Raw genomic sequence first — 576,716 nt, 5'->3', positions numbered from 1 at the left:
ACTCATATCATCAGATAACAGACTTCCCCATGATGGTGAAACTGCATTTCTATTTAAATTATGATAGTGACGTCTAAATTTATATATATAAATTAGCATATGCAAATTTCATGCAAATCTGTGCCCTTTTTTGTGCTCTTTTTTGGTGATGCATACATGAACACCTTACTGTATGGTCAGTGAAAGGTGCACCTTCCATGTGCATAGGAGCTTTCAGGGACCCTGTCCTGTGAGGAGGGCTTTTCAGTGCAATCCTATGCATATTTAGACAGAAAAACGTCCTACAACACCCAGCATCCCCCAGCCAGCCTTGCTGGGGAATCGTAGGACTTTTTTCTCCATCTAAACATGCATAGGATTGCATCTCTGTCTATTAAGTTGTGAAGAGGGCTTTTTTGTATCCATGCTTTGCTTTAACCTGCCTCCATTTCAAAGAAAAGAAAAAGAAAAGAAAAGGTAAGGGTTGTAGTATGCCTGACTATACATTGGTATTTATGGCAGGTACTTGCTATAGGAAAACGTAGCCACCTCTGAGATGAATGTCAATATGTTGAAGAGGAGATGGTAAGTGCCAGAACTGCCGATTCATTCCAATGTTTACATGCTATACATGAAAAACAAGGGGTTTTTTCACCATGTTTTCTTGCCAAACATAAACATCTATGTTATCTGTGGTCCAACCCAGTCATAAAAATCCGTTCCTCAGCTGATTTCAAATGACCCCCAAACTTCAGTGAATCCAGTGAAGTCATACATATTTGATTCTTCTCTCAGGTGTGTTTATCTCATGTAATTTCTTTACCATAGCCAAATTACCATTGAACCTCAGGCCTGAGAAAGCTCATTCTTTGCTATTGTCCTCACTCCCGTTTCCACACACCCAACCTTTATTAAGAACATAACAAGAATCCTGTGTCTCAGAACATTAATCCATGTAGTTCAGGAGTTCAGTAACTAGTTCCCCAAAGGCCATGTACCTGCCTTTGGCCTAGTTTCATGCAGACCTCTGCCCATTTTGCAAACTCTGCCTGCTTTGAGTTTGGCTCTGCCCACTGCTGGAATGCACACTCAATAGGTTTTGACTGAGGTAATGCAAATCTCAACAGGAAAATGATTCCACACCCCTGATCTAGTCCAGCATCCTGTTTCCAGCCAGATTCTTCCAGAAAGGCCACAACAGGGCACAAAAGCAACTCTACACTCCCCTCCCCACTCCCAACACACCAGTATTAAGCAAAATACTGCCTGAAAACCTGGACATGGTTAAATACCCTTTGATAGGCTTGGCCTCCACAAATTTATCTAATTCCACTTCAAAGCCATCTAAACTTGTGGTCATCACCACATCTTCCAGCGGCAAATTCCATAAATTAATGATGAAGTGAACCATTTCTGAAATGTACTGGTGTGAAAATCTTAATGCCTTTGGGGCAAAGGGCTAAGTAATATGCAAAGGAGACTTCAGTAAGCATTACTTTATTTCCTGTGAACTATTTGATAAATAAAACAACAATAATCTTAAATAATTACTTTAAATGGAGACTAGATTGATGCACTTTTGTTTCCCTCTTGATGTTATTTCCAACATAATAGCCAGAGCAACCTCTCCAATGAGGCAGTATTTACTTATTTTTCTTCTATAAGATTTGTGGTCTAAATGACAGTATAATTACAGTAAAAATGTGGAAGTCACTTAAATTACCATAGTAATTAAACTAGACTAATGGTGCTCCTATTATTTTCTTGCAAGAAAAACAATATGTTTTTCAAGGTCCTTTATTCTTTGCCTTGTCAAAAACTCTGCTTTTCTGTACATGGATTAGAAATGAAAATGTATGGCATGACCTGGCTGCCACAGAACTGCTGGGCACACACGGACCCATCACCAAGAGTCACATAAGTATGCATAAATGTCCATACACCTGTCAAGCTCCTGGCCATCCCAAGCCCAGTGAAGACTTCTTCTTCAGAGGTGGAGGATTTGGATTCCTCAGCAGATCTCACTCCCACAGATGACATGAGGTGACTTAAGGAGTCCCATTGGGATATCTCACCTGAGGTACCAAAGAACCCTTCAACCTCATCCTGAGCACTGCTGTGGTTCCTGACTTTCCTCCCTCGTCCCACAGCAGTGCAGAGTACCAGTAGCAACGGATCAAGTAGGACACTCAGAGTTGTCATCGGAGCACCTGCCTGGCTGCCAGAAGATCCTTTTGACCAGGGTTTACTCAGGAGGAAGGGTCTACTTGGAACAAGGGTCTACTTTTGAGGAGGAAGATCCAGCTATAGGAAATGAAGAAGCAGACCCAGCTGCAACTATTGAATCAGGGGCAGCATTTTATTGGTCCCCAGTCCTCTAGCAGGCCTTTGCAGTGTTAAGAGCTCTCATTGAGCTACTTTGCTTGGCAGGGCATTTATATGAGATCAAAGTAAAATTTCTGCCAAATTTCTGTGTTGGAGAGGTACCGTAGGACTGCATGTGTTGGTCCATGTATACACCAACAAGAGTGAGAGGAAAATGCGGGCTCTATCACAGGCTACCTGTAAGGCTGTATTCACTGTTATATGAGGAATCTCATATCATGAGTAAAAAAACCCTCAGATCTTTTTGATGATTCATTTGATTGCAAAAATGTTCCAACCTTTTAATTGCATTTAAAAAACAAACAAACATGCATATAGAAGGCTAGGATGTCAGGGAATTTTTTAATCTAGCTATTTATGTAGCAAGGAAGTTTTTACATGGAGAAGTATCCAAATGTATGATCCCCCCACTTGCATCCCACAAGAAATGTAACATGTGCTTTTCCAGAATATTCCATCTCTGCATCCTATAGCAAGCATTGTGAGATTTAGATTATTGTGACTGAAAGGAATTCTACTGAGTTCTGTAAAACCATCCATGTTCAGGAATATTCTGGTGCTCTGGTATGATAGCAGAGAATTGCACAATCTAAGTGAGAACCTGGATTAGTTTCCTTTAAATTATTATGTTTCAAATAGATCTTCTGTATATTCTCAAATGTAAAAAGTGTGTTCAAAAACTGTAATACTGATCTTAGCAATTTCGTCTCTATCCATGTCTCTTTTCAAAAACAAGAGAAATAGTTCAGTAGTTTTTGTTTTACCCTTCATTCTCAGCACCAAAGATAACATTATCCACAGTGCTAAATTATTGTCTGGTGGCGATATTTAAATCATACTTCCGTTTGGCTGACAGGAGAAAAGTCTGAAATTGTTTCTTGGCCTGTCAGCAGTTCTGTGAGTGTCTTGATTGACAGTGAAATGCTGGAATGCTGCCAGATATAACATCTACTCAGATATCTTTTTTAAAAAGTTGCCTTGATATAGTTCTCTCTATATCATTATACCAAACTTGCCAAGGACTTTAAGGTCATTATAATCCATAGGAAAACAAATGCTATTTTGTGTTTGCTCTTTGAATTGGATAGGATTTATTATTATTATTATTATTATTATTATTATTATTAGATCAGATGTGATCTAAAATAGGACATTTCACAATAAGGAATTACTTTAGCATATAATAAAAGTTGGCTTGGAACTGAAGAAATAAAAGTTAAAGGTAAGTCTTGCCTATTTCCTTTATATAATTTCCTCTTGTCTCTCTTTCACATTTACTTTTTTAAATGAATGGTTAAGGTAATTAATTTAAGAATGAGTATACAAGACAATTTAAAACAACTATTCTGCATACCATATGTGGAATACTAGCCAAACAATGCAAGCTTTCTCATTAATGTAGTCCATCACAGATCAAGCTTGGAGCAAGGGGTTACGCTCTTCCTTAATTTCTGTAGGGTTGTTACAGTCTCAATAGCCAATCAAAATGCTGAAAACTGCTGTGTGTCATTGATGAATGGCAGAATGTTCTCCGTTCCAGTTGGTGGAATGTTTGTAATACAGAGCACACTCTGTCTCTTTCTCTCAAGATGGCCTTTGGGGATAACTCATTACATGAGTCTTTCCAGTAAACTCAGTACAATGCATCAAAACAAGTTAGCATTGGATGGGGTGTAATTAAACATCCGTATTAAAATATATTAAAAACCACCAACCTGACCATCTTGTTTCATACAGCACATCAACAATTAAGTATACACAGTATGAAATTAAATGGATATGGTCATTAGAATACAGGCACAAACATTTATTTATTTAACGTATTTATTTATTTATTTATTTACTACTTCCCAATAAAATTGTCAAAGCAGTGAACATGATAACAGCCTCAGCACTAAAATATAACAATAAAGTGCGACAATAAAATAATCACTGATCAATGATAAAACTGTAACTCTAAATGGCTGTGTCTCAGCTCAGGGAAAGCCTACATAAAGAGAGTGGTCTTAAGGAGATGTCTAAGGGAGCAAGCCTATGGCCCCTCAGACAGAGTCTGAGGGGCCATAGCATAATTCGGATTCCTGGATCCGAGGTTAGAGAATCTGAGATCCAGGCTTCCCACCCCCTCCCCTTCCTCTTGCAGCTGCTGTGGAGAAAACTGCCAGATGCCTCCTTGAGCTTGCAAAAGTGGCCTTGGAGAAGACGCAAAGGGGTCAATGGACAAGGAGGAGACTGGGGAGATCGGCTTATACCATATCCCTGGGCCTCCTCAGCCTCCTTCCATCCCACTCCACAGAGCCCCAGCTAGAAGGGCGAAAAAGCCTGCCTAGCCAACATGCAGAGTGGGAGGAGCACAGAGCTGAAGATCACCTCTGCTGTTCCTCTCACTCTGCATTGGATGTCCATAAGGCTCCGAGTTTGGAGGCTTAAGGCCATCCCGATAGGATTGTGCCCTAAAAGTCAAAACTGTAGGAGGCGCCTATCTGATCTCAACTGGGAGTTCATTCCAGAGGGCAAGTGCTGCAACACTAAATGCTCTATTATTATTACTCCTAACTAAGGCAAACCTAGGAACCATGCAGTACCATCAAAAGTGCTGTTTCTGAGGATGACGAAGACCAGGCAGGGCCATAAAGGATGAGGTGATCCCTAAGGTAACCTGGTCCCAAGTTGTTTGAGGTTTTATATGTTAACAACAAAACCTTAAACCTCTTCCAGCAGCTTACTGGCAGCCAGTGCAGTTCTTTCAGCAATGGTGTAACATGTTGTCAAAAGGAGGCCCCTATTAGCAGCCCAGACCAAGCTTCCAGATCAGACTCAATGGCAGCCCCATACAGAGTGCATTAAAATAATCCAGTCTTGAGGTTATCAGTGCCTGAATTGCCATGGCCAAGTCATCATGGTCCAGGAACGGCCATAGCTGGAGTACCAGCTGAAGGTAGTAAAAGACAATTGTAGCCACTGAGGCCATTTGAGCCTTGAGTGACAATGATGGATCTAGGAGCAATCCCAGACTACACTTCTGTTCTTTCTGGGGGAATGCTGCCCTTTCTGGAACAGGCAACCAACCTATTTTAGACCCATGACCCACTTACCCAACAGTGCTGCCATCTTGCCAAGATTCAGACTTGGTTCATCCAGTCCACCACAGCCTCCAAGCACCAGTCCACAGGCTGCACAGCCACACCTGAATCAAACATTATAGAGAAATTTAGCCATGATGACAAGTTGTTCCAAATGTCCAAGTGATGGCTCCCAATAGTTTCATATAGCATGCACAAAAATCCATTTGAAAATTGTACACCGATGCAGAATCAGGCTGCCTGAAATGAACTTATGTTCATAAAAATGAGAAAATGAGTGGAACCAGAATTCAGAGGTTCAACCATTCCTACTTTAAAAGGAGCATACACTTTCCTTGTGAAATAGATCTTCATGTATTCATATTTGTATGCAGCTTTAAGAGGCATGTATCCAGAGTCATGTGTGCGCGCGGGGGGGAAGTCTGTTCAAACACAGAGATCTTATTAGAACATATTTACACATCTCAACAAATTATCATGACAAGCTTTCCTCCTCTCCAAATTAAAGGGCAGGGCAGGGGGAGTGACAAATATTATTTAGGGGAGTGCACCAGCTTCAAGATTCAGCTTGGCTCCTGGTTTGGTGATGGGGAAAACGGTGCAGTTCGGCTTAGCCTGCTTCAGAGGCTGCCCAGATCAACTTGGGGCCCAAAGCCAAAGTGAGATTTGTAAATCTGAAGCTTTGTTCCTGCCATGGACAAATGGGCCTGGCTATATCATTTTGGCTGTTTCACAGTGTGGGATGAAATTTGCAGGCACGTTAGAACCTTACGAGGGGATGAAGTCTGGCAAATTTCACAAAAGACATGCACAGCTTTTTGTGATAACACCTTTAAATTTTGTATAAGGGGTGTGTTCCAGTTGGGGTGGGGGATGTGATTCACTTCTCTATATCCCCCCTCCATTTTTTTTTTTTTTTTGGCAATTAATGAAAATGGCAAATGTCATAGAGATTCCCTAGGTACGAAGCCTGCAAAATTTCATAAGGATAGGTGCGGTGCCAGATGCATAACAAATAATTCAAGACTATTTTCCTGCTCAGTTGGCCCCAAAGTCACAGAAAGTGTAATACAACATGGGTGGATGAGGGCTGTGGAACATATAGTAGCAGAGGCAGAAGGACTTGAATATTCATCAGCAGTAGTGAAGTGGAAAATTCCAAAGAGCAGGGTCCCTTTGTGACAGTCAAAGCCACGCCCCCTCACAGCCACGCTCTCTTCTAAGATTGTACAACTTTGTAAGATATACAGCCTTCAACTGGGATCCAAAAACAGTGCAGCTGAGAGTAAGGCAGGGGTATTTCAATTGGACGTCTGAGAAAATAAATGTTAATCTTTTTCACCCACTCAGTCAAACACAAACATTTTAGGTTTTTAAAATATGATTCTCTATGGAAGCTTCACCCTCTCAACTCATCCCTCATGGACAGATCCCTTCCAATTAAACAGCCCCCTTGCACACTCCCTTAGCACCCCAGCATTACCCATTAGCCTTTCCTAAGCTCCTTCATTATATCTCTCCCATCCCACAACAGAAACATCCATCCACCCAGCAGGACTGAACCACACACACACCCCTTCTTTCTCCTCTCCCCCCAACTGTTTTTTTTCTGTTTCCCTTCCCTCCACCAGGGTTTGTTTGCCCAGAAACATGCCAACTTCATACCAAAAAGTGTAGCTGACAGAGCAGGTTGCATTTGGCAGTTCTGCTCACTGTAGAAATTAATGGTCAAGAATTAACAGTGCAAACCAATGGGTGTTCATTTCAAATTAAATTTACAGAGACCTTGGGAAGGCAGCTAAGGCTGCAGTCCTATGCACACTTACCTGGGAGAAAGCCCAATTGGCGATTGAACATAGTGGGACTAGGGTTGGCGGAGAATTTCTCCCCGAAACTTCGGGGGGCCGAGCGCCAACATGTTCGGCCCCCCGAACAAGTTTCGGGGAGAAATCCTCCGAACCCCCCCGCACCCCGCACCCCCCCCCGGGACGGGACTTACCTTCGCCAAATGTCCCTCCCAGCGGCGGGTCCGGCCGGCGGTTCGGCGGGTGTTCGAGCAGGGCGGGAGCGGCAGCCGCCACCATTGCAATAAAAGAAAAAAAAAAAACCCCTGATAGGCTACGTGACGATTCACGTAGCCTATCATGGCTAGATTTGCAAAGTCAGCCGTGATAGGCTACGTCAATCGTCACGTAGCCTATCAGGGGGCGTTTTTTTTTTTTTTTAACTTTCGCGTTCGCGGCCGGGCGAGGCGGGAAGCCTCCTCCCTGGCCTGAATTTCGGCCGGGCCGAGGCGGGAAGCCTCCCCCCCCCAGCCTGAACTTCACGGGGGGAGCAGCGAAGCGCCTCCCCCCCACCGCGAACGTCCTTCGAGGACAGGTAAGGGACTTTCGTCCACCCCTAAGTGGGACTGACTTCTGTCTAAATGTGCATAGGATCGTGTGATAAATCCTAAAAACTGGCACAAACCAACCACCTGCCCTGCCCCATAAATAAATAATGGTGGCAGCACCCCCCCCCCCACTACTGCTGTGGCCAGCAGAAGCCCTGAATGGGTGGCTGGTGTTGCAGGAGATGAGGGCAGTGCCAGACACACAAGCATGGAGCAGGGACAGGTAGAGAAGACAAGAGCTGAGGAGGAGGAGGGGGTGGGTGAGAGGAGCCTGCAGAGCTCCCTCAGGCTCCCTCTCTCGCTCGCTCCCTTTGTCTGGCCAGCTCTGCATATAAGAGGCAGCCAAGAAGCAGCCGCGTGCACTCCCTCTGCTCCCTCCCCCTTCTCTAGCAGACGGCAACCCGGTTGGGGGCTGGCTTAAAAAAAAGTGCGGGAGTGGAGCCCCGGCACGACCTGCCACCACGACACCTCTGTTCAGCAGTTCCCAAGCAAGCACCCAATGCTACGCCCTCCCAGGTCCCACAGACTCCACCAAACCTCTTTTAATGTTCCTGTTCCTGGGAGGGAGAACTAGCAAAAATACTGAACGCTAGAATAGTCATGCTGTATATTACTTTAACATCCTTCCCCCAAATCACAGTGTTTGGGGAGCCCCTGGTGAAACATGCCCTATCATTAGAAAGTGAACCTGCCTGTCATTCCACTCTTTCCTTCTCTTCCCCCCTGCCAAGCATTTTCCAAGAAACAAAATCTAAAAGACATGATTTTTTTTTACAAACAGTCTGTCTGCCTTTGTCCCTCCAAATTGCCGAATTGCAGCTAAGGGTGCAATCCTATACATGATTAGATAGGAAACAAGTCTACAATTCCCAGAATGCCCCAGCGAGCCTTGCTGTCCGAGGACTGCTGGGAGTTGTAGAGCATTCTTCTGTCTAAACAGGCATAGGGTTGTGCTCTAAAACTCTGTGGTGGTTCAGCTTCAGTACTGGTTGCTCTGGAGGAAAGCCCACCTTCACCTCACAAAGCTGAAGGACCTCCCCAGGCCAGAGCAGCACTGATTCAGCTCAGTATCTGGCTGAATCTGATGCACACTCCTAATAATATTCCACTCGCTGCCTTGAGTGTTCCAATAGAAAGGGCTCCCCCTCTGAGAGCATAACATAAACTTTATTCCATCGTCATGCATAAGCCAAATGATTTTAAACAACCCATACTCAGAAGAGAGGTGATACAGGCAATAATCCTTCAGGAGGCAAGCCTGATTCTTCTCCCTTATTCTCAATTAAATTTCAAGGATCAGCTCAACATTTTGCTGGGGGAATCAATCACATTCAAAGTGCACATGAATTCCTAGGGAGGCGTCTGAGAAGATTCCACTAAGGTTATACTAATGGCCTCCCTGGAATATCAAGGCTCAGTGAGACTGAGTAAGTTAATCATTTTAACAGTTTCTTTAAAAGCCCCCTTCTAGTCTGTAGAGGATTCAACATTTCAAAAACAAGACGAAGGAGAAAAAATTCTGGCTCAGATCTATACTAGTATGTCAGGTGTATTCAATTAGCAAAATACAATATGAATTCATTATTACATTTAAATCTTGCTTTTTTCTTTTTTCTTTCAAGGAACCCAAGGCAGCTCTTCCTCTTCATTTTATCCTCACAACAACCCTGTGGGGTAGATTAGGCTGAGCGTCTGTGACTGGCCCTAAATCACCCAGTGAGCTTCATGGCTGAAGGGAGTAGATTAGGCTGAGAGTCTGTGATTGGCCCTACGCCATCCAGTGAGCTTCATGGCTGAGTGGTGTACATTAGGCTGAGAGTCTGTGATTGGCCCTAAGTCACCCAGTGAGCTTCATGGCTGACGGGAGACTAGAACCCAGATTACCTAGTCCAACATTCTAACTACTACACCACACTGGCTCTCCATTCTCATTTTGACTATGACTCAAGCCCCTTTCAGAGGTTTTCCTCCATGCATTTAACCAATGAGTGGAGATGAAGTGGGCTGCATATATTAGTCCTGCTTCCAATGTCTTCTTCCTGCTGGCTTGACTCCTGACTAGGGATGTACGAAAGTCACTTACCATTTCGCAGATCTGCTTCGCAGTGGGGTGGGGAGGCACTCCGTTCCTCCCCCCCGGAATCCTCAACCGGCCGGCTGTGCTCCGCGGCGGCTCCATGGAGCAGCCGGCCAGGCCCAGGCCAGAGTCGTCCGCAGCTGGATTTCCGGCTGCGGAGAGCTCTGGGTAAAAAAACAAACAAAAAAACGCATATGCAAATGGCGGCGGCTATGGCCGCCGCCATTTGCGTTCCTTATCTTTGGCTGTCTTAGTCTACGTAAATATTTACGTAGACTATTATGGCGAAAATAAAGGGGAGCGCAAATAGCGCCCGCTACGCTATTTGCGTTCCAATTTATTTTGGCCGTAATAGTCTACGTAAATATTTACTTAGACTAAGACGGCCAAAAATAAGGAACGCAAATGGCGGTGGCTACAGCCATTTGCATACGCGGTTGTGGGTTTTTTTGCCTGCCGTGATAGGCTACGTAAATACTTACGTAGCCTATCAAGGCCTCCGCAGGGTCGCAAAAGGCGTCCCTGCGTTAGCTGTGATAGGCTATGTATGTATTTACGTAGCCTATCACGGCATGAAAGAGGAAGCGAATGGTGGCCGTAGGGTGGCCGCCATTCACAAGTCGGTGCCGACGGGAGCAGGTAAGTGCTCCGTTTCGCGCTATTTTCGTGGGGCGGGGGCTTCGTGCTGCCCGACTTTTGTGGGTTGGGGAAGGTGGGGGCTTTGTTCCGCGATGGATTTTTGGGGGCTGAATGCACTCGCATTCGGCCTCACTGAGATCCGTCACGGAATTCTCTGACATCCCTACTCCTGACCATCACAGGTTGATTTGAGGCAAAGGTCACTATCTGATACAGATATGAGTCAGAAAGAGCTTCGAGATGGAATTCAGACCTTCAAGATGAAATTTGAAGGGCTGTCCAGTCCAAGTCTGGTTTGAAGTCAAGGAACCATAAGAACAGGAGAGCAGATACCTTGAAGTTGGCCACCAACCACGATAGAACCTGGACAGCAGACTGAGCAGGCACACAGGTTACCCAGTCAGTCTTCTCCACTATGGTGGGCTGTCTCGTATTTCTGTTTAAATAACCGTGTTTTTTCCTTTCTAAATTTGCACCCATATGTATGAGTTTACATAGGCAAATGCTTTGTCAATTAGTGTCATCTTCTGTTCTCTTTTTTGACCATGTGTAAGTGGCCACCCTATCCTCTCTACATGATCAGGAACCCCTCACATGAAGCTTGGGAGTGGAGCCAGGGGGACATAGATGTCTGGTGTGGGGCTAGTGCCTGCAACCCTGCCCTCCCCAACACTACTTTCACTTAATGGGGTCTCCAAAGCAATTGTAAGCCAGTTGCACAATGGTATGCAGCTCACAGCAAACCCACATTTAAATGGATTTGCAGCAGAATACGAAATAGTCCAACTTTCTGTGCTGGGTTCACTCTCTTTGGCTAGGTCACTTAAAAGCTGCCAGATGCTCAGTTCTAAAGTCGACTGGCCTAAAATAATTTTGGTTGGAGCATGAGATTCAGAAACAACACTTGGGGGGGGGGAGTAGCCTAGAGGAAGTGATTTTCAGCAGAAAAACAGCAGAGGCCCTGATTTAGATTGGGAGACAATCTGGGGTCACAAGGCCCCACAGTTACTTTTGCTTCAGAACAAAAGCAGTCAGATTAAGTGTGCTTGTTTCCACATGGGACTAACAAACCCTGAAACTCCTTGCTCTGGTGAAGCTCTCACGATTAAAGATTGGGTGGCCACTTATACATCTCCCCAAAAGAGGAAATGTATCACCAAAGAAGTGGACAAAAGAGGCCACCAAGTTGCATAACATTGCATATGCAAATTTATATGTATAGGTGCACATTTAGAAATGACTATAATTAAAACAAGGTACAATACATCCCATCATAGTGGAGAAAACTGACTAGGTGATCTGTGTGCCTGCTCAGTCTGCTGTATTAGGTGCTATGTGTTGATGGATAAAAAGAGGAGGAGAGGCATGTATGCAGGGGAAAAAAAACGATGGAGAAAAGAAAATGGAGAAATCCCAGGTGCCTATAGAAAAAGGTTTATTATTGTTCTTTTTTTTTTTATTTGGCCCAACGTGTTTCAGAAATATTGATTTCCTTCTACAGGGGACACAAACAGATGAGGTTTGTCTATCTTAGTACAGTGACTACAAGATAAGCCCCTGAAACATTTCAGGCCAATATAAAAAAGGACCATAATAAACCTTTTCTATAGGCACCTGGGTTTCTCCATTTTCTTTTCTCCATTGTTTTTTCTTGCTAAGTGTTGATGGCCAACTTCAAGGCCTCTGCTCTTCCTCAGTATGGTTCTTTGACTTTAAACCAGACTTGGAGTGAATAGCCCATCAAATATAGGACACCCTCAAATAGAGGACTGTCCTCTGCCAGCTCTCCAAAACTGAGGAGAGTTCCCTGTAATGTAGGACACTTGGCTATCCTAATGTGTACAACTCGTGACCTAGCAAGCGGAACACACCCAACAAACCATGTATTTGGCATGCCCAACACTTGACCTCTTCTGTATTGTTTATTCCCAAGCAAAGGCCTCATCTGGAGTACTGTGTCCAGTTCTGGGCACCACACTTGAAGAAGGATGCAGACAAACTGGAGAGGGTTCAGAGGAGGGCAACAAAGATGATCAGGGGACTGGAAACAAAGCCCTATGAAGAGAGACTGAAAGAACTGGGCATGTTTAGCCTTGAGAAGAGAAGACTGAGGGGAGATATGATAGCACTCTTCAAGTACTTGAAAGGTTGTCACAGAGAAGAAGGCCAGGATCTCTTCTTGATCATCCCAGAGTGCAGGACACGGAATAATGGGCTCAAGTGACAGGAAGCCAGATTCCGGCTGAACATCAGGAAAAACTTCCTGTTAGAGCAATACGACAATGGAACCAATTGCCTAGGGAGGTGGTGGGCTCTCCCACACTGGAGGCATTCAAGACGAGGCTGGACAGCCCTCTGTCAGGGATGCTCTGACTTGGATTCCTGCATTGAGCAGGGGGTTGGACTCGATGGCCTTGTAGGCCCCTTCCAACCCTACTATTCTATGATTCTATGATTCTAAACAGCACAACTTAGAGGCCCACTGAGATTTGGTGAACATCCATACATAGTGAGTGGGCTGCATTCAGCTTGATGGGTCACTGGTTGTGTCTGCTTTAGACTGGGTGTGTCTGGTAGATGCTGCTGCCCTTGCTGCAACACTGGGGATGTGAACCCGAACCCGTGAATCTTCTTATGGTGGGAGAGACAAGGCTAATCAGCCAGCTAACACAACCTTGCACGGTGCTAATAAGTATCAATACTCAGTTGCCTTTACTTACTCAACATTTTTTCTGGGATAAATTGTCGCTATTTATTTATTTATTTATTTATTTATATGCCGCTCCACACCAAAGATTTCTGAGCGGTGAACAAGATAAAAGAATAATGCCCCATAATTAAAACAATTAAAACATTTTAAAAGAACAGATTTTGAACTTAATAAACCATGGCTGGTCACTCAGGGAGGCCTCTCGAAATAATGTCTTCAGGAGGTGCTGAAAGCAACACAATGTTGGTGCCTCCCTGACCTCCAAAGGCAGGGAGTTCCACAGGAGAGGGCCACCACGCTGAAGGCTCTTATCCTCATGGACTCCAACCGGGCCACAGGTCCACATGGAACCACCAGGAACAAACTTTCCAATGACCTCAGTGACCAGGCAGGTTGGTAAAGAAGAAGGTGCTCTTTCAGGTATCCTGGTCCCAACTATAAGGCTGAGGCTTCTTTTTTCTCTCTCCTTGCAATTGTGTATTGATGAGAGAAGATTGGATGCTCTACAGACTGCTCCTCTGGATATTTAAGACTGCAGAGTATCAGTTTATTATCTTCACTGTAGACAAGACCAATGGAAAGTATTTGGTCTGTGTGACCCCATTTTCTGGGAATATAGGAACAACTTAAATAAATATCGAATTGCACAAAGGAGTAGTGACTTGTAATTTCCAACAGAGAACAATGATTTGTTTACTATCACATCTTGATCTTTTAACATGCTTTAATTATGTCTAGCTATGGTTTCATTTATCTTTTGAGTGCCATTTTTGGCAGAAAGGCAGGATACAACCTAAATAAATAAATAAATGTATTGGCTTTGAATGCTCTTTGTAACTGTATTGATATTTCATTCGTGTAAATTGCCTTGAAGGCTCTTTTTAAAGCCAAAAAGTGGTGTATATACATTTTGGCTTGCTGAAGTGATTCCAGGAAAACCTTGAAAATATTTTAATTTAAAATTGATTTCTTGAATAGTCTTTTAAAAACTACCCTGCAAGATTCACTTTGCATTATAAGGCTATCTTGCCACTTGGAGTACTAACTTCTTCACTTCGGTAGACTTGCTATGAAGCCCAGGTTGTCCCAATCAAAACTGCCAGTATTTCTTAGTCTGTGTTTTTAGCATTTATGGAAGTATTTTATTTATGAAAGCAGCAGTGATATTATATGCAGCTGTATAACTGACACTGAAAAGAAAACTTTGAGGTGTGGTATTTAAGGTCACTAGCTAATAATTGTAACCATGAAATTATAATATGCATATAATTATCCTAATGAGATTGAAAAGGCCACAATACAAATTGTATCAAATTAATCTAACACATGTATTAATGTAACACATTTAGTTCCTTATTTAGCAACCTCCATAAATAGATTTTGGTAAATGTTAAGGTTCAGGCCTGTACTTAACGCATGCATAATGGATTGAATCCAGACTTTAGTCATGTTTAGAGTTTACCCACTGAAATCAGCGGGGCAAGTAAATCATGTCTAACTTAATCCCACTGATGTCAATGGATCTACTCTAAGCATGACTAAGTCTACGTCAAACTCAATGGACTTATGCTTAAATGTGCCTAGGTATGATCCAATTGGCTATTTTTGTTGAGACAGGGTGAATCATCTATTCTAATTTGTTTCTCTGAAAATCCCTACAGGATATGCTGTACTAACTTTCCTCAATATTTAATTCTATTAGAATTAGAGGCCTCTAGCAGCTGCTCAAAATGGTCTGTATTTTATTCTGGTCTCTACACCAGAAAGAAATGATTAAACAGTTCCGATTGTGATGCTCAATTCTACTTGTTCGAGTTTACAGTCTATTTGCTGTATCCTGGGCCAGCTGACTTTCTGAATAATCTTCACAGGCAGTCCAGTCTATAAAGCATTACAATATTTAACATAGACATTATCAAGTATGAGTAACGATGTTGGCCTTGCTGGTCATTCCACAACCAATGGCATGTCACCATGTGACATCTAGAAAGTAGTCCTTCTCAGTAATGGCTCCCATCCTTTGGAACTCCCATGCAGTTCAGGAGGCAGAAAATGTGGTCAGTTTTAAATGCCTCCTGAAAATATAGCTGTTTATGCAAAAAGCAGGTTGCAGTGGTGAAGACAAGGAACAACTCCAGAGGGCTTTTGTTAGTGGGCCCTTGCTGGGTGTGAGCTGTTGGCAGGTGCCCAACCATGCCTACTTTGATGCTGGTCCTGAAAGCAAATATGATGAAAGACTAGTCACTGACTTACACTTGTAATTCTGAGCAATGTAAATTTTGACAGAACAGAACTGATAAGGAAAATGGTGTCATTTGTTTATTCCAATATTAAAAAAACCACACACAATAAGACTGATGAAGCATAAAGGAAAGGCAAGAAAATAAGATGCTAAGTAACATGCTAAACTCATGCTCCACTCCTCCTCCTAAGGGTTAGAAACAAAGTGATATATGCCATCATTTTCAAAGTTTGCAGCACCAGATTTTACATGGTGTCTGCATAGAAACTGAAGGTATATAAATCAACCAAAGCTGAAATTACAATTATACACACAGTTGTATGTATAATTCACACATAACTAGGGATGGCGGAGAATTTCTCCCCGAAACTTCGGGGGGCCGAGCGCCAACGTGTTTGGCCCCCCGAACATGTTTTGAGGAGAAAGCCTCTGCACCCCCCCTGCACCCCGCACCCCCCCCCGGGACGGGACTTACCTTCGCCGAATGTCCCTCCCGGAGGCAGGTCCGGCCGGCAGTTCAGCGGGTGTTTGTGCGGGGCAGGAGCGGCAGCCGGTCTTTCGACTGGCTGCCGCCACCACCATTCCAATAAAAGAAAAAAAAAACGCCCCCGTGATAGGCTACGTGATGATTAACGTAGCCTATCACGGCTAGATTTGCAAAGTCAGCCGTGATAGGCTACGTAAATCGTCACGTAGCCTACCATGGGTGACTTTAAAAAAAAAAAGTGCGTACGGATAATGGCGGCCCCCATAGGGAGCCGCCATTCCCGTTCCTTATTTGGTCGCTGTAGTCTACGTAAAGATTTACGTAGACTACAGCGACCAAATAAGGAACGCGAATGGCGGCTCCCTATGGGGGCCGCCATTAGCGTACGCGCTTTTTTTTTCTTTTCTTTTTTTGAGTCACCCGTGATAGGCTATGTGACGATTAACGTAGCCTATCACGGCTGACTTTGCAGATCTAGCCATGATAGGCTACGTTAATCGTCACATAGCCTATCACGGGGGGGTGTTGTTGTTTTTTTAACTTTTGAGTTCGCGGCCGGGCGAGGCGGGAAGCCTCCTCCCTGGCCTGAATTTCGGCCAGCGCGAGGTGGGAAGCCTCCCCCCCCGGCCTGAATTTCGGCCGGGGCGAGGCAGGAAGCCTCCCCCCCGGCCTGAACTTCACGGGGGGGGGCAGCGAAACGCCTCCCCCCCACCGCGAACAAGCTTCGACGAAAGGTAAGTGACTTTCGTCCACCCCTACACATAACTGAGAGCTTTTCTACACAAGGCTCTTATTGTGCTTTTGTCATTCCCTACTCATGGTTGTTTACAGATTATTCATATGACATCGTTACTCTCCAGTTTCACTTCTGTCGTTTAAACAGCACTTTCCAGTGAGTTTTTTTTTAGAGGAGGGAAAATGTGGCATTATGTCTGAAAGTGAAAGAAAACACTTTTCCCTCTTGTGTATTTGCATTATTCCACTATACCACAGTGCCACGTAGTGATTATGTAGCAGAAAAAGGAACCAGTCTTTGCATAGTGCTCGTATCTCAATTCTGCAATGAAAGTGAAAATAGATACAGCAGATTAACATGTAGAAAAGCCCTGAGGTTCACAACCTTTTTCTGGCAGGGTCTTTGGCAGCTCAAGGCCCTATATAAACTGAGCACAAATTCCCTGCTCTGAGAAGGAACAAATTATGGGAAAGTGTGTGTTGTATAATTCACCATTTATTCTGACATACTAATCTCCTGAGATTGCAAGAGGGATTCACTGCAGTGATATTTCACTCCCACTCTCATACATGCTGAGTTCAAAATTCCAAGACAACATGGCATATGAGAGAGAGAGAGAGAGAGAGAGAGAGCACTTAATATACACTATGTCGGTTAAAGCATAGGTTGTGTTTGAAGTATCTTGGCCATTTGGGTTCCAGAAAAACAGTTTTAGAAAGAAGATGGCCTCTTTATCTAAAATAAGAGTGTTTAGACCCACCCCTCCCTGAACACATGGAGGAGGGGATACTGTCACTACCCCCAACATTACTGTTCCAACTGGCTCTGACCTCTTTCTCACCATAGAGGGTCTGCAGGGGAAGCCTATGCATTTTCAGTTGAAGGCATTTAGGCTCTTCCACATGACTGGGCAGGGCTCTTTGTCACTTGGAGGATGTCACATGATTTCAGCTGAATGTGTATAGGCTCTGATATGCATTGGCTCCCCCTTCAGACCATCCACCAAACACATGGAGGTAGGGTGTATGGATCCAGTGGGGATGGCAACATTGTGGATGTGTCATCAACAGACATTGCCCTGCTCCCCCACCCCTTCCATGTGTTCATAGGGAATTTGTGAAAGGGCTAACCTGTTGGTAGAAATTCATTCAGCTCACATTTTGATGGGAATTTACTTAATTTCTCACTTTCGATCCTCTATGAAACACAAAACTCAGTTATCCTTCAAAATTCGCATATCACTGAATTTCGCAGTGGAGTTCTCCAACCCCAAAATGCATATAAACATGTATATTAGAGAACAGTACACACCAAAGTGCATATATTAGTGAAAATAATGTTCCAAAATGCATTACATTTGGGAAATTATTTGCAAAAATGTGTACAGTAGGCAAAATTGCATACAACGATGCATGTATTAGGATAAATATGCACAAAAAAGTACGAATGTTCATCTGAACATTAAAAAAAAAACCCTCAATGTTCAGGATGAACTGAATTTAAAATGGGGAAAAAACGAGGAATGGAGATAAAATGAAACTGACAGATTCGTTCATCCCTATTCTGAAGAAACTGATCCAATATAGAAAAAAATATTGCCCCAATCTCGTGCTTCCTTGTGGTTAATTGAGGTCCACACCTTCAAGGGCTTTCCCAGTTACTTCAGTGAAGGGGGAAGCAACACACATGAAAACCTGCTTGGATATGGAATGATATCTGCTGTGAATTGAGAAGCCCTCTCTTGCACAGGAGCTCTGCATATGCATTGGAGCCCACGAGATCCTCTGGACTGGAACAAAAGCTCTAATATCCCATAGTAGTTGTTCCCATTGCTTCATTGCAAAATAACTTTTTATATTCATTGGTGTTGGCTGGAGCTACAGAACAGTTTGGCAGTTTGGTGCTAAAAGCTGCTGTAGGAAAGCCCCAAGAGGATATGCATGTTGGATGGTTACTCAATCCAGCCTTGCTTTGCAATGCAAGCACATTTGAAACCAGCACTACTTTGCCTTCAGTGTTCCTAATCTTTCCTGAACTTCATTCCTCTTCCCTCTGATCTAGCTATAATACCCACCTTCCAGCTTGCCCCTTGACAGTACATCTGTCCTTTACTTCTGGTAGATGCTTATTGTGTTTGTGTACAAAGTTTGGCAACATTTAAGCATTTTTTATACATGCTGAATTAAACATTTACACTTTTATGGAATCCAGGGGGCTTTGCAGCTGTCCAACTATCCCCTTTTGTAAGCAAATTCTCAACCTTGGGTTCCACTCATCATGATGCAAGGCCAGCTAATAAATATATGTAATTGTACAAAGGATACAAATAAAAGAGGTGTTTTATTAGTGCACTATCTGTAGAATAATGATGGTTGCACTGGCAAGCTGTTTCTTTGACAATTCTTAAAGTAACGAGTTTCTGAATATTTCTGATATGAAAAAAGTCCCATCAACTTGGCATATGCCAGAGATACATGCTGAGCAAATCTTTTATTGTAAAGCAGGTAGTCCATGGGCAGTCCCAGAGCCAAATCTGACCCCCAAAGCAATTTAATCTGCCCCTCCTCCCCAGGTGGCCCAATCAAATCATAATCAAGGTACAGTGAAAAGTTTGCCCATGGTTTCACTTGTAAGTCAAAGGGTGAAAAACATTTTCAAGCTGTAAGAAAAATAGCATCAGTGCTACTGTCTGGGGAATGAGAAGGGAGAATTCAGAAGTTGGCACTCTCTGTTCAAGAAATGTGGTCCATTGCAATCTTTTTGAAATTTAAGGCATGTTTCAGTAATAACAATTTGGATATATAAAGCAAAACAGGCCACAAAATCCCAGATGCAAAGATAAATGCTAGACATTGGCTTTTGGGATTCTTACAGTTCTATACATATCTACTTAGAAGTAACACCAATTGAGTTCAGTGGGACTTACTCCCAAGTAAGTGGGTATCGGATTAGAACCTTGAGAATAAAAGCAAATCTAGAAGATAAGAAGAAACTTTATTAGCCAGTCTTAAGATACAAACATTTTTGATTGCATGTTTTCCCCACCCCCACAAAATGAGAACTATATTGTTTTGTTTTTCAAAATTAGCACAATAAAACACTGGTTATTTTAGGTCTTGAAAAAGGCTCAAACTTCAACTCATTGTAGCATGATCAGCACCCACTGAAGTCATTTGATATTTATTGTAGCAATTATCATGCAAATCATAGCTCTCCCCCGCCCTATATTTTTTTTTAGGAAGGAGGTGCAGGCTTTTACAAGATTTAAATGACTGTAAGTGGCCTAAAAGGTGAAAAATGACATAACACTGGAATTTGGGGGAAGAAAAAGAGGAATTGTATTTCAAAGCCAAGATGAGTAACTGTTATTGTGCAATGCTTTAAACGCTACTACCAGTGGGTGGGGGTAGAATTGCCATAGCACCACTCATCTTCCTGAACACAAGCATCTCCTCCAGAAAGGATTTCCATGGCCCTGTTTTGGCCCATTTATGGGAAGAAGTATGACAGTTTCAGAGATATTAACCCTGCCTGGAGTTATTTCAGTGGCATGAAGTTCATGAACAGGGGCTCAGCAGAGTACACTGACTGGTTGTGGAGCAGTAACCAAAGGGACAGCACGCAGTTGCTGAAAAATGCCACAGAGAGGCAGGCAGCTGAAGTTCAGGGTGGGCTGCAGCTACATTGAGGCACCTGAAGAGCATCTAAGAGAGCCTAGTGAAGGCCAATGTTGTCATCAACCTGCATCTATGCTGGACACTGGATCCATAGACCCAATCTGGGTTAAAATAGCAGTCTCAAAGGACCACACCAAAAAAGGGTGCGAGAGCAAGAGTCCCAGTAGTGTGTAGTGACAAATTCAGAAGTACAGGTCCCTTTGTGACAGCCACAGCCATGTCCCCTTCTAAGATTATAAACCTTGTAAGATATACAGCCTTCAACTGGGATCCAAAAACAGTGCAGCTGAGAGTAAGGCACTGGACATCTGAGAAAAAAATGCAGGGGTGTTAAAACCTTTTTCACTCACTCACTCACTCACTCACACACAAACATTTTAGGTTTTCAGAATATGATCCTCTATGGAAGCTTCACCCTCTCAACTCATCCCTCATGGACAGATCCCGTCTCATTTAAACAGTCCCCTTGCACACTCCCTCAGCACCCCAACATTACCCATTAGCTTTCTTTAAGCTCCTGCATTATATCTCCCCCTCCAACAGAAACATACACATACCCAGCTGGACTGAATGACACCACCCCCCACGTGCGCGCGCGCGCGCACAAACACACACACACACACACACAGTGGTGTAGTGGAAAAATTTGAAATGCAGGAGCTCATTGTGACAGTCTCCAAGGGCAGTCCAAAAATTTCAGGCAGCTGTGTTGATCCATATCAACAAACCAGTTCTACGAGTTTTCATTTCCACCAGCAGCATGTCTTTGGTAAAGCAAATAGGTCTTAATGGCTCATTCCAGGCCAAGCCAGCCCTAAATACTTTAGATTACAACATGGGACAATATATTGTTACTTAGAAAATTCATTCCCCCCACAGCTACAATGAGGATCGCAGCTGAGCTCAGAGGGAACAGAGAATTCTGAGGGGGGTGGCAGATGACATCAGAGTCCCTGCTAATGAAAAAGTGCCGGGGCTGCGTCCCCACAGGTCCTGCCTCCACTACACCACTGAAGGGTCCTGCTGAAGAATTTTTAAAGCAGTCATTAGGGACAAGGACAGTGACAAGGGTAGGCATGGTCAGACACCTCTTGAGGACCCACACCCCAGGAGGAGCTTAATAACAAGACCCCCCTCCCCCCAGTCCTGTTTCTTGTCTTCACCATTGCAGGTTGTTTGTTTACCTGCCTCTCACTCCAGCCCAGTTAATGGTGGTGGTGAGGAAGAGGAGCAATAGATACCATGGCCTACATGTTCATGGGATTCTGGCTGTCGAGCAGGCAAGAGGTCGCAATGAGAAAGAGGAGTAGAAGCAATAGCAGCTGGTGTCAATGGCTGTGAGAAGGTAGACTCACCAAGGGAAGGGGCCCTTTGAGCATGTCTCGCTCAAGGACCCACAAAAACTTGGAGCCAGCAGTGGTTGGGCACAATCCTGCAAACAAATTAGGGACCAGAGGAGCACAGGCTGAACATATGTGCAGAGTGAACCACGGAGAAGGGAGTTTCGCCAGAATATGATGCAGTACCAGACCTCTAGTACATGTCTAATAAGAACTAGTACCTATTCATAATACTTGTGTGTGTGTGTGTGTGTGTGTGGCGGGGCTCTTGGGCAAGACATCCTCAATGGGTCTCATTTCCTCAGTGAGTCTAATCGTCTCACCACCATTGTCACTACCTGCTCTTGCTTCTCCGACTCTTTCTCATCATTGCTACCACTGGCTTGCTTGTCAGGCAGAGAGCCAGTGAGCAAGTAGAGGCAGTGGCATCTGCTGCTCCTCTTTGTCCCCATCACCATAGTCTGGAACATAGTGAGAGACAGGAAAACAATGCAGGCTGCAATTGTGAAGTGGAGCAACTCCAAAGGGCTCTTGTCAGTGGGCCCACCTTCATCGTGTCAACATAAAATCCTCTTAGCAGCAAGCATGCCACTTCTGATTTTGCCTGGGGAAATCAATCGCTCATAGATGTCCTTTTCCATTTGCATGCTTGCCTTCTACAGATAAAGGGGCAAATTGGCTGAGGAGAAATCACTGGGTCTGAATTTGTGTAAAGCGAGCAAACACACAAACTCAAAACAAATTAACACGGACTAGTTGTGTCTTGTCCTGTTGTTTTAATAATATATTTATTTTATTTATTTTCAGTACTTATTTGCTGCTCTCTCAAGGTCAACGCAGCAATGTAGTTATAATAAACATATCATTATAAAACACAAAATCAGTACAAAAACTACAAAACATACCATCGTTAATGAACAGGAGAAGAAGAAGCAACAATTTTAAAATAATAATGTAAAAAACAAATCTGAGCTAGTTCAAATTAAACAGTCAATTTCCCATAGGCCTGACCGGAGGGTCCACAGTGATAGGGCCACCACCAAAAAGGCTCTGCCTCTTGTGCCCGGCAGCCTGGTAGACCTTGGAGGTGGACCAGATAGGAGAGCCTCAGCAGCTGATTTTAATGGCCAGGCAGGCTTGTATGGGTGCAGGCAGCACTTTAGATAACCTTGTTCCAAGTCATTTAGGGAGCAATCCTATGCCCACTAGACAGCGGGGAGGGGGGATAGGATTTCTCAGATTTCTGGATCTGAGGTCAGAGACAGTGCTCTGACCTTGGACCCAGGAGTCCAAGCTCCCATCCCCCTCACAACTGGCACAGTGAGAACTGCAGAAGTTGCCTCCACGAGCTTGCAAATGCAAGCTCGGAGAGGAGGGAAAGAGGCTGGTTCTGTGCGTAGGAAGGGGAGGAGACTGGGGTGGCCCACTTACAAAGAATCCACTGGCCACCCCAGCCTCTTTCCCTCCCCCTCCACATATCCCTAGCTAGACAGATGAAATCACCCATCTAGTGAAAATGGGCATCCTATGCAGAGCAGCAGGAGCGTGCCAGCCTCTGAGTTTGGAGGCTGACGATGGGCATCTGGATCGGATTGTGTCCTTAAAGGTAACAACCAGCATTTTGAATTGGACTCAGTCAGAAGTCCACTGCTCTGGCAACCAGTGTATCTAGTATACAATTTGAGTTATGTGCTCCAATCATCTACCCCCCACAAGCAATTGGGCATCTGCATTTTGTACCAGCTGAAGCTTCTGAACCACCTTCAATGGCAGCCCCATGTAGAGAACATGATTGTAGTCCAGTGTCGATGTAACCAGTGGATGCATAACTGGCAAGTCTGGCTTTCTCTATAAAAGGGCAAGTCTGGCTTTCTCTATAAAAGGGCATACCTCCTGGCCACTTACCACCTGTGTCTCTCCATCAATAGTGTCAAGTCCAGGAGAATCCCAAAGGGGTGCAAACCCATCCAACCTAGGTGGTACCCCTTGTGAAGGAACAAAACTGCCTTTCATTTTTGTATTTAGTTTGGGGTTTGGATGTTGTGTGTGTGTGGGGGGGGGCACACGCACACACACACGCACACACACACACACTCATCAGTTTCAGCCAAAAGGTCTGAGTTCGGCATGTGTGCTCAGAAAGCCAAAGGACTGCAGATGGCTCAAAGTGCCAGTATGTCTGCAGGGAGAAAAGAGAATCAGAAAGATCAGATGAGGGGGGGGGGGAGAGAGATTGAGAGAGAGAGAGAGAGAACACAGCAAGAAAGCCAGAGTTCTAGAAGAAGGAAAGAACTGCTTGTGCTAGAGAACTGACTGAAATTATGCTGAAATTATGCCAGTAAAATATTGCTGGGAAGGAACCTAGAAGAAAAAAAAAAAAAGGGCGGGGGGGGACACAGTCTAGTTAGGTTAGGATGTGGTTACCCTTGGTTATTTTATTACCCAATTGCTCATATGTTTTTTTTTAGTATGTTGTATTTGTGTATCCATTTAATTTTTTAAAATATCTTTTCCCTATCAACATTTTTTCAGTAAACTTTTACACTTTGTTGATTGAAACATTGTGGCCTCTTTTCTTGTTTGTTTATGCACCCCATGGCTAATAGCCAAAGACCCTGATGCTGGGAAAGATTGAAGGCAAAAGGAGTAGGGGATGGCAGAGGATGAGATGGCTAGATAGCATCACCGATGCAATGAATATGAACTTGAGCACGCTCCGGGAGAGAGCGGAGGACAGGAAGGCCTGGCGTGCTACCATCCATGGGGTCACAAAGAGTCGGACATGACTGAATGACTGAACAACAACACTACTGAAAAGTGGATACTAGTAGAGACCAAGGGGTTTTTAAGTCTATTTGATGGAGGGAGCCAAAGGGGGGAAAAGATATCCTGGTGGCAGCAGGTAGCAGCAGAAAAGGCCACAAGAAGGAAAGGGTAAGGGGGGGCACACTATTTCCCCTGGTTTCCCTTCCAGGGCATCATTGGTCCCAGAAACCCCTTTACCCAGATTGGCATATTTCACTGCCCAGAGTTCTGCCATTTTATCTGCATTAAGCTCAGTTATCCTTACTCCAACTCAGAACTGCCTCTGGACACCTGTTCAAGACTTCCACAGTCTCCCTAGCATACATTGCTGGAAATGCATATTGACACAAGAAGTCAATATGACAATGAAATCATGGGCTAAGGTGTGATCAGCATATTGATGAAACCTTAGCCCAAACCTCCAGATGACTTCCCTTGGCAGCTTCATGTACATACTAAAAAGCATAGAGGATAAGATAGAATCCTGAGGCACCCCACAAGCCAAACGCTTCAGGTAGAACAGGTGTTCTCCAGTCCTACCCTAGCCAAGTGACTCAGGTAGATACCATGGCCAATGTTTTAGAATCCTAAATGATTTCTATATTTTCCCTATTGTATCATCATCATCGCTCTATATTATATATTATAATAATTATTATTATTATTATTAAGCATCATCTTGTTCCTTTTTAGTCCTAATTTGCTGTATTTAAACTTCTATTAATCCTCTTAGGCCACAATCCTCTGCATGTTTAGACAGAAAAAAAAGTACTACAACTTCTAGCATTCCCCAGCCTGCTATGCTGGCTGGGGAATGCTGGGAGCTGTAGGACTTTTTTTTTTCTGTCTAAACACTATATAGGTTTGCACCTGAAGTCACATTAGGTTCCCCCACACACACACACACACACACCATTTTCTGAATAAATTCACACTCTTTTTGAGTTCACCCTCTTTTTGTCTCTTGAAATCTCTGTTTTGAGTATAAATAAAATTTCAATTTTATTCAGTTTTGTTCAGTTCATATAAGTTACAGTCTCGAGTTTGCAGTCCTTGGGACTGAGTCAGCTTTACATGCTGGGGTTCAATAATGAATCCAGATTAACTGCAACGTGAGATCATCCCTTGAAACAGGAGTAACAGTCACCAGTATATGTATGCTGAAGACACTTGAATGAACATTCCTACATTACAAAATATACAACCTTTGTTCATGAGTATGGATCTCCATTTGTGAAATTGTAGTTCTTATTGACAGAAAGAAGGACCCCCTCCCAGCTTTTTTCTTTTTTGCAAAGAAAGAATCACAGGTGGGTTAATTTACATACCCACTGAGTTTCTCACTGAACAGATTGGGTGGTTCATCATAAAAGAAGTTCTCCAATATACAACAGAATGAATATATTTCTGATACTGTTGTGCTCAGAATAACTGATGATTACCTTGTCCCTATAACAGAAAGCTCTGTGTAGGTGACCCCCGCCACCAAAAAAAGTACACTCTGGTCCAGTTTGATTTTTTGATCATGCTGCAAACTTTTGTCTAATATGATATTCGTATATTCAGGCCTTCCTACAATATTAAATTGTTCCAGGTTCTCAATTGGTTTTCCTTTTTCAGAACAGAGCAGACAGAAATTTAGCAGGTTTGGATGCAACAATGAGAGATGCTGCCACTTGAGTCCCTAGAACCTACAGAGGACTAGTCCATTTACTGTCTGTCACTCTAATTAGGGATGTGTGAAAATTTGGCTTCGGTTCTAGGGATGGCGGAGAATTCCACCACAGATTTCAGTGAGGCCAAATGCACTGGCATTCGGCCCCCCGAAATCTGTGGTGGAATGGCCTGCCCCCCCGCCCCCTCACGGATTCTCCCCGGGACGAAGCTTACTTGGGGTGGATGTTCCAGACGGTGGCGGCTCCGGCGGCAGCAGCTGGTCTTTCAACTGGCTGCTGCAGCTGCCATTTGCATCCTGGTCTTTGCCATGATAGGCTGAGTAAGTATTTACTTAGCCTATCATGGCAAGCCAAGCAAAAAAACCCACAGCATACACAAATGGCGGCAGCTATGGCAGCCGCCATTTGTGTTCCCTATTTTTCGCTGTTTTAGCGAAATATATTTAGGTGGTGTTTTTAGTAGGGATGGCAGAGAATTCCACCACGGATCTCAGTGAGGCTGAATGCCAGTGCATTCGGCCCCCCGAAATCTGTGGCAGAATGGCCTGCCACCCCCCCGCCACCCCGCGGATCCCCCCCGCGGATCCCCCCCGGAATGAGACTTACCTGGGGCGGATCTTCCGGGCAGCGGCAGCTCTGGCGGCGGCTTCGGTGGCGGCGGCTGTGGTAGCTAGTCTTCCGTTCGGCTGCTGCCACCGCCATTTGCAGTCTTGTCGCTTTGTTGTTGGTTTTTTTTACAAGACGTGATAGGCTACATAAAGACTTATGTAGCCTATCACGTCTGGTTTTAAAAAAAAACCACACACGTGTGCAAATGGCAGCGGCTACGGCCGCCGCCATTTGTGATCCTTATTTTTGGCCATCTTAGTCTACATAAATATTTACGTAGACTAAGGCGGCAAAAATAAGGGGAACACAAATAGCGTAGAGGATTTTTTTTTTTTAAGCCAGACGTGATAGGCTACGTAAGTCTTTACATAGCCTATCACGGCTGACTACAGGGACGTGAACGGCGGCGGCTATGGCTGCCGCCATTTGCATCCCTGCTAGCCAGCGGCTGGAAGTCCAGCTGCTGGCGGAGCCGGCCGACGGTTCCGCGGAATCCCTGTGGAGCGGAGCTGGCCGGAGGGGATTCCGGGGGGAGGGACGGAGAAACTCCCCCCCCCAGCGGAACCCGGAGGAGCCAGGTAAGGGGACTTTTGTACATCCCTATTTAGCCTACGAAAATATTTATGTAGGCTATTATGGCAAAAAAAGGGGAATACAAATAGCATAGTGGGTGCTATTTGCGTTCCTTTTTTTCCCGCCATTTTAGTAGGGATGGGGGAGAATTTCTCCCCGAAACTTCGGGGGGCCGAGTGCCAATGTATTCAGCCCCCCGAAGTAGTTTCGGGGAGAAATTCTCCGCATCCCCCGCCCCCTGCCCCCCCCGGGATGGGACTTACCTTTCCCGAATGTCCCTTCTGGCCACGGGTCCCGGCGCTGGTTCGTCAGGTCTTCGACAGGGGCAGAGGCGGCAGCCGGTCTTTCGACCGGCTGTCGCCACCGCCATTCCAATAAAAGTAAAAAAAACCCAATGCCCCCGTGATAGGCTACGTGACGATTAACGTAGCCTATCACGGCTAGATTTGCAAAGTCAGCCATGATAGGCTATGTAAATCGTCACATAGCATATCACGGGTGACTTTTTTTTTAAAAAAAGTGCGTACGGCTAATGGCGGCCCCCAAAGGGAGCCGCCATTCGCGTTCCTTATTTGGTCGCTGTAGTCTACGTAAAGATTTACGTAGACTACAGCGACCAAATAAGGAATGTGAATGGCGGCTCCCTATGGGGGCCGCCATTTGCGTACGCGCTTTCTTTTTTTAAGTCACCCGTGATAGGCTATGTGACAATTAACGTAGCCTATCACGTCTGACTTTGCAGATCTAGCCGTGATAGGCTACGTTAATCATCACGTAGCCTATCACGGGGGCATTTTTTTTTAACTTTTTATTTCGCGGCTGGGCGAGGCGAGGCGCCTCCTCCCCGGCCTGAATTTCGGCCAGGCGAGGCGGGAAGCCTCCCCCCCAGCCTGAATTTCGGCCAGGCAAGGAGGGAAGCCTCCTCCCCCGGCCTGAACTTCGGGGGGAGCAGCAAAGCGCCTCCCCCCCACCGCGAAGCAAGCTGCGAGACCAGGTAAGTGGCTTTCGTGCACCCCTACATTTTAGCCTACGTAAATATTTACGTAAGCTATTATGGCAAAAAAAAAAAAAAAGGAATGCAAATAGTGCCCACTGCGCTATTTGCGTTCCCCCTTTTTTTGCTTTAATAGCCTACGTAAATATTTACGTAAGATAAAATGGTGAAAAATAGGGAACGCAAATGGCAGCTGCCGTAGCTGCCGCCATTTGCGTACGCTGTTTTTTTTTTTTGCCCAGCCGTGATAGGCTACGTAAATACTTACATAGCCTATCACGGTACCCTGGCTGGACGCCAATGGCTGTTCCTACAGTGGCTGCCATTTGCGTCCGCAGCAGCCTGTCCGCAGCTGGAACTCTGGCTGCGGATGGTCCTGGCCGGCTGCTCCGCGGAGCTGCTGCGGAGCGGAGCCGGCCAGGTAGGATTCTGGGGGGGGAGGACCAGATTGCCTCCCCACCATTGAAGATTCCAGGGGGAGGGATGGAGTGCCTCCCCCCCCCCCGTGAATCAATTCCGCGAAAAGGTAAGTAACTTTCGTACATCCCTATTTGGTTCACAAATCATCAGCGCTTCCCTCATATGCAAGTACAAATGGGAATGTGAATGACAGCACACAGAAAAATCTGTAGTTTTTGAAAAAGGCACACTTTAAAATGCACATTAAAAAAGAGCACATTTTCTTCATGCTTTAGTCAGTGGGGGAAAAGGGTATGCTTTGGAAAAACATGCATGGAAATGTGCACTTCTCCCATTTGAAATAGACACTGCTTCTGCATTCAAATGAAAAGAAAAAAAAAACAGGTCACAAAATGGGATTGAGGCCAAGGGAGCTTCAAAGTAGAGCTAGGAGAATCTTGCTGAGCTTGAACATACCTGGTTCTCCCATCCCTCACCACCAAATCAAGACAAGCCTGAGGAATGGGGTCAAATGTTGTAAGTATAAGAGTGAGACCCTCTTTCTTTTCTTTCCAGCCATAGCACGTAAGCGGAGGTCATTGCAAGTGGGAGGGGGGAACTCTGCCACTAGCAGTCCGCAGGTAGCAGCACTTGCAGTAAGGCATCTTGTGGAAGCACTGGAGCTGCTTGCAGTGGAAGCAGTGGAGCTGTGGAACCGATTCCAGGTACTTGCGGATGAGACTGGAGGACAGCCTGCAGTGGAAGAATCACAGGGGAACCTGCATGAGAGTGAGCAAGAGGCTGAAGGTCAGTCAAACAGAGGCGATGAAACCCAGGCCTACAACAACAAGAAGAGAAGAGTGGTGGTAGTGGGAGACTTCTTGCTGCGTGGGATCGAGACCCAAGTATGTTGCGAAGACCCATGGACTCGCCAGGTATGTTGTCTCCCGGGAGGACGGATTAGAGACATGACTGAAAGGTTGCCTGCACTCATAAAGCCCACTGACAGGTATCCCTTTCTTCTCATCCATGTGGGAACAAATGATACAGCCAAGCAGAGCTACGAAGAAATCACATCAGACTTTGAAGCTTTGGGAAGGAAACTCAAGAACTTTGGGGCCCAGATAGTTTTCTCATCCATCCTTCCAGTAGTTAGAAGAGGGATAGAAAGGGAACAAAAAATACTCTGGGTGAATGACTGGCTATGAAGGTGGTGCCGACAAGAGAGATTTGGATTCTGGGACCTCAGGCTATACTTCCTGGAAGATGGGATATTGGCAAGGGACGGGTTGCACCTCACAAAGGATGGGAAGAATGTGTTTGGCCACAGCATGAAGAACTTCATCAGGAGGGCTTTAAACTGAATCCTATGGGGAAGGGAGATATAATGTTGGGGGTAACAATGGATGTAGGTGCATGCGCTGCAACAGAGAGAACAGCTCTGATAGCACCCGATAGTAGTCTTCAGACACATGTAGGAAGAAAGCCAGACTATGAAGCACATGGTCTTCGATGTCTGTGTACTAATATATACTATATAATGCCCAGAGTATGTGAAACAAACAGAATGAACTTGAACCCTTAATACAGGAGGGAAATTATGACTTGATAGGTATAACAGAGACTTAGTGGGATGACTCTCATGACTGGAATACAACAACTGAGGGATATAACTTGTTCAAAAAGAACAGGAGGAACAGAAAGGGAGGTGGGGTTGCACTGTATGTGAAAAATACATATCTCTGCACAGAAATACAGGAGGATGAGCTTGGTAGCCCCATCGAGAGCATCTGGATCAAAATAAATGGAGCAAAGAATAAAAGGAACCTGGTGGTTGGAGTCTACTATCGGCCACCCAATCAAGGAGGAGACGAGGATGAAACTTTTGAAAAGCAAACTGCCAATGTGTTAAGGAAGCATGATGTAGTAGTTATTGGGGACCTCAATTTCCCCAATATTTGTTGGGAGACAAATTCTGCAAAACATGGCCCCTCCAGGAAATTTCTGACTTGTGTGGTGGATAACTTCCTCCTACAGAAAGTAGAGGAAGGAACTAGAGGATCGGCTATCCTTGACTTGATCCTAACCAACAGAGATGACTTAGTGGATAAAGTAGCAGTTACAGGAACTCTGGGGGAAAGTGACCATGTTGTACTTGAGTTCTTGGTTCTAAGGGAAGTAAAAGCCAAGTGTAGTCAAACGCGTACCCTGGATTTTAGGAAAGCTGTTTTTAATAAACTCAGAACAATGATCAGTAAGGTCCCATGGCAAGTGATGCTAATGAGAAAAGGAGTCCAAAATGGGTGGGAGGTTTTAAAAAAGGAAATTCTCAAGGCACAATTACAAACAATTCCAACAAGAAGAAAAGGTGGAAGACAACAGAAGAAGCCAATGTGGCTTCACAAAAAGCATAGGGATGACCTGAAAACAAAAAAGGACACATATAGGAAGTGGAAAGAAGGCCAAGTAACAAAGGAAGAGTACAGGCAGGTAGCACAGAATTACAGGGATGGTGTCAGGAAGGCTAAAGCTGAGAACGAGCTGAGGTTAGTGAGGGATGCTAAAAACAACAAAAAGGCTTTCTTCAGCTATGTGCATAGTAAAAGGCAGAGGAAAGAAATGGTTGTTCAGCTATTAAATAAGGAGGGCAAAACAATAACAGATGTCAAAGAAAAGGCAGAGGTGCTCAATTCCTACTTTGGCTCAGTCTTCTCCCAAAAGAGGGTCTATGAGCCCCCTGGAAAAGGCGAAGCACAGGCTGAAGGGGCAGGATTGCAGCATGAGAGCGATAGGCGTATGGTTAAGGAATACCTAATTACTTTGAATGAGTTCAAATCTCCAGGGCCAGATGAACTGCGTCCTAGAGTAATAAAGGAACTGGCAGAAGAACTCTCAGAACCACTGTATATTCTCTTTGAAAAATCATGGATGACAGGGGAAATGCCAGATGACTGGAGGAGGACTAATGTTGTCCCTATCTTCAAAAAGGGTAAAAAGGAGGAACCTGGGAACTACAGACCGGTCAGTCTGACATCAATCCCTGGGAAAGTTCTGGAGCAGATGATAAAGCAATCCATCTGAAGCATCTTGAAAACAATGCAGTGATTGCTCGAAGCCAACATGGATTTGTCAAGAACAACTCCTGCCAGACGAATCTGATCTCATTTTTTGATCAAGTAACCTCCCTTGTGGACCGTGGGAATGCTGCAGACATCATATACCTCGACTTCAGCAAAGCTTTCGACTAAGTGCCCCTTGATATCCTGATGAGCAAACTAGCTCAAACTGGGCTAGATGAAAGAGTGATCCAGTGGATCCACAGTTGGCTACAGAATCGGGCTCAAAGAGTGCTTATCAATGGGACCTTCTCAAACTGGGGAGAGGTAATGAGTGGGGTACCGCAGGGCTCAGTCCTGGGCCCAGTGCTCTTCAACATTGTTATTAATGACTTGGAGGAGGAGGTGCAGGGAATGCTGATCAACTTTGCAGATGACACCAAATTGGCCAGGATAGCTAATACTTTGGCAGACAGAAACAAAATTCAAAGTGATCTGGATAGACTGGAGCGCTGGGCAGAAAACAACAGAATGACATTTAATAGGGATAAATGCCAAGTTCTGCACCTAGGAAAAAGAAACCAAATGTGCAGTTACAAGATGTGGGATACGTGGCTCAACAACACTACAAGCGAGAAGGATCTTGGAATTGTTGTTGATCACAAGCTGAATATGAGCCAACAATGTGATGTGGCTGCAAAAAAGGCCAATGCTCTTTTGGGCTGCATTAATAGAAGCATAGCTTCCAAATCCTGAGAAGTACTAGTTCCCTCTACTCAGCACTGGGTAGGCCTCATCTGGAGTACTGTGTCCAGTTCTGGGCACCATACTTTAAGAAGGATGCAGACAAACTGGAGAGGGTTCAGAGGAGGGCAACAGAGATGATCAGGGGATGGGAAACAAAGCCCTATGAAGAGAGACTGAAAGAACTAGGCATGTTTAGCTAGGGATGTCAGAGAATTCCGCCACGGATCTCGGTGAGGCCGAATGCCAGTGCATTTGGCCCCCCGAAATCCGTGGCGGAACAGCCTTCCCCCTGCCCCCCCCACAGATCCCCCCCCAGGATGAGACTTACCTGGGGTGGATGTTCTGGATGGCGGCGGCTCCAGAGGCAGCTCCAGCAGCAGCTTCAGCAGCAGCAGTGGTGGCAGCTGGTCTTCCGACCGGCTGCCGCTGCAGCTGCCATTTGCAGATAAAATAAATAAAGGGGAACACAAATAATGTAGTGGGTGCTATTTGCATTCCTTTTTGATTCGCTGTTTTAGCCTACGTAAATATTTACGTAGGCTAAAATGGCAAATCAAAAGGGAACGCAAATAGCGCCCACTACGCTATTTGCGTTCCCCTTTATTTTCGCCGTAATAGTCTACGTAAATATTTACATAGACTAAGATGGCGAAAAATAAGGAACGCAAATGGTGGCCGCCATAGCTGCCGCCTTTTGCATACGCGTTTTTTTGTTTTTGTTTTTAGGCTACGTAAGTCTTTACGTAGCCTATCATGGTTGAATACAGGGATGCAAATGGTGGCGGCTACCATTTGCCACCATTTGCGTCCCTGCTACCCAGCGGTCGGATGTCCAGCTGCTGGCAGAGCCGGCCAGCAGCTTCGCGGAATCCCCACGGAGCGGAGCTGGTTGGGCAGGACTCCAGGGGGAGGGATGGAGCGCCTCCCCCCCACTGCGAAGTAGATCCGCAAAACAGTAAGTAACTTTCGTACATCCCTATGTTTAACCTTGAGAAGAGAAGACTGAGGGGAGATATGATAGCGCTCTTCAAGTACTTGAAAAGTTGTCACAGAGAGGAAGGCCAGGATCTCTTCTTAATCATCCTAGAGTGCAGGACATGGAATAATGGGCTCAAGTTACATGAAGCCGGATTCCGGCTGAACATCAGGAAAAACGTCCTGACTGTTAGAGCAATACGACAATGGAATCAATTCCCTAGGGAGGTGGTGGGCTCTCCCACACTGGAGTTGTTCAAGACTGGGCTGGACAGCCATCTGTCAGAGATGCTCTGACTTGGATTCCTGCATTGAGCAGGGGGTTGGACACATTGGTCTTGTAGGCCCCTTCCAACCCTACTATTCTATGAGTCTATCTCTGAAGGTGGGAGGGAGGCAGGCAGGGCTTCCCATTTCTTAATCCTACCAATGTTGTTCATTTTGCACAAAAAGTTGGCACATCTTAGCTTTAGATCAGCCTCCCCAAACTTGGTGCCCTCCACTCAACCTGGTACCCTTTAGACAAACCTTCCCAACCTGGTCATTTAAGCATTCCTTAACCAACCAGCCACGGTTTTTATTGGCACTATTTTTTTAAAGTATAATTTTAATATGGTGTTCTAATCTTTTTATTAAAGATAAAACTGTGCTGCTCCACCTGCCCCTCCCTGGAGGGGCTACATAAGCTGGCTGGCTGAGGTGGCCTGGGAGAGCCAGGGACTGCAGGAGAAGCCACCACCACCACCGGGGAAGAGGCGCACCTGCTGCTGCTGGGCCTGCTGCTGCTGCTGCCGCCGCCACCACCACCAGGCCTTCCCTGTGGACTTCTGCCTGGCAGACTGCCAGTCCCTGCAGGACCAGGCCCCCAGGTACTGAGCCAGCTGCGCTGCTCCACTTGCCCCTCCCTGGAGGGGCTACATAAGCTGGCTGGCTGAGGTGGCCTGAGAGAGCCAGGGTCTGCAGGAGAAGCCAACACCACCACTGGGGAAGAGGCGTGCCTGCTGCTGCTGCTGCTGCTGGTGCTGCTGCTGCCGCCACAGCCGCTGCCGCCGCCGCCGCCGCCACCACCACCACCACCACCACCACCACCAGGCCTTTCCTGTGGACTCCAGCCTGGCATTATTTTTAAGGGGATTTTAATTGTTTTTTTGGTGTGTGTGTGTGTGTGTGTGTGTGTGTGTGTGTGTGTGTTTTTCTGGGGATCGGGGAGGGGGAGTGGCTGTTATCTACCGAGAGTCCTTGGTCTTCACCAGACCCCCTCTCCGGGAGACCAAGGTTGCTGAGTGCATGTACTGGAGGTTGGGCCCCAAGGGCAGTCTGGGGATTCTGCTCGTGTACCATCCACCCCGCTGCATGACTGACTCCCTGGCTGAGGTACTTGAGGTGGTCTCTGATGTGCGTGTACAGTCCCCTAACTTATTGGTGTTGGGGGAATTCAACGTACATTCAGAGGCCATCCTCACAGGAGCACCTCGGGACTTCATGGAGACCATGGCCTCCTGGGAGCTGCACCATATTCTAACTGGGCCCACCCATGTAGCCGGTCATGCACTAGACCTTGTGTTTGTTTCTGGAGAAGCGGGGAGTGATCTGGAAGTCGGGGGTATATCCACCACCCCCTTGTCATGGTCAGATCACTATCTGGTGATGTTGGACTTCTTGGTTCCTCAACCCCTCCGCAGGGGTGGAGGACCCATTAAAATGGTCCGCCCCAGGCGTCTTATGGATCCAAATGGATTCCTGAACGCGCTTGGGGATTCTCTGGGGCACGCCAACGGCCACTCGGTCGAGACCCTGGTGGGTGGCTGGAATGCCGCAATCAGTGGGGCATTAGATCGGGTGGCTCTGAAATGCCCTCTCCCCCTGAACAGGGCTCGGACTGCACCATGGTTCAATCTGCGGTTACGAGCTCTGAAACAGGAGGAGAGATGGCTAGAGCGCCGGTGGCGGATGTCTCGCTCCAAAGACAATCAGACATGGGCTAGAGCTGTATCTTCAGCCTATCATGTGGCGGTGAAGGCAGCAAAAAAGGACTATTATGCTGCCTCCATCGCATCTCCAGAGTGCTGTCCCAGGAGGCTGTTCCAAGTGGTCCGGAGCCTGGTCGGTCCTGTCGCTCTGGAACCACTGGAGCATTCTAAGGCCTCCTGTGAGGCCTTGGCAAGGCACTTTGCAGATAAAATTGATCAGATTAGGTGTGTTACTCTGCACGCTGTGGATACAGTTAGTGAGCAAGAGGCGGCCTGTGGCAAACCAGTTTTGTGGGATCGGTTCCAGCTTCTTCCTACTGATGAAGTGGACAAGGTGCTTTCATCTGTATGGCCGACCACCTGCTTACTTGATCCTTGCCCATCTTGGCTCATTATGGGCTGCAGAGAGAGACTGGGTGAGGGGATCAAGGTGGTGGTGAACGCCTCCCTTGAGGAGGGAGTGATGCCATCAGCCCTCAAGGAGGCAGTGATAAGACCGCTCTTAAAGAAGCCCTCCTTGGATCCTCAAGTTCTGAACAACTTTCGCCCAGTCTCAAATCTGCCATTTTTGGGCAAGGTGATTGAGCGGGTGGTGGCGGTGCAGTTGAAGGCACACTTGGAAGAAACTGATTATCTAGACCTATTTCAGTTGGGCTTCAGGCCTGGGCATGGGACAGAAACGGCCTTGGTCGCCTTGGTAGATGATATGAGGAGGGCTCTGGATAGGGGTGAATGCTCCTTCCTTGTTCTCCTCAACCTCTCAGTGGCTTTTGATACCATTGACCACGGTATCCTCCTGGACCGCCTGGAGGGGTTGGGCATTGGAGACACCGTATTGCAGTGGTTCCAGTCCTTCCTCTCTGGCAGGTACCAGAGGGTAGCACTGGGAGAGGAGGTTTCGGACCCGTGGCCACTTACTTGTGGGGTGCCACAGGGTTCCATCCTCTCCCCGATGCTATTTAACATCTATGTGAAGCCGCTGGGGGCTATCATCAGGAGGTTTGGGGTGCAGTGTCATCAATATGCGGATGACATGCAGCTCTACCTCTCATTCAAATCTTCACCAAGGTTGGCCGTAGAATCCCTGTCCAAATGTCTGGAGACGGTGAGTGGCTGGATGGGGAGGAATAAGCTGAAGCTGAACCCTGACAAGACCGAGGTACTTTTGGTGGGAGACAAGAGGAGGCTCGGGGATGTTGACCTGGTGTTGAATGGGGTACGGCTACCCTTGAAAGACCAGGTCCGCAGCCTGGGGGTCATTTTGGACTCCCAGCTGTCCATGGAGGCTCAGGTGTCAGCTGTGAGCCGGACAGCGCTGTATCAACTTCATCTGATACGGCGGCTGCGCCCCTTCCTTCCCGACCATCTGCTCCCATTGGTAGTACATGCCCTGGTCTCTTCTCGTTTAGACTACTGTAATGCGCTCTATGTGGGATTACCCTTGAAGACGGTTCAGAAACTGCAGCTGGTACAGAACGCGGCGGCTCGCCTGATTAAAGGCAGCCGCCGGCGAGATAAAATCACTCCAGTGCTGAAGGAGTTGCACTGGTTACCAGTTGTTTTCCGGGCCAAATTCAAGGTGTTGGTTTTGACCTTTAAAACCCTATATGGTTCCAGCCCAGCCTATCTTAAGGAGCGCCTCCAGCAGCACCAGACAGGCCGCTTAACAAGATCAGCCTCGGATGGCCTTCTGTCTGTCCCATCAGCCAGGACAGCTAGACTGGTGAGGATGAGGGAGAGGGCCTTTTCTGTGGTGGCCCTCACTCTGTGGAACTCCCTCTCTAGGGAACTTGGTCATGCCCCCTCTTTAATGAGCTTCCATCGTGCATTAAAAACGTGGTTGTTCAGGCAGGCATTTGGGGTGGGTTAGGGTATTTTAGGAAATGTTTTTATTGTAGAATTTTGTTGTTTTATTGTATGTTGTACATCGCCCAGAGTGGCTGGGTGACAAGCCAGATGGGCGATTAATAAATTTAATAATAAATAAATAAATAAATAAATAAATTTATCCTTTTAGTATTTTACCTTTTACGTTCACCACTCCAAAATCTGTTTTAGAGATGGAGCAGTATACAAATATGGTAACTAAATAAATATCTGGAACTACAACTCCCATGACTTCCAGCCAGCATGGCCAATGACCATGATGGCTGGAGGTAATGGGAGTTATAGTTCAGCATATCCGGAGGGCACCAGGCTGATCTAACTGATCTTATTCCATGTTCAAGATCTTTAGACTATAGACAGTTATTTACAGAAGGTGAGATTAAACATTCTTCATTTTGGATCTGGTTGCTGTACAAGCTTGTATTTTCTGTTAAAAGGCATAAAGCTGGTTCACATGTCATGCTGCTGCAATTCCTGGGTTTAACCCAGGAATTGCCAGGGATGAGCAAAGCTATGAGCCCATTGCCTTGTTTGTGCTCACATCCTAGGACTGTCCCGTTCCTGTGCTGTTTCATGGCATGCAAACCTGGAAACTCTGGGTTGTTTGTGGGTGAAGCAACCCAGAGTTAATTCAACAACAAACCATGGGCAATTGTTTGGTTAACTCTGGATTGTTTAACTGATAAACTACCCAGAGTTTCTGGGTTTGCATGTCACAACAACCCAGGAATGCCATGTACAAGCAGAAATTATGAGTGCATGGAGGCAGCACACATTCCATTTCATGCATTCCTGGGTTAAAAAAGCCAGGATTTGCAGTGTGACATGCAAACTGAATCATAGTCTCAACAATGAATCAGGCTTATTGACTGTCCCCATGACAAAAAGTGCTGAAGTACCTATGCAAATAATAATTTACAAAATCTGCAGCATCAGTTCTGTCAAATAAGAGTAATGTGTCATAGCCAACAGCCAAATAAGACCAAGTATGAAATTCAGAAATTATGACAATTTGCTTGACTTTGCATGATTTAAACTGGATGTGGATTTCAGCTTTTCTTGGAATAAAAAATCAAGATTTCAACTGACTTTGGATTGCCTGTGGCAAAAAAAATCTCCCTCTTTTTTCTTTTTTAGCACAGCATTCTTACAGCCCTGCTACCCCTGCTGTGCTGCTGCTGTCCATATAACAAAAACTTCACCAGTATGAGGGATTGCACAAGATTGCTTTGACCTACTGAAATGCTGGATTTCTAGGGGTATACGAAACCCCGCTTACTTTGCTCTGCTGGGTTCTGCTGGGGGGGGGGGGAGGCGCTCCATCCCTCCCCCTAGAATCCTCACCAGGGATCCGGCTGCTGGCTAGCAGGGATGCAAATGGCGGCGGCTGTAGCCGCCGCCATTTGCATCCCTGTATTCAGCTGTGATAGGCTACATAAAGACTTACATAGCCTATCATGTCTGGGTTAAAAAAAAAAACGCGTACGCAAATGGTGGCGGCTACGACCGCCGCCATTCGCATTCCTTACTTTTGGCCGTCTTAGTCTACGTAAATATTTACGTAGACTAAGATGGCGAAAATAAGGGGGAAACGCAAATAGCGTAGTGGGTGCTAACTAAGACTAAGACGGCCAAAAATAAGGAACGCAAATGGCGGTGGCCATAGCCGCCACCATTTGCATATGCATTTTTTTTTTTAAACTCAGATGTGATAGGCTATGTAAGTCTTTATGTAGCCTATCATGAATGGGGGGAAAAATACAGACTGCAAATGGCGGCGGTGGCCGCAGCCGTTCGGAAGACCAGCCGCCGCCGCAGCCGCCGCTGGAGCTGCCGCCGTCCGGAACATCCGCCCCAGGTAAGTCTCATCCTGGGGGGGATCCGCGGGGGAGTGGGTGGCAGGCCATTCTGCCACAGATTTCGGGGGGCTGAATACACTGGCATTCGGCCTCACTGAGATCCGTGGTGGAATTCTCTGACATCCCTATGGATTTGGCAAGACTGTAAAATGGTATTACAGCAAATTATTACTCATGAAGGCATTCAAACATTAGTGTAATTGTGCTTTTAAGTGGTATCTATTTAATATTAAAAGAAAATCAATATAACTGAGAGACTTTAATTAAAGCAATACAACATTTGCTTTTGAAAAGTTAGCTTATGATTTGGGAAAAGATGTCATTTTTGTTGTTGTTTATTCGGTCAGTCACTTCCAACTCTTCGTGACTTCATGGACCAGCCCACGCCAGAGCTTCCTGTCGGCTGTCGCCACCCACAGCTCCCCCAAAGTCAAGTCTGTCACTTGTCAAGATTTGTCATTGCTGTCCTCCCAAGAAGTCAACGTCTTCTGATTTCCTGGCTGCAGTCAGCGTCTGCAGTAATCTTTGTGCCTAGAAAGACAAAGTCTGTCACTGCCTCCACATTTTCTCCCTCTATTTGCCAGTTATCAATCAAGCTGGTTGCCATAATCTTGGTTTTTTTGAGGTTTAACTGCAACCCAGCTTTTGCACTTTCTTCTTTCACCTTTGTCATAAGGTTCCTCAGCTCCTCCTCCCTTTCAGCCATCAAAGTGGTATCATCTGCATCTGCATATCTGAGATGCAGATGATATCAAAGATGTCATATTTTACTCTAAAAGGCTTTTTGCCCTCAGAAATTCTGGTACTATTTCTCCAGCAGTGTACTCTACTTAAGTCCCTAGCCCTCCTTTTTAACAACAACAACAACAACAACAAGTTAGTTTCAGTTCATTGGAATATTGACCACACAAATGTAAAGCTAACCTTGTGGTTACTGGCAATGGGGTATCCTGTACATAGAGTTGGATTTTCACTTAAGAAGTTGGAAAGAAAAGTGGTGATAAGCTGTTTATTGCAGAGCCAGGTTTTTTTTTAACCATTAACGAAATGGATCCCTTGTTCACGTCCTAGAGAAAAAGTCTCTCTCTCTCTCTCTCTCTGAATATGTCATTCCATTACAATCACATTCATCATCTCTTATTTCAGCACAATTAAAACTTCATCAAATTCATTCAAAACCAGAGCTGAGCCAAACATTTCTCAGAACATATTTTTCTGAGAATTTTCTTTTCTTGAAAGAAATTTTCTTTTTGGACTCCCATAGAGAGACAAAAAGGGTATTTTGCTGAATATTCTCCCATTATTCTTCACCATTTTTTTGCAGCAGCTACCATTTATTTTCCACAGTGCTCCAGATCAATGCTAGGTCTGGGGTATTGTAGACAATGCAAAATGGTAGCCAGGCAGCTTATGGATTTACACACACACCAAGCTACAAGTCCTTAAATGTAGCAAGTTTTTCTGTAGCACTGATATATGCAGCAGCCCTTGTCCAGCAGACAGAGTCAGCACCCAATGGAGGAGGTGTTCTCTTATAGCACCAAAAACCTAATGCTGAAGTGTACACACTGCTGTGCAGCTGCCAAAGTTCATAGGGTTGTGGTGAATTAGGCTAATCAATGTTTGATCTTGTCATGTAGCTAGTTGGCCATTCCTTGCTTAAGCAGATTCCTGGTTAGTAGCTCTGAACAGTTAGCTGATGGGTGCTAATGGTTAACAGATGGTTAGGAACCTTCCTGTGTTTTTGAAGGAGATAGCCAGTAGAGGTGACAAACCTCAAGGGAGGGGGCAGATGTGTGTGTGTGTGTATTAAGAAACCACAATTTGTAGTTCAGAAGACAGAACAGAGAGGCAGGGAGGATGCCGAGAGTTGGCCAAAGCCAGTTGGGGCCTATCTTTGGGGATCTGATGTGGGATAGCAGATAGGAGTGCCTGAGCTTTGTCTCAACCTTTGCTCTGCTTATGCATTTGTTTAAAAAGAAGATATTACCAAAAACACAGTAATAATCTTTCTAACCCAAAGGAAATAAAGCTAGGTACCTTGGAACATCTCAGCACTAGGATACATGAGGAAGGAAATACACACACACACACATACACACACACACCACCACCACCACCACCACCACCACCACCACCACCCAGTGTGGCACATCATCACCATATCTGTTCTCATCTCTTTAATGTAAATGTGGTGTGTAGATTTACAAACATCAACAGATAAATGTGTACATTCTTTCCAGAGGTACCCAAGTTGCAATTCAACAAGCAATCATGCCACAGAGCACAGGAGTAGCATAAAAGTCATATGAAGAACATACATTGGAAAGAGTCCCACCGAAAGAAAGAAAGATCCATCAAACATTTTTGCCATTAAAGAGGTATAGTGCTGAAAAGGTGCTGAGGTGCCTTTTATGCTGTTAAAGAGAGAAGGTATATCTGGTTGTGGTTTTTTTGGCAAAACAATGCAGCTGTTTATAGAAGAGAAACATTCAGATAAGAAAGGAACCCTATTCTTTTCTTCTCCTTTGTCAGCAACATTAGCAGTGGATTATCCAAAGCTACCTAAAGGTTGCCAGCAGCTCCATGCTGTGTTTCCCTCATCAAATGCAGAAGTAACAAGATAGCAAAAGTGCCAAGAGGAAAGGAAAATAATTTTCAGAACAAGAAGCATCAGATTAAAACTGAAAAAGCACTAGAAACCACCGAGGGTTCATATCCATGAGCGGAAGTTTTTGTAGTTAATTAGCTTCCAAGAGTTTGGTGAACAAAACTTCATTCTGTTAGACCAAATGGTATTCTTGCTGGAGTCTTGGCTATAGAAGAGAGGAAGCGGAAGATAGGTTTTCTATGGCATTTGTGTCATTTTTAAAATCATTATTTGATGATGTTTCAGCGTATTCCATCTCCCAGGATGTATTTCATCCTTTGCTGTCTTCAACTGCTGGGTCACAACCCACAACTGGATCATGACCCCAAGCTAGCTGGATCATAAGCAGGCAGCACCAACACCATTTTCTTTTCTTTTGGGTGTGTGTGTGTTCATGCATGTTTTTATTTACTTTGATAGATAGATAGATAGATAGATAGATAGATAGATAGATAGATAGATAGATACACACATACACCCATCCAATTAGCAAAAAACAAAGAACGCTTTAAGTGTCACATGTTTTGTTAAGAGCTTTCCAAGGGGCTTTCAAGCTCCCAAATACTAGGAAATTACAGCTGCTAATGGTGACATCCTTAACAGATGTATATGATGTGGTATCCTATACTGTGGCCAGTTCCAGCTTCATCGCTTCCTTGGGGATGGATGGCTTTCAGGGGCAGAGTGATGGACCCAAGTCCCAGATTTGTCTGTTCCCTGGAATAGACACACGGAGTCTGTAACTGAAGCTGTCATGCAACAGACGCTTCCAGCCATGTTACAAATACCTACACCCAACTGGCAACCAATGCTATCCACATAGAATGCTGGAGGGGCCTTTAACCCTCCATCCACGACTCTGGGCCTATTCCCACAGGAGGGGAGGGAGTTCACTGTAGGGATGTCAGAGAATTCTGCCTCAGACTGTAATGGGATCGAATTCCCTTCAGTCCATGCCATGGAATCCTCTGCGGAACGGCACCACGAGGTCCTGCGGAGCCAGCAGGCTTTTTTTCGTTTTCTGCAAGAGTCGCGGAATTTTCATAAATAAAAATGCAGTGTAGTATATTCTGAAAATAAATACGTAATTTTAAAAAAAAAATGAATTGTGCTCACTGCCTAGTTTGTGGGTGTTCTTTTTTAATTGAAATCCTCCGTCTCCGTTTACTTTCAGCCAAAACACTTCCTCTTCCTAGGGGCTTCCCAAAGGAAGGCTGTCTTAGGTGTACCTGAGCGATAAACTATTTGTTTAAAGCAATGCTGTTGAAAGAAAGAAAGAAAGAAAGAAAGAAAGAAAGAAAGACCTTTTAAAATGACCATGCCACTCCAGGACCACCATGATCATTTTAAAAGGTTTGTTCTTTCTTTAAAACAGTGTTGCTTTAAACCAAGGGTTCATTGCTCAGGCACACCTAAGACAGCCTTCTTTTGGGAAGCCCCTAGGAAGAGGAAGTGTTTTGGCTGGAAGTAAATGGAGACAGAAGATTTCAATTTTTTTAAAAAAAAATGTAAATATTTACGAAAAATAGTGATTCTTACAGAAGTTAAGTGGGCTCACAGAGATGGCTGGGCACCAGAACTACGGTTTTCAGTACCGATTTATCTTTGTAATTTTCGGAGTGGAAAAAAAGAGAGGAGAATTCTGGGGGCTTGTTGTGAATGGCAGAACAGAGCACTGGTCTCAACCTGCAGAAGTCAAGTGGCACTGAAGGTACACAATTCGTACATCCCTAGTCCACAGCTGCAATTTTTACTGCAAAATAGCGGTCCCTTAGGATAAAATGGGCTGGGAAAATAAATCACATCTTTCCAAAAAAGTATACCATGTTACAGTAGTACTAGGGCACAGCATGTACTAAAGCTTTCCCTGACCTGCCATAACAAATGCTTTCCCAAAAGGTACTGTACAAACAGAGTAATTGGCCCATAAAGTTTAACCTTAGCGAAGACTATGAAAAGAAAACAGGCAATACCTGTCAAACTGCTGGAGGTCATTCATCAAAATTTAAACTCCTATAAATAAGCAATTTCTTACCATTTCTACCTCAAAATCAGCATGGTCCATCCTGACGTCTCCAGTACTGCCAGATTTCATATCAAATCTCTGAAGCATTTTTTAGTATAAGTCATACAACCGACTGTCCCCCCCCCCTGCTAATTTCTAGTTACAATGGCAGAATGTGATTTGTCTAATTCACCTTTAACACAGGGCTGCAACTGTTTTCCTATTATTTAACAGCAGATCAATGAAAAATATAAGATAAAAAGTAAACCGTCACAATAAAGCAATAACAATAATAAGAAAATAGAAAATAAATAAGAATTTATTCCTGACACATTATTTTCCATCCAGATGAATCCAATAACAGCCAGAAAAGTGTTTCTACAGAGGAAAATTGAAAGAGCTGTAATCAGTCTAGTAGATTTAGTAAAGTCTCCCTCAGCACTCCAATCACCTCAGATTGGGTTGGAATAAGATGAGCAATTTTACTCCACACCCGGAAAATAGCTTGGTTCAATCTAAGCCAAGTCAAATTAAATCTGACTTTGTTGAGGGTGGAATGGAGCCCGATCATTCCTCCAAGCCTCTCGTGAGCCTCCACCAGACCCCTAAGGCAAAAGACACAAGTCTGGGGTGGGCTCTGGAAGAATACATAAGACTAGGGTCTGGGATGGTATTATCAGCCCTTCCCTATCAGACAGAGCCAACTGAAGGAGCAGCAAAGGAGGTGTTTCTGACTGTATGAGGTTGGGCAAAACTATATTTTCCATTGACCCAAGGGCAGGCTGGTGGCTCAATGGAAGCATAGAAGCATAGAATAGTAGGGTTGGAGGGGGCCTATAAGACCACTGAGTCCAACAGTTTTGGTAGGGCGGAGATTCCATTTGGGGGTTTAGTTACAACCAGCCAGAATTCTAAAGGAGCTATCCAAGCTGCTGAGCCCTATCCCCAAAATGGGTCCAGCTCCTTTAGACTTGGCTGGTTGGGGTGGGGTGGAGAATGGAATCTCCACCAAAGCTGGAGCCACCGGCGGCCTCTGCTGAAAAATGTGTAGGTTTGAAAAATGTGCATTTAAAGAAGAAAATAAAAGTATATTTATGCTTTAGTCAATGGGGGGAACATATGCGCTTTTAAAAAATGCTCACAGAAATGCACAATCTTCCCATTCAAGTGAAAAGAGAAACAGGTTGCAAATGAAAAAGGGGAGTGAGGTAAACCAAGCTTCAAAGTGGCATCTGGAGAATCTCAGCAAGTTCAAGCATCCCTGGTTCTCCCATCACTAGCAATGATAGATTAGCAGTAATCTGGGAACAACAAAGGCCATTATCACCTGATGCTGGGAAGTAGGTGGAGGGCCCAGAGTGCTGTATTGTCCTTTTGGACATCCTTCATTTCTGACACAAAGGAGGTGAGCACCACACCTACAACCTTCTCCATTATTTGATGTATGCAGTATAGTAGACGATGTTTGCACAGAATATGGTTTTTCAGATGGCAATATGTCAGGTGGAGAAGACTTGCAACATCATCTGAGCCTCATTTTAAATACATAAATATTGCCAGTTTCTTCTGAGCCTGCTCAGATTGCCACCAGAAAGCCTGAAAATACAGGCCTCTTGGATTAATGGATCAGAAGAGTCCATTGCTGCTGCGGAACTTGGGAAATGACATTTCCATACCTCCCAAGTCAATGTAGGAATTACAGAAGTGGGATACTTTATTGCAAAAGTGATTGTGTATCCAGCCTGCATTTGACCCTACGAGGCATATATGGTAAGACCATCTTCCTGTGAAATAGTCTGTTTATATTTACTGTATAGTTTTTACTGCATCAGTTTTCCTTGTTTATACTGGTAAATGCAGAAAATGAAATGCTTTCCAACTGTGCAGTTTCACTCATGTAGAGCTTAAATAAGAAGCATTTACTACATGTTGTATAATTCATTTTCCCACTTCCATTACCATGGTAACCTGCTGTGTGGCTATATTTTATGTAATTTCCACCCTAATATATAAAACGTAGAATAGATTGATGAAAAGTGGACTGCCAGAGGACCAAAAAAACCACACACCAAATCATCATAGGCATTCCCGGACATTAAGTTTACACAGAAAATTGGTTTCCCACAAATCCAACACCTTTAATCGTAGCTGGAAAATACCTTTTCACTATCTGATGAAACTGACTTTTTAGCATAGGCAGCTGTTCTTTGAAATAACCAAATTCTCCCAGGTGTGAGGAAATTTAGCACTTGCTCTCATTTTCTGCCTCCATGGAAGACATCCTTCCCACTAAGCTCCCAGTGGGGATGACTCCTTCTTGAAATGACATCCTTGATTCTGATAACTCTTCATACTCCTGGCAACTCCTGGGTTGCTTGCTTGACCTAGAAAACCATACTACAACCATACCTAAAAGCTTTTTACATGATGAGAAAAACTATGTTCTCTTAGGGTGCAATCCTATGGCTGCTAGACAATGGCTGGACGGCCATAGGGTTTTTTGGTTTTCGGGAACCAACCTTTGAGACCGTACTTTGAGGTTGGTTCCCAGAAAACTGTCTCCCTGCCCCCTCCCCCATCACCTCATTGGTGGGGCAGGTTATCCCAGGCTCCACACTCGTAAGAGCAGCGTGGAGTGGGAGGAAAGGGGTTTTTTTTCCCCAGGGGCAGGGAGGGGTGGGAACCTCGGAAGGGCCAGTACGACACTTCCTATGCATCACCTGGCTTCCAACCCCCCCGCTGCTCCAAAATGCTGCAGCTAGACAGCCAAAATTGTCCATCTAGCTGCAAATACAGGAAGGCCAGAGTGCATAGGCAAAGATACCCTCTGCCCATCCTGCATTGGATAGGTGGTCACCTCCAAGTTCCAAGGCGGCTACCTATCCCCATAGGATCATTCCCTCTGTGAAATCCAAGCTAAAGACCTTCCCACTATACAAACAAATCAAGTTTCAGAGGTTGGTGTCATAGTGTTGTTACCCAACATTGCCCCTGCCTGCCATGAGAATGAAATTCCAAGTTATTCCAGTCACATTTCCTTGCTACCAGGTCACTGTGAACTTCACTAAGTATCATATCGATATGATGCAGTCATGGTGGCACTATATCCCTCTTGTGCATTGATACCTCGTAGCACACACAATGACATCTGTTGTGGTATTTTGGATAATATTTATTACCTTGGAAGGGCTTTAATACAGACTAAAAAGCAGAAAATAACATGAGAAGAGTGGTATACGGAATGCCTAACATGCCCCAGCTGCTATCAGTGAACTTCAAGACTGATAAAAAGAACTAGTGTAGATCTAGCCTAACTCAGGTATAATAACCCTTTGATTGCATGCATGGTGATTGGACCGCATTTACAAATAGTTCTAGTACAGCCTTTCCCAATCTGGTGTCTTCCTGATGTTTTGGACCAACTCCCATCTGCCCCAGCCAGCATGGCCAATGGTCAGGAATGCTGGGAGTTGTAGTCCCAGACATCTGGAGGGCACCAGGTTAGGGAAGGCTGCTCTAGTGGCAAATAGCTGCTCTCCCATTATGAGATCCCCCATTGCTACAATATGCATGAATACAGGGCAAATTAATTAGGTCATTCCCACCTGACCATGTCACCTCCTAGTCATGTGACAATAAAGTGGGAAGAACCCATGTGATTGGTCCTAATCACATCATTATGGTATTCATTATGTGGGAAGATCTTGCCTTAGGGAAGCATCTCCAACTCCACTAGAGAAATGTGTGTGTGAATGGAGACTGATCCCAGGCTAAAAGAGAGGTGATTCAAGAGCAAGAGAGAGTCAAACTTATTAGTGAAGACATCAAAGATGAGCTTGATGAATTTTTGGAGATTCCCCAATGTGCTGCTTCCCCTTCCAATTGAACTCACTCCTAACATCATCCAAACCTAGGGGTGTACGAAACCCTGCTTACCTGGCTCCGGGTTCCTGCTTACCAGGTTCCGCTGGGGGGGGTGCTCCATCCCTCCCCCTGGAATCCTTGCCGGGGGGGAGGCGCTCCTCATCTCGCCCCGGAATCCTGGCCGGCCAGCTCCGCTCTGCGGGGAAAATAAGGGGGAACGTAAATAGCGTATAATAGGGGGAATAAATAGGCGCTATTTGCGTTCCCCTTTATTTTCGCCGCCTTAGGCTACGTAAATATTTACGTGGACTAAGACAGCCAAAAATAAGGAATGCAAATGGCGGCGGCCATAACCGCCGCCATTTGCGTACGCGTTTTGTTTTTTGTTTTTAACCCAGATGTGATAGGCTACGTAAGTCTTTACATAGCCTATCACGAATGGGGGGGGGGAAGAAAAACAGACTGCAAATGGCGGCGGCAGCTGTTGGGAAGATGAGCCACCGCCGCCGCCGCTGCTGGAGCTGCTGCCGTTTGGAACATCCGCCCCAGGTAAGTCTCGTCCTGGGGGGGAATCCGTGGGGGGATGGCAGGCCGTTCCGCCACGGACTTCGGGGTGCCAAATGCACTGGCATTCGGCCTCACCGAGATCTGTGGTGGAATTCTCTGACATCCCTATCCAAACCATGCAGGGCTTGGTGAGGGGACATCCACCCCCCACCCCAGTTTCAGTTCCTCATCGCTGCTCTAGGACATTGTGCAAAATGGTGGGTGGCTTCCTATCCTAGATAAGTCTGCAGTCAGGGGACAGGAAAGCCTAAGCATGTCATGCCCTACCTGGAGGAGGATTCATCTGAGGAAGACGAGGAGGAGGAGAGCCAGCACAATGGGCCCCAGCCAGAGCTAAGCAAGGAACAGGAGGCCTTGACTAACAGTCCTCCCCGTCCCCTAGAAACAGTACAGAAGCAACCTGGTCCCTCTCGAGCAGTTCCAGAATTTCCCCAAATGCTGGAACTAGGGATGCCAGAGAATTCCGCCACGGATCTCGGTGAGGCCGAATGACAGTGCATTCGGCCCCCCAAACTCTGTGGCGGAACAGCCTGCCACCCCCCCGCCACCCCGCGGATCCCCCCTGGGACGAGACTTACCTGGGGCAGATGTTCCGGGCGGTGGCGGCTGCGGCGGCTGCGGTGGCGGGTGCGGCTGGTCTTCTGACCAGCTGCCGCCATTTGCAGTCTTGTCATTTTTTTTATTTTTTTTTACAAGATGTGATAGGCTACGTAAAGATTTACATAGCCTATCATGGCTGGGTAAAAAAAAAACACCGCATACGCAAATGGCGGCAGCTATGGCCGCCACCATTTGCGTTCCTTATTTTGGGCCATCTTAGTCTACGTAAATATTTACGTAGACTATGATGGCGAAAATAAAGGGGAACGCAAATAGCGTAGCGGGTGCTATTTGCGTCCCTTTTTGATTCGCCATTTTAGCCTACGTAAATATTTACATAGGCTAAACCGGCGAATCGAAAAGGGATGCAAATAGCGCCCACTATGCTATTTGCGTTCCTCTTTATTTTCGCCATCATAGTCTACGTAAATATTTACGTAGACTAAGACAGCCAAAAATAAGGAATGTAAATGGCGGCAGCCGTAGCCGCTGCTATTTGCGTACGTGGTTTTTGTTTGTTTGTTTGTTTTACCCAGAGCCCTCTGTGGCCAGAAATCCTCTCTGGCCTGGGCCTGGCCGGCTGCTCCGTGGAGCTGCCGCGGAGCACAGCCGGCCGTGGAGGATACCGGGGGGGGGGGAGGAACGGATCGCCTCCCCCCCCGTCAAGGATTCCGGTGGGAGGGATGGAACGCCTCCCCCCCCACCATCAACATAATCTGCAGAAAGGTAAGTGACTTTCGTACATCCCTAGCTGGAAGTAGGGATGGACGAAAGTCCTTTACCTGTCCTCCAAGCTTGCTTCGCAGTGGGGGGGAGGCGCTTCGCTTCTCCCCCCGAAGTTCATGCGAGGGGGGGGAGGCACCCCGCCTCGCCCGGCCGAAATTCAGGCCGGGGGGGAGGTGCCCCATCCCTCGCCGGCGAAATTCAGGCCGGGTAGAAGCGCCCCGTCTATGAAAAAAAAAGTAAAAAACAAACAAAAAAGAAACGCCCCTGTGATAGGCTACGTAACGATTAATGTAGCCTATCACGGTTAGATTTGCAAAGTCAGCCGTGATAGGCTACGTAAATCGTCACGTAGCCTATCATGGGTGACTTTGAAAAAAAAAAAAAGCGCGTACGCTAATGGCGGTCCCCATAGGGCGCCGCCGTTTGCATTCCTTATTTGGTCCCTGTAGTCTACGTAAAGATTTACGTAGACTACGGCGAAAATAAGGGCAACGCAATTTGTTTTTTTTTTACTTTCCTTTTAATGGCGGCGGCGGCAGCCGGCCGAAAGACCAGCTGCTGCCCCCGCCCCGGACGAAGACCCGCCAAACCACCGCCGGGACCCGCCGCCGGGAGGGACATTCGGCAAAGGTAAGTCCCATCCCGGTGGGGGCGGGGGGGCGGAGAATTTCACCGCCGATTTCAGGGGGACAAATGCGTTGGCACTCGGCCCCCCGAAGTTTCGGGGAGAAATTCTCCCCCATCCCTAGCTGGAAGAAGAGCCTGAGATGATCCATCCCTCTGAACGGCGTAGAATCAGAGGCGAGCAACAAAAGAATAAAAGGAAGTCACGTGGGGGTGCTCCCTTAAAAGCCCCGCTGACACCAGCTCTCTACTGTGAATAACAGTACCTTAGCCTTGGCTTTGCAGTCCAAGATACCAGATCTAACAGGCTCCTAGACCCTCGGCTACCCATCCAGACAGCACTTTTGGACAACACCCCCCCCCCCCGACTGGCCTTGACGCTTGATAAAACAAACGCTTGTGAACTGACCTTTGGACTGCTTTGACCTCACCTTTGCCTGCGCCTGCAAAACCTCCTCGGAACTCCTGTGTATGACTTTGGACTGAACTGAACGGGTTGCTCTCTTGTTACTGCTCCTGGGATGCTCTGTGTCTTGCCCAAGGCCCTTGCCTGCGTTGAAACAGGACAAAGCAGGTGTGAAGAAACACCTGTACATTACTATTGTTCTGTGATGTTTATTTTATGTAGCCTCCGAGAGGCAACAACGTATCTGCATAGGCCTGTTTTGCTTCTGTCAAAGGCCTGTGTAGTAGTTGCTGAGTGGTGTCCTGAAGGTGGGGAGAGACTGAGACCATCACCTTGAATATTGTCAGATGGGGCCTGGATCAAATAAATTAATTTTTGATTGGCTGGGGGTTCTGGCTAGGTGGGGAAGGGCAGTTGGGAAATGACAATTACGGTATGACAGTTGGCAGTTAAGTTGGTTAGTCTGTGGAGTCTGAGAGGGAGAAGGTCTCCTCTCCTGGTTGGTTTTTGGTAAAAGGACTAGGAGAAGGCTGAGGCGAAAGGGAATAGCTACTCTTTCTCTGTGAGATAACCTTAGGTGGCTGGTGAAGCTCATGAGTGAGGGAGCAGATGGGTGTGTTATGCCAGGAGGCTGCCCTAAGATCTTGCCAGAAGAAAGTTATACAAGCAGGCAGTAAAAACCCAAATAAACTTTCTAAGCAGCCAGTAATACAACAGGAGAAGCTTTGGGTATGAGAGGAATGCTGGACCTGGTTGTAAGGGTCTTCGACTGGGGTGGAGGTTTAAAGAATTTGGCCTGAGGTAAAAGAAATCCTTAGAGGCTTTTAACAGCAACAGTGTCTCTTGAGGACCAAAGAATTGTCACTAAGCAGTTGTTTGAAACCCTCAGAGAAAATATTAGTAATCCCTTCCGTACAAAATGTCCCTTTAATAAGTTACTTGTTTAATATTTCATCTTGTCTCTTGTGTTGGGGCCCATCTCATGCCTAAGCCTCTTATACCAGCTACTAGGAGGTTTCAAAGTATTTTGACAGAATTGGCAGCAGCAGAAAAGTTCAACTTGTGGAATTCTAAGTTATAGTGGCAGAGAGTTCCTTAGGCCCTGAAATATAAGCTTTTGCTCTAAGTAAGAAACCTCATAGGTGGGACTGCCCAGTGAAGGAGCAGTTTCTCCATAGGTGACAGCAATAGTGGGGAGAGGAAATTCCCCATACCAGGTTTCAGTGCTGGTGGGTCATGTGTTTGGGTGTCAATAGCTGCTATAGGTTGCTAGGTGCTGACACCAGCCCTGATATACCATGAAAATATGTGAAACTCAATGACCTCATTTTTACCACACTGCTGATCTCAGCTTAAGTAATAACATAAATGTTTGCTTGCCCCATAAGATGCCATTTAGTCAGGGCTGCTATCTTTATTTCTACTATAGACAATAATTAGAAAAATTGCCTTCACCAGGTTAGTTCCTGAATATCAGGCTTCTGTTAGAAATATGGAAGATGGACAGGTAAACAAAGGGGGGATTAGGAATCCTACATTTAGTCCTTATTCTCATGTTCATTTCTTATGAGGGGGAGGGAATCAGAATTACCATTCTCTGCCATTTTCACATGGTGAACTATTATTTTTCTTTGTAAACTCTCCAGAGAGCTTCGGCTATTGGGAAGTATAGAAATGTAATAAATGAATGAACTTTGAGTACCCTCATGAAATTAACCACATCTTGAAGAAGGCTAGCTGTCTGTCTCATCATTTCTAGGAAGGGCTAAATGTAAGATCTTACCACATGAGGGCACAGAGAAAAATAAATAAATCACCAGTCAAATTAAAACAACAACAATCAACACGGGGTCATTTTTCCACATCAAAACTGTCCAGAGCTTGAGCTGAAGAGACATCTGCCCCATCCTTATTTGCAGTTTTAGTTCAGGAAAGTGCTTATGCACCTTAGCAAAGTGTGTCTGTTGTTCAGAGGGGAAGATATGCATAAATCTACCAAGGAAATATAATTATCAACATCCCCAACAGAATAGAAAGGGTCATGCATGAAAATAGAAGGTCAGCACCAGTGACAAGCAGAAAATGAATTTTGCATTATTTTTAATCAGCAGTTTATGTTTGGCATACCCAACTTTACACCATTGATTCTCTATAGACACTCATTTAGCAGGTCATTCTGGTCAGAGGAGTACAATATGGCTTGTCTTCTGTGCAAGTCGGAATAAAGTGTGGAACAGAGCCAAGAAAGATTTCAAAGATTTTGTTTTGTGTGGGTGGGGGTGGATGTTATAAAATAGTAGCCTAAGAAGAAAGGTTGCTAATAAACAGTAATAAAGAATAGACAATTTAGATTTAGACTAGATTTAATATTTATAGATATTTGTGCAGTCTTTCTGATATTTTTGTTGTTGTTACTATCTGCATTTGCTTATAATGGCCACTTAAGGTATGGTCTGAGGACACATGATACAGTACCTTGATGAAGCTCAGCAGGTGTGGGGCTGGCTGCTGCCCAGGTGGGAATCTACCTGTGAAGCCCATGTATGCTGCCTTGAGTCCAACGATACGAAGGCAAAATATACATGTAGAGCCAGTGTGGCATAGTGGCTAGAGTGTTGGCCTAGGCCTTGGGAGATCCAGGTTCTAGTCCCCCCTTGGCCATGAATCTCACTGGGTGACTTTGGGCCAGTCACTGACTCTCAGCCTAACATACCTCACAGGGTTGTTATGAGGATAAAATGGAGAGGAGGACCATGTAAGCCACCTTGGGTTTCTTGCAATAGGAAAAATGGTGGGATATAAATGTAATAATATTAATGTACTAAATAAATAAGCTTAACATTGGAAAGTTGAGCACAGGAACAGTGTCAAGGGTTGTAGGCAGTCAAGGGTCCACACCCAAGCAGAGGCACACTGGCAAGAACCCCTTGGAGCTGCTCTTTCTCTTTGCCATTGCAGTCTGCTTGTTCATCTGCTTCTTGCTCTGGCCCAGATAACAGTGGGTGGTGGTGAGGAGGAGGAGCTTGTTTACCCATCTCTTAGAAACATAGAATCATAGAATCATAGAATAGTAGGGTTGGAAGGGGCCTACAAGGCCATCAAGTCCAACCCCCTGCTCAATGCAGAAATCCAAGTCACAGCATCCCTGACAGAGGGCTGTCCAGCCTCATCTTGAACACCTCCAGTGTGGGAGAGCCCACCACCTCCCTAGGTAATTGGTTCCATTGTCGTATTGCCCTAACAGTCAGGAAGTTTTTCCTGATGTTCAGCCGAAATCTGGCTTCCTGTAACTTGAGTCCATTATTCCGTGTCCTGCACTCTGGGATGATCGAGAAGAGATCCTGGCCTTCCTCTCTGTGACAACCTTTCAAGTACTTGGAGAGTGCTATCATATCTCCCCTCAGTCTTCTCTTCGCAAGGCTAAACATGCCCAGTTCTTTGTCTCTCCTCATAGGGCCTTGTTTCCAGTCCCCTGATCATCTTTGTTGCCCTCCTCTGAACCCTCTCCAGTTTGTCTGCATCCTTCTTAAAATGTGGTGCCCAGAACTGGACACAGTACTCCAGATGAGGCCTACCCAGTGCTGAGTAGAGGGGAACTAGTACTTCTTGGGATTTGGAAGCTATGCTTCTATTAATGCAGCCCAAAAGAGCATTGGCCTTTTTTACAGCCACATCACATTGTTGGCTCATATTCAGCTTGTGATCGACAACAATTCCAAGATCCTTCTCGCTTGTAGTGTTGCTGAGCCACGTATCCCCCATCTTGTAACTGTGCATTTGGTTTCTTTTTCCTAGGTGCAGAACTTGGCATTTATCCCTATTAAATGTTATTCTGTTGTTTTCTGCCCAGCGCTCCAGTCTATCCAGATCACTTTGAATTTTGTTTCTGTCTTCCAAAGTATTAGCTATCCTGGCCAATTTTGTGTCATCTGCAAAGTTGATCAGCATTCCCTGCACCTCCTCCTCCAAGTCATTAATAACAATGTTGAAGAGCACTGGGCCCAGGACTGAGCCCTGCGGTACCCCACTCATTACCTCTCCCCAGTTTGAGAAGGTCCCATTGATAAGCACTCTTTGAGTCCGATTCTGTAGCCAACTATGGATCCATCGGATCATTGTTTCATCTAGCCCACTTTGAGCTAGTTTGCTCATCAGGATATCAAGGGGCACTTTGTCGAAAGCTTTGCTGAAGTCGAGGTATATGATGTCTACAGCATTCCCACGGTCCACAAGGGAGGTTACTTGATTAAAAAAAATGAGATCAGATTCGTCTGGCAGGACTTATTTTTGACAAATCCATGTTGGCTTGTTCTGGGTCAGACAATGGAGGTGCTGAGAAGGGGAGCAGTAGATGCCACTGTCTTCTACTTGCTCATTGGCTCTCTGCCTTTCAAGCAAGCAATTGGCAGCAAGGGTGAGAATGAGGATAAGGAGCAATAGCAGCTGGTGACAATGGTGGTGAAAAGTAGACTCACTGAGGGAGGGGGAACATGGGCCCTCAAAAACCTAGAGCCAGCACTGGTTGCGCACCATCCTGCAAGCAGATTAGTGGTCAGCACAGCACAGGCTGAGCACATGGTCAGAGTTGGCCTGGGCGAATGGACCTTTGCCAGAAGGTGATGTCATTCCAGCTCTCTAATACTGGGATCCCCAACCTTTTTGGACCCATGGGCACATTTGGGGATTTGAGAAACTGCTGTGGGCACGACCACAAAATGGCTCCCATGGAGGATGTGGCTAGTTACATAATGGCTGCTGTGGGGGCCTGGTTAGTCAAAAGTGAGCTAACGAGGGGGGGGGATAGCAAGGCTAGAGGCTGGGAAGAAGATGGAAATAGCAAGGGAAAGGGACAGAGGGGAGAGAAAGAGCAAGGCTAGAGGCTAGAAAGGATGAGAAACAAAACTACTCTAACATTTTCCAAAGTTTTTATTTCAAAAAACTTTTTTTTAAGGGAGCAGGGAGTGGAGAGCTTCATGGGTGCCATTGGAGGTGCTCTTGCTTTAGTCCCCACATTGGGGACTCTTGCTTTAGTGCATGTCTATTAAGAGTTTGTACTTATGTCATTTTAAATGATAGCTAAAATCCCAGCTGATTTTTATTGTGTACCACTGGTGGAAAATACAGTGTCCCAGAAGTTGGTTTTTTTTTTTTTTTTTTTTAAGTATCGCTCCCAGGAAGGTGTAAACATTTGGCATAAGTTGGAAACAAATATTATTTTGTAGGAGAGCTGAAAGTGGTTTGAGGGAATCACCACTTCTGATGGTATGTATTTTTCACTACCATCACCTCTGAACAAACAGGTGATACAGGCTTTTGAGCTACAGACCTTTTATTTACAGAACTGTTTATCTACAGAGGCAAAAATGGTAGAGGTGTATACTGTGATTGGCAATGCTTCTTTCAAACAACCATAAACTGCGGTGGGGGGGGGGGGCGGAGGGAGAAAACATATCTGCATTGATACAGTTTCCAAACCTCAGGATATTGGACAAGGTGTTGCACTAAAATGAGAAAGACTACTGAAGTGAAAACTCTGAAAACGGTTCTCGACTGGAAGACTTCTTCCGAGCACTGCCATTTCATTCCTCTTGTGGATAAGACCATGGTACATTTGCAACCATAGCTATTGTTCTCATAGATTCTTAATTAGTCTGGCTAATCTGCTTCCTGTTTTTGTTAGCTGTACAAAGCAGGTATCTGCACCTGCCTCAAAATACAGAGGCTATTTCAGTAACATCACTTTGAAGTCTGCAGCAGCTCTACAAACTGAAACTGTACCTTTTTTCTTTGCAATTGGCCATGCTGAAGCCAGCTCCAAAGTTAGAGGTGGTGAGCGATTAATTACCTTCCATTTATCACCTTAATGGTGACCTGATAAAAGGAACTGTTGTGTTTATTATCCCCTTCTTGCTTCTATATGATGTTGTTGTTGTTTATTCAGTCAGTCACTTCCAACTCTTCGTGACTTCATGGACCAGCCCACGCCAGAGCTTCCTATCGGCCATCACCACCCCCAGCTCCCCCAAGGTCAAGTCTGTCAACTCCAGAATATCATCCATCCATCTTGTCCTTGGTCGGCCCCTCTTTCTTTTGCCTTCCACTTTCCCTAGCATCAGCATCTTCTCCAGGGTATCCTGTCTTCTCATTATGTGGCCAAAGCACTTCAGTTTTGCCTTTAAGATCATTCCCTCAAGTGAGCAATCTGGCTTTATTTCCTGGAGTATGGACTGGTTTGATCTTCTTGCAGTCCAAGGCACTCTCAGAATTTCCCTCCAGCACCACAGTTCAAAAGCATCTATCTTCCTTCGCTCAGCCTTCCTTATGGTCCAGCTCTTGCAGCTGTAGGTTACTACGAGGAATACCATTGCTTTCACTATGCGGACCTTTGTTGTCAGTGTGATGTCTCTGCTCTTCACTATTTTATCAAGATTTGTCATTGCTGTCCTCCCAAGAAGTAAATGTCTTCTGATTTCCTGGCTGCAGTCAGCGTCTGTAGTAATCTTTGCGCCTAGAAAGACAAAGTCTGTCACTGCTTCCACATTTTCTCCCTCTATTTGCCAGTTTTCAATCAAGCTGGTTGCCATTATCTTGGTTTTTTTGAGGTTTAACTGCAACCCAGCATTTGCACTTTCTTCTTTCACCTTCATCATGAGGTTCCTCAGCTCCTCCTTGCTTTTCAGCCATCAAAGTGGTATCATCTGCATATCTGAGATTGTTAATGTTTCTTCCAGCGATTTTAACTCCAGCTTTGGCTTCATAAAGCCCACCACGTTGCATGATGTGTTCTGCATACAGGTTGAATAGGTAGGGTGAGAGTATACAGCCGTGCCGTACTCCTTTCCCAATCTTAAACCAGTCCGTTGTTCCGTGGTCTGTTCTTACCGTTGTTGCTACTTGGTCATTATACAGATTCCTCAGGAGGCAGACAAGATGACTTAGTGATAGATTATCCAAAAAAGAGCATTCTTTTTCCTTTATCCAATTCCCACTAAGCTCATGTTCCAGGCTATTGTATTACACAACAAATGCACAGTTGTGATCCAGCTACTGCTGAGATTCCAAACATCCAGCTTCTGCTTTAGAACATCAGTTGTGAAGAAATCACATTTTTCCAGTGCTTGACTTGCAATATTTGCAATATTTATCTGTTGTTCCCCAAATAAAGTTAGTTGGTAAAGTTAGGTGAACTCTTATGATGTCTTCTTGCTGTGGTACCTATACTTAACACACAAATTCCAAGTGACTGCAGACTTGTACTTTAAACTGGATTCTTCCAGTCTATCTGGGAGTTTAACATTCTCATGCAAAACCTCAGAACTTTTAGTTGTACAATCTGTTTTCTGCAAAAATGAGACAATTAAAATGAGGTTAACAGGGATCCCCAAATTAACTTCTGCTTGTCTAATAGCACATTCTCCCTCATCACGATGTATTTCTGAATCAATGCTATGCATGCTACATGTTTAATGAATGTAATTAATTGTGTTAGACTGCTGTAGAGTTAAACACTATTCATTAGCCAACCCTCTGCAGCTGTAGTGAATGGATCCATGCAAATTTTCTGATTTGCTGAGCATTCTTTACGCTCATTCATTAAAAGTATATTTTCATAGAATCATAGCGTTGGAAGGGGCCTACAAGGCCATCGAGTTCAACCCCCTGCTCAATGCAGAAAACCTGATTCCCAGGCGTTCTCCCATCCAAGTACTAACTAGGGCTGACCCTGCTTAGCGTCCATCAATTTAGTTCTGTTATTGTAAATTGAAAGGAAATAATTGCATTATGTGTGTTTTCTGAAATTCTGACCAAAACATTTTCTTGTAAAGGTTTTTATAAATGTGTTTTCATTTATCTGTAGTAACACTGAATAACATCTCAGGTGCTTATTCTCCTTAGCCCCTCTATCCACACCAACTGGTCATTTGAAATCAGTCTGAACTTCAGCTTGCCCACTCCTGCAACTCCCAATTATATTCCCCTCTCCTCTGCGCTCATTTTCTCTCCCGGTTTTCTGTCCCTTGCTTGGGACCTTCGCCTAAGCTCTCTTCCTCTACTGCCCTCTGTGATGATCCTGGGTTGCTTAATGTAGGGCCTTTCTTCTAGGGATGGCGGAGAATTTCTCCCCGAAACTTCGGGGGGCCGAGCGCCAACGTGTTCGGCCCCCCGAACAAGTTTCGGGGAGAAATCCTCCGCACCCCCCCCCGCACCCCGCACACCCCCCCGGGACAGGACTTACCTTCGCCGAATGTCCCTCCCAGCGGCGGGTCCGGCCGGCGGTTCAGCGGGTGTTCGTGAGGGGCTGGAGCGGCAGCCGGTCTTTTGACCGGCTGCCGCCGCCGCCATTCCAATAAAAGAAAAAAAAATGCCCCCGTGATAGGCTACGTGACGATTAACATAGCCTATCACGGCTAGATTTGCAAAGTCAGCTGTGATAGGCTACATAAATCGTCACGTAGCCTATCATGGGTGACTTAAAAAAAAAAAAAGCGCGTACGGATAATGGCGGCCCCCATAGGGAGCCACCATTCCCGTTCTTTATTTGGTCACTGTAGTCTACGTAAAGATTTACATAGACTATAGCGACCAAATAAGGAACGCGAATGGCGGCTCCCTATGGGGGCCGCCATTAGCGTACGCGCTTTTTTTTTTTAAGTCACCCGTGATAGGCTACGTGACGATTAACGTAGCCTATCACGGCTGACTTTGCAGATCTAGCCGTGATAGGCTATGTTAATCGTCACGTAGTCTATCACGGGGGCGTTTAAAAAAAAAAAAAAAACGTTCGAGTTCGCGGCCGGGCGAGGCAGGAAGCCTCCTCCCCGGCCTGAATTTCGGCCGGACGAGGCGGGAAGCCTCCCCCCCCAGCCTGAACTTCGCGGGGGGAGCAGCAAAGCGCCTCCCCCCCACCGCGAACAAGCTTCGACGAAAGGTAAATTACTTTCGTCCACCCCTACTTTCTTCACATGGAACTTTTACCCTGCAACTGAGATGGCTCCTTCATGGAAGTTTGTAGGCTCTTTACATGACGCCGTGAACCTCCAAGGCGTCTCCTGTACTAAATGCCCTTTGTTCTGTTTTTAAATTGATTGCAGATAATGAGCTATCAAATTACGCTATTGTGTTCCACTTTAGTTCCCTCCATGAAAAAGGAAAAGCAGCAAGAAGAGGAGTGAGATCAGTGAAAGATAATGGAATACTCAGATATGGGGAGAACGAGGCGGAAGGGGAGGGGGAAAAGGAAGTGGGTGAAAAAGGGAGTCATCGTGATCCTGCATTTAAAATGGAAGCAGAATGCCCTATTTTAAATGCAGGATTGTAGGCTGGTGTAGAGATGCCTGAGTAGGGGCCGCGGTGGCTTAGTGGTTAAGATGCTGAACTGCAGACCGGAAGGTCGGCAGGACAGCAGTTCGAGACCCGAGTGCTGAGTGACGGAGTGAGCTCCCGTTTTCAGTCCCAGCTTCTGCCAACCTAGCAGTTCGAAAGCAAGAAATTGCAAATAGATAAATAGGTACTGCTTTGGCAGGAAAGGTAACAGCGTTCCATGCACCTTGGTGTTCAGTCATGCTGGCCATATGACCACAGAAGCATCTTTGGACAGCGCTGGCTCTTCAGCTTAGAAATGGAGATGAGCACCGCACCCTAGAGTCGGACACGACTGGTTGGGGACACCTTTACCTTTTTAGAAATGCCTGTAGTGAGTGCCATTTTGATGCTTTCATGCTCCAAAGCTTGTGAACTGGGCTGGTCCTACCATTTGGCAGAGTGAGGCAGCCACCTCAGATTGCAGATTTTCTCATGAAGCTGATTAGTGGGAGATTCAGGACAGATAAAAAGAAGTACTACTTCACGCAGTGCATAGTTAAACTATGGAATTTGCTACCATAAAACACAGTGATGGCCACTAATTTGGGTGAATTTAAAGGGGGATTAGGCAAATTCATAGAGGATAAGACTATCCATGGCTATTTGTCCTGATGGCTAAATGCTACCTGTAGTATCAAAGGCAGTATGATTATGTAAAACAGTTGCTGAAGAACAACTGGGAGGGTGCTACTGTACTGATCTTCTACCTGTAGGTTTCCCACAGGCAGCTGGTTGGCCATGGTGTGAACAGAATGCTGGACTAGATGGACCTTGGTCTCATCTAACATGGCTCATATGTTCTTATTTTGAGTGACATGAAAGGACAGTAAATTATTGGTTATTTAATTTGTTATTTCAGGCCTAATCCAATGTACTCTTAGTGGAAGAAATTCTGCACTACTGGAATTCTGCAGCCTTTTCTCATTGTCCAAGTGGTGGCATAGAGCTTGTGGACTACTTTGTAAACCTAGGGTCTGCAAGCTGTTGCGCAAATGGAACTTTAGTTGAATTCTCTCCTTGTGCATACTTTGGAACTTGGTTTCTGGTAGTGCAACATCATTACACTGTTGGATACAACTAGGGATATGCAGATTTTGTTAAATTCATTCCATCTATGTTTCACGGATTGTCAAATATTTTACATTCACCCGCTCATTTCAGAGTGGGCAGTTTGTTGTAAGTAACTAGTGAGCTCTAGTCTAAGGGCTGCATCTCAGGGAATAAAGATGAAAATGAAGCAAACATTAGCCATTTCTTGTCAGCATGTATGTTTCACAATATCATAAAAACACACATATTGCATGCTAAGCTACACAATGCAACTGTTGCTTTAAAGGTCATAACAACTGTCTTTTGAATCATAGGTAATGCAAAGTGTAACAGCAACTGTTTACCTGAGGCAACCTTGCAAAACATCATGCAGATGCAGTGACTCCAAACAAGATTATTCTCAAGCAGCTGGCTTTTTACCTGAAGACAGTTGCAATTTAACATGCATGTTAACAACAGGCCTACTTTATATTGTAACATGACAGGCTAATATTAGATACAGATCTGTTAAAGATAGCCGTGATTTAGTGAAGACAATCACCTGCCTAAATAATCCAGTATTTTACTGTACTTATATCATTTCTGTCTGCTTCTTCTCTTTCATTTTAATACAAGTTCTTAGCCCAGTTGCTGTATGTACTTTTTACCTGATACAATTCAGGGTCAAATTACACATGTGAATAAGTGTGCATTGCCCTGATTCATATTGGGACCACTGTAGCTCACAATGTACTGTAAAATGAATCACATAGAGTATGGGATAACATCCAAAGATATGTTTGCACTTCATCTTTGATACATCAGTTGTCTGAACTCATTTTAAGGCCAGCTGTTGCAGGAGGTGGGATCACTGAATAAATGGAATGAAAAGGAAATATTTCAGTCTCTGATAATCAGGGCAAAAGGCCAGGAGAGAGTCAACATGTTGGGTTTGAAAATATGACCACTGTAATCTTGCACAAACATGGCTGCAACAGGAAACATTTGTACAAACTCTTTTGCTAAAAGTTATATGTTCGTGGTTACATAACAGGTGAATGTGAGAAGGTACATAACTGTTTTACGTGACTGGAAAATCCACAGAGGTATTTACATAAATAGGGAGTCTGCATTATATGACTTAAATCGAAACCTCCCTTAAGTGTTTCCTCATTTCACTTCCAGTTAGTGATGCGAGAGCTGTGTGCTATGTGGCCTGCTCTGTGCCTCCTGTATTAGCCTGCTGCTTCAGGTCCAGTGGAAGATGCTGTGCCATAATCAGTATTGAAGATAGATCCATCTGCCAGTACAGTCAGCTTTTCTACATGGAATGGGAAGGGGCACCATCTCGTCCTTCACATCAGGCAGCAAAATGTCTTGGGTTGCCCCTGATCCTTCACATACATTAATGCCATATATTTACCTGGTTTGCTTATTAGCCATGGTGGGTTGCAGAATGCATGGGTTCCAGATTATGAATCCAGGTCCCTGCCACCACAGCTTCTCATTAAGTGTGAACCTGGCAAGGTGGGTTTTTGGGGTGGTTGATTAGCCATGCAGAACCCATGGGTTGTTCTAGGGTTGTGGGTGGCTTGTCAATCACCCCAACAACCCACTCTTACTGGGTTCAGACATAACAAGAAGCTACGACATGCTTCCGCTGTGCCTCCAATAGTCAAAGTGGGGGCCACCATGATTTAAAGCCGCACAGGAAAAGTCACCCATGGTGGCTTCTCATTACATATGAATCAGGCCAATGTGTGCCTCAGCGGGAGCATTTTAAAATGCACATTGTAGGTGATATGTGTGTGTGTGTGATAGAGCTCCCCCATTCCTCCACACACCCAATAGGGTCTTGATACAGATTAAGAACCGACACTAGTTCTGGGGTAAGAAATAAGCACTGACATAGCTGTACGCTAAGCTAACATGTAGTTTGGATCTCAGTAATGCAGACCTACCAAGCTGGTGACCTGTTATGCCTAATGCAGCCCATGAGTTATGTATGGACAAATACCCTGACAAACTCTCCATTTTTTGCTGTACTAGTTCAGTAGGTGAGTTGCATATGGCTTGGTGGGTCACAAGTTATAAACGTGCACTAACCTCTATAACAGCCTTCTTAGATAGGCAAGTCCCAATACTGAAGGTGGCAGAGCTGTGTGGCTGGGAGCAGGAGGTAGTGATTTGCCTAAAATGAGCTCATGAGTTTGGGTGGCTGAGGTGAGCTCTGAATTGGTGTTTTCTAGGCTTGCTTGTCACTTACCCTCTTAGGCCACAGAATACACCAGCATGTACAACATCTACTTTATGAAATAACAACATCTCTGAAAATCCATTCATAATTGTGTAATTAAGATTTTTCTTATGCAATCTGTTGATCCTTTTGAGATGTTTTACTCTCTGTGCTGCTTCTGGATTTTAGTGTTGTTTCTATGGTATTATGTTCTGTTTGAATCTTGTTTTAAATGTATTTATTGTATGCCACCTAGAGAACTTATGTTATGAGGTGACTAACAAATATAAATAAAATATAATGAAAGGAGACCACCCTTCCCATGAATCATGAGACAGGATAATCCTTTGATGTATCTCAGTACATGCAAGTCATTTTTAAAAATAAAAACCAAACCACATACACATCTCTTTAGTGCCCTGTGTATTTCTTTCCCTACCAATAATTTACTGGAACCTCAGTTCTAAAAATACATCACCATATCTGCCTTAAGTGAACGTTCCTGCAAGATTTCTGAAATGCACAATTGTAGCCAGCTGCTGTCAGGAGGTTATGTAGAAACTGAGCACCAACACTTACCCCACTATGAAGCAAGGAGTCACAGGATTAGGACTGTCAACAGACAGCACCAGCCTCTCCACTACAACACCAATATAAATCAGAGCCATGGAGGAACTAGGCATTCATAGAATCATGGTGCTGGAGAGAGTTTTGTAGGCCATGTAGTCTAACTAGGGATGTCTGAGAAATCCACAATGGATTGAAATGAGTTCAGATTTCTATGATTCCAACCTGTGGATTCCTCAGCAGACAGCCTTTTTCCAAGTTATGAGAATTCCACAGATTTGTGGACCAGTTTTTCACTTGGAGGCGGAGGATTTATGCTAATCTGCATTAGCAGTAATGAACATTAGCTAATGAACATTAGTGTAAGTGTGCATTAGCGCTAATGCGTATCAGCACAAGTAGAACGGAATTCTGGTAAAAATAATCCAGTTCTGTCAATGAGAGGACAATAGAAGGAAAGATGCCTGACAATCCGTGAAACACAAACAGAACAGATTTAACAAAATCCATACAGAAAATTACACATTTGTGTAAGTGTGCATTAGCGCCAATGTGTATCAGCACAAGTAGAATGGAATTCTGGCAAAAATAATCCAATTCTGTCAATGAATGGACAATGGAACAAAAGATTCCTGACAATCCGTGAAACACAGAAAGAACAGATTTAACAAAATCCATACAGCCCTAAGTCTAATCACCTGCTCATTGCATGAAATCCAGAGCTAGAGCAAGCCTCTAGAGGAGGTTGTCTAGCCTCTGCTTGAAGAAATCCAGAGAGGGAGATCTCACTATCCCCATAGGTAGTTTGTTCCATTCCTTCTTGCATCCCTGTTTCTTCTTGCGATAGGCTATGTGTCTATATTTACATAGCTATTTACGTAGCCTATCGCGTGAAAAAAACAGGGACATTTTTTCATGCAATAGGCTATGTAAATATGCCATTTGCATCCAGATCACTTCCTGTTTCTTATCCACAGCTATATGGCATGGCAATGGCGGCTGCATCGCTTGCGGAACGGAGCCAGCCGGCGGCTCCACGGACTCACCGCGGAGTGGAACTGGCCAGTGAGGATTCGGGGGGGGGGAGGAACAGATCACATCCCCCCCCACACAGACCCCCCTGCGGAGCCCAGGTAAGGGGATTCGTACATCCCTACAGCAAAGCTTTTGACAAAGTGCCCCATATTATCATGATTAGCAAACTAGCTAAAAGTGGGCTAGATGAAACAACTCTCAGGTGACTCCACAGTTGGCTACAGAGTCGGACTCAAAGAGTGCTTATCAGTGGGATCTTCTTAAACTGGGGAAAGGTAATGAGCGGGCTACCACAGGGCTCACTTCTGGGCCCAGTGCTCTTCAACATTTTTATTAATGCCTTAGATAAGGAGGTGGAGGGAATGCTTATCACATTTGCAGATGACACAAAATTGGGCGGGATGGCTAATACCCTGGAAGACAGAAACAGAATTCAAAGTGATCTTCATAGGCTGGAGTGCTGGGCAGAAAACAACAGAATGAAATTCAATAGGGATAAATGCCAAGTTCTGCACCTAGGAAAAAGAAACCAAATGCACAGTTACAAAATTGGGGATATGTGGCTCAACAACACTACAAGCGAGAAGGATCTTGGAACTGTTGTAGATCACAAGCTGCATATGAGCCAACAATATGATGTGGCCGCAAAAAAGGCAAATACTATTCTGGGCTGCATTAATAGAGGTATAGCTTCCAAATCCTGTGAAGTACTAGTTCCCCTCTACTCAGCACTGGTTAGGCCTCATCTGGAGTAGTGTGTCCAGTTTTGGGCACCACACTTTAAGAAGGTTGCAGACAAATTAGAGAGGGTTCAGAGGAGGGCAACAAAGATGATCAGGGGACTGGACACAAAGCCCTATGAGGAGAGACTGAAAGAACTGGGCACATTTAGCCATGAGAAGAGAAGACTGAGGGGAGATATGATAGTGCTGTTCAAGTACTTGAAAGGTTGTCACAGAGAGGAAGGCCAGGATCTCTTCTCGATCATCTTAGAATGCAGGACACGGAATAATGGGTTCAAGTTAAAGGAAGCCAGATTCCAGCTGAACACGAGGAAAAACTTCCTGACTGTTATGGCAATGGAAGCAATGACCTAGGGAGGTGGTGGGCTCTCCCACACTGGAGGCATTCAAGATGAAGCTGGACAGCCATCTGTCAGGGATGCTTTGATTTAGATTCCTGCATTGAGCAGGGGGGTGGACTTGATGGTCTTGTATGCCCCTTCCAACCCTAACATTCTATGATTCTAGTTCAATGAATATTTTTCGCCTATTTACAGAGAGACATAGACAATATTAAGAAGTGTGTGTGTGTGTGTATTCTAGGAAGGCTCAATCTAAGAGCAGAGTTCAATGGAATACTTACACCCCGCTGATTCCTTTCTACCCTGCTGATTCCCTTGCACAAGCAGTGGGTCCCACCTCTTCTTCTGAGCAAGCAACAGGGATTTGGAGATTTAGTGCTTCCTAGGGAAAGCCCAAAATGAGCAGAACCACCATTTCTGGAAGAAGGCAGGTCAGCAGAATTCCCTTACATGTGCTCCGCTGAACTGCCTCCTTCCAGAAATTTGTGTTTCCGCACATTTTGGCTTGCCCCAGAAGTGCTAAATCACTGTTGCGCAAACAGTCAGGGCCCCTTATGGAACAGAATTGGCAGGGCGTAAGAGAATCGGCAGGATTCTTCCCCTAAATGTTAAGTAAATATTTCCTTTTAAATCATACTCCTTTTTACTGACATGGTTAAAATGCAATCACACCATGTTCAGAACCACTGAAGTATAAAGCTTGTGCTCTTCTTGACCATGGAAATAGTAATAATGCTATTATTCTGGAACCTTTAGATGAGAATTGTGATGTGAATCCTTTTTTAAGAGGATTTTTTTCTTAAAAAAAAAAACAACCCTTCTCTCAGGGGCCAGGATATATGCCTCTTGGACTGAAGAAGCCTGCATCAGTGAAAACAGAAACACTTCCTAAAATTGTTTTTCCTTGTTTTGATAGTCCCAATCAGTATCTTCATTAAGCTCTTGAAAGATATACAGACCTGGTTGATGATGTTTATGCAAAAGGAAACCAACAAGAATCTGGATTAAAATAGAATGTAAGTTTGATCTCTTAGCTTGTGATTTGCAAGAAATAAATATACCAGCTGCTCATCTTGGCTGAAATCTTTAGGAAGATGGAATACTTAGTAAAGTTAGGAACGGTGCCCATCTTTGACAAACACGGACTGTTGATGTGCTAGGGCTCCACAGCCAATTGCTCAATCTTGTGTAATATACAACATGGTACCAATAATGTTTAACTATAACTAGTAGTAAAACACATTAAAAGTAATCTTTAGCATTCAGATCAATAAGCTGGCAATGGGGATTGCATTTGTCATTTGGGTAGAAGCATTGAAACTGACTGAATATGCTAAAATATAATAAAGAAATTTTGTTTGTTTCAAAGGACTAGGAGGGAGCAATCCTATGGCTGCTAGACAGTGCTAGACGGGCATAGGATATCTCATCTGGTACCCAGAGAACCAACCACCCCCCTCTTCCGTGCTGCCACGGAGGCAGCACGGAACAACCCTGTGCTCCGTGCTCACAAGAGGAGCATGGAGTGGTCAAAAAGGGGTGTCCAGGGGGTTTCCAGGGCGGGGAGGGCAGAAATGCCTGTATGACAAATCCAATGTGACACACAGCAGCCTCCTTCCCCGCTCAGCCCTCCCGCAGCCAGAAAGCTGCAATCAGCTGTCTAGCAGAAAATGCAGGGCGGGAGAAGTGTGGAGAGAACAATCACCTCCCCGCTTCTCCTGCCCTGCAGTGGATAGGCGGCTGCCTCTGAGTTCGAAGGTGGCCGCCTATCTGAATAGGATTGCGCCCTAAGGGACTGTACATTTCTATTCCAAATAACCTGTAGTGATCATAATTACATTTGATTTCTATCACGATTAAAACTTTCAGATAATATCAACAGAGTGTAACAAATGGACAAATATATAGGTCTGCAGCACAATCCTACAAATATTTACTCAAAAGTAAGTCAGTGTATCCAATGGGCTTACCCCATAATAAATATTTTTAGGATTGTGGCCTAAACTGCAGCTACCATATTTTTCCCCTCCTAGGGAACGACAGATCTGTCAGGTTTGCTTTTTTCCCCATCCAAATTTTTAAACTATCAGGTTCTATCTTTCCGAAATATTGGTAAATTCTTATCAAAAAAACTTTGCAAATTTTGATATATTCTTATCAAAACTGAACTGAAATTCTTACTCCTATTCCCCCACTTTCCTTCAACTGATGTTCTTTGTGGACAATCAGCCAAATGCAAGTCATAGCATAACATTTAGGTTCTGCTGGCTGAATGCTGTTGGTATCATTTGATCATGAAGTGGTAATAAAAGAGATGGACTATATTGGTAGTTGAGTTAGAAAAAGAAAAAAAGGAAACAACAACAACAACACAAATATCAATAGATCTGAACATATATTTCCAATGTGGGAATTTAATAACCATTCATACCAAAATAAATTGCACAAGACTATTTGCATACATTGTATACATGTACCCTCTCCCCACTCTCTGGGAGACTGGTTAAGAAGGGAAACATTTTTTTTCCCTGACGAATAAGCAGGAATTAGAACAAGGTTTCTCTCCCTTGGATAAAACCCAGAGAATGGGCATCAAATGGCAAATATGGTTCAATGTAAGCAAGTGTAAAGTGATGCATGTTGGGGCAAAAAATCCCAACTTCACGTATATGCTGATGGGATCTGAGCTAACAGTGACTGACCAAGGACAAGATCTTAGGGTTGCAGTGGACAGTTCAATGAAAATGTCAACCCAGTGTGCAGCTGCTGTGAAAAAGGCAAATAAGGCATAATTAGCAAATTGAAAATAAAAACTGCCGAAGTCATACTCCCCTTACACAAATCAATAGCGCAACCACACTTGGAATACTGTGTACAGTTCTGGTCATGGCACTTTAAAAAGAATATTGTGTGGTTGGAAGAGATATTGTAGAGCTGGAAAAAGTGCAGAAAGGGGCAACTAAAAGAATGTCAGGTTCCCTGACTCAGATTACTTTTAACATTTGTTGGACAATAGACCATGTGTGCCTAACAATACATGCCCATTATCTCCCATAGATGTTTACAACTTTCTTTACCTTTGAATATTTTTTTACTCCTCACCTTTGTAGTTTCAAGGTTTCTTGTCATGAAATATGTTTGTATGAAATCAGGCCCTCTGTTGCTTAGTAGTTCATCTGTTCCTGTTGCTTAATTTTCACTTGTAATCACTTTCCTTAGCTGGAAACATCATAACCATCTCTCAGGAACCTACTGTGATGATAGAAACATGGAATTATGACATCAAACAAGGACAGCCAAGGCACTTTCCTGCAAATGAATGTGGTTTGACAGAAGTGTTCTCCTATTCTCTCACTCCCTCTCAAATGTTGAATACATTTTCTTCCCGGTCTTTCATTATATTCCTGGGAAATAAAGAATACAAAAGTCTACACCACCCTTCCCCAACCTGGTGCCCTCTGGATATTTTATACTGTCTAGTCAACATGGCTATCATCCCCAATAGGTGGGGATGATAGGAGTTGTAGTCCAATCACCTGGAGGGCACCAGGTTGGGAAAGAGTGGTTTACACCTACTTTCTCAGAACATTTTTACACATATAGGCATTATTATACACACATTTTATAGAAAATTTGTAACTCTTTGATGCACCCGTGCATGTTAATTATTTAACCTCCTTGTCTCACCCTAGAGGCTGCAGGGAGGGCCTAATCTAATACTTACCCAGAATGCAGAATCTCCAATCTTAAAGTGACCTGATAGTATTGAAGGTAGAATCCCACCCTGTCAAGATAATCATATGAAGGGAAGCAGACAACTCCAGCAATTCTGCCCCAAACTTTCCTGTGCAAATATTTTTCCAAGCTAGCATTATGCCTTGATATACATGTTCAGGTCTAGATTTTCAGTGGGAGTGTCAAGAGCCCAATGAATGAACAGAGCATTTTCTTTTTTACGATTATCCTTTACAGCAAGTCTCTGGGGTATAATTGTCTGCTTCAGTGAATTGCCTTTAGCTGCTGCAGGGCAAATGCATTTCAGTTCCACAGGGTTAGCTTTAGCTACGCGATCAGAGGAACACCCTTTATTCTCAGACCTTAAGCAATCCTGATAGCCGAAAACAGTAGTCAAACTTGCTCTAAAAAATCCTTAAAGTTTTACTAACAATAACAGCTTCTTTAAAAAAAAAATATTTTAACAACACAAACTTGTAAGACAGGTATGAAGCATGTGTATGATACCACTCATTCTCACCATTTATCTTTTCTATCCTTTTGAAACACCAGCTATACTTTCTGGTTATTGATTGTTCAGTCCTTCCAGTGTTTTCCTTTGCCTCTTTAGTATTATAAACAAAGATTCAAAGCCAAGATTATGCTTCTTTGGTATTTGCCTAATAATTCTGGGAGAGGCCATTCACGGGTGGAATTTGGGCTAGCCTCACAACTACACTATGGCATTCCCGAGAGACGAGACAGCTGGTGGTTACATGCAGCTAATGAGCCCAAGCTGCATAGAGGAAAATATAAACTGACTAAAGGCAGAAGGAAGCTGGTGGAAGACAGAGGAGAAGACAGGGAGTCTTGTGTGAGAGGCTGTACAACAGACAGGCAAATTTTGTTTTGAAAATTAGAATTCTAATTAAATTAGTATTAGTGATGGAATAATTGTCCCTGGGACGAGGGATGTATGGATTTTGTAAAAATCCTTTCCGTCTGCATTTTGCAGATGGTCAGGTGCCTTCCATTGCATTGTCAGCTCATGGTTAGAATCATATTTTTTGTCCAATTTCCCGAATTTGTGCAAATTTGCACTTACAAAAATGTGCACCCCCCCACCGCAATGTGCAAATCCCCCCAAAATTTGCATTTCCATGCTTGAGCCTATTGGGGAAATGCACATTTTTGGCTGTTTTTTTTAATGTACATATTTTTCTATGACTGAATTTGCATAAAATTCCAGAAACTAAAACAAAAATCCCCTACCCTGCGCCAGCTTGTCTGGCTGAAAGGGGGGGGCATTGCGGGTGGGTGGGGTGACAAGACATATGGGCCTCTGATTGGTGCACCCCAGTCGCACCACCGGTCAGGGAGGAGCAGGCCGAGTTGTCTTAAACTCGACCCCCCTCCCTATCTCAGCTCTTTGGCGCGATGCAGCTATTGAGAGCTAAAGACTCGCCTGGATTCGACAGGGGATTCTTGCCTGCTGGAGACCGGCTTCGTCGTTGTCTTTCCAGTAGGGATGGCGGAGAATTTCTCCCCGAAACTTCGGGGGGCCGAGCGCCAACGTGTTCGGCCCCCCGAACAAGTTTCGGGGAGAAATCCTCCGCCCCCCCGCCCCCCGCCCCCCCCCTCGGGACGGGACTTACCTTCCCTGAATGTCCCTCCCGGCAGCGGGTCCGGCTGGTGGTTCGTCTGGTGTTCGAGCGGGGCAGGAGCGGCAGCCGGTCTTTCGACCGGCTGCCGCCCCCGCCATTGCAATGAAAGAAAAAAAAAAAAAGTCCCCTGATAGGCTACGTGACGATTCACGTAGCCTATCATGGCAAGATTTGCAAAGTCAGCCGTGATAGGCTACGTGAATCGTCACGTAGCCTATCACGGGTGACTTTAAAAAAAAAAAAAAAAGTGTGTACGGATAATGGCGGCCCCCATAGGGAGCCGCCATTCCCCTTCCTTATTTGGTCGCTGTAGTCTACGTCAATGTTTACATAGACTACGGCGAAAATAAGGGCAACGCTATTTGCGTTGCCCTTATTTTCGCCGTAGTCTACGTAAACATTGACGTAGACTACAGCAACTAAATAAGGAACGCGAATGGCGGCTCCCTATGGGGGCCGCCATTCGCGTACGCGCTTTTTTTTTTTTTAAAGTCACCCGTGATAGGCTACGTGACGATTCACGTAGCCTATCACGGCTGACTTTCCAGATCTAGCCGTGATAGGCTACGTGAATCGTCACGTAGCCTATCAGGGGACTTTTTTTTTTTTTTTTTACTTTCGTGTTCGCGGCCGGGCGAGGCGGGAAGCCTCCTCCCCGGCCTGAATTTCGGCCGGGCGAGGCGGGAAGCCTCCCCCCCCGGCCTGAATTTCGGCCGGGCGAGGCGGGAAGCCTCCCCCCCCGGCCTGAACTTCACGGGGGGAGCAGCGAAGCGCTCCCCCCCACCGCGAAAAAGCTGCGAGAAAAGGTAAGTGACTTTCGTTCACCCCTACTTTCCAGCCACCTGCACTCAGCGTGCTTCTGCACGCCAAAGCTTCTCTTCACGCGCGGCTATCGAGTTGCCGGCACTCGTGGCGGGTCTCGTGCGCTCCGGCACCGCTCCTGCTGGGGCGGCGCCTGCTGGCTGTCGGGAGAGCCAACGTTGCTGGGTGATATTGTGTCTGCCCCCCCCATCCTTCCCTCCCTCCTTGCTGGCTCATCTCCTTGAGCGCCCACCCGCTCGAGTGCGAGAGATCTCCTCTCCGCAGCCGGCCGTTACTCCTGCGTGAGCGCCGGCTGCGGCTCCTGGTGTGTCCCGGGTCGGGTGCCTTACTCCCTCCCGGGGGTCCAGGTGGGGAGGCGCGCACCCGCCTCCTCGCTCAGCCTTTGTTCAACCCCCCAACCACCTCGCCCGCCCACTCGCTCGCCCACCCGCCCGCCCGCCCGCTCGATCACCCGCCCCCTCGTTCATTTTGTCTGCTGCCCACCCGCTCGCTCGCTCACCCGCCCGCTCGCTCTCTCTCTCACCCGCCCGCCCGTGTGTCTGCTGGCCAGCTGGCCAGCTCTCTGCCTGTCTGCCTGCTGGCCTGTCTACTAGACCGCCGGCCTCCTCCGGGCTCACCTTCCGCCGGCCTCCGCCAGCCGCGGCCTTGCGCTTGCCTCGCTGGGGCCTTGGAGGCGTTGGCCCCGGCAAGGGGCAGCGGCGGCGCGCATTGAGCGCGGCGCCCGTGTTTGCCAGCTCCAGCGGTCTCGGCGGCTGTGTGCCTGCCTCCCCCCCCCCAGCTCGAGAGTTGAGATGGCCTGGTGGGGAGGGGAGTGTGGCTGCAGAGCCAGAGGCTGGGTGTTTTCCCCCCAGTGCCTTAGTCTTTTCCTATCTGCATTCCCCCCGCCGCAAAAAAAAGAGAAAATTAATTAAATTGTGAAGCAGCCACGGCTGCCTGTTTGGCGCCTCCCGATCCAGGGCGCCCTCGGCTGAGGGCGCCTGCGCTCAAGCGCGTATGCATCACCGCTGAAAGGAAAAAAAAAAAAAACCTTTGCTGCACCTCTTGAGCTTTAATCTCTCAGTCTGGAACTCGTATCCCCTGATTGTGAAGATTGTGAGGTAGCTGCCTGTTGCCCGGGGTGCCCACTTGTTTACTTAAGTCTCTGAAAGCAGCTAAGCTTAATTCACCTTTTGCATCATGCCTCCCAAGAAGGGCCAAGGTGGTAAGAAAGGGAAGGGGAGGGCCCCTCCCTCCTCCCCCCTCCCCCCTCCCCAAAAGACCGCCGCCAAGGCCCGATTCTGAATCTGATGAGGACTCAGACCTGCTACTGACATCAATTCTTTCTCATTTGGAAGCTGCTGAGCGTTCCTCGGGGATCCCTCTCCCTCCCCCAGCCAGGCCCAAAAAACCCTCAGCAGTCCAGCCTAAGTTAACACAGCAGCAGACACAACGCTCGTTGCTCCTTTGTATTTCAGCTCGCCTGGACGCTATTGAGGCATCCACCTGCTCTTCCTCAGCTCTTCCAGAAGGCGCACCGCCTTCAGTGGAGCTCCTCCCTTCTGTGGCCTCATCTTCCCTGGGCGCACAAGCAGCAACATCGGTTTTTCCAGCTAGGGATCAGAGCACACCCACAATTGATACAGGTGAGACTGCTTTGGCACCTCAATTCGCATGGCCGGGCATGGGGCAAATCACCCCATGGGGTTGGTTGCCGTGGTTTACCCTTCAGGTTGGCCCAGTCCCCCCTCTCTCACTCCCTTCAGTTACGTCAGCCTCCCCAGTTAGTACTCCCCAGCCCGTTGCCTCGGCCTCAACTCCCAGTTCAACTGCTCCGGTGGCCAGCCCACCTAATTCAGTGGGGCCTGGCGCCTCATTCCCCTTAGCAGGAGATGCCACCACGTCAGCTCCGTCACTGCTCCAGTCTCATCCGCTTAACGTCGCCTCCGCCAGTGTTTGGCAGGGGCCCGCCAGTTTGGTTCGGGACCCCCTGGCTTCCCTATCTCCTCCTTTCCTAGCCCCACAGTTGTCCTCAGTTGACCCATGTGCCAACCTGAGTCGAGGATCTATGCCCACTGGTGCTACTTCCTCCCCTATTGGTTTTCACTTAACCATTGCCACCAGAGAAAAGATTTTGTGGGGTGAATTTACCGACGTCTTTGCCCTGCTCTTTCGCGAGCCCGAACCCAGCGATAAAGATAGGACCCGTGACCGAGATTCTGAGCGGAGCAAAGCCCGCAAGGTGCCTCGCACCTGGGCGAACTGGTTGCCAGGTTTTTTAATTTACGCTTTCATCCTCCAACAGAGATTCCTGGAGAGGGCTTGGGTTCTCACCAAATACCTTGACATAATATACAGGGCTTACACCAAATATGAAGGGAGTGCATGGCTGGCCTATGATGAGGCCTTTCAAAGGAGGGCCGCCATTGACCCCTCCATGTGCTGGGATCTGAAGGACCAGGACCTTTGGCTCCAATTCATGACCCCTTCTAGGCCAGGCTTCGGCGACAGGTCCGACAGCGGCCACATCCTGGCCAAGCTGTCGCCCGCAATAGCTGTTAGGCCTATTGAGGGTCCAGGGGTTGAACACCACTGGCTGTGCTGGGAGTTCAGCTCCAAAGGTTCCTGCTCCCGAAACCCATGCCGCTTCCGGCACGAATGCTTTCTTTGTGGCGGTCAACACTCCTGCTCCTCCTGCCCGAGAGCCAGAAGTTGGAGATGTTCCCCAAGGGATGGCCGTGGTGGCAGAAAACAGAGCGGTGGGCACCCCCCCCCCTCCCAAAGGGCCCCAGCCCAGTTAAGATACTTCTGCTCCTCCAACTTCTAAGGTGTTACCCAAATCGTCGGGCAGCGATCTACTTGGAACGCGGCTTTACACTGGGTTTCAGGATCCCCTTTATGGGTCTGTGCAAGCCATATTTGACCAGTAACCACCGGTCTGTTCTTAGCATGCGGCACTTGGTGCAAGATAAAATTAACAAAGAAGTTCAGTCAGGTCGGGTCATCGGCCCCTTTTCCTTGCCCCCGCTACCCAACCTGCGGATTTCCCCTTTGGGAATTATCCCCAAGAAATCGTCCGGTGAGTTCAGGTTAATTCATGACCTCTCTTTCCCCAAGGGCCAGTCGGTTAATGATGAAATCCCAGATTCCCTATGTTCCATGCGTTATACATCTTTTGACACTGCGGTAGCCATGATAAGAGCCCTGGGCCGCGGGGCATTGATGGGCAAGTGTGATATCAAATCCACTTTTCGCATTTTGCCTATCAATCCTCTGGATTTTGATTTGCTGGGATTCTCCTTCCAGGACAAATTTTACATCGACCGCGCCCTCCCTATGGGATGCTCCATCTCTTGCGCCATGTTTGAAACGTTTAGTACCTTTCTGGAATGGGCCATATGGGATAAGACGGGCTGCAGCGATGTGGTCCACTATTTGGATGACTTCCTGTTTGCTGGACCCGGGGACGGCAGCCAATGCTCTGACCTGATTAAGGCATTCATATCCCTTTCCTCAGATTTAGGTGTTCATTTGGCACATGAGAAGACAGAGGGCCCAGCTGTTACTTTGACGTTCTTAGGGATCGAGCTCGATACCCTCGCACAGTGTTCTCGTCTCCCTCACGATACATTTCCAGTACTTAGGAATAAGCTCCAATCCATCTTGCACCTTCGCAAAGTCTCCCTTAGAGCCCTCCAACAGGTCGTTGGCCATTTGAACTTCGCTTGTAGGGTGGTGGCCCCCGGCCGCGCATTCATGCGACGGCTCTGCTGGGCAATGCGGGGTCTTCGACTCCCACATCATCGCACCAGAGTCACCTCCGCTATGCGCATGGACCTGCGGGTATGGCTTAAATTTCTGAGAGAATTTAACGGCATCTCATTTTGGTAGGGGTGCACGAAAGTCACTTACCTGGTCTCGCAGCTTGCTTCGCGGGGGGGATGCGCTTCGCTGCTCCCCCCGAAGTTCAGGCCGGGGGGGGAGGCTTCCCTCCTCGCCCGGCCGAAACTCAGGCTGGGGGGGAGGCTTCCCGCCTTGCCCGGCTGAAATTCAGGCCGGGGAGAAGCGCCCCGTCTCCCCGGCCGCAAACTTCAAAAGAAAAGTAAAAAAAAAAAATGCCCCGTGATAGGCTACATGATGATTAACGTAGCCTATCACGGCTAGATCTGCAAAGTCAGCCGTGATAGGCTACGTTAATCGTCACGTAGACTATCACGGGTGACTTTAAAAAAAAAAAAAGTGCGTACGCAAATGGCGGCCCCCATAGGGAGCCGCCATTCGCGTTCCTTATTTGGTCACTGTAGTCTACGTAAAGATTTACATAGACTACAGTGAAAATAAGGGCAATGCTATTTGCGTTGTCCTTATTTTTGCCGTAGTCTACGTAAATCTTTACGTAGACTACAGGGACCAAATAAGGAACGCGAATAGCGGCTCCCTATGGGGGCCGCCATTAGCCGTACGCGCTTTTTTTTTTTTAAAGTCACCCGTGATAGGCTACGTGACGATTTACGTAGCCTATCACGGCTGACTTTGCAAATCTAGCCGTGATAGGCTACGTTAATTGTCATGTAGCCTATCACAGGGGCGGTTGTTTTTTTTTTACTTTGCTTGTAATGGCGGCGGCAGCAGCCGGTTGAAAGACCGGCTGCCGCCCCCGCCCCTGACGAAGACCTGCTGAACCGCCGCCGGGACCCACCGCCGGGAGGGACATTCGTGAAAGGTAAGTCCCATCCTGGGGGGGGGCCGGGGGGGCGGAGAAGTTCTCCCCGAACAACCTTTGGAGGACCGAATGCGTTGGCGCTCGGCCCCCCGAAGTTTCGGGGAGAAATTCTCCCCCATCCCTCAATTTGGAGGCGTGAGTTACTTCTACAGGCCAACATGCAGATCCATTCGGATGCGGCTGGCACCTTTGGTTTTGGGCTAATTTGGCGAGACCGGTGGTGCCTGGGCCAGTGGCCAGAGAGCTGGGCTGCTGGCAGTATCTGTTGTGACCTCACCTTCCTGGAATTCTTCCCCATTTACGTGGCTGTACATATTTGGGCAAACTTGATGGCCAACTCTGTCACTCATTTTTGTTGCGACAATTTGGCTGTAGCGCACGTCATTAATACATTATCCTCCAGAAACCAAAGGGTCATGGAGTTAGTTAGAGCATTTACCCTCCAATGCCTACGCCACAACATATGGTTCCGCGCCCGCCACGTGCCAGGTCTAGGGAACCCTGTAGCCGATGCTTTGTCACGAAACCAGATCGACAGGTTCCGTGCGTTGGCTCCGTGGGCACGTCCGCTGCCAGACCCCTTGCCAGATGAACTGTGGGAGATTGTCGCTCTCAAGTGGAACATGCTATCCTGAATTCTATAGCCCTCAGCACTAGAGCTGCCTACGAGAGAGCAGGTAGGGAGTTTAGCGCCTTCAGGTGTGGACTTCAGTTGCAGGATGTGTGGCCCTTACCTGTGGACCACTTGTTACAATTCTGTGTACATCTGCATAACAAGGGACTGTCCACCAGGACCATTTCGGGGAAGCTTGCCTCTTTGGCCTTCTGGGCCAAAGTGCGAAGGGTGGAGGACTCCACCTCAGATTTCCGAATTAGGAAGGCTGTGCAAGGCTGGGTACGGATGTCTCCCACCCCGCCAGACTCCAGACATCCCTTGTCGCCAGTTATTCTTATAGGGCTTCGGGCATTGTGGCCTTCCATTTGCTTTTCTCCATACGAAGCCTCCCTCTTTCACGCTGCAGCCTTAACAGCCTTTTTTGGGGCCCTTAGGATTTCAGAACTGGTCTGGGCATCCAAATCCGACAACACTGGGAGGGCCTTGAGGTATTCCGATATTCTGATCCATTCTAGCCTGATTCACCTCCATATTCGACGCTCAAAAACCCATCAGTCAGGCAAGGGAGCATTGGTGATCCTTAACCAGGCCCAGGCTGACGAGTTATGCCCTGTCAGGGCCTTGTGGGCTTTCATTGAGCATCGCAGGGCGAAGGAGGGTCCCCTATCTTGCCACGCCAACGGTTCACCACTGACAAAGTTCCAATTTTGGGCAGTCACTAAGTTAGCCTTGACCACACTGGGTCTGGGTCATTATCATTTCGGGACTCACTCATTCTGTATTGGGGCGGCCTCTACGGCAGCTGCCATAGGTTTTTCTTCCAAGCAAGTGAAGGCGGTAGGGAGATGGCGCTCCAGGGCCTTCCGCTCTTACATTCGCAAGTTGCCTGATCCTTCATGATGATTCTCTTCACCTTCCCCAATGTTTTATTTAGATGGGATTCGACCAACGCCAGTATGGGTGCTCATTTGTGGGCACAGTATGGTTTTTTGGGCTGCCTGCAGAGCTTCTACGTCGGCCTTCGGATCCCGGCTGCAGTTTCCCCAACAGGTGGCGATACGATGGCTCGGCCGATAGGGTATGCGATGGGACAGTCTTCTTCCCACACTCTTTCAATGAGGTTTGGTCAGTTTCCCTCCACAGGTCCTGGTGCTGCACCTAGGAGGGAACGACCTGGGCTACAAGCCTGGAAAGGGCTTGATTGAGCAGGCACTGGCCGATCTGAGGACGATCCGACATCGCTGGCCGGGGGTGACCATATTATGGTCCTCAATGCTCCCGAGAATCACGTGGAGGGCGCAGAGCAATGCGGCCATGGAACGGGCCCGGCGCAAGGTGAACAGAGAACTGGCACGTGGGTTGTCAGAGCATGGTGATGGTTGCATCAACCACCAAGGAATCCATTGGACTAGGAGGGAGCTTTACAGGCAGGATGGCATCCACCTGTCAGACATAGACAACGACTTATTTTTGGCCGATCTGCAAAGGGGCCTGCGGGAAGTTCTTCTGCGCAGGTGGGGGGAGTTTCACAAGCAATAGGCTTGTGACTCCTGTGGCGGCTAGGACGGGCAAAACAGGAAAGGGAGTAGGGATGGTGTGCACGCAGAGGCACCTTATGGTGACAGGTGACGCCTGAGGCCCCCCGAATGGGTTGTGTGGCTCGGGGGGGGGGATAAGGGTTGCCTGGGAGACCAACCCTACTCACTCACCCAGGTGTTGTGCAGCACCGGGTTGGGGGTGACACCGGAAGGTCTACCTCCCCCAGAAGGGGCAGTCCAGAGGGATGGCGAGATCACCGCCACCCCTCAGGCTGGGTGTGTTTTCGCCCAAGAAGTGTCAGCTAGCCGCTGACACAGTTAGATGCCCGTCCTAGTTACCCCTTTGCAAATATTTCAATAAATGTGGCCCAATTTTCAACCCAAGTTTGTTGTCTGTGTCTTCTTTGACCCACCTCCGCTCGCAAAAACTGGTCCACGATCTGTGTGACTTGGGAAAAGCCAGTCTGCTATGGAATTTGTGGGTCAGATTCATAGAAATTCCTTTGTGGATTGCTCTGACATCCTTACCTGGGAATATACTAGGGGTGGACGAAAGTCACTTACCTGTCCTCAAAGCTTGTTCGCGGTGGGGGGGAGGCGCTTCGCTGCTCCCCCCATGAAGTTCAGGCCGGGGGGGGAGGCTTCCCGCTTCGCCCGGCCGAAATTCAGGCTGGGGGGGAGGCTTCCCACCTCGCTCGGCCGAAATTCAGGCCGGGGAGGAGGCGCCTCGCCTCGCCCACCCACGAACTCAAAAGTTTTTTTTTTAAAAAAAACCCGCCCCCGTGATAGGCTACGTGACGATTAATGTAGCCTATCACAGCTAGATCTGCAAAGTCAGCCGTGATAGGCTACGTTAATCGTCACGTAGCCTATCACGGGTGACTTTAAAAAAAAAAAGCACGTACGCAAATGGCGGCCCCCATAGGGAGCCGCCATTCGCATTCCTTATTTGGTTGCTGTAGTCTACGTAAATCTTTACGTAGACTACAGCGACCAAATAAGGAACGGGAATGGCGGCTCCCTATGGGGGCCGCCATTATCCGTATGCGCTTTTTTTTTTTAAAGTCACCCGTGATAGGCTACGTGACGATTTACTTAGCCTATCACGGCTGACTTTGCAGATCTAGCCGTGATAGGCTACGTTAATCGTCACGTAGCCTATCACGGGGGCGTTTACTTTTTTCTTTTATTGGAATGGCGGGGGTGGCAGCCGTTTGAAAGACCGGCTGCCGCTCCCGCCCCGGACGAACACCCGCCGAACCGCCGGCCAGACCCGCCGCCGGGAGAGACATTCGGCAAAGGTAAGTCCCATCTCGGGGGGGGGGGTGCGGGGGGGGGGCAGAGAATTTCTCCCCGAAACTTCTTCGGGGGGCTGAACACGTTGGCGCTTGGTCCCCCGAAGTTTCGGGGAGAAATTCTCTGCCATCCTAGAATATACATACATACATACATACATATTGATAACCTCTATGATGAGAGAGCTATCTCTTGTTTAAGGTTAAGCTGGAAAACATGTAGCTTTCTGAAAGGGTTTAGAGAGACTAAACTAACTTCATGATGCATTATCTTTATTAGGTTATCACGAATTTATTTATTTATTTTTACTCTTTTACTGCCCAATAACCGATGTTGTTTGGATGGTGCACAGGTACATTAAAAAATAATACAACATCACTGTAAAACATGATAATAAATTAGCATGAAATAAAACCAGCATCAAGGGGTAAAACCAATGCTGCACATAATAAAACCAAAGTAGTACTAGCAGCAAAATAAAATGGATCTAAAAGCACTCACTGAATTCTTAACATGCCTGGGATAATATTAAGGTCTTTCCCCAGTGCCGAAAATGCCATAATGTAGGCACTGGACAAGCCTCTGTAGAGCAGGCAGTCCACAAATGGGATGCCACCATTGAAAAGGCCCAGTCTCTTATACCCATCTGCTTCATCTCATTATGTAGGGTACCTGGGTCTCAGCTTATGACTACAGGGCCTGGGTAGGTGAACATGCTAACACATTCTCCTTCAGGCAACCTGGCATCAAGCAGTTAGGGTTTTAAAGGTAAAAGCACATAGTTAAACCATGGAAATTGCTACCACATGACATAGTGATGACCACCAATTTAGATGGCTTTAAAAGGGGGTTAGACAAATTCCTGGAGGAGAAGGCTATCAATGGCTATTAGTCCTGGTGGCTATATGCTACCTCCAGTATCAGAGGCAGTATGCCTATGTACCCCAGTTGCTGGGGAACATGGGTGGGAGTGTGCTGTTGCACTCATGCCCTGCTTGTGGGTTTTCCCTGGACAGCTGGTTAGCCACTGTGAGAACAGAATGCTAGACTAGATGGACCCTAGTCCAGCACAGCTCTTCTTATGTTCTTAAAAACCCAGCACATTGAATTGGGCCTGGAAATGGACTGGCAGCCAGTGGTGATGGCAAAGTACTGGCATACATATTGTATTGGCCCATTGCAGTTAACAGTCTATCCACCCTGTTTGGACTAAATGAAATCTTTGCACTGTTTTCAAAGGCACTCCATGTATAACACGTTGCATCCTTAGTGTTATGTATTTCTCCATCATCTCTAAAATTTCATTCTTGTCCTTCATCAGCGCCTTCTAATATAGGTTGTATATCATCATTGTTTTCTACTTATTAATTCATTATTGCATTTGTTTGTTAAATGTGTTTCTTACCTAGATGCTAAATACAAAATCAAGATGCTAAATACAGACAATGAAATCTATAAAAACAAGTCAGATAAAACACATCAATGCAATCAGTATAATCCACAGTATAGTCAACATAAATGTTTTTGAATGATGGCATTGATGATGATAATGATGCTGTATTGTGATTTTTTCCAGTTCCAAATTCAGCCAGCAGAACTCAAATACAGGATTGCTCTAATAAAGCATTTTGCTCTTTAAACTACTGTATTCAGTGTGGGCATAATTAAAAAAAAACACAGGATACAGATATAAATAATGTTGTAAATAAGGTTTGAATAAAATTTAAATAGTGTATTATAGCTCATTTTGCTATCTCTTTAATGACTACATCTGTTTATATTGATAGCAAATGTATTCCCTACTATTTAGCAAAGGCTGTTGCTAAGCCACTGAATTCCCATTGCATAATTCTTGACCTTTATTTATTATGTACCTGTTTGCAAAACACAAAGTCAAACATGCACTTTAATAAATAGCAATGAAGCACAGCTGTTGACCAGATCTCCTAACAGCTCCATCCAGCCAGAATAATTACGGCTATCCCAAGCCACACAAATGTCAGGCGGCTAGTAGGTCCAGCTCAAGAGCAAGCCAATGTTCAAGGAGAAGAGTAGACTTGTGGGGGGCATGGGGGGGGGGTCTTGTTAATGCAATAGAATAAAATAGAATCCTTCACACTGGAACTTGCACATGGACATAGGAAAGAAGTGGTGAGGGATATGTTCTTCCACTAAAGAGGAGTGACCCATTCTCTAGACATGGTTGCTTAGTGACATCTCTGTCATCTGTTTGGTAACAGGTGAATACTTTATATATATAAAAAAATAGGGTACTTGGTTCATCTAACGGCTTTATCTGGTTTTTAAAATGAGCTTCTGTTATGATCTTCTGATGTTTTGTATTCATCTTTACAGATACAATATAGTTTTATGAACTGCTTGCATACCTGAAATGCAGTATACAAATGCTTAAAATTAATAAATGATCTTTATAGATGTTTAAAGCATTTGACAGGATACCCTGGAGAAGATGCTGATGCTAGGGAAAATGGAAGGCAAAAGGAAGAGGGGCCGACCAAGGGCAAGATGGATGGAGGTGACGGACTCAACCTTGGGGGAGCTGGGGGTGGCGACAGCCAACAGGAAGCACTGGCGTGGGGCCGTGGGCTGGTCCATGAAGTCACGAAGAGTCAGAAGCGACTGACCGAATAAACAACAACAAACAAGTTGAAACTTTTACTTAATGGGCAAGCACCCAATCCTGCCTGCATGCCAAGCAGGAACCAGCATCAGTGCAGTTGGGAACTAGAAGTTTTAAAAGCAACCTGAAATGAGCAGGAATGCTCATTTCTGGAATGGATCAGGCCAGTGGAGCTTGCAGGAAGAAGGTCCCCTTCCTCTCCCAATCCAGAAACAAGCATTCCTACTTCTGGGGTTCCTGGGCTTTTTGAACTGCTACTTCCTGCTGCATGAGTTGTGGGTCATGCTTGCACAACAAATTGAGTGTGAGTACAGCAGCAGGACTGGATACTGTCCAGCATATATTTAACTCCTAACTCCAGTACAGTTATAAGTCTCGTGTAGGGATGTCAGAGAATTCTGCCATGGATCTCGGTGAGACTGAATGCCAGTGCATTCGGCCCCCCGAAATCCGTGGCAGAACGAAGCCCCCCCGCCCCTCGAAATGGGCCCAGAACGGAGCACCTACCTGCTGCCATCCACGCTGTGTGCTTGCCTGACTTGGCAGGCACTGAGTTGAGCAAGCACAGCAGTCCCCACTGCTCCACCAAGCCACCATTCTGCAGAAAATGGTGGTTTGGCCTTTTCTGTACAGGCCAATTTGATGTAAATGGCAGCCATAAAGTGGCCCATTTACAGAACATTACAGGCATAAATGGTCTAAATAGGCCATTTATGCCTGTAATGTTGCATAAATGGGCCTATTTATGGCCGCCATTTACATCAAATCGGCCTGTACGGAAAAGGCTGAGCCACTGTTTTCCGCAGACTGGTGGCTCAGCAGAGGAGCAGGGTGCTGGGTCCCACTTGCTGGGCACCTGTGAACTACCTGGCAGCTTGCCACATGTGACAAGCAGGGTAGGGCAGCTGGCAAGAGTCTGGCAAGCAGCACGCAAGGTGAGCTGAGGTGCGTTCATCCAACCCTAATCTCAAGATGCTGGAAAAATAATGTATGATTTAAGAACCCCAATGCATTTTGGCCCAATATATTATTTGGGGTCTTCCTCCAGGGCTATAAAAAGAGACAATACATTTAATTAATATGTCATAGATAAAACTACAGGAGTAGAAGAAAACAAAACATTTTGCAAAAATTGCCTATGTATACTTGCAATTCTTAAAAAGCCTTCAGAGAACTCTGTCAGGACTGTCGTCTCATATATTTGAAGATAGGCAACAGATATTACCAATCCACTACACAGAGGTTAATTATAATGAGATTAAATGCCAGGGACATTCTGGGTGTCCTGCTACACTGAATGGGAGTGTCTCCGGATGCAAGGTTTCGATTACATGAAAGGAAAAGAAATCTGTTTCTACATTGGAGAATCTGTCTCCAGCTTTCCCTTTCCCACATTTGACCAACCCCTGTAGACACACTTTTCTATCCACTGTACTCAAATTTCTGGGAAGCAGTGACTATCATTGTGGATGCATTCAGATCAGACATAACTTCGCCCATGTGACTGTATCTTTGGAATCGTTCTTCTTGGAGATGGTAGAGCCAGGGCCTGCAGGAGAAGCCACCACCACCACCACCACCACCACCACCGGGGAAGAGGCGTGCTTGCCGCCGCTGGGCCTGCTGCTGCCGCCGCTGGGCCTGCTGCCGCTGCCACCACCACCAGGCCTTCCTTGTGGACTTCTGCCTGGCAGACCGCCAGTCCCTGCAGGACCAGGCCCCCAGGTACCGAGCCAGCTGTGCTGCTCCACCTGCCCCTCCCTGGAGGGGCTACATAAGCTGGCTGGTTGAGGTGGCCTGGGAGAGCCAGGGCCTGCAGGAGAAGCCAGCACCACCACCACCACCACCGGGGAAGAGGCGTGCTTGCAGCCGCTGGGCCTGCTGCCGCCGTCGCCGCTACCACCGCCACCAGGCCTTCCCTGTGGACTCCTGCCTGGCATTTTTAAGGGGATTTTAATTGTTTTGTTTGTTTTATTTTGTTGGGGGGGATTTTGTTGTGTTTTTAGGGGTGGGTAGCCTGCCTGATAGGCGGGAGCGAGGGGGCATGTGTCCACCTGATGGAGGCAGTGGGGGGAGTGTTGGGGGCCAGAACATACTGAGGCTGGGCGGCAGGCGCTGGCGGAGCGCTAGGGGCAGGCCATGCCAGCTAAGGGGAACAAGGGAGAGATGTGTAGTATCTGTCCCCTGCTCCGGGCCTGTCCAGAGCCAAAGGATGGCTGGGGGAGGCGTGACCCCATCTTCTGGCCTTCGTTTGCTGCTCTGCAATGCCAGGTCTGTTACCCAGAAAACCTCCCTCATCCATGACATGATCCTGGATGAGGGTGCAGACCTGGCATGTATTACGGAGACCTGGCTGGCCGAGGCTGCTGCTCCAACCCTTGCAGCCATGTGTCCAGCTGGATTTTCGTATGCACAGCAGCCGAGGGCTGGGGATCGGGGAGGGGGAGTGGCTGTTATCTACCGAGAGTCCTTGGTCTTCACCAGACCCCCTCTCCGGGAGACCAAGGTTGTTGAGTGCATGTACTGGAGGTTGGGCCCCAAGGGCAGTCTGGGGATTCTGCTCGTGTACCGTCCACCCCGCTGCACGACTGACTCCCTGGCCGAGGTGCTTGAGGTGGTCTCTGATGTGCGTGTACAGTCCCCTAACTTACTGGTGTTGGGGGACTTCAATGTACATTCGGAGGCCATCCTCACAGGAGCACCTCAGGACTTCAAGGAGACCATGGCCTCCTGGGAGCTGCACCATATTCTAACTGGGCCCACCCATGTAGCCGGTCATGCACTAGACCTTGTGTTTGTTTCTGGAGAAGCGGGGAGTGATCTGGAAGTCGGGGGTATATCCACCACCCCCTTGTCATGGTCAGATCACTATCTGGTGATGTTGGACTTCTCGGTTCCACAACCCCTCCGCAGGGGTGGAGGACCCATTAAAATGGTCCGCCCCAGGCGTCTTATGGATCCAAATGGATTCCTGAACGCGCTTGGGGATTCTCTGGGGCATGCCAACGGCCACTCGGTTGAGACCCTGGTGGGTGGCTGGAATGCCGCAATCACTGGGGCATTAGATCGGGTGGCTCCGAAATGCCCTCTCCCCCTGAACAGGGCTCGGACTGCACCATGGTTCAATCCGCGGTTACGAGCTCTGAAACAGAAGGTGAGACGGCTAGAGCACCGGTGGCGGAAGTCTCGCTCCAAAGACGATCAGACACGGGCTAGAGCTATATCTTCAGCCTATCACGTGGCGGTGAAGGCAGCAAAAAAGGAATATTATGCTGCCTCCATCGCGTCTGCAGAGTGCTGCCCCAGGAGGCTGTTCCAAGTGGTCCGGAGCCTGGTCGGTCCTGTGGCTCCGGAACCACTGGAGCATTCTAAGGCCTCCTGTGAGGCTTTGGCAAGGCACTTTGCAGATAAAATTGATCAGATTAGGTGTGTTACTCTGAACACTGTGGATACAGTTAGTGAGCAAGAGGCGGCCTGTGGCAAACCGGTTTTGTGGGATCGGTTCCAGCTTCTTCCTCCTGATGAAGTGGACAAGGTGCTTTCATCTGTAAGGCCAACCACCTGCTTACTTGATCCTTGCCCATCTTGACTCATTATGAGCTGCAGAGAGAGACTGGGTGAGGGGATCAAGGTGGTGGTGAATGCCTCCCTTGAGGAGGGAGTGATGCCATCAGCCCTCAAGGAGGCAGTGATAAGACCGCTCTTAAAGAAGCCCTCCTTGGATCCTCAAGTTCTGAACAACTTTCGCCCAGTCTCAAATCTGCCATTTTTGGGCAAGGTGATTGAGCGGGTGGTGGCGGTGCAGTTGAAGGCACACTTGGAAGAAACTGATTATCTAGACCCATTTCAGTCGGGCTTCAGGCCTGGGCATGGGACAGAAACGGCCTTGGTTGCCTTGGTGGATGATATGAGGAGGGCTCTGGATAGGGGTGAATGCTCCTTCCTTGTTCTCCTCGACCTCTCAGCGGCTTTTGATACCGTTGACCACGGTATCCTCCTGGACCTCCTGGAGGGGTTGGGCATTGGATACACTGTATTGCAGTGGTTCCAGTCCTTCCTCTCTGGCAGTTACCAGAGGGTAGCACTGGGAGAGGAGGTTTCGGACCCGTGGCCACTTACTTGTGGGGTGCCACAGGGTTCCATCCTCTCCCCGATGCTATTTAACATCTATGTGAAGCCACTGGGGGCTATCATCAGGAGGTTTGGGGTGCAGTGTCATCAATATGCGGATGACACTCAGCTCTACCTCTCATTCAAATCTTCACCAAGGTTGGCCGTAGAATCCCTGTCCAAATGTCTGGAGATGGTGAGTGGCTGGATGGGGAGGAATAAGCTGAAGCTCAACCCTGACAAGACCGAGGTACTTTTGGTGGGAGACAAGAGGAGGCTGGGGGATGTTGACCTGGTGTTGAATGGGGTACAGCTACCCTTGAAAGACCAGGTCCGCAGCCTGGGGGTCATTTTGGACTCCCAGCTGTCCATGGAGGCTCAGGTGTCAGCTGTGAGCCGGACAGCGCTGTATCAACTCCATCTGATACGGCGGCTGCGCCCCTACCTTCCCGACCATCTGCTCCCATCGGTAGTACATGCCCTGGTCTCCTCTAGTTTAGACTACTGTAATGCGCTCTACGTGGGGTTACCCTTGAAGACGGTTCGGAAACTGCAGCTGGTACAGAACGCGGCGGCTCGCCTGATTAAAGGCAGCCGCCGGCAAGATCACATCACTCCAGTGCTGAAGGAGTTGCACTGGTTACCAGTTGTTTTCCGGGCCAAATTTAAGGTGTTTATTTATTTATTTATTTATTTATTGCATTTATACCCCGCCTTTCTCCCTCTCGCAAGGAACTCAAGGCGGCTTACATTATCCTCCTCCTCACCGTTGTATCCTCACAACAACAACCCTGTGAGGTAGGTTGGGCTGAGAGTCTGTGACTGGCCCAAAGTCACCCAGTGAGCTTCCATGGCCAAGTGGGGACTAGAACCCGGATCTCCCGGCTCCCAGTCCGTCACTCTCACCACTACACTACACTGGTTTTGACCTTTAAAACCCTATATGGTTGCGGCCCAGCCTATCTTAAGGAGCGCCTCCAGCAGCACCAGACAGGCCGCTTAACAAGATCAGCCTCGGATGGCCTTCTCTCTGTCCCATCAGCCAGGACAGCTAGACTGGTGGGGACGAGGGAGAGGGCCTTCTCTGTGGTGGCCCCCACTCTGTGGAACTCCCTCCCTAGGGAACTCCGTCATGCCCCCTCTTTAATGAGCTTCCGTCGTGCATTAAAAACGTGGTTGTTCAGGCAGGCATTTGGGGTGGGTTAGGGTATTTTTTTTAAAAAAAATTTATGGTAAAATTTTATTGTTTTAAATTGTTTATGGTGAGTTGTACATCGCCCAGAGTGGCTGGGTGACCAGTCAGATGGGCGATTAATAAATTTAATAAATAAAATAAATAAATAAATAAATCTCATCTGAGATTCTCTATTGCCTTGCTGACAGTGTACAGTGATGAAGAACTCAGTCCATGTGTACACACAAACAATACGTGTGCATGGCTAGTGCTGCCTGGCACTTTGATACAGAGAGGGCTCCAAAGCTGTCTAACATAGATACACATTCATCCCTGCATTCAGATGTGCGCATAGGCAACATGGGAAGACATTCTAGCTTCTTACACTGTGTTGGCAGGGATTCAGATGCAGCAGCAAAACAGGGACAGAAATTATTAGTATTAAAATTTAATAGAGACAGGTAATAAACATAATTATGCATCTGGAGTTGCAATGATTAAGACAATTATATTGCTGTAGATCATGGAGATATTCATTATTATTCAACTGAGGAAAACAGATTTGGAAATGAAAGTCTGTGTGTACACTGGGGGCAAGACTTCCAGAAAATGCTATATCATTTCTCTTTCATTTTTTCACTCTTGTATCTTAGCTGCATAAGAGATAATTGAGTAGGAACCTGACTTCCTGCAAAACTTTTTCTATCCAGGCAACAGCAACTGCCTGATGCAACCTATTAAGACAATAGGGGTTCATTCAAACTAGGGATGTGCTAATCCACCACCGTCTGGGTTCTCTAGGCGCTCGCCCAGCCCCTGTCCTGCTCGCTTGTCCCCGGACTGCACTCAAGCCCCCCCCCTCCCGTGCTCGGTCAGTGGCCTGCACTCACCCCAGCAGCCTCATCGAGCTCTGCAGTCACCATGTTTTGAAAAATAAAAAGGTTATCGCAAAAATGCACAGATTTGCATATGTGCGAAAATGCACATTTTTGCGAACACGCATATTTGCATATGTCACTTGGGAGTGTGGGAAGGGAGGGTTCCGCTGGATTCCCAGATGGAATTGGGCACCCTCACCATCCCTAATTCAAACTACCTTGTGTGTTGAAAGAACATGTGAGTGGGTCACAAGGTTATGCTGCATAGCATAAGCAATCCGAGAGGGCCACAATGTATCTAGCTGTTCCATGACACTGCAACGGATCCTGTAGTGCACCGCTCAGATGGTGTAATTGTGTATATTATATACACTCACTTGGGGAAGTGAAATGTCTTGGGCCAGTCATTGAATCTCCTCTTTTGCTGGCTTAAGCCCTGTTCAGGGATTCAGCTCAAGAATTCAAGAAACATGGGTAAAGGGAGGACGCTGCACTACCTTAATGGTTTTTTAGCAAATAAGGTGGCATTTAAATGCTAATCCATATTAATAGAAGACAATGTGTGTCTGTCCATCCCTCTGTCCATCCGTCTGTCCATCCGTCTGTCCATCCGTCTGTCCATCCGTCTGTCTGTCCACCCGTCCATCTTCGTGTCCGTATCATAACACGAAGACTGTGAAAACTAGACACCTGAGACTTGGCATGCATTACCAAGTAGACCCTGGGGGTGTACACCTCAGGGTTATTTTGTTTCTGAAATGCATTAATTAATTTTAACATACAGCCAAACAAGCAAAAAGTTCTGCATGGCTCTGCCCAGGCGGTCAGGAACCCGATCAGTGATGAGGAAGGATGCATAGATTGTATAAAATCTTCTCCATCTGTGTTTCATGGATTGTCGGGCGCCTTTTGTTCTGTTGCCTGTTCACACTGCACAGATGGATTCAATTCTTTTCATTATGCAGAAAAATACGCAAATAATTCTGTGCGAGCATTTGCAACCATTTACATAATTTACCTTAGTAAGTAACATTTAGCATATTGTCCCCCATTCCATTCAACTTTTCCCCAGGTATATTTACCAATCTCAGCAGAAACTTGCGTATTTTCCTACAAATAAATATGTGTAAATTTCAGGAAAATCATTTTTAAAAATGATCTGAAAGTCCACGGACTCTGCAAGGCCTGAGGGGGTCAGCCCTCAGCAGATTCCATGGGTCAGATTCTTGGAAATCTGAGCTCATGTTAGTCCATCTCAAACTTCTCCAGCATCCCTACTGACAAGTTTCCCAATCAGATAGTTGGGACCCTTCAGCTGTACACACAGTGGATCTTTAGTAGCCATATCGGGGGTCAGACTAAGTAGCCTCATGCAGTCTCATGCTTCATGTCCTTGCTGAGCTCTTGCTCTCTAAAATATATGTTTGTAAGCTGACGAGACACAGGAATTTCTGATCTTGTCAACAAAGGCTAAGGTCATAGAGTTGTATATCATGTTCTCTGCTGTTCTCTGCTGTTCTCTGCTTATCATGGCTACCCTATAACCCATTTCTTGTATTATAAACAATGGTGCTAGGAGAGGAAATGCTGAATACTGCAAACCCACACAGAAAGGGGTGGGGGAGATTTTCATATGTTTCATAATGTCTATAAAAACAATTTGCTGATGTAAATCGGGGCTTTTGGCTCTTTGGAAGTGATTCCAGCCATAAAGCCTGTGCGTTAAATAAAGAAAAACTCTTTTTCCTTCACTCCATGGTCTCTCTGACTCCGTGTTCTGCAACAGATCCATTCATGTGTTCAATGAACATGTGTAGGGGAAGGGGCAGGACCTTCCACTGTCACATAGAATGTGTTCATTTAGGGATGGAGGAGAATTCCGCCATGGATCTCAGGGAGGCCAAATGCACAGGCATTCGGCCCCCCAAGACCCGTGGAGGAACGGCCTCCCACCCCCCGCCACCCTGCTGAATCCCCCCGGGACTAAGCTTACCTGGTGCGGAGGTGGAGGTGGATCCGGCGGCGGCTCCGGCGGCAGCAGCTGGTCTCTCGGCTGGCTGCTGCAGTTGCAAATGGCGGCCATCATAGTGGCCGCCATTTGCGTCCTTCCAGGCTGCCGTGATAGGCTACGTAAGTATTTACGTAGCCTATCATGATAAAGAGCAGGGATGCAAACAGCAGCCGCTATGCCATTTGCACCCCTGCTCTTTGCCGTGATAGGCTATGTAAGTATTTACTTAGCCTATCATGGTAAAGGTAACCACAAATGGCATAGCAGCTGCCGTTTGCGTGGCTGCCTTTACCGTGATCGGCTACGTAAATACTTATGTAGCCTATCATGGCAGCCTGGAAGGACGCAAATGGCGGCCGCTATGACGGCCGCCATTTGCGGCCGCAGCAGCCCAGCTGCGGCTGGAACTCCGGCTGCGGCTGGCCCCAGCCAGTGGCTCTGCAGACCTGCCGTGGAGCGGAGCTGGCCGGGGAGGATATAAATATTTACGTAGGCTAGAACAGCGAAAAATAAAGGAACACAAATAGCATCCACTACACTATTTGCTTTCCCCTTTTTTTCGCCGTTTTATCTTATGTAAATATTTACATAAGATAAATGGGCGAAAAATAGGGAACGCAAATGGCGGCTGCTGTAGCCACCGCCATTTGCATATGCTGGTTTTTTTGTTTTTTGTTTTGGCCAGCCGTGATAGGGTACATAAAGACTTACGTAGCCTATCATGGCTGCCTGACTGGATGCAAATGGCGGCCGCTACAGCAACTGCCATTTGCTTCCATGCCAGCCGGTCCATGGCCAGAAATCCGGCTGCGGATGGCCCTGGCTGGCTGCTCCGCAGAGCCGCTGTGGAGCAGAGCCGGCCATCGAGGATTCCAGGGGGAGGAATGGAGCACCTCCCCCCCCATGAACAGAATCCACGAAAAGGTAAGTGACTTTCGTACATCCCTACTTCATAGACTCATAGAATAGTAGAGTTGTAAGGGGCCTGTAAGACCATGGAGTCTCATTTACTTTTCCTTTAGTATTTCCTGCAAGAGACATAATTCTGATGGTTAAACATTTTGTTTACTCAGTGTCTATGGTTAAAGGCCCAATCCTATCCAGATAGGTGGCTGCCTCTGAATTCGGAGGCGACTGCCTATCCAAAGCAGTGCAAGAGAAGCACAGAGGGGATCGCTCCCTCCGCACTTCTCCTGCCCTGCATTTTTGGCTAGACAGCTGATTGAGGCTGTCTGGCTGTGGGAGGGTGGAACAGGGGAGGAGGCTGCTGTATGACACATTGGATGTGTCGTACAGGCATTTCCACCCTCCCTGTCCCAGAACGCCCCAGCCACGCCCCTTTTTGGCTGCTCCACACTCCACTTGAGAGTGTGGAGGATGGGGCTGTTCCGCACTGCCTCTGAGGCAGCGTGGAAGTGTGGGGAGGTCAGTTCTCCAGGAACCAACCTCGGAGTCTGGGAGCTGAGGTTGGTTCACGGAAAACAAGATATCCTATGGCCATCTAGCTGCCGTCTAGCAGCCATAGGATTGCTCCCTTAGTTAATAAATTCCAAATACCCCCTGACACTAATCTCCTGAAGCATCTTTTGTGGCTGCTGCTCCATTCTTTTCTACAGTTTTCCTGCCTGTGTGATGCTCATGTCTTGACATTTCTTTCTCAGAACAAGACTGAGCATCTATATGCACCTAACTTCCTGATAACATGTCTCTTTCTCTGTCTCTCCCCTTTTCACTTGCTATGGGATAGATGGCAATATGGCCTTTTTCCTTTGGCTGTCAGACACTGAAGTAGTTCTGAGAATGGCAAGAGGAGGCATTTTGCTCAGGTAAAAGGGGCTTTTCTTATATCTTCTTTTTTATGATCCAGCCCTAATATTTTGAATCTGTCTACCTCTCCACTCAAGGCAGTTATATGGTCATGTATCTTAAAGGACTCACAATAAAAGTGGAAAACCTAAATGGATCTGGGAGGGAGGGAATGAGAGGGTATGCAGAGCAGAGCAAAGCAGAGTATAAAGAACATCATCTCATAAGATATCTATCTATCTATCTATCTATCTATCTATCTATCTATCTATCTCAACCAAATAGAAGCTCTCTTATACCAGCTCGGGTCATTAGTCCAACTAGCTCACTATTGTCTACACTGACTGGCAGCAGTTTCAGTCAGCAGGGTCTCCCAGCCTTGTCTAGAGATGCCAGGGATTGAACCTGGGACATGCAAAACATGTGCTCTAATACCAAGCTATTGCCCTTTCCCTAAATCATCTCACACATGGAGAATGAACAGTTCCCCTGAATATGGGGAAGGAATTGGTGTGTAGATGGTGTCATAGCCTGTCTCCTTCTCTCACACGGGGTAGATGATGTCACATGGCCACTGTGGGGTGTGTGTTTGTGAGCTCGGCTGGTCTTGGAGCATGTGTACAGTAGACTGAGTCTTCCCCTGCTTGAAAGTAGGTGCCAGAAATAAGTCCTGACTCATTATACGAAGCTGGGCCTGAATGTCAGTCATATACATACTAGAAATACATTCCTATAAGCACATGAACAAGCACTCTGTGGATGTGTGATCCTTTTATCTAATGGTTATCTTATAAAAGCAAAGGCAATTCAGAAAAGATTATGCAAAGCAAGAGAGAGCCATGAATAACTTTACAAGCAAGCACATTATCAAGATGAACATGAGTCAACACTATTAACCATGGGTCTTTCACATGTTCCCCTTGAAGAACTCTTTTAGGAAAGCCAGAGAGGCATGAGCCCATTGTTCTAGTGAAGTAATGCCAACTTTTAAATATGTTGTGACATTACAATTGTGTGTCAACTATTTAGATTTTCCTGGCACTGCCATATGCTTGACTGGAGCACAACAGCTTTCTGATTTTTTTTCCACCTAAGTCATTTCAAAATACTTCTGGATTCCCTAAAATGTACTCAGATACCTCACCTGAGGAAAAACACACACCCACATTTGCTTTGAATGTAACTTTAGGCCATATTTCAGTTCCAACTCTTGAATATGTGCTGAAATGTCCTAGGATCTTCACTAGGATCTAGGAACTGTCCCAGGATCTGTCGAAATCAGAGCTTCAAACTGGTATGAAATTGACTACAATCTATGTATTCTTTTATGATTTTATCTAGCTTGCTGACTTTCCTAAATCATATGGTGTATCTGGATCAATTTTAACAACATCCACTGGTGATAAACTGAGCATATGCTAATATTATTTTCAGCCGATGAATACTGCTTGCTTGTGTTAAAAAAAAAAAAAAATGTAGTGGAGGAATGCTAAACTATGATGGAATTTTCACTCAACCATGATCAATTATGATGTAGAAATCATCATATGAAAATAAAGGTTAGAACAAAGTTGCAAAACCAGTTTTCCAAAGTGGACCAATACTTTAGATTTGGGTCATCCTGAAATACACATCACAGCTAATTTACACACACACACACACACACACACACACGCACACACGTGTGTGTGTGTGTGTGTGTATGATTGCTTTCAGATGATGTTTGACAAACTTAAATTTTCCATTATATTCCTGCAAGCCACCTTATATTTGTATTGCAATAGATGTATGTTTCTGGGCCCACTTAAGTGACCTTGATACGGCTAAGTCCAGACTAAGTCACCAGTGATTTTACAATTTGCCTGCCCTCCCTCTCATCTTCCAAATTGTTTCTTTTTGAGAAACAAACCCACATTTCCTGTTCCAGAGAATGCCTGTGTCTATGAATTGACATTTGTCTTTATTATTTCCAAATTGCCTGCAGTAAATTCTGTCATTAGTCAAATCCATGTTTATGCTCATGAGGTCAAATATTGTGTTTGCTTCTGCAGTTGATTTTGTTTTACGCTACCCCCCCCCCTTACACTATGTTATTAATAAGCCCAGCTGCCCTGAGCATTACATTCAAGGATCTGTAAATGTGCACAGAGATGACTGTGATATGAAACATGAAATATACCCCCCCACCTGCCCACCCCAAAAAACAGAATCTAGTGCCTCTGGCAAAAGCATCAGAATCTCAGCTTTCACCTCAGCAAGCAGGAGTCTTCCTGGCTGTAATAAAATGTGTGGGAATCTTGAGTTGCATCCAGTTAGCCTCTCCTGCTGATGGAACAGCTCCTGTCAGCAGTATAGGAATGGGGGGAATTCCCCCTCCAGGGGACCAGTGCCCTGGTCCCCCAGATCTGCTCTGGAGGGTTCCTCAAGGACAGAGTTTGAGAGTACCAGATAGCAGGAAGCAGAGGAGAGGAGGGGAGGGGAATGTCTCACTCTGTAAGAGGAAGTCCACCTACATGACATTGACTATGTTCAGATGCACATTGGGGCAGCAGGATGGTTAGGCTAACCATGGTGCAGGCTGGTTAGCGCTAACCACTGCAAGAGCCCCTGCCACACATGGAGCTAACCCTAGCTTGCAGCATGGTTAGCCTAACCACTCTCTAACAACCCTTCCTCCTGCAGTCCTTCGTTCCACTGCTCCCTCATGCATCCCAGCAGCTTCAGCATAGAGATGGTGGAGAATTCCGCCACGGACCCTAATGAGGCCGGATTCTAAAGAATCTGGCCCCCCAGAGTTCATGGTGGAACAGAGCACTTACCTCCACCTCCCTGCAGAATCCTCTCCGTCTGGATCCTCCAGCTCCGGAGCACCAGAGATAGGCCGCCATGCTGTATCGCTGGCTGAGGGGTATTGGCTGCAGATGCAAATGGTGTCCAGTACGCCATTTGCGGCCATAAAGGTCTTAGTTTAAGGTAAATGCAGCCATAAATGGCTGCATTTAGCTTAAACTAAGACCTTTAGGGCTGTAAATGGCGTAGTGGATGCCATTTGTGTCCCTGCTTTTTTTTCATGCGATAGGCTACGCAAATATTTGCATAGCCTATCATGTGAAAAAGCAGTGGCAAGTATGCCATTTGCGTCTGCAGTCAATACCCATCAGCGAGCGATAAGACATGGCGGCCATATCGCTGGAGCTTCGGAGCCGGCGGCAGCTCCACGGAATCACCATGGAGCAGAGCTGGCTGGCCAGGATTCCAGGGGGAGGAACAGATCACTTTCCCCCCCCCACAGGTAGATTGCCCCCAGAGCAGCAGGTAGGGAATCCGCCCATCCCTACATTAGCGGCTCACGCAGCAATTACAGGAGTGGTGCTGGTGATTGCTGTTGGTGGCCATTTTCTTCCTTCTTTCTGATTCCATTACAAAAATACGTAAAAAATAAATTAAAACATTGAAAAATTGCACAAAAATTGCCACATCACTAAAATGTGGATCTGCGTATATGAGTAAAATGCATGTTTGCATTTTAGTGATATATGGGGATGCACATTTTAGTGATATGTGGGGATGCACATTTTAGTGATATGGGGATTTTTGCACAATTTTTCAACGGTTTTATTTATTTTTTACTTATTTTTGTTATGGAATCAGAAACAAGAAAAAAATAGCCACCAGCAGGAGCACCTCTCCTGTAATGGCCATTTTCAGCTGCTCTTGCTTCAGAGCACTATGAAAGTGCTCTGTTAACTGTAGGGTCTGTTCAGACATCACGCGAAGCCATGGTTAGCACTGCTAAACACCTTGCAGCAGGTGGTTAGTGAGCATGGTTTGAGCATGGTTAATAAACCACCATGGTTGGGACTGACCCCCATTCAGATGTAATGCCAAGCCACCATGGTTGGCTCAAAACACCTCACCATCATGGCTTAGCGTGACATCTGAACAGGCTCATCAACTGAAATCCAATCTATTGAAGGTTTTGATAGGAGAACATATTTTACTAGGGATCTTTGAGAGTATCATTGTACTTAGGACTTATTAAAGAAGGTTGAGGCTGCTGGGCAGGGAAGCAGACCCACCTCAAAGTGGGATGGAACCAATTCAAAATGGGGCCAGCCTATTTGAGCAGGGGAATTTTGTATTTTGAGCTCCCCCCTTTCAAATCATCATCCAATCCCTTTCCCCATGAACTCTCTTATCCAACCTTCAGTGATCTACTAGCCCCTAGAGACCACCTCTCTTCCTCTAGTATTCAATCTGCTTAGGAAATATTTGCCCCCTTTTCCAACTTCCACCCCAATACTTGCAAGAAATATCTTTTAATGCTGGGAATAGCTGTACCTACTGAATTTAGCTGGTGCAGATGGGTGAGAATTTCATTTTGTTTTATTTTTGATAAGAATTTAACAAAATTTGCAAAGTTCTTCAGATTCAGGAGTCGAAGAACTTGTGACTGAAATAATTCAAAAGTGGGAGAAAGCAAAATTGACAGATCCACCCATCCCTAGTCACATAAAGAAGCTGTCAGGAATAAAATGGAGCCAATTCAAGGAGACTGAGCCAATTTAGGAACAAAGAAGTTGTGCTTAGCAGGCCAAAAATTGCCAAGGTGTGGCTGGAACAAGGTGAGGCTGAGGACACTGAGGACAAAGCAAGCTGATGGGAAACAGGAATAGAAGGAAATAGATGTTATAATCACACAGAGGAGAAAGACAGATGGCTAGATAAGGAGCTGCCACATTCAACAGATCATATCTAACTGTTTAGCCCTAATCAGATGTTCTCCTCATGTGCAATCTCTACATGTGAGTGGGGATTGGGGCTGAACATGTTAGTACCACCCCCTCTATTGCCATTCTCATCACACTCTACATGTAGTGGGCATCTGCCTGCAGATGAGAGACTTCCAGATTTTTTATTATTATTATTTTAATGTAGCCATGGGGTATGTGTCTATCTGCTAGTGTCATGCCCCTACTGGAGGAATCCCCCTCTGAGGAGACATAAGAGCTCCTAGAGATGGCCAAAACCAAGGACCCACCCATGGCAGGAGAACTGGGGGGGAGCCTGGGCCCTCAGGGGAGATGACCGTGGGTCCGTCCCCACAGGAGGAGGGGAGTCCCACCCCTGAGGCAGAGGCTGGGTGACCACCTAGCCCATGAGATCATTGTTGCCTGAAGAGGCAGGCTAGTAGGGCTCCTTCAAGAAGAAGTGCTCATCCACAAAGGAGGACTCCTCAAGAGGAAAGGGCTCCTCAGGAACAAGGCCATCCTTCCAAGTAGGACTTTTGCCAGAGGGACTGTAATGCACTCCAGCTGAGCCCTGGGTGATGGTCAGGAAGCTCCTTCAGTTCCAGCCTATCCAGTGCTGGAACAACATTGTTCTACCAATGCCTTGTATTTAGTTTTCCTGACCTTGCCTGCGACTGATCCTCTGTGCTACTGCCCACTGGACTCCTGCCTGATTCTGTTTTTGGACTGTGTTTCTACTTGACTGATCTCCTGGATTTTGACCATGGCTGCAGCTTAGATCTTTCTCTGGGAAACTCCCGCTTGCATGGTAAAGCTGTGCTTGACCATCTGTCTACTTTCTTGACTTGCCTTTTGGATTGCTCCATAATTTGCCCTAATGCTGAGTCTCATTTATCCATAGCAGAACAGCTATGGATACTTGAGGCACTTGATTTTTGTGAATGCTGATGTGACCATGCCTTATCCATATCTTCCAGACCAATGTGCAGATTGGAACACAGCTATCCTCTGGAGTTCATGCTACTGCTACTCTAACTTTTGTGATGAAGTTCTCAGGTCAAAAAATGTACCAAATATGTTTAAAAATGCATATTTTAGGATAAAATATGTTGAGAATAAAATACATTTATATGACCATATTGTGTGAGAAAATACTCTCAGAATATGAATTGAAATACAATTGTATGAATAAATCTTTTTTTTTTAAATTTTGCAAATCTTTACAGAAACTGGACAGAAAAAGAGTTATGAATGAACATGTGTGAAATTGACCAGAAATACACTGATCTGTCCGTCCCTTGTGTGTGTGCATGGGATATTTTTCCAGAACAGTGCCTAACTCTTTCCCTGTGGTCTATTTCACAGTTAAAACTGATTGCCCATCACTTTCCCAGTTCCTGGGGACCTCCCCATGGCTTCATTAAATTAAAGAAAGGAAAAAGAAATAATACAAACTGAGAGACACTTCATGTGTCTCTTGCCTCATGTCATGTTTAGCCCTTAGGCTTCAGATTTGCTTAGGTAAATGGAATCCTTCTATTCAGGAATTGCAGTGGCAAGCATTGAGCCAGGATCAAACTGTGAAGGGGGATGAGGGTTGAATGGGAAAAGAGCTGCCAGATTGAGGGGAGGTTCTAAGGACTCTTCTGCCGGTAGTCGATTTCTCTGCTTGCCTGTCTCCTTTTTCCCTCAGTCACAAATGTGATATTTAGCAGATGTGTTTAAGAAAATATAGGTCATTATTTCCCTACCAGTGCCAGCTTTCTATGTAGAGAATGTGCTGAAAGTAAATACCATATGCAATTACCACGGACTCTTTTGCCGTGTTACTTTTAAAGAACTAAATGTTGCTTTTACCCCTTCTGTGCGGTATCTCGTATTTATAATTTGATATTAAGAGTGTGTGTGTGTGGCATTTAACATTTAGGGGTTTTTTTAAAAAAATAATCTTACACTCATTGAAATTTTAGGGAATCATACTAAGGTTTTTAAAATCCAACTGTTATTTCTTACAGCAACAATTTGCATGCACCCTGCTTCCTCACTCCCCTGCAGCAAATGCACATGCGCACACAAACGAGCACACATGCGCACACAAACGAGCACACATGCGCACACAAACGAGCGCACATGCGCACACAAACAAGCGCACATGCGCACACATGCACACACACAAGTGCAGGCATGCACACAGTTACATCAAGGAAAGGTAGGCAGAGTGAATAATATAAAATATGAATAATATCAAATAATATAAAAAATTAAAAGGAATACAAATTAGATTTACTTCTTCAATATGATTGGTTAAATTTTCAGCTACTGTAATGTGTTTTTTTGTTTGTTTTAAAATAATTTTTTAGGCTGCAGCCCTATAGTTCCTGAGCAGGGATCCCAGGGGTTATAGGATGGTGTGGTTCTCCTCTCTGCCCTCAATCTGCCTGCAAAAGAGGAGGGAATCTGCAGACACAGGTGGAGATATGTGTTTGAAGGCCCCCAGCATGCAGGTGCAGAACCACCTGCCATCCTTGCTGCTCCACTGTTGGTGCTCTGATGGTGATACTGACAAAAGAGTGTTGTGATGGGGGCAGATCCAGGGAGGGTTTGGATTCCCCTTCCCTCAACAGTGGGGGAAAGTACATCAGAACGGGGGCAGGGGGAGTACATCCGTTTGGGTGTTAGCATACATGCTTTCCCTCCAACCACTCCCCTAACGTTTACCCTGCTGGGATGAGCCAAGCTGGGTTTTGGATTTGGCAGTTCCTAAGAACATAGGAAGAGCCATGCTAGATCAGACCAAGGGGTCCATCTAGTCCAGCATTCTGTTCACACAGTGGCCACCAGCTGTCAAGCAGGGACCCACAAGCAGGGCATGAGTGCAAGAGCACCCTCCCACCCATGTTCCCCAGCAATTGGTGTACATAGGCATACTGCTCCACCATGGAGCTTCTGCACTTTTTGGATTGCTCTCAAATTTAAACTGCCATCTGAACTCAATGCAAAGACATGAAAGCAAATCTCACACTAATAATCTCTTAAAATTGAATCCACGACCCAGGAGCAGGAAGGCAAAAACTCTACTCTCTTCTTTAACCCTCAGGTCTGCCATTCAAAATTAAAGATGGATGAGTCTGTCAAGTTCAATTCTGCTCATTTTCTAATTTTTCTACATTAATTTCTTTTTTGTCCTTCTGAATCCATTTGTGAGAACATACACAAAACTGTGTTTGTATTTTTGTGCACACTCTTCAAAATGTATGCATTTTGTGTGTATTTTTCAAACGATACCCATTTTCACAGGGGATTTCCACTAAGAGAAAGCATTCCTCCATGAACTTCTATGTAATATATGCATTTTTTGTGGGCACTTTTCTGTACTATGCACATTTTTGTATGTGTTTTATTTCCATGTGCAAACATTGGTCACAAACTTTGGGAAATAACCGATATCAATGTTTATCTACATTCCTGTTCATACATGGGTCTGGATAATGTGAATCGGGTAACTTTGCATAAAAATGTGTACTGAACACATTTCTCCCTCATTCATATTCAAAACTGTATTGCCTCTGTGAAGGAAGGTAACAATCAACTATCATGGATAATTGCCATTGAGTTGTCTATTTTTTTTTTAAGCCATCTAAGATAGCTGCTATCACTATAACCACGTAATGCCTATATTGCATCAGCTGCACTGGCTACCAGTGTGTTTCTGAGCCCAATTTAAAGTGCTGGTTTTGATCTTTAAAGCCTTAAACAATTTGGGACCAAGTTACCTGAAGGACCACCTTCACCCATATCAGCCTGCCCACACTTTACGATCAAAAAGAGAAGCCCTTCTCATCTTTCCACCCATGATGGCAGTTAGGTGAGTGACCACATGTGAGGACCTTCTCTGCAGTGGCCCCACACCTTTGGAACAAGTTGCCATCAGAGGTCTGCCATGCTCCATCATTGCAGACTTTTAAGAAGTCCTTGAAAACATATTATTTAACTGTGGCCTTCTCTTAATATGATTGTTGTTGTTGCTGTTTTTGCTGTTGTTGGTTTTATCATCAGCTTTTATTCCTGCTTTTATTGCTATTTTATTGTGATTGTGTTTTTATCACTTCTAATATTTAACTGTTTTAACGTATTGCTGTGAGCTGTCTTGGGAGGGCTTCTGCCCTGAAAGGCGGCCAATAATTTTTTTAAATAAATACAATCTTCGGTAAGTCAGTTATGCTTTGTCTGAATAAGTATTTCTTCTGAAAAAGAAAAGAAATGAACTATGGGTACAATCCACAACCAACAAAAACTGTGGCGTGTCCAAATACTGACACTGCCAATATTTTTAAGCTTTAGAAGTCCTAACTTAACACGCACCCTGAAGTGTACAGTAAATCCTAAGGAGGGAATTTCCCAGTAACAGACTGTGTGCTACTCTCAGATGACTGGCCTTAGATCTCACATGATTCATGCAAGGTGAGTCCAAGGCTAAGCAGGAAAAAAATGAATAGTTTTAAAAAGCATGTCACAATCAAGGCGATGGCATCAAAATATTTTGGCATTGTTACAAAAGCAGCGGGGTAGTGGTGAATAATCGATTTCAGTGTTAGTTCATGAGCAGCATATGTAAGATCACAGTATTAATATTCAATGATAATGATAACCCATGAATGGTGATTCAAGAAGGATGAACAGCAGCAGTGGCAGCCTAGTGATTTAATGCTCTTCCAGGTAGGGATGTACGAATCCCCTACCTGCCAGTCTGGGAGGGGGGGGCACAGGGAGGCAAGGCGATCTGTTCCTCCCTCTGGAATCCTCACCGGTGGAGCACCAGTGATACGGCTGCCATGCTGTATCACTGGTTGAAGGGGACTTGACTGACTGTGGCGCAAATTGCATGGCAGCCGTATCGCTGGCAATCCGGAGCCAGAGGATCCGGCTGAAGAGGATTCTGCATGGAGGTGGAGGTAAGTCTTCCGTTCCGCCACGGACTCCGGGGGGCCGGATTCTTTAGAATCCAGCCTCATTGGAGTCTGTGGCAGAATTCTCTGCCATCCCTAGTTCCAGGTATGGAGCTTGTTCAATCTAATTCTGAAACTACTTGCTATTATTTTGTTGGACCCAGAGTTGCCCTTCTGCAAAATGAAGGACTCCTGTAACTTGCTGAAGAGACTGAGATCCAGTGGAGGCTTCTGCTGGAAGAAGAGGGAGAAGACAATTTTCACTGATTTTCCCCTTCCCTCTGCAGCCTCTTCCACTGTTACAGGGGATTCCCTAACTTTTCAGCACATATTATAGAGAAACACAAGGGGATGAGGGGATGTAGGGCCCCAGGCCTGTAAGCAAGCGAACAGTAGTTTTACAGATGCTTAGAGATCCATAATGCTCTCTGCTGTGGTTCATTATTAGTTGTAATCGCTTGCGAGTGGGCCTCTCGCCTTGTAAGATGAGTCAAAGGCCGATGTAGTCCCCCCTCAGCACATTCCATGCTACCGAGCCTGACACCATTTATCTTATCAGGGCCTAGGATGTGGCTGAGAAGTGAAGCTCTGTTTATCTTAAACAAGACCAGGTGTATGTGCTGGGAAAGTTATAATAGTCTTGCTTCTGCTAAGTATGTTATTAAGTGCTGCCAAGCACTACCAGGCTATGCTGGGAAAGTTGTAGATGAACTGTAATTAATGCTTGCACCTGTCATACTTTGTTGTTGTTTATTCACTCAGTTGCTTCCAACTCTTCGTGACTTCATGGACCAGCCCACGCCAGAGCTTCCTGTCAGCTGTCACCACCCCCAGCTCCCCCAAGGTCAAGTCTGTCACCTCCAGAATATCATCCATCCATCTTGCCCTTGGTCGGCCCCTCTTCCTTTTGCCTTCCACTTTCCCTAGCATCAGCATCTTCTCCACGGTATCCTGTCTTCTCATTATGTGGCCAAAGTAGGGGTGTACGAAAGTCACTTACCTGTCGTCGAAGGCCGTTCGAGGTGGGGGGGAGGCGCTTCGCTGTTCCCCCCGCGAAGTTCAGGCCAGGGGGGGAGGCTTCCCGCCTCGCCCGGCCGAAATTCAGGCCGGGGAGGAGGCGCCTCGCCTCGCCCGGCCGCGAACGCGAAAGTAAAAAAAAAAACACGCCCCCGATAGGCTACGTGACGATTCACGTAGCCTATCACGGCTAGATCTGCAAAGTCAGCCATGATAGGCTACGTGAATCGTCACGTAGCCTATCATGGGTGACTTTAAAAAAAAAAAAAAAGCGCGTACGCGAATGGCGGCCCCCATAGGGATCCGCCATTTGCGTTCCTTATTTAGTCGCTGTAGTCTACGTAAATGTTTACGTAGACTACAGTGACCAAATAAGGAAGGGGAATGGCGGCTCCCTATGGGGGCCGCCATTATCCGTACACTCTTTTTTTTTTTTAAGTCACCTGTGATAGGCTACATGACGATTCACGTAGCTTATCACGGCTGACTTTGCAAATCTAGCCGTGATAGGCTACGTGAATCGTCACGTAGCCTATCAGGGGGCGTTGTTGTTTTTTTCCTTTCATTGCAATGGTGGCTGCCGCTCCCGCCTCGCTCGAACACCCGCTGAACTGCCGCCCGGACCCGCCGCCGGGAGGGACATTCGGCGAAGGTAAGTCCCATCCCGGGGGAGGTGCGGGGGGCGGGGGGGTGCGGAGGATTTCTCCCCGAAACTTGTTCGGGGGGCCGAACACGTTGGTGCTCAGCCCCCCGAAGTTTCGGGGAGAAATTCTCCGCCATCCCTAGGCCAAAGTACTTCAGTTTTGCCTTTAAGATCATTCCCTCAAGTGAGCAGTCTGGCTTTATTTCCTGGAGTATGGACTGGTCTGATCTTCTTGCAGTCGAAGGCACTCTCAGAATTTTCCTCTAGCACCACAGTTCAAAAGCATCCATCTTCCTTCGCTCAGCCTTCCTTATGGTCCAGCTCTCGCAGCCATAGGTTAGTACAGGGAATACCATTGCTTTAACTATGCGGACCTTTGTTGTCAGTGTGATGTCTCTGCTCTTCACTATTTTGTCAAGATTTGCCATTGCTGTCCTCCCAAGAAGTAAACGTCTTCTGATTTCCTGGCTGCGGTCAGCATCTGCAGTAATCTTTGTGCCTAGGAAGACAAAGTCTGTCACTGCCTCCACATTTTCTCCCTCTATTTGCCAGTTATCAATCAAACTGGTTGCCATAATCTTGGGGTTTTTTGAGGTTTAACTGCAACCCAGCTTTTGCACTTTCACCTGTCATACTACCTCACTTCTATGCCTGAATAACATGTATGAGATAAAAGTCATCTTGCACCACAGCTCTTTGTTCAGAGCTTCTGTCTGATCCAACCATTGGGTATGCCTGTGCGCTATATGTACTCAACAAAATCTCCTTGTAAGTAAACCTGGATCTGACTTATCACTTTCTCAGCACCTCTAAAGTCTGGAAGCCCATGGCCAGCTGGGGCATACAGGGGGAAAGGAGTAATAAGTGAAAATGGCCTCCCTACCTTCCTCTGGTGGGAGTGTCCTGTGAGTGGAGTCCTGCTCAGGGGGAATGCTGGATCTAACCCATCCCCAACATCATCATCATCACCACTATTATGATTACTATTATTATTTGGATTTCTTCTTTTTAACTCTTAGTTGCTTCTTTCCAGTCAGACTCTCCTCTGCGTGCAAACTGTAAAGCCTAAAGAGCTCCCATTATATACTGTGTTATTTTTCAGCTGATATGTGCTGTGTCACTGAAAGATGAGGGGTCTAGGGTATTTCTTGAATTATGAAAGAAACTATGTTTTTTTGTTTGTTGTTGCTTTAACGTTTTGGCTCATACATTGGTTTAAAGCAGAAGTGGACTACTTCTAGGTTTCGGGGCGGGGGACACACCCCTGCCTAAACCCCATTGAATTTGGTGCTAAAATATTGCGGAGTGGGAGTGGGTGGAGCAATAGTCCCTTTTAAAAGCAAAAAGTGGTGGTTTGCTGCTGAAATACGGTGGCATGGTGGTGGTGTCAGGCAAAAGAGGCTATTTTGTGCGCTGTGTGAAATATGTTGAAAATGCTGGTGGATATTTGGCATTTCTTCAGGCTTTCCTTCTAAGACTAACACACGCAGACAAGTGAAGCCGAAATGGGTTGATCTGAAATTAGATTTCCTTCTGATTTTTACCTACAGCATAATTTCAAGGCAAATCCCAGGAAGGCAATGTTTCTGGCTTGGGAGAAACATTCAAAAGATTTCATGGGAAACCAAAACTGCTTAATAATCAAATAAGTCAAATGATCAGATGATCAAATGACAGCGGCAGTTGTGTGTGTGTGTGTGTATGTTAACATGCTTTGCTCTAACAACTGTGCTTTCTGGCTTATAAAACATTCATTTCTGACAAAAAAAATGGTTCCCTGATTAAAATGAACTAAGCATTTCAGTTGAGTTGGTGCAGCGGGAGATATTTCAGTTGGACTATATGAAATAGATGGCAAGGTCTAATAGGAATATTCCCCTTCATGGATCACTGCCTTGTTGTGGCGAAGGGGCTTGCGTAACTCAGTGAAGCCATAAGCTATGCCGTGCAGGGCCACCCAAGACGGACAGGTCATGGCAGAGGGTTCTGACAAAATGTGGTCCACTGGAGAAGGAAATGGCAACCCACTCCAGTATTCTTGCCAAGAAAACCCCATGGAACGTATCACAAGGCTAAAAGAGATGACGCCGGAAGATGAGCCCCTCAGGTCGGAAGGTGTCCAATATGCTACTGGGGAAGAGCAGAGGGTATTTCCAAGTAGCGCCAGAAAGAGTGAAGCGGCTGGGCCAAACCCGAAAGGACACTCAGCTGTGGATGTGTCTGGCGGTGAAAAGAAAATCCGATGCTGTAAAGAACAATATTGTTTAGGAACCTGGAATGTCAGATCAATGAATCAAGGTAAGCTGGAGGTGGTCAAACATGAGATGGCAAGATTGAACATCGACATCTTGGGAATCAGCGAACTAAAATGGACAGGCATGGGCGAATTTAATTCAGGTGACCATCATATCTACTATTGTGGGCAAGAATCCCTTAGAAGAAATGGAGTAGCACTCATCGTCAACAAAAGGGTGGGAAAAGCAGTACTGGGGTACAATCTTAAAAATTATAGAATGATCTCAGTACGAATCCAAGGCAAACCATTCAACATCACAGTAATTCAAGTCTATGCCCCAACCACTGAGGCCGAAGAAGCTGAGGTTGATCGGTTCTATGAAGACCTACAACACCTTCTAGAACTAACACCCAAAAAAGATGTCCTCTTCATCATAGGGGATTGGAATGCTAAAGTAGGAAGTCAAGAAATCACCGGGATAACAGGCAGGCATGGCCTTGGTGTACCAAATGAAGCAGGACAAAAGCTAATAGAGTTTTGCCAAGAGAACATGCTGATCATAGCAAACACTCTTTTCCAACAGCATAAGAGGCGACTCTACACATGGACGTCACCAGATGGTCAATATCGAAATCAGATTGATTATGTCCTTTGCAGCCAAAGATGGAGAAGCTCCATACAGTCAGTCAAAACAAGACCTGGAGCTGACTGTGGCTCAGATCATGAGCTGCTTCTTGCAAAATTTCGGCTTAAATTGAAGAACGTCGGGAAAACCACTAAACCGTTCAAGTATGACCTCAGTCATATCCCTTCTGAATATACAGTGGAGGTGAGGAATAGATTTCAGGGATTAGACCTGATAGACAGAGTGCCTGAGGAACTATGGACGGAGGTCCGTAACATTGTTCAGGAGGCAGCAACAAAATCCGTCCCAAAGAAAAAGAAATGCAAGAAAGCCAAGTGGCTGTCTGATGAGGCTTTACAAGTAGCTGAGGAAAGAAGGGAAGCGAAAAGCAAGGGAGAAAGGGGAAGATATACCCAACTGAATGCAGAGTTCCAGAGAATAGCAAGGAGAGACAAGGCGGCCTTCTTAAATGAACAATGCAAAGAAATCGAGGAAAACAACAGAATGGGAAAGACTAGAGATCTCTTCAAGAAAATTGGAGATCTCAAGGGAACGTTTTGTGCAAAGACGGGCATGATCAAGGACAAAGAAGGCAGGGACCTAACAGAAGCAGGTGAGATTAAGAAGAGGTGGCAAGAATACACAGAAGAACTATACAGGAAAGATCTGAATGTCCCTGATAGCCATGATAGTGCGGTCACTGAACTTGAGCCGGACATCCTCGAGAGTGAAGTCAAGTGGGCCTTAGGAAGCATTAGTAACAACAAAGCTAGCGGAGATGACAGTATTCCAGCCGAGCTATTTAAAATCCTAAAAGATGATGCTGTTAAAGTGCTGCATTCAATATGCCAACAAATCTGGAACACTCAACAGTGGCCACAAGACTGGAAAAGGTCAGTTTACATTCCAATTCCAAAGAAGGGCAACGCCAAAGAGTGTTCCAACTACCGCACCATTGCGCTCATTTCACATGCCAGCAAGGTGATGCTCAAAATCCTACAAGCTAGGCTTCAGCAGTATGCGAACCGAGAACTACCGGAAGTACAAGCTGGGTTTAGAAGAGGCAGAGGAACTAGAGATCAAATCGCCAACATTCGCTGCATCATGGAGAAAGCAAGAGAATTCCAGAAAAATGTCTATTTCTGCTTCATTGACTACGCTAAAGCCTTTGATTGTGTGGATCACAACAAACTGTGGCAAATTCTTAAAGTGATGGGAGTACCAGACCACCTTACCCGTCTCCTGAGAAACCTGTACGAGGGTCAAGAAGCAACAGTAAGAACCAGACATGGAACAACCAATTGGTTCAAAATTGGGAAAGGAGTACGACAAGGCTGCATATTGTCACCCTGCTTATTTAACTTATATGCAGAGTACATCATGAGAAATGCCGGGTTGGATGAATCAGAGGTCGGAATTAAGATTGCCGGGAGAATTATCAACAACCTCCGATATGCAGACGATACCACCCTAATGGCAGAAAGCGAAGAGGATCTCAAGAGCCTCTTGTTGAGGGTGAAAGAGGAGAGTGCAAAAGCTGGTTTGAAACTCAACATTAAAAAAACGAAGATCATGGCATCTGGCCCTATCACTTCCTGGCATATAGAAGGGGAAGAAATGGAAGCAGTGACAGATTTTACTTTCTTGGGCTCCAAGATCACCGCAGACGGTGACTGTAGCCATGAAATTAAAAGACGCTTGCTCCTTGGGAGGAAAGCTATGGCCAACCTAGACAGCATAGTAAGAAGCAGAGACATCACCTTGCCGACAAAGGTCCGTCTAATCAATGCTATGGTTTTCCCAGTAGTAATGTATGGCTGTGAGAGCTGGACTATAAGGAAGGCTGAGCGCCGAAGAATTGATGCTTTCGAACTGTGGTGCTGGAGAAGACTCTTACGAGTCCCCTGGACTGCAAGGAGGTCAAATCAGTCCATCCTAAAGGAAATCAACCCTGAGTGCTCATTGGAAGGACAGATACTGAAGCTGAAGCTCCAATATTTTGGCCACCTAATGCGAAGAGAAAACTCCCTGGAAAAGACCCTGATGCTGGGAAAGACTGAAGGCAAAAGGAGAAGGGGACGGCAGAGGATGAGATGGCTAGATAGCATCACGGATGCAATGAATATGAACTTGAGCACGCTCCGGGAGAGAGCGCAGGACAGGAAGGCCTGGCGTGCTATGGTCCATGGGGTCACGAAGAGTCGGACACGACTGAACGACTGAACAACAACAACAACAACAATAGGAATATTTGAATATATTCAATATTAAAATGCAGATCAATGTATTTTAAAAGTATTTATAGAGGCTTCTGTTTTATACATCATAAAAATGAGGATATACGTGCTCCTGAGGAATAATTGTGTGTGTAAGTAACCCACTTACTTCCTTGCCTCCCTAATGGTACCCTTGTTACCTATATGTCAAAACGTCATATTTGGTGTTTATACAGAGTGCCTCCCTCACCTGGTGTTGTTGAAGAAACTGTGAGAAGATACCGATTGACACTAGGAAGGTCAGGACAGACAGAAGCAAGTGGTTTTTCATGCAATGCATTGTTAAAATATGGTATTTGCTGCCAGAAGATGTAGTGATGACCACCAACTTGACCAGTTTTAAAAGGGGATTAGTTAAATACATGGAAGATAAGGCTCTCAATGGGTACCAGTCATGATGGCTATATATTGCCTCCACTATCAGAGGCAGTATACTTCTCAATTAGGGATGTAGCCATGTAGGGATTGTGCAAAATCCATTCCGTCTGTGTTTCCTGGATTGCCAGGAACATTTCATTCCATCATCTGCTCATCGCCAGAATCAGAATTTTTTTTGTCTACAAAGTTGCGCAAATTCATATTTGCGCAAATGTGCATTTGTGCAATTTCACACGTGCGGAAATGTGCAAATTCCCTATATGCACCCTTTTGCCTATGGGGGGAATGGGTATTTTCAGCCGGGTTTTTTTATTTTGTCATTTTTATGCAACAGCATTTGTGCAAATTTTGAGAAAGTTAGAAAACCGGCCTGCGAGTCCGTGGAATCCACCCAAAAGGGGGAAAAGCTGGTCCGCTGCAGAATCCACAGGTCAGATTCAAGAAAATCTGAACTCATTTTGTTCCATTGCAGATTTCTCTGACCTCCCTACTCTCGATACCAGTTGCTCAGGAACATGAGCAGGAGGGTGCCTCCTTCTCCCTTTTGAGCCTGCCCAGGTTTTTAAATCTTCAGGAGAAGCCCTTATCTCAGTACCACTGCCATCAGAGCGACATTTGTTGGGAAAGCAAGAGAGGGCCTTCTCAGGGGCTGCTCCCAGGCTTTGGAACTCCCTACCAAGGGAGGCTAGGTGGGCTCCATCTCTGCTCTCCTTCTTGTTTTTACTCAAGCAGGCCTTTGGCATATAAGCAGATCTGTCGGGTTGGGTGCTGTTTTGATTATTTTGTTGTGGTGGTCTTTCCTTGTGTTTCTAACATATTTCTTTTATGGTTTTAGTGAATTTTTATTTTTTATTTTTTAAATCTTGGTTCTTATTATTCTTAGCCACTTTCAGCACAATGCCCTTGGTGGAAGGGTAGTGTATAAATCAAATAAACAAATAAAACTGGTTGGCCACACTGGGAACAGAATGCTAGACTAGGTAGGCGGCCTTTGGTCTAACCTAGGGGTGGGCAACGTTGGGTGGTCTGGGGGCCAATTTCCCCCCTGCAGACCCCCTGTGTGGGCTGCACGCTTGCTATGGCAGTGGCATCTGCAGCAAAAGAAAGAAAGAAATGGTTTGCCACCAAAATTCTGCAGCACACTGATGGGAAGGCTTACCGAGGACAAACTTCATTGATTTTCAAGCTAAATGTGTCCTTAGTAAGGCTCCATAGTGTTTTCAGCAAACTGCCTTTTTTTCTTCTGTGTTTTTGGCAATTTCAGGGGGGCAGGGGCAATGGGGCTTGCAGACAAGCCACATGTTGAGCACCCTTGGTCTAGCCCATCACAGCTTTTCTTCTGTGCTTATGTGTTACACTTTTCTGAATGCAAGTCAGCTCTGAGCTAGTTTTGTCAAGTCTTTTAACAGAGATCTGTGCATCAACATGCAGTTACAGCATTCTAATCTCACCGGGTGACATGGGCCATGTTAATCTGCATTGCTCCTGGCTGCGTGACAGCACCTTAAATCTGGCTCCTTCCTCTTGCATTGTTGGCATTCTGCACGAGGAACAAAATCAAGGAAGGGGGGATGGAATATCATTTGCTCCTTTGGTGCGAACAGGTTTAAGCATAATCAACAGATGGATTATTCACTCAGAAACCAACTGGAATAATGTCATCACCTCTGTTGTCTTTGCCCCTGACTATATTGGATTATTCTCAAGATAAACTGCATACTGAGCTCATTATCAATATGAAGTTCCATCCCACTCCGAGTTGAATGATGCTCAGAGGGCGGGAAATTAAAGAATTGTAGCTGACAGCAGAGCTTTGGGGAAATGGCTTATAAGAAGTGTTTAAATGTAATCAGCAAATGTAAAAAGCAGCAACCCTATTGGTACTAGAAAAGTTTACCAACTGGTCTTAATAACTGAGGTGAAAGAGGAAGTGGATCTGTTAATGTCAGGAGTGCCCTAGCTGCCTCTTGCAGTCCCCACCAATAGCCAACTCAGGACACAGACGAGGAATTCTTTCCAAGACTTTATTCCTTTATTACTTTATGACTTTTTCAGAATACTAGTCGCTAGCGCCAAAGCAAGGAACAGCCGTGGGGAAACATAGCTGAGTAGCCTAAGCTCCAGGTAAGGCAGTTGGTCCCTGTTTGAAGGAGAATCACGGGAAGACCCTGAACTTATGGGCTAGGGGAGAGATCCTCCCTCTTTCCCTTGGGTCCTCGGGACACGACCGTTGTTTGCATATCAAACGAGCGCTACGCCTCCTTTTGGCGCCCTCCATCTGTCGTCACTCCCTGCATCTGTGCCAAGCATCTAGCAAGCCCCCCTCCAGCGCTCTCTCACTGCCAGGGTCACTATCTATCCCAGGAATGCTGGCAGGAGGAATCTCTGCCAGCTGCTGTGCTTGTGCGAGATGAGCGAGCTCCTCTCCCACCGATTGCTGTTCCTCCTCAGAATCAGAACTGCTCTGGGGCTCTATTGGCTCAGTTTCCACCCTGACAGTTAACAGCTTCAGGCATGGCCCTTTCCTCTTAGACCTGTCCCTGAGCCAAATCTGAGAGTGGTTGTGTGTATCTATTATTTTTAATACATCCTCCAGGCAGATCTGTACTTGTAGAATTGTCTTCTTTGGAATGTCATGATTTTGCATAGGCGTATGATGCTCCTGCTGTTCTCTTACACTCAGTGCAACCCTGTTTAGTCCCTTAACAAAACCAATATGAAGTAGGAGTGAGGATGCCTTCTCATATAAGAGTCAGTGTGGTGTAGTGGTTACTGTGTTGCATTAGCATCATGGAAAACCGGGTCCAAATCCCCACTGAAACATGAAGCTTACTTGGTGAGCTCAAGCCAACCACTATATCTCACCCTAAACTACTTGCTTATTGTGACATTATACTGTCCTAAGTTCCAGGAAGGAAGAGCAGGATAATAAATATGAGGGCAGGATGGGCCTACAGGCTTGTTGTGACATGTATACTGCCCTAAGCTCCGTAGAGGAAGAGCAGGATAATAAATATGAGTGCAGGACAGAGTTAAATTATTGCTACAAAATGAGTCCCTAGGTCTGATGGTGAGTACAGGAACATCCCAAAGTTGCAAAGAAAAGTGATCAGTAGATACTGAGCCCAGTCATTCATAATCCTTAACCCTATCCAGCTACTGGGATTCAGGTCGTTTCTTCCATGCACATGGGGGTGGTAGCAATTTCCTCTTCCAGAAAGGGCCAGCCCTACCATTAGGCAGAGTAAAGCAGCCACCTCAGGCAGTTGATATTGGGAGTCATGAAAGGAAAGAACATTGTTAGCTGTTTAAATTATTACTGTTGTATTACTGTCAGGGAGAGAGACATTCCATGAGATATTCTGCTTCAGGGGCCAAACTACCTTGGCGGCCTTAGTATGCAATCCCTATTCACCTTGACTTGAGGTGGGGAGGGGTTGCTGTTGTCTACTCTGCCTCAGCAAGCAGAACATCTCAGCCTGGTCCTGCTTCCAGATGCATCCCCTTGCACCCAGAAATGCTTTAGTGTGGTTGTTGAGTGCTTGAAAATCCTCAGAATACTGTGCATGCTCCTTTGGATTCTTGCTCTTACTGGTTACATCACATTTGCACTCTCATTGGCTCAGGTGTACTATATATGTGGGGCTACCACACATGGCAGGACCTTTTCGGTAGCAGCCCCCTGGCTGTTGAATTATCTTCTGGTAGAGATTTGGTTGTCTCCCACGCTGTTGTCATTTGTTGCCAGTTAAAGATTTATTTATGTGTGCATGATTTGTGGGTATAGACAAGTGCTCTTTTGTTTTTGTTTTTTAATTGATTGTGTTGATGGCTTTGTTTTTGTATTATATATTTGTGATTTGTAGACTCATGATTTTAATGTTTATGAGCTATATTGTGGTTTATATAGGTTGTTAGCAACCTTGGATTCTTTGTGAGGAAGAGCGGGATATAAAGCAAATAAATAAATAAATATGGCACTGTGATTAAAAAAAAAAAAAGATGTCTGTGCGGGCCACCATGTTTCCTTGTCATTTTCCATTGTTTGCTACTGTACTATTCTTCTTCTAGTTTTGACTTGCTATCTTGCTTTTGTCTTACATTGCCTCAGCCACACCTTGTTTTAGCCATGTCTTTGCCTCATTTTGGCCTGCTCAGTATAACTTCCTTGTTCCTGAATTGGCTTCCTCCTCCTCTCATAATCACTCAGTATCTTTGTCTGATGCTTGATTGCTCATTGGCTCTGGTTTCATGTGACCACATCTATGGTTCCTGCTCCAGGCTAAACTCCTGACTCATGAAATTAAGCGTAGAAATAAATTGTGTTTATTTATACAAACTCTACAAAGAATTCAAAAAGAAATTGTGCTTAGGAAAAATGATCATAACATAATTTTATAAATAGCATTCAGAAAAAAATCCTCCAAATTAAGGGGGCAGAGATAGTGATTTGTTGGCTGGAATTTGAAACTAGGTCCCCAGGGAACACAGTGGGTCTTTAAAGGTAGAAATGTATGGATTCCCTGATTTCGTCTGAGGGCAGAAAGAGATCCCCCTCCCTGCTCCTGTGGAAACTTTCATGTTGGTTAGCCTCTGACATTAGAGTGTGGAGGAAATGAAGCATGAAGGGGGTATCTATGGCATTCCTGGTCCTCAGAAATGACCACAATCGGGACGGAAATCTACTCCTCCAGCCCTGGAGATGGTGTAGATGAATTCCTTCCTATTTGTTTCAGTGGGAGGGGATTGATAAGAAGTTGAAACCCCAGTTGGAGAGGGAGGAAAACAGCAAAAATACTGCTCCTCCGTCACATCCTCCCTGAGCCCGGCAAGGCGTTCTCGGACACTCCTATGTCAAAACTCTCTGAGAACAAAGGATTGCCTTTCCCATCATGCTTAGAATAGACCATTGAAATGAGTGGGAGAAGTTAGTCATGACCAACATACGGATAGTTGGATGGATAGATAGGAATTTTAATTTTTAAAAATAAATTATCATAAAATACAACTTCATAACAGTGACAGTCACAGCCGTCAACTCAGAATTCAGAGATAAGTTGTTTTGTTTCAACAGAATTCACTGGGGACTGCTAACCTCTCTTCAATATTATTAGTGTCCAGTCTTTATTCTTTCTGAAGGTGTCTTTCCAAAGGGTTCCATGCATTTTTGGAGGTCCGTCTTCCTCCTATTCTCTGTTCACATACTGAATAAAGCTGAGCCTGTTGCCGCAAATGCAGCTGAGTCCAGTTGTACTCTCTGTGCCCGGATATGTTTTGTCAGCTTTTCAGCTCGTACTTGCACCGTGTGTCAATCGTTAGGTTAAATAGAAATTTCTAAGCAAGAAATCACTGGAACGAAGTCCTATTGATTTCATTAGTCTACTGTAAACATGACTAAGTCTAGATCCAACCCATTGTTTGAAATGCTCTCTTTAGAGGTAATCCAGTAATTATAATGCAAGTTTCCAGACCATCTCTGATTCATACATATGCTAGCTGTTTATTAGTTATTAGTTATTTATTTATTTAGAATATTTATATACCTCGCCACATCAGAAGATTTCGGAGCCGTGAACAACATGGTAAAAGAATAAAACAGCAGGTTAAAAGAGTGAAAACATTTATTATTATTATTATTATTATTATATACCATAAAACCTAAAAATTGGTGCATAAGACAGAATCTGCTGCAGAAGCAAATAAGGGTCAAAGAAGACATTGCTTTAAATATATATCTTGCAGCCAAGTGTGTGTTTTTTACTCTTGAGTAGGCACAGAGCCCCCGATCTGGATCTTAAAAGCCCTCCTAACCCCCCATGGCTCCCAATCCAGATCAACCCCCCTACACTTATTCTGGAGTAAAAGTTTTAAAAAGACATAGCTGCTACATACAGATTTAAAGTAATGTCTGTTTTGTCCCTAAAAGATTTGACCTCATGAGTGAAAATGACAGTATTAATTCCAAGTGATGTGTAAAGAAAGACAAACATTCAGTCTCGGATACATGGCACTATCAGCATCAAGAAAGGATTGGTTTGATTTTGGAAAAGGTACAAAGGGTGGGGAAATCCCTGGCAAAACACTATGTCTCTGTAAATCAAAACTGGAGATCTTCCAGAGAATAAAAGAGCCATATTGACTCTATCAAGGTCACTTAAGTGGGCCTGGAAAACATTCAGCTACTGTTATGTGGTTGTAAAAGGGCCTGCAGGAGTATAACAGAAGATTTAAGTTTATTATCAACTGAAATCGGGTGTAGATTTTTAAAAAATGGTTGCGATATACACTTTGCCAGTGGGCAGCATGACTCTAGGAGAAGATTCTGAAAGTTGGCACCATTTATCTATAGATCATGATGAAATCAAAAGCTGGAGAGCTGTTATTTATGCATGGCAAGGACAGGAGAAGGAGGACTTCAGACTTGTATTTATTTTGTTTTTTTACTAGAATTCTGTGGTCCACTAACTGGAGCCAAATGCAAAATGTTGGCTGAAGTAGGCAGAGCCAATCACCTGTTGAAGCCCACGAGCCTTGCACTGGAATAATCTGCATACAGAAATCCAAATCTGCATTTGAGTCACTAGAGATCAGGGATTCAGATTCTAGCAGTCTGAGAGCTAAAATTTGCTATTGTTAAATAACAAGCTAGAGAATCTTGCTGATATATTGCAAATCATCCAAAGATCTACCACCAGATCCCAATTTATCTTCTGATTACCTTCATGGTCATATTCACGCTCAACATATTTCAGGGCTGGCTAATATTTCCATAGTTTTGATTCTGCACTACCTTTTTTTAACACACACAAGCGCACGAGCACGCGCAAGCCAGCAGCACCCTTCAGTGGGAAAGGATATTGGCACATGATCCATACTTTCCAACATTTTAACGATGAAAGGAGAGAGACTTCAGTGCATGACTGCTTGAGTTGGCCCAGAGGTATGGCCTGGTTGACCATGATGGGTCATGTAGAGGTAACCAGAGGGCCAAAGGGTACAAAAGACAGAAAGTAAAATTGCACATCACACAATGGCAGATGGAGTGTGTCCTGGACTAACCATTCCATATTAAGTGTGAAATCCTATTGGATCCTCCCTTGATGCTCATACTCGAGAGGCTTACGAGTATCCAGTGCAGAACAGAATGTACAGAGGAGGCAATCCTCACCTCCACTGCACCTCCCACTTGCAACTTAGCTCCATGGGGTTTTTTGCCCATCTAGCTGAGGCATCAGAGAGGGGGAGGGAAGGAGACTGGAGAGACCTGGGGATGTGGAGTACACTGTCCTCTTCCCTCCCTTTCCCTTTCCTCTGAGGTTACCTTTGCGACCCCAGAGAGGCAGCCCACGTAGTTCTCTCTGCACCAGCTATGAGGGGGAGGGGGCAGGGAGCTTGGACTCCAGGGCCTGAGATTGCAGTGCTGCTGACTCCAACCTTGAATCTAGGAATATGAACTATCGTATGCCCCCCCCCCAGACTCTGTCTAGGGGCCACAAGATTGCTCTCTAAGGGCTGGCCAGGGAATGCTGGGCATTGTAGGACTTTTTTCTGTCTGAACACGCATAGGATTGCATCCTAAGTTACCTTTCTTGTGTAGACAGCCCTGAGCGAAGGCTGTCTGACATGAAATATTCCATCTATTTAAGGTATTGTACAATTCCACAGTAATTCAGTTACTGGGTGGTTTAAAAGTAGGGATGTATGAGAAATTTATTTCAGTTCATTTTTGATCCAGATTTACCCAGTTTGCACCTTCTGGACTGAACATGGACTCGGATGCAATCTGCGGTTGAATCCCTACATTTCTGAGCCTAGGGATGGGGGAGAATTTCTCCCCGAAACTTCGGGGGGCCGAGTGCCAACGCATTCGGTCCTCCAAAGGTTGTTCGGGGAGATATTCTCCCCCCCGCCCCCCCCCCGGGATGGGACTTACCTTTCACGAATATCCCTCCCGGCGGCGGGTCCCGGCGGCGGTTCGGCAGGTCTTCGTCAGGGGCGGGAGCGGCAGCTGGTCTTTCGACCGGCTGCCGCCGCCGCCATTACAAGAAAAGTAAAAAAAAAAACATGCCCCTACGATAGGCTACGTAACAATTAACATAGCCTATCACGGCTAGATTTGCAAAGTCAGCCGTGATATGCTACGTTAATCGTCACGTAGCCTATCACGGGTGACTTTAAAAAAATAAAAAGCGCGTACGGCTAATGGCGGCCCCCATAGGGAGCCGCCATTCACGTTCCTTATTTGGTCCCTGTAGTCTACGTAAAGATTTACGTAGACTACGGCGAAAATAAGGACAACGCTATTTGCGTAGCCCTTATTTTCGCTGTAGTCTACGTAAATCTTTACGTAGACTACAGCGACCAAATAAGGAACGTGAATGGTGGCTCCCTATGGGGGCCGCCATTACCGTACGCGCTTTTTTTTTTTCAAAGTCACCCGTGATAGGCTACGTGACGATTAACGTAGCCTATCACGGCTGACTTTGCTGATCTAGCCATGATAGGCTATGTTAATCGTTACGTAGCCTATCACAGGGGCATTTTGGGGGGGGGGTTCTGTTGAAGTTCGCGGCCGGGGAGACGGGGCGCTTCTCCCCGGCCTGAATTTCGGCCGAGCGAGGCAGGAAGCCTCCCCCCCGGCCTGAACTTCGGGGGGAGCAGTGAAGCGCCTCCCCCCCACCGCGAAGCAAGCTGCGAGACCAGGTAAGTGACTTTCGTGCATCCCTACTGAGCTTGCAATGTGATCTGTGGACCAAAAAACCGTGTACCATAGCATGAGAAGGTTTAAAAAAGGAGTACATTTCAAAAATGAATATGTTTCAAAAATGTGCACAATTGATGTATGCATCTGGAAAAATACACATAAAAATAAGCACAGATGTTCATGTGAAAAGACAAAAACAAAGCTTGCAAACTGATAAGGACTCAAATCGGAATGAGATTCAAGATTGACTTTGGATAACCTGGGTATTACTGATTCATGCTTGAGTTTTGCTGATTCACACATCCTATTTATAAGTACAATAAATAAATACAGTCATCTCATATTCCAGTCCATCCCTGATTCAGTCTTATAGCATTGCTGCTAAAGAAAAGAGTGGTGTAAAGATTACAAAACACATTATATATTATCGGATGAACTCTTATAGGTGAAGAATTACACACTTTTGAGATATTTATTTATTATTCAATTTATGCACAATTCTTCATAGCTGACTATTTCGTTCTATTTCCCCTACACAAATTCATCAAAAGAAAGACGTCAGCTATGTTATACTTATATATAATATAAGTACATATTAGATACTTATATTTGGAAGACAAAACCTTCCAAATTTATTCAGAAATGAGTAATAATCAAACATGTTCTCAGTAAGGATATTTCTTGGTTATTAAGGGTGCAATCCTATGCATGTTTAGAGAGAAATAAGTCCTAAAACTCCCAGCATTCTTGTTGTGGCGATGCGGCTTGTGTAACACAGTGAAGCCATAAGCTATGCTGTGCAGGACTACCCAAGATGGACAGGTCATGGTGGAGAGTTCTGACAAAATGTGGTCCATTGGAGAAAGAAATGGCAACCCACTCCAGTATTCTTGCCAAGAAAACCCCATGGAACTAGGGATGTCAGAGAATTCCACGACAGATCTCGGTGAGGCTGAATGCCAGTGCATTCAGCCCCCTGAAATCCATCACGGAACGAAGCCCCTGCCCCCTCAACCCACAAAAGGCGCTCTGGATGAAGTCCCCGCTGCCCCCACCCCATGAAAGGTGCGCGAAACGGAGCACTTACCTGCTCCCGTCCACGCTGCTTTGCGAATGGCGGCCATTCTGGCCGCCATTCATTTCCTCCTCTTCCTAGCCATGATAGGCTATGTAAGTATTTACGTAGCCTATCATGGCAGGGGGGGCGGAAACCCTAGCGTACGCAAATGGCGGCGCCGCGGCAGCTACCGCCATTTGCGTACACTGGGTTTTTTCCCCTTGCCATGATAAGCTATGTAAATATTTACGTAGCCTCATGGCTCAATACAGGGATGCAAATGGTGGGGGCTATGACTGCAGGGCTGCCCAGCGGCAGGATGTCCTGCTGTGGGTGGCCGGAGCCGGCCGGTGGCTCCACGGCTTGGCCGTGGAGCAGTGGCGGTCAGGCAGGATTCTGGGAGGAGGGATGGAGCGCCTCTCCCCCCATTGAGGATTCCGGGGGGAGGGACGGAGTGCCTCCCCCCTCCCCACGGATGCCCTTGTGTGGAGCCAGGTAAGGGATTCGTATATCACTACATGGAACTTATCACAAGACTAAAAGATATGATGCTGGAAGATGAGCCCCTCAGTTAGGAAGGTGTCCAATATACTATTGGGGAAGAGCAGAGGTAATTTCCAAGTAGCACCAGAAAGAGTGAAATGGCTGGGCCAAAGCTGAAAGGACACTCAGCTGTGGATGTGTCTGGTGGTGAAAAGAAAATCCGATGCTGTAAAGAACAATATTGTTTAGGAACCTGGAATGTCAGATCAATGAATCAAGGTAAGCCGGAGGTAGTCAAACATGAGATGGCAACATTGAACAGTGACATCTTGGGAATCAGCAAGATAAAATAGACAAGCATGGGTGAATTTAATTCAGGTGACCATTATATCTACTACTGTGGGCAAGAATCCCTTAGAAGAAATGGAGTAGCACTCATAGTCAACAAAAGGGTGGGAAAAGCAGTACTGGGGTACAATCTCAAAAACGATAGAATGATCTCAGTATGAATCCAAGGCAAACCATTCAACATCACAGTAATTCAAGTCTATGCCCCAACCACTGAGGCTGAAGAAGCTGAGGTTGATCGGTTCGATGAAGACCTACAACACCTTCTAGAACTAACACCAAAAAAGGATGTCCTTTTCATCATAGGGGATTGGAATGCCAAAGTAGGAAGTCACAAAATAACTGGGATAACAGGCAAGCATGGCCTTGGTGTACAAAATGAAGCAGGACAAAAGCTAATAGAGTTTTGCCAAGAGAACACGCTGATCATAGCAAACACTCTTTCCCATCAGCACAAGAGGCGACTCTACATGTGGACATCACCAGATGGTCAATATCGAAATTAGATTGATTATGTCCTTTGCAGCCAAAGATGGAGAAGCTCTATACAGTCAGTAAAAACAAGTTCTGGAGCTGACTGTGGCTCAGATCATGAGGTTCTTCTTGCAAAATTTTGTCTTTAATTGAAGAACATAGGGAAAACCACTAAACCATTCAGGTATGACTTAAATCATATCCCTTATGAATATACAGTGGAGGTGAGGAATAAATTTAAGGGGTTAGACCTGATAGACAGAATGCCTGAGGAACTATGGACAGAGGTCTGTAACATTGTTCAGGAGGCAGCAACTATCAGCAAGATATATCCAACTGAATGCAGAGTTCCAGAGAATAGCAAGGAGAGACAAGAAGGCCTTCTTAAATGAACAATGCAAAGAAATCGAGGAAAACAATAGAATGGGAAAGACTATAGATCTCTTCAAGAAAATCGGAGATATCAAGGGAACGTTTTGTGCAAAGATGGGCATGATAAAGGACAAAGAAGGCAGGCACCTAACAGAAGCAGATGAAATTAAGAAGAGGTCGAAAGAATACACAGAAGAACTATGCAGGAAAGATCTTATTGTCCCTGATAGCCATGTTAGTATGGTCACTGAACTTGAGCCAGACATCCTAGAGAGTGAAGTCAAGTGGGCCTTAGGAAGCATTACTAACAACAAAGCTAGTGGAGAGGACAGTATTCCAGCTGAGCTATTTAAAATCCTAAAAGATGATGCTGTTAAAGTGCTGCACTCAATATGCCAACACATTTGGAACACTCAACAGTGGCCACAAGACTGGAAAAGGTCAGTTTACATTCCAATTCCAAAGAAGGGCAATGCCAAAGAGTGTTCAAACTACCATACAATTGCTCTAATTTCACATGCCAGCAAGGTTATGCTCAAAATCCTACAAGCTAGGCTTCAGCAGTATGCGAACCGAGAACTACCGGAAGTACAAGCTGGGTTTCGAAGAGGCAGAGGAACTAGAGATCAAATCACCAACATTTGCTGAATCATGGAGAAAGCAAGAGAATTCCAGAAAAACGTCTATTTCTGCTTCATTGACTATGCTAAAGCCTTTGATTGTGTGGATCACAACAAACTGTGGCAAATTCTGAAAGAGATGGGAGGACCAGACCACCTTACCTGTCTCCTGAGAATCCTGTACGAGGGTCAAGAAGGAACAGTAATAACTGGACATGGAATAACCGATTGGTTCAAAATTGGGAAAGGAGTACAACAAGGCTGTATATTGTCGCCCTGCTTATTTAACTTATATGCAGAGTACATCATGAAAAATGCCGGGCTGGGTGAATCACAGCTCGGAATTAAGATTGCCAGGAGAATTATCAACAACCTCAGATACGCAGACAATACCACCCTAATGGCAGAAAGCGAAGAGGATCTAAAGAGCCTCTTGTTGAGGGTGAAAGCTGGTTTGAAACTCAACATTAAAAAAACTAACATCATGGCATCTGGCCCTATCACTTCCTGGCATATAGAAGGGGAAGAAATGGAAGCAGTGACAGATTTTACTTTCTTGGGCTCCAAGATCACGCAGACGGTGACGGTAGCCATGAAATTAAAAGATGCTTGCTCCTTGGGAGGAAAGCTATGGCAAACCTAGACAGCACAGTGAGAAGCAGAGACATCACCTTGCTGACAAAGGTCCGTATAATCAAAGCTATGGTTTTCCCAGTACCAAAGTATGGCTGTGAGAGCTGGACTATAAGGAAGGCTGAGTGCCGAAGAATTGATGCTTTCGAACTGTGGTGCTGGAGAAGACTCTTTTGAGTCCCCTGGACTGCAAGGAGGTCAAATCAGTCCATCCTAAAGGAAATCAACCCTGAGTGCTCATTGGAAGGACAGATACTGAAGCTGAAGCTCAAATATTTTGGCCACCTAATGCAAAGAGAAAACTCCCTGGAAACGACCCTGATGCTGGGAAAGATTGAAGGCAAAAGGAGAAGCAGACGGCAGAGGATGAGATGGCTAGATAGCATCACCGATGCAATGAATATGAACTTGAGCACACTCTGGGAGAGAGTGCAGGACAGGAAGGCCTGGCGTGCTATGGTCCATGGGGTCACGAAGAGTCGGACATGACTTAACGACTGAACAACAACAACAACAACATAACATGCATAGGATTGTGCCCTAAGTCATTCCATGTGCAGGATGACACAACTGAGAATACCTTTTCTTCAGCCACTATCTACCTAACTTCAGATGATGGGGGAACTCAATGCAGGACCCCTGATGACAAAAACATAATTATTGGCTTGTGTAGGGATGAGTTGGTTATCCATGTAATACAAATGAAAGGAGTATCGAGTGAGACCTCACTCCACTAAATGTGGTCCCTGAAATTCTGAGTTGGATTTGGATCATGATTTCAGTTATTCTTGACCAACTTAAGTCTCATTCAGTGGGTCTGATCCATTGGCAAAGTATGGTTAAGTCTGGATCCAACCCTTTGTCTTACTCTTTGAATACCATTGTGGTTGGCAGACAGTGAGATAATTTTCAAAAGTGACTTCACTTAGAAGTCTTTCTCTCCTTTTTCTCTTTCTTGCCAAAAATAACCAATTGGAATAATTGAATCTCATTATCTGAAAGTCATGTCATAATGAAAGTAGGAGCTTAAATTAATATCCATATGGAATTTTTAATTTGGGTTTTTACTTTTTAGGTCCACGAAGTTGGAAGGCAACATTGATTTCATTCTGTCATGACACTAAGTAACTGATATTTCTTGATACTTTTATTAAAGTTTTTAACAAGATGATATGGCTTCCATGGTTGTCAAAAGTGACTTTAGAAAGTTACTTTCCAAATATATGAAATTTTTTTTCATGATAGTATTTTTGCTTGTATAGGTTGGTTTTTAAAATAGAAAGTAGCATAATGAAGCTAGCATGAATTCAACAAGTTCTGTTCTGCTTCTGTCATGGCAAGGGCTTAGCATCATTGAGAACTGGTGTGGCTTGGGTTACAGTGTGTCCTCTATGGGTTGGGTTTTCACTAAGATCTTGGGGAAGTCAGGTTTCTCATGTTGGAATGGGAATAAGACAGCCCCATGGTGTACTCCAAGTAGTGATGGGGTTGGAAGTCAGATAAGCATGCCCTAACAAGCATCTGATTGTGACTGAGCCTTAAGTAGGGTTTGGCTTTCTTTAGGATGGATAGCCCCACCTCCACAGTGACTAAGGCCTTCTCTCTTCAAAGAGCTTTCTCCATTTTAGCAACCTCAGATTGCTATGACATGGGGGTGGCTGTGGCATGCTGGTGGCATGCTGCTGGTGTCTTCATGCCTGGAGTCCTTGGAGTCTGAGGATGGCAATGTGATCTCCTCTGGATGCAGAATGGGGCAGGTCCCTGAGGTCTTCCTGGAAACCACTGTGCTATCAAACCTCTTGTCATTTTTTCTGCTGCTCTTTGAAGCCTTCGTACATACATTTCTAAACTTGTGGAAGATACTGTGCTTCCAAATGCATCAATTCTTTTCTCTGTAAGTAGGATTCGCAAGTGTCTATTCCCTGCCCACAAGTTTATTCCCTGATGGAAATCAAATAAGATAGAGTTGGACAAAAAGGACAGTCTGGGATATGTATCTGTACCAGCAGAACAGTAGTTTACCTAACCAGGCAGATTGCAGTGGTATCCCTGTCTCAGATAACTGTAAGATTTTTGTCCACAATCCACAGTATCTATAAGTGGCAGCTGTTCAAAGAAGAAAAAAGAGGTAAATAAGGGCACAATCCTATGGCCGCTAGTCAGAGGCTAGAAGGCCATAGGATAGGTCTGTTGCTGGGCACTGACCTCGAAGCTTGCACTCCGAGAACAGTTCCCAGAGAAACAACCCCCACCTCCTCCCATGTCGCCTCATATGCAGCATGGATTGGCCCTGTACTCTGCTCTCATTAGAGCAGCATGGAGCAGTGAAAACAGAGCATTCCCGGGGGCAGGCTGGGGAGGTCGGAAATCCCAGTATGACACATCCTATGTGTCACCCGGCTGATGCTTCCCACACTCCGAGGTCCCACAGCTAGACAGCTGAAATTGGCTGTCCAGCCACGAAAGCCGGGCAGGGAGAGCGAGGAGGAGATCTGCTCCTCACCACTCCTCCCACCCTGCACTGGATAGAAGTGACCATTGATCCAGATAGGATTGTTCCCTAAATGACAGATACACAAGGCTTGCCCTATATCATGAAGAGTTCACTTTGAACCCGCAATGCAAATGAACCTGCCACTGAGCTCTCATCTGCTTTTATTGCTTACTATCAGGCCTGAAAACCTTATGAGGCTGCCCAGACCAACAACACCCCCACCCCAGCCATGTATTGCAATTTGCCAAATGCTTGAGTACTAAGGTTCCTAATTCTGGTGGTGGTAGTGGTATTTGAGCAGGGCATGAGAGTGAGGCCAGTTGGCATGGAAGCCATATTTTTTAAAAGAGACCAAGAAAATCTTTGTAAAATCTAAGTGACTCTTTGGCATAACAGATCTCTGAAATGTTTGACAGAAAGCAGACCTAGCAAGCACATCTAGCCTCTCAGGCAGGAAGGTGAACAGCATCTGACAGGTGTCGTTTCACTTGGAAATAAACAAGAGTAATGTTGCTGCATTATAAAACAACTGGACTTTGCAATTAGAGACAGGTACACTCACAGGGAAGTTGTGAATTATATACAGAGAGATGCAAAATCATGAGAGACCAGAATCCCAAGGCTTTCTTATTGCGCTCACGGGAGCTATGATAATGCAGGTCTTATTTAGAGCACTGTCTTTTACTGCATAAATAGGCATGATAACATGCTCATAATGAAAAGGGCAAAGTGAAAGGAAACGAGAAGAAAACTAGACCAAACGATAAAATAGCAAGAGAAAGAAAACAATGCATACGATTACAACATAAGGACATAATGGATGGATACTGAATCAGAACAAAGTAGGGATGTACGAAATGACTTACCTGTTTCGTTTCATACATCCATGGTGTGGGGGGGAGGCGCTCCGTCCCTCCCCCTGAAATCCTCGACAGCCGGCTCCGCTCCACAGCGACTCTGCCGAGCCGCCAGCCAGGGCAGCCCGCAGCGACATCTGGCTGCTGCTGGGCTGTGCAGGGACACAAATGGCAGTGGCCGCCACTGCCATTTGCGTCCCTTTTTTTTGCCATGTTAGGCTATGTAAATATTTACGTAGCCTATCACGGCTAAGGATGTATGAAAGTGACTTATCTTTCCGTGGATTATGTTGATGTTGGGGGGGAGGCGTTCCGTCCCTCCCGCTGGAATACTGGCTGGGGGGGGAGGTGCTCCATTCCTCCCCCCCGGAATCCTGGCCGGCTGGCTCCGCTCCGCAGCGATTCTGCTGAGCCGCCGGCCGGCTCCGCCAGCAGCCGGACATCCGGCCGCTGGCTAGCAGGGATGCAAATGGCAGTGGCCGTAGCCGCTGCCGTTTGCATCCCTGCAGTCAGCCATGATAGGCTACACAAATGTTTACGTAGCCTATCACAGCTGATTTAAAAAAACAACAATAACGCGCGTACACAAATGGCGGCGGCCATGGCCGCCGCCATTTGCATTCCTTATTTTGGCACGTCTTAGTCTACGTAAACGTTTACATAGACTAAGATGGCGAAAATGAGGGGAACGCAAATAGCGTAGCATCTATGCTATTTGCGTTCCCCTTATTTTCGCCGTCTTAGTCTACGTAAATGTTTATGTAGACTAAGACATGCCAAAATAAGGAACGCAAATGGCGGCAGCCATGGCCGCTGCCATTTGCGTATGCGCTATTTTTTAAAAAAAATCAGCTGTGATAGGCTACGTAAACATTTACATAGCCTATCATGGTGTTTTTTTAAAATCTAGCCATGATAGGCTACATAAATCTTTACATAGCCTATCATGTTTGTTTGTTTTTTAATTTGGAAATGGCGGCGGCAGCAGCCGGTCGGAAGACTGGCCACCACTGCCGCCGCCACCACAGCCGCCGCCAGAGCCACCGCCACCGCCAGGAAGATCCGCCCAAGGTAAGTCCCGTCCCGGGGGGTGGCGGGCCATTCCACCACCAATTTTGGGGGGCTGAATGCGCTGGCATTCGGCCTCCCCGAGATCTGTGGCGGAACTTTCGTACATCCCTAATCACGGCAAAAAAAAAAAGGAATGCAAATGGCGGCCACCGTAGCTGCCACCATTTGCGTTCCCTTTCCTTTTTGCCATGATAGGCTACGTAAATATTTTTGTAGCCTATCACCACCTCTGCAGGGACGCAAAAGGTGCGGCCACCATTCGCAGAGCAGTGCAAACCGCAGCAGATGAGTGCTCCATTTTGCGTGACTTTCGCGGGGTGGGGGGCAGGGGCCTTCGTTCTGCCACGGGTTTCGGGGGGCCGAACGAACTGGCATTCAGCCTCACCGAGATCCGTGGTGGAATTCTCTGCCATCCCTAGAGCAAAGACCTGTTTCACACAGCGGCCAATCAGATGCCTATGGAAAGTCAAGCCCATGAGGGCAACAGCCCCCTCTTGCAGTTGATCCCCAATAATTACTATTCAAAGGCATGCTGCCTCTGATGGCAGAGGTCAGCCATCTGTCAGGGATGCTCTGACTTGGATTCCTGCATTGAGCAGGGGGTTGGACTCGATGGCCTTGTAGGCCCCTTCCAGCCCTACTATTCTATGATTCTATGATAGGTCTACCACCTGCTATCTGATCCTTTTGGCTGGACATGCCAGGGATTATACCTGAGGCCTTCTGCATGCACATCATGTGCTCTACCACTGAGTTATTGCCCAGGTATAGGATATTTAACATGTACAGTGCAACAGTTCCTAACTTTAGGGCACAATCCTATGCATTTTTAGACTGAAAAAGTCCTACCATTCCCAGTATTCCCCATTCATTCATTAATTCATTCATTTTATTTCTACCCCACCTTTCTACCAAGAAAAATGGCACTCACGGACTTTTTCTCTCTCTGAACACACATAGGATTCCATCCTTAATGAATGTATCAATTTCTACTAAATATACAATGATTTTCTGGTCTTTTTAGTCCAGAGTATGCCACACTGTGCTTAAATTGTGCAGAGACAGATGCAGTAGAAGGCATTTCCCATCAGACTTATGAATAACTATATTGCTTTCCAATTGGATTTTCCGTTATTTCTAAGAGACTGTTTTGAAGACAATACGGTCGGGGGAGGGGGCTTCTTTTGTTTCTTTAAAAATGAGGCTCTGGTTTAATTTTGCTTTTTGCAGAGAGAGATAATACCAAGGGGAAAGAAATTGTAACAGTATTTCTTGACATTGTTAAAGTGCTTGGGTAAAAAAGAGTAAATGAGTTGTCTGCATTGAATGATGTGTTTAAGACCACAGTCGCACTTAGAGAAAAATCAGATGAATTGCTGTAGCAGAAATTTCATTCAATGAGCTGTAAAGGGTGGACTTTTTTTTCTACTTCAGCTAATAGTGCGATTTCAAGCATGGATTCATTCTCATTTTTGATGTTGTCAAAAAAAAAAGTTTACTGGGTCGTTTTGATCGACTGGGTGTATTACTTGAAATAAAGAAGCAGCGTTAGATATGCCTGAATATATATTCACTAAGACAAATCTGGTTTGTCTTATTCATTTGGGTAGTTCCAATAAAAAGCAATTGGAAAGACTGGAGGAAAGAAAACTAAGAAGAATTGGGCCTTCTGTGAGTTTCACTTGGCAGAAAGAAGCTATTAATATTTGCCATTAGTAGGGGGAGGAAGCAGGAATATCAAGGAAAGCAATGGCAGATAATGCTTCACTTGTACCCCTGAAAGTAAAAGTTATTAAGGTGAACTTACAGAGACAGAATACAGGTACTAAGAGCCAATAAAACATTGTATTTTCTATCCCTCTTAAGTAATTGGTATTAAGACATACACCCACATCCCAAATTACTAGCTAGAAGAAGGGCTTTCCACATATCACAAGCGACTGAAAAGGGGCAGGGCTGGGAGGCGTTCTGGAGGTGGGGAGAGCGGAGATGCGTGTATGTCACATCCTATGTGTTGTACGGCAGGTTCCTCTACTGGCCAGCCCCCTGCCGCTAGATAGCCAAAAATGGCTGTCTAGTGAAAAAGAGCAAGACAGGAGAAATTGGTCAAGAACAAATCCTGCCAGATGAATCTGATTTCATTGATCAGGTAACCTCCCTTGTGGACCGTGGGAATGCTGTAGACATCATATACCTCAACTTCAGCAAAGCTTTGGACAAAGTGCCCCATGATATCCTGATGAGCAAACTAGCTCAAAGTGGGCGAGATGAAACAACGATCCAGTGGATCCAGAGTTGGCTACAGAATCAGACTCAAAGAGTCCTTATCAATGGGATCTTCTCCAACTGGGGAGAGGTAATGAGTGGGGTACTGCAGGGCTCAGTCCTGGGCCCAGTGCTCTTCAACATTTTTATTAATGACTTCTTGGAGGAGGAGGTGCAGGGAATGCTGATGAAATTTGCAGATGACACAAAATTGGGCAGGACAGCTAATACTCTGGAAGACAGAAACAAAATTCAAAGTGATCTTGATAGACTGGAGCGCTGGGCAGAGAACAACAGTATGAAATTTAATAGGGATAAATGGCAATTTCTGCACATTGGAAAAAGAAACCAAATGCACAGTTACAAGATGGAGGATACATGGCTCAACAACACTACAGGCGAGAAGGATCTTGGAATTGTTGTCGATCACAAGCTGAATATGAGCCAACAATGTGATGTGGCTCCAAAAAAGGCAAATGCTATTTTGGGCTCCATTCATAGAAACATAGCTTCCAAATCCTGAGAAGTACTAGTTCCCCTCTACTCAGCACTGGTTAAGCCTAATCTGGAGTACTGTGTCCAGTTCTGGGCACCACACTTTAAGAAGGATGCAGAGAAGCTGGAGAGGGTTCAGAGGAGGGCAACCAAGATGATCAGGGGACTGGAAACAAAGCCCTATGAAGAGAGACTGAAAAAACTGGGCATGTTTTTGGCTTGAGAAGGGAAGACTGAGGTGAGATACGATAGCACTGTTCGAGTACTTGAAAGGTTATCACAGAGAGGAAGGCCAGGATCTCTTCTCGATCATCCCAGAAGCCGCGGCAGCTACGGCCATTTGTGTTCGCTGGGTTTTTCTCCCCCTGCCGTGATAGGCTACATAAATATTTACGTAGCCTATCATGGCTAAATACAGGGACGCAAATGGCGGCGGCTACGACAGCTGCCATTCGCGTCCCTGCAGGGCTGCCCAGTGGCCGGATGTCCGGCTGTGGGCGGCCAGACCTGGCCGGTGGCTCCGTGGCTTGGCTGCAGAGTGGAGCCGGCCAGGCAGGATTCGGGGGGGAGGACTGGATCACCTCCCCCCCCTGTCGAGGATTTCGGGAGGAGGGATGGAGCACCTCCCCCCACAGTGGAAACTGAATGGAATGGAAGGTAAGTGTTCCATCCATCCCTACCCAGAATGCAGGACACAGAATAATGGGCTCAAGTTACAGGAAGCCAGATTCCATCTGAACATCAGGAAAAACTTTCTGACTGTTAGAGCAATACGGCAAAGGAACCAATGACCTAGGGAGGTGGTGGGCTCTCCCACACTGGAGGCATTCAAGATGAAGCTGGACAGCCATCTGTCGGGGATGCTCTGACTTGGATTCCTGCACTGAGCAGGGGGTTGGACTCGATGCCGTGTAGTCCTCTTCCAACCCTACTATTCTATGATTCTATGAGAGGCGTGGAGAGAACGATCCCCCCGTGCCTCTCCTGCCTTGCTTTGGATAGGCGTTCGCCTCTGAGGTTGGAGGCGGCCACCTATCTACTTAGGATTGCGCCCCAAAGAAATACTACATAACTAAACATAAGAAGGCAATACAGATTCCAGTCTTTTCAACTTGTGAAATAAATATGAGGAGTTCTCTAAATAATTAGTTTAGGAAATAATAGCTTTTAGATGCTTTGGCTTTATGGCTGCCAGAAAGTTTCAGTCCGACAGGGTTATCCAGGACTCCATACTGATCGTTGATTATTTATAAATATCTACTATGGAATCACTACTTCATGTTCTAAATAATTAAACTTTCCACTAACTATTGAGTACCGTATTTGGGGAAAAAAAGTCAAGCAAGTGTATAAGGATGCTGCTGAAGTTCTGCCTAGGGATGGACGAAAGTCCCTTACCTGATCCCTATGCTTGCTTCGCGATGGGGGGGAGGCGCCCCATCCCTCCCCGCCAAAATTCTGGCCGAGGGGGAAGGCGCCCCGTCCCTCCGGCTGCAAAACCTCATCGTCTGCCAGGACGCCCACCATTTGCATCCCTGCAGTCAGCCGTGATAGGCTACGTAAATGTTTACATAGCCTATCATGGCTGACTTAAAAAAAAAAAAGCGAGTACGCATATGGCGGTGCCCATGGGCACCGCCATTTGCGTTCCTTATTTTGGCATGTGTAGTCTACGTAAACATTTACGTAGACTACGGCGAAAATAAGGGCAACGCTATTTGCATTGCCCTTATTTTCACTGTAGTCTACGTAAATGTTTACGTAGACTACACGTGCCAAAATAAGGAATGCAAATGGTGGCGCCCATGGTAGGGATGGCGGAGAATTTCTCCATGAATCTTTGGGAGGCTGAGTGCCGACGCATTCGGCCCCCCAAAAGTGTTGGGGAAATTCTCCACTGGCCCCCCGCCCCCCCCCCGGAATGGGACTTACCTTCAGTGAATGTCCCTCTCGGCGGCGGGTCCCGGCAGCATTTCGGCAACGTTTCGGCGGGGGCGGCAGCCGGTCTCCTGACCGGCTGCCGCCACCACCATTACAAAATAAAGAAGTACAGTAAAAACAAACACACACCCGTGATAGGCTACGTGATGATTTACGTAGCCTATCACGGCTAGATTTCCAAAGTCAGCCACGATAGGCTACGTAAATCGTCACGTAGCCTATCATGGGTGACTTTGGGGGAAAAAAAAGCGCGTATGCAAATGGCGGCGCCCCATGGGCGCCGCCATTTGCGTTCCTTATTTGGACAGGGGTAGTCTACATAAAGATTTATGTAGTCTACGGCAAAAATAAGGGAATGCTATTTGCGTTGCCCTTATTTTCGCCGTAGTCTACGTAAATCTTTACGTAGACTAGACGTGCCAAAATAAGGAATGTAAATGGCGGCGCCCATGGGGTGCCGCCATTTGCGTACGCGATTTTTTTCCCCCAAAGTCACCCGTGATAGGCTACGTGACGATTTATGTAGCCTATCATGGCTGACTTTGGAAATCTAGCCGTGATAGGCTACGCAAATCGTTACGTAGCCTATCACGGGTGTGTGTTTTGTTTTGTTTTTCGCGGCCGGGGAGACGGGGCGCTCCTCCCCGGCCTGAATTTCACTGACGAGGGATGGGGCGCCTCCCCCCCCAGCCTGAATTTTGGCCGGGCGAGGCAGGGCGCCTCCCCCCCTTGCCTGAACTTCGGGGGGAGAACCGAAGTGCCTTCCCCCCACCACGAAGCAAGCTGCGGGACAAGGTAAGTCCCTTTCGTCCATCCCTAGCCCATGGGCGCCGCCATTTTCGTACGCGCTTTTTTTTTTTTTCAAAGTCAGCCGTGATAGGCTACGTAAACATTTACGTAGCCTATCACGGAGTTTTTTTAAAATCTAGCCATGATAGGCTACGTAAATCTTTACGTAGCCTATCACGTTTGTTTGTTTGTTTTTTAACTTGGAAATGGCGGTGGCGGCAGCCGGTCGGAAGACTGGCCGCCGCCACTGAACCGCCGGCGGAGCCACCTCCGCCAGGGACATTTGATCAAGGTAAGTCCCATCCCAGGGGGGGCGCGGGGGGCAGACCGTTTCTCCACCAATTTCGGGGGGCTGAATGCGCTGGCATTCTTCCTCCCTGAGATTCGTGGAGAAATTCTCTGACATCCCTAGTTCTGCGACGCTCAGGCTTCTAGATGTGGGATGCGACTGAATTCCCGTCTGGTGGAAGCTGAAACTTAGCTATCCACTGGATTTTGCACTTCTCCTGATGCTGTGGTGAATTTCTCGGTAGCCTGAGCTCATCAAATGATGCATTTATAGATTACTTTGAGAGAGAAAAATCTATTTTTAAGAATGTGTTTTGAAAGGAATTCTAATTTGCAGATCAATATGGTAACAGAACAGAATCAGGGGTAAAAAAAATGGCACAGAGCGGGGATAGACAGATTTGTCCATCCCTAGACATGACATATCCTTAACGTGTGATCCACAAACCAGTAAGAATGGCCCACATAAATGGTAATTGGTAATTTATGGAAGATAAGGCTATGAATGGCTCCTAGTCATTATGATCGTATATTACTTCTAGCATTGGAGGTAGTATGCCTCTGTATACCAGTTGCTGGGGAACATGAACAGGTGGGTGCTGTTGCACTCATATCCTGCTTATGGGTTTCCTATAGGCATTTTGTGGGCCACCATGTGAAAAGAGTGCTGGACTAGATAGGTCTTTTGATTCACCATGATTCTTTTTAAGTTCTCATGCTCTTATTATACTATCAAGCCACTTTAGGAGCAAATATCCACATCATTCAGTTTAAGAATCACAGTTTTGTTTATCAGACACAATGTAACTGGTTTCTTCTTTTCTTTTATGCTATTATCCCCTATTTTCTCCTTGGAGACTCATTATTCTTCTCACCTTCAAACACAGCAAAGCAATAATTGATCGCCTTTCTGTAGGTTCCTGCACTAGTATATGAAGTAAAAAAAACCAAAGTGTAGCCTGTTTGATTTAGTGCTCTGTTTTAACAAAGGCCAACAATACTACAAACCGATATTTCCAGCAGGAGTGGATTTGGGGGCAGAGGGGTGGGAGGAGGAAGGTTTTGTTTTGGTTGGCCTCATTTTTACAGTGAGGTTGACCAAAAGCCTTTCACTGAATGAACACAAAACTATGCTGATCTTTTAAATTGTTCTACTTCCATGGAATGTACTTTCTATGAAATTGGTAAAGAAAACACCAAGACAATAAGAAGATATTGGGGAAGGGGAAGATGCTTGTCCTGGCATTAGTAAGGATGTACGAAACTCACTTACCTTTGCTCTGTCCCTCCCCGCGGAATCCTCGATGGGGGGGAGGCGATCTGGTCCTTCCCCCCCGGAATCCTCGATGGCTGCGGAGCAGCTGGCCAGGGCCATCCGCAGCCAGATTTCTGGCTGTGGACAGCCTGGTGCGGACGCAATTGGCGGCCGTCATTTGTGTCCAGCTAGACACCCGTGATAGGCTACGTAAGAATTTACGTAGCCTATCACGGCTAATGTCAAAAAAACCCACAACACGCAGCGTACGCAAATGGCGGCGGCTACAGCGGCCGCCATTTGCGTTCCCTATTTTTCACCGACTTATCTTACGTAAATATTTACGTAAGATAAAACGGCGAAAAAAAAGGGGAACGCAAATAGCGTAGTGGACGCTATTTGCGTTCCTTTATTTTTCACCATTCTAGCCTACATAAATATTTACGTAGGCCAGAACGGCGGAAAAAAAAGGAACACAAATGGCGCCCACTACACCATTTCCGTTGCCCTTTTCCCCCCCACCATAATAGCTTACGTAAATATTTACATAGGCTGCGAAAAAAAGGGAACGGAAATGGCGGCCACCATAGCCGCTGCCATTTGCGTATGCAGGTGTTTTTTTTTTCTTCCGGAAGGAAGGCTGCTCAGCAGCTGGATTTCCGGATGCGGGTGGCACCAGCCGGCAGCTCCATGGAATCTCCATGGAGTGGAGCCGCCCAGAGAAGGATTGTGGGGGGAGGCGTGGAGCGCCTCCCCCCCACTGCGAATTGCCTCGTCAAAAAGGTAAGTGACTTTCATACATCCCTATGCCCACTACGCTATTTGCGTTCCCCTGTTTTTTCCGTACGTAGGCTAAAACGGCTAAAAATAGGGAACGCAAATGGCGGCCGCCATAGCCACCACCATTTGCGTACTCTGGTGTTTTTTTTTTTTGGTTTGCCATGATAGGCTACGTAAATGCTTACGTAGCCTATCACGGCTATGATGAAGAAGCGAATGGCGGCCGCAGGGCAGCTGCCATTCTCAAGTCAGTGCGGACAGCAGCAGGTAAGTGCTCCGTTTCACGTGCCTTTCGTGTGTTGGGGGGGGCTTCTTTCCGCCACGGATTTCGGGGGGCCAAATGCACTGGCATTCGGCCTCACCGAGATCCGTGGCGGAATTCTCTGACATCCCTAGATTAATGCAGATTCTGTAACTGGCAGTCCTACATGAAAACTAGCAAGTGCAGTGCACCAACAAGTAAAGCAAATAAGCTCCCATGCTAGACTTTTCCAATTAAGAATCTGGCCCCAAAGATAAAATAAACTTATAAACATTTTGGAGCATCTAGCAGGGCTGTATTCTGCTTTTAAACAATTATGTTCCAAGAAAACTCAAATTCTGCAATAAGAAAAGCAAAATTGTGCAAGCTGTAGAAATATGGCAAATTAAATGAATTTGCATATTTTTGCTTTTTTAAGAAAACCAAACAATTTATTCATCATAGCATCACAGCAAGCCGAGTCTAGGAATTATTGGCCTCATGTGTCTTAGCCTGAGTCCCAACAGTGAGAGCTTCTCTCTTACACAGAACCTTCATTTTAATTGGACCATTAGGTTCTTGCTGAATTTTATTTATCTGTTTATGGCACTTTTCATTCTGACAGCAGTATGTTCATGACAGGTGTTGATATTACCTGAAAGCAGGTGATAAGCAGGTAAATGCAGATGGAATACGTCAATAACATCCCATTCTATGTTTATGGGAGAGGGGGAAAAAACCCCGATACACTTACTTCACATTAAGTGATAAGGGATTCATAGAATAATGATGAATGTGGCCAGTGAATAAGTACACTTCCATGGGCTTCCAAAGGATATTTTAAATGCTCACTTTTTCTATGCACACACTTTTTTGCAATCAGGAGTTCACCGTTCCATGTTTAGATGTTAATCATGTTATCAAGATTTACACTTGTATTGCCATGTACATAAAGATGTCAAAAATGTTCAGAATATAGTACACCCTACCAAGGTTGTATGATGGACTTACCTCCAGAATCCCAACATTATTATGCTAATCAAATCAAGTACAGTTGGAGATAAGCCCCAGCATTTAGTACAGGTTTTGCTTTTGTGAAAATGCACATTTTGTATCATTTTTTTTTATCCTTCTTTCCCAGCATGATATCTTCTGTATTAGCACCAAATGAACTCTTTATAATGTCACATCTTCCCCATACTGAGCCCCCCACTGCTGGTTTTCATGAATATTTGCTAGGGGTTTGTGGAGATCTCCTCTAGTAGGTGCAAATTAAAGCTGTTTGCCACAATAGGGGCTCTATTCTTTCCCCTCCCATTAGTAAGGTGGTGCTTTGCTGGTTTATTACACATATGCCCTCGTCTTAATTTAGGCCTCAACTGTTTAGGGCTTTAAAGATCAAACCCTCTACTTTGGTTTGTGCTTAGAAATTGACCAGTAACTAGTTCAAAGCTCTATGCACAGTTATAATGCATTCTCATTAGCTGGATTAGCCAAAGGCAAGTTTCGGAACACTTTTCAAAAGCTGCCCCACGTAGACAACATAACAGTAGATATATACTCCTGTTCACATTCATACAAAAGTACGAAGATGCAAAGAAAAGAAAAAGGTCAGGCCTAGAGGCCTGGGGATTTTTTGTTGGGAGGGGGTATCCTTGAAAGGAGTAGTTTTATTTCTACTGTTAAGTTTCAGTTTCAGTTTCCAGTTAAGTTTCATTTCTTCAGGCTTGAAACAGCACTTTCTATTTTGGGGGAGGAGGGTATAAAAAGAGAGAGTCAGAAAGACTAGAGCAATAAGAGCAAAGTTGGTGAGACCAGAGAATGAAGAGGGAGCAGGAAGACTCAGCCTGGAGAAATCTAAGTTAGGGTAAAGGAACTTGCATTTTGCATCTTTTATTTTCTCTTAATACCTTTTGCATCACTCAGCAGTATTGTGTAAATACCTTTAGCTGTGATTTGCTTGCTTTAATTTACCAGTAAACTGTTGTGGTTAAACCCTGTGTCTACAGTATCAGTCACCCCATGGCTACAGCCTAAACCCCACGTTATTGGAAAGTACTCCAATGCGGCCGGATTCTAAAGAATCCAGCCCCCCGGAGTCCGTGGCAGAATGGAACACTTACCTCCACCTCCCTGCAGAATCCTCTTTGGCCAGATCCTCTGGGTCCGGAGTGCCAGCGATATGGCTGCCATGCTGTATCGCTGGCTGAAGGGGATTGACTGCGGATGCAAGTGGTGTCCAGGACACCATTTGCAGCTGTAAAGGTCTTAGTTTAAGGTAAATGCAGCCGTAAATGGCTGCATTTAGCTTAAACTAAGACCTTTATGGCTGCAAATGGCATCCTGGACATCATTTCCATCCCTGCTTTTTTTTTCACGGATAGGCCTATCGCATAAAAAAAAAGCAGGGACCGAAATGGCATCCAGGACACCATTTGAGTCCGCAGTCAATACCCCTCAACCAGCAATACGGCATGGTGGCCATATCGCTGGCGCTTTGGAGCCAGCTAGCGGCTCCACAGAATCGCCACGGAGTGGAACCAGCCAAAGAGGATTCCGGGGGGAGGAACAGATTGCCTCCCCCCAAGGGTGGATTCCCGGCCAGACCAGCAGGTAGGGAATCTGCCCATCCCTATTGGGAAGAGGAAAGTAAAAGAAGGAAGGTGGGATTCTTAAGGAAGCAAGGGATCCTTAAGGAGTTATTCAGGGGGTCCAGGTCATAAGGGAAACCCTGACAGAAAGACAAAATGCAGGGATGTAATAGGGATGTGCATCGGATTTGGATAAAGCCCCAAACAAGAGCAAAATCGACCCATTTAGAAGATTTCTGGTGCTTTCCAAGATGAGGCAGACTTGCCTCTGAAGCCACCAGAACTGAAGCCAGGGCCAGAATGAGGCTTCTAAAAATACCATTATGTGCTCAGAAGTGCAGAGCTTCTGTCCCCTCTTCAGATAGTGTATTTTGATTTTGTTTCTCTAAAGCACTGATGAGTGGGGGGAGGGAGGGACTGTGGTTGAGTGACTGACAGGTCCAGCAGCTTCAAATCATTGGACAAGTTTTACCAGGGCTCCTATCACTGTGCTTTGGGGGAGGGCAAGGATGGGACTCTGAGATGTCGGTTCTTCAAAGGCCACTGGGCTTCACTATGACAAAAACAAACAAACCCCTTTCAGTCATCAAAACTGCCTGCTCCTACCCTTCTGAAACTTTGTAGTTTTTTTGACTGGAGACACTTCTATGAGGTGTTCCATTTCCATACAAATTGTCCCAAAAAATGGGTGGGGAGGGAAGGGGAAGTGAATCCCACCCCCAAGGCTGAGGACTCCCATCCCTCATAAACCACTTCACATACATCCTTCTACACTTTGCAGGTTTGTATTTAGGGACACCTCTAGACTGTCTATCATTTTCAAAACAATGGTCTACAAGGAACATAGGGGATAAGTATGTCCTCTTTGGGATACCCTAAGAATGTCAAAGTTGCTCTTGCACAAAAACCCATATGTCCCTTTATCTGAAACTTGGAATTGATCCCCTCAGAAGGGGCAACTATCCAAGAAAATTTCACTCAATTTAAAAAAAAAAAATGTTGCTGGCATTTCCCTTGAGTACACACACACACACACACACGCACACACAAAACCCCTTGCACATATTTTCCTGACACTGGGCAGGCTTATTCCTTTCCACAGGGGCTACTATGCCTGCAACTATCATCCAATTCTGACCAAGAGAAAAAAAAAACTTCATAGCCATTTTAAAATTTCCCATGGTAGTAGTTCAGTAGGAGGCACAAAACCTTGGATTTCCAAATCTCAGCTTGGGTTTGGTACCCAGATCCAGGCAGATGGCCTCTGAATTTGTCCTAGCAGTACCAGGTCATTTTCTAAAGTGCTGAATTGGGGTCCAAGTTTAATATGGGGGGTCCTCTGATGTGTAGAGGAGCAATATACCTACTGGCTCCACCCCAACATTGCACATCCCTCCAGTCCTGCCCTTGATGTCCACTTGTTTGGCATGACGTCAGAAAAAGGTATTGAGCTATGTGCATATGTGCATAGACTTCTCCAGGAGATCAGGAACTCTGATCATGCAGAGTGGCATGTTCACCTCTTGGAGAGAGATTAATATCTCTGATATTTAGATGACCCGAAGTTATCAGACAGATACGAAGGAAGTACAGCTTAACTCTCACTTATTGCGGGTCAGATGGGGGGGGGGGGGGCTGACAAAAAAATTAAATCAAAATGCTTGAGACGTACCCTTAATAAAATCTTATTACTTAAAATATTAAACAACATGTACACGACGATAACAAGATATATTATGAGAGCACATAATATATATGATAATACAAAGTCGTAGTTGCAATAAGCAAAACACATTTCAAAAAGGTTTCTAAGAACTGTTTCAGGAACATGCCTTTCTTTAAAAAAAGAAAAGAAAATGTCTTAACCATATGCTATTTCTGAACTGGTTGGTTAAAGATGGGGAGGCAAAAAATAATAATTTTAAGAGATAAAAGCCTAAGGCTGAAAGGCAGAAAAATCAGGGAGAAGGAAAGAGAGCAAGAGAGAGAGAAGGAAGGAAAGAAAGAAAGAAATCCAGAGCAGTTGGGACTGGAGGAGAACTGAGTGAGAGAGCTGGACTACTGACCATAAAATATTTCTTGGAAGGGACCTGGATAAAATAGGGACAATCGCCTTATTCAGGCCTTCAAGAAAGGGTTTAAAAATCAATACGTGAGGAGAAGGAGAGCTCCAGCACCACCCCTCTCCCTCATTGCATTTGTCACCCTGTATTTGTGGAAGGCGACTGTCTGAAGATGAGACCATCCTGGATCTGACAGGGCTGTCCATGTGAGCAGTGGAGGTTGGTGGCTCTGACGTCAGTGGGACAGTGGATCTGTTCTGGGTTTCAGTCAGAACTCTGAAGGAGCTATCCAAGGAGCTGGTTCTGACTGAAACCCAGAGCAGATTCACTGCCCCTTGACATCGGAAGCACCAGACTCCACTGCATGTGAGTACAACGCTGAAAAATCTGTGTTCTGGCTCATGTCAAGACACCCACACACATGGATACAGAAGGTTCTCTTCTTCAGACTGTTGCCCTCCACAAATCGAGGGCGACAAACACGATAAGGGAGTGCTCCTTCTCCTCACAGGTGGCTTTTAACCTTTTTTTTTTTTTTAACACTGAATAGGGCTGCAGTCTGCTTAGGTTAGCTGGATGGGTTTATTCCTGGTTGTTTTTATTATTCTGTTGCTCATATGCTTCTTTTGTGTGGGGTGTGTGTGTGTCCATTAAGATTTTAAAGCACTTTCCTCTTGACATTTTCTTTCAGTGAAATGTAAACATTGTTATTTGAAACTTTGTGGTCTCTATTTTAGGGGGTTACCCACTCCACATCAAATAGCAAACCCCCACACTGTCTAAAATAGATGTGTGAGACCCAGTAAATTTTAAGGCTGGTTTGGTGGAGGGAAAAAAAGGGGGGATTTCCACCTAGTGGCAGTGAAAAAGGCCACGCAGGAAGGGAAGGGCAAAAAGGAGTGTGGGCACACTATTTTGTCTCCCCCCACCCTTTCTATTCACTGAACATTGGGCATTGCTGGTTGGTGAAAGCTCAGTCTGACTGGGTAAGTCATTCATTATGTGTCATTATTGTTATTATAATGTCATTATATTAGCTGCCTTCAAGTGAAGGCGTAGCAGGAAAGAGCAGTAATTGTCAAAGAAGGGGTTCATAGGGTGTTTTGGCTCCACTTTATTTTCTTGCTCAGACTCAGCAGAAAGTGAGGGACCTGGCAAGAGAACCATCCACAGCAAGGCAAGTAAAGTCAGAGTCAGAAAGGAAGTATGCAAGCAAGCAAACACACCTGTAGGGGGGAAAAAAGCAGGAGGATGTTCATTAGAAAGGTTCTGCCTCTGAACGACTTAGTCTATGTGGGATACCCCAAGGAGGCCCACCTCACATCCTCATTAGTAACCTACTTGAAGCTGGTGAAGAAGACCTTCCTTTCTAGGAAGGCATTTAACCCCCCATTTTAATTTTCTGTTTTAATTAGTCTCTGTTTTCTGAGTATTTAAAATATTTTGATTGATGATGTGTGTTTTATTGTTTGATTTTCATTCATTCATTTCATTTCTATACCACCCAACAGCTGAAGCTCTCTTTCATATACAAATTCATACAACAAACATAAATTAAATATCTAAGCACAGGAATTCATTGAAGGGATGTTAATGTAAACAAAATGGACGATAGTAGGTAGTGATGTGTGGCCATGCAGATGTAGACAAGGTGTCGAATTATGGTTATTTATGTATAATATAAAAAAGCCTTTTCTGTGGTGGCTCCCACTCTGTGGAACTCCCTCCCTAGGGAACTCCGCCATGCCCCCTCTTTAATGAGCTTCCACCATGCATTAAAAATGTGGTTGTTCAGGCAGGCATTTGGCATGGGTTAGGGTATTTTAGAAAATGTTTTTACGATAGAATTCTATTGTTTTAAACTGTTTTATTATATACTTTGTACATCGCCCAGAGTGGCGAAATAAATAAATGTACAAAATAAATAAATAATGGCTAAAAGTGTCTCTCCACATTTTTCCATGGGTAGTTGGTAGGCTCCTTTTATTATCTGTATCATTTATAAAGTTTATGAAGAAATACCACATTGTCATAAATTATTATTATTATTATATTTATTTATATCCCGCTTTTTTCCCAATACTGGGACTCAAGGCGGCCTTACAATGTTAAAACTGCTATAATTAAAACCTATAAACAGAAATAGAAATATAACTGTATAAAAGTTAAAATATAATTAAATCATCAATATTAAAATTGTAAAGATATTAAAACATTAAAAGACAACCAGAACAACAAAAATGGTATCCATACGTCACATTTTCCCAGGTCCAGACTAGTTATACCCAAAGGTTTGCTGGAACAAAAAAGTTTTTGCATGCCTGAGAAAACATATCAAGGAGGGTGCCACTCTCGCCTCCCTGGGAAGGGAGTTCCAGAGTCTTGGGGCAGCCACTGAGAAGGCCCTCTCCCGCGTTCCCATCAGGCGTGCCTGTGATGATGGCAGGATGGTGAGAAGGACTTTCCCTGAAGATCTCAGGGTACGAGTAGGCTCATAAGGGAGAATACGGTCTTTCAGCTAACCTGGACCCGAGCCGTATAGGGCTTTATAGGACATAACCAGCACTTTGAATTGTGCCCGGAAACAGACTGGGAGCCAGTGAAGCTGTTTTAACAGGGGAGTTGTATGCTCCCTGTAACCAGCCCCAGTCAGCAGTCTGGCCGCAGCTCTTTGAACCAGCTGAACTTTCCGAACACTCTTCTGAGACAGCCCCACGTTACAGTAGGAAAGCGCGTTACAATAGAGCACATTACAGTAATCCAGATGGGATGTAACTAAGGCATGTGTCACTGTGGCCAAGTCAGACATCTCAAGGAACGGACGCAGCTGGCGCACTGGCTTTAACTGTGCAAATGCACTCCTGGCCACCGCCGAAACCTGGGCATCCAGGCTCAGGGCTGAATCCAGAAGTATACCCAAGCTGCGAACCTGTGTCTACAGGGGGAGTGTAACCCCATCCAGCACAAGCTGTATCTCTATTCCCAGATCTACCTTTCGACTGACCAGGAGCACCTCTGTCTTGTCTGGATTAAGCTTCAATTTGTTTGCCCTCATCCAGTCCATTACTGCCAACAGACACCGGTTCAGCACCCCAACAGCTTCCTTGGAATTAGATGGAAAGGAAAAGTAGAGTTGGGTGTCATCAGCGTACTGGTGACACCGAACCCCAAAACTCCAGACACCCTCTCCCAGTGGTTTCATGTATATATTAAATAGCATGGGGGACAAAACAAAGCCCTGAGGGACTCCACAAGCCAATGGCCAGGGAGTCAAACAGGAGTCCCCCAGCACCACCTTCTGGGTCTGCCCCTCCAAGAAGGAATGGAGCCACTGAAAAACAGTGAGGCGGCCCAGAAGGATACCATGGTCGATGGTATTGAAAGCCACTGAGAGGTCCAGCAGAACCAACAGGGACAAATTCCCCCTTTCTAGTTCCCGGCGTAGGTCATCCACCAAGGTGATCAAAGCTGTTTCTGTCCCATAACCGGGTCTGAAGCCAGATTGAAATGTATCTAGATAATCTGTCTCATCCAGGAATCTCCGGAGTTGGGAGGCCACCACATGCTCCAATATCTTGCCCAGAAATGGAATATTGGAGACTGGCCGATAATTATCCAAATATAGTGGGGTTCAGGGAGGGCTTTTTTAACAAAGGTCTCACCACCGCCTCCTTCAATCAGGCTGGAATTCTGCCTTGCCTAAGGGAGGCATTAACCACTCCCCTTACCCACTCAGCCAGTCTACCTCTGGCTGCTTTTATGAGCCAGGAAGTGCAAGGATCTATTTATTTTATTTATTTATTATTAAATTTATTAATCGCCCATCTGGCTGGTCACCCAGCCACTCTGGGCAATGTACAACATACAATAAAACAGTTTAAAACAATAAAATTCTACAATAAAAACATTTTCTAAAATACCCTAACCCACCCCAAATGCCTGCCTGAACAACCATGTTTTTAATGCATGATGGAAGCTCATTAAAGAGGGGGCATGACGGAGTTCCCTAGGGAGGGAGTTCCACAGAGTGGGGGACACCACAGAAAAGGCCCTCTCCCTTGTCCCCACCAGTCTAGCTGTCCTGGCTGATGGGACAGAGAGAAGGCCATCTGAGGCTGATCATGTTAAGTGGCCTGTCTGGTGCTGCTGGAGGCGCTCCTTAAGATACGCTGGGCCGGAACCATATAGGGTTTTAAAGGTCAAAACCAACACCTTGAATTTGGCCCGGAAAACAACTGGTAACCAGTGCAACTCCTTCAGCACTGGAGTGATGTGATCTTGCCGGCAGCTGCCTTTAATCAGGCGAGCTGCCGTGTTCTGTACCAGCTGCAGTTTCCGAACCGTCTTCAAGGGTAATCCCACGTAGAGCGCATTACAGTAGTCTAAACGAAAGGAGACCAGGGCATGTACTACCAATGGGAGCAGATGGTCGGGAAGGAAGGGGCGCAGCTGCCGTATCAGATGGAGTTGATACAGTGCTGTCCGGCTCAAAGCTGACATCTGATCCTCCATGGACAGCTGGGAGTCCAAAATGACCCCCAGGCTGCGGACCTGGTCTTTCAAGGGTAGCCGTACCCCATTCAACACCAGGTCAACATCCCCTAGCCTCCTCTTGTCTCCCACCAAAAGTACCTCGGTCTTGTCAGGGTTCAGCTTCAGCTTATTCCTCCCCATCCAGCCACTCACCGTCTCCCGACATTTGGACAGGGATTCTACAGCCAACCTTGGTGAAGATTTGAATGAGAGGTAGAGCTGCGTGTCATCCGCATATTGATGACACTGCACCCCAAACCTCCTGATGATAGCCCCCAGCGGCTTCACATAGATGTTAAATAGCATCGGGGAGAGGATGGCACCCCACAAGTAAGTGGCCACGGGTCCGAAACCTCCTCTCCCAGTGCTACCCTCTGGTACCTGCTGGAGAGGAAGGACCGGAACCACTGCAATACGGTGTCTCCAATGCCCAACCCCTCCAGGTGGTCCAGGAGGATACTGTGGTCAACGGTATCAAAAGCTGCTGAGAGGTCGAGGAGAACAAGGAAGGAGCATTCACCCCTATCCAGAGCCCTCCTCATATCATCTACCAAGGCGACCAAGGCCGTTTCTGTCCCATGCCCAAGCCTGAAGCCCGACTGAAATGGGTCTAGATTCAGTTTCTTCCAAGTGTGCCTTCAACTGCACCGCCACCACCCGCTCAATCACCTTGCCCCAAAATGGCAGATTTGAGACTGGGCAAAAGTTGTTCAGAACTTGAGGATCCAAGGAGGGCTTCTTTAAGAGCGGTCTTATCACTGCCTCCTTGAGGGCTGATGGCATCACTCCCTCCTCAAGGGAGGTGTTCACCACTGCCCTGATCCCCTTACCCAGTCTCTCTCTGCAGCTCATAATGAGCCAAGATGGGCAAGGATCAAGTAAGCAGGTGGTCGGCCGTACAGATGAAAGCAACATCTAGAACACACATGGTGGCTCTCACCTCTCTAAGGATCCTGTCCACATCCTCAGGCTGTAAAAACTGAAAAGTATCCAACAACACTGGACAAGCAGGGGCCAAAGTTACATCCTCTGGGTCTGTAGCGACTATAGTGTCCAAGTTAGAATGGATCCGAGTGATTTTGTCTGCAAAGTGCTGAGCAAATTGTTCACAGCGGGCTGTTAAGGGGTTTAAATTATCCTCTTGTGGGCTAGCGTGTAAAAGACCCCTAACCACTCGAAATAGCTCTGCTGGATGGCTCTTTGCAGACGCAATAGTGGCAGAAAAAAATATTTTCTTTGCTGCCCATATTGCCACAGAGTAGGCCTTCAAATAGGCTCTAGCCCATGTTCGATCGGATTCACTCCGAGTTTTCTGCCAACGTCACTCCAGTCGTCTTCTCACTCGTTTCATCACTGCCAGCTCCCTAGAAAACCAGGGTGCTGGTGTGGTTCCACTTTGTGAGAGAGGATGCTCAGGAGCGATTGTGTCCACGGCCCTGGTCATTTCTCCATTCCAGAGATCGGCCAGGGCTTTGACAGAATCGCCTGCCGAGGCAACAGAAAAATCTCCAAGAGCCGTCAGGAAACCATTCAGATCCATCAGCCTCCTGGGGCAGACCATCTTAATCGGCCCTCCACCCCTGCAGAGGTTCCGAGTGCCAGCAAGTCTAAACCCCACCAGGTAGTGATCTGTCCATGACAACGGAACTATAGAGGGTTCCTCCACACTCAGATCACTATCACCCCATCCAGCACAGAAAACGAGGTCCAGAGTGTGTCTAGCAGCATGGGTGGGGCCAGATACCTTCTGGGACAGACCCATGGTTGTCATGGTGGACATGAAGTCCTGAGCCGCTCCCAACAGGGCAGCCTCAGCATGGATGTTGAAATCCCCCAGCACAACAAGCCGAGGGGTCTCCAACACCAAACCCGAGACTACCCCGGCTAGCTCAGGAAGAGAGACTGTTGAGCAGCGGGGTGGACGGTACACCAACAGAATATCTATCCTGTCCCAGGCACCCACCTTCAAATACACACACTTGAACCCAGCAGACTGCAGGATAGGGCACCTGGTGAAGGGGATTGAATCCTGATAGACCACTGCCACTCCACCTCCCCGCCCCCCAAGTCTTGCCTGCTGCTGAACAGAGAACCCAGGGGGGCAGAGCTGAGAGAAATTAACCCCCCCCCCAGCTTCGTCCAGCCAGGTCCCTGTAATACAAGCCAGGTCAGTGCGCTCATCCAGGATCAAGTCCTGGATAGCAGTTGTTTTACCATTCACTGACCTGGCATTCAGCAGCAGCAGTTTCAACCCGGGGGGTCTGTTGCCAGAACCATCCAGGTTATTTGAATTGGGAAACAGTTTAGGGACAGTCAGCACCCTATTGTTACACACTCTGCCTTTAGAGTGTGACTGTCTCCCCCCCCCCCGTATCTCCCTCTGCCCTGTAGAACCGTAATGGCCGTTCCCTGGCTCCCAACACCTCCCCCCTTCATTGGAAAACACATATTTAATGCAGGCAGTCCAGCAGGCCACACTGAGGCAAACAGTCCCCTTCCTTCCTTTCAAGCAGGGGGACAGGCCCTCGCCCTTGTGCTCCCCCGAAGTAGCTCTCCCAAAGGGGCAACCCCCTTTGGTGTCGCCCCCTTTGGCGGTGACACCTGCCAGTGGAGGTCCTGCCCCCCCCCCCCCGGGCCTAGGGTTTTATGCCCCGGCTCCCACAGGTGTCGCAGCTGGGAGTGGGGTGGTGCTTGGCTGGACCTGGGTCTGCAAGGAGGCAGAGTAGAAGTCCGCCAGGTGGAGGTACAGCTCCAGCAAGGCAGCAGCAGCAAGAGCGCCGGATCCCACCTGCCTTGCAATACTGAAGGGCTTCCTCTCCTTGCAGCAACGATGGCATCTGTTTCTTGTTGTCCTCTGGTGTCAGGGGTCCCCAACCTTTCTGAGTCGCTGGGCACATTTGGAATTTTGAGAGTGTGTTGTGGGTGGTCTCTCAAAATGGCTGTCATGGGGAGGGCTTGCCCATTCCCAAAATGGCTACCATTGTGGGCATGGCTGGTTACAGAACACTCATTTCCCAGAAGGAAAAGGGGTGAGACTAAAAGAAAAGTAACTTGCCCAAGAACCTAAGGTCTGATCGCAATCCTGCTTCAACTGAGAGCACATCTCAGAAGGTGGCCAGTGCTTGAGGAATCCCTGATAAATTTCCAAGAAAACTCAGAGTTCCCTGCAACACAGTTTGCTATATCAAAACCACAGGAGGTCAGTCCTCAGTCAATGGCCTCAGAGACTAGGTTGCCCTGGATGAGACTGCTGGCCCTGTGCACCCTGCCCAGTTCACACACATTTCCTTTATGAACTCCAGTGTTAAATTGCCTCTCTATCCACATGCATCTTTCCTTCTGCTGAATACTCAACCTTAGCTCAACAGAGGCATTTATTCTGCTAGTTTGACCATTAAGAGGTTTCAAAATATGACCAAGTATTTCTATTTAAGAGCCAGTGTGGTGTAGTGGCAAGAGTGTTGGACTGGGAGCTGGGAGATCCGGGTTCTAGTCCCCACTCAGCCATGGAAGCTCACTGGGTGGCTTTGGGCCAGTCACAAACTCTCAGCCCAACCTACCTCACAAGGTTGTTGTTGTGAGGATAAAATGGAGAGGAGGAGGATAATGTAAGCCGCTTTGGGTTCCTTGCAAGAGGAAAAAAGGCGGGATATAAATGCAATAATAAATAAATAAATAAATAAATAAATAAATATAGTCTTTGGGGTCTACTTCTAACTCCAGCATCACTAAGCTGCCAGATTCCACACTGCCTTTTAGGCCTAAATGTTGCCTTTAAACTGTAGGTGTCCCCTCTCCACCTCCCTCTACATATGTGGATCTGAGGTAACCATTTTGGTTAAAGGCATATGCTAATTAAGTAACTGAGCAAAGTGACATAGCCGCAAGGCCAGGGCAGCGCTGCAATGTAACAGCCTAGTCAAGTGGCTGATATGAAGCCTAGATACTTCATAGAATTACCACGGTTTCTATTTTAGTATTTGTGAAGTCTACGTTAGGTTGGTTTATTGAATGTCTTGACTGTTTGATTGGAAATATTTGTATCTTGGCTTTCCTTGTACAGTTCAAGACATCTAACAACAAAATGAGGAGGAGGATGATAATAATAATAATACAACCCACACTAGCAAATGAAAGCAAGTAAAACATTTAATGGAGATGGAAGTATAACATGCCAGTTAGGGCAAGGCCTGGCCAGCCACTAAAGGCCTGGGCTTCCCTAAAAGGTCTTAACACAGCAGCAAAAGGCCAACATGGAAGGTGCAAAATGATGAATGTCCCTATGCAGGGAGTATGAAAAGTCTGAGTTGACCACCTTCACCAAGCCACTATTCCCTCACTTGTCCTTGTCTTCTGGGCCCATTCTGTATGGCTGCAGAAAGGGAAAGACCAACAGAGGCTGTTGCTCTTCTCCTTGTTCCCGTCACTGGTTGTCTGCTCAGAGAGCTTAGGAAGGGTGGCCATGTGTCGTCTTTAACAGGTGACAGTCCTCTGTTTGAAGGGTTGCCAGACAACTGTTCTCTATTTTGAAGGGCTGTCCAGTCCAACTCTGGTTTAAAAATAAAGAACCATCAGTGGGAAGATCTGGGCACTGATATTAGTAAACAGAACAGATAGGTACACAGGTCATTGTTCTACACTATGGTGAGATGTACTGTATTTCTATTTAAATTATAATTGTTATTTCTAAATGTGCATCCATACATATACATTAGCATATTCTATGCAAATCAGTGTCCTTTTTTCTCCTCTTTTTTGGTGATGCATTTGCTTTGGGGGGGGGGCGATACACAAATGGCCACCTAAGGTCAGGTGAACAGGCACTGGCAGCAAGGAGGCGCAAGAGCCAGGCCAGAGTGCTCCAGGAGTCAGGAGAGTCCCCCAGCTGGGGTATGGACCTTGGCATGTGCCCAGCAATGCCAACCCCTGCCACCACTCCTGGCTAGCTCATTAATATTTGCTGAACAGAGCCAGTCTGCCACTGTATAAATCTTCATCGTCTCTCTGCCCCCTGCCCAAATATTAGATGAATTGTGTGAGCTTTCATCATTGCAGCATCCCCCTGTCTCAGTCTGCTTGGTTGCCTTTTAAACTTTCCACCTTTTCTTTAGCTAGCAGGTTTTGACAGGAGAAATTTCAACCTGGTTAGTTTTCTCACCACCACTGTGCCTTTTTGCTATGCTTTCCACCATCAGCCTTTCTGGAAGTAGCTTCCTGTTTGTCTTAACAGTTCACCTGCCTTTGCTCCCCTCAGCTCTGTGCTTCTCAGCTGTTCCTCTTTTATCTTTCTCCTTCACCCACACATGCTTCTATTTTGGTATTTAAAAAAAAAATATCTCTGAGCCCAGAGAAGAATAGAAATGATAAGGAACAGTCAGTGTTTCTGATCTCATGTTTTTAAATTCTCCAGTGAGACTTCCCCCTCCCCTCTTCAATTGCCCTAAAGCAAGAGGTACCTAATTACATCTTGATATCTGCCAATATTATAGCAAATAAAGTTATTATTATTATTATTATTATTATTATTATTATTATTATTATTATTATTGGTAAGGGAGGCCACACAACAGATTAACAGAGGATACTCCTCTAATTTTGACAGCTTGCAGAGGACAGTCCTCTGTTGAAAGTGTCCTCTGTTAGATGGACTGTCCAGCCCAAATGTAGTTTAAAGATAAAGAACCATATGAGGGGGAGAGCAGGAGATTTGAAGCTGCCCATCAACAGTTAGCAACTGCACAGCAGATTGAGCAGGCACATGGGTCATCTGGTCACTTTTCTTCCCGCTCTGGGGAGATGTATTGTATTTCTATTTCAATTAGAATCATTATCTCTGCATTTGCATCTACACATGCAAATTAGCACATGTAAATCTTCTGGAAATGTGTGTCATCTTTTGTGGCCACTCTTAGTATAGATGTTGTTGATGATGAGTAATTTATTTATGGAATGTATTAGATGCTTTCTCTTTCAAACATCCAAGACAACTTAAATCAAAGTTATGTAAAATATACATTGTGTTCACACTGGATGGAGGGGGGCGGGGAGCCTATGCCCTTAGGGTTAGATTCTTTATCTTTGAGCAAACATGCTCATAACTAAAAAGGGAAGCAGCCCACTTAGCAGAGACCTTCAGTCCATTGGGAGGTGTGGTGAAAGCCAAAGCTCCAACCCTCTTGCTCGTTCCAACACAACGGACCACTTTGCATGCCACAAGGGTGGTTAGTAAGCCATGGTGGCTTCTTAACCATCCTGCGCATCCTAGTCATGTGCCAGCCTGATTTACGTGATTACTCTTGACAGGTGCAGGTTCCCATGTCATCCAAACCTCTCAAGAGTGGTTTGTTGGGGTAGTTAACAAACCACCCAGAAGAACCCATGGCCTCTTGTAGGCTTATGGGGTGGTTTGTTAACTACCCCAGCAAGCCACCCTTGTGAGGTTTGGATGATATGGGGAGCCATGGCGGGGAGCTTGAATTGGCACCCTGGAGCCTGCGGTGGTCATGCGAACCAGATCAATATTGACTGCTCAGAATTCTTCTTCCATAAGGGCAAACCATAGAGAGTATGAAAAACAGCAGCTATGTTGAAGTAGAAACTGCCTTTCTCAGAGGAAATAACCCCTCCTGTATTGAACTCTGCCTCTCCTGGCTATTCTCCCTTTAAACCATGAAGAACCATAACAGTATCATGCCACACAAGTAAAGCCAGCAATGTACAATGTCCACAGCCGGCTGTTCTGTGTAGTTCTATCTGGTTAATAGAAGAGAGCTGGCTTGGATCCATCTGTTCCCCCATGAAGATACCATAAGTCTGAGTTCCTTCATGTTTAAATTAAAATAAGTAAAACTAGGTGGTGCTGGTAGTGCTACTCACAACAAATGAAGGGCATCTGTCTTTCCTACCTCAGAGATGGGCAGAAAGCAGATCTCCAGATGTTTTGGACGTTGATTCCCAGAATTCCTGACTATTGGCCATACTGGCAGGGGCTTCTTGGAGTTGAAGTCCAACACTTCTGGAGATCTACCTTCTGCCTACCCCGTCCTACCTCACAAGAAGGTGGTAACACATGCCTGTTTATAACAGGAGGCCTCTCACAGAGTGTAACTCCCTCAGGATGAGATGACCTAGAAGGACTGAACCCATCCCCTTCTACTATCATGAGGTGACAACTAATATTTCCCAGTCCAGCGTGATGTAGTGCATAGAGTGCATAGAGTGCATTGAGCAGGGGGTTGGACTCGATGGCCTTGTAGGCCCCTTCCAGCCCTACTATTCTATGATTCTATGAGTTTTCAACTAGGATTAGAGAGACCCAGGTAGTCACTCGGTGACGACCTCTCAGCCCAACCCTCATCATAGGATTGTTGTAAGGATAAAATGGGAGGGGCGGAAAAGCATGCATGTCATCTTGACCTCCTTGGAAGGAAGGTATGATATAAATGTAATAAATAAATAAAATTGTGGAGGATTATAGTCAGATCACTTAGTTCCAGACAAATGTATTTTCACATTTTTCTTGTTCATCCACATAATCTCTGTTCCAATTTCATTTTCATCTTGAGTTCAGTCTTCATTTGAATGCAGTGGTGCTCTGCTTCTGTTGCTTCCTTGAGGGCCCAAAAAAAGAGGACAAAAGAGGACACCAATTTGCATAATATTTTCATTTCCATATTTATATGTATAGGTGTCAGTTTAGAAAGAATAACTATTATTTAAATAGAAATACAAGACATCGTACCTTAGTGGGGAAGACTGAAGAAGTGACTTGTATGCCTCCTCCAGGAAGGAAAAACCCTATGTTGGGATACAGAACTATTCCTAATTAGAGAAAGGATCTGCTCTATAGGGTTTTATATTTTAAAATTCCAGAATTCTAAAAGTTGGAGTAATTTTAGCTGAAGATTGTGGTTTGTTTTGAATGTCTGCTGAGGAGAATAACTAAAAAACAGTGATCAAGACATAAAAACTTAAATCTCTAATGCTGTTCAATGGAAATGATTGAAAGTTGCTAATAATTTTGTGTGCATGTGTGTGAATGGAATTATGCCAGCTATGAGTTTGTCAAATAATGTTACATGATTATATATAATAAAGGGTCATCAAGTATTATATAAGCAAAACTTTCAAAGTTTAAAAATATAACATCAGTAAACTGTTAAAAATTCCTGGCTGTCTAGTCTAATAGATGGTATTCCTAGAAAAAGGGTCCCATCTCCAGGTAAAATGTAGTGTAAAGAGTCAAGCTATGTGTGAAGTGTGTGTGTGTGTGTTCATGCGCGCGGGGGGGGGGGGAGTTGCTCAGGATTCAAGAAGGGAAGTGGGAATGGTTGGAAGAGAGTCAGAAAGATAGAAGAGCTTGAAGAATAAGCATTGAAATTGGAAGGACAGGTTAGGAAACAAGGAATTGGTTACCTGTAAAGCTTTAGTTTGATATTTTGGTGTAGGTAGAATGTTATTATTTACATTGTTTCCCTCATGCTAAGTTTATTTTCTGTTGCATGGATGACACACTGTTCTATACGTGTGTGTGTGCGTGTGTGTTTGTGTGTGTGTGTGTATGTGTATGTGTGTATCCATATACTAACACATCTTGTATACCTTGTTTTTACAATCTGTGCATGGAGTGCATTGTTTCCCTCCTAGGCAAAAAAACAAACAAACATAAAAAAAAATTCATTTGAAGAGAAACTGAGGGCACAGTCCTATGCATGTTTAGACAGAAAAAGGTCCTACAACTCCCAGCATTCCCCAGGCAGCTGTGCTGACTGGGGAATGCTGGGAGTTGTAGGACATTTTTCTGTCTAACATGCATAGGATTGTGCCCTCAGTTTGTTACAACACCCTTTTCTATTTCATTCTTGTTTCTAAGATGCAGTTTAACAGAGAGGGGAGGTGGAATTGAAAGACAGGAAGTAAGGAGAATAGTGTTTCTGAGCACATACAGAAACCAATTGTTCTTCAAAGGGGGGGGAAACCCTATTGTAGTGTTTCGAAATTTTAAAATTAATATCACTAAACTGAACACTTTCATTTAAAGCTTTTATGCATTTATTCAGGTTTATTGGCTCAAAAAGTTTGAATATTATGTGAATACAGAAAGGGAAGACTGTTACAAAGCAGTTCCTCTTTTCTGTCTTGTTGGAGAACAGGAAGTCAGAAGAAAGAGTAAAAAAAAGAAAGAAAAACAAAACAAAACAAAACAAAACAAAAAAACCTACACTTCACTGACTTCAGTGCTGTTTGACTCTGGTAGTCCCAAATTTTGTCTTCCAAATTTTGGTGGTATAAAAGAATAATATAAATAGTAATCAAAGGAGTCTCCTTAAACAGCTTAATTGTTTAAGGGCACAATCCTTTGCCCACTAGTCAGCGGCTAGATGGCCATAGGATAGGTCAGTTCCCTGAGACCTCCTGTACTGCCTCATAGGCAACGTGGAACAGCCCCGTGCTCCACGCTTGGAAGAGGAGTGTGGAGCAGTGAAAACGGGGCATTCCTGGAGGCATGCCAGGGTGGAGGAGTTGGAAATCCAGTACGGCACATCCAACATGTTTTCCGGCCACTGCTTCCCCACCCCGCTCCGACTTCCTGTGGCTAGACAGCCGAAATCGGCTGTCTAGTGGCAAATGCAGAGAGTCTGAAGCACAGAGGGGATGATCCCATGCTTCTCCTGCCCTGCATTGGATAGGCGGTCGCCTCTGAGTTCGGAGGCGGCCGCTTATCCTGGTAGGATTGCTCCCTAAGTTGTTATTTTTGTGAATCTTTACCTGGCTAACTTTTAAGCCCTGCCAAACAGGGATTAGGGCTGTTGCGAGGGTGTGTGTGTGTGCAAAGCGTGAAAAGCAATAATGAATGGTGTGGATAAGTTAGCTTATGTTGAAAATTAGGTGAATAAAATGACTGGCATTCCTACTGGGGGTAGGAAAAAGTTTTCATTTTTTCTTTTTCTTTTTTTGAATATATTTTTATTTATTTTATCTTTATAAATAAAATAAACAATACCAAAAATACCAACAACCTGATCAATACTACAATTTCCCAGCAATACAATATTCTGATGAGGACACCACAATAAAAAGAAAAGGAAAAATAAGAAAAGGAAAAAAGAGGAAGGAAGTAAAGAAGTAAAGAAAAAGAAAAGAAGATTCTTTCCCCCTCCCTCCCCCCCTTTAAAGAATTAAGTTTAAACTCCAATACCCCCCGGCCTCCGATGCCTAGGGATGTACAAAACACTTATGATGCTCCGTTACGGGGCATCCACTCTGGGGGGAGGCACTCCATCCCTCCCCCCGGAATCCTCCCCTGCCGGCTCCGCTCCGTGGCAACTCCATGCCGCTATGCCGGCTGCCATTTGTATGTAAATACTTATGTAGCCTATCACAGCAAAGAGCAGGGGTGCAAATGTAGGGATGTATGAAAGTCACTTACCTTTTTGCAACTTGGATTCACGGTGGGGGGGGAGGTGCTCTGTCCCTCCCCCCGGAATCCTCCCTGGGCTGGCTCCACTCTGCGGCGGCTCCATGGAGCCGCCGGCCAGGGCCGTCTGCAGCCGGAGTTCCGGCGACAGATGGGCTGCTGGATTTCATATATCCCTACATAGATGGTTCTGCCATGGATTCCAGGGCGGGGGGCAGATTCTAAAGAATCTGACCTCACTGGAATCCGTGTCGGAATTCTCTGACATCCCTACAAAATAGGGATGGCAGAGAATTCCGCCACGGATCACGGTGAGGCTGAATGCCAGTGCATTCAGCCCCCTGAACTCCGTGGTGGAATGGCCTGCCACCCCCCGCCCCCCCACAGATACCCCCCAGGACGAGACTCACCTGGGGTGGATCTTCCGGGCGGCGGCGGCTCCGGTGGCGACTGGTCTTCTGACTGGCTGCCGCCGCTGCCATTTCCACTCTGGTAAAAAAAAAAGAAAGAAAGAAAAAGAAAGATGTGACAGGCGACGTAAAGATTTACGTAGCCTATCATGGCTGGGTGGGTTAAAAAACAAACAAACCCGCATACGTAAATGGCGGCGGCTAGGCTACGGCCGCTGCCATTTGCGTTCCTTAGTTTTGCTAGGGGTGGACGAAAGTCACTTACCTGTCCTCGAAGCTTGTTCACGGTGGGGGGGAGGCACTTCGCTGCTCCCCCCGTGAAGTTCAGGCTGGGGGGGAGGCTTCCCGCCTCACCCGGCTGAAATTCAGGCCGGGGAGGAGGCGCCTCGCCTCTCCCGGCCGCGAACTCCAAAGTTTAAAAAAAAAAACACGCCCCCGTGATAGGCTACGTGACGATTAACGTAGACTATCACGGCTAGATCTGCAAAGTCAGCCATGATAGGCTACGTTAATCGTCACGTAGCCTATCACGGGTGACTTAAAAAAAAAAAAGCGCGTACGCAAATGGCGGCCCCCATAGGGAGCCGCCATTCGCGTTCCTTATTTGGTCGCTGTAGTCTACGTAAAGATTTACGTAGACTACAGCGACCAAAAAAGGAACAGGAATGGCGGCTCCCTATGGGGGCCGCCATTATCCGTACGCACTTTTTTTTAAGTCACCCGTGATAGGCTACGTGACGATTAACGTAGCCTATCATGGCTGACTTTGCAGATCTAGCCGTGATAGTCTACGTTAATCGTCACGTAGCCTATCACGGGGGCGTTTTTTTTTTCTTTTATTGCAATGGCGGGGGTGGCAGCCGGTCAAAAGACCGGCTGCCGCTCCCGCCCCGGACGAAGACCCGCCAAACCGCCGGCCGACCCGCTGCCGGGAGGAACATTCGCCAAAAGTAAGTCCCATCCCAGGGGAGGACGGGGGGCGGGGGGGGCAGAGAATTTCTCCCCGAAACTTGTTCGGGGGGCCGAACATGTTGGCGCTCGGCCCCCCGAAGTTTCGGGGAGAAATTCTCCACCATCCCTAATTTTTGCCCTCTTAATCTCTGTAAATATTTACGTAGACTATGATGGTGAAAATCAAGGGGAACGCAAAGAGTGTAGTGGGCACTCTTTGCATCCCTTTTTGATTCCCCGTTTTAGCCTACATAAATATTTACGTAGGCTAAAATGGGGAATCAAAAAGGGACGCAAATAGCGCCCGCTACGCTATTTGCATTCCCCTTGATTTTCGCCATCATAGTCTACATAAATATTTACGTAGATTAAGAGGGCAAAAACAAGGAATGCAAATGGCGGCGGCCATAGCCGCCGCCATTTGCGTACGCGGTTTTGTTTAGTTTTTTTTACTGAGAGTCCTCCGCGGCCGGAAATCCGGCTGCGGATGGCTCTGGCCTGGCCGGGCCTGGCCGGCTGCTCCGCGGAGCTGCCGCGGAGCACAGCCAGCCACAAAGGATTCCGGGGGGGAGGAATGGAGCGCCTCCACCCCGGCGAGGATTCCGGGGGGAGGGATGGAACGCCTCCCCCCCACCATCAACATAATCCACCAACCCACGAAGGTAAGTGACTTTCGTACATCCCTACAAAAATACTACCAAAAGAAATGCTAAGCTCTACCTCAGAAAAGTGGAAGACTCAACACAGTTGATGCTGTTGCTACTTACAGAATCAGAGCAATAAACCAAAAACCCTTAGGAATGAAGAAAGAACCTGTTCTACAACCGCAGCCAAGTGAGCCCTCTCTGTGAGAAACTGTTGCATAATTCCTCCTCCCCTCGGAGAAATTTGGTGAAATTGTCCGCGCAATTTCTCTGCCTTCCAAAATGCTGGAGTATTTTGAGGGGTCCTTTGCGCACAGCTCTAATTAATATACATGTGTATCATTGGTATACGTTGTATGGTGAGGCTATGGCACATTTTGCAGCTACAGCATATTATTGATGATCAAATGTTGGTCTTTGTGTTTACAAAACAAAGTCTTAACGAGTTACAAAATATTATTATCCTCAAGGAAGACCACTGATGCTGAGTCAAATATTAGGCTGGGGTTTACTTCAATAATGGCACAGAAATAATTGTGTTTGAAATTCAGAATCCTGAGTAATTCTGACTTTATAACACTGTAGGAGGGGAAATATGGCAATGGTCATATCAGGCATATCAAAGAGGTCTAGCTGAAAAGGCTGTCTGAAGCAGTGTTTGCTTTTCAGCTATTATTAAGGATGTCCGTCACTGGGAAATCTGGTCCTTTTTTGGCTCGACAGAATTCCATGGTGTGTATGACTTGCTTTGCCAGCTGAGCTGTGGGCTGTTCCAGAACTTTGGGAACTTTTTTTTGTGCATTTTGGGGGGAGGGGAAGGTTTTGCAATTTGCACAAATTTCTGAGCATTTTGTGCAAATTACAGCCAAATTTGGCAGTAATTTGCATGATTTGTGCAGATTCACCTGCAATTTGTGCAAATTCAATTGTAGTTTGCCCAAAGTGCTCAGAAATTTGCACAAACTGCAGAACCTCCACCCCACAAAAAATGCATACAATTCCAGGAAAATCCACAAACTGGCCTGGCACACTGCAGGTCAAGTCAGGCATCTCCAGGGATGGTGGAGAAATTTGAGATGGACTAAAATGAGCTTGAATTTCTAAGAATATGACCTGTGGAATCTGCTGCAGACTGTCCTCAAGCCGCATGGAATCTGTGGACTTCTGGAACTTTATTTTTTTTTTAACTTTCCCCAAATGAATGCATATTTATTCATAGGAATACACAGGTTTCTGCTGAGGGAAAGTTGAATGGAACGGGGGATAATATGCTAAATGTTACATACCAAGGTAAATTATATAAATCATTTTGAACCCTCTTACAGAATTATTTGCATATTTTTCCGTATAACAAAAACATTTTTGAATCTGTCTGCGTACGGACAATGGAACAAAAGGCACCTGACAATCTGTGAAATACAGATGGAGCAGGATTTACACAATCCGTACATCCTTAGGGGCATCACAGTGTGAACTGAAATGAAGTCCGGGGAGCTGAGCCTAGGAAAAGTCATCAAACTCCACCACTCAAATGGATTTCTTTGACATGACTTGCTATTGTTGGCAGACAGTTTGACCTGAAGAAAAGGGAAGATTGCAAGAAATATACTTACTCAATTAGGCTCATACTAAGACCACAGAGAACAAGTTGAGAAATCTCTGTAGAACTGTAGAAGCAAACAAGACATCAGGAACTATGAATACATATGAAGATGTGGGATTAAAATAGGACAGTAGCAAATGTAAAACTATAAAAGCAAAGGGAAGATACTGGATGTGGTTGCTCCTGGCAGGGGATAACCTATTCTAGCAGAAAGCTGTGTTGGTAATGTATGTACTATGCTTTGTCTTATTTCCTTTTTCTGTTTTAAACATCGTCAACAAGTACCATCACTTTATTTTCTTTCTATAGTTGTCTTAAATACATTTGCTTTTTGTTAATCAATATTTTAAAAGGTAATCAGATGTCACGCTAAGTCATGGTGGTTGGGGAATTTCTGGTAACTATGGTGGCTTAGTGTGTTGTGTGGGGGGAGAAAACCACATTCCATGTGGTTACTAAGCCACCCCAGGTAATCACTCCCCACAAAAGGGTTAAGGGGCCCCATGGAGGCTTACTATGTCATCTGCCAGGCTCCCTGGTGGTTTAAATGGGCTCCAGAGGACTTCCAGGCTGTGACCAGAGTCCTCCAGCCAGAGCATCTGCCACTGCAGGCAATGGTGTAGCTGCCATGGACTTTCTCTATCATCCCACAGTCATTCAGGATGAGTGGCTGCCAGGAGCTCGTTCACAGTGGATGTTGGGATGTGCACAAACCATTCAGGTAAGCTCGCCCGGTAACTATGAAGGGGGGTAGTGGGGCCCCATCATGTGATTGGCCCACATGTAGCAGTTTCACTAACCTCCCCCCTGAGTAGTTACCCTAACCACTCTCCCCTTGTGCATGTGTGAATAGGCTCCATATCTCTCTGAACCCAGATAGAGACAGGAAATAAGAGCCTGTCATGAGTAAGCAAGGGGTCTGCTTAATTAAATTTATGAACCTTAACTTAATTTTAACTTTTTCACAATGTTTGAGTGAGCAAAATCAATCATATTCACCTTTCTCACATGACTTGATGGGAGTGATCAAGTAAGCCACAGAAATCACATTCTGCTACTCATTCCAGGCACTAAATACTGTCCAGGGAAAATGGCCTGGAACATCAATATCTGAGTGAGCCCAACTGACCAAACTCACCACTCATAAGGAAATAGATGGGACTTCTGCAGCAACCTGAAAGAAGAACCAAAGAAAACACCTTTCAGCACCCATTCTGGGCAATAGTCCATATTTCAGGAAACAGCCTGGAATGGCAACTTCTGAGTGACCCAAATCAACCAAATAGACCAGTCACACATGACTGGATGGAAGTGATGCAGCATCCCACAGTAAAGGTGGTGATCAGGCTTCTTTTCCAGAGTATAAATTATTACCCCAAACATGAACCAAGCAGGGCTTCTCTGGAAGCCTTATGGCTTATTGCATCAATCCCATATATCCATGAGTGACTGCTGAATTAGGCCGGTTTGGCTGGCTTGGAAAGTGGCGTTCTGGGCCATTTACTATTTACTATTGCTTGGAACAAGTTCTGAAACATAGTTTTGGTGGATGTTTTGTGGCTTATTAAATCCTGCCCTTACAGTCATATGAGACTGGTGGATTTGGTTGGCTTGACTCACTTGGAACTTGGCGTTCTGGGCCATTTCCCAGTGTACAAACTATTGCCTGGAAAGGGTACTGGTACATGGTTTTTGTGAAAGTTTTGTGGTGGATTGCATCACTTCCACCTAGTCATGTGTGTCTGCTGAACTAGGTTCATTTGGCTCACTTGAAAGTTGGTGTTCCGGGCCATTCTGTTCTGTTCTGGATGGGTTCTGGGCATTATGGGGTTAATAATAATATAATATTGCAAGGGTTTCAGTTCTAAAATATTGTTCTCATTGTTCTTGGCAATTTTAAAAACACAAAAAACAAAGAGCCTGTTCTGGCCTGTTCTGTTCTGGCTTTTACACCATCCCAAAAGGAAAGTGTAAGAGCTGCTGGAACTGGAGAACTGATTGAGAGTGCTGAATCAATGACAATATTATATTACTTGGATAAGGGAGCTGGAAAAAATAGGGACACCATCTAGTTAGGTTAGCTGGATGCTTTTATCCCTGCTTGTTTTATTATCCTGTTGCTCATTTGTGTATGTGTAGTGTGTGTGCACGTGTGTATCCATTCAGATCCATTCAACTTTTACCAGTTGACATTTTTCTTTAGTAAAAATTAAAGTTTGTTTTTGACTTTGTGGTCTCCTTTTTATTGGGCGGGGGGTACCCACCACCCACTGAATAGCCAACCCGCACGTGACCTAAAGTAGTTACCTGAGATACAGATAGTTTTACAGCTGGTTTGGTGGAGGCAGCTGTGGGGGGGAGGGGAGATTTCCACCTGGTGGCAGCAGAAAACACCACAAGAAGGGAAGGACAAAAAGGAGTGTGGGCACACTATTTTGCTTGTTTTCCCTTCCATTTATAGGGTGTTGCTGGCCCATGATAAGTGGCAGAAAAATCCCTCAGATTATTATTGCCTATGACTTACCTTTTCTCACTCTGGCAGTTAAGCATTACTTCATGTGAGTACTGCTAGTCAGTAGGGATGTCAGAGAACTCCGCCACAGATCTCGGGGAGGCCGAATGCCAGCGCATTCGGCCCCCCAAAATCTGTGGTGGAACGGTCTTCCCCCCCGCCCCCCCCCCGGGACGAGACTTACCTGGGGCGGATCTTCTGGGTGGCGGCAGCTCCGGCAGCGGCTCCAGCGGCGGCTCCGGCAGCAGCCCAGCGGCGGTGGCTGCGGCAACAGGTCTTCCGACAGACTGCCGCAGCCGCCATTTCCAGTTAAAAACAAAACAAAAAAACCCAAAAAAACATGATAGGCTACGTAAAGATTTACGTAGCTTATCGCAGCTAAGTTTAAAAAAAAACTGTGATAGGCTACGTAAATGTTTACGTAGCCTATCACGGCTGACTTAAAAAAAACCCGGCCGCCGCCATTTGCATACGCACATTTTTATTTTTATTTTTTTTAAGTCAGCCGTGATAGGCTACGTAAACGTTTATGTAGCCTATCATGGCTGACTGCAGGGACGCAAACGGCAGCGGCTACGGCTGCCGCCATTTGCGTCCCTGCTAGCCAGCGGCCGGATGTCCGGCTGCTGGCGGAGCCGGCCAGCGGCTCCGCAGAATCCCTGTGGAGCACAGCCGGCCAGCCAGGATCTGGGGGGGGGGGAGGAAAGGAGCACCTCCCCCCCATCCAGGATTCTGGGGCGAGAGACGGAGCGCCCCCCCCACCATCAACATAATCCGCGAAAGGTAAGTGCCTTTCGTACATCCCTACTGGTCAGTAAATTACAGTCACTTAGAAATATGTGAGAGCCAGTCTGGTGTTAGTGGTGTAGTGGCGAGAGTGTTGGACTGCGAGCCAGGAGATCTGGGTTCTAGTCCCCACTCAATCATAGACGCTCTCTGGGTGACCTTGGGCTAGTCACAGACTCTCAGCCCAACCCACCTCACAGGGTTTTTGCTGTAAGGATAAAATGGAGGAGGAAGAGAAGGACTATGTATGCTGCCTTGTGTTCCTTAAGGAGGAAAAAAGGTGGGATATAAATGTAATAAAATAAATAAATAAATAAATAAATAAATAAAATGACCAAAACTAGGGCTGTGTTGGGACCCCCAACCCGCCTCTGAGGCCACTTCGGGGCTTCTGAGGCAGGCCCAATTAGCTTCAGGCTGATTCAGGGTGGCGGGGGAGGGGGGCTGACCTGCTTTAGCCTTTGGAGCCAAAGTGGGATTTTGATGGCCAAATCCCACTTCAGTCCCCCACCGCATGATCCCCCAGTTCCTTAACTGGGCCCTTGGAACAGGCGCCGGCAGCCATCTTCTTGGTCCAGGGAGTCATCATTGCCACTGCCAACTCCTGGGCCCTTGGGACATGTGCTTGCAGCCATATTTTGTTCCAGGGAGTTGCCAGTTTTAAAATGCCATTTGCACAGGATCTATTTCCGGAAATACAGGGAGTGCCCATTTTAAAAAAGACTGCTGGCGCATGTCCCATGAGCCCAGGTAAGGAGCTGGGGGCTGGGCAGCGCTGGATGCATGGCTGGGCTTCTGGATAGCTTCAAAGCACGCCAAAGCACTTCAGAGTGACCCAACGTGCTTCGTGCCACTTCATGCCCCCTACACCTTGCCTCAGAAGTGGCGCAAAGTGCCTGCCCCACTTTGGCTTGAAGTTTGGGCGTTGGTCCAAAGTGGTGCACCGCCCTAATCAAAACCACATTAGAAGTGTTGTAAACTCACTTTACACATTTTTTCTTAACCTTCATGAAACTTTAATTGATTTATACTGAACTTGGAGTGGGAGGAGGGAATACAGGCTGATTAGAAAAAGCAAAACTCCAATTAAAACAATGAACTGGCTTGATACAGTGGCCTTGGGCATGGCAAATGCAGGAATGCTACCTGACCACATGTATCATTATTCCTGTTCTTCTGCTTGTTAAATGTGGCAAGACTGACTGATACATTGGGGTGGAGGCATATATTATTAATTAACTAGGCATTCCCTGGCTGCAACAGTGCAAAGGGAGCCAACAATCTGACTGTGACTATGTGCATCATCTACTGATAGCCTAGTTAAAATATAATACAATAAACTGATAGGGGATCAGTATATAGCTAGAGGCAACAAGGTAAATAATCCCTATTGCCAGTGGACTATCTAACTGTAGTAATACATGGAGGAAACCAAGGGATTGTAAAGGTATGCTGTTGTTTTAAATCTTATTTGTTTTAAAATTTCATCAGCTTCTTAAGTGGCACGTATGCAATGGCTATATTATAAATCCTCAGTTCATGACTTCTCAGATTTCCTGAGAAGTCAAGAGGAACTCTTCTGTTATGCAAGAGTTATGTAACGTTCATTTGATGTTTTAGAAGAACCTTTATCCTTTCTAATGATTACTTGGTGTTACTTTTTAGTTGTGAATAAGCACTCTCCAGAGAGAAGAGCTGGATTATAATTATTGTATTAAGTTCTATTCTCTTGTAAGAAGGAAAGAAAGAAAAAAGCAGCAGCATTTAAATACTTCAAGTTTGCAGTAGAATAGAATATCACAATATAGTAATCTATACAAATTATGAATGCTTATAAACTGGAGAATTTTTCCACTCTTATACTACATCTGTACAGAGGTATTAAGGAGTTGGCAAGGAATCAACCTAAATTTTGTCTTCAATCCTTTGGTAAAAGGACATACCTTGTAATAGAATAGAAAACACTAAAATATATGCTGTGTGGCCTGACCACAGGTGTCCATGCTCTTATAACATCCCAGTTGGGTTACTGCGTAGTGTTGTGCATGGGGTTACCTCTGAACTTAGTTTCAGAAGCTTCAGTTAGTACAAAATACATTCAAAAGCTTGACTAGAAATTAAAAACACAAATATGATCAATCCTTGAATATCTTATGGTTATGGTTGTTGCTTTTGAGATTGTTTGTTTTGAAGTTGTTTTAGATATATGTTACTTTTGTGTATATTATCTGTTCATGTGTTTTTATGTAAATGATTTTTAATCTCTGTATACTGTAGTTTTAATACTTTAAATCTTTGTAAACCACCCAGAGAACTTTGGCTGTTGGGTGGTATAGAAATGTTATGGGGCACATTTAGGGCCTGGGGGGCTTTTGGGAATGGTGTGGAGTATGATGAAGAACTGAAGATGAAGGAGGAGATGACAGAAATTGCCCGCACCCCACATGAATGGAAGAATTTAGGATCCAAGCTATTATGTACAAATATAAGTCTCCTTGTCACACAGAAAGTATATTCTCAAATATAACTTATATTTCAATTTTGCCTAAATTCTATTCTTGCTTGTAAATCCGTTTTTCTATGGCTCTAATCCCATTCCCACTTTTCTGGGAGTAAGCCCCATTGAATTCACTGGGACATAGTTCTGAGTAGACACGTATAGGATTGCGCTGTAACTTATTTGGCAAAACGATCTACCCGTGGTCCATCACTTACTAATTATTGCCTTTTACCAACCACTTTGTGCCAGTCTGCCAAAATGAAATTTGGGTCAATGTGATCTTTGGCTGATAATCTTTTAAAAAGCACAGATTTAGAAAACTTGAGAGGTGGGTAGGTAGGTGAAGGGGAGAGTAGATAAAGCTAAAATAACTGAAACTTCAGTTTTAATCTATATATATTTTAAGTGTCTTTACTTTTTGCATAGATATTTGAAAATTTCCAATAGTTTTAAAAACCAATTTTAATAATCCTCACTATAGATTGTAGTTCATATATATTGTAGTTCAGCCTACACAATCAGGTGAAATGCTTTTATCCCAATGACAAATGCAAACTCAACTGCTGCCTCATTGATCTGAGTGTTAGAGATTAGTTTAAATGTTTTATTGCTAGTTACAGTTAAACATTAATGGTACCAAGTTGTTCTTCACACAAGATTAAGCAGTTGGCTGTGGAGTCCTAGCACTTCAACAGTCAGTGTTTGTCAAAGATGGGCACCATTCCTAACTTTACTAAGCATTCTGTCTCCCTGGGGATTTCAGCCAAGATGAGCAGCTGGTATGTTTATTTCTTGCAAATCACAAGCTAAGAGATCAAAGTTACACTGTATTTTAGTCCAGATTCTTATTGGTTTCCCTTTCCAAATCGACACCATCACCTAGGCCTGTGTGTGTGTGTGTGTGTGTGTGTGTGTGTGTATATATATATATATATATATATTTGCAAGAACTTGATGAGAATAGTGATTGGGCCTATAAATACACAAGAAATAAAATGGTTTGGAAGTGTTTCTGCTATTACTGGTACAAAGTTTTCCATCCAGAAAGTATATAGCTTCGGCCATAAGACAAGGTCTCTCCTATCTTCTCAAACAAGAAAGAAGAATATTCACCTAAATGGCTAAGAGCAGTTCTATCGACAGTATTATTACTGCTTCCCTGGTAAAGAAGAGCACAGGCTTAGCACTTCAGTACTTCTGAACATGGCATGGTTATATTTTAACTATTTGGATCAAAGGTTTTAAAGCAAAGGTTTGTGAGACATTTGGATTACACCTTCTTTGAACATTTCTTCTTCATGTTCACTCTCTCATTCTCTCTCTAGATGGGGAAGAAGAAATTCAGTGGTTTGGAAATCTCCCTGATCACTCTCTTCCTTTTGGTGGTGATCGTAGCCTGTATCTTGATTGGACTTTTAGCAACAGGTCATTCTGGTCTCAAAGGTAATACTTAATAGATCAATGTAGCCAATGAACATGTTTTTCTTTTCTACCATTAGAGGGAGATTTTTAGGAAGCAAATGGGGGAGTGGAAGGTTCTTTCCCAGTGCACAGTGGTCTTGATCCAAATCATGGCCATGCATGCTTATACTAGAATAAAGAAACTGCAAACCCTCAGATACACACTTCAGGAAGAGTGTAACATGTAGCTTGGCTCTCAATGAGCAGTAACTGGAAGAAGCCTTCAAGTGGTAGAAAAGAAATATCATTTTCAAGAGTTTGTGAAAACACTATTCTACAAGGGGTTTCCCATGTGATTTTGAGTAATATGCTTAGAGCCAGTTCAGACGTTATTATGACTAGGTGAGAAATAATATGGAGAAATAACCTTTCATGTGAATAGACCATTTGTCTGAGCAGTGCAATGTTGGAGGAGCTACTCACAGAAGTTCATAGTGGCTATTTCCATGAACATGGAGCACTGGAAAACAGAAATTCCTGCTTCTGTAACTAGCCAGCATAATCTTCCATTGAGTATTTATTTATTTATGATAGTGCTATACTGCCCATAAGCACTCTGGGCAGTTCACAAGCTCTCTGGATGGGTTTATTGTACTGTACACTAAGCTGCTGTTATTGACAAGTAAGCAAATAACTACATTACTAACAACAATCCTAAGGTTCAGGAATGCTGTTTTAAGGAAGCAGAAGTTTTTTAGACAACCCTGTCTAGGGACCATAGTTTGTTCTGTTGTTATCTTGACCATAGGTCATTAGAAAGAATACAGATCAAAATAATATACCAAGAACTTACATAATACAAGGCATTAATTATCACTTAATTGTTCACATGGCAATCTAGTACATAGGTTTCAAGATAAGATCTAAATTGTAGTTTATCTGTGATAAAAGGCAAAAAAAAATATTTCCTGCAGTTATTATTCTATTACTGTTAGCAAGCTAAAACTTGGGGGGGGGGGGTGATTGGACCAGTGGTTCAGTCCAACCAAAAAATGAGCCAAATATTTGGCTTGTCATTTAAAGCATGCAATAAGAAGTACATTCAACTACTCCAGCCTGACAAATACAGTGTCCCTTGGTATAGGGAACAGTACAGACCCCCCAGAACTGTAGATGGCATTTGTTCCAACCTATACAACCCCATGTTTATTTTTAATTTTTAATGCAATATATGAAAAGATTTGAAAGATGTATCCTTCAAAAATGTCTGGCTAAAGGTAGCAAGTTGTTGGGGAATTGTCTGTCTGTTGCCTATATACAGCTAACTTAAAGGGAAGCCATGAATCTTAGGGTGCAGTCCTATGGGTTGCACCCTCATGAGATAAAAGCCTCCAAATGTGAAGGATTTCATGTATCCAATGCGCCGCTGAGCTGCTGCCAGCAGGGTGGGAGGAGCAATGGAGGCAATTTTCACCTCTCCATCCTAGACGGGCTACTGGAAAAGCTAGAGAGGCCATAGGATTCCTCATATCCTGGCCTCTCCTCACCCCTGCGTGCCCACCACAATGCTCCCTTTCTGGCCTCTCAAAGGCTGCTTTTGTGACTTTGGGAAGCAGCTGGTACAGTTTTTTTCTGTGGCAGCTGCAAAGGGGTCAGGAAGGTCAGGGGGAGGGATTAGATACTGGAGTCCCCTTTCTGATGTAGTAGCAATGTCTATGACCTCAGAGGGAGGGGGGTGCTGTAGTCCTTGGGACACTCTCCTGGGACCATAGGTTTGCTCTCTCAGTCACTAACACTGATTTACATAAAGTCTGTTACCATGTGGTAAGCTGTTCACATGAAGAAACATATCACACAGTTAAGATGATTTTAAACCTTGGCAGTACAAACATTTTGGAAGTGTAAACTGGTACGAAGACAATCTCTCTGAAACATTTCCATGCATGGCGAGAATAAAAAATGGGCTTCACAAGGCAGCCATAATGTCTAAACCAGGCCTATGTTGCTCTTGTTTGGGGCGGAGAAGACAGATTTACAAACGTAACTGTCCTCTTTTGAAAGTGCTTGTACCAGATAATGGCCAGGTACCTGTCTGTGTTTAGTCAGCCAGGTCATTAATAACATATGTGACAGAGGTTTTTCCTTTATTTCTGACATTTTACATAATGTTAAATGTGAGATATATTATATAGAACTCAATTTAGCCATTTGCCTTGTACATTCACCTGAACCTGAGTAGTCTCTTTTTAGGCTGTCGTTTAGTGAAACCATCAGGGGTTTATGCTAATTCATTATATGATCCAGCCAAAGGGAAGCATCATCAAGTTCCACTGATATTGGTAGGAGTGTTTTAAGCATATTTTTAACTCTTCCACTGAAATCAATGGGACTTATAAGTGCTTCAGTTTTGCAGGATCATGCCCTGTCTTTTACATTCATAATCTATCTTAGTTAATTGTTGTGAACAGCCCAGAGAGATTTGGCTATTGGGTGGTACAGAAAAGTAATGCATACATACATAGTTTTTAATATGTTATTCATTCTGAGCAAATAGGTTGACAGGGGGGAGAAGACAAAACAAGCAATTTGAATTACTATTATTATTATTATTATTATTAATAATAAAATAGTTCCTCTAAATACATTGGTATAAATTCAAGTAATTTGTCTGACCTGGAGTGGGGCTGTGGAGAGTATTTTCTGCTTTGCTTCAGTCAGCAGAATATCTTTGGCCAGTCCTGAATTTGACCAAGCTGATTATCATATGGTCAGAAATGTGGAAATATGCTTTTGCTGGATCTAGTCAAAGCCAAGCTCTCTAGCTTTGTGGAGACAGTCATAATATATACAAATGTGCATGGGTGTGTGTGTGAGTGTGTGTGTGTGATTACATCTGCGGGCCGACACCCAACTTTCACACATTAATTGTAGGGCCTATATGCATACAATCATAGCATCTGAATGTGTTATCTTTACTGCACACTTTGGCTATCTTCACAGATTTTCCATTTAAGGAAGAGATAGTGATACAGCTGCACATCACAATCTATCAGGCCGTGGTAGCAGGATATTTCTTGAAAAATTAAAATTAGTCTTTGATTTGAACAGCATTTGTCTAATGGCTACTAAAAGAGTTTGATCTAATTTTTCAAGTAAACTACAATAAATTGCATTTTGAACCATTTTTTTTAAAAAAATACTTACATATTGTTATTATTGTGTTCCCTCCAACATCACACAAAAGGACTTCCTTCCTCTCCTCCCATCTGTACCCTGTGCCCTCAATCTACTCCAGAGGATTTCCCCATCTCCTGGGTCTGATGTGGGTGGTATGCAGGAGGCTACAGGGGAGGGAATATATTCCCCAGTGATGACCAGCCTGCTGGGCAGATGGACATAGCTGGCTACAACCTATTGTTGTTGTTGTTGTTCAATACCCTGTCCTCTGGCTAATGCAATAAATTGATTGATTTCTTGTAGATTTTTCACCCACTTGTCCAGCTGTACAGCCCTCTGAGAGAATTGATTGCATTCCAGATCAAGTGGCAACAAAGGTATGAAAAATCACATAGGAGTAGAAAATCAATAGTGAATAATTATTAACTAATTAATAATTCATTCTCTCTGGATAAGGTATATTATGTGAACAAGTATGGGAAATGAGAAGACTGAGGGGAGATATGATGGCGCTGTTCAAGTACTTGAAAGGTTGTCACAGAGAGGAAGGCCAAGATCTCTTCTCAATCATCCCAGAGTACAGGACACAGAATAATGGGCTCAAGTTACAGGAAGCCAGATTCTAGATGAACATCAGGAAAAACTTCCTAACTGTTAGAGCAATACAACAATGGAACCAATTGCCTAGGGAGGTGGTGGGCTCTCCCACACTAGAGGCATTCAAGATGAAGCTGGACAGCCATCTGTCAGGGATGCTTTGACTTAGATTCCTGCATTGAGCAGGGGGTTAGACTCGATGGTCTTACAGGCCCTACTATTCTATGATTCTATGATAGACATGGAGTAGAAATTCTTCTGGACAATGATCATGAAGGAAAGGAAGAGAGGACTTGTCCACTCTTTGCCCAAAGGGCATGATCTCTCTGTTTCCAATTTTAGTGAAAATGTATTTTTCACAGGGAGATAATGTGTGTGTGTGTGTGTGTGTGTGTGTGTGAGAAAATAGGGGGCAGGTTCAGCACAGCACTAATCACAGAACATACATCATAGCAGGCAGCATCAGCCCTATAGGTTTATAGGCACAGAATGGGATTCTGCTCATAATAACTGCACATATGTAGTCAAAATGTAGGCAGGTGAAATCCGAGAACTTCTACTTGAGAACCTCATTTAGTTCTGGCTGTCCTGCACCTAATTTTGGACCTGAGAATCTCCCCATTGACCTCTGTTCAGCTAGTGAAACTAGAAAGCAATTAGCACTCACTAGCATTTATTAATGTAGGTGAATATTTGTCAGAGGTTATTCTTTAAACTCTAATCACAGTTCATCTCAGTGGCAAATGCCCTCTCTCCAGTAGTATTTGCATTCATGAACTATTAATGCAGTTATAGGTGACATTAACTATAGCTGAGCTTCAACCTTTCAGACTTTCTTATCTTTTAGCTTGGACAATTATTATCATAGTGTGGTGCCTTTGAGTATTGCTGTTACTAATGGGCTATAGGTTATTTTTGGTTCCCTCTCCACTTTTGATAAGGATTCATTGTGACCATATTGAGAAATAAAGAGGCAACACACAGAGTCGGGGAGACTAGGGACACAACTTTATTGAATTAACAGCAAACCACGTCTGCAGTGGTGAAACCAGTGCAGATGTTAATGCTAAATTATTAAGGGTGAGCCTGACCTGGCCCCAGGGTGGAGGCAAGGATTTATGGATTTTGTTTAATCCATTCCATCTATGTTTTGTGGATTGTCAGGCATCTTTTGTTTCATCATCTGCTCATTGATGGAATCAGAAATGTTTGTAGCAGAATTTTGGTCTGCTTTCACTAATTTGCATGTGTGCTAATGCACACTTCCGTACCTGCCCAAGTGTGCAAATTTACATTAACTAATGTGCATCAGCGCTAATGTGTATTAGTTAATGTGAATTTGTGGAGGTCTTTCAAAAAGTGGAGGGAATGAAAAATGTGCAAATCTCCCCAAATTCCTCATTTTCATGGTTTAGCCTATGGGGGGGAATGCACATTATTGGTTGGGGTTTTCTCCTCTTCGTATGTTTCTATGACTGAATTTGTGAGCAATTCTGGGAAGTAAAAAAAGAGAAAAAAAAGTCAGGAAGTTGATGGAATCTACAGAACTCAGAAAAAGATGGTCCTCTGCAGGATCCATAGGTTGGATTCATAGAAATCAGAATCCATTGAAGATGTCTATGACAACCCTAGGTGGAGGCAACCAAGCTGCTCTCCCTGATCCCTTGCAGGAGCTTTATAAGCAGACACTTAAGGCAGATATGCTGGAACATAGATTTAGAACTGAAGTTCTAGTCAACAATCTCTTGGACATATACCATGGTTTATTGTGATAGGAATGAGCTGCACTAAACCTCAGGATCTGGTACTCCACCCTTCCGTCTCCTTCAGCACAGCTACAAGGAGGACGTTTTTGCTTCCATGTTTTTAAAATTAACTGTAGTTTAGCCCTATAACCCAACCCCAAATTGTGCTTAATTTTAGCATGGTTTGTTGAGGCTAGCCAGCTTCTTAATCCATAGTTTGAAACTGGCTTGTTTCAAGCAACCATAGTTAAGATTAACCTCATCCAACAATCCTAAAAATATACACATATGTGTTTTGGGGTCATTTAACGACCCCAAACCATTTTCCAATGTATCCTGGGGTGGTCAAATGTCCCACAATCTCAATTGTGTCTGTGGCGTCATAAAAAGTGCATTTTAAACTCAAAATATTAGAAATATTAGAAAAGTATTACAAACTGTCAAGATAAAACTTTAGTGAAAAGTTTATTATTACTAAAGACTAATATTTTTTGGTCATGTGAGGTGTTTATCTAGCCCCTAAGGAAATTTGTCTCTGGTAAGGTAAATGTCCCAATGAAATCCTGTGGCTTGTGCCAACCTATTAATATGCAAAGTGCTTAGGTATGCTTTTCTAGACCTGTTTTCTTTGGAAAAACGCATGGAACATGCTTGTATTTGGCGCATAAAGACACCTCAATGAGAAAATCAATAGATTCTTGAGATATGTTATGCCCCAGGTGTGTTTTTGTTTCCAGAAAGGAACAATAAGTGGTAAGAGGCTGAAATTTGGGGATATTGTGCAGGTTACAGTACACAAATGACTGGGGAAGGCAATGGCAAACCACCCCACTATAGTCTGCCATGAAAACGCCAGCGTAAGCAGCGACCCTCTAGGGGTCAGTAATGACCCGGGGGAGGAACCTTTCCTTTCCTTACAGTATCCAAACATGCCATGGGAGGACTATGTCATAGGTCTACTTCTGTGTAGATTCTACAATGAAAAGTGCACTTGGGATAAGATTGTCACTGCACCAGGTTGGAGGCGGGTTTTAACCACAGTTTGTCAGGTTCAGATGAAATGACAAGCTGTAGTTAATTAAAAAAAAAATGGAAGCAAAAGTTTCCAAACTCCTCATTGCAGCTGCACCTGAAAAGGAGAGGGGAAGGGGAGTGCATAACAGTGAGGTTTGCCTAGGCTTGTTCATGTCATGATCATTCATGGTTGATATGTGCTATAGAAATCTGAGCTATTATTTAATGTGGTGGTGAGCACAAAAGTGTTAGTACTGAACCAAATCACCCTTTTGATGGATGATTTTTTGTAGCCATTTGCTAAAAGGCATAAAACTGTTTTCTAGGAATTGTATATTCTGGTTAAGAAAGAGCACATCCCTCCCTGTTGCTAATGAGATGGTATTGCTCTGATTCAGTAGCATGTAGCTTTGTTTGTTATCAGTGATGTTGTCACATAGCTAAATGAGATACATGGCACCATAATGTCATTATCTTCACTGTGGTCCCTGCTTGGCTGGGATCAAAAAAGTGGCATTAGATCAACAGCTGATTTGAGAAACGGTGTGACACACCCCTTCCAACAATCTTGGAATTGTTGTCGATCACAAGCTGAATATGAGCCAACAATGTGATGTGGCTGCAAAAAAGGCAAATGCTCTTTTGGGCTGCATTAATAGAAGCATCGCTTCCAAATCCTGGGAAGTACTAGTTCCCCTCTACTCAGCACTGGTTAGGCCTCATCTGGAGTACTGTGTCCAGTTCTGGGCACCACACTTTAAGAAGGATGCAGACAAACTGGAGAGGGTTCAGAGGAGGGCAACAAAGATGATCAGGAGACTGGAAACAAAGCCCTATGAGGACAGACTGAAAGAACTGGGCATGTTTAGCCTTGAGAAGAGAAGAGGGGAGATATGATAGTGCTCTTCAAGGCCTTGAAAGGTTGTCACAGAGAGGAAGGCCAGGATCACTTCTCGATCATCCCAGAGTGCAGGACACGGAATAATGGACTCAAGTTACAGGAAGCCAGATTCCGGCTGAACATCGGGAAAAACTTCCTGACTGTTAGAGCAATACGACAATGGAATCAATTACCTGGGGAGGTGGTGGGCTCTCCCACACTGGAGGCCTTCAAGACGAGGCTGGACAGCCATCTGTCAGGGATGCTCTGGCTTGGATTCCTGCATTGAGCAGGGGGTTGGACTCGATGGCCTTGTAGGCCCCTTCCAACCCTACTATTCTATGATTCTATGATTCCCATGACAATTTTTGCACTGAGACAAAATCAAACCCATGAAATTTTGGTGCAGCACTAAAAAGGTCGGTATATGGGTGTGCATGAAGGGAGAGTCAAGAACTTCAAAAGCCTGCAGAAATGTTTTGGCTCCAAAATATTTTCCTTGCTAATGAGCAAATTTCCTTGTGATAAAAAAGAGCTTTTCACTGAAGGCACATGTGTGTTGGTGATTAAGAGCTCCTATCTAAATTCATCGGCACACAATGCACTGTAAGATGAATCACACAGATTCTGGGATAACTCCCAAAGGTTGGTTTGCACTTGATTCTTGACTGATACGGTAATTGTCTGAACATTATGGAGTCCTCTTTTAAAAGTAGTTGTGGAAAGAAGGATTACTGAATGAATGGAGTGGAAATGAATGAGTGAACACTGACCCTTAGACAATGCTACCACTGCAATTCTTGCACTGATATGCAGAAAGTGATAAATTTGTTTGAGCTCTCTTGCTAAATAGGTTTTTGTAGTTATATAAAATGTGAATGTTAGAAAGTTTAGAATTGCTTTATGTGAATGAAAGACGAGCAGAAGTAACAACTGCATCTGTATAATAATAGTGCTTGAATTTGAACCTTCCTGAAGTGCTTGATCATTTCACTTCCACTGAGTGACGAATGGACCTGAGCAAGACTATTTCAGAATTAATCCAAAGTAATCGAATTAGTTTCCTGACTGTATCGAGTAGGGAGATTGGGAGGTAACTCAAAGATTCAGGGCTGGGGCCCTACAACAACTTATTGCATACAATTTGTATGTGATCGTTTATATTTATATATGCAAATATATAGCTAAGGGTGCAATCCTATGGCCACTAGTCAGCGGCTAGACGGCCATAGGATAGGTCGGTTCCAAGAGAACCGACCCCCACCCCCTCCCGCGCTGCCTCGTAGGCAGTGCGGATCTGCCCTGTGCTCTGTGCTCGTAAGAGCACTGAGGAGTAGAGAAAATGGGGCATTCCCAGGGGCGGGGCAGGGAAGTCAGAAATCTGGTATGACACATCCTATGTGTCATCCAGCTGCTGCTTCCCACACTCCAAGGTCCTGCAGCTAGACAGCCAAAATTGGTTGTCTATCTGCTAAAGCAGGGCTGGGGAAACAAGGAGGAGATCCACTCCTCACCACTCCTCCCGCCCTGCACTAGATAGGCGGTTGCTCCTGGGGTCGGAGGCGACCATCAATCTTGATAGGATTGCCTAACCCTAACCCTAAAAGAATGTACATTTTACAAAGGCAAGGGAAATCACTGTCCAAATCACTTCAAATTCTTTAGCTTGAACTCCAAAACAGTTCGCGTTCAAATCAATTCAATTTCCCTTCAGTCACTCCCATACCACCTCATATTTCTCTTAAATATCCCCAAACACCCCTCCAAATAAAGCAAATAGGGACTCCCATCACCACCAGACAATCTCAGTTTAAGTGTGGGCACAAGCAAGGTCTCAGCTTCTCCGCTATCCCTTCCCCAATGTCCCAACCCAATCCCAACTCAAACAGCAGTGACCCCTTCTCTCAGCCTCCTCTTTTCCTCCCCCCACCCTACTCACAGACAGCTCCATCAGTGGCAAGGTGAGGCCTCTCTCTCTTTGTCCTCCCCATCCCTAACTCAAGCATCCAATGCTCCCAGGCACAACAAGGCCTTCTTGGCCTGCATCCTCTCTTCTCCCCCAAACTCCCAGATGACTCCAGCAGTAGCAGGATGACGCCTCTTTCTCTCTCTGTCTCTTTCCTTTCCTTTCCTTTCCTTTCCTTTCCTTTCCTTTCCTTTCCTTTCCTTTCCCTTCCCAGACTCAAGCAGCCACTGCCACCAACCACCACAAGGCCTTTTTGGCTTGCCTACCTCTCTCCTCCAACCCTGAATCCCAGCTGATTCCAGCAGCAGCAGGATGAGGTCTCTCTGTCTCTCTCTCTCTTTCTCAATTTCCTTCCCTCCACTGACTCAGGCAGTTGCTGGACACCACAAGGCCTTCTCAGCCTGCCCTCCTCTATCCACCCCCTGAGTCCAAGACAGCTCAACCAGCAGCCACCACCTGTGCAACCCCCCACCTCTCATCTATCACCAGGAGGACCCACATCTTGGCCAGGTCTCTACCCTGCCTTTTTCAGTCATCATACACAAAGCCAGGTACAGTCCAACTCCAAACATGTCTCTGTCTGTCCATTCAATTTTCCTGGCACTAGGTAGGAGGAGCTTAGCCTCTAGAATGCCCTGCACGTGTGCAGTGCTCTCTCTCTCTCTCTCTCTCTGCCTTAGCTCCTCCCATCTCACAGCTGATTGGCTGCTTTTTCCTCGGCTTCACTCCCCCAACCCCACCCCAGCATCCCAGCTGCCTCATAGCTGATTAGTGGATGCAAGCAGCTTGCTCTTGTAAAGTCCTCCTTTGGGCTCCCCACCACAACCTCCAGCCAGGCACACTAGCAGTGAATGAGAGACAGAGGGTGTGTTCACACAATCACAGGGGAACGGTGGGGAGGGGAACCACGCTGCAGGGAAGGAGAAGGGAATCACGATGCACGCACCCCACACATGACTGTGGAACCACACTCCACAGTGTGGTTCCCTTACCCATCCCCCTAGCGTGGGTCCCTTGTTGTCCTCCCACCATGGTAGTGTCAGAGTGGAAACTGAGCCAATAGAGCCCCAGAGCAGTTCTGATTCTGAGGAAGAACAGCAATCCGTGGGAGAGGAGCTCGCTCATCTCTCACAAGCACAGCAGCTGACAGAGATTCCACTTGCCAGCATTCCTGGGATAGATAGTGACCCTGGCAGTGAGAGAGCGCTGGAGGGGGGTTTGCTGGATGCTTGGCGCAGACGCAGGGAGCGACGACAGATGGAGGACGTAGAAAGGAGGCGTAGCGCTCGTTTGGCGCGCAAGCAACGATCATGTCCTGAGGACCCAAGGGAAAGAGGGAGGATCTCTCCCTAGCCCATAAGTTCAGGGTCTTCCCATAATTCTCCTTCAAACAGGGACCAACTGCCTTACCTGGAGCTTAGGCTACTCTGCTATCTTTCCCCAGTGCTGTTCCTTGCTTTGTCGCTGGTGATTAGTATTCTGAAAGAGTCATAAAGTAATAAAGGAATAAAGTCTCGGAAAGAATTCCTCGTCGTCTGTGTCCTGAGTTGGCTATTGGTGGGGACTGCAAAAGGCAGCTAGGGCGCTCCTGACAGGTAGCCACACATCCCAGCAGCCACTGCAGCAGGAATGGGGTTGCGGTGGCCACTCCATCTGGCACATGTCGATCTCAACCATAGAGATCGCCTCTTCCGGCTTCAGTGTCACAAGAAGTTCCGGACGCTCTAGATGGCTGTCTCTATGGACAGACACATGTATCAATGGAGCACCTGGATTTATCAATGGAACTCCTGCCACACAATACGGTAAGCTAACCTGGGGGCCCTTAGCCCCACTGCAGAGGGTGGGTATCCGGGGTGGGTCATTCATCTGATCATGGGCAGGCATTTCACACACACCCATGACATGCTAACCTATCGTAGGTCACTCCAAAATGCGACTCACGATGGGTTAGCATTACATGTGGACCTAACCTAAGAATGAGGTTGGATGCCTGCCCAGGCAGCCCCCAAGAGACCTGGGTCTGGGGCCATCCCAGCCCAGGCCTAACAATGCCCCTGGTCTGAAGAGTCCTGGGAACCATTAGAGATGTAATTCCTCTTGCCTAGGAATGGGTGAAAAAATGGTTTGGTTCACATTTGAATATGAACTTACCATATTCGTAGCTCCTGAACCTACACATGAACACAGCTGTACAGCAATATCCACACTTTTGTGATCTTTTTGATGCTTTCCACAAATTAAAAAGTGCATGGAAAAATATGTATAATAGGAAAAAGTGCACACAAAAGTGTGCATATTAGGTAAAAGTGCATACAAAACCACATTACATTAGGGGAAACTGCTGGCAAAAAAATGTGTACTCTAGGAAAAGTGTGTATAAAATGTTTATACTTGGAGGAATGCACACAGAAATATATACAAATGTTCATGTGAACTTTCAGGGGGGAAATGAAAAAAAATGCTGCAGAAATGGAACAAAATTAAAGTTGGAATAATTGGCAACAGAGCAGAATTGAACTTGACAGATTTGGTCATCACTGCTTTTGTGTCCTGCATCCCTGGATGAAATGATGACAGGACACTGTGGCATCCAGGGCTTCTGGAGGAACTTCCCTATTGAGTTTATTAAATTAAAAAACAAAAGAAAACACGGACACTATTAGTTTATTTTAAAGAAGTGAATAAGTGGGGACGTGCTAGAGGTTTGTAAAAGTATACATGGTGTGAAGAAAGTGGGCAGAAATGTATGTCTTTTCCACCTTTTCATAATTCTAGAACCTGTAGTCGTCAATGAAGCTGAATGTAGGAGGACAAAACAAAAGGAAGTACTTCTTCACCCATCACACAGTTATACTATGGTGGAGCAAGAGGGGACACATTTTTGGAATACTCCCTTCCTTACTTGATCCACCTTACAGCTGGAAGACACAAAAAGTTGATCATAGCTTCCCCTCCGCCCAAGGTGTTTCAAGATGGCTTTTGTTTTGTGCTCTCATGCCCAATTCACAGAACCACTTTCTTTACAGGCTGAAGTTGATATGTTTTTTTTTTTCCAGTGGACTTGCCTATACAGCATCTGATAGAGTAGGCTCTAGCCTGTGCTTATGCCATAACACATATATGTTAATAAGATGCTACAAGGCAGGTTACTGTAAAATACTATGCACCACTCTGGAAGTACTATGGGAAAAGGGACAACAGAAGCATGAGCAATTCATACTGTATACCCCGCCCCGCGACACTCACACTTTTTTGGTATGTGAGAGGGACATGTGCATATCCCTTGGAGGCAGATTCATCTGTTCCACATCCGTAGAAAGTGCAACTCCCTCACATGCTCACATGGAGGGAAAAGAAGTGTAACTCAGTCAGGTTTCTTCTGTGGCTGCTTTTGTAGAACAACAACTGAAGCAGTCCTTGTGGCCTCTTATAGACGGTTCAACAGAGCAGAGTTCAACATACCCTTAAGATCCTTCCAGACTGGATTGTTTGTAACTAGTGATGGGCAAACCTACCCTAAAAGAAGTAGTAATTTTTCTCACGAGGTTCTGAATTCTTCTGTCTAATCTCAGATGAAAGTTACCCATTATTCTGAGTTCTCATATATACGGACTGCTGCAAAAGCACAAAACTCCTACTTGCCCACCAGCCAGGCTGCATCGCTCTCCTCCCAACCTCCAGTCTTGAACCACCATGTGCACACACATTCATAGCAAGGCTGGCTGGCTTCAGACATAGTCTTTCAACCCAGCAGCACTTCCTGGAATGCCCATGTTACCACCCCATGTGATGTGCCCCAGTGTGGTCACATGACTGTTCCAGGAAGTGCCTGTCATGCTGGAACAGTATATATGAAGACTATGCGCTGCTATAGAAACACTAAGGGTGCAGTCCTAGGCATGTTTAGGCAGAAGAAAGGCCTACAATGCCCAGCATGCCCCAGCCAGCAATGCTGGCTGGGGCATGCTGGGCATTGTAGGCCTTTTCTCTGCCTAAACGTGCCTAGGATTACACCCTTAAGGAGGTTTTCTAAAGTAGTAACAACTTTAGGAAAGCTCCTTTCTGGATGAAAAGACTGAGAAAAATATCGTGGAGACTGTGTGCAGGCACCAGTAATCAATCTCGATTTGAATAACAAAGTTCATTGGATAGCTCAGTAGACATATGACCATTACGAACATAGCAGATCTGACTTACAAGCCAACTAATTTTGAGTTTCACCAGCTGAAGAGAGCTTCGGCTATTGGGCGGTATAGAAAGGAAATAAATAAATAAATAAATAAATAAATAAATAAATAAATAAATTGTAAGCATTAGGTGCTGTGAATGGCATTTGAAACCCATTAGCAAATCTACTAATAATTACTATTCTTCCAAACAAATTAGCTGGGCAAACAAATGCTCTAACGGTAATGGTTGGAAAAATGGCTGTAATGCTTATGTGCATGTTTGCATATATGGAACCTGAGGCATTCAGCTCTCCAGGTCACCTTTTTGCCTATTTCTAAACTGGCTTTTAAGACTATTTTATTTCGGGGGAGGGGCATTTTAAAAAAGAATTGAACCTTTGATACTTTTTTAAAAAAAAATACTGTTGTTGATGTGCTTTTATGATTCTGTTTGTTTTATTGCTAAGGTTTTTTTAAAAAAAATTATCTCAAAATTGACTTTGATTTTATCATAGAAAGGCAGGATTTAAATGCCAAAGAAATTAACAGTACAGCCAACCTTCTTGTGCTTGTCACTACCTCTTATTTGAGGTGTTCCATCCATGGCTGCTCTTCACGAAATGTCATATTAGGAATCACTTCCCCATGGTGTTATGCCATGCTTCTAAGAAGAGTATGAATGAATACCCACTCAGCTAAATGGCTAAGGTTGATCATATGGCTCATACTCTTTCTGACCCAACTGTTATCCTATTCCAGTAATGGCTATATGTGAAAGGGGGGGTCCATTCCACTTCCTGTTTTGTTACTACAATCACTGGGGAAAACTGAGTTTCTCAGTTCTCCTTAGAAAAGTTGTTTGAAGTCAGAATGATAAGCTACAAACATGGAACCATTCACAAAACGAGTCTGGCCGGCATGCACAACCTGCAAATCCATGGAAAAAGTCAACTTTGGTTGACTTCAGGCATGTGGATATTGATTGCAAGGGACTTGTGAAACAAACACATACTATCATCCAGAATTTGGAGATAGTTGCTACAATGAAAGTAATTCCACTTTTCTTCTTGATAAAACAGGCCCTGTGCACACTTCGTGGTTGCTGCTGGGATCCTCAGAATGAAACATACATACCCTGGTGCTATTTTTCTAGTAGTCATGGGTACCAAGTAGAAGGAAGCTGTAAAGACACAGCCACAGGTAAGCGGAAGAAGGTTGTACTACAGCAATAATATACCCTTGAAAGAGTATGGCGGCCAGCATAGCTTGGTGGATCTGCTAGGTGTTAGGCATGAGTAGGGTTGGATGATTATTTGATCTATTGACTTTTCTAAATGGATTTACTCAATTCATACCTCTCAAGCCTTTCATCAAGCTGAGGCAAACAAGTACTGAAATCTGTTTTTTGGGGGGTGAGCTTTTCAATGTAGCCCATCTGAGGAAAAATGTGCATAACAGGGAAAAGTGCACACAAATGCATATATCTGGAAAAATGCACACAAAAGTGCATTTTAGTATGAAAAAAATCCATTTCAATATGAAAAAGTATACATTAAGATAGCGTGAACAAAAACATTTGGATTTCTGATTAAAAAGAAATAAAAAATCACAAGTTCATGCAGAAACAGGACAGAATGAACTTGACCTCAAAAACGTGACTATCTCAGCAAGACTGAGACTGAGATTGACAGAGCCATCCTTTCCTAGGTATGCAAGATAGAGGTCCAAAGACCCATTTTGCTCTGTAGCTCATTGGCTGGGCTTGGTCAAGGAATTTGCTACCCATCCAACTTACCTCACAGGGTTGTTGTGAAGAAAAATAAAAATCAGAATAGTAGTGCATGTTATGCATTTAAATGTACTACAACCATGATCAGCAATCTGGGCTGGATAATGAGAGTGCCTGAAATGGTCCACTGACAATTCCTATTGCCTGAATGACTCCTCCTTCCCATAACTCTCTTTTCCCTCTGTGTTGGGAACATTTGGCTGCATTTGGCCCAAGGGCTGCTAGTTTCTACTGATGTTATAACCAATAAAGGACATAACACTGTTATGTTTATCACTTTTTCTTGCTAAGGATTTCAAGCTACACTAACGAGACTGCCTGCACCATCCCTGTTTGGAAATGACATTGAAAAGGTTCTCCTCTCTGCAGAATATCAGACAGCAAACCGTTTCCGGTTCAAGGTGAGACTCTTTCTTAAAGCAGTGCCCTTCAATTGGTGGGCCAAGATCTATAACTGGTCTTCTGCCTGACCTAGGAGGGTCATGCCACCAGCGCTACCACCATCTACATACATGGCAAACAAAAAATTAAGAAGTTGGTCCCATAATGCATGCTTCTGCTGTATAGCATATAGCATATATTTTAACATATAAAGCCCTAAACAACTTAGGACCAAGTTACCTTAGGGAGTGCCTCACCCCTTATGTCCCTGCCCGATCTCTCCAATCATCAGAGGGAGCACTTCTGAGGGTGCCACAGGATCCTGAGGGGTTTAGTATTGGAGCACCCACCCACTGGAACACTTTTTAATTGACTTTAGACAGGCCCCCACAGTTCTGATGTTTAGACATCTTCTTAAAACTCATCTCTTAGTCAGTCCAGGTGAGGCAACAGCAAAAGGTCTGTGACTAATTCTTCCATGTGAACTGAGACCACACCCTAGAACATGGCTCAAAATACTTTGCAGGGTGCAGGAGTTCCATAGTAGATAGGCAAGAGTTCCTCAGCCTAGAGCTGCACCAAAATTTCTCAGAAGATACTTCTGAAACTTTGTTTTCTTTCTCTTACCACCCCACCTAGAAAAATAATGCCACTTTACAGAATTTTCTCCAAACATTTTCATCCTTTTTTTTTTTTCATGCTAGATACCATCCCCACCTGCCCCAATGCCTCAGAAAATGCTAGGTCCGGGCAATTTTGGAGGATCCAAATAGTGACCAGGTTGCCAACATAATACAACAGCGGGGGGAGGGGGGACTCTTAGAAAAGAAAGCAACTGTGCTATTCTCACTGTTAATAGTGAGTCTCAGAAACTGTTGGAATCACATAATGATTGAAATAACAAGCCAAATATTTGGCTGAAAGCTCCCCCCACCCCCACCCCTATCCTGTAATAGACAATAATGAATTCAGGTAGAGGGATGGCGGAGAAATTAGTTCTATTCATATTTTCATGTGAACTTCTTTAATTTAGTACATTCAAATCACTAAGCAAGCTGAAACTAATTTACCCTTTGAAATTTGTACCTTTCCAAATTTTGCAATGGAGTTCTCCAATCAAAAATGCATATAAAATGTGTATATTAGTGAAAATAATGTTTGAAACTGCATTATATTAGGTAAATTGCTTGTAAATGTGTGTGTATTCAGTAAAAATACATGTATTAGGAGAAATGTGCACCAAAATGCTTACAAAAGTTCATGTGTGCTTAAAAAAATAATCTGAAAGTTAGGGAGAAACTGAACTTTGAAAAATTCTTAAAGTTCAAGATGAACTGAACTTAACAATAGAAAAAGGAGAAATCGAGGAAACCAAATCTCAGAGATTTTCCATTCTTATTCATACATTCTTTAGACATGTAGGGCATATTTCTCCAAAAATATCTCCTGCACAGGAGACCTTTGTGCTGAGTTTTACTTTTAATAGTCAGCACTGGAAATTAGGCATGCATGTAGCATTTTGAAGCTTCTCAACTGAATGTCTATGTTGTAAAGGTGTGAGCATGTAGAATGAAAATCTCAGACCTTGTTCAATGTTACCACAGGCAAGTAAAAACATACCTTATCAAGACCTTTTAATGAAGAAGTGTTAGACAGAAAAACACAATTATTTCCTTTTAGTTTATGATAATGGGATGAGATTGATTAAGAAATACGCTTTTAATGAATGAGTCTGGAGAATGCTTAGTAAATCAGAACATTTGCATGGATTCATTAACTACAGCTGCAGAGTGTTGGCTAATGAATCCAGTGTGTAACTGTACAGCAGTCTAACACAATTAATTATATTCATTAAGCATGTAGCATGCTTAAAACTGATTCAGAACACATTGTGACGATGAGGGAAAGCTGGTATTCAATAAGCAGAAGTTAGTTTGGGGATCCCTATTAACTTTGTTTTAATTGTTTCATTGTTACAGATTACAGATCCTGCTAATAAGAATAGATATGAAGTCCCACATCAGAATGTTAAAAAAACCTTTGATGGACCTAAAGCAAACAACTTAAATTACATGGTCAACATCACTGAGAATCCTTTTGGCATCAGTGTGATCAGGATTAGCAATAACAAAGTCCTGTAAGTTAACTTTTGTTTGTTTGTTTTTACTATAGATAACACTGTAGTTATTGGAGGGAGAGCATTGATGCAGCAGGGGTGCACAGGAAGAGAGAGATATGTTGTGTGTACAGGAAAGTGGTTTATTAGCCCCAAAGCATTTTGACAAGGTTAGGCATTGTGAGAGAAAATTGTAAGCACAGCAACCCCGTTGTTGGGGGAGAGGCAAAGGCACACAAGAGTCAAGTCCTTGTACCAGGCGGAGATTTCTTCCCAGAACATAACAATGAAACATGTCCAGTGATATAGGGAGGATAAGGTAGTTCTGCTGCTCTTTACTAGACATCCTGACCCTACCTTTTTTTTTTTTTTTTAATGTTACATTGGTGCTCCCTTTGGAAAGATACTATGGAGAACACTATGCTTCTAAAACTGATTTTAAAAAAGCACCTTTTAAAATGATCTAAATGGCCCATGAAATGTAAATGTATGTGGCTCTTCACCAGTGATGACATTGGTGGTGGCCAATAGATGTTAACGATACACAACTACTGGACATCTGACATTCTGCTGTTCAGTGAATGAGCTCCCTGAGGGGAAAGTGTATTTTCCCAGTCACAAATATTGCAGTTTGACTGCTGGAATAATGCAATTTCATCACAACTGATGTTCTAGCTGGAGGACAGATGTTTGGAACCTCTGTAACAGTGGGTAACCACTGTGTACAATCATAGAATAGTAGGGTTGGAAGGGGCCTTTAAGATCATCAAGTCCAACCCCCTGCTCAGTGCAGGAATCTAAGTCAGAGCATCCCTGACAGATAGCTGTCCAGCTTCATCTTGAAAGTCTCCAGCATGGAAGAGCCCACCACCACCCTAGCTAATTGGTTCCATTGTCATATTGCTTTAACAGTCAGGAAGTTTTTTTCTTCTGTTCAGCCGGAATCTTCTGTAACTTGAGCCTAGGGGTGGCAGAGAATTCCGCCACGGACTCCAATGAGGCCAGATTCTTTAGAATCTGGCATCCTGGAGTCCGTGGCGGAACGGGCCATTCCACTCTGCCACCCCGCGAAGTTCATCCCAGATGGACCCTACCTAGCGGCAGCTGGCTCCGGGTTCATCCACTGAATCCTTGCATCCGCTGCCGGTGTGCAGACGCAAATGGCGTCCGGCGTAGTGGACGCTATTTGCGTCCCTGGTCTTTTTGTGATAGGCTACGCCATTTGCTTAAAATGTAAAAATATTTACATAGCCTATCACGACAAAGAGCACGGACGCAAATAGCGTCTGCTATGCCATTTGCGTCCCTGGTCTTTTTGTGATAGGCTATGTAAATATTTACGTAGCCTATCACGGCAAAGAGCAGGGACGCAAATAGCGTCCGCTACACCATTTGTGTCCCTGGTCTTTTCGTGATAGGCTACGTAAATATTTACGTACCCTATTATGACAGGACCAGGGACGCAAATGGCGTCTGCTACACCAGATGCCATTTGCGTCTGCACGCCAGCAGGGCAGTGGATGGAAGTCTGGCAGCGGATGGAAGTCCAGCTGCAGATGGGCCTGGCTGGTGGCTCTGCAGACTTGCCATGGAGTGGAGCCAGCCGGGGAGGATTCTGGGGGGAGGAACAGATTGCCTCCCCCCTCCGCAGACCCCCCAGGTGGATCGGTGAGTGGGGTTCGTAGACCCCCATTATTCTGTGTCCTGCACTCTGGGGTGATTTCCAGTCCCATGTTCCTCATAGTCCTCCAGTCCAGTTCCTCATAGGGCTTTGTTTCCAGTCCCGTGATCATCTTTGTTGCCCTCCTCTGAACCATCTCCAGTTTGTCTGCATCCTTCTTAAAGTGTGGTGCCCAGAACTGGACACAGTACTCCAGATGAGGCCTAACCAGTGCTGAGTAGAGGGGAACTAATACTTCATGTGATTTGGAAGTTATGCTTCTAATGCAGCCCAAAAGAGCATTTGCCTTTTTTGCAGCCACACCACATTGTTGGCTCATGTAGTTGTTGTCTGAAAAGAAATCTATAGTGTGAAAGGCCCAGTGGGGGATGGATAATGGTGAAAGAAATTATTCTTGATAACCTATCATATGGGAGTGGGGGGAAGGGAGAGAGACAGAGAGAGAGAGAGAGAGAGAAGGCAGAAACACAATGGTTCCCTTTTGAGGTCACCATTATGGAGATGACTCACCTCGTCAAGCTTTGACCCTAACTTCAATAGAGCCAGTTACACAGAAATCAATGGCAGCCTGTAGAGCTGCAGAATTCAAAGTAATGATACTGAAAAGCATCTGTATTTTGGAGGCAGGTGCAGGCATCTGCTTTGTACAGCGAACAAAAGCAAGGAACAGCTTATACAGTCTAATTAAGAAGTTATGAGGACAAGAGCTATGGTTGCACATCCACCACGTCACTATTTGCATGGGGAATTCAGTGGGATGGTGCCTGAACATTTTATTCCAGTTAGTACTGCTTCTCAGATCTGTAGAGTTTTAACAGTATTATTTATGTATGTATTTACATTTTGTGGCATTTATTCCCCACCTTTGTATTAAAAACTGCCCAAGGCAGCTAACAGCAATGCTTGTTCAATATACCATTTTATTACAGTTGAAGGGGTCTTGAAACACAGATTGATGCTCATAGTTATTCTCACCTTATTTCACCTTTGGTACTAAACAGGTTAGACTGTTGTTGCTGTTTTTCTTTTCAAAAACCTACAAAGCCTGTTTGATGACAATAGGTGACAATGGCATTAAACTAAAGCAGGAAATATGTCTGCACACCATGAGCTGTGATGCATCACTCAAACCATGTTTAGCTCTCCTGCAAAATATGGTTTGTCTTCAGATCAGCTGAAGTCCACACTGCCATGGTCCTTTGGACATCAAATCGGTCCTTTGGACATCCAGGAGCAGCAGCAAGACTGACTTCCCCGTAAGAGTGTTGCCCAAATGGGAACCTGCACATTTTCCGAGAAGGGTTCAAATTTTTGAAATGACCTAGTTATTATTATGAACACAATATACGCGCAATAGATGTTTAGAATTGTATAGGAGTATGTTGTAGCCTGGAACAAAGGGCTCCAAGTGCATATAATTCAATGTAGAAACATGTCAGAAAGCCTTCATGAGTCTTACACAGCCATCCAGGGGAGAATGTGTGCCTGACCTTGACCAGTGCCTACTTATTCATAGTCAGGCCTTAATCTAGATTCAAGACAGGATGCAAGTGGGGATCAGTTTGGGCACAGGTCAGGCCTTAATCTACATTCGAGACAGGATGCAAGTGGGGATCTGTTTGGGCACAGGTCAGGCCTTAATCCAGATTCAGGACAGGATGCAAGTGGGGATCTGTTTGGGCACAGGTCAGGCCTTAATCCAGATTCGGGACAGGATGCAAATGGGGATCAGTTTAGGCACTGGTCAGGCCTTAATCCAGATTTGGGACAGGATGCAAGTGGGGATCAGTTTAGGCACAGGTCAGGCCTTAATCCAGATTTGGGACAGGATGCAAGTGGGGATCAGTTTGGGCACAGGTCAGGCCTTAATCCAGATTCAGGACAGGATGCAAATGGGGATCAGTTTAGGCACTGGTCAGGCCTTAATCCAGATTCAGGACAGGATGCAAATGGGGATCAGTTTGGGCACAGGTGGGCAAGGGGCAGTAGGGTAATAGACATGGTCACAGACAGTCAGATATTGGCTCAAGCAGACAAGAATATAAGGATCCGGGGCCAAGTGTGGAGTTAGCGCCAGGCACAAAGCTGAGTTCTAAGGCAGCAGTACAAAATTGGAGGGACCAGAAACAGATGCAAGCCCAAAAACTGGCAGGGGTCACAATCTGGGGAGAAGTCAGGAAAAGGAGAGGAGGCCAAGTCCTAGGACTTAAGATGTTCTAGCGACTCAGAATGCTGGGTCTTCAGGAGCCTCCTAAAGACCCAGAATGTTGGTGACACAGGAGGTAAGTGCTTCTGGAGTGGGGATGTACAGATTGTGTAAAATCCATTCTGTCTGCGTTCCATGGATTGTCAGGTCCCTTCATTCCATTGTCCACTCACTGACAGAATTGGATTTTTTCCAATTTCACAAATGTGCACAAATTTGCATGTGTGCAAATTCACACCTGCAAAAATGCACAAATCTTCACAAATGCACAAATCCCCCCCATGTGCATTTTCATGCTTTAGCCTATAAGGGAAATGTACATTTTCAGCAGGTAGGGTTTTTTTTAAAAAATGTATTTTGCTATAACTTTTGTGTAAAATTCTGGAAAGTTTTTTTTAAAAAAAAAACTGCCAGCAAATCCAGGGAATCCATGGAACTCAGGCAAAGCTGAAGAATCTGTGGGTTGGACTAATAGAAATCTGAACTCATTCGATTCCATGGTGGATTTCTCCAACATCCCTATTCTGGAGGACCTAGTTCAAGGCTGTCCCCCCTGCCCCCCCACTTTACACAAATGTTGTTCTTTTCCTTGTGTCTGAGATGAAGAAATGCCAAGACCCTTACTATCTGGACAGTAAGATCATCTTCAGAGGTACTCCTCTAGATGCCTCCACCAAATGAGGTGAGGCGGTGGCTACTAAAGAGAGGGCCTTTTCAGTGGCGGCACCCCAGCTGTGGAATGCCCTCTCCTCCAGAGAGGCTTGCCTGGTGCTGACACTGTGGTCCTTTCAGCCTCAGGTGTAGAACTTCTTTATTTTCCCAGGCTTTTTAGTTCTTCAGATTTCTTTTTAAATGTGTTATTTCATTCATTCAATCAATCAATCAATTTCTTGTGTTATGAACTGCTCTCTGGCCAGTTCACAACACAATAAAACAGAATATAAAACCTTTCACATACCAAAATGTAAAACAGTTTGAAACAGTTAGTTTGAAACACTTTGAAACCATTTTTAAAACGTTACCTTGCTGTTGCTGTTTTACTCTTGTTTTTGTATTGTTTTATATACGATGTGCCTGATCTCGTCTGATCTCGGAAGCTAAGCAGGGTCAGCCATGATTAGTACTTGGATGGGCGACCACCTGGGAATCAGGCTACCTGCATTGAGCAGGGGGTTGCACTCGATGGTCTTGTAGGCCCCTTCCAACCCTATGATTCTATGATTCTATGATATTTTGTTTTTATTCTATTTTAAACTTCTCCAGTTTTTATATGAAATTTTATTCTGTTGCCATTTAGGTTTCTAATTTTTGTGAACTGCCCAGAGGGGTTTAGCTGCTGGGCAGTAATGAAACTCAATGAATGAATGAATGAATGAATGAATGAATAAATAAATAAATAAATGCAAATTAATATGATGTACATGCTGAGAAGAGATATCATAACATCTTATCACTGTTCAAACAGCTTCAACACCAGTATAGGACCGCTGGTGTATGCCAACCAGTTCTTGCAGCTCTCCATCAGAGTGCCCAGCTGGAACGTTTATGGTGTGGGAGAACATGTCCACAGACAGTACCGACATGACTTCAACTGGAAAACATGGCCCATCTTTACCCGAGATGCCTTTCCTAATGGAGTTAGTGACAATACTTCATTTTGCTTTATTGTGAAGTTATTTCTGTGGAGTGGGAAAAAATAGACAAGCAAACAGAACAAATACATAAATCTCAAACACGATTCCATTTGTTCCTATAACAGGAGGGAAGTGATATTTGTTCAACGGCCACTATTAACAATGCTGACTCTAGGACTTCCCAAAACGTGTGGTCCATTTGATGTGAAAGCTGAATCTTTGATATTACCTATGAAAGGAAAAGAGGGAATTGTGTTTGAAATCCTTTTGGCACTAGGATCCTTAGTAATGATTTCAGAAGGATTGAAGGACTTGCAGTGTATTCTGTTGGGAGCCATATGTCTGTATATTCTTAAGGAACTGTCAGTCTCTATTCAGGCATGTTGTTGTGCATTTACCATTGAAATTGCCTCTCTAAGAAATTGCTTAAGAACATAAACTCCCCGAACTAACACTGCCACCACTTATTTAAAGAACATCCTGGGCTTCACAAATACTGTAGTGTATAAGAACATAAGAAGAGCCATACTGGATAAGACTGAAGGTCTACCTAGTTGAGCATTCTGTTCCCACAGTGGCCATCTAGATGTCCCTGAGAAGCTCACGAACTGCTCAGCACCCTCCTGCTCCTGTTCTCCAGCAACTGGCATAGAGTGGCATGCTGCCTCTGATGCTGGAATTAATATACAGCCAGCATGACTGGTAGCCTTGTGAATTTTTCTACTCCCTTTTAAAAGCAGTCCCAAGTTGGTGGCCATCACTACATCTTCTGGCTCAACTTTATTTATTTATTTATTTATTTAAAATATGTCTTGGCTCTCTTTCAGGGCAGAAGCCCACCCAAGGTGGCTTACAGTTATATGTATGCCCACTGCAGCGAGTTAAAAGTTTGATGCTAAGCTGTCTTTCCCTTCAGCAATATTCTTAAAATAAACCACCCAAGTCCCTGCTAATTAATACTGCACCATAAGGGTGAGCTGTTCATGGAGGCCTCCAAGAAATGTTCCCTTCCTGTGACTTGGCAATTGTTCAGTGTTCTCCAAAATAATGCAAAAAATGTAGTTTATATATGGATGGATGGATGGATGGACTCACTGTCATCTGGTTTTGCCAGGCACTCGCTGAGCCACCACTGCTCACTCCCCCCAGACCTGCTCTCCGAGCCTCCATGCTCACTTGGACCCGCTCACCAAGCAGCTGTGTGCCCTGCGAGTGGATCTGGCAGCTGCCCATTCTCTTAGTGAGCTGCCATTTTGCATAAAAATGGTGTTTCGGGGATTCCTGGGAATCTAATGATGTGTAAATTATGTGTAAAGGGGTCATTTATGCAACATTGCAGGCATGAATGGACCATTTACACCTGTAATGTTCCATAAATGGTCCCTTTACAGCCGTCATTTACATAACATTAGATTTACGGAAATCCCAGAACCACCATTTTTACACAAAATGGTGGCCCACTAAGAGGATGGGTGGCTGCCAAACCCGCTCACTGGGCATGCGTCTGCTTGGCGAGTGGGTCCAGGTGAGCATGGGAGCTCGGCCAGCAGATCCAGGGGGAATGAGTGAGGGGGAGTCCAGTGAACTCCACCCCCTCCCCAGACTCTCACAACATCCCTTTGTTTATGAAGAATGAGACCAGGAAGCATTGTGCCAATTCTGGTATGGCTTAGTGACTCCATCTCATAGCCTTGATTGGTGATGCGATGTTATGAAGAAGTGAATTCAGAATAATGGCAGTGCTTCCAGCCTCACTCTGGCTTGTCTTCTTGACATCTTCACATAACTGTATATGATTGACTGTGTGGTATATCTTGACATCAGTGTCATACATGATTACTGATTGGTTAGAAGCTCCAGAGGAGGAACCCAATGTTTCAGATCAGGGGAAAGAGCCACAGTGCACAGATAATAAATAGTTTCGTGGATGAATTTTCAGTGTAGCCCTACTGCTAAGCTCTTGGATCCTGCAAGGCATGAACCTACAGGCTTAAAGGGATACCATGGCTTCCAGACAGTGCCCCCTGTGCAGTCCTTTTCACCCCACCCATGTGGAGTGGCATGTGGAGCTAGCCCATAGAAGCCACCGCAGACCTCCCGCTCCAGGCACTGTCCCGCTGGGAACCCAACATCATGACAAGCCTTTCTGCACCTCATGTTGGAGCATCCAGCAGTTCATGCTGTCATTTTTCAGGAGCACAATCTACTCTCAGTAGAGTAGATCAGCGCTGAGACCTGTGCTGGAACAAGCTGCTTCATGAATCTTTGGGGAGTTGCAAAAGGGCCCAACCTTGGGGTCAGCAGCCTAGCTGTGATGCTGCATGTCCTGTAGGACTTGCAACACCTGGCACTGAGGTGGACCACTGGAAGAGTGGTATAATGCCCTTCCTGACCCCCAGATATTGCTCAGCCCTGTTGTAAGAACACCTGGGTTCCCTTTCTGTCCTCTGTTTTTGGTAGGGTGTTTCCTCTTTTGGGGTGATACACACGTGGCCACCCTAACATAATATATAGTTGGGCTCCAGCCAAGGATTGTTTAATGTCATTGGAAAATAAAATGGAAAACCATTGAAGGCAGCAATGGAGCAAACAGGGAGAGCAAGAGGCTTGCAGTTGCCCAGCCACAATTAGCACCTGGACAGCAGACTGAGCAGGCACACAGGTAGGGATGTTATTAGGGATGCCAGAGAATTCTGCCCCGGACCCATATGCGGCTGGATTCCAAGAATCCACCTTTGCTTTCCATTCACAGAAGCCTCCACTGGGTCAAATAGCTTGGATGGAAGGGTACCATTGGATACAACTCCTGATGTTCTTCAGGATGTGGGTTAATTTCAAGTGTGGGGAGGTATACTCAAAGTACTTGTTTGCCACAATATGAGCTGATTTTCCAACATCAGAAATGAACATGAGGATAAGAGCAGAATGTATAGCTGACAACATTTTACTGGCTCTGCTGTCATGCCTGTAATGGCAACCTATACTCGGGAAGTAAATGAATGAAATATTCCCCATTGTTTGGCTCCATGACTAGAAGCTTTGTCTCCTAAATATATATGTACCAGGGTGCTCTTAAAGGCAAAGAGACATTTTTAGAAAAATGGGGCAACTCTGACTGATTGATATTTTATGGGTCAACCAAACCATTTCTGTTATTAGTCAGAGCTAGGGATGTACGAAAGTGACTTACCTTTTCGCGGATTCTGTTCATGGGGGGGGTAGGCGTTCCGTCCCTCCTCCCAGAATCCTCGACAGGGGGGAGGCGATCTGGTCCTCCCCCCTGGAATCCTCGACAGCCGGCTGTGCTCTGTGGCGGCTCTGCGGAGCAGCCGGCCAGGCCCAGGCCAGGGCCGTCTGCAGCCAGATTTCCGGCTGCAGAGGGCTCTGGGTAACAACAACAACAAAAAAAAGGGGAATGCAAATAGCGTAGTGGGCGCGATTTACGTTCCCCTTTCTTTTCTTCGTCTTAGTCTACGTAAATATTGACATAGACTAAGACGGCGAAAAATAAGGAACACAAATGGCGGCGGCCATAGCCGCCGCCATTTGTGTAAGCGTGTTTTTTTTTAAAAAAAACAACAAGATGTGATAGGCTACGTAAGTCTTTACATACCCTATCACGTCTATGGGGAAAAAAAAAGATACAGACTGCAAATGGTGGTGGTGGCGGCAGCCGGTTGGAAGACCAGCCGCCGCCGCCACTGCTGAAGCCGCCGCTGGAGCTGCCACCATCTGGAACATCTGCCCCAGGTAAGTCTCATCCCGGGGGGGATCCACGGGGGGCGGGGGGGTGGCAGGCCGTTCCACCATGGATTTCGGGGGGCCGAATGCACTGGCATTCGACCTCACCGAGATCCATCGTGGAATTCTCTGACATCCCTAGTTAGAGCTGAACTAACCAGGCTTGGTAAAACTGAATTCATTAAGTTTGATTCATATGACCAGGGACAAAATTAAAGGAGTAAACAGTATAGCCCTCCAAATCGTAGGCCAAGAGCTAATCAAGAAACTTGATGCTGGATTACCACGGTACTGGGATGGAGACCAAAAGCACAAGAAACTTATTTTAATTTATTGTATTTTAGTTCTTAGATAGTTAGTCAGATGTTATAAGGACTTTCAAACTACAAATATAGGTTTTGAGGATCCTTGTCATGCATATGACTTCTGCACATTTTAACCTGCTCTTCTTGTCTTCAAAGGACATGAGCAACCTGTATGGTGCTCACACTTTCTTCATGTGCCTAGAAGATAACAGTGGACACTCTTTTGGTGTCTTCCTTATGAACAGCAATGCTATGGGTAAGGAAGTTACTTTTGATTATGATGATGATGGCTCTCTTATGGCTAATGCTTTGCCAAAAATTTTCCCCATGTGTTTTAAGACCATTCTCATTCAATTTGAGACAAAAGAAATGGCTTTCAAAAATAAATTCAAAGGAGGAGAAATTTTGGAGAAATTCTCATGGGTTGGGTTTGGGGTTCTTGGGCGTACCTTACTTATGAGATGGCTGAGGAGGGTGCATGTGTGTCCTGTCTGTCATTGTACAATAATAATCTCTGTGGCATCCTGTAGCATCCTTGGCTTCCCACACTTCAGTTAAAGCCATCATAAGGAAGACCTTATGAGGCAATTCCTCCCATGGGGCTTTTCCAGTTCAGGAACAACAGGTGGCCTGAGAGGCTGCAGAGCAATGGAAAGATGTGTCATAGAGAGAGAAAACATACACAGCAGCCTTGGCCACCTCGCAGTCATTAGGTAAGCTCAAAAATACCACCAAAAGAAATGTGAAACTCTACCTCAGAAAAGTGGAAGCCTCAACACAGTTGATGCTGTTGCCATCTTATTTTTTATTTATTATTAAATTTATTAATCGCCCATCTGGCTGGTCACCCAGCCACTCTGGGTGATGTACAGCATACAATAAAACAGTTTAATACAATAAAATTCTACAATAAAAACATTTTCTAAAATACCCTAACCCTCCCCAAATGCCTGCCTGAACAACCATGTTTTTAATGCACGACGGAAGCTCATTAAAGAGGGGGCATGGTGGAGTTCCCTAGGGAGGGAGTTCCACAGAGTGGGGGCCACCGCAGAAAAGGCCCTCTCCCTCGTCCTCACCAGTCTAGCTGTCCTGGCTGATGGGACAGAGAGAAGGCCATCCGAGGCTGATCTTGTTAAGCGGCCTGTCTGGTGCTGCTTGAGGTGCTCCTTAAGATAGGCTGGGCCGCAACCATATAGGGTTTTAAAGGAGGGCTTCTTTAAGAGCGGTCTTATCACTGCCTCCTTGAGGGCAGATGGCATCACTCCCTCCTCAAGGGAGGCGTTCACCACCACCCTGATCCCCTCACCCAGTCTCTCTCTGCAGCCCATAAGGATCAAGTAAGCAGGTGGTCGGCCGTACAGATGAAAGCACCTTGTCCACTTCATCAGGAGGAAGAAGCTGGAACTGATCCCACAAAACCGGTTTGCCACAGGCTGCCTCTTGCTCACTAACTGTATCCACAGCGTGCAGAGTAACACACCTAATCTGGTCAATTTTATCTGCAAAGTACCTTGCCAAGGCCTCACAGGAGGACTTAGAATGCTCCAGTGGTTCTGGAGCCACAGGACCGACCAGGCTCCGGACCACTTGGAACAGCCTCCTGGGACAGCACTCTGCAGACGCGATGGAGGTAGCATAATATTCCTTTTTTGCTGCCTTCACTGCCACGTGATAGGCTGAAGATACAGCTCTAGCCCATGTCTGATTGTCTTTGGAGCGAGACGTCCGCCACTGGCGCTCTAGCCGTCTCACCTCCTGTTTCAGAGCTCGTAACTGCGGATTGAACCATGGTGCAGTCCGAGCCCTGTTTAGGGGGAGAGTTGCCATCTACAGAAGTAGTACAATAAACCAAAAACTCTTAGGGAAAAAGAAAGGACCCTGGAGAAATTCAGTGAACTTGTCCCCCCGCCCCCATTTCTCTGCCCACAAATAGGTTGGAGAATTTTGAGAGGCCCTTTGTGCACAGCTCTACTTTTGGCCTTTATCAACTGTGTCTTAAATGCATAGGTGGGTTAACACACTTCGTTTGGGGGACCAACATATCTTTTATGTAATACATTTGTGTTATTATATTATATTATTAGATTATATTCTTACACCCTTATATTCTAAGGGTGCAATTCTATGGATGTTTAGACTGAAAAATTCCTACATCTCCTAGCATTTCTCAGCCAGCATGGACTTTTTTTCTGTCTAAACTTGCACAGGATTGTGCCCTAAATCTATGTATTATTTTCTTGCTAGGAAAATATGAGTTCTCTTCTAGCTAGGAAAAGTAACTTGGTTTGCGTGTAACACTAACCCATGGTTTACTTGACCCTAGGGGTGTATGAAATACTCACCTCATTCTGGTTCGAGTATCTGTGGGGTGGGGGGAAGCAATCCGTCCCCCCCCCCCCGAATCCTCCCTAGCCGGCTCCGCAGCGAGTCCACGGAGCCGCCGGCTGGGCCTGTCCGGAGCCGGACTTCCGTCCGCTGCCGGGCTTAGGGGTGTACGAAACCCCACTTACCTTGATCCGCTGGGGTCAGCAGGGGCGGGAGGCGATCTGGTCCTCCCCCTGGAATCCTCCCTGGCTGGCTCCGCTCCTGCGGTGTAGTGGATGCCATTTGTGTCACTGCTTTAGCTGTGATAGGCTATGTAAATATTTACGTAGCCTATAACAGCTAAAGCAGCGATGCAAATGGTGTCCACTACACAGGACGCCATTCGTGGCCGCACATCGGAGCAGCAGCCAGCAGTGGCTGGATCCGGGCCGCTGGAGGCAGATAGGATCTGGTCCGCAGGGATTTCTCAGGGTGGCGGGGGGGATTGCTGCATTCCACCACGGACTCCATGGGGCTGGATTCTAAAGAATCCGGCCTCACTGGAATCCATGGCAGAATTCTCCGCCATCCCTAGCCCGGCTGTGGACGCAAATGGCGTCCGGCATAGCCGACGCCATTTGCGTCCCTGCTCTTCTCGGTGATAGGCTATGTAAATATTTACGTAGCCTATCATGGCAAAGAGCAGGGACGCAAATTGCGTAGCGAAATTCTCCCCGGACAGACCCTACCTGCTGCCATAACGTAGCCTATCACCGAAAAGAGCAGGGACACAAATGGTGTCGGCTACACTGGACACCATTTGCTTCTGCAGTCCAGGGCAGTGGATGGATGGCAGCGGACAGACCTGGACCATCCGGCAGCAGGCAGGGTCTGTCTGGGGAGAATTTGGGGGTGGCAGTGGGGGGGAGTAGTCCGTTCCTCCACGGACTCCGGGGGGACTCTTTAGAATCCGGCCTCATTGGAGTCCATGGAGGATTTCTCGGCCATCCCTACTTAACCCATGGTTGGTTTCCCTAGTCTCAGAAGTAATTAGGATTGAATCAGTCCACCTGGCACCAACATTGTCATCTTTTCAGCACCAGGTTAAGAATGCCCTCTACTCCCAGGCATTTGAAGGCATATGATGGGGGGTTTGATGTCAGTTGTTTTATAAGGTCCCAGTATCTCACTGTAACTGTCTTTCAAGCTGCTTTAAATTGTTTTAAAATTTTATATCTTAAAGATTTCATATTATGTTTTTGTGTTGTATTTTGGGATTGCAATTTTTGTGAACTGCCCTGAGAGCTTTGGCTCTTGGGTGCTATAGAAATGAGTGAACAAATGAATGAATCACTCAGCAGTTTTCTCTCCAGGCTGTGCCCCCTCTGCCCCACAGGAAAAAGCTCTTATACTGTATCTGATCAGCGGTTTATCAGCTGCTGATCAGACATAAAAACATTTCTCCAGTAGAGGCTGGTGGCTCTGATGTCAGTGGGATGGTAAATCTAATCCAAGTTTCAGTTAGAACCAGTCAAACTCTAAAGGAGCTACCCAAGGTGTGAAAGGAAACGTTTCAGGCCAGCTAGACATACCCCATACCTGAATTAACCCAAGCCCCAACCCTCTGGAGCATAGTTTGTGTGTGTGTGTGTGTGTGGAGGGGGGAATTCAACCCCTCCCTATTCTGCTGATGGAAGCGGTTATGTATTTATTTAGTATTAAACGTTTATCCCACCTTTTCTCCTCTTGCAAGCAACCCAACCCCACTTACATGGGCCTAGGGATGTCAGACGAATCCATTTGGGGGTGGAGCTTGACAGGATTTTGCTGGCTCGTTCCTCCAGACTTTGATCTGTTTTCCGCTAACTGACCTGACTTGATCAGCAGGAAGATGGGTCAGTTAGTGGACTTTCTGTTTTTTATTTGCACAAATTACAGCTGCATGTTGAACAAATTTGCATAATTTGCACAAAATATAACTGCTATTTGCGCAAATCACACATATTTTGCAAACATTTTGGTCGCAATTTGAGCAAATCTCTATTTGCTCAAATTGCAGCTGACACCTCCCAAAATATGGGAAAAGTCCCTGGAGTTAGGGGAAAACTGGTGCCTCAGCTTGCAAATGCAAGCCAAGTTGGGCAGGCAGTGGAAGTCCATCGAGCCCCCAAAGGGCTGGATTTCCAAGCAATGGACATCCCTGCATGGTCCTCCTCCTCTCAACTTTATCCTCCACAATAACTCTGTGAAGTAGATCAGGCTGAGAGTTGGTGACTGGTCCAAACTTCATGGCTAAGAGGGGAATAGAACATGGATCTCCTCAGTCCCAGTCCAACACTCTTACTACTACACCACACTGGCTCTCTTATATTAGCAGAAGGTCCTAACTGGATTCCACCATATATAATCTGACAGGTGTAATGCTTGGAATGTTTCCAGCAACTGGATTCACATCATTTCACTGATTGCATGCTGACTTTTCCAATCAACCTTTGGTGAGGCTCACATGGAACAGTGTCTTCTGAAAGGATTCAGGATCTGTGTTCATTGGCAAAATAGCCTGGGAAATGGATCACCACCACCACAAAATTAGGTGTTCCATTTTGTGGTGGCTCACACACTTCAATCACTGCTGGACCCAAGAGTGATGGCAAAACCCAGTCTTCAGTGAATGAAAAGCAAATCCACTCTGAAAGTTGTGGAGTTGTGTGGTCCATGATGTGCCAAATGCCACACATAAAATTCCAATTACTATAAATCGAGCAATAATTTTCAGCCATGGATAGGTTCTCCTAATAAAGATGATCTAAACTTCACAGCTCCTGCACTGAGTTCCTGTCCTCTAGATCAAAACCATTTTCTATTGGAATCACTACAGCATCACATTGTATATGAAAATGTAATATGTGAAAGGATTATGCTCATGAATCACTTCTTACCAACTGTGAACTCAAACATCTGCAGGGGCACAGGTTGGTGGTGAAGTAATCCCTGCATATAACAAATTCAGATATTATACTTTCACAACAATCCAGGCATAAGAAATTGCTCACAGGGACGCTCTCTTCTCCATATATATTACGTCAATTGACCCTGACAATTTATGGCAAAAATGTCATTGTGTTGAACGCGTACTTCAAGCTAACCTTAACATGTTTGTCTTGGCAGATTTTGTTCTCCAACCTGCCCCAGCTGTTACATACAGGACAATTGGTGGAATTCTAGATTTCTATGTCTTCTTGGGAAACACTCCAGAGCAAGTTGTCCAAGAATATCTGTCGGTATGTTTCTACCACTTACAACATTTCTACTTGGCCTGTGATGCCACTCCTGGCTAATGATGAGTGAACGAATGCCAAATCCTGCCCCCTATTTTTTGGACTTATTTCTCTCCCTGACAAAGAGGCATTGTTTTTTCTGCCTCTTTCACAGGGAGGGGTGGAAAAGTGAGAAGAAACTGGGCTTTTAGAACTTTAGGATAACTTTGTTCTTCCTTGCAGTGACACAGAGCGCTTTGCAGAGACATGTTCTGCAGAGAGGCATTCAGGAACTCCTGCTGGGCTGCAAGCCTCCCTGCAAAGAGCTCTGTCCTGCAAGGAAGATAAGAGTTGCTCTAAAGCTCAAAACCCCCCACTGGTTCTTGCTTGCAGCAACCCAGGAATCTTTGCAGGGGTGCTTTCTGAATGCCTGTAGTTACATGGTCTCATGGGAGTTCAGAAAGAGCTTCTGGGCTGGAGACGCTTCTCTATAAAGAATCCTGGGCTGCTCAAAGTGCAGGGGGTGTTATTAAAATAAAATAAAAAACAGAAAGAAGATCCCTCAGCCACCACCTACACTTGAAAAGGTAAACGGAAATCTTGTCCTTCTCCCCAAGGAGAAAGTTATTCGAAATTCTCTCCTCCCTACCTTCTTTCGCCAGAGTTTTCTTTTCACCCCCACACCCACACTGCTAGGAAATGCCAAAAAAGGAAGAATCAAAATATTCAACACAGCACAAGCTATTTTCTTGGAAAGTAACAAATCCATCCAGGTAATCTCAGATGAGAGTTCTCTTTCAATTCGAGATCTCATTCTGTGTATACGAGTTTTTGCGCATGTACAGTATTGAGCTGCATCTTGGGAGCTGTAGCTTGGAATAATGTAATGTATCATGATGTCATGCATCACCATGTTATGTACCCCTCCTTGATTGCCTATTTCCATGTGGCCTTTTTACATAATGTTTACTCACTGTCACCATGCAGTATATGAAGGAGAGGTATATGGATTGGTATATGGAGGTACATGTAACCTATGTGGTTGTTTCTTCAAACATGATTGGTTTGTGGAAAAAGTTCAAATGCCAGCTGCTCCCTAAAGGCTTAAAGTGACATCATCACATTTCCTCCTGAAAGAAAAGGATTGAAGCAACCAACTCAGCATATGCACAGAAATGCTATAGTTTAGATGCAGTCTTCAAGTGCTTTAAAACTCACAATCTATTCCAAAATTAATTTTAAAAATGCATCCCATGAACTGACTAATTATGATACTTGGTGGCATCATTACTCCTGTCCAGACATCTTGTGGCTTTAAGAGATTTGTAAGACAATTAGCAATGGCAAACCTTTAGTACTACAGTGAAAATCTCTTCTAGAAACTGTGTTGTTGTTCAGTCGTTCAGTCGTGTCTGACTCTTCGTGACCCCATGGACCATAGCACGCCAGGCCTTCCTGTCCTGCGCTCTCTCCCGGAGTGTGCTCAAGTCCATATTCATTGCATCAGTGATGCTATAGAAACTGTGTTACTTTGGATCAAACAACACGTTAATTATCATTTTCATGCACACGCCATTTCTTTGGACAAAACTGTTTGCAAGGAATGCTCCCATCTGCAATAAATGTCTTCAACTATTTCCCATGAAGATGAAAGGAAGCAATGAATTGAAGATGTGAAGATGTAGTAAATGATTTACTCATTGACTTCTTCTGTGCACTTTGAATGTTATACACACCTTGTCTTCTCCCTTGAGTTATTCCCCTTTGACTTTATTTATAATTTAAATTCAAATATTCTCTAAGACAGCCTTTCCCAAGCTTCGGTCCTCAGATGGTGTTGCACCACAGCTCCCGTCATCCCTGACCATTAACCATGCTTGCTGGGTATGATGGGACCTGTAGTACAACAACATCTGGGAACCCAAGGGGTGGTATCAATGATGCACAACCATTAACATAAATGATATTGCACTAGCATATGCTACCTTAGCGCAATGCTAATGGTGCTTGCTGGCATGCGTGGTTTTCTAGGGAAACCTGTCACACCAGCAAGCACTATTGGCGTTGTGCTACAAATAGTTTACTCTAGTGCAACACGATTTACATTGGCAGTAGTACAGCGTTGGATCATGGATGGCACCAAAGGTTGGGAAAGATGATCTAACAATAGTCCACACCAGGGGAAAACAGCTGTGCTGGATCATCCTGGATTCTACTGTTAAAAAGGGAGACATCATGCTCTCCAAGCTAAGCTAGGTTGCCTGGCTCACTTTCTTGTAAACAATAATCAATGTGGCTTACAAAACATAAAGCAACAGTACTTCTAACAGTTTACAACAAGGTTAAAAGCAGCCGTTGCAGTATAAGCCTTAAGCAAAGTAATGTGATGGAAAGGTCTGCTGAATTAAATTTGTCTTCCCTTCTCATTTGAAAGTGAGCCCACCTATTACCGATAATCTCAGTTTCTCTAGTGCCATCCCACCATATACCCAACGAGGGCCTCAGAGGTAGAGTGAAGTTCTCAGGCAGGCTTATATGGTAGGGAAAGGATTCTTGCGATATTCTAGTCCCAGGGCATATGGTCCAAGCCAGAACCTGGAACTGAGCCTGGAAACAAATCGGGAACTAATAAAGCTAGGACATCTCACCTAAAATGCTGGAAAGCCACTGCCACTTAATGCTGACCATACTGAGCTAGATGGATCAAGGTTATGACTTAGTATAAGGCACCCTCCTATGTTCCTATAACTTCACCAAGAATATCTAGTGACTCAACAATGGAATTGATATGTGGATCTAGAATCCACAAGTCCAAACTCTTTTGCCCCAAATAGGGATGGATGGACTAGGGATGTATGAAAGTTCTGCCACAGATCTTGGGGAGGCCAAATGCCAGCGCATTCAGCCCCCTGAAATCGGTGGCAGAACGGCCTGCCCCCCCGGGACGAGACTTACCTTGGGTGGATCTTCCTGGCGGTGGCGGCAGCTCCGGCGGCGGCTGCAGCGGCGGTTCAGCGGCAGTGGCGGCCGGTCTTCTGACCGGCTGCCGCCGCCACCACCATTTCCAGTTAAAAAAAAAAAAACACGTGATAGGCTACGTAAAGATTTATGTAGCCTATCATGGCTAGGTTTTTTTAAAAAAACCATGATAGGCTACGTAAATGTTTACGTAGCCTATCACGGCTGACTTAAAAAAACCCAACAACAACAACGTGCGTACGCAAATGGCAGCGGCCATGGCCGCCGCCATTTGCGTTCCTTATTTTGGCACGTCTTAGTCTACATAAACATTTACATAGACCAAGACGGCGAAAATAAGGGGAACGCAAATAGCGTAGACGCAAATAGCGTAGTACGCACATTTTTTTGTTTTTTGTTTAGTCAGCCATGATAGGCTATGTAAACATTTACGTAGCCTATCACGGCTGACTGCAGGGACGCAAATGGCGGCGGCTACGGCCGCCGCCATTTGCATCCCTGCTAGCCAGTGGCCGGATGTCCAGCTGCTGGCGGAGCCAACCGGCGGCTCCGCAGAATCTCTGCAGAGCACAGCTGGCCGGACAGGATTCCGGGGGGAGGGAACGGAGCGCCTCCCCCCCGTCCAGGATTCCGGGGGGAGGGATGGAGTGCCTCCCCCCCCACACCATCAGCATAATCCCCGAAAGTGATTTTCGTACATCCCTAGGATGGACTCCCCTCCATCCAGGGCTGTTGGTCACTCGCTTAGCCGCCACCCCCACCTACTTGCTGTGCTGTGCGAGCTGCTCAACAGCTCAGCGAGTAACTGACAAGCACCACAGACCAGCCCACTCCTTCCCTGAGCTGCCATTTTGCACAACAGTGGTGGCTCAGGAAGGGAATGTTGCATAGATTGCGGCCGTAAAGTGCAATGAACGCAATATTACTGGTGTGAATGACCCATTCATGCCGGTAATGTTGAATAGATCACCCTTTATAGCTGCAATCTATGCAACATTCCCTTCCCAGAGATGCTCAAGCCACCACTGTTGCGCAAAATGGCAGATTGGGGGAGGAGCAGGAGAACTGCTGGATGCTTGCAGATTGCATGGCACTCACAGACGTGTCTGGTGAGTGTTGCATGGTCCGTGAACAGAGGTCTGGGGAGCCAAGTGTGTGTGTGTGGGGAGTCTGTTGGACTCCAGCCCCGTATCAGGCACCCACAACATCCTTAGCCCCAAACAGATTAGATACCATTGCCCTTCAGTGGTGCTTGCATATGTAAGCTTGGTTCTGTAATAAGACTGGCACAATTGGTCTCAAAAGCCTGGTTTTAAAATGTTATTTTTGATGAATAGGAGTGAGTTGGGGAGGGGATATGAATAGCAGGCATGTGTAGAGAGATTATCTGTCGACAACATCATATTTGGAAGGGAACAGTCCTCAATACCAAATCTGGAAGGATTATGTTCCCTTTGCCAATCTTCCACTACACCTAGTGGGCAGCGGCCAGTGCTGCCACTCTGTTTACGCAATTGATTGTTTACTGTAAGAGACCTCTAATGCAATGTTAATAGTATCTTCTGGTGCACTGGGTTTCCCCAGAAAACTCATTCTGCCAGTTTGCACTAGCCAGATTATCTGTAGACAACATCATAATGGGATGTTGGTGTTGCACTAGAGGTCGCTTACCCTAGCGCTATGTCAATTGACGAAGCAGAGTGGCAACACTGGATACTGCCCAGTGATGCAAATCAGTAGTTACCCTTAGCTTCTTTTTTATGTTTTAAACTTGCAGTTTATAGGACTACCATGGATGCCTTCCTATTGGAGTCTTGGGTTCCAGTTATGTCGCTGGAACTACACAGACCTTAATGATTTGAAAGCTGTGGTAGCAAGGAATCGGGCAGCTGGAATACCTTTTGTAAGTACAATGGGATTGGTGGGTTGGGAATGGGTTATTGGTTGGAGGTGGAAATCATTTCTTTTGAGGGCTAGAGTGCAATATCAGTGTGATTTGTTTGGAGCAAAAGACAGCAGTTGGGATGGGTGTATAATGGTATGGCCAAATTGTAGCTGGAGTTTCAGGTCCACTATACCCGATACTGATAATAATCCCTGAGTTTAAGTCTATGGAGGTTAATAAGAAGTTGAAGTCAGTGGAGGCTGGTGGCTCTGATTTCAGTGGAGCTGTACATCCATTCTGGGTTTCAGTCAGAACCAGCCAGAACTCTAAAGGAGCTATCCAAGGTGCTGAACCGTATCCTCCCAAAATAGGTTCAACACCTTGGATAGCTCCTTTAGATTTCTGGCTGATTCTGACTGAACCCAGAATGGATGCACAGCCCCAATGAAATCGGAGCCACCAGCCTCCACTGGTTCCAATAAAGTTTTCAAGCTGAACAAGCAAACTAAAAGAAGGGTGAGATGACAAAATCAAGGATATCATTTTAGAAGGAGTTAACCCCACTGGGAGCCTGGTAGGAAGAATGTTGTCCCCTGAGGCTGAAGCACTAAAATGAAAACAGGTGCTAAATTTTGTCACACCTGGAAATATTTAGTTCAGTTATTGCAAAGAACATCTACCTTTGCCAAAAAAAACCCAGTTTCATCAGGTAAATGAAAAGGTATCAAAGAGTCTGGATTCAGGGGAAACCCAGTTTCTACATAACATTAATGGATGGGGAAGGCTGTGATGATTTTTTTTTTCTTCTTGAAGTCCACTTTTCGTCAATCCACTTTCATTCTCATATATATATATATATATATATATATATATATATATATATATATACATATACACACACACACACACATACATATATATATATATATATATATATATATGAAAGTGGTTATATATATATATTGGCAGAATTACATACAATATAACCCCACAGCAGGTTACCATAATGGAAGGGAGTGGTGTTGGGGGTGGGGGAATGAATTAACAACACAGTAAATGGTTCTTATTCAGGTTTTACATGCGTGAAGCTGCACAGTTGGACAATATTTGTTGAGGCAGTGAGCCTATGTACACACCAGTTGCTGGGGAACATGGGTGGAGGGTGCTGTTGCACTTGTGTTCTGCTTGTGGGTTCCCAATCAACAGCTGGTTGGCCACTGTGTGAACAGAATGCTGGACTAGATGGACACTTGGTCTGATCCAGCAGGGCTCTTCTCTTGTTCTTATTTCAATTACTGAATTTACCATTCTAAACAGGATATGAGGAGTTGACTGGGTGGAATGATACACTAAATATGAACAAGCAAGTTTATAGGAATTGACATATGCTTACATGATAGGATTGCTAGATCCAGATATTAGGGTGCGATGCAAATGTAATCCTTCCAATTGCTTAATCATGGTTAAAAACGTGGGCTCAAGTGCTCCTTCTTCCATCATTTATCAGCATTAATCACAGTATAGTGTTATGCCCACACTTATATGTGATATTAACCATAGTTAATGCTAACTAAGGTTAGCTATTAAGTAGAGTTTAAAACCAAGTGTAATAGCACCTACATATGTCTCTGTCTCCTGTGCAGCGGTCCCCCTCCCGAGGTCAATTGCTCACAGGTTAAGATGAGTGATATTACCTGGGTAGTGTTACCATGTGAGCAAAGAAAGCCTCTGTCTTGGAACTTGGTCAGAAACTCACACTCCACACCTCTAGTCTGAGTTAAGAGAAAATATGTATTACAGGGACTATCAGACTAGGGATGTGTGGACTGTGTAAAATCCGCTCCGTCTGTGTTTCATGGATTGTCAGGTGCCTTTTGTTCTGTTGTCTGCCCACAGATGGATGTGAATATATATTTTTTGTCATGTGGAAAAATACGTAAATAATTACCTAAATATTTATGAAAGTATTTATGTAAGTATTTACATAACTTACCTTAGTACCGGAATATTTAGCATATTATCCCCCATTCCATTTGACATTTTCTCAGTAGAAACTTACCTATTTTCCTACAAATTTATCTGCGTAAATTTTGGGAAAGTAAAAGAAATCACCCTGAAGTCCACAGACTCTACGCTGCCTGAGGGGGTCGCTCTGCAGTGGATTCCACAGGTCGGATTCTTAGAAATCTGTGCTCATTTTAGTCCATCTCGAATTTCTCCAGCATCCCTATATCAGATGAGACAAAAAGTGAAGCAAGGGATACCAAAAACAAACAAACAAACAAACAAACAAACACAATAAAACCACGCCATAAATCAGTCTAACATGAGTTATATCCAAATAAGTCACTTACTCTCTCATAAAGCACACTTGACCTGACCCAACCAGGAAGAGCTGCCAGGATTCAAAGAAATGGCACATTGAAATGATGAAAAGTGGCAAAGAGACAGGGGGTGTTTGGATGATGCGTGGTGTGGTGGAGGTGGCTATGCACCCACCATACAACCCCTACTGCAAATCGTGGATATGAAGCCATGCACTGGGTTCAGATGACATTCGAATCCATGCTGCATTGCAGGGAATTATGCAAATGATGGTCCCATGCACAGCACATGCAGGGACAGGGGGAGAAGCCACGATGGCTTCTTTTACCGACGCAATAGTCCAAACCAAGTCACTCAGAACGCTATGCCTTTTTATTAGGTTTGGCCAGAGGAGGAAGGCAAGGGAGTCATCATTATCATAATTGTTTATTTGTACCCCTCTTTTCCCTCCAAAAGGAAGTCCAGGACATCATGCAGAATACAGCTGCATCAAAGAAAATATGAACAGGGAATATAAAAATTATCAAGCCATAAAAACACTACAATAAATATATAAACAAATGTTCAATTTGGAATGTAAACATCAAGTCAGTTAATACATACAAAATTCATAAATGTATTAAACAAGGGGTTAATAAAAGGCAGCCCACCTTTGGACCAAAAATTTTGGATGTACCATTAAAAGAGACAAATCCCTCCTGAAACTGGTAGAGGGGGAAAAAAAAAATCTGGGTACAACCAATTAATACAATAATTATACAAAGTACAAAGAACTACCATACCTGAAACTTCCTCATCTCAAACCTACCCTCTCAGCACAGGTTAATACAGAGAGAGAAAAAGGGAAGGCAGAGAGCACTACTCATATGCCAAACCCAACCAACTGCCTCTGGCAGTGGTAGTGACTTTATAGTCCAGGTTGGAGCATGCCCAGGAGACACTGATGATATTTCTTCCATGTTGGGAGTGGGGACAAGCCACTCGGTGGGCAGGTCTATCTGCAGCTCATTGGCCACTGTGTAAACAGAATGCTGGACTAGATAGACCCTTGGTCTGATGCAGCATGGCCCTTCTCATGTTCTTATGTTGTTCTTAAGAACAGAGGGAAAGCCATAGTGGTGGTAATGGTGGTGGTGGTGGTATGTAGATGGCACAGGCCCTCACACCATACTTCTGCTACCATTGCTGCTCCCCCTTTTGCAACCTGCACATAATTCACCAATCAAGTGTTAATTATGTACCCAGAAAAACACTCACTCTCTCCTTGCTAGGCTGGGAAGGGAAGAGAGCCCAACATTAATTAAAGGAGAGTTACATTACCCAGTTCCGACAAACCAGTTATCTCAAAAAAAGGCTTCTGGTTTGCATATTTGAGATATGAGAAAGTTGTGGAGGACATGTCTGCCTCCCAAAAAGCCATAGAGGTGAAGTGCCTGACCAAGAATGCTTGTAACCAGTACAGGAATCTAGGTGTGGAAAAGTAGCCTCATGCCACACCAGGGTTAGCAGCTGGTTTGCATTTGCAAACATTGGTTAAAGATAATCCTGGTTTAGTATTAGTGCAGATGTAACATTACGACATGGGTGTGTGTGTGTGTGTGTGTGTGTGTGCCAGCTTTCCCCCAAGCTCAAGGAAACATACATGGTTCTCTGCCATCTTATTCTCACAATAACCCTGTATAGATGGTTAGGCTGAGAGGCAGTGACTGGCACAAGATCACTCAGTGCACTTTGTGTCCAAGTGGGAATTTGAACTTGGTTTCCCCAGCCCTAGTTCAACCATGTCACCACACTAAAGATGACAAGAAGGGCAGAGTTCAATCATAGAATCCTAGAATCATAGCATAGTAGGGTTGGAAGGGGCCTACAAGGCCATCGAGTCCAACCCCCTGCTCAATGCAGGAATCCAAGTCAGAGCATCCCTGATAGATGGCTGTCCAGCCTCGTCTTGAACGCCTCCAGTGTGGGAGAGCCCACTACCTTCCTAGGTAATTGGTTCCATTGTCATATTGCTCTAACAGTCAGGACGTTTTTCCTGATGTTAGGTCGGAATCTGGCTTCCTGTAACTTGAGCCCATTATTCCGTGTCCTGCACTCTGGGATGATCGAGAAGAGATCCTGGCCTTCCTCTCTGTGACAACTTTTCAAGTACATGAAGAGTGCTATCATATCTCCCCTCAGTCTTCTCTTCTCAAGGCTAAACATGCCCAGTTCTTTCAGTCTCTCTTCATAGGGCTTTGTTTCCAGTCTCCTGATCATCTTTTTTGCCCTCCTCTGAACCCTCTCCAGTTTGTCTGCATCCTTCTTAAAGTGTGGTGCCCAGAACTGGACACAGTACTCCAGATGAGGCCTAACCAGTGCTGAGTAGAGGGGAACTAGTACTTCCCGGGATTTGGAAGCGATGCTTCTATGAATGCAGCCCAAAAGAGCATTTGCCTTTTTTGCAGCCACATCACATTGTTGGCTCATATTCAGCTTGTGATCGACAACAATTCCAAGATCCCTCTCACTTGTAGTGCTGTTGAGCCACGTATCCCCCATCTTGTAACTGTGCATTTGGTTTCTTTTTTCCTAGGTGCAGAACTTGGCATTTATCCCTATTAAATGTCATTCTGTTGTTTTCTGCCCAGTGCTCCAGTCTATCCAGATCACTTTGAATTTTGTTTCTGTCTGCCAGAGTATTAGCTATCCCGCCCAATTTTGTGTCATGTGCAAATTTGATCAGCATTCCCTGCACCTCCTCCTCCAAGTCATTAATAAAAATGTTGGAGAGCACTGGGCCCAGGACTGAGCCCTGCAGTACCCCACTCGTTACCTCTCCCCAGTTTGAGAAGGTCCCATTGATAAGCACTCTTTGAGTCCGATTCTGTAGCCAACTGTGGATCCACTGGATCATTGTTTCATCTAGCCCACTTTGAGCTAGTTTGCTCATGAGGATATCATGGGGCACTTTGTCGAAAGCTTTGCTGAAGTCGAGGTATATGATGTCTACAGCATTCCCATGGTCCACAAGGGAGGTTACTTGATCAAAAAATGAGATCAGACTCGTCTGGCAGGACTTGTTTTTGACAAATCCATGTTGGCTTCGAGTAATCACGGCATTGTTTTCAAGGTGCTTCCAGATGGATTGCTTTATCATCTGCTCCAGAATTTTCCCAGGGATTGATGTCTGTAGTTCCCAGGTTCCTCCTTTTTACCCTTTTTGAAGATAGCGACATTAGCCCTCCTCCAGTTATCTGGCACTTCCCCTGTCCTCCATGATTTGTCAAAGAGAATAGACAGCGGTTCTGAGAGTTCTTCTGCCATTTCCTTTATTATTCTAGGATGCAGTTCTTCTGGCCCTGGAGATTTGAACTCATTCAAAGTAATTAGATATTCCTTGACCATATGTCTATCGATCTCAAGCTGCAATCCTGCCCCTTCAGCCTGTACTTTGCCTTTGCCAGGGGGGTCATAGACCCTCTTTTGTGAGAAGAAGACTGAGCCAAAGTAGGAACTGAGCACCTCTGCCTTTTCTTTGTCATCTGTTTTGGTTTTGCCATCCTTATTTAATAGGTGAACAACCGTTTCTTTCCTCTGCCTTTTACTATGCACATAGCTGAAGAAAGCCTTTTTGTTGTTTTTAGCATCCCTCGCTAACCTCAGCTCGTTCTCAGCTTTAGCCTTCCTGACACCATCCCTGCAATTCTGTGCTACCTGCCTGTACTCTTCCTTTGTTACTTGGCCTTCTTTCCATTTCCTATATGTGTCCTTTTTTGTTTTCAGGTCATCCCTAAGCTTTTTGTGAAGCCACATTGGCTTCTTCTGTTGTCTTCCACCTTTTCTTCTTGTTGGAATAGTTTGTAATTGTGCCTTGAGAATTTCCTTTTTGAAAAGCTCCCACCCATCTTGGACTCCTTTTCTCGTTAGCGTTGCTTGCCATGGGACCTTACTGATCATTATTCTGAGTTTATTAAAAACAGCTTTCCTAACATCCAGGGTACACGTTTGACTACACTCGGCTTTTGCTTCCCTTAGAACCAAGAACTCAAGTACAACATGGTCGCTTTCCCCCAGAGTTCCTGTAACTGCTACTTTATCCACTAAGTCATCTCTGTTGGTTAGGATCAAGTCAAGGATAGCTGATCCTCTAGTTCCTTCCTCTACTTTCTGTAGGAGGAAGTTATCCGCCACACAAGTCAGGAATTTCCTGGAGGGGCCACGTTTTGCAGAATTTGTCTCCCAACAAATATTGGGGAAATTGAAGTCCCCCATTACTACTACATCATGCTTCCTTAAAACATTGGCTATTTGCTTTTCAAAAGTTCCATCCTCATCTTCTCCTTGGTTGGGTGACCAGTAGTAGACTCCGACCACCAGGTTCCTTTTATTCTTTGCTCCATTTATTTTGATCCAGATGCTCTCGATGGGGCTACCAAGCTCATCCTCCTGTATTTCTGTGCAGATATATGTATTTTTCACATACAGTGCAACCCCACCTCCCTTTCTGTTTGCATAAGAGAGGTAAAGAGGGAGGGGCAAAGGACTATAACTCAGTGGTAGAACACATGCTTTGCACACAGAAGGTCCAAGGTTCAATCCCTGGCATCTCCAGGTAGGGCTAGGAGGGAATCCCACCTGCAAACCCAGAGAGCTGTTGCCAGTCAGTGCAGACAATGCTAGGCTAGATAGACCGACGGTTTGACTCAATATTAGGCAACTTCCCATGTTCTGATGTTCCAGAAGAAGCCCCCTTGTTCATGTCTTAACCATGGTTAAGAAACTCAAAGTGTTTATATGTTGGACCAGAGTGAAGACAGACAACAATTTACTTAGTGGTGACTTGCCTTGATCTTGATATACATGCAAATTTTGCAAACCCTTGGTAAACTCCTCCTGTTTTGCCCTGCCAAATGTTGATGGACAGCTTACCTGCTCCTACATGCCCTTTTTCTGATAAGGGGCAGAAGTGTGATAAAATGATCACCACTGTTAGGCAGGACAATATGATTTTCATTATAATGCACTGTTGCCAATGTAAATAGAAAATATAAGGGTGTACCAATTTAAAAGCTGCATGACATTTAATCTGCACAATGATTTCAATTTTCTTTTAGGATATTCAGTACACTGATATTGACTACATGGAAGACAAAAAAGATTTTACTTATGATGCTATAGATTTTGCAGGCCTCCCTCAATTTGTTCAAGACCTGCATGATCATGGACAGAAATATGTCATAATATTGGTGAGTTCAATGTATTGTACGATTTCATAGATTTTCTGCATGGGGAAATATTATTGAAACTCTTGCTTGCATGTGATCATCATCACCACCATGATTCTTTCTAATTCCATACCTGGTGGCCTTGTGCCAATCAGGCATGTTGCAAAGTGCCTCCCCAACCCACCAGGCTTGATAGTATTTTCTGCTGTCTCAAAATGCCCGCTCTGTTTTTGCTGCCTTGTTCACACTGAAATTTCCCCCCATAACTTCCAAGGGATCAATGCTACAAGATGATGTAGTATTGTTCCCAGGGGAATTACGTGAAATAAACATGGTGGCCACCTGCTGGCCACCACTGGGAAGAGCTTTGCTGCAACCAACACTGCCACTGCAAAACTAGCAGAAGAGGAAAAAGGTAAGCCAGGGTGGCATTTCCACCCACTTTTGCTCCCCCACCCCTCTTATGTTCATCTATACGTTCTTGTCAGTGTTGTTCCTGCATTGTTGGGCTCTTCCAAGTGTCAGGATTGATTCTGAGCATATGGAGGTAGTTAGCAGTTCAGATTCAGAAGGGGAACAGCCAGACCCGGGGGAGGCATCTTCCCGAGCGAGTTCAGATATGGAAAGGCATGCTTCTCAGGATGCTAACACCCAGATGGCTGGGCCTGAAGCTCCACCCCCCCCCCGTGAGAACCCAGGAGGAGGAAGAGGAAGAAGAAGAGAGCGCAGGGTGTGACCTGAGGGATGCTAGACTGCAGCACAGAGAGAAGTGGGAAAAGTTAAAGGCAGAGCTGAGACGGTCGACCCAGTTGGCGATGCATGAGGGTCGACATAGGGGAGCATCACTGGAAGGGAGTAGCAGCCCTCCCTAAGTTATTCTAGCTAGCAAGTCCCTATGTTGCTGGCAACATAGTAGATCCCATTTGGATACCCTGCTGTTATCTAGGGGTGGACGAAAGTCCCTTACCTGTCCTCGAAGGCCGTTCACGGTGGGGGGGAGGTGCTTCATTGATCCCCCCACGAAGTTCAGGCCGGGGGGGGAGGCTTCCCGCCTCGCCCGGCCGCGAAAGTTTAAAAAAACAAACAAACGCCCCCTGATAGGCTACGTGACGATTAACGTAGCCTATCACGGCTAGATCTGCAAAGTCAGCTGTGATAGGCTACGTCAATCGTCACGTAGCCTATCACGGGTGACTTAAAAAAAAAAAAGCGCGTATGCTAATGGCGGCCTCCATAGGGAGCCACCATTCGTGTTCCTTATTTGGTCGCTGTAGTCTACGTAAATCTTTACGTAGACTACGGCGAAAATAAGGGCAACGCAAATAGCGTTGCCCTTATTTTCGCCGTAGTCTACGTAAATCTTTACGTAGACTACAGCGACCAAATAAGGAACGGGAATGGCGGCTCCCTATGGGGGCCGCCATTATCTGTATGCGCTTTTTTTTTTTTTTAAGTCACCCGTGATAGGCTACGTGACGATTGACGTAGCCTATCACGGCTGACTTTGCAAATCTAGCCGTGATAGGCTACGTGAATCGTCACGTAGCCTATCAGGGGGCGTTTTTTTTTCTTTTATTGCAATGGCGGCAGTGGCAGCCGGTCGAAAGACCGGCTGCCGCTCCCGCCCCGCTCAAACACCCGCCGAACCGCCGGCCGGACCCGCCGCCGGGAGGGACATTCGGCGAAGGTAAGTCCCGTCCCGGAGGGGGTGCGGGGTGCGGGGGGGTGCGGAGGATTTCTCCCTGAAACTTGTTCGGGGGGCCGAACATGTTGGCGCTCGGCCCCCCAAAGTTTTGGGGAGAAATTCTCCGCCATCCCTACTGTTATCCCTTTGTAGCCTGAGAGTCTTCAAGGATTTGGATCTGTAATGAACCCGTTGATAGTGAATTAAAGGCATGAGACTGAAGCCTCTCTTCTTGTGTGTGTGCATGACGAAGGAGGGGGCCAAGGGAACGTGACACCAAGGGCCCCAGAGCTGAACATGTGTCTATGTGTCACTCTGGAGGAGAGGATTTTTTCAGTCATTTTTATTTATCATTACTTGTTCAGGGATAAGGTTGATGTATCAGTTGCCTAATTCCATAAAGGTTTAAAAAGAATAACGTTTTCTATTCCTAATTTCTTAGGACCCAGCCATTGCTGTGAATAATCGCCAAAATAATACCCCTTATGAGGCCTATAGGAATGGTGAACGAATGAAAGTGTGGGTAAATGAATCAGACGGAGTCAGCCCTCTTATTGGAGAGGTACATAGCTGTTTATTTTCAATGTGGGGCATAATCCCCAAGGAGATTCTCTTCTGTTAGCCCCATTAAAAAGAATGGGTACTATGGAAAAACATACCATGCTGGGACCGACTGCCAATTAGCCCACTCCACTCTAAGAGCAGCGACAATCAGCAGGTTGCTGCTCTCCAGCTAGCAAGAGAAGTCATTCAAATTGGTTTATCTAAAGGGATCCTGCAGTTTCATGAGGGTACTGAGAATTCTAGAGATCCCTGTCCCCTGCCCAAGCGGCCCCTCTTCCTAGAGCTACAATTCCCAGAATTCCTGTATTTGGTAGCGATAATCACTAAAAACAGGTTTGAAACCAGTTTAAAGTTGTAATGTAGATTGCCCAATAGAGCAGCCTTTTCCCCCCTGGTGCCCTCCAAATGTGTTGGACTACAATCCCCTTCATCCCCAGCTATCATGACCATTGGCCATATTGGCTTTGAATTATGCCATCCAACACATCTGGAGGGAACCACTTCTGGAGGGCACCAGATGTCGGGAAGGTTGATGTAGAGGGAGGGAAGCCTCTACCATTGGCTTCTGGGACCAGTTACCATATTGGGGGTCCTCTCCTCCCCCAAAGGCAACAAAAGCAGCCAGCTACTCTGTTTGGCAAAGGAGAGGGAATGTGGCGGGTCTGCTGAAACCCACTATGTTATATATTTCTTTTGTTAGCCTCCTTGGATTATTGTTTTAGAAAAGAAAGAAAAAATAGATCTACACATTTTCCACATCAATTGTTCCGATGCCAAGAAGAATTTATAATGAGATTTTATTTATTTTATTTATTTTATTGCATTTCTATACCACCCCATATCCAAAGCTCTCTGGGCAGGTTACAGAAGTTAAAAGATTAAATACAACATAAAAAGTTTAAAAGCCATTTACAAAAAAGCACATAAAAGCACACAGACAATATAGACAAACAACATGTAACTGAAAGCAACATTTACCACAAATTATGCATTCAAGTTTCCCGCATTTGGGGAAATCACAGGGGTCAACACACCCAGAGTGCAATGGATGAGGCTCACCCTGGAAAACCTCCATCATGATCAAGGTGTCCCCCTGCCAGGTAAGTATATGGGGTGACTGACATATGTAGCAGCATAAGAGATCTATATTTCTTTACCTTGTTCTGGAATGTAATTTAGAGATTATCATCTAATCTGACATAAATCAAAACTCTGAAAATGTGAACATTTTGTGCAAATGAAAGTCTAAAACTATATAATTCTTTCTTCACAGACCCATGAATATTGCTGAACAGGATTGTTTCTGAACTGTCTATTAACCTACGATGTCATTATCCTGATTATTCTTAATAGCTCTTCTCAGAAGGGCTTACTTTTCAAACAGTCCCACCATGCATGTAAATAAGTCCCATCCATTCCAAAATGTTCCCAACATTTCCCCTGGGTATATCCTGTGATCTTTTCTTATCCTCCATGGCATAATGTTTGCTTTGCAGACAAACTGGGATAAACATGTTATAAATAACTAATACCACCTTGGTGTTATCTTGTAATAGGAGTCTGTGATGCGGGATGCTTATAGAATCTGACAAACATTCTCCCTTGATATTGAGATTTTGCTTTACTTGGAATGTTGACCATATTGGAACTGATTAATATTATAATCTGTGCTACCTCTGGAGTTGTCGTTCAGGAAATGGGGAAACTGTTAAAAATGGTGCAAGCAGTTATTCTTTTTTTTTTTTTAGGGGGCGGGGATTTTTAATGGCATGTGTTTGTCTGATGCAGAAGAGGAAGCTGCAAACCTTCTTAACATTTAAGAAAAAGAGAGAGAGAGAATAAGATCCATGCAAGATCTGTATTATAGGGTACCTCATGACTAGGGGCTAAAAAATGTTGTTTTTAACTTCACAATTGTGCAGGCAGACACACACACACACACACACACACAATTATACAGCTGGATTCTTGGGTCAGGGGCAATGTATTTTTCCCCAGGAAGGAAGTATGAGAGAGCATACTCTAAAATCCACCCTAAAGTTTAGGAAATCATTTTGCTGGGCCTGCAGCTTAGTGGAACATAACTGGAGCAGGACCCAATAGTAGTGTAACAAAAACTGAGCAGAATTGGGTGGGATGGGGGATCCATTTAGCACTCTTGATGATGAGTTGTTAAGCTGGGCCCACTGCATGAAACAAAAATCAATTCAGTAAAAACTAGGTTTTTATACCTTACATTTGAATGCAGTTTTGTATTTTATTGTCTTTCATTCCCTTTTATGTCCCATTTGGAACATAAAAGACTTCATTTGTTTTGTTCCTAAGGTTGTCCATGCATCTATGCTGGCTCCAGTACACATTGTACATTGCAGAAATGTTCCTTAAATCTCCTGCAGGTGTGGCCAGGAACAAGTGTCTTCCCTGATTTTTCCAATCCCAGTGCTGTTAAGTGGTGGGTTGATGAAAGCAACAATTTCCACAAGATTATCCGGTTCGATGGACTGTGGATTGTAAGTACTACTCCATATACTTTAGAAATATATCTTTTGGAAAGGAAGTCCGTCTAGGGCTAGGTAGAAATGGCTTCTCAGAATTCCCCTACCATATTCACAGGCAGCAAAAGTGGGAGACGCTTTTGCTGAATGTTTTCCAAGAGGAGATGAACATTTACAACAGTTTCTTGGGCTGGGGGGGTGGGGGGGGTCACCATCAGTAGCAATAGCAATGTGGCTTTGTTCTCCCCCTTTTTTCCTAGCAGAGCTCCTGCATTGGCAGCACAGCTGCCATATTTTTTATCTCCCACAAGGTCGTGGCCATAGCTCCCCAGGGAATTGTGGGGAAAACAGTGGGGAAAAACTGGAAGAAGATAGGCAGCAAAATTGCCCTTTTTTGGAAGAGCCTGAAAAAGAACATTCTGAGAAAGCTCAGTTCTAAACAATTTTGACATAATTGCAATCCTCTCTCTCTGTCTCTGTTTTTCAACATGAGAAGATTAAGGCATGGGTATCACTCTTTTAATAGCAAATTCCATTGTGGCTATAAGTATTAGTGTAGTATGCAGAATACTATCATCTATAAAATTCACTCCTGATATATAAAAGAACATATTTATCATGGGCCACTGTAAAGGTAGCAAATATGTATTACATAAACAAAATCATGTTTGGATAGTGCCACATAATCTATTAGTGCAAGTTCCTTGATGTTGTTTATACGTTCAGTCGCTTCCAACTCTTCATGACTTCATGGACCAGCCCACGCCAGAGCTTCCTGTCTGCTGTCGCCACCCCCAGCTCCCCCAAGGTCGAGTCCGTCACCTCCAGAATATCATCCATCCATCTTGTCCTTGGTCGGCCCCTCTTTCTTTTGCCTTCCACTTTCCCTACCATCAGCATCTTCTCCAGGGTGTCCTGTCTTCTCATTATGTGGCAAAAGTACTTCAGTTTTGCCTTTCATATCATTCCCTCAAGTGAGCAGTCTGGCTTTCTTTCCTGGAGTATGGACTGGTTTGATCTTCTTGCAGTCCAAGGCACTCTCAGAATTTTCCTCCAACACCACAGTTCAAAAGCATCTATCTTCCTTCGCTCAGCCTTCCTTATGGTCCAGCTCTCGCAGCCCTAGGTTACTACAGGAAATACCATTGCTTTAACTATGCGGACCTTTGTTGTCAATGTGATGTCTCTGCTCTTAACTATTTTATCAAGATTTGTCATTGCTGTCCTCCCAAGAAGTAAACGTCTTCTGATTTCCTGGCTTCAGTCAGCATCTGCAGTAATCTTTGCGTCTAGAACTACAAAGTCTGTCATTGCCTCCACATTTTCTCCCTCTATTTGCCAGTTATCAATCAAGCTGGTTGCCATAATCTCGGTTTTTTTTGAGGTTTAACTGCAACCTAGCTTTGCACTTTCTTCTTTCACCTTGGTCATGAGGTTCCTCAGCTCCTCCTCACTTTCAGCCATCAAGGTGGTATCATCTGCATATCTGAGATTGTTAATGTTTTAACTCCACCCTTGGATTCATCAGTTGAATTGGATTCTGGAAGAGCACTAAAAATGAGCAGATAACATTATGTCCATTCAATAAGGACAAACTCCAAAGAGTAGCCACATCAGCTTTTTATAGGGATGTACGAAAGTCACTTACCTTTTAGATGGGGTGATTCGTGGGGTGGGGAGGAGGTGCTGCACACCTCCCCCCGAAATCCTAATCCAGCCGGCTCCACTCCGCGGAGATTCTGTGAAACCGCCGGCCGGGGGATCCCGCAGCTGGACATCCGGCTCCTGGGCAGCCTGCAGGTAAAAAAAACAAAACAAAAAAACCCTGCGTACGCAAATAATGGCAGCTACTTACTACGTAACTATTTACATAGCCTATCACAGGGAAAAAACAAACAAACAACGTACGCAAATGGCGGTGGCTATGGTGGCCGCCATTTGCGTTCCCTTCTTTTCGCTGTTTTAGCCTATGTAAATATTTATGTAAGTTATTACGGCAAAAAAAAGGGGAATGCAAATAGCATAATGGCCGCCATTTGCATTCCCTTTTCTCGCTGTTTTCGCCTACGTAAATATTTACGTAAGCTATTACGGCGAAAAAAAGGGGAACGCAAGTAGCACCCATTATGCTATTTGCATTCCCCCTTTTTTTGCCTTAATAACTTACATAAATATTTACATAGGCTAAAACAGCGAAAAGAAGGGAACGCAAATGGCGGCCACCATAGCCACCGCGATTTGCGTACGTGGTTTGTTTTTTTTTTCCCCGTGATAGGCTACGTAAATACTTATGTAGCCTATCACAGACTCTGCAAGTACGCCAAAGGTGTCCCTGCGTTAGCCATGATATGTAAATACGTAATTTACGTATTTAAATTTACATATTTAATTTAAATTTTTTAAAATTTAATTTAAAAATTTAAAATTTAAATTTACGTATTTAAATTTACGTATTTAAATTTACGTATTTAAATTTATGTATGTAAATATTTACATAGCCTATCACGGCTATGATGAAGAAGTGAATGGTGGCCGCAGGGCAGCCACCATTCGCAAGTCAGCGTGGACGGCAGCAGGTAAATGCTCCATTTCGCGCACCTTTCGTGGTTTGGGGAGCAGGGGTTTCATTCCGCCATGGATTTCAGGGGGCCGAATGCACTGGCATTCGGCCTCACTGAGATCCGTGGCGGAATTCTGTGACATCCCTAGGTTTTTATTGAAAAAGAGTGAGTCATGGCACTCTATAAAACTGGATGGCCTTTCAGATTCAGAGATGGTGCCTATTGTACAGTCATTATGTGTGCGTGTGCCCCCCATCTAGGGATGATGCGGGTGCCTGATTCTATCCAGGAATCTGGCGGAACCCCTCCCCGCCTGTACCTTTGAGCCCCACTTGCTGAGCCCCTGCCCTCACTCGCCCCGTGCCCCCACTCAGTGAGTGGCCTGCAATCACCCCTCATTGAGCTCTGCAGTAGTCATTTTTTGAAGAATAAAATGGCATCGCAAAAAAGTGCATATTTGCGTATGTGTGAAAATGTGCATTTTTTCTTATGCATGAAAATGTGCATTTTGCAAAAATGCACATTTTCGCACATATGCAAATATGAGCATCCACAAAATGTGCATTTTAGTGCATACACAAATACGTGCATTTTGTAATCACCATTTTATTTTTCAAAAAATGGCAACTGCGGAGCTCGACGAGGCCACTGGGGTGAGTGTGGGCTGCTAGCCAAGCGCAGGGGGGACTCAAGCACAGTCTGGGGACCAGCAAGTGGGGGCAGGGGCTGGGTGGGCACCCAGAGAACCCAGACAGGGGTAGGTTCACACATCCCTACCCCCATCCCCCTATAGTTTGGTCTTGGAGGCCTTTGTAGTATTGTAAACATCTGGACAACCTATTTGACCTTAGCAGGATATTTTTAAAGGTATATTTGTTACTACAAGCAGCAATGACCATATCATCTCACTTTCAGTCCTGTTCAGAAGTGTATGCCCTATGCTAGGAATGTGCAACTTGTAGCTCTCCAGATGCTTTGGCCTACAGAACCTATCCGCCCTAGTCAGCATGTCTAATGGTGAGGGATGATGGGAGTTGCAGTACTAACAATACCTGGAAAGCCACAAGTTGCCTGCCCCTGCCCAGCGCAATTAAAATTCTGTGAGGCAGAAAATGGGGGTGATCCCATCCCCCCCTTCATCATGCCCTTGTTGCCAGTCTCTGTAGCTCTCCACATGTAGGGGGCTGAATGTCCACTGCAGGGGTGCCAGGTCTACTTGTGTAGGCCTCCTGCACGATTTAGAACCCTGGGGAGTCAGAGTTGGTGTGGAGAGCTTATTTAAAGTAGGGATGTCAGAGAATTCCACCATGGACTCTAGTGAGGCTGGATTCTTTAGAATCCGCCCCCCTGGAATCCGTGGCAGGATGGCCTCCCCCGCTGCCACCCCACGGAATCCCCCCGGGACAGAGCTTACCTGGCAGCGGATGCGGCGGCGACGGCTCTGGCGGCAGATGTGGTGGCAGCGGCTCTGGCTGGTCTCCTGGTCAGCTGCTGCCGAGCTGCTGCGGCCGCAAATGGTGGCCATCATAGTGGCCACCATTTGCGTGCTTGCAGTCAGCCGTGATAGGCTACGTATGTATTTACGTAGCCTATCACGGCAAAGAGCAGGGGCGCAAATGGCATAGCAGCCGCCATTTGCATCCCTGTTCTTTGCTGTGAAAGGCTACATAAATACTTACATAGCCTATCATGGCTGACTGCAAGCACACAAATGGTGGCCACTATGACAGCCGCCATTTGCGGCTGCAGCAGCCCAGCCGCGGCCAGGACTCTAGCTGTGGCCAGCCCCAGCCGGCAGCTTTGCGGAGCTGCCGTGGAGCAGAGCCGGTTCGGGGAAGATTCTGGGGGGATGGACGGCGCGCCTCCCCCCACCGCCGATGCCCCGGAACGGTCGGGTGAGTAGGATTCGTACATCCCTAATTTGAAGGACCACCCTCAGCCATATCAGCTTGCCCACCCTTTCAGATCAGCAAGAGAGGCCCTTCATAGAATCATAGAACTTGCCTGCCTGTAAGAGCAGTTAGGTGGGTTACCACAGAAGAGGGGGCTTTTTTGCAGTGGGCCCACACCTCTGGAATAAGTTGCCATTGGGTTTTTTCCAGGCCCCATCATTGTAGGCTTTTAGAAGGCCTGAAAACATGCTATTTTGCTTTGGCCTTCCTCTGATACGTTCACTGTTGTTGCTGTTTTTATTGTGTTTTTATTGCTCTTTAAGAGCATGTTGGTTTTGATTATGTGTTTTATTATTCCATACCACTTTGGCAGGGCTCCTGCCTTGAAAGGCAGCTAAGAAGAATTTTAAGTAATAATAAATAATACACGAGTGGAGAAGGCTTCCTGCTGGAAAGATTACACCTCCAGTGTGTGGAGGAAAGGTTATGAGGTTGCAATATAGAGGGTAGAGCCAATGGGTTCATTCCCACTTTCCCCTTCATGTGATTTGGAGGGAACAATCCTGGTGGCTGCCTCTGAACTCGGAGGCGACCGCCTATCTAATGCATGGTGGGAGGAGGGTGGAGGGGATCCTCTCTTCTGTGCTCCAGCTGCCATGCATTTGTGGCTAAACAGCCGATTTCAGCTGTCTAGCCACAGACCTTGGAGCATGGGGTGCGGAGGCCAGATGATACATAAGAAGAGTTGGACTGGAACTTCCACACTCCCCACCCCTCCCTGCCCCCCAGGAATTCCCCCCTTTTCCCCACTCCACACTGCTCTTATGAGCCCTGAGATGATCCACGCTGCCAGGAGGGGGTGGGGGTGGGGGGGCAGTTCTCCAGGAACCAAGCTTGGAGCACAGGTTCCCAGAAACCAACCAATCTTATGGCCATCTAGCTGCTGTCTAGCAGCCATAGGACTGTGCCCTTAATGTGTGTATGTTAGGGATGGCGGAGAATTCCGCCATGGATTTCAGTGAGACTGAATGCACTGGCATTCGCCCCCCCCAAATCCGTGGCGGAATAGCCTGCCCCCCCTGCGGATTCCCCCTGGGACGAGGCTTACCTAGGGCTGATGTTCCAGACAGTGGCGGCTCCGGCGGCAGGTCCGGCGGTGGTAGCGGCTGGTCTTTCGACCAGCTGCCTCAGCCGCCATTGTTGTCCTGGTCTTTGCCGTGATAGGGTATGTAAGTATTTATGTAGCCTATCACGTCAAGCCAATAATAAAAAAATGGCGTATGCAAATGGCGGCGGCTACATCGGCCACCATTTGCGTTCCCTATTTTTCGCCGATTTTTCTTACGTAAATATTTACGTAAGAGAAAACAGCAAAAAAAAGGGGAACACAAATAGCGTAGTGGGTGCTATTTGCGTTCCGTTATTTTTCGCCTTTCTAGCCTCTGTAAATATTTAAGTAGGCTAGAACAGCGAAAAAGAAAGGAACGCAAATAGCGCCCACTATGCTATTTGCGTTCCCCTTTTTTTCGCTGTTTTATCTTACGTAAATATTTACGTAAGATAAATAGGCGAAAAATAGGGAACGCAAATGGTGGCCACCGTAGCAGCTGCCATTTGCGTACGCCGTTTTTTTTTCTTCTGGAAAGAAGTTGCCCAGCGGCCAGATTTCTGGTTGCAGGTGGCCCTGGCTGGCAGCTCCACGGAATTTCCGTGGAGCAGATCCAGCTGGAGAAGGATTTCGGGGGGGGTACAGAACGCCTCCCCCCTCGCGAATCACCTCGTCGAAAAGGTAAGTGACTTTCATCCATCCCTAGTGTATGTGAATTCTGAACAGTGCTTTCACAATTTTTTATTTGACAATATTTTTATTTTTTATTATTTATGAGATCCAATGTGGTGTAGCAGGTAGAGCATTGGACTGGGACTCAGGAGATCTGGGTTCTAGTTTCCACTCAGCGATGAAGTTCACTGGGTGACTTTCGGCGAGTTGGATTATTCTCAAGGCACATGCATATAATCTCTTACCAGCAATTTGAAATGGCCAATTCCTGCTGAAGTTCAAACTAGGGCTGTGCACTGCTTCAACCTGAGGACCAAACCCCAAGTTGAAGAGGGCCACAGTGGGCCACTTTGTATCCCTTCCAGGGCAAAGCAGAGGGGACACGAAGTGGCATGGAGAGGGTCGGGGGCTCATCAAAGCACTCGGTGTGCTTTGGAGCTTCAGCCCCCAGCCGAGCCCCCCCAACGCCCCCACACAACCCCCAGCTCCTTACCTGGGCCACCTCCTCCTCTGCTGCCTCCTCCATCGCTGCACTGCTGCCTTCTCTGTTGCACCACTGCCTTCGTCGTCTTCTTCGCTGCCGCCCGCTGTCGCTGCTTTCGTCATCTTCTTTGCCACCGCCACCATCTCCTGAGGCCTGGACATGTGGTGACTCTTCTTGCAGGGAGTCACCATTTTAAAAATGGCAAATCACTGCAAGAAGAGCAGTCACCTCATGTCCAAGCCTCGGGAGGCGGCAGCAGTGCGGCAGCGGCAAAGAAGAAGACGATGACAAAAGGAGCAAAGTGGCTTCCGAAACGGATTGGGGGGTCCCTGCACAGCCCTAGATCAAACAGTCTGAAATCTGAAGGATACTAGAATGTCAGAACTATAAAGGAGTGAAATGGTGAGAATCAGGTCACTCCTAAGTAGAACACCGCTAAGTTAGTCCCCTTACATTTGTCTAGGGATGGCGGAGAATTCCGCCACAGATTTCAGTGAGGCCGAATGCCAGTGACCTCCGAAACCTGTGGTGGAACGGCCTCCCACCCCCCGCCACCTCGTGGAATAGCCCCGGAACGAAACTTATCTGGGGCTCTGGCGGCGGCGGCTGGTCTTTCGACCGGCTGCTGTGGCCGCCATTTGCATCCTGCGAGGCTGCCATGATAGGCTACATAAGTATTTATGTAGCCTATCACAGCTAGGGGTGGACGAAAGTGACTTACCTGTCCTCAAACCTTGTTCGCGGTGGGGGGGGAGGCGCTTCCTAATGACGCCCTAATGACGAATGGCGCCCTAATGACGAACACCCGCTGAACCGCCGGCCGGACCCACCGCCGGGAGGGACATTTGGCAAAGGTAAGTCCCGTCCCGGGAGGGGTGTGGGGGGCGGGGGGGTGCGGAGAATTTCTCCCCGAAACTTGTTCAGGGGGCCGAACACGTTGGCGCTCGGCCCCCCGAAGTTTCGGGGAGAAATTCTCCGCCATCCCTAATCACAGCAAAGAGCAGGGACAGAAACGGTGGCCACTACGTCGTTTGCACCACTGCTCTTTCCGTGATAGGCTACCTAAGTATTTACGTAGCCTATCACGGTAAAGGCAACTATGCAAATGGAGGCCACAACGCCATTTGCGTGGTTGCCTTTACCATGATAGGCTACGTAAATACTTATATAGCCTATCACGGAAAGAGCAGCGGCGCAAATGGCGTAGCAGCCGCCGTTTGCGTCCCTGCTCTTTTCCGTGATAGGCTACGTAAATACTTAGGTAGCTTATCACGGCAGCCTCGCAGAACGCAAATGGCGGCCGCTATGGTGGCTGCCATTCTTATCCACAGCAGCCCGTCCGTGGCTGGAACTCTGGCTGCGGATGGCCCTGGCCAGCGGCTCCGTGGAGCCGCCACGGTGCGAAGCCAGCCAGGGAGGATTCCGGTTGGAGGGATGGAGCGCCTCTCCCCCCACTGCGAATCACATCTGAGAAAAGGTAAGTGACATTCGTACATCCCTACATTTGTCACATGACAAAAGTATTGCACTTTTTATGTAATGTGCAGCATAGAGCTGAGACTGGACTAGAACAATGGGAAAAGGAGCTGGGATGAGGCAGGCAATATAACTGAGTTCTATTTAATAAATACCTAAGAAACTACTCACAAACCCATAAATTATTAGAGACACCTTACGTATTATTTTTTTCAAGTGTAGGCTTGGATACCAAAAATACCAAAAATGGAATGCACACCATAGATCAGCTGAGGGTTGTTGTTCAGTGTACATTCAGTGTCCAAACTTCATTTTCTGCCATGGAATGTGTGGAATGGCCCTCTATGTTTAAGGAGAGTTGGCTTTATGTTCTTCAGAAATATATGTTGCTTCACCTTTACATCTTGTAATGTTGGTGAACAACCACGGCAATGGTTACCCAAGTGTATTTGATGTACTCTTCATTGTGTCTTTAAAGGGTCAGCTAAATAAAGATGCAGATTTAATTGAAACAGTATACTCATGCATTTCTGCAAATCTTTCCCCCTAGGACATGAATGAAATATCCAATTTTATTAAAGGATCAAAATCTGGCTGCGCAGTGAACAGCTTAAACTACCCACCTTTTACTCCAAGTAAGTTCTTAAGAGAAAATCCAGATCAGTTCACAGTGAGAAGATTCACACATTATGCTAAGCCACCCTGCGAATAAGCCACCATGGGTTGGTTGTTCACTTGCTAACCCAACAGATAAATGGGCTTGCCAGGGCTTGCTTCCCCCCTCATTGCCCCTCAGTTCTCCCACCTAGGGATGTTGGAGAATTTCTCCACGAATCTCCAGGATGCCGAATGCCAACGCATTCGGCCCCCCGAAATTGGTGGGGAAACGGTCCGCCCCCCCGCCCCCCCCCAGAATGGGACTTACCTTTCCTGAATGTCCCTGGCGCTGGCAGCTCCCGGCAGCTCCCGGCGGCGGTTCGGCAGCAGCGGCGGCGGCCGGTCTTCTGACCGGACGCCGCTGCCACCATTTCCAAGTGAATAAAAAACAAAAACAAAGAAACGTGATAGGCTACGTAAAGGTTTACGTAGCCTATCATGGCTAGATTTTCAAAAAACATCATGATAGGCTACGTAAATCCTTACGTAGCCTATCACGGCTGACTTTGGGGGGGGGAAGTGCGTACACAAATGTACGTTCCTTATTTGCGTTCCGTATTTGGGCACGTGTAGTCTACGTAAACATTTACGTAGACTACGGCGAAAATAAGGGCAAAGCTATTTGCGTTGCCCTTATTTTCACCATAGTCTACGTAAATGTTTATGTAGACTACACGTGCCCAAATAAGGAATGCAAATGGCGGCGCCCATGGGCGCCGCCATTTGCGTATGCGCTTCCCCCCCCCCAAAGTCAGCTGTGATAGGCTACGTAAGGATTTACGTAGCCTATCACGGCTGACTGCAGGGACGCAAACAGCGGCGGCTACAGCCGCCGCCATTTGTGTCCCGGCTGGCCAGGAGGATTCACGGCCGGAGGGACGGGGTGCCTCCCCTCTGGCCAGAATTTCAGGGGGAGGGACTGAGCGCCTCCCCCACACTGCAAAGCAAGCTGCGGGATAAGGTAAGGGACTTTCGTCCATCCCTACTCCCACCAGCTCCAGCATGTATCACAGGCACCTTTGTGGCAGAACTCCTAATTTCCTTAGTCGCTGCCTCTGTTTTGGCTACTCTGGCCACCCGGTTCTGTAGCCATTCCCAGCAACCCATGACGAAGTCGCCATGTCAGGTTTGGACAATACAACAAGCCACCATGGGTGTCAACAACCCTAAAACAAGCCATGGGTCTTGGGGTGGCTTTTTTGCGGGGGGAATAAGCCACCCTGAAGAAATTAAGCCAGGTTCTCACAACATGACAACATGGGTGGTCAGCCATGGTGGGTTGTCATGTTGTTTGAACCAGGTGAGTTTGTCCCATTATCAGTAATTGCAAAGTTAGCTTTTCACAGATTTATGAAATAAGTGTTCCAAGGAACAGAATAAACAAATGAGGGCTAGAGCCTTAAATATTAGATATGAAGTTCTGCTGGCAAAGAGCTGTTTTCTTGTAAAATATGTCATCATTACCCAAACCACAAGCTGCCTTTTCTACAGTAGATGTTTCATTGCTTTAAGGTCTGTCAGTTGTATTGACTTTCTTTTACCATTAAATTGATTCTATTTTCAAGCAGAACTAAATTGGAGTTCCAAATGCCTCTTGAATAATAATTTGCAATAATATCACTTTGAGGTCTTTCCAGATCCAGTACCTTGAGCTCAAATCTAAGAAAAGCCTCATCCTGAAATGTCAATACCTGTTTCAGATGATTCATACTTTAGAGGCAATAAATAACAAGTGGAACCTACAATGAAGTATTGCAGTGTGAGGTGTTCTTGTTCAGGGTTCCAGCCAGGTGGGCCATGCCCTCTTCCAGTATTCTCCATTTCATCCCCTCCTCAAGTTTTCTGTCCCCCCTGCTCGTCCCACCAGTCAGTCCACATTCCATGCCCATGGAGCATGCTCAGTAGTCATTGGGTTGTTTTGGTTCCCCACCCTTACTTTTTTCCTATTTTTTTTAACTTCTGCAAACTGTGGGGTTCCCTCAAACCTCCTAATGCCTCCCTTTTGTGAGGATGAGTTCACTATTCATATATAGAATCATGACTTCAGTATGCCAAACATTACACCACGATGTTACTCCAGATGTTATGCTATCTCTGGAGCCAGATATGCTGGTATAAGTATTCAAGTGATTGGGTGTAAGAGTCAATGTAGGGTAGTGGTTAATTATTGTGTTGGAACTAGGGATGGCGGAGAATTTCTCCCCGAAACTTCGGGGGGCCGAGCGCCAACGTGTTTGGCCCCCCGAACAAGTTTCGGGGAGAAATTCTCCGCACCCCCCCACCCCCAGCCCGGGATGGGACTTACCTTTCCCGAATGTCCCTCCCGGCGGCAGGTCCGGCCGGCGGTTCGTCAGGTCTTCGTCAGGGGCAGGGGCGGCAGCCGGTCTTTCGACCGGCTGCCGCCGCCGCCATTCCAATAAAAGAAAAAAAAAATGCCCCCGTGATAGGCTACGTGACAATTAACGTAGCCTATCACGGCTAGATTTGCAACGTCAGCCGTGATAGGCTACGTTAATCGTCACGTAGCCTATCACAGGTGACTTAAAAAAAAAAAAAAGCGCGTACGGATAATGGCGGCCCCCATAGGGAGCCGCCATTCCCGTTCCTTATTTGGTCGCTGTAGTCTACGTAAATATTTACGTAGACTACAGCGACCAAATAAGGAACGCGAATGGCAGCTCCCTATGGGCGCCGCCATTTGCGTACGCACTTCTTTTTTTTTTTTAAGTCACCCGTGATAGGCTACGTGACGATTTACGTAGCCTATCACGGCTGACTTTGCAGATCTAGCCATGATAGGCTACGTTAATCGTCACGTAGCCTATCACGGCGGTGTTTTTTTTTTTTACTTTTAATTTCGCGGCCGGGCGAGGCGAGGCGGGAAGCCTCCCCCCCGGCCTGAATTTCAGCCGAGCGAGGCGGGAAGCCTCCCCCCCCGGCCTGAACTTCGCGGGGGGAGCAGCGAAGCGCTTCCCCCCCACCGCGAAAAGCTGCGAGACCAGGTAAGTGACTTTCGTGCACCCCTAGTTGGAACCTGGAAGACCTGGATTCAAAAAAAAATGAATTAACCGCAAAACTCATTCAATGACCTTGGACGTGTCTGTATCACTCAGCCTTACCTACCTCACAGGGTTGTAGTCAGGGCAAAAGCAGGGCGTGCCACCTGGATGAAGGGCTGGACAATTTTGCTTCATATTGATGAACTTTTAATTGTTATGAACCACCAAGTAGGGATGGCGTAGGTGCCCGATTCAGTTTGGGAATCTCGCAGAACTGCCCCTGCCTGCACCCCTGAGCCCCACTTGCCGAACCCCTGCCCGCCCCCTGCCCGTGCTTGGCGAATGGCCTGCACTCACCTTGGCAGCCTCATCGAGCTTCATGGTCACCATCTTTTGAGAAATAAAATGGTGATTGCAAAAATGTGCATATTTATGCACATGCAAAAATGCACATTTTGCGAATGTGCATATTTGTGTATGCAAAATTGCACATTTTGTAAATGAATATATTTGCATATGCACAAAATGCACATTTTTTTAAGAAATGCACATTTTTTAAAAACACACACACACAAATGTGCGCCTTTGCAAAATATGCACATTTAGCATTTGAGAATATGCGTACTCACAGAAATGTGCACTTTTGCGCATACAAAAACATGAGCATTTTTGTGATCGCCATTTTATTTTTCAAAACAATGGCGACCACAGAGCTTGACAAGGCCGTTGGGTTGAGTGTGGGCTGCTTGCCAAGTGTGGGAGGGGCTCAAGCGTGGTTTGGGGACTGGCGAGTGGGGGCAGGGACTGGGCAGGCGTCCGGAGAACATGGACGGGGGTGAGTTTGCACATCCCTACCACCAAGAGAGCTTCAGCTATTGGGTGGTATAGAAATGTAATAAATAAATAAACCCTTAGTTTGAAGGAAGAACAGCTGAATTCTACTATTTTTCTAAACCATGCATTTGCATCATTTCTCTTTTCTGCATAATTTATTCCGCAGTATTTACTATTTTACATAATTTATTCAGGTTCACCTCATCTTGGGGATAAACCAAGAGGCAAGTAGGCACCAAAGACCACCAGCTTCCTGCAACCACTGGAAACTTATTCAGCCACCCCTCTGATATCTGACCTTTCAACAGGCAGTGACCAAACACTTTCTGGCATATCTTTGCCATCATAAGAGCTAGAAACGTGATGTTTTTAAAAAATCAAACCCGAGATTCTCAGGAAGCCAAATTCCCCACCCAGAAGCACATTCTGTGATCATTCGTACAGCCATCTATGTATCACCTTCTTGTGCTGATGATAGGTGGTATTCCACATGGACAGGAGCTGGGACTATGTTCTAGATTCATCAGGAGTAGCTCTGGAGACTTTACTGTTAAGGCCCTGTTCTCCATTCTTAGGCCATGATAAGGTAACTGTGTAAGCCCAGAAGGTATATCTAGGAGCAAAGTTGGGAGATCCAGTTTGAAGGTGCCATAAAGAGTCTCTGAAAACTGCCCCTTTTAACCTTTTTGGTGGTTGTTGCAGCAGCTCCTATCCTATATGCACTTACATAGAAGTAAGCCCCATGGAACTCAATGGGGCTTCCTTCTGAGTAAACATGCTTAGGATTGCACTGTTATTCTCTTCACTGGTCTTGAGAATTGCTTTTGATGGCTAGGACTCATTATTGAGACCATTAGTTTTGCTAGAAAATAACCGTGCTTTGTGGCATCTCATTGTATTGAAATTAAAGCAGTGGCCTGAAAGGAAGCATAATGCTTTTCAGATCTCACTTCCTTGTAGACAGTGGTTTGAAATCTAAAGATCTTTCCTGTGGAACAAGAGTGGCTAAATTGTACCTCCACATGCTAACACTCTCTCTGATATCATATAATAGCAGAGTTTGATCTAAGTGTTATGAGCTAATGGATAAATTCTTTTGCAGTTGTTCATTGGTTGCCAGGAGGTCTTGGGGGGGGGGAGTTAATGGGGTACTTTGAGCTCCAAGCAAACCATCACAATAAAGCATCATCATTATCATCATCATTATATCCCACCTTTTCTCCAATACTGGGACTCAAGGCAGCTTTACATTAAAACTTATACAATTAAAACCTAGAAATAGAAGTGTACAAAAGTTAAAAATATAATTAAAACATCAATATTAAAATCGTAAAAATATCAAAACCTTAAAAGACAACAAGAAAAATAGTATCCATCCATCATATTTTCACAGGGACTAGCTATTCCCAAAGGCCTGCTGGAACAAAAAAGTTTTTCCTTGCCTACAAAAGCATATCAAGGAGGGTGCCACTCTCGCCTCCCTGGGAAGGGAGTTCTACATAGAGCCTTGGGGCAGCCACCGAGAAGGCACTCTCCTGTATTACCACCAGGCATGCCTGTGATGGTGGCGGGATGGCGAGAAGGGCTTCCCCGGAAGACCTCAGGGCACGAATAGGCTCATAGGGGAGAATACGGTCTTTCAGATAACCTAGGGATGGCAGAGAATTCCTCCATGGACCCCAGATAGGCTAGCCTATTGCGTGAAAAACCACAGATGCAAGCAGTGTAGCAGATGCCATTTGTGGCCGTAAAGCCCTTCGTTTAAGCTAAATGCAGCCATTTATGGCTAATTTTATCTTAATCTAAGAGCTATATGTAGAGGTGTACAAACCCCACTTACCTGGGCCCATTGGGGGATCCGTGGGGGGGGGGAGACAATCTGGTCCTCCCCCCAGGATCCTCCCCAGCTGGCTCCACTCCATGGCGAGTCCGCGGAGCCACTGGCCATGGCCGGTCTGTGTCTGCAAATGGTGTCCGGTGTACCCATTAAGCCATGGCGGCTGTATTGCTGGGTCTATGGAGCTGGCGGCAGGGAGGATCCGCCGGCGAGGACTTAGCTCTGGAAGAAAAGGTAGGAGATCCAATCCTCTATGGACTTTGGGGGGCCGGATTCAATAGATTCTGGCCTCACTGGGGCCCATGGAGGATTTCTCCAACATCCCTAGTTTTACGGCCGTAAATGTAGGGATGTCAGAGAATTTTGCCACGAATCTCGGGGAAGCCGAATGCCAGCACATTCAGCCCCCCGAAATTGGTGGTGAAACGGTCTGCCCCCCTGCCCCCCCGGGCCAGGACTTACCTTGGGCGAATCTTCCTGGCGGCGGTGGCTCGGCGGCGGCTCGGTGGTGGTGGCCAGTCTTCTGACCGGCCGCTGCCATTTCCAGTAAAATAAATAAAAGAAACGTGATAGGCTACGTAAAGATTTACGTAGCCTATCACGGCTAGATTTTTAAAAAATACCATGATAGGCTACGTAAATGTTTACATAGCCTATCACGGCTGAGTAAAAAACAAAACAAAAATGCGCGTACGCAAATGGCGGCGCCCATGGGCGCCGCCATTTGCGTTCCTTATTTTGGCACATTTACGTAAACATTTTGGCACATCTATGTAAACATTTACGTAGACTACAGCGAAAATAAGGGGAATGCAAATAGCGTAGCGCCTCCCCCCCGGCCAGAATTTTGCGGGGAGGGACAGAGCGCCTCCCCCCCAGCCAGAATTTCAGGGGGAGGGATGGAGCGCCTCCCCCCCACCTCGAATCACATTTTGTTAAAATGTAAGTGACTTTCGTACATCCCTACGTAAATGGCATAATGGACGCCATTTGCGTCTGGAGTCAGTCAGCCTCAGCCAGCGATATGGCAATGGCGGCCATATTGCTGGCACTCCGGAGCCAGCCAGTGGCTCCACAGAATCACTGCAGAGCAGAGCTGGCCAGCAAGGATTCCAAGGGGAGGGACAGATCGCCTCCCCCAAAGGGTGGATTCCCTGGAGAAGCGGCAGGTAGGGAATCCGCCCATCCCTAAGATAACCGGGACCCGAGTCATATAGGGCTTTATAGGACATGACCAGCACTTTGAATTGTGCCTGGAAACAGACTGGGAGCCAGTGAAGCTGTTTTAACAGGGGAGTTGTATGCTCCCTGTAAGCAGCCCCAGTCAGCAGTCTGGCCGCAGCTCTTTGAACCAGCTGAGGTTTCTGAACACTCTTCTGAGGCAGCCCCATGTAGAGCGCATTGCAGTCATCCAAACGGGATGTAACTAAGGCATGTGTCACTGTGGCCAAATCAGACATCTCAAGGAACGGGCGCAGCTGGCGCACTAACTTTAACTGTGCAAATGCACTCCTGGCCATCGCCGAAACCTGGGCATCCAGGCCCAGGGCTTGAATCCAGAAGTACACCCAAACTGTGAACCTGTGAACTTCAGGGGGAGTGTAACCCCATCCAGCACAAGCTGTATCCCTATTCCCTGATCTACCTTTCAACTAACCAGGAGCACCTCTGTCTTGTCTGGATTAAGCTTCAATTTGTTTGCCCTCTTCTAGTCCATTACTGCTGACAGACACCAGTTCAGCACCCCAACAGCTTCCTTGGAATTAGATGGAAAGGAAAAGTAGAGTTGGGTGTCATCAGCGTACTGGTGACGCCGAACCCCAAAACTCCAGACAACCTCTCCTAGTGGTTTGATGTATATGTTAAATAGCATGGGGGACAAAACAGAACCCTGAGGGACTCCACAAGCCAATGGCCAGGGAGTTCAACAGGAGTTCCCCAGCAGCACCTTCTGGGTCCACCCCTCCAAGAAGGAATGGAGCCACTGTAAAACAGTGCTCCAAGTCCCATCCCAGTGAGGCAGCCTAGAAGGATACCATGGTCAATGGTATCGAAAGCCGCAGAGAGGCCCAGCAGAACCAACAGGGACACACTCCCCCTGTCTAGTTCCCAGCATAGGTCATACACCAAGGTGCCAAAGCTGTTTCTGTCCCATAACTGGGTCTGAAGCCAGATTGAAATGTATCTAGATAATCTAACATCCAGGAATCCCTGGAGTTGGGAGGCCACCACATGGTCCAATATCTTGCCCAGAAATGGAATATTGGAGACTGGCCGATAATTATCCAGTATGGTGGGGTTCAGGGAGGGCTATTTTTAACAAAGGTCTCACTGCTTCCTCCTTCAAGCAGGCTGGAACTCTGCCTTGACTAAGGGAGGCATTAACCACTCCCCTTACCCACTCAACCAGTCCACCTCTGGCTGCTTTTATGAACCAGGAAGGGCAAAGATCTAGAACACATGTGGTGGCTCTCACCTCTCCAAGGATCCTGTCCACATCCTCAGGCTGTACAAATTGAAAAGTATCTAACAACACTGGACAAGCAAGGGCCAAAGTTACATCCACTGGGTCTGTATCAACTTATGGCATCTCCAAGTCAGAACAGATCCGAACAATTTTGTCTGCAAAGTGCTGAGCAAATTATTCACAGCGGGCTGTCAAGAGGTTTAAATTATCCTCTTGTGGGCTGGTGTGTAAAAGACCCCTAACCACTCGAAACAGCTCCGCTGGATGGCTCTTTGCAGACACAATAGTGGCAGAATTTTTTTTCTTTGCTGTCCATATTGCCACAGAGTAGGCCTTCAAATAGGCTCTAGCCCATGTTAGATTGGATTCACTCCAAGTTTTCTCTCAACGTCGCTCTAGTCGTCTTCTCACTCATTTCATCACCGCCAGCTCCCTAGAAAACCAGGGTGCTGGTGCGGCCCCACTTCGTGAGAGAGGATGCTCGGGAGCGATTGTGTCCATGGCCCTGGTCATTTCTCCAATCCAGAGATCGGCCAGGGCTTTGACAGAATCGCCTGCCGAGGCAACAGGAAAATCCCCAAGAGCCATCAGGAAACCATCCGGATCCATCAGCCTCTTGGGGTAGACTATCTTAATCGGCCCTCCACCCCTGCAGAGGTTCCGAGTGCCAGCAAGTCTAAACCCCACCAGGTAGTGATCTGACCATGACAATGGAACTATAGAGAGTTCCTCCACACTCAGATCACTCTCACCCCATCCAGCACAGAAAACGAGGTCCTGAGTGTGCCCAGCAGCATGGGTGGGGCCAGATACCTTCTGTTGTCATGGCAGACATGAAGTCTTGAGCCGCTTCCAACAGGGCAGCCTCAGCATGGATGTTGAAATCCCCCAGCACAACAAGCCAAGGGGTCTCCAGCACCAACCCGAGACTACCCCGGCTAGCTCAGGAAGGGAGATTGTTGATAAAGAAAGTCTTTATACAGTAGTCTCATAGGAAGCTGCCTCAAATGAATCTGACCATGGTTCCATCTAGCTCAGTATTGTCTACACTAGGGTGTTGAAGAAATCCACAACCTAACCAGATGAGTTCGGATTTTCATGAATCCGACCTGCGGATTCTACAGCGGACCAGTTTTTCCCCTGTTGGGTGGATTCTGCAGACTTGCGTACCATTGCTCTAACTTTCCCGAATTATGTGCAAATGTTGTTGTAGAAAAATATATATATATACACACACACACACACACACACACAAACCCTGGGCAAAAAAGTTCATTTCCCCCATAGGCCAAAATGTGAAACTGCACATTTGGGGAGAATTTGCACATTTTTGCACATGCACATTTGTGCAGCTGCGCATGCACATTTGAGCAGCTGCGCATTTGTGCAAATGCAAATTTCTTCAGATGCACACACACAAAAACACTATTCCATTGATGAGCAACAATGGAACAAGAGGTGCCTGACAATCTGCGAAACACAGATGGAACAGATTTTACCTGATCTGTACATCCCTGGTCTACACTGACTGGCAGCATCTCTCTAGAAATTCAGATGAAAGAGATGCTGGGGATTGAACCTGGGGCCCGTTGCATGCAAAGCACATACTTTTCCATGGAGTTGCAGGCCTTCTAGTCTCATTGAATCTGTTGTGGCAGATCTAATGCAAAAAAGTGCATACTCTTTGTCTTTTCTGAATTTTGTGGGTTCCCTAAATAAGAAAATAGTAAGCCCCTTTGTCCTGAGATTTTAGAGACTGAAATGTTGAATATAGAGATGCCCTTCAATGGAATGTCCTCTTCCTTGGTTCCACAGAAATTCTTGATGGTGTCATGTATTCAAAGACGCTTTGCATGGATGCAGTGCAGACAGCAGGCAAGCACTATAATGTCCACAGCCTCTACGGATATTTCATGACCATAGCTACTGATCAGTAAGCAATTCATCATCATCATAATTTTCTTGTTTAATTTATCTCTTCTCATTTCAGGTAATGGGATTTGGGGAAATGCTGGTTCACTAGTGACATTTCAGTTTAAAATAGCTACACACATACATTTTGAGGAGGAAAAGGAATTTTTTGGAAGTTCCAAAGAAATGTTTTGGGTAAAGTCCAAAACAGACATTACTTTTTAAATGTGGGTCTAGCACCTATGACTTTTTTTATTTTTACTCCAGAGTAGGAACAGGGGCGTCAGTCTTGATCTTAAAAGCCCCCCCAATCCCCATGCTAAGGTTTAATTGAGATTGAGGCCCCTGCACCTCTTCTAGAGTAAAACGGGGTGGGGGAAGACTTGGCTGCTAGACGCACATTTAAAGTAATATCTGTTTTGATCCTAAGTCTCAATTAGCGTAATTTCTTACACTGCAAAGTCCATGCTTAAATATTCAGACTCATGGCCCAAATCTTAGAAAGATTGTTGTTGTTCAGTCATTAAGTCGTGTCCAAATCTTCGTGACCCCATGGACCATAGCATGCCAGGCCTTCCTGTCCTCCTCTCTCTCCCGGAGTGTGCTCAAGTTCATATTCATTGCATCGGTGATGCTATCTAGCCATCTCATCCTCTGCCATCCCCTTCTCCTTTTGTCTTCAATCTTTCCCAGCATCAGGGACTTTTCCAGTGACTTTTCTCTTCGCATTTGGTGGCCAGAATATTTGAGCTTCAGCTTCAGTATCTGTACTTCCAATGAGCAGTCTGGGTTGATTTCCTTTAGGATGGACTGATTTGACCTCCTTGCAGTCTAGGGGACTCATAAGAGTCTTCTCCAGCACCACAGTTCGAAAGCATCAGTTCTTCGGTGCTCAGCCTTCCTTATAGTCCTGGGAAAACCATAGCTTTGATTATGCGGACCTTTGCTGGCAAGGTGATGTCTTTGCTTCTTACTATGCTGTCTAGGTTTGCCATAGCTTTTCTCCCAAGGAACAAGCGTCTTTTAATTTCATGGCTACAGTCACCGTCTGCGGTGATCGTGGAGCCCAAGAAAATACAATCTGTCACTGCTTCCATTTCTTCCCCTTCTATATGCCAGGAAGTGATGGGGCCAGATGCCATGATCTTAGTTTTGTTAATGTTGAGTTTCAAACCAGCTTTTGCACTCTTCACTTTCACCCTCAACAAGAGGCTGTTTAGATTCTCTTCGCTTTCTGCCATTAGAGTGGCATTGTTTGCATATCTGAGGTTGTTGATCATTCTCCCGGCAATCTTAATTCCGACCTGTGATTCATCCAACCCGGTGTTTCTCATGATGTAGTCTGCATATAAGTTAAATAAGCAGGGCGACAATTAGGGGTGGACGAAAGTCACTTACCTTTCGTCGAAGCTTGTTCGCGGTGGGGGGGAGGCGCTTCGCTGCTCCCCCTGCGAAGTTCAGGCCAGGGGGGGAGGCTTCCTGCCTCGCCCCGGCTGAAGTTCAGGCCGGGGGGGAGGCTTCCCGCCTTGCCAGGCCGAAATTCAGGCCGGGGAGGAGGCTTCCCGCCTCGCCCGGCCGCGAACTGGAAAGTTTTTTTTTTTTAAAAAAAACGCCCCCGTGATAGGCTACGTGATGATTAACGTAGCCTACCACAGCTAAATCTGCAAAGTCAGCCATGATAGGCTACGTTAATCGTCACGTAGCCTATCATGGGGGCGTTTTTTTTTCTTTTATTGGAATGGCGGCGGCGGCAGCCGGTCGAAAGACCGGCTGCCGCTCCTGCCCCACACGAACACCCGCCGAACCGCCGGCCAGACCCGCCGCTGGGAGGGACATTCGGTGAAGGTTAGTTCCATCCCGGGGGGGGGTGCGGGGTGCAGGGGGGTGCGGAGGATTTCTCCCCAAAACATGTTCGGGGGGCCGAACACGTTGGCGCTCGGCCCCCCGAAATTTCAGGGAGAAATTCTCCGCCATCCCTAGCGACAATATGCAGCCTTGTCGTACTCCTTTCACAATTTTGAACCAATCGGTTGTTCCATGTCCGGTTCTTACTGTTGCTTTTTGACCTTCGTGCAGGTTTCTCAGGAGACAGATAAGGTGATCTGGTACTCCCATCTCTTTAAGAATTTGCCAGAGTTTGTTGTGATCCACACAATCAAAGGCTTTAGCGTAGTCAATGAAGCAGAAATAGACGTTTTTCTGGAATTCTCTTGCTTTCTCCATGATCAGCAAATGTTGGTGATTTGATCTCTAGTTCCTCTGCCTCTTTGAAACCCAGCTTGTACTTCTGGTAGTTCTCGATTCGCATACTGCTGAAGCCTAGCTTGTAGGATTTTGAGCATACCCTTGCTGGCATGTGAAATGAGCGCAATTGTACGGTAGTTTGAACACTCTTTGGCATTGCCCTTCTTTGGAATTGGGATGTAAACTGACCTTTTCCAGTCTTGCGGCCACTGTTGAGAGTTCCAAATGTGTGGGTATATTGAGTGCAGCACTTTAACAGCATCATCTTTTAGGATTTTAACTAGCTCAGCTGGAATACTGTCATCTCCGCTAGCTTTGTTGTTACTAATGCTTCCTAAGGCCCACTTGACTTCACTCTCTAGGATGTCAGGCTCAAGTTCAGTGAGCGCACTATCATGGCTATCAGGGACATTCAGATCTTTCCTGTATAGTTCTTCTGTGTATTCTTTCCACCTCTTCTTAATCTCATCTGCTTCTGTTAGGTCCCTGCCTTCTTTGTCCTTTATCATGCCCGTCTTTGCACAAAACGTTCCCTTGAGATCTCCAATTTTCTGGAAGAGATCTCTAGTCTTTCCCATTCTGTTGTTTTCCTCAATTTCTTTGCATTGTTCATTTAAGAAGGCCTTCTTGTCTCTCCTTGCTATTCTCTGGAATTCTGCATTCAGTTGGATATATCTTCTCCTTTCTCCCTTGCTTTTCGCTTCCCTTCTTTCCTCAGCTACTTGTAAAGCCTCATCAGACAGCTACTTTGCTTTCTTGCATTTCTTTTTCTTTGGGATGGATTGAGTTGCTGCCTCCTGAACAATGTTACGGACCTCCGCCCATAGTTCCTCAGGCACTCTGTCTATCAGATCTAATCCCTTAAATCTATTCCTCACCTCCACTGTATATTCATAAGGGATATGATTTAGGTCATACCTGAATAGTTTAGTGGTTTTCCTTAAGTTCTTCAATTTAAGCCAAAATTTTGCAAGAAGCAGCTCATGATCTGAGCCACAGTCAGCTCCAGGTCTTGTTATTACTGACTGCATAGAGCTTCTCTATCTTTGGCTGCAAAGGACATAATCAATCTGATTTCGATATTCACCATCTGGTGATGTCCATGTGCAGAGTCGCCTCTTGTGCTGCTGGAAAAGCGTGTTTGCTATGATCAGCATGTTCTGTTGACAAAACTCTATTAGCCTTTGTCCAGCTTCATTTTGTACAGCAAGGCCATGCTTGCCTGTTATCCTGGTGATTTCTTGACTTCCTATTTTAGCATTTCAATCCCCTATGATGAAGAGGACATCTTTTTTGGGTGTTAGTTCTAGAAGGTGCTGTAGGTCTTCATAGAACCGATCAACCTCAGCTTCTTCGGCCTCAGAGGTTGGGGCATAGACTTGAATTACTGTGATGTTGAATGGTTTACCTTGGATTTGTACTGAGATCATTCTATCATTTTTGAGATTGTACCCCAGTACTGCTTTTCCCACCCTTTTATTGACTATGAGTGCTACTCCATTTCTTCTAAGGTATTCTTGCCCACAGTAGTAGATATAATGGTCACCTGAATTAAATTGGCCCATGCTTGTCCATTTTAGTTGGCTGATTCCCAAGATGTCGATGTTCAATCTTGCCATCTCATGTTTGACCACCTCCAGCTTACCTTGATTCATTGATCTGACATTCCAAGTTCCTAAACAATATTGTTCTTTACAGCATCGGTCTTCCTTTTCACCACCAGACACATCCACAGCTGAGTGTCCTTTCGGCTTTGGCCCAGCCGCTTCACTCTTTCTGGCACTACTTGGAAATGCCCTCTGCTCTTCCCCAGTAGTATATTGGACACCTTCCAACCTGAGGGGCTCATCTTCCAGCGTCATATCTTTTAGCATTGTGATATGTTCCATGGGGTTTTCTTGGCAAGAATACTGGAGTGGGTTGCCATTTCCTTCTCCAGTGGACCACATTTTGTCAGAACTCTCCGCCATGACCTGTCCGTCTTGGGTGGCCCTGCATGGCATAGCTTATGGCTTCACTGAGTTATGCAAGCTCCTTCACCACAACAAGGCAGTGATCCATGAAGGGGCTTAGAAAGATACCATGCTTAGATCTCCAGACTTGCATCTGAAAGACAGAGATCAATTAGATCAGCATTCCCTAGCCTGCAGTACACAGAGATTTTCTTCTGCCCCATGGGAGCCTCATGGAGCCTGACCTGCCACAGAGTGGCACAGCCACCTCTATATCAATTGGTTGTATCTCTTCTACAGTTTACATCAGCTTTTGTACCCAGTTCGAATAGTGATGCCACCAAAACTCAAAATTATTCAGTTCATACATCAAATCTGACATCTGTGTAATTCTTGAATGTATAAAGAATAGGGATGTGTGAGATTTTTGTTTCCCTTTGCTTAAGCTCAGAACTTGCCCTGTTCGTACTCTGCTCTCCCATTGATTTCAGCAGGAGGGAGTTAAGCATTTGCTTAACTCTCCTATCAACATCAGTACACCATTGAATGGATGGATTGTTCTTTCAGTCTCTAACCATCTTAACTATAAAGAAAGGAGAAAACTTCTCCGTGCCCGAGTACCTTTTATGCTGAAGGTATCCTGGCATTTGATCACTGTGAAGTACAGAAGCACATTTCTAAACATTCTGAGGCATGTTGTGAATACTCACTGGGTGCCACAAGTCATTCATTTCATTTCTCCTTTAGAAATGCCTAGGGATGCTGGAGAAATTCGAGACAGATTAAAATGAGCTTGGATTTCTAAGAATCGGACCTGCGGAATCTGCTGCAGAGTGACCCCCTCAGGCCCTGCAGAGTCCGTGGACTTTCAGATGATTTTTTTACTTTCCCGAAATTTACGCATATAAATCCGTAGAAAAATATGTAAGTTTCTGCTGAGGAAATGTAGAATGGAATAGGGGACAATAAACTAAATGTTACATACTGGGGTAAATTATGTAAACACTTATGTAAATACTTACGTAAATATCTACGTAATTATCTCCATATTTTTCCGAATGATGAAAACAAAATATTCGCATCTGCGTGTGGGCGGATGTCAGAACAAAAGGCACCTGACAATCCGCAAAACACAGACAGAGTGGATTTTATACAGTCTGTGCATCCCTAGAAATACCCCCTATTTCCCACATTCACGTTATCTCTGCAAACACAGCTTTGGGAATACCCCTGATCAACAGATGATGTGCATCATGGAGCTGTTAGCCAATTGTGGCTTCTCAGTGGCTCCTCTCCACTAACACGTGTCCTTGGATGTTTGGAAAGGTGCTTCTCTGCTTCTTGCTGAACATGGTTACTGCAGCAAATAACGAACAAACCACGGTAGCAGTGGAAAATCCTGCTGCCACATAAAGTTTGGACTGCCTTCCTAGAGCTGAAAAGTTGATTTTTGAGCATTTATAGTTGGGAAAACAGATGGGGGTATTTTGGTTTTTGTTTGTTTGTTTCGGCATACTGTTCCTTATGGAGGAAGTGATGGAGGCACACAGCTGTACTGACACTTCACCAACAAAGCAGTTTGCGATCTGAAAAGTGTGCCCAGAGGTGCAGTCTTTAATACTATTTGACTCAGTGAGGCTCCTTTTGCTCTAATAATGCCACAAATTCATTTTGTTTTTAGGGCTCTTCAAACTATTTTCCCTTCAAAGAGAAGCTTCCTCCTTTCTCGATCTACTTTTGCTGGATCTGGGAAATTTGCAGGACATTGGTTAGGAGATAATGCTGCCAATTGGAATGATATTAAATGGTCGATACCAGGAATGTTGGAATTCAATCTCTTTGGATACCCATATGTAAGACACTTTAATTGTAATAGTATAATAATTAAATATCTTATCGTAAAGCAAGGGTGGGCAATATGCTGCACCCCCCCTCACCCCCCCTCACCCCCAAATTGTGTGTGTGTGTGTGTGAGTGTGTGTGCACGCACATGCATCTCTGTGTGTGTATGTGTGTGTATACATATACACACACATACATACACACACACACACACACACACACACAATGGCATTCAGAGTATCCATTTTGAAGACTTTTGAACAGTTGTAATGCTCTGTAGCTACTAATTTTGACCCTTTTGCATGCCACAGCTGCTCTGGATGCTATTTTAAAGTTCTTTTTAAAGAAATTGATGCCATGGTGGTGGGGGAGGAGGTGAGGCCCATGGGGGAATCCTGGGGTCAAAAATGGCCCTCAGATTTCCTGAGGTTTGTCCACCACTGTGATAAAGGAAGCACTAGCTTCAATCACAAACAGCTTACAATTCTGTTGACTTGGGGCCACCTGTTATTTATTTTATTGATTTATTGATTTGATTTGTCATCAAAAGGCATTTTGGTCGTCAAAAGGCATTTTGGGATGACTATATTATGACAGAATTAATATGAGAATAGATCTTTTGATTTGAATACTGAAAAAAAATGAGGCTTCTCTCTAAGTGTCTTTCTTTTTCTACTTTTTTCCCCTGCAGTGAGCTGTCAAAGCATAAGTCAGATTTTCTTGGACTCCTTTTGTCATAGTGAACCAAAGCAAAAGTATTAAGGATTGATTAGCTAAATACAGGTTTTGGAACTGAAGTTATTTCAAGATCTATTGTAGACCTCATGCCTGATATGTGCATTTTTTTTCAGATTGGTGCAGATATTTGTGGGTTCTTTGACAACGTCTCAGAAGACCTCTGCAGACGGTGGTTGCAACTTGGAGCTTTTTACCCATTTTCTCGGAATCACAATGCTGAATCATATGAAGTAGGTCCTCTTTTTAAATCAGGTCAGGTCTATAATTGTTTGAATTCTCCCTCTTCCTTTTAATAACAGTTGTAACATTCACTTTCAGCCTAAAGATCCTGCGTATTTTGGGCAGAACTCTCTTTTGGTGAACTCAACTAAACATTACTTGACCATTCGCTACACTTTGCTACCATATCTCTATACCCTCTTTTACAAAGCACATGTCCAGGGAGACACAGTCGTAAGACCTGTTCTACATGAGTAAGTTCACTGCTTTGTTTTTAAAGAAAATATTTTGTATGATCAGGAAGGAATCATTGATGGGTGAAATGGACAAAATCCCATACTGCCGTTGCACCTCCATTGGTTCTCTTAGGCAAGCAGAACTGACTGTTGATGCAACAGGAATGAGTGGTTTCAAAAATAACCCCAGAAACTAGCACCAACACTCATTTCTGGAACAGAGCAGCTCCCTTCTGAGAGCATTACTGCTCATTTCTGGATGTCTCTCTCAACCTTCAATTTTTCATTGTACCAGCAGTCAGCAAAAATGGGATACTGCCCTATGTTTTTGGATTTGTTGGATTTATTTCCAAAGTACTTTGATTTGGCTAATGGCAAAATGAGAATTAGGGATGGTGCGGGTACCTGATTCCATCTGGAAATCTGGCAGACCCTGGCTGCCTGCACTCCTGAGTCTTCCCTGCTGAGCCCCTGCACTGCTCACCCCCTGTCCATGTTCAGCGAGCGGCCTGCGCTCACCCCAGCAGCCTCATTAAACTCCAGGGTTGCCATTTGTTGAAAAATAAAATGGCGATCCCAAAAATGTGCATATTAATGTATATGAGCAAAAATGCAATTTTTTTGTGAATGCACATTTTTTGCGAATGCACATTTTTCATATGCTCGGAAATGCATTTTTTTTGCAAATGTGCATGTTCACACAAATGCGAAAACGTGCATTTGTGAAAATGCACATATTCATGTATATGCAGATACATGCATTCACAAAATGCACATTTCCACACGTATGCAAAGTTTTGTGATTGCCATTTTATTTTTTTCAAAAAATGGTGACCATGGAGCTCGATGAGCCCACCAGGGTGAGTGCAGGCCCCTCGCCAAGTGCAGGATGGGCTTGAGCGCAGTCCGGGGAACAGCGAGCAGGGGCTGGGCAGGTGCCAGTAGGGAGGTGAGAACCCATCCCAGCTCAGGTTCTCTGGGTGCCAGCCGAACTCTCCCCCTACTTGCTGGCCCTCCAGGCTGCAGTCAAGCCCCCCCTCTGCACTCGGTAAGCAGCCTGCAACTTACCCAGGCCTCTTCGTCTCTGCCCCCGATCGGCAGCGCTTGCCCATAGACTTATATGCAAAATAGGGCTGTGAAACTAGGGTATATGGGTGATCAGCGCTTTTTGCATATAAGTCTGTGTGCCCAGAACAGCCTTTTCTTGGGTGTGGTGATTGTCCTCCCCTTGGCAGACTGGGATGGGCATCTGCTCAAGGGCATCCTTAATGAGTGCAGAGTTTGTTTTTATAATCCTTTATTAGGGATATTGTGTGTCTGGTTGGGGCTCAAAGATCAGTGATTTCTCACCGGCTTGGGCCCCCAGACACCAGCATTTGCTGAACTAAATGTGCACTGAGTCGAGCAAGTGTGCGGCCTCTCACTCCCTTGCCAAGCCGCCATTATGAGTAAAAGTGCCAGTGCAGCCTTTCACGTAAAGGCCAATTTTATGCAAATGGTGGACGTAAAGAGGTCCATGTATGCAAAATTACAGGTGTAAATCATCTACATAGAGTAATTTTGTAATTTTGCATAAATGGGCCTCTTTATGGCCACCATTTGTGCAAAATCGGCCTTTACATAAAAGGTGGAGCTGCCATTTTTATGCAAAATGGTGGCTCAGTGAGGGAGCCGGAGTCTGCTCACTATTTGCTGGCACCCGCAGACCACCCAGCAGCTCACCGCACATGGTGAGCAGGGTTAGGGCAGCTGGTGGGGATCCGGCGAGTGGCACATGGAGCGGGCTAAGATGAGCTCACCTATCCCTATCCTTTATATCTTCAGGGTGTCATTCATTTTGTCCTTGAATGTAATACTTACCATGATCTTAGAGTATGGGTATATTGTTGCCTTGTCCGATTCAGGGAGGAGAATGTTCTCCCTTGCAAAACTAGGGATATCAGAGAATTCTGCCATGGATCTTGGTGAGGCTGACTGGCAGTGCATTCGGCCCTCCTCCTCCGGCCCTACCCCACCACCCAGCGAAAGGTGCGCGAAACAGAGCACTTACCTGGTGCTGTTCGCGCTGCTTTGCGAATGGCAGCTGTGTCTGCGGCTGCCATTCGCTTCCCTATTTTTGCCATGATAGGCTACGTAAATACTTACGTAGCCTATCGTGGCTAACATAGGGATGCCATTTGCGTCCCTGCGGAGGCCGTGATAGTCTACGTAAATATTTATGTAGCCTATCACGGCAAAAAAAAGGGAACGCAAATGGCAGCCGCCGTAGCCGCCGCCATTTGCGTTCCCTTTTTTTTGCCGTGATAGGCTATGTAAATATTTACGTAGCTAATTATGGTGAAAGACAGGGGCATAAATGGTGGCCACTACGCCAAAAAAACAGGAACGCAAATAGCGGCCGCTACGCCATTTGCGCCCCTGTTTTTTTTTTGCCGTGATAGACTACGTAAATATTTATGTAGCCTATCACGGCCAAAAAACAGGTACGCAAATGGCGGCCGCCGTAGCCACCGCCATTTGTGTCCACAGGCTCCACATGGTGCCTGTGAATACACCCGGCCGGAGGCTCCGTGGAGTTACCGCAGAGCAGAGCCGGCTGGGTTAGGATTTCGGGGGGAGGTGCGGAGCGCCTCCCCCCCCACTGCAAATCACCCCGTCGAAAAGGTAAGTGACTTTCGGACATTTCTATGCAAAACTGTGTTTCTTATTAATTCTTAATGATCATGCCAATAAATATGTAACATTTAGAGCAGCCAAATTCCTTATGTTGGCAGTTGTGTGCAGGGACTAATGGGACAAATGTAAAACAACATATGGTTATTTTTCTTCCTGGGGTGCCATTAGGGGTGCACGAAAGTCACTTACCTGGCATCGCAGCTTGCTTCACGGTGGGGGGGAGGCGCTTCGCTACTCCCCCCAAAGTTCAGGCTGGGGGGAGGCTTCCCTCCTCGCCCGGCCGAAATTCATGCCAGGGGGGAGGCTTCCCACCTCGCCCGGCCGAAATTCAGGCCGGGGAGGAGGCGCCTCGCCTCGCCCGGCCATGAAATAAAAAGTTAAAAAAAAAACGCCCCCGTGATAGGCTACGTGACGATTTACGTAGCCTATCATGGCTAGATCTGCAAAGTCAGCTGTGATAGGCTACGTTAATCATCACGTAGCCTATCACGGGTGACTTAAAAAAAAAAAAGCGCGTACGCAAATGGCAGCCCCCATAGGGAGCCATAAAAAATCTTTACGTAGACTACGGCGACCAAATAAGGGCAACGCAAATAGCGTTGCCCTTATTTTCGCTGTAGTCTACGTAATCTTTACGTAGACTACAGCGACCAAATAAGGAATGCGAATGGCGGCTCCCTATGGGGGCTGCCATTAGCCGTACGCGCTTTTTTTTTTTTAAGTCACCCACGATAGGATACATTATGATTTACGTAGCCTATCAAGGCTGACTTTGCAAATCTAGCCATGATAAGCTACGTTAATCATCACGTAGCCTATCACGGGGGTGTTTTTTTTTTTAACTTTTCTTGGAATGGCAGCGGCGGCAGCCGGTCGAAAGACCGGCTGCTGCCCCCGCCCCTGACGAAGACCTGCTGAACCGCCGCCGGGACCCGCCGCCGGGAGGGACATTCGGGAAAGGTAAGTCCCATCCCGGGGGGGCGGGGCGCAGGGTGTGTGTGGAGAATTTCTCCCCAAAACTATTTTGGGGGGCCGAATACGTTGGCACTCGGCCCCCTGAAGTTTCGGGGAGAAATTCTCCCCCATCCCTAGGTGCCATTGGTTGGCATAGTTTTGTTTTGTTTTTTTCTTTTAGGGTTAATGATTTGGTGTATAATAGATGATGGCTACATTACAATAAAATTGATTTGACTTTGTATTTATAGTTCATAATAAAATTTGACCAAAATATCCCCAAATAAATTGACTGTTATTATAATTTAATCCCTGAATTCCTGGAATTAGTCTCAGCATTAAAGATTATTCACAATTTTAAATTATTTAGAAGTCTCAGTATAGAAGGATGGGGACTCTTTCAGCTTTTAAGATCTATGAATACAAGAAAAAAGAATTAACAAGTATCTTCTGTATAGTGAGTCATTAGTTAGGTTGATTTTTTTATATATATAGGCTTCATTGTTTATTAATGTCAATGTTAATGTTTTGGATAGTACGCAATTGTCCCCCAGTCTAAAACTCTATGGGCAGTATCCAATACCACCTGTATGCTAATGGGAACTACCACTAGTGCAACGTGAAGTTAGCAGTTCCCAAAGTAATTGGAAATGAGCAAACATACTCGTTTCTGGAATGGCAGAAGTAAGCAGAGCTTACATAAAGGAGCTCTGCTGATCTGTCCCATTCTGGAAACAAACAGTTCTGCTTTAGAAAGCACTAGTTTCTTTTGTGCTCATGGTGGGTCCTGTGAGTGCAATGGTACAAGCAGAGGCACAGTGGCGTTATTGGATACTGCCCCATGTGTGTTCAAGTGCATACGTGGAGCTCTGGATGCTTTTCCATTTCAGTGGAAGGAGTCAATAGATGTGCAAGGTATAATAGGGTAACCCTATTGAAATGAGCAAGGAAGACCATGCAGTCTAAGCTCATTTTGGAGACCCTGCAGCCATCAATAGATTGAGGGAAAGAGGTACAAATGTGCCCTTATGCCCATGTGTGTGTGAATCCAAAGAATGGTGTGAGTGGTAAGAGGACTCGGCCTTATTATTACATGGATGGATGAGGCAAAAGTGGGGTATATTAGTGAAATACATTCAGAGAGAGACAGAGATAAATGTGTGTGTGTGTGTGTGTGTGTGTGTGATGTTTGCAAACAGAAATGCCAGTTTGTGAGCTGTCTTAATCAGAAACAAACTACCTGCATTCCTTTAAAATTACATTATACTTAAAATATGGAAAGTACAGAAGCATATGCTCAATTTTATAATGGAACTGAAGAACATGCTGCTATATTATAAGCATCCAGGTTTTAATGCTGCCATTTTTGAACCAGTTTCAGAGGAAGTGCCTCTAAAACTTGAATGGTAACCCAAGATATCCCCCATAAACAAAATTAATACTAATATTTTCTTGTTCATTTAGATTCTATTCAGATGAAGCCACCTGGGCTATTGACAGGCAGTTCTTGTGGGGACCTGGGCTGCTTATTACTCCAGTTCTGGACCCGGTATGTCTAATTATATTAAGCTACAATCTATGTAATTAGTTTTCTTTAATGAGTGTATGCTCATATGCCTTATCAATTCAGACTTCATCAAGACCTGTATCATGTGAGAAATGAAGGAATAAAAACAATTGACTTCATTATCACCATCTTATATAGCAATTTTTGAATGTTTTTGAAGTGTTTCACATAAACTGCTCACATTTGGATGATCATATTTCAGCTAAATCATATGTCAGCCAAGATACAAGCATGCTGTCTCTTCGCTCCTCCCTTGGTGGTGGCAACCAACAAACCAGGAAATCTTCAATTGACTATAGTTTCCTGTTTCATCCAACTGTGGTCAACAACTTCAGATTAAACCAGGGTATGAAGCCATGGTTTGAAGTTGGCGGAATATCCTGGCTTTAGGGATGTACGAAAATCCCTACCTTTCGGGGATTATGTTGATGGTGGGGGGGAGGCGTTCCATCCCTCCCCCCTGAATCCTCGCGGGGGGGGGAGGCGCTCCGTTCCTCCCCCCCCGGAATCCTGGCCGGCCGGCTGTGCTCCGCAGCTATTCTGTGGAGCCGCCGGCCGGCTCCGCCAGCGGCTGGACATCTGGCCGCTGGATAGCAGGGACGCAAATGGCGGTGGCCATAGCTGCTGCCGTTTGCGTCCCTGCAGTCAGCTGTGATAGGCTACGTAAATATTTACATAGCCTGTCACGGCTGATTTTTAAAAAAAAACAAAAAAAATGAGCGTATGCAAATGGCGGCGGCCATGGCCACCGCCATTTGCGTTCCTTAGTATGGCACATCTTAGTCTACGTAAACATTTACATAGACTAAGACGGCGAAAATAAGGGGAACGCAAATAGCGTAGCGTCTACGCTATTTGCGTTCCCCTTATTTTCGCCGTCTTAGTCTACGTAAATGTTTACGTAGACTAAGACGTGCCAAAATAAGGAACACAAATGGCGGTGGCCATGGCCGCCGCCATTTGCGTACGTGCATTGTTGTTGTTGTTGTTTTCAGTCAGCCGTGATAGGCTACGTAAAGATTTATGTAGCCTATCACGGTGTTTTTTTAAAATCTAGCCGTGATAGGCTACGTAAATCTTTACGTAGCCTATCACGTTTTTTTGTTTTGTTTTTTGTTTTAACCTGGAAATGGCGGCGGTGGCAGCCAGTTGGAAGACCGGCCGCCACAGCCGCTGCCACCGAACCGCTGCTGAACCGCCGCCGGAGCTGCCGCTGCCAGGAAGATCCGCCCAAGATAAGTCCCGTCCCGGGGGGGGGCGGGCCGTTCCGCCACCAGTTTTGGGGGGCCAAATGTGCTGGCATTCGGCCTCCCTGAGATCCGTGGCGGAACTTTTGTACATCCCTACCTGGCTTGTTCAGAAACTATTAATGAAAGTTTCCTGATTCAGATGAAATGGGGAGGTATAGTTAATTGAAGAGTTCCTGGTTTGTTTGTTTGCTTATCCACAAGAAGGCAGGAGCAAAGGGGCAGTGTACATGCCCCAAAGTCTAGTCCAGATAATGATATAATAAGCCAAGTTAATGATTGTCTACACATGTCCGTTATCTCAGTAATCCTCACAGAGCAAGAGGAGTAGTGTGGTATAAGGAAAGACTGGCTTGTGAATATAATTTGCTATTGGATTTGGACCAGGAAGACCAAGGTTCAACTTTCTGGTCAGCCAATAAACTGACAGGGTGGCTTTCAGCCAGTTGTTAGGTCTCAGCATAACCTACTTCACAGGTTTGTTGTGATGAAACATGGCATGGATAGAAACAAGGTATGGCACCCCAATTTACATGAAGGGAATGGAGGATTTAAAAAACTTATCTCACTTTTTAAAACCACCACCACTGAGCTCTAATGACAAATCCACTCTGCTGGAATGACAACTCTAGTGGTGCCATAAGGAGACAAATCATAGCGTTATAGGATCATAGACCTGAAGGGTTGGAAGGGGCCTACAAGGCCATCAAGTCCAACCCCCTGCTCAATGCGGGAATCCAAGTCAGAGTAGGGATGGCAGAGAATTTCTCCCTGAAACTTCAGGGGGCCGAGCACCAACGTGTTCGGCCCCCCGAACAAGTTTCAGGGAGAAATTCTCCACCCCCCCCACCCCCCGCACCCCCCCCGGGACGGGACTTACCTTTGCCGAATGTCCCTCCCAGCGGTGGGTCCGGCCGGCGGTTCGGCAGGTGTTCGTGCGGGGCGGGAGCGGCAGCTGGTCTTTCGACCAGCTGCCGCTGCCACCATTGCAATAAAAAAAAAAAAAACGCCCCCGTGATAGGCTACGTGATGATTATCGTAGCCTATCATGGCTAGATCTGCAAAGTCAGCCATGATAGGCTACGTAAATCGTCACGTAGCCTATCACGGGTGACTTTAAAAAAAAAAAAAAAGCGCGTACGGATAATGGCGGCCCCCATAGGGAGCCGCTATTCCCATTCCTTATTTGGTCGCTGTAGTCTACGTAAAGATTTACGTAGACTACAGTGACCAAATAAGGAACGCGAATGGCGGCTCCCTATGGGGGCCACCATTTGCGTACGCGCTTTTTTTTTTTTTTTAAGTCACCCGTGATAGGCTACGTGACGATTAACGTAGCCTATCACGGCTGACTTTGCAGACCTAGCCATGATAGGCTACGTTAATCGTCACGTAGCCTATCATGGGGGCATTTTTTTTAAAAAAAAAAAAACTTTGGAGTTTGCGGCCGAGCGAGGCGGGAAGCCTCCTCCCCGGCCTGAATTTCGGCCGGGTGAGGCGGGAAGCCTCCCCCCCCGGCCTGAACTTCGTGGGGGGAGCAGCGAAGCGCCTCCCCCCCACCGTGAACAAGCTTCGAGGACAGGTAAGTGACTTTCGTCCACCCCTAAGTCAGAGCATCTCTGACAGATGGCGGTCCAGCCTCGTCTTGAACGCCTCCAGTGTGGGAGAGCCCACCACCTCCCCAGGTAATTGGTTCCATTGTCATATTGCTCTAACAGTCAGGAAGTTTTTCCTGATGTTCAGCTGGAATCTGGATTCCTGTAACCTGAGCCCATTATTCTGTGTCCTGCACTCTGGGATTATCGAGAAGAGATCCTGGCCTTCTTCTCTGTGACAACCTTTCAAGTACTTGGACAGCACTGTCATATCCCCTCAGTCTTCTCTTCTCAAAGCTAAACATGCCCAGTTCCTTCAGTCTCTCCTCATAGGGCTTTGTTTCCAGTGCCCTGATCATCTTTGTTGCCCTCCTCTGAATACTCTGCAGTTTGTCTGCATCCTTCTTCAAGTGTGGTGCCCAGAACTGGACACAGTACTCCAGATGAGGCCTAACCAGTGCTGAGTAGAGGGGAACTAGTACTTCCTGGGATTTGGAAGCGATGCTTCTATTAATGCAGCCCAAAAGAGCATTTGCCTTTTTTGCAGCCACATCACATTGTTGGCTCATATTCAGCTTGTGATCGACAACAATTCCAAGATCCTTCTCGCTTGTAGTGTGGTTGAGCCACGTATCCCCCATCTTGTAACTGTGCATTTGGTTTCTTTTTCCTAGTTGCAGAACTTGGCATTTATCCCTATTCAATGGCATTCTGTTGTTTTCTGCCCAGCGCTCCAGTCTATCGAGATCACTTTGAATTTTGTTTCTGTCTTCCAAAGTATTAGCTATCCCGCCCAATTTTGTGTCATGTTCAAATTTGATCAACATTCCCTGCACCTCCTCCTCCAAGTCATTAATAAAAATGTTGGAGAGCACTGGGCCCAGGACTGAGCCCTGCGGGACCCCACTCGTTACCTCTCCCCATTTTGAGAAGGTCCCATTGATAAGCACTCTTTGAGTCCGATTCTGTAGCCAACTGTGGATCCACCGGATCGTTGTTTCATCTACCCCACTTTGAGCTAGTATGCTCATCAGGATATCAGGGGGCGCTTTGTTTAAAGCTTTGCTGAAGTCGAGGTATATGATGTCTACAGCATTCCCACGGTCCACAAGGGAGGTTACTTGATCAAAAAATGAGATCAGACTCGTCTGGCAGGATTTGTTCTTGAGTAATCCATGTTGGGGGCCACGGTGGCTTAGTGGTTAAGATGCTGAACTGCAGACTGGAAGGTCGGCAGGTCAGCAGTTCGAGACCCGAGTGCTGCGTGACGGAGTGAGCTCCCGTCTTCAGTCCCAGCTTCTGCCAACCTAGCAGTTCGAAAGCAAGAAATTGCAAGTAGATAAATAGGAACCACTTCAGCATGAAAGGTAACAGCGTTCCGTGCACCTCGGTGTTCAGTCATGCCGGCCACATGACCACGGAAGCGTCTTCGGGCAGTGCTGGCTCTTCGGCTTAGAAATGGAGATGAGCACCACACGCTAGAATCAGACACGACTGGTTGGGGACACCTTTACCTTTACCTTTTTAATCCATGTGGGCTTCGAGTAATCACTACATTGTTTTCAAGGTGCTTACAGATGGATTGTTTTATCATCTGCTCCAGAATTTTCCCAGGGATTGATGTCAGACTGACTGGTCTGAAGTTCCCAAGTTCCTCCTTTTTACTCTTTTTTAATTTATTTGAAATGTATTTGATGCTGGTACCTCCCTTCATCCAGCATTAGTAAAGAAAAGTAGAGGGCTTCTTAGCATAGGTTTGCTCTTTATGTTACTACTTGCTACACGCTAGCATGCTTGCTTGCTTGCTTGCTTGCTTATTTACTTATTTATTATATTTATATCCCGCCTTTTTTCCTCCTTAAGGAACCCAAGGTGGGGTACATAATCCTCCTCCTCCATTCTATCCTCACAACAATAACCCTGTGAGGTGGGTTGGGCTGAGAGTCTGTGACTGGCCCAAAGTCACCCAGTGAGCTTCCATGGCTGAGTGGGGACTAGAACCCAGATCTGCCAACTCCCAATCCAACACTCTAGCCACACCACACTGGCTCTCCACACCAGTTACTACATGCTACTACTACAATAATTACTTCATAGAAAAGAATAGTAGTATCGTAGACTAGTAAGGTTAGAAGGGGCCTGTAAGACCATCAAGTCAACCCTCACTTGCTACTAGAGATGGCTGCACGCACCCACCATTGCCTCACGTGCTGCTTGCCAGACCCCCACTGACCACCCGATCCTGTGCAATGTGAGCTGCCAGACAGTCCACAGTTGCCCGGCACCTGGCGTGCAGCATCCTGCTTACCCACGAGCTGCCATGTTGTGGGAAACCACAAGCAAGCTTTTTACATTAATGGCCATTTTGTGCAAAATGGCGGCTGTAAATAGTATCATTTATGCAATACTGTAGATATAAATGGTCTAATTAGACAGACAGGTGGCTAGTCCTCCTTGTTTATTGCACAGTGTAAGGGGTCCTGGACAGATGAAAGGACAGAGTTTTAAAATGTTAGTAAAACTCTATTTATTATGAAATGGTTTATATCCTCCCCTTCCCATTAGAGCTCATGAGGTGGCTTATAATACACAACTAAAGAAAGAAAAATCCATCTTAACAAAATCAATATTAAAAACAGCCAGCAGGAGATAAAACACTGTCAGGGATAGATGGATAGATGATAGATAGATAACTATTTAGAGCAAGTAGGGTAGTTTTAGCAAGCAGGTTAAAGAAAATGAGGTTTTGTTTAGCTTTGTTTTACAAAAAGTCAAAAACAAAACAAAGCACATGGGTACAGATGGATAAAAACAAACAAATAGGTCCTTCCTCATCTCCATACGGGCTACAGGTTTACATGTGGAGATCCAAACCCATGAAAAAAGATGTGTGCATTTTATAATGCAAGAATGTTCATTCAGGTTTTTTTCCCCAGCTGGTTGCACAATTCCAGATGATCCCCACCTCGGTTACTAAAGACAATTAGCTCCCAATGTCACTGCTGCTGGAACACAGTCCACAAGGAAGCTCTCCTGGGCATGACACAACGGAATGAATGGAGCCACTGCTGTGCTTTTGCACAGCTCCCATTCATATCAGTGAGGCTTGTAGAAGAGAATTTTGCACGGATTGCACTGCCTTTGCAGCAAACATTAAAATAAATTCCATTCTATTTTTATTGCTATGCAAATACTACCTTCTATCAGCTTCCTATCATCTCTTCTCCTTGACTTCTCTTGACAAATGAAATGCTTGCTTGTTTAAATTTCAGGGTGTGGACACAGTGACTGCATATATGCCTGATGCTGCGTGGTATGACTATGAGACAGTAAGTACATAGCTACAACAAAATGTTCCATGTAAGTATCCTTGTGGGATATTTCAGATTAAGCCCTGCCTTCGAGAGGTTGCTGTATCGCTGATGGCTGGCCATCAGTTTTAACTCATAATTAAATGTGGTGCTTAGAAACTCCTTTCAGCATTCAGCCTCCAGTATTTTAATACTATCCTACCAAAACATGTAACAATGGATTTGTAGACGTTCCTGCTCAGAAGGAAATCCCACTGTTTTTCAATGGGGCTATTTGCAGCTATGTTGGCATAGGATTGCACCCTTAGGGTGCAAACCTATCGAGAATAGATGTCAGCCTCCAAACTCAGAGGCTGATGCCTATTCTATGCAGGCTGCACAGATCATGGAGGGTATCCTGTCCCCTGTGCTCCAGCCTCCAACCACCCTGAGTTTGTGGCTAGATGCGTGTTTTCATCCATCCAGCTGAGGCTTCAGGGAGGGGGAGGGAAGGGGTCTAGAGACCCAATAGGAAGCTGTCTATAGCAGCTTCTGCAGTCTCCTCCCCAAGACTGCTCACTTTTTGCCCTCTCTGCATGCCCTTTACAAGTGCAGAGATGATGACAGCGGAACCATGCTGGCTACAAGGTGGCGGGGATGGGGAGAAGGTAGGGAGTGCAGTTTCTGGGAGCCAAGGTCATATGACCTCAGTTTCCAAAAACCAAAAAATCCTATGGCCATCTAGACAGTGCCTAGTGGCCATAGGATTACTCTACTTATATATGTTATTAAATTTCTGAATTGCCCATCTGGCCGGTCACCCGGCCACTCTGGGTGATGTACAACAATACAATTTAAAACAGTAAAATTACACATTAAAATCATCATCTAAAAATACCCTAACCCATCCCAAATGCCTGCCTGAACAACCAAATTTTCAATGCGTGGTGGAAGCTCATTAAAGAGGGGGCATGGCAGTGTTCCCTAGAGAGGGAGTTCCACAGAATGGGGGCCACCACAGAGAAGGCCCTCTCCCTCGTCCTCACCAGCCTAGCTGTCCTGGCTGATGGGACAGAGAGAAGGCCATCCGAGGCTGATCTTGTTGAGTGGCCCATCTGGTGTTGGTGGAGGCACTCCTTGAGAAAGAAAGAAAGAAAGAAAGAAAGAAAGAAAGAAAGAAAGAAAGAAAGAAATAACAATTACATTGCAGCTTCTGGTATAAAACAAAGTAGACTTTGAGCTTTCTAAAGATGATGGCTTTCTCTGCATGCTGATCAATTTATTATGGAAGTGTGATCAATATAGGGATGTACGAAAGTCACTTACCTTTTTTCAGGGGTGATTCGCAGTGGGGGGGAGGTGCTCTGCACCTCCCCCCGAAATCCTAACCTAGCCGGCTCCGCTTCGCAGCAACTCCATGGAGCTGCTGGCCAGGTGCATTCGCAGGCGTCTGGAGCCTGCAGTCGCAAATGGTGGCGGCTATGGCGGCCGCCATTTGTGTTTCCTTTTTTTGCCTTGATAGGCTACGTAAATACTTAGGTAGCCTTTCATGGCCTCCGCAGGGATGCAAATGCGTTAGCCGTGATAGGCTACTTAAGTATTTACATAGCCTATCACGGCCTAAATGGGGAAGTGAATGGCAGCCGCAGACACGGCTGCCATTCGCAAAGCAGCACGAACAGCACCAGATAAGTGCTCCACGGGGGTGGTGGGGTGAGGGCTTCGTTTCACCATGGATTTTGGGGGCCGAATGCACTAGCATTCAGCTTCACTGAGATCCGTGGCAGAATTCTCTGACATCCCTAGATCAATATTCTTTGTCGGATGGCACCAACAAATTAAGGTGTGAGATTTTTGCCCTGCCATGGCCGTTTGATTTCTAGGAAGATGGGAAACAAACATACACCATTCTTGTCTAGAGCAACTTGGGATTTCAGATCTTAAAAAGATTGTAAATATCTACTCTGGCCTTCTCATTCTCATAACTCAGGGCATAAGAGCACCCTGGAGAAAAAAACAGTGTCAGATGTATCTTCCAGCAGACAAACTAGGACTTCATCTCAGAGGAGGCTACATCTTTCCTACTCAGCAACCAGCCAACACAACTTTTTACAGGTACTTTCTGAGAATCAGATTTGGTCCTCTCCTATGCCTAGTCCTTTTGCTCTATGCTGATTCTTAAGTAGTGTACATTTCAGTTCAATTAGTTTAATCTTCTGTCTCTTCTTTGAGGGTAGTCTAGGGGTGGGGAAGAAATTGGTTCAGTTCACATTCTAATGCAAACATACCTAATTTCCTACTTTCAAAGCAATATGTGAAGCAAAACTCACTTATCCTTTGAAATCCACACATCTGCACATTTTGCAGTGGAATGCTCCAATCAAAGAATGCATTCAAAATGTGTATATTGGGGAAAACTGCACAGCAAAGTGTGTATATTAGTGAAAATAAATTTCAAAAATGATTATATTAGGGCAATTGCTTGCAGGAAATGTGTTTTTAAGGCAGAATCACATACAAAAAGGCATGTATTAGCAGAAATGCACACAAAATCCATAGGAATTTTGATATGAACTATTTTCTTTGTTTAAAGAAACTGTCAGTATTTGGGACAGACTAAGACTGGAAAATGAGAGAAAGCAAAATTGGCATTTTCATCTTTTCCTGTGGTAGACTAAGGACTACCTATTGTGTCTTGAGTGGAAGCAGTAGAGTTCTATGAACTGTTATTTTACTTAACTAGAATATAAAATAAGTTCATTTCGGTCCATTGTCCCTTCTATGTATTTGATGGGAGATGCAGTAGCAGGAAGGTGAACCACTGTCCCACTGTAGTAGGACCTCAGGTTAGGAGTGCACGAAAGCCACTTACCTGGTCTCGCAGCTTTTCATGGTGGGGGGGAGGCGCTTTGCTGCTCTCCCCCCGAAGTTCAGGCCGGGGGGGGAGGCTTCCCGCCTCGCCCGGCCGAAATTCAGGCCGGGGGGGAGGCTTCCCGCCTCACCTGGCCGAAATTCAGGCCGGGGAGGAGGCGCCTCTCCTCGCCTGGCCGCGAAATAAAAAGTTTTTTTTTAAAAAAAACCCACGCCCCTGTGATAGGCTACGTGACGATTAACGTAGCCTATCACGGCTAGATCTGCAAAGTCAGCCATGATAGGCTACGTAAATTGTCACATAGCCTATCATGGGTGACTTTAAAAAAAAAAAAAAGTGCGTACGCAAATGGCGGCCCCCATAGGGAGCCGCCATTTGCGTTCCTTATTTGGTCGCTGTAGTCTACGTAAATCTTTACGTAGACTACGGCGAAAATAAGGGCAACGCAAATAGAAATTCTCCGCCAACCCTACCTCAGGTGCTACTGTGTGCCAGTGTTTTTGCTAGGAACTAGTTTGGCCGATTGTGTGAAACAGATATCTTTGCGTATGTTTCAATGGCATGATGCATGGCAATTTATACCTGCTTATATAGCCATGGGAAATGTCTCTTGCTTACCATAAGTACACTTAGGGTGCAAACCTATACAGGTTTAGACAGAAAAAAGTCCTACAAATTTCAGTATTCCCCAGTCAGCCATGCTGGCTAGGGAATGCTGGGAATTGTAGGCCTGAAACCTACATAGGATTGCGCAGTTAGGCTGCATGGGATTGTGCCCTTAGTCTTGCAGTCCAAGGCTTCACACATGAGCTTGTAGTTTCTCATTTACCCACATGTATTTTCTCATGAGCCCATATGTTCTCAGTTACCTCGGGGTAATCCTGGCACAACTGAATGGATTTACACAATTATAATGAATACACAATGCCTATTTGATTTGTCACATACCTTTAGATTAGTTTTTCTTCTCACCTTGGACGTTATCAATGTCTGTGACAATGACTTAATTTTTATATATATACATTCAATTCACTATGGTAGATCAGTGAGCACGAGTGTGCCAAGATTCACAAATGAATTCATAAATTTGATGGGAAAAATCTTGAGAGTAAAAAAAGAAGAAAGTGAATGTGAGAGGAAGTGAATGGAGAGATACCCCATCCAGGGCTTTGAATGCTTAGCTCTTAAAAGTCTGACTTTGAATCCTTGTATTCAGCCATGTTTGTGGCAGTCAATTAGAGTTGCCACATTTTTTTTCTGACAGGCTTGTCATCTTTAACAGCTACATTGCAGGCAGGTACAACATGATCCTCTCAATAGGGATGGACAGATGCCCCCCGTTTCGGGTCCTCTTGTCAGGGTGGAAACAGAGCCGATAGAACCCCAGAGCAGTTCTGATTCTGAGGAGGAAAAGCAATCTGTGGGAGAGGAGCCAGCTCATCCCTCACAGGCACAGCAGCTGGCAGAGATTCCTTCTGCCAGCATTCCTGAGAGAGATAATGACCCTGGCAGTGAGAGAGCATGGAGGGGGGCTTGCTGGAGGCTCGACGCCAATGCAGGGAGCGACGACAGATGGAGGGCGTGGAAAGGAGGCGTAGCGCTCCTTTGGCGCGCAAGCAACGGTCGTGTCCCGAGGACCCAAGGGAAAGAGGGAGGATCTCTCCCTAGCCCATAACTTCAGGGTCTTCCTGTGATTCTCCTTCGAATGGGGACCAACTGCCTAACCTGGAGCATAGGCTACTCTGCTATCTTTCCCCAGTGCTGTTCCTTGCTTAGTCGCTGGTGATTAGCATCTGAAAGAGTCATTAAGTTGTAAAAGGATTAAAGCCTTGAAAAGAATCCTTTTGTCTGTGTCTTGAGTTGGCTATTGGAGTAGACTGTAAGAGGCAGCTAGGGCGCTCCTGACACCTCTGGACAACCACCAATCTGCTGATACAGCTCACATGCCCCTGGACCCATGCTCGATCTCGCCTCCGCCTGCTTGCCAAGCTGCCCGCACTCACCCTAGACCTGTGTGCGAGCCCCATGAGCCCCATTTTGCATAAGAAAATGGCTATCGCAAATATGCACATATCTACTTTTATGCAAAACGGCACTATGAATGGCCGATATACACAAGGTTATATGTGTAAATGGTCCATTTACGCCTGTAATCTTGCGAATATCAAACCTTCACCATGCCATTTTGCGTAAGACTAGATGGCCCATTTACACCTGTAATCTTGCATATATTGGCCCTTCACAGCATCATTTTGTGTAAGACTAGGGATGTACGAAAGTCACTTACCTTTTTGATGAGGTGATTCATGGGGGGGGGAGGCGCTCCGCACCTCCCTCCTAAATCCTTCTCCGGCCGGCTCCGCTTCGCGGGGGTTCCGTGGAGTCGCCGGCTGGGCCCACCCGCAGCCGGAAATCCAGCCACTGGGCAGCCTTCCTTCTGGAAAAAGAACAAACAAACCCGTGTACGCAAATGGTGGCTACTACGGTGGCCACCATTTGCATTCCCTTTTTTTCACCGTAATAGCTTACGTAAATGTTTACGTAGGCTAAAACTGCGAAAAAAAGGGAACGCAAATGGTGGCTGCCATAGCCGCCGCCATTTGCATTACGCGGGTTTTTCTTTTTCTTTTTGGCTTGCTGTGATAGGCTACGTAAATACTTAAATAGCCTATCACAGCAAAGGGCAGATGGAAATGGCAGCTGCGGTAGCCGGTCGAAAGACCAGCTGCCGGAGCTGGAGCCACCGCCGGAGGCATTGCCGGAGCCTCCGCCACTGTAACCAGCCATCCGCACCAGGTAAGCTTCATCCTGGGGGAAGAATCCGCGGGGGGGCAGGGGGTGGGAGGCCATTCCACCACTGGCATTCGGCCTCACTGATATCCATGGCGGAATTCTCCTCCATCCCTACGTAAGACTAGATGTGTGCATATGCATGACTGCCATTTTATTTCACAAAATGGTGCTTGTGACACTTGTGGGTGGGCCCAGGGTGAGTGTGGACAGCTCAGTGAGCATGAGGGGGGTACTTGAATGGGGCCAGGGGATTGGCTGGCACAGCTCAGGGCCATGGTTGCGGCGGGGGGGAGTCCATTGGACTCCTGCACCCAATTAGGCACCTGCACTATCTCTATCTTTCAATACTAGGAATAGCTATACCTATTAAATCTGGTCAGTGCACATGACTGAGTTCAGTTCAGTTTTGATAGGAACTTACCCAAATTTTCAAATCATACATTCGACAGGAAGAACATTAGATTGAAAACGGAGACAGCAAAACTGACAGATTTGTCTCTCCCTACAAAATACTGAAAATTATTATCACTAATAACAATAGTCATTAATATATCTATTATCACAACTTGCCAAATTGTAACTCTTCAGGTCAGATGCACCCCCAAAACATAGCAATGTGTATTGATTTTTAACAGCCGTCCAAAGCCTATGGGACTTCTGATTGCCTTGGATGAAAATGAAAAAGCAGCTGGAGACTTGTTCTGGGATGATGGCGAAACTAGAGGTAAACCAACTCATGTTAGTATAATAGAAATAATATGTACAAAAGCCTATTGTTAGTGTCGTTTCTTATTTCTCATTTCAAAACATTACATTATGCAAATAATTTGTGCAACAGTTACATACGTTGCCTCTGAAATACAATTTGTCCTTTTATTAAACATACAAGCACACACACACTTGTTTTGTCATACATAAGATTTCAGCTCTTCTAAAATCATGTAGACTGCAACTCAACACACTTACCTGGGAGTAAGTCCCATTGGACTCAGTAGGGCTTACTTCTAAGTAAATCTAGTAGAAGCCTGGGCTGCTTTATAAATAAGAGGTTTATAAATTGGCTGATAGTTGCTGCAATAAATTGTCAAATGCCTTTGTTAGGAAGGTACCAAACCTGCCACAATCGGAACATGTTTCATTCTTTTTCAAGATCTCAGAAGCCAGTGCTTTATTTGTGCACATTAAACAAAAAACAAACAAACAAAAAACAATATCAAATGTTATTTTCTTAAACCTTCCTAAAATCTCACGAGCATTCTTCTTGCTTTTTAGAATGTGCTGGTAACTTGCTTTTTTATTTTCAGAGTTTCCTTTTTTTTCTGCCAAAAATGCAATATGTATCAGTGTTATAGCTGGAGATTTATAGGGCATCTATTGTCCACTCTAAATAGCACAGTAACTTTCGAGGTTTGCTTCCTTTTTTCCTCCAAAGGGCCATTGATTACTGAAAGATGCCTTACATTAAAAAAATAAAATAAATGGTGATGGATAACATTTCTAGAGTAGGAAGAGATACCTTCTGCATTTTCCTTAATCAGGGGCATCCATTACCTAGATCAGCCTTCCCCATCATGGTAAACTCCAGATGTGTTGCACTACAACTCTCAGCATGCCACTGCCAGCATGTTAGGAGCTGTAGTCCAACATGTCTGGTGGGGCTCAGGTTGGGGAAGGCTGTCCTAGATATTGGTCCTGGAATTGTGTTTTGTATGGAGGAATGTCTGGGGACTGGTATTAGTGGGATCTGGGGATGCCTGGGCACCAATATTGCTGCCTGTGCCACTGGGAGTCCCGGAATAGGGGCACTGTGGCATTTTTACGTGTCTTGTGATGGAGGAAGCTTTCCTAGTGTGTTCATTGTTGCCACTAGTTCATTGGCTTCCTCTGTGGGTGTCATCAGCAACTAGGGGTGGACGAAAGTCACTTACCTGTCCTCGAAGGACGTTCGCGGTGGGAGGGAGGCGCTTCGCTGCTCCCCCAACGAAGTTCAGGCCGGGGGGAGGCTTCCCACCTCGCCCGGCCACGAACGCGAAAGTTAAAAAAAAACAACAACGCCCCCTGATAGGCTACGTGACGATTAACGTAGCCTATCATGGCTAGATCTGCAAAGTCAGCCATGATAGGCTACGTCAATCGTCATGTAGCCTATCATGGGTGACTTAAAAAAAAAAAAGCGCGTACGCTAATGGCGGCCCCCATAGGGAGCCGCCATTCGCGTTCCTTATTTAGTCGCTGTAGTCTACGTAAATGTTTACATAGACTACGGCGAAAATAAGGGCAACGCAAATAGCGTTGCCCTTATTTTCGCCGTAGTCTACGTAAACCTTTATGTAGACTACAGCGACCAAATAAGGAACGGGAATGGCGGCTCCCTATGGGGGCCGCCATTATCCGTACACACTTTTTTTTTTTTTTAAGTCACCCGTGATAGGCTACGTGACGATTGACGTAGCCTATCACGGCTGACTTTGCAAATCTAGCCGTGATAGGCTACGTGAATCGTCACATAGCCTATCAGGGGGCGTTTATTTTTTCTTTGATTGCAGTGGCGGCGGCGGCAGCCGGTCAAAAGACTGGCTGCCACTCCCGCCCCGCTCGAACACCCACCGAACCGCTGGCCGGACCCGCCGCCGGGAGGGACATTCGGCGAAGGTAAGTCCCGTCCCGGGGGGAGTGCGGGGGGCAGGGGGGGTTCAGAGGATTTCTCCCCGAAACTTGTTCTGGGGGCCGAACACGTTGGCGCTCGGCCCCCTGAAGTTTCGGGGAGAAATTCTCCGCCAACCCTATCAGCAACAGCTTAGCACACTTGGTTGGCTTTGGTAGTGTTTGGATGGATGCTGGGGGCAGAACTGCCATTTGCGGATTTCTGAGTGGTGTGTTTTTCCCTCACCTGCTGGCTGGGGGAGTATAGGACAGAGTGTCAATTTTGCCACTGAATGAGCAATGTACTTCCACCACCAGCCCCTTAATGGAGGTCAGGATTGCTCAGTAAAGTTAGCACTGTGTGCGTGTGTGTGAGAGAGAGTGTATTATTTTATTGTAAGTGAAATTGCCAGGACACTCTCCCGCACGCCTTGAATAAGATTCTGCACACCTTGAGTAAGATTTGGTCAGACCACTTGGGAGCCACATGTGACTAGGGAGCTTTCTTAGTTGCACCATCCCTCAGTGAAAAATGAGCGGGAATTATAGGGATGTACGAAAGTCACTTACCTTTCGCGGATTATGCTGATGGTGGGGGGGAGGCGTTCCGTCCCTCCCCCTGGAATCCTTGCCAGGGGGGAGGCGCTCTGTTCCTCCCCCCCAGAATCCTCCGCGGCTGGCTGTGATCCGCGGCAGCTCCGCGGAGCAGCCGGCCAGGCCCAGCCAGGCCAGAGCCATCCACAGCCGGATTTCCGGCCACAGAGGGCTCTGGGAAAACAAAAACAAAAACAAAACCCGCATATACAAATGGTGGCGGCTATGGCCGCCGCCATTTGCGTTCCTTCTTTCTGGCCGTCTTAATCTACATAAATATTTATGTAGGCTATGACGGCGAAAATAAGGGGAACGCAAATAGCGTAGTGGGAGCCATTTGCGTTCCCCTTATTTTCACCGTCTTAGTCTACCTAATTATTTACGTAGAGTAAGACGGCCCAAAATAAGGAATGCAAATGGCGGTGGCCATAGCCGCCGCCATTTGCGTACACCTTTTTTTTTTTTTTACCCAGTCGTTTTAGGCTACATAGGTTTTTACATGGCCTATTGTGTCTGTGTTAAAAAACAAAACAAAACTGCAAATGGCGGCGGAGGCAGCCGGTTGGAAGACCAGCTGCTGCAGCTGCCGCCACCGAAGCTGCCACCGCCACTGCCCGGAAGATACGCCCCAGGTAAGTCTTGTCCCAGGGGGATCCGTGGGGTGGCGGGGGGGTGGCAGGCCGTTCCGCCACAGATTTCGGGGGGCCGAATGCACTAGCATTCGGCCTCCCCGAGATCCGTGGCAGAATTCTCTGCCATCCCTAGTGGGAAAGACTTTTTTACATGAGGCACTTACCATGAGTTCGTCATTCCCTATTCACAGTTGTTTACAGGCTCTTGAGATGGCGTTGTGACCATCTGGTTTTGCTTCTGTGTCTAACCAGCACTTTTGGTGGGTTTTTTTTAAAGCAGGCAAAATGCAGCGTTTCATTGTGAAAGTGAATGAAATCACCATTTCCTCTTGTGTGTTTGCGCTATTCCACTATAGCACAGTATAGCCTATTTAATAAATAAAATAAATAACATTTTCTATATCGCCCGATAGCTGGAGCTCCCTGGACAGTTCACACCAATTAAAACCACAAAATGCATCATAAAATGAAAAACAAAATATAAATGTTTGAAACTACAGTATAAAGTACAACCCAGAATAAGCCTAGCAGCAATGCAGATATTTAAATTACAATAACAGATTTAAAACAGAGCTGAAAGACTAAAACACTTGGGGAAATAGAAAGGTCTTCACCTGGTGCTGGAAAGAGCCCAACGTAAGTCCCTGGTGAGCCTCTCTGGGAAGCTCATTCCACAGCCGGGGTACCCCAACAGAAAAAAAACCCCTCTTCTTGGTAGCCACCTACCTCACTTCCTTTGGCAGGGGCTCCTAGAGAAGGACCACTGAAGATGATCTTAGGGTCTTGGCAGGTACATAAGGTAGGAGATGATTCTCTAGATAGCCTGGCCCCAAGCAGTTTAGGGCTTTGAATGTAAATACCAGCAATTTGAATTGGGCCTGGAAATGGACTGGCAGCTAGTGCAGATGGAAAGGTATTGGCGTAATGTGATCACATTGTATAGTCCCTGTTAACAGACTTGCTGCCCTGTTTTAGGCCAGCTGAAGTTTCTGGACCATTTTCAAAGGCAGGCCCATGTATAATACATTGCTGTAATCCAGATGAGAGGTTATCAGGGCATGGATAACTGTAGCTAGGCTATCTCTGTCCAGATAAGGCTGTAGTTGGTATACCAGCCTAAGCTGATAAAACGTGCTCCATGCTACTGAGTTCACCTGTGCCTCAAGTGACAGTTCTTGGTCCAAGAGCACCCCCAAACTATGAACTTTGTCCTTTAGGGGGAGTGCAGCCCCCTCCAGAACAGGTTGAACTTCACCTAGCCGGGCAGCCAAATCACCCACTTACAGTACCTCCGTCTTGTCTGGACTGAGTTTCAGTTTATTGTAGAGATAGTGGAGAATTCTGCCATGCATTTCAGTGAGGCCGAATGCACTGGCATTCGGCCCCCAGAAACCAGTGATGGAATGGCCTCCCATCCCCTGCCCTCCCGTGGAATCCCCCCCGGGATGAAGCTTACCTGGGGCGGATGTTCCAGCAGCGGCGGCTCTGGCGGCGGTGGCGGCAGTGGCAGCTGGTCTCTCAGCTGGCTGCTGCGGTACTCAAATGGTGGCCACCACGCCATTTGCATAGCTGTCTTTGCCGTGATAGGCTATGTAAATACTTACGTAGCCTATCACGGCAAGCAAAAAAAAAAAAACCCGCGTAGGTAAATGGCGGTGGCTACGGCGGCCGCCATTTGCGTTCCCCTTTTTTCCCCGTAATAGCTTATGTAAATATTTACGTAGGCTAAAACAGCGAAAAAAAGGGAACGCAAACGGCGGCCGCCATTTGCCTACGCGGTTTTTTTCCCCCCCTGGAAAGCTGCCCAGCGGCCGAATTACACGAATCACCCCGTCGAAAAGGTAAGAGACTTTCGTACATCCCTAGTTTATTGGCACTCATCCAGTCCATTACCGTGCCCAGGCACTGATTCAGAACAGCCACTGCCTCACCTGGGTTTGAAAGAGAGGTAGAGCTGGGTGTCATCCACATATTGATGGCACCTCAGCCCACACCTCCAGATAACCTTCCCCAACAGTTACATGTAGATGTTGAACAGCATAGGGGATAAAACAGAGCCCTGTGGAACCCAATGGCATAATTGCCAAAGCACAGAGCAATAATCCACCACCACCACCTTCTGGAACCGGCCATCCAAGTAGAAACAGAACCAGTGCAGTGCAGTGCCTCCAACTCCCAACCCAGACAACCTTTCCAGAAGGATACCATGGTCGATGGTATCGAAAGCCATGGAGAGGTCCAGGAGAATCAACAGGGTTGCACTCCCCATGTCTCCCTCCTGGCAGTGAGAAACTTTCTTCATGTGGTGCTTGGATGTCACTACTGTGACAAAACCGAAAGTAGAACAGTGGAACAGCAAAATCACAGCCTTGTGTCAAAAACTCTAAAAAGTTGTTGTTGTTGTTGTTCAGTCATTAAGTCATGTCCGACTCTTCGTGCCCCCATGGACCATAGCATGCCAGGCCTTCCTGTCCTGCGCTGTCTCGCGGAGTGTGCTCAAATTCGTATTCATTGCATCGGTGATGCTATCTAGCCATCTCATCCTCTACCGTCCCCTTCTCCTTTTGCCTTCATTCTTTCCCAGCATCAGGGTCTTTTCCAGAGAGTTTTCTCTTCGCATTAGGTGGCCAAAATATTTGAGCTTCAGCTTCAGGATCTGTCCTTCCAAAGAGCAGTCAGGGTTGATTTCCTTTAGGATGGACTGATTTGACCTCCTTGCAGTCCAGGGGACTCGTAAGAGTCTTCTCCAGCACCACAGTTTGAAAGCATCAATTCTTCAGTGCTCAGCCTTCCTTATAATCCAGCTCTCACAGCCATATGTTGCTACTGGGAAAACCATAGCTTTGATTATATGAACCTTTGTGGGCAAGGTGATGTCTCTGCTTCTTACTATGCTGTCTAGGTTTGCCATAGCTTTCCTCCCAAGGAGCAAGCGTCTTTTAATTTCATGGCTACAGTCACCGTCTGCGGTGATCTTGGATCCCAAGAAAATACAATCTGTCACTGCTTCCATTTCTTCCCCTTCCATATGCCAGGAAGTGATGGGGCCAGATGCCATGATCTTAGTTTTGTTAATGTTGAGTTTCAAACCAGCTTTTGCACTCTCCACTTTCACCCTCAACAAGAGGCTCTTTAGATCTTCTTCGCTTTCTGTCATTAGGGTGGTATTGTCTGCACATCTGAGATTGTTGATCATTCTCCCGGCAATCTTAATTCCGACCTGTGATTCATCCAACACGGCATTTCTCATGATGTACTCTGCATATAAGTTAAATAAGCAGGGCGACAATATGCAGCCTTGTCGTACGCCTTTCCCAATTTTGAACCAATCGGTTGTTCCATGTCCGGTTCTTACTGTTGCTTCTTGACCCTCGTACAGGTTTCTCAGGAGACAGGTAAGGTGATCTGGTCCTCCCATCTCTTTCAGAATTTGCCACAGTTTGTTGTGATCCACACAATCAAAGGCTTTAGCATAGTCAATGAAGCAGAAATAGATGTTTTTCCGGAATTCTCTTGCTTTCTCCATGATCCAGCGAATGTTGGCGATTTGATCTCTAGTTCCTCTGCCTCTTTGAAACCCAGCTTGTACTTCTGGTAGTTATCGGTTCACATGCTGCTGAAGCCTAGCTTGTAGGATTTTGAGCATAACCTTACTGGCATGTGAAATGACGCAGTTGTACGGTAGTTTGAACATTCTTTGGCATTGCCCTTCTTTGGAATTGGCATGTAAACTGACCTTTTCCAGTCTTGTGGCCACTGTTGAGTGTTCCAAATGTGTGGGCATATTGAGTGCAGCACTTTAACAGCATCATCTTTAAGGATTTTAAATAGCTCAGCTGGAATACTGTCATCTCCACTAGCTTTGTTGTTACTAATGCTTCCTAAGGCCCACTTGACTTCACTCTCTAGGATGTCGGGCTCAAGTTCAGTGACCGCACTATCATGGTTATCAGGGACATTAAAATCTTTCCTGTATAGGTCTTCTGTGTATTCTTTCAACCTCTTCTTAATCTCATCTGCTTCTGTTAGGTGCCTGCCTTCTTTGTCCTTTATCATGCCCGTCGTTGCACAAAACGATCCCTTGTTATCTCTGTTTTTCTTGAAAAGATCTCTAGTCTTCCCCATTCTATTGTTTTCCTTGATTCCTTTCCATGGTTCATTTAAGAAGGCCTTCTTGTCTCTCCTTGCTATTCTCTGGAACTCTGCGTTCAGTTGGATATATCTTCCCCTTTCTCCCTTGCTTTTCACTTCTTTTCTTTCCTCAGCTACTTGTAAAGCCTCATCAGACAGCCACTTTGCTTTCTTGCTAGGGGTGGACGAAAGTCACTTACCTGTCGTCAAAGCTTGTTCGTGGTGGGGGGGAGGCACTTCGCTGCTCCCCCCGTGAAGTTCAGGCCGGGGGGGAGGCTTCCCGCCTCGCCCCGGCCGCGAACTCGAAAGTTTATTTTTTAAAAAAAACACGCCCCCGTGATAGGCTACGTGACGATTAACGTAGCCTATCACGGCTAGATCTGCAAAGTCAGCCATGATAGGCTACGTTACTCGTCACGTAGCCTATCACGGGTGACTTTAAAAAAAAAAGAAGCGCGTACGCTAATGGCGGCCCCCATAGGGAGCCGCCATTCGCGTTACTTATTTGGTCGATGTAGTCTACATAAATCTTTACGTAGACTACAGCGACCAAATAAGGAACGGGAATGGTGGCCGCCATTATCCGTTCGCTTTTTTTTTTTTTTTTAAGTCACCCGTGATAGGCTACGTGACGAGTAACGTAGCCTATCACGGCTGACTTCGCAGATCTAGCCGTGATAGGCTACGTTAATCGTCACGTAGCCTATCACGGGGGCGTTTTTTTTTTCTTTTATTGGAATGGCGGCGGCGGCAGCCGGTCAAAAGACCGGCTGCCACTCCTGCCACGCACGAACACCCGCTGAACCACCGGCTGGACCCGCCGCCGGGAGGGACATTCGGCGAAGGTAAATCCCGTCCTGGGGGGGGGTGCGGGGGGGTGCAGAGGATTTCTCCCCGAAACTTGTTCAGGGGGCCGAACACGTTGGCGCTCGGCCCCCCAAAGTTTCGGGGAGAAATTCTCCGCCATCCCTATTCCTTGCATCTCTTTTTCTTTGGGATAGATTGAGTTGCTGCCTCCTGAACAATGTTATGGACCTCCGTCCATAGTTCCTCAGACACTCTGTCTATCAGGTCTAATCTCTTAAATCTATTCCTCACCTCCACTGTGTATTCATAAGGGATATGATTTAGGTCATACCTGAATGGTTTAGTGGTTTTCCCTACGTTCTTCAATTTAAGCCAAAATTTTGCAACAAGAAGCTCATGATCTGAGCCACAGTCAGCTCCAGGTCTTCTAATCAAAGCTATAGCTTTCCCAGTAGTAACGTATGGCTGTGAGAGCTGGACTATAAGGAAGGCTGAGTGCCGAAGAATTGATGCTTTCGAACTGTGGTGCTAGAGAAGACTCTTACGAGTCCCCTGGACTGCAAGGAGGTCAAATCAGTCCATCCTAAAGGAAATCAACCCTGAGTGCTCATTGGAAGGACTGAAACTGACGCTCAAATATTTTGGCCACCTAATGCGAAGAGAAAACTCTCTGGAAAAGACCCTGATGCTGGGAAAGACTGAAGGCAAAAGGAGAAGGGGACGGCAGAGGATGAGATGGCTAGATAGCATCACTGTTGCAATGAATATGGACTTGAACATGCTCCGGGAGAGAGTGGAGGACAGGAAGGCCTGGTGTGCTATGTTCCATGGGGTCACAAAGAGTCGGACACGACTGAATGACTGAACAACAATAGAGCTTCTCCATCTTTGGCTGCAAGGTACATAATCAATCTGATTTCGATATTGACCATCTGGTGATGTCCATGTGTAGAGTCGCCTCTTGTGCTGTTGGAAAAGAGTGTTTGCTATGATCAGCATGTTCTCTTGGCAAAACTCTATTAGCCTTTGTCCTGCTTCATTTTGTAGACCAAGGCCATGCTTGCCTGTTATCCCGGTGATTTCTTGACTTCCTACTTTGGCATTCCAATCCCCTATGATGAAAAGGACATCTTTTTTTTGGTGTTAGTTCTAGAAAGTGTTGTAGGTCTTCATAGAACCGATCAACGTCAGCTTCTTTGGCCTCAGTGGTTGGGGCATAGACTTGAATTACTGTGATGTTGAATGGTATGCCTTGGATTCGTACTGAGATCATTCTCTCATTTTTGAGACTGTACCCCAGTACTGCTTTTCCCACCCTTTTGTTGACTATGAGTGCTACTCCATTTCTTCTAAGGTATTCTTGCCCACAGTAGTAGATATATTGGTCACCTGAATTAAATTCACCCTTGCTTGTCCATTTTAGTTCACTGATTCCAAAGATGTTGATGTTCAATCTTGCCATCTCATGTTTGACCTCCTCCAGCTTACCTGGATTCATTGATCTTACATTCCAGGTGCCTAAACAATATTGTTCTTTACAGCATCGGATTTTCTTTTCACCACCAGACACATCCACAGCTGAGTGTCCTTTCGGCTTTGGCCCAGCCGCTTCACTCTTTCTGGCGCTACTTCGAAATACCCTCTGCTCTTCCCCAGTAGTATATTGGACACCTTCCGACCTGAGGGGCTCATCTTCCGGCATCATCTCTTTTAGCCTTGTGATACGTTCCATGGGGTTTTCTTGGCAGGAATACTGGAGTGGGTTGCCATTTCCTTCTCCAGTGGACCACATTTTGTCAGAACTCTCTGCCATGACCTGTCCATCTTGGGTGGCCCTTCACGGCATAGCTTATGGCTTCACTGAGTTACGCAAGCCCCTTCGCCACAACAAGGCAGTGATCCATGACTCTAAAAAGTGCAGGAGCACAATATTAGTTTCAGAATTCTTGTACATGAAAGGAAGCACTCAGTGTGGTCCATAATTTTTTTTCCATGCTGTGTCAGTTTCTTGTACTGCTCAAGCACGCACACACACACACACACTCCTTAATAGATGCTACTATATGAAAAGGTACCATCTGCTTGGTAACCCTGATTCTTTGGGACTTAAATGGCAATGTTACTCCAAGCACAGTGTATGCCTTTGATAGACATGCAGGTTATTAAGCTTCCTTTCCTCTAGAACACCATGTTGTTTTGAAATTTTGAACTTTGGAGAGTATGAGAGTGGGAGTGAAATGTCAGAAGTGCAGTGAATTCCTTGCATAAACTCAGATTATTAGAATGTCAGAGTAAATTCTAAATGGTTCAGCACACACTTTTCCTTTATTTTGCTCCTTCTCAGAGCAAAAAGATGACATTCTTGTTGATGTCAGGCACAGGGTTGCCAACTGACCAGGGGGGAAAAAATCCCTTCGCCTCCCCTGGTGCCTTTAACAGCAGCTTGATGTGATGAAAACATCCATTGAGGCTTTCACTAGCATAAAAATAATCCCTATCATCTGCTAATTGCTGCATAGCAAACCAATGTTAGAAGCATAGCTATAGCAATCAGGTCAGAAGTTGGCAAACCTAATGAGCCCTAGGATACAGTTCACAAAGGGAAAAAAACACCCAAAAACGTATTTGCACCAGCATTCATGATGTCTATATTCATACTGCAATGCCACACATCATTATATTTCTTACAGAGCAATCCTGTGTGAAGTGGGGCAGGGGAAGTGATGGGGTGGACCTACTGCCTCATCCATAGCTCTGCAAGCTCGCACCAGCCAGGGAAAGAAGAAGAAAAACTGCCCACAATAGCTTTCTACCCACAGAGCTCTCTGTAGGCACAAAGGGGCCCATGGGGCAGATGGAGGCGCTTCTCTGGGGGTTAGGATTGCACTGTAGATCTGAGAGACCAACTTCTCCTGTATAGGCCACTCTGGTTTTTTATGTTCTGAGGGGGAGGCCTTGCTTACCGTACCACAACCTACTGATGTTCACTTGGTCATGGTTTGGTCTGGAAGTAGACCTTCTCCATCGTGAGTCCACCTCCACATCAAGATCAGGCAGGTTCTTAGCATGGAGTGTTTCTGCTGACAACTGAAGGCATATTTGTTTGCCTGGGCATTTTCCTGGCCTCTGGCATTGCTAGCTACCCTTATTTATTTTAATGAGACATTTTATTGTTTTATCAGTGCTTAATTTTTGTTGATTGCTTTGATTGTGTTTTATTATAATTTTACTTCAGGAACTGCTTTAAAAAAATGAAAAGCAGTATAAAATATTTCTGAAATGAATAAAATAAATACTGTACTTCAGTAAGACTACTACTTACATATCTAGGGTTGCCAACTTTTTTTTTCTGGCAGAACCCCTATGTCTTTGACAGTAGCATTAGGAGCAGAAATGTAGTGGGTGAAGTTTTTCCACTCCCTGTGAAGAACTTCAGCTGCCTACTTTGTATAGTCAGAAAACTGGGGAAAAGGGGAATGAGTGGATTTCATATTAGCTTGGTTCTTCTTCTTCTTCTTCTTCTTCTTCTTCTTCTTCTTCTTCTTCTTCTTCTTCTTCTTCTTCATCACCATCATGCATTTCTATCCCACTTTTCAGACAATTATTGCCTCCCAAAGTGGCTCAGGCCAATAGAAAAGAAAGAGGGAGGCCCTGCCTTCAGGGTTACAAACTAAAATGTCAAGACACAGGAGAAAGGGTGCAGAGGGAAAAGGAAAAGAAGGGAGATCAGTTCTTCAAGGCCAGAGCGAGGTGGTGAGCTGTAAGCGGGCATTAAAAAGCACTTTGAGCCAGGCTGATATTCCCTTGCTGGTGTTCCTGTGTGATAGCAATTGGTGGCTCTTGTTCCTGTGGCCGATGGATCAGCCAGAGAGTTCTTTCCCCTTACTTCTGCAATCCCAAGGCAACTGTCAGTTGGATCCAAGCATTATTTCTTGCAGGGATGGGAAAGTGAGCTCCCTGCAACTGTTTCTTCTCTGGCTGATGGATGGGCCAGGTTGATCTCTCTCTCTTGGCTTGATGTTATTCTTGGGAAGCAGGGGATGTAGCCTCCCAGTGGCCCTAGGACCCCTGGATGATGGGAGAAGCCATGGTGCGCTTCCCTTCTGCTCTTTAGTACCAGGCCAGCAGGAAAGGCGAATTTTGGAGTATGGATAACATTTTTGCACACATACAGAAAAACAAAAACAAAACCAATTCTGCAGAGTCATTTAGCTAGTCTTACAATTATTTTGATTTCGCTAGTCTTACGATTATTTACCTGCCCAGTCACTGAGGTCCTCAGAGGGCATTTTCCTGATGGTTCCACATGGAACCATGGCCCAGCTGGAGACCACCAGGAAAAGAGCCTTCAGTGTGGTGGCCCCCTTCTTGTGGAACTCCCTGCCTTTGGAGGTCCAGCAGGTGCCACGCTGTGTTCCTTCCAGGACCTCCTGAAGACATTGTTATTTTGGGAAGCCTTCCTTGAGTGACCAGCCACGATTTATTAAATCTGGTCTTTTCAGAACTTGTTTCATTTTAAATGTTTTAATAGTTTTAACATGGTGTTTTATTGTTCTATCCTTGCTCTTCACTGCTCTGAAATCTTTTGATGTGGAGCAGTATATAAATATTGTAAGTAAATAAATAAATTTAATAAATCTTGGCCTTCTGACATGTTTTTTAAAAATGTACCTTTCCCTCTATATTTTTAGATACAGTGACAAAGAAGTCCTACGTCTTATATCAATTCAGTGTCTCCAATGTAAGTATATTTTCAGTAGCACTAGAGATTAGATGGAATTGCTCACCAAAATTGTCCTCAGGTTGCTCCTCTGTGAATTTCAGTTTTGATGTCAAATGTCCAAAATTGCTCTAAATTTTTTAACTGTTGCATATTATTAAATATTGTATATTAGACTGGTGATACCTGACAGTTTTTGGCAGTTGATGCATATTTAGTACTTGACAATATTTGATGGCTCATATAACATAGCATTTCATACTCATAGAATCATAGAATCATAGAATAGTAGGGTTGGAAGGGGCCTACAAGGCCATCGAGTCCAACCCCCTGCTAAGTGCAGGAATCCAAGTCAGAGCATCCCTGACAAATGGCTGTCCAGCCTCATCTTGAACGCCTCCAGTGTGGGAGAGCCCACCACCTCCCCAGGTAATTGGTTCCATTGTCATATTGCTCTTACAGTCAGGAAGTTTTTCCTGATGTTCAGCCGGAATCTGGCTTCCTGTAACTTGAGCCAATGATTCCGTGTCCTGCACTCTGGGATGATCAAGAAGAGATCCTGGCCTTCTTCTCTGTGACAACCTTTCAAGTACTTGAAGAGCGCTATCATATCTCCCCTCAGTCTTCTCTTCTCAAGGCTAAACATGCCCAGTTCTTTCAGTCTCTCTTCATAGGGCTTTGTTTCCAGTCCCCTGATCATCTTTGTTGCCCTCCTCTGAACCCTCTCCAGTTTGTCTGCATCCTTCTTCAAGTACTCCACAGTACTCCAGATGAGGCCTAACCAGTGCTGAGTAGAGGGGAACTAGTACTTCCCGGGATTTGGAAGCGATGCTTCTATTAATGCAGCCCAAAAGAGCTTTTGCCTTTTTTGCAGCCACATCACATTGTTGGCTCATATTCAACTTGTGATCGACAACATTTCCAAGATCCTTCTTGCTTGTAGTGTGGTTGAGCCACGTATCCCCCATCTTGTAAGTGTGCATTTGGTTTCTTTTTCCTAGGTGCAGAACTTGGCATTTATCCCTATTAAATTTCATTCTGTTGTTTTCTGCCCAGCGCTCCAGTCTATCCAGATCACTTTGAATCTTGTTTCTGTCTTCCAGGGTATTAGCTATCCCGCCCAATTTTGTGTCATCTGCAAATGTGATCAGCATTCCCTGCACCTCCTCCTCCAAGTCATTCATAAAAATTTTGAAGAGCACTGGGCCCAGGACTGAGCCCTGCGGTACCCCACTCGTTACCTCCCCCCAGTTTGAGAAGGTCCCATTGATAAGCACTCTTTGAGTCCAGTTCTGTAGCCAACTGTGGATCCACCAGATCATTGTTTCATCTAGCCCACTTTGAGCTAGTTTGCTCATCAGGATATCATGGGGCACTTTGTCAAAAGCTTTGCTGAAGTTGAGGTATATGATGTCTACAGCATTCCCACGGTCTACAAGGGAGGTGACTTGATAAAAAAATGAGATCAAATTTGTCTGGCAGGACTTGTTTTTGACAAATCCATGTTGGCTTCGAGTAATCACGGCATTGTTGTCAAGGTGCTTCCAGATGGATTGCTTTATGATCTGCTCCAGAATTTTCCTAGGGATTGATGTCAGACTGACTGGTCTGTAGTTCCCAGGTTCCTCCTTTTTACCCTTTTTGAAGATAGGGACAACGTTAGCCCTCCTCCAATCATCTGGCACTTCCCCCGTCCTCCATGATTTCTCAAAGAGAATAGACAGCGGTTCTGAGAGTTCCTCTGCCAGTTCCTTTATGACTCTAGGATGCAGTTCATCTGGCCCTGGAGATTTGAACTCATTCAAAGTAATGAGGTGTTCCTTGACCATATGCCTATCGATCTCAAGCTGCAATCCTGCCCCTTCAGCCTGTACTTCGCCTTTGCCAGGGGGGTCATAGACCCTCTTTTGGGAGAAGACTGAGCCAAAGTAGGAATTGAGCACCTCTGCCTTTTCTTTGTCATCTGTTATCATTTTGCCATCCTTATTTAATAGTTGAACCACCATTTCTTTCCTCTTCAGCTATGTGCCTATCTGCTATGCACATAGCTGAAGAAAGCCTTTTTGTTGTTTTTAGCATACCTTGCTAACCTCCGCTCATTCTCAGCTTTAGCCTTCCTGACGCCATCCCTGCAATTCTGTGCTATCTGCCTGTACTCTTCCTTTGTTACTTGGCCTTCTTTCCACTCCATTGTTTAGTATGCAGTATTCTATAGTAGTTGATGTTTAGTGGTTGAGATGCAGTGATATTAGTATTTGACAGAATAAGACATGCAATGATAGTTAGTATTAGGCAATACTTGTCAGCTAACACCTTGTTGTTGTTCAGTCGTTAAGTCATGTCCGACTCTTAGTGACCCCATGGACCATAGCACGCCAGGCCTTCCTGTCCTCCTCTCTCACCCGGAGTGTGCTCAAGTTCATATTCATTGCATCAGTGATGCTATCTAGCCATCTCATCCTCTGCCGTCCCCTTCTCCTTTTGCCTTCAATCTTTCCCAGCATCAGGGTCTTTTCCAGAGAGTTTCCTCTTTGCATTAGGTGGCCAAAGTATTTGAGCTTCAGCTTCAGTATCTGTCCTTCCAATGAGCAGTCAGGGTTGATTTCCTTTAGGATGGATTGATTTGACCTCCTTGCAGTCCAGGTGACTCGTAAGAGTCTTCTCCAGCACCACAGTTCGAAAACATCAATTCTTCGGCACTCAGCCTTCCTTATAGTCCAGCTCTCACAGCCATACATTGCTACTGGGAAAACCATAGCCTTGATTATATGAACCTTTGTTGGCAAGGTGATGTCTCTGCTTCTTACTATGCTGTCTAGGTTTGCCATAGCTTTCCTCCCAAGGAGCAAGCGTCTTTTAATTTCATGGCTACAGTCACCGTCTGCGGTGATCTTGGATCCCAAGAAAATACAATCTATCACTGCTTCCATTTCTTCCCTTTCCATATGCCAGGAAGTGATGGGGCCAGATGCCATGATCTTAGTTTTGTTAATGTTGAGTTTCAAACCAGCTTTTGCACTCTCCACTTTCACCCTCAACAAGAGGCTCTTTAGATCTTCTTCGCTTTCTGTCATTAGGGTGGTATTGTCTGCACATCTGAGATTGTTGATCATTCTCCCGGCAATCTTAATTCCGACCTGTGATTCATCCAACACGGCATTTCTCATGATGTACTCTGCATATAAGTTAAATAAGCAGGGCGACAATATGCAGCCTTGTCGTACGCCTTTCCCAATTTTGAACCAATCGGTTGTTCCATGTCCGGTTCTTACTGTTGCTTCTTGACCCTCGTACAGGTTTCTCAGGAGACAGGTAAGGTGGTCTGGTACTCCCATCTCTTTCAGAATTTGCCACAGTTTGTTGTGATCCACACAATCAAAGGCTTTAGCGTAGTCAATGAAGCAGAAATAGATGTTTTTCTGGAATTCTCTTGCTTTCTTCATGATCCAGCAAATGTTGGCGATTTGCTCTCTAGTTCCTCTGCCTCTTCGGAACCCAGCTTGTACTTCCGGTAGTTCTCGGTTCACATGCTGCTGAAGCCTAGCTTGTAGGATTTTGAGCATCACCTTGCTGGCATGTGAAATGAGCGCAAATGTACGGTAGTTTGAACACTCTTTGACATTGCCCTTCTTTGGAATTGGCATGTAAACTGACCTTTTCCAGTCTTGTGGCCACTGTTGAGTGTTCCAAATGTGTGGGCATATTGAATGCAGCACTTTAACAGCATCATCTTTTAGGATTTTAACTAGCTCAGCTGGAAGACTGTCATCTCCGCTAGCTTTGTTGTTAGTCATGCTTCCTAAGGCCCACTTGACTTCACTCTCTAGGATGTCGGGCTCAAGTTCAGTGACCGCACTATCATGGTTATCAGGGACATAAGATCTTTCCTGTATAGTTCTTCTGTGTATTCTTTCAACCTCTTCTTAATCTCATCTGCTTCTGTTAGGTGCCTGCCTTCTTTGTCCTTTATTGTGCCCGTCTTTGCACAAAACGTTCCCTTGAGATCTCCAATTTTCTTGAAAAGATCTATAGTCTTTCCCATTCTATTATTTTCCTCGATTTCTTTGCATTGTTCATTTAAGAAGGCCTCCTTGTCTCTCCTTGCTGTCCTCTGGAACTCTGCATTCAGTTGGATATATCTTCCCCTTTCCCCCATGCTTTTCACTTTGCTTTCTTCCTCAGCTACTTGTAAAGCCTCATCAGACAGCCACTTTGCTTTCTTGCATTTCTTTTTCTTTGGGATGGATTGAGTTGCTGCCTCCTGAACAATGTTACAGAACTCCATCCATAGTTCCTCAGGCACTCCGTCTATCAGGTCTAATCCCTTAAAACTATTCATCACCTCCACTGTATAAGGGATATGATTGAGGTCATACCTGAATGTTTTAGTGGTTTTCCCTACGTTCTTCAATTTAAGCTGAAATTTTGCAAGAAGCAGCTCATGATCTGAGCCACAGTCAGCTCCAGGTCTTGTTTTTACTGACTGTATAGAGCTTCTTCATCTTTGGCTGCAAATGACATAATCAATCTGATTTCGATATTGACCATCTGGTGATGTCCATGTGTAGTCACCTCTTGTGCTGTTGGAAAAGAGTGTTTGCTATGATCAGCATGTTCTCTTGGCAAAACTCTATTAGTCTTTGTCCTGCTTCATTTTGTACACCAAGGCCATACTTGCCTGTTATTCCAGTTATTTCTTGACTTCCCACTTTAGCATTCCAATCCCCTATGATGAAGAGGACATTTTTTTTTTGGTGTTAGTTCTAGAAGGTGTTGTAGGTCTTCATAGAACCGGTCAACCTTAGCTTCTTCGGCCTCAGTGGTTGGGGCATAGACTTGAATTACTGTGATGTTGAATGGTTTGCCTTGGATTTGTACTGAGATCATTCTCTCATTTTTGAGATTGTACCCCAGTACTGCTTTTCCCACCCTTTTGTTGACTATGAGTGCTACTCCATTTCTTCTACGGTATTCTTGCCCAGTCGTAGATATGATGGTCACCTGAATTAAATTCGCCCATGCTTGTCCATTTTAGTTGGCTGATTCCCAAGATGTCGATGTTCAATCTTGCCATCTCATGTTTGACCTCCTCCAGCTTACCTTGATTCAGTGATCTTACATTCCAGGTTCCTAAACAATATTGTTCTTTACATCATCAGACTTTCTTTTCACCACCAGACACATCCACAGGTGAGGGTCCTTGGACCAGCCACTTCACTCTTTCTGGTGCTTCTTGGAAATTCCTTCTGCTCTTCCCCAGTAGTATATTAGACACCTTCCGACCTGAGCGGCTCATCTTCCAGCGTCATCTCTTTTAGCCTTGTGATACGTTGCATGTGGTTTTCTTGGCAAGAATACTGGAGTGGGTTGCCATTTCCTTCTTCAGTGGACCACATTTTGTCAGAACTCTGCACTATGACCTGTCCATCTTGGGTGGCCCTGCATGGCATAGCTTATGGCTTCACTGAGTTATGCAAGCCCCTTCGCCACAACAAGGCAGTGATCCATGAAGGGGCAGCTAACACCTTATGAGAATTTAAATTTGATGCCAACGCCAGTCAATACTATCAAGAGGTGCCAACAAATCTAACAGTACAATCCTATACATGTCTACTCAGAAGTCAGTCCCATTGAGTTCAGTGGGGCTTACTCCCAGGTAAAAGTGTATCAGATTGCAGTCTGATACCCTCACATTATGAATTTGAAACCTCCCATTCATAACATGGCGGGTGGAATAAGAAATTTTGAAAAATTCTCGCTTTTCCGGCTTTTATCGTCAGCATTTCAGCGTTCATTGTCAGCTTATTTTCATCAAGTACATAACTATCCTTTGTGACTGTTTTGCAGTGTGTTTCTTCTGGTGCTAAAGAATAAGCCAATGCCTTTTTTATTAGCAACACAGATGAGTTTATATTGCTAAGCATTAGAACTGTATGTCTTAGAATGTTAGGTCTGTAGATTCTGCTCCATTTGGTTTTGTACTGCTGCTGTTATGTGAGCCTGCTATGGTATTCCTCCGTATTTGTTTTTACTTGTGTTGTTTAGGTGCTGCTCTGTGCTCTTATGTGCTGCCTTGGCTTTTTTTTTTTTTAGTGAAATTGCATTTTAGTATTTAATTATTTTGTGAGCCACCTCGGATGTCTTTTTTGGATGAGCCTACTTTAATTTAAACAGAGACGGAATATGTTTAAATCAATGCTAATGGTAATGATCATGGTGAATTGCCATTCAGCATACCTATATTATCATGGCAAAGGGATCTAGTTTACAGTGCTAAAGGACTGATGCTCTTTAGATGGAGGGCTCTGAGAATGGGCCTTCTACTCATTTAGTGCCCTGCTGGCAAGTGTCATGCAGGGAAGGAGAAATGGAATTTACAGCCCTGCCATCCACCTTTGCAAGAATTTCTGCTCAGAGTCAGACCTCTGAGCCTCTCTAGCTGAAGCTCACTGTTGGAGGTGGGCCTGAGGCCTGAGAGGGTCCTTTAGATCTAGCAGATCCTTGGCCTCTCCTCTCGCCTCTGCATCTCGCCCGCTGGCATGCCCCCTTCTCCCTCTCCCTCCTCCCTCTGAGGTCAGAGCTCTGACCTTGAGTGAGGAGAAATCACAGAGCCTTCTGGGGTCTCTGGGATGGAGGGGGGATTCCACAATCCTCTCCACAATCTGATCTCTTCACACACACCCCACACCCTCCTCACGTATTTCCTTCACCCTGTACATGTGGACGGTGACTGTCTGAACAGAAGAGGCTCTCTACATGATCCAGGACCCTGATTTTCTTTCTGCTGCCTTCTTCCCTCCTCCTGCTGCACCTTTTCCCTTTCCCGACGCTCAGTGCTCATCTTTCTTTGCTCCATTTCCCTCTCCACCTATGATTTCCCGCAATTTCTGCTGTATTCTTTCCCCACTTCCTGATTCCCACTATCTTTTTTTCTCTGTCTACAAGCCCAACATCCTCCCTTCCTTCTCCATGTGTAAGGTCCCCAACACATCTACGTGCATTTTTCCCTTCCTAATCCACCCCCCATGCTTTTGTTGCAGCTTATCTTGCAACAAAATCAATCAATCATTCTGAAGTGGGAAGCCACCCAAGGTTGCTCCATGCAATTGCTTTGTAGCTCCTTAAAGTAAACATACATGTTCTAAATAAAGGTGCATAGAGTCAGGGTCAGGCTGCAAAGTCCAGAAGAACTGAACAATCACAATGTTTGGGGAAAGATGACAAATGAAGGAGACTGCAACCGGTTCTAGTTCGGCTTCCTCTCTTTCCAGCTCTTTCACTTTTGATTGGAGACCCTACTCTAATTGTTAAGTAAATAAAAATGTCAGCTGTTTACCTCAGTTAGGACACAATCCTATGTATATTTAGATGGAAACAAGTCCTACAAGTCCCAGCATCCCCCAGCCAGCCATGCTGCCTGGGGAATGCTGAGAGCTATAGGACTTATTTCTGTCTAAACATCATAGGATTGCACCCTTTAGCTCCGCCTATTTTGGTAGCATACATAGATAGTAGCGGTTTGCACTGCCTACCACCTCTGCTTTTACTCAGCCCCTGATTTGGTGCTTCAGAAAATGGCCCACCTCTGCTCAGACTGATTCAGAGTCAATACACTTCAACTTGGTATTGAACCCGAGTTGATGTTCAGTAAACTAAGGCTTTGTGCTTCCATTGACTGTCATGTTGTTGTTGTTTTTGTTGTTGTTGTTGTTGTTTTCAAAAACATGCCTATAACTTTTTTCCTCTTTGTTAGAATAATGTCTTAGGAGAGGAGTATGCTTTCCCAATGTAAGAAAAATAGATTCAAGGATTTTTGCTCTCTCTCTCTCTCTCTCTCTCTCTCACAATCCTTTCAAGATAGATGAGATGTCAGCCTCTGAACTCAGAAGCTGATGCCTATCCAATGCAGCTCTGCCTGCCCTGCAGTCTTGGCTAGACGTGCCATTTTGTGCATCTAGCCAGGGCTGCAGATAGGGATGCTGGAGAAATTCAAGACGGATTAAAATGAGCTCGGATTTCTAAGAATCTGATCTGTGGAATCCGCTGCGGAGCGCCCTTCTCAGGCTATGTGGAGTCCGTGGACTTTCAGATGATTTTTTTACTTTCCCAAAATCTACACATATAAATCCATAGAAAAATATGTAAGTTTCTGCTGAGGAAACTTTGAATGGAATAGGGGACAATACACTAAATGTTACGTACTGAGGTAAATTATGTAAATACTTACATAAATACTTACGTAAATATTTACATAATTATTTCCGTATTTTTCCACATGATGAAAAATAAAATTGCATCTGTCTGTGGGTGGATGACGGAACAAAAGGCACCTAACAATCTGCAGAACACAGACGGAGCGGATTTTACACAGTCCGTACATCCCTAGCTGCAGAGAGAGGGTGAGAATGGGCCTGGAGATCCCATAGGAAGCAACGTAAAGGGGCTTCCATGGCATCCTCTCCTCCTTGCCCCTGGGAATGCCCCCTTTTTGCCCTCTCCATGCCCCATTTTATAAGCATGGAGAGGCAGCTGCCACCGTTCTCTCCACACAGGCTACAAGGGGGAGGGGAGAGTGTAGTGCTATCTACAAGCTCAGAGCCAGTAAGCTGAAAAATCCTATGGCCCTCTCTGACTTGGATTCCTGCATTGAGCAGGGGGTTGGACTCGATGGTCTTGTAGGCCCCTTCCAACCCTACTATTCTATGAATCTGTGATTCTGTGAAGCTGGACAGCCATCTGTCAGGGATGCCCTGACTTGGATTCCTGCAATGAGCAGGGGGTTGGACTCGATGGTCTTGTAGGCCCCTTCCAACCCTACTATTCTATGAGTCTATGATTCTAGTGGCCATAGAATTGCTCTCTAGGGGAACTGTCAATAACTTAAAAAAAAACAAAATTCTTGGCAAAATTAGTGGAAACGTGGGGGAACAGTTGCCTTTTCTAAGGGGACCAAGCCTGCCACATTTCAGAATTATTGCCATAGGTGGTTTTGTGTATGAAATTTTAAAGAGGGCCAAAACAAAATGTGGTTATCCCCCTATGTTTCATGTGGACCATTGTTCTAAAAATTATGGGCAGCATAGGGGCGCACCTAAGTAAAACACTTGAAATTTTTCAGAAGGGTAGGTGCAGCAGTTCATGTGGAAAGGGAGTTCTCCACTTTTTGGAGGGTAATGTTTTGTTTTGCTTCCCATTCCCTCCCCCCCCCCCCATGATATTTTGTATGAATATACCACACACCATATATGTCTCCATAGGCAAGAAACATGCACTGTTTCAGGAGCTAGGGAATTATGATGCTTGAAATCCAGTTTAAGGGAGTGTGTGTTTTCATAGTGAAGTGTGGGGTAGGGGTGTACGAAAGCCACTTACCTTTTCAAAGAGTGACATTCGCAGTGGGAGGGAGGTGCTCCATATCTCCCCTCGAAATCCTACTCTGGCCGGCTCCACTCCACGGCGACTCCATGGAGCCACCAGCCGGGTGCATCCCCATGGCAGGTCTGCAGATGCAAATGGTGGCCGGCGTAGCGGCCGCCATTTGCATCCCTTCGCTGAGCCATGATAGGCTACGTAAATATTTACATAGCCTATCATGGCAAAAGCGGGGATGCAAATGGCGGCTGCTACACCATTTGCATCCCTGCTCTGAGCTGTGATAGGCTACATAGGTACTTACGTAGCCTATCATGGCTTGCCAGGGACACAAATGGCAGCCAGCGTAGTGGCTGCAATTTTCAGCTGCAGCCTGGCAGCAGCTGGAGCCGCCAGAGCCGCCGCTGCCACTGCTGCTGCCACTGCAGCTGCACCCAGGTAGCCTCTGTTTCATGGGGCTTTTGCGTGGTGGTGGGGTGGGTTGCTCCATTCCGCCATGGATTCCAGGGGGCCAAATTCACTGGAATTCGGCCTCCCTGGGATCCATGGTGGAATTCTCTAACATCCCTAGTGTTAGTGTGAAGAATGACCATCTCCTGGTCTTATCCTTACCCTCTTCTACAGCACACTAACTGGATCTCATGGCAAACTGTGCCCTAGGATTAGAAGGTGTACCAGTTAGGGATGGCGGAGAATTCCGCCATGGATTCCAGTGAGGCCGGATTCTTTAGAATCTGCCCCCCCGGAATCCGTGGTGGAACAGCCCCCTCCCCCCTGCGGAATCCCCCGGGGATGGCACTTACCTGGGGTGGATGCGGCGGCAGCGGTTTCGGCGGCAGCTCTGGCGTAGGGGTGCACGAAAGTCACTTACCTGGTCTCGCAGCTTGCTTCGCGGTGGGGGGGAGGCGCTTCGCTGCTCCCCCCGAAGTTCAGGCCGTGGGGGGAGGCTTCCCTCCTCACCCGGCCGAAATTCAGGCCAGGGGGGAGGCTTCCCGCCTTGCCCGGCCGAAATTCAGGCCGGGGAGAAGCGCCCCGTCTCCCCGGCCGCGAACTTCAAAGGAAAAAAAAGGCCCACGCCCCTGTGATAGGCTACGTAACGATTAATGTAGCCTATCACGGCTAGATCTGCAAAGTCAGCCGTGATAGGCTACGTTAATCGTCACGTAGCCTATCACGGGTGACTTTGGAAAAAAAAAAAAGCGCGTACGCAAATGGCGGCCCCCATAGGGAGCCACCATTCGCGTTCCTTATTTGGTCCCTGTAGTCTACGTAAAGATTTATGTAGACTACGGTGAAAATAAGGGCAAAGCTATTTGCGTTGTCCTTATTTTCGCCGTAGTCTACGTAAATCTTTACATAGACTACAGGGACCAAATAAGGAGCACGAATGGCGGCTCCCTATGGGCGCCGCCATTACCGTACACACTTTTAATTTTTTTTTTAAAGTCACCCGTGATAGGCTACGTGACGATTAACATAGCCTATCACGGCTGACTTTGCAAATCTAGCCGTGATAGGCTACGTTAATGGTTACGTAGCCTATCACAGGGGCGTTTTTGTTTTTGTTTTACTTTGCTTGTAATGGAGGCGGCGGCAGCCAGTCAAAAGACCGGCTGCCGCCCCCGCCCCTGACGAAGACCTGCCGAACCACCACCGGGACCCGCCGCCAGGAGGGACATTCATGAAAGGTCAGTCCCATCCTGGGGGGGGGCGGGGGGCAGGGGGCAGGGGGGCGGAGAAGTTCTCCCCAAACAACCTTCGGAGGACCGAATGCATTGGCACGCGGCCCCCCGAAGTTTCGGGGAGAAATTCTCCCCCATCCCTACTCCGGCGGCTCTGGTGGTCACGGTGGCTGGTCTCCTGAATGGCCGCGGCCGGGCTGCTGCTGTCGCCATTGCCATCCTTGCAGCCGTGATAGGCAATGTAAATTCTTACGTAGCCTATCACGGCTAACTAAAAAAAAAAGAAACCACAGCGTACGTAAATAGCAAATATTTACGTAGGCTAGAATGGCGAAAAATAAAGGAACACAAATAGCGCCCACTGCGCTATTTGCGTTCCCCTTTTTTTTTGCCATTTTATCTTACATAAATATTTATGTAAGATATTGGCCAAAAATAGGGAACGCAAATGGCGGCCGCCATAGCCACCGCCATTTGCGTATGCTGGGGTTTCTTTTTTTTGTTTGTTTAGCCGTGATAGGCTACATAAATTCTTATGTAGCCTATCACGGCTGCGTGGGAGGACGCGAATGGCAGCCCCTACGGCGGCTGCCAATTGTGTCTGCAGCTGCCCGTCCGAAGCCGGAAATCCGGCTGCAGACAGCCCGGGGCCAGCCGTTGAGTATTCTGGGGGGGAGGACCGGATCGCCTCCCCCCCCGTCAAGGATTCTGGGGGGAGGGATGGAGCACCTCCCCCCCCCCACAAACAGAATCCATGAAAAGGTAAGTGACTTTCGTACATCCCTAGTACCAGTCACTCATTCAACTGCATTTACTCCCCCACCCTGCCCACAGCATTTGGAGAAATGAAACCAAAAGATGCTATTTGGCAACAAAGTCTGTGGGTGGATATCATATCCAAAACATGTCACTAATGGCTTGCCATTCTGGAGCAGCTTCAGTTCTGTTGGCTTCAGAAGGAAGCTTGCCATCAGGTCCCAGCAGAAATGGACTGAAGTGCCCTGATTCTGTTTGGGCTTCGGACTTCATTCAAATCTGATGCATGTCTTTAATAGATAGGCAGATGTGTGGCAAGGGTAGGACTGAGCTGGGCAATGGTAGTCTTTTTGGTTGAGGGCTTCCATTAAAAACACTAGTCAAGCCTGCTTGTGTTGCAGCTCCTGTTTCCCAAATAGAGATCTTTTCCACATTGTGTCCACTGTCTGTTCCCTTCTGAGTTCTTTCATCTGTATGAAGATGTCTGATCTTCTATATGTGGCATGTTCATTTCCCATGACGCCTGCTTCTTTTCTGCACAGCAGCAGATTTTGGTGAAGGGGATGCATCCCAGAGAGAGATCTTTTTTGTTGGGCTTTGTTTTTCCTCATTTGCCCAAACTTTTTGGGCTGGCTTGCAGTTAGGGGTGTACAAAACCCCACTTACCTGGCTCCGCTCGGTTCTGCAGGTGGGGGGAGGCAATCCGTTCCTCCCCCTGGAATCCTTGACAGGGGGGAGGCGATCTGTTCCTCCCTCCCGGAATCCTGCCCGGCCGGCTCCGCTCCACTTTAGCTGTGATAGGCTACCTAAATATTTATGTAGCCTATCACGGCTAAAGCGGGAAAGCAAATGACGTAGGGGATGCCATTTGCGTCCCTGCTTTAGCCGTGAAAGGCTACGTAAATATATACGTAGCCTATCATGGGCCGGCGTAGGGACGCAAATGGTGGCCACTATGATGGCCACTATTTGTGGCCACAGCTGGAGCCACCGCTGGAGCGGCCGCTGCCGCTGGAGCCGCCACCACCGCTGGAGCCGCAGCCAAGTAGGATCCGTTTTGCGGGGCTTTCACAGGGTGGTAGGGCAGGTTGCTCCGTTCCGCCACGGATTCTGGGGGGCCAAATTCACTGGAATTTGGCCTCCTTGGGATCCGTGGCAGAATTCTCTAACATCCCTACTTGCAGTAAGATAATGGGTGCAGATCTCTCCTAACTTTCATCATGCCATGCCTCTGTGCCATGCCAGAATTTGAATTCAGGAGAAACGTGGGCTAGAACGTCTCTAGGCCAGGATTAACAATTAAACTGACAACGATCTTGGGACAGGCTACCTAGCTGACTGTCTTCTCCAATATACACTAATTGACCTCTGAAATCTTCTGAGGAGGCCTCTGAGGTTTGGCCATCTCATGACAAAGAGTGTGTCATCAGGTAACAGCCCACGAGTCGCCTTTTCAGTAGTGGCACTCTCTAGACTGCTATCCCACATGTGGTTCAAGAGGCAGAAACTGGCAAGCTTTAAACACCTCTTGAAGATGTGTCTGTTCACTCAGGCTTTTCCTCAGTTGCTATTGACTATAGCACTGTTTTTTTCTACTGTTCTTGTTGTCGTGTTTTAATATATTTCTTACTTTATGTTGCTTTTACATTGGGTTTTTTATATTGTTTTATATGTATTTTTATGTAAACTGCTTAGAGATCTTAGGATATCAAGTGGTATAAAAATGGTTTAAGTAAATAAAAGAAGGGATGGCGCCACAAACAAGGGGGGGGGGAGGAGAAGGACACTCCGTATGCTGAAAAAAAAAATTGTTTGTAAGCCCAACATGTTTCAAAAAATCCTTCCAAAGGGGAACTGTTTACAACACATATGAAGAGTAGGGTTATCAGAAAATGGTAAAGAAGCATCACCAAATAAGCTGTGATAATAATACTAAGCAGTATTAATAATACTAAGCAGTATTAAAACAAAATTGTTCCAATTAGTTCAGTTTTTAAAAAGCCTTAAAACATCTAACCTGTTAATCAGGAGCTTATAATTCCAGAAACAAATGTGTAGAAAACTCACAACATAAAACAACATCAAAAATCATACTGGAAACTAACAACATGAACCATACAGATATAGTGAACTTTAGCCTAGGGATGTATGGACTGTGTAAATTCCACTCCGTCTGTGTTTTGCGGATTGTCAGGCGCCTTTTGTTCCATCATCGGCCCACAGACGGATGCGAATATTTTTTTTCGTCATGCAGAAAAATACAGAAATAATTACGTAAATATTTACGTAAGTATTTACCTAAGTATTTACATAACGTTTAGTGTATTGTGTCCCATTCAATTCAACGTTCCCTTAGCAGAAACTTACATATTGTTCTACGGATTTATATGCATACATTTTGGGAAAGTAAAAAAAAAAATCATCCGAAAGTCCACGGACTTCGCGTGGCCTGAGGGGGTTGCTCCGCAGCAGATTCCGCAGGTTGGATTATTAGAAATCCGAGCTCATTTTAATCCATCTCGAATTTCTCCAGCATCCCTACATTAGCCCTATTCAGGCATTCAAGATGTGGAGAAGGCAAACATGTGATGACAGGGAGCAGTCCAGCCCCGCCCCTCTCCCTTGTCATGTTTGCCTCCCTCTACTCATGGAGGAGGGTGACAGTCTGAAGAGGAGAGCCTCCTGTACCCCTCGAGGCTCTCCATCCAAGCCAGAACATGGATTTTTCAGCATTCTGGCTCACGTGAAGAGACTCCACAGACGCAGGAGGCTCTCCTCTTCACACTGTCACCCTCCAATATAGGGAGACAAATGTGACAAGCAAGAGGAACGGGGGTGGAGCACTCCTTCTCCTCAAGTGTTTGTTTTATCCACATATAGAATGTAGGAATGGCGGAGAGTTTCTCCCTGAAACTTCGGGGGGCCGAGCGCCAACGTGTTCGGCCCCCTGAACAAGTTTCGGGGAGAAATTCTCCACCCCCCCGCACCCCGCACCCCCCCCCGGGACTGGACTTACCTTTGCCGAATGTCCCTCCCGGCAGCGGGTCCGGCCGGCGGTTCGGCGGGTGTTCGTCCGGGGCGGGAGCGGCAGCCGGTCTTTTGACCGGCTGCCGCCCCCGCCATTCCAATAAAAGAAAAAAAAATGCCCCTGTGATAGGCTACGTGACGATTAACGTAGCCTATCACGGCTAGATCTGCAAAGTCAGCCGTGACAGGCTACGTAAATCGTCACGTAGCCTATCACGGGTGACTTTAAAAAAAAAAAAAGCGCGTACGGATAATGGCGGCCCCCATAGGGAGCCGCCATTCCCGCTCCTTATTTGGTCGCTGTATTCTACGTAAAGATTACGTAGACTACGGCGAAAATAAGGGCAACGCAAATAGCGTTGCCCTTATTTTCGCCGTAGTCTACATAAAGATTTACGTAGACTACAGCGACCAAATAAGGAACGCGAATGGCGGCTCCCTATGGGGGCCGCCATTTGCGTACGCGCTTTTTTTTTATTTTTAAAGTCACCCGTGATAGGCTACGTGACGATTAACGTAGCCTATCACGGCTGACTTTGCAGATCTAGCCGTGATAGGCTACGTTAATTGTCACGTAGCCTATCACGGGGGCATTAAAAAAAAAAAAAATACTTTGGAGTTCGCAGCCGGGCGAGGCGAGGCGCCTCCTCCTCGGCCTGAATTTTGGCCGGGCGAGGCGGGAAGCCTCCCCCCCCGGCCTAAACTTCGCGGGGGGAGCAGCGAAGCGCCTCCCCCCCACTGCGAACAAGCTTCGAGGACAGGTAAGTGACTTTCGTCCACCCCTAATAGAATGCTTGAATAGGGCTAATAGAATGCCTATTGTTATCAGCTGTTCCATTTCATAGTGTTTTGTCTTTTAACACTGCTTGTTACGTATATGTGGTCCCCATTATTCATTTCCACTATTGTTACAATCTCTTTGACTTATAGGTTCAGAGACTTTATGTTCTTTCTAAAGATAAATTTGTATACTTTAGACACATATTTTTAAATCCATTTTTTTTCAGTTGTAATTCCTAATCGTTAAACGCTATTTTATTTTAGATGTTCTGTCCTTCAAACATTGTGTGTGTGTGTGTGTGTGTTTTACATTGTGAGTTTTCTACAAATAAATCTTTTTTTGGCATCTCCTTTTTTCTGGGATTAACAATTAACAACACTTCTTTGGCAGAAGGGTTGTGTTTGTCTAGGCTGGCTGCATTCTTGACAACATGGGAGGGAGAGAGTTCTTGCTGGTTGCCTTTGTAAGTTGCTCTTTCTTCTCTTCTTCTCTTCTTTCTCTTACCCCGTTGCCCAAAATTTGTGGGCTGCTTTGCAATAGGTCATGGTGAACGTATTTCTCCTGCTTTCCATGATGCTCCAGAGGAATGTGAATTTGGGGAAAACAGGCTGGGGGTAAACTCTCTCTGGGCTGGCACCATTCTTGTCATCATTGGAGAGAGAGAATTGATGCTGGCTATGTTTGTAAAATGTACTTTTTTGTAAATGTTGTAATTTTTCTCATTCCCCTTTTCCTCTTAGACCAGTCTCCACTCTCATGCCCCTGGTCTCTTCACAATACAGTGCTTAAGTTCCACAATTACAGGGGCTGGGGCTCAATACAGTCTGAAGTCACATGATCTTCTGACAAGGAAGTATTTATTGTTAACCATAGATGCGTGAGAAATTGATGTGGTTGCCCAATAGTAAAAGACACTGTTCTCATGCTCTGGACTACTCCCCTTAATCTAATTATTACTTTACTCCAGCCTTCCTCCAACCTGGTGCTCTCCAGATGGTTTGAACTACAACTCTCAGCATCCCTGACAATTGGCTATACTGGCTGGGGCTGATGGGAGTTGAAGTCCAAACCATCTGGAGGTTGTGGAAGCCTGCTTTATTCCTAGAACTTCTAAAACAGTTCTAAAAAGCGCTTAATCTTTAAGATGTGAGCAAATTTCAAGAATGAGATACCCAGATTTTCCCTTTTCCTTCTCCTCTTCCTCTTCCTTCTCCTCCTCCTCCTCCTCCTCCTTCTTACAACAACAACAACACCTTGCTGCTACTTTAAGCAGTGCCTTGGCTGCCTCAGCCATTGTCAGAAGTGCCCCTGCTGCCTTCTGAAATCCTCAAGTAGCCAGAATCAACACACAGATAAAAGGTAGGGATGTCAGAGAATTCCGTGACGGATCTCGGTGAGGCCGAATGCCAGTGCATTGGGCCCCCTGAAATCTGTCATGGAATGAAGCCCCCGCCCCCCCCCCACGAAAGGCACGGGGGATGAAGTCCCCGCCGCCTCCACCCCACGAGAGGCGTGTGAAACGGAGCACTTACCTGCTCCCATCCACGCTGCTTTGCGAATGGCGGCCATCCTGAGGCTGCCATCCACTTCCTCCTCTCAATAGCCATGATAGGCTACGTAAATACTTACGTAGCCCATCACGGCTAACACAGGGATGCCATTTGCATATTTACGTAGCCTATCACAGTGAGGGGGGGAACCCAGCGTACGCAAATGGCGGCAACTACCACCATTTGCGTATGCTGGGGTTTTTTTCCCCCTGCCGTGATAGGCTATGTAAATACTTACATAGCCTATCACGGCAGGGGGAAAAAAACCCAGCGTACGCAAATGGCGGTAGCTGCCGCCATTTGCGTACACTGCGGTTTTTCTCCCTGCCGTGATAGGCTATGTAAATATTTACGTAGCCTATCACAGCTCAATACAGGGATGCAAATGGCGGCGGCTATGACAGCCACCATTTACATCCCTGCAGGGCTGCCCAGCGGCCGGATGTCTGGCTGCAGGCGGCCGGAGCCAGCCAGCGGCTCTGTGGATTGGCTGCAGAGCAGAGCCAGCTGGGCAGGATTCCGGGGGGAGATGGAGTGCCTCCTTCCCCATCGAGGATTCCGGGGGGAGGGACAGAGTGCCTCCCCCCCACCGCGGATTGCCCGGCACGGAGCCAGTTAGGGGTTTCGTACATCCCTAATAAATGGGCTCTTTTCCAAGGCTTTGTTTCCATTCAACCTAATGCTGCTTACAGATGCTAATTGCCTGAGACTAAGTGGAAAACTCAAAGAAGCAGCCTACCAGGGGATTCTAAGCGTTAGGAAGTCAGTTGGTCTCCGTTTGGAGAAAAGCGCGGCAAGTCTCTGAACTTAAGGAGTAGGAGGGGAGTTTCTCCCCCTTTCCCGTTGGGCCTCGGGGCGCAGCTGTTGTCTTCGCGCCAATTGGGCTGTCTCCTCTCAGTGCCTGCTACCGCTCGCTTGTCTCTGTGCCTGTGCCTCGCATCTAGAAGCTGAGGTTGTCCCTCCCTCTCCATACCAGGGTCACTGTCGCTCCCAGGAATGTGAGCGGGGGAGCTCTCCCTCCAACTGTGCCTCTGAAAAACGAGCGGGTTCCTCTCCAATGGATTGTATCTCTTCCTCAGAAACAGAGCTGATTTGGGACTCTGTGGGCTCAGATTCAACCCTGACAGCCGTGTTCAATGGCCATGACCCTTTTTATTTAAATGTGTCCTCCCTAGTGTGTGTGTGTGTGGGGGGGGGCTTAAGGAAAAAAAAAACATGAGGGGAGCACGGATTTAAAGAAAAAAAGTGGATGGGTGGGAATGTGTAACCCAGCCCCCCTAGCCATGTGTGATGGTCCCAATCTGGATCTGGGCCCCACATGCTTACACAAAAGAAAAAGTTACAATCAACTACATGCATTTAATGTAGTGTGTAGGCTCACCTTCAATCATGCTTAGAATAGAGTCAATGAAATCAATGGGACACAAGATGAGCTTATTCAGGCGTTCTAAACCTCTATAGGGTAAATGTGAGAGGAGAAGGAGTGCTCCAGCCATGCCCCTCTGCCTCATCACATTTGTTGCCCTCAACTTGTGGAGGGTGACAGTCTGAAGAGGAGAATCTCCTCTATCTGTAGTCTCTCCATGAACAGGAACCCTGATAGGAGTTTCCATTATTGGTTACTGTGAATGACTAATTCATGCACAACAGCTGGATTTCACAAGGGGAAAACTGCAGTTTGCCTTTATTTTCCAAAGGAGGTCAATTGTATTGTACATACTAAATGCAAGTGATCATTTGTATCAACTGTATAGGACTTTGTTTTTGAGAGAAATCATTGAAAAATCACAGAAATGTATAACTGTTTTACTTCTTTATCAAAATATTTCTTTAGCGATACGAAACACTTACCTGGTTTTGTCCAGGGACATCCGCAGTGGGGGGGAGGCGCTCCATCCCTCACCCTGAAATTCTCTCCAGCCGGCTCCGCTCTGCGGCGACTCTGCAGAGCCGCCGGCTGGGGCTGCCCACAGCCGGACATCCGGCCACTGGGCTGCGCAGGGATGCAAATGGTGGCCGCCATAGCTGCTGCCATTTGCATCCCTGTCTTTTGCCGTGATAGGCTACGTATATATTTATGTAGTCTATCATGGCAAAAAAAAGGGAACGCAAATGGCAGCGGCTATGGCGGCCGCCATTTGCGTTCCTGTTTTTTTGCCGTGATAGGCTACATAAATATTTATGTAGCCTATCACGGAAAAAGACAGGGATGCAAACGGTGTCCCTGCATTAGCCGTGATAGGTTACGTAAGTAATTACGTAGCCTATCACGGCAATAATGAAGAAGCAAATGGTAGGGATGTACGAAAGTTCCACCACAGATCTTGGGGAGGCCGAATGCCAGAGCATTTGACCCCCCGAAATCGGTGGCGGAACGGCCCCCCGCCCCCCCGGGACGGGACTTACCTGGGGCGGATCTTCCTGGCGGCGGCGGCTCTGGCAGTGGCAGCGGCGGCGGCCAGTCTTCCGACCAGCTGCCGCCGCCGCCATTTCCAAGTTTAAAAAAAAAAAAAGTGATAGGCTTAGGGATGGACGAAAGTCCCTTACCTTAACCTGCAGCTTGCTTCACGGGCGGACTGTTTCTCCACCAATTTCGGGGGGCCGAATGCGTTGGCATTCGGCCTCCCGGAGATTCATGGAGAAATTCTCCGACATCCCTAGATAGGCTACGTAAAGATTTACATAGCCAATCATGGCTAAATTTTAAAAAACACTATGATAGGCTACGTAAATGTTTATGTAGCCTATCACGGCTGAGTAAAAAAAACAAACGTGCGTACACAAATGGCGGCGCCCATGGGCGCCGCCATTTGCGTTCCTTATTTTGGCATGTCTTAGTCTATGTAAACATTTATGTAGACTACGGCGAAAATAAGGGGAACACAAATAGTGTAGTGCCATTTGCGTACACGCGTTTTGTTTTGTTTTTTACTCAGCCGTGATAGGCTACGTAAATATTTACGTAGCCTATCATGGCTGACTGTAGGGACGCAAACGGCGGCGGCTATGGCCGCCGCCTTTTGCATCCCTGCTAGCCAGTGGCCGGATGTCCAGCCGCTGGCGGAGCTGGCTGGCGGCTCCGCAGAATCCCTGCGGAGCGGAGCCGGCCGGCCAGGATTCGGGGGGGGAGGGACGGAGTGCCTCCCCCCCAGCATCAGCATAATCCATGAACAGGTAAGTGACTTTCGTACATCCCTAGCAAATGGTGGATGCAGATGCAGCCACCGTTCGCAAAGCAGCACGAATGGCACCAGGTAAGTGCTCCGTTTCACGCACCTTTCGTGGGGTGGGGGGTAGGGAGCTTTGTTCCGCCACGGCTTTTGCACTGGCATTCAGGCTCACTGAAATCCATGGCGGAATTCTTTAACATCTCTAGATTTCTTTAACGATATCATGTGGATACCTTGTTGTCTTTCAGAATGTCTTAACTATGACTGTGACACACAACAGCTACAATGATCCAGATAATTTAGAATTTGAGGAAATCAAAATCCTTGGATTGCCCCATCAGCCTACAGAAGTGAAAGTGATCTCAAACAATGTGGCTCAAACATATCCTATCAATGTCAGTTACAGTGCTCCAGATAAGGTAAATATTGCTGAATGTTTTCACAAGTTCCTGAAAGTGAAAACTTGTTTCATACACCTCATGTGCTGCATAGGATTAGATTAAAGATAATGGACAGTTTCCAAAACTGCTGTTGAGCCTCCAGTCTTTCTCTTGTGCCTATGGGACCCAGTGCAAGCACAACAGGAAGCTAGTGCTTCATAAAACAACACTGGAAACAAACTGAAATGCTAGTTTGCGGACCAAGACAGATCAGTAGAGCCCCACTCTGCAAGCTCCACTGACTAGTGATAGACAGACACCCCCCCCTCCAAGTTCTCCAGGTGCCTACCCACCCCTTTGCACACCCCTCCAAGTTTGCCTAATTGCCCACATCTACCCTGAGCCGTTTGTGAGCACCCAGCATTCCCATGGTCGCCATTTTGCAAAAACATATGGCAACTAGGGAACTTCTGTATATTTAATATTTCACAGATAGCAGCCATCAAGGCCCCATCTATGCAATATTACAGGCATAAATGGGCCATGCGGGGGGACAGGGACAACAGGTCAGCTGGGTGCAGCCTGGAGGCATGCGTGTGTGTGGGAGTGTGATTACATATTTAACCTGATCCTTGAAGTGCCTCCCAGAATACCTGTATGTGTCTCCCGCCCTCTCTGGGTTGAATTTTAGCTTTTAACCCTCTTCAGGAAAGGTCCTCTCCTGTTATGCTTTGCAAAGCACTTGTATATCCCTTTAAAATACAGAGAAGCATTAACTGGCAATGGATCTGTGTATTTTAAATTGATTCTTGAAGTGGTATTTTTATTTTTTATTTTTTATTGATTATGGGTATTTATTTATCATCCTTCAATTTCATTCCCAGGGCAGTCCGCATAAAAAACAGAAAAGTACAACAAAACAATTAGAAGGGTTTAACCTTAACAGCTAATAAAACATTTATTTTGAATCTTGAATTTGATCAAATTTTATAGCGGTATGATTTACAATTTGGCTTTTATTTGATGTTCACAGGTTGCTCATATTACAGGTCTGCAGCTTAAACTGGGGGAAGCACACAAAATATCTTGGAATCAGTTCTTAAGAAATGTCGACAAATTTGATTGTCACCCTAACCCAGGTGCAACGGAACTAAGCTGTAAAGCTCTTGGCTGTAACTGGAATGTAAGTCAACTGCCCGCCCCCTACAAGTGGACAAATAGCCTAAAATGTTCCTTTTCATATTTTATTTATTGATTTATTTAATTTTTTTCTTGGATGCCTTTCAGGGCAGAAGCCCTCCCAAGATGGCATACAGCAATACAACACATAAAACCAGTATGATATTAAAAACAATAAAAACAGAAATAAAAACAAAAATAAAGATAGCAATAAAACCGATGACAAAATCAGCAATAAAAACAGCAACAAAAGCAATCTTAGGAGAAGGCCAGAATAAAATAATATGTTTTCAAGGCCTTCTTAATAGCCTGCAGAGTTGGAGCATGGCGGACTGCCAATGACAACTTGTTCCAGAGCTGTGGGGCCACTGCAGAGAAGGCCCTTTCACGTGTGGTCACCCACCTGACTTCTCACATAGGTGGGCAAATGAGAAGGGCCTCTCTTGCAGATCTAAAAGTGTGGGTAGGTTGATAGGGGTGACAGTGGTCCCTTGGGTAATTTGGTCCCAAACTGTTTAAAGCTTTAAAGGTCAAAACCAGCACTTTAAGTTGAGCTTCAAAACACACCAGTAACCAGTGCAGCTGGCTCAGTATGGGCATTATATGATCAAATCACCTTGCCCCCACTAACACTTAGGTGGCCATGTTCTGCACCAGCTGAAGTTTCTGAACCATCTTCAAAGGCAGCCCCACATTCAGTGTATTACAGTAGTCCAGCCTGGATGCCACTAGGGCATGGAAAACTGGTGTGAGGTCTGTCCTCTCCAGATACGGCCACAGCTGGCATATCAGCCTGAGCTGGTAAAACACACTCACGGACACTGCAGCCACCTGGGCTTCCCCAGTTAGTGCAGAGTCTAGGAGGACTTCCAGACTACACACTTGGTCTTTTAGAGGGAGTGCAACCCCATCTAATGCCAGTTGTAAACCTCCATCCAGAGTAATTGGTTTCCTCCCCACCTCCGTTTTGTCTGGATTAAGTTTCAGTTTGTTCACCCTCATCCACCCCAAAACAGCCTCCAGACACTGGTTCATAAGTTCAACAGTGTCCCTGGGATGTGTAGGTGGAAACAAGCAGTAGAGCTGAGAATCATCCACATGCTGATGATACTTCAGCCCAAACCTCCTGATGACTTCCCCCAATGGTTTCACGTAGATATGAAAAAAACATGGGGGACAGAATGGAACCTTGTGACTCCTCATAGGCTAATGGCCATGAGGTGGAACCAAAGTCCCTCAGCACCACTTTCTGAGACCGCTCCTCCAGGAAGGACCAGAACTACTTTAAAATTGTGCCTCCCAAGTCCAATCCAGGTAAACTATTCAATAGGATACCATGGTCAATGGTACTGAAAGCCTCTGAGAGGTCCAGAAGAACCAACAGCGTTGCACTCCCTCCACCCATTCCCTGGTGTAGGTCATCAACCAGGGTAACTAAGGCTGTTTCCATCCCATAACCAGTTCTGAAACCTGATTGAAATAGATCTAAATAACCAGTATCATCCAACAGTTGTGGGGCTGGCCAACACATGGTCCAGCACGTTCACCAAGAAAGGCAAATTCGATACTGGGTGGTAGTTATCTGAAATAATAGGGTCTAGATTTGATTTCTTCAACAAGGGCCTTACCACTGCTTCTTTCAGAGCTGTGGGGACCTCACTGTCCCTCCAGGAGGCATTTACCACCTTGGAGGTCCAGGTACCATATCCATATATGGTTTTGCTCCTTAGAGCTGTGTGCTATTTCCCTTTTACTTACAACCATGGGTCTGAATTAAAAGTTTTCTTCACATATCAAGTATACCTCTGTCTCCCTGCAGTTTCTAAAAGTCTTGCTGCATTTTCTTGCATATTTCTGGTATACACTTATCACTTCAAATGTGCTAAAGTTGCCATGGCCCTGGGTATCCTCCCTTCTAAAAGAGTGCTCCTGCTAAACGTTTCAGCCAGCCAATCCCTCCAAGCAGGGAATTCCCTCTTTAGGTAGTATGCCTTTGACTATTAGTCATCCAGTGGGTACCCAAATAAAAGAAAACCACAGAATCTCTTTATGGTTCCAGTGTTTCTTGATTCAATGCCAGGAGGCACTGGAAACTACAACTGCCTTGCACTCCAGTGTCAAAGCATGAAGCCTTCTTCTCTCACCAGCCATTCCTTCCTGCAACACTAAGTTTGATAAGTAGAGGGGGTGGGGCACAAGTAGAGGGACTGTTTTGATCTCTGTCGGCTTGGTCTTTCTGAGCATTCTTGGTCAACTCTCAGAAGACCCCCAAGATTTTTCCAGAGTTCTCTGAATACGTTCAGAAAAACTGTGCTAATTACAATGTGAATTGTGAGGGCATGCCCATCAACAATAAATATTGACTATGATTAATTATTTCATAATTTCTGAATCTGCTTCCAAGTCTGTTCACTAATTTGCACATTATTGCAACAATTCTTTTCATTTGCAGGCTTTTGTTCCTGACGGAGTTCCACACTGTTACTACCCTGCTAATTATGGTTATACTGTTGACCAAATTCAGTACACATCTTCTGGTTTAATGGCAGACCTTGGAAGAAGCAAGAGATCTGCTAGACATGCAAGATTGTCCATGGTACCCATTGACACACTTCGCTTGGAGGTGAAATATCATGAAAACAACATGCTTCAATTTAAGGTAAAAAAAAAAAAATCTTTAAAAGAATGCTGCAGCTGGTTATCTTGGAACTACATGCCTTTTACATCAATGGCTAAAGCTTTTTATTTTCTCCAACTAGGTATAAGTGGACAAAGCTGTTGTAATTGTGTTGGCTCCAAAATATGAAAGAAAACATACAGTCATATAATAATATCAACATAAGTTGGTCGATAAGTTTTGATTGTTCTTACAATTTGCTCCTAAGTATCTAGAGAAGAGGTCTGTAGAGTATTAAATATTGTTTTTATTAATAGACCATCCCAAAGAACATATTTTACCACAGTTTTGGATGCAGCCACCATTTCATCTGGGTGAAATGGCTTAAATAGCTGCCAGTGAGATACTGAGCCCAATTCAAGGTCTTGCTATTGGCATATAAAGCCATAAATGTCTTGTTGGGACCCAAATATTTGATGGAGAATCTCTCCTGTTACAAACCAACCCATGCCTTATGATTGACTGGGGATGTCTTGCTCATTGTCCCACAGAGACCAGGAAGGTGGTGGCATGAGACATTCTCTGTGGTGATGCCCTGTTTATGGAACACCCTCCCAGGTGACATTAGGTTTGCCCCCAGAGTCCGATTGTTCAGACAAAGATTGAAGACATTTTTATTTGTTCAATCATTTATACTCTGATGTAAAGTTGCTTAGCTGTGGTCCTACTTAGATTTATTGCTGCTGTTTTATTGTAGTGTCATGTTAGGGATGTACGAGAAATTTGTTTCAGTACATTTTTGATCAGGTTTTTGCCCAGTTCACACTTCCATACCAAGTGGACTCATACACAATTGACAGTCGAAGTCCATGCATTTCCAAGCTTGTGATGTGATTGGTGGACAAAAACAAAAATGTGTTCAACAGCATGTATACATTTGAAAAATGTGCATGAAAAAAATGTATACCTTAAAAAAATAGACACAAATATGGTTTAATCAATGGCAGAATAACGCATATATTAAAAAAAATGCACACAACTGATGTGTACCTTTGGAAAAATATGCACAAAAATACGAACAAATGTTAATGCAAAAGTGGGGGGAGAAAAAGCTTGCAATCTGCTTCAGACCTATGTCAGAACAAGTTTCAGGGTGAAATTCAGAGAACTTCTGCGAGTTTGAGTTTTGCCGATTCACACATCCCTATGGCATGTGTTGTGATTTTAAGGATATTTATATTTTTACTTTATGGTTTATTTTGGTATCTTGTGGTATTAGCCACCATGTGTTCCAGAATTGGAAGAAGTGTGTACGTGTGTGGGGGTGGGCGGGTTTGTTACAGAAACACTGAATGAATTAAATAAATAAATGGGTACAACAAGTAGCTGAATACTGGTGCACTTTTGAAGTATGTGTGTATGCATTTACTTACTATGTTTATAGCCCTCCTTTCTGCCATGATGAACCGAAGATAGCATATGTAGGATTTCCCAGGACTGCCTTCTGCAACTTGGCACCCTGCAGATGTGACAGACTGCAACTTCCATAATTCCCAGCCAGCATGGACAAGGTCCATGCTAGCTGGGAATTACAGGAGTTGTTGTTGTTGTTGTTACTTCATTTTCATTTCTATACCACCCCATAGCCAAAGCTCTCTGAGTGGTTCACAGAAATTCATAAGAACTACAACAACAGAATTATACAACAATACAACATTATGATAAAAACATAGTCTAAAACTGTTTTAACAGACAAAATATAAAAACAATTTAAGCAGCTAAAAACAATACCACTGAGCAGTTTTTAATATACTGATAGCCCTAAATTTATGCAACTCTCCCTGCTCATGTAGGAACTGTAAGCCTTGAAGAAAGTCAGCTGTTTCAAATAATAAATATTCTTAGCCATGGAGAACATTGTATTTTGGTTCTTTCTTATTCTTATCAAAGATGGAGCAGGATAACCTTTGCTCCTTTTTTGTTAACCCAAAAAATATATGGCTGTGAGAGCTGGACTATAAGGAAGGCTGAGTGCTGAAGAATTGATGCCTTTGAACTGTGGTGCTGGAGAAGACTCTTACGAGTCCTCTGGACTGCAAGGAGGTCAAATCAGTCCATCCTAAAGGAAATCAACCCTGACTGCTCGTTGGAAGGACAGATACTGAAGCTAGGGATGGCGGAGAATTTCTCCCCGAATCTTCGGGGGGCCGAGCGCCAACGCATTCGGCCCCCCGAAATCGGTGGTGAAATTCTCCGCCCCTGCCCCCCCGGGATGGGACTTACCTTTGCCGAATGTCCCTCCCGGCGGCGGGTCCCGGTGGCGGTTTGTCGGCCTTTCATCAGGGGCGGGGGCGGCAGCTGGTCTTCTGACCGGCTGCCGCTGCTGCCATTACAAAATGTAAAAAAACAAAAACAAACCCGTGATAGGCTACGTAACAATTAACGTAGCCTATCACGGCTAGATTTCCAAAGTCAGCCGTGATAGGCTATGTAAATCGTTACGTAGCCTATCACGGGTGACTTTGAAAAAAAAAAAAGCACGTATGCAAATGGCGGTGCCCATAGGGCGCCGCCATTTGCATTCCTTATTTGGTCCCGGTAGTCTACGTAAAGATTTACGTAGACTGCGCTGTAGTCTGCGTAAATCTTTACGTAGACTAGCGGGACCAAATAAGGAACACAAATGGCGGCGCCCATAGACCGCCGCCATTTGCGTACGCGCTTTTTTTTTTTTTCAAAGTCACCCATGATAGGCTACGTAACGATTTACGTAGCCTATCACGGCTGACTTTGGAGATCTAGATTTTTTTTTTTAACACTTTACCTTGTAATGGCGGCGGCAGCAGCCGGTCGGAAGACTGGCTGCCTCCCCCACCCCCGACGAAAGGCCGACGAACCGCCGCCGGGACCCGCCACCGGGAGGGACATTCGCCAAAGGTAAGTCCCATCCCGGGGGGGAGGCGGGGGGGGCAGAGAATTTCACCGCTGATTTCGGGGGGCCGAATGCGTTGGCGCTCAGCCCCCCGAAGATTCGGGGAGAAATTCTCCGCCATCCCTACCTGGAACTATTATATAGTTCAAAATGAATTTTTTCTTAATTTGTGTGAAATGGCTAGCCATTTTGTGCCCTTGAATATAGTTGCAGTCCAACATGTCTGTAGGGTGTCAGGTTGGGGAAGGCTTCCCCAGAAGGTCTCCCATCTTCTAGCACTGACCAGATCTGCTTAACTTCAGTAAGCTGGCTGCATCAAGTGCCCCCAGATCCTGGTCTGACAGCACTGATTCAAGAATGAGGAGGCAAGGCACAGACTCAGACTGCAGATTAGATAGGGGCCTTAAATGTAAAGGACCTGCCACAACACAGATTCTTGCTCTAGTTACTTTCTAACTCCCATCCCAAGTGTGATTATGAATTAACTGGGGTTCAGACAGTGAATGGTGTGTTGTTGTCTGCCTCATCCCCAGGTCTGGGTGACCCCACCACAGCACTGAGCTAAATAGCAGTCACAAGAACTGCTCATGGTTCTTCAGAATCATACATCCCAAGATATTCTGAGGAAGCCCTGGCCAAGTCACTCCCACTTGAAGCCTATTAGCTTTGGGTTGGCAAGACAGGCAGGCTTTGGGGGGGGGGTGCTGATCCTTCACCCTCCAGGTGGTTCCTCATGATGGAGGGCTCCTATTCCCTACTAGATGTCAATAGGGATATATAAGAACCTCACTTTGCTCCATTTTGACTCAAATTTGTCCTATTTGCACCTTCAGACATGAATGCAAGTGCTTCTTCTTCTTCTTCTTCTTCTTCTTCTTCTTCTTCTTCTTCTTCTTCCTCCTCCTCCTCCTCCTCCTCCTCCTCCTCCTCCTCCTCCAGGAAAGCTTATTTGTTCCTGAATCTGCATTTGCATTAAAAAAACCCTGCACTTTAACAAAATGTGCACTTAAAATAACAACAACAACAAAACAATAACTTATTTTCATGGTTTAGTCTGGGGGCAGGGAGTGTGCACACTTTAAAAAACTATAGTCCGAAATGTGCAATATTCCTGTTCAAACAGAAAAAAAAATCAATAATAATCAAAAAATGAGACCAAGGTGGACCGAGCTATGGGGTGGAACTCAGTGAAGCTTGATAAGCGTGAGTGTTGTGATTCCTCCATACAGTGAAGGCTGGTGGCTCTGAATTTGGTGGGGTCACGAATCCATTCTGGGTTTCAGCCAGAACCAGCCAGAACTGTAAAGGAGGTATCCACAGTGCTGAACTCTATCCCCAAAATAGTTTCAGCACCCTGAATAGCTATTTTAGAGTTCTGGCTCTATGGGCCTCCTGTTTTTGCTCCTTAGCTTGGGACTGCCAATTTGTCAAGCGGCTGACAAGCCACAATATATGACTAGTTGACTCTATTGACTCTGTTCAATATATGACTAGTCAATATATGACTAGTTGACTCTGTTCGATATATGACCAGTTGGCTCTGTTCTGCTTGGTCACAAGTTATTTAGGCCACTTCTTAAGTCATGTCATCTTCACAAGAATGAAAAGTTCCATGACGTTGTACCTTCAGATTGGACTCATGACTTCATACCTTCAGACTGTGTGAATTATGTCTGATGGCTCTCTCTGACACTGAAACAGTCTACATCAACCACTTTCTTTAATTTTTAAGCCTGCCGTGTCATTTACCAGACTCCTTGTTGGCTACCCATAAAAGCTAGTAGAAGATTCTGTTACTTTAAAAGAGATTTCCTATAACTGCTATGGCAGGTAAACTGATATAAAATGCAATTCCAATCTTGAGATATATATTCTATGATTGTCTTCTAACCCAATTTCTCTCTGCAGATTTATGATTACAGTAACAAAAGATATGAGGTTCCAGTGCCACTGAACCTCCCTAGCATTCCAGCCAGTACCCCTGAGAATCGTCTCTATGATGTGTCCATTCAGAACAATCCATTTGGTATCCAAGTTCGGCGCAGAAGCACTGGGACAGTAATGTAAGTGGATCCAATAGTGCCTGCACACCAGTGGGACCTACTGCTGCTAGTGCAGTGGGAACCCGGCAGTTCCCAAACCACTCAGAAATGAATAAAAATGCTCATTTCTGGAACAGTGCAGGTCAGCGGAGCTTGCAGAAGGGAGCTCCACTGATCTGTCCCATTCTGGAAATTAGTGTTTCTGCTTGTTTCTGGGGTTCCCTTAGAAAGTGCTAGTTCCTGTTACACTAGCACTGGGTCCTGTAAGTGCAATGGAACCAGCAGAGGTGGAGCAGCAGTACTGGATATTGCCCATAGTTGACAGTGTTGTTAGAAAGGTCAGAAAAAAACATTTTTGCTTCTTCTAGCCAGATGGCCCTGTAATATAGGTGGCCTTATTTATAATTGTGATACATTCTCACAGTTGTTTGTAATCATATGATTACAGGGTTATTTTCTCCAAGATCAGCACCACATGCCAACTGTATTCTCTTGATTCTTAGCTCTCTCAGAGACCTCACTCCATCTGTCCAAAGCTGCCCATTGATTTTATCATGCTTATTTTTCACTGACTGTCCTTTGAAGAACACAAACAAGCCACTTCATACAACTTCATTACCATGACAACGAGCATACATTAAATTCATCCCCTCATGCTTTACACACCCTTTAAGACAATGAGAGCCAATCTCTTTTACTTCCTTTAACCAGTCCCTGTGAAAATAAAAAGTAAAAGACTGCTAAGAACTCACTATAATGTGCACAGTCTGTCTAAGAAAGGAAACTAGAGTCTTATGTTTACTTTTCTTCTCAGTTATTTCTGTTAAAAAATACATAAGGAAGCCTATTCAGAATATTTACAGTCACAAGGATGAATGTACAAAATCTAATGTGGTCGTACTGCAAAAGTGGATTGGTTATACATTTCCTTCATAACATACAAATTATTGTCTTGCTTTTTTCCTCAGAACTGATTGTCAAGCAAAACTGCTCTCAAGATATTCCCTTCTAAAACCCTACAGATAATCCTGAGGATCCAGCTTTCTTGTTTCCTACAGGAACACTTGAGAAAACACTTTGGAGGGCACAGGAGTTCCACAAAGCAGTCTTGGCCTCTGTATTAGCTATCTGAGGTTAATGTGGACCCTAGTGATCACTAAATCTCATAAAAACAAAGATTAGATGTGCTGATCACCATATTAATACTCTTGCAAATTGTATAAAACAGCAAGCAGGTGACCAGCCCTCAGGGATGGGCCAAAGCATTTTGCTGCCTGAGATGAAGAACAAGATGGCACCCCCTCCCAGTCCATGTACAAAAGCCACCTGGATTGGCAGATTAATCTGTCTTCAGCACTCATGATGAGGCAATATCCTTCCCTACACCTGATGCCAGCAGGCTAACTAAGGGAGAACAGAGCAGGCTGCATGGCACATAGGTTTCTCCTTCAACACCTTGCTGCTACCTCCCAGCATCTATTGCCTGAGGCAACTACTTCATTCTGCCTAATGATAGAGTCCAGCCTGCCTGTCCTTCTTCATGCTAGATGGAGGCTTTCTTGTTTAGTTGTAAACAAACTATTACTCCTCCGAGGTTCTGTTCCTTCCTCAGTCACCAGAATGCAAGCTTTTGTATTATGTCGGGTTACTAAATGAACAACACCTAAAATGCTGACATAGTTCTGAGCCAACTTCTTAGCCCTGTTCAGGCATATGTAAACACACTTAAGGGGCACAGGGTATGTGCGTTGGCACCACCTCCAACATCCTTGCACATGCTGATCCCACTGCCTATGTCCCTGACCACCACCACCCCATGTTGGGCAGGGAGGTCTGAAAGGGGCTTCCAGTCTTGTTCATGTGAAAAGATGTAGAAGTGCAACCTGGGACTCTGATAAAGGAGGAAAGTTCTCCTCAGGTTCAAGTGGTACAAGTAGAACCCTATTTAAGACTTTGCTGCTCAACACACCACAGTCAGAACAGGGAAGATGGAGCTTGGAGCATTGAGGCGGGGCCAGCATGTGCAGCCCTGTTCCCCCTTGTGTATGGGTTTTGACTACATAATTGCAACTAACTTGTCCCATTGATTTTAGTGGGTCTACTCTAAACATGATCAAATCTGGATCCAGCCCATTGTTTATATGACGTTATTTATTTATTTTTATTATGACATTTATATCCCGCCTTTTTTCTTCTCGTAAGGAGCCCAAGGCAGTTCACATAGTTGTCCTCCTCTCCACATCATCCTCACATCAATTTTGTGAGGTAGGTTGGGCTGAGAGTTAGTGACTGGCCCAAACACACCCAGTGAGCATCATAGCTGAGAGGGGACTAGAACCCAGATCTCCAAAGTCCCAGTCAAACACTCTAACCACTGCAGTACACTGACTCTGTTGAGGAACTAATTTCTTACTTGAGGAACTAATTTTCCTCAGACCAGAGAAAGTTTCTTGCACATATTGGAAATATGCCTAGATATCTGTCACAAATGCCTACATACCTGTGACATAATTTATGAAATTAGATTTTAGCCCCATGATGACACAAGAGGGTGGCCCTTTTGAATTTAAGACAGAGATTGGTGGTGGGAGGATCTATAGGGCTGGGGGGAAGCCAGAGATGAGGGTTTGGATAAAGCTAAATAAGTTTGCAATGATCACATAATAGGGTTAGGTATGCCAGTTTTTAGAGAACAGGTGACTTGAGGAAATATCAGTGCTTTGTGGTTAAAACCACTAGAAGTGCTCTGCTCTGCTATAAGCCTTTGAGTAAATGCTTTGTGAACCAAAAGTATTCGCTCTGTTTCTTTTGGAATCAGAGGCAACCAGCTTAGCTTAGTTTTACCTTTTCCTCTCCATACCTGTCATTACAAATGATCAGACAGCACAGAGAGATAAGCATACCATTAAACAGAGCAGAGTAGCAACAGATGTATGAGATAGACCATCAAAATCTTCTCAACACTATCATTGCTTAAAATATTTCCCTCACAGATTCTGAATGATTTCTAATTTCTTTTTCTGTAATGGCTCATAAATTGTTCATTCATTCATTTATTTAAAAAAAATGTTGCTGCAGTTTCCTGACCCCAACCCCAACCACAGTATTTTGAGAATGGTTAAAACTAGAGGTAAAATACTGGGTGGAATTCCTACTATTAGTCACAGTCAGTTTTTAGGCCGATCTGTTTCTGCAACATGGTTTCTCCAAACTTTGATCTGCTGGAAATGTCCCTTACAATGGTACATAGGAGAGGAGTGACATCACAGATCTATAGGCTATGAATGTACTTGCAGAGCCCATGATTTTAATACTATGCCTAGGAATGCTACACCTTCTTACATTTGAACATGAACCCTTGACATTCATTACCTTCTGTGAACTCATCAGTCAGGGGTTCATGGCCCCTAGAGAAAATGTGTGAACACAGAATCTAAAAAAAAGTTATATCAAAGATTTAATGTGACACAACTCTATCTTGGCCCACCATGGATCACTGATGCTCCATGGCATAGGAGTTGTTGTTGTTGTTGTTCAGTCGTTCAGTCGTGTCCGACTCTCCAGGACTACACTGAAGATCTCAGTCTAGGACTACCCAGGATAGAAGATGTGTCTTAATCCTAAATTCAACATCCCCCCACCCCTTTGCCAGTGAATTGATGTTGTTGTATTCTGTCTTTTCATTTTAATTCCTGGGAAAATATCATTGTGTTTGTTGCATTGTTCACATTTTCAAAGATCAAAGCAAAATGTATAGCAGCACTATTTGCTTTCTCTTCTGGTACTATGAAATGATGTGGAATATTTACTAACATGATGAGTTGGTGCATCAGTCAATAAGTGTTTGGAACTGGGAACAGCTGTAAAAATCTCATAATCTCTGGTATTGCAGTGGCATCTTGAGCTGATCCAAGAAGTCACACTACCATGGAAGTATAGGTGAACTTGGCTGTGCTGGCATCAGCTACTATTACAATATTTGGCTCAGCCGCACTATGCACAACAAGAGTATAATGGTGGGGGCATGGGAAAGATACTGAAGGAAAGCTATATGTCATCTTGATGGCACTGCGCAGACCACACAGGAAGTTGTATCAGTGAGGCTCTGCCATCTAATATTTAATAGAAACCTTGTATGTAGAGCAACATTACAGGAGGAACTTGACACTCTTGACCAGCATAGGAACACAGAAAGTTACCTCATACTGAGTCTGGCCGTTGGTTCATCTACCCCAGTATTGTTGACTCTGAGGGCCAAAATAGACATGGCTGTAGGCTTGTGCTCTACCACTGAGCTGCATCCCCTGCTCTTTCAGAAGCCTTGTTGAATAAGTTGCCCACTGCTCCATCATAGCTGTCCACAGAACTGAAGTGATAAATGTACATTTTGATAGTCAAAAAGGGTGTTTTTTTATTACTATAATATATTCCTCCCCACTTCATCCTGCAAGTGATCTGAAAACTCAATGTCCTCATATATCATTATCATCTATTTGCTATTCTTTTCACTTTTTTTCTAATAATAACCAGCAAATCTTTTGATTGCAGTTGGGATTCCCAATTACCTGGCTTCACCTTCAGTGACATATTCATTCAGATTTCAACTCGCCTACCTTCACAGTACGTGTATGGGTTCGGTGAAACAGAGCATAAGCAATTCCACCAAGAAATGAACTGGCAGACCTGGGCAATGTTTGCAAGGGATCAGTCTCCTGGAGTGAGTACCGTTTGCTTGAGGAGATTCCACTTTTACTATCTTTATTATAACTTTTAACAGACCAAACCTCTGTGGGTTGGATCCCGACTAAATGATGGCAGTACCAAAGCAAACATTAACACTAATGTACATTATATTGCTGTAGTGTAAGCAACCTCCAGCGCAATGCCAATAGCATTAGGTAGCACAACAGGTTTGCCTGGAAAACCTGTCATCCTAGCGAACAGTATTGGCATTGTGCGAGAGGTCGCAACGTAATTGACGTTTGTGCTAGTGTCAACTTGGGATACTTCCCTTGAATTGTACTTAGGACTCATTGAAATCAATTTCAAAAGTTTGCTATAACTTAAGTCCCATTGATTTCAGTGGGAACTAAATTCAATTAATTCAGTGCGGATCCAACCCAATATATGAGAGTGGCAGTTTTTAACTTTAGATGGCCTGAAAACAATGAGAGATACTTCTTATACTGTAAAAAGAGGAATTTTGGCACACTTTTTTTTTTGAATGAATAATTCCCCCAAGTACACCCAATGGCTCTTTTACACCTGGAAGCACATGAATTTTCATACAAAGGCTCATATTTCTGTTGGAAATTATTGTTTGGAGGGCAGGGGTGAATATACATACATACATACATACATCCCTTTGTTATTTATTCATGTAATATTGCCTTTCTGCAGGAGGGCAGCAACACTACAGCAAAGGCCAGAGATACATAATAATCAAAAGACTTTACTTCCCCAGAAGGGGAAAAGTGTAGTCATTTGCAAATATTAAAAAAGAAGAAGTTCAGCATGGGGTGTGTGTGTGTGTTTTCCTTTTGGGAAAGCAGGATATTTTAATTTTTAAAAAATGAAACAAAAAATTATTCTTGTGTACTCCTTAAAGAAAGGCAACATTTAATAATAATAATAATAATAATAATAATAATAAAAACTTCACAGGAAAAAAAAAAAGGAGTGGGCCTGAAGAGCATGGGAGGTGGCAATGTAGGCTGCAGGTTGAAGAAAATTGGCACCCTCACCCGCTTCCTCCTGCGGGAGCTTCCACTGAATCACAGTTCCCTCCATGAATAGAAGGAGTCTTTCCATTCATGGAGAGACAAGTCTGTACCCCACCCAAGGCTGGCCCTACCATTAGGAAAAGTGAGGCAGTTATCTCAGGTGGCAGATGCTGAGAGGTAGCAGCAGGTGTTGGTGGACAGAGTTGTGGGCTCTTCTCTGCACTCCTTAAGCTATCCTGCTGATTTCACATGAGGTAGAGGATGCTGTCCCATTGCCAGTGTTGAAGAAAGCTTCAACTGCCAATCCAGTTGGCTTTTTGTATACGGAGTGGAAGGGGGCACCATCTTGTCCTTCACCTCAGGCACAAAATGTCTCAGGCCAGCCCTGATCCCACTCGGTATCTTCCACTGTTCCCATGCTTTTCTCCTTAAGTGCTCTGTTCTTGGCTGTATTGAGTCTGGCAATCTGAAGACTGTATAGAAGAAATGTTGGTAATAACCTAATCTGTTGTGATCTAGAAATATGTATACCTCGCTGATGTGCTTCCCAAAAACATGCTGGGAAGAAAATTGATTTACTAAGTGAGGCATTTCCTTGAGGCCCATTGTTTTGTTTTGTATTTTCCTTCACACTTACAGTACAAATTCAACACATATGGAGTTCACCCCTTTTACATGGGCCTGGAAAACGATGGAAATGCTCACGGAGTTCTCTTGCTGAATAGTAATGGGATGGGTAAGTCACTGTTCCTTTGAATTATTTACATTTTGGAATTATAGTGGTCCATGTTAGGATGGCAAATTTGTGGCCCATGAGCCATGCCAGTTCCCAGCCTGATTTTTCTAGTTCCTTCTATTGTTTCTGATGCCAGAATGGGAACATGAGTTGATGCTTCTTACTTGGGAAGTCCCCTGCCTCTTTACCTGTCTGTAAAAGAGTGGTCTAAGGCAGTGTGTCATTTTCAAAGAGGGATGCCTGCTAGGTAAAAAGATGGTGCCACAAACCTGCTTTTAGCTAGGGCATTTTCATATGACTTGCTTAGGAAGCAGTATGAACCAAAGCAAAAGTAACTGTGACAGTCAAACACTGCTTTTTACGTGGTAGATGCCCCTATCATCAGGACACGAGAGGTTGTCATTTTTTGGCAGATTCTAGGGAAATTCTAGCTTCCCAATGGGAAAGGCTTCTGTCAAGTTCTTCAGGATGGGAGCCTGAAAGTCCTTCAGCCAAGCTGCTGGAGTGGTGGAGAAAGAAGGGTAACATTGGCCACTGTGGATCTATGTGATAATTCCCTGCCTTTTGGGATTTCCAGAGGTAAAGTTCCAGCCAACTCCTGCTTTGACTTATCGTACCATCGGAGGAATTTTGGACTTCTATATGGTTTTGGGCCCAACTCCAGAACAAGTCGTTCAGGAATATACTGCAGTAAGACTGGAACTACATTACAAAACCTGCAGTAAAAATACTATGATTCGGCCCTTTTTTTTCTTTTGCCAGTAATCCAAATATCCCGTCTTTCATTGTATTATTTTTAGCTCATTGGACGTCCAGTCATGCCTCCATATTGGGGTCTGGGATTCCAGTTGTGTCGCTATGGATACAAAAATGATGCAGAAATCTCTGACCTGTATGATCAAATGAAGGCAGCTAATATCTCCTATGTAAGTTGTGGACAGATATCACTCTTTAATTACTTTTTTTAATCTACCCTTCCGCCAAGGAGGTCAGGGCTAGGGATGTGTGAACCCACCCCAGCCCAGGTTCTCCGGGTGCCCAATGAAGCCCCCAGAAGAAAAAGGGAGCTTTATAAAATGTGCATATTTAAATATTTTATTATTTATTTATTTACTTATTAAATTTATTAATCACCCATCTAGCTGGTCACCCAGCCACTCTGGGTGATGTACAAAATATATAATAAAACGATTTAAAACAATATAGAATAAAATTCTATAGTAAAAACATTTTCTAAAATACCCTAACCCATATGTGCATTTTGGGGCCGGGGAAGCTTAATATGCGCAATATTAGAGGCATTATGCCTCTAATATTGCATATATTCAGTCGGGGTGACTCTGGGAGGGCGCGAGTGGGGTCGAGTGAGGGCAGGGGCTTGGCAGGCGTGGTCTGAGGGTTACGGGTGGTGGGGCATGGACTCCTAGACCCAGTTGGGCATCCACGACATCCCTACTCAGGGCAGCAGTACGGTCCCTTCCCACTGCCATTTTATTCTCACAACATCCAAGTGAGAAAGATTAGACTGAAGCATAGTGACTGGGCCAAGGCTGTACAGCGAGTGGCAATTTGAAACTGGGACACCCCAGTCCTAATCTGGAGGCTAGCAGTAGTTAAAATGTTGTAATAATGAATTTCAGCTATCCTCACATGGGCTGGGGAAATGTACAGGTTGTGACAAAGAGACAACATTTCTAAGTCTCATAAATTACTGTGCCTTGAAATACTTGGTAATGTGCCTAACTAGATTACCTGGGATTTACTCCTGTGTCATGCCCAGGATGTGGTGTGAGATGGAAGTGCTGATGACCTATTGGAGAACAATCACACTGCCATCTATTTCAACATCTGTACATGGAAACGTGCCCAGAAACATGGTCACATTTTATTTCCAAGTTGGAAACAATCTCAGAGAATGAGGGGACAACTTCAGAGTGTCAACTGTTATGCAGCATAGCAAGCAATGAAGAAGAGTTTCCAGAATTTAGTGATCTGGCATAGGGCCAGCTGTTAAAAAATATTAAAAAGCTGCTGGGTTTAGCAGGAAACCCTTGCATCAGCCTCAGTAGTTACTGTGGTTCCTGACCTTTTTGGGAAATTATTCAGTGAACACTGTAAAGGAAGTCTGATCAATTTACCTTTTATACAAAAACCATGCACACACCCATTTACGAACTTCACTGTTTTCCACAGGATATACAATATGCAGACATTGATTATATGGTGCGGCAATTGGACTTCACTCTCAGTCCTAATTTTGCAAACCTTCCAGCTCTGGTTAATAAACTAAAACAGGATGGAATGAGATTTGTCATCATTTTGGTCAGTACATAAGTTTTATTTCTCTGGAATCTTTTTATTATAATAATGTTAATGTGTGTGTGTGTATGTGTGTGTGTTTACACACACACACACACACACACACACAGCTAACTATCTCTGTCTGTCTCTAACTTTATATATACATCTATCTATCTATCTATCTATCTATCTATCTATCTATCTATCTATCGCTAACTTTACTGAGCAATCCTGACCTCCATGAATGGGGTGGGGGGATTAGGGATGTACGAAAGGCACTTACCTGGTCCCGCAGCTTGCTTCGCGGTGGGGGGGAGGCGCGTCGGTTCTCCCCCCGAAGTTCAGGCCGGGGGGGGGAGGCGCCCCACCTCGCCCGGCCGAAATTCAGGCCGGGGAGAAGTGCCCTGTCTCCCCGGCCGCGAAATACAAAAGTGAAAAAAAAACAAAAACACACACCCATGATAGGCTACGTAACAATTTACATAGCCTATCACGGCTAGATTTCCAAAGTCAGCCGTGATAGGCTACGTAAATTGTTACGGAGCCTATCTTGGGTGACTTTGAAAAAATAAGAAGCGTGTACGCAAATGGTGACGCCCATGGGCGCCGCCATTTGCGTTCCTTATTTGGCCCTGGTAGTCTACGTAAAGATTTACGTAGACTACGGCGAAAATAAGGGCAACGCAAATAGCATTGCCCTTATTTTCGCCATAGTCTATGCAAATCTTTACGTAGACTACCCGGGCCCAAATAAGGAACGCAAATGGCGGCACCCATGGGCGCCGCCATTTGCATACGCACTTTTTTTTCCAAAGTCAACCGTGATAGGCTACGTAACGATTTATGTAGCCTATCATGGCTGACTTAGGAAATCTAGCCGTGATTGGCTACGTAAATCGTTACGTAGCCTATCACGTGTGTGTGTTTGTTTGTTTTTTACTTTATTTTGTAATGGCGGTGGCAGCAGCCGGTCGGAAGACCGGCCGCCGCCCCCGCCCCCGACGAACCACTGCCAAACTGCCGCCAGGACCTGCTGCCGAGAGGGATATTCGCAGGAGGTAAGTCCCAACCCGGGGGGGGGCGGGGGAGCGGAGAATCTCACTGCCAATTTCAGGGGGCCGAATGCGTTGGCATTTGGCCTCCCCGAGATTCGTGGAGAAATTCTCCGCCATCCCTAGGGGGGATGGAGAGGGGAGGGTGGAAGTATGCTGCTGCTTCATTGGCAAAATGGACACTTAATCCTATACTCCCCCAGCCAGCAGCTGAGGGAAAAACACACCACTCAGAAAATCTACAAAAGGCAGACCTGCCGCCAGCATCCATCCAAACACCACCAAAGCCCACCAATTGTGTGGACACCCACAGAGGGAGCCAATAAACTAATGGAAACAATGACCATCTTAGTACTCCTCCCTGCATCAGACGACATGTAACAATGCCACAGTGCCCCCACTCCAGGAGTCCCAGTGGCATGGGCAGCAATACTACTGCCCAGACATACCCAGATCCAATTAATACCAGTACCCAGACGTTCCTCCAGTCAGGGGTTGAGTTTCCTAATGTCACAACTGGGGATGTATGCATTGTGCAAAATTTGTTTTGTCTGTGTTTCGTGGATTGTCAGGCACCATTCATTCCATCATCCACTCATTGGCAGAATCGGATATTTGTTTTGTTTCCAAATTTGTGCAAAGTTGCATGTGTGAAAATGTGCAAATTCTCCCAAAATGCACATTTTCATGCTTCAACCTATGGGGGGAATGTGCATTTCATGCGATAGGCTAGCTTATCGTATGAAAAACCACAGATGCAAATGGCGTAGCGCATGCCATTTGTGGTCGTAAAGCCCTTAGTTTAAGCTAAATGCAACCATTTATGGCTACATTTAGCTTAATCTAAGAGCTTTATGGCTGCAAATGGCGTCGCAAATGCCATTTGCATCCGAGGTGAGCCCTCAGCCAGCGATATGGCATGGCAATGGCAGCCGTATCACTGGCGCTATGGAGCCGGCCGATGGCTCTGCGGAATCGCCATGAGGAGGATCTGGCCCCAGACAGTTCTGGAGGGAGGTGGAGGTGAGTTGTGCTGTTCCGCCACGGACTTCAGAGGCTGAATTCTTTAGAATCTGGCCTCATTGGGGTCCATGGTGTATTTCTCTGACATCCCTACTCACCACCACAGTTTTGAGGATCACACACACACACACACAAAGGGAAGGAAGGAAATGAAACACAGTGCCCACATAGCTCCCAGGGCAGGAGGCCTGTGGAGAGCCCACAAAGCCCTCCTGGGTAGGGATGGAGGAGATGTTCTCCCCGAATCTTCGGGGGGCCAAGCACCAACGCATTCGGCCCCCCGAAATCGGCGGTGAAATTCTCCGCCACCCTCCCGCCTCACCCCCACCGCGAAGCACCCCTGCGAAAAGGTAAGTGACTTTCATACATCCCTACTCCTGGGACAGGGGTTCAAGATCCACCCAGGAAGTGACAGATTCTTTTGCTAAGCAGCCAAAAAGAGGGGATAGAATATACAACAAGGGGAGCCACAGCCACAAACTGGGAGCAGCAACCTCCAGGGACTCATTGTATAGGCTAAAGGATTAGGAAGCAGGAAGCATGAGTTCAAGCCCCACCGGAGTAAAGGGGGGATGTCCCCACTAAACTTTTGCATGCCTGACCCCCCAAAGGTCTTTCTTATTAATTTATTAATTAATTATTTTATTACATTAATTATTTATTAATTATTTTATTACATTAATTATTACATTAATTATTTTATTACATTACATTATTGTATTACCACTCAGTCACAGCAGCAGACAGCAATCAGGCTCATCAAGGGACATTTTTATCTCTTCCACCCCAGTCCTCAAACCAGTTGTTTTCTGGGCCAAATTCAAGGTGTTGGTTTTGACCTTTAAAACCCTATACGGTTCCGGCCCAGCCTATCTCAAGGAGTGCCTCCAGCAACACTAGACAGGCCGCTTAACAAGATCAGCCTCGGATGGTCTTCTCTCTGTCCCATCAGCCAGGACAGCTAGACTGGTGGGGACGAGGGAGAGGGCCTTTTCTGTGGTGGCCCCCACTCTATGGAACTCCCTCCCTAGGGAACTCCACCATGCCCCCTCTTTAATGAGCTTCCACCATGCATTAAAAACGTGGTTGTTCAGGCAGGCATTTGGGGTGGGTTAGGGTATTTTAGAAAATGTTTTTATTGTAGAATTTTATTGTTTTAAACTGTTGTATTATATGCTGTACATCGCCCAGAGTGGCTGGATGAACAGCCAGATGGGCGATTAATAAATTTATTATTATTAATAATAATAATAATAATAACCCAGTAATGAAGTCCAGGAGTACAGGGGCTTCAGGAGGAGTCCTAACCTGGTTGAAAAGCTCACACATTTTACATGCAGGATGTCCTAAGTTCAAATCTAGGGTACAACTGTGAACAAAGAACGATGGGGAGGCCCTACTCATCCTTCCAAGCACACCTGAGCCAATCTGGAGAACTGCTACATGGGCCAATAACCTGCTTTCTGGGTGGGGCATCCAGCCCTGGTAACCCATGTGACCAATTCCTCTCTGCTATTTTGACTGACAAGCCATCAGGGCCACATACCATCCCAGGTGATCTCATAGACCTTCCTCCTCTTCATCCCCTCCTTGTGTCTGGATTCCCAAGGCACGGCACCTGGAAGGATGGCAGGAAGGGGAGCATTACCCATGAGCTCAAGTTCCTAGCAGAGTTCTTGAGAAAGGCTGTTGGTGCAAAGTGCTCCTGTCTTGTACAAAGTGCCTCTTCTTTCTGTTTCCCCTCACCAGAGTTCTCTCACATGAGCTCTAAGTGTGTGCGACAAGCTGTGCATCCTTTTATCTGAGTTGTGGCCTCCCCTGTATGGGGTGTATATACTGGTGGTGGTGTGTTGCGTGAAAGCTGAGTTCTGCTGTTTCCTATGCTCTATCATGGTGACATGAGTGGAGCGGTCATCGATGTGGGAGCAGCAATCCTATCCTATAGGTCCTCAACCAAGCATACCTTCAATATAGGATTGCTCTTTTATGATTATAAATTTGACTTCTTAAAATAAGTGTAAAAAGTATACCGTTCTTTATTTCAGGATCCAGCCATTTCAGGAAATGAAACTAATTATCCAGCCTTCACAAGAGGTGTTCAGGATGATGTCTTTATTAAATGGCCCAATGGCAGTGATATTGTGTGGGGAAAGGTAATATTTTATATATAGTGATATCATATATATGTATGTATACACACACAGCCCCTTCATGGATCACTGCCTTGTTGTGGCGAAGGGGCTTGCGTAACTCAGTGAAGTCATAAGCTATGCCATGCAGGGCCACCCAAGACGGACTGGTCATGGTGGAGAGTTCTGACAAAATGTGGTCAACTAGAGAAGAAAATGGCAACCCACTCCAGTATTCTTGCCAAGAAAACCCCATGGAACGTATCACAAGGCTAAAGACAGGAAGGCCTGGCGTGCTATGGTCCATGGGGTCATGAAGAGGCGGACACGACTGAATGACTGAACAACAACAATACACACACAGACACACACACGATACGGATGTGCGAACTCACCCCCATCTGGGTTCTCCAGAGGCCCCCCCAGCCCCTGCCCCTCCCATGTTTGGTGGGCAGCCCACACTCACCCCAGCAGCCTTGTCTAGCTCCACAGTTGCCATTTTAAAAATATAATGAAATGGTGACCACAAAAATGTGCATGTCTTTGTATGAGTGAAAATGCGCATTTTGTGAAGGTGCATATTTGTACGTGTGCAAAAATGCTCATTTTTTTGCACATAAAAGTGCGCATTTCTGCACATACGTAAATATGTGCATTTTCACGTGTGTGCGCATATGCACATTTTTTTCCTATCGCCATTTTATTTCTCAAAAAATGGTGACCACGAAGCTCGATGAGGCCACCGGGGTAAGCGCAGACCATTCGCTGAGTGCAGACAAGGGGCGAGTAGGGGCAGGGGCTTGGCAAGTGGGGCTCGGGGGTGCGGGCAGGGGTGGTTCCACTGGATTGCTGGACTGAATCTGGTGCCCATGCCATCCCTAACACAGGATGGCAGCCTTACATGTCCTTTGCTTGGCTAATTGTGCCCCTCCCTGGATATGGCATCTTAACAGTGTGGTTTGTCTGAGCAACTGTAGAAGGCAACTATAGTCTATCAACAAATTGACTAGCTACAGAATGCGTCTGCTTGTGAGAACCCTTAGAAGTCATCTAATTTGGAACAAAAATTATTGTTAGCAATACACGTATAATTTAGGGATGTCAGAGAATTTTGCCACGAATATCGGGGAGGCCGAATGCCAGCGCATTTGGCCCTCCGAAATCAGTGGCGGAATGGTCTGCCCCCCCGACCCCCCCAGGACGGGACTTACCTTCGGTGAATCTTCCTGGCAGCGGTGGCTCCGGCAGCAGTTTGGTGGCGGTGCGGCAGCAGCGGCAGCCGGTCTTCTGACCGGCCGCCACTGCCGCCATTTCCAGTTAAAAAAAACACATACAAAAAAACATGATAGGCTACATAAAGATTTACGTAGACTATCACGGCTAGATTTTTAAAAAACACCGTGGTAGGCTACGTAAATGTTTACGTAGCATATCACGGCTGATTTAAAAGAAAAAAGAAAAAACGTGCGTATGCAAATGGTGGCGCCCATGGGCGCCACCATTTGCATTCCTTATTTTGGCACGTCTTAGTCTACGTGAATGTTTATGTAGACTAAGACGTGCCAAAATAACGAACGCAAATGGCGGCGCTCATGGGCACCGCCATTTGCGTATGCGTATTTTTTTTCTTTTAAATCAGCCATGATAGGCTATGTAAACAATTACGTAGCCTATCACAGCTGACTGCTGGGACGCAAACGGCGGCGGCTACAGCCGCCGCCATTTGCGGAGCTGGCCAGCCAGGAATCGGGGGGGAGGGACGGAGCGCCTCCCCCCGGCCAGAATTTTGGGGGGGAGGGATAGAGCGCCTCCCCCCCGGCCAGAATTTTGGGGGGAGGGATGGAGCGTCTCCCCCCCACCGCGAATGTCACTCTTCGAAAAGGTAAGTGACTTTCGTACATCCCTAGTATAATTGTTATGTGGTATATGCAAATGCAGGGATGTCGCAGGCGCCCAACTGGGTCCGGGAGTCTGTCAGGCCACCCTGCCCACAACCCCCAGACTGCACCCACTGAGATGCTGTCCTTGCTTGCCCCCCACTCGCACCCTCCTGGACTCACCACGATCGGTCCAGTGAGCGCCCGCCATTTTCCCACCTTTGTTCTTTGTGCAAAAGGGAAGTTTAAAAAAATGTGCATATTTAAATATGCATAGGTTGGGGCCAGAAAAGCTTAATGTGTGCAATATTAGAGGTAGAATGCCTCTAATATTGTGCATATTAAGCTTTCCTGGCCCCAAACTGTGTATATTTAAATATGCACATTTTTAAAACTTCCTTTTTGCACAGACAACAAAGGCAGGAAAATGGCAGGCACTCACTGGATGGGATCGCACATCGCGGTGAGTCCAGGCAACTTGCCGAGCTCATGGGTGGCCCGAGCGCAGGTCCGGGTGGAGGGCAAGTAGCAGCAGCTCTTCTGCCAGCTCCTGGAGACCCTGAGCTGTTGTGGATTCTCACATCCCATGAGTGCATGTTCAAAGCAGTTATATGTTGAATTATAGATATAGATATGGATATAGGTATGTAAGTGGGGGAGGGTTGCACCCTTGGGTTCTCTCTCCCACATGTCTTACTTTTGGAGTGGGGTGTAGTTTTTCTTTTTGGTAACCATAGAAGGCAGCCAGTTCATAGTTTCCAGTTCCAAGGAAATGTTCCTCCCACATAATGTCATTAAGCTAATTATTTTTCAAATATGTTTGTCTTAGGTGTGGCCATACCTTCCTGATGTTGTCGTGAATACATCACTAGGCTGGGATGACAAAGTGAAGGTAAGTGCAGTTTACACAAACAGTGTCTCAGTGGAAAAGCAAAATCTGACCCTGAAAACACATCCCTGGTAGTTAAAAAGAAGAAGAAAAGAATACTATATATAACCATGTGCCAAGGTTTGCTTTGGATAGACACATTTTGCTTTCCTATGCTGTACACTAAAGGGAAAAGGCTAGCTGGTTAACTGAGATGCAAGCAGCCTTCAGGTATGTTGGTCATGCTGGACATGTGTAATTGGAACACTGGAAGATGCCTTATATACTGAGTCAGGACATTGGTCCATCTAGCCCAGTGTTGTTGACACTGACTGGTAGTGACTCTGGACTGAACTATGGTCCATCCCTATTGGATGGAGTAGGAGGAGGGCAGCCCGATCCTTTAGGCTGGGTAGAGCAGGCATCCCTGCTAAATGCTTGAATGGGAGGTCCGCTGCTTCAGTCTGAAGACTGAATTCAACAAATAACAACACCGCAGCCATCGTAGCAGGAGGTGCTTATGCCACATTGTGAACCATTATTCAATAAGCCTGGCCAACCTGCTGTTCCCCAAGCCAAGCAGGCAATGAAAAGAGAGGCCAGAATCCAAAGAACCATGGAAGCAGTTTTGTAGGCCCAAAGGAGTTTTGACTCCCAGTCCTCCTAAAAGAAGCCCTTTTATGCCACAAGGCAAAGTGCTTGACACTGAGGAGAGCCATAAGAAGTTTGTGATAATAACACAGGGGGATTCAAAGGGGGAGATTCAAAAATGCAGAAGTTCCTGAGTCGCCATTTTTTTCCACAAAATGGCAACCACGGGAACAATTGGTGCTCATGGGGATGTACGAAAGTCACTTACCTGGTCTCGCAGCTTGCTTCGCGGTGGGGGGGAGGCACTTCGCTTCTCCCCCCGAAGTTCAGGCCGGGAGGGGGAGGCTTCCCACCTCACCTGGCCAAAATTCAGGCCGGTGGGGAGGCTTCCCTCCTCGCCAGGCCGAAATTCAGGCCGGGGAGAAGTGCCCCGTCTCCCCAGCCGCGAACTTCAAAAGAAAAAAAAAAAAGCCCGTGATAGGCTACGTAACGATTAACGTAGCCTATCACGGCTAGATCTGCAAAGTCAGCCGTGATAGGCTATGTTAATCGTCACGTAGCCTATCACGGGTGACTTAAAAAAAAAAAAAGCGCGTACGCAAATGGCGGCCCCCATAGGGAGCCGCCATTCGCGTTCCTTATTTGGTCCCTGTCATCTACGTAAATTTTTACGTAGACGACAGGGACCAAATAAGAATGCGAATGGCAGCTCCCTATGGGGGCCGCCATTACCGTACGTGCTTTTTTTTTTTTTAAAGTCATCCGTGATAGGCTACGTGACGATCAACATAGCCTATCACGACTGACTTTGCAAATCTAGCCGTGATAGGCTACGTTAATCGTTACGTAGCCTATCACAGGGGCGTTGTTTTTTTTTTACTTTTCTTGTAATGGCGGTGGCGGCGGCAGCCGGTCGAAAGACCGGCTGCTGCCCCCGCCCCTGACGAAGACCTGCTGAACCGCCGCCAGGACCCACCGCCAGCAGTGACATTCGTGAAAGGTAAGTCCCATCCCGTGGGGTGGCGGAGAATTTCTCCCCGAACAACCTTCGGAGGACCGAATGCGTTGGCACTCGGCCCCCTGAAGTTTCAGGGAGAAATTCTCCCCCATCCCTACTCGTGGATGGCTCAGGTAGGTGCGGATGACTCAGTGAGCGCGGGGTGTGTGTGTGCAAGTTGGTCTAGGGTCACATAAGCAGGGGCAGTGGCTCGGCGGGTGCCAGAATAACCTGGAATGGGGGGGCATCCATCCATCCCTGCTTTCAAATCATTGATCTTTTGATCTTTTAAAATTGGCTTTTAAAATCATTGTCACAGTTTTTACAGTTGCTTTTAATGCTATACTGTGATTTTATTTATTTATTGCATTTATATCACACATTTTTTCCTCATGCAAGGAACCCAAGGCGGATTTTATTTGGTTATGGTTTTTATTTTCTGAACTTTTCATAAACTGCCTTGGTTGGCTTCAGAAAGCTGATATAGAAATATAACAAATAAATAAATAAATAAATATTATCCCCACCTTACATTATCTCTTATTGCAGTTATACAGCGCTTGGACTGCTTTCCCAGATTTCTTCCGCAATTCCACAGCTTCGTGGTGGAAAAGAGAAATTCAAGAGTTCCACACCAACCCTACCTACCCTGTGAAAAGCGTTAAATTTGATGGTCTATGGATTGTAAGTCCCCACCTATCTTAATTTGTTTGTGTTCTTTTATTGAAATGTTGATATAGAAAGTAACTACTGTGGGGAAAAATGCATATATTCAAACTCATCCTTTTAGTTTTAGAAAATAACAGTTATACTGCTCTTTTATCAGCTTAGGCTGGTATACCAACTACGCCCTTATCTGGACAGAGATAGCCTAGCTACAGTTATCCATGCTCTGATAACTTCTCGTCTGGATTACTGCAATGCATAATATGTGGGGCTGCCTTTGAAAACGGTCCGGAAACTTCAGCTGGTCCAAAATAGGGCAGCAAGATTGTTAACAGGTACTGGCCTGCGAGCTCATATTATGCCAGTACTTTTCCAGCTGCACTGGCTGCCAGTCCATTTCCAGGCCCGATTCAAAGTGCCGGTGTTAACATTCAAAGCCCTTAACAGCTTGGGGCCAGGTTATCTGAAGGATTGCCTCCTCCCATATGTGCCTGCCCGGACCTTAAGATCATCATTAGCGGCCCTTCTTCGTGAGCCCCTGCCAAAGGAAGTGAGGCGGGTTGCTAGGAGGAGGGCTTTTTTTGCTGTGGCACCCCGGCTCTGGAATGAGCTCCCTAGTGAGGTTCACCCGGCACCTACATTGTATTAATTTTGGTGCCCGGTGAAGACCTTTTTATTTTCCCAAGCATTTTAGCATTTTTGCTTTCTAAATTTTTAGCTTTGCTGTTTTAAATCTGTATTTTAAACTCCTGCACTGCTGCTAGGTTTTATTGTGGTTGTATTGTCATATTGTGATTTTAATGTTTTATATATTTTAAATTGTTTTATTGTGTGCTGTTTGGTTTTAATTTTTGTGAATCGCCCAGACAGCTTCAGCTATTGGGTGGTATAGAAATGAAATGAAATGAATGAATGAATGAATGAATGAATGAATGAATGAATAAATAAATAGGCAGGCAGGCAGGCAGGCAGGCAGATATGCTAACATAAATATATAGGATCTGTGAGTAATACAGCACATGCACATTAAGGGGTAGTTGGTGATAGGTCCTTTCTACTAAGGAGCTTGCAGTTAGAATCAGTAAATCCGAATCAGTCTCTGTCTTATCCATTTCACTTTGCATGAATCCGTGTCCTCCTATTTCTGGAATAATGTGTGATTAAAAAAAACAACCAAATCTGTATGAAAAATTGCATTTAAATAGGATTTAAATATTTTATTTATTTATTTTTTATTTATTTATTATTAAATTTATTAATCGCCCATCTGGCTGGTCACCCAGCCACTCTGGGTGATGTACAACACACAATAAAAACAGTTTAAAACAATAAAATTCTACAATAAAAACATTTTCTAAAATACCCTAACCCACCCCAAACGCCTGCCTGAACAACGGTGTTTTTAATGCATGACGGAAGCTCATTAAAGAAGGGGCATGACGGAGTTCCCTGGGGAGGGAGTTCCACAGAGTGGGGGCCACCACAGAAAAGGCCCTCTCCCTCGTCCCCACCAGTCTAGCTGTCCTGGCTGATGGGACAGAGAGAAGGCCATCCGAGGCTGATCTTGTTAAGCAGCCTGTCTGGTGCTGCTGGAGGCGCTCCTTAAGATAGGCTGGGCTGGAACCATATAGGGTTTTAAAGGTTTTAAATATACATTTAAAATGTCCATTCTTTCAAAATATGCACTTCTAAACATACTTTATCTTAAAATATGCATTTAAACACATGTTCTTGTTACAGTTTTTGAGCCAAGAACTATGTCATTCTATTTGAAAAGTGCAAAAGCTGGTGGTTAACTGAGTTGAAATCCATGCATTAGGCCAGGAGGTGTGAATGAGTTCAGTTTGTATTGGAGTTCACAAAGATAAAATACATCTGAAAATGTTATAGAGAGTCTCTTCCTCCCTTAAAAGAACCCTCAGATGATGATCTTGATATTGCTATAATGTCCCAAATGGGGCACTCTGCTAGTGTGGCCCAAACCGCTTGCCTTGTACACCACTGTACACCCCAGTACACCCCGGTGGCATTTTGCAGGCAGAGGGAACTGCTTGCCCCCATTGTGTCTCCTCCTCATGACACTTTTGTTTTCAACTACCCATTACCAGGAAGACCGGGGGGAGTGGGAGAGATGCAAGTCTGCAGCAACTACAACTCTCTCCATAACTTTCATTTTGCACCTCAGGGCCCATTTCATTCTGGTGCTCTGGGTCACTTTCAATGGACAAAGGCATTCCATGCAATGCCTGAAAAGATATCATGCAAGATGTTTTCAAACAAAACAGCCAACAACATTGTATGGCAAGGCTAGGGAACCTCTGGTTTGCAGGCTAAATTTAGTGATGTACGAAAGTCACTTACCTTTTAGCGAAATTGATTCGAGGTGGGGGGGGAGGCGCTCCATCCCTCCCCCCGAAATTCTGGCCAGGGGGGAGGCGCTCTGTCCCTCCCCCCCCAAATTCTGGCCGGCCGGGTCCACTCTGCAGGGATTCTGCAGAGCCCCCGGCCGGCTCTGCCAGTGGCCAGACATTTGGCCGCTGGCTAGCAGGGACGCAAATGGTGGTGGCCGTAGCCACCGCCGTTTGCGTCCCTGCAGTCAGCCGTGATAGGTTACGTAAATGTTTACGTAGCCTATCACGGCTGATTTAAAAGAAAAAAACAACGCGCATAGGCAAATGGCGGCACCCATGGGCGCCGCCATTTGCGTTCCTTATTTTGGCACGTCTTAGTCTACATAAACATTTACGTAGACTAAGACGGCGAATATAAGGGGAACGCAAATAGCGTAGCATCTACGCTATTTGCGTTCCCCTTATTTTCGCCGTCTTAGTCTATGTAAATGTTTACGTAGACTAAGACGTGCCAACATAAGGAACTCAAATGGTGGCACCCATGGGCGCCGCCATTTGCCTATGTGCGTTTTTTTTCTTTTAAATCAGCCGTGATAGGCTACGTAAAGATTTACGTAGCCTATCACGGTGTTTTTTAAAAATCTAGCCGTGATAGGCTACGTAAATCTTTACATAGGCTATCACGTTTTTGGGGGGTTTTTTAACTGGAAATGGCGACGGCGGCCGGTCGGAAGTCCAGTTGCCGCCGCCTAACCGCCTCCGGAGCCGCCGCCGCCAGGAAGTTCTACCCAAGGTAAGTCCCATCCCGGGGGGGCAGACCGTTCCGCCACCGATTTCGGGGGGCCGAATGCGCTGGCATTCGGCCTCCCCGAGATTCGTGGTGAAATTCTCTGACATCCCTAGCTAAATTTGGCCTGCTTAGTGATCCCAGGTGAGGCCCCTCCCCACTGCCTTGACCCCTATGAAGGGAAGGGCTATGGGGGGCCAAAGCCATCTGAGCCTGCTTCAGTCCTTCACCGGGAAAGTGAAGGAGAAGTACAGCTGGTGCCTCGGTGGACTTGGCTTAGCAAAGTGTTTGCTGGGGGAAACATGAGCAGAGAGAAGCCAGCTCCCTGACTAGGGCGCTGGCTGAAGGAAGCTCCTCCAGTTGGAGTAGTCTGGGAGCTGGCTTTGCTCTTCCCAGGCTTTCCCCGACTGGGAAAAGCCCTCACAGAGTGAAGCAGGCTCCTCAAGTGAGGCAGTAGCTGGAGACCCAATGACATTGGGAGGTGAGGTGGAGACAACAGCCCCTGATATCATCTGGCCTCCCGGCGAAGTCAGGGACCAATTCAGCCCCTGGACTGAAAATATTTCCTGCTCCGAGTTCATGGTGTGTACTACATAAGTGAAATGATCAAGAGATCACAAAAACATGTCATATTAAATTGCTTTTGTGTTTTATTTTCTTTGCAATGTAAGGATATGAATGAACCAGCAAATTTTGTCAATGGTGCCATTACTGGCTGTGGGGACCCTACTCTAAATATACCTATATATATGCCAAGTAAGTATTTCTGCTATGCATTCCTTTAGATTCCTTGGATTATTGTATTTAATAGATGTTTGCTGAGTTTGAGCCCACCATTTTCATACAGTCCGAATTAGGACTGACGCTAACGGTCGCAAGTGAAAACTTTCATCTTGAAATTTGGAGGGGCTGTTGGTGAAAGGGGATGGGAACAGAGGCCATTTCAGTGGTGGAAGAAATTCACCCAAAGGTTCCAGAGCTGCTTTTCAGTCATGGTCCAATGTCTCTTCTGGAGCATTTGTGTGCATTTGTGTGTGTGTGTGTGTGTGTGTGTGGGAGATGACCTCCACTGTCACAGCTGCCTCTGAGGCCAGCAAACTCACAGATTTTAGAAGTCAAGAGGAAACCTCTGCTGTTGCTACTGTAATTCAGCAGCACCTAGAACTTGGGTGAGATTAATTTCTCTCCCACAAATTCCTGAAATGTTCTCCATAGGGTGGTCACCTATGCATTTCCAAACAAAGAGGAATGTGTCACTAAGGATGGTGTGGGGATGCCGATTGGGTCCAGGAGTCCACATGACTCCCCACTGCCCATGACCCCAAGCTGCGCCTGCCAAGCCCCTGCTCGACCCCCCCCCCATGCTCACCAAGCCACCTGCACTCAAACGGGCCATTTACATCTGTAATCTTTTGTATCTGGGCCATTCTTGGCACCATTTTGCATAAGGCTAGATGTGCACATATTTTGCGATGGCCATTTCTTTCTCAAAATGGTGCTCGCAGCACTAGAAGATGGGTCCCTGGTGACTGCGGGCAGCTCAGCGAGCATGGGGAGGGGTCGAGCATGGGTGCAAGGGTGCATGAGTGGGGGCAGGGGCTTGGTGGCATCTGGAGAACCTGGACGGGAGGGGGCGCCTGTCCATCTCTGTGCATCACCAAATAAGAGGACAAAAGGGAACACAAATTTGCATAACATTTGCGTATGCAAATTTATATGTATAGGTGCACATTTAGAAGTAATAGCTATTCTTTAAGTAGAAATGCAATACATACCTCCATAGTGGAGATGTCTGACCAGGTAACGTATGTGCCTTGCTCAGGCTGCTGTCTCGGTGCTAATTGTGGATGGGCAACTTCAAGACTCCTGGACTCTTATGGTTCTTTGTCTTTAAACCATACTTGGATTGGACAGCTCATCAAATAGAGGACCCCTTCAAATAGAGGACTGTCCTCTGCCAGCTTTCCAAGATACAGTAAAGTAGGACACCTGGCCACCCTAGCTCCCCATTCACTGCCTGCAACTCAGGCAGTGAATTTGGATGCTGGTCATTTCTATTCAGCCTTAATGCAGAACATCCCCCCTCCTCCAGTAAGGCTGGAATAATTTCCCCAGTCTCACAGCTGGAAGTACTGTAGGGATGGCAGAGAATTTCTCCCCGAATCTTTGGGAGGCCGAGCGCCGATGCATTCGGCCCCCTGAAGTTGGTTGGGAACTTCTCCGCCGCCCCCCCCCCGGGACGGGACTTACCTTCTGCGAATGTCCCTCTCGGCGGCGGGTCCCAGCGGCGGTTCGGTGGCGGTTCGTTGCGGGCGGGGGCAGCGGCTGGTCTCCCGACCGGCTGCCGCCGCTGCCATTACAAAAAAAAAACTAAAGTAAAACAAAACAAAACACCTGTGATAGGCTACGTAACGATTTACGTAGCCTATCACGGCTAGATTTCCAAAGTCAGCCGTGATAGGCTACGGAAATCCTCACGTAGCCTATCACGGGTGACTTTGAAGAAAAAAAAAACGTGTATGCAAATGGCGGCGTCCATGGGGCGCCACCATTTCCGTTCCTTATGGCACGTCTAGTCTACGTAAAGGTTTACGTAGACTACGGCGAAAATAAGGGCACACTATTTGCGTTGCCCTTCTTTTCGCCGTAGTCTACGTAAATCTTTACGTAGACTAGACGTGCCAAAATAAGGAACGCAAATGGCGGCGCCTCATGGGAGCCGCCATTTGTGTACGCACTTTTTTTTCCCCCCAAAGTCAGCCGTGATAGGCTACATGATGATTTACGTAGCCTATCACGACTGACTTTGGAAATCTAGCCGTGATAGGCGACGTAAATCGTCACGTAGCCTATCATGGGGTCTTTTTTTTTTTTTACTTTTTGTTTCGCGGCCGGGGAGATGGGGCGCTTCTCCCCAGCCTGAATTTCGGCCGGGCGAGACAGGACGCCTCCCCCCCCTTGCCTGAACTTCGGGGGGAGAAGCGAAGCGCCTCCCCCCCACCGTGAAGCCAAGCTGCGAAAAGGTAAGTGACTTTTGTACATCCCTAGGAAGTAGCAGGACTTCTGTCTAAAGGCAGTATCAACCGATTTCATATTTCTCAGATTTGTTGAGGCTGAGCCAAAATTCCCTTCTCCCACTTCCTGTTTCTCAAAAATATCCTCCCATGAAAACAGGAGCCTATGTTCCTTTGATTTTTTTAGCAACAGAAGAAAAATTGTGTCAAAATGTTCAGCTTTTTTGAACCAAAGTCCCCCACCCCCCACTTAGCATACCTAACCTTATGAGGTGGCCAAAGGTTATTCATTTTTCCTTGCTTTCTACACTTTTTGTAAAAGCCCCATACTGTTCACAGATGTGCAAAGCTCTCTCTGCAGCTTCACTTCTCACACTCCCTGGGATGCCTCGGGATGGGAGTGATCTGAGGTAACATTATGTTGATTCACTCTAGTCTCAAGCCATTCCAGGAAGTGTGGCTGGTGGGAAGCCCCAGAGAGCCTTGTGCCTCTGTGAGCAGTATGGGCTCAAAACATAAATGCTTAAAAGCAAGGAGGTTAAAAGGAAACTGCTCAGCCACTTTGTGAGGTTAAGTAAGGAAAGCAGCAACACACACACACCCTGCTGAAATTTTGGATATTTGTTTCGCCACAGACTTTTTGGGGTGGGGTGGGGTGGGCTGCCCACCCAAAGAATGTCTGTAAAATAAAATTTCAGCCTACTCTTTTAATTAGTGAAATTATCGGCTGTTCCTTCCAGCTTCCGAAGTTGTTACAGTGAAGGGAACAAGCCTTTGTGGAAACATGTGACATAATTGTTTTACTTATTTCATGATAGCCCTTTGGCAACCTTTTAGATACAAGATGCTTCTTGGCTTGCTTGTCCAGACTGCAGATTAAAGTAGCAAATATAAAGAAATTAGTCTCTCTCTCTCTCTCTCTCTTAGAAGCAGGAATCTGAGAATTCACAAATTTATACAAATAGTTTTTCAAAGAAGGAGATCTGTAAGGCAAGTCACATGACCAACCATCAATAACAGGAAAACTATCCACCATTTGCTGACTTTAAATCTGACTAGTAGTATTCGGAGGAAGAGAAGTCAAGTGTGGAGCACCCAAGTGGTGCATATTATGCATCCATGTTACACGTGTCCATCTTGGAATGTTTGTTCTAGGTCATCTTAAAGATGAAATCTGCCCACCACCCTCAGCCAACTCCATGTAGCTGTGTACAGCCTTTTGGTGACAGATTTAAGATGCACACTTAAACTTCAGTGGAATCAAGTTGATATTGGCCAACCTCATTCAAATATTATACCTCTGCCATTTTGTTAGGTTCCAGCCAAAACTAGAAATTCAAAATTTCGATGCTCCAATTTGACTTAAAAAATATCATTTTTATAATATGTCAAATTTGTTAGTAAGATTTGTTTTAACCTCCATGAATTTAAAATTTATCCTCATTAGACTTGGTGGGAAAGGAAGCTGGGCTGAGTGACAAAACCTTGTGCATGCAGAGTCAACAGTTTCTGCCTGATCGAAGTCCAGTTCGACACTATGATGTCCACAATCTGTATGGTTGGTCACAAACTAAGCCTACATATGAGTAAGTCATATTTCTCTTTGTAGTAACTTTAGTTTCTTCAGAGTATAGTGGATGGGTTGTTAGACTTGGACAGTGGAGCTCTGTGCTCAGATCTTTGCTCAGCAATGACATTTTCTGAGTTCCCTTGGACATGCCACTATTAGAAACAAGCATAACCTCTTTATCCAATTCAGAAATATCCCAGAGTTAATTGGTTAATTTCCTGGATATCTAGGGTAGAATCCAGGGCTTCAATATCCACTGCAGCCTTCATGCAATGTGACCCATCCCACCGTCCTCCCACTTTGAATTGTTGCTCTCTGACTAGGCAAGCGTTTTAGGAGAAAAAGATTGCGACATTGCACTCCCTTCTGTTCTGGCTCATATCAGGACCTTAGATAGCACATTGCAGGAACTGCTGGCTGGACTATTCTCCCATAAGGAGCTGTTGTCCCAGCAAAGGTCTGCAGTCAACGGAGGCCTTAAGAAGGCTGACAGAGGTTGGTCTTTCAATGGGTCCACCCTTGCTGGATGCTACCTGCAATTCTTAAAGGGCCAGTAGTCTGAATCCAAGTCAGAGGAATGTGGAGCCTCAAAGTAGGGGACATGACAATTAGGAGATGTGAGAATGACATTCCGGATCTTGCATTCACCATAGGCAGGGATGACTGTACTTGCACAGTGTATTGATAGAGGCTAGGTAACATGGGGGCATGTAACTTTCTAGTTTTATTAGCCTTTTACGCATCAAGCTTCAACATCTTGTTTTTAAATCTGCAAGTATATTGGGATACATAAGAGACCTAATTTCTCACCTAGCTGAGAGCAATTATTTGTACACATATTCTAACGACCGTATCTGTAAAATTTTATGTTGTGCAAATTTAATTGCTGACCTGCTTTGTGAGACCAAATGTCCAGGTTGGTGATTTTAATATAGTTTAATGTGGATGTTTAATTACATACCAGTAAATGCTATCTTGCAGTCCACTCAGACACAACATGATGAGTTTATGAGAAGGATTCTTCTTATGAGATATCTGCAAAGACCATCTTGAGACAGTCCTGTGTGATGCAGAGTGCTCTGCCATTCATTGATGACATGAAGCAGTTTTCAGCATTTTGATTGGCCATTAAGACTGTAGTGTAAGGAATTAAAGAAGAAAATAACCCCTAGCTCCAAGCTTACAATGTGATGGACTATTTTAATTAAAAAGCTTGTACCATTTGGCTTGAATTCCATGTAGGATATGCAGAATGATTGTTTTAAATTAAGTGTTCTGTATACTGATTCCTAAATTAATAACCTTAACAATTTACTTGAAAAAAGCAAATGTTAAAGAGGGGCAAGAGGATGCATATTATGCAAAGAAAATGGGCAAGACTTCCCCTGTAACACTAAGGCAACTTTATTACATCCTAATTCCTTATTGAGTTATATCCGATTTTAGATAATGTCTGATCTAATGATAATAAATCCAGGTTGTTTCTTTTCCAATTCCATGAGCAAGCAAAGAGCACCGTATTTCCCCCCTATTGGTGGCAATGACCTTAAAGTCCTTGGTAAGCCTGATGATACTACCATGAAGAGAGAGAGGGGAAAGTCCACAATATTTTACCTGAGTGGATGTTATATCTGGCAGCATGCCAGCATTTTGCTGTCAGTCAGACTCACAAAACTGCTGATGAGACTGAAAAGAATTTAAGATTCTTCTATTGTCAGATCAAATATGATTTGAGCATTGTCAACAGGCAATAATTCGGCACTATGCATCATGATATCTCAGAAGATGAAAATGAAGGATAAAGCAAAGAACTAGTGATGCTGGGAGTTGTAGGACTTTTTTCTTTCTAAACATGCATAGGATTGCACCCTACATTACTTTGAATGTGTTCTGAAGTTCTACTTAAAACCTTCTAATGTATAGAATATTTTCTGTAGAAACATAGAAATGTAATAAATAATAATAATTTATTAAAGGATGTTATTTCACTTACATGGTATACTGTGGAGCTGAGCCATGACAGTCTAATTTGGTTTCATTTTCACTTTTGTTATTGTCAGATAGCTCAGGAAAGGTCCTTGAATTTGGGAGCTAGGGAGCTAGGAACAATCCCTAAGCTTGTTTGGCCAAGCTTTGGAAAGCTCCTCACACTACTGAGCTAAAGCGCTTTTGAAGCCTTCCTCACTAGTCCTTGTAACTTTAGGTAATATTGGGGTTGGGTTTAGGGCAGGACTTGTACCAGTCATATGTGCTATGAAGGGCTTAATTAGGAAACGTACATTTCCAGCTGGGTAGCCATGTTAGTATGTTGCAGCAAAAACAACCAAGAGTCTTGTAACATCTTAAAGACTGACACATTTATTATGGACTGTGCAGTAGTGCACTAATTTTGCAGAAATGATGCAATGCTATGCATGGACACTATGAAATTCAATATAATTCCCTAAAATGAATTTTAAAAAAATTGCAATGAGACAAAGACTTGACTGAAATACTCAGAGAAAGTAGGTTGCTCCTCCTAGTTCTGAATCATCTTGGAATGCAGAAGAAAATCATGTTTGAATACTCAGCCATTCCCATATCAAAAACTCCCTGCATTTAGACTGCAGTCCCTCCACCTATGATACTGTACCACCTATGATACTGGCAATAGTATTTGGACTGCTGATTGAAATAGGAATGGTGGAAGAATTTGATCTTTGTAAATTCCTATATAAAATGTCCTAATCCACAGCTCATGGACTAATTCACAGATTGAAACTCAGCTATCTGCTGGATTTTGCATTTCTCTAAATGCTGCGATGCAGTTCTCGGCAGTTATCAAAATGCATTATTGAGAGAAAATATATATCTAAAGAGTATTTTGAGAAGAATACACATTAAATACACATTAAAGGGTATCTTTAAATATGCATTTAAATGCGTATTTTGAGAGAAAATGCCTACTTGGTATTAAAATATGTATTTAAATATGCATTTTGAGTAGGCATGGGTAAATTAGACTGTTTCCAGTCCATGATGCTGTATCTAATGGGTCACATCCAACATTAGTCTAACTTAAATCCAATTCATTTCAATGGGTCTTTTCTAAGTAGGACTAAGTTTGGATACACCCTATGTCACTTTTGTAACTGTTCTCCCAAAAGATCATTTTGCCCCACATGTGCATGAATCTGTGATTTTTAAACATTTGCATGAAAATTCACATGTAAATATGTATTTAAACACATTTTAAATGCATTTTCTCTCAAAAGTAATGTATTTTCTAAATATATTTTCTGGATGTTTTTTGTCTCAAATACACCTTTTAAAACATATTTTGGTACAGTTTTGGAGATGGGAACTGTATCAGCACATTCAGGAAGTATGAAAGCCGGTGGATAAGTTCTGATTTACTCATTAACCTGGGAGTTGTGGCCCAGATCAGTTCATATGAGAATTCCTCAAGCATACCTAATTCTAGCCATTAAATCTCAGATTAATGTGGAAACTGAATGGAATGGAATTATGGGTAAAAACATGTGAGATGGATATGGACCACAAATAGAAAGAATCACACATCTCTAATCTGAAACAATTCCTGGGCCAGAATATTTTGTAAACGATAGGAAAAGTGAACAGTAAAAAAACTCTGGTGTTTTTTTTTTAATCACTTACTGTATTACTTTGTGTTAGATCCAGATTAAGTATGTGTGTGTGTGTGTGTGTGTGTGTATACACACACACACACACACACACTCTGAAATGCAATTCCCTCCCACAAAAAAGTTGAACTTAGGTCCCATTGAAACATATGGAATGAGCTAGTCATGGCTTCACTTAAGTCCCATCGTTTTCAATGGGAACTAAGGTCAACTAAGTTCACCCCTGTATGTACACAGATCGAGGGACATTCTTGGTAAACAGCCAATGTTATTTTCCTATCACAAAGTAAAATATTAGGTTAACTTCCTTAAGGAATGTTCTGGCACACATGTGAGCACAGCAAAATATGTGTGGGGGGATCGCCATGGGGCCTAATGGAGCCTTCTTCCAGCCATACTCTTCCTCAGCACTATTATGGGGATGATCACACCACTGCAACTTATTTTCCCATCCAGCCTTCCAATTCCAGCAAGGGGTTCTGATGGAGGATTTACTCTAAGAAATTTCCCACTAGAACTTGAGGATGTAGAATGAAAGTTTACTTTTTTTAAGGCTACATTTTTACTTCCTTACCTGCCTTCCTTACCTGCCAGTAATAGATAACTTTCTATTTACATGTCTATTAACTCTATATTTTTATGCTAGGGATGGGAGAACCAGCAATTTTGGGCCTCACCTAAATGCTCCCCAAATCACTCTGAAGGTCATTTCGGCTTGCTCCCGTTTTCATTTTGAGCTTTTTGTTTGTTTGTTCAAACGGTTTGGTTGGAAAATGCATTTGTGCAGTTCAAATGGGAAAAACTGCACATTTCTGTGCATATTTTTCAAAAGTTTTCACTTCTCCCCACTGACTAAAGCATCAAAACACATCATGAGCGGCGGGGGGGGGGGGATTGCACATTTCAGAGTGCATATATATATATATATATATATATATATATATATATGCATTTAACATGATCTCAAATTCAGAAATTTGTGGACTTTTTTTTTTTACGTGCTCCTGCTCACGTTTGCACTTTCCCTCCATTGACATAAACATGGAAATGTGCATTTTGGGGGAAATGAACATTTCAAAATTTTTAAAACATACATTTTTCAAACGTGATCACAAATTTGGAAATGTACAAACCTTTCTTGAAAAAAAGCACTCCTACTCACATTCATATTAATTTGCAAACAGAAATGAAATTCTCATGCATCCCTATTGTATGCGTCTAAGTATTAAAATCGCTTTTTTTTTCCTGGCTCAATTTATATCTGGACTTATTTCCAATGCTAGTGCCCTACACAGTGTCACTGGAGAACGTGGTATTGTCATTTCTCGTTCAACTTATCCATCCAGTGGCAAATGGGCAGGACATTGGCTAGGTGATAACTTCTCGCAATGGGATCAGCTTTCCAAATCTATAATTGGTAAGTGAAAGTTAAATTGTACATGATTGGTATGTTTTATGTAAAGTAATGTAATTCCTACTACTTTAAGCAACAGGCTTTTCTTAATATTGATTTATGAATTGATATTACAATATTGATATTACAAAATTGTTACTCATTTATGCATAAGGAGTGCATAAATAAATAGTGATGAGCATAGAAAAACTTTCCAAGATATATTAGCATACTATAATTGATGACACAAACGGGGAGATATTGAGTGTTAAGTAAGAAAAGCCATAAAATACACTAATCAAAACTACTTAGTCCTACAGAGGGGTCTTATGAATTAGCTTTCATTGTTGTTACTACACCTAAAGCTTAAGAAATACAGCTTCTCTGACAACCATAACTCTTCAGTATAATCCTCTGCTTTCTTGTTTTTCATTTTCATTTCATTTTTTTTTTTCCCAACTGCAAAATGTTTATATTGATGCCTTCAGGTTCTCAGTACTCTCAGTTGTTGCTAGTAATGAACATTATCAGGACAACTTTCCATGATGTATCAGTTACATTTAATTTCCTGTCAGATGTGTGAATTCTGCATATCTGAATACATGTTTTTTTTACACTAAGAATTAGCTGTAAATTTAGCGAACACATTGACATTTGCTTCTTGTTGATGTTCCTTGAGATATAATTGCATTGATCTACATTTATCGAGTACATCCAACACCTCATGGGCCATTTAGACATTATTCTTTCCATAATATACTTGAATGTAGAGAAAATGTAAGAAGCACTGTTGCAGAACCCAGAGTCAGAGAGACCACGGAGTGAAGGAAAAAGAGATTCTTTATTTAACGCGCGGGCTTAAGGCTGGAATCATTTCCAAAGAGCCAGAAGCCCCGAAATACATCAGCACATTGGTTTTATAGACATTGTGACACATATGAAACGGCTCCTCCTCCCCCTCCCACGTGGGGTTGCAGTCCTCAACATTTCTTCTCTTAGCACCATTGTTTATAATACAAGAACTGGGTTATAGGGTAGCCATGATAAGGAGAGAACAGAAGAGAACAAGATATACAATTGTATGACCTTTGACAAGATAAGGAATTCCTGTGTCTCGTCAGCTTACAACAATATATTCAAGGGAGAAAGAGCTCAGCAAGAACATGAAGCATGAGACTGCATGAGGCTACTTAGTCTGACCCCCGATATGGCTGCTACAGCACCCCAAATAACAGAGGTGTTGAACCCCTTTCAGCCCAAGGGCTAAATTTCTTTTTGGAGAAGCTCTTGGGTGCCAGTGGTGGGAAGGCCCAAAGGCAAAAGAGGCAGGGCCAAAAATACCAGCATATTTTAGCTTAAAGCTCTTGCTGCCAGAATATAAGCCTTAGGAGAGGCAGTTCAATGTTTTAGAATTGTGGGGGGGACACTGCACAAAACCAAGGAAACCACCAAACAATTGATGGCTGAAGAGACAGGGGTGGGGCCAGGGGAAGGAGGAATCCCCAGAGGGCTGGATTGGGACCCCAGGCGGGCTGCATCCCCCCAAGCCTGAGGTTCTACAGCCCTGCTATAAAGACATAACTTTTCCCTTGCATACAAAACAGTATTATACAATCACTATGCCCGTGCTGGTTTCAAAGTGACTTGTAACTTGTTTCTCAGCCATCCAAACTTTTAAGGACATAGGAATATTGGAATATAGGTTCCAGAGTTCCCCTTATGACTTGGACCCTCTGAGCAACTCTTTGAGGATCTCTTGCCTCTTTCAGAGTCTGACCTTCCTTCCTTTACCTTCCCCTTTCTAGTAACATGGGGTTTAGGCTGTAGATGTGGGGTGATTGACACTTCAGACACCTGGGTGTTAACCACAACAGTTTACTGGTAAATTAAAGCAAGCAAGTTACAACTAAAGGTCTTTACAATAGAGCTGAGTAATACAAAAGGCATTAAGAGACAATAAAAGTTGCAAAATGCAAGTTCCTTTACTGTAGCTGTACTTGGTCTTCTCCAAGCTGCTTCTTCCAGCTCCCTCTTCAGGCTCTGGTTTCCCCAACTCCGCTCATACTGCTATGGTCTTTCTGACTCTCTCTTTTTATACCCTCCTCCCTCAAAACCGAAAGTGCTGTCTCAAGCCTGAAGAGATAAAACTTAACTGGGAAACTGAAACTGAACCATGAAAATGAAACTATACTTCTCAGGGATACCCCCTCCCAAAGTACAAAACAAAACAGCTATGCCCCCATCCTCCAATGTTAACCCGCCAGTTGCCTCACATACAGCTTAACAGCTTGCATGTATAAGAGTGGGGAAGACATAAACCAAATGTTCTACAAGTGAAGGGGAACATGTTTGATGAGGTTGTACTACTTTTCTTACAGGTATGATGGAGTTCAGCCTCTTTGGAATATCCTATGTAAGTATGAGTCATCACCCAACAATTTCAAATGCTGGTTTATGTTTGCAATAATATATGGTGTTTAATACTTTGTTATTTTTTTATATGTTCTTCTAGACAGGGGCAGATATCTGTGGCTTCATTGGTGATACAACTTATGACATGTGTGCTCGCTGGATGCAGCTGGGTGCCTTTTATCCATATTCCAGGAATCACAATGGCATAGGATATATCGTAGGTTTAGCTATGGATTCTTTAACGACTTATTTTCTACTTCTGTTGTTTAGTCTCAACTAAAGGTCTAGTTCGTGCTGTGTTCATGCTCTACCTTGCTTACTGTTGTTTTATCCTCTTCACACATCTCAGCTCTCAGACCATGTCTCTGCTCCCCAAATCATTCACCATTAGGGACATTGTGGGCACTCGACTGGGTCTGTGAGTCTGTCAGACTCCCCCCACTGGCTCACCCCAAAAAGGGCTGCTACCCCCACCCACCAAGCCACATGAATGGCCAGGAATTACTGGACCTGTCCACTCATGCCGTCTGTCCTCCAAGCAAGCCACCATTTTAACGCAAGTTGGGAGTTATGGTTTTTCGTATACCTAATTAGGGATGGGCAGGCACTCCTCCATCTGGGTGCTCTGGGCTCCTGACTAGTCCCTGCTCCTGGACCTGCACTCAAGCTCCCTGCCACTCGCCAAGCTGCCCACACTTACCTGGGTGGCCTTGCTGAGCTCTGCGATCGCCATTTTTTGAAAAGAAATGGCCATTGCGAAAATGCTCACATTTGCATATGCACAAAATGGGGCCATGAATCACCCATATATGTTTGCTTGTCTGTAATCTTGCATATTGGGCCGCAGTTGCTTAGTGGTTAAGATGCTGAACTGCAGACCGGAAGGTCGGCAGGACAGCAGTTCAAGACCCGAGTGCTGCGTTATGGAGTGAGCTCCTGTCTTCAATCAGAGCTCCTGCCAACCTAGCAGTTCGAAAGCAAGAAATTGCAAGTAGATAAATAGGTACCGCTTCAGCGGAAAAGGTAATAGCGTTCCGTGCACCTCGGTGTTCAGTCACGCCGGCCACATGACCACAGAAGCATCTTTGGACAGCGCTGGCTCTTCGGCTTAGAAATGGGGATAAGCACCACCCTCTAGAGTCGGACACAACTGGTTGGGGACACCTTTACCATTACCTTTAATCTTGCATATATGGGCTATTCACGGCCCCATTTTCCAAGTACACGAATATCGTAGGGATGGTGGAGAATTCCACCATGGATTCCAGTGAGGCCGGATTCTAAAGAATCCATGGCGGAACAGCCTCCTGCCCCCCCACCCCCCCACGGAATCCCCCCGGGATGGCACTTACCTGAAGCGGATTCGGTGGTAGCGGATTCAGTGGCGGCTCCGGCGGTGGCTAGTCTCCTGGCCAGCTGCGGCAGGGCTACTGCCGCCACCATTGCCGTCCTTGGACCGTGATAGGCTACATAGGAATTAACATAGCCTATCACGGATAATGTCAAAAAAAACCCCACATACGCAGCGTATGCAAATGGTGGCGGCTACAGCGGCTGCCATTTGCGTTCCCTATTTTTCACTGACTTATCTCTTACGTAAATATTTACATAGGCTAGAACGGCAAAAAATAAAGGAAAGCAAATAGCATCCACTACGCTATTTGCGTTCCCCTTTTTTTTCGCCGTTTTATCTTACGTAAATATTTACGTCCCCTTCATGGATCACTGCCTTGTTGTGGCGAAGGGGCTTGCGTAACTCAGTGAAGCCATAAGCTATGCCGTGCAGGGCCACCCAAGACGGACAGGTCATGGCAGAGAGTTCTGACAAAATGTGGTCCACTGGAGAAGGAAATGGCAACCCACTCCAGTATTCTTGCCAAGAAAACCCCATGGAACGTATCACAAGGCTAAAAGATATGACGCCGGAAGATGAGCCCCTCAGGTCAGAAGGTGTCCAAAATGCTACTGGGGAAGAGCAGAGGGTATTTCCAAGTAGCGCCAGAAAGAGTGAAGCGGCTGGGCCAAAGCCGAAAGGACACTCAGCTGTGGATGTGTCTGGCGGTGAAAAGAAAATCCGATGCTGTAAAGAACAATATTGTTTAGGAACCTGGAATGTCAGATCAATGAATCAAGGTAAGCTGGAGGTGGTCAAACATGAGATGGCAAGATTGAACATCGACATCTTGGAAATCAGCGAACTCAAATGGACAGGCATGGGCGAATTTAATTCAGGTGACCATCATATCTACTATTGTGGGCAAGAATCCCTTAGAAGAAATGGAATAGCACTCATAGTCAACAAAAGGGTGGGAAAAGCAGTACTGGGGTACAATCTTAAAAATGATAGAATGATCTCAGTACGAATCCAAGGCAAACCATTCAACATCACAGTAATTCAAGTCTATGCCCCAACCACTGAGGCCGAAGAAGCTGAGGTTGATCGGTTCTATGAAGACCTCCAACACCTTCTAGAACTAACACCAAAAAAAGATGTCCTCTTCATCATAGGGGATTGGAATGCTAAAGTAGGAAGTCAAGAAATCACCGGGATAACAGGCAGGCATGGCCTTGGTGTACAAAATGAAGCAGGACAAAAGCTAATAGAGTTTTGCCAAGAGAACATGCTGATCATAGCAAACACTCTTTTCCAACAGCACAAGAGGCAACTCTACAGATGGACGTCACCAGATGGTCAATATCGAAATCAGATTGATTATGTCCTTTGCAGCCAAAGATGGAGAAGCTCCATACAGTCAGTAAAAACAAGACCTGGAGCTGACTGTGGCGCAGATCATGAGCTGCTTCTTGCAAAATTTCGGCTTAAATTGAAGAACGTGGGGAAAACCACTAAACCATTCAGGTATGACCTAAATCATATCCCTGATGAATATACAGTGGAGGTGAGGAATAGATTTCAGGGATTAGACCTGATAGACAGAGTGCCTGAGGAACTATGGACGGAGGTCCGTAACATTGTTCAGGAGGCAGCAACGAAATCCATCCCAAAGAAAAAGAAATGCAAGAAAGCAAAGTGGCTGTCTGAGGAGGCTTTACAAGTAGCTCATGAAAGAAGGGAAGCGAAAAGCAAGGGAGAAAGGGGAAGATATACCCAACTGAATGCAGAGTTCCAGAGAATAGCAAGGAGAGACAAGAAGGCCTTCTTAAATGAACAATGCAAAGAAATCGAGGAAAACAACAGAATGGGAAAGACTAGAGATCTCTTCAAGAAAATTGGAGATCTCAAGGGAACGTTTTGTGCCAAGACGGGCATGATAAAGGACAAAGAAGGCAGGGACCTAACAGAAGCAGATGAGATTAAGAAGAGGTGGCAAGAATACACAGAAGAACTATACAGGAAAGATCTGAATGTCCCTGATAGCCATGATAGTGCGGTCACTGAACTTGAGCCGGACATCCTCGAGAGTGAAGTCAAGTGGGCCTTAGGAAGCATTTGTAACAACAAAGCTAGCGGAGATGACAGTATTCCAGCCGAGCTATTTAAAATCCTAAAAGATGATGCTGTTAAAGTGCTGCATTCAATATGCCAACAGATCTGGAACACTCAACAGTGGCCACAAGACTGGAAAAGGTCAGTTTACATTCCAATTCCAAAGAAGGGCAACGCCAAAGAGTGTTCAAACTACCGCACAATTGCGCTCATTTCACATGCCAGCAAGGTGATGCTCAAAATCCTACAAGCTAGGCTTCAGCAGTATGCGAACCGAGAACTACCGGAAGTACAAGCTGGGTTTCGAAGAGGCAGAGGAACTAGAGATCAAATCGCCAACATTCGCTGCATCATGGAGAAAGCAAGAGAATTCCAGAAAAATGTCTATTTCTGCTTCATTGACTACGCTAAAGCCTTTGATTGTGTGGACCACAACAAACTGTGGCAAATTCTTAAAGTGATGGGAGTACCAGACCACCTTACCTGTCTCCTGAGAAACCTGTACGAGGGTCAAGAAGCAACAGTAAGAACCGGACATGGAACAACCGGGTGGTTCAAAATTGGGAAAGGAGTACGACAAGGCTGCATATTGTCACCCTGCTTATTTAACTTATATGCAGAGTACATCATGAGAAACGCCGGGTTGGATGAATCAGAGGTCGGAATTAAGATTGCCGGGAGAATTATCAACAACCTCCGATATGCAGACGATACCACCCTAATGGCAGAAAGCGAAGAAGATCTAAAGAGCCTCTTGTTGAGGGTGAAAGAGGAGAGTGCAAAAGCGGGTTTGAAACTCAACATTAAAAAAACTAAGATCATGGCATCTGGCCCTATCACTTCCTGGCATATAGAAGGGGAAGAAATGGAAGCAGTGACAGATTTTACTTTCTTGGGCTCCAAGATCACCGCAGACGGTGACTGTAGCCATGAAATTAAAAGACGCTTGCTCCTTGGGAGGAAAGCTATGGCAAACCTAGACAGCAGAGTAAGAAGCAGAGACATCACCTTGCCGACAAAGGTCCGTCTAATCAAAGCTATGGTTTTCCCAGTAGTAATGTATGGCTGTGAGAGCTGGACTATAAGGAAGGCTGAGCGCCGAAGAATTGATGCTTTCGAACTGTGGTGCTGGAGAAGACTCTTACGAGTCCCCTGGACTGCAAGGAGGTCAAATTAGTCCATCCTAAAGGAAATCAACCCTGACTGCTCATTGGAAGGACAGATAATGAAGCTGAAGCTCCAATATTTTGGCCACCTAATGCGAAGAGAAAACTCCCTGGAAAAGACCCTGATGCTGGGAAAGACTGAAGGCAAAAGGAGAAGGGGACGGCAGAGGATGAGATGGCTAGATAGCATCACGGATGCAATGAATATGAACTTGAGCATGCTCCGGGAGAGAGCGCAGGACAGGAAGGCCTGGCGTGCTATGGTCCATGGGGTCACAAAGAGTTGGACACGACTGAACGACTGAATAACAACAACAAATATTTATGTAAGATATGTCGGTGAAAAATAGGGAATGCAAATGGTGGCTGCTGTAGCCGCTGCCATTTGCATACGCTGCGTGTTTTGGGTTTTTTTTATGTTAGCCTTGATAGGCTACGTAAATTCTTACGTAGCCTATAATGGCTGTCTAGCTGGATGCAAATGGCGGCCACTATGGCAGCCGCCATTTGTGTCCACACCAGGCCATCCGCGGCTGGATATCCGGCTGCGGACAGCCCTGGCCGGCTGCTCCACAGCCTAGCTGCAGACCGGAGCCGGCCATTGAGAATTCTGGGGGGGAGGACTGGATCGCCTCCCTCCCGTGTCGAGAATTCCACGGGGAAGGACAGAGCAAAGGTAAGAGTATCGTACATCCCTACAAATATGCACTTTTTTGCAATGCACATATTTGCGTGTATGCAAATGTGCACATTTTCACGAATGCGTACATTCGTGTATATGCAAAATGGGGCCATGAATGGCCCATATATGCAAGATTGCAGGCAAAGAAATGCCTGTAATCTTGCTTATATGAGCTATTCTGAGCCCCATTTTGCATTTACGCGAATATGTGCATTTGCAAAAATGAGTACATGTGCGTATACAGAAATATTCATATTCACAAAAATGCTCACATTTGCGTATATGCAAAATGGGGCCGTGAAAGGCCGATATACGCAAGATTACAGGCTGTCAGGGATGAGTCCCAGCCTTTTCAGATGTCTGACAGCTCCAATTCTGAGTCAGAGTTAGAACTGTTAGATCAAAGCATGAGGGAGTTACCCTCCTTAGAGCACCTAGATGCTGTGAGGGTTTCCACCAATGGCCTTGACACACAGATGGCAGAGGCTGAGTCTCTGCCCCCTCCCTCCACTGTGGAAATTCAAGTTTCCAAGGTGGAGGAGGAAGAGGGGTGTGACTTGAGAGATGCTAGAGCGTGTCGCAAAGCTACATGGGAAAAGTTAGGGATGTACGAAAGTGACTTACCTTTCCACGGATTATGTTGATGCTGGCAGGGAGGTGTTCCGTCCCTCCCCCCGGAATCCTGGCCGGGGGGGAGGCGCTCCGTTCCTCCCCCCCGGAATCCTGGCCGGCCAGCTCCGCTCCGAAGGGATTCTGCGGAGCCGCTGACCGGCTCCGCCAGCAGCCGGACATCCAGCCACTGGCTAGCAGGGACGCAAATGGCGGCGGCCGTAGCCACCGCCGTTTGCCTCCCTGCAGTCAGCCATGATAGGCTACGTAAGTGTTTACGTAGCCTATCACGGCTGATTTAAAAAAAAAACACCCGCCATGGCCGCCGCCATTTGCGTATGCGCGTTTTTTGTTTTTGTTTTTGTTTTTTTAAGTCAGCTGTGATAGGCTATGTAAAGATTTATGTAGCCTATCATGGTGTTGTTGTTTTTTTAACTGGAAATGGCAGTGGCGGCAGCCGGTCGGAAGACTGGCCGGCACAGCCGCCGCTGCAGCCGCCGCTGCCAGGAAGATCCGCCCAAGGTAAGTCCCATCCCGGGGGGTGGCGGGGGGGTGGCGGGCCATTCCGCCACCGATTTCGGGGGGCCGAATGCGCTGGCATTCAGCCTCCCTGAGATCCATGGCGGAACTTTTGTACGTCCCTAGGAAAAGTTAGGGACAGGGCTGAGATGCTCTGCCTGGATAGCCACTCTTGGATGCCAACATTGGAGGGAGCCACCCTAAGGGAAGGGCATCACTACAAACCTGGCTGGGCCATAGGGTTCACACCCAAACTGACGGCAACTTCTTTGCCCATGGTTCCTCTCCTCTGCTTAGCAACTATTGATTAGTTTTTAGGGTCTGAGGCAGTCTGAGAGTTTCCTTGCATCTGCATTTTTAGTGAGACTAGGCTCTAGCAAAATAAAGTTGTATTAGCCTGAAGCTGTGTCTATTGTGGTGTTGATTGAGAAAGGAAAGGATGATCCATTATTGACATAGACAAGCAAACACCTGTAATTTTGTGTATATTGGCGATTCATAGCCCGATTTTGTATATAGTGAGTAAAACGGTGCTAAATGCTATCCCTCTGCTTTACATTGCCAAAGTACTTGGAAGCTTCTCTGAATAACAAGCTCATCTATGCTAGGAATATAGTGCTAAGTTTCATTTGTAAATATAAGGAACTGCAAAACAGAAAGTAGCTTGGAGATAAGTTTCATCAATGAGTATGCAAAGTTGCTGTGATTTGGCATCTACCATGTTTCTTGAATATTTAAAGGAAAAGCAGAGCACCAAAGCAGAGAACAGAGCTATGTTAGAGATGTATTGTAGAAAATGGGTTAATGCTGTGAGCGGGGGAAAATATTAAATAGAAAGCAGCACCTACATACTTATTAAAGCTTCTGGAGTAGCAAGGTAAGATCTATTTTAATGGCATATTTCGAAAGGATTAGAGTTACCTTAAAAATAAATGCAGTGCTTTATCTTGCAGCAGCACACCTTTCAATAGGTCTTTCTAAACCTTTAAAAATGCAGATTCAGGGTTATCGTGTTGCTTCCAGTCTTACCCAATTTGCCAAGCTATTGTTCCTTTCATTTAATAAAGATTGAAAGGGTTGCCTGACATCACTCATTAGCACTACTTTTTCCTTTTTAAAAGTTCCGAGTGGTACCCGCAGGGAAGAAGGCTAATACAATGGAATGCGTCACACATGCTGTAGCCCAGGCTGGGAAATTCATTCTTTCTCTTTCTCTCTGTCTCTGTCTCTGTCTCTCTCTTTCTCTCTCTCCCTCACACACACGCATACACACACACTTTGTGAAACTACCTCAAATGTGAACGCTCCTTGGGAACAGAAAGCATGACATATTTCTCATTTCCTGTTTGGATTTCCTTCTTTCAGAAGACCAGTTTGATCAAGCTTTGCCATTCGTTCCTGGGCCCAAGTATTTGGCCCAGGATTTGTCAACAGTTTTGCAGAATGGGATGAAGCAAAAATGGCCCCCGAAGACTGGAATAATCTTCCAGGGGGTTGGTGAATTTTAAGGGTGTGTGTGTGCGTGTGTGCGTGTGTGTGTGTGTGTGTTGTGGTTGGGGTGGGGATGGAGTACTATTAAAGATGAGACAGTAGAGGTTTCTCCTTTTTTCACAGAAAATATTTTGCTGCTACGTCAGGCAGTGCTAGTGGAGTGGTCCTTGGCAACCTGTTACTGCTCCTTTCTAATTTGGAACATAATGACCCAATGGGGATAACACTATGCCATGACATACCAGCACTCCTAGGGACATTTTTGGAGGAAATAAAGATGGTTGCCCCCATTCCTCTTCCTCCTCTTCCTCCTCCTCCATTCACAGGGGCTAAAGTGCCCCATGAAAGTGTGTGGGAGATTAGTTGGTCCAACACTGTTTTAAAAAGTTCAGACATGAATAACATAACCTATTATGATGGGGATGAAAAAAAAGCAGAATGGAGCCAAATGAATGAGCATCATGAAGGCTTTCAAAGAAAACCTGTGAAGATGGAGAATGGATTTGGCCTAAGGTTCCCTACCATCGCAGCAGAATCTAGATCAGACATGCATATTCATCCATTCATAACTGCAACATCAAGCGCTGATTTGCCTGTGTGAATGAGCCATCACAGATCTAACACATGCAGTGCTTATCAGTGCAGATCAGTCCATGAATTCAGCTTCAATTAGTCAAATGTACAGTAAATGCACAGCAATCGAGTAATATTCATGCATCGACTGAAACACTCCTGTGCTTACAAGCTTAGGATATCATGGTACTGGCCTCTATAGTTTGAGTATCCTCAGCTTATGGATGCCTAAATTAGAGTTAAAAGAATTCAGAGAACAGGAAGATACCAGTATATTTTATAAAAATGTCTTCCTACTGAATAGTGGGTTTGCAGCAAGATTGAAGCAAGCTATACAAAATAGTAGGGAGAATTTGTGAAGGTCTAACAGTGATATTGATTTGTCTTTGTTTAGCGGCAAGATCCTGTATCCTTTGATAAGAAATTTGAAGACCTGTCCAGGAATGTGCTCAACACCAGATACACTTTGCTCCCCTATCTCTACACACTGATGTATGAGGCCCATGTCCATGGTAGTACAGTTGTGCGCCCTTTACTCCATGAGTAAGTATTAAATATGCTATCAGGTTCATTTGAAATAGAAGCTCATTAGATTCTCTTCTCGTATCTCAGAACAGTCCTGCTTGCCCACTGATAAAAAATTTACTCTTTAAAAATTGAAAACAAGACTAAAGATAAGTTTACAGAAGGGGTGTTGAACCTCTTTCAGTGTCAGGTCTAAATACAATCTCAGAGAAGACCTTGGGGGCCACATTCTGGTGGGTGGAGCCAAAGGTAAAAAGGGTGGGGGCCAGAACAGCAAAACTACCACCACATTTTAGCTTAAAGCTCTTGCTGCAAGTAAATAATCCTTAGGAGAAGCATTGCAACCTTTCAGAATGGGGAAAACGGCACAAAAGCTGGGAAACCCCCCCCCAAAAAAAATATTTATTTATTTATTTATTTATTTATTTATTTCTATACCACACAATAACTGAAGCTCTCTAGGTGGTTGACAAAAATTAAAACCACAAAGCACAGCATAAAACAATATAAAATACAAAAGCTTAAAACCACAATATAACAGTACAACCAGAATAAAACCTACCAGCAATGCAGAGGTTTAAAATACAGATTTAAAACACCAAAGCTAAAAGCCTAGGAAGCTAAAATGCTAAAATACTGAGAGAATACAAAGATCTTCACCTGGCGCCAGACAGTGTACAACATAGGTGCCAGGTGAACCTGTCTAGGAAGCTCATTCCACAGCTAGGGTGCCACAGCAGAAAAGGCCCTAGTAGCCACCGCCTCACTTCCTTTGGCAGGGACTCACAGAGGAGAACTGCTAAGCATGATCTTAGGGTCCAGGCAGGCACATGTGGGAGGAGGTGATCATTCAGATTATTGGTCAGAGGAAAGGGGTTGAGAACTAGGCGGAGGGGTGTGGTAATCTGGGTAAACCTGTAACATCAGGTTAGGATCTCTGGAGGGCTGGATTTGGGCCTTAGGCCTGAGCTTTTGAACTAGGGCTGTGCACCACTTCAGCCTGAGGCCTGAACCCCGAGTTGAAGCAGGCTGCTTCAGGCCACTTTGTGCCCCTCCGAGGTGAAGCGGAGGGGGCACGAAGCGGGCTGGAGCAGGTCAGGGGCTCACTGAAGTGTTTGGTGTGCTTCAGAGCTTCGGCCCCCAGCCCAGCCCAGCCCCACCCCCGGTGTCTCCAGGTCCTTACCTGAGCCACCTTCCCTGCTGCCACCACCACTGCCACCTTCTCCTTACTGCTGTGACATCGCCGCCTTTTTTCCCTTCTCCGCCTCCGCCTTCCCTGCCGCCGCGCCACTGCACCGCTGCTGCCACTGCCATGCCATCTTCACCATCACTGTCATTGCCAATGCCCGCCGCCGCTGCTGCTGTTGTCTTCACTGCCGCCCACCACTGCCGCCGCTGCTACCTCCATCTCCTCAGGCCTGGATGTGTGGTGATTCATCTTCTTGCAGGGAGTCGCCATTTTCAACATGGCAACCTCCTGGAAATTCCAGGAAGTTGCCATTTTTAAAATGGCGACTCCCTGCAAGAAGACGAGTCACTGCGTGTTCAGGCCTCAGGAGATGGCAGCGGGAGGCAGTGAAGACAGCGGCGGTGGCAGCAAAGAAAGTAGCGGTGGCAGCGCAATGGAGAAGATGGTGGCATGGTGCAATGGAGAAGGTGATGGCGATGGCAGCAGAGGAAGAGGCAGCCCAGGTAAGGAGCTGAGGGTTGCGTGGGGGCATGAGGGGGACCTGAACCTACTTTGGGTTTGGGGCCGAGGTGGGTTGGGGCCCCCACGAATCTGCCCGAGCCAGATCAGGACTGCCTCGGAAGCCACAAAGCAGCTTCCGAGTCAGATTGGGGGATCCCTGCACAGCCGTATTTTGAGCCCCTGGTTTGTAAGTACAACCGTGTAATGTCAGTCACAAGGTGTGCGTTCAATATCAAGGCTTCCATCCCTTGCATGCAGCAGTAGGGGCTGCAAAACTGTAGCCCTTTCAACTATTTCCATGTGTCACAGTCACATGTTACTTCCTGCCTCAATAGAGGGAAGGTTATCATGAAATGGGTTATTCCTTATACTGACTAATTTCTCTGGAAAGGGGCAACCTAATGGATACTTCCCACATTCTCAGCAGAGCATCCAATGAGTGCTGTGCTAGTTTCTACCTAGCAGTGCATGTGCCATTAACTAGAGTGCCACTAGTTTCTAACATGGCTATACATGCACAGTCCCTGGAGTTGGATCTGGGGAGTTGTGTCCCATGCAGCACTTTTTCAATGCATGAGTTCTTCAACTCGATAAACATCTCGATAAAACATCTTGATAATAAAACGATAAACATTCATTTATTATCATCACATGAATTAGCGTGCTGCAGTGGTTACTAAGATGGACTCACTCAGGGGAGCCTGGTAGCTCCAATTTCGGTGGGCCTGTGAATCCATTCTGGGTTTTAGTCAGAACCAGCCAGAACTCTAAAGGAGCTATCCATAGTGCTGAACCCTGTCCCCAAATAGGAAATTGCTGAAATCAGAGCCACCAGCCTCCATTGGACTCAGTGGTTATCAAGATGGACCTCACAGGATTATTGTGAGGATAAAATGGTGGGGAAAGAGTGATAAAGCTGGCCATAGCTCCTTGGAAAATGGGCGTAATAAAATGTAATAAATACAAATACAATAATGTATAAATTCTCTGAAGATAGGATCTTATAACTGCTTTTCAAGACTTTTGAATAAGAACTGGTGCCAGCCAGGCCAGCATCAAGGGTTGGCATGGTTGGGCACTTGCCGAGGGCCATATTCCAGCAGGTGAACCACTGACCAGGCCCCCTCTTTTTCATCATTGCAACCTGCTTGTTCACCTGCCTCTCATGCTGACCAAGACAATGGGGGGGGGCAGGAGGAACAGTAGATGCCACTGCCTGCTTGCTCAGTGGTCCTCTGCCTGGCAAGCAAGCAGATGATAGCAATGGTGAGGAAGAGCAAGAGGAGCAGCGCCACTTGGTTATAGTAGTGGTGAAAAAAGATAGACTCACTAATGGACAGAAGGGTGCTTTTCCAAGGCCCCCCAAATCCTGTAGCTGGTATTGAGTTTGGGTTCATAACATTTCTTCACTCATGTGGCTGCCTACCATATGTAACAACTATGTAGACATTTTAAGGGCACAATTGTATGCATGTGTAGACAAATAAAAGGCCTACAACTCCCCGCATTCCCCAGCCAGCCTTGCTGGTTGTAGGCCTTTTCTCTGTCTACACATGCATACGATTGTGCCCTAAGGGGCTCTGTTCCCATGAGTGGAAAATTTGCCCCCCGCCCCCCTGCCAGTCATAGGTTAGAACTATAGAACTGGGTACTGGCAATTTCTTCAACATTTGGAACACTCTTCTCAGTGCTTCCAAAGCCAAAACTATATTTTGAAATAGTTAACATCTTATTTTCCCAGGCATTTTAGCATTTTAGCTTTCTAGATTTTTAGCTTTGCTGTTTTAAATCTGTATTTTAAATCTCGACGTTGCTGCTAGGTTTTACTCTGTTTTTATTATGGTTGTATTGTTATATTGTGGTTTTAATGTTTTTATATGTTATATTGTTTTACTGTGTGCTTTTTCGTTTTAATTTTTGTGAACCACCCAGAGAGCTTCGGCTATTGGGCAGTATAGAAATGAAATAAATAAATAAACCTTTGTATTTCTGGCATGAGCTCATATTATTTTATTTTAAACAAGGGAAGATACTCTACAAGTATATTCAGTCATATTATCACACTAGATAATAATTTATTATGTTGCTTTCAGATTTACGGATGATAAAAACACATGGGTGATTTACGAACAGTTTCTCTGGGGACCTGCATTGCTCATTAGCCCTGCACTACAACCTGTAAGTTCAGAAATAATACGTAAATATGTGTAGGGACATTTTAAAAAATTATTTAAATCTAGAATCCCATTTTCTCTAACATTAACATATGCATTCAAATTTCAGAATGTTACAGCAGTGTCAGCTTATTTTCCTGATGCCTGCTGGTATGATTATTACACAGTGAGTAAAATCTCTCTATATATCTATTGGTTCATTCTACTAAGAATGGTCATCTTATTTATTTATTTATTTATTTATGTACTGCCCAATAGCTGAAGCTCTTTGGGCGGTTCACAAGAATTAAAACCAAAAAGTGCAGCATAAAACAATGCAAAATATGAAAGCTTAAAACTACAATATTATAGTACAACCAGAATAAAAACTAGCAGCAATGTGGAGATTTAAAACATAGATTTAAAACAACAGAGTTAAAAGACTAGGAAGCTAGAATGCTAAAGTACTGGGAAAATAAAAAAGGTCTTCACCTGGCGCTGAAAGGAGTACAATATTAGGGATGTACGAAAGTTCAGCCACGGATCTCGGAGAGGCCGGATGCCAGCGCATTCGGCCCCCCAAAATCGGTGGCAGAATGGCCCGCCACCCCCCGCCACCCCCCCAGGATGAGACTTACCTTGGTGGATCTTCTTGGCTGCGGCGCGGTGGCGGCGGCGGCGGCCGGTCTTCCGACCGGCTGCCACCGCCGCCATTTCCAGGTTAAAAAAAGAAAAAGTGATAGGCTACATAAATCTTTACATAGCCTATCACGGCTAGATTTTTAAAAAAACACCATGATAGGCTACGTAAATTTTATGTAGCCTATCACGGCTGACTTAAAAAAACAAAAAAAACAAACGCGCGTACGCAAATGGCGGCGGCCATGGCCGCCGCCATTTGCGTTCCTTATTTTGGCACGTCTTAGTCTACGTAAATATTTACGTAGACTAAGACAGCAAAAATAAGGGGAACGCAAATAGCATAGATAAAGTCAGCCGTGATAGGCTACGTAAAGATTTACGTAGCCTATCATGGTGTTTTTTTTAAATCTAGCCGTGATAGGCTACGTAAAGATAGGCTACATAAAGACGAGACTTACCTTGGGCGGATCTTCCTGGTGGTGGTGCGGCGGCAGCTGCGGCGGCCGGTCTTCCGACCGGCTGCCACCACCGCCGTTTCCAGGTTAAAAAAAAAAAATGATAGGCTACATAAATCTTTACGTAGCCTATCACAGCTAGATTTTAAAAAAAACATCATGATAGGCTACGTAAATCTTTACGTAGCCTATCACGGCTGACTTTAGAAAACAAAAAAAACAAACGCACATACGCAAATGGCGGCGGCCATGGCCGCCGCCATTTGCGTTCCTTATTTTGGCACATCTTAGTCTACGTAAACATTTACATAGACTAAAACGGCAAAAATAAGGGGAACGCAAATAGCGTAGACGCTACGCTATTTGCGTTCCCCTTATTTTCGCCGTCTTAGTCTACGTAAATGTTTATGTAGACTAAGACGTGCCAAAATAAAGAATGAAAATGGCGGCAGCCATGGCCGCCGCCATTTGCGTACGCGCATTTTTGTTTTTTTAATCAGCCGTGATAGGCTACATAAACATTTACGTAGCCTATCACAGCTGACTGCAGGGACGTAAACGGCGGCGGCTACAGCCGCCGCTGTTTGCGTCCCTGCTAGTAGCCGCCGCCGTTTGTGTCCCTGCTAGCCAGCAGCTGGATGTCCAGCTGCTGGCGGAGCTGGCTGGCGGCTCCGCAGAATCGCTGCAGAGCACAGCCAGCCAGCCAGGATTCCGGGGGGGAGTTTCGGAGCGCCTCCCCCCCCAGCCAGGATTCCGGGGGGAGGGATGGAATGCCTTGCCCCCACCATCAACATAATCAACGGAAAGGTAAGTCACTTTCGTACATCCCTATATAGGCATCAGACAAACCTCTCTAGGGAGCTCATTCCACAGCCAGGGTGCCACAGCAGAAAAGGCCCTCTTCCTGGTAGCCATCCACCTCACTTCCTTTGGCAGGGGCTCATGGAGAAGGACCCCTGAAGATGATCTTAGGGTCTGGGCAGGCACATATGGGAGCAGGTGATCCTTCAGAAATTGTCGAAATTGTCTGTGAATTGTGAAAAGGGGTATAATTTGGTAATGTGAAAACAGGTATAACACTTTGGTAATTGTGTAGGCAAGCAAGATTCTATGGGTTGTACCAGTGGTGGCTTTGCATTAGCAGGAAGTGATTCTGCTTATGTGAATCAGGGAACCTGGTTTTGGCCAATCCCTCCACCCATCACAGCCCTTTGTGCTGTCTTCTATTATGTTCCAGAGGGGCATCCAAATCTCAGAAGCAGCTTTTCAGAGGGAAGTAGGGAGCTTAATTAGATGGGAGAGATTAGTGTTCTAACTTGCAGGAAGCACTTTCTACTAGGAAAAGCCAGCCACCATTGGATAAAATCCAGTGACTAGAGTTTCCACCATTAGAGATCCTGAATGGTTTCACCTGTAACCAACAATATTGTGCTGACTGTTACCATCCCCAGAACTGTGACTGTTACCATCCCCAGAACTGGTATATCTATGCTGTGGACAAAAAGGGGCAATGTCCTGAGTGGTCCTGTTATGTATCTTTTTAATAGGGATGGTGCGGGCATCTGATTCCATCTGGGAATCTGGTGGAATCCCCCCACCTGCACCCTGAGCCTTGATCACCGAGCCCCTGCCCCCGCTTGTCCCCTGCCCATGCTTGGCAAGGTTCAGTTTGTCTTGAGATTTATTTTTTTTAAATAAAAGTTTGCTTGAAAGTTCATACAAATTTCTGTGTACATTTCTCATAATATGTGCATTTTTGTATTTAATGTTGCCCAATGTACACACATTTTGCAAGCAATTTTCTTAACATAATGCATTTTAATGTTATTTTCATAAATATAGGCATTGTTGTGTACACTTTCCTCTAATATACACATTTTTATATGTACTTTTTGACTGGAGAACCCCAGTGCAAAATTCATAAAAGTGCAAATTCAAAGAATAACTGAGTTTTAGTGTGTCTGTCAGTTCAAGAGTGTGAAATTAGGTAAATGCACATTAAAAATCGAGCGGAATGAATTTCTCCCCCATACCTGGTGTATGGCTACCTTTCTTCTGGAAACATCCAAGCATTTCTGCATTGCTTTCCATCCATATGAGCATAGAGGAGCAATCCTATGAAAGTTTAGACAGAAGAAGGCCTACAACTCCCAGCATGCCCCAACCAGCATGCCTGACTGGGCATGTTGGGAGTTGTAGGCATTTTTTTTCTGTCTAAACATGCATGGATTGTGTGCTAGTATAGTTAACATGGACACACTCCAAGTTCCCCCTCATTCTGAAGTTCAGACGGTGGCTACTAAAGATAGGGCCTTCTCAATGGTGGACGTCTTCTGATGGGATGCTCTCTGCAGGGAAATTCACCTAGCACCAACATTGTTTTCTTTCCTTTGCCAGGTTAAAACTTTTTTGCTCTCACAGGCCTTTTAAATTGTTGCTGTTGTAATCCCTCTTACATGTTGTCTTTAACTCTGGTTTTACATCTTGACTGTTTATAGCTCCTCATTATTATTATTTTTTTATTGAATTCTGTCAGATTGGCATTGTATTTTAATTTTTATCATGTTGCCTTTTCTCTTTGCTCCTGTATTTTTTATTGTTTTGGTTTTATTGTTGTGTTTTTTAGTCTCTGTATTGTATTTTTTGTTTTATGTCTTAATTGTACAATGCCCAGAGAACTTCTTTTATAGATGTCTTATAAATGCAAATAACAAATAAATAAATGGATATATATTCAATCAGAGAGCCAGGGTTGCATAGGATGCTGTCTTATAAGACTTTGTCCATTTAGCCCAATATTATCAATTATGACTAGCAATAGTTCCCCAGAGTCTCAGGTTGAGGTCTTTACATCACCTGCTACCTGATCCTTTTTTAAACTGGAGATGCCAGGGATTGAAGAGGGCATCTTTGGCATGCAATTGAGCTATGGTCCCTCTCTGCAATACAACTTCTTGGAGGAACAAGGCAGGCTTAGGAATAGATTTACAGAAAACGGCAATCAAAATAAGGGAAATAGGCCATATTTGTGGACAAATTTCCACTGAAGGATCTGCCTTTTTTTGAAAGGAAACTATAGATTAATTAATTGATGCTTAAGTGAACATCATCCATGAAATATGAGATCACAAGATTTATTTTATTTTATTTTATTATATTTATTTATTTATTTCATTTTTCTGCTTAGGGCAGGTTAAAATTAGTGATTGGAAAAACTATCTCAGCGTGATACAATATTGGGTCAGCAATTATAAGCATCTTTGGAGAATGCTAGGAGTTCTCTAAGAGTTATATATTGACTAAGAGAGCAATCTGATGGCTGCTAGACAGTATCTAGATGACCATAGGATTTTTCAGTGTCTGGGAACCATTCTGCCAGCCCCCTCCCCACCTCCTCATAGGCAGAGCAGTTCTTCTCCATCTCTGTGCTCATGAACAGAGTATGGAGCGGGCGAAAAGGGAGCATTCCCTAGGGCGGGGAGTGGAGGGAACCACAAAAGCATTATTATAACACTTCCTATGCACTGTGCAGCTTTCCCCTCTCCTCCTCTGAAGTCCCCAGGATGCAGAATGGCCGGAGGGTGGAGGAGGGGATCCCATCCATGCTCTGCCAGCCCTTCATTGGATAGTTGACCACCTCCAAGTTCGGAGGTAGCCGACCATCCTGATAGGATTGCACCCTAATTGACTAAACCCAATATGCTTTATCCATCACACAGTCATCATAGCCTATGAAAGGCTGATTTGGAAAGGACTGACTTATCTAAAAATTAATCATTTTTTTATCAAGAGAAAAATGGCCTCATTTCTCTCATTCAGTCACATTGAAATTGTTCTGTCAAGGTAGTCATGGCTAATTCTCAGTCCTATTAATTTTCATAGGATTTAAATGTGACTGACTTAGTGGATTGGGGCCCAAGAGTAATTTGTATGTGGTAAAGAAAATGACACTGAGGGAAAGCAGCTGAGAGGAAAATCAAATTATTTTTAGCTTAATTGCATCCTCTGTAGTTTGCTGAAATCAGCTGAGGAGGAGACCTTTTAATAGTTTTGCTGTTAATTAACTGTGGAGAAAACAGAGTTTTATGTTTGGAAATAAAACTGAAAATACTTGTTTTTGATGAACAGAATGAAAAAATGGAAGTGAGGGCAGAATTCATTAACTTATCAACTCCTCTTGATCACATCAACCTTCATCTCAGGGGTGGCAACATTATCCCTTGGCAACTACCTGCTGCAAATACCAAGGCCAGGTACACAATCATATGTGTTAGAATCTTTATACTTTTTTATGGAGGTAGAGTAGACAAATGGGAGATAGACACTTCAGCACAATCCTCTATATATCTATTCAGATGTATGCCCCATTGAGTTCAATGGGACTGACTCCCAGGTAAGTGTATATACCAGGCATGTTGAACCTCAGGCTCATGGACCAAATCTGATCCACCTGGGGTCCTAATCTGGTCCTCCAGAGTTCCCCAGAGGGCTGTGCCCTATTTCCCAACCACTGTTCCTGTGTTTTCACAGCTGTTGCACATTTTCCCCCATTCTAAAAGGTTGAAAGGACTCACCTCTGTCAGGGGCTGTTGGTTGCTCGTGAAACTGCTGCCATGGATGCACCATGCATGCCCCTCAATGGCTTCATGAGTGACCACAGGCCCTCCCACTCCTTCCCCAAGCACCATTTTGTGCAATGCCTGTAGATCACCCTTTACGGCTGCAATCTATACAACATTCCCTTCCTGGAAATGCACGAGCTGCCATTGTTACACAAAATGGCAGCCCGGGAAGGAGCGGGTGGGCTGCTGGCCACTCATGGGCCATGCAATGCTCATGATAGGGATGCTGGAGAAATTTGAGATGGAGTAAAATGAGCTTGGATTTCTAAGAATCCGACCTATGGAATCTGCTGTGGAGCGGCCCCCTCAGGCCACACGGAATCTGTGGACTTCAAGATGATTTTTTTCACTTTCCCGAAATTTACACATATAAATTTGTAGGAAAATATTATGTTTCTGCTGAGGAAATGTTGAATGGAAAGGGGACAATACGGTAAATGTTACATACTAAGGGAAATTATGTAAATACTTACATAAATACTTACATAAATACTTAAGTAATTATTTGCGTATTTTTCCTCACAACAAAAAAATATATATATCACATCTGTCTGTAGGTGGACAATGGAACAAAAGGCACCTGACAATCCACAAAATACAGACAGATCGGATTTTACACAGTCTGTACATCCCTAGCTCACAAACAGGTCCAGTGAGAACAGCACAGTTCGTGAATGGGGGCCCTGGGATCCAAGTGGAGGGGGGGTCCATTGGACTCTACCCCCGCCATTTGTGCCTGTGACATCCCTACCCCAACCACTCTTTATGTGTTTTCACAGTTACTGGCAGGGAGAGCTTTAAGCTAAAATATGCCAGTAGTTTTGGTATTTAGGCCCTTTTGATATTGGCCCCTTTTGCTTTTGACCCCACCCACTTTTGCCCTCAGCCCTGCCCACCACTGAAATGCGGCCCCTGAAAGCTTCTCCAAAATTGAATTTGGCCCTCAGGTTCAGCACCCCTGACGTACAGGATTTCAGTCTTATGACAGAAATAAATATTTTGATGGTGTTCCAGTTTAATTTATAAGAATACTTTGTTGTTGTTTTCCCTAGCCGAAGAAACCTAATGGGCCTTACAGTTGCTTTGGATGATAAAGGGGTTGCTCAAGGGCTTCTTTATTGGGATGATGGAACCACAATTGGTAAGTGCAATAGATTTAATACTTACTTACCTTACGGAGCTGTTGTATACATTGCTATGGTAATATATCTGAACAGTCTAAATTTAAATATTGTTTATGTATTTAAAGCATTTCTGCTCTGCTCTTCACCAAGAAAGGCCCCCAGTTGGCTTACAAATCAATAAAAACAAGGCATTCCCTGCCTTCAGGCCTACAAACTAAAAGGACAGGACTCCAGTTCTTAATGTTATAGGGTTTTTGTGATGACCACCTGTAATGCAGTTCTAATTATTCTAATGGAGTAACCTGTTGGGGACTGAATACTGGTGGTGAGTGGCCAAATTTCAGCAGTGTGCAGGGACAGTGTCAAAAGTGGGCAGGGTGAACTGTCCCCCCGCCCACTTTCTTTTTTCTTCCTACCCCTTCCTCCCTGCCCAGAGGGAAAGGTCACTGTTGCCAGAGGTGTGAACTGAATGCTTGTGGTGGGCTTGTGAAAGCTCTCTGCAAGCAACTCTAGGACCATAGTTTACCCACCTCTGTCATATGGGAAGAATCTGCAACATGGCTCCTTCTGTGTCAACAGCATCATTCTTCTGAAAATGGGGGAAATGCTGGCATATTGTTAGCTATAGTTGTATCGGGTTTTTATGTAAACCAGGCTGAGCATGGAATAAGTAACAGGTAGGTTACTACTACTTATCATTATTATTGTTGTTGTTGTTGTTGTTGTTATTGTACTGAATGCAAATAATATCTAAAAACTGAAAATAATGTACAACGATAACCTAAAGCTCAGAGTTAGCACAGGTGCAGCTCTGTATCAGATCCTGCAACGTTGGCGTAATGACAATAGTCCACATAGGAGGGGCCCATGACCTGGCTTATTCTCACTCCAGCAGCATCAAATGCTGGGGCAATGTAGACATAGAATGGTACTGTGCCTAAGCCCCTGGCATTTCTCCCATATGGTCTGAAATTCTGAAGTTACCCAGAAGTATGGGTAGGAGCTGTGCTAGAGTGGTTCCCAGCCCCTTGATTAAGATCAGAAAGGCCCGTAGTTGGTTATATATATAGAAATGTATTAAGCAGTATCAAACCAAAGCTCACTTTAAAACGGATTAATTTCACATTTTTACTACCGGTATCCAAATTAGTGTGTTTATCTTTGACTAGTTCATGCTCATTGCATTTAGCATGTTCTTTAATGGAAAGTATTGTTTTGAAGAAAGACTGTACTTGTACAGCACTAACTCACACACGGAAGGGTCTCTAGTGTAGATCTCATCTCTATTTCTACAGCTGAATACTATTTGTTCTGTTTCCCACGCACTAGTGGAAATTAGTCGCTTGTCTTCTTAACAGGCCTTATATATTGGAAGTCGCCACTTTCCCCTTTAATTGTTGAAATGCAATACCTGTCCACAAAATTATTCTGTTGCTTCTTTCCTATTACAGATGCATATGAGAATGGTCTTTACCTCTTGCATACATTTAATGCCAGTCGGGTATGTATCATTCATTTCCAGTCTTGTGTCCTTCTTGCTGCATCTCACGTGGTGTTCAGCCTTGCTGTAAACACAAACAGTGGGTCCTTTTGCAAATCTTGGTTGCTGTAATCATTGACACATACGCTCAGAAAACGAACCTTTAAGTGTTCCTTGAAATTGCTTTCAACAATGCAGCTATCTTATCCTAATGACACTTCAGCCCCTTATACCTCAGCCTCTCTTACCTCTCACCAATTGTTCACACTCAGTAATGGATCCCACCCTTGTTAAGGGTGGTGTCTTTGGTTTTCCCCATTTTGTTTATTTAATTAAAGATTTCTCCCCCATCATTTCACCAAGTGATTTTTGGGGTGTTTTACAATAGATTAAGGGTAGGAATGTGAGAACTCACCCCAGCTTGGCTTCTCCGGGAGCCCGCTGAAGTGGTGCCATTGCTTGCACCCCCCCTTGGACTCGCGGTCAGGCCGCCCACAAGCTTGGTGAGTAACCCAGGCTCACCATGATCCTGTCCAGTGAGCGCCCACCATTTTTCCGCCTTAGATTTCTATGTAAAAAAGGAAGTTAAAAAATGTGCATATTTAAATATGTGCAGTTTGGGGCCAGGAAAGCTTAATAAGCACAATATTAGAGGAATTATACCTCTAATATTGCACATATTAAACTTTCCTGGCCCGTTGTAGGCAGTGCAGAATGGCCCCACGCTCCGCACTCAGAAGAGGAGTGCAGAGCAGCAAAAATGGGGCATTCCTGGGGGCATGCTGGGGCTGGGAGGGCGGAAGTGCCGTTCCGATGCTTCCTATGTGTTGTCCAGTGTCTCCCCCTGCTCCGACTTCCCGCAGCTAGATAGCCGAAATTGGCTGTCTAGCCACGAATGCAGGGCGGCTGAAGCGCAGAGGGATGATCCCCTGCACACAGCTGCTGCCCTGCATTGGATAGGCAGTTGCTTTCAAGTTCAGAGGCATCCGCCTTTCCCCATAGGATTGTGCCCTAAGACAGTGTAAGAATAAGATACAAAGCAGTTGTACTGATGATGGATCTGAGCAGTTGGAATACTTTCTGCTTTGCTGATGGCTTAGCAAAACTCCAAATGAACGTAACTATGTCCAAAGCACCAGTCAAATCTTCCTATCCTTTGCATACAACCTGGAAAGAATTCCCTGATCCAGATCCCCACTGCTCTTGTGTCTCACTCTTCTAAAATGTTTGGCATGTAGCAGTTGTACACCATAAAGCCATGCAATAGGCGTTGGCATTGTTAAGGTGTCTGTTCGTGTTTGCTCTAGCTGGTGAATATTATTCTACTGTTACCATTGATGCACTTGATAGAAAATCAGTGCTATTAGTATGGCAACAAAATAATAAAATTAGCTGTTTCAGGGCGCTTTTTTGCTTTTTTTTTTGAGAGTGCTAAAATATTGAAGCTTTGTAATGTGTTTCCTTTCACAATTGCTTCACATTTAATTTCTTATCTCCATCAATTCGTTAAACATTAATGACAAAGAAGGGGAATATATTTGACTATTATAATTGAGAGATGGGTGAACTTCCCCCTCTCCCCTCAATTTCTGTGGGGAAGGGCTTCATTCATTCTTTTCAAGCTTCGGCTTTTCCCAAGAGTTCTCTGAAGTGTCAGAAAGATGTGGTCCATTTCAAATGCTTCCTTATCAGTCCTTCGCTGTCCCAGGCCTTCCCTATACCTGGTTTCCCTCCTCCCCTCTTTACAAGCTCCCATTCCCACACACTTCCCTTTGCTCAAAACGTACTTTCCAGCATCAGCAACCAACAAAGGAAGTAAGTGTGTGTGTGTGTGTGCATGTGTGTGCATGCACACGTGCTAGGAACTTCCTGTGGGGAAGACTATCAAGGCTAATGGAGAAGCCCTTCCCATTATGATATGACCTTCCTCCCATTGCTGTTGTTTCTGGAAGATACATTTTGGGGGAAGAGAATGTGTCAGGGCAAGGGCAGCTCAGGATGGGCTGACCTTATTTACAAGCCTAGTCAACATTCAAAGGGGTTTTGGCTCTTTGACTATAAACAAGATGATCACTTTCAAAGCACTGCTGGGTAGAGGATTGTTTCTGATTCCAAAATTTGGCAATAACACCTGCACAATTGCTGCTGCTGCTGCTGTGATTGTATTAGATTAAAGCTCAGAGTAACTATTTACCCCCATCCTCTGCTCAACAGAAGCCCAGTAGGATGAGCCTCCTTAATTAAACCAACAAACTCTTGATTTGATCAATAAAGTAAGGAGAATTACACACACCAACATATGTAATGCATGCAGATATGGATCAATAGTACGCAGTTTCAGTCATATGTGCAGTGACTGATCTTTTCTTGGACCAGAGTACCTTACTGCACATTTTAGAAAATGCCTGCTACTGGTAGGTACAATGGCTTGGGATGCCACAGATATTTAGAATTTTCATTTCCACTGATGAAAATTGTATGTTTGCACCTGCAACTAAGTATTCTAACAAGGGATAGGTGAATGACTGATGTTTGAGATGGCCAGGATTCTTGTCTCGCTCCTTGTCTCATGTTCCGATTCCTGTTCACGTTTCAGATCGCAGATCATGCTGCACAAATGAGGAAATTGCGCAAATCAAGCCATAATCATATGTGAAATTTGTGCAATTTTCCCCAAATTTCCACAACTTTCCACAACTTTTCACCATAGACTGAAACAGGGATGATGCAGTCTATGGGGGAAACCTGTGTAAATTAGGAAAGCCAAACTGGAAAAGTTGCACAAATTGAACATGAGCACATGTATGGCAATTTTTTTAGGGATGTACAAAACTCACTTACCTTTTTGCGGAATCTTTCGCACTGGGGGGGAGGCGCTCCATCCCTCCCCCCGGAATCCTCAATGGGGGGGAGGTGATCCGGTCCTCCCCCCACGATTCCTCGATGGCCGGCTCTGCGGCCAGGCCACGGAGCAGCCAGCCAGGGCCGTCTGCAGCTGGATTTCCGGCCATGGACGGGCTGGTGAGGACACAAATGGCAGCCGCCATAGCAGCTGCCATTTGTGTCCAGCCAGGTAGCCATGATAGCCTATGTACTAATTTACGTAGCCTATAGGGATGCACGAAAGTCACTTACCTGGTCTCGCAGCTTGCTTGGCGGTGGGGGGAAGGCGCTTCGCTGCTCCCCCCGAAGTTCAGGCCGGAGGGGGGAGGCTTCCCGCCTCACCCGGCCGAAATTCAGGCCGGGGGGGAGGCTTCCCGCCTCGCCCGGCAGAAATTCAGGCTGGGGAGAAGCGCCCCGTCTCCCCAGTTGTGAACTTCAAAAGAAAACAAAAAACAAAAATGCCCCTGTGATAGGCTAAGTAATGATTAACATAGCCTATCACGGCTAGATCTGCAAAGTCAGCCGTGATAGGCTACGTTAATCATCACGTAGCCTATCACGGGTGACTTTGAAAAAAAAAAAAAAGCGCGTACGCAAATGGCGGCCCCCATAGGGAGCCGCCATTCGCGTTCCTTATTTGGTCCCTGTAGTCTACGTAAAGATTTACGTAGACTACCGTGAAAATAAGGGCAACGCAAATAGCGGGGGGATTCTGCGGGGGGGCGGGGGGCCTGGAGGCCGTTCCGCCACAGATTCCAGGGGGCCAGATTCTAAAGAATCCAGCCTCACTGGAATCCGTGGCAGAATTCTCTGACATCCCTACAATTTTTCAAATATTTTCAGTGGACACGTGCTCGCAATCACAACTGTGATCAGGGCATGGATGCATGTTTTGCAACCAAAAATGAAATGCTCATACATCCTTAATTCTGGATATAGTGGCAGGTTTCTAAAACAGTTACCATAGATCCATGTTTTTCTAAAAAAAGGAAGAAGAAGAAGAAGAAGAAGAAGAAGAAGAAGAAGAAGAAGAAGAAAGAGAGAGAGAGAGAGAGAGAGAGAGAAAGAAAGAAAGAAAGAAAGAAAGAAGAAAAACAAACACACCCATCGCTGTCAAGATAACTCAATGTGCAAATAGGCATTTTCACTTAGGGATGTTGCAAGCGTAGTTCGGGAATGAGTTCAGGAATTCATAGAGCAACCCTCCACCCACAACGCCTAAACTGCGCCGGTCGAGACGCTGTCCTTGTTCTTCCCCCCGCTTGCGCTCCAAAGGAGTCACCGCACACCAATTCGGTGAGCGTCACCATTTTCACGCCTTTGCTTTCTAGGAAAAACAGGAAGTTTAAAAAATGTGCATATTGAATAGGGGTGTATGAAACCCCACTTACCTGGCTCTGCTGGGGTCTGTGGGGTGGCGAGGCTATCCAATCCCCCCCGGAATCCTCGATGGGGGGGAGGCAATACGGTTCTCTCCCCTGGACTCCTGCCCAGCTGGCTCCGCTCTGCGGCCAGTCCATGGAACCGCCAGCCAGGCCGATCTGCAGTGGGGCCTCTGTCTGCTGCCGGGCTGCTGCGAATGCAAATGGAGTCCTGAGTAGGGGACGCCATTTGCATCCCTACACTAGGCCGTAATAGGCTACATATCCATTTACGTAGCCTATCATGGCTAAAGCAGGGATGCAAATGGCATTCCCAACTCCATTTGCATCCCCACTTTAGCTGTGATAGGCTACGTAAATATTTACGTAGCCTATCACAGCTAAGGATGGACAAAAGTCCCTTACCTGGTCCCGCAGCTTGCTTTGCGGTGGGGGGGAGGCGCTTCGGTTCTCCCCTCAAAGTTCTTGGCAGGGGGGGAGGCGCCCCACCCCTCCCGGCCGAAATTCAGGCCGGAGGGGAGGCGCCCCATCCCTTGCCGCTGAAATTCAGGCCGGGGGGGAGCGCCCCATCTCACAGGCCACGAAATAAAAAAAGTAAATAATAAAAAAAACATGTGATAGGCTACGTAACGATTTACGTAGCCTATCACGGCCAGATTTTCAAAGTCAGCCATGATTGGCTACGTAACGATTTACATAGCCTATCACGGCTGACTTTGAAAATCTAGCCGTGATAGGCTACGTAAATCATTACATAGCCTATCACGTTTTTTGTTTTTGTTTTTTTACTTTACTTTGTAATGGCGGCGGCAGCCGGTCGGAAGACCGGCCGCCGCCCCCGCCGAAACGCCGCCGGGACACGCCACCGAGATGGACATTCGAAAGAGGTAAGTCCTATCCCGGGGGGGCCGGAGAATTTCACCACCAATTTCGGGGGGCCGAATACATTGGCATTCAGCCTCCCGGAGATTCGTGGAGAAATTCTCCGACATCCCTAACCGGCTAAAGTGGGGACGCAAATGGCGGCCACTACGATGGCTGCCATTTGCGGCCACAGCAGCCTGGAAGACAACCCGGACCCGCTGCTGGAGCCGCCGGTGGGTAGGTCCATTCTGAGGATTTCGGGGGGGGGGGTAGTTTTGCTAAATTCTTCTTTAGAATCCGGCCTCACTGGAGTCCGTGATGGAATTCTCCAACATCCCTAATATTCAAATATGTACAATTTGGAGCTGGGAAAGCTAAATATGCGCAATATTATAGGTATAATCCCTCTACTATTGCGCTTATTTGTCTTTCCCAGGTCCAAACTGCGCATATTTGTATACGCACATTTTTTTAACTTCCTGTTTTTCCTAGAAAGCAAAGGCGCAAAAATGGTGGCTCTCACCGAACGGGTTTGCAGTGAGTGCTGGGGAATTCACTGGACTCGTGGGTGGCTCGAGCACAGGTTCGGGGGGGGAAGCGAGCAGGGACGCTGCTTCAGCAAGTGCACGGAGAACCAAACTAGGGTGACTTCTTCACTACTTATATTTGAATACATTCTATATGTTAGTAGTTGCAATGCTCCTTTACTTTGTTGGTCAAACCAAGAGTCCACTGCTTTAATTAATAAACTTTCTCAAATTGCACACGGATGCAGATTAGCAAGCTAGTCATCATCTGAGCAGCAACCTGTGACTATTAACCCAGTACCAAGCACAATAGCACAGTACCAAGCACAAAAGCAAAGAGGTTGGTATTTGTTGCAGGGGGGGGGCGGCTCTGATGACCACTGCTTAGTCAGGGTGGATGCACAATAGCTAGCTAGTCTGTGTGTCTTTAAATTAGGTACAGTGTCAAACGGTACTAGGATGTAAAGTAGCATACAAAAATAACAATTTGGAATCCTTCCCTGATGAAAATTGCATATCAAAAGCCTTGAATTTCTGATGTCACTTTTTGACGAGAGAGAAATGTTCACAATAGGGATGTCAGAGAATTCCGCCACGAATCTCGGGGAGGCCAAATGCCAGTGCATTTGGCCCCCCGAAATCAGTGGCGGAACGGTCTGCCCCCCCGCCCCCCTGGGACGGGAATAACCTTGGGCGGATCTTCCTGGCGGTGGCGGCTCCAGTGGCAGTTCGGCAGCAGTTCGGCGGCGACGGCGGCCGGTCTTGCGACCTGCTGCCGCCGCCGCCATTTCCAGTAAAAAAAAAGAAGTGATAGGCTACTTAAAGATTTACGTAGCCTATCACGGCTAGGTTTTTAAAAAACACCGTGATAGGCTATGTAAATGTTTACGTAGCCTATCACAGCTGCTTTAAAAGAAAAAGAAAAAAAATGCGCGTACGCAAATTTGCGTTCCTTATTTTGGCATGTCTTAGTCTACGTAAACATTTACGTAGACTAAGGCGGTGAAAAGGGGAACGCAAATAGCATAGACGCTACGCTATTTGTGTTCCCCTTATTTTCTCTGTCTTAGTCTACGTAAATGTTTACGTAGACTAAGACGTGCCAAAATAAGGAACGCAAATGGCGGCGCCCATGGGCGCCACCATTTACGTACGCGCGTTTTTTTTCTTTTAAATCAGCCATGATAGGCTACATAAACATTTACGTAGCATATCATGGCTGACTGCAGGGATACAAATGGCGGCGGCTACGGGTGCCGCCATTTGCATCCCTGCTAGCCAGCGGCCGGATGTCCGGCCGCTGGCGGAGCCAGCAGGCGGATCTGCAGAATCCCTTCGGAGCGGAGCCAGCCGGCCAGGATTCGGGGGGGAGGGACGGAGCGCCTCCCCCCCGGGCAGAATTTCAGGGGGGAGGGACAGAGCGCCTCCCCCCGGCCAGAATTTCGGGGGGAGGGATGGAGCGCCTCCCCCGCACCACGAATGTCACCCTTCGAAAAAGTAAGTGACTTTCGTACATCCCTAGCTCACAAAAATAATAGAGGCTTGCCTTGTCTCTAATAGTGGTGGAATAGGATTGAGTGGGAATAGAGTTGGACCAGAGGATCTGGCGGGGGGAATCTGTGTTCAAGTTGTATCTTTGACGTGAACATATTTTGTTGTCTTATGCCAGTCCTGCTTCTGTGAAACGTGAATAATTAAGACTCCTGTCACAGGGTAGGTGTGTTGTATACATTGCAGTGGCAGTACAAGCCATAATGTGAATAGTACATTATGTTAATTAAAAATCTTTAAAAGTTTCTAGAAACGTACTACATTAGATTATTGATGTCGGGCACAAGACTCTTGGGCTAGGGATGAGGTGGAGTGTGTGTATGGGGGGGGCAGGGTCACATTGTATTTAATGAAATTAATACACTCTCTCCATTGAGTGATTTCTGTAAATACTTCCTGGAAAATTGTTGTTCAAAATGTTTCCTATCCAATCATCTTTGGAGCTTGATCACAAAAGCTGAGTAATGACCCAATGTATCGAACCTTTTACATCCAAATGGATTTGTAGAAGTGGTGTGATAAAGTACTTTGCCAATACACTAGAGATGTACGAAAGTCACTTACCTTTTCGATGGGGTGATTCGCGGTGGGGGGGGAGGCGCTCCGTACCTCCCCCTGAAATCCTAATCCGGCTGGCTCCGCTCCACGGAGATTCCATAGAGCCGCTGGCCGGGGCCGCCCACAGCCGGACATCCGGCCGCTGGGCAGCCTGCAGGGAAAAAAAAACAGCGTACACAAATGGCAGCGACTACGGCGGCCGCCATTTGCATTCCCTTTTTTCGCTGTTTTAGCCTATGTAAATATTTACGTCAGCTATTACTGCAAAAAAAAAAGGGGAATGCAAATAGCGTAGTGGGCGCTATTTGCGTTCCTTTTTCCCCCGCCGTTTTAGCCTATGTAAATATTTATGTAAGCTATTATGGTGGGGGGGGGGGAAGGAACGCAAATAGCGCCCACTATGCTATTTGCATTCCCCTTTTTTTCGCCATAATACCTTACGTAAATATTTATGTAGGCTAAAACAGCGGAAAAAAGGGAACACAAATGGCAGCCGCCATAGCCACCGCCATTTGCATACACTGGGGTTTTTTTTTAGCTTGCCATGATAGGCTATGTAAATACTTTTTCCCTGCATTAGCCATGATAGGCTACGTAATTATTTACGTAGCCTATCACAGCTATGATGAGGAAGCGAATGGCGGCCGCACCACAGCCTCCATTCGCAAGTCAGTGCGGACAGCAGCAGGTAAGTGCTCCGTTTCATGCACCTTTCGTGGGGCGAGAGGGTGGGGGCTTCATTCTGCCATGGATTTCGTGGGGGCCGAATGCACTGGCATTCGGCCTCACCAAGATCCATGGCGGAATTCTCTGACTTCCCTACAATACACTAACAGTATTGCATTGGTACTGCCCTCCAACCTGATTCTATTTCCCCAGTGATAGGTTTCATGGTGGAAGGGGGCTGAAACCAGATAGAGATTGTGGCAAGCAGTTGTGAAATCATAAATAAAAATATGGTAAAAAAAAATCCTCTCTGTCTTTCAGAGTGTCTTGGACATCAGTATCGCCCATCAGGGATATTTTGACCCAAACAACTTAAAGTTTGGTGAAATTAAAATCCTAGGCGTAGTAACCAACATCCCTCCCATTGTTGCAGTGCTTCAGAATGGTGCAGCAATTCCATCCAGTCATAAAGTGGACTATAATTCTTCAAATCAGGTAAGAAAAAAATCTTGGCAGTATGAACAACATAAGAATGTTGCAACAGACCTCCAGGATCAGATCAAAGGCCTATCTAATCCAGCATCCTGTTTCTCACATTGGACAACCAGAGGCCCATGGGAAGCCCACAAGAGGGGACAAGAGGGGAAAAGCCCTCTCCTGCTGTTGTTTCCCAGCAACTGGTATCCGGGGGATGCTGGCTCTGATCCTAGAGGTAGCATACAGCTCTCATGACTAGTAGGCTTTGATAGCCGTATCCCCAGTGAATTTGTCCAATCCGCATTTTAAGCCATCTAACTTGGTAGACATCACTGTATCTTGTGATTGCAAATTCCATAGTTTAACCATGCCCTGTGTGAAAAAGCATTTCCTTTTGTCTTGAATAAGTGTTCATTTTCTTCTGTCCTGAATGTCCCAATGTTTAGCTTCACTGGATGACCCTAGATTATAGTATTATGAGAGAGGGAGAAAAACCTTCAGTACTTTGGGATTTTTTTCTTGATCCCTGCATTAGGTGTAGTTTCACTTTGAATACTATTCTCACTTTTATATATTCCCAGAATACACAGATAAACTTTCTCCCTGTGCACCATTAAATCTTATACTTTTTTGCTATTTGACTTCATAGGGAAAAAAAGAGAAATGTGTGTTTTTAGGGTGCTGGGAGGCAAGCAACAGTGAAGGAAGGAGAAGCGCTCTTGACTTTGTAATTGCTTGTTGGGAAAGTAAGTGTTCAGGTCAGATATTATTCCTCATGAGGTTACATCACCAAGACTCTTCAGGGTCTGAGACAGTAGCTTCTGTTTGGCCCAACATGCAAAACAAGTCATAAATTGAACTTCATGTGAGGGCACAGCATCTCTTGGGTGTAGATCAATTCCAAGGACTGATCAGGGGGGCATCCTTCAGATCACATCACTCAAAGTCCTGGATATTCTGCCTGTGAAAAGATTCAGGAATTCCCACCACATTATTTCTAACCTGTCTCCTCCATCCTGGACTCAGGTTTTCCCTTGCCCATTGCTCATCCTTTTGATAATCTCCCTCCCCATTTGTGAACTAATGAAATTGTCTTGGCTGCTATCCCTGGGGGAATTTCTGCTGTCAGTCTGCCTTCTTACAGCGCTTTCTTCCCAATATTCCATTCTGTTCTAACCGAACTACTGTCTGGACCATCCTTTCGAAAACCGGATGCCCTAATAAATTTGTGAACATCTTGCGGCTCCTCCATGACAACATGACGGCAACAATCTTGGATAACAATGGCTCTCAAAGTGATCCATTCTAAGTGGGATCAGGCGTTAAACAGGGATGCATTATTGATCCAAACCTTATTCGCTATCTTCATCGCTATGATTCTGCACCTTGTTGAAGGGAAACTTCCCACTGGTGTAGAAATCATATATCGAACAGATGGAAAACTTTTTAATCTCAGTAGGCTGAAAGCAAAATTAAAGTAATTACAACTTCTGTCGTAGAACTTCAATATGCTGATGATAACGTAATCTGTGCACATTCAGAGGAAAATCTCCCAACTATCCTAGACATCTTCGCAGAAGCATATGAAAAGCTCAGCCTCTCGCTTAACATCAGAAAAACCAAAGTGCTTTACCAGCAAGCACAAACCAACCCCTCTGTAGTGCCATCAATCCAGCTTAATGGTGTGATGCTGGAAAATGCCGATCACTTTTTTTATCTTGGCAACCATCTCTCCACAGAAGCCGACATAGTCGCTGAAATTCAGCATCGTCATAGCTCTGCAAGTGTAGCGTTCTCCCGAATGAAGTGTAGAATGTTCGAGGATCAGAACATTTGCAGGGAGACTAAAATGCTTGTTTACAAAGCCATTGTACTACTGACCTTACTGTACACCTGTGAAACATGGACCACCTATAAACGCCACCTCCAACTTCTTGAAAGATTTCATCAATGTTGCTTCTGAAAAATTCTGCAAACTACTTGGGAAGACAGACAGACTAATGTGAGCGTACTGGAAGAAGCAAAGAACACCAGTGTTGAAACAGTGATTCTCCAACATCAACTTTGCTGGACCGGCCATGTTGTTCGAATGCCTGATCATCGTCTTTCAAAGCAGCTACTTTATTCCCAACTTATGAAGGGAAAACGGAATATTGGTGGACAGCAAAAAGAGATTTAAAGATGTTCTCAAAGCTAATCTAAAATAATGTAACATAAGCATTGAGAACTGGGAAGCTCTAACCCATGAGTGTTCCAACTGAGGCGCTATGGACTTTGAAGAAGCACGAGTACAGAGCGAAAGGGAGAAACGAGCTCAGCAGAAGGCACGTCAAGCAAACCCTCACCGTGACCGCCTTCCACCTGAAAACTGATGTCCTCACTGTGGGAGGCTGTGTGGATCCAGAATTGGCCTTCACAGCCACCTACAGACCCACTGCTAAGACTCTACCCTGGAAGACAATCTTACTCGGTCATGAGTGATTGCCATGATCATGATAATGATGATTCTGTTCTGCTCCTACCTGTCCACCCATGTATGTTTATAGCTATTTCAGGGGTCCCCGATTTTTTTCAGTCAGCGGACACAGTTGGAATTTTGAGAATGTTGTGAGCACTCTCACAAAATGACTGCTATGGGGGTTGCCCATTTACAAAATTGATCCCATGGTAGGCCTGGCAGGTCACAAAGCACCCATTTCTCTGAAAGCAAATTGGTGAGACTAAAGCAAAGTAATTTGGCTTTAGTCCTAAGTACAAGGCAGAGGTAGGCTCTGGTCTCCAAAAACCAAAACCACTCTTTTGAACCCACAGTTTTCTGCTCCAGCACCCATTTCACAGAAGGCAAAGTCCCCTTTTGCACTGAGCAAGCAGCGATCCAAAACCCAAATGGGAATTAGGCAAGAGATGAGCTGCAAGATGATTTGCAATGAATCCTAGCAATTTCAAACATTTCTCATTCACCCATCCCTAAACCTGACCAAACACCACACATGCACAGTACAGTTGCTCCCAACCCGCTCTAGCCACCCCCACTCCTGGACACTCCCTACCACCTCCCAGATCACCACTTTTTCTTTTTGTGGTTGGTTAGGCATGCTGAGATGCAGCCATGCACAATTTTTTGTTTTCTAAGATTTCCTCTGAGGCCCACATGGGACCCAGGGGCATTCTTTGAAATACAGATGGCAGTGGAGGCCAGTATTTTGAGTTGCAGTGTGCCAGCCTCCCATTTTAAAAGAACAACTTTTACAACTTAAAATATATTTTAAAATATAATGATCCGGCGGAGGGGGGGGCAGGGAGCCTGGCGGGCACCAAGAGAGGCTCATACTAGCACATTGGTGCCCACGGGCATCACACTGGAGACCTCAGAGCTATGTCTGTGCTATAAAGAGCAATCCCACTTTATATAAACTCTAACCAAATAACATGCATTGTGTTGTTGTTTTTTATACAAATATATGAAGCTGCTGTTTAATGTACACAGGAATGTGAATCTGAGTCTGTCGTTTGTTGCTTCTTTTATTTCCAAAGGTCTTACACATTACAGGACTTCAGCTTGCACTGGGGCAAATGTATTCAGTGCGATGGGGGCAACAGCCCATTCAAGACACAGAAAAATTTGATTGTCATCCATACCCCAAACCAACACAAACCACGTGTGAAGCTCGTGGCTGCATCTGGGAGGTAAACAATAGGGAACTGGTGAAATAGATTAAAGGGAACCATTTCTTGGGACAATAGGCAGGCACAACTTCTGGGAGAAGTTCACTAGGTCCTTTCAACTGCAGCTAAATTGGTCTATTTTTTTTTGTTGTTGTTCTATAAAAAGCTTTCCCAAATTCTGAATCTATTCTGAAGCATTTTGATTTGTTATTGTAAATTTTAATTGTGATTTGTAGTTATGGGAAATTTAATTTTAATCCTCTTGCTGATAGGAAGATTTCTCTCCCCCCGCCCACCTCACTTTCCTTCCCTGTCTTAAATAGTGATTACTGCTTTAAGTCCTTGGTATTGATTTAGAATGTTGGTTGTATGGGTTGTTTTAGTATTTGTTTTTATTGTACGTTGCCAGAAATGTTTTTAAACAATATCCAATACACCCATACATACAAACATAAATATACGAAAGGTGATGTGGGGTGCATGTGGATGTGGGTGGAATGTGGGGTGTATGTCAGGGGTGCAGAACCTCTTTCAGCCAAGGGCTGAATTCCTTTTCAGATAAGTTCTTGGGGGCCACATTCCAATGGTGGGCAGGGGCCTATGGTAAAAGGGGAAGGTCCCCAACCCTAAAATATACCACCATATTTTATCTTAAAGATCTTACTGCCAGTAACTAAGCCTTAGGAGAGGAGAGGCATTTCATTCTTTTGGAAGGGGGGGGGGGCTTCCAAAAAATCCAGGAAACAACCAAATGATTTGTGGTAGTGGGAAAAGAGGAGTTGGGCCAGGGGATGGGGTGTGGCCTTCTGGGAATCCCCAGAGGGCCAGATTGGGACACCCTGAAGGATGGATTTGGCCCCTGATCCTGAGGTTCTGGACCCCAGAGTACGTAGGGATGGACAGACTCACCAGAGTCCATGCTCGGTGGGTGTTCAAGCAACCTCCACTGCCACTTGCCCATGTGAGCCAGGCTTCATGGGCCCCTGGAGGGGCCCTCCTCCCCTGGTAGACCCTCCAGCCTCAGGAAAATGCTGCACTGAGGATTGGAGGGACTCTGCTGAATTTATGATTATTTATTATTAACGTTTATATACCACCTTATTTTTTTTTAAGGATCAAGGTGGTGCACAGCATTTTAAAATAATAATAAGAACATATAGAACAGTAAAACATTAAAACAACTACAGAATTTAAAAGCCTATATTAAGGAATGTGCCCTCACACCCTTTCAGAAAGCCATGGGAGTGGGGGCCAATCGAAGCTCTTGAGGGGAGACACAGGAGAAAGCTCTTTCATGCCTGCCCGACAAATGGGCCACTAGGGACGGTGTGGGCACCTGACTGGGCCTGGGAGTCCATCAGGCTCTCCCCTGCTTGCCCCCGCCAGTCCAGCTTGGTGAACTGCCTGCTGCCCCTGCTCACTGAGCTGAGTGAGCAGCCAGGACTTACTAGATGTGTCCGCTCACTCCCGTCTGCCTCCCATCCTCCTCTCAAGCCACCATCTTTTATGCAAGATGGGGCTCTATATTTTTGTATATTTACTGTTGTGCACAATGGTGGTTGTAAAGAGCCATTTCCACAACATTAGAGGCCCCTAATCTTGTGGAAATGGCCTTTTATGGCTGCCGTTGTGTGCAAGAGTAAATATATGAAAATATAGAGCCCCATTGTGCATAAAAGATGGTGGCTTGAGAGGAGGATGGGCGGCTGCCGGGCGTGAGCAGACACGTCCAGTAAGTCCCAGCTGCTTGTGTGGCTTCTTGGCAGGCAGGGGCTGCAGCTCACTGAGCTGGATTTAGGGGGGCAAGTGGGGTGGGGGGGAGGCTGACAGACTCCCTGACCCAGTCGGGTGTCTGCACCATCCTTGTGCGTATGTTATGTAAAGATGGTGTGGGTTGGATTCAGATTCAGATAGTTCTTCAGTTGCTTTCCTTCAGCCTTACATCTGCTTTCTTTGAACTCACATCCATTACCTGTAAAAACAGGAATAATCAATGCTCACAGTGGTAGCAGCCTGCAAGATTTGTTCCCAGATATACACAGTGTAGAGCACCCTTGATATTTTCAGTAACCCACATTTCCCAGTGCACAGTCCCTATGCATATTGGGCATACGTCTGACTAAGCATGTATAAGATTGCAGCCAAAGGACTGCAGTCCTGCACGCACTTACCTGGGAGCAAGCTCCATTAAACTGAATGAGATGTACATTCAAGTCAACATGCATCAGCTTGCTTTCTAAAGTGTAATTTATCTCCCTTATCAGCTATAGTATTAACTAAATGAAGGTGGCATTTTGTTTCAGGTTGCCTCTACTCCTGGTGTGCCACGCTGTTATTATCCCAGTACCTATGGTTATGCTGTCGGTAGCATCCAAAACACTTTCGGGGGCTTGGCAGCTGACCTCCACAGGATCAAAAGCATCCCTAACCCATATGGCCGTAGCTCACCACCAGCGGACTTACTTCGCTTGGAAGTGACGTATCACTACAATGACATGCTGCAGTTCAAGGTAAACTGCTGTCTCCTGACATATGCTTATTTTTCCTGATGTTTTTATGTCAGAAAGCCATGAAATGTTACAGCCCACAAGTGGAGGCCCCTGAAAAGTCTTTATCATTCAGTAGCCACTGTCAGGGTTGGATTGGAGCCCATAGAGCCCCAAAGCAGTTCTGATTCTGAGGAGCAGATAGAAACCATGGTCCATGGGAGAGGAACCCGCACACTGTTCAGAGGCACCACCAGAGGGAGATCCCCTCCCTGATCACATTCCTGAGAGTGGTAGCATCCCTGGCAGGCAGGGGGAGGGACAACTGGAGCTTTGGGACACTAGGCGCCAGCGTAGGGACAAGCAGGAGATGGAGGGTGCCGAGAGGAGGCACTCAGCCCGCTTGGCACAACGTCAACAGCTGCACCCCGATGCCCCATGGGAAAGGGGTGGACTTTTGCCTCCTAGCCCTTGAGTCCAGAGGCTTCCCATCTTTACCCTCAAAATGGAGATCAACTGATTCACTAAGGCTAGAAACCCCAAATAGGCAGCTCTCTTAAGTTTCTCTCATAAGGCTCCTGCAATTAGCATCTGTAAGTGTCATTGGGTTGAATGGAAATAAAGCCTTGGAAAAGAGCCCTATCGTCTGTGTGTTGATTCTGGCTACTTGAGGATTTCAGAAGGCAGCAAGGGCACTCCTGACAGCCACGTCCCAGACAACACATGTGAAGATGATAAAACCTTCACAGAGTGTAACCGAAGTTGATGCCAATCCTGCCAGAGGAACATAGTACTGATAAATTGACATTATAATTTGGGTGATGTATGTGATAAGCAGCTTTAAAAAGTTAATGACTACTAGCTAAAGTGCTGCCATCATTGAGGGCATTCTGGCATGCAATATTGTGACAACAATAGTTGATTTGTCCTTCTGTATTGACCCTTATAGCAAGGAAAGCCCTTGTAACACCAGAAGAGTAATGCGGCTGCATTGCACATTTTGCACACACTGAAAATACTGTCTTCTCCATAGATCTATGATCCCAACCACAAAAGATATGAAGTCCCAGTTCCACTCTTCACTCCAAACAGCTCTCAAAGTACAGAAGCTAATCGGCTCTATCAAGTGGAAATTTTGAACAATCCATTTGGCATACGGATCCGACGCAAAAGCACAGGAACGGTTATGTAAGTAAAATCCTTGCTTTTATTGATGGATTTATTTGAACATGGATCATCAGGAAAAGACATGGACCTCACCCTACCTCAAAATTATGCATTTTGAAAACAACTCTATGTTATTGGATCTTGTTGTTGTCACCTGAGGTCAATTGTAGCCAGTACAATACAAGCGGGTGGCTATCTTGGAAATATGGTAGCAGGTATTAGCAGTTTCCTCACTTTTTTATTCTCCCAAGAGAAATGCCCCCCTTTCAGCTTTTTCAAGAGCTATACTGCATGATCTGGATAACTATCCTTCTTTTGTAGCTGGAATTCTCAGGTTCCGGGCTTTACCTTTAGCAACATGTTCATCCAGATTGCTACTCACCTGCCATCACAGTATGTGTATGGATTTGGAGAAACTGAACACACTCAGTTCCGGAGGGATATGAACTGGCAGACCTGGGGAATGTTCAGCAAGGATCAACCTCCTGGTGTAAGCAGAGTTCTTGATGTGATTTTTTTCTTTTTACATTTCTGTGGCTTTCACTGTAATTTTACTTCCAATATGGAAACTGAAATGGGTTTTGGACATAATTTCTTTCCTAAGCAGCTAACATACTTTACAAATTTAAAGAACATGATAATTGTATTTAAGAAAGAAAAGGAAGGAAGGAAGGAAGGAAGGAAGGAAGGAAGGAAGGAAGGAAGGAAGGACAGACCTTTAAGGCGCAATCTATTGGGATGGGCATCCGCCTCCGAATTCGGAGGCAACCGCCTATCCAGTGCAGGGCAGGAGAAGCACAGAGGGTGCTTCGTGATTCTTCTGCCCTGCATTAGGGAATAGACAGCCAGTTTCAGCTGTCAAGCTGCAGGAAGGTGGAGTGGGGGAGGAGGCTGCCGGATGACACATAGGATGTGTTGTACTGGCATTTCCACCTTCCCCACCCCAGATTGCCCCCCAGAATGCCCCATTTTGGGCGTTCTGTGCTTCTCTTCTGAGCATGGAGTGCGGGGCCATTCTACACTGCCTGCGAGGCAGCACAGAAGCAGGGGGGAAGGTCAGTTCTCAGGGAACCAACCTTGGAGCACAGGCTCCAAAGGCAGTTCCCAGAAAACCACGAATCCTATGGCCATCTAGCCGCTGACTAGCAGCCATAGGATTGCTCCCTAACATACTTGACGAATTTAAAGAACATGACAAATGTATTTAAGAAAGAAAGAAAGAAAGAAAGAGAAAGAAAGAAAGAAAGAAAGAAAGGCAGACAGACAGACAGACAGACAGACAGACCTTTAAGTGCAAGAATATAGAATCTTTTGATTTTGGCGGGATAGCTAATACTTTGGAAGACAGAAACAAAACTCAAAGTGATCTAGGGATGGTGGAGAATTTCTCCCCGAAACTTCGGGGGGCCGAGCGCCAACGTGTTCGGCCCCCCGAACAAGTTTCGGGGAGAAATCCTCCGCACCCCCCCGCACCCCGCACCCCCCCCCGGGACGGGACTTACCTTCCCTGAATGTCCCTCCCGGCGGCGGGTCCGGCTAGCGGTTCGTCCAGTGTTCGAGCGGGGCGGGAGCGGCAGCCAGTCTTTCGACCGGCTGCCGCCCCCGCCATTGCAATCAAAGAAAAAAAAAAAACCCGTCCCCTGATAGGCTACGTGACGATTCACGTAGCCTATCACGGCAAGATTTGCAAAGTCAGCCGTGATAGGCTACGTGAATCGTCACGTAGCCTATCACGGGTGACTTTAAAAAAAAAAAAAAAGCGCGTATGCGAATGGCGGCCCCCATAGGGAGCCGCCATTCCCGTTCCTTATTTGGTCGCTGTAGTCTACGTAAATCTTTACGTAGACTACGGCGAAAATAAGGGCAACGCTATTTGCGTTGCCCTTATTTTCGCCGTAGTCTACGTAAACATTTACGTAGACTACAGCAACAAAATAAGGAACGCGAATGGCGGCTCCCTATGGGGGCCGCCATTCGCGTACGCGCTTTTCTTTTTTTTTTTTAAAGTCACCCGTGATAGGCTACGTGACGATTCACGTAGCCTATCACGGCTGACTTTGCAGATCTAGCCATGATAGGCTACGTTAATCGTCACGTAGCCTATCAGGGGACTTTTTTTTTTTTTTTACTTTCGTGTTCGCGGCCGGGCGAGGCGGGAAGCCTCCTCCCCGGCCTGAATTTCTGCCGGGCGAGGCGGGAAGCCTCCCCCCCGGCCTGAATTTCGGCCGGGCGAGGCGGGAAGCCTCCCCCCCCGGCCTGAACTTCGCGGGGGGAGCAGCGAAGCGCTCCCCCCCACCGCGAACAAGCTGCGAGAAAAGGTAAGTGACTTTCGTCCACCCCTAAAGTGATCTGGATAGACTGGAGCACTGGGCAGAAAACAACAGAATGACATTTAATCAGGATAAATGCCAAGTTCTGCACCTAGGAAAAAGAAACCAAATGCACAGTTACAAGATGGGGAATATGTGGCTCAACAACACTACAAGCGAGAAGGATCTTGGAATTGTTGTCTATCACAAGCTGAATCTGAGCCAACACTGTGACGTGGCTGCAAAAAAGGCAAATGCTCTTTTGGGCTGCATTAATAGAAGCATAGCTTCCAAATCCCGGGATGTACTAGTTCCCCTCTACTCAGCACTGGTTAGGCCTCATCTGGAGTACTGTGTCCAGTTGTGGGCACCACACTTGAAGAAGTATGCAGACAAACTGGAGACGGTTCAGAGGAGGGCAACAGAGATGATCAGGGGACTGGAAGCAAAGCCCTATGAAGAGAGACTGAAAGAACTGGGCATGTTTAGCCTTGAGAAGAGAAGACTGAGGGGAGATATGATAGCACTCTTCAAGTACTTGAAAGGTTGTCACAGAGAAGAAGGCCAGGATCTCTTCTTGATCATGCCAGAGTGCAGGACACGGAATCATGGGCTCAAGTTACAGGAAGCCAGATTCCGGCTGAACATTGGGAAAAACTTCCTGACTGTTAGAGCAATACGACAATGGAACCAATGACCTGGGGAGGTGGTGGGCTCTCCCACACTGGAGGCATTCAAGATGAGGCTGGACAGCCATCTGTCAGGAATGCTCTGACTTGGATTCTTGCATTGAGCAGGGGGTTGGACCCGATGGCCTTGTAGGCCCCTTCCAGCCCTACTATTCTATGATTCTATGATTCTATAAAATTGATGTGTGGGGATAATGTTATGGGTGTCCAATGAAGAGACATTGTTGGTGCAACAGAAATGAAATTCCTTTGTGTGTCTTTTTGTTTGTTACAGTACAAACTGAATTCATATGGTTTCCATCCCTTCTACATGGGACTGGAAAATGACGGGAGTGCTCATGGAGTTCTTTTGCTGAATAGTAATGCTATGGGTAAAAGAATCTTTTTAATCCAAACACAATTTCATTTATTGCTTATTTGTAGTGATAACTATTAGTTCCTTACTCTACCTTCTGGACTTTTCAGATGTCACCTTCCAGCCAACACCTGCCCTTACATATCGCACAATCGGAGGAATTCTGGATTTTTATATGGTTTTGGGGCCAACTCCAGAGAAAGTGGTTGAGGAATACACCAGAGTAAGATAGATGTGGGATTTTAACTTACGTGCCCTGATCCAGTAAAGGAGTTTGGGGCCTGGAAACAGGCTTCCATACGTGTATCCAATGTGAATGCATACATTTTTCCGTGAACACATCATGGTAATCAGATCCCAACTGAATTGGCTGTACGCACCTATTATATACATTCTCATCTGGAGAACGTTTTACATGTCATCAGCTGTGTGCAAGTAGATGGAGACTGAGGTCATATTATTGATTGCATTTCCCCCCATTTCCTCTCCTGATGTTGTTGTTTTTAATTATATCATTTGCAGCTTATAGGACGACCCGTTATGCCACCATATTGGGCTTTGGGATTCCAGCTGAGCCGCTACGGATACAAAAATAGCATGGAAGTCGATTATCTGTATAGTGAAATGAGAAGGACTAAAATACCCTATGTAAGTTTCTTACAAGTACAATCTGTTGCTATTTGGACTCTGATCAAGAAGTATTTCAACAAGTGCGAAATAGTAATTAGCACAACTGTGCTGGAATTTAGCATAATCTTTTTTTCTTTTTTTTTAATGCTTTCATGGATACTGTCATCAGGTTGCATCTGATGAAGTGTACCATGAGCATTTTTAGTTGAGGCTGTCTAACCTGCCACCAGCTGCTGCTTTCACTTCTGAAATGTGTGCAGGATTTTGATGGGTCCTTTGCACAGCTTTTTCTTTTGCTGCATATTGCTATGTACCGCTATCTGCCATTTATGCTAGTGAGCGGAGCCTAGCAGAATCTTCCAAGATGTCGATAGCATACCCACCCAGTGTCCACACCCCTCGGGTATAAGCCCTCCCTCCCCTTCCTCTCCATGAACCTCTGTGGGCATGCTCCCTCACACACATTCTGTTTGTGTGCTATTTTTTAAAAAATAATTTTTTTACTGGTGTGCTGCTTTTATACCACTGCAAAAGTTCAACCTCCCTCCACTCAGAAGCTAAGCCTTCCTCCACAAAGACAAAGCAATACCTGCCTTAGCTGCCCCATCTGCCCCATCCCTTTCCACTTATAAGTGTTTCATGTGGAGAGGATTGCTCAACTATAAATATCCCCTTTCCCCTTCATGTTGCTGGCACCCATGCTGAGTGGTTGTTTTGAGCCACTGAGGGTGGAGAGCAGGGAGCTCTGCTCTGTTTCAATCTGCTGCCTAGCTTTAGCCATTTGACACTAAGGAGGTGTGCCCAAGGAACACCCCCACTGTAGCCATCATTGTTGACATCACAGCCACTCCTTCCAACGTATAATGGAACCAAGCAAAATGGTGCAACTCCACTGGTGGATGGTGTAGGTTTGGTTTCACAATCTCTCCAGATACTGCATTTACCCCATCCAGAAAACAACAACAACATAGAAGTGGTTGGAAATGACAGGACAAACTCAGGAGGGAGGGTGGCTGCATCATCTAAAGGGCCCATGAACTTCCATGACTGAGGCATGCCGAGTGCAAAGTTAAAGCCTCATCTAGAAAAGCCCAGCATCCATGAAAGCTTATGCCAGAAGAACTGAATGCGTTAAGACCTTTTGTTGTTTTTGTTGCAACAGACCAACATGGCTACCTCTCTGCAAAATCTTCTCCCTCTCCTCCTCCTCCTCCACAAATATATAATGTACTTCTGTGCTAGTGTGAGTTAGGGGTGGATGAAAGGCACTTACCTTTCATCGAAGCTTGTTCGCAGTGGGGGGGAGGAGCTTCGCTGCTCCCCCCGTGAAGTTCAGGCTGGGGGGGAGGCTTCCCGCCTCGCCCGGCTGAAATTCAGGCTGGGGGGGAGGCTTCCCGCCTCGCCCGGCCGAAATTCAGGCCGGGGAGGAGGCTTCCCGCCTTGCCCGGCCGCGAACTCTATTTTTATAAAAAAAAAACAAAAACGCCCCCGTGATAGGCTACGTGACGATTAACGTAGCCTATCACGGCTAGATCTGCAAAGTCAGCCGTGATAGGCTACGTTAATTGTCACGTAGCCTATCACGGGTGACTTTAAAAAAAAAAAAAGCGCGTACGCTAATGGCGGCCCCCATAGGGCTATTTTGCGTTGTCCTTATTTTTGCCGTAGTCTACGTAAATCTTTACGTAGACTACAGGGACCAAATAAGGAACGCGAACGGCGGCTCCCTATGGGGGCCGCCATTAGCCGTATGTGCTTTTTTTTTTTTTTTTTTAAGTCACCTGTGATAGGCTACGTGACGATTAATGTAGCCTATCACGGCTGACTTTGCAAATCTAGCCGTGATGGGCTACGTTAATCATTACGTAGTCTATCACAGGGGCGTTTTTTTTTTTTTTACTTTTCTTTTAATGGCGGCGGCGGCAGCTGGTTGAAAGACCGGCTGCCGCCCCCGCCCCTGACGAAGACCTGCCGAACTGCCGCCGGGACCCGCCGCCGGGAGGGACATTCATGAAAGGTAAGTCCCATCCCGGGGGGGGCAGGGGGCGGGGGTGGGAGAATTTCTCCCCGAACAACCTTCGGAGGACCGAATGCGTTGGCACTCGGCCCCCCGAAGTTTCGGGGAGAAATTCTCCCCCATCCCTAGTTCGATCCCAGCAGAAGCTGGGTCTCAGCTGGCTGGCTCAGGTCGACTCAGCCCTCCATCCTTCTGAGGTTGGTAAAATGAGTACCCAGCTTGCTGGGGGAAAGGTAGTCACGACTGGGGAAGGCAATGGCAAACCACCCTGCTATAGTCTGCCATGAAAACGCCAGCGCAAGCAGCATCCCTCTAGGGGTCAGTAATGACCCAGTGCTTGCACAGGAGGAACCTTTCCTTACATGTAATTAGGGTAGTAACAGGGAACTACACATAGTAACAAGACTATAAGAGGGCACTTATCAGAATTTGGTAAGTAATTTGGTAAACTAGCAGTTTCAGATACCAAAGCTTACTGTGCCCTTCTGTGCCCAAAGGGACCCTTCTGCATATAGAAGTGCCTTTCGTTCATGGAAAGCCTGTTTTATATTTCACTGTAGAGCATTGCACTGCACATGACAAGTGAAACTAAATCCAAAAATGTTCTTCTGCTTGCACACTATCTCAAGCAGAAGCATGACAATTACTATAGAAGAACATACCTTCTATTACACTGCATGAATTTTTGTACCAATGCTTGCACATGTTTTTGTAGAGTAGCACTATTTTATATTTACCTTCTGTTCGTGGATCTTTGGAGCCAATCCAATTTTGTTTTGATATATGATTATGGCATTAACTTTGAAGATTCTAAACTGAAAGTTACAGTTGCTTACCTCTAGGGATGGATGGATGCTCCCCCCCTGGTCTGGGTTTTCTGGGCACCTGCCCAGCTGCTGCTCCCACTCACCCTGCCCATGCTTGCCGACCCACCCTGCACCTACCCTGAGGTGTTTGCGAGTACCCGTCATTCCCACCATCACCATTTTGCAGAAAAAATGGCACTTTGGGAACTTCCATAAATCTAATATTGCCACATAGCAGCTATAAAGGCCCCATCTACACATTTTTTTACAGGCATAAATGGGCCATTTACTTGGGAGGGGGTGCAGGTGGGGGGAGGCAGCTGAGCAGGTGCAGCCCAGAGCACGAACGGTGTGGGGGAGTCCGTTGGTGTCAGGGTTGCCTTTGAGTGCAGGGAGTGGCAGAGTAGTTCAGATTCTGAAGAAGAACTGCAAGGTGTGGGGGAGGAAGTTTCCCAGGCTTGTCCAAACATGGATAGGCAGTCTCCTCAGGTTTCAAAGTCCCAGCTGGACAGAGAAGGCCCCTCTACACCCCAAACCCGGTGAGAGATAGCGAACAGGGAGAGGCGGGGCTTAGAGAGCCTGAATTCTTAGACATCAGGTGCAGATGCAGACCCAAGAGACAGATGGCAGGGGGAGAGCTTAGATGGTCTGCCTGATTGGCCTGGCGTGAACAGCTGTGCTTAGAGGCCTCATGAGAGAGAGAGAGATCTCCCCCCGACCTCTTAAGTTAAGATAGTGAGCCCACCTTTTCTTCAAAAGAAAAGGCTAGGCAACTTTTGTAGCTTTCTTTTCAACTCCCTGAAGGCATTTCCTTTGTAGACTGTGAGCCACTGAGAATTTGCTTCTGTGTGACCCATTGTATTGGCCTCAGGAGCGTAATCAAGTCACCTGTAGTGTTAGAGGGGCCTAGAGATCCATAATGCTTGCTTAAGTTCATTATTGGTGAAATTCCCTTGTTAGTAAGATTCTGAGCATGTGAAGATGAGTCAAAGGGCTGATAGCGTGGCCTAGCACATTCCATAGTAATGAGGAGAGTGTCTTATCACTTCTGTGCCTGAGAAGCAGAGGTTGTTTACCTTAAAGCTACAGGTGGCTGGGCTAAGAACCAAGTGCTGTTAGTCTATGCAGGGAATAAATGATAGGGGGCGCTTGCTGCTGTTATGCTGCCTGATTGCTAACATGTATGGTATAAGACCCATTGTACCCCATGGCTCTGGGTTCAGAGAAGCTGTCTGATCCAACCATTGGGTTTACCTGTGTGCTGTAAGTTATTCAATAAACTACTCCTTTACCACTAAACCTGGATCTGATTTATCACTATCTTGGCACCTCTAAATTAAGAGGTCGACACCCATGGCTGGGGCAATACACCCATTGAAGTAATAGATTAAAAGCTGTGGATTGAAGCCTCTTGTCTGTGTTTGATTTGTCAGCAGGCGCAAAGGAATCCTGACAGACTCCCAGACTCAGCCAAGCACCCGCACCATCCCTACCTTCCTCCTGTAGCCCTTTGTTCATAAGCATCATTTTGAACCTGGCATATGCAAATAGCAAAGAAAGAAATTAATGTACAGTATAGTGTAATTTTTTTTCAGTCAGATTGTCATGCCCCATAAACTTAATAGTCTAATTTTTAAAACTGATAAGCTTAATTGTAATATACTCCACCTGTAATTAATGACCTCGTGGGAATCCCATGTTCCTGGCTCTAGCTTTTGTTGCAGGGACAAGCTACCTTGCTCAAATTTACAGCACAAGGCGAGTTGGCTGCCGAAATTAAAAAAAAGAAGGAAAAGAAGTGTCAGCATTTATTGAAGGTGTAACCTATTGATAATTTTCACTGCTAAATAGAAGACCTAATGTTGCATATCTTGCTGGCATATTTGGTTTTCCGCATTGCTGGATGTGAGATTTATGCCTTTGTTTGTCACACCAAAATATGTGGAAATAACCACAGTGATGTGGAATTTATAACTCTGAACATATAGAGAGCCTGATTTGTGTACCTTCTGATGCACATACAAATCTACCAAGACATACGAACTTCATCTATTGAATTAGAGGGGAAAGACCTTGAGGAAGGGGAACTCCCATCCCAATTAGCAATAACTGTATCTGGGTACCTGGATCAACTAATGGGTCAGCTAGTCCAATCTCAGAAATCTCTAAAACTACTTTAAAAAGTAATTAAAAGATTTCAGATAACCCCCAAAGATTACCATATTTTACCCTATCCCCTGAAACCAACAAAACAATTGTGGCCTAAATACTTTGGGCCAGTGCGACATTCACTCCTTCCATTTGTACACTAAAAGCATCTTAGGTATGTGGACAGCCATCTGTCGGGGACGCTCTGACTTGGATTCCTGCATTGAGCAGGGGGTTGGACTCGATGGTCTTATAGGCCCCTTCCAACCCTACTATTCTATGATTCTATGTGTCCAGAAACCACAATGTGTGACTTGAAACATCCTGAACTGATGGCCCTGCTTTCCACCTTAGCTTTCAATCCTGAACACTAGGGCTGTACATGGACCCCTGATCTGATTCAGAGGTTGCTTCGGGGCTTTCGAGGTAGGCCCGATTCACTTCGGGCTGATTCAGGGTGGGTGGGTGCCCCGCTTTGGCATATGGAGCTGAAGCAGGATTTGGACATCCGCATCCCACTTCCCTCCTCAACGTGCCACCCCGCCCCCAGTTCCTTATCTCAACCAGCCATCTTGTTCCATGTGTGTGTGTGTGGTAGGAGGAGCCACCACCTCTGCCAGAGGAGCCAATGCTTCGACTTGGAGCTCGGGCTTCGTGCCGATGCAGTGCGCAGCCAGATTTCTAAATTACAGTCTGCTCTAGCATATCATCACCATCTTATATTTATTTTGCATATATATCTTCACTACTTAATTATTTTGAATGATTCTTGCTACTTTTAAAACTACTATTTTAATGTGTTTTATCAGTGATTTTATTGTATTTGCTTTTAGTATGTATGTTACCCTGAGAGCTTTGGCCATTGGGCGATTCATAAATTCAGGGGTGGGGAAACTCAGGCTCTGGGGCCAAATCTGGATCTCTAGAGTTCCCCAGTTGGCCCTGCCCCCTTCCCCTAACTGCTGCTTGTTGGGTGGTTTCCCAGCTTTTGCAGTTTTTTCCCCCATTCTAAAAGGTTTAAATGCACCTCTCCTAAGGCTTTCTTGCTGGCAGTAAGAGCTTTAAGCTACAATATGTTGGCAATTGTTTTTTGTATTTTGGCCCCACCCCTTTTGCCTTTGGCCCTGCCCACCACTGGAATGCTGCCACTGAGAGCTTCTCTGAACTTGAATTTGGCCCTTGGGCTGAAAGACATCTCCTGCTCCTGCATAAATTGACTGAATGAATTAAATGCTTTTATTTTGACACAGGATGTGCAATATGTGGACATTGATTACATGGAACGGAAGCTAGACTTCACTCTTAATGAAAAATTTAGTCTCCTTCCTGATTTTGTTAGATCAATAAAATCAGATGGTTCAAGGTTCATCATCATCCTGGTTAGTAATTAAATCATTCTTGAGTTTTCATGATTATGCACTGTCAAATATTATATCCACTCATTCCCTTATTAGGGATGGACAAACTCCCCCGTGTCCAGCTTCCTGAGGTGCTCGCCGAGCTGTTGCCACCACCCAGCCCTATGTGCAGTGCCACACGAGCTTCTGGATGGCTCAGTGAGCGCCACACAAAGCTATGTGGACACCTGCCTCCCATTGCAAGCCAGCTGGAGTCCCTGTCATCACCCACCAACTGCCCATTCTGCCCTCCTTGAAAGGAGGGAAGAATGAGCAATTGGCAGGAGGCACTAGGGTGGACGAAAGGCACTTACCTTTCTTCGAAGCTTGTTCGCGGTGGGGGGGAGGCGCTTCGCTGCTCCCCCTGCAAAGTTCAGGCCAGGGGGGAGGCTTCCCGCCTCGCCCAGCCGAAATTCAGGCCGGGGAGGAGGCTTCCCGCCTCGCCCGGCCGCGAACTCCATTGTTTAAAAAAAAAAAGAAAAGCCCCCGTGATAGGCTACGTGACGATTAACGTAGCCTATCACGGCTAGATCTGCAAAGTCAGCCGTGACAGGCTATGTAAATCGTCACGTAGCCTATCAAAGCTGACTTAAAAAAAAAAAGTGCGTACGCTAATGGCGGCCCCCATAGGGAGCCGCCATTCGCGTTCCTTATTTGGTCGCTGTAGTCTACGTAAATGTTTACGTAGACTACGGTGAAAATAAGGGCAACGCAAATAGCATTGCCCTTATTTTCGCCGTAGTCTACGTAAATCTTTACATAGACTACAGCGACCAAATAAGGAACAGGAATGGCGGCTCCCTATGTGGGCCACCATTATCCGTACGCACTTTTTTTTTTTTGAAGTCACCCGTGATAGGCTAAGTGACGATTTACGTAGCCTATCACGGCTGACTTTGCAAATCTAGCCATGATAGACTACGTTAACCGTCACGTAGCCTATCACAGGGGCGTTTTTTTTTTCCTTTGATTGCAATGGCGGCGGCGGCAGCCGGTCGAAAGACCGGCTGCCACTCCCGCCCCGCTCGAACACCCGCCGAACCGCCGGCCGGACCCGCTGCCAGGAGGGACATTCGGCGAAGGTAAGTCCCATCCCGGGGGGGTGCGGGGGGCAGGGGGGTTCAGAGGATTTCTCCCCGATACTTGTTTGGGGGGCCGAACACGTTGGCGCTCGGCCCCCCGAAGTTTCAGGGAGAAATTCTCTGACATCCCTAGGAGGCACCAGCCACCTGTCAAGCCTGTGTGGCCTCCTTCCTTGCACAGAAGGAGACCATGCAGGCTTGACAGACCACAAGGGCAGGAGTCACCTGGCAACCACCCATTCTGCCCTCCTTGCAAGGAGAAAAGAACGGGGGATTGCCAGGAGGCACTAACACCTCTCAAGCCTGCCCAGCTTGACATTCTATGAGGGCAGGAGGGCAGGAGCCATGAGGGCAGGAGTTGCTCACCAACTGCGCTGTCTCCCCTCCTTGTAAGAAGGGGAGCAGCTGGCAGGCAACTCCTGCCTTTGCTGCCTGACCCAAGCCTTCATGAGCTCCTTGCAAGGAAGGAACCTGTGAAGTAGGGATGGCAGAGAATTTCTCCCCGAAACTTCAGGGGGCCGAGCGCCAACGTGTTCGGCCCCCCGAACAAGTTTTGGGGAGAAATCCTCCGCCCCCCCCGCCCCCCGCCCCCCCCCGGGACGGGACTTACCTTCGCCGAATGTCCCTCCCGGAGGTGGGTCCGGCTAGCGTTTCGGCGGGTGCTCGAGCGGGGCGGGAGCGGCAGCCGGTCTTTCGACCGGCTGCCACTGCCGCCATTCCAATAAAAGAAAAAAAAAACGCCCCCGTGATAGGCTACGTGACGATTAACGTAGCCTATCACAGCTGACTTTGCAGATCTAGCCGTTATAGGCTACGTTAATCGTCACGTAGCCTATCATGGGGGCGTTTTTTAAAAAAGAAAACAATGGAGTTCGCGGCCGGGCAAGGCGGGAAGCCTCCTCCCTGGCCTGAATTTCGGCCGGGCGAGGCGGGAAGCCTCCCCCCCAGCCTGAATTTCGGCCGGGGCGAGGCGGGAAGCCTCCCCCCCGGCCTGAATTTCGCGCGGGGAGCCGCGAAGCGCCTCCCCCCCACCACGAACAAGCTTCGACGAAAGGTAAGTGCCTTTCGTCCACCCCTACTGTGAAGGCTTGAGCAGAGGCGGGAGTCTCCATTCAAGCCTTCACAGGTTCCTTCCTTGCAAGGAGCCTGTGATGGCCTCAGTCAAGTGGTGGCAGCTCGCAACAAGGGCAGGCTTCTCTCAGATTCTTGCTGAGCCCCAGGGCACTCAGCAACCAGGATCCTCAGTGCCCGAGGACTCAGCAAATGGAACCCAGAGGGGCAGACAGAGGGGAGTCTCCTGGGCTTCTGGGCCCGCCCAGGCGCTCATGACATCCCTACTTGTCATTCATCCAAATGTCTCCTGTTCCCTGAAACATGAAGTGCCTCCTCCTGCATGCTTCCTGTTGCCTTGATATTATCTGATGAGGCCTGGCTTTGCGTTTCCTCTCCAGTGGAGTTTAGTTTTCTGTCCAACAAGACTTGACTGTGGAGCTGGTAGAGTGACTTCCTACTAGAGCACTTTCCCCAATAAAATGTCTACCAGCATAGCTACCTGGAACCTTTCAGGAAGTGACTCAAAACCTTTGTATTCCACACAGGTTTGGAAGCTTAGTGTCTATAGGGGACAATTAAAATGATTTCACTTATAGTACATGTTGTTACTTTGTAAGGAATGTTATTTTATGGATTGCTTACTTTGTTTAAGTTTTGTTGTATATTTTAATGTTTTATGCTTTTCTGCCTTGGGGGCTTTTTGAAATCTGAAAAGCAAGATAAAAATAGAATGGATAAATGAAAAGAATCAGCATACATATCTACTGGTTCATTGTGTGACAGTAAAATGGTCTCATTTTGTTTTAGGATCCAGCCATTTCAGGCAATGAAACTGAACCATATAAGGCATTCACAAGAGGAGTGCAAGACAAAGTTTTCATCACAAGGCCCAACAGCAGTGACATTGCATGGGCAAAGGTACTGTAGCCAACTGTCAGCACCTTAGTTGCCACTTCCAAAAATCCCATTTGATTCATGGGTAGCTGGTAGGGATGTCAGAGAAATTTGCAACGGAACCAAATGAGTTCAGTTTTTATGAATCCGACCAGTGGATTCTGCAGGGGACCGGCTTTTCCCCTGTAAGGTAGATTCCACAGACTTAAACTCAGACTGTTTTTCTAACCGTCAAGAATTTTGCACACATTTAATGGTAGAAAAATATGCCAAAAAAAAAAAAAATCAGATCATGCACATTTCCCTCATAGGCTAAGAAGCGTACAAATGTGCATGGGGGGATTTGCACCATTTTGTGGAAATTTGATCATTTTTGCATGTGCAAATTTGTGCAAATTTGGAAACTAAAAAGAAATCCAGTTCCATTCATGGATGGACAATGGAATGAAAGGTGCCCGACAACCCAGAAAACACAGACAGAACAGATCTAGTAGCAGGTACTGAGGAAAACAAACAGCCATTATCTGCATTCAGGACAGCAATTATGACCTGATTGTTTTATCTGTTGTTTGGAGGAAGCAAATTCTGTTATTTTAAAGCTAGTTTATATTATTGTTATTTTTCAATTTGATTTTTTTTTTTAATCAAGATTTGGGAAGTGCACAGAGAAAGGAGAGGAAAAAGAAGGCACATTACATCAGTGGCCATCTGCTCCATCATAATGGATGGAGCCCCCGGCTTTTCTGACCATGGCATCATTCACTCTTGGAACATCACTATGTATGAAATGAAAAAATAGCAGATTTCCACACATGCACACACCCCTGCCAAGTCAAAAGTCTCACTGTGCATCCACAAGTGTTCTGGTATGCACTAGGTTACAGGCAGGAAATTTGTCTTCAGAGGCTATATTTATATTATTGTGCATTCCTATTATTGATGGGCATGCGGTCAGACATGCAAAGTACAAACTCAATAATGAATGAGTTAACTCTTTAGTAGGGATGTATGCAGTGGAGGCTGGTGGCTCTGATTTTGGTGGGATTGGAGTTCCATCCTGTGTTTCAATCAGAACCAACCAGAACTCTAAAGGAGCAATACAGGGTGCTGAACCCTATCCCAAAAATGGGTTCAGCACCTTGGAGAGCTCCTCTAGACTTCTGGCTGGTATGGATGAAACCCAGAAAGGATACATAGCCCTACCAAAATCGGAGCCACCAGCCTCCACTAGATATATGATCATTTCGGTTTTGCTCACAAAACATGCAGGCATGTCCCGTTCGAATCTCTGAATGTGAATGTGAGCATGAGCACGTCTGCCAAAAATGTCCACAAATTGTTGAACGCATGCTCACTTTTGTGTCATTCCCAATTCCCATTTTGATTTGTGAAAATTTCCTGATTTGCACAAATTTCCTCTGTAGACTGAATCAGCCCCATTTTAGCCTATGAAATAAATTTGCACAAATTTGGGGAGATTTGCATAAATTTGGGGAGATTTGCACAAATCTCCCATTCAATAGCTGCTTGATTTGTGCAATTTTTCTGTTCACACAAAACAAGCAGCAATAGTAAACAGGAATCAGGAACAAAATGAATGGCAAGATGATGTTTGGAGAAACTTGGCAATCTTGAGCATCACTCGTTCACCTATCCTTACTCTTTAGATCCTAAAAGAGCAACATGTTTCAAGAATCAGACAGTAACTTACCCTGTATGTCTGATGTAATCCTTCTGCTTTTCCAATTAGGTGTGGCCAGATTATCCCAATGTAACTGTTGATGAAAATGCAAGTTTGGAACAACAACTTGAGGTATTTTTAAAAACTCTTTCATCATTTATCCCTCAGGTGTTACAGAAAAACTCAATCCTGGTCAGAATTGCCTCAAGCTTTCTTTTCAAAGCCACTTATTAACTATGGTGATTATGGTGAATGCCTATGATAGACTTCTTAGAAATAATTTAGACTACAACTCCCACCATTCCGGACCATTGGCCATGGCGGCTTTGGCTGATGTGAGTTATAATCCAAAACATCTGGAGCAAATCACATTGGGAAGTTTGCTTTAGAATTTAATGTCTGTAGTTCATGAAAGCAGAGAAGTACACTGAGAAGTACAACAGTCTCATTTACTTAATGTATCATGTGCCCCTGCCATTAGGGATGTACAAACTGTGTACCTTCCCTACCGCTTGACTTCCGCAGTTTGCGGCCAGCGCTCTGTTCCGCCGTTCACAAGCCCCCGGAATTCTCCCCTTTTTTTTCCGCTCTGAAAATTATGAAGATAAATCCATACTGACAACTGTAATTCTGGTGCCCAGCCATCTCCGTGAGTCTGCATAATTTCTGTAAGAATTGCTATTTTTCATAAATATTTACTTTTTTTAATTGATTTTTTTTTCAAAAATTGAAAGAAGGCTGTCTTAGGTGTGCCGGAGCAATAAACTATTTGTTTAAAGCAACGCTGTTTTAAAGAAAGAAAAAATTCTTTTAAAATGACCATGGCCACTCCAGGACCTCTCCTAAGACAGCATTCTTTTGGGAAGCCCCTAGGAAGAGGAAGTGTTATGGCTGAAAGTAAATAGAGATGGAGGATTTCAATTTAAAAAGAACACCCACAAACAAGGCGGTGAGCACATTTCATTTTTTTTAAAAAAACTTACGTATTTATTATCGGAATATACTACACTGCGTTGTTATTTACGAAAATTTCGCCACTCTTTGAGGATGACAAAAAAAGCCACATGACTGCTGGCTCCATGGGACCTCGTGGTGCCATTCCGCAGAGGATTCCGTGGCACAGACTGAACGGAATTTGCAAATGGCGTCCCCTACGCAGGATGGCATTTGCGTCCGCACCAGCCCGGCAGTGGCTGGAAGCCCCGCTGCGGGTTGGCCTGGCCGGTGGCTCTGCGGCCTGGCCGCAGAGCGGAGCCGGCCAGGCAGGATTCCGGGGGGGGGGGGAGGAACGGATTGCCTTCCCCCACCTGCGGAACCCGGCGGAGCCAGGTAAGCGGGGTTTTGTACCTCTAAAGATGGGTAGTGAAAAGGGAAATAGTCCTCTCAGTGGTAGCACCTCATTTGTTAAATCCCTTGCCCTGGGAGGCCTACCTGGCACCAAGATTGTTGTCCCTTCAGATCCAAGCAAAAACATTTCTCCTCTCCCTGATTGCTAATGTATTATTCTAATTTGCTATAATTTATTGTATTTTATTTTTATATTTGTTATTTTGTATCTTGTTTTGTAAACAACCTTGGAAACTTTGCTGAAGGGCTATATAGAGAAGTTTAGGTTTTAAACACTTATCCTTTTTTTGTTTTGTTTTCTGTGTTATTATCAGTGGTACCGGGCTTATGTTGCGTTCCCAGATTTCTTCCGCAATTCCACATCACTGTGGTGGCAAAGAGAAATAGTGGAATTTCATAAAGTTCTCCAATTTGATGGCCTGTGGACTGTAAGTACCATGCTTTGATGGCTTGAGAGCTTTTTTAGCGAATGCAGTGATATATAAATGTTAATAATATATAACAAATGTGTTCCTTTGCTTAATATACTATTTGACCTTTGTTAGGAATGCTTTTTATGAAATCTCCTAGAGATTTTCCCGTTGGAGTTTCTTGAGTCTACTTGATATGAAGTGTCCTTTTTCAAATCATTTCCAGCCTCTATTCAAGGTCCGGTTTTGACTTTTAAACCCCTACGTGGGATTAGGGATGGCGGAGAATTTCTCCCCGAAAGTTCGGGGGAGCGAGCGCCAACGTGTTCGGCCCCCTGAACAAGTTTCGGGGAGCAATTCTCCACAACCCCCCCCCCGCATGCCCCCCGGGACAGGACTTACCTTTGCCGAATGTCCCTCCCAGCGGCGGGTCCGGCCGGCGGTTCGGCGGGTGTTCATGCGGGGTGGGAGCGGCAGCCGGTCTTTCGACCGGCTGCCGCCGCCGCCATTCCAATAAAAAAAAAACACACGCCCCTGTGACAGGCTACGTGACGATTAACGTAGCCTATCACGGCTAGATTTGCAAAGTCAGCCATGATAGGCTACGTAAATCGACACGTAGCCTATCACGGGTGACTTAAAAAAAAAAAACGTGTACGGGTAGTGGCGGCCCCCATAGGGAGCCGCCATTCCCATTCCTTATTTGGTCGCTGTAGTCTACGTAAAGATTTACGTAGATTACGGCGAAAATAAGGGCAACGCTATTTGCATTGCCCTTATTTTCGCCGTAGTCTAGAGAAAAATTTACGTAGACTACAGCGACCAAATAAGGAACGCAAATGGCGGCTCCCTATGGGGGCCGCCATTAGCGTACGCGCTTTTTTTTTTTTTTTTAAAGTCACCCGTGATAGGCTACGTGACGATTGACGTAGCCTATCACGGCTGACTTTGCAGATCTAGCCATGATAGGCTACGTTAATCATCACATAGCCTATCACGGGGGCATTTTTTTTTTAAAAAAACAAAAACTTTGGAGTTCGCGGCCAGGAGAGGCGGGAAGCCTCCTCCCCGGCCTGAATTTCGGCCAGGGGAGGTGGGAAGCCTCCCCCCGGCCTGAACTTCGCGGGGGGAGCAGCAAAGCGCCTCCCCCCCCACCGCGAAAAAGCTTCGACGACAGGTAAGTGACTTTCGTCCACCCCTACGTGGGATATGTTATGGAGGATCTTTTCCCATATATATTCTGTGAATGAAGATTGCACTAAGTGATGGTGCTTCCGGTTCTACCACTCTGTGTGGTTAAGTGGTATTCCAAGAACAGGGCTTTTTCAGAGCATATTCCAAAGTTACTGATTTGTTAATGTTTTGATTCCTCAAAAAATATTTTAGGACATGAATGAACCATCCAACTTCATTAGTGGAAATATCGGAGGCTGCAACAATCAAGAACTAAATATTCCTCCATATTTACCAGGTAAAATTGGTTTCTGAAACACATAGTCTGATCCAACTTCAGCTCTGAATAACTGGTAGGGATATATGAGAAATTTGTTCCAGCTTGTCCAGCTGTCCAGCTGTAGTCTACATAAAGATTTACGTAGACTACGGCGAAAATAAGGGCAACGCTAATAGCGTTGCCCTTATTTTCGCCGTAGTCTACGTAAATCTTTACGTAGACTAAAGGGACCAAATAAGGAACGCGAATGGCGGCTCCCTATGGGGGCCGCCATTAGCCGTACACGCTTTTTTTTTTTTCAAAGTCACCCGTGATAGGCTACATGACGATTAACGTAGCCTATCACGGCTGACTTTGCAGATCTAGCCGTGATAGGCTACGTAAATCGTTACATAGCCTATCACAGGGGCTTTTTTTTTTTTTTTTACTTTTCTTTTGAAGTTCGCGGCCGGGGAGACGGGGCGCTTCTCCGCGGCCTGAATTTCGGCTGGGCGAGGCAGGAAGCCTCCCCCCCCGGCCTGAATTTCGGCCGGGCGAGGCGGGAAGCCTCCCCCCCCGGCCTGAACTTCGGGGGGAGCAGCAAAGCACCTCCCCCCCACCACGAAGCAAGCTGCGAGACCAGGTAAGTTACTTTCGTACATCCCTAATATGGACACATATCAGAATGGAAGAAGCTTCAGGGTGGAATTTGGAACACTTTGATGAGCTGAAATTTGCTGATTCACATATCCCTAGTAACTAGGTCCTATTGAAAAGTTCTAACTTGTCCTACTGGTTTTAAACAGAATTTATTTAGGACTAGGGATGTCGCGGAAGTCTGAGAGTGGGCGGAGCCTGTAAGCTCCCCCCCGCCCCTGCTTGGCCTTCTAGACCCCAAGCCACCATGCACTTATTAGGCCATTTGACAAGCGCTGCATGGTCCACAGGCTGTAATGTTGCATATACTGGACCTTTACGGCCACCATTTATGCACCATTACATTTCTGGAAAAACCCTGAACCACCATTTTATCGCAAATGGCAGCTCACTAAGGGAATAGGCAGCTGCCAGGCCCTTGCTGGGCACTCCAGGCCATCTACTGGCTGGTGCAGGTCGCACAGGTGGGTAGCAGTGGCGGTTCAGCGAGTGCCCCCGATGAGGATGGACAGAGGTGAGTCCGTCCATCCCTAATTAGGACTAAGTATACTGGAGCTAAAGCTTAGTAACTTAGCCTGCAATCCTAAACAAACTTACTAGAGAGTAAGGCCCGCTGGACACAGGGGGACATAATTCTGAGTAAACAGGCAAAGGATTGCAGTACATGGCTCATGCCATTCAAGCAGAAAAGAAGTATCAACTGTTTAATATATCTTCATATTATTTATTAGTTGTTTTAAAATCATAAGAGTGCAGAATCTTGCATTCTTCTCTTCAAATAACAATGGTAGTACGCTGAAATGATTATAATGTTGAATCTGAAATAACAGTGTATTTTCTCAAGTGTGGCCTTCTATTCTGACTTTCAGGAAGGGAGCAGGTTAAAAATCTAATATATTATGAAATGAAGCTTTCCCTCCTAGACTTGCAAAGTTCATAGCAGTGGTTTTAGGATATGCAGAAGGGATGGTATACCTGGAGAGGTAAAGGAAATACCCACAGGCAGTGAAGGCTGGTGGCCCTGATTTTGGTGGGGCTGTGGATCCAATTTGGGTTTCAGTCAGAACCAGCCAGAATCCTAAGGGAGCTATCCAAGGTGCTGAACCTATTTTGGGAACAGGGTTCATCAATTTGGATAGCTCTTTTGGAGTTCTGGCTGGTTCTGACTGAAACTCAGAATGCGTTCACAGCCCCACTGAAATTGGAGCCACCAACCTCTACTGCCTGCGGGTATATTCTCTTTACCTCTCCAGGTGTACCATCCAGGTACTGACCACACCAAGGCATGCTTATATTTAACTGTACAACTTCATTATGTACAGGCAGATCAGTCTGGACCCTGGAGGAAAGGAAGACACTGCAAACTGTGGAAACTACTGGGGAAACTCATTGTGGATGAGAGAATAGATCCCAGTTTTTCTGTGCTCTCAGTTGCGAATGGCTACCCAGCACAGTAATTTGGTATCTTGTATCAGGACAGAGCCAAATATATATTTTGCCCAAAGATGTATAAGCTACATCACTGTCTGAAGCAAAGTAACATGTTCCATTTCTGTGAATATGACTTACTGTGAGAATCAAGCACAGATAAAGAAAATGTGAACTAGTATTTATTTCCCTAATTCATGAAGTTCTACAGATTTCCTCCTAATATTATGGTCTTCTATGATCTCTGTTAGCTTTGGTTTCAAGAGAGGAAGGACTGCAACTTAAGACAATATGCATGGAAAATGAACAGCAGCTCCCTGATGGGACAGCCGTGAGGCACTATGATGTGCACAACCTGTACGGATGGTCACAGGCAGAACCCACTTACTAGTAAGTTATCTTCTTAGCCAGTCTCTGGCGTGATATACGTAATAGGGATTTGTGAAGAAGCTGGATACAAAAGAGAAGCTGTTGCCAGGTTTTGAGGAACATTTATCATGGGACAAGGTCTGTAAAATTCTATAATCTAAAACAGCTGAAAAGTGCATCCAGTGGAAAGGCGGCAGAAAGGAGGACAGAGAAGCAAAGGTTGCCTCTGTTGCTCCTCCTGCTCTGCCAGTTGTCCCCCGACAAAGCACAGGATGTTCAGAGTGCTCTGACATTAGAGTACTCCCTGGACCGGCGTCGGATTGTTTTGCCTGCACAAAAAATCATGTGTATCACACCTATGCGGAGTTGCAGAGCAATTAACCTTCTAGGCCAAGAATGAGCTGGAAATTGAAATATAACATGAGAGAACAGGTTACATTTTAACATGTTTTCTGTTTTGTGATAAATTGCACAATTTACCTGTTTTTTACTGACCTCCCAAAACGTTATGCACAACCAGTAACTGCTAACTGCATGATTAGGATTATATTGTAATTCTTTAGTTGATGCTTAGTATCCACATCTCTGCTGTAAAAGGAGTGCATGAAATGTTATAAGTCTGTCATGTTGTCATGGACAACCTCTGCCATGTTGTCATGGGCAACATAGGATCCTTTCATTGAATTCCTGTTTTCTGGGTTAGTGGAGGACTTCTAGTGTGAAAATCTAAACAATATAACAGAGCAATCCTGTGGTTCCTAGACAATGTCCCAAGGCCCATAGGATTGTTCAGGAAAAGCTCCTCAAGACAGAGCTTCAATGTCAGAGGGGGCTTTCTGAAACTCCCATCTTGGCTCTGCACAGCCACCATGGAGTTTTCCATGGTGGCTTCCTCTTCGTGATCAAAACTCATAGAACCTTGACCTCATAAAGGAGAAGAGGGAGTGGACAAAGATTCAAGGAATCTGAAGTCCTCCCAGCTCCTCCCCTGTCCCCAGGAAACATTTAGAATTGCTTAAAAGCACATCTGAATGTTTCCCTCCCATTGCCAGCAATGGGAGGAGGGAATGATTGTTCTTCTGTCTATGGATAGAAGAAAAATACAGGAAGCTCCATCTCTCACCACACTTCCACCCTGTTTGAAAGATCTGACAGGGCATAGGAAGGAATGGAGCACTCTGATTTTGGAATGCTCTGACAAAAACATAGGATTGCTGTCTAAGCCGCCCACTGTGGGATACTATAGGTTAATTAGGAGTTGCTGGAATTTAACTTATTTTTTAAATATATATATAATGTATTAACCTGCTTTTCAGCCCCAAAGGGTTCCCAGAATAATGTATATAACATCAAATTTTGGCAATAGTGGAATCCTCAAGTACAATAATCTGGAAAGTAAAGGTATTTTATGTAAGACTTTCTTTTGAAAAGTTATTGACACCTCTAACCTGTGTTCCATTGTATGTTTATATCAGCGGTATGCAGAATGCCACAGGAGAACGTGGAATCGTTATTACCCGTTCAACTTATCCATCCAGTGGACGATGGGCAGGACATTGGCTTGGTGATAACTATGCAAGATGGGATCAACTTGAGAAATCCATTATTGGTAAGAAGAAAAATGTTCAGTTTAAAGAAAGATTTTCAGTTTAAGTACATGTTATTTGCCAGGAAAATGTCAGATTGACAACATTGCTGTTTCAGTGATATGTCGTTCAGTTGTTAAGTCGTGTCCAATGCTTCGTGACCCCATGGACCATAGCACGCCAGGCCTTCCTGTCCTCTGCTCTCTCCTGGAGTGTGCTCAAGTTCATTTCAGTGATATACTGGCATCTTATATATGAAAGATATGTAAGACGCCAATATATCAGACACTGGATTATTGGCATTTGCCTACCTGAATGTAGCTAAGGTTTTGACCCAGTCCCCTCCAGAGTCTGGACTTGATCCCAATGGGTTGTGTTTGCCCCCTGGTAGAGTGCCCAATGCAAGCCCTCCCTTCTATCTCGGGGACAGGGATGCATCTACAGCAACCTTGATGGATAGCTGTCCAGGTTGTTAGGTAGCTTCTGCTAATTTTTATCTGAAATCTGCTTCCCTGCAATTTCCACTCATCAGTTCTAATCTAGACCTGCCTCTTCTAGCAACAATGAAAAAATCTGCTCCATCTTCCTTGATACCTATGATCTGGTTGCAAGAGCAGACAGATTATTCAATTCGCCCAAGTTAAGCCTCAAAGCAGGGTAGGTTGGCAACGTGTCAAGTGGCAAGGAGAATGTTACAACACAGATACAAATGCAGATGTGTGGCAAAGGTGTGACACAAGATGTGGTAAAATGGCCAGCTGTACAACCACTTCATTTCCTTTTAGGTGTGATCAAGTGGATTATTCTATCCAGTCATCATTATTTCATCATTCTAAAAGGCAATTCTGAGTTAGCTGATTTCTCATGAACATTTCATTGGAAATATACATTGTTTTTATAAAACAATGAAAAATAGAGCTTATGCACATTTAAAATGTGATGCAGAGTAATTATATTATTTAATATAGTATTCTGGATGCCTTTAAAGAGAATTTACTCTAGAAAGTGCTGTTCTATTTTATTTTGACAGGTATCATGGAGTTCAGCCTCTTTGGGATCTCCTATGTAAGTTCTGCTATTGGATTAACTTTGCATCTGAAATTCTTTGAAACACTTTCTAGTAATCTATTGTGACGTGATGGAACATTCTAACCTTTCCTCTTTTCATAATTTTAGTGTGGTGCTGACATTTGTGGTTTCTTCAATGACACAACCTATGAAATGTGTGCCCGGTGGATGGAGCTTGGAGCATTTTACACCTTCTCTAGAAATCATAATGCGATGGGAACTAGAGTGCGTCAACATTAATTGGCAATGTATTGCATGCAGTAGTATAGTGACTCTAATACTGCTTTGTAATCTCCTAAGAATGTATGGAAAGTTGCTTCTCTTTTGATCCCTTAATCCAATTTTCATTAGATAAAGGAGCAGATCATTTCCTTTGCCCCAAACAGTATAGTGTGGGTGGCTCTGTGGCCGGTTTATCTATTAACTTACAGAGGGATTTTTAACCCTGCCATAATGAGTGGGGACACTGAGTGAAGAAAGAGACTACACTCCTTAGCCTTCAATAATAATAAACAACACCAGAGTGTTTTTCACTCATTTTGCCAGTCTAACCCCAACACTGAATATCCCCTCATTTGGTTGGCTGTGCTCCTAACTTTGACTTGTTGGTTTTGCCTTCTTTTCTAATATGTGGTTTGATTCGGAAGGAGGCATTTGCTCTACAGCCAGAAACCTTTCTGTGTGCAACTTTTGTTAGCATGTGACACATATTGTGGGTGAGCTATGAGAGAGTGGTAAGTAGGGATGTACGAATCACTTACCTGGTTCCGGTCAGGGCATCCACTGGGGGTGTGAGGCGCTCTGTCCCTCCCCCCAGAAGCCTTGATGGGGGGGAGGTGATCCAGTCCTCCCCCCCGGAATCCTGCCCAGCCGGCTCTACGCCGCGGCAGCTCCGCGGAGCAGCCGGCCAGGGCCGTCCGCAGCCGGACTGCTGGCTGTGGACGGGCTGCTGCAGACACAAATGGCGGCTGCTGTAGCAGCCGCCATTTGCATCCTTCCAGGCTGCCGTGATAGGCTACATAAGTATTTATGTAGCCTATCATGGCATGCCCCCCCCCCAAAAAAAACAACGGCATACGCAAATGGCGGCGGCTACGATGGCCACCATTTGCGTTCCCTATTTTTCGCCATTCTAGACTACATAAATATTTACGTAGGGAATTAGGGTGAAAAAAAGGAACCGCAAATAGCGTAGTGGGCGCTATTTGCGTTCCTTTTTTTTTCGTCGTAAAAGCCTACGTAAATATTTATGTAGGATAAAACGGCAAAAAAAAAGAATGCAAATAGCGCCCACTACGCTATTTGCAGTTCCTTTTTTTCACCCTAATTCCCTACGTAAATATTTATGTAGTCTAGAATGGCGAAAAATAGGGAACGCAAATGGCGGCCGCCGTAGCCGCTGCCATTTGCGTACGCTGGTTTTTTTTGGGGGGGGTTAGCCGTGATAGGCTACGTAAATTCTTATGTAGCCTATCACAGCTTGAAGGACAGCAATGGCGGCCGCAGCAACCCGGCTGTGGCCGGCCAGGAGACCAGCCACCGCCACCGGAGCTGCCGCAGCCACCCCAGGTAAGTTCCATCCCGGGGGATTCCGTGGGGGGGGGGCAGGAGGCTGTTCCGCCATGGATTCCGGGGGGGGCGGATTCTAAAGAACCCGGCCTCACTGGAATCCGTGGCGGAATTCTCTGCCATCCCTACTGGTAAGTGGAAAGCTCTGTAGCAGAAGATTGGGTACATGATCTGGCCCAGCTCTTTTCACTGATGGTGTGAGCAGCCAATGGGCCAAGTTTGTGTAGATAGAAACTCAGTTTTGTTTCCATCCTTTTCCTTCCATCAACTACTCTGATGGCAAATACTGCTACCTAGATATATCTCCCTTTTTTATAACTTTCAGATCGCAACTCAGCACAGAATGTTCTCTCTCTCTCTCTCTGTATACATACACACACACACACACACACACGAAACACACAGATCTCCCTAGTGTGTTACTCACATATCATTTTCAGAAATGGGTCACTGGCTGATGATATCTGAGTCAGATGAAGGAACAATTATTCTGAGTCAGGGATGGGTGCATCTGAAAGCATCTTTAAAGGCTCACTTGCAGCAAGTTTGATATAGTAGCGTTGCTTCAGAGGCTAGAAGTTAGAAATAACATCAGGATTAATTTATTCCCAGAGGATGTTCCATTCAATACTCCATTTACCTTGTATTCTGCTCCAGTCCAGAGACCACTGGTATTGACAGGAGGATTTTGAGAGCCTTCAGCTGACTATAGGGCAGCCTCCCAGATTTCTTAGACTTTTTTCCAGTCTGCAGCCAGCTCCATACTAAATCTACAAAACACAGTCTGTTTGTTGCTGCCTTTTTATTTTACTCCTCATATAATAGCCTGTTCTGTATTCTCTTAAAAGTAGTGATGTGATTTTTTTTTCTCTTTCTCTCAGCAAGTGTGCAAATTAGGGATGCTTAAGAACTTTGTTTCAGTTTGTTGTTGACACCTCCTGGGCCCAAACACAGACAAAGTCTGTACATTTCTGAGCTTGTGTGATGCAATTCATGGAACAACAAAAATGTGCTTGAAAAATGCATATAAAAATGTGTACTTTTGAAAAATGCATATAAACATCCTTTATAAAATGGGAGGAAAGTGGATACGTTTTAGAATGTGCTGTATTTGGGAAAATGTGCACATCATATGCATGAAGTTTTAGGAACTTCCTCCTCCCCGCACCCCTAAAACAAAGTTTGCAATATGATATGGACACAAATCGGAACAAGCTTCTAGGGGGAATTCAGAGAAACTTGATGAAGTTGAGTTTTGCTCAGTGGAGGCTGGGGGACCGATCTTGAGTGCTGTAAATTCATTCTGGGTTTTAGTCAGAACCAGCCAGAACTCTGAATGAGCTATCCAAGGTTCTGAACCTATTTGAGGGAACTTTTTTTAGAGTTCTGGCTGGTTCTGACTAAAACTCAAAATGGATTTACAGCCCCACTGAAATCAGAGCCACCAGCCTCCCCAGGTTTTGCTCATTTACACATCTCTAGTGCAAATCTCGCCCACATTTTCTTTTAGAGTGAGCAGAGTCAGGGCAAGATATTCTGTAGTTTGAATGAACTTCGTATCTTTTTTGCAGAGGCAAGATCCTGTATCCTTTGACGCAACATTTGTAAATATGTCAAGGAATGTGCTCACAATACGATACAGATTGCTACCCTATCTCTACACATTAATGCATAATGCCCATGCAGATGGCAACACTGTTGGACGTCCTTTGCTGCACGAGTAAGTATTAAATGCCAGCATCCTGTGGGGAATACGGTGGGGTTATTTTAGCACTGTTCTTACTTTCAACCCATTACTACAAATCCCTAAAGTCAAACCCATCACCCTCTTCCATTCCCTCAAATGTACTTGGAAGCAGCAATAGAGCAATGGTTGTGATCCAGCAGTGGAGTCCACTGGGAGATCTTCCTGGAGAAATCTTTGCAAGACCTCCCTCCCTCCCTCCCTCCCTCCCTCCCTCCCTCCCTCCCTCCCTCCCTCCCTCTCTGACTGCCTGGATTGATTCTGAGCACAGGGAGATAGTTAGCAGCTCAGATTCAGAAGAGGAGCAGCCAGAACTGGGGGATGCAGTTTCCCAAGCCAGTTCAGATATGGGTAGGCATGCTCCTCAGGTTACTAACTACCAGATGGCTGGGCCTGAAGCCCCCCCCCATGCCCCCCTCTGTGAGAAGCGAGGAGGAGAGTGGGGGCTGTGACCTAAGAGATGCTAGACTAAGGCACAGAGCTAAGAGGGAAACATCAGGGCTGGAGCTCAGACGGTCGACCCGGTTAGCGATGCATGAGAGGCGATGTAGGGATGCATCACTGGAAGGGTGGGACATCCCTCCCTAGGTTAGTCTAGCCAGCAAGCCTCACTTCAAACTGTAGGCAACCCACTCTGTGGAACTCCCTCCCTAGGGAACTCCGTCATGCCCCCTCTTTAATGAGCTTCCGTCGTGCATTAAAAACATTGTTGTTCAGGCAGGCATTTGGGGTGGGTTAGGGTATTTTAGAAAATGTTTTTATTGTAGAATTTTATTGTTTTAAACTGTTTTTATTGTATGTTGTACATTGCCCAGAGTGGCTGGGTGACCAGCCAGATGGGCGATTAATAAATTTAATAATAAATAATAATAAATAAATGTTCCCATTTGAATCCCCTGGAGGCATTCCTTTGTAGCCTGAGAGTCTTCAAGGATTTGCATCTGTAATGAACCTGTTAATAATGAATTAACAGAGCAACGCATGAGACTGAAGCCTCTCTATTGTGTGTATGAGAGTGTATAAGGAAAGAGGGGGACCAAGAGAAACATGACACTGACGTAGCTGTCGCCATTTGTGTCCCTGTGGAGGCTGTGATAGGCTACGTAAGTATTTACATAGCCTATCACGGCAAGCTAAAAAAAACAAACAGCATACGCAAATGGCGGCAGCTATGGCAGCCGCCATTTGCGTTCCCTTTTTTTCACTGTTTTAGCCTACGTAAATATTTACGAATGTTATTATGGTGAAAAAAAAAGGGGGAATGCAAATAGCGTAGTGGGCGCTATTTGTGTTCCCTTTTTTTTCGCCATAATAGCTTACATAAATATTTACGTTGGCTAAAACAGCGAAAAAAAGGGAACGCAAATGGCATCCGCCGTAGCCGCCGCCATTTGTGTATGCTGTTTGTTTCTTTTTTTGCCTGTAGGCTGCCCAGCAGCTGGATGTCCGGCTGCGGGTGGCCACGGCCAGCGGCTCTGTGGAATCTCCGCAGAGCAGAGCCGACCGGGTTAGGATTTCGGGGGGAGGTGCGGAGCGCCTCCCCCCCACCGCAAATCACCCCGTCGACTCCCCAACTTTTGTACATCCCTAGTTGTAGGTAGATGATCTTTTGTGCGTGTGTGTGCCCGTGCATTCCTAGGAGTTGTTCCTTCAATTTATTCAATTTTGATCACCATTAGTCTTTCCTCAGAATTTAAATTGAAAGTAAACAGATTGGTTGTACTGGGGGCATTCCCTTCCCTCGTTCCTTGATCGTCCATCCCCATTGGGACAGTGCCTTTTACAGCACCTCTTCCAGCCACTTTCTGCTATAACTTTGTACCTCCAACTCATTTGTTATTTGTATTTGATTGGATTCATCTCTCCTTTCCATATTTTTTCAAACTAACATAGCCTTTCCTTGCAAATTGCCGCCATGCTCCTCCTCCCCCACCATTCCTGTGTTTGTTTGTTTATCTCGATTTTGGACTATGGAAAAGGCTGCGTTTCTTATGTAATGTCGAGCCTTACTTCTGATTTCTCCATTCTCTTTTCTTGTCATTTTTGTCAGTCAGTGTCTCTGTTAGATTTTTACAAACCCACTCTTATTTAGAATTTGAAAAACAAACATTGACTTCTGGGCATGTTCCTCCCCCCACCCCTTTAAGTCATATCCAAGCATTCAATTTTATTTTCTTTCTTTCTAAATCCTTAAAGAAAGACATATTATAGCAGCCTATGTGTGGAGTGTAATGTCCCCCCACCCCCATGCTGAAGTGAACCGTCTGTGTCTTCTCTGTGTTGATCCTCCCAAAACAGAAATTAAAGAAGGGTTTTCTTTTTCTTTTTTAAAAAAGGGTTTGATTTGGCTGTTATCTAATAGCCTGCGCTATCTCCCTGTATTTCTAGATGTTATCCTGCCTTCTGTAAAAGAACATGAAATATAAAACCATACATTAAAGACAACTGTCATTTGCTTAGGTAGTTCTGCTTTTCTTTAGCTCTTGTGTGTCTGTGTCAGTGTCTGTGTGCGTGCTAGGATGTAGTTCCACCAACCAAATTTCGAGGCAGTGTTGAAGAAGCACAAGGCACGTAGTATTTATATTAATTACCTTCTTATTCCGGTAACAGTCCACTGCGTGGCAAAGCAAGTCAGGGCAATATAAGGCGTCTTTGGGGAGTTGGCAGGGGCAGAGGTGGGGAGAAGTTACAGCTTTTTGCCTTGGGAGTTTTCCTGGAAAAATCAAAATTCACCAGCGTCTTGCACACAAGCCAGCGGTCCAAAGTGCCTGGAATTTGGCAAGTGACCTCAAGGGGGGGCTGGCAGGTGCCCAGGTGTCACGCACATGCGGTGAGACAGGGAGAAGTTACGGCTCTTTGCTTTCTGAGTTTCCTTGGAAAACCTCAGATTTCACCACCACCTTGCACACAAGCCAGTGGGTCAAAGTGCCAGAACACTGGTGGGTGGGATGCCCTCAAGGAGTGCTGGGAGGGGCCCAGGTTTCACACACATCTGTGGACACAGGGAGAAGTTACAGCTTTTTGCTTTGGGAGTTTTCCTGGAAAAAGTCAAATTTCAGCTGCACCTTGCACACAAGCTGGCAGGCCAAACTGCCTGGGCTTTGGGGGGTGCAATGCCCTGGAGGGGGCCTGGGAGAGGCCAAGGTGTCACATGTGTTTGTAGAAACATGGAAGTTACAGCTCTTTGCTTTGATAGTTTCTGTGGAAAACATCAGATTTCAACTCCACCTAGCTCAAAAACCAGTGGGCCAAACTATCTAAATTTTGCCTGTTGCCTCCTCTCCAGGGGCATGGAGAGGTCCCCAAATTTCATGCCTGTATCCTAAAAATGGAAAAAGTTATGACTGTTTGTGTTTTCCCATGCAAGTCAATGGGAAAATGCCCAAAACATGTGATCCAGATTTCCGAACCTCGCTTTGGATTTGGATCCAAGTTGGATCGGAAGGGGTCCGAATTGGTCCGAGGCAGATCAGGGTTGCTTTGGATGATCCGAAGCGGCATCTGAAGCAGATCGGGGGGTCCATGCACAGCCCTAATAGGTTCTAACTGGTCCTTCCGAACTATTTGGAATGTGACCCTCCTCATGGAGGGCTTGAGACAGGACAGGAGAGAAGGTTCCCTTAGGGAACTAGGGAGGTGACTGATTCTGTCAGCCAGGCATTTTGTGAATCCCTTTCGAATCCCCCCACCCTGGCAATGCAGTTTATGAAGTGGCTAGCAAGGCACTAGCATTCAACAGGGAGGTTGGACACTTTTTCTCCCCCCCTCCTACAGTCAACTTTTCAAAATCTATCCAGTTGGCACAAGCATCAGTAGGTAGAATGAAGCAAAGCTCATACAGGTAATGAATAAAGGCTTGCTTTTGATTCTTCAACTAAACAGCTGGACAGTAGCGTCTGGCAGCACAGCTTTCTGTTTCTGGGAGAAAAGTGAGCAGTGGCTTCACATTCACCTTGTAGATATATGCAAACTACTCCTCCCCCCCACCGGTGTGTGTGTCCAATATAAAGTAAAGGAGCTCATTTTCTGTCCCCTACCCGTGAGCAAAGTTTATTCCTATTTCTCTATAATTAGAATGCTGAGGTTGAAATGCCATCTATAGGAGGTTGCAACATCCACCTAGTGCACTTGATACACATTAGTGAAATGAATGGGTTTGACCTGACTAGACCAGACTGAGAACTGGAATAATGACTCAATTCTCTATTTTTGAAATTACGGTGATTCATCCCCCAGGACTTGTTTACACAAATCTATTAAATAATTTGGGGCATATAAATATTTCAGTCAAAATATTTTAAATTAAAAAGTGAGTTATGCTTTAGAGTAGGAGATGGTTCATAATGTACTGAGGTTGTTGTTACTCTGAAATATTAAATAATCCTTGTTTGCCATATTTCTCAGGTTTGTGAATGACAGGGCAACATGGGATATCTACAAACAATTTTTATGGGGTGCAGCCCTGATGATCAGCCCTGTACTTGAACAAGTAAGCAGTTAATAACACCAGCACTTAGAAACTGAATATATTAATATATTAATAAAATGTATCCATCATATTTCCTGTTTGTCTTCATCTTACATTTATGTCATTAAATGCAGGGGGCCGTGACAGTAAAGGCTTATGTACCTGATGCACGGTGGTATGATTATCATACGGTAAGCTGTTGCAGAACCCAGAGTCAGAGAGACCACGGAGTGAAGGAAAAAGAGATTCTTTATTTAACGCGCGGGCTTAAGGCTGGAATCATTTCCAAAGAGCCAGAAGCCCCGATTTACATTAGCACATTGTTTTTATAGACATTGTGACACATATGAAATGGCTCCTCCTCTCTCTCCCGCGTGGGGTTGCAGTCCTCAACATTTCTTCTCTTAGCACCATTGTTTATAATACAAGAACTGGGTTATAGGGTAGCCATGATAAGGAGAGAACAGAAGAGAACAGCAGAGAACAAGATATACAATTGTATGACCTTTGATAAGATAAGGAATTCCTGTGTCTCATCAGCTTACCAGAGTATATTCAAGGGAGAAAGAGCTCAGCAAGAACATGAAGCATGAGACTGCATGAGGCTACTTAGTCTGACCCCCGATATGGCTGCTACAAAGCAACTATAAGACATCTTTTGAAGAGTAACTTCAAGTCAAAAGACCTGCTTACAGGTTGGATTCAAGGGGTAACAGAGGAATCCAGTTGAGGGGTAGAGTTCTACCAGCTTTCCTTGGCTTCACTCCCTGGACTTTGGTTCACCTTCTGCTAGCTGACCCAACTCAGTCAGTCTGCACTGAGTCGGGCCACCTAGTGGATTTTTGGTGTGTTTCAATTCGTGCATATCGGGATCACAGTTTGCGCAAATTTGCATAATTTGTGCAAATTGTGGCCATAATTTGTGTGAATCTCTATTTGTGCAAATTGGAGCATACACACACACACACACACACACAAGTCCCTGGAATTCAGGGGAAACTTGTGGCCCAGTTCATAAATGCAAGCCACAGAATTCTGGTGAGCACAAAAAGGGACGGATTTCTCAGCAATGGACATCCCTATTCAAGCTTCAATGCCCTATCCAATCAGACTATCTTTTCCAAGCCTAGGATATTTTCCTACAAGTCAATTCAAGGGCACATAAGGACCACAATTCTGTAAAGGTTAAGTACTTTTAGAGGTATAATTACATATTCTGGCTCTAAGCTATGTTTTCAACACTCACTCATTGCTTCTCCTTTCTAAAACAGGGCCAGGAGGGCTTAATTTCCAGTAGATTAGTCGTGTGTGGAGGAGAGGGCTGGGAGAATCAGCAAGACTTGAGCTCATTGAGGGTCTCTGAGTTCCGCCTTGAAGCTTGGTCCACCTTGTTCCTGTTCCCCAATGCAAACGTTTGTTGTTGTGGTTTGAACAGGAAAAGTATGCACTTGGGTGCAGATTTTTAAAAATGTGCACCCAAATGCTTACTTTCCCCTCCTTAATTAAAGCATGAAGGTGCTTCTTTTTTTCATTTTCAAAATGAATTTTTATGCATTTTTACACATTTTTAAAGTGCCCATTTTTCTATCGAAAGCATGTTGTGAATGCGATCAAAAGCTCAGGAGCATGCTGAAAAAATGTGCTTGCATTCGGGGTTGCGAACAGGACAAGTTCTGATTAAAAAATGAATCAAACTGAACTTCTCCCACATCACTAGCGGAGGAAAGCATTTATTCCTTCTTTTGCCTGCCGACCACTAGATTGGGAACACCATTCACTGGGAGGGGAGGATTAAACCTCTTCCCCACTGTTGCTCTCCTGAAATTCCTCCCCTGCTGTTTGAGGCAAGGGGTAGAAAAAAAGCAAAAAAAAGCCTTCCACTGGAATCATTTTTAACCTCCCATGAGGAATGGGGGCGGGGATTTCAGGGAAAAAAAACAGTGCGAAGGAAGGTTTAACCCCCCCCCCCCAATGTGTAGTGATCAAGTCAGGGCCACACACACTCTAGAGTTAAAAACAGAGATTATCCTCAGCCACATGCTACACAATTAACAAAACATGTAGTTTGACTTTCAACAGGGATCCCAGACCCATGTTTCTATTGCAAAGCCAGGTCACAACCCAGGGTACAGGAAAATTACTTCTGGAGAGGAGCGAGTTAAGTGGGGGAAAGTGAGTTTTTTCCACCATCTTCCTGCCTGCCACTTCTCTGCCAGAAATCACCCTCCCCACCCAGCCCTGCTTTGCGAAGGAGGAACAGAGGCTGGACTTTGAAGATATTCATTAAGGAGAAACATGTCCTATGGAACCACTGTTTTAAATGGGAGGGACTTAAGTATATATTAATTCTCCTACAGAAATCAATGGGACTTTGAAGTATTTAACATTGGCTGGATTGTAGATATTTTGCCTGATTAAATAAGCAGTACGTACAATCGTTCTTGCTTACAATACAGTGAAATGCTGGCCATGTACATTCTGGTGTCTTGTAAACTAAAGACTTTTGTCTGTACTAATTCTTGACGTAAATTGTTTGCACACATATATTGCACACATATATTCCATGCTTATATTGCAGTTTCTAGGGGAAATATAGGGCAGGTCTTATCTGTCTATAAAATGTGTGGGGAAGGAGAAATCCTGGGAGATGCAGGTTCTACAGCTGCTGCAACACTACGCAGCACTGGACATAAAGTTCTGCTAATATTTTTCTAGGGAAAAGACATAAAAGTGCGAAAACAGTTCCAGGACTTCCAAGCACCTTTGGGGCATATAAATCTACATGTCCGGGGTGGTTACATCCTTCCCTGGCAGGTGCCTGATATCACTACCAATGCCAGGTAAGTAACATTTCTCATAGAATGAACTTGTTTTTTATGGAGACTTACCTCAACTTAAGCCCTGCATACTCCTGCATGTACAGTGGAGGGCGGCAGATCCCTTTTTGCACATAGATGTGTCCTCCTCCCATTACATTTTATTTATTTGTTATATTTGCATACTGCAATTTTCGTACGTTAGATTTGCATACATGAGGCAATATCCAACAGTGTTGTTCCGCAAATCCAAATAGTGCTAGCAGAGTTCTGATGAACTTTTCCATTGTGCAAGCACTTGTGCATTACACTTGCACCACTGGTTGCACAACCAGATGCACAACTAGGGATGGGGGAGAATTTCTCCCCGAAACTTCGGGGGGCCGAGTGCCAACACATTCGGCCCCCTGAAATTGGCGGTGAAATTCTCTGCCCCCCCGCCCCCCCCCAGGATGGGACTTACCTTTCACGAATGTCCCTCCCGGCGGCAGGTCCCGGCGGCGGTTCGTCGGGTCTTTGTCAGGGGCAGGGGCGACAGCCGGTCTTTCGACCGGCTGCCGCGGCCACCATTACAAGGAAAGTAAAAAAAACCACAAAACCCCGTGATAGGCTACGTAACGATTAATGTAGCCTATCACGGCTAGATCTCCAAAGTCAGCCGTGATAGGCTATGTTAATCGTCACGTAGCCTATCACGGGTGACTTTTAAAAAAAAAAAAAGCGTGTACGCAAATGGCGGCCCCCATAGGGAGCTGCCATTTGCGTTCCTTTACGTAGACTACGGCGAAAATAAGGGAACGCTATTTGTGTAGCCTATCACGGGGGTGGGTTTTTTTTGTTTTTTTTTCCATGGCCGGGTAGACGGGGCGCTTCTACCCAGCCTGAATTTCGCCGGCGAGGGATGGGGCACCTCCTGCCCGGCCTGAATTTCGGCCAGGCGAGGCAGGGCGCCTCCCCCCCTCGCATGAACGTCTGGGGGAGAAGCGAAGCACCTCCCCCCCCACCGCGAAGCAAGCTTCGAGGACAGGTAAGGGACTTTCGACCATCGCTATGCACAACTAGTTGCTTGTGCAACTGTAACCTTAGTTGAATTTTTCTGCTTGCACACAGTTGGGAACTTAGTTTCTGCTAGCGCAACATCATTTGCACCAGCAGAATGACATAGTTGGATACTGCCCATGGGGGTCTGACGTGGGCTGTCTTTCAGCTTTTGGCCAAACCTAACTATCAAAGTTAGAACAACATTGCAGACATTTCTCTAGGCCATTACATGTTACTGGATCACAGCCCTGATACTGTAGGTAGGGCAGCTTTACCCCTTTGCCCCCCCCACTGTGGTCCTTATCTGGATTGGGACCCCCATGCCTGTAATTTTCCTTGCCAAAAATGTGTGTTTCCATTTTATTTAAAAGGGCTTCATTTTTTTTTTTAATGTGGAGGTGTTGCAATTCAACAAGCAACACATCTATATTCAGTATATTTCCAAATTATTAAAACAATTTGTTTGAGTAATACCATTTTATTTCATTTTTTAAGAGAGTAATCCTATGGCCCCTAGACAGTGTCTGGGGAGCCACAGGAAGCTGCATATCACATCTTCCACACCCATAGACAGAGCTATAAGCACAGAGGAGGAGATCCGATCCTGGATCTTCCTTCCCTCACCCCCCACCACTCCCAGTTGCCATAGAAAACTTGTCATACAAGGTCGCAACGGAAACCTCATAAGAGAAATCAGAGAGGAAGAAAAGTGGGTGTGCTGGTGGGCAGGGAGAGGAGGGGAGAGGCCAAGATACACAATATCCTATGGGCTGTCCAGTTCCCTCTCCAGCCACTGAAAGGTAAGTCAGCTGGATGGACTCAGAGGCCTGTCTAGCTGCGTTTTGCATTTTGAAACAGGGTAATGGATGCAAAATCACCTCCATCCTCATTTCATCACCTATCCTATGCCAGTAGGGCATAGGATAGGTCAAGGCCTCCAAACTCAGAGCCCTCTGTCTATTGGGAGCACAACCAATAGGACTGTGCCCTAAGATACAGCATTTTATTTAGTACTAGCTACAATAATAGTGTTAGGGAGCAATCCTATGTAGGCATGGCGGAGAATTCTGCCATGGATCTCGGTGAGGCCGAATGCCAGTGCATTTGGCCCCCCAAAATCCATGGCAGAATGAAGCCCCCCTGATCCCCCACCCCGCAAAATGGGCCCAGAATGGAGCACCTACCTGCTGCTGTCCGCACTGCATAGCGAATGCTGTCCGCATCCGCCATTTGCTTTGTCCATATAGCCGTGATAGGCTACGTAAGTATTTACGTAGCCTATCACGGCAAAACTAAGGGAATGCAAATGGTGGCGGCTACAGCTGCCGCCATTTGTGTTCCTTTTTTTTTCTGCTGTGATAGGCTATGTAAATATTTATGTAGCCTATCACGGCAAAACAGAGGGGCACAAATGGCGTAGTGGCTATCACGGCGGAAAAAAAAGGGAACACAAATGGCGGCCACCATAGCCCCCGCCATTTGCGTTCGCTGGTGGTTGTTTTTTTTGGTGATAGGCTATGTAAATATTTACGTAGCCTATCACGGGCTGGCATAGGGACGCAAATGGTGTCCCCTACACAGGACACCATTTGCGTCCGCACCAGCCCAGCAGCGGCTGGAGGCCCTGCTGCGAGTTGGCCCGGCTGGTGGCTCCATGGCCTGGCCACAGAGCGGAGCCAGCCAGGCAGGATTCTGAGGGGGAGGAACGGATCACCTCCCCCCCGTCAAGGATTCCGGGGGAGGAACAGATCGCCTCCCCCCACCTGCGGAACCCGGCATAGCCAGGTAAGTGGGGTTTCATTCACCCCTAATCCTATGGCTGCTGGTCAGCAGCTAGACGGCCATTGGATATGTGGTTTTCCAGGAACCGACCCTGGGGCCCATGCTGTGAGGTTGGTTCCCGGAGAATCAACCTTCCCTCCCTTCTGTGCTGCCTGCGAGGCAGCCTGGAATGGCCCCGAGCGCCACGCTTGGAAGAGGAGCATGGAGCGGCCAAAATGGGGCATTCCAGGAGGCGTTCCAGGGCAGGGAAGGTGGAAATGCCGGTATGACACATCCTATCTGTCATCCGGCAGCCTCCTCCCCCACTCCCCCTTCCTGCTGTTAGACAGCCGACATTGGCTGGCTTTCCCCAAATTTTGGCCCCCCAAAATCCATGGCGGAACGAAGCCCACCTGCTCCCCCACCCCGCAAAATGGGCCCAGAATGGAGCACCTACCTGCTGCTGTCCGCGCTGCATAGCGAATGGTGTCCGCATCCGCCATTCGCTTTGTCCATATAGCTGTGATAGGCTACGTAAGTATTTACGTAGCCTATCACGGCAAAACTAAGGGAATGCAAATGGTGGCGGCTACAGCGGCCGCCATTTGTGTTCCCTTTTTTTTCTGTTGTGACAGGCTATGTAAATATTTATGTAGCCTATCACGACAAAACAGAGGGGTGCAAATGGCGTAGTGGCTGCCATTTGCGCCCCTCTGTTTTGCCTTGAGAGGCTATGTAAATATTTACATAGCCTATCACGGCGGAAAAAAAAGGGAACACAAATGGCGGCCACCATAGCCCCCGCCATTTGCATTCGCTGGTGGTTGTTTTTTTTGGTGATAGGCTATGTAAATATTTACGTAGCCTATCACGGGCTTGCATAGGGATGCAAATGGCGTCCCCTACACAGGACACCATTTGCGTCCGCACCAGCCCAGCAGCGGCTGGAGGCCCTGCTGTGAGTTGGCCCGGCTGGTGGCTCCATGGCCTGGCCACAGAGCGGAGCCAGCCAGGCAGGATTCTGAGGGGGAGGAACGGATCACCTCCCCCCCGTCAAGGATTCCGAGGGAGGAACAGATCGCCTCCCCCCACCTGCGGCACCCGGCATAGCCAGGTAAGCGGGGTTTCATTCACCCCTAATCCTATGGCTGCTGGTCAGCAGCTAGACGGCCATTGGATATGTGGTTTTCCAGGAACCGACCCTGGGGCCCATGCTGTGAGGTTGGTTCCCGGAGAATCAACCTTCCCTCCCTTCTGTGCTGCCTGCGAGGCAGCCTGGAATGGCCCGAGCTCCACGCTTGGAAGAGGAGCATGGAGCAGCCAAAATGGGGCATTCCAGGAGGCGTTCCAGGGCAGGGAAGGTGGAAATGCTGGTATGACACATCCTATCTGTCATCCGGCAGCCTCCTCCCCCACTCCCCCTTCCCGCTGTTAGACAGCCGAAATTGTCTGTCTTGCCCCAAATGCAGGGCAGGAGAAGTGCGGAAGGGACAATCCCCTCTGTGCTTCTCCTGCCCTGCATTGGATAGGCGGTCACCTTCGAATTCAGAGGTGGCCGCCTATCCCCATAGAATTGTGCCCTTAAATGGTTTATTTCTAGGTGTAATCATCAATTTGGTTTTTGTTGTTGTTTCTGTAATGGTCATCTGGTGTATTGCAGTACTGTTGATTTGTATTTTGTATTGAAGAATAAACTCAGTTATTTAGGTTTTTTTAACAAGGAAGGTTGGGATTATGTCTGCCCCTCACCCCTCGCCATAAATCCAAGCTTTGTAATGTAGGTCTCAAAGACCTGGCCCGGGTCTTTCCAGTCCATATGTGAATTATCCATGAATTATCCATCAGCTCTACAGCTGAGCTGGTTCAAACAATTATTAAATGAGTAGGGTTCAGCCCTAACCTTAAAATCATATTTCAAGTGCCATGGAGGAAAGATCTTTGAGATGTTGATGTTTTCCTTTTGGTAAGGGAAAAAGTAGATTGAAGTTGGTAGGCATTTCCTAAGGAATATTTTCTAAAATTTATTTTTTCCCCTTCTAGCCGGCTAAATCCTATGGGACTCACTGTTGCTTTGGATGATAATGGGAATGCTCAAGGACAGCTTTACTGGGATGATGGAATTAGTATTGGTAAGTGTCTTGCTAGGCAGAAAAAAAGGCCAAGCTCTGGTTCCTAATGTATTACTTATTAAATTTGTAACCCATCCTTCCTCAATATATTTCAGGGTGATGTTATCCCATTTTATTCCTACAGGATAAAAAATTAGGTTAAAAGACAGTGAGCTGGTTCACTTGATAGCAGGGTGGTTAATAAGCCATGATGGCTTGTTAACCACCCTGCATGTGCCTGCTGGTTGCAGCTGGGTTACATAATTACTCTCACCACAGTGGCTTCTTAACCACTGTGTGCATGCCGACTGGATTTACATTATTACCCTCATTGGGTGCAGCTTGTTGTGACATCCAAACCTACTGAGAGTGGTTGCTTGGGGTGGTTAACAAACCAACCAAAACCCATGGCCTGTTTTAGGGTTACTGGGTGGTTCATTAACCAACCCAACCACCCAATCTCATCAGGTTTTGATGTCATAACAAGCCATGCCAGTGAGGGTAATTATGTAAATTCAATTGGCACACAGACTGTGGTTAACAAGCCACCATGGCTTACTAACCACCCTGCAGTTATGCAGACCACACCAGAGATTAGTCTCAGGTCACCCAGTGAGCTCTGTGGCTGATCAGGACTAAATCCAATCCAGATTAGGGATGGTGGAGAATTCCACCACGGACTCCAATGAGGCCAGATTCTAAGAAGAAGACTCACCTCCGCCACCTGGGGGAATCCGCATCAGCCGGATCCTACCTGCCACCGTCCGTCTGCTGCCATCTGCTGCCATCTGCTGCCATCTGCTGCTGCCTGCCTTCAGATGCAAATGGCGTCCGGCGTAGCGGACGCCACTTGCATCCCTGCCTTTTGCCATGATAGGCTACGTAAAGATTTACTTAGCCTATCACGGCAAAGAGCAGGGGTGCAAATAGCATCCGCTACGCCATTTGTGTCCCTGCCTTTTGCCGTGATAGGCTACGTAAGTCTTTATTTAGCCTATCATGGCAAAGAGCAGGGACACAAGTAACGTCTGCTATGCCATTTGCGTCCCTGCTCTTTGCCGTGATAGGCTACGTAAATCTTTACGTAGCTTATCACGGCAAAAGGCAGGGAAGCAAATGGCGTCTGCTATGCTGGACGCCATTTGCATGGCAGCGGCCGGAAGTCTGGCTGTGGACGGGCCCGGCCGGCAGCTCTGCAGACTCATTGTGGAGCAGAACTGGCCGGGGAGGATTCCAGGGGGAGGGATGAATCACCTCCCTCCCCCCCCTGCGGACCCCTTCAGTGGACTGGTAAGTGTGTTTCGTACACCCCTAATCCAGATCTGGCATTCTACTATCCAATCACACACATCCCTTTTGGTCTTGATGCCACCAAGGCCTTTCAGCACCATGGGTTTAGGGAATGAACCCCTCCTGTGTATTGATGACCTGAGTCAAAGTCAACATCCAGCAATAGCTCCAGGACCAAAGTTGGAGGCTTTCTATTTGAGCTGGGTATTCCATGGCTTCATTGAACAGAAGGGTGACCGAGGCAGCAGCTATCTCCAAAGTCAGGTCTGTACTGCCTGGAAGTGAGGGAAGGGGGTAGAAATGGGTGTGTGTGAAAAGGTGGACACATTTCCTTTGTCTTTCTTCTCCCGGTCTGGAACCTTTTGCTAGGAGAACTCACCTGTGCAATTTCGGCAAAAAAAAAAAAAAAAAGTTTAGCTTATTATTCTGGGAAGTAGTACTCTCTCTCTCTCCCCCCCCCCATATATATATATATATATATATATATATATATACACACACACACACACACACACACACATGTTTTTTCTTTTGCAGATGCATATGAAAATGGCAACTACTATTTTTCAACATTTGAAGTAGCTCAAGTATGTATATTAGCCTTTCCCTCCAAATAATTTAAGAGAAGATGAAAATTATGTATAGAAATGAATAACTTGCTTGAACTCACGTACATGTTTGAATTCCAGTTGTATACCCTTCATTATAAAAACCGTTTTGCACAGCATTTCTATGTAATTAAAGCATGAATGTAGATTACTCTTTGGCACATCTCTGCACTGAAATGTTTAGGCCTGGATTCAAAGAACCTCAGACTACTTCCCCACACGCAAGGGAGGAAGTGTGTGTTTCTGTAACAGAGACTCCCTTTTGCCTGGCAAATCTCTTTGGAAACTGAAGACAGTTTCCAACACAGGAGTATGACATGGGAGTTTCCAACAAAGGAATCTGCTGTTCAGTGGAAGTCGTGTCACACATTTTGCTAGACATGCCAAAAGTAGGATCTTTGGATCTCAGCCATTATTTTGAGGTGATATGAAGAGTTGGACACGACTGAATGACTGAACAAATGCAAGACTTGTCTGTAGCACCTGATTCGTTTCATACATGAATGCCATCATTTGATACACAGTCATTGGTTAGTGAACAGAAATCTCTGAACTTTGGGCCATTAACCCATCAGCAGATGGTTGGGATAGAAGTCAGAGAGACCTCATATAATCAAGTATATAATGCTTATTCCTGCATTTTTATTAAAGGCACACACTCTTTTTGTCCATTTTTCAGAATACATTGAACGTCTCTCTGGTCCACAACAACTATTTAACTGATGCAGTTGTTTTGAAAATTGGTTATCTGCACATCTGGGGAGTCACAGCCCCAGTTACAACTGTTACTGTTACTTATAATGGGAAAACTGAAACAACTATTTTTCAATATGATCCTGCAAACCAGGTAGGTCAAATACTAGAATTACTAGTGATGAAAACATTTTTTTTTCGTATGAGTTAAATTTCTAGTATTCAAAAATTCATATAGTACTCCTTTTCCTTTTCCCTGGTAAGATTTTGGTTTACTCAATATTAGAACACACAACATGCAATCTTATAATGCAAGACATTCAAATCTAAGTCTAACCTCAAAGTAATGCTAATATTAGGCACAAATGCACCGTTGTGCTTAAGAAGTATGTGAATCTTTCTGCATAGCCATGGACACATGGTTAGTGAATGTGAAAGCATGTACATGCTGGTGGCATGATGTTGATACCTATACAAAATATTAGAGTGATTAATCCCTTTTCATTTCTGTCCCTCCCTGCACCTTTCAAAAAGCTACTTGCATGAGGCCCACAAGTTATCCCCACTCCTGGTTTGGCATTGTAGCATATGACTAGGTAGATGTGAAGAGTCACTTGAGGAAAGTCATGAATTCCATATGAACACCAAAAAGCTGTCTGTGGAGATGCTATAGCTGTTGCTGTTTCAACAAACATTGTGTTTTGAACCTGAATAGGGCAAACAAATGAGGAGAAGGAGAGCTCCAACCCTGCCCCTCTCCTTCATTGTGTTTGTCACCCTCAATGCATGGAGGGTAATGGTCTGAAAATAAGAGCCTCCTGTATCCATGGAGGTTCTCCACATGATTGAGAATGCTGGAAAATTTGTGTTCTGGCTCAAGTGGAGTGCCTCCACAGATACACACAGTGTTTGAAATATTCATGTTCAGAACACCTGAATAGGGCTTCCATCAATTACAGATGTATGAGAAATTCAATTCAGTTTATTTTTTACTAGAATTTAGCCGATTTGCACCTCCCAGAACCAAACATGGACGCAAACACAATCTGGGGTTGAGGTCCCTACATTTCCAAGCTTGTTATATGATTCACGCAAACAAAAATTGCATTTGAAAAAAGAAATAAAATCCACACGGACACACTTTAAATAATGGGAGAAAAATGAACACGTTTAAAAAATGCCCACACTTATGCATACATTTGGAAAAAATGTGCATGAAAATGCACACTTTCATGCAGAAAGAAAAGAAAAAAAAGACAAAGCTCACAATTTGATATGGACACAAGTCATGATGAGCTTTGACACGGAAATTGTAGAACTTCAATGAGCTGATATTGCTGATTTGCACATCCCTCCTGTCAATTGTGTGGATGGCTGGAGGATTATCATGGATTAAAGCCAACTGTAGGAGTGTGTTGTTCACCTACAGTGTGAAATCATGCCCAGATTCCCAGATACCATTGTTTTCTGGAGCTTCTCAGCCTGGTATCTCACAGTAATAAGAGGACACTTAGGAAGGATACCATTGGGATTGGTGGTCCTATGATACCTTGAGTGAGGGCCAAATTGCATGTTCTTCAAATCACACATAGCTCTAGATTGGATTAATTACCTCAGTGTAAATGCATGTAGTCCCAGTTCAGACTGGGGCCATGGTGCTTCAGGAGGGATTTAAGTTTTCCCCTTCCCATTTTTGTCCCAAAATTCCATGCACCCCATTGTGGCGGCAGCGGGGGGGGGGGAGAGATTAAAAGGAGAAAGAATGCCTGGAATGATTCCAGTGTAGACATTTTTTCCCTCTATTTTAAGTGAGAGACAGGGTTGTGTGGTGGGTAGAGTATGGGACTGGGACTTGGGAGCTGGGTCCCCACTTGACCGTGAAGCTCACCAAGTGACTCTGGGCCAGTCACCGACTCTCAGCTTCACCTACCTCACAGGGTTGTTGTGAGTGTTAAATGGAGAGGAGGACTATGTAAGCCACTTTGGGTTCTTTGCAAGAGGAAAAAAGGCATGATATAAATGCAATAATAAATAAATAAATCAAAATACACACACCTATGGGGGAGGGTGGAATTTGGTAAAATATGTGGAATTTGAAGAACATGTAGTTTGGCCCTGAGAATCATCTTTCACTTGTCTGGTTTCCACTGCTGCACCTTGCTCTTTCCCTCAGCTTCAGTCTGATAAAAAGAACAATCTTTTTCATCTCCAGTTGCAGAATAAATGCTGTCCTACATCAACCCTTGTGGTAAAGGTTGGTTACTTAGGGATAAAGGTGGTCAAGAAAACATTCCAAATAATAGGGCTGGTAATCAATTCTCCTGGAAGTGAATTGATGGACATCCTGCACGTGCATCTTCTTGCATTGCTGTTATTTGGCGTTTTTCCTTCCTTTGCTTTCATATTCTGTATATCCCAATATTATTGAACTGATTGCTGGTCAATGAAACAGAGAGTCTGAGAAAACGTGCATTAGTCATTTGTGTAAAGCAGCAACACTTGCATCCTTCCTCTAATAAAATGCAACTCGCATTGAGCTAATCTTTCCCAACTCTTCCTTGTCTCATTTTCATTGTCAGCCATCTTCCTTTTACTGACCTGCTGCTATCAGTTAGGAGAAAATGCTTTTAAAATTCTACTTTCTCCATCTTTTTTTCCCCACCAGCTTTCAAAAGCTAAAATATTTTCATGCCACATCTCCATGTGGTAATTTAAAAGGTATCTTATCTTCCCTGCCCTCTCCTTTTTATAACAAGACACGTTTTTAAATGAAACAGAGATATCCCTTCCTATAGTGATAGCTAAATCTCTCTCTTTCGACTTTTCACATTTAAAGCTGGAAGGGGAGGGGGATACCCTATGTTCTGACTTTGAGAACTTTTCCTGGCATTCAGAAGTCTGTTTCCAAGAGTTTTAACTCAAGCTAAGCATTTATTTGGGTTATAATGTCCTATCTTCAACTTGAATAGAACCATTTCTTTTCTTGTGTTTAACCTTTGATCATCTGCCTACCTTTGAACTTTTGGATGACTATACATTCCTTGATATCCTTGCCCCATTTCTGCCTTTATTCTTGTATAATGTTGTCTTTTAATACACAATAGAATTCTTCCCAAATCAAACAGGATGGTTTCACTTGCTTTGCATCTTCTTTTCTAATATAATACAATGCTCTGCTGTCAAGCTTTTAAGCTGCAATGGCTCACTAACAAATCTATTCATTTCCAGTGAAAATTCCTTGTTTTGGGTGGCAAGGGATGACATAGATTTTGTGCTAAGCTATGGTTTCCCCTATTTAGCTATATTTGATAATAACAAGCCAGGCCTTTTCTGTGTTGATAACGTATCACATAATTAATGCTTATTGAAAGTATATCTCCTAGAGAGGTGAGATGGAGTTACAATCAAATTTTGCCTTAAGTCAAATTTCTAGGTGAATTTGGAAGTTCTTTGCCTAGGCAAAACATCTCAGGAATTTTGAGGAAAACAAAATACATTTCTGAATGAGATTAATGAAATTTCTCAAGGCAGTTCCATACATCCTTATCCACCCCACACACACACCCTATGTAGGCAGTTAGTCACATTTTGCTGTGAAACTCATCCACTTTTCACCAGCACTGGCTGTTAGGAGTCAGGGGCTGGTAAAGCAACAGCCCTCCAGGTAGAGGGCAAAATTAATCAAACCTGGGACCAGAATTTGCATTTTGCCTAAAATTAAATGTCATGTTAAAATTGGAGGCTTTTGCTTTAAAAAAGAAGAAAACACACACACACACACACACACACACACACACATGGCATTTCAAGGGAGCCTTAAAGGTTTTTGATAAGATCAGCAAGGTTTCTCAGAAAGGGTCTGCATAAGTCTTAAGGGCAAGGTCCATTGCTCATGGGCAGAACATAAGCTTTCCATGGAGAGATTCCAGTTTCAGTCCCTGGCACTCTACTTAAAAAGAACTCGGGGATCAAACCCGGTAAAGCCACGTACCTGGGGCCTGGGAGAGTTGACACCAAAAGAGGCTATCTATTGGGCTAGTTCAGGAGTGGACAACTTCTGGTGGTCTGGGGCCAAATCCTGCTTGAACCTACCATGGGCCACACCTCTGACCCCCCCACCCCGCCAAACCACAGTGCTGAATTTGCCACTGAAATTTGGTGGCATGGCAACAAAAGCCCCATAATGTTGCTTCAAAACATTGGGCACCTCCCCTGCATGCATGTTATACAGCAAAATTGCATGGAGGTGGGTTACCATGGTGGTGACAAATTCAGCAGTGATGGGGGTGGTGGTGCAGAGAGCCACAAAAAAAGCCAGGGGAGCCACAAACAGCCCACAGGTCACATATGTCCCCTCCACTGGGCTAGATGGAACCACGATCTGTCTCAATATAAAGGAGCCTCTATCCGAGTCCTTCCACAATGCATCATCAATTCTGGTGTTCTCTCATAATCCAGAAAATATAGAAGTGGGACCCATTTCTAAATATCCTGGGATTTATGTTTCTTTATTTTTATTATTATTTAGGCTTGTAGCCTACCTTACGAAGTGCTCAGGCATGTGACAGTTATTCTGCACAAAATAGATGGGTAGGTCCCTTATTCTTTCAAGGAGGCATCAGGAAGTGAATGATGGGGATATAAAGCTTTCAGCCACTGGGCCTATCCCCTCCTCCCCCTACATAGGCCATCAGAACCAACGCTATGGTGAGGAAGAGAAGGTCAGGACTAGTGTCGTGACAAAGACTGGTTCCTTTTCCACAAAAATAGAGGCAGCTCCACTGCTCAATTGGAACCAAAATTCACTAGTATCAGGCTCGATACTTGTTGCAGAATCATGTCCTGAATCACACCCATATTGTGGTATGAACTAGATCAGGTGTGGGTGACACATGTCTCTGGCCCACATGCACCCCGGCACTGCCTGTTTCAGCCCCTGGCCCACTGCTATAGAACACTTCAGGGGTCAAATTTAGCTTCAAAACAAGCTACAGTTGACCCGTTTAGTGCTCCGTAGTGCTAACACATCCATAAAACAGCAAAACCAAACACAACCCTGATGGTTTTTTGGGGAGGTGCCCTGTGGAGTGCTGCCTGTGTGTGTGTGTGTGTGTGTAGGGGCAGTGAAAATGGCCCTCAGGCACCCTGCAGTTGTCCACCCCTGAGCTAGGGCTGCAGGCAGGCTAGGGAGGGTATGTGCTTTTGTGTGGCAGAACATCTAGAGCAATGACAGCAGTTTCCAGATAGGGATGTACGAAAGTCACTTACCTCTTCGCAGATTATGCTGATGCTGGGGGGGAGGCGCTCCGTCCCTCCCCCCCCCCCGAATCCTGCCCATCTGGCTCTGCTCCACAGTAATTCTGAGGAGCTGCCGGCCGGCTCCGCCAGCAGCCGGACATCCGGCCGCTGGCTAGCAGGGACGCAAATGGCGGCACCGTAGCCGCCGCCGTTTGCGTCCCTGCATTCAGCCGTGATAGGCTACGTAAATGTTTATGTAGCCTATCACGGCTGATTAAAAAAACCCAAAAAACAAACGCGCGTACGCAAACGGTGTATGCGGCACGTTGTTGTTTTTAATCAGCCATGATAGGCTATGTAAACATTTATGTAGCCTATCACGGTGTTTTTTAAAATTTAGCCGTGATCGGCTCCGTAAATGTTTACGTAGCCTATCACATTTTTTTGGTTTAGTTTTTTTAAAAAAACTTGGAAATGGCGGTGGTGGCAGCCGGTCGGAAGACCAGCTGCCACAGCCGCTGCTGCCAAACTGCCGCCGAACTGCCATCGCAGCCGCAGCCGCCGGCGGAGCCACCGCCGCCAGGAAGATCCACCCCAGGTAAGTCCCATTCCAGGGGTGGCACGAGGGGGGTGGGCCGTTCCGCCACCGATTTCAGGGGGCTGAATGCGCTGGCATTCGGCCTTCCCAAGATCTGTGGTGGAACTTTCGTACATCCCTATTTCCAGAAGGCATGAGACCTGGTGTCTCTCAAAGAAAGCAATGGCCACAGGTGAAACATGATGCTTGAGTATACTCATAGTTCATTAGCCTGTTAGATCTTGTTTCTGTTGTATTCCTATCAATATGGGGTGGGTATTGTTTGGTAAAAGTGTTCCATAATACTGAATCCTTGTGGGACACAAGTTAAGCATTCATATTTCTATTCCCACCCCTACCCCCAGCCCCCAACACAGGATAGAATAACTCTCTTTTTCTCTCTTGTAATCCCCCCATTCAGATACTACAAGTTGATCTCACTGGGAAAAATTACTTAATTTATAAATTAAACCAAGTCAAATGGGTGACAACCACTTAAGTGTCTGTGAAAAACAAAGCCACACGAAGACCTCTTCATCGCTAATTAATGTATTTTTCTCCAACTGTATATGTACCAGTAGACAAAGGAAGAAATGGATGTGACTTAACTGTAGGTAATATATTTGTCAGAAGGCATATTCATTTTTGATAAAAAGCAGTACTTATTTTGTTGAATATGACATTTCTAGAATGCTGCTTTTGCCATTAAATGAAACGGGATGTTTATTTCACTGAAGTACAGAGAAGGATAATAATTTTGTAAAACAGCCAGTGGAATGTATTAAAAAAAAAAGATTAATTATAGAAGGGCAATCTGTATGGCAGGAATCAGATTTTTGTGGCTGTTTTGCAGAGGAATTAAAATGTCAGTATAATGGCTAAGTGCCTACCATGATGGACTATATAATTGTTCTTTATGATGATGTTTATAAATCTCTTTGCAGGAATGTGTCATAAAATACAACAGAGCTCTATTTTTTGTAATTTATACTAATGTGGCAATAAAACTTCACTGACAGTGCATAGTTGCATGCCTGAATTTGTATATGTGTGTACATATGTGTCTACATATATGTGTATGCAGGCTGTGTGTACATGCATATGTGATGTCATCAAGACTCGTATTTCCGGGCTCAGAATATGAGTCTCAGGGGTTCATAATGATCACCTCACATACAAGCTCTGAATTCTTTCCCAGTTCAGATTTGAATCTGAGCTACAGCTGAATTCCCCGCCCTCCCAGTCCCTCTCTCACCCATCCAACACCACCCCTCCCAAACACACACATCTTTCAACTGCCTCCCTCCTTTCCTCCCATTCCACTTAGGCTAGTGTACTGCTGGTGCTCTGACGCAAGTGGAGAGAAAGAAGGAGGGGGAAGACTTTCTCCCCTTCCTCAGACAGTGGTGCCATATTGGCAAGCCATGGCATGGAATAGAGGGGCGTCTCCCCCACTCCTCTCTAGCACCAAGCCCCTGGAAATTGTAGTGTTCTTGCATATCTCCCATCAATGAGGTGCAGTATGGATGGGGATCACTGTGATTAACTTGTATGCATGGTTGCTGATCCAGCAAGAAGTCCTGCATGAGGAATCCTGGTCCCATGCAGGGTTTTCCCTTGATGGAATAGGGCAACAGGTCTTCTGCTAACAGCAAAATACTACTAATGCAATGGGTCTTATGTATGATTAAAAGTAGTGTACATTTATTTACATTGATAAGCCCACCATATGCTTTGGGCTCAGTTTGAAGTTTCAGCAATTCTTTCCAAAACTCACATACACAGACACACACATTTCTGTGTCTGAAAGGGACCACAATTCTGGTAATGTAAGTGAAACCTAGGGGAATAAAGGGCAACACCACCAATAAGAGGGAGAGAGAGAAGAAGAGGAGGAGGAGGAGGAGGAGGAGGAGGAGGAGGAGGAGGAGGAGGAGGAGGAGGAAATAATTTGAGATTAACTTCCTGTTCCAGAGTTCCAACCAAACACAAACACCTGTGTGGGGAATGTGGTAGTTCCATTCATTTTGATAAAAGGACCAATCCATATATGTAGATGAATCTTTGTGAAGATCACACATTTAAATGAATGGGTATGCCATTCTGGACAGGGTGCTTTTGTCACTGGAATGCTTCACCGCGGACACAGTATTAAATGGTGACATTCTGCAAACTCAAATAGTGGTCTGTGGAATCTTTCCGTTGCACAAGCGGTTGGGCAAGCAGTTACTCTTACTCAACTAGTTGGGCAAGCAGTTGTGCAACTGGCTGCACAAACAGTTGCACAACAGGTGCAAACAGGTGCAGAACCCAAGCAGAATGCACAACCGGTTACACAGCTGGTTGCAGAATGTGTTGCACAAGCATAATGCAAAACTGCTTGCACAACCATGTTTGCACAAACATAAGCTTAGTTGGATTCTTCTTTTTTGCATAGTTCAGAACCTAGTTTCCACTAGCGGAACGTCATTTGTGCTAAAAGAATGATGCAGTTGGATACTGCTCACTGCTACATCAGGACAAGAGTGCACAAAGCATGGGATGCATGCACTCAGAGACCGGGAGAGGGTTCTTCTCACTTTCTCCAAATCTCAATGCATATCTTGTATAGGTCAGAAGGCAACTTATTGCTCTGCCTCTCCCTGTTCTGAGCCAGCATATCATGAGGTACGGATGTGCCTCTGCAAAATGTGGCTGATCATAAGTGGAGAAGACACTTAAGACTCCAAAGAAATTCTAAACAGAGAGCAATTAGTTCAGACAGGGAAGGCTGTAAGGGAGACACTTCCACAAGATTTCACTCAAGATATAAATATCAAAAAGCAATGGGCCATTATGGAGATATTATGTTATCATTAAAGGCATTTCTCAAAGAGATTATTATTAATGCTCAAACAATTGCACTGTCAGACTTCAGAGTTGAGAAGATTATTTGAAAAGACAATGTAGCTTACAAAATATGGGCAAGTGAGAAGGGTTAGCCAGACAACTGTATTGAAAGAGATTAATCAAAAGATTTCCCCAAGACGGTTAGTAATATCCAAGATAAAGATGACTGCAGCACTGGGAGAGATAAAAACACTGGCAACAAGAGATTGCAGTATATGAAAGGAAGTGGAAGCTAAAAATACTGGCCACAATCTTAAATTTCTGCCCTTCTGTCAATTAGATTCTGATTTAAACCAAGGATAAATCTGCCAACTTTCTAAAATCCCAGAGTAGTGGGCTGGATTCCCGCCCTCCCTGCCATTCCTGAAGCCTATAGCTCCACATTTAAAAACTGAATTTTAAAAAATCAAACAATACCCTAGATATTTTGATACATGCACCCTTTCAAATATTCCTAAAGTTACATCAGAGGCACAGTCATTGTCAGGGTTGTATCTGAGCCCATAGAGTCCCAAGGCAGCTCTGATTCTGAGGAGGAGATACAATTCATGGGGAAGGAAGGAACTCTCTCAGACTTCACAGGCACAGCTGGAGGGGGGGGGGCTCGCTCACATCCCTGGGAGCGACAGTGACCCAGGCATGGAAAGGGAGAGACAACTTGAACTTTTAGGCGCGAGGCGCAGACGCAAGCACAAACGAGAGATTGCAGAAGCCGAGTTTTGGCGCTCAGCCCAATTGGCTCGATGTCAACAGCTGCGCCCAGAAGCATCACGGGAAAGGGGGAGATCTTCCCCTCCCATCCCTTAAATTCAAAGAGTTGCCACGTTTTTCCCAAATGGAGATCAACTGACATCCTAACCCTTAGAAAACCCTCGATGGCTGTTCCTTTGTAGTTCCTCTGAGTCTCAAGCAATTAGCATCTGTATGCTTCATTAGGATAAATGGAATTAAAACCTTGGAAAGCAGCCCTTTTGTCTGAGTGTTGATTCTGGCTATTGGAGGATTCAGAAGGCAACAGGGGCATCCTGACAGTCATAATGATGGCACAAGAAACCCATGGGGTTGTTCAGGGTGGCAATATTTTTAGAGAATAAATGGAACTGGTTCATGATTGTGATCATTTCAACCTAGTACCTTCTGATATTGCAATGGATCTTGGGCGCACTGCTCAGATTAAGAGAATGTAAACTTTGAAAGTAGGGACTTGTCAACCTTATCAGCTCACCAGCAATGAATGGTAGTCACAAGGGACTTGTTAAGCCTCCTGTCCCCCCACCACCACATGTTTGGACCTGAAAAACAGAGGGTGGGGGCTTCCAAGCACCGTTAAAGCCACAATTCATGTGTGTTGACCTGCATAATGTGTGAATCTCAAATTACGATGGGCTGTTCTCTGGGCAGCAGGATGTCCAACTAGCTCTGATTGAAAGCATCAGATTAAGAACTGAAGAAGAGCCATCCTGGATCAGAACAAAGGCCTGACTAGCCCAGCATTCTGTTCACATAGGGGTAGAGATGTCAGAGAATTCTGCCATGGACTCCAGTGAGGCTGGATTCTTTGGAATACAGCCCCCCAGAATCCGTGGCAGAACCGCCTCCCCCCCTGCCACCCGTGGAATCCTGGCGTGACAGAGCTTACCTGGTGGCGGATGTGGTGGTGGATCTGGCGGCGGATGCGGCAGCGGCTCCAGCTGGTCTCCCGGTTGGCCACTGCTGGGCTGCTGCAGCCACAAATAGCAGCTGTCATAGCAGCCGTCATTTGCATCCCTACCACTTGCCCTTGATAGGCTACATAAATATTTACATAGCCTATCACGGCTAAAGCGGGGACACAAATGGTGTAGGGGATGCCATTTGCATCTCTGCAAATGGCATGTTCCCTATGCAGGATGCCACTTGCGTCTGCACCAGCCCGGCAGTGGCTGGAGGCCCCGCTGAGGATCGGCCCAGCCGGTGGCTCCCCCAACTGGCCGCGGATCAGAGCTGGCCAGGCAGGATTCCAGAGGGGAGCAACAGATCACCTCCCCCCACCTGCGGACCTCAGAGGAGCCAGGTAAGTGGGGTTTCGTATTCCCCTACATAGGGGCCAAGCAGCTTCCTGTGGATAGGCCACAAACAAGAGTGCAATAGCGCCCTCCTTCCTGCCCATGTTCCTCAGTGGTTGGGAGGCAAATTGCCTCTAATACTGGAGGTGATAACCCAATGGGGAAGCAGTCATATGTCCTTCTAGACAGAATCTGGGGGGACATAGGATATTTTGGTTTCTTGGATCTGAGTTCAGAGGCAGAGCTCCAAGTTCAGAGCCAGGAAACCACACTCACCCCCCTCACCCCCACTCTTCACAGCCAGCATGAAGAGAACCATACTGGCTGCTGCTACAAGCTCACAAGCATGTAGGGGGTAAAAGGTGATATTTCCATGGGAGGGAACAGGAGGAGACCAGGGCATCAGCCATAGGACAAATCCTATGGCTGCCTCAGCCTCCTTCCCTCCCCCTCCCCGAAGCCTCTGCTAGATGGGCACAAATGCCCATCTAGCTAAAATTCAGAGTAGGAGGCATGATGTGCATATCCTCTCTGCATAGGATACTCATAAGCCTCCACGTTTGAAGGCTTCTGAGTACCCAGGGTTGATCCTATGGAATTATATCTTGATAGACTTGGCATCCATGCATGTATTAAATTCCTTTTTAAAGCCATCCAAGTAGGGGTGTGCAAAACACTTACCCCATTCCAGCCGGCAGGTAGGGATGGCAGAGAATTCCACCACGGATTCCAGTGAGGCCGGATTCTTTAGGATCTGACCCCCTGGAATCTGTGGCAGAACAGCCTCCTGCCCCCCTGCTCCCCTCGCTGAGTCCCCCCAGGATGGAACTTACCTGGGGTGGATGCGGTGGATTCAGCGGTGGCAGTTCCACCGGCAGCGGCTCCAGGGGTGGCGGCGGCTCTAGCGGTGGCGGCTCCGGCAGCTGGTCTTCTGGCCAGCCGTGGCCTGGCTACTGCAGCCGCCATTGGCATCCTTGCAGCTGTGATAGGCTACGTAAGTATTTACGTAGCCTATCACGGCTAACCCCCCCCCCAAAACCCCACCATACGCAAATGGCGGGGGCTATGGCGGCCGCCATTTGCGTTCCCTATTTTTCGCCGTTCTAGCCTATGTAAATATTTACATAGTCTATTATGGCAAAAAAAAGGAGAAGACAAATAGTGTAGTGGGCGCTATTTGCATTCCTTTTTTTTTTCTCCGTTCTAGCCTACGTAAATATTTACGTAGGCTATTACGGCGAAAAAAAGGGGAACGCAAATAGTGTAGTGGGCGCTATTTGCATTCCTTTTTTTTTTCACCGTTCTAGCCTATGTAAATATTTACGTAGGCTATTACGGTGAAAAAAAGGGGAACGCAAATAGCGTAGTGGGTGCGATTTGCGTTCCCCTTTTTTTCACCGTAATAGCCTATGTAAATATTTATGTAGGCTAAAACAGCAAAAAATAGGGAACGCAAATGGCAGCCACCATAGCCGCTGCCATTTGCTTACGCCGTTTTTTTTGCGGGGGTGCTGTGATAGGCTACGTAAATACTTACGTAGCCTATCACGGCAGCCTGGCTGGATGCAAATAGTGGCTGCTACGGCGGCCGCCATTTGTGTCCGCATCAGCCCGTCCGTGGCCGGAAATCTGGCTGCGGACAGCCCTGACCGGCTGCTCTGTGGAGCTGCTGCATAGCAGAGCTGGCCAGGCAGGATTCCCGGGAGGAGGACCGGATTGGCTCCCCCCCCGTCGAGGATTCTGGGGGGAGGGATGGAGCACCTCCCCCACCACCATGATTAATTCCGTGAAAAGGTGAGTTTTGTACATCCCTACCGGCAATCTGGGGGGGGAGGCGATCCATCCTCCCGCCCCCGGAATCATCCCTGGCCAGCTCTGCTCTGCAGCAAGGCTGCAGAGCTGCCGACTGGGGCTGACCGCATCTGGACTTCCAGCTGCTGCTGAGCTGCAGCCGCTATGCCGGGCGCCATTTGTGTCTCTGCCAAGCCATGATAGGCTACATAAGTATCTACGTAGCCTATCACGGCAAAAGGCAGGGACGCAAATGGCGGCCGCTACACCATTTGCATTCCTGTCTTTTGCTGTGATAGGCTATGTAGATACTTACGTAGCCTATTACGGCAAAGAGCAGGGGCGCAAATAGTGTAGCGGCCGCCATTTGCGTCCCTGCTTTTTGTCATGATAGGCTATGTAGATCCTTACATAGCCTATCACGGCTTGGCAAGGATGCAAATGGCAGCCAGCAGCCATTTGGGGCCCCAGCCTGGCAGCGGCCGAAAGATGACCCGGAGCCTCCGCCGCCGCCACCAGGTAGGTCCGTTCCGGGGGGGATTTCGGGGTGGTGGTGGTGGGGTAGTCCATTCTGCCACAGACTCTGGGGGGCTGGATTCTAATGAATCTGGCCTCACTGGAGTCCGTGGCGGAATTCTCCAACATCCCTACATCCAAGTTGGGGCTGTCAAGGTTCCCCTTATGACATGGACCCCTTGAGCAACCCCTCAAGGATCTCTTGCCTCTTTAAGAGTCCCACCTTCTGTCTTTTATACTTTCCCTTCCCAGTAACATGGAGTTTAGGCTGCAGATGTGGGGTGACTGACACTCTAGACAAAAGGTTTAACCACAACAGTTTACTAGTAGAGTTAAAGCAACAAATTACAACTAAAAGTATTTATTCAATAGAGCTGGATGATACCAAGGGCATTAAAAGAAAAGAAAAGTTGCAAAATGCAACTTTACCCTAGCTGTCCTTAGACTTTTCTAGGCTGCTTCTTCCTGCTTTTTCTTCAGGCTCTGTTCTCCCCGGCTCTGCTCTCACTTCAGGTTCTGGCTGTCTCTAACTTGCTCTCTTGCTCGCTGTCTTTATATACTCTCCTTCCTCAAAACCAAAAGTACTGCTTGCTTCAAACCTGAAGAAATGGAACGTAAGTTGAGAAACGAAACTACTCTTTGCAGGGTTAACCCTTCCCAACAGAAAACTCCAGGCCTCTAAGCCTGTCTTCCCCACTTTGCTTCTGTATGCCTCAGACCTTCACAGTGCCCATCACTAAATCTTTCCATACTTTGGCTCATTTTCCTCAGACAGCTAAAGCTGTTTAATTCCCCAAGTAAGGCCCAACTTAACTGTGACAGGAGTTCTTATAAAGCACTATGCAAGTGCCATTGCAGGGTCTATCTGAATAGAAAAGGGAAAGTGCCTTTTAAATAAGAAGCTGGCCAGAGCCTATCTTTCTACTCTTAGGTTCATTGAAAAATATGTCACCAGGATGATTCATTTAGGGTGGCCACATATCAACAAAGAAGTGGACAAAAGTAGACACAGATTTGCATAACATTTGCATACAGTAATTTATATATAGTAGGGATGGCTGGATCTCTCAAGCTTTTTATCCTATAGATCTTTAGATCTTTACAGCTGCTTTACTTTACTGCTACTAGCTTTTAGTCTGTTTATTTTTTTTTTTAAAAAAAACCCTTTGGTTTTATGCTGTGTTAAACTTTTAAATGCCTTATGTTATGTTTTATCGTGTTATTCTGTTCTGCAAGCGGTACCCACTGCTTTCACTATGAGGATTTAGTACTTCCTCTAGGAACCAGAAATGGGTAGAAATGCTCATTTCTGAATCTGGGCAGGTCAACAGAGGTCGCATAAGGGAGCTCCCCTTATCCCTTCAAATACAGGACATCTTCACATAAAGTTCAGTCTTCTGACAACCCTTCAAATAGAGGGCTGTCCTGTGTAAAGTAGTACACCCGCCCACCCTAGATCGCTTGCTCAAAATTGGCCCTGACAAGTTCTACTAATGTCAGGACAACTTGTTTGGGAGTCTCACACCCAAACCCTGGTGTATCCCCTGTACTTCCAAAAGCAAGTCAGACCCTGTATTTCCAAACATTTTTTTTTCCTATTCAAAAAATGAAAAGAGGATATTTCTTCTCGCTTTGAAACACGACAGGATGAGCATGTTGATAAGCAAATCTACAGTGTCCTCCCATACGGGTGGCTTTTGTTTGAATCATGTGACACCGAAACCTGGCAAGTCCTGTGCTGCAGCTGTAGCTTTCCACAGACAACTCAGCGGGTAATTGTAACACAGTGGACGTTTCCTGCATGGATGAACTCTTATTACAGCCTTGCAGATGGTTCTAACAGATCACACTGACTTTCGCAAGGGTACTGCAGAAACTAGCATGCAGGGAGAGCTGTCTTTCAAAACAGTAGAGCAGTTATCCTGAAGACTTTAATGATCAGAAGCATCTGTGACTTATTTATCTATAGCTGTCTCCTGTGAATGTAGGAATCACATCCAAAATTTATCTATTTATCCATCTATCTTTCTATCTATCCATCTGTCTATCATCTATCACATGTATATACCATCAATTATCTTGAGAGTTCATGGGTTAACCCATTTTCTCCTTACAACAACCCATACAAGCCAAATGCGTACCATAGGTTTTAGGAAAGCCAATTTAATAAACTCAGAACAACGATGAGTAAGGTCCCATGGCAAGCGACTCTAACGACGAAAGGAGTCCAAGATGGGTGGGAGCTTTTAAAAAAGGAAATTGTAAACGCACAATTACAAACAATTCCAACAAGAAAAAAAGGAGGAAGACAACACAGAAGAAGCCAATGTGGCTTCATAAAAAGCTTAGAGATGACCTGAAAACAAAAAGGGATACAAATAGGAAGTGGAAAGAAGGCCAAGCAACAAAGGAAGAGTTGAGGCAGGTAGCACAGAACTGCAGGGATGATGTCAGGAAGGCTAAAGCTGAGAACAAGCTGAGGTTAGTGAGGGGTGCTAAAAGCAACAAAAAAGATGCTTTCTTCAGATACATGCAGAGTAAAAGACAGAGGAAAGAAACAGTGGTTTAACAATTAAATAAGGATGGCAAAATGATAACAGATGACAAAGAAAAGGCAGAAGTGCTCAATTTGGCTCAGTCTTCACCCAAAAGAGGGTCTATGAACCCTCTGGCAAAGGTGAAGTACAGGCTGAAGGGGCAGGATTGCAGCTTGAGATAGATAGACATATGGTCAAGGAACACATAAGTACTTTGATTTCAAATCTCCAGGGCCAGACGAACTGCATCCTAGAGTAATAAAGGAATTGGCAGAAGAACTCTCAGAACCACTGTCTATTCTCACTGAGAAATCATGGAAAACGGGTGAAGTGCCAGATGACTGGAAGAGGGAAAATGTTGTCCCTGTCTTCAAAAAAGGCAAAAAGGAGGAACCTGGGAACTACAGACAAGTCAGTCTGACATTAGTCCCTGGGAAAATTCTGGAGCAGGTGATAAAGCAATCCATCTGTAAGCACCTTGAAAACAATGCAGTGATTACTTGAAGCCAACATGGATTTGTCAAGAACAAATCCTGCCAGACTAATCTGATCTCATTTTTTGATCAAGTAAACTCCCTTGTGGACTGTGGGAATGCTGTGGACATAATATACCTTGACTTCAGCAAAGCCTTTGACAAAGTGCCCCATGATATTCGGATGAGCAACTCAAAGTGGGCTAGATGAAACAACAATCCGGTGGATCCACAGTTGACTACAGAATCGGAAACTGGAGAGAGGTAATGAGAGAGGTAATGAGTGGGGAACCGCAGGGTCCAGTCCTGGGCCCGGTGCTCTTCAACATCTTTATTAATGACTTAGATGAGGAGGTGCAGGGAATGCTGATCAAATTTTCAGGTGACACAAAATTTGGTGAGATATCTAATACCCTGGAAGTAGGGATGTATGAATTACTTACCCGCCGTTCCAGGGGGGGGCACAAAGGGAGATGATCCATCCCTCCCCCTGGAATCCTTGCCAGCTGGCTCCTCTCCATGGCGATTCTGCAGAGCTTCGCGGGGAGGTGGAGGTAAGAGATCTGATTCTCCATGGACCTCATTGGGGTCTGTGGAGGATTCCTCCGACATCCCTACCTGGAAGACAGAAACAAAATTCAAAGTGATCTTGATAGGCTGGAGCACTGGGCAGAAGACAACAGAATGAAATGTAATAGGGATAAATGCGTATTAGGGTGCAGACCTGGCATGTATTATGGAGACCTGGCTGGCTGAGGCCACTGCTCCAACTCTTGCGGCCATGTGCCCAGCTGGATTTTCATATACACAGCAGCTGAGGGCTGGGTATCAGGGAGGGGGAGCGGCTGTTATTTATTGGTCTTCATCGGACCCGCTCTCTGGGAGACCAAGGTTACTGAGTGCATGTACTGGAGGTTGGGCCCAAAGGGCATTCTGGGGATTCTGCTCTTGTATTTGTTGCATGACTGACTCCCTGGCCAAGGTGATTGAGGTAGCCTTTGATGTGTACAGTCCCCTAACTTATTGGTGTTGGGGGACTTCAATGTACATACAGGGGCCATCCTCACAGGAGCACCTTGGGACTTCATGGAGGCCATGGCTTCCTGGGAGCTGCACCATATTCTAACTAGGCCCACCCATGTAGCCGGTCATGCACTAGACCTTGGGTTTGTTTCTGGAGAAGCAGGGAGTGATCTGGAAGTCGGGGATATATCCACCACCCCCTTGTCATGGTTAGATCACTATCTGCTGACGTTAGACTTCTCGGTTCCACAACCCCTCTGCAGTGGTGGAGGACCCATTAAAATGGTCTGCCCCAGGCATCTTATGGATCCGAATGGATTCCTGAATGCACTTTGATATTCTCTGGAGTACGCTAGGGATGGCGGAGAATTCCGCCACGGATTTCAGTGAGGCTGAATGCATTGGCATTCGACCCCCCGAAATCTGTGGCGGAACGGCCTGCCCCCCCACCCCCCCGCAGATTCCCCCTGGGATGAGGCTTACCTGGGGCGGATGTTCCGGACGGCGGCGGGTCCTGCAGCGGCATCTGGTCTTTTGACCGGCTGCCGCGGCTGCCATTGTCATCCTGGTCTTTGCCGTGATAGACTACATAAGTATTTACATAGCCTATCACGGCAAACCAAGCCAAGCCAAAAAAAAACAAAACACAGCATACGCAAATGGCGGTGGCTACAGTGGCCGCCATTTGCATTCCCTATTTTTCGCCGTTTTAGCCTTTGTAAATATTTATGTAGGCTATTACGGCGGGGAAAAAAAGGAATGCAAATAGCATCCGCTACGCTATTTACGTTCCCCTTTTTTTCGCCGTAATAGCCTAGGTAAATATTTACCTAGGCTAAAATGGTGAAGAATAGGGAAAGCAAATGGCGGCCATTTGCGTCCGCAGCAGCCAGTCCATGGCCAGAAACTCCAGCTGTGGACAGGCCTGGCCGGCTGCGGAGCAGAGCCGGCCGGGCAGGATTCCGGGGGGGAGGACTGGATCTCCTTCCCCCTGTCGAGGATTCCGTAGGGATGGCGGAGAATTTCTCCACGAATCTCCAGGAGGCCGAATGCCAACGCGTTCGGCCCCCCCAAATTGTTGGTGAAATTCTCTGCCCCCCCCGCCCCCCCGGGATGGGACTTACTTCCCTCGAATGGCTGCCGCTGCCGCCATTACAAAATAAAGTAAAAAACAAAACAAAACACCCGTGATAGGCTATGTAATGATTTACGTAGCCTATCACGGCTAGATTTCCAAAGTCAGCCGTGATAGGCTACGTAAATCGTTACGTAGCCTATCACGGGTGACTTTGAAAAAAAAAAGCGCGTACGCAAATGGTGGCGCCCATGGGCGCCGCCATTTGCATTCCTTATTTGGTCCCGGTAGTTTACATAAAGATTTACGTAGACTACGGCGAAAATAGGGGCAATACTATTTGCATTGCCCTTATTTTCGCCGTAGTCTACATAAATCTTTATGTAAACTACCGGGACCAAATAAGGAACGCAAATGGCGGTGCCCATGGGCGCCGCCCTTTGCGTACGTGCTTTCCCCCCCCCAAAGTCACCCGTGATAGGCTACGTAATGATTTACGTAGCCTATCACGGCTGACTTTGGAAATCTAGCCGTGATAGGCTACGTAAATCGTTACGTAGCCTATCACAGGTGTTTCCCCCCCCACACTTTTTTATTTCGCAGCCGGGAAGACGGGGCGCTTTTCCCCAGCCTGAATTTCTGCCGGGCAAGGCAGGGCGCCTCCCCCCCCCAGCCTGAACTTCGGGGGGAGAACCAAAGCGCCTCCCCCCCACCGCAAAGCAAGCTGCGGGACCAGGTAAGTGCCTTTCGTACATCCCTAGGATTCCGGGGGGAGGGACGGAGCACCTCCCCCCCACCATGAACACAATCTGCGAAAAGATAAGTGACTTTCGTACATCCCTAGAGTACGCAAACAGCCACTCGGTCGAGACCCTGGTGGGTGGGTGGAATGCCACAATCACTGCGGCATTAGTTCGGGTGGCTCCAAAATGTCCTCTCTCCCTGAACAGGTGTTGAACTGCACCATGGTTCAAACTGAGGTAGGGATGTACGAAAGTCAGTTACCTTTTTGAAGGGTGACATTCACGGTGGTAGGGAGGTGCTCCATCCCTCCCCCTGAAATTCTCTCTGGCCGGCTCCACTCCGCAGAGATTCTGTGGAGCCGCCGGCTGGGGCCTGCCTGGACAGGGATGCAAATGGTGACTGCCATAGTGGCCGCCATTTGCGTTCCCTTTTTTTTTTTGGCCGTGATAGGCTACATAAATATTTACGTAGCCTATCACGGCCAAAAAAAGGGAACACAAATGGTGGCCACTGTAGCTGCCACCATTTGTGTTCCCTTTTTTTTGCCGTGATAGGCTATGTAAATACTTACGCAGCCGATCACGGCTTCCACAGGGATGCAAATGGTGTCCCTGCATTAGCCGTGATAGGCTACATAAGTATTTATGTAGCCTATCACGGCTATAATGAAGAAGCGAATGGCGGCTGTGGATGTGGCCACCATTTGCAAAGCAGCGCAAACGGCAGCAGGTAGGTGTCCCATTTTGCGTGCCTTTCGCAGGGTGGGGGGGCGAGGGGGCTTCGTTCCGCCACAGATTTCAGAGGGCCGAATGCACTGGCATTCGGCCTCACCGAGATCCGTGGTAGAATTCTCTGACATCCCTAATCTGAGGTTACGAACTCTGAAACAGGAGGTGAGATGGCTAGAGCATTGGTGTTGGAAGTCTCGCTCCAAAGACGATGAGACACGGGCTAGAGCTGTATCTTTAGCCTATCACATAGCAGTGAAGCCAGCAAAAATGGAATATTATGCTGCCTGTATTGCATCTGCAGAGTGCTGTCCCAGGGGGCTGTTCAAAGTGGTCCGGAGCCTGGTCGGTCCAGTTGCTCCGGAACTGCTGGACTTTCTAAGGCCTCCTGTGAGGCCTTGGCAAGGCACTGTGCAGATAAAATTGATCAGATCACGAATGTTATTCCGTGCGCCTTGGATACACTTAGCGAGCAAGAGGCAGTCTGTGGCAAACCGGTTTTGTGGGATTGGTTCCCACTTCTTCATTCTGATGAAGTGGACAAGGTGCTTTCATCTGTAAGGCCAACCACCTGCTTACTTGATCCTTGCCCATCTTGGCTCATTATGAGCTGCAGAGAGAGGATGGGTGAGGAGTTCAGGGTGGTGGTGAACGCCTCCCTTGAGGAGGGAGTGATGCCATCATCAGCTCTCAAGGAGGCAGTGATAAGAACGCTTTTTAAAAAGCCCTCCTTGGATCCTCAAGTTCTGAACAACTTTCGCCCAGTTTCAAATCTGCCATTTTGGGGCAAGGTGATTGAGTGGGTGATGGTGTTGCAGTTGAAGGCACACTTGGAAGAAGCCAAAGAAGCTGAGAAAAGGAGACTGAGGGGAGATATGACAGCGCAGTTCAAGTACTTGAAAGGCTGTCACAGAGAGGAAGGCCAGGATCTCTTCTTGATCATCCCAGAGTGCAGGACACGGAATCATGGGTTCAAGTTACAGGAAGCCAGATTCCAGCTGAACATCAGGAAATACTTCCTGACTGTTGGAGCAATACGACATTGGAACCAGTGACCGAGGGAGGTGGTGGGCTCTCCCACACTGGAGGCCTTCAAGATGAGGCTGGACAGCCATTTGTCAGGGATGCTTTGACTTGGATTCCTGCACTGAGAAGGGGGTTGGACTCAATGGTCTTATAGGCCCCTCCCCAACCCTACTGTTCTATGATTCTATGATTCTATGAACCCTGTAAGGTTGACTAGATAGTGCAGGGGTCCCCAACCCTTTTGGACCTGTGGGCACATTTGGGAACTTGAGGAAATGCTATGAGCACCACCAGAAAAATGGATCCCATGGAGGATGTGGTTAGTCATATAATGGCAGCTATGCAGGCCTGGCTAGTCAAGAAGTGGCAGCAGGAGGAGAGAGAGAGAGAGAGAGAGTAATAATAAGGTTAAAGGCTGGAAGAGAAATGGAAAGAGTTTCTTCCTGGCCTGCCCCATCTTCTTCCATCCACCCAGGCCTTTCCCCCTTTGCTCTTTTTCTCTCTCCACCCCCAGTCTCTAGCTTTGCTATTTTTCTCCCCCAACCCTTGTCCTTGCTATTTCTCTTCATTCCCTGTCCCTAGTTTTCTTCTTATCCCCCCTTCCTCGCCCCTTGTCTTGCTTTTTCTTTCCCACTCAGCCCTTGATTTTGCAGGTTCTCTCCACTCCCAGCCTCACTATTCCCCCCCAACTAACACACACACACACACACACACACACACACACACTTCTTTACCTCAGTGTTTCTCTCCTCCTCCTGGCCTCTACCCTGACTCATTCTCTCACCTCTACCCTTTGCCTTGCTTTCTCTTTCTGCCAACTTGAACAGCTGAAAGGGGGCAGGAACAGGAAGGAGAACCTTGTGCCCTAATGTTTTTAAAAACTTTTCTTTTGAAGGCGGCAGGGAGTGAAGAGCTGTGCGGGCCATTGTAGGTGCCCACAGGTGCCATGTTGGAGACCCCTGACATAGTGTGTGATAGCCCAATGGCAACAGGCAGTTTCACAGTGAAGTATGTGTTTAGACCCAGTCCAAGCCCAGTCCTCAACCTACTACATCGCAGTGGCTTTCACTAGCTTGATCTGGTTCTTGATATATCTGCTTTACACTTCAGGTGCTCTGAGAAATTGCAGCCAGTGTTTGTAGTTTCCTGTTCTTCAGCTCTTCCTCAATGTGATCTGACACGTGTAGTTTGCACAGATATTTGCTTACATCCAGGGTGACCAGAAGTAAAAGAGGACAGGAAGTCTCAGCTATAGATTTTGGGGAGCTCTTTGGTAGGGATGACGGAAAAATATGTTCAGTAATTTCATACTTTTCACCATGCGTTCCCCAATTTCCCACTTTTGAAACACTAGGCGGACCGAAACGCAGCTATACTTCAAAATTCTCCATATTTTGCCATGGAATTCTCGGATAAAAAAAACATGTTCACATAGGTGTATATTAGGAGAAAAGAACATTAAGAAATGCATCGTCATCATCTCTATACCTCTCCATAGCCAAAGCTTTCTGGACAGTTTACAGAGGTTAAAACATTAAATACAATATAAAACATTTAAAAGTCATTTATATAAAAGCACACAGACAATATATGCCAACAACATGTAACTAAAAACAACTTTGAACAGTATGTCATAACTAAAGACACATCCAGGATCGATTAAAATGCATCATGTTATGTTAGGCAAACTGCCTGGAAAAAGTATGTACGCATGTACTGGGCAAAATGTGCACAAAAATGCTTATGAATTTTCATGACAACTCAAAGTTTGGAATGAGCTGAACTTAAGACTGGAGCAATTTTCAAAGTCTGAGATGAACTGAACCTCAGACTAGAAAAATGAATAACAGAGAGAAATCAAAATTGATGGATTTGTCCGTCCCTATTCTTCAGCAAGGTGCCCTCTCCTCTGTGGGTTCCCCTCCATGAGCACACCCACCTCCTCACCATCATCACAGCTGCCAACTGTTGTAAATTACTTGAGTTGAGCAATAAGCAGCAGCTAGTGTTAGCCCTGAAATAGCCCAAGGCTAAGAAGCCAAGAAGAGTATCAGTCCGAAGCCAAGGAAAATAATACCAGATATAGGGATGTGCTGAACAATAGTCTGAGTCATTCTGGGTTTGAGAATAATCAGAGTGGGTCCAGGAGCTGGCAGGGACGTTTTCTGCTATGTATGAGCATCAACCATCACTTCCCGCACCTGAACTGGGTTTGAGGCTTGTCTTTTCTGCGAGGCCTTAGTGAGGCCAGCTGGGTAGAGCTGCAAATGTCTTCTGCCTGCCCTTGTGCTGGGCCCCTCCCCAAACACTCTCAGGCTGAGGCATTCTGTGTCCTCTTCCATCCCAAATGGAGGCACAATGCCAGTTCCTTTGCCTTCTCTTTCTGAACGCAATCTGTGCCACTGCTCAGGAGAAGGACAAGGCAAGCGGACAAGGTGGCTGCTTCTTCTCTTTGCTCTTGTCACTGGTTGCATGCTTGGGGGGGCATGCAAGGAAGAGAAGCAAGGGCCATGTGGTTCTGGGAGTCTGCAGTGGAGACTCCACTCTGGGCTGGGTCTTGACAGATGCCCAATAATGCCAACCTCTCAGCACCAGCCATTAGGACAGGGTTCCAGAGTACACTGAATAGTGATGCACAAGGGGGGAATGCCAGCAGGTATAGCTTTTCTCATTCATACATGACAAACTGGATCCACCAATACTCTCCTTTCTGTACAAATATTAAAAGTACAGTTTCCTCCCTCTTTCATAATTCTGGCTTGTTCCTACTGGCATCAGACTTGCTCGCTCCTAGATGAAAAAGGAAATTCATGCTCCCCCCAACTCCTAAATATATTTCATCGCCATTGCATAGGTATAATTTTTACTACTGCTGTGTCCATTTCTCTGCCTCTGTTGCTTTCTAATCCAAACAACCATGAAGCCAGATGAAATGTGCTCATATTACCTCCAGCGGCACAATCACATTTCAAAAAGAAATCACTTCTAAACAGTCTGAAAACGATGTGAAGAGAGGACCATTCATCAAAATTATCTGGAGTAATCTCTGGAGAGACTGGATATACTTCCCCTTTTCAGTATGATGCAATTTCTCTTCAATGCTCTTCCACTCTTGTTTTGTAGAAACAGTTCTTCTGAGAAGGAATAGTTCTTTATAGGACAAGAAATACACTTAAATAACAAGACACATCATCCCATATATCCTTTGACCACAGACTAAGACCATTAGACCTATTTTTCTTTCATTTCTCTTTCCTGAGAGATATGATGTTCTTACTCAGGCTGGCCCTACCATTAGGCAGAGTGAGGCAAGTGCCTCAGATGGAAGATGCTGGGGGCAGGGAGTGAAAAGAAGAGCTTTCTGTGTAATACAGCCTGGCCTGTGACTCCTAAGCTAGCCTGCTGCCCTCAGGTCTGGTGGAGGATGCTGTCCCATTGCTAGCGTTCAATTGCCAGTGTGGTAAACTTCTGCCCATGGAATTCACAGAAAAGGGGAAAATGTCTTGTCCTTTGCCTCAGGCAGGAAAATGTCTTGGGATTATCCTGTTTTTATCAAATGTGGTAGTGAAGTGGATCAATGATAATGTCAGTGGTAGTCTCGTACTCTAGGACTTGATGTGGATGAGAAAATATAATCTGCCTATCTATTATTTTATTATTTATTACATTTATATCCCACCTTTCTTCTATCATGGAACTCGAGGTGGCTACATGTGGTTCCCAGGTAGTCTCCCCTCCAAGCACTGACCAGACCCAAACCTGTTTAGCTTCAGCAAGATGACTGCCTCATGTGCCTTCAGACTATGCCCTATGCACTCATGTCATCATTGGATCCCTCACTCTTGGTGTACCATCATCAAAAATTAAGGACCATGGGGACTGTGGAAAGGCCTTCTCAGTGGTGGCACCCTAATTTCAGAATTTTAACCCCATGGAGGCTTTCCTGGTGCCTACTTTGTTATCTTTTTTTGTTTGTTTGTTTAATTTTCCCAGGCTTTCTCATTGTTAAACTCTGATGATTTTATTGCTGCAAGTTTTCAGTCTGCTAGTTCATTTCTTACTCTTGTTATTGTTTTTCTTATATTTGTTTTATCTTTTATTGTGTAAGCCACCCTAAGAATATTTATATTGACGGGCAGTGCTACCACATGTCCTCACCTATTTGAGTAGAACACTGCACATGTATACCTGAACAACATGTGTTTGGATCTTTGACTGAGAGCACAGTGTCACATGGCAAAGACTGGGCCTTCTAAGAGGACGAATTAGCAACAAGACGATAAGCCAGGGTTTAGAATAATCAAATATACAGTTTGTTACTGAATTAATTAGGGTCATAGATAGTGTTCAGCAATTTTTGGTTAAATCTGTAAATGAGGGAGGGGATTGGGGAGGATTGTAGGAAAAGGAGCAACATGTGAGTGATGAGGGAAGGTTGAAGAGGAGGATGGAGGGAAAATAATGCCAAATAAGGAGATGGGATGGAGACAGATGCAAGATAGGTGTGTGGAGAGCCCAACTGTGCTTAGTGAGGCTCAACATGTAAAGAACACTTCACTGGAGGTAACTGGGATAACTTGCTTAGAAAATTAGATGGGCAAAAAAGGAAACAGATTTAAAGAGGGGAAGGAAACAAGTATGCAAATGTTATTGTGAAGGTTTGAGGCCTACAGAGTCAAAGGGGGAAAAGGTCAGGCTTTGAGGCCTGTTTTTTTTTTTTTTAGTTTTTTGTTGGGAGAGGGTATCCCTGAGAAGAGTAGTTTCATTTCCCCAGTTAAGTTTCATTTCTTCAGATTTGAAACAGTACTTTCAATTTTGGGGGAAGAGGGTATAAAAAGAGAGTCAGAAAGATCAGAGAAGTGAGAGCAGAGTCAGAAGACCAGGGCAGGAAGGATCAGCCTAGAGAAGTCTAAGCACAGGTAGGATAAAAGAACTTTTTTTTTGCGACTTATATTTTCTCTTAATGCCTTTTGTATCACTCAGCTCTATTGTGTAAATACCTTTAGTTGTGATTTGCTTGTTTTAAATTTACCAGTAAACTGTTGTGTTAAACTCCAGCATTTGGAGTCTCAATCACCCCACGTCTACAGCCTAAACTCCACGTTATTAGGAGGGGGAAGTTTAAAAGAAGGAAGGTGGGATTCTTAATGAGGAAGAGAGCCTTAAGGAATTGCTCAGGCGGTCTAGGCCATAAGGGGAACCCTGACAGTTATGTATTCCAAGGTGAAAGGAGTAGGGAGGGATTCTTCCTTGGGGATCTGTTTTAAGTTGGGAATTCATCCTTCACACCAGGACACTGCAGTTATTGTTTCTTAGGCATAATGATGGCTACTTCATTCTAGCTTTTAGATAACAAGCCGCAGATCATTATGTATAAATATTCAGAGACAATGTGATGATGGGGAAGTGACATTAGGCTGAGCCTTTATAGGTCCCCTTGAGCCTTGAAGGGTGCAGAACATCCTTGTGTGAAGGCTACAGACACAAGCACAGGCAAGCTTTGAGTTCTCCTGCAACCTTGGCAAAACCAGGTACTAAAAATGGAGATGGGGAGGAAAGGCAAACTATACTGACATCCCCTTGATTTCCATGAGCATATTCTAAGTATGACTAAGTCTGGATCCAACTCAATGTAGAGGATGACATCACAAGTAAAAATCGGTAAAGTAAAAATGGGGAAATCCCCCATGTGTGTGCAAGACATCTTAGAAACTCTTTATTTTGTTTTGAAACGTGTAAATATAATCCTGTAAGTTGTTTATTGGGCAGGGTGGAGTTGATGGTTGGAGGCTTCTTTTATCTTTACACCTCAAAAAATACTTAATCCATTACATTAAAAAAAAAAATGAAGTGCAATTCCAAATCAGCCTGGGAGCAAAATGATATAAGCTGAATTATGAGATCAGATGAGTAATGTTCAGGTGGGTTATTTATTTTGTTAATTACAATTGCATCTGGTCTGCCCTCCAAGGAGGTGAGAGTTGTATATATAGTTCTCCCTTCATCCATTTTTGTCTTCACACTATAACCTTGTGAGGTAGGTTAGGCTGAGAGGGAAAGAGAGTGAATAGCCTCAAGTCACCCACTCAACTTCCACGCTAAGTGGGGATTTGAACCTGGGTCTTGCAGTGCATTAATCCAGTACACTAACCACAAGAGCATTCAGTCATTCCTGTTCTGGGTACAGTGAGCACCAATGGAGGCTGGTGACTCCAACTGAAATTAATAGGAACTAGGAGAGTGTAAAGTCAAAAGATGGGGTGGGTTTATTTCAAATTAATATACGGTTCCTCAGCACTCCAGCTTCTGGTCACGTTCTGCTCTCCACCCATTCTCTCTCACTGGAAGCTTCCTTATACCACCTCAGACTCCTAGCAGCAGTTCTCAATGGTCTCAAGCAAAGGTCTTTTCCATCACCTGCTACCTGATCCTTTGAAGTGGAGACATCGGGGATTGAACCACAGACCTTCTGCATGGAAAGCGTGTGCTCTACCACTGAGCTATGGAAACATCCAATGGAGGCTTGTGGGTCCATTTTTTTGGGGGGGGATCCATTCTGGGTTTCAGTCAACCAGCCAGAACTCCAAAGGAGCTATCCAAGGTGCTGAACCCTACCCCCCAAATGGGTTCAGCACCTTGGATAGCTCCTTTAGAGTTCTGACTGGTTCTGACTGAAACACAGAGCGGATTCACAGCCCCACTGAAATAGGAGCCACCAGACTCCACTGATAAGCACACAAGGGGTGGGAGAGCTAGGATAAGCAGACTAGCTCCCCTCCCTCTTCATTGCCATTCTCATCACGCTCCACTAGGAATGCATGATACATTTGTTTCAGTTCTTACTTCATCAGAATTTAACCACTTCTCATCTTCTGGAACCAAACACAGACTCGAATGCAGTCTGTGGTTGATGTCGATACATTTCCAAGCTTGTAATGTGATTCATGGAACCCCTCCCTAAAAACAAAATAAAATGTGTTAAAAAAAATGTGTACCTTTGGAAAAAAAATGCACATGAAAGAAAACATACTTTAATCAATGAGAGAGAATGTGCATGTTTCAAAAATGTGCACAATTGATGCATATATTTCAGGAAATGTGTGCAAAAATGCATGAATTTTCATGTGAAACAAAAAAGCTTGCAACCATATACGATCACGAGTCAGAACAAGCTGAAATGTGGAATTCGAAGAACTTGACTAGCTTGCTGATTCTAATAGGGATGTACGAAAATCACTTACCTGTTTGCGGATTATGTTTATGGTGGTGGGGAGGCGTTCTGTCCCTCCCCCCGGAATCCTGGATGCAGGGGAGGTGCTCCGTTCCTCCCCCCCGGAATTCTCCGTGCCCGGCTGTGCTCCAAGGCAGCTCTGCGGAGCAGCCGGCCAGGCCCAGCCAGGCCAGAGCCATCCGCAGCTGGATTTCCGGCCACGGAGGCCTCTGGAGAAAAACAAAAAAACTGCGTACGCAAATGGAGGTGGCTACGGCCACTGCCATTTGCGTTCCTTATTTTTGCCGTCTTAATCTATGTAAATATTTATGTAGACTAAGATGGCGAAAATAAAGGGAACGCAAATAGCATAGCGGACACTATTTGTGTTCCCCTTATTTTCACCATCTTAGTCTACGTAATTATTTATGTAGACTAAGACAGCCCAAAATAAGGAACGCAAATGGCGGCGGCCATAGCCGCCGCCATTTGCGTACGCCTTTTTTTTTTTTTTACCCAGTTGTTTTAGACTACGTAAGTTTTTACATAGCCTAAAATGTCTGGGTAAAAAATAAAATAAAAGGCATACACAAATGGTGGTGGCCGTAGCCACCGCCATTTGTGTACACTTTTTTTTTTACACAGATGTTTTAGGCAATGTAAAAACTTACGTAGCCTATCACGTGTGTAAACCCCCCCCCAAAACAAACTGCAAATGGTGGCAGCAGCAGCCAGTCAGAAGACCAGCCGCCGCAGCCGCCACAGCCACTGCTGGAGCTGCCACCACCCGGAAGATCCGCCCCAGGTAAGTCTCGTCCCAGGGGGGATCCGTGGTGGGGCGGGGGGGGCAGGCCATTCCGCCACAGATTTTGGGGGGCCGAATGCACTGGCATTCGGCCTCCCTGAGATCCATGGCAGAATTCTCTGCCATCCTTAGATTCTAAGGCTGTCTTTAAACAAGGCATTTATCGTGGGGTCGTGATTGGTCACTCACAGAAGTTTGCTGGTCATTTACATGACTCCATCAACCTCCAGGGCACATGCAGCTGTAATTGCTCTTTATCCTGCAACAACAACAATAACAACCCTGAGATAATCCACTATTTAAATGTAGATCTGCTTTAATGGCTGTGTGCAAATGTGAGGTTCCACTACAACCACAGCCTGGGAAGAAGAAGCCATTGAGAAGAGCAGGAAAATCATAATTGTCCCCCACACCCGGCATGCCTGCCTGTTGACCTGGGCTGGGAGGAAAGTTTTCTTGGCTGGGCTAGGGGAGGCTCAAAGAAAGCATGGAGATGACTGGGGGAGGAGGAGGAAGAAGACTGCAACTCCACATGTAAATGGCTGAAAGGAACAAAGCCCCCTCCCCAGTAACTGCTTTGCAGAGAGAGAGTGTGCCAGTGAGTGAGAGATACTTGAATCCCTCTGGAGACCCACTGATTTGCTGCCCGCTCTCTGCTCCAAGGCTGCGGAGAACTTGTCTGTGTACAGAGCTGATCTTCATCTTGCTTAGAATATGGAAACTATGTTTTGTTTTGCTATAACTTGTATTTGTCCTATTCAGTGCAAATTAAATACATTACAATTCAAAATCTGCAGAACCAAGTCACACTTGAGCTGTTACTGGATAGATTAGCAATAGAAGTGAGTGGACATTCCTCTTCAGCACAATTAAAGTTATCACTGTCTAAGATACAGTCTTTTTTCTAGGGATGGCAGAGAATTCCGCCATGGATCTCAGTGAGGCTGAATGCCAGTGCATTCGGCCCCTGAAATCTGTGATGGAACGAAGCCCCACTGCCCCACCACCCAACAAAAGGCAAGCGAAACGGAGCACCTATCTGGTGCCATTCGCGCTGCTTTGCGAATGGCGGCTGCAGATGCAGCCGCTATTCGCATCATGATTTTTCCCGTGATAGGCTACGTAAATACTTCTGTAGCCTATCACAGCTAATGCAAGGATGCCATTTGAGTCCCTGTGGAGGCCATGATAGGCTATGTAAATATTTACATAGCCTATCATGGGAAAAAAGGGAACACAAATGGCGGTGGCTACGGCGGCCGCCATTTGCATCTCTGCGCAGCCCAGCAGAGGCCAGATGTTGCTGTGGGCAGCCCCAGCCATTGGCTCTGCGGAGTCACCGCAGAGCGGAGCTGGTCAGCAAGGATTTCGGGGGGAGGAACGGAGTGCCTCCCCCCACCGCTTATGTCACGGAATGAAACAGGTGAGTCATTTCTTACATCCCTACTTTTTTCCCTTTGAGACTAGATTCATTGTGAACTAAAATATCAAATGGCAAGTAGCCACATAGGAAAGCTGGAAGGTACTAGAACAGTAGAGTTTTATTATTATGCCCAAACCGTATTATATCTTATCTTTCTATTCTAGTTTAAAAGAACAAGAGTTCGGTGATAACAGAAACAGATGTCATCTACCCCAGGGTCCACTTCAGAATATAACAACATCACTTCAAAGATTGCACTTTAAAGAAACACAAAGATACCGAAGTTAACAACATATTTTAAGAATATTTCCCAACATATGGGGAGGGGGGGATTCACGGCCTCTACAGCTGACATTTTGACAAGAGGTGCAAGACAAAAGATCTGGTCATGGAAATAAAGATGCTGATGGGGGGGGAAATATATGACACTCTCTCTTGATATAATGACAACTTGGGAAGACAACACATCAAGGCAAGAAGATTATTATATTACACTGAGGATATCATCTTGTCAAAAATGCTGCCTATGTATTAGTTACAAATAAGCATTTATTTTGATCTCTGGCATCACAGTGGCACCTCTTTGAGAGCAAACAACTCAAATATCAGCGGCTTTAAAACTCACATGCGTTTGTGGTGTGTGTATGTGTGTGTGTATGTGTGTGTGTGTGTGTGTGTATGCATCTGTGAATATAAATTCAGTAAGCATTTTTCTTCATACAAAACACTTTAACATGAATGTATGTTACAGGGGTTTTCTTTGTAAAACACTGTAAAGTAAAGTAGAAATGGGAAAATTGTGAGAATTCATTCAACACAGCAATCTCTTAATCAGCCTTATAATATGTTTACTGTGGCTGTTGTTGTTGTTGTTTATTCGTTCAGTCACTTCCGACTCTTCGTGACTTCATGGACCAGCCCACGCCAGAGCTTTCTGTCAGCTGTCGCCACCCCCAGCTCCCCCAAGGTCGAGTCCATCACCTCCAGAATATCATCAATCCATCTTGCCCTTGGTCGACCCCTCTTCCTTTTGCCTTCCACATTCCCTAGCAGCAGCATCTTCTCCACGGTATCCTGTCTTCTCAGTATGTGGCCAAAGTACTTCAGTTTTGCCTTTAAGATCATTCCCTCAAGTGAGCAGTCTGGCTTTATTTCCTGGAGTATGGACTGGTTTGATCTTCTTGCAGTCCAAGGCACTCTCAGAATTTTCCTCCAGCACCACAGTTCAAAAGCATCTATCTTCCTTCGCTCAGCCTTCCTTATGGTCCAGCTCTTGCAGCCATAGGTTACTATGAGGAATACCATTGCTTTAACTATGTGGACCTTTGTTGTCAATGTGATGTCTCTGCTCTTCACTATTTTGTCAAAATTTGTCATTGCTGTCCTCCCAAGAAGTAAACGTCTTCTGATTTCCTGGCTGCAGTCAGCGTCTGCAGTAATCTTTGCGCCTAGAAAGACAAAGTCTGTCACTGCCTCCACGTTTTCTCCCTCTATTTGCCAGTTATCAATCAAGCTGGTTGCCATAATCTTGGGGGGGTTTTGAGGTTTAACTGCAACCCAGCTTTTGCACTTTCTTCTTTCACCTTCGTCATGAGGTTCCTCAGCTCCTCCTTGCTTTCAGCCATCAAAGTGGTATCATCTGCATATTGGAGATTGTTAATGTTTCTTCCAGTGATTTTAACTGCAACCTTGGCTTCATCAAGCCCAGCACGTCGCATGGTGTGTTCTGCGTACAGGTTGAATAGGAAGGGTGAGAGTATACAACCCTGCCGTACTCCTTTCCCAATCTTAAACCAGTCCGTTGATCCGTGGTCTGTTCTTACCATTGCTACTTGGTCGTTATACAGATTCCTCAGGAGGCAGACAAAATGACTTGGTATCCCCATACCACCAAGAACTTGCCACAATTTGTTATGATCCACACAGTCAAAGGCTTTAGAATAGTCAATAAAACAGAAATAGATGTTTTTCTGAAACTCCCTGGCTTTCTCCATTATCCAGCGGATATTGGCAATTTGGTCTGTAGTTCCTCTGCCTTTTTGAAACCCAGCTTGTACATCAGGCAATTCTCATTCCATGAATTGCTGGAGTCGACCTTGCAAGATCTTGAGCATTACCTTACTGGCATGTGAAATAAGTGCCACTGTTCGATAGTTTGAACATTCTTTGGTGTTTCCCTTTTTTGGTATGGGGATATGAGTTGATATTTCCAATCTGTTGGCCATTCTTGTGTTTTCCAAATTTGCTGGCATATGGCATGCATCACCTTGACAGCATCATCTTGCAAGAGTTTAAACAGTTCAGCTGGGATACCGTCGTCTCCTGTTGCCTTGTTATTAGCAATGCTTCTTAAGGCCCATTCAACCTCACTCTTCAGGATGTCTGGCTCTAGCTCACTGATCACACTGTCAAATCTATCCCTGATATTATTATCCTTCCTATACAGATCTTCCGTATATTCTTGCCACCTTTTCTTGATCTCTTCTGCTTCTGTTAGGTCCTTACCATCTTTGTTTTTGATCATACCCATTTTTGCCTGGAATTTACCTCCCATGTTTCTAATGTTCTGGAAGAGGTGTCTTGTCCTTCCTATTCTATTATCTTCTTCTGCTTCCGCACATTGCTTGTTTAAAAATAATTCCTTATCTCTTCTGGCTAACCTCTGGAATTTTGCATTTAATTGGGCATATCTCCCCCTATCACTGTTGCCTTTTGCTTTCCTTCTTTCTTGGGCTGCTTCCAGTGTCTCAGCTAGGGATGGTGGAGAATTTCTCCACGAATCTCCAGGAGGCCGAATGCCAACACATTTGGCCCCCCTGAAATTAGTGGTGAAATTCTCCACCCCTCCGCCCCCCTGGGATGGGACTTACCTCCTCCGAATGTCCCTCTTGGCGGCCGGTCCTGGCGGCGTTTCGGCGGGGGCGGCAGCCGGTCTTCTGACCGGCTTCCACCGCCGCCATTACAAAGTAAATTTAAAAACACACACACGTGACAAAGGGGTGACTTTGGAAAAAAAAAAAGCGCGTACGCAACTGGCGGCGCCCATGGGCACCGCCATTTGCGTACGCGCTTTTTTTTTTCAAAGTCACCCATGATAGGCTACGTAACGATTTACGTAGCCTATCACGGCTGACTTTGGAAATCTAGCCGTGATTGGCTACGTAAATCATTATGTAGCCTATCACGTGTGTGTGTGTTTTTTTTAATTTACTTTGTTATTTCGCGGCCGGGGAGACGGGGCGCTTCTCCCCGGCCTGAACTTCGGGGGGAGAACCGAAGCGCCTCCCCCCCACCGCGAAGCAAGCTGCGGGAAAAGGTAAGGGACTTTCATCCATCCTTAGTCTCAGCAGACAGCCATCTTGCCTTCTTGGTTTTCTTTTTCTTTGGGATGTTTTTTGTTGCCACCTCCTGAACAATGTTGCGAACTTCTGTCCATAGTTTTTCCGGGACCCTATCTACCAAATCTAGTCTCTTAAATCTATTCTTCACCTCCACTGCATATTCATGAGGAATATTCGTGAGCTCATATCTAACTGATCTGTGGGTCTTCCCTATTCTCTTTAGTCTGATTCTAAATTGTGCAATAAGAAGTTCGTGATCTGAACTACAATCAGCTCCAGGTCTCGTTTTCTAGGGATGGCAGAGAATTTCTCCCCGAATCTTCGGGAGGCCGAGCGCCGACACATTTGGCCCCCTGAAGTTTGTTGGGAAATTCTCTGCTGGCCTCCTGCCCCCCCCCCCGGGACGGGACTTACCTTCGGTGAATGTCCCTCTCGGCAGCGGGTCCCGGCGGCGGTTCGGTGGCGGTTCGTCGCGGGCGGGGGTGGCAGCCGGTCTCCCGACCAGCTGCCACCGCCGCCGCCATTGCAAAAAAAAACACCTAAAGTAAAAAAAACAACAACACCCTTGATAGGCTACGTAATGATTTACGTAGCCTATCACGGCTAGATTTCCAAAGTCAGCCGTGATAGGCTACGTAAATCATCATGTAGCCTTTCACGGGTGACTTTGAAAAAAAAAAAAGCACGTACGTAAATGGCGGCGCCCATGGGGCGCCGCCATTTGCGTTCCTTATTTTGGCACGTCTAGTCTACGTAAAGATTTACGTAGACTACGGAGAAAATAAGGGCACGCTATTTGCGTTGCCCTTATTTTCGCCGTAGTCTACGTAAATCTTTACATAGACTAGACGTGCCAAAAGAAGGAACGCAAATGGCGGCGCCCCATGGGCGCCGCCATTTGCGTACATGCTTTTTTTTTTCTAAAGTCACCCGTGATAGGCTATGTGACGATTTACGTAGCCTATCACGGCTGACTTTGGAAATCTAGCCGTGATAGGCTACGTAAATCGTCACGTAGCCTATCACGGGGTCTTTTTTTTTTTACTTTTTGTTTCGCGGCCGGGGAGACGGGGCGCCTCCCCCCCCGGCTTGAATTTCGGCGAAGCGAAGCGCCTCCCCCCCACCGCGAAGCCAAGCTGTGAAAAGGTAAGTGACTTTCGTACGTCCCTAGTTTTTACCAACTGCATAGATGTCCGCCACCTTTGGCTACAAAGGATGTAGTCAATCTGATTTCGGTGTCGACCGTCTGGTGAAATCCATGTATGAAATCGTCTCTTAGGTTGTTGGAAGAGAGTGTTTGTTATGCACAATGAGTTGTCTTGGCAAAATTCTATCAGCCCATGTCCTGCTTCATTGTGTTCTCCCAGACCATGCTTGCCTATAATTCCAGGTGTCCTATAATGAAAATAACATCTTTTTTTGGTGTACTATCCAGTAGGTGCTGCAGATCCTCATAGAACTGATCTACTTCTGCTTTTTCAGCATCTGTGGTTGGGGCATATATTTGGATCACTGTGATGTTAAATGGCTTACCCTGAATTTGAATTGAGATCATTCTGTCATTTTTTGGATTGTATCCAAGCACTGCTTTAGCCACTTTATTATTAATTATGAAGGCTACTCCATTTCTTCTGTGGTTCTCTTGTCCACAGTAGTAGATCTGGTGGTCATTTGAGGTGAAATGGCTCATTCCAGTCCATTTCAGTTCACTGACACCCAAAATGTCTATATTTAATCTTGACATCTCCCCAATAACCACATCCAATTTGCCCTGGCTCATAGATCTTACATTCCAGGTCCCTATGGTGTGTTGATCTTTAGAACATCGGATTCGTCGTTCACCACAAGCACCATCGGCTGCTAGCCATCCTTTCGGCTTTGAGCTAGCTGCGTCATCACATCTGGGGCTAGTTGAACTTATCCTCTGTTCCTCCCCAGTAGCATTTTGACCATTTTCTGACCTGAGAGTCCCATCTTCCGATGGTATACTGACATATCTCTGGTTGTACTGATCCATTTAGTTTTCATGGCAAGAATACTGGAGTGGGTTGCCGTTTCCTTCCCCAGGGATCGTATTTAGTCTGACCTCTCTGCTATGACCTTCCCATCTTGGGTGTCCCTTCACGGTTTAGCTCATGATGTCATTGAGGTGCTCAAGCTCCAGCACCATGACAAGGTAACGATCTCTGTATCCTACTGTATCCTGCTGTGGCTGTAGGAATCCAATATTTCATCAATGAGTTCTCTGCCTTTTCCTGTCTCTATCCCCACCCCCCTTGCCATTGTTTGAGCTGCTGCAATGTCATGGAATGTTTATGAACATTCTAGCATTCCAGGAGAATCTCTGGGCTATTCTTCTAAGTGGGAATGACATTCATAGAGTCAGTTTCCTGCCAGGAAGTCTGGGACTTGCAGTCCCAGACCATGGCAGGAAAAGATGCTCTGTTAGAGTCCTGAGAGTAGGGATGTACAAAAGTCACTTACCTTTCTGCGGATTATGTTGATGGTGGGGGGGGAGGCATTCCATCCCTCCCACCGGAATCCTCGACGGGAGGGGACGCGATCCGTTCCTACCCCCCAGAATCCTCCATGGCTGGCTGTGCTCTGTGGCAGCTCCATGGAGCAGCCAGCCAGGCCCAGCCAGGCCAGAGCCGTCCACAGCCAGATTTCCGGCTGCGGAGGGCTCTGGGGAAAAAAAACACCACGTACACAAATGGCAGCGGCTACGGCTGCCACCATTTGTGTTCCTTATTTTTGGCCATCTTAATCTACGTAAATATTTACGTAGACTATGATGGCGAAAATAAAGGGGAATGCAAATAGCGTGGCGGGCACTATTTGCGTTCCTTTTTGATTCACCGTTTTAGCCTACGTAAATATTTACGTAGGCTAAAACTGCGAATCAAAAAGGGAAACAAATAACGCCCGCTACGCTATTTGCATTCCCCTTTATTTTCACCATCATAGTCTATGTAAAGATTTATGTAGACTAAGATGGCAAAAAATAAGGAACACAAATGGCGGCGGCCTTAGCCGCCGCCATTTGCGTACGCAGGTTGTTTTTTTTTAAAAAAACCCAGCTATGATAGGCTACGTAAATCTTTACGTAGCCTATCACATGGTTTTTTGGTTTTTTTTACAAGACTGCAAATGGCGGCAGCAGCAGCCAGTCGAAAGACCAGCCGCTGCCTCCGCCACCGGACTGCCGCCTGGAAGATCCGCCCCAGGTAAGTCTCATCCCGGGGGGGATCCGCGGGGTGGCGGGGGGGTGGCAGGCCATTCCGCCACGGAGTTCGGGGGGCCGAATGCACTGGCATTCGGCATCACTGAGATCCGTGGCGGAATTCTCTGACATCCCTACCTGAGAGCACTTGCTTTGTCACCCCTTCTGTCCCAAAGATAAGTTTCTAGGCCTTGGGGTCTGAGAAAGGGGAGACAGCAGAGTCAGGAACTTTGTGAGAGCTTTTGTGAGAATTCTGCTGGAATGTTCATAAATGTTCAAAGCTTCTCAGGCCAAGTATTAGGATGCTCACCAATCCCTAAAGGTATTTTTTTTAAAGGCAGGAAGGAAGTAAACAGGTAAGAAACACTATGACTCTGACAAGAAATCAAATATGTATTGAGGGGTAAGAGGGGTATTTTCAAGTTAATTTGAACTAAGCCTAATAATCAACTGTGCCTGCAATATAAATATATATGTAATATCTTTGGAAACAATATTACCTGTCAAGGCCAGATTATTACTTTTAAAACCCTGTTCTTCATTCCACTTTTCCTTCCATATAGAAGAGGATAAGAGAAGTTCTCTGCTCCCCCAAAGGGCAGGAATAGAACTACTGCAAGAGTTGGGAACTAGGGGACCTCTAGATGTTTTGGCCTACAACTCCCACCACCCCAGGCCAGCAAAGCTAATGGTGAAGGATCAAGGATGGTGAGAATTGCAGGTCAAAACATCTGGAGCTCCACAAGTTGCCCATCCCTGATCTAATGGGATTAAGTTACAGGAGAGAAGGTTTTGGTTGAACATTGGGATATATATCTTTATGGTACGAGCAGTTCAACAATGGAGCCAATTACCTAGGTAGGCTTGGGCTTTGCTTCACTGGAGCTTTTCAACAAAAGGCCAGATTGACATCTGTTGTAGATGCCCTAACTCTGTATTTCCTAAATTAAGTACAGGGTTATAGTATATGGCCTCTTCCGACTCTATGATTCTATGAAGGCATTATGGGCTGAAGGAGAGAACTAGCGATGGTGCAGGAGTCCAAGCAGGTGGTGGAGTCCAATGGACTCCCCCCACCACATGGCCACCTGGACTCCACTCACCGAGACACAGGGGACTCGCTTGCCCTCTCAGCAACTGGCGGGAAGCACTGCAAAGCTGTCCATCCCTTTACTGAGCTGTAATTGCGCGCACAATTGTGGCTTGGCTACTTCGGCATATCTAACATTTTATCTATGGCTGCCTTAAAGGGGCAATGACTCAAGATTATGGAATAATCTTCCCAACAAGGCCTGCCTGGCACCCACATTGCTATCTTTTCGGTGCCAGGTCAAGACTTTTCTCTTCTCCCAGGCATCCAGCAGTATATGATAAATGTTTAATCGATCCTGGAATGCCTTATGGTTATGGTTGTTTGTTTTTGAGATTGTTTGTCTGATGTTGTTGATATATGTTTCCTTGGTGTATATTGTCTGTTCATATGTGTTTTATGTAAATGGTTTTTAATCTCTGTATATTTTATTTTTAATGTTTTGAATCATTGTAAACCTCCCAGAGAGCTATTGGGTGGTATAGAAATGTAAATAATAATAATAATAATAATTATTATTATTATTATTATCTGAAGGGATTGGACAGGGGTGGGTCTATCCATCCCTAGTGAGAGCACGTAGAAATTTACAAGAAATTTTCGCCTTTAACCTCACAACTACCCTGTCCCTGTGAGAAAGATTAATAGGGCTGTTGTGGGCAACTGATGCAGGACTGGAGTCTGATGGACACTTCTCCCCGCCACTTGGCCCCCTGTTCACAGACCACACAGCACTCACTGGACCCATCCCTGAGTACCGCACAGTCCACAAGCATCCATCAATCTGCCTACTCCTTCCTCAAGCCACCATTTTGCACAACAATGGCGGCTCAGGTCATTCACACAAGTAACGATGCATAAATCACCTTTTATGGCCACAATCTATGCAATGTTCCCATCCTGGAAATGGCTGAGCAGCCGTTATTGCACAGAATGGCAGCTCAGGGAAGGAACAGGTGAGTCTGCAGTGCTTGTCAGTTGCTTGCCAAGCCATCGAGAGGCTCGAGGGGGTGCGCGTGGCGGCATCTTGGCAGGCGACCAACAGCCCTGGATGGAGGTGAATCCATCCATCGCTAAAGATTAGATCAAGTCATAGCGCCTTTTCAAAGGTTAACCAGTGTGATTCATAGGTGATACAGGATTTGAATCTGGGTTTTCTACTTTCATGCCCAATACACTACTACACTGTAGTAGTGTATTGTCAGCCATGACGCTACTACACTGACTATGTGAATAAGTTTGAATATGTTACATCTTATTCAATGTGGTTGTCCTCTTAAATATTGGCTGCAACTAGAGCTATGCACAAAGGGCCGCTCAAAATTCTTCAGCCTATTTGTGAGCAGAGAATTGGGGGGGGGACTCAAGTTCACTGAATTTCTCCTGGGGTAGGAGAAATTCTCCAACAGTTTCTCACAGGCAGGGCTCACTATTGGCAGGGGTTATAGCACAGGTCCTTTCTTCTTTCCTAAGGGTTTTTGGTTTATTGCACTGTTTCTGTAGGTGGCAACAGAATCAACTGTGTTGAGGCTTCCACTTTTCGGAGGCAGAGTTTTGCATTTCTTTTGGTGGTATTTTTGACCTTACTTACTCACTGTGAGGTGGCTGGGGGTGCTGTGTGTGTTTTCTCTCTCTATTACACATCTTTCCATTGCTCTGCAGCCTCCCAGGCCACCTGCTGTTCCTGAACTGAAAAATCCTCATGGGAGGAATTTCCTCATAAGGTCTTTATGAAGGCTTTAACTGAAGTGCAGGAAGCGGAGGAGGCTACAGGCTGCCACAGAGATTATTGTACAATGACAGACAAGACACTCATGCATACTCCTCAGCCCCCTCCTAAGTAAGGTAAGCCTAAGAACCCCAAACCCAACCCATGATAATTTCTCTGAAATTTCTCCTCCCTTGAATTTCTTTTCAAAAGTAATTTCTTTTCTATCAAATTAAATGAGAATGGTAAAAAAAAAAGTGGGATAAATTTTTGGCAAAGCACTAGCTGCAACAACACCATCTTCATTTAAATCAGTAGAGGTCTGAATTAAATGCCTGTAAGATTCAAACTTGTTTCTTTTATCATGCTTGAAAAGACAGAAATAAGCAGTGAACTGTTAACTATCAAAACTTCTTGGTTTTATGACAATTTGAATTTTGTAACCAGGAGTTTATATTCTTCACAGTGTTCTGAGAGAAAATAATAATAATAATAAAGGTCTGAAACCCAGAAACATCTGTTCCATTTATGGACTGGTGAGCACCTTCCATTTGGGTCCACATTTGCATTTAGAATGCCACTGAACCATTTGACATATCTTGAAAATAAAAATCTTCTCTTGTTTCTGTCATGCATGCTTACGTAAATTAATAGTGATGTACTTATCAAGCAAAACATGGTAGTATAAATTGCTGTTTCGAAATGAGGAAGTCTTCTATACCCACTTTTAAGAAAATGTAATATCTACAGGAGGGAGGCTCAAAGAATTAGTTGGTCTGCATTTTGAAGCAAACCAGCCAGATTCACTCCTCCCAGAAGGATGTGTGGATTAGAAGACAGTTATCATTTGGACTTTGCCCTTCTCCAAATTTTGTGATGCAGTTCCCAGCTCAAAAAGTGTATAAAAAACCCACATATTTTAGAATATACATAGGGATGGGAGAACGGGCGATATTCAAGATTGCTAGGATTCTCCAAACACTGTTTCACTGCTCATCTCATGCCTGATTCCCATTCATGTTTGCAATTGATGCTTGCTTTACATGAATGGAAGATTTGCACAAACTGAACAGCAATTGAATGGGAATTTGCGCAAATCTCCCACAATTTGTGCAAACCTCCTGAAATGATGTGATCTATGTTTCCTTCACATGGACCAGAGAATAAAAGACATTTCACGACCTGGAAAAGCTCCATTGGATTACGCTGTGCAGATGCAATGATGGTGAAGAAGAATGATGTAATCACTGCCACTGAGTAGGCCTTCAGATAAGTTCTAGCCCATGTTCAGTTGCACTTATTTATTTATTATTTATTTATTTCATTTCTATACCGCCCAATAGCCGAAGCTGTCTGGGCGGTTCACAAAAACTTGTTCTAAGTTTTCCTCCAATGTCACTATAGCCATCATCCATTGTCCCACTGACATGGGCTGGAAACAGACTCATCCATCCATACACAGTGTGTTGTTGTTCAGTCCTTAAGTTGTGTCCGACTCTTCGTGACCCCATGGACCATAGCACGCCAGGCCTTCCTGTCCTCTGCTCTCTCCCGGAGTGTGCTCAAGTTCATATTCATTGTATCGGTGATGCTATCTAGCCATCTCATCCTCTGACGCCCCCTTCTCCTTTTGCCTTCCATCTTTCCCAGCATCAGGGTCTTTTCCGGTGACTTTTCTCTTCGCATTAGGTGGCCAAAATATTTGAGCTTCAGCTTCAGGATCTGTCCTTCCAATGAGCAGAGAGGGTTGATTTCCTTTAGGATGGACTGATTTGACCTCCTTGCAGTTCAGGGGACTCTTAAGTAGGGATGTTGGAGAATTTCTCCACGAATCTCCGGGAGGCTGAATGCCAACTCATTCGGCCCCCCGAAATTGGTGGAGAAATGGTCCACCCCCCCGCCCCCCTCTGGGATGGGACTTACCTTGTGTGAATGTCCCTGGTGGTGGCGGCTCCCGGCAGCAGTTCGGCGGCGGTTCGGCGGCGGCAGTGGCCGGTCTTTTGACCGGCTGCTGCCGCCACCATTTCCAAGTAAAAAACAAAACACAAACGTGATAGGCTATGTAAAGATTTATGTAGCCTATCATGGCTAGATTTTCAAAAAACACCGTGATAGGCTACGTAAATGTTTACGTAGCCTATCATGGCTGACTTGGGGAGAAAAAAAAAAGCGCGTGTGCAAATGGCGGCGCCCATGGGCGCCGCCATTTGTGTTCCTTATTTGGGCACGTGAAGTCTACGTAAACACTTACGTAGACTAGGGTGAAAATAAGGGCAACGCTACGGCCGCCGCCATTGCGTCCCGGCAGACGACGAGGTTTTGCGGCCAGAGGGATGGGGCGCCTCCCCCCCCGGCCAGAATTTCGGCCGGAGGGATGAGGCGCCTCCCCCAACGGCCAGAATTTTGGCAGGGAGGGATGGGGTGCCTCCCCCCCACCCAGAATTTTGGGGGGAGGGACGGAGTGCCTCCCCCCCACCGCGAAGCAAGCTGCGGGATCAGGTAAGGGACTTTTGTCCATCCCTACTCGTAAGAGTCTTCTGAAGCACCACAGTTCGAAAGCATCAATTCTTCGGCGCTCAGCCTTCCTTACAGTCCAGCTCTCACAGCCATACGTTGCTACAGGGAAAACCAAGGCTTTGATTATATGGACCTTTGTCGGCAAGGTGATGTCTCTGCTTCTTACTATGCTGTCTAGGTTTGCCATAGCTTTCCTCCCAAGGAGCAAGCGTCTTTTAATTTCATGGCTACAGTAACTGTCTGCGGTGATCTTGGATCCCGAGAAAATACAATCTGTCACTACTTCCATTTCTTCCCCTTCTATATGCCAGGAAGTGATGGGGCCAAATGCCATGATCTTAGTTTTTTTAATGTTGAGTTTCAAACCAGCTTTTGCACTTTCCACTTTTACCCTCAACAAGTGGCTATTTAGATCCTCTTCGCTTTCTGCAACTGTGATTCATCCAATCCGGCGTTTCTCATGATGTACTTTCCATATAAATTAAATAAGTGGGGCGACAATATACAGCCTTGTCATACTCCTTTCCCAATTTTGAACCACTCAGTTGTTCCATGTCTGGTTCTGACTGTTGCTTCTTGACCCTCGTACAGGTTTCTCAGGAGACAGGTAAGGTGGTCTGGTACTCCCATCTCTTTCAAAATTTGCCAGAGTTTGTTGTGATCCACACAATCAAAGGCTTTAGCGTAGTCAATGAAGCAGAAATAGACATTTTTCCTGGAATTTTCTTGCTTTCTCCATGATCCAGTGAACGTTGGCGATGTGATCTCTAGTTCCTCTGCTTCTTCGAAACCCAGCTTGTACTTCCGGTAGTTCTCAGTTCACATACTGCTGAAGCTGAACTCAGAATTCTGAGCTCAGAATTCTGAGCATCACCTTGCTGGCATGTGAAATGAGCGCAATTGTATGGTAGTTTGAACAGTCTTTGGCATTGCCCTTCTTTGGAAATGGAATTTAAACTGATCTTTTCCAGTCTTGTGGACACTGTTGAGTGTTCCAAATGTGTTGGCATATTGAGTGCAGCACTTTAACAGCATTATCTTTTAGCATTTTAAATAGCTCAGCTGGGATACTGTCATCTCCACTAGCTTTGTTGTTAGTAATGCTTAGGGATGGCAGAGAATTCCACCACAGATCTCAGTGAGGCCGAATGCCAGTGCATTCGGCCCCCCGAAATCTGTGGTGGAATGGCCTGCCCCCCTACCTCCCCTCGGATCCCCCTCAGGATGAGACTTACCTGGGGCGGATCTTCTGGGCGGCGGCGGCTGTGGCGGCTGGTCTTCCGACTGGCTGCCGCCGCCGCCATTTGCAGTCTTGTCGGGGTTTTTTTTTTTTTTTTTACAAGACATGATAGGCTACGTAAAGACTTACGTAGCCTCTCACGTCTGGCTTAAAAAAAAAACATGTTCCCCCTTATTTTCACCGTCTTCATCTATGTAAATATTTACGTAGACTAAGACGGCCTAAAATAAGGAACGCAAATGGCAGTGGCGTATGCGCATTTTTTTTTAAGCCAGTCATGATAGACTACATAAGTCTTTACGTAGCCTATCATTTCTTTAAAAAAAACAAAAAACCCTTTACGTAGCCTATCACGGCTGACTACAGGGATGCAAACGGCGGCGGCTACGGCCACCGCCATTTGCGTCCCTGCTAGCCAGCGGCTGGATGTCTGGCTGCTGGCGGAGCTGGCTGGTGGCTCCACGGAACCCGGGAGAGCCAGGTAAGGGGAGTTTCGTACATCCCTAGTAATGCTTCCTAAGGCCCACTTGACTTCACTCTCTAGAATGTCCGGCTCAAGTTCAGTGACCACACTATCATGGCTATCAGGGACATTCAGATCTTTCCTGTATAGTTCTGTGTATTCTTGCCACCTCTTCTTAATCTCATCTGCTTCTGTTAGGTCCCTGCCTTCTTTGTCCTTTATCATGCCCGTCTTTGCACAAAACATTCCCTTGAAATCTCCGATTTTCTTGAAGAGATCTCTAGTCTTCCCCATTCTATTGTATTCCTTGATTTTTTTTGCATTGTTCATTTAAGAAGGCCTTCTTGTCTCTCCTTGCTATTCTCTGGAACTCTGCATTCAGTTGGATATATCTTCCCCTTTCTCCCTTTCTTTTTGCTTCCCTTCTTTCCTCAGCTACTTGTAAAGCCTCATCAGACAGCCACTTTGCTTTCTTGAATTTCTTTTTCTTTGGGATGGATTGAGTTGCTGCCTCCTGAACAATGTTACGGACCTCTGTCCATAGTTCCTCAGGCACTCTGTCTATCAGGTCTAATCCCTGAAATCTATTCCTCACCTCCACTTTATATTCATAAGGGATATGATTTAGGTTATACCTGAATGGTTTAGTAGTTTTCCCTAATGTTGTTCAATTTAAGCCGAAATTTTGCAAGAAGCAGCTCATGATCTGAGCCACAGTCAGCTCCAGGTCTTGTTTTTACTGACTGTATAGAGCTTCTCCATCTTTGGCTGCAAAGGACATAATCAATCTGATTTCAATATTGACCATGTGGTGATGTCCATGTGTAGAGACGCCTCTTGTGCTGTTGGAAAAGAGTGTTTGCTATGATCAGCGTGTTCTCTTGGCAAAACTCTATTAGCCTTTGTCCTGCTTCATTTTGTACACCAAGGCCATGCTTGCCTGTTATTCTGGTGATTTCTTGATTTCCTACTTTAGCATTCCAATCCCCTATGATGAAGAGGACATCTTCTTTGGGTGTTAGTTCTAGAAGGTGTTGTAGGTCTTCATTGAACCGATCAACCTCAGCTTCTTTGGCCTCAGTGGTTGGGGCATAGACTTGAATTACTGTGATGTTGAATGGTTTGCCTTGGATTCATACTGAGGTCATTCTATGGTTTTTGAGATTGTACCCCAGTACTGCTTTTACCACCCTTTTGTTGACTATGAATGCTACTCCATTTCTTCTAAGGGGTTCTTTTCCACAGTAGTAGATATAATGGTCACCTGAATTAAATTGGCCCATGCTTGTCCATTTTAGTTGGCTGATTCCCAAGATGTCGATGTTCAATCTTGCCATCTCATGTTTGACCACCTCCAGCTTACCTTGATTCATTGATCTGACATTCCAGGTTCCTAAACAATATTGTTCTTTACAGCATCGGACTTTCTTTTCACCACCAGACACATCCACAGCTGAGTGTCCTTTCGGCTTTGGCCCAGCCGCTTCACTCTTTCTGGCACTACTTGGAAATTCCCTCTGCTCTTCCCCAGTAGTATATTGGACACCTTCCAACCTGAGGGGCTCATCTTCCGGCATCATCTCTTTTAGCCTTGTGATACGTTCCATGGGGTTTTCTTGGCAAAAATACTGGAGTGGGTTGCCATTTCCTTCTCCAGTGGACGACATTTTGTCAGAACTCTCCACCAAGACCTGTCCATCTTGGGTGGCCCTGCATGGCATAGCATATGGCTTCACTGAGTTACGCGAGCCCCTGGGCCACAACAAGGCAGTGATCCATGAAGGGGACATACATAGTTAAGAATAAGATAATGTAAAATCCATATTGGCTTGTTTGTCTTCTCAGGATTCCACAGAGATGGTATGGGTACCCATGAACAAAATTGTGCAGGTTGCCATAACCAATCTGATTAAATGACAGTGAAGGCATGTGAGGCCAGCCCAGGGCCAATGTGGGCAAAGAAGAGGAAGCAATGCTACAGAAACAGGAACATAATAGCACCAAACAATAATGGACGAATTCGGATAGTTAACAAAATGCCCTTGTAATTTGTTGACTGCATTGAATGTGCTTCTTTCAAGGACAAATATCAAAAATAGAACGTATTCAGCACAGCCTTATTTATTTATTTATTTATTTATTTATTTATTTATTTATTTCACTTTTAGACCATCAAATAACCAAGGTTGTCTGGGTGATGTACAGGTAAATTAAAAATGTAAAACGCAAGACAGTAAACTATGAAGAAACAGTACATAATGAATATAAGATAAAACCAGCAGCAAAGGGTAAAAACAATGCAGCACATAAATGGGGTGTCTGTATTTTAATGGATAGTAGTTGCAGCTGTTTTAAATTTTGTATGGTTTAGTTCTACTGTAAGCCAACTTTAGTCTTTCTTTAGAAAGGCATCTAAGGAAATTCTTCTTCACCATCACCATCACCATCACCATCATCATTATTGAAACAGTAGGAAAGTAAAACAGGTGGAAGATCCAGAAGCACTACAAACTAGGGGTGTATGAACCCCACTTACCAGTTCGCTGCGGGGTCCGTGGGGGGTGAGGGAATCCCTCCCTCCCCCCAGAATCCTCCCTGGCTGGCTCCGCTCTGCAGCAAGTCCGCGGAGCCACCAGCCGGGCCCATCTGCAGCCGGACTTCCCTCCACTGCCGGGCTGTGGACGCAAATGGTGTCCGGCATAGTGGACGCCAGTCACGTCCGTGCCCTTTGCTGTGATTGGCTATGTAAATATTTACATAGCCAAACATGAAAAGGGCAGGGATGCAAATGGCATAGCAGATGCCATTTGCATCCCAGCCCTTTGCCATGATTGGCTACGTAAATATTTACATAGCCAATCATGAAAAAAGCAGGGATGCGAATGGCATCCTCTATGCTGGGTGCCATTTGCTTCTGCAGCCTGGCAGCGGACGGCTGCGGATAGAGGAGGATGGACCCAGACTGGCTGGCAGTAGGTAGGGTCCATCCCAACTGGACTTCATGGTGTGGTGGTGGGGCAGTCCATTCCTCCACGGACTCCTCCTCATTGGAGTCTGTGGTGGATTTCTCTGTCATCCCTGCTACAAACAGTTCTGGGCAGAGCATTCCATAGATGCGTCCCAGCCACTGAAAAGGCCCTCTCCTTTGTAGCCACCCACCTCACCTCATTTGGTGAGAACAGATGAAGGCGGGACTTCGATGATAACCCTAGTTCTGGGTAGACATATATAGAGAAGATGCTCCTTCATGTACCCTAGCCCCAAGGCATTTAAAGCTTTGAGGGTTAAACTAGCCCTTTGAATTGGGGCCAGAAAAGTACTAGCAGAATATGATTGTAGAGACCATTCCTAGTTAACAGTCCAGCTGTTGGTTTTAGATTAACTGAAATTTATAGACCATTTTTAAAGGTAGCCCCAGGTGTAATGCATTGCAGTAATCCAAATGGGAGGTAACCAGAACATACCTCAGCAGTGGCTGCTTCCTTTGGTGACATATTCCATCTCAGAAAGGTGGAAAAATACATTCTCCCCACCAGGTGACTGATTGTGCAATTACTGCCTTCCATTCAAGTTTTAAAAGATAATTCAAGTTAAAAGATGTGAAACAAGCTCGCAAAAATTATCTAGCAGTTACTGAACAGCATGATGTGCCATCAGGATAGGACAATGCCCTATGCTTTGGATGCTTCGTGCAGAATGAGGTTCTGAACCCTTTAGTGAGTTTAGCTTGAAGGCATTACTTTTGTAAAAAAAAGTTTGCGAGGACCCCTTCTGAATTCACACCATGGGGAGCAAGCAGTCTGATGTTGGAAACAGTTTGAAAATAATGGCAGTGTCAGTGGGCGATTCTGATTTGGAACATAGAAAAATGCCTTTTGGGCAATGTAGGTGGGAGGGAAGAAACAATGAACAAATGTTACATTTGGAAGGACATGATGAAAAGACAAATAATAAAGGAGGATCATGATTAGTTTCAGCTTGTCTGTTCCTATATATATACTCATACTGGATTCCTAGATGATTAATCATTACTATTATTTGTAAAGCAAGTGTTAAGAAGAGTGTTGGATATATCTGTCAATTTTGCTTTCTCTCAGGCTGCAAATTCAATATCCACTTACCTGAGAGTAAGTCAAATAGACTTAATTGAAGTAGGAAGATAGGGTGGAGCCACATGGATGTGGCAACCATGGAATTTGTGTAACATGAGCTGGGCTACACTATAGAACCAGGGCTTTTCAAGGCCTGGCCAGTGTTTTCTTTGAAGAAAGAAGATGTTCCTTCTCCATTTTTTATTTAGCTAATTTTGCTTCCCTACTTTTAACTGCAGGGAAGAGAAGGCAGAGCTACGGAGAAGCTTTCTCCTAATTTGTATCCCATTCCATGGATTTCAGGGGCTATTTTGGATGAAACAGTGAGTGAGGGGTTCATGTGACCTGGACTTCCAGTTCACTATGCTTTCCTATCTCATCAAGACTGAACTTACATTTTTCATTTGACTAAGATGAGTTTTGGGCAAGGCTTGAGTAGGGATGTACGAAAGTGACTTACCTTTCCGCGCATTATGTTGATGGTGGGGGGGAGGCATTCCGTCCCTCCCCCTGGAATCCTGGCCGGGGGGGGAGGCACTCTGTTCCTCCCCCCCCGGAATCCTGGCCAGCTGGCTGTGCTCCGCAGCGATTCTGCAGAGCTGCTGGCCGGCTCTGCCAGCAGCCGGACATCTGGCTGCTGGCTAGCAGGGACGCAAATGGCGGCGGCCATAGCCGCCACCGTTTGCATCCCTGCAGTCAGCTGTGATAGGCTACGTAAATGTTTACGTAGCCTATCACGGCTGATTTACAACCCCCCCCCAAAAAAAAAAAGTGTAAGCAAATGGCGGCGGCCATGGCTGCTGCCATTTGCATTCCTTATTTTGGCATGTCTTAGTCTACGTAAACATTTATGTCGATTAAGACGGTGAAAATAAGGGGAACGCAAATACCGTAGCATCTACGCTATTTGCGTTCCCCTTATTTTCGCCGTCTTAGTCTACGTAAATGTTTACGTAGACTAAGATGTGCCAAAATAAGGAATGCAAATGGCGGCGGCCATGGCCGCCGCCATTTGCGTACATGCTTTTTTTTAAAAAAGTCCACCGTGATAGGCTACGTAAAGTCTTCCGACCGGCTGCTGCCACCGCCATTTCCAGGTAAAAAAACCCAACGTGATAGGCTACGTAAAGATTTGCATAGCCTATCACGGTGTTTCTTTAAAATATAGCCGTGATAGGCTATCTTTACATAGCCTATCACTTTTTTTTTTTTACCTGGAAATGGCAGTGGTGGCAGCCGGTCGGAAGACCGGCCGCCGCAGCTGCTGCCGCCACCGCCGCACCACCACCGGAGCTGCTGCCGCCAGGAAGATCCACCCAAGGTAAGCCTCATCCCGGGGGGGTGGCAGGCCGTTCTGCCACTGATTTCGGGGGGCCAAATGCGCTGGCATTCAGCCTCCCCGAGATCCATGGCAGAACATTCGTACATCCCTAGGCTTGAGAAACATAGGGAACAGGAAGGAAGCATGTCACTTGTTCCTTCTCTTCCTTCTCTTCTTGTGAAAATTGAAATGGCTCTAGATGCAACACAGAGAAAGATTTGCAGGAGGATTGTGCAAATAGAACCATTACATCTGGGATGTGTTTAGCTGTATCATTTGAATAAGCCATTACGCAACCTACCTGAGATCCACTGAATGGGATAAAGCTCCTGAAGAGTTGAGGCGGGTGGCTTTTATTTTCTGCTCCATGCTGCCTCCAGTCCTTTGCTTTCAGTGTTATTATTGTGCAAAAATAGGGGGAATGATATTCACTTGTAGATAAATCCACAGTAAAGGATTCAGTGTATGAATGGGAAAAATAAACTGAATGCCATGCACCTGAAATGCCTAGCATCAAAGCAACTGACACTTAACTTCTCATTTTAAGGAGATCCTTCTTGATATTTTGGAGAGCTCACTTCCACAAAGCCTGTATTTTCTCAAAGGGAAAATGAACCCTTATGAGTTAGAACTAATAAAAAAAATGGTGCCCCTACATGACTCAAGAAGCTTTCAGTGACAGAACTGGGACTTAGATAGAGAGCCAATGGCATATCCACTGTGAATAGGAGCTTTGCAGAAATAAGTTCAAAAAGGTGAACAAATTAGAACTCCGATCTCTCTCTTTTTTTCCATCTTTTACAGCTACATCAGTTGAAATGCATAGCCAGTGATTTTGTTCTATATCTTTTTCTAAAAGGAAAGCTTTCAAGGAGGATTTGGAAAACATTTACTCACAGAAATATTAGGTTGTACTCTTCACAGGCATAGGTGGGGTTTACATGGTGAATCATTATAGGTGGGGTTTACATGGTGAATCGTATCTCAGAAGGTATGAATCTAGTTGGGTTTCTCTCCAATATTTACCTAGGTTTATGATCTAATTTAGCCTAGGCACTAATCTGCAGGAAACAATGTCATAGATCTAGGCAGCAATCCTAAGAATTTTACAAAAAGATCTTGTTGGAAGGAAGTCTCATTGACATCAATAGGATAATTCTGCTGCAAGAGTGTTCAGGATTGGAGTGTAAGGCTGAAATCCGAACATGAGACATAGAAAAAGTTAGACATTTTTAGATGCCATGGATAGAATGGGTGAATCTGTCAGTTTCTCTTTGTCCTACTTTCATTTAAAAATAAATAAATAGATAAATAAAATCTCAAGTTCTTTCTCTCCCACAAATTAACTTTGCAAACGTTGGCAAATTCTTATGAAAAAGGATCTGAAAAGAAATTATCACCCATCTGCACCAGCCAAATTCAATAGGTACCACCAGCTATTCTATTCCCAGCATGGAGAAGGCCATTACGTACCTTCCTGATGTATAACTGTTAAAGATGAGGAGCTTGTCTGAAAAAAGAGGCATCAATTCTAATTCAGCGCTAACATGGGTGAATACACGGGGATTCACCCAGAGCAAAGCACTCGAAGCCCTAGGCCTGGATGAATGAATGTATCAGTTTCAGTTTCTCTGATTTGTTACATCTCAGATCCTTTTTGTCTTGAAGATGGAAAGTTTTATGAAATTCAGCAAATCCTGATCAAAACCAAAATGGAATTCTCACCTAGCCCTAGCCATGGATTACAAAGGGGTTTCACGTCTCAGGTTAGAAATGCTACCACTGCAATTCTATGCACATGCTTACCTCTCAGCACAGTGAAGAGCACTTTTCAGTTATTTATCTGTTATTACATTTATATCTCACCTGTTCCCATGCATAGGATTGATCTGTAAATAGTTGAAATGAACACACTCAGAGAGAGCAATCCTAACCCCCCTAGACAGCATCTGGGGGATACAGGATATTTCAGTTTCCTGGCTTCGAGCTCCAAGCCAGGGCACAGAGCTAGGAAACTATGCTCCCTGTCTCCTCCCTCACAGCCAGTGTGGAGAGAACCACACTGGCTGCTGCTACAGGTTCGCAAACTGGAGCATGTAGTAGGTGAAACGGGGCCTTCCTGGGGCCAGGGAGGGGAAGAGACTGGGGGTGTGAGCCTATGAAGCATCCCCAGCTGTCCCCAGCCTCCTTCCCTCCCCCTCCCCAAAGGCACCGCTAGATGGGCAAAATCACCCGCCTACTTAAAATGCAGAGTGGGAGGTGTCATGTGTTTCCTGCTCTGCATTGTGTACTCTAAAGCCTTCAAGTTCGGAGCCTTACAAGTATCCAGGGTGGATCAGAGTCAGACTGAGAGAGCCCTAAGATACAAGAGACAACCTCAGAAAAAATCTAACAAACCACCAACTTCCTCACTCTTCCAAAACCAAGGGATATCATTAATCATAGCCAGACAGATGGAAGAGATATGATCCTGATGCACAAATGGTTTATCAAATATGCATCAGGAGTGTAACTGGAGAAATAGCTAGACATGTTAGGACAATAGCACCCCATTCTCATTTCCTCCAGACATAGCAAAAGTGCACCCTCAAAATGACTTTCTACCCTAGCTGACATGTCAAAATAATCCTATCCCAAGCAGAATGATGAAAATCTCTACCATTTAAAAATAAAATAAAAAAGTGTTCTGTGTGCAATGGGGGGTGGGATCTTCAAATATATAGACTCACCATTCTGTTTCACTGGACTGGATTATAACCCAACATGTATTCTCCTCTTAATCAACAGAAAAAAATCACTGTGATTCAGTAGAAAACTTTAAGGCCAAATATCATGCCAGAGCATGTGTTTCATGGGTATGATAAATCTCTAGAAATATAGGTTGTTACCAGAAATGCTGACATCTTTCCATGCCTGAATTCTCTATAAATGATTATGAAAGATTAAATGGACTTGATAGTTTTGCCTAAGGAGACAGAAATGATTTAAAGGAAGAACCTTGAGCCTTTCAGGAAAACAGACCCAGTATCTGAAGGCATGTTCTATGTTTCTATTGAAACAAAGCAGAATCCTGAAAAAAAGATGATTGTGTGTGTGTGTGTGTGTGAACAAAAAGGAGGCAAATGGCAAAATGGTGCTGAAAAATAATATGGAATGTTAATGAAATAGTAAGTTGAACAAATCATAATTCAAATAGTAAGTTGAAGAAATCATAATTCAAAAGATAATATTAATTTTTTAAAAATAATACAAATTGTATTTGATATACATACTAATTATAATCAGGCATATCATTAAAAAGAACTCATAAAGCATGGAACATATCTTCATAAACTTAGCCCGTAACCTGTGCTTATTAAAACATAAATCAATAAACATAAACCAATATCAGTCACATCTTCTACAGATGATTTTCACTACAAGAAATATTCACACACGGGAGAAAGATAGGGGTCTGGGGGGGGGGTCTTCAATGAAGAGTTGTGGTGCACCATGGGGGGGGCAGGTTTCACTTATTCCCAGGGGAATTGGCAATTGGGCAATGGACTAGAGCTTAGAATCAAGAATATACATTTTTATGACAAAACAATTGATTAATACATGACGTTGGTACAAGGGATATACAGATTTTGTTTAATCCATTCAGTCTGTGTTCCCTGGATTGTCAGGTGTCTTTTGTCCTCTCATTGATGGATTCAGATTGTTTTTTTTCCCCTTTGAAAAAGTACTCCAAGAAGTCCACTGCAATTTTCATAACTTTCACTGGCATTAATATCTAGCATATTTTTCTCAGTGCACAATCACTGAGCAAGACCACAAAACAAGAGTGCTACACAGTGAAGGCTGAAGATCAAAGTTGTATATAACATTGTGTGTATGTGTGTGTGTGTTTTAATGGCATACGTCTGTATGGCTAAATTTGTGCAGAATTCCAGAAAGTAAAGGAACAGTCTGCAAGTCTGTGGAATCTGCGCGACTTGGAAGACACTGGTCCACTATGGAATCCATGGGTTGGATTCATAGAAATCCAAAGTTGTTCAGACCTGTTTTGGATTTCTCCAGCATCCCTAGTCATTACACAGATCAAAGTTTGATTACAAAGGCAATATACAGTACAGCTTGGAAAAGCTCCCAATTTTGAGCCATTGTGACAATCTGAATAAGCATATCACTAATACAAATTTTCCAAATGATTTCTCTGCGAAGAGTTAGGCCTGAGTGAAACACTAGAGTAGATAAATACTCAAGTTTCATTAATGATGAGGAGATATCCTCCTGACATAATTTAATTATCCATGTTGTAGATATTATAAGAACCAACATGAGCGAATCATTTTAGGGGAAGAAAAATAATATCATAGTTGATGGCCAAGTGTAAGTATTTTTTGATGGGATTTGTAGCGTTGAAACAATATGCTCCAAATTACGCCCATCAGAGACTAAAAGGCAACAGGTCTGGATGCTAAAATGCTGTTACAGAGGGAAATCAGATAATTAGAAAATATAATTATGTCTCGATAGGATTTCCTAAGGAAAAATAAAAGAACAGACACATAATTACCATGTGAGCATCTATTTGCCATTAACCAAATGCATAGTGAAGGAAGACGGAACAATGAAGGGGGGGGGAGAGATTATATGGAAAAAGGGTACTTTGCATATAATCTACAGTGGTACCAGCAATAGCAAAGATATTTGCAAATTAGATAAGCAAAGGTAGTTGTATTTATCTGAAGCTGGTGGGATGATATTATTCATTCATGCATTCATTCCATTTCTATACTGCCCAATAGCCGAAGCTCTCTGGGAGGTTCACAAAAATTAAAAACAAGGAGTACAAAATAAAACAAAATAAAATATATAAAACATTAAAACCACAGTATATGCCAGCAAATTTGGAAAACACAAGAATGGCAGTCAGACTGGAAAAAATCAACTTATATCCCCATACCAAAAAAGGGAAACACCAAAGAATGTTCAAACTATCGAACAGTGGCACTTATTTCACATGCCAGTAAGGTAATGCTCAAGATCTTGCAAGGTGGACTCCAACAATTCATGGAATGAGAATTGCCAGATGTACAAGCTGGGTTTCGAAAAGGCAGAGGAACTAGAGACCAAATTGCCAATATCCACTGGATAATGGAGAAAGCCAGGAAGTTTCAGGAAAACATTTATTTCTGTTTTATTGACTATTCTAAAGCCTTTGACTGTGTGGATCATAACAAATTGTGGCAAGTTCTTGGTGGTATGGGGATACCAAGTCATTTTGTCTGCCTCCTGAGGAATCTGTATAACGACCAAGTAGCAACAACGGTAAGAACAGACAACGGAACAACGGACTGGTTTAAGATTGGGAAAGGAGTATGGCAGGATTGTATACTCTCACCCTACCTATTCAACCTGTATTCAGAACACATCATGCAATGTGCTGGGCTTGATGAATCCAAGACTGGCGTTAAAATCACTGGAAGAAACATTAACAATCTCCACTACGCAGATGATACCACTTTGATGGTTGAAAGTGAGGAGGAGCTGAGGAACCTTATGACGAAGGTGAAAGAAGAAAGTGCAAAGCTGGGTTGCAGTTACACCTAACCCCCCCCCCCAAGATTATGGCAACCAGCTTGATTGAAAACTGGCAAATAGAGGGAAAAAACGTGGAGGCAGTGACAGACTTTGTCTTTCTAGGCGCAAAGATTACTGCAGACGCTGACTGCAGCTAGGAAATCAGAAGACGTTTACTTCTTGGGAGGACAGCAGTGACAAATCTTGATAAAATAGTGAAGAGCAGAGACATCACACTGACAACAAAGGTCTGCACAGTTAAAGCAATGGTATTCCCTGTAGTAACCTATGGTTGCAAGAGCTGGACTATAAGGAAGGCTGAGCGAAGGAAGATAGATGCTTTTGAACTGTGGTGTTGAAGGAAAATTCTGAGAGTGCCTTGGACTGCAAGATCAAACCAGTCCATATTCCAGGAAATAGAGCCAGACTGCTCACTTGAGAGAATGATATTAAAGGCAAACTGAAGTACTTTGGCCACATAATGAGAAGACAGGATACCCTGGAGAAGATGCTGATGCTAGGGAAAGGGGAAGGCAAAAAGGAAGAGGGTCCGACCAAGGGCAAGATGGATGGATGATATTCTGGAGGTAACGGACTCGACCTTGGGGGAGCTGGGAGTGGCGATGGCCGACAGGAAGCTCTGGCATGGGCTGGTCCATGAAGTCATGAAGAGTCAGAGGCGACTGAATGAATAAACAACATAAGAATACAACCAGAATAAAACCTAGCAGCAGTGCAGTAATTTAAAATACATATTTAAAACAGCAAAGCTAAAAGTCTAGAAAGCTAAAATGCTAAAATGCCTGAGAAAATAAAAAGGTCTTCATCTGGTGCTGGAAAGAATACAATGTAGGTGTCAGGCGCACCTCACTAGGGAGCTCATTCTATGGTTGGGAGGCCACAGCAGAAAAAGCCCTCCTCCTAGTAGCCACCCGCCTTACTTCCTTTGGCAGGGGCTCCTGGAGAAGGGCCACTGAGGATGATCTTAAGGTCTGGGCAGGCACATATGGGAGGAGACGATCCTTCAGATCACCCAGCCCCAAGCCATTAAGGGCTTTGAATGTTAATACCTGTACGAGGGTCAAGAAGCAACAGTAAGAACCAGACATGGAACAACCGATTGGTTCAAAATTGGGAAAGGAGTAAGGCTGCATATTGTCTCCCTGCTTATTTAACTTATATGCAGAGTACGTCATGAGAAACGCCGGGTTGGATGAATCTAGGGATGTATGAAACACCTACCTGGCTCTGCACTGGCAATCCGCGGTGCGGGGGAGGCGCTCCGTCCCTGCCCCCAGAATCCTGCCCGGCCGGCTCCGCTCCGCGGCCAAGCCGTGGAGCCACAGGCCAGCTCCAGCCGCCTGCAGTCAGACATCTGGCCGCTGGGCAGCCCTGCAGGGATGCAAATGGTGGCTGTTGTAGCCGCCGCCATTTGCGTCCCTGTATTGAGCCGTGATAGGCTACGTAAATATTTACATAGCCTATCATGGCAGGGGGAAAAACCCCAGCATACAAAAGTAGCAGTAGCCGCTGCCATTTGCATACGCTGGGTTTCCCCCCCCCCCCGCCATGATAGGCTATGTAAATACTTACGTAGCCTATCACGGCTTCCGCAGGGATGCAAACGGCATCCCTGTGTTGGCTGTGATAGGCTACATAAGTATTTACATAGCCTATCATGGCTATTGAGAGGAGGAAGCGAATGGCGGCCGCAGGACGGCCGCCATTTGCAAAGCAGTGCGAATGGGAGCAGGTAAGTGCTCCATTTCATGAGCCTTTCGTGGGGTGAGGCGGCGGGGACTTTGTCCCGCGTGCCTTTCATGGGTTGGGGTGGCAGGGGCTTCATTCCGTGACAGATTTTGGGGGGCCGAATGCACTAGCATTCGGCCTCAATGAGATCCATCGCGGAATTCTCTGACATCCCTAGATGAATCACAGGTCGGAATTAAGATTGCTGGGGGAATTATCAACAGCCTCAGATATGCAGACGATACCACCCTAATGGCAGAAAGCGAAGAGGATCTAAAGAGCCTCTTGTTGAGGGTGAAAGTGGAGAGTGTAAAAGCTGGTTTGAAACTCAACATTAAAAAAACTAAGATCATGGCCCCATCACTTCCTGGCATATAGAAGGGGAAGAAATGGAAGCATGACAGATTTTATTTTCTTGCGCTCCAAGTTCACCACAGACGGTGACTGTAGCCATGAAATTAAAAGACGCTTGCTCCTTGGGCGGAAAGCTATGGCAAACCTAGACAGTGTAGTAAGAAGCAGAGACATTGCCTTGCCAACAAAGGTCTGCATAATCAAAGCTATGGTTTTCCCAGTAGTAACATATGGCTGTGAGAGCTGGACTATAAGGAAGGCTGAGCGTTGAAGAATTGATGCTTTCAAACTGTAGTGCTGGAGAAGACTCTTATGAGTCCCCTGGACTGCAAGGAGGTCAAATCAGTCAAACCTAAATGAAATCAACCCTGACTGCTCATTGCAAGGACAGATACTGAAGCTGAAGCTCAAATATTTTGGCCACCTAATGCGAAGAGAAAAGTCACTGGAAAAGACCCTGATGCTGGGAAAGATGGAAGGCAAAAGGAGAAGGGGACGGCAGAGGATGAGATGGCTAGATAACATCACCGATGCAATGAATATGAACTTGAGCACATTCCAGGAGAGAGCAGAGGACAGGAAGGCCTGGCATGCTATGGTGCATGGGGTCACGAAGAGTTGGACATGACTTAACGACTGAACAACAACAACCAGCTCTTTGAATCAGGCCCGGAAATGGACTGGCAGCCAGTGCAGCTGGAAAAGTACTGGAATAATATGAGTTCATTGGCCAGTCCGTGTTAACAGTCTTGCTGCCCTATTGTGGACCAGCTGAAGTTTCTGGACTGTTTTCAAAGGCAGTAATCCAGACAAGAAGTTATCAGAGCATGCATAACTGTAGCTAGGCTATCACTGTCCAGAGAAGGGTGTAGTTGATATACCGGCCAACTACGATATACTAGGTGAAACGACTGGTGGCTGTTCTGTGGTATTCAAGGGGTGCTGGTGGAGCAGAGGAATTTTAGCTATACCTTTAAGTCAGGGATGCAGAACTTCTAAGCCCCAGGCTGCATCTGGCCTGCAGGCTCCACATCAATCCTACAGAGCCTCCTGGAATTCCTCCAAGTAGTGGGGCTTGGCCTACAAGATCCACGCCCTGCTGGAATCCCTCCTTGAGGAATGCCTGTTATCTCCAATCTCACATCAGAGATAATAGTGGAGATGTGGGCAGCAGGGAACTTGGCCTATACTGGGAAGAGTAGCTGCTTTTCCCTGGGCTAGCCAAGTGGCTTTCCATTAGGGATGTACGAAAGTCACTTACCTTTTCGTGAATTGTGTTTGCGGTGGAGGGGGAGGCGCTCCGTCCCTCCCCCCGGAATCCTCAATGGGGTGGAGGTGATCTGGTCCTCCCCCCCGGAATCCTGCCTGGCCGGCTCCGCTCCGTGGCCGGCCAGGCCCGTACGCAGCCGGAGTTCCGTCCGCGGATGGGCTGCTGCGGACGCAAATGGCGGCATCCAGCCAGGCAGCCATGATAGGCTATGTACGTATTTACGTAGCCTATCACAGCTGGGCAAAAAACAAAACAAAACAGCGTACGCAAATGGCGGCAGCAACAGCGGCCGCCATTTGGATTCCCTATTTCTCGCCGTTTTAGCCTACGTAAATATTTACGTAGGCTACTATGGCAAAAAAAAAAGGGGGAATGCAAATAGCATAGTGGGTGATATTTGCGGTCCTTCCCCCCACCACCATAATAGCTTATGTAAATATTTACGTAGGCTAAAACGGTGAAAAATAAAGGAATGCAAATAGCACCCATTACGCTATTTGTGTTCCCTTCTCTTTCACAGTAATAGCCTACGTAAATATTTACGTAGACTAAAACGGCGAAAATAGGGAATGCAAATGGCGGCCGCCGTAGCTGTCGCCATTTGCGTACGCTGTTTTTGTTTTTGTTTTGCTTGACTTGCCATGATAGGCTACGTAAATACTTACGTAGCCTATCACGGCAAAGACCAGGATGACAATGGTGGCTGCAGCAGCTGGTCGAAAGACCAGCCGCTGCCGCTGCCACCGGACCCGCCGCTGTCTGGAACATCCGCCCCAGGTAAGCCTCGTCCCGGGGGGAATCTGCAGGGGGGCGGGAGGGCAGGCCGTTCCACCATGGATTTCAGGGGGGCCAAATGCCAGTGCATTCGGCCTCACTGAATCCGTGGCGCAATTCTCCGCCATTCCTACTTTCCATAACACACATTGTCCCCATATTGTAGCCCACACCTATCAAGAATGTAGCAGATGTAAAGGATGAAATAATAGGGGAGGAGCAGAGAAATGGCTACTGTTCTAAGTAAATTAAATAATGGACTTTTAGTCATGCACCAAAGTATTAGGCCCAGCTTTGGGGGGAAACTTTTAGGGCGGGGGTGAAAACTCTTCCCAAAGATTGTATTTATCTTTTTTGAGGGAGTAAAAGTTACAGCATTTTGGGGTGGGAGGTGGACTTACATTTGGACAAAGTAGCTGAGGTTTTTCTTTTCCTTTCTTTTCATTTATGGAGAGAGCATTCCTACGGCCTCTAGTCAGCAGCTAGACAGCCATAGGATATCTTGTTTTCTGGGAACTGACCTTGGAGCCCACCCTCCTAGGTCAGTCCTGGAGAACCAACCTCCCCGCACTTCTGCGCTGCCTTGGAGGCAGCACAAAACAGCCCCGTCCTCCATGCTCACAAGAGGAGTGCAGAGCAGCCAGAAAGGTGCATTCCGAGGGGTGTTCCAGGGCGGGGATGGCAGAAATGCCTGTGCAACACATCCAGTGTGTCATACAGCAGCCTCCTCCCGCACTCAGCACCCCCGCAGCTAGACAGCAGAAATTGGCTGTCTAGCAGAAAATGCAGGGCAGCCAAAGAGTGGAGGGAATGATCCCCTCTGTGCTTCTCCTGCCCTGCATTGGATAGGCGGTTGCCTCCAAGTTCAGAGGTGGCTGCCAATAGGATTGCACCCTAAAAGAACAAAACATGAAGTTAGGGCACTGCTCCAAGTGTTGGTTTAGCTACACTCAGCACCCTGACTGCTGTTCATTATATGGGAATAGGGATGGCGGAGAATTCTGCCACGGACTCCAGTGAGGCCAGAGTCTAAAGAACCCTGGAATCCATGGCGGAATGGCCTCCCCCCATGCCGCCCCACGAAATCCCCTCAGGACGGACCTACCTGGTGGCAGATGTGGCGGCTCTGGTGGCAGCTCCAGTGGCGGATGAAGCGGTTGCGGCAGCAGCTCTGGCCGCTGCCGGGCTGCTGCAGCCACAAATGGTGGCCATCGTAGAGGCCGCCATTTCCGTCCCTGCTTTAGCTGTGATAGGCTGCATAAATATTTACATAGGCTATCATGGGCTAGTGTAGGGACACAAATGGTGTCCCCTACGCAGGACGCCATTTGCATCCACAGCAGCCCGGCAGCGGATGGAGACCCCCACTGCGGTTTGTGCTAGGCGGCAGCTCCATGGACTGGCCGTGGAGCGGAGCCAGCTGGGGAGGATTCTGGGGGGGGAAATGGGTCGCCTCCCCCACATCGAGGATTCTGGGGGGAGGAACGGATTGCATCCCCCCACCTGCAGACCCCAGCGGAGCCAGGTAAGTTGAGTTTCGTACACCCCTATAATGGGAATGACATTACATCATAACATAGTAACATTCCAAACTGGCATTCTGCCCACTATGTATGAGTGAGAAAAGTGTTGAGTTCACATTTTAATGGGAATATATCAGTTTTACATTTCCCAAACCTAAACACAAACCATAATGTGTATTTCAGGAGTTTGCGATGCAGTTTGTGACACATACAGAAATTGTGACACATACACAAACTGTTCACATTTTTAAAATGCACAAAAATGCATGTGTTTGGGAGGGGGAATGTGCACAAAAATGATTTAGGCATTTGAAAATTGTTGCAAATGCACATGTTCCCCAAAATGCACAAAAATATGTCATTTTTTTTTAAAAAAAATACATCCCTCAAATACATTTTTAAAAAACTTTTTTAAAAAATGTGCACAAAAACCCATACACATTTTTGTACAGATAAGGGGTTGGAGTTGGAAACAAAATCTGATGAGGAAACTAGGTGGAATGCCCAAGGACACCATCCCTGAAATTGGTTGTGTGATTTAGCTACTGTGATCAAGCAAATCATTGCAATTTTGTGTGTTACATATTTGGTAAGAAAGTTTGCAGCATACGGCATGCAGCATGAGATGCACAATCAGTTCACCACATCCATTCACTCTGCATAAGAAAAACAACAACTCACTAACTTTAAAAAGAGCCCAACGTGTGGTTGTGTTAATAGGTCTTCATCAGGCAGTACTTGGTAGGTGAGGAGATCTTACCTGCACGGCTCGATCTTGGCCTAATATTGCACACTCCTTTCATTGGCATTAGCATTCCTATGAAAATACACACGCTGCCTTTTCATTTTCACTTTTGTAAAAAAGGAAAGCCCTCTTGCCTTACACTGTGAAAGATTTTGAGACTTCATGGTCAGCTTGATTTATAATCCTTTTCAAGCAGTTACCCTCTGTTCCATCTGGGTCACTAAAATGGCCAATGATACCACATGCCTAAACACACAGAACAGCACTTTTACTGGATGCATTTTCCACTTTTTGAGATGGCATAACCTATTTTGCTAAGAAACCACTTGCTTTCTACTGCTGGTGAAGGAGGAATCTTTCTGGTTGCCACAAATATAAATAAATGTCTAGATTGTCAAACATGCGAGGGAGGGAGGGAGGGAGGGAGATGTTGATGCTGATTTTAAATGTTAGTGTGTTAAAAGCTGCATGTTTTTGTTTCTAAATATTCAATTCTAAAGTTGAATTCCTTAAGAACATAACACAAGAGCCACGTTGGATCAGACCAAGAGTCTATCTAGGCCAGCATTCTGTTCACACAGTGGCCAACCAGCTGTCGATTGGGAACCCACAAGCAGGGCATGACCACAACAGCACCCTCCCACCCATGTACCCCAGCAACTGGTGTACATAGGCTCACTGACTCTGGTTCTGGAGGTAGCACATAGCCATCAGGACTAGTAGCCGCTGATATCCTTCTTCTCCATGAATTTGTCCAACCCCCTTTTAAAGCCATCCAAACTGGTGCCGTCGCTACATCCTGGTGTAGCGAATTCCACAGTTTAACTATGCGCTGTGTGAAGAAGGACTTCCTTTTATCTGTCCCGAGTCTCCCACCAATCAGCTTCATAGGATGACCCTGGGATCTAGTATTTTGAGAGAGTGAGCAAAATGTCTCCCTATCCACATTCTCCACACCATGCATAATTTTGTATGCCTCTATTTTATACCTCCTTCATTTTATGTCCAGTCCAAAAGGTGGTGAGCTGGGGAGGGACCTTCTGAAACAGTGTGCACATTTTCCAAAACATTCTCCCATAACAATGCTCTGACTTGGATTCCTGCATTGAGCAGGGGGTTGGACTTGATGGCCTTTTAGGCCCCTTCCAACCCTACTATTCTATGATTCTATGAACCAGTTACTTATTTCTTTGTTCAGAAGATGTGCATCCTGCCTTACTTTCTGGCAGGGAGACAAGAAGCAAGCCCCCAGTGAGTGCTGCTTCTCTTCGCACGGATGGGGCCATGCTGGTCGTCCACTTGCTATTAATAAAACCGTAGGGAACAACATCTGGCATGTTGTTTCAGTTCCTTTTGGACACCAGACATAGTGATGTATTTTTTCCTCCTTTTTCATTGGCGTGTCATTCTCCCTTGTCTTAATGATATATCTTCACAGTCTAGAATCATAGAATCATAGAACAGTCGGGTTGGAAGGGGCCTACAAGGCCATTGAGTCCAATCCCCTGCTCAATGCAGGAATCCAAGTCAGAGCATCCCTGACAGATGGCTGTCCAGCCTCAACATGAATGCTTCCAGTGTGGGAGAGCCCACCACCTCCCTAGGTAATTGGTTCCACTGTCGTATTGCTCTAACAGTCAGGGTTTTTTTTCCTGATGTTCAGCCGGAATCTGGCTTCCTGTCACTTCAGCCCATTATTCCGTGTCCTGCACTCTGGGATGAATATATACTGAGTCTAATATATACTGAGGAAATAATGCTAATAGTAATGCTGCTGCTGCTACTACTACTACTAATGGGTTGGAATCCAGTCTAAGGGTAAGATCTTATTATAGTCATATATGTGATTATACTGTAAGAGAGCAATCCTAAGGGGAGCATGCCAAGGACTGTAGGATTCTTCAGAGCCCCCCTCTGAGACCTTAGACACTCCTATAACCTCAGAAGGGGGACTCCAGTATCTGATCCCATCCCCACTATCTTTCTCTCACAGCCACCATGGAAAGAATCATGCTGGCTGCTTCACAAGGTTGCAAACGTGGCATCGAAGAGAAGGAAAAGGGGGGTTACAGTTGGCAGGGAGGGGAGGCCAGGACATGAGGAGTCCTATAGCCTCTCCAGCCCCAGTCCTGTCCCACCAACTCAGAGGCCCATCTAGAGACAGAAAACAAACACAGGGGACGCACAGGTGAAAATTGCGTCTGTTCTCCTCCCGCCCTGCCAGCAGCTAGGGATGGACGGAAGTCCCTTACCTGGTCCCGCAGCTTGCTTCGTGGTAGGGGGAGGCGCTCTGTCCCTCCCCCCGAAATTCTGGGTGGGGTGGGAGGCGCCCCATCCCTCCCCGCCAAAATTCTGGCCGGGGGGGAGGCGCCCAGTCCCTCCGGCCATGAATCTCGTCTCCTGCCAGGACGCAGATGGCGGCGGCTGTAGCCGCCGCCGTTTGCGTCCCTGCTGTCAGCCATGATAGGCTACGTAAATGTTTACGTAGCTTATCACAGCTGACTTTGGGGGAAAAAAAAAAGCGCATATGCAAATGGCGGCACCCACGGGCACCGCCATTTGTGTTCCTTATTTGGGCACGTGTAATCTACGTAAACATTTACGTAGACTACGGCGAAAATAAGGGCAACGTGTTGCCCTTATTTTCGCCGTAGTCTACGTAAATGTTTACGTAGACTACATGTGCCCAAATAAGGAAAGCAAATTGCGGCTCCCATGGGCGCCGCCGTTTGCGTATGTGCTTTTTTCCCCCCAAAGTCAGCCGTGATAGGCTATGTATATCTTTACGTAGCCTATCACGTTTGTTGTTGTTGTTATTTTTACTTGGAAATGGCGGTGGCGGGAGCTGGTCGGAAGACCGGCCGCCGCTGCCGTTGAACCGCCGCCGAACAACTGCCGGGAGCCGCCGCCGCCAGGGACATTCGACAAAGGTAAGTCCCATCCCGGGGGGGGCGGGGGGGGTGGACAGTTTCTCTACCAATTTCGGGGGCCGAATGCGTTGGCATTCGGCCTCCTGGAGATTCGTGGAGAAATTCTCCGACATCCCTACCAGCAGCAGCAACATTGGCAGTGCATTGGAAACACTGAAGCCTCCAAGTTTGGAGGCTTCCATCTCATAAGGGTGCATCCCATAGGATTGCACCCTCAGTCAGTTGAACTTTGTCCCATTGAAATCTATATGAGTTCAGCTAACTTAGCCTGGATCCAAAATAACAACAACAATCCATTGTAATTAGGAATGTGCGAACACACCCTTGTCTGGGTTCTCTGGGTGCCTGTCCAGCCACTGCCCCCACTTGCTGGTAGCGATGTCAGAGAATTCCGCCATGGACTCCAGTGAGGCCAGATTCTTTAGAATCCGGTCCCTGGAATCCATGGCGGAACGGCCTCCCCACCCGCCATCCCATGGAATCACGCTGGGACGGAGCTTACCTGGCAGCGGATGTGGCGGCGGATGCGGCGGCAGATGCAGTGGTGGCGGCAGCGGCTCCGGCAGCAGCAGTGGTGGTGGCTTTGGCTGGTCTCCCATCCAGCCGCTGCCGGGCAGCTGCGGCCGCAAATGGTGGCTGTCGAAGCGGCTGCCATTTGCGTACTTGCAGTCAGCTGTGATAGGCTACGTAAGTATCTACATAGCCTAACATGGCAAATAGCAGAGATGCAAATGGTGTAGCGGCCACTATTTGCGCCCCTACTCCTTGCCGTGATAGGCTACATAAGTATTTACATAGCCTATCACGGTAAAGGCGGCTACGCAAATGGCGTAGCAGCTGCCATTTGCGTCCCTGCTCTTTGCTGTGATAGGCTATGTAAATACTTATGTAGCCTATCACAGCTGACAGCAAGCATGCAAATGGCGGCCGCTACGATGGCCGCCATTTGTGGCTGCATCAGCCAGGCCGCAGCCAGAACTCCGGCTGCGGTCAGTCCCGGCCGGCAGCTCTACAGAGCTGCCGTAGAGCAGAGTCGTTCCAGGGAGGATTCCGGGGGGAGGGATGGAACGCCTCCCCCCCCAATGCTCCAGAACAGAGGGGTGAGTAGGATCCGTACATCCCTACTCACTGGTTCCTGGACGGCACTTGAGCCCCTCTCTCACTTGGCAAACAGCCTTCACTCACCCCAGTGGCCTCATCGAGCTCTGTGCTTGCATTTCTTTGAAAAATAAAATGGTGATTGCAAAATGTGCATATTTGCATATGCATGGAAATGTGCATTTTGTGCATATGCAAATATGTGCATTAGTGAAAATGCACATTTTCACGCACATGCAAATATGTGCATTTTGCAGTCGCCATTTTATTTCTCAAAACATGGTGACTGCAAAGCTCAACAAGGCCACTGGGGTAAGTGAAGACCATTTGCCAAGTGCAGGTAGGGGGCAAGCAGGAGCAAGGGCTCAACGAGCAGGGCTCGAGGGTGCACGCAGGGGCAGTTCCACCAGACTCCCGGATGGAATCGGGCACCCATGCCATCCCTAACTGTAATACACATAATACATGGAGCAGTCTTTGAAAATAGTCCAGATGTTTCAGTTAGTCCAAAACAGAGCTGCAGGTTTGTCAACTGGGATGGGACATTTTGATCATATTACACCAGTGCTTTGTTGTCTAACTGGCTTCGCCCATTTCCGGGTCCAATTCAAAGTGCTGTTTTAAACCTTTAAAAGTCCTTAAATGGCTTGGACCTGGGTCACCTCAAGGATCACCTTCTCTCACAATATACCTGCCTGGACCTTGAAGACAACATCAAATTCCTTCTCCGTGTGAAGAAGTGGCCACCAGCAGAAGGTGGCCACTTGGGAAATGGACTTTTCAGTGGTAGCACCCTGCCCAAACAGGCTCACCTGGCACCTTCTTCATATTCCTTTGGTGAATTAAAAAAAAAATTCTGCCAGGTGTTTAAATGCCTCTCAAGTGTTTTAATGATATTGAAGGTTTTGGAAATTTGAAAGTTTAAGCTCTGCTTGGGCTGTGAAAGTGTCATTGCATTGATTTGTCTCTGCTGCTGTTTGATCTGAGGTGTGAATACAACATACCTTTACTGTTGCCTGTCCTTAGCACCTCATACTCAGATGAGATGCACTCTGGATTTAGAGCTTCCAGAACTAACATTAATTGTCATCTATTGAGCTGTCCTGCATGAACTTATGTGAAGAAATGTCCTATTTATAATGGATATTGCTATGCAGTGTTTATGTTGTGAGGCTTCTCTGAGGCAATAATGTATCTGAGTAGGCCTGAGGCCTATGGTTCAGGTTGGCATTAAACTTAAGAAAAAGAAACTAAAAGTGAAGTATGGTCAGAAAGAAAAGGATCCTGCAAATAAAACAGGTCAACAAGTTGATCCAATGGTAAAACTGAGGTTGATCCTTCCTCTAAATGTAGGAGGAAAGGAAATAAGTTTGTACTGACCTGTCTTAATTGTATGACCAGGTATCCTGAAATAGTTTCATTGGTTTCAGTGGGGAACATTGTCCTTGCAGTAACCCTGCTGAATATATTTTTTTTCAGATTGGGAGCAATGGCATGGGTACTGTGAAAATGAAAATCCTATTTGTGGGGACAAGAATTAGTGGTACAAACATGTTCTGTTTTGAGATGGTCATGGATTCTGAAGAAGTTCAGTGTGAAGGTACGACATGTAGCAGGTAAACAGAATGAAATAGCAGATGCATTATCTAGCAAAGAGCCTGCGTACCCTTTGACTATTAGAACACTGCACACAGTATCCTTGAGTGGAAGACTGTTCTGCTTGTTTACAAAGAGGCAGGAAGAGATGTGAAGAAATGCCTGGTATACAATGGTTATTGTTATATACTGTTTACTTTGTGTTGTCTCTGTGATGCAATAATGTGTCTGAGTAGGCCTGAGGCCTTGTTTTGTTATGGTCAACGGCCTGTGTAGTAGTTGTCTAGTGACATTCTAAAGGGGGAAAGAAAGAGAGAATTGCTTTGAATGTTGTTAGATGGGGCCAAGATCAGGCAAATTCAATTATGATTGGTTGGGGATTCTAGGTAAGTGGAAAAGAGCGGTTGGGAAATGACAGGCAAGGTATGGTATGACAGTTGCCAGTTAAGATGGTTTGTCTGTGGAGCCTGAGAGGGTTTGCTGGTTTGTGTGTGGTGTTTTCAAAGGACTAGGAGAAAGCTGAGGAGAAATTGAATAGCTAGGGCTTGAATATTAAGCTATTCTTTCTCTGTAGTATAACCACACATGGTTGAAGATCAGGAGCAGGGAACAGGTGGCAGTGTTATGCCAGAAGTCTGCTCTAAGATCTTGCCAGAAGAAGGTCATACAAGTGGGAAGTGAAAACTAACTACATCGGGATAAACTGTTCACACAGCCAGAAATACAATGGGACAGGAAGAACTTTAGTGTCAGACGAAGACTACCCAGATGCTGGACCTAGTTGTACAAATATTTGGCTGTAGAGATGTCACGGGCATCTGGCTGGGGCTTGAGGCCCAGTGAGAAATTGCTGGCTTGGCCCCCCAAATGCCAGTCCCTGGATCCTCATGCTTGCCTGACTCTGCACACACTGAGTTGTAGGGATGTCAGAGAATTCCGCCACGGATCTCGGTGAGGCCGAATGCCAGCGCATTCAGCGCCCCGAAATCCGTGGCGGAATGGCCTGCCACCCCCCTGCCCCCTGCGGATCCCCCCCAGGATGAGACTTACCTGGGGCAGATGTTCCGGATGGCAGCGGCTCCAGTGGCGGCTTCGGCGGCGGTGGCTGGTTTTCCAACTGGCTGCCACCGCCATTTGCAGTCTGGTCGTTTGTGTGTTGTTGTTTTTTACATAGACGTGATAGGCTACGTAAAGACTTACGTAGCCTATCACATCTGGGTTAAAAAAAAATGCGTATGCAAATGGCGGCGGCTATGGCTGCCGCCATTTGCGTTCCTTATTTTTCGCTGTCTTAGTCTACGTAAATATTTACATAGGCTATTATGGCAAAAATAAAGGGGATCACAAATAGCGTAGTGGGCGCTATTTGCATTCCTTGTTGATTCGTCATTTTAGCCTACGTAGATATTTACGTAGGCTAAAACGGCGAATCAAAAAGGAATGGAAATAGCGCCCACTACGCTACTTGCGTTCCCCTTTATTTTTGCTGTAATAGTCTATGTAAATATTTACGTAAACTAAGACAGCAAAAAATAAGGGGCACAAATGGCGGCGGCTACGGCCACCACCATTTGTGTCCCTTATTTTTTGCTGTCTTAGTTTACGTAAATGCCGTAGCCGCCATTTTTGCTGTCTTAGTTTACGTAAATGCCATAGCCGCCGCCATTTGCGTACGCTTTTTTTTTTTTTAACCCAGACGTGATAGGCTACGTAAGTCTTTATGTAGCCTTTCACGGTTGAATACAGGGAAAGTAACAATTTACACAGGATTACAAGATAAATGGCCATTTTCACCTGTAGTCTTTTGTAAAAAGCTGCTTTACAGCCACCATTTCCATAAAAATGGCCTTTACAAAAAGGCTGAGCTGCTATTTTTGCACAAAATGGCAGCTCGGCAAGGGGTCAGGTGGCCATGGACCGAGCTGGGCAGGGGCGGCCAGCCGATGCGTTCACCCATCCCTATTTGGTGGAGGTTTAGGGAATTTCGCCTGAGCCAACAGGAATCTTTAGAGGCTTGTAACAGCAACAGTGTCTCTTGAATCCTAAGGAGTTGTCACTAAGCAGTCTTTTGAAAATATTAGAAAATATTATTAATCCCTTATTACAAAATATCCCTTTAATAAATTATTTGTTTAATAGTCCATCTTATCTCTAGTACTGGTTGCCATCTCATGCTTAAGCCTTGTATACCAGCTAATAGGAGGTTTGTAGGCCCCCAGGCCTGTAAACAAGCTAACAGTAGTTCTAGAGATGCTTAGAGATCCATAATGCTCTCTGCTTTTGCTTCTTAGTTAGAATTCCTTGCAGTTGGGCCTCTTGGCTCATAAGATGAGTTAAAGGCCAGTGTAGCCCCCTCAGCATATCCCAGAGCTAACGAGCTCTAGTACCGTTTATCTTATTAGAGCCTAGGATGCGCCAGAGAGTAAAGCTATGTTTATCTTATGCCACAGGTGTCTATGCTGAGAAAATTATGATAGTCTTTCTTCTGCCAAATATGTAGGGATGTCGGAGAATTTCTCCACGAATCTCTGGGAGGCCAAATGCCAACGCATTCGGCCACCTTAAATTGGTGGAGAAACGGTCTGCCCCCCACCCCCCCGGGGTGGGACTTACCTTCGGTGAATGTCCCTGGTGGCGGCAGCTCCCGGCGATGGTTCAGCGGCGGCGGTGGCGGCCAGTCTTCCGACTGGCTGCCGCCGCCGCCATTTCCAAGTAAAAACAACAACAACAACAACAACAAACGTGATAGGCTACGTAAAGATTTATGTAGCCTATCACGGCTAGATTTTCAAAAAACACCATGATAGGCTACGTAAATCTTTACGTAGCCTATCACGGCTGACTTTGAAAAAAAAAAAAAAAGTGCGTACACAAATGGCGGTGCCCATGGGCGCCACCATTTGCGTTCCTTATTTTGGCCCGGGTAGTCTACATAAATATTTACATAGACTACCCGGGACAAAATAAGGAACGCAAATGGCGGCGCCCATGGGCTCCGCCATTTGCGTACGCGCTTTTTTTCTTTTTCCAAAGTCAGCCATGATAGGCTACGTAAAGATCTACGTAGCCTATCACGGCTGACTGCAGGCCAGGGACGCAAACGGCAGCGGCTACGGCCGCCACCATTTGCGTCCCAGCAGGAGAAGAACTTTCGCGGCCGGAGAGGTGGGGCGCTCCCCCCTGGCCAGAATTTCGGCGGGGAGGGATGGGGCGCCTCCCCCCTGGCCAGAATTTCGGGGGGAGGGACGGAGTGCCTCCCCCCCACCGCGAAGCAAGCTGCGGGACCAGGTAAGTGACTTTCATCCATCCCTACAAATATGTTATCAAGCACTGCTAGGCTATGCTGGGAAAGTTGTAGATAAACTCTTAACACACATGATTAATACTTGTACCTGTCATATTGCCTCACTGCTATGACTGAACAACATGTATGATATAAAAGTCATCTTGCAGCACAGCTCTTGGTTCAGAGCTTTGTCTGATCCAACCATTGGGTACACCTGTGCACCATAAGTACTCAGTAGAAATCTCCTTGTAAACAAACCTGGACCTGACTTATCACTTTCTCGGTACCCCTAAATTTTGGAAGCCCACAGCCAGGGCATACAAGGTTATAAAGTATTCTAACAGAATTGGTGGCAGCGGAAAAGGGTCAGCTTGTGAAACTCTTAGTTCTAGGGGCAGAGAGATCCTTAGGCCCTGAGAAATAAGCATTTGCTACAAATAAGAAACCCCATAGATGGGACTGCCCAGTGAAGGAGCAGTTCCACACAGGTGGTAGCAGTGCTGGAGAGGGGAAATCCCCCATAACTTGTCTCAGACTTTTTGAAAGCTATCTAACATCCATCAGTGCATCTTGTTTATATGCCACTTCTTGATTCTTCATGGTCTGGGCTGTGCGGTGGCTACAAACATGGAGTTATGGCACCCCTTTGATTCTCCTGATCGAAGGCAGTTCCAAAGCTCTATTCAGGCAATTGTAATTGAATGGAGGGGTAGAGAGGGGCCATGGCTTCTGGCACAGCCCACAGTGTTGCATCGCCTCCAGCCCTTGCTCCCACCAGCCATCCACTGGGGGTGGGTGGGACATCTATAGAAGAGAACCTGTCCTGTGTGCATAGGGTTCCTCTGGTGATGTAGAGCCCTGACTGTGCAAGATTCCACATTATTAGGGTTGGTGGAGAATTTCTCCCCGAAACTTCGGGGGGCCAAGCGCCAACGTGTTCAGTCCCCCGAACAAGTTTCGGGGAGAAATTCTCCGCACCCCCCCACACCCCGCACCCCCCCCGGGATGGGACTTACCTTTGGCGAATGTCCCTCCCGGCGGCGGGTCCGGCCGGCGGTTCGGCGGGTCTTCATCCGGGACGGGAGTGGCAGCCGGTCTTTCGACCGGCTGCCGCCGCAGCCATTCCAATAAAAGAAAAAAAAAAAACGCCCCCGTGATAGGCTACGTGACGATTAACATAGCCTATCACGGCTAGATTTGCAAAGTCAGCCGTGATAGGCTACGTCAATCGTCACGTAGCCTATCACGGGTGACTTTAAAAAAAAAAAAAAAGCGCGTACGGATAATGGCGGCCCCCATAGGGAGCTGCCATTCCCATTCCTTATTTGGTTGCTGTAGTCTACGTAAATCTTTACGTAGACTACGGCGAAAATAAGGGCAACGCTATTTGCGTTGCCCTTATTTTCGCCGTAGTCTACGTAAAGATTTACGTAGACTACAGCGACCAAATAAGGAACGCGAATGGCGGCTCCCTATGGGGGCCGCCATTTGTGTACGCGCTTTTTTTTTTTTAAGTCACCCGTCATAGGCTACGTGATGATTTACGTAGCTTATCACAGCTGACTTTGCAGATCTAGCCGTGATAGGCTACGTTAATCATCACATAGCCTATCATGGGGGCGTTTTTTTTTTTAACTTTTTAGTTCGCGGACGGGCGAGGCGAGGCGCCTCCCCCCCGGCCTGAATTTCGGCCGGGCGAGGCGGGAAGCCTCCCCCCCGGCCTGAACTTCGCAGGGGGAGCAGCGAAGCGCCTCCCCCCCACCACGAAAAGCTTCAAGGACAGGTAAGTGACTTTCGTCCATCCCTACACATTATGGAGGGAAGCGATACATGTAGAGCAGGTTCACCTTCACAGACATTCCCCTCAACTTGTGGCTGGTGGAGGGCAGGGCTGGTGGGGATGTGGCGGCAGGTACAACTCCATTCTCCCTGTCTACATCATTACAATCATGTGGAGGGGAATCACCCAAATAGGGCTAATATTTTGCATGTATCTAAAGAAATATATGCAATGCCATGTTGGATGACCAATTCAGTTGCTTCTAGACAGGATATGTGGGAAGGTAGTGCCTAGATTAGAACTGCCAGGAACAGAGAGTAAACACAAACTGTGGCCAACAAGCAAATAAAAGCAGAACATAACAGCCCCATAATAAAATGAAAAACTGAGGTATGTGGAATGCTTGTGAACAAAAAAATGGAACAAATTCCACCTTGGGGTCTTAACAAAGGGCTTCCTCTTCCTGCTGTATAATTTACAATAGGTTTCGGGCACAACAAGGAATTGTTGGCTGAGAAAAAATATATCCAAAACTGCCTTGAAGCATTGCTTCCCGAAGGAAATGAAAGCTCTGAGCAAGCGTAAGGCAACATTTTTATGTGTGTGTGTTTCCGGTTATTCTGAATTGGCTTGCCTTGTCCTAGGGGTGGACGAAAGTCCCTTACCTGTCCTCGAAGGATGTTTGCGGTGGGGGGGAGGCGCTTCGCTGCTCCCCCCGCGAAGTTCCGGCCGGGGGAGGGAGGCTTCCCGCCTCGCCCCGGCCGAAATTCAGGCCGGGGAAGAGGCTTCCCGCCTCGCCCAGCCAAAATTCAGGCTGGGGAGGAGGCTTCCCGCCTCACCCGGCCGCGAACGCGAAAGTTTTTTTGTTTTTTTTAAACGCCCCCTGATAGGCTATGTGACGATTAACGTAGCCTATCACGGCTAGATTTGCAAAGTCAGCCGTGATAGGCTACGTCAATCGTCATGTAGCCTATCACGGGTGACTTTAAAAAAAAAAAAAGAGCGTATGCTAATGGCGGCCCCCATAGGGAGCCGCCATTCGCGTTCCTTATTTAGTCGCTGTAGTCTACGTAAATCTTTACGTAGACTACAGCGACCAAATAAGGAACGGGAATGGCGGCTCCCTATGGGGGCCGCCATTATCCGTACGTGCTTTTTTTTTTTTTTTAAGTCACCCGTGATAGGCTACTTGACAATTGACGTAGCCTATCACGGCTGACTTTGGAAATCTAGCCGTGATAGGCTACGTTAATTGTCACATAGCCTATCAGGGGGCGTTTGGTTTTTTTTTCTTTTATTGCAACGGCTGCGGCGGCAGCCGGTCAAAAGACCGGCTGCCGCTCCCGCCCTGCTCGAACACCCGCCGAACCGCCGGCCGGACCCGCCGCCAGGAGGGACATTCGGCGAAGGTAAGTCCCGTCCTGGGGGGGGGGGCAGGGGGCGGGGGGGCGGAGGATTTCTCCCCGAAACTTGTTCGGGGGGCCGTTGGCGCTCGGCCTCCCGGAGTTTCGGGGAGAAATTCTCCGCCATCCCTACTATGTCCACAGCTGGATCCATGAAATGATCCCACTTTGCTGCCATTCAGACCTATTGTGGTTGCTAAGTTCAGTTCCATTTGCCTGGGTCTGAACTGGAGAGGACGTATGGGATATTTTGTATGCCATATATTGGAAACATTTCGGAGGTGAGAAAGTCAATGCAGTGATTGTAAAACATCTAGGGATGTCAGAGAATTCCGCCATGGATCTCAGTGAGGCCGAATGCCAGTGCATTCGGAGGGATGTATGAAAGTCACTTACCTTTTCGCGGATTGTGTTCACAGTGGGGGGGGAGATGCTCCGTCCCTCCCCCCGGAATCTTCAATGGGGGGGAGGCGATCCGGTCCTCTCCCCCCCAGAATCCTGCCTGGCCAGCTCCGGTCCGCAGCTGGCCAGGCCCATCAGCAGCCAGAGTTCTGGCTGTAGACGGGCTGCTGCGGACGCAAATGTCGGCTGCCGTAGTGGCCGCCATTTGCGTCCAGCCAGGCAGCTGTGATAGGCTACATAAGTATTTATGTAGCCTATAACGGCTGGGCAAAAAAAAAAAAAAATGGCGTACGCAAATGACGGCGGCCGCCATTCGCGTTACCTATTTTTCACCGTTTTAGTCTACATAAATATTTACATAGGCTTTTACAGCGAAAAAAATGGGGAACACAAATAGCATAATGGGCGCTATTTGCATTCCTTTTTTTCTCTGTAATAGCTGACGTAAATACTTATGTACCCTATCACGGCAAAGCCCCAGATGCAAATGGTGGACACGGAGCTGGTCGAAAGACCAGCCACCACCACCGGACCCTCCGCCGTCCGGAACATCCACCCCAGGTAAGCTTCATCCTGGGGTGAATCCGCGGGAGGGGCGGGGGGTGGCAGGCCATTCTGCCACGGATTTTGGGGGGCCGAATTCCAGTGCATTCAGCCTCACTGAAATCTGTGGCGGAATTCTCCACCATCCCTATGCATTCGGTCCCCCAATATCCATGGTGGAACGAAGCCCCCAGCCCCCCAGCCCACGAAAGGCACGCAAAATGGAGCACTAACCAGCTGCCATCTGCGCTGACTTGCAAATGGCGGCCGCGCTGTGGCTGCCATTCGCTTCCTCATCATAGCTGTGATAGGCTATTTAAATAATTACGTAGCCTATCACAGCTAATGCAGGGACGCCATTTGCGTCCCTGCGGAGGCCGTGATAGGCTATGTAAGTATTTACGTACCCTATCATGGCAAGCTAAAAAAACAACAACACACATACGCAAATGGCACCCACTACGCTATTTGTGTTCTCCTTTTTTTATGTCGTAATAGCTTACGTAAATATTTACATAGGCTAAAACAGCAAAAAAAAAAAAAGGGAACGCAAATGGTGGCCGCCGTAGCCGCCGCCATTTGCATACGTGTTTTTTTTTTTTTCCTGCAGGCTGCCTATTGGCCAGATGTCCAGCTGCAAGCAGCCCCAGCCAGCAGCTCCGTGGAATCTCTGCAGTGCGGAGCCGGCCGGGTTAGGATTTTGGGGGGAGGTGCAGAGCGCCTCCCCCCCCACCGCGAATCACCCCGTCAAAAAGGTAAGTGACTTTCGTACATCCCTAAAAACATCCAGCTTTCAGGAAAATAACCTTTTCCACATTCCTTTTCTGAAAAGGGGCTTCCCAACATCTGCCATGGAAACCCAGGGTGTTGCAAAAAGTTTCTGGGTAAGGTGCATACTCAGTCAGTTGGGCCTTGCTTTATTGTGGTATTTGAGCAATTTGCCTATATTCCTTGCTGGAGTCTGGGATATGGATTACACAGCTCCCTTTTTCTGTATATCCTTTGTCAAAGAAGGAATTCGTAAACAGTAAAGCCAGAGGGTAATTAAATGATTTAAATCAGAAGTAAGTACCACTGTGTTCAGTGGGGTTTACTCCTCGGTAAGTGTGTACAACCTTTTTGGATCTGTGGTAGGGATGTCAGAGAATTCCGTGACGGATCTCGGTGAGGCCGAATGCCAGTGCATTTGGCTCCCCGAAAACCATCGTGGAACGAAGCCCCCACCCCCCCACCCCTCCACCCCATGAAAGGCGAACGGGACTAACTGCCCGCCACCCCCACCCCACAAAAGGCATGCAAAATGGAAGACTTACCTGCTCCCGTCCGCGCTGCTGTGCGAATGGCGGCCGTCCTGCAGCCACCATTCGCTTCCTTCTTCTTCAGCCATGATAGGCTACGTAAATACTTACTTACTATGTAAGTATTTACATAGTCTATCATGGCGGGGGGGGGGGAACCCAGCATACGCAAATGGTGGTAGCCACCGCCATTTGCGTAGGCTGGGTTTTTTTCCCCTTGCCGTGATAGGCTACATAAATATTTACGTAGCCTGTCATGGCTCACTACAGGGATGCAAATGACGGCAGCTGCAACAGCCGCCATTTGCGTCCCTGCAGGGCTGCCCAGCGGCCGGATGTCTGGCTGCGGGTGGCCAGAGTTGGCCGGCGGCTCAGCGGCTTGGCTGCGGAGCGAAGCCAGCTGGCCAGGATTCCGGGGGGAGGCACGGAGCGCCTCCCCCCTGGCAAGGATTCTGGGGGGAGGGACAGAGCGCCTCCCTGCACTTGTGGAAGCCGGCGGAGCCAGGTAAGTGGGTTTTCGTACACCCCTAATCTGTGGGCACATTTAGGAATTTGAAACTAGGTTGAATGCATCACCACAGAATGCCTAATCTGTGGATCACTGCTTTGGCATCTACCTGTCACATCTATGGATCTTAGGCTGTGTCTTATTCAGCAAAAAACATTTATTTTGCGTCTATTGGACACTGCAATGTTTCTTTAAAAAGGCATTGTCTAATTTGGCTAATTGCTGGTGGTGCAATACAGCTAATGCTTCTTTTAACATATGCTTTGGGAGTTTCCAGTAGTTGCTTCTTTTGAGGAGGAAGTTATTATACAGATACATTTTGTACTGGGACAGTCTTTAATATTCACTGATGTACACGCTCTTTTAAATTGTTTACCTGCTTCATGGAAATTAAAAATGGTCAGCATAAATGGATTCTCTGCACCCTTTTGCCTGCTAAAAGACTGATGTTGCAACACAGGAAGGATAAACATTCACCTCCTATAGGACTGCGGCCTTACAGTACAATCCTATGCATGTCTACTTAGAAAAAACAGTCCCATTCTGTTCAGTAAGTCTTACTCACACGTAAATGTGCATAGAATTGCAGCCTAAATCACGCTTCTTCCCCCTGCCACCAAAACTTAAAGAATAAAGAAACCTGGGCTGAAATACTATGAGGGTGACTTTCTGAAGAGCACAGCCTCCTGTATCTGTCATAGGGATGTTAGAGAATTCCGCCACGGACTCCAGTGAGGCTGGATTCTTTAGAATCTGCCCCCTCCCCCCCAGAGCAATCCCCCCCCCGCCACCCCACAAAATTTCCCTGGGACGGACCCTACCTTTTTTCGGCTGTCCGCTGCTCTTGTCTGCAGCCGCAAATGGCTGCCCTGGACTGCAGCCGCTATTTCCCTCCCGACTTTAGCCATGATAGGCTACATAAGTATTTACGTAGCCTATCATGGCAAAGAGCAGGGATGCAAATGGCATAGTGGCCATTTGCAGCCGCAGCCCGGCAGCGGAAGGAGGTTTGGCTGCGGGCAGCCCCAGCTGGCTCCAGGTGGCCTTGGCCATTGGCTCCGTGGACTCGCTGCAGAGTGGAGCTGGCCACCGAGGATTCCATGGGGAGGGACGGATCCCCTCCCCCCACCACAAAAGCCCCAGACCAGAATGGGGTGAGTAATCTGTACACCCCTAATATGTCAAGGCTCTCTACATGATTCAGAATGCTGATTTCCCACTCCCTTCATATAGGGTTGCCCATGTAGGACTACAATTAGTTCTGAACCTTCCCAAAAGGAAGATAACAGAAAAATATGTACCCACTAGGGATGTCAGAGAATTCCACCCACATTTTAAATGGGATTGAATTCTAACAAATCCGGTCCGTGGAATCCTCTTTGGAATGGGGTGGCCTGGTCAACCCAGACCGGAGTTCACACGGACCCTTTTTTTTTTGTCTGCCAAATGGCGGATTTTACAAAAATAATTACAAAAAGAAATCCATAAATTGGAAATGGAGGAAGAAGAATGTGAATGGCTTTACCCTTTTTATGAGGCATTTTCCCTGTCACCCATATAAGGATGGGTGGAATGCTTACCTGCTGTTCTGGGGGGGGCGCAGGGGGAAGGTGATCCATTCCTCCCCCCCCGGAATCATCTTTGGCTGGCTCCGCTCTGTGGCGATTCTGCAGAGCCGCTGGCTGGATCCGAAGTGCCAGCGATACGGCCACCATGCCGTATTGCTGGCTGAAGGGGACTACTGCCTGCAGATGCAAATGGCATCCTGGATGCCATTTGCATCCTCAGTCAATCTGCCCAGCCAGCAATACAGCAATGGCAGCTGTATTGCTGGCGCTCCAGAGCCGGCCGGTGGGGAGGATCCGGCCGGTGAGAATTCCTCCTGGAGGCAGAGGTAGGAGATCCAATCCTCCATGGACTTTGCGGGGCTGGATTCAATAGAATCCGTTCTCATTGGGGTCCATGGAGGATTTCTCCAACATCCCTAGACCCTAGGCTTTCTTTCGCTGGGGCTGAGTCTTGAAGTCCATGGAAATCCTGTATCTTTTCTGTTTACTGTCTGTGGAGGTGAGGTGAGGTGAGGTCAGGTGACCGGAAGTTATGTGGGGAATCCCCGCAAAGGGCTTTATCCTTTTTTACGAAAATAAATAGGCTTACGGAGACCGAAGGCGGGTGTGTGAAAAGGATTTTTCAGCGGTACTTATGGAATTATTTATGTTAAGTTCAGGCAGCTGGAAAAAAAATGGGGGAATCCAGAGCATGCAGACAGTGGAACAGGGCGGCCCTCGGCTCTGTGGAATCCTTGCTGAATGGAGCCATTCCACGAGGATTCCGGGGGGAGGAATGGATCGCCTCCCACCCCCACAGATTCCCCACCAGAATGGATGGTGTGGAATCTGTACATCCCTAGTACCCACTTCTTTCAAATGTCATGATTTCTGTTCGGAAAGATCACCTTCATTCCCTCCATTCCTGAGTCAAGTATTTGCAAATACTGGTGCAAATGCTGCTGCAAATGTAGCCCAAACAGCACTGCCAATGTAAAAGAGGAAATGTGTATGGAATGCAACTGACTATTGGGAGGGGGGAGAAACTAGTGGGGAGGGGAATGGAAAAGTGCTGGCCTCAAAAAGAAGGACTCGACACTGCAACATTTTGTTGCTGGGCCATGCTGGTAAATACTAATGGAGGTTCTCAATTCTCTAAGTGCTGGCCTTTCTATAACCAAAATGGCACCATCCACACACAAGAGGGAGGTATCGAGGTGGGCTGGGGAAGTACCAACAATGTTTAGGGAAAAAAAAACATTGGGGGAGATCCCCAAACTACCCCAAAGTGTACTTAGTCATCATCAATTGCTATTTGGCTAGCTGTTGGTGTGTGTGCATGTGTGTGTGTGGGAGCTAGGAACAGTGGTAATGGAATGGTCAGTCTGAAATCCTGAACATGAACACTCCATTAGGAATGTCTATCACTGGGAAGTCCAGCCCTTTTGGGGCTCACTAGACTTTTGTGCCACACCCAACTTGGCTTGCATTAGTGAGCCAAGCTGTGCATTTTCCCCTGAATTCCAGGACTTTTAATTAGGGCTGTGCAGGGACCCCCCCAATCTGCCTTGGAGGCTGCGTGGAGGCTTCCAAGGTGGTCCTGGTGCACTTTGTGCTGATTTGGGGAGGCCGGGGGGACCTTTACACAGGATCTATTTCTGGAAAAACAGGGAATCATAATTAAAAAAATGGCAACTCCCTGGAAAAGGAAGATGGCTGCCACTGCACATCCTGGGGGCTCAGGTAAGGAGCTGGGGGCCGGGGGGCAGTGCTGGGCTTCTAGATTGCTCCGAAGTGCTGTCAAAGAGCTTTGGAGTGACCTGACCTGCTTCATGCCACTTTGTGCCCCCTCCGCCTTGCTTTGAAGGCAGCTCAAAGCAGCCCAAAGCACCCTGTTTCATCTGGGAACCCAGGTTTCAGGCTGAAGTGGTGCACAGCCCTACTTTTAATCTTTTTTTAATTTGTGAAAATAGACATTCGTGCAAATGGTGGCTGCAATCTGCATAACTTCTGCAAAGTTCAGCATGCTTTGCATAAATTGTGCTGAGTGCCACGCCACCACAATTTGCGTAAACCGCCACCAAAATTTGTGCAAAGTATGCAAGTCATGGCCAAAATTAGCACAAATCCCACAAATTGCTTGTGCAATTTGTGCAAACATCTATCTTGCAAATAAAAAAAGAGGAAAATCTACCAGGTGGCCCGACTCGCTGCAGATTGAGTTAAGCCAGCTGGCAGAAGATGTACCAATGTCTGGGGGCGCCAAGCTGACAAAAGCTGATTGAGCTCCACCCCACAACCAGATTCCTCTGACATCCCTACACTCCAGGCTCTAACATGTTGTTGTGGGCACCACTTGTTTACTAAAGGTGTATTTCTTCCATTAGAAATATACAGCACCATGTTTCCCTCATTGTTCTGGACATTTCACCCACTAAACGATTAGGGTTTTTTTGGAGGACAGAAGTAAATGGCACAATTTGTTCTCCAGGAAAGACTAGCTGTTTTCTGAAATGTGCAGAAGCTTGTGGTAAATGGGCAGAAAGTTAGGAATAAATAAGAAAAAAATGGGGGACCAGAAATAAATCTTTTATGATGACTTTTCTCATTCGTTTGGATGGGAGCAGGTCCTGGCAATGGCTACAGGTGACAAGAAGCAACAAAGATTGCTGGTTCCAGAGGAAATGGGTTTAGTAAGGGAGGTAATTTCCAAGGCAGGCTTGTTGAAATGTAATCTTGTAAAATTTTGAAGAAAAATGTAAAAACATGATCCCCTAACAACAACAGTCAATTGAGTGAAATTATACCAACAACAGACAGCCACTGCATCCAGTTAAACAACAAATTGCTTGAAAACATTGAAGTAAAACACAGATGGGAACAGAGGCCATATCTCACAAGGTGTCAGCTATGCTCAGGCAGACACTTTAATAGCACCAGGTATAGATAAAACTACAAAACAGTTTATATGATGATGGTTCCATTTTACAAGGCTTCACAATCCCCATTTTACAAAATGTAAGTGTGGTAGGTGACTGGTCTAATGTTCAAAGAGCTCTCAGTGCCTACTGATTGTTTTCACTAATCATTTGAATGAAAAAGGTTAAAAAAATCTCTAGTTATCCTTTTGCTAAACAACTTTACAATTGTGAAACCTGATTATCTGGGATAGCAATTCACGAAGGTTGCAAGGAGGAACTAAAGCAGTGTTGAGCAACCCATGGCCTGTATGTGGCCCTCACCACACTCCAGGTAGGGGTGGATGGCAACCCCCCCTATCCAAATTCTCCAGGTGCCCACCAAGCACCTGCCCCCACTTGTGTGCCCCCCACTCCCCCTTGCCAAGCCACCTGCACTCACTCCAGGCCTAGGGATGTGTGGAGTGCATAAAATCTGCTCCGTCTGTTTTTCGTGGATTGTCAGGCACTTTTTGCTCACAGACGGATGCGAATATTATTTTTTTTGTCATGTGGAAAAATACGCAAATAATTACGTTAGAGGTTTTGTAAGAATTTACATAATTGACCTTAGTACGTAACATTTAGCTTATTATCCCCCATTCCATTCAATTTTTCCTCAGCAGAATCTTGCATTTTTTTCTATGAATAAATATGCATATATTTCAGGGATTTTTTTTAAAAAAATCAGAAATTCCATGGACTCTGTTTGGGGGGTTTGCTCTGCAGTGGATTCCACTGGTCAGATTCTTCGAAATTCAAGCTCATTTTAGTCCATCTTGAATTTCTCCAGCATCCCTACCCAAACTGGCCTATCTGGTGATGTCTGTGCCTGCCATTTTGCGGGGGAAAAAAGAAGGCAGGCACAGATATGTGCACATTTGCTCCTCCATTAAATGGTGCTCTGAATGGCCAATATTAGGGATGTCAGAGAATTCCGCCACGGATCTCGGTGAGGCCGGATGCCAGTGCATTTGGCCTCCTGAAATCTGTGGCAGAACGGCCTGCCCCCCCGCGGATCACCCCCAGGACGAGACTTACCTGGGGCGGATCTTCCAGGCAGCGGCAGCTCCAGCGGCTGTGGCGGGCGGTCTTCCGACCGGCTGCCACCGCCGCCATTTCCAGGCTTGTGGGGAAAAAAAAAAAAGACGTGATAGGCTACGTAAAGATTTAAGATTTTACCCAGAGCCCTCCACGGCTGGAAATCCAGCTGCAGACAGCTCTGGCCTGGCCAGGGCGGGCCTGGCCGGCTGCTCCGCGGAGCTGCCGTGGAGCACAGCCAACTGTTCGAGGATTCTGGGGGAAGGAATGGAGCGCCTCCCCCCCATCCAGGATTCCGGCGGGAGGGACGGAACGCCTGCCCCCCACCATCAACATAATCCACAAAAGGTAAGTCACTTTCGTACATCCCTAGCCAATATACAGAAGGCTACAGCTGTAAATGGCCCATTTATGTATGTAAATGGGATCAATGAGAGATGTGGTATGAACGGGAAATATCCTTGGGCTATCAAAAGTATAAGTGAGGAAGAACATAAGGAGGAAGCCTCTCCTTTATCGCTATAAACAGTGGGGAGGGGGCTGACAGGGGAAAGAGAATTCACCAATCAGTGTGACCAAGGGAAACTTGCTATACACTTTGGGCATGGTACGCCAATGGATAGACAAGGAGTACTTACGGAAATGGGCCATTAACATGTTCCAGCAATCCAGATAGCTAGATCTAAAAGGTGTGATTTCCTCTTTACTCATGACAGACAGGAATCATTAAGGGGAATTCTGGCTTGTATACGTGACAGACCAGCCTGAAATGGAGAAGCTGGGTCATTGGGCCAGGGAGCCTAGATTTTTAAAGAGAAGACATGTCATTTTTAGCTGTAACATTCACTACTATTATTTATGCCATGCCAACAGCATACATGTAGGGATGTACGAAAGTGACTTACCTGTTCGTGGCTTATGTTGATTGGGGGGGGGAGGCGTTCCGTCACTCCCCCCGGAATCCTCGACCGGGGGGGAGGCGCTCCATTCCTCCCACCCGGAATCCTTGAACGGCTGGCTGTGCTCCACGGCAGCTCCGTGGAGCAGCCAGACAGGCCCAGCCAGGCCAGAGCTGTCCGCAGCCAGATTTCCGGCCGTGGAGGGCTCTGGGTAAAACAAACAAAAAACCAAAAAAAACCCCGCATACGCAAATGGCGGCTGCTACGGCCGCTGCCATTTGCGTTCCTTCTTTTTGGCCGTCTTAATCTATGTAAATCTTTACGTAGACTATGACAGCGAAAATAAAGGGGAACTCAAATAGTGTAGCAGGCGCTATTTGCGTCCCTTTTTGATTCACTGTTTTAGCCTACATAAATCTTTATGTAGGTTAAAACGGCAAATCAAAAGGGGACGCAAATAGAGCCTGCTACGCTATTTGCGTTCCCCTTTATTTTCGCTGTCATAGTCTACGTAAATATTTACGTAGACTAAGATGGCCAAAAAGAAGGAACGCAAATGGCAGCGGCCGTAGCCGCCGCCATTTGCGTATGCGGGTGTTTTTTTCTTTTTAAACCCACCCAGCTGTGATAGGCTATGTAAAGATTTACGTAGTCTATCACGTTTTTTAAAAAAAAAAACCCCACCCAACCATGACAGGCTACATAAATCTTTATGTAGCCTATCACGTCTTTTTTTTTTTACCAAAACTGGAAATGGCGGCAGCAGCCGGTCAGAAGACCAGCTGCCAGAGCTGCCGCCGCCCGGAAGATCCACCCCAGGTAAGTCTCATCCCAGGGAGATCCGCGGGGGGGGCGGGGGGGCAGGCCATTCCGCCACAGAGTTCGGGGGACTGAATGCACTGGCATTCGGCCTCACCAAGATCCGTGGCGGAATTCTCTGCCATCTCTACATACATGACACCTTACAAAGACAATGTGGACAGGCCCCTGCACCCAAGGACCTTACAGTCTATGATGTAAGTCCTTCAGTGAGTAACTGAAGGAGAGAGGAAGATGCAAGAGCAAGGAAGGAAGGATGTGGGAAAATGCCATTACGTGTTCTTAATACTTGGGTTCAGTTGTGATTAGGATTAAGAGGATTAGCAAAAGGCCACCTAGAAAATGTAGGTTTTGAGGAGTTGACCCATGCAGAATGCAAGCAGCATAGGACATTTTATGAAATCTTACCAACTACTGTGGAGAAAAAAATGCAATGGAAAGGTATAGAATTTCAAGGTTTTTTTTTGTTTTTGTTTTTTTTTTGCCCTATGTCATATGATCTGTGTAGAGCTCACCATTCCCACTTCCAGCAAGTCAATTCCTGGGCTTGTCATGCATGAAGATATAAGGAAGTGCCAAATGACACCAAATCATATCAATGATCTATGTAGCCAGTACTGTCAGTCAGAACTGGAAGGAGCTCAGGCTCTCATGCAGAGGACTTTCTGAAAATATCTAACCAGCCATATCAGAGGCTGAACATGTTGTGTTTCGTAGCCCAGATGTGCTATACCACTGAACTATGGTGTCTTACTCTTACCAGATTGTGGAGATCAGGCTCTTGAGGAATTTGGTTCACCTGCCACATCTGTTTCTTACTCAAGACACTCCACAGCTCCTGATGATAAGCTTCTTCTTACTACCATATCTCATTAAAGGACAGCTTAACCTCCCCACCTCCTCCTGCATCTGCCATCACCACAGCTGAGAAAGTCACAGTGGCACTGTCTGAGGCATCCTGCCCTATCTCCATTCTCTGATGAAAGATCAGAGATACACAAGGTATTTCTCTAACACTAGCAAGAGAAACCCCAGGCTTTCCATATCAAGCACTAACAAGGGAATCCCTTCCCTTATCTCCAATCTTTCATCAGAGATAGGGAAGGGATTCCCTTGCTAGGGTTAGTACTAGCAAGATAAACCCCAGAAGTGGTGATCATCACTGGTGCAGTTAGGTAGTTTTAGACTCTGTCTGGACCTAAGAAGGAGTAAAAGAAAGGCACTTTGCACATACTTAATTGCAGTCATCTCAATACTTCACCTAATGAAGGGCTGAGCCAAGGAGTATAAGACCAGGTGAACACCTCCATCACTGTCTCCTCCAAAGATGTGGAGGCAAAGCTGTTCTTGCTTTGCGAGGTGGACAGAGCATGAATGTCCTAGATCTTAACACTGAAAGCAGGGGATTTTATAAATATGGAGACCCGAGATGCAGTAGTATTGGAAATGAAGACAGATTCTAGGCATAAGCTGACCAGCTTCAGAGAATCTAGGGATTAATTTTCACAGACAGCATCCAGCAGAGCTTTGATTTCAGCAAAGTGACAATCTAAGCTGGAGGTATATTTATAGAAATTTTTCACTGCTGGAAATCAGAGGTCAGCGTTAGCAAATGTCCAATTCATACATTTATTCAGAGCAAATATCAACGAAGATTAGGAGTGAATTTCAAGTCAATGGCAGTGAACAATTGTGTTTACACAAATCATTAATTAGATAAAGGGTCTCAAAAACATTGTCAAAGATGACTCAGATGAAATAAACTTCAGTGAACAGACAAACTGAATCAGCCATCTTATTATAGGAACAGCAAACTTCCCAATTCCAAACTAGTTGCTACAACAGGTCATGGCAGGCCTCGTGATAACAGCAGTAATTATGGCAAAATGAAGCTAACTTAGATCAATAGACCTGCTTTGGAGGAGGGTGGGGGTGGCGCTTTATCCTGACAATTCATCAAAGAAGTCTTCAAAATGTGCTGAAGCTGGAGTTCAAAGTAGATATAATCTAAATATTTATTTGCTAATTTGACAGCCAGAAATGCATTCTGTTCTTGGGGGGGGGGGGGTTGTTTTTAAAAGAAAAGTTTACATAGAAGACTTTAAAGGAGGAGAGGAGGGAGGTGGTTTGATGAATATCGATGGTAAAAATATTCAAGGCAAGGTATTCTAGGCATGGGAGGCAAAGGGAACAAGGTGGCAGGGTTGCCAACTTTTCAACTGGCCCTTGAAGTTTGGCTTTAACAGCAGCTTAATTTGTAGGCATTAACCCAAGGGTGAGAAACCTCTTCCAGCCCAAGGGCTGAATTCAGTTTCACAGTGTTGCAGAACCCAGAGTCAGAGAGACCACGGAGTGAAGGAAAAAGAGATTCTTTATTTAACGCGCGGGCTTAAAGCTGGAATCATTTCCAAAGAGCCAGAAGCCCCGAAATACATCAGCACATTGGTTTTATAGACATTGTGACACATATGAAACGGCTCCTCCTCCCCCTCCCACGTGGGGTTGCAGTCCTCAACATTTCTTCTCCTAGCACCATTGTTTATAATACAAGAACTGGGGTATAGGGTAGCCATGATAAGGAGAGAACAGAAGAGAACAGCAGAGAACAAGATATACAACTGTATGACCTTTGACAAGATAAGGAATTCCTGTGTCTCGTCAGCTTACAACAATATATTCAAGGGAGAAAGAGCTCAGCAAGAACATGAAGCATGAGACTGCATGAGGCTACTTAGTCTGACCCCCAATATGGCTGCTACATTCCCCCCTTAAATGCATAATTTCATTACAATTATAGCATTTCTGATAACTATACAAAGCTTTTTGTGACATACATATTACTTAGCCTCTTGTTGGGCTATTAGAGCATAGAGGGCAGCAGTTTTACTAGCTGAGACATAAAACAGATTGGTTAAACAGCGCATAAGACAAGGAACGCAGAGACACAACAGTATCTCTATGAACAACACTGGTAGAATTAGGATGAACAATGCTTTTAAGCTAGCTAAGATCTGGAAGCCAAGGGGTTAACTAATTGAGCTAATTGTTTTGTCTTATTGCTTTGTTAGCTACTATATTGTGCAGCTTGTTGATTTGTTCATCTACAGCATTGCCATTATCAGTTAAGTTAAAACAACAGAGCTTTTGGTGTGTCTCACAACTTAAATGATGAAGAAGGAAGAGGTAATCTATACCAGCTCTATTTTCTAGAACTGCACCTCTTAGATCACGCAACTCTTTATTTAACAATGACAATGCTCGTGAGGTGGCATTTATGCTTTTGGCTAAGCTGCAAGCTAACCCGTTGATCTTTAGACCATTAGCCAAGGCTATACAGGAAAGATCTGAATGTCCCTGATAGCCATGATAGTGCGGTCACTGAACTTGAGCCGGACATCCTCGAGAGTGAAGTCAAGTGGGCCTTAGGAAGCATTAGTAACAACAAAGCTAGCGGAGATGACAGTATTCCAGCCGAGCTATTTAAAATCCTAAAAGATGATGCTGTTAAAGTGCTGCATTCAATATGCCAACAAATCTGGAACACTCAACAGTGGCCACAAGACTGGAAAAGGTCAGTTTACATTCCAATTCCAAAGAAGGGCAACGCCAAAGAGTGTTCAAACTACCGCACAATTGCGCTCATTTCACATGCCAGCAAGGTGATGCTCAAAATCCTAGAAGCTAGGCTTCAGCAGTATGCGAACCAAGAACTACCGGAAGTACAAGCTGGGTTTAGAAGAGGCAGAGGGACTAGAGATCAAATCGCCAACATTCGCTGCATCATGGAGAAAGCAAGAGAATTCCAGAAAAATGTCTATTTCTGCTTCATTGACTACGCTAAAGCCTTTGATTGTGTGGATCACAACAAACTGTGGCAAATTCTGAAAGTGATGGGAGTACCAGACCACCTTACCTGTCTCCTGAGAAACCTGTACGAGGGTCAAGAAGCAACAGTAAGAACCGGACATGGAACAACCGGGTGGTTCAAAATTGGGAAAGGAGTACGACAAGGCTGCATATTGTCACCCTGCTTATTTAACTTATATGCAGAGTACATCATGAGAAATGCCGGGTTGGATGAATCAGAGGTCGGAATTAAGATTGCTGGGAGAATGATCAACAACCTCCGATATGCAGACGATACCACCCTAATGGCAGAAAGCGAAGAGGATCACAAGAGCCTCTTGTTGAGGGTGAAAGAGGAGAGTGCAAAAGCTGGTTTGAAACTCAACATTAAAAAAACTAAGATCATGGCATCTGGCCACATCACTTCCTGGCATATAGAAGGGGAAGAAATGGAAGCAGTGACAGATTTTACTTTCTTGGGCTCCAAGATCACCGCAGACAGTGACTGTAGCCATGAAATTAAAAGACGCTTGCTCCTTGGGAGGAAAGCTATGGCAAACCTAGACAGCATAGTAAGAAGCAGAGACATCACCTTGCCGACAAAGGTCCGTCTAATCAAAGCTATGGTTTTCCCAGTAGTAATGTATGGCTGTGAGACCTGGACTATAAGGAAGGCTGAGCGCCGAAGAATTGATGCTTTCGAACTGTGGTGCTGGAGAAGACTCTTACGAGTCCCCTGGACTGCAAGGAGGTCAAATCAGTCCATCCTAAAGGAAATCAACCCTGAGTGCTCATTGGAAGGACAGATACTGAAGCTCAAATATTTTGGCCACCTAATGCGAAGAGAAAACTCTCTGGAAAAGACCCTGATGCTGGGAAAGACTGAAGGCAAAAGGAGAAGGGGACGGCAGAGGATGAGATGGCTAGATAGCATCACGGATGCAATGAATATGAACTTGAGCATGCTCCGGGAGAGAGCGCAAGACAGGAAGGCCTGGCGTGCTATGGTCCATGGGGTCACGAAGAGTCGGACACGACTGAACGACTGAACAACAACAACAACAACAAGGCTAAACCTGGAACCCTAACCAGTGACATTGCTAAGGCCAATTTTTCTGAGTCAGAATATAACTGCACATGACTATTACTATTTTTAGTTAGTTGGAGTGCTCGAGGCTGCCGTCGACATATTTTCTCGGGCCACAGGGGAAGAATTGGCACCAGTTTAATTGGCGGCTGAGGCAACATGGGTGGTTATTAGACAAGTTGGCAGGAATGAATGACCAAGTGCGGGAACTACATGTCTAAAACCATCCATGAGGCAAAAGTATGTGGGCATCATTAAAAGATATGTTTTGAATTTGATTACAGTGGAAGGGGGCCAGGAATAGCTTTATATTTTCTGGAAAATTTTTGACAATTAAGCATTCGTGCACACGTAGCATTTGTTTCAGCAACGATGGGGGTGCGTAGAGTGAACTCTGTAGGGGGTAGGATCTTTGCAACCACGCCCCAGTTAGCATTTTGGGAATAAGTTAAACTTACACCATAAACTCTTAACATGGTATCTTTTTGAATTTTCCTAGGATGTCTACAGACAGGTATTAGGCAAGAGCTAATAAGCCTGTTTGCAGGTATACCTCTTGGCAAACAAAAATGTTTTATTTTCGTGATGTTAGCCAGGTGAAGCCAGTAATTATCAGCACATCACTGGGACAAACTTCTTTTTCCAGGGGCAGACCCCCCCTTTTGCACCTTATTAAGGAAACACAATGCAACACTACTAACACTACAACACTACAACATGCATGTTTGATCTTCTTTGGGATCTGACCGTACGCTGGGCAGCTATTCACCTGGCAAGCGGCAGTAGGGTCTAGTCCCCTTCTTCAATTCTACAGTTGCAGGTCTGACCATACGCAGGGGGACAGTCTCCCAGTGTGTCCACAGTAAGGTCTAGCCTGAGTCTTCTTACTGCTTTTTCAGAATGATTTTTAAAGGATTTTCAGGATTTTTGTTTATAGTCTACTCTCCCCCTTTCGCTCTCTTGACTCGTGTCCAATGTATCCAGGGTTTAATTCTAGCTGCTTTCATAGCTGCGGGGGTGGAAAGTATGACAGTTTTCAGTCTTCTCCATCTGGGAGTCAAAGGGTTATTTTTCCCTCTTTAACTCGTACTTTAACTCTTGGTTGGAAAGGATGAGCTTCTGTGATGGGAATGGCTTATTTTTTTAAGACAAAGCGACGCTGGGCTTGAAGAACTTTGCTCAGTGTTTGAACTTCTTGTTTAAGGCTAGCGTTTGCTTGCTTTTGATACCACTCTAGTGTCAGTCATGAAGTTAATGTCATGGCCCCTCACAGTCAATGTCAAGGCCCCTCTCAAGCTGTCTCCCTCTTCGCCTATTCTGGCCCCTTTGGTTTTCTCTTTTGTGTATTTGATTTATTTTATTTGGGCATTCATGCTACTAATGTCCATCTTCTCCACACTGGGCACACTGGTTCTTTTTTAAGAATCTTCTGCCTCTGCCGGGTCTTCTTTTTTTTTTTTTTCATCCATGTCTTCTTGGGCCTCTGGGTTGAGGGAGGTATACTGGCGATAGGCATTTGAAAGATGCTCCAAATACACTCTGGGGCCTCGGTGGCACCTTGCAGCACTTTAAACACTTTGGTCATATTAACTGACTTCTTCATACCTGCTTTCATGGCTTCTAACAGCAGGGTTTAAATGGAATCCCCACTTGTGTTTTGGGATTCCAGCGGCGGGGGGGGGGGTTACTTACAAGGAGACTTTATTGGGTAACTTACAGCACACAGGCGTACTTAATGGTTGGATCAGACAGCTTCTCTGAACCACGAGCTATTGGGCTAAATGGGTTTTATACCATACATGTTACCCATGAGAAAGCACAACACTAGCAAGCATTTTCAGCATAGGCTAGAAGTGTTTGGTTCTCAGGCACAGCTCCCTGTAAACAACTTCGCTTCTCAAAGTGCTTGATAACACTTTTATTCATTAGTATGGGAAGACAATTTTTTTTCTCTTTCTTTTGCTTTCTTTTCTTTTTGCTGATCTGCCTGTATTGCAGATCATGTTTCAAACTTTTTATATAAAACTTTCTGCTCTATGCACCAGCCTTGTCTATTTATCTTTTTCAAGTTAAACTCACTTACTTAAACCTTTCTGTCTTACACTAGTCCCAATGACACACATTTGGGATAGGCTCTTCTTTTCCTTCTAGTTACATTTTTTTTAATCTTAAAGAACTATTACATTATTGTGGCTACTTTACCCCAGGTAATAAGCTCCAGGCACAATCAGCTGCTTTTAATTTATCCTGGGGGCAACTATGGCCACGCTTCTTTTTTATAAATGTTTTTTCTTTGCCTCTTGCCTTTTCTTTCTTTTTTCCCCCTCTCTTCTCTATCTGTCTGCTACTTTCTCTATTTCCTTTTTTTTTACTTGCTTTTGTCTTTCTTTCTTTGTCATCCATTGGGAACCACACTTAGTATTATTTGGAGTTGCAACTAACACTAATCTGCAAATATCACATATATTTTATGATATCTAAGAAATCATAAAATATATACAACAAACTTTTTCTGCAATTTAACACAATGAATGGAAAACACTTCTTGCATGGTAAGGCATGATGGAGCAGATCCAGCAATTATACTGCTCTTCTGGCTGAAAGCTCAGGGCTCATTAAAATGAAGGGACGGGCATACCCACACACGCAGAGTTCTAGGTCACCATTTTTGCATCGGCAACTCCATGCTGCATGAGTTCTGGCAAAAGGAAATCTAAAAGTTATAGATCAAACTCAGCCTGCTGTACACTGAGCTGACTACAAACATAGACACACGGTCCACAGCGATGAGAGTTCAAGTTTATCAAAAGCTTCACAGCACTGTCCATGGCAAGTCTTTGACAATTTAAAATTTTAGTTCATGTGCAGAGTGTCTCTAAAAAGCCCAGACGTTGATGGAAGCAAACAGAGACGGCTCTGGGCAATGAAGATGAGATGTTTCCAGCAAAGGCTCTCCACTTTTGCATCAGTTTAAAAAGGGAAAGTGTGGCCCTACACCCCTTCTGACAGACAAGGGCCTTTAACTTTTTAGCAAGGCCTCTGTCTAAACAGAGCGGCACAGCTCAGCTCTCTAGCCATGACACTTTAACTTGGGCAACTTCTCTGTAAATTTTATTTTATTTCTGTCAGGTTCTCACAGACATTTTAAAAACTTACTCTTTTTTTTTCTCTTTTAACCTGGTACATGAAAGCACTGAAACACTGAGTGCCAAAACTCAGGACGCTGGGGGGTGATGGGCATCGCCTTATACTTGCATTTTTCAGGCAGCCATTAATCTTCGGGGAGGCGGTGGGGTGATTTGCAGGACTTCAAAGGCAGGCTTCTCAGTTTGTCTGTATTTGTAAATCCCAAGCTTAAAACAGGACATGATGAGGTACAGGGCAGCCAAATTCTTGCTTTGGCATGGGCAACAAATAACTCGTGTCAGCTTTCTTCGCTGGGGTCTCAAACAGGAAAACAGTCTTAATTTAAAGTTGTAACATCACTGACAGCGTCAGCCAGCCAGCTACACAGATCTCATTGTTTTTTAAGACAGTTGCTCCAATATCTTCTTTTCTTCTCAATCAGGTTGGGTCTCCCAGCTTACACAGTTTATTGCAGCTTTCAGGAGCATGGTAGTAGCGTGATTTTGGCTTGGCCAGGAACATGCTGTCTGGTTTCTCGGTCTCTTCAGCACACACACTTAGGCAGTGTAACACTGGACACTCAAATCAGTGAGATTTCTTCATTGCAGGGAATCTCACGGCAAAAGCTTAATGGTTACGCTCTTCAGAAATCATATAGCTGATGGTCAGTAGCTACAGGCTCTATGCAATTCTAACACAGTTCAAAGCTAAACACGGTTACCTTGACAGAGATCTTCAACATGGTCTTTCTGCTTCATTCTGCTTTGGGACAGTCTTATGGCACGCTTTTCACTCGAAGAGGGGTCTAGCCTGTGCTCTGGGGGCTGATTCTTCGCCTTTATTTTCTATTTTGCCTTCATCTTCTGGGTCTTCATTTTCAGTTTCCATTTCTTAGGGATTTCATCTCAATTAGGCGAGGTGATGATGTTGCACAACTCAGAACGTTGTGGGCAATTTTCCTGCCCCCCCCCTCTTGGCACGCTAGGCTAACAGCTACTTCTTCGGCCTTACACTCTCACGCTCCCACGCTTTGTTAAAAGCCAGACTGTCCTGCAACATTTTTCTAATTAACAGCCTCAGATCTTGTTCTTTTTTTCTTCTCAGCTCGACTTTGAGCTTTTTGCTGTTTTCTCTCTCTATTCTGAATCTTTTTTAAAAAAACTTTTTTTTTCCTTTGTTTGACATACATCTCAAGGGGGTGCAAGGTTTGCTTCCCCCACCACCCATAGCCTCCCTCCTAAATTGAAGACAGACACAATTAGGGAATGGGAATTGGTCAGTGAGTAAGGGGTCTCACTGGACGACACAAGAGGATTTTACACACCACGCACTTTGCTACTGGCCTGGGCACCCGGACGGTCAACGGTATGCTTCAGAAACCGCAGTAGCCACTCACACAATCATCAATCTCTCCGCTGCATCCATATGTTCCTGCCACCCACTTTTCCCACTTTTTACCAGAGCGGAAAGTAGCTTCCCCAGCTTCCTACTGAGTACTGGCGTGCTGGGTACTGGCGCCCACTCGGGGGTGTGATCAGGCCCCCCTTCTACCCGCAAGGAGTAGGTTCTTTTGTATACGTATACCACCAACACTGACCTTCTTCATAAGGCAGGGCCCTCTTTTTTTCTGCCCAGTGGCCTTTCTCCCTAAAGGCGGGGCCCTCTTTTTCCCATATACTTGCCTTTCTCCTGAAGGCTTCCAATGTGGGTTTCAGCTCAATTGCAGCTGCAATACAGGCAGGGCTCAAGTTCCTTCCTCCGCTTCCCAAGGTTCTCTTGCCGCTCGCTACCGTTTGGGCGATCCCAGTGCAGGCTTTCTCCCATTCACTCGACAAAAAGGTCAGTGGCGCCAAGAAAGGGAGGCATGTGCCGAGCTCGTCTTCCCGGTGCGGCGATCAAGAGCAGGCAACTGCCACCTGTCTGGCTCAGAGCCTGCCACATCCGAGTCACGGCACCATTTATGTTGCAGAACCCAGAGTCAGAGAGACCACTGAGTGAAGGAAAAAGGGATTCTTTATTTAACGCATGGGCTTAAGGCTGGAATCATTTCCAAAGAGCCAGAAGCCCCGAAATACATCAGCACATTGGTTTTATAGACATTGTGACACATATGAAACGGCTCCTCCTCCCCCTCCCGCGTGGGGTTGCAGTCCTCAACATTTCTTCTCCTAGCACCATTGTTTATAATACAAGAACTGGGGTATAGGGTAGCCATGATAAGGAGAGAACAGAAGAGAACAGCAGAGAACAAGACATACAACTGTATGACCTTTGACAAGATAAGGAATTCCTGTGTCTCATCAGCTTACAACAATATATTCAAGGGAGAAAGAGCTCAGCAAGAACATGAAGCATGAGACTGCATGAGGCTACTTAGTCTGACCCCCAATATGGCTGCTACGCAGAGGCTCTTAAAGGCTGGATTCCAGTGGTGGGTGGGTCAAAGGCAAGAGGGGTGGGCCAAAAACTTCAGCATATTTGTCCTGTTTCAATGCTGGCAATGGCCTTGGGCACAGTACAGATAGTCCCAGGAGAAGCAGTGACAGAGCAACCCATTCAGCCCAAGGTCATGTATAGGAGTTCCAAAAAATCATTGCAGACACAGGCGAGGTCAAAGTAGTCCAAAGGTCAGGTCACAAATGTCAGTCTTATCAAGCATCAACACCAGTCAGGAGGGTGTCTGAAAGCATTGTCCAGATGGGTAGCTGAGGATCTAGGAGCCTCTCAGACCTGGTGTCTTGGAAGGTAATGTTGAGGTTAAGGCACTGTTGTTCACAGCAGAGAGCTGGCATTGGCGGGGCTGATTTATAGCTGGTTGTTAATCAGCACAGCTGGCTAATTAGGTCAGCGTCTGGCTTTTAAGGGAGGCCCCATGCTGTGAGTTTTTCTTGTTCTTTTTCTGCTCATGTCTGATTCTACTCTCCATTCAGAGGGATGGATTATCTCAGGCTCTGCTTCCAGCATTTGGGGGCATTCAGGAACTGTTTGAGAAGGGCCAGGCTGCTCCTGTAATGTTTTCCAGGGGAGGATTGTCAGCCAAGGCCTCCTGTTTCCTTTTTGTCTCTGGTTGGGGCCCATTGTGCTGGCCCTCCCACTCCTCTTCTTCCTCAGATGAATCCTCCTCCAGGTAGGGCATGACAATATTGAAGCTTAAAGCCCTTACTGCCAGTAACGAAGCCTTAGGAGAGGGATTTAAACCTTTTGGAATGGGTGGCAGGGGGGGGATCTCACAAAAGCTGGGATACCACCAAACAATCAGCAGTCGTGTGAAAGGGGGTGGGGTCTGGGGAAGGGTGTGTGGTCATCTTGGGAACCTTGGAGAGCAAGATTGGAAGCAAAGTTAGATTTGGCCCATGGGCCTTGTGTTCCCCACCCCTGCATTAGCAGGAGAAAAACTTCACCTCTCAATTAGGGATGGACAGACCCACCTCCATCCACGCTGCTGGGAGCTTACCGAGCTGCCATGTGGTCTACAGCTGCCCAGTGAGTACCTGGTGGCCACCTGACCCTCAGCAAGCTTCCAGTTTTTGAAAACAAAATGGCAGCTTGGGTTTTTCCATAACTGTAATGTTGTGTAATTGGCAGCCGTAAAGGGGACACATTTATGCCTGTAAAGTTGCATAAATGGGCCATTTATCCTCAATGTCATGTGAATGGCCCCTTTACAGCCACCATTTACATAACATTACATTTATGGAAAAACCCAAACTGCCATTTTTCTCACAAAATGGCTCACTGAGGGGTTGAGCAGTTGCTGGGCACTCATAGACTGTGTGACGACCTGGTGAGCTGGGTCCGGTAAGAGCAGCAGCTTGGCAAAGCGGATCTGGGACTCGACCCGCCTCTCAGACTTCCATGACATTCCTAATCTAAATTTCTGTAAGATCGAGATCCCATTAGGCACTAGAGCAAACCTTTTCTGATCAGCTAGCAACCTTACAAAGGGATAATTGAGTGGTGACATGTCAGCCTGCATAAAAGGGTTTTTATTTCATTTTTTCATGGGTGGTGCGAATGATTTTATAGCGAAGTCTTTCAGCAGCTATCTAGTGCAGAAACATGTATGTAATCTCCTTTGCCCACCAGTTCCTCCTTAAACTTTACAATAGTCCACTTCATAGTACTGCAGGTGATAACCACTGATAATAATCTCAGCCTGTTTTTCATCCCAGTTACCTCCTGCTGCAGCTGTGAAATGAAATAATTATTTTTGTGCCTTTCTCATGAATACACTGTGTGCCAGCTACTGCCTAAATGGAGTCTATTATTGCTCTTCCAAAAATAATAAATGATCTTCAACAAAGAAGCAATGCATAAATATTTAAATGATGCAGAAGACCACTATTATAGTACTGTGTGGGTTGCAAACCCCATTGGCTTTATACTAACGATACCTAAACACACACTGCAGATAAACAGTATCCCTAAACAAGATCTGGTTACATAGAAGTTATATTTTACTGGGCAGCATTCGGATAGAAATAGTTGCTTCCTCACTGACTTGTGTTGGAGGAAAGGAAAAAAGGAAATCAAACATATTTAAAGCGGGGGGGAACTGATAATACATTAGCCATATGAAAGGTGGCTTACGCAACAGGCCTGGAACTAATTAACCTGAAATAGTCCCATGTGTCCAATAGATTGGACAACTAATCTGATACATTGGTTCTCCATGTTTTGTTTAGTTTTTCTTTAGTACATCTTGGATTAGGTTTAGAGATCTTTGCAATATCCTAAAGTTAGTTTTGGTACACGTGTGTTACTGGAGGTACAGTCCCAAAAGTCCCAGTTGCCATTTGGTTTTAAAATAAATGTTAGATCTTATGCATCTGAAAACATAGGAACAAAAATACTAAATTGACTGTGGTTTGAGATCTCATTATTTCTAACGTTCCAATGCCATGGAATAAGCTGTAGTTTATCATCATCATCATACATAATTGTTCAATACAATTGTGTGAAAACCTAACTACTAGTGGCTGTACAATACATACATTAAACTAGAAAAAATCCTTCCCCACCCTGAATTAGGAAATTAGGAATTGACCAATGGAATACAAAGGGTATGGAAGCAGATATGGTAGTATGAGAGGAGAGTGGAAGGGGAATCAGGAGGGGATATAGAACCATGAATTCTGCTCAGTAAATTGGAGCTTCATGAATTGCTGAAACCCTTTTCCTGGAAGATCTGGAGGAAATCCACACATGTGCACAAATCCATGTCATGTTATTTCCAGATTTTATTGGTGCACATTTGTAACGACCTCTGCAACCCCAGTATCAGGGAACATAGGAAGCTGCTTTATACTGAGCCTGATGGTTGGATCATCTTCCTCAGTATTTCCTACACTGTCTGTCAGCAGCTCTCCAGGATTTCTGGCAGGATTCTTTCCCAGAACTACCTGGAGGTGCCAGATAGTGAACCTGGCATGGACCTTCTCCATGCAGAGCAGGTGCTCTACCACCAAGCTTTGAGAACCCTCACATGTTCTGTGGGCTTGAACAATTGTGATGTATATGTGTGGCTGACTCAGTCTTGAGTAACATGTTTTCCTGTCTTCCCATCACCTCCAAATGCATATGTATGAGGAAAGGTAAGTAGAGTTGTAGGATATGTGAATCATTGCACTCACACCAGGAAGAAAGAAGTGAGTCACTCACAGGGATTGTGTGAACTAAGGCCACAACTTTATTGGACAACTGAGGTAGGGGGTGCCTGACTACCTCCTCCTCCTCACCTGTGTATTCTGGGCAATCACCTACATCTGGTCATCCATTTATTATTATTTTTAAGAGGGGCTCTCCTGACTCAATATCCCCCCCCCGTCCCATGACTTGATGAGTATCTGTGCTCTGAGCAAGCTGCAGGAGGGTTCCTTTAACCATTCCCACATATAACAGTGTTTAAGGACAAGTCTAGGTCATCCCCTTTCATCAAAGTTGCCTCTGGGTGCTCAGCGATGAGTGACCTGCTCATCTCCTTTGCTACACTGCCCTGCCATTGTGACCAGCATGCCATCTATGCCAAGCTCCATTAACTCACTTTCTGGATCAATGTGTACCGTGAGCAAAAAAAACCCCCTGCATGCCATTGCCAATCAGGTTTGTTCAGGGAAAAAACCTTATTCAACCCTGAAGCAACCAAACTCACCTAGTACCTACCAGAGGGAGGGGGGGAGAGAGAGAGAGGGGATGGGTGCTGAGAAGATCTGAAGAGGGGCTGAAGCTGGGTGGAACAGACTTTTATGGTCCCATGTGGCCATGTCCCACCAATGTGCCAGCCAGTGCATTATTCTGCTTGTGTCTGCATTCACATCTCTCTGCCCCGTCTTCCCCCAAGAGTGAGTCCAATGCTGCTGTCTATTCCATTTGCCCACTGGCATTGGCCTTGGGGCAAAGAAACATCAAACTGGCACATGATAAAATACAATGCAGTTTATACTGGGATGGGTCTAGTCCAGAGGCTTTACTTTGGATCTCACCCAGTAACACTCAACATTCACTGGAGTGCTTTTTGAAAACCTTCTGGGAATATTAAAAGCACTACCCTAATTAAAACGTTTGTTTCATTTGCATAGTCAAGCTCATCCTTTTATCTGCATGGTAATGATCTTGTCTTGTTGGTATGAGAATTGTTTGTGGGCGGATACGATGAAAGATGGAGTCACTTAATGAGCCTCCAAATGAGTACAATAGACTTTGCTTCTCTTTGAGTCATCCATCCATACTGCTGCATTAATCAGAAAATAATGTCACCCTATAAATGAATAATGTTTTAAATGAATTTTTCAAATATTTGTTATTGCTGTAGCATTTCTTGATCATCAGACAATTGACTGAGACAAAGGCTAGACACATAATTCTAATTTTTAAGCCTTATGTTGCTTGTGTAGGGAAACACTTGTAACACAAACAACTTTCTAAAGGTCTCCACCACCCCCTCCCTGCAAAACAAATCCAGGGCTCATGCAAATGAGATTTCCTGCTCAGAGTTCCCTAACCAAATAAAGTCTAGTCTATAGGGGTTTAGTACTGAAAAAGAGTGCTAACAGGGGCCAAGGGTCTAGAAACATTTTAAATCTCATTAGTAAACTTAATGAAAATGGTCGACTGGACTAATGTAGACGTTCAGCATAATGAAGTAGGCTAGCAAAGAAAAAATCAAGCTGCTGTCCATTGTATCCTGAAGATTACTGCTTGTCAGCCTCCTGGAAATAAAGTTTAGATCATCATAAATTAAATGGGAAATTCTATAGAATTAGGGATGTGATCTACAGCTCGGTGCTGGTATATCTAAAATATGGATACTCCATTAAAGTTCCATTTTGAGAGGTGGATCTGGACCACAATATGTTGTTGATAGCAAACCAGGTCCTATGTATTTCTTTTCCTTAGTGGGTGTTTCAAACAGGCATCCCTGCAGTGATGTAAAATACTTGCCTGGCTGATCCAAGCTCCTCGGTACCTCTTTGGAGGAGAAGGAGGAGGGGGAGGAAGAATACAGTTCCTCAGCACAATCCTCTCCTACAGAATACCTGGGGCAACCTGAAGGGTCCTGTGGCAGGGATGCCCCTTCTGAGATTCTCAAGAACCCCATCAACTCTGTTCTCAGTCCAGCTGTGATTCCAGACGCTCCTCCAACCACCCACATCTCACCAGAGTGCCGATAGTGATTTATCAGGTAGGATACTCAGACCCATTGTTGGAGTGCCTGCTTGGCTGCAGGAAGAACCTTTCACTCAGGGTACTTTGCTCCACTCTAAAGCAAGGGCCTACTCAGGAGCAAGGGCTTACTTGTGAGGACAAATACCCAGCTATGACTGCCAACAAGGCAGATTCAGCTGCAACTGCTGAACCAGCACATCAGCTCTCAGCATATGAGCTCTATGTCTCCCCCATGCTTTTGCTAGGTTAACAGCTCCCATAGAATTCTCTTGCTTCAGCTATTCTGCTCCAGTGATGGGCTCAGGGCATTGCCTGATGCAACAGGGAGTGCTGTTTTCCTGTTTTCAATCTCTGTCTTGAAGCCGGTTCATTGCCTCCCCCACCAAAGGAAGACAGAAGATGGTGAATTTGGGGCGAAAGGGTCACACTGTTACTGAATGGTTAATCCTTAGGATCTGCATCAAGGGTGGACTAGGGTAAGAGTGGGCACCCATTCCTTAAGGAATGGTGGTGGCCCACTGGGCAATCTCTCCATGGCTCTAGGTAAATGAGTCTGATGCCTACCTGATCCATGCTTTTCATCGCTTGCCCACCATCACCACTGCTGGCCAGTGTTGGATGGGGCAAAGCTTCCAGGTTCAAAAGATAGCCTCCTCCCACCCCCCTTTGGGAAAGCCAGCAAAGGTATAGGCTGAGCCCAGCCACCCCTCACCGTCTGCTGCCTCAGAGTGCCCACCAGGGTAAAGGAACTCAGCTGCTAAGGTACCCACACCAGCTGCCAATGGTGACCAAATTCACCTAGTCAGATGAGGAATATGAATACATGTCCGTGAGTGTAGATGCAGTAAGGAGTAGGCAAATAAATACATACATACATACATATATACATACATACATAAATCCAAGACTAACTGGGAGTCCCCCCCCCCAATCCTATTCAGCCTCCAGATGGAACAGCATTTATTGTGGCACTCACTGTATAAGAAAAGAGAGGCCCTGTGGGAGGCACTGCAGCTAGCTATCCTCCTCATGATTGATCTACCCCCATCACATGGGGGTGTTGAGTATGGTTGTGCAGGGACCCCCTGATTCGCCTTGGGGAGGTGGCTGTAGGGCTTCCAAGGTGGTCCCTATTTGCTTTGTCTTCCCCCAACCCACTTCAGCCTTTGGAGCCAAAGCGGGATTTGGATGTCCGAATCCCACTTTGCCCCCCCAATGCCCCCAATGTGTTGAGTGAGACCCAAGCTCCTTACCTGGGCCCTTGGGATGCACTCCAGCAGCCATCATCTTGTTCCAGGGAGCTGCTGCCAGCTCCTGGGCACTCCATTAAGACAACTTAATGGTTGGGAAAAGCCAGGATAAAGAAGTAAGTTTTTAATCATTGTCCAAGGCACATGGCCATCAGTGCCTGACATATCACAGAGGGGAGGTCATTCCAGAGGGAGGGTGCCACCACTGAGAAGACCCATTGCTGTGTTGCTGCCAGATGGGATTAGGGAAGTTACGCGCACCTGGCATGGCTGTGGAGTCCAATGGACAGCACCCACTTGGCCTCCTGGAGCCCCTGTGACTTTCCGGACCCTGCAAGTGTGGCATGGTCTGCGAGCAGGTCCAGCAGTTGCTCACTTCCTCTCCAAGCCAGCGTTTAGTTGGACTCGATGGTCTTGTCGGCCCCTTCCAACCCTACGATTCTATGATACTATGATCCTCATCCTGCCCCACCAGTGCCACTGCTGCTACGGTGGCTGAGGTGGGAGGAGGAGAGGGGGTATTTGGCCACTGTGGTGGCAGCGGCACTGGTGGGGCAGGCTGAGGATGAGAACGAAGCCCCTCTCATCCTCCTCCCATCAATCCGCTCCATGTAATGTTACTGTAATGGCCCCTTTACAGCTGCCATTTCTGCAACATCAGATACACGGAAATACCCAAGCCACCGATTTCACACAACATGATGGCTCAGGGAGGAAGTGGGAGGCTGCCGGGCCCATTTGTCAGGTGCTCTGTGTGCAGGTCCGGCTGAATGTGACAGCTGGACAAGCGGGTTTGGGGCTTGTTGGGTGCCCAGGCGACCCAGACTGAGGTGAGTCCATCCATCACTAGATGGGATTCTGCAGGATGCAGCACAGACAACAAAGCCTCCCCTGAAGATTGCAGTGGTCTATCAGGTTTAATCATTTCACAGTACAATCCTAAGCAAGCTAATTAAGATGCAAGTGTCAGTTCAATGGGGCTTTCCTCCTAGTCATTGTGTTTAGGATTGCATCTTAAACTTAACACCCCTAGATCTTACCTGCCTTCACCCTTGATAGATTGAGCAGATTTTCATTCATTTTTCTCCCTTCCCGTCTGATGGCAAGAAATTGGTACTGAACTACTCTTTCCAAATCAACTTTAAGGTCCTTCCAGGTCATCATTTAGCTGAGTTGAGGTTTCCTGTTCTTCACCCATGTCTGTGTGCATTGGCCATTGTGAATCATACTGCTTGGAGGATCTTAGACATCAGTGTAGCCTGAGGTCTCCAAAATCCAGTGAGTGGTATGAGACCTGACGTTTAAAATATGATTTATTATATGCTTGAAATACACATTAGTCTCAAAATTGGCACAGGCTCAAACATTTCTGGAATTCTTGTCAGCGTGTTCAACTGGTTAGTCAGATATAGGCTGCTGACTCTAAAGCCACAGATCACCCAAGGAAGGGACAGAGTCATTCCATTGAATGTGTGGGAACATAAAATGAGATAATCTCAAAGAACCTGGTAGAGCTCTTTGAATGGAAGGATACATATATGATAAATAACAAAAGGATACATATATGATAAATAACCTGGGTAGAGCTGGGTAGGATACATATAGGTAGAGCTGGGTAGGATACGTATATGATGAAGAACCTGGTAGAGCTCTTTGAACAAAAGGATAGTACATATATGATAAATAAACATTACACAGTCTGTAGGAACTAGGGGAACAGGCTACTCAGTGGAAGAGATGACTGCACAGTACATTCATGAGTTATGTATCAGTTCATGTCAGACAAAAGAAACTACTTCACGCAATACAAAGTTTATTAATCACTACAACAGAATACGGCTATAGCTGAGGTGTCTTTGGAAATTAATGCTGTGCCTAGGGATGGATTGTGAAATCATTCAGTCTGTGTTTCATGGATTGTCAGATGCCTTTCATTCCATCATCTGCTAACAAAACTGGATACTTTAGAGATGCATGAGAATTTTGTTCCACTTGCTCAAGAAACTGGAAATGGAAACAGGATGCTGGAGTAGATGGACCTTTGATCTGATCTAGCAGGGTTCTTCCTATGTTTTTATGAGAAATGCTTTTATGGAGCACTATAAACTTCATCTTTTAGCATATACAATACAGATACACAGGTATCATATGCCTCTGGGGTAATACAGTAACCATTCCAGTTTTAGGGTGGGGAAATGCCAAAAGACATTAGATTGGATGCTAAATTTCTATTCCATGAATGGGAAAAGTTTGCATTCATGGAAAGAGAATTTCACTCATTGAAGGCTTTTGTTTCATGATCAGAAGTGATCCTTTCATGAGTGCAACATTCCTTCTGCAAATGGACGCTTCTGTTCACAGAGCGAAAACTTAAGATACAAGCAATTATTTTTATAGTGTTTTGTTTGGAACATAGTCCTTGGAGTATGATCTGATCAAGTCTTAGAACAAGAACTGATGTGAAATGTGAAAACAGGGCATGGATTGACAGGGGGCCATCATGGTATAACACAAATATGCTGTTCATTTATGGGTGTTGTCATGTCCAGCTTGTTCTGATATTAATATTATAATGGAGAATATAAAGAGGACATAGAATCATAGAATAACAGGGTTGGAAGGGGCCTACAAGGCCATCAAGTCCAACCCCCTGCTCAATGCAGGAATCTAAGTCAGAGCATTCCTGACAGAAGGCTGTCCAGCCTCATCTTGAATGCCTCCAGTCTGGGAGAGCCCACTACCTCCTTAGGTAATTGGTTCCATTGTCATATGGCTGTAACAGTCAGGAGGTTTTTTCCTGATGTTCAGCTGGAATCTGGCTTCCTGTAACTTGAGCCCATTATTCTGTGTCCTGCAGTCTGGGATGATCGAGAAGAGATCCTGGCCTTCCTTTCTGTGACAACCTTTCAAGTACTTGAACAGCGCCATCATATCTCCCCTCAGTCTTCTCTTCTCAAGGCTAAACATGCCAAGTTCTTCCAGACTCTCCTCACAGGGCTTTGTTTCCTGTCCCCTGATCATCTTTGTTGCCCTTCTCTGAACCATCTCCAGTTTGTCTGCATCCTTCTTCAAGTGTGGTGCCCAGAAGTGGACACAGTACTCCAGATGAGGCCTAACCAGTGCGAGTAGAGGGGAACTAGTACTTCATGTGATTTGGAAGCTATACTTCTATTAATGCGCCCCAAATAGCATTGGCCTTTTTTGCAGCCACATCACATTATTGGCTCCTATTCAGCTTGTGATCGAAAACAATTCCAAGATCCTTCTCGCTTGTAGTGTTGTTTAGCCACGTATCCTCCATCTTGGAACTGTGCATTTGGTTTCTTTTTCCTGGGTGAAGAACTTGGCATTTATCCCTATTACATTTCATTCTGTTGTTTTCTGCCCAATGCTCCAGCCTATCAAGATCACTTTGAATTTTGTTTCTGTCTTCCAGCATATTAGCTACCCCGCCCAATTTTGTGTCATCTGCAAATTTGATCAGCATTCCCTGCACCTCCTGCTCCAAGTCATTAATAAAAATGTTGAAGAGGACTGGGCCCAGGACTGGGCCCTGTGGTACCCCACTCATTACCTTTCCTCAGTTTGAGAAGATCCCCTTGAAAAGAAAGGAAACTACTGATGCAAGAAAACAGTGAGACTTCAAGGACATAGGAACAGATAGGGTTGAATTATTACAAAAAAGATGGGCTTTTGAAGGCAATTTTTAGTTAAGAACATTGTTGATGGTATGGTGGCTCCTACATCAGTTAAGAGAGATACAGCAAAGGAAGTTGGGGAAAAATTTACTAGAAGCCATGAGTGGGAAGTTTATATGAGTTTTCTTTTAAAAGAAAACATGAAGCCTTACAAATGACAGCTAAACAATACCAGGTGGTAAATACATATAGCAGGAACATTTATAACTCTCAGATTCTGAAAGCTTCTGGTATGAGCTCTGCAAAGAGGAGTCTGCAATATTCTAAGCTCCAAACAGACCAGAGCTGTCATTGCCTTGAAGACAGGGATGGCAGAGAATTCCGCCACGGACTCCAATGAGGCTGGATTCTAAAGAAGCCGGCCTCTTGGAGTCTGTGGCGGAACTGACCACTCACCTCCGCCACCCCACGAAGTTTGCGCCAGCTGGATCCTACCTGCCACTGGCCGGGTCCGGATCCATTCGTACTCTCCGCTGCCGTCCGCTGCTGGTCTGCGGACACAAATGGTGTCCGGCGTAGCTGACACCATTTGTGTCCCTGCTCTTTGCCATGATAGGCTACATAAATCTTTACGTAGCCTATCATGGCAAAGAGCAGGGACACAAATAGTAGGGATGTCAGAGAAATCTGCTGCGGATTCAAATGAGGCGGGACTACTTACCTCTGCTCCAGGAGGACTGGAGGCAGAACAGCACTTGACTGCTTCTTGCCAGCCAGAGCCGTCTGCCTCTTCCCTGTCCCTGCCAATTGCCATGTCTTTTATTTATTTATTTATTTTAAAATGGCGATCGGGAGGATGTGCCCATAGACTTATACACAAAATAGAGCCATTAAACTTGGACTTATTTGCAAGATTCATGACTCTATTTGTGTATAAGTCTATGGGCACATCCTTCCGATAGCCCTTTTTTTTTTTTAAAGACATGGTAATCGGCAGGGACAGGGAGGAGGCGGACGGCTCTGGCTGGCAGGAGGGAAGGTAAGCACCCCCCAAGCTAGTTCCTCCCCCCCCCCCGGAATCTGAGTGGAGTGGAACTGTTCTGGAGGATTCTGGGGGTGGGGGAGGAACAGATCACCTCCCCCCCCATGGATTCCCCACAGGAATAGACGGTGGGGAATCCCTACACCCCTAGCAAATAGCGTCCACTACACCAGTTGTGTCCCTGCTTTTTGCCGTAAATCTTCATGTAGCCTATTGCACGAAGGGACGGGGATGCAAATAGCATCTGCTATGCTGGACGCCATTTGCGTCCACAGACGGAAGTCCGACAGTGGACGGACCCGGCCAGCAGCTCCACAAACTCACCACAGAGCTGGCCAGGGAGGATTCTGGGGGGAGGAACAGATCGCCGACCTCCCCAGCGGACTCAGGTGAGTGAGGTTCATATACCCTTACTTGAAGAGCAACACTGGCAATCAGCAACAAGTTGTCACTGAGGAAATATTTATTTTAAATATCTTTTAGATGGAGGAATATATGCATTGCATTTCATGGAGGAAGAATGAGAAGTAATTGTTGCATTATTATTATTATTATTATTATTATTATTATTATTATTATTATTATTATTATTTTGGATCCAAGATCTGCCTTCTGTGAGAGGAATGAACCTTCTGTGAGAGGAAGGGCTCTGCTCACTGAAGGTCCCTACACCTGATATTTGGGGATCCCCCATTCCCCTTCACACCACACTCCATTCAACAGGGCCTCCTGACTCTCTGTTTTGCATTTTCAAGGGGCTAGCATGGGAAGGGAGGGCAAGGAAGTCCACTTTCATCACTGTAGTTGATCCAGCATAACGCTTTTTTCCATTGAAGAAAGGTGGGGCTGCAAACCTGGGGCAAAACATAGACTTGTGGTTCTACTCCACCCCCCACCCCACCCCAAATGCTGTCAGCATTTCTATATACATAGAAAGAATATCAACATAATACATTAAATGGGCACAGGGGTGACCCTTTAGTTAAGGTGAGCCCCCCTCCCCAAAAGGTTTGGCCATTATAACCAATGTTCTATTACTTATACAAATAACACCTGCATAACTAATAAATTGAAGCATGGCATCTGTGATCAACTTGATGGGGTCTATAAATGTGCTGAATGTCAAGCTTATCTGAGAGAAATTATCACATGATGTACACCACATTAACCAGTGCTGAAAACTGACACATTTGCCCTTTTTACTCCAATTTTTAAACAGGTGCACCATATATTTCTTTCAAATTTCAGTGACAGCTACTGATGTACTTTATTCAGATGGGCCAATAAAGGCAATCCTTCATTGCTTTGGTGAATTTCTGAGCAGCAGTTAATAAGGTACAGTATGGTCCTGAGCTATATCAGATCCCCTGCATTTACTTTTAAGTAAAAAACAGAGCAGCTTAGCTGCTAGTTACATCTTTAAAGTAACATATAGTTATTGGGTGTATGGAATGCACAGGTGGGGAAGTATCAGGGCCTCACACTGCCTTTCTGAAAGTAGAAACATAGCACAAGGGCTTCAATCCCTTACCTTCTTTCCCATTTGGAGGGAAAGGAAACAAGGGATTGGGGCCCTTGTGTTGCCTTTTGGAAGGTAGAAATATAATCCAAGGGCCCTGATGTCTCTTGTTCCTTTCTGTTGTGGTGGGAAAAGGATGTAGAAGGATTGGGCCACACCCTAGTGGTATTCATACATTACAATGAATGTGCATGCATGCATGCATGCATTCATTCATTCAGTGTATATACATCCTAGTATAGACACTGGGATGTATGGATTTTGTAAAATCCATTTCATCTGTGTTTTGCAGATTGTCAGGTGCCTTTTGTTCCATTGCCCGCTCATTGGTAGAATTGGATTTTCTCCAATTTCCTGAATTTGCACAAATTTGCATTTGTGCAAATGTGTGCTTGTGAAAATGCACACATCCCCCCCAAAATTGCATTTTCATGCTTTAGCCTATGGGGGAAATGTACATTTTCAGCTGGTGTCTGTTTGTTTGTTTACATATTTTTCTACAACTAAATTTGTGTAAAATTCTGGAAAGTTAAAAAAAAAAAAAGTCTGCAAGTCTGCAGAATCTGTGCAACTCAGGAAAAACTGGTCCACTGAAGAATTCATGGGTCAGATTCATAGAAACCTGAACACATTTGATTCTGTTATGGATTTCTCCAACATCCCTAATATACACTCATTCAGACAGTTGTGAGAATATAGTCCTATTCAAGAGTTCAAAAATATTAACTGTGAAGGAGAAATACATACCCGCTTCCATCCCTGACTTCTCTTTGTTGACACAAGGTCTGAAGAGAAACAGTGATTGCATTTGTCTGAGAGAGTCTATGTATGAGAAATTTGTTTCAGTTAGGGATGGATGAAAGTCACTTACCTTTCGTCGAAGCTTGTTCGTGGTGGGGGGGAGGCGCTTCGCTGCTCCCCCCGCGAAGTTCAGGCCGGGGGGGAGGCTTCCCGCCTCGCCCGGCCAAAATTCAGGCCGGGGAGGAGGCTTCCCGCCTCGCCCGGCCGCGAACTCGAAAGTTTTTTTTTAAAAAAAAATGCCCCCGTGATAGGCTACGTGACGATTAACGTAGCCTATCACGGCTAGATCTGCAAAGTCAGCCGTGATAGGCTACGTTAATCATCACGTAGCCTATCACGGGTGACTTAAAAAAAAACAAACGCGTACGCTAATGGCAGCCCCCATAGGGAGCTGCCATTCGCGTTCCTTATTTGGTCACTGTAGTATACATAAATCTTTACGTAGACTACAGCGACCAAATAAGGAACGGGAATGGTGGCTCCCTATGGGGGCCCCCATTATCCGTACACGCTTTTTTTTTTTTTTTAAGTCACCCGTGATAGGCTACGTGACGATTTACGTAGCCTATCACGGCTGACTTTGCAAATCTAGCCGTGATAGGCTACGTTAATTGTCACGTAGCCTATCACGGGGGCGGTTTTTTTTTCTTTTATTGGAATGGCGGCGGCAGCAGCCGGTCTAAAGACCGGCTGCCGCTCCCGCTCCGCACGAACACCTGCCGAACTGCCGGCCGGACCCGCCGCCGGGAGGGACATTCGGTGAAGGTAAGTCCCATCCCGGGGGGGGGGGTGCGGGGGGGGTGCAGAGGATTTCTCCCCGAAACTTGTTCGGGGGGCTGAACATGTTGGCGCTTGGCCACCCGAAGTTTCGGGGAGAAATTCTCCACCATCCCTAGTTTCAGTTTGTTTTTGATTAGGATTTGCCCAGATCGCACCTTCTGAACCAAACACAGACTCGGACACAATCTACAGTTGAAGTCTGTATATTTCCAAGCTTACAATATGATTTACAGACCCCCTGAAAAGTGTTCAACAGCATGCATGCATTTGACAATTATGCATGAAAAATGATATACCTTTGAAAAATGCACACAGACATGCTTTAATCAATGGAAAAAACAATGCATACGTTTCAAAGGTGTCCATGATTGCTACATACATTTGAAGAAATACTCATGGAAATATGCATGAATTTTCATGTGAAAAGACCCCCCCCCCCCAAAAAAAAAGATTGCAATCTGATACAGACATGAGACAGAACAAGTTGCAAGGTGGAGTTTGGAGAACTTTGACAAGCTCAGATTTGTATGGGTGTGAGATGGACTATAAGGAAGGCTGAGCACCGAAGAATTGATGCTTTCGAACTGTGGTGCTGGAGAAGACTCTTACGAGTCCCCTGGACTGCAAGGAGGTCAAATCAGTCCATCCTAAAAGAAATCAACCCTGACTGCTCATTGGAAGGACAGATACTGAAGCTGAAGCTCCAATATTTTGGCCACCTAATGCGAAGAGAAAACTCCCTGGAAAAGACCCTGATGCTAGGAAAGACTGAAGGCAAAAGGAGAAGGGGACAGCAGAGGATGAGATGGCTAGATAGCATCACGGATGCAATGAATATGAACTTGAGCACGCTCCGGGAGAGAGCGCAGGACAGGAAGGCCTGGCGTGCTATGGTCCATGGGGTCACGAAGAGTCGGACATGACTGAACGACTGAACAACAACAACAACAAGGAGATCACACTGTCAGATAAAAGCATTAAATATTTTAAAAAGTCATAGAATATAAAAGTAGAAAAATATTAACCACTCCTCCATTTCCAACTGGAAATTCCACCTAGCAGCAGAATAAAATATTAAGTATACAAAATTGCATCAGAGTCAAAAGCTAAACTGCTAAAAAAAAGAAAAAAAAAGACAAGACAAAAAAGACTAGAAAACAGTAGCCAAAAGCCTTCTAGAAGGGGGATGTCTTGGCCCAGGCAGCACTGAGAGGAATACGGTGTGAGGGCCTGGTGTGCTTCTTTGGTTATGCCATTCCACAGAATTGACACCATGGCTGAAAGCGCCCTACTTCTAGTGGATGTACTTCTAGTTCAGCCTGCTTCAATTGTCACCACCAGGTCTCAGAAGTATGTGGAGTGGCACCTTCAGTTGTGCCCAGTAACAGGCAGGTAGCCATTGCAGATTGAACAACATTGGAATGATATGCTCCAATGGGCCAGCTCCAGTCAATAACTGTCAGTGGCATTTTGCATTCTACCATTAGATAACTTATGGAGCCAAACAAAACCCTCCCTGCAATCATCTCTGATAGCCATGAAAGTGATCCCTCAGACAAGGACATTACATAGAATTATAGACTCAGCAGATGCCTTAGGGGTCATCTCTAAGATAAGTCCAACCCCCGGCTCAATGCAGAATGCAATTACAGCCTCCCTGTGAACTGGCCATGCAGCCTCTGCTTAAATAATTCCAGTGAAGTATTTAAGCAGAGGCTGCAGTCTGATCCACTGCTGAATGGCTTTCCCAGGGCAGTCTGATCCACTGTTGAATGACTTTCAGGTTTTTGCTAAGGTTCAATGAAAAATCGACTCCTCTGCAATTGCCACCCATTGGTTCTATATGAAATGAAAACTAATTATGGCACACACATTTTTTTTTAAAAAAAAGTTCACTGAGCATGCAAATGAAAAGCAAGCAAGAAAGACAAATCTGGTTTGGATGAGGAACACAAGATATTTTCTGAAACTGTCTGCTCAACTTTTTGAAGGTGGATTCATTGTCATTCAAGCTCTGGATGATACTGACACAAAAACAGTCCAGGCTGCTGCAGAATTCTCAGAGTGCTCTCTAACACAGTAACTGTAGCAGGTGATAAAGATTTCTTAGCATTACCATGCTATTTTTCAAATTTATCAAGTAGAAAACTGTACTTTTGTTCCTCAGTGAAAGAAGAGCAGCACATCTCAAATATAGGATATTCAAGTTATTTCTCTGGGTTAAAAAAAAAAGAAAAGAGGAAAAAGTGAATCACTCCTTTTCCTCTTGTGATTATATGGCACAGGTAAAGGTAAGGCACTGGCAAAGTTAATTTAAATTGAAGGTTTCAGAGAGGTTTCTATCTCTAAATGAATGCTACAAAAGCTGACAGCAAGATATCTTGAGAAAAAAGTACCCCTTATGTTGTACAGAACAAAACATGGAAGAACTCCAGATGAACTTCACAAACTTGTCTCTGACTACAAGCTATACACAAAGCAATTTCCACACAGCAAAATATCTGGGCACTTCAGTTACTTATTGAGCACAATTCTGAGTAGAAAACAAACCGGTCAGCTTCAGCACCTAAGGATAGGGATGGATGGACCCATCTCCTTTTGGGGCACAGGGGAGCTTGATGACCTGCCCCCTCATTCACATGCCCAGACCCACTCCGTGAGCCTTCCTGCTCACCTCACTCACTGCCGAGCTGTGTGAGCTGCCCCTCCTCTCTGCGCCAAGGACTCTGGCAGTCAACCCTTGTGCTAGAGTCCTTAGTGTGCCCCCCCAGTGCTATCACCTTGGCCTCCTCCTGAGGAGGCCAGGGTGAGAGCGCTGGGGTGCAGCCGAGGCCCTTCCTGTTGTCAAAGGCTTCTTGACAGCTGGCAGAGGCATGATGGGGTCTGGCACGGCCACCTCCCAGCAGTCTTCCCTGGCCTCCTCCTGAGGAGGCCAGGGTGATAGCACTGGAGTGCTGCTGAGGGTGGAGGCCCTTCCTACCCATGCTGGTTGTCAGAGCTTCTTGACAGCTGGTGGAGGCAGGACAGGGCCAGGCATGGCCACCTCCCGGCACTCAGCGAGATCACTGGGGTGCAGCCAAGGCCCTTCCTGCCCGTGCTGGTTGTCAAGGGCTTCTCAAATAATTCAAATATGAAATTGTTGATCTTCTAACCAAAATATGCAACATATCTCTAAGATAAGCCTCTGTATCACAGGACTGGAAGATGGCCAATGTAACACCTTAAAAAAATAAAAGTATCCGGGGGTTCTGGGAAATTACAGGCCAGTTAGTTTAACCTCTATTCCAGGCAAATTGGTTGAAAGCATTATTAAAGACAAAATTAGTAAGCATATAGAAGGAAAGCCCTGCTGAAAATGAATCAGCATGGCTTCTGCAAAGGTAAGTCCTGTGTCACTAACCTTTAGAGTACTTTGAGAGTGTCAATAAACATGTAGACAGGGGTGATCTGGTAGATATTGTCTACTTGGACTTCCAAAAGGTTTTTGACAGAGTCCCTCACCAAAGACTCCTGAGCAAACTTAGCAGTCATTGAATAAGAGAAAAGGTCCTCTTATGGATCAGTAACTGGTTAAATAACAGAAAGCAAAGAGTAGGAAAAAATGATAAATTCTCCCAATGGAGAAATGTAAATAGTGGGGTCTCACAGGGATCTGTATTGGAACCAATGCTTTTCAACGTATTCATAAATGATCTGGAATTAGGAGTGAGCATGAGAAGTGGGGGTGGTTAAACAAAAAGGATTGTGAGGAGCTCCAAAAGGATCTCTCCAAACTGGAAGAATGGGCATCTAAATGGCAAATGAAGTTCATGTAAGCAAGTGTAAAGTGATGCACATCGGGGCAAAGAATCCCAACTTCAAGTATAGCCTGATGGGATCTGAGCTAGCAGTGACCAACCAAGAAAGAGATCTTGGGGTTGTGCTGGACAGCTAGATGAAAATGTCAACCCAGTGTGCAGCTGCTGTAAAAAGGCAAACTCCAATGTTCTGCATAATTAGAAAAGGAATTGAGAATAAAACTGCCAATATCATACTGCCCCTATACAAATCTATGGTGCGAACACACATGGAATACTGTGTACAGCTGTGGTCACCACACCTAAAAAATGATATTGTAGAGCTGGAAAAAGTGCAGAAAAGGGCAACTAAAATGATGAAGGGGTTGGAGCTTCTCCCTTATGAGAGAAGGTTACAACAGCTGGGATTGTTTAGCCTAGAACAAAGGAGGGTAAGGGGAGACATGATAGAGTTGTACAAAATTATGTATGGTGTCGTAGGGATGTACGAAAGTCACTTACCTTGAACGAAATTTTATTCGCTGTGGGGGGAAGGCGCTCCGTCCCTCCTCAAAAAATTCTGCCCGGGGGGGGAGGCACTCTGTCCCCCCCCCAAATTCTGGCTGGGGGGTAGGCGCTCCGTCCCTCCACCCCCGAATCCTGGCCGGCCGGGACGCCACCGCCGTTTGCGTCCCTGCAGTCAGCCGTGATAGGCTACGTAAATGTTTATGTAGCCTATCATGGCTGAGTGAAAAAAAAAAACTCACGCGTACACAAATGGCGGCGCCCATGGGTGCCGCCATTTGCGTTCCTTATTTTGGCACGCCTAGTCTACGTAAACATTTACATAGACTACGGCGAAAATAAGGGGAATGCAAATAGCGTAGCATCTACGCTATTTGCATTCACCTTATTTTCGCTGTAGTCTACGTTTTTGCATACGTAGTTTTGCATACGTAGTTTTTCGCTGTAGTCTACGTTTTTGCATACTATTTGCATACGTGCGTGTTTTTTTTACTCAGCCATGATAGGCTATGTAAACATTTACGTAGCCTATCACGGTATTTTTTAAAAATCTAGCCGTGATAGGCTACGTAAATCTTTACATATCCTATCACTTTTTTTTGTTTTTTGTTTTTTTTTACTGGAAATGGCGGTGGTGGCAGCCGGTTGGAAGACCGGCTGCCGCAGCCGCCACTGCCACCGAACCGCCACTGGAGCCACCACCGCCAGGAGGATTTGCCCAAATCCTGTCCCGGGGGGGCAGACTGTTTCGCCACCAATTTCGGGGGGCCGAATGCGCTGGCATTCAGCCTCCCCGAGATTCATGGCAAAATTCTCTGACATCCCTAATTGTGTGGAGAATGTGGATAGGGAGACATTTTGCTCACTCTCTCAAAATACTAGAACCCAGGGTCATCCTATGAAGCTGATTGGTGGGAGATTCAGGACAGATAAATGGAAGGACTTCTTCACACAAAGCTCATAGTTAAACCATGGAACTCACTACCACAGGATGTAGTGATGGCCACCAATTTGGATGGCTTTAAAAGGGGGTTGGACAAATTCATGGAGGAGAAGGCTATCAGTGGCTACTAGTCCTGATGGCTATGTGCTACCTCCAGTACCTGAGGCAGTATGCCTATGTACACCAGTTGCTGGGGAACATGGGTGGGAGGGTGCTGTTGCACTTGTGTCCTGCTTATGGGTTCCCAGTTGACAGGTGGTTGGCCACTGTGTGAACAGAATGCTGGACTAGATAGACCCTTGGTCTGATCCAGCAGGGCTCTTCTTAAGTTCCTATGCTCTTGTGTTCACCTAGTGCTAAAAGGACCATACGGTAGGTGCTAGGTGAGCTTCTCTGTGAAGGGAATTTTGCAAGCTTGGTGCTACCATTAAAAAGACCCTCTCTGTCTTGTAGCCACTGGCTTTTGCTGCAGGATATAGTGATGGTCACCAATTTGGATGGTTTTAAAAGGAGATTAGATGAATTCATGGAGGATAAGGCTATCAATGGCTACTACTCATGATTCCTATTTATTACTTCCAGTATCACAGGCAGTATGCCTCTCAATGCCAGTCATTGGGGAAGACATGCAGAAGAGTGTTATTGCATTCATGACTTGCTTATGGACTTCCCAGGGGCCCCAAATGTTGGTCTGCTCCAGCATGGCTGTTCTTATGTTCTCATCTTATTAGCAGGGCCAACAATAAAATACACCCCCCACACCCTTTAATAAAACCAATACAGACTAATCAGAGGAAACAAATAAAATACAGATGTTGCATTCAGTCTGAAAGCCCCCCTTTTTATTCTCTCTCCCCATGCCCCAGGAAAGAAGATACACAACACAGTGTATCTATATCAGATGGTGATTCTTTTCTTTTTGCATGAAAATCTATGTATATTTTTGCACACATTTCCCCAAATGTACGCATCAATTGTGCACATTTTTGAAATGTACACATTTTATCTCACTGATTAGAGTATTTATGCATATCTTTCAAGAGTATGAATTTTTTTTCCCCAGCAAGTCTTTCAAATGTATGCTCTTCATGTTGTTATTCTGTGATTGACATCGCAAGCTTGAGAATGTACAGGTTTTGACTGCAGATTGTGTCCAGGTCCACATTTGGATCCAGGAGGTGAGAACTGGGTAAATTATGGTAAAAAATGAACTGAAATGAATTAATCATACATCTCTAAGAGGCAACTGTGTTTTTAAAATCACTTTTTATCAGCTTAGGCTGATATACCAGATATGTGCTTATCTGGACAGATATAGCCTAGCTACAGTTATCCATGCTCTGATAACCACATGTCTGGATTACTACAATGTGTTATACATGGGGCTGCCTTTGAAAATGGTCTGGAGACTTCAGTTAGTCCAAAATAGGGCAGCAAGTTTATTAACAGGGACTGGCCCATGAGATCACATTACACCAGTACTTTTCCAGCAGCACTGACTGTCAGTAGATTTCTGGGCCTGATTCAAAGTGCTGGTATTAACATTCAAAGCCCTAAGCAGCTTAGGACCAGGTTATCTGAAAGATCGCCTCCTCTGGCTGTCCAGATCCTAACATCATCCTCAGGGGTCCTTCTCCAGGAGCCCCCACCAAAGGAAATGAGGTGGGTGGCTACCAGGAGGAGTGTCAGGAATGAATCTGAGAATGTAGAGATGTCTGGTAGCTCAGATTCAGAATCAGAATGGGAACAGCCAGCACAGAGGGAGGCAAACTCTCCAGTGAGCCCAGATATGGTGAGATTTTCTTCCCAGGACCTTGACACACAGACGGCACAGGCTGAATGGCTCTCCCATTCCACCACTATGAGAATGCAAATTGAGGAGGAAGTGGATGAGGGTGGGGGCCAGGGAGTGACTTGAGGGATGCGAGATTCCATCACAGAGTGAAGCGAGAAAAATTAGGGGCAGAGCAAAGTTGCTCCACCAGGTTGGCCACTCATGATAGCCAACGTAGGAGAGAGCCACCCTATGGGAGGGGCATCCCTGCGAAGCTAGTCTGGCTGGGAAGTTCTTGCCTAGGCTGCTGGCAATTTCCTAAGTTCGACTTAGGGATGTCAGAGAATTTCTCCACAAATCTCGGGGAGGCCAAATGCCAGCTCATTCAGCCCCCCGAAATTGGTGGAGAAACGGTCTGCCCCCCGACCCCCCCTGGGACGGGACTTACCTTGTTCAAATGTCCCTGGCGGCAGCTCCGGCAGCAGTTCGGCGGCGGTGCGGCAGCGGTTCGGCGGCAGCGGCGGCCGGTCTTCTAACCGACTGCTGCCGCCGCCATTTCCAAGTAAAAAAACAACAACAACAAACAAACGTGATAGGCTACGTAAAGATTTATGTATCCTATCACAGCTAGATTTTAAAAAAACACCGTGATGGGCTACTTAAATGTTTACGTAGCCTATCACGGCTGACTTTGGAAAAAAAAAAAAAGCACATACACAAATGGCGGCGCCCATGGGCGCCGCCATTTGCGTTCCTTATTTTGGCACGTGTAGTCTACGTAAACATTTACGTAGACTATGGCGAAAATAAAGGGAACGCAAATAGCTTTTTGCATATGCACTTTTTTTTTTTTAAAGTCAGCCGTGATAGGCTACGTAAACATTTAAGTAGCCCATCACACGGCTGACTGCAGGGACGCAAACGGCGGCGGCTACGGCCGCCAACATTTGCGTCCCGGCAGGAAAGGAGGTTTCGCGGCTGGAGGGACGGGGCGCCTCCCCTCCGGCCAGAATTTCGGCGGGGAGGGATGGAGCGCCTCCCCCCCACCGCAAAGCAAGCTTCGGGACCAGGTAAGAGACTTTCGTCCATCCCTAGATAGGGATGTCAGAGAATTCCGCCACGGACTGAAATGGGATCGAATTCCCTTCAGTCCGTGGCACGGAATCCTCTGCGGAACGGCACCACGAGGTCCTGTGGAGCTAGCAGTCATGCGGCTTTTTTTTTGTCATCTTCACAGAGTCGCGAAATTTTCGTAAATAAAAATGCAAGGTAGTATATTCTAATAATAAATACATAAGTTTTTTTTTTAAAAAAAAATGAATTGTGCTCACCGCCTTGTTTGTGGGTGTTCTTTTTCAATTGAAATCCTTTGTCTCCATTTACTTGCAGCCAAAACACTTCCTCCTCCTATGGGCTTCCCAAAACAAGGCTGTCCTAGGTGTGCCTGAGAGATGCACTCTTTGTTTAAAGCAATGCTGTTTGAAAGAAAGAAAAAAACTTTTAAAATGACCATGCCAGTCCTGGAGCCTTGCACGAGGTATTATTCTCCCTGCTAAGCTTTATATTTCCACATCCAGCATTGTTGTTGATGTTCTGAGGCTAAAATGGAGAGGAGAACCAACTCTGTGCATGTCTACTCAGAAGTAGGGATGTACGAAAGTCACTTACATTTTCGCAGGGGTGATTCGCGGTGGGGGGGAGGCGCTTCGCTTCTCCCCCCGAAGTTCAGGCGAGGGGGGGGAGGCGTCCCGCCTCGCCCGGCCAAAATTCAGGCCGGGGAGAAGCGCCCCGTCTCCCTGGCTGTGAAAGAAAAAGTAAAAAACAAACAAACAAACAAAAACCCGTGATAGGCTACGTAACGATTAACGTAGCCTATCACGGCTAGATTTCCAAAGTCAGCCGTGATAGGCTACGTTAATCGTCATGTAGCCTATCACGGGTGTCTTTGGGGGAAAAAAAGCACATACGCAAATGGCGGCGGCCCATGGGCGCCGCCATTTGCGTTCCTTATTTTGGCACGTCTAGTCTACGTAAAGATTTATGTAGACTACGGCAAAAATAAGGGCAACGCAAATAACGTTCCCTTATTTTTGCCGTAGTATACGTAAATCTTTACGTAGACTAGACGTGCCAAAATAAGGAATGCAAATGGCGCGCCCATGGGCCGCTGCCATTTGCATACGCGCTTTTTTTTCCCCCCCCCCAAAGTCACCCGTGATAGGCTACGTGACGATTTACGTAGCCTGTCATGGCTGACTTTGGAAATCTAGCCGTGATAGGCTACGTAAATCATCACGTAGCCTATCACGGGTGTGTGTTTGTTTTTTTTTACATTTTTATTTTGTAATGGCGGCAGCGGCAGCCGGTCGGGAGACCGGCCGCCGCCCCCGCCCCCAACAAAATGCCGCTGAACCGCCGCCAGGACCCGCTGCCGAGAGGGACATTCGCTGAAGGTAAGTCCCATCCCGGGGGGGGCAGGGGGCCGGTGGAGAATTTCCCCAACACTTTCGGGGGGCCGAATGCCTCGGCGCTCAGCCTCCCACAGATTCAGGGAGAAATTCTCCGCCATCCCTACTCAGAAGTAAGTCTTATTGCGTTCAATGTGACTTACTCCTGCACATGTCAGCACCCCACTTGCCCCCAGCTCAGCTTTGTATTTCCACGTCCAGCTCATTAGCAAACCTCCTTTTAGTTATCTCACTGGGTGACTTTGGGCTGGACCTTAAGAACTACACCATATTTCTGTTATGAGACTCATGAAGAAAAAGAGACAGTATAATGGAAAGTTCTTTCTGAAGCAGTCACACTTCACTTGTACAAATGCAGCATGAAGGGAAAGATCAGCAAGCTTCTCTTTGTTTGAATAAAAAGCACACTGTGCATGCTCAGGGAATGGACAAAATGAGGAATAAACATACCAGGGAATATGAAGAACTATATTCTTCCATTATGTATGTGTGTGTGTGTGTGTGTGTGTGTGTGTGTGTGAAGCCATTCCCAGACAGCTTGTCTCTCAATATATGAACTTGCAAAAGATTAGGGAAGGGGGGAGGAGGAGAACAGAGGGGGGGAGTGGAGAAGAAGGGGGAAATAGTGAGCTTGGTGAATGGCAACTCTAGTTGCCAAATTAGGGCTGAACGTAACCCAGCAGTCTCCAATCAGTGACAATGGTGAGGGTGGGGGCGGGGAGAGGATACCGGATATATTGGAGAGATCAGCCTGCTTTCATTTCATTGTGAGAGAGAGAGTGCTGGTTTGAGTTGGAGGTGGTGGTTTAAGTGTTGTTAGAGAGAGTTGTGATAGAGAGACATCTTGGGAATCAGTGAACTAAAATGGACAAGCTTGGGGAAATTTAATTCAGGTGACCATCATATCTACTACTGTGGGCAAGAATCCCTTAGAAGAAATGGAGTAGTACTCATAGTCAACAAAAGGGTGAGAAAAGCAGTGCTGGGATACAATCTCAAAAACAATAGAATGATCTCAGTATGAATCCAAGGCAATCCATTCAACATCACAGTAATTCAAGTCTATGCCCCAACCACTGAGGCTGAAGAAGCTGAGGTTGATTGGTCCTATGAAGACCTACTACAACACCTTCTAGAACGAACACCAAAAAAAGATGTCCTCTTCATCACAGGGGATTGGAATGCTAAAGTAGGAAGTCAAGAAATCACCAGGATAACAGGCAAGCATGGCCTTGGTGTACAAAATGAAGCAGGACAAAGGCTAATACAGTTTTGCCAAGAGAACACGCTGATCATAGCAAACACTTTTTTCCAACAGCACTAGAGGAGACTCTACACATGGACATCACCAGATGGTCAATATCGAAATCAGATTGATTATGTCCTTTGCAGCCAAAGATGGAGAAGCTCTATAGTCAGTAAAAACAAGACCTGGAGCTGACTGTCGCTCAGATCATGAGCTGCTTCTTGCAAAATTTCAGCTGAAATTGAAGAACGTAGGGAAAAACACTAAACCATTCAGGTATGACCTAAATCATATCCCTTATGAATATACAGTGGAGGTGAGGAATAGATTTAAGGGATTAGACCTGATAGACAGAGTGCTTGAGGAACTCTGGATGGAGGTCTGTAACATTGTTCAGGAGGCAGCAACTAAATCCATCCCAAAGAAAAAGAAATGCAAGAAAGCAAAGGGGCTGTCTGATGAGGCTTTACAAGTAGCTAAGGAAAGAAGGGAAGTGAAAAGCAAGGGAGAAAGGGGAAGATATACCCAACTGAATGCAGATTTCCAGAGAATAGCAAGGAGAGACAAGAAGGCCTTCTTAAATGAACAATGCAAAGTAGGGATGTCAGAGAATTCAGCCACGGATCTCGGTGAGGCCGAATGTCAGTGCATTTGGCCCTCCGAAATCCATGGCGGAACAAAGCCCCCACCCCCCCAACCCACAAAAAGTGTACGAAAAGGAGCACTTACCTGCTGCCGTCCATGATGATTTGTGAATTCACTTCTTCATCATAGCCCTGATAGGCTACATAAATACTTACGTAGCCTATCACAGCTAATGCAGGGACGCCTTTTGCGTCCCTGTGGAGGCCGTGATAGGCTACCTAAGTATTTACGTAGCCTATCACGGCAAGACCCCCTCCCAAAAAAAGCATACGCAAATGGCAGCTACGGCGACTGCCATTTGCGTTCCCTATTTTTAGCTGTTTTAGCCTACGTAAATATTTATGTAAGCTATTATGGTGAAAACAAGGGGAATGCAAATAGCGTACTGGGTGCTATTTGCATTCCTTTTTTTGTTTTTTCCGTAATAGCTTACGTAAATATTTGCGAGCGGAGATGGGTTAAAGAAGACGCAGACAACAAGCTTGGGTTGAAAACTGGGCCACATTTATTGAAATACCTGCGAAGGGGTAAGTAGGACGGACATCTAACTGTGACAGCAGCTAGCTGGCACTTCTTGGGCAAAAACACACCCAGCCTGAGGGGTGGCGGTGATCTCACCATCCCTCCGGACTGCCCCTTCTGGGGGAGGTAGACCTTCCGGTGTCACCCCCAACCCGGTGCCGCACAACACCTGGGTGAGTGAGTAGGGTTGGTCTCCCAGGCAACCCTTATCCCCCCGCCGAGCCGCACAACCCGTTTGGGGGGCCTCAGATGTCACCTGTCACCATAAGGTTCCTCTGCATGCACACGATCCCTACTTTCCTGTTTTGCCCGTCCTAGCCGCCACAGGAGTCACAAGCCTAGAGCTTGTGAAACTCCCCCCACCTGCGCAGAAGAACTTCCCGCAGGCCCCTTCGGAGATCAAACAGAAATATGTTATTTACTACATGAGACAGGCGGATACCGTCCTACCTGTAATGTTCCCTCCATGTCCACAGAATTTCCTGGCAGATGGTGTGTCCATCGCCACATTCGCATAGGCCATAAGCCATTTCTCTATGTGCTTTCCAACGTGCCCTGCCACTGGCAATGTCATTCCATGCCTTCCCATTGATCCATGGGAGCGGTGAGGACTGCAATAGGCTACTTCCAGCCAGGTATGCTGGACCACCTGTAAATCAAGGCCTATTCGATCAGGTCCTTGCCTGGCTTACAGCTGAAGTCATTCCTCTCAATGTGCAGCACCTGTACCTGTGGAGGAAGACTTAACAAACTTTGGTGGAACAGAGTGAGGAGGGGACTCCCACTGTATGCCTCGTCTGTGAAGCCACTGGATCTCAATGTGTCGGAGTGACAGAAGCTGAAGTCCGAAGATGACCTACAAGCCCTTCGTGCAGCTCAAGACATCATAACGTGCCCATGCAAGAGCACCCGTTCCGGCGTACGAGTCTGCTGGTCTAAGGAGTTAACACATTAGGGCAAGCAAAGCGAGAATCGTGTCAGGAAGAAGCAGACAACTCACGAACGCAGGCCGGAATGCTGTGAAGCCCCATTTTCAAACTGCCATAACGTGCCTGTGAGAGAAACCTCCAGTGGCATAACCCATTGACTTCTGTTTGGCCGTGGGCCCCTGCCGTGCCCTTGCCGTACCGATCAGTTTGATCACCAAATACGTAAGTGGGTTACATTGGGCCAGACCTGTACCGTGAAGTATCTCAAGGCCCTCCGGAACAAATCGAACTTGAGATTGTGAAGTATCTCAAGGCCCTCTGGAACAAATCGGACTTGAGATCCCAGACCAACCCTGAATTCCTAAGGGGGGGGGGCTTGCAGATGACCATTATGGTTGCTGCGTGGAACAGGGAAACGTCTTACTGAAAAGGACAAATGGAGGGTCATTACCCCCGGAGCCCAAAAGGGAGGTATCCGGGGAGATAGGGTGGCTAAATTTACTAAAACAGGTGATAACTGTGCCCAACCCTATTGCACTCCGAACCCTAAAATCTGACATGGGAAACAGTAATTCCCAGCGTTGTGGGCCGGAAGGCTAAATGGCTATCTTGTGACTTATGGTCCCAGATATTCTGTTGTTCCTTAAGGAGGCGCAAAATTGTGGCCAATGATCTATAGGTAAGGGCCATGATTCCTGTTGCCGAAGCTTTTCCTATTGCGTGGCACGCCATACCTGCTCTGTCGCAGGCGGCTCGTATACTGAGAGCCATGGAATGCAGGATGGCATGCTTGGCTTCAGTCTCCCAGTCTCCCATAGTACTGTAGTATGGGATCTGGGAATGTACGGACCAGCGGGGCTAAGGCCTAGAAGTCGTTGACCTAATTTCATGACAAAGTATCGACAATTGGGTTTGCCTAAACCAGCACATGGCAGACCCAGAACCAGATGTTGTAACACCGATGCTGGAGCGCGAACACGCTGACACATGACATGACCCTCTGATTTCAGGAGGACAGGGAATGAATAATGTCATCACGTTGTCATACCAAAGGGGGGGGGGGTTACTGATTTGGCTATGAGGTCAAATCTGAATGTGCTTGGCGGTGGCAACCTCCACTCTACAGGGCAATACCCACAGCACGATCGGACCTGCCCCATGAGTCTGAACCCCCCCCCCGGAGTAGCGGCAGAACCCTGTGAATCTGCAGGCCGGCTTTGAGGGGCAGCTCACGCCTCCAGAAGGAGGTGCCATTGAAGCCCTATTAAGTTGAATCCCTGCCCATGGATACGTGCACACAGCAGAAGTGACCCTGGGTCAATGATGCGGCAGCCGCAGTCCCTGCACTGCCCAAACTGAGCCAGCGCGAGAAGGCACGGCCAAAGGCCGCTACTCTAATTGTGAAAAGAAGATGCCCAACCGTATCTTTCATGGTCCACCACGGAAAACCCTAGATGTATAACTACTTGGAGCTGTGCCCAAAAGACCTGAACGTTGTCCTGAGGGAGGCGAGAATAATGCCTCAGGGTATCAGATTGGCTTCACTGAATGTTGATGTGGGAGATGGGGCCTCAGCGCTTTGTGAGCTAAGGGACCCCGAGGTACAAGGAAGGGGAAGCAATGTTTGCATTAGGTCAGAACATTGACCACCATCTTTGGTCTCCATGTAGCATATGCCAACAGGAACCCGTGGCCGGGATCCCAAACCAAGACAACTGCCACATCGACGAGGTGTATCGCACTGAACACAGATGATCCAGGATCTTGTGCTTAACAGACTGGCCCTCAGGGAAGATATGTTACAAATCAGGATAAACCCCTTAGAGGATTTCCTGGGCACCATTTGGAGAAGGTTAATCCCTAGCATAGATATTGGGTGTGAAAAAACCGGGGGGGGGGGCTATAACCCTTCTGCCAGTATTGCCTTAAAACCTCTCACAAACATGTCAATGCCTGGCGAGGGGAAATGTTGCTTACTAAGTAAGAATGGCTTATGTTGACCTAGAAAAAAGGGGGAGGGGTCCTAGAACCTAGAATGAAATCGTGTTCCAAGTTAAAACGTGTTCCCCTAGTTGGGATAGCATCTTAAAGCCGGAGTAGTGGGGCCAACCTAACCAGGCCTGGGCCCACCGGAGGGAGCTGTAGCCCGCCCCCCTGGCTTTCTACTGCCTTGGCCTTTCCAAGGGGGACCCTACAGTCCCCAGGCATTGGACAAGAGGTGCACGAGTGCTGACTGCAACAAGGCAGCACTCATGACAGAAAGGCACAGGTTGTGGGAATATGTGCCCGGGGGCTGTATTCCCATTACAGACAGCGGTGCTGAAGCAGCGGACCTGCCATAGGCCGAGGGCAAGTGTGGGAGACAGCCTGGGGAATGTGGCCACTGTCAGATCTGTCGCCGAAACACGGCCAGGAAGGAGTCAAATTGGAGCGAAAAGTCCTGGTCCATCAGGTCCCTGCGCAGAGAAGGATCAATGGCGGCCCTCCTGTGGAAGGCCTTGACATAAGCCAGCCGCACACGTCCTCAGGTGAAAGCCATTACAAGAAGGAGTAGCGCCAGTGGCCTTGCAACTCGCCAGATTAGCATAGGGATCTGATATGCCACTAATGCGGATGCCCGAGCAGGCGGGACTGAATCCATTGTGGCCGTGCTCTGATCCCCGACTGGAAAACGGATGTTGCTTGTGCACTCAGGGAAGAGGAGGCTGAAGAATGGAGGAGCTCCACCGAAGGCGGTGAGCCATCCGGAAGCCGAGGAAGAGGAGATGGAGGCTTCAACAGGGTTCAGACGAGCTGAAATAGAAATAAGTGGCGAGCGTTGGGTCGGCTGTCGCGATCACTTAAGCTGGACCACCAAGGGTTTCTTAGGCCTGGCTGGTGGAGGGGGAAGGGATCCCTAGAGAACGCTCGGCAGTTTCCAGACGAGAAGAATTGACACCACTACCAGGTCTGCTTCAACATCAGACTCGGACTCCAGCCTAGGCCACAATCTATTGGGGAGGGGAGGCAGAGCCCTACCCTTCCCGTTCTTTCAACATTGGCCATTCTTGGGGGGGCATGCTGTAGAAAGTGAGAGAAGGTTGGCGCGATATTGGCAAGAAAAAGGAAGGGACCGGGTCCCTGGACCCAGTCCAACACTCAAACCACCACCCTTAACAGTAAAAGTGGCAGGGGTCGGAGCACCCAGCAGGAGGTTCCAGTGGGCTACTCTCAGGGCACCCAGGACAACAGGCAGCAGTGACTCCATTACCGCTAGACAGGAGGGAGACCCTCCGTGTCCGGCAGCGGTTAGATAGGTGAGTGCACAATGTACATCCTCTTCCTGTATGGCTCTGTGTGTTCACATTTAAGACACCCTGTGTCTAGCCCTTAACTTTTTATTCGTTTATAGGGTAGGGGTGAAGAATCTGTGGCCCCCCCAATGACTCTGCCAGGGGTTCAGGTAGGGGTTTTTCTAGCCCTACCTGGATATGCCAGGACAGGACCTGGCACCTTCTGCATGTCCAGCAGGGGACTAGCACTGAACTAAACCCCCGGAAAGGAGACTAGAACCAGGGTCTCTCAAGCCCCGGTTCAGCACTGCAGCCACTAGGCCACAGTGGCTTTAAAGGGTTGCTGCCCGCTGCAAGCCCGGCGCCCAAGAGGCGCGGCCAGGGCCGATGGCCACGGAAGCCACGCCTGAGCACAGGTGCCCCCTGCCAAAAGCGCCTGCGACCCACGGTGGGCATGCAACGGGGAGCAGCGCCTGCCGGTGGTGTCTGTGTGTTTTCTAATCATTATTTTATTTTTATTATTTTTTTATTTTATTTATGATTATTATGATTATTATTATTTATTTATTTATTTATCATCATCATCATCATTATTTTTAATAACTATTTATTTATTTATTTATTCTTCTCTTCTCTTCTCTTCTTTTCTTTTCTTTTCTTTTCTTTATTCTTATTATTTTATTTTAATTGTGTGGGGGGCATGGTTTTTTGTTTTTGTTTTTTTGGTGGTGGGGGGGTGGACAAGTGCTCGCGAGAAAAGAAGCGGGGTGAGCACGCCGCCGCTCTAAGCGCTGGCACCCCCCCCAAGGCCGGAAAGCGCCGGCAGCCACCGGCACTGCGCGCACGCTCGTGCTGCACGGCACTCACACCGGCCCCGCAACTGCAGCCAGGAGGGGCAGCGCACGAAGATGCACGCCCTGCTAAGAGCGCTGGGGAATCGGGGCCGTGGTAAGGGGGGTACGCAGCCGCCGCAGTCGCCGATGCCACACAGGGGAACGGGCCAACCAGCACTGCACCCGAGCGTGTGCCGGCACAGCCGCCCGCGCTCCCACCGTGGGCCAGCAATCCCGCGAGGGCCAGCAATCCTGGGGCTGCGGCGGCGCAGGCATGCTGCAGCCAGAGAGTGAGGGGTGGGTGATCGGCCTCTGCGAGCGCCGGCACTCCGGCAGGGGAGGGAAAGACGGCGCGGCACCCAGGCACGCGCCTGCACGGCTGCCAGCGCGCCCGCCCGCCCAGGCGGCAAGCCCGAGTTGATGGGGGGCGGCGCCCACACACAAGCGCCCCGCCGCGAGGGCCTGCAAACCTGGGGCCATGGCGGCGCAGGTACGCCACAGCCGGGGAGAAGGAGGGGTGGGCGCTCGGCCTCCACGAGCGCCAGTGCCCCTGCAGGGGAGGGAACGACGGCGCGGCACGTGGGCACATGCCCAGGGCAAGCGCTGGTTGACAGAGGGCAGCGCCCACACACATTCGCCCCGCCGCAAGGGCCGGCAACCCAGGGGCCGCGGCGGCACGGGCATGTTGCAACCGGTGAGAGGGAGGGGCGGTCGTTCGGCCTCCGCGAGCACCTGCACCCCTGCAGGAGAGAGGAACAACGGAGCCGCTCCCAGACGCACGCTGGCAGAGCCGCAGGTGCTCCGACCGGGGCGGCAAGCGCCGGCCGAGGAAGAAGGGGGGGCGGGCTCACTGCAGCCTCAACCGCCGAGGCCCATAAGCGCAGCGCCCGAACATGCTCCATCACCAACGCTGGCGCCTCTCCGGCAGGGGAGGCGCCGGCCACGATGGAACCGCGCCGGAGAACGCACGCCCCACCACGAAGTACTAGTTCCCCTCTACTCAGCACTGGTCAGGCCTCAACATCAGCGAGGCTTTGGGCACACAGATTGCACGCTGAGTTCATGTGGCAGGGAAGACGACGAAGCCGGTCTCCAGCAGGCAGGTGTCCTTCGTTGTTTGTCGGCGAACCTGTAGTTCTCTCTAGCTGCGTTGAGCCAGAGAACTGAGATTGGGATGAGGGCTGAGTTTAAGGCAACTGAGCCTGCCCCTCCTTGCATGGTGGTGCCACTGGGATGCACCAATCAGAGGCCCCTACGTCTTGTCACCCCACCCACCTGCAATGGCCCCCCCTTTCAGCCAGACAAGTTGGCGTCGGGTAGGGCACTTACGTAGGCTAAAACAGCTAAAAATAGGGAACGCAAATGGCAGCCGCTGTATCCACTGCCATTTGTGTATTATTATTATTATTATTATTATTATTATTATTATTATTATTTTTACCTGTGGGCTTCCCAGCAGCCGGATGTCCAGCTGTGGGCAGCCCTGGCCGGTGGTTCCATGGAATCTCTGCGGAGCGGAGCCAGCTGGATTAGGATTTCGGGGGGAGGTTCGGAGCGCCTCCCTCCCACCGCGAATCACCCCGTCGAAAAGGTAAGTGACTTTCGTACATCCCTAATGCAAAGAAATCGAGGAAAACACTAGAATGGGAAAGACTAGAGATCTTTTCAAGAAAATCGGAGATCTCAAGGGAACATTTTGTGCAAAGATGGGCATGATAAAGGGCAAAGAAGGCAGGGACCTAACAGAAGCAGATGAGATTAAGAAGAGGTGGAAAGAATACACAGAAGAACTATGCAGGAAAGATCTTAATGTCCCTGATAGCCATGATAGTGCGGTCACTGAACTTCAGCCGGACATCCTAGAGAGTGAAGTCAAGTGGGCCTTAGGAAGCATTACTAACAACAAAGCTAGCGGAGATTACAGTATTCCAGCTGAGCTATTTAAAATCCTAAAAGATGATGCTGTTAAAGTGCTGCACTCAATATGCCAACAAAGTTGGAACACTCAACATTGGCCGCAAGCCTGGAAAAGGTCAGTTTAAATTCCAATTCCAAAGAAGGGCAATGCCTAAAAAATCCTACAAGCTAGGCTTCAGCAGCTTGTGAACTGAGAACTACCGGAAGTACAAGCTGGGTTTCTAAGGGGCAGAGGAACTAGAGATCAAATTGCCAACATTCGCTGGATCATGGAGAAAGCAAGAGAATTCCAGAAAAACGTCTATTTCTGCTTCATTGACTACACTAAAGCCTTTGATTGTGTGGATCACAACAAACTCTGGCAAATTCTGAGAGAGATGGGAGTACCAGACCACCTTACCTGTCTCCTGAGAAACTTGTACGAGGGTCAAGAAGCAATAGTAAGAACCGGATATGGAACAACCGATTGGTTCAAAATTGGGAAAGGAGTACGACAAGGCTGTATATTGTCGCCCTGCTTATTTAATTTATGTGCAGAGTACATCATGAGAAACGCCGGGTTGGATGAATCACAAGTCGGAATTAAGATTGCCGGGAGAATTATCAACAACCTCAGATACGCAGACGATACCACCCTAGTGGCAGAAAGCAAAGAGGATCTAAAGAGCCTCTTGTTGAGGGTGAAAGAGGAGAGTGCAAAAGCTGGTTTGAAACTCAGCATTAAAAAAATGAAGATCATGGCATCTGGCCCCATCACTTCCCGGCATGCAGAAGGGGAAGAAATGGAAGCAGTGACAGATTTTATTTTCTTGGGCTCCAAGATCACCGCAGACGGTGACTGTAGCCATGAAATTAAAAGACGCTTGCTCCTTGGGAGGAAAGCTATGGCAAACCTAGACAGCATAGTAAGAAGCAGAGACATCACCTTGCCAACAAAGGTCCATATAATCAAAGCCTTGGTTTTCCCCGTAGCAATGTATGGCTGTAAGAGCTGGACTGTAAGGAAGGCTGTGCGCCGAAGAATTGATGCTTTCAAACTGTGGTGCTGGAGAAGACTCTTACGAGTCCACTGGACTGCAAGGAGGTCAAATCAGTCCATCCTAAAGGAAATCAACCCTGAGTGCTCATTGGAAGGACAGATACTGAAGCTGAAGCTCAAATATTCTGGCCGCCTAATGCAAAGAGAAAAGTCACTGGAAAAGACCCTGATGCTGGGAAAGATTGAAGGCAAAAGGAGAAGGGGACGGCAGAGGATGAGATGGCTAGATAGCAACACCGAGGCAATGAATATGAACTTGAGCACAGTCCGGGAGAGAGCGGAGGAGAGGAAGGCCTGGCGTGTTATGGTCCATGGGGTCATGAAGAGTCAGACACGACTTAACGACTGAACAAACAAAAAAGAGAGAGTTGTGTTTGTATGTTTGTACTGCAGCTTTCTCTTTCTTCTTCCTTCCCAATATTCAACTATTCCCTTTCTTCCTTTTATAGATTATTTATTTAAAAACAACAACAACAAACATTTAAGAAGTACTTAGTTTGAATTTCCTCCTTCCTTGCCTGGTTCTTTGTCTCCCCCACCCCTGCTTCTCTAATAGGTTTTACCCTTTATTCTTTTCTTGATTCTTTATTTAAAAAAACCCAAAATGTAAAAAGCAAAGTACTTTAATTTGCCTTGCCTTGTCTTGTTCTTTAACTCCCCCCTTTCAATTCTCAACCATTAGTTTTCCCTTATTTTCTATTCAGATCTATCTATCATCTCTGTCTGTCTGTCTGTCTGTCTGTCTGTCTGTCTGTCTGTCTGTCTGTCTGTCTGTCTGTCTGTCTATCTATCTATCTATCTATCTATCTATCTATCTATCTATCTGCATCTATCTAATCTATACATCTTTCCTTTCTTCGTTCTTGGCTCCCCTCCACCACCACCCCTTCTCAATTCCTGTATTTCTTCCCTTCCCATTTTTGATCTCTTTTCCCTAAAACAAACAAACAAACAAACAAACAAACACATAAATTCTTTTCTGTTAGGATTATAGATAGCCCCCCCCCCGCTTGTATGTATTCAGTGTTTGCTTTTCTTCTGCTGGTGTGTGTGTGTGTGTGTGTGTGTGTGCATGTGTGCTTGTGTTGTGGATTTGCAAACAGTGTGGAGCAAAGCAGTGCACAGTCTACATTTTAAAGAACAGTCGGCAAAGCACTACACAACATTTATCATTTAAACTTTATACTACACTGTGTAGGGATGTATGAATCCACTCACCAATCTGTTCTGGGGGCTTCAGCAATGGAGGGGAGGCACTCTGTCCCTCCCCCCGTAATCCTTCCTGGCCAGCTATGCTCCGTGGCGACTACGCCAGCCACCATTTGGGTGGCTGTCAAGCCGTGATAGGCTATGTAAATACTTACGTAGCCTATTACAGCAAAGAGCAGGACCTCAAATGGCAGCCACTACGCCATTTGCGCCCCTGCTCTTTGCTGTGATAGGCTACGTAAGTATTTACGTAGCCTATCACGGCAAAAGGAAGCCACACAAATGGCGGCCGCTACAACGGCCACCATTTGCGGCCGGGAGACCAGCCGGAGCTGCCGCCGGAGCCGCCGCCGCCGCCGCATCCTGGAACTGCTGCATCCGCCACTAGGTAAGCTCCGTCCCAGGGAGATTCCGCGGGGTGGCAGGTGGGGGGAGGCCGTTCCACCATGGATTCCTCACTGGACTCTGTGGCGGAATTCTCTGACATCCCTAACACTGTGTGGCAAAGCAAGCCCAATATGAGGCATCTTCAGGGCCTTGGCAAGGGCAGAGGTGGGCAAGGTGCTGTTGGTAGGGATGGCAGAGAATTTCTCCACGAATCTTTGGGAGGCCGAGCGCCGAGGCATTTGGCCCCTCAAAAGTGTTGGGGAAATTCTCCGCCAGCGCCCCGCCCCCCGGGATAGGACTTACCGTGGCCGAATGTCCCTCTCGGAGGCGGGTCCCAGCAGCGGTTCGGCGGCGTTTCGTCAGGGGCGGGGGCCGGTCTCCCTACCGGCTGCCGCCGCCACCATTACAAAATAAAAAAGTAAAAACACACACACACCCATGATAGGCTAAGTGATGATTTACGTAGCCTATGACGGCTAGATTTCCAAAGTCAGCCGTGATAGGCTACGTTAATCGTCATGTAGCCTATCACGGGTGACTTTGGGGGAAAAAAAAAAGCGCGTACGCAAATGGTGGCGGCCCATGGGCGCCGCCATTTGCATTCCTTATTTTGGCACGTCTAGTCTACGTAAAGATTTACGTAGACTACGGCGAAAATAAGGGCAACGCAAATAGCGTTCCCTTATTTTCGCTGTAGTCTACATAAATCGTTACGTAGACTAGACATGCCAAAATAAGGAACGCAAATGGCGGCGCCTATGGGCTGCCGCCACTTGCGTATGCGCTTTTTTTTTTTTTCAAAAGTCACCCGTGATAGGCTACATGACGATTAACGTAGCCTATCACGGCTGACTTTGGAAATCTAGCCGTGATAGGCTATGTTAATCGTTACGTAGCCTATCACGGGTTTTTTTTGTTTTTTTTTCACTTTTTCTTTCGCGGCCAGGGAGACGGGGCACTTCTCCCCGGCCTGAATTTCGGCCGGGCGAGGCAGGGCACCTCCCCCCCCTCGCCTGAACTTCAGGGGGAGAAGCGAAGTGCCTCCCCCCCCACCGTGAAGCAAGCTGTGGGACAAGGTAAGTCCCTTTCATACATCCCTAGCTGGTGGGATCAGCAGCACTGGTAGCCAAGCTGGGTTGTCCCCAGTCCACATGGTGCATCCTGATGTAGGGCAGCAGAGTGTGGAAGCCAGTTGCAGTGCCCGGAGTTCACTGTTTGGGGAGGCTGGTGCAGGCATCAGCAGTAGCATTCTTGCCAAGGGAGCAGCATCTCCTTCTGTAATGGAAGAGGAGAGCCCACTGATGGACGTTACATGCAGGTAATGTGTATTCCCAGGTAACGTATATTCCATTCAGCCAACGAGAGCCTGAAGTCATCCACTGTGAAGCTGAGTAGGAAAGTAGTAGTAGAGGAGAAAGGTTATTTGGAAGTCAAAGAAACCTACAGCAAGATTAGGGATAGTGACTTTCTCCTAATCACCACTTGAACACCTAACTTCTCTGCTTATCCCTTTATGCCCTTTAGTTTGAGTTAGGGATGGTGCAGGCACCCTATTCAGTCTGGAAATCCAGTGGAACCACCCCTGCCCACACCCCTGAGCCCCGCTCACTAAGCTCCTGCCCCTGCTCACCCCCTGTCTGTGCTCGGCAAATGGCCTGCATTCACCCTGGTGGCCTCATCAAGCTTTGCGGTTACCATTTTTTGAGAAATAAAATGGTGATCGCAAAATGTGCACACATGAAAATGTGCATATGCATGAAAATGCACATTTTTCAAAAAACACACATTTTTGCACACACACACATTTTTACACCTTCACAAAAATGCACATTTCACACATGAGAATATGCACATTCACAAAATGCGCATTTCCACACATACAAAGACATGCACATTTTTGTGATTGCCTGTTTTTAAAATGGCAACTGTGGAGCTCGATGAGGCCATGGGGGTGAGTGCGGGTTGCTCGCTGAGCATGGGAGGAGCTCGAGTGTGGTCTGGGGACCAGCAAGCAGGGGCAGGGGCTGGGTACGCATCCAGAGAACCCGGATGTGGGTGAGTTCTCACATCCCTAGTTTGAGTTTCTGAGAACAGCACAATTTATCTGTGTCTAGCACAAAAAATACTGGCCCAAAGTGTCTGACATTTGACAGGTTCAGTCACCTCCGTGGGGGCTGGCAGGTGCCCAGATTTCATGTACTTTTGTGGAAAATATAGCTCTTTGCTGTGACAGTTTTTGTTGAAAGAAATCAAATTTTAACTCCACCTAGCACAAAAACTATTGGGTCAAACTGTCTGAAATTTGGCAGGTGGAATCCCCTCCATGAGGGCTGACAGATTTCATGTGTTTATCATGAAAACTGAAAAGGTTATGGCCATTTCTATTTTCCAATGCAAGGCAATGGGGAAACGTCCTATCAGAATGATTCGGATATCTGAATCTCGCTTCGGATCCAAATTGAAGCAAAGCAGATGGGGTCCAATTCAGTCCAAAGTGAAGTGGGGGGTCCATGCAAAGCCCTTATTTCTAGTAACACCCCCTCACACAGGCTGGAGAGCACCATTCTTCAAACTCAAAGATAACTTTTGCATGGTTTTTTAAAACAAAAATGCATCGTGCTGTCATCACAAAAATCATTTCACTTCAAGGTACATTCCTCCATTTGTTATGTAATAAAGAAACAAATGTGTACATCATCACTCTGCATGTTTCAGTGAGGAACTCACTGTTAATTAATAATCATCAGAAACTTATTGAACTCAAGGGGATGTACATCTGACTAAAGATTTGAATGGAATGCAAGACTGCCAGCCAATGCTAAGGACTCAATCCTTTGCAGAGTTGGAGTCTCTGATGTGCTCAAAGAGATCCCATTCCTGCAAGGGCTCTCCCACTGACCTTAATCTGTTACACTATAATTTCCACACCATTACCTTGAAAAAAGCTGGTAAGTGGAGAAAATTGAAAATTGTTGCCTATATAGGCACTGCATTGTGGATAACACACACACACACACACACACACACACACACACAGGTTTCAAGATGTTATACTATACTATATATTTAAACATGCCTGAGCACTAATTAGGTCAAAACAAACCATTTTCTTTTGATCAATATCACATAGCTATATTTACTGAGTGTATTATTAAAGTGTAATGGACCACATTAATTTATTTCCACTGAACAAATGGAACAGTTTTAACAGGTGTAGTGAGAGTTCAAGTAGACCACATTATAATTACAGTAAACGAATATTAAGAAATAGTTCTCAGCCCGCTTAACAACCTTAAGCTTTAATTATGTTTGGGAAGTCAAGGAACAGACATGGCATTTCTGGTCTCAAGGCAATAGTTTCTTAAGATTACAACTGTATACATTAAGAGGCATGCTTACTTATTTTCTTGGAAGTCATGGGAAATTAAGGGAAAGATACCCCCTTCCACCCAATCATAAACTGAAAGGGTAAAATGCCATGGAAGTCCAGTTCTCATTGAGGTGCTAAACGTGTCTCAGGTGCACCGCTTTGGACTACACTTTACGGATCATATGACTGAATGTCCCTCCATTAAAAAAAACCCCTCTGAATATGGAAAACTAGTATGTCAGAAAGAAGACTATGCTAGAACTTCCTGAAATCCAGTTTTCTACCCATAGGGATTTATTTATTTATTTTCATATAGTGGAGAATTCAGTCATGCAAGACCTCACCCACAGTCTGAAGTAGTATAGCTCAGACCACATCAGTGTAAAGATGCTGGAGAAATTCAAGATGGACTAAAATGAGCTCAGATTTCTAAGAATCCAACCTGCAGAATCCACTATGGGGCAACCCGCTCAGGCTGCGCAGATTCTGTGGCCTTCGGATTTTTTTTTTTTTTTTTACTTTCCTCAAATGTATGCATATTTATTCATAGGAAAATAATCAAGTTTCTGGTGAGGAAAAGTTGAATGAGGTGGGGGACAATATACTACATGTTACTTACTAAGGTAAATTATGTAAATTGTTACAAAACCTCTTACATAATTATTTGTGTATTTTTCTGCATAACGGAAAAAAAATCGTATCTGTCCATGAGCGGATGATGGAACAAAAGGTGCCTGACAATCCCTGAAACACAGACAGAGGATATTTTACACAGTCCTAATCAGTGAGAACAAGACTGATTTAGAGTTATGAGTTGAGTAATGGCCATAAAACTTTCTAGGTGGTCTTGAGCAAGAAACTCTATTTCCTCCTTATGTATCTTGAGGATAAAATGGGATCCCATGTGTAGTACCAGAGGCTAAATGGGATAAAAATGCAAGTCCCATTGATTTTGATGGGACGCTCCATGGTAAATTTGTATAAGATTGCAGCCTTAGTAACTTTTGCTTAGTTGCATCCAAAGGCTATATTCTAATGCAGTTTTGTATGTCATCAGCTGTGTGTGTCACTAGAATGTAGTAAAAATGTATAATACCCCCAAGAACAATGGATGCTGCATTTTTTACCCAATTGATCATGTAATAACTGCAATCATAATATGATTGAAATGGATGTAGGAATATTTCCTGTGTTACCATTGGCCAACTCCCAATTCATCCCTTATTTACCACATCATTGCAAGGTCAGGAATAGAATGTGTGGCACTGAAGTCAATGTGGGCCACGTTGCGAGTTAGAAGTCTGCAGCAACAATGAAAAAAATGTAGGGATGGCGGAGAATTTCTCCCTGAAACTTCGAGGGGCCGAGCGCCAACGTGTTCGGCCCCCCAAACAAGTTTCGGGGAGAAATCCTCCGCACCCCCCCGCACCCCCCCCCGGGACGGGACTTACCTTCACCGAATGTCCCTCCCGGCGGCGGGTCTGGCCAGCGGTTCGGCGGGTGTTCGAGCGGGGCGGGAGCGGCAGCCGGTCTTTCAACTGGCTGCCCCCGCCGCCATTCCAATGAAAGAAAAAAAAAACAAATGCCCCCGTGATAGGCTATGTGACGATTAACGTAGCCTATCACGGCTAGATTTGCAAAGTCAGCCGTGATAGGCTACGTAAATCGTCACGTAGCCTATCACGGGTGACTTTAAAAAAAAAAAAAGCCCGTACGGATAATGGCGGCCCCCATAGGGAGCCGCCATTCCTGTTCCTTATTTGGTCGCTGTAGTCTACGTAAAGATTTACGTAGACTACGGCGAAAATAAGGGCAACGCTATTTGACTTTGCAGATCTAGCCGTGATAGGCTACGTTAATCGTCACGTAGCCTATCACAGGGGCCTTAAAAAAAAAAAAAAAAACTTTTGAGTTCGCGGCCGGGCGAGGCGGGAAGCCTCCTCCCCGGCCTGAATTTCGGCCGGGGCGAGGCGGGAAGCCTCCCCCCCAGCTTGAACTTCGCGGGGGGAGCAGCGAAGCGCCTCCCCCCCACCGCGAACAACCTTCGACGAAAGGTAAGTGACTTTCGTCCACCCCTAAAAAAATGTGTAAAATGCTCCCTGAGATTTTTTTTCTCTAATCTTATGAACACTCTGTTGACTTCTTTTGAAATTTCACAGGTGTTTTACCTAAAGATTAAGTCCCAAGTTTTCTTTGAATTTCCCTTTTGGTGGAAACCCTTTTTGAATGTCATAAATGCCTTCACCCCGGCGCCAGCTTGTCTGGCTGAAAGGGGGGGGGCATTGCGGGCAGGTGGGGTGACAAGATGTAGGGGCTTCTGATTGGTTCACCCCAGTGGCACCACCATGCAAGGAGGGGCAGGCTGAACTGCCTTAAAACTCAGCTCCCCCTCCCAATCTCAGCTCTCTGGCTCAACGCAGCTAGAGAGAGTTACAGCTCTGCCTGAAAACGAATGAAGGACACCTGCCTGCTGAAGATCGGCTTCGTCGTCATTGGACTCCGCATGCAATCGGTGCACCTAAACTACTCCACGTCGACGCTTGCCTCAACTCCAGTGTTGCCGGTGCTCGCGGCGGGGCGCTCGCGCTCCGGCGCAGTTTCCTCGGGCCTGCCGCCTGCCCTGTTGGCGGGAAGTGCTGGCATTGTGGCGGTAGGCGCTGGGGCGCAGCGCCTGTTGCCACGGGCGGGTGCGGTCCCCATGGGCCCCAGCGCTTGTGGCGGTGGCCCGCCCCCTCCTTTTTCCCGCCTTTGCTCGGCATGCCTATCCGGCCCTGGGTTTGCTGGTGTGCGCGGCTGGGGCGCTCGTGCCCGGGCGCCGCCCCCTTCTTGGCAGGCTCTTACGGGGTCGGTGGGTGGACCAGCGGCTGCGCCTGCAGCGTGCTCCCGGGAGCGGCACCCATTGTCCTGCTCCCACCCAGGGGCGCTGGCTCTTGCGGCTGCGGCTACGGTGCGCCCGCCCTCCCTCGTCTTCCTCCTCCTCAGGCTGCGCCCCTGGGGTTGTTGTCACTCCCGGGTGCGGCGCCTGTGTCCTGCTCCCCTGCGTGGGCGTCGGCATCAATGGCGGCGGCGCACCTGCCTCCTCCCTGGGGTCGCAGCGTGCAAATGCCGCCACGCCCCTAGGGCGCCACCGCTCGCGGTGGGCTTGGCCACCGCTCCCTCCTGTGTGTCTTGCCTTGCTGGCGGGTGCGCCTCTGTCGGCGCCAGCGGCAGGCATCAGGGGGCAGTGCCAGTGTCTCGCTACCCTGCGGGGAGGGTGCCGGTGCTTTCAGTGGCGGCACACCCCCCCTCCATTGCGCCTCCGGTGGTCGCGGCGTGCCCGTGCTGCCCAGGCCCCGGAATTGACTCGGTTTGGGCAGGCGTGCCTCTGTGCCGCCCCGCCGGGCCGCAGATTGCCGCGCTGCCGGGAGCGACGGCCTTTTTAGCCGGCACTGGTAGCTGCCGGCATTTACCTGCACGCGGGTCCGCCGGCGCTTGCATCTGCAATGCCTGCCCGCCCCCCTGATTGCCGGCTCTTGTGCCACCCGGGAAGCGCAGAGCTCTCGCGGCAGCGGCGTGTTCCCCCCCCCAAGACAAGCAAACACACACACACACACCATACAAAGCAAAACCAAATAATAATAATAACAACAACAATAATAACAATAATAATAGCAATAATAATAACAATAACAATGACAACAACAACAACAACAACAAATTAAAACAATGGGGGAAGAAGGGGGGAAGAAGAAAAGGAAAAAAAAAGACAGAAAGACAGAAAGACAGAAAGAAAGAGAAAGATTGGGGAGCAAAGCAATGGCCGCATTCAGGCCCGGCTCCCATGGTCATGGGCCCTTCCCGTGCCTTATGGGCACCATTTTTGGCAACGGGCGACAATTGCTCCCTCCCTCCACACCACCCACATCTTTAGTCATTATCAGCCGTGGAGTATGGCCCTCCTATCTAGAGGCTCTCCCCACTTCCATCCCAGGACTCTCCGCCTTAGCTTGATCTCGGGTCTGCAGTTCTCGAGGCCTGTGGGGTGTTGTCTGTTGCCCTCGAAGCCCAGTGTGTAGCCTCCTGCTGCATTTACTTCTATGGGTGCTGGTTGGCGTGTTGGACTTGGTCTGGCATCCAGGGTATTGCTTCTTTCTGCCAACCAGCAGAGGGCTAGAGGTGCTAGCCATTGTCTGATCTGGGAAGTTAAGTGGGGTCAGCCTTGGTCAGAATTTTCCAACATTGTGCTAAGCTTAACCCACCTTATACATTTGCCCCCCCAAGAAAGGCCAAGGTAGAAAGAAAGGGTATGATAGGGCCCCTGCCTCCCCTTCCCAAGAAACCACTGCCAAGGCCCGATTATGAGTCTAATGAGGAGGCAGACCCGATACTGGCATCAACTCTTGCTCATTTAGAAACCGATGAGAGTTCCTCGAGGATCTCTCCCCCTCCCCTGGTCAGGCCTCAGAAGCCCTCGGCTGTCCAGCCCAAGCGAACACGACAGCAGACCCAACGCTCGCTACTATTTTTTCTTTCAGCTCGCTCGGTTGCTCTTGAAGCCTCCACGTCTTCTTCATTAGCTCTTCTGGATGGCTCACCGCCCATGGTTGAGCTCCTCCCTTCTGCAACCTCCTCTTTCCCGAGTGCCCAAGCATCAACATCTAAGTTTCCAGTCAAGGATCAGAGCACGACCACAATGGGTGCAGCTCGTCTGGATGCTGTTGAAGCCTCCATCTCCTTCCTTGTGGTTTCGCCCAGGCGACACACCATAGCTGGGGCAGTCCGCCCTCTTGGGGCATCTCCATCAGGAGCACTGTAGGCGGCTTCATCTTCCTTGATCCCAGGGACCCGGATGCGGCTGCCTTGGATATGGGTGAGATGACTGCACCTTGCCTCACTTGTCCAGATGGGTGACCTGCAAGGCCGTGGGGTTGCCATCTTAGCTTACCTCCCTGGGGCGGCTGGCCCTCCCAATGTCACCGGCAACTCCATCAGTCACACCCCACAGTAGCCCCAGCCACTCAACTCAACATCTTACTGGGTTCTGCTGGATTAACTTACGATCCCTCGCCCTGCCCCTGCCCGCTTGGGCATCCACGTAGGTGGCATATCAGATCCCTACGCTAACCTGGTAAGTTGGGATGCCACCAGGGCTACTCCTCCTCCTAATGGCTTTCACCTGAGGAGGTGTGTGCCTGGCTTACGTTGTGGCCTTTCACAGGAGGGCCGCCATTGACCCTTCTCTGCGCAGGTACCTGTTGGACCTGGGAGTGCTCGAAAGTCACTTACCTCATCTCACAGCTTGCTTCGCAGTGGGGGGGAAGCGCTTCGCTTCTACCCCCAAAATTCAGGCCGGGGGGGGAGGCGCCTTGCCTTGTCCAGCCAAAATTCAGGCCGGGGGGGAGGCGCCTCGCCTCGCCCGGCTGAAATTCAGGCCGGGGAGGAGGCGCCTTGCCTCACCCGGCAGCGAAATAAAAAGTAAAAAAAAAAACACACCCCCGTGATAGGCTACGTGACGATTAACGTAGCCTATCACGGCTAGATCTGCAAAGTCAGCCGTGATAGGCTACGTTAATCATCACGTAGCCTATCATGGCTGACTTTGCAGAAAAAGCGCGTACACAAATGGCGGCCCCCATAGGGTTGCCCTTATTTTCGCCGTAGTCTACATAATCTTTACGTAGACTACAGCGACCAAATAAGGAACGGGAATGGCGGCTCCCTATGGGGGCCGCCATTAGCCGTACGCACTTTTTTTTTTTTTTTAAGTCACCCGTGATAGGCTATGTGACGATTTACATAGCCTATCATGGCTGACTTTGCAAATCTAGCCGTGATAGGCTATGTTAATCGTCACGTAGCCTATCACGGGGGTGGTTTTTTTTTTTACTTTTCTTGGAATGGCGGCGGCGGCAGCCTGTCGAAAGACCGGCTGCCGCCCCTGCCCCTGTCGAAGCCCTGCCGAAGCGCCGCTGCGACCCGCCACTTGGGGCGACATTCAGGAAAGGTAAGTCCCATCCCGGGGGGGGTGCGGGGGGTGGGGGGGTGCGGAGAATTTCTCCCCGAAACTACTTCGGGGGGCCGAATATGTTGGCACTCGGCCCCCCAAAGTTTCGGCAAGAAATTCTCTGACACCCCTAGTTGGACCAGGACCTTTCGCGCATCTTTTGACTCCTTCCCAGCCTGTTCTGCGACAGATCTGGCAATAGCCACATTCACCAGGCTGTCTCCCGCAATGGCCATTCGCCTATGGCGGATCCGCTGCTTCAGCACCGCTGTCTGTGCTGGGAATATAGCCCCAAGGGTGCATACTCCCAGAACCTGTGCCTTTTCTGTCATGAGTGCTCCCAAGTAGCAGTCAGTACTCGTCCTCCCCTTGTCCAATGCCTGGGGATGGTAGGGTCCCCCCCCATGGAAAGGCCGAGGCAGTAGGAAGCTCTCATGAGCCCATGCCCGGTTAGGTTGGCACCGCTAGTCCATCTTTAAGTCGCTACCCCAACGGGGGGAACACGTTTTAATTTGGAACACGGTTTTAGGCTAGGTTCTAGGACCCCACCCCCTTTTTCTAGGTCAACACATGCCATCCTTACCTCATAAGCAACATTGCTCCTTGACAGGTGCTGACAGGTTCCTGACAGGTTAACAAGGTAGTACTGGCAGAAGGATTATAGCCTCCTCCCTTTTTCCACACCCCATTATCTACTCTATGGATCTCCCTTCTGGAAATGGTGCCCAGGAACTCATCTAGGGAGTGTATCCTGATTTGTAACCTCTCTTCCCTGAGGGCCAGCCTGTTAACAGATCCCTGTTCATCTGTGTTCAGGGTGACACACCTAGTCAATGGGGCAGTTGTCTTGGTTCGGGATCCCATCCACGGGTCCCTGGTGGGCATATTCTACATGGAGTCCGAAGATGGTGGTCAGTGTTCTGACCTAACGTGAGCATTGCCTCCCTTTCCTGTTACCTCAGTGTCCCTTAGCTCACAAAGGCTCAAGGCCTGTTGCCCACATCAACATTTGGTAAAGTCAATCTGATACCCTTAGGCGTTATTCTAGCCTCCCTCAGGACAACTTTCAGGTCCTTTGAGCACAGCTTCAAGCAGTTATACATCTTCCTAGGGTTTTCCTTGGGGGGGGGGCATGCGAGATATTGTTGGCCATCTTCTTTTCACAGTTAGGGTAGCTGCCCCTGACCGTGCCTTCTCGCGCTGGCCCAGTCTGGGCAATGTAGGGTCTGCGGATTCCGCACCATCGAACCAGGGTTATTTCTGCTGCATGCAAGTATCCATAGGCATGGCTTCTACTTGGTAGGGCTTTAATGGCACCTCCTTGTAGAGGTGTGAGCCGCTCCTCAAAGCTGGACTGCGGATTCACTTGGTTCCGCTGCCGCCCAAGGTGGTTTCGGGCTCTTAGGGCAGGTCTGATCATGCTGAGGGTAGTGGCCTGTAGAGTGGTGGCCGCAGTCTCTGAGCACATCTTCATTGACCTTATAGACAAGTCAGTAACCGCCCCCCCTTTGGTATGACAACGTGACAACGTGATTCATCCTTCGTCCACCTGAACTCGGAGGGTCATATCATGTGTCAATGTGCCCGCACTCCAGTGTCGGTGTTACAACATTTGGTTTTGGGTCTACCATGTGCTGGGTTAGACAAACACAAGGGTCGATGCTTTGTCATTAAATTAAGTAAAGGTCTTCCGGGCTTTAGCCCCGCGGGTGCTCCATTCCCAGATCACATCCTTGCAGAGTCTGGGAGACTGAAGCCAGGCATGCCATCCTGCATTACAGGGCTCTCCGTACAGGGGCCACCTGCGACAGAGCAGGTAGGGTGTGCCGCGCATTAGGCAAAGCTTCAGTGCTAGGATTCCTGACCTTACCTATGGATCATCGGCTGCAATTTTGCGCCTCCTTAGGAACGACAGACTATATAGGACTATAAGTCGCATGCTGGCCATTTAGCCTTTCGGCCCACAATGGTGGGATTCTCTGACTTCAAGTCAGATTTTGGGTTCGGCAGGCAATAGAGGATTGGGCATAGATGTTGCCTGCTTTTAGTAAATTTAGTCACCCTCTCTCCCCAGATACCCCTTTTGGGTTCCGGGGATAATGGCACTCCATTTGCGCTTTCCAGAAAAACATCTCCCTGTCCACACAGCAACCTTAATGGCCTTCATCAACCCCCCCCCCCCATTAGGAATTCAGGGTGGGTCTGGGCTCCCAAGTACGACTTGTCCCGGAGGGCCTTGATACAGTTCAAGGTGCATGTCTGGCCCAATGTAACCCACTTATGCATTTGGTGATCAAAATTGATCTGTATGGCAAGGGCATGGCAGTGGCCCATGGCCAAATGCAAATCAATGGGTAGTGCCCCGTCGGGACCTTAGGGTTCTATGGAATACCGTGGGTCGGAGGAAGGGCCTCTGTTGTATCAATCCAATGGCTTACTGTTGACATAAGGGCAATTTGGGCAGTTTCTACATTAGCTCTACCCCGCTAGGCCTAGGTAATTCTGCAGTTTAGAACCCACAGTCGCTACATTGAAGCAGTCTCCATGATAGTTGCTGGAGGTTTCTCCCTCAGGCACGTTATGGCAGTTTAAAAAGGGGCTTCACAGTGCTCCGGCCTGTGTTAGCGAGTCGTCTGCTTCTTCCTGACACAACTCTCTCTTTGCTTGTCCCAATGTGTTTATTCCCTAGACCAGCAGACTTGTCATACGCCGGAACGGGAGCCCTTACATGGGCATGTTATGATGTCTCGAGCTGCACGAAGGGCTTGTACATCGATTTCAGACGTCAGCTTCTGTCACGCTGTCACATTAAGATCCAGTGGCTTCCCAAACGAGGCATGTGGTGGGAGTCCCCTCCTCACTCTGTTCCACCAAAGTTCATCAGTCTTCCTCCGCAGGTCCAGGTGCTGCACATTGAGAGGAAGGACTTCGGCTGTAAGCCAGGCGAGGACCTGATCGAACAGGCCTTGGTTGAGATGCAGGTGGTCCGGCATACCTGGCCGGAAGTAGCTTATTGCAGCCCTCACTGCTCCCATGGATCAATGGGAAGGAATGGAATGATGTTGCCAGTGGCAGGGCATGTCCGAAAGTGCACAGAGAAATGGCTTATGGCCTATGCGAATGAGGTGATGGATGCACCACCCGCCAGGGAATTCTGTGGACATGGAGGGAGCGTTACAGGACGGACAGTGTCCGCTTGTCTCATGTAGTGTATAACATATTTCTGTCTGATCTGCAAAGGGGCCTGTGGGAAGTTCTTCTGCGCAGGTGGGGGGAGTTTCACAAGCTCTAGGCTTGTGACTCCTGTGGTGGCTAGGATGGGCAAAAACAGGAAAGTAGGGATGGTGTGCATGCAGTGGCACCTTATGGTGACAGGTGATGCTTCAGCCCCCCCGAACGGGTTGTGCAGATCAGCGGGGGGATAAGGGTTGCCTGGGAGACCAACCCTACTCACTCACCCAGGTGTTGTGTGGCACCAGGTTGGGGGTGACACTGGAAGGTCTACCTCCCCCAGAAGGGGCAGTCCGGAGGGATGGCGAGATCACCGCCACCCCTCAGGCTGGGTGTGTTTTCGCCCAAGAAGTGCCAGCTAGCCGCTGACACAGTTAGATGCCCATCCTAGTTACCCCTTTGCAGTTATTTCGATAAATGTGGCCCAATTTTCAACCCAAGCTTGTTGTTTGCGTCTTCTTTAACCCATCTCCGCTCGCAAATGTCCTCACCCCAGCGCCAGCTTGTCTGGCTGAAAGGCGGGGGTCATTGCGGGCAGGTGGGGTAACAAGACGTAGGGGCCTCTGATTGGTGCACCCCAGTGGCACCACTATGCAAGGAGGGGCAGGCTGAGCTGCCTTAAAACTCAGCTCCCCCTCCCAATCTCAGGTCTCTGGCTCAACGCACCTCCCTCCCTCCCACCCTCCCCTAAGCAGTGTGGGTTTCTTACCAGTTGCCCTTTTGGGAGCCATGTAGGAATTTTTTGGCTCACAGTTCGATTGGCCTATTACTGTGCATCTTTTTTGCCTACATCACACTGTTTTTGTGGGTCAAGAGTGTCCTGTAAGGGAATATGGTCTTTATCATCAGTCACATTCCAGTTGGCGGCTAGGACGGGCAAAAACAGGAAAGTAGGGATGGTGTGCATGCAGAGGCACCTTATGGTGACAGGTGACGCCTGAGGCCCCCTGAATGGGTTGTGCAGCTCGGCGGGGGGATGAGGGTTGCCTGAGAGACCAACCCTACTCATTCACCCAGGTGTTGTGCGGCACCGGGTCTGGGGTGACACCAGAAGGTCTACCTCCCCCAGAAGGGGCAGTCCGGAGGGATGGCGAGATCACTGCCACCCCTCAGGCTGGGTGTGTTTTCACCCAAGAAGTGCCAGCTAGCTGCTGACACAGTTAGATGCCCGTCCTAGTTACCCCTGTGCAGGTATTTCAATAAATGTGGCCCAGTTTTCAACCCAAGCTTGTTTTCTGCATCTTCTTTAACCCATCTCCGTTCGCAATGGCTTCAGCACACAAAGGATGCAGCATGACCCACTCAACTCTGACTCATAATAGTACCGCAGCTTGATTTGAGATTAGTCTGCTATAGTTGCTGTAGCTATGTACCATTTGTAGACTTCTTTTAATGATATTTGCTCCTCAGTGCTGCTAAATGCTATCAGGTATGCATCAAGGTAAGCCCAGCTGCTTTCCTACAGTTTCCAACATGGTTGCTTTGTTCTTTGGTCTCTGCATAATAAGGTGGCAATGCAGCAGCTGGCTAAAAAAAATCACAAAGCAAATGCTAGCATGCAGTTGTAAAAGACAATGCTAAAACCTTGCCCATTGCAAGCCATTCTCTCAGCAGGAAAACTCTTGACAGTGAAATCAGGAGAAGGAAATGGAAGCAATGGAGTGGTTGCAGGAACACAGCAACCCCCATGGAGAATCTTTCCACAGATTATATGACATAACCACAGGGTACAAAGTGGAGATGGGATAGCTACTTGCACCAGAGAAATGATTCAAATGGGAAGAATAAAGTTCAGTAGGCACTTGGTTGCTTCGAAGGTAAAAATCAAGCATTTTAAAAGCTGCGAGTAGTACCAGTCCAAGCAAGCCAAATGTTATATTGAAAGAATATTTTCTACAGATAGCTTGGGGGAGCCTGGGCTATGTTAATGTTTCTTGAAGAGTTAAAGTGGCCCCACTGGAAAAACAAACAGTGAACAACAATATTTTTTATTAGGCTAATTAGTTTTCAAAATACTAGAAGGAAGATTTTGCATTACATAAAACTTCCATGGGTGTTTTGAGTAAAATATGTTGAATGGCTGGGCTGCTGTATTTTTCAGAAGAGAGAACGTTGCCTTATACCAGGTCAGGGTATACATGTTTTGACAGAGAGTAGTTCCCTGGGGACTCCACCCCCTTCCACAGTATCCTTAATTGTACGGTGGCTTAGAAGTCTTGCAGTCAGTATAATTTATAAATCTGAAAATTAATAAGTTTCTGGAAATGCCTTTCCTGTGTGTGTTTAAATAAGCATTAATGATTAGGTATGTCAGTATATTCTTAAGAAATCAATACATTTAAAAGGGATCCATAGTTTTCTGCCAGGATTAACTAATTTGCAAGTATAGAGGTCATTGTATCAACCACAGTCTACTCTATAGACTGAAAGGATAATCTATTTTGCAATAGATTAATTCAAGCAATGTAATTATAACCTTGACTCAGAACCAATAGAAATTGCTACATGGTTAAAATGCTAAAGGTTTTGATTGACTTGGATTTAAGGATAGAAATACTTGGGCCAATCAATAATGTCAACGAAAGGATAAAATATTTGCAAAGACAGCTTTGGAAAAGGCAATTCAGTAGAAACAAAAGACCCAAATAAATTTTAAAGGAAGAAACTGTAAAGAAATACTCAGTGCTGGATTTCCTTTGTGGGCTCATTGAGAATGAGTAAGCAGAATTAAAGACAGTTTTTTCTCTCTCTCATAGCTTATCTCAGAAGGTTATTGTATTAAGCAATACACAAATTTGATCTAAAAGTTATTTAGCATTGCCTGTGTGTAATAGTAGCCAATGGAGGAACAGCTGACCTGAAAGTACTGTGGCATTTTCTAGAAATAAGAACATCAGTAGAGCCATGCTGGATCAGACCAAGGGTCCATGTAGCCCAGCATTCTGTTCACACAGTGGCCAACCAGCTGTTGACCAGGAACTCACAAGCAGGGCATGAGCACAACAGCACCCTCCCATACCCAGGAACTGGTGTACATAGGCTCACTGCCTCTGGTACTGGAGGTAGCACACAGCCATCAAGACTAGTAGCCATTGATAGCCTTCTCCTCCAGGAATGTGTTTAACCCCCTTTTAAAGCCATCCAAACTGGTGGCCATCACTACTGCCTGTGGACTATAAAGGAAATGGGAGAGGTAAATCTGACTCTCATTTCAGAATTCCCATTGAGTAGTAGATGGAAAGGTGATGGGATGTCAGATGGAGAGAAAACTAAAAGAGGAAGGGGGTGTGAATTGGTACATTTCTTGCCATGCAGGATGTAGGTAGACATTGGAGGAGTCAAGCTAGAAAATAAAAAAGCAGTGACAGTAGAAAGGTGGGATTGTGTCTCTTTGTCCAAGACCCTTCATATGTTTAGCAACTGAGAGGAGTCCTCATCCTCTCCAACTAACCACATGAGTTAAGTGCTGCAGAAATTCGAGACCAACTAAAATAAGTTTGGAATTCTAGGAATCCCACCTGTGGAATCCACTATGAACTGGCTGTCAGGAATGATTCTGAGCATGTGGAGATAGTTAGCAGCTCAGAATTGGGAACAACAAGAACTGGGGGATGTTTCCTCCCTAGTGAGCTCAGATATAGATAGGCATTCTTTTCAGGAACTTGGCTTGCAGATGGCTCGACCTGAAGGTCCTCCCTTTCCTCCCCCATGAGAACCCAGGTCTTGGAGGAGGAGGAGGAGGACGAGAGTGCAGTTTGTGACCTGAGGGATGCTGGAGTCCGGCGCAGAGCGAAGTGGGAAAAGTTAGAGGCGGAGCTCAGACGTTCCATCCAGTTGGCTATTCATGATGGCTTACGTAAGGGGTCACAACTGTAAGGGAGGGGCATTCCCCCCTAAGTTATTCTGGCCTGCAAGTTCTTGTTCAAACTGCCAGCAACGTCTCTGATTCCCACTTGGCTCCTCTACTGATATTCATAATTAAGTAGAGAAGCTGTTTTCCTTTGTAGTCTGACCCCGTCTCTGAAGATGTGAATTGTTAAGGAACCTGGTAGCTAACTAATAAAGTAAGGAGTCTGAAGCCTGGTGCCTTGGTGTGTGTGATTGCCAATGGAGAGACCAAGGGAACTGACACCAGCCTTCTCAGGCCTAGTAGAGTCCATTAACTTTTTTTTTAACTTTCCCAAAATATATGCAAATTTATTCATAGGAAAATATGCAAGATTCATCTGAGATATATGCCCTCCTGGAAAATATATGTGGGAAAAAGTTGAATGGAATGGGGGACAATACACTAAACATTATGTACTAACATTAATTATGTAAGTTCTTGTGAACCCTCTTATGGAATTATTTGCATATCTTTCCACAAAAACGGGGGCAGGGGGTGGAGAATCTGTCTGTGAATGCACACTGGAAGAAATTACATCACACAATTCACAAAACACACATGGGACGGTTTTCATAAAATCTGGACATCCCTAGTGAAGACATTTACATACCTTTGGAACCAAAATGTCTGAAGAAAAAGCTTGGGTTTCCTTTATCAAAACTGATGGATACACATCAGATAAACTGCTCTGGCAATACAATACTAGACATGCCAACTCAGAAGTAAGTCCCATTGAAGTGAGCATAGAATTGCAGCCTAAATTAACAATTCATGATGAGTTTTATGGAAATGCCCTCACCCCGGGGCCAGCTTGTCTGGCTGAAAGGGGGGGGGCATTGTGGGTGCGTGGGGTGACAAGATGTAGGAGCCTCTGATTGGTGCACCCCAGTGGCACCACTATGCAGGGAGGGGCAGGCTGAATAGCCTTAAACTCATCTCCCCCTCCCAATCTCAGCTCTCTGGCTCGATGCAGCTGTAGAGAACGACAGCTCTGCCTTGAACAGAATGAAGGACACCTGCCTGCTGGAGATCGGCTTCGTCGTCATTGCAGCCTCCAGACTCCGTGTGCAATCAGCACGCCTAAACCGCTTCACATCGACGCTTGCCTCGGCTCCAGCATTACTGGTGCTCGCGGCGGGGCGCTCGTGCTCTGCCACGGCTGCCTCGTGCCTGGCACCTGCCCTGCTGGCAGGAGCACCGACGTTGGTGGCAGCAGGCACTGGGGCTCGGCGCCTGTCGCTGCCGGTGGTTTGCAGGCGACAGCTGGTGGTTTGCGGGCGACTACCACTTGTGGCGATATCTCGCCCACCCCCCTTTCCCGCGCCTACCCAGCTCCAGGTTTCCTGGCACGCGAGGCTTGGGCACTCGTGTTCTGGCGCCGCCCCCTCCTTGGCCGCCTCTTGCCGCATTGGTGGGAGGCTGGGCGGCGTGCACCTGGGAGTGGCGCCTCTTGTCCGGCTCCCCTCCGGGGGTGCCGGTGCTTGCGGCTGCTTGCCCCCCCACCCCCCCACCTTGTATACCTTCCCTGGCGGTCGCGGCCTACCAATGCCGCCGCGACCCCGGGGTTGCCGTCGCTCCCAAGTGTGGTGCTTCGGTCCTGCTCCCCTGCAGGGGCGCCGGCGTTCACGGCGGGGGCGCGCCTACCCCCTTGTTCCACCTCCTCCTCTGGGGGTCGTGGCGTGCGAATGCCGCCACACCCCCGGGGTGACGTTGGACCGCGCCGGCAGCGCGCATCTGGGAGTGCCGCCTGTGTCATCCTCCCCTGCGGGGGCGGCGGTGCTGGCAGTGGCGGTGGCGCGCCCCCCTACCCCCCCACTTCCTCCTCCGGCAGTTGCGGTGTCCTTATGCTGCCGCGGCCCCGGGATTGCCTCGCACACGGCGGGACGCACGGGCTGGGGCGCCTCCCCTCCAGGCAGCGGACTACAGCGCCGACGGGAGCGCCGGCCTTTATAGCGGCGGCACACGCTCGGCTGCGGCACCGGTTGCTGCCAGCGTTTTCCGGCCTGCGAGACTGCTGTCCTTATGACGGCAGCGTGTCCGCCCCCCCCCCGATTCACCAGCTCTCGCTGCTTCCCGGGAGTGCAGAGCACTTGCGGCGGCAGTGTGCGCACCACCCCAAGTCAAAGCAAACACACACACCCAATAAATAAATAAATAATAATAATAAATAAATTATAAATAAATAAATAAATTATAAATGAATGAATGAATGAATAGATAAGAAAGAAAGAAAGAAAGAAAGAAAGAAAGAAAAGGAAGGAGGGAGGGAGGGAAAGGCAGTGCCCGTATTCAGGCCCGGCTCCGGTGGCCGCAGGCCCTTCCCGTGCCTTGTGAGCCCCAGTTCTTACAACAGGCGACAATCCACCCCCCTCCGTGCCACTCACCTCTTTAGCCGTTATCAGCCTTGGAGTGTGGCCCTCCTATCTGGCATCCAAGACTCTCTGCCTTGGCTTGATCTCGGGTCCGTGGATCTCGAGGCCTGGGGGGTGTTGCCTGTTGCCCTCGGAGCCCAGCATGTAGCCTCCTGCTGCATTTTCTAGGGGTGCTGGTTGGAGTGTTGGACTGGGTCCGGGCACCTGGGCCCTTGCCTCTTTCTCGCCAACACGGTGCCAAGCTTAACCCACTTTCTACATCATGCCCCCCAAGAAAGGTCAAGGTAGAAAGAAAGGGAAGGGTAGGGCCCCGCTTCCCCTCCCCAAGAGACCGCTGCCAAGGCCCGAATCTGAGTCTGAGGAGGAAGCAGACCTGGTACTGGCATCAATTCTTGTTCGCTTGGAAGCTGATGAGTGTTCTTCGGGGATCTCTCCCCCTCCCCCGGCCATACCATAGAAACCCTCAGCTGTCCAGCCCAAGCAAACACGACACCAGACCCAACGCTCACTAATACTTTCTATTTCAGCTCGTCTGGACGCTGCTGAAGCCTCCACGTCCTCTCCATTAGCTCTTCTGGATGGCTCACTGCCCACAGTTGAGCTCCTCCCTTCTGCAGCCTCCTCTTCCCTGAGTGCCCAAGCATCAACATCCAGTTTTCCAGTCAAGGATCAGAACACAGCCACACGGGGTGCAGCTCGTCTGGATGCTGTTGAAGCCTCCATCTCCTCCTTTGTGGTTTCGCCCAGGTGACACTCCACAGCTGGGGTGGTCTGCCCTCCTGGGGCATCTCCTTCAGGAGCACTGCAAGTGGCATCATCTCCCTTGCTCCCGGGGACCTGGTCATGGCCAACCTGGATATGGGTGAGATGACTGCACCTCACCCCACTTGTCCAGATGGGCGACCTGCAAGGGCGTGCGGTTGCCGCCTTAGCTTACCTCCCTGGGACGGCTGTCCCTCCCAATGTCATCTCCCTATATGACACCCGGGCCACCTGCATCTCCGCCAGTCACACCCCACAGTACCCCCAGCCGCTTAACGCAGGAACTTACAAGGTTCTGCTGGAGCAATTTAGGATCTCTCACCCTGCCCCCACCCGCTTGGGCATCCACGTAAGTGGCATATCGGGTCCCTTCGCTAATCTGGCGAGTTGTGAGGCCACCAGGGCTACTCCTTCTCCTAATGGCTTTCACCTGAGGAGGTGTGTGCCTGGCTTATGTCAAGGCCTTTTGCAGGAGGGCTGTCATTGACCCTTCTCTGCGCAGGGACCTGTGGGACCAGGACCTTTCGCGCCAATTTTGACTCCTTCCTGGCCTGTTCGGTGACAGATCTGGCAGTGGCCACGTTCACCAGTCTGTCTCCCGCATTGGCCCTCGGCCTATGGCGGGTCTGTGGCTTCAGCTCCGCTGTCTGTGCTGGGAATACAGCCCCAAGGGCGCATACTACCAGGACACGTGCTGTTTCCATCATGAGTGCTCCCTTGTAGCAGTCAGTACTCGTCCACCTCTTGTCCCATGCCTGGGGATGGTAGGTCCCCCCTTGGAAAGGCCAAGGCAGTAGGAAGCTCTGGTGGGCCCATGCCCAGTAAGGTTGTGCCGCTACTCCGGATTTAAGACACTACCCCAACAGGGGCTACATGTTTTAACTTCGAACACGGTTTTATGCTAGGTTATAGGACCCCTCCCCCTTTTTCTACATCAACATATGCCATCCTTACCTCGTAAGCAACATTTCTCCTCGCCAGGAGTCGACAGGTTCCTGAGAAGTTAACAAGGCAGTACTGGCAGAAGGATTATAGTCCCCTCCCCTTTTTTCTACACCCCGTTATCTACTCTAGGGATCTCCCTTCTTGAAATGGTGCCCAGGAAATCCTCTAGGGAATTTATCCTGATTTGTAACCTCTCTGCTCGGAGGGCCAGCCTGTTAATCACAAGATCCCTGATCATCTGCATTCAGTGCATTACATCTCATCTACATGGCAGTTGTCTTGGTTTGGGATCCAGCCACGGGTCCCTGGTGATCATATACTACATGGAGTCCAAGGACGTTGGTCAATGTCCTGACCTAACACAAGTATTGCTTCCCTTTTCTGTTACCTCGGTTTCCCTTAGCTCACAAAGGCTGAGGGCCTGTTTCCTACATCAACATTGGGTGAAGCCAATCTGATACCCTTAGGCATTGTTCTCACCTCCCTCAGGACAACTTTCAGGTCATTTGAGCACAGCTTCAAGCAGTTATACATCTTCCTAGGGTTTTCCTTTCGGGGCCATGCAAAGATATTGTAGGGCATCTTCTTTTCACAGTTAGGGTAGCGGCCCCTGACCGTGTCTTCTCGTGCTGGCTCAGTTTGGGCAGTGCAAGGACTATGGCTTCCGCACCATTGAACAAGGATCACTTCTGCTGGGCACACGTAACCATGGGCATGGCTTCAACTTGGTAGGGCTTTAATGGCACCTCCTTACGGAGGCGCGAGCCTAGGGGTGGACGAAAGTCACTTACCTGTCGTCGAAGCTTGTTCGCGGTGGGGGGGAGGTGCTTCGCTGCTCCCCCCGTGAAGTTCAGGCTGGGGTGGGAGGCTTCCTGCCTCGCCCGGCCGAAATTCAGGCCGGAGAGGAGGTGCCTCGCCTCACCCGGCCGCGAACTCCAAAGTTTTTTAAAAAAACAACACACGCCCCCATGATAGGCTATGTGATGATTAACGTAGCCTATCACGGCTAGATCTGCAAAGTCAGCCGTGATAGGCTACGTTAATTGTCACGTAGCCTATCACGGGTGACTTAAAAAAACAACAACACGCGTACGCTAATGGCGGCCCCCATAGGGAGCCGCCATTTGCGTTCCTTATTTGGTCGCTGTAGTCTACGTAAATCTTTACGTAGACTACAGCGACCAAATAAGGAACGGGAATGGCGGCTCCCTATGGGGGCCACCATTATCCGTACGTGCTTTTTTTTTTTTTAAAGACACCCGTAATAGGCTACGTGACGATTTACGTAGCCTATCACGGCTGACTTTGCAAATCTAGCCGTGATAGGCTACGTTAATCATCATGTAGCCTATTACGGGGGCGTTTTTTTCTTTTTTCTTTTCTTGGAATGGCGGTGGCGGCAGCCGGTCAAAAGACCGGCTGCCGCTCCCGCCCCGCACGAACACCTGCCAAACCGCCGGCCGGACCCGCCGCCGGGAGGGACATTCGGCAAAGGTAAGTCCCATCCCGGGGGGGGGCGGGGGGGCGGAGAATTTCTGCCCGAAACTTGTTCGGGGGGCCAAACACGTTGGCGCTCGGCCCCCCGAAGTTTCGGGGAGAAATTCTCTGCCATCCCTACGTGAGTCGCTCCTAAAAGCTGGACTGCGGATTCACGTGGTTCTGCCGCTACCCCAGGGGGTTTCAGAGTCTTAGGGCAGGTCCGATCGTGCGGTAGGTAGTGGCCTGTAGAGTGAATGCTGCCGCCTCCAAGCACATTTTGGATGACCCTATAGCCAAGTCAGTACCCCCCCCCCTTCGGTATGACAACGTGACCACGTTATTCACTCTCCGTCCTCCTGAAATCGGAGGGTCATGTCATGTGTCAGTCTGTTCGCGCTCCAGTGTCAGTGTTACAACATCCGGTTCTGGGTCCACCATGTGCCGGGTTAGGCAAACCCAATTGTCGATGCTTTGTCATGAAATTAGGTCAACGACTTCCGGGCCTTAGCCCCGCGGGTACTCCATTCCCAGATCCCATCCTTGCAGTGCTATGGGAGAACGGGATACTGAAGCTAGGCATGCCATACTGCATTCCATGGCTCTCCGTACAGGAGCCACCTGCTACAGAGCAGGTAGGGTGTGCTGCGCATTAGGCAAAGCTTCAGCGATAGGTTTCATGGCCCTTACCTATAGATCATGGGCTGCAATTTTGCGCCTCCTTAAGGAACAACAGACTATCTGGGACCATAAGTCGCAAGTTGGCCATTTAGCCTTCCGGCCCACAATGGTGAGATGCACTGACTCCATGTCAGATTTTTGGTTCGGTGTGCAATATAGGGTTGGGCACAGATGTTGCATGCTTTAATAAATTAGCCACCCTCTCTCTCCGGATACCCCTTTCAGGCTCTGGGGTAAGGGCCCTCCATTTGAACCTTGCAGTAAGACGTTTCCCTGTTCCACATAGCAGCCTTAACGGCCTTCTTCAACCCCCCCCCTTAGGAATTCAGGGTTGGTCTGGGCTCCCAAGACCGACTTGTCCCGAAGGGCCTTGATATGCTTCAAAGTACAGGTCTGGCCCAATGTAACCCATTTACGTAATTGGTGATCAAACTGATCGGTATAGCAAGGGCACGGCAGTGGCCCACATCCAAACCTAAGTCAATGGGTTATGCCCCGTCGGCACCTTATGGGTTTTATGGAATGCCGTGGGTCTGAGGAGGGGCCTCGGTTTTATCACTTCAATGGCTCACTGTTGACATAAAGGCAATTTTGGCAGTTTCTACATTAGCTCTACCCCACTAGGCCTAGGTAATTTGCAGTTCAGAACCCACTATTGTTACATTGAAGCAGTCTCCATGGTAGCTGCTGGAGGTTTCTCAGGCATGTTATGGCATTTCAAAAATGGGACTTCACAGCGTTCCGGCCTGCATTCACGAGTTGTCCGCTTCTTCATGATACAATTTTCGCTTTGCTTGCCCTAATGTGCTTATTCCTTAGACCAGCAGACTCATCGTACGCCGGTACGGGTGCTCTTACATGGGCTTGTTATGACGTCTGGAGTTGCATGAAGGGCTTGTATGTCATCTTCAGACTTCAGCTTCTGCCACCCCATCACATTAAGATCCAGTGGCTTCACAGACGTGGCATATGGTGGGAGTCCCCTCCTCACTTGTTTCCACCAAAGTTTGTCAATCTGCCTCCGCAGGTCCAGGTGCTGCACATTGAGAGGAATGACTTCGGCTGTAAGCCAGGTGAGGACCTGATCGAACAGGCCTTGGTTGAGATGCAGGTGGTCCGGCATACCTGGCCGGACGTAGCCTATTGCAGCCCTCACTGCTCCCATGGATCAATGGGAAGGAATGGAATGATGTTGCCAGCAGCAGAGCATATCTGAAAGTGCACCGAGAAATGGCTTATGGCCTATGCGAATGAGGTGATGGATGCTCCACCTGCCAGGGAATTCTGTGGACATGGAGAGAGCATTACAGGAAAGACGGTGTCCGCCTATCTCATGTAGTGTATAACATAATTCTGTCGGATTTGCAAAGGGGCCTGCGGGAAGTTCTTCTGCGTAGGTGGGGGGAGTTTCACAAGCTCTAGGCTTGTGACTCCTGTGGCGGCTAGGACGGGCAAAAACAGGAAAGTAGAGGCATCTTATGGTGACAGGTGATGCCTGAGGCCCCCCGAACGGGTTGTGTGGCTCGGCGGGGGGATAAGGGTTGCCTGGGAGACCAACCCTACTCACTCACCCAGGTGTTGTGCGACACCGGGTTGGGGGTGACACCGGAAGGTCTACCTCCCCCAGAAGGGGCAGTCCGGTGGCGTGGTGAGATCACTGCCACCCCTCAGGCTGGGTGTGTTTTCGCCCAAGAAGTGCCAGCTAGCCGCTGACACAGTTAGATGCCCGTCCTAGTTACCCCTGTGCAGGTATTTCAATAAATGTGGCCCAATTTTCAACCCAAGCTTGTTGTCTGCATCTTCTTTAACCCATCTCCACTCGCAAATGCCCTCACCCCGGGGCCAGCTTGTCTGGCTGAAAGGGGGGGGCATTGCAGGCAGGTAGGCTCTCTGGCTTGACGCAGCTCCCTCCCACCCTCCCCTAAGCAGTGTGGGTTTATTACCGGTTGCCCCTTCGGAACCATGTAGGAATTTTTTGGCTCACAGTTCGATTGCCCTATTACTGTGCATCTTTTTTGCCTACGTCACACTGTTTTGTGGGTCGAGTGTGTCCTGTAAAGGAATATAGTCTTTATCATCGGTCACATTCCAGTTAGCTGCTAGGACGGGCAAAAACAGGAAAGTAGGGAAGGTGTGCATGCAGAGGCACCTTATGGTGACAGGTGACGCCTGAGGCCCCCCGAATGTGTTGTGCGGCTCGGCGGGGGGATAAGGGTTGCCTGGGAGACCAACCCTACTCACTCACCCAGGTGTTGTGTGGCACCGGGTTGGGGGTGACACCGGAAGGTCTACCTCCCCCAGAAGGGGCAGTCCGGAGGGATGGCGAGATCACCGCCACCCCTCAGGCTGGTTGTGTTTTCGCCCAAGAAGTGCCAGCTAGCCACTGACACAGTTAGATGCCCGTCCTAGTTACCCCTTTGCAGCTATTTCAATAAATGTGGCCCAATTTTCAACCTAAACTTGTTGTCTGCGTCTTCTTTAACCCATCTCCGCTCGCAATTGTTTAAAATGGTGAATCATGTATAGTTTTAGTTTACCATCTTGCTTTTTACTCATTAGCCAATAGATATCACAGTATCTAAAAATATAGGTAATACTGCCCGGATACTTAATTTAGTCCTTCCCCTGGAATATATAGGCTAATAATTTTAGATATGTTACTTGAAAGAGAGAATGTACACAGAGTCTCAGAGCAGATGCTTGGATCAGACCAAGGGGACATGTAGTCAGGGCTGGAAACAGGGGTTTGCATTGTTGGGCACTTGGAGAGGCCTACACCCTGTCCCTGGCAGGTTTATTTCCTGGAGCCCAAAGGAAGAGAGGGCAAGCAAATGAGGTGGGGTGACACTAGTAAGAGCTAAGTGCACACAGACAGGGAGCCAGTGTCATGACTGGGCCCAACCTCCCTGGTTTGGTTTTGGATTCAGATTCGGAGGCAGAGCTAGAAGAAGCCCAGCCAAGACAGGGAGCAGGGGAGGAAATTCCCCAAGACTATCCAGGAGTCAGGGATGAATCTTCCCAGGGGCTTATCAAACAGGAGGCCCAGGTTCAGAGACCATCATCCCCCCTTCTCATGGGAACTTGCCCTTTCTCAGAAGGGAGGGAGCACCAGAAATGATAGATGCCCGAGTTCGGCGCAGAGTTAAACGGGTGGAGCTGAGAGGACGTGGGAGGCAGTCCACCAGATTGGCTGCCTGTCAGAAGTTGGGTCAGGAGGACCCTCCCAGTAAAAGCCTAGGATGGCAGGAAACCATCCATTTGTGTTGAAAGGCAACTATATTGCTTTGTTTGGCTAATTAGGCATAATGCTACAGGTGTGAAGAGGTGTTATGAACTGAATAAAGGTTTTGTGGATTGCACGGCAAGTCTCTGTTACATCACTGTTTGGAGGGAGGGCTTAGCAATCCCTCACACCCTGCTGCAGACATCTTGTTCAACCTCCCCCCCAACCTGGGGGGATGATTGCATTTTGTCCAGCATTTTGCTTCCAGGTTGGGCCATCTAGTTGCTTCTGGGAAGCTCACAAGAGTGAACAAAAACCAAGGCTCTCTTAAGGCCCCTTGGGTACTCTCTACATACATGCACTGTGTAAAACCCATAGGGATGTCAGAAAATTCTGCCATGGATCTCGGGGAGGCCGAATGCCAGCGCATTCGGCCCCCAAAAATCAGTGGCGGAATAGTCTGCCAACCCCCCCCGTCCCCCTGGGACGGGACTTACCTTGGGCGGATCTTCCTGGCGGCGGCGGCTGCGGCAGCGGTTCAGCGGTGGTGGCTACGGCGGCCGGTCTTCTGACCGGCTGCCACCGCCACCATTTCCAGTAAAAACCCCCCAAAAACAAAAAAAGTGATAGGCTATGTAAAGATTTATGTAGCCTATCACGGCTGATTTAAAAAACAAAAAACAAAAAATGCGCGTACGCAAATGGCGGCGCCCATGGGTGCCGCCAATTGCATTCCTTATTTTGGCACGTCTTAGTCTACGTAAACATTTACGTAGACTAAGACGGTGAAAATAAGGGGAACGCAAATAGCATAGAAGCGACGCTATTTGCGTCCCCCTTATTTTCGCTGTCTTAGTCTACGTAAATGTTTACGTAGACTAAGACGTGCCAAAATAAGGAACGCAAATGGCGGCGCCCATGGGCGCCGCCATTTGTGTACACACGTTTTTTTTCTTTTCTTTTAAATCAGCCATGATAGGCTACTATGTAGCCTATCATGGCTGACAGCAGCGACGCAAACGGCGACAGCTATGGCTGCCGCCATTTGTGTCCCTGCTAGCTAGCGGCCGGATGTCCATCCACTGGCGAAGCTGGCCGGCAGCTCCGCAGAATCCCTGCGGAGCAGAGCTGTCTGGCCAGGATTCCAGGGGGAGAGGAACGGAGCACCTCCCCCCCTGGCTCGGATTCTGGGGGGAGGGATGGAACGCCTCCCTCCCAACCATTAGCATAATCCCCGAAAGGTAAGTGATTTTCATACATCCCTAAAAATCCGCTCCGTCTGTGTTTCGCGGATTGTCAGGCGCCTTTTCTTCTGTCATCCGCCCACAGACAGATGCGAATATTTTTTTTTTTCATCATGAAAAAAGGAAATATTTATGTAAATGTTTACGTAAGTATTTATGTAAGTATTTACGTAATTTACCTCAGTACGTGACATTTAGTGTATTGTCCCCCATTCCATTCAATGTTTCCACAGCAGAAACATAAGTATTTTCCTAAGGATTTATATGCTCAAATTTCGGAAAAGTAAAAAAATCATCCGAAAGTCCATGAACTCCACACGGCCTGAGGGGGGCGCTCTGCAGTAGATTCCACAGCTCGGATTCTTAGAAATCTGAGCTCATTTTAATCCATCTCAAATTTCTCCAGCATCCCTAGGCAGCAAAAAGACTGGCTGCCGCTCCCGCCCCGCACGAACAGCTGCCGAACCGCCGGCCAGACCCGCCGCCGAGAGGGACATTCGGCGAAGGTAAGTCCCGTCCCGGGGGCGGGTGCGGGGGGTGGGGGGTGTGGAGGATTTCTCCTCGAAACTTGTTCGGGGGGCCGAACACGTTGGCGCTCGGCCCCCCGAAGTTTCGGGGAGAAATTCTCCGCCATCCCTAGTAAGTTGCCAGGTCTGTGTTAAAGGTGAAGAAGGAGCTGGTCCCCTCCCCACTACATCCTATCCCTATGACAAATAGAGGATTCCTATTAGTCATAGGGATAGAATTTTGTTTGATCCACATAGAATTTTGAATTTTTTGAATTCTTTTACATTTTGAATTTTATAATTATGTTTGATCCACATTTTTAACCAAACTGACCTAATTTGCACTTCCTGGACTGGAACACAGCTATCTTTTGGATTTCACACTTCTCCACATTTTATGATGCAGTTCATGGCTGAAAAACTGATACAAAAACTTGTTGATTAGGGAAAGGTGCATACAAAAATAAAATAAATGTGAATGTGTGTGCATGCAGATTTAAAACTGCAGACTGATCCAGAAATCAGACAGAATGAACTTGTGATTCAATATATGTAAAAAATGGCCTTGACCATGTACTTTGCACACATTATTTGTACTTCAGGAAAATGGCCATGTAATTTGAAACTCTGAAATCTATTTTTTTTTTTAATTGCATGAGGAGAATTTGGGAGGCAAGAGCTAAATTCTGGAAACAATTTCCTATTCACCATGAGCTATCATCAAATCAACAACAAAAAAAAATTGAGTACTTGTTTACAAATGACAAAAGATTGCTTAGAGAGAGGTAGGGCTAATTTGCCCTTGCATCAGAAAAGCTAAGAAGAATGTACTTGGAAACTCAACTGGTACCATATTTTAAAGATAAATTCAATCCCACTGTCTCTTACTGTGTGTGTATTATTTTTGTTATGACCTACAGTTAAGACAATAAACTGGGGAGGACAAAAATGAAAAGGATAAAATGAAATGCAGAAAAAAATGTATGTCGTGTTGGTTAAAAAAATGCAGTCATTTCTAGGGATGCACAAGAATTTCATTTCTGCTTGCCAAACATGCAGGCATGGCCTATTCCCAACCCTGAACGTGAGCATGAATCTCATTCTTAGCAGTAATTCATTGTGTTTTCTTGAAAAAGTTTTGCTTAAAGGCATGTCTAGAAAACCATCCTAGCAATTCCTTACTAGCAATAATTTGGAATTGGGCTGTCAAGGATCCAATTACAAACCCAATTTGGATCCCAAATATCTCTCATACTCTCCTCCAACCGCTGTCCACAAGCTCTTGTAGCCTTGCCTGCCATAGTCTTACCTGGCCTGGTGGCAGCAGCAGTACTAAGAGTAGTGGGGATGTTGTGGCAGAGGCCCTGAGACATGACATTTGCAGGGAACATGACATTCATACAACAAACTCAGGTGCCCTGAGAAAATCATATTTCCTATGCTCCCTAGTGCCTATGACAATGCTGCAGCAGCTATCAATGCAACAGGAAAGGAGTCCATGGCAGACTCTAGAAAGACCTCCCTGAAACTGCTGTTGTCAAGATCATATAAGTGGGGAGTCAGGACAGAGGGAGGAGTTCTTTGTTTAGATTATAATCCAAACTGAAGAAGAATTATGAGGACATATAATAGGAACATAGGAAGCTGCCTTGTACCAAGTCAGGCCATGAAACCATCTAGCTCCTTTTTGTCTACACTGACTGGTAACAGCTCTCCAAGGGCTTCAAAGAGGAGTCTTTCCCAGACCTACTTGGCAATGCTGGATATTGAACCTGGGATCTTCTTTACACAAGAATGCTTACCTATTATGAAAGCAGAGTGTTATATGCAATGCTGAGATCCATGTTCTGTCAGGAAATTTCAAACAGAGGTGACATCATTATTCTTAATGAGTATTTGACTGCATCTCTGGCTCAGTGGTTGATTGTCCCTTTTTAAACTCGAAGGATTAGAACATCAAGACTGCAAAGCTAATGGATACTGCACTTCTGTTGAATGTGTGTTGTTTAACTGCGGCTTAATTAACGGAAAGAACAGTTCGATGCCTAAGCTATCATAACAGTCAAAGGTATCTTTGCTTTTAAAAGCATTGTAAACTTTTGGTAAATAATAATAATTAAAAAAAAATGATGTGCAGTCCCTGGGCATCTTTTCCCATGGTGTCACAGTTCTAATTACTATGTGCAATTTCTTCCTAGTTCCCTGCTTCATCACTCAAAAATGTAAGAAGGAGAGGGTGGGGGAGGGAGGGAGAGAGATCGAGATCTATTTTGAAAGTTTCTTTGAACTTCATAAGTCAATGGTTTCTTATATAACTGTAATAAAAACCTCTGGGAAAGAACCTATTATGAGGACTGTGTCAGCAATTTTAGCTTATTACAGATGGCTTGTTTCCCTTTCCACATAACTATTTAATGAATTTAAACTAAAGATTGTATAATTTCATAGCTGATAGCAACCCTGAGCCTTTTTTCTCTAACTTTTTAAAACTGAAATTACAGACCAATTTAGTGAAGGAATTTAATGAAGAAAATAAGTCTTAAATGCTGCTGAGCTCTATTTGCCTTCAGTCATTTTACTGGGGATTCCACAGAAGACTACATCTTGCAACAGCCATTTCCAGAAACTGAAGCAGCTTTTAAAATTATGTCAGACCACAAAACATAATGGAAACATGTGGGATGATGGGACAGAGCTTAAATAGCTTCTCTCATACTGGGTAGGAGCATTCCAGTTTTGTTCAAATAAAGCCTCTACATGGCTCAGTTGCTTCTATGAAAGATTTTTTAAAGCAGTTTCTTACCATATTTTAGGAATAACTCAGGGTGCAATCCTATGCAACATAATCCTAGCCTTTGCAAGAGAAATTAGGGACTCTGGGGCCTCAATCTAGATTGGGGCCATAGCATGGGGGTGGGGGAGGGTTACAGGGAGCATACAGCTCCCCTGTTAAAACAGCTTCACTGGCTCACGGTCTGTTTCCAGGCACAATTCAAAGTGCTGGTTATGTCCTATAAAGCCCTATATGGCTCAGGTCCAGGTTATCTGAAAGACCGTATTCTCCCCTATGAGCCTACTCATGCCCTGAGATCTTCAGGAGAAGCCCTTCTCGCTGTCCCATCATCGTCACAGGCATGCCTGGTGGGAACACAGGAGAGGGCCTTCTCGGTGGCTGCCCCAAGGCTCTGGAACTCCTTTCCCAGGGAGGCCAGAGTGGCACTCTCCTTGATATGCTTTCGTAGACATGTAAAAACTTTTTTGTTCAAGCCGGCCTTTCGGATAACTAGTCTGGACCTGTGAAAATATGACGTATGGATACTATTTTGGTGGTGGTGGTTGTCTTTTAATGTTTTCATATTTTTACAATTTTAATATTGATGATTTAATTATATTTTTAACTTTTGTACATTTGTATTTCTATTTCTATTTATAGGTTTTAATCTTATAAGTTTTAACATTGTAAAGCCGCCTTGAGTCCCAGTATTGGGAAAAAGGTGGGATATTAATTATTATTATTATTAAAGCCCCCCACCCCCACCCCATGCTAGGGCCATGATGCAGGCATTGACCTTGACCTGGAACTAGAGTAAAAATTAGAAGAAAAAAGCTGCAACTACTAAATACGTCTTTAAAGTAATGCCTAATTTGCCCCTCACACACTATTTAGAAGAGTAAAACGCTTCACATAGAGGCAGTGTAACATGCATTTTTAAAACGCACATTTGTTCCAACAAAGAAATATTGCAATGCATGTATTTTAATATGAACAGCTGATTATCATTTCAGGAAATTTATGACTACTCTATAAATGTCCAGAATTCTGAAATAATTTTTATCACACAATCCCACTTCCATAAACCTCTGATAGGTTTATAAACACGTAAAGGAAGAATAGCTTATTTACTCACAAACCTTCCAGGACAAAAAGTTTTTTTCTTCTTTGGGGGTCTGTACATTTTAGGGCCTTTCTTTTGGGACCTGTAGGTTGAGAAGCAGAAACGGCTTCTTGCAAGTGCATCAACAATGGGACATATAATTCTTAAGAGGCCATATTTCATAGGAAGGCTCCCTGCTTCCTGTCTCTCAAACAAGAAGTCCTACAGTTTCAGTAAAAGAATATCATTCCATATACAGTCCTAGAGAACAGTTGTGTCAGGAGAAACTAGAATTAACACTAGAGCTACCCCCCCACCTCCCGGCCAAACTTCACTGTTTCCAGACTTCCTAAAACCTTAACTCCCTGCTTCTCTCTTCTACCTCCTCTCTTTATACTCCATCACCCTGGAAACCTGCCACATACAAACTCAATATACCCCTTCCTCCTGCAGGATTGTTCTGGGCATGCTCTGGGACAGACCTTATGAGCCTCATCAAGCCAATACACTGCATTTTTAAAGAAAAAGTACAAAAGGTTAAACTGCTACTAGGACACAGCACTTATTAGACCTTCCCCCTGACCTGACTGACACAAGAAATTGATGGTGTAGAAACAGACAAATTACCCATAAAGTTTAACTCAATAAAGTCTATGAAAAGGAAACAGACGATACCTATCAAACTGCTGGAGGTCACTCATCAAACTTTAAACTCATATAAATAAGCAATTTCTTACCCTTTCTACCTCAAAATCCGCACAGACCCTCCTCAAGTCAACCTCTCCTACGCTGCCAAGGTTCCAAGGAATTCTTTGAGATTTTCTGCCTAAAAGCCACAGACCCACTACTTTATGGTTACAATGACAGAATGCAATTCATCCAACTGATCCTTAATGTAGGGCAACAAATGTGGCCCTATAATTAAGCCATTCATTTAACAGTTCAAATTAAGAGACCATGCTGAGGGATGGACACACTCACTTGTGACAGCCGAGCACAGGAGCTCACAGAGTCCCTGCTGCTGCCCACCCCCACGAGCTGGGCCGCACGGGCCCTGGAGGGCTCAGCGAGCAGTCTGGGAATGTCCTGCAGCTCCTGCTTCTCAATGCCAGCTGCCATTTTTACACAAGATGGTGGCTCACATTGAGGCATGGGTGGCTGCAGGGGTTTCCTGCTGCTGCCACTGTAGCGGGTGTGTGTGTGTGTTAGGATGTGTGCAACAAGGATAGGTGCTCCCTCCTTCTCCCCCCCCACTCCCGCTATGGTAGTGGCTGTAAGTATAAGACAGACTTATGTAAAACGACCAGCCTGTCCCACGCAGGTACTGCCACTGTCACTGTAGCAGGGTCGGGGCAGGGCGGGGGGAGAAGATAGGTGCTTCCTTCTTCCCCCTGCCTCTACCTGCTACAGCAGTGGCAGCGGCAGTGGTGAGGGACAGGCTGGTTGTGTTATGTACGTCTCTTACACAAAATGATCAGCCTGTCTCTTGCCGCTGCTGCAGCTGTAGCAGGGACGAGAGGAGAAGATGGGGGCACCTCTCCTCCCCTATTACCCAGCAGCGGCAGCAAGGGACAGGCTGGTCATTTTAGAAAAGTGCAACAGACTTACATAGAATGACAAGCCAGTCCCACACCACCACCACTGAAGCAAGGGGTGGGGAAGAGAGGTTCTCCCTTCTTTCCCTTTTGGAAACAGGCAGCTCGTTGAGGGACTGGGCACCACATGCTTGCCCAACTCAGCACACGGCAAGTCATGCAAGAGCTGGGGTCCCTGGACTGGCATCTGGCCGAACCGGTGATTTCTTGCTAGGCTTCAAACCCCAACCACACGCCCATGCCATATCCATCTTGCCCACATCAAATTCACAACAAAAAAGTAAAAGGTAGAAACAAAACAATCTCACTCACTTCAGACAGGCCACCCTCAAGCCACAGAAAGAGACCCTCCTCTCATCAGGGTCACATGTCCTGAGCCAAGAAAGGCACCTTCATTCTCATGGCAACTTTCCTAGGGATTAATGAGA

At 46.0% G+C, this 576,716-nt stretch overlaps 2 protein-coding genes and 1 non-coding gene across 3 annotated transcripts; 1 reads left to right on the top strand and 2 right to left on the bottom strand.

The window, feature by feature from the left end:
• Positions 1-151,736: 151,736 nt before the first annotated feature.
• Positions 151,737-175,449, bottom strand: LOC146351508 (uncharacterized). The gene is made up of 5 exons (XM_084847440.1): positions 175,351-175,449; positions 160,970-161,072; positions 158,284-158,337; positions 155,076-155,154; positions 151,737-151,858 (listed from the first exon to the last, which is right to left on the bottom strand). Exons 1-5 carry the CDS (start codon positions 175,421-175,423, stop codon positions 151,772-151,774), a joined length of 396 nt encoding a protein of 131 aa, XP_084703566.1. The 5' UTR covers positions 175,424-175,449; the 3' UTR covers positions 151,737-151,771.
• Positions 162,967-420,571, top strand: SI (sucrase-isomaltase). Its single transcript, XM_084847439.1, has 71 exons — positions 162,967-163,018; positions 165,397-165,514; positions 168,953-169,026; positions 180,103-180,223; positions 181,104-181,213; positions 183,173-183,330; positions 188,662-188,833; positions 193,033-193,132; positions 198,352-198,464; positions 203,197-203,322; positions 210,726-210,857; positions 212,963-213,082; positions 215,481-215,594; positions 224,323-224,407; positions 234,382-234,499; positions 240,355-240,526; positions 241,367-241,483; positions 241,572-241,726; positions 246,803-246,887; positions 253,020-253,076; positions 255,028-255,152; positions 259,338-259,426; positions 272,201-272,250; positions 292,816-292,986; positions 293,981-294,130; positions 296,579-296,785; positions 301,584-301,738; positions 306,266-306,434; positions 308,080-308,176; positions 308,754-308,866; positions 308,977-309,102; positions 310,370-310,498; positions 314,598-314,705; positions 317,388-317,450; positions 319,564-319,698; positions 323,490-323,574; positions 327,280-327,418; positions 332,330-332,463; positions 334,818-334,852; positions 334,952-335,068; positions 343,734-343,882; positions 347,648-347,732; positions 347,838-347,894; positions 352,933-353,057; positions 354,479-354,567; positions 356,002-356,051; positions 364,783-364,956; positions 368,473-368,625; positions 370,908-371,114; positions 372,124-372,278; positions 372,579-372,747; positions 375,530-375,626; positions 375,721-375,833; positions 376,133-376,258; positions 382,462-382,590; positions 385,551-385,661; positions 387,388-387,450; positions 388,980-389,093; positions 390,462-390,546; positions 392,844-392,982; positions 394,437-394,570; positions 395,578-395,612; positions 395,724-395,840; positions 398,756-398,904; positions 403,333-403,417; positions 403,531-403,587; positions 406,112-406,236; positions 411,055-411,143; positions 412,950-412,999; positions 413,700-413,867; positions 419,950-420,571. The coding sequence occupies exons 2-71, from the start codon at positions 165,397-165,399 to the stop codon at positions 420,025-420,027; spliced, it is 8,121 nt and encodes a 2,706-aa protein (XP_084703565.1). The 5' UTR covers positions 162,967-163,018; the 3' UTR covers positions 420,028-420,571.
• Positions 214,037-214,192, bottom strand: LOC146351507 (U1 spliceosomal RNA). The gene has a single exon (XR_014789763.1). It is a non-coding gene; the product is annotated as a U1 spliceosomal RNA (small nuclear RNA).
• Positions 420,572-576,716: the final 156,145 nt, after the last annotated feature.

Source organism: Heloderma suspectum, chromosome 3 (genome assembly GCF_057233095.1).
Source record: "Heloderma suspectum isolate Gila_16-S chromosome 3, 16-S_ref, whole genome shotgun sequence".
Taxonomy (NCBI): Eukaryota; Metazoa; Chordata; class Lepidosauria; order Squamata; family Helodermatidae; genus Heloderma; species Heloderma suspectum.
Note: the sequence above shows the minus strand (reverse complement) of the source record. Positions and strands in the feature narration are given on the sequence as shown.

Bases quoted from the DNA above. Each gene is read 5' to 3' on its own strand.
- SI (XM_084847439.1), top strand. From the start codon at position 165,397: ATGGGGAAGAAGAAATTCAGTGGTTTGGAAATCTCCCTGATCACTCTC. The intron at 343,883-347,647 runs GTAAGTATTAAA...TGTTGCTTTCAG, and splicing joins GTGCGCCCTTTACTCCATGA to ATTTACGGATGATAAAAACA. The intron at 411,144-412,949 runs GTAAGTGTCTTG...TTTCTTTTGCAG, and splicing joins GGATGATGGAATTAGTATTG to ATGCATATGAAAATGGCAAC.
- LOC146351508 (XM_084847440.1), bottom strand. From the start codon at position 175,423: ATGTTTGGAGTTGGACTGTACCTGGCTTTGTGTATGATGACTGAAAAA. The intron at 158,338-160,969 runs GTAAGTCTCGTC...TTGCTTCTACAG, and splicing joins ACCCAGAAGATCCGCCCCAG to TTCTACAGAGATTTCTCAAC. The intron at 151,859-155,075 runs GTGAGTCTCGTC...TGGGCCCTCAAG, and splicing joins GCCCGGAAGATCCACCCCAG to GAAGCAACAGAAGCAGAGCA.